Below are 498094 nucleotides of genomic sequence, written 5' to 3'. Positions count from 1 at the left end.
ATTCAAGTTCCCTGACAACTACTCCTGGCTCTAGCCAGCAGTGTCAGGAACTATGACTGATTTGAAAAACACCACCACACAAAGGCAATTTCATATGGCTTATACATAGGTACATATATATATATATGGGGGGGTGGGTGTGCATGTATGTATGTGTGTATGTATGTAAACACACACACACATATATGTATACGTGTGTATACACACACACACACACACACAGGCACGCACAAACAGAAGTGTAAATCGATCAAATTCCGCAGAAGATGTTTACTTAGAAAATAAATGTTGCTTGGGTCTTCTCCTGCATTATGTTCTCAGGTAAACGTCTCATGAAGTTCAGTGATTTTTACTGCACATAGCTCTAAGGACACAATCATAGATAAATGACTTAGAAGAACAGTCCAAATAAAAAGTATTATAGGAGGTAGATTACTACTACCCAACTGGTAAGTTTTTTGGGGGGGTGGGGTGAGGGGAACTGAAAGAACAAGTAGTAGAACATGGTTTGTGATATCTAGATATATTCCTCAGGAATAAAAAGATCTAAGGCTGAGAGCTGATACAGTGGGATTGCTGTGGCTCAGTAGCAATGACTGCTCTGTACTGCAGAAGTTTCTTTTGAAAATGCTACAAATCTGTGTCGCATGCGCCACAAAAGAACCTCTCAGAAAAATTCTGATAATCACCTCTGACTAATGAAAGTTAAATACTTTATTTGCTCTAAGGAGATCCAATTTCTAGTTCAATTAAAATCATGCCTAAGGATAAAACAAAAACATAATGGGTAAAGAAACAGTTAAACAGTGAAAGAGCATTTGCAAGACCAGCAAAAGGGAGTACAAACGAGTACGAAGGTAGACAAACCTTACAAGTATCAGTACTTCCACGTCTCCTGGCAGGATCAGTTAATTCTGATCAAGCTGAATTTCCAGCTGCCTACTACAAAGCGGTCCTCACAGATCACAGGATTGTTACAGGGAGAAGAAAAAAAAAAAAAAAACCTCTGAAAAAATCTAGGAAATATGAAATGACAAGAGTCCGTAAGATGATGAGAAACTTCTTTGGATTGAAGTAGAAAAATGTAAAACTCAGGATGGTTTACAAAATGATTGTACAATGGCTTTGCTTAACGCTAGATACCTGTTAAAACCATTAGATTTTAAAATATTTTCTACACTGAAAATGACAGGAAAGCATGAAATGTTAAATGATGCCATATGGCCACAGTGAAGATGGAATTCCAACATCCCAGTGGAAACAAAGATAGTGACTTTTATCATGGGTGACTGTAGAACAGGCTCTATGGCAAAATGCAGTAGAACGAAGAACTGCACACACGTGGAAACAGACCATGAGCTATCTCCTTTCCTTCTGTAACAGTGGTTTGCCCTTGCAGGGGTGCCAACAAGAGAGAGCACACAACTGCCACAGGATGTACTCTTGCACTGCCAGCAGAAAAGTGAGAAATTTCCTTGTCTTGTCTTGCAAGGCAGAGCCAGAGAGGCTACCCAACAGACGATCAAAGTACAGAAGGAGCACTCAGGTAAAATCAGCAGAAAACTATACGAATTTTTGGCATCCTTGTTCATTGTTCAAGGAGCAGTTGTCTTCAGAAATCCTCTGTTACAGGCAGAGGAACTGTCTGAAATTCAAGTGATGCCAGAAGAGATTATGGAAAAAGTAGCACAATGAACAGTACCACCTCTCCAGGACCAGATGGTATTTGCGTCAAAGTCTAAAATAACTTTAAAAATTTGAGTAACTGTAAATACTTACCATGGTGTGTAACATCTCACATAAAATCAGTTCAGTAGCAGAGGACAGGAAGGTGGCAGATGTGATGATAATTTTTAAAGGAGTTCCATAAAAGACTTCGGAAACTACGACAAGTAACCCTAACCTGCACCAGGCAAACTGGTAGAAACTATAATGAAGAACAGAATTAGTGTACATAAATAAGATATACTGGCTAAGAACCAATGCAGCTTTTGTTAAGATAAATCTTACAAATCTATTTAGAGTTCCTCAAAGTTCTCTGAAGCACGTGAACAAGGAGATCCAGGTGATTAGTCCACCTGCATTTCCAAAATTAGTTTTGTCAGGTTGCTCTTCAAAGAATTCCAAAGAAGCTATGCTACCACAGGCTAAAAGACAAGATCCTCACCTAAAGAACTCATTTGAAGATATGAAACAAAGGCTATGAACACATCACCAGTTTTCCCATTAGTGTAAGGTTACAAGCAGAATCCTATAGGAAAATGTCACTACATGCTTTCCCTGTTCTTCTGTACTCTTTCCTTGGTATCTGCTATAGTCACTGCTAGAGACAGGATACAGGAAAGAGACTTTGTCCAAAAAAAAAAAAAAAAAAAAGAAAAAGCAGCTATTAAGTTCTTGTATCCAATGGACATCAGGTCGTACAGTACCTCTCAGTTACACTCTTGCCATGCACACAATGTGCCCACACAGACCAAGGGCATGTGCCAGGCAGCCGCAAGATCTAAAAACGACTGCATTCTCATGTTACTGAAACCAAGACCAAAGCATCTAGCTCAGATGGAGAGCAAGACGTTTTTTAACTGTCAAGGAAAGCTGTCTTCATCATCTGGTTTTTCAGTTTTACTTAGTCTCAGTTTTGAAGAATCAGGAGATGTCCATTGATATTTAAATATGCCAGCTGTTTTACGCAGCTGAGACAAAAAACTGTACAATCACATCAGTAGTTTTTAAGATACTAGAAAATTCCTAAAGTACAGTGAAGATAAAGAGAGCAATCTGTGTTTTGCAAGGTTTAAGGTTTTAGGACTTGGCTGATTCACTCTGGCCATCAAATTAGTTGGAGCCTATTAGTTACAATTTAAATATGTAACATAACGTGAGTCTTAATGGCAGAATGAAGGAAATTCTGAAAGGAAATCTTTGGTGAGACTGAGTTTAAGGCAAGAGCTTAGGTTAGGTTTATGTTTTAACAAAAAAGCAAAAGACTGGGATGGATTTATGAACTACAAGGGTATGCTTCCCCTCACCTTTTACATCCTCTCTGTATCTAAGCTGTACACAAAGCTGGAACATTTTTCAGCCTCACTACTGCATTTTTTATAAATGGTTACACATTTGTAGGCCAGCGCTTTATGAAACACTCGGGTCATTTCTGCTCACTCCATCACAGAAAATAGTGCAGAGAAAGAGCAGCTTATTTAGAAATAAGCAACAAAAATAAGTACAGAAAAAATTATATGCAAAGAAAATGCAAAGATAAGGACTGCTATGAAGGAGAGTATGTAAAAGAGCTTTACAAAATACTAAAGTGCATTGCAAAGATAAACTGATGATCCTGTTTGCCATTCTTCTTGCATTAGAAAGACCAGTGGAGGTTAGGGGAACCTAAAATCATCACAGTTTCAGACATAATACTGTGAGCTGAAAAATTTAACCTGGACAGGAAAAACAGCACAAAAATTATAAGTAACTAATAAAAAAAACAAACAGTCATGTTTAAGTCTTAGTGATGCTCTTCATTAGTATATCTAAAAGCACTTGACAAAGGAAATACGTATCATTATATTGGAACAGGATGTAAAGAAAGCACAAAGAGCCTAACCTTAAGTGCCCCCTGCCCTCAAAACCGGCGGAGTCAAGCGTTTAATCTATGACAGTATTATTTCAGTAAGTCCTTTTGGAGCTAGGAAAGGAAATACATCTGCTATTTCAAATTAGACAGCTGTTGATATATGGAATAGTATGACATGCCAGAGTGAACACAAACGTCCCAAACAAAACACACACCCCAGTTGCCCGTGCCTGGTCTCCACAGGAACCGTGTCATCGAAACTATGAATCGGTCAGCAGTGTGAAAAAAGTCACTTCCTAAGAAATAGCATCCATGCTAGAGCTTTAGCCAGCACAGCTATTACACTATCAAAACAGTCAATTACTGGTATAGCTTATTTTGTTCAAGGAATTCGCGTAAACAATGCTGCAATGCTGCCAAAATAACTTCTGCTGATACAATCTGCATCTCCAGTAAGACCGTTGGCCAGAGTAGCAAAACTGACAAGCCTATATGAACAAGGCTTTAGTGTTCTAGTTGCACATACACTAAAAAAAAAAAAAAAATTAAATCTAAAATGGTGCATGGGGGAGAAGACCAGAGCAGAATCAAACATTCTCATACACACATCTTCATAAACTTTGAATTGAAATCTTCAAATGCTATCAATTTAATCAATAAATCATGCAAAAATCCTCATTATGGGAGAAAAATTAAGTAATTTTAAAGAATTTGCAAGTGAAACTAGTGCTATGAAATGATGATTTCAGAGTGTATTATGCAGCATATACAAGTTTGCATCATAAAACACCAATACTTTCAAGGTGCATTCCCTACACCTTGTTATTTTTAAAAGTTTACAGACAGATGTAAAGCAGAGATAATAGCACGGTGCACACAGCAGAGGATATTATCTACCACAAGAAATGCCTCTACTTGTGGTTTTTCAACTTTGCCTTTCACCACTTAAAAAAGAAAAAGCAAAAACCCTACGATACTCATTATTGTACAGCAGTGTTGAAGTTATGGTTGAGAAGACACTTTCATTATATACACTGCTTTTCTCTGTAGTTAATGTCTTTCTGGATAAATTAGCCTCTTAGGTAAAAGCATCCTTTATGCTTGTCCTCAGCCCAAAGGTAAATGGCTCTGGAAAGCATGATAAAATTCTACCAGGTCACAGAAGAGCTCTGCGACATGGGTGGATCTGGAAGATGTGTACATGGGGATATTAAGTTTTCAAATGCTCCCAGTCTTTGTCCCAAAATTGTACCATATATGAAGGTTGTGCTTCCAAATGCCTGGTCTGCACACCTTGCTCGTTTGCCTCAGTGGGAGAGTTAGTCCCTCAGTTACATCTTACACACTGAAGAATACGTTACACCACCTTTCTGTCCTTCCTGCCAGTTTGCAAATCCTCTCCCTCACCATGATAAATTCATATCTGAATCTGCTCTTTGCTCTCACCTCTTTCACAAATCACTGGTTTAGTGTATGCAGCTCAGCCCCACGTTGCCCTCCCATGATCCCCATCTGAAGGCGTATTAGGTCACAAGATGCATTCACTCCCGCTGCGTATGCTTCCTCCATGTGGTACCATACAATGGTATCCCTAACTGCTGACACAGAGATGGGAACGGACACAATTTGCAAACACTAAGAGACAGAATTAGAACCAGATTACATTTTCTTTCCTGTAATTAGTTATGGAGATTAACCCCTCCTCGTAAACTCTAACTCTGCTAAGCCCATTCTCTAGAAGAGATGTAATGTTAGTGCTATTTGTAAAGATACTTTTGGTCTGTGTGTCATCCTAGCTTCTTCCTAGCTCATGCTAGGAAGACAGAATTTCATGGTGATATTTGGAAAAACATAAAAAGTTTGGCTGGCATAGACTGATAATTTCATAGCTGCTCAGATTTCTTTCTCCACTGATTTTTGTGCAATACCTGCTGGTATCTTCAGCTGAATGATGGTAATGCATATCAATAAGAGATCCTAAAGAGCTGGAAATTTGAAATAAAAAAGTTCATTTTAATAAGCTATCATTCAGTTTTTAACGAGTTATTAATATTTTTATCACCATTAATATTCTAAACAATGTTAAAGTAACCTGTTGCAAAATAGGTTAATGCAACTACACAGTACAGAATTCAGAAATGAACGTTCAAAATCTTGCAAGCATGGGTATGTTTGGTTCACAGACCTATCTACACAGACTCACAAACTGCTGAAAGTAATTCTGCTCTAGAAGTTTCTATGCAAGAAAACAAAAGGGCACTGCCATTTGGCTTGTTTTCTGGATTCCATTAAAAAGGCTCATCTGTGCACAGGGGAGAAAGCATCTGCACTGCACTGCACAAGCGTGTTGTTTGGCCTGCAAAACACAAACGGTGTGCGAGAGGGAAAATGTTCTGGCCAGTTCCCAGATCCTAAACTGTGTTTGAAGGAATGTCAGGGAAAACCAAAAATTACTAACCTTTCAAAAAAAAGAAAAAAAAAAAAGCACACGAAACATACTTAATGCAAACAACCCTGAAACATTTCTAGAGCTGCTTTCAGACTGTAACTACTTGAGGAACGAAATGAAAAGCGTAGAGAAGGCAACTATATGGCGACTCTGAGAACCATCTATTTCAATTCGCATGTAAAAATGTTAGAAATGCCCGGAGCATAGTTTGTTGCGTTCCAGTCTAATTGTTGTTCTCACTTCAATTTAATCACCTTCACAGGCACACTTACTGAGTGTTTCTATCATAAATTGCATTTTAATAACCCACCTAATTGCCTCCTTCTCCCCAAGCAGAGAAGCTTTTAAAAAGACAGCATCTTTGGCATCTTCTGCTACTTACAAAATTCAGCTCAGTTCTGTTGATTTTTCTACCCACTTTCTGCAAATGGTGGCTGAAAAAGGGAAAGGGAGAAGTTGAATAAGGCCTGAGGATTCTGAGTAAGTTTAAATAGCAACAGAAGCAAGGCAGAAAGCTCTATCCATTTCACTTTTTTAAAAAGTGTGTCAAAACTTGACTATAAAATTAATTTTTGATAAAAATAATTGCTACAATAGAAAGGAAAAAAGCATCAAAGGCTGACTTTAAAAAATGAAAGTTAAGCAGCTCCTCTAAGAACAAATTCTGTAGGATTCTTTTTTTTTTTTTTACAGTGTCTAAAACAGATTTTAGTTCATTGTTGCATTAGAAATAGCTGAGAAAAGCAGTAGGTCTTCTCATTTTAAGAAAAGTTACCCTTGCCCATTTTATAAGTATCAGGGTTTGTGTATGAATTTACTGTTTTGTATCTGAAAAAAACACCACCTTATGAAGAGATCCAGAGCAACTTTTCTAATACTGCTTGGACCTGTTCAAACTCTTCCTCTCTCAGCAGGCCACTTTCAGGAAGCAGACCTTCCATCTTGCGTGTTAAGTTGCACTGTTCTTGGCCGAGATACCTATGCATCAGTGATACAAAAACTTCTCACCTGCAAACTGGGAAGAAGTCTGTAATATTATTTCTCACAGAGTATAAGTTTACAAAACTAAGGATACACATGTGGGGAATGCCTTGGTTTTAAATACAGCTAATTCCTATTCCTGGCGCTCAACAAATGCAGCTGAGAACAACTCTTGTTCAGCCAAAAATGCAATAGAAAGTTCCAGGTACGATAACTTTATAGCGATGTTGTAACAGGCAAGAATTTACCACTAGATAATGGATCATTTTGTACCTTTCTCCTCTTGCTGCCTTAATGATATATGGAGAAAAAAAGAAAGTTTTTATACCTAGAAGACGTGCTATAGTGCTGACGTTGCTGTCCAGCATCAGCCCTTAGAAACAGCTGCCAGCCTCAACAGCTGCCTTCTGTAGCCCTTCCAGTCACTCTATACATGCAGCCCTCTGAGGAGTCCACTACCCCTAACCTGAGGCTATGGTGCCACAATCAGTCTGAAAGAGAAGAAAAAAGGACAATAAAAATGTTTAAGCATTCAGATTTGTATGTTCTGTGCAATATGAAAGTTTTCAATACCACATGCTTCCAAGACAAGGATCTTGGCTCTGATATTATGTGTGATTACAAATAATTCCTAATAATTTTTTGAAATGTGTATCTAAAATTACACCATGTGTATTCCAGCTTTATTATTAGGACAGAGAACAGGTTCCAAAAGCATACTGCAAAAACACCTCTTACCTAGTAGGCTTGTTTCTATACATGAACAAATTTGCGTTTCTTGTCCCTAATATGACAGTATAACATACAGACAAAAACCATTTAACATACAATTGTCAGTAAATGTCTAAGAAGAACAAATCAGTATGTCAAAACTGAATTTACAAAACCTAAGTGATAAAGCTCATTTCCCAAGTGCTCAGAAAACACAGAATATAATAGCACAATTTATAACATTTTTCATCGTGATGCCAAAGTCAAATTTCCTCTGGGCAAAAACCCAGTGTACTGAAAACCCAAGAAACCTCCAGCTCCGAACTGTATGAAGTTGAAAGACAAAGTCTATGAAGGGTTTCTAATGGACGGGGTGAAGTCATATTTTTACTCTTTCTGGCATTTTCTTCTTCAAGTAGATTCAGTGAAGTCAGTGTTTGGCTGTATTTTTACTTTTACCAACTCATACAATCCTAAACCCAAAATTGCCTAAGGTAAAAGAACTGATCTAAGAGTTGCACTTAACGGAAAAACAAGATCAATATTTTTCTACATTATTTTTATTTCTGTGGAGAAAGCTTTCAATACACCATTCCAAAGTCTCCAAAGTGGCTTAAGTTTTTATTGATAAAATGACATCTTAAATAACATTCTGCATACTGTCTAGTTCTTCAGTCATAGGTGACTATTTCTAAAATTTACTTAGAAGCACATGGGAAACAATTTGCCCATTTACAATTAATAATCACCCTCAGAGATTCTGCTAAGATGTTTAGGGTCCTTCCCCCCTTTTTGTAATTTAACCATGAGAAAAAAATTGCTCAGGAAGTGCATATGTAAACAAGATAAATTAAAAAAAAAAGAAAATGTGATAATAATGTTACACTTTTTTCAAAAAAGGGAGGAGATTATTTTGAAAGAACATTTGTAAGTGAAATTTCAGCAGTTTTTTCCTACATCCGTAATACACACACAAAGAACTCTGATGGCACTAGTGAATCCCAAGTAGCAGTCAGTGCAAACATCTTGCTTGCTCAGATTCAGAAGATGTGTTTCATGTGCTTGATTCCATACGTTCTAAAGAAAACCATGATAATCAACGCCCAGAGTCCTAGAATAAATCCTCCAGGAGGATGCCAGTCCTTTTGCTTTGGTTTCTGGACAAAAGAAAAACAAACAAAAAAAAACACACCCAAGTATGTATGTATACTTATATACACTTATATAGTTTATCTAATATATACTGCTATTATATACATATAGTTATATATACACTCCACACTTAAGTTTGCACATTGAACAGGCACTATGCTTATCAGCAGGAAAAAAAATTCCTTGTAGTAGAGAAAAATACCAAAACAAGCTGTATTTCTTCATAAGGTAGAAGCATCCTTCTTCTTAATGTGGCTGAAAGGGCTTAAAAGCTGATGAGAAGTGAGCTTACAATCAAGCAGGGAAGTAACTACCACAAAAGGCCACTAGAACTGTGCCCGAGACACCACCTTCACGGCACGTTATCAGCACTGGGGGACTTGTTCAAACACTTTTTTTTGGACAGAACTTCTCATATCTGGTCTCATGTTAACATAAGATAAAGATGTTGCTGGTATGAAAAACAGTTCCTGCAAGTGAAAATATGAACAAAAGCGGATCATGTTGTTTTTCCATCCCCTAGAATATTTTCCACAGCTCCTTCTATACTCACATTTAAATAAACTGATACCTAACCATAAAAAAAGCTAGGATTCATTATTAAAGGAATATCATAACACAAATTAGGATTGTTTTTAATGTCAATCAGTTTTCCCAGGGGCCTGATTGAGTCTAACTGCTTTTCCTCAACTGCAGAAATATATTCTGCAATTCAAATACCTGCCTGTTCAACAGTATTTTCATCTTCAGTACAATGAAATGCACTGCAACTCATTAAGGCTTTTTCTATCACACACTTAACGATACAACAAGATAAAACTCATCCATCCCCTTCCAGCTTTTCTCATATTTATAAAAATTTCAGATACTCCATAATCTGTGAGAAATGGATTGTACAAGATGGAGCTGCTGAGCGCCCCAAAATCTGTCTTTAAGGCGAAGTAGTAAGGTGAATACCAAATTTTGCTTTTATCATGACAAAAATATCAGAACTATGGTACTTAGAACTCAGTCCCTCATGCCGATGTCTACTCTCTTGCCCTCAGCAGAAATGTTATATAGATCTGCTAGGCGTAGAGAAGATTTTTACACTGTTATAATAATAAATACCGAAGTGCTTGCTGAGTGTTTTATTCCCGCCTTACTGAAAGATTTCCATGACTTTGTCCTTGTACAGAATGATGGTCAATACTCAACACTCAATAAAGAGTATTTTGGTTTTGTTGCATTTAGGTCAAATATAAAATTATAACTCTGCCACGTGAATAACTATTACAGAAGATGGTTCTGTTTCGACTTCTGCACGGATCTGCCTAGGGAAGCTTGCTGCGTTCCACAAAACGCTCCAGGTGGCTAGTGAACTTCAAGGCAATAAGCAATAGCTTGCAGCATCTGTTCTTTCAAAACAGCTTTCCTATCAACAAGACAACAACACTTGTAGATTGCTCAGCTTCCATTTTCTAAAGCTAGATAGTTTTAACTGCAAGATTTTTGTTCAAATACCATACTTGTAATTTAAAAGTGGAAGAAATAGCCATGTCACCTGAGATACCTGAAGAACTTGATTCCCTGAAACATGAGTGAATTCATTCTCTCTGATGAGCAATCAGAGAACTAGCATTATAATTTACGTTAAGAGGAAAAAAAGTGAAGATTTAAGCAAAGATGGGGGGGGTGTATACCTATACACATACGTACGCTCAATTTCCTAAGAAACCCACATCAGCTGCAACGTATGCAACACTGGTAATTCGCCACCTCACTGATATTCACAACCACACATCTCCATTTAAACATCTCAGGAAATCAGTGCTAAACATGTAAAAAAGCTGCCAACAGATCTCAAATCTGAAAGTAACAGCGCATCATGCTTTTGCACACCAAAGAACTTTCTTGTTTAAATCTTCCTAATTAACCCATACCTTCGTATGCCTATTGCAGCGCTCATTTTATCAGTCTCTTTGTACTATCAATCTTTCTCTTCTTGGATCTTAGACAAATTCCTTACTACAAAGTGGCACCTGACCCTTCCAGACAAATGACTTCAATTTGCAGTCAGCGACACTAAATGCCTGCCTCTCCTATTTTGTATAGAACACAATTTAATTCCTTTAAAGAATTTATATGAATAAATATTTAAAAGGTGATCTATGAGTATGGTTTTACATTTTGTCATGTCACGTGCTGAAGCTTCCTCCACGAAATTCCACTGGAAAACAGAGACGAGTACAGCAATGTCTCTGCACCGGAAGATCAGGGACAGTCTTAATCAGTTTAAAGCCACGTGCCACAGCTTTAAAATGTGTAGGATATATTATTGTTACAAACGTGAAGGTATCACAAAAAATAGCTGAGGATATATATGTTACATTCTTAGTAATCTTAAAAATAAGTATTTCTTGATTAATGGGATTTACACACCTGGAAACTGAAACCTACATGAAAATAGTAAACCACAATGAAAGGGCAGAGATGCAGCTCTGTTACAGTCAATAGTGAGGTTAATTGAGCACAAAATTGTATTGAAATATGCCAGTATTTTCCACTAGTGGCACAGAGACATCTGAAACCTTATGAATACCTAAAATGGGATTACACAGATTCATGCTTAAACCTGCAAAGTATACCTTTAAGAGCTGAGATACATAGATTTCTTTAAATTACCTTGACCCTAGAATTCCAAGAAAGCTCATCACTGACTTAAAAACGTAATTAGCTTTTGACTTTGACAAGTTTATCCCTCTAAAATCATGACAAATGGAAGCTAGAAAACTCCAATAAAAAAAAATCTTCATCCAACCAGGGAGGTCAGCTAAGCAGCAAACAGCCCTCAGGTTCCTTTACAAATAGCTACATTTTACATCTGTGAATCACATCCGTCTACATTCAACGTAGAGCCTCTGCTTGCTGACGTTATGTCAGCGTACCTGTAGCATATGCTGGAGGGCTTTTCGCCAGCGAAATTATATCAGCACACCCACTAATTCTTTTCTCTTGGTATGGTTGTGTCAATACCAAAAGTAATGCCAGTGTACGTGTGTCAGCCAGATAGTGTGATTGTAGTCCAAGCTGTCACAGCAATGCCAGCAGCCTTCCATAACATCAAAGGCCAAGACGGGATGTCCTTCCAAAAAACATCTGTGAGCCTCAACTAGGCATCCCAGGCTTGTTGCAGGGATCGCTGCAGAAGATTCTTTAACTATTATGTGTAGGGGGTCAGGAAAGAGTCACAAAGATCTCTCCTGATGTGAAAAGCCTATTAAATCAAAAAGAATTAACTTAACAGCAAATGGAAAAGTTTCCTTTTTACATCCACATACTGGAAGCAGATTTAAGGACAGAATTTCTCTATATACTTACACCAATTCTGTGCATATACCATAAGCGATTCTGAGATAAAACCGTCCATATCAATTTTAGGACTGATCAGAAAGCATTAGTGAATACAAAGTTTCTCCTAGATTCTTAAAAAATTCAATGTTTAGCCTGTGCATATGGCACAGCTTAGGGCCTTACTCCAATAAACTTCTATGAAAGTCAGACAGTTGTTGAAAGTTAGGCATTTCTCACTTTTGTGGGCAAAAAAAGTGTTAAGTATTGCAGCATTTTAATTTGCAAAAAATTATATATCTTTATTATATCTAGATTGATGTGAAGCGTATCATTAAAAGACTGAAGACTGGTTGCAGTACTTACGCTTGCTTTTATTTGGGACTGATCAGGAAGAGCAGAGGCAATAGTTCTTACAATTCAAATTACTCTTCTGTCTAGAATTTCATTGTAGTAGTGCCCCCTTAACCCTTTTCTAGGTACTGCTTATATAATTGACATATTTAGGATTTGTGATTTACACTACATACAACCCCATTATAAACACCCTCTTTATCCTTATAACAACAGCTGTAACACATGGGTGAAATGCACATATAAAAATGGTACAGTGTGTCATGAACAAGTACATTTAGCAGCTTAAGGGCTAGTCATTATCGAATTGCTGGAGATTGCGAATTAAAAAGATAGGTAGCTAAGCAACAGCAAGCTTCCTACTGCGAACGGCTTTCTGTTGTACTCTTTATAGTTCTGGCAGAATCATTACTCTTTAGAACTCAGAAACAGTTAACAGAAAGCTGCTCCAAGTACAGTAATTAAGGAGAGGATAAAGCAGTGTATTTTCAAATTGGATGGGTCTGTAGGGACCCCAATGGAAAGTATCCAAGACTTGCAATGAAGGTGTTTCATAAAACATACAGTACTTGTTATTGCAATTAAAACAAGTTTTATGGAAAAAATAATAAAATACATTAAAAGCTCAAGAGGTAATTAGATTAAGAACGGTTTCATTTTAAAGTGTTAAATCAGAGCAGAAATAAGATTTAAAACATCACGTATTACCATTTCACGTGCAAAACACTATGCTGAAGTATCATTATAATCCAACCCTATAATCGTCTTTGAGCAGAACTCCCCTTTCCTTCAGTGCCCTCAATAAGGATTAAAATATTCATAAAGCAAGCTTTGGGCTGAACTCAAAATCCACATTTGGATGGTAACTGTAGGCAAAACAATGCAGAGAATACAAATATAGTAGTATCACAGGCAGGGAAGTATTAATATCTAAACTGGGACAGGCCAATTCTAAGTCTGTTTCAACATCTGATCCAAACAGGGCTTCAGAGGAGGGGGCAAAACCTTAAAAATGATGAGCACGATAACTTGCTTATGGGAGATGTTGTCCCCAACCTGAGGTTTTGTATCACAAAACAGGAGCGCAAAATATCTATATTTAACTGCCGAGAAAAATATATATATATATATTGTTAGGAGGGCTGTGTTCCAACGAGTCCATTAAAGTGGTGGTTACCGTATTTCAAATTAATTTCTGCTTAATTCTCTCTGGAGTTTCAGTTCAGAGAGCCTAGGCCCAGTTCCAGTCTAGTTACTGCAACACACGTGGAATAAAATATCCCCTGGGAATCTGAGGCTTTCTGCCAGACCGCGACAGCATGGAGGGGAAACCCTGCGCGTACCCTCTGCAAAGTTCTCCGCCTCTAGTCGTTTTGGGGGGTCAGCGAGCAAGAGCGGGGAAGGAAAGCAAGCCTGCTGTTTGTCAGTGTGCTGCCCTGCGTCACTATTAGATCACTGGGGTGAATGTTATGCATTTTGGGGTGTCGTTTTCTTAATTTTCTTTTCGGTCACTCTCCATTTGAATGAACATTTGTATTTCCCTCCACTGCAACATTAAAGATTTTCTTTCTTGTTTCTCGAGATACCTGTTTTTATGTTTATATGGTCTGTACTAAAGACCAGTGCTGAAATCTGAAACAAGAAAGATCCATGTTTCAAAGCAGCGCTTTAAAACATAAACCTAACCTCAGATCCAAGCCTGACTTCACCTCTCGCCTGCTTCTCCTCCCAGAAAAAAAAAAAGTGATCTCTACCTGACAGACAAGGAAACTCAGTGCTCCTTCTGAAAAGCTACATCCTCCTATGTAGCACACCATGTCATAGGCACTCCATAACAATGGAGATGTACTTGGAATTAAAAATTTCACACTGGGTAATCATCGCAATTCTTAACATAGTTAAGCACATAAAAAAGTTCAATTTCAGAATGTATTTATATACATCACAAGTAAATCACAGTATAAAATACACCCTCAAAGCTTTCAGTGAAAGTATACACTTCCAATTTTTCAGTTATAGTTTTGATCTGGGGTCAGCAGGGGGAGGGGATCTAATAATTCCAGCCGTCTAACAATCGTTTAACGTGCTTTTGTGCCCACAGCAAGATTAAAGTCGTAAGAGAACTCCAACATAAAGGATGCCTGTTAATTTACAAAACATCTAAAGTGTTTTTGTCTAATCTCCCAGTCTGTATTTACTAACCACAGCGCCATGATTACTGATACCTCCAGTATTAATAAAACGACGAAGAAAGCTTACTCATCAAAAACAAAAATTCACGGAAGATATGGTAAAGAACATCAATTAAACTAAATTAAGACGTCAATGCCAACAATTGCATTTTAAACAAATATAATTTCTTTGAAAACTGTAGAATCACCGTTAACTATATTACGATACTGTTAGGATAGCTTTAGTTCACTTCCTTCTGAAACATGTAACCTACAAGAGCTTTTCAGAAACGAACTACTTCTCCAAACAATGGCTGCTCACGTATTATTCTCAACTTTCAGTGAGAATAATTACATATCAGCATTACAAAGCACTTTAAAGTACTTTTAGTGGTTTAACAATTATTTATTAATCTTCCAACCAGTGGCACGATACATAATATATTACTTCTAATCATGGGAAGCTTTCCCAGCACCTGAGACCCCATGCAGCTCAATTCCCACACAAGCCACCACTCAGATGAATGATGCTCTCCGAGCAGATGCCCTACGGATTGGGCCTCCAAACCAAGACGTGCAAGTTGCTATACCCAACGCTTACAAATGCAGCTCTGTACTGACAGCTGTAGCAATTCATATCTATCTTTGAGAGACTGGCACAGCAGAGGTCTTGACTGCTTGCTCACTTAGCAGTGAGTTATTCTGGCAGTCAGGAACATGTGTACGCTTACAAAAGGAGAAGAATAAAGTCATAGGATAAAGCTATATTTAAAAAATAATTTCTCCATCTATTTAAGGTCTACTGAGCAAGTTTTCTATATTTTATTCAAAATCATACTCTAAAAGAAGCCATGACCATAATTTTCACAAAAGGGTGTCTAAGTCGTCTATGAATTACATTTGCAAACACAGAGCTTCATGCCAACTGAAGTATACAAATACAGAGGATGAGCAGCTTAATTAAGCGGACTTAATATTCAAAACTTGGCCACTGTTACTTTGAGAAGAGTCCTTGCAAAAAAATTTAGTTTTTATTTAATTTAAAGAAAAAGAGAATTGCTATCAAAAACAAAACCAAAGGCATTCAGCACACAGGATCATGCCACAAACTGGAAGATAAACTTCTTGAGGTCCTTACACTGCAGGAAGTCAGAACATTACAAAAATATGAACTTACTTAGCTGGAAGATTGATCTCAGTGGAGATGACCTCCAAAAATGACCAGCTATAAGTGACACACCTGCTGTTACCCAAACTTTGAGGTAAGCAGGCAGTAACAGCAGATGCAAAGAACAAAGGAGGTGGAAAGGGCATGTAGAGGCTGATAGGGTAACAAAGATTTTGTGTATTCACTAGAAAGGTGTGAAGTCGGCCAAGCTACATTCAAGAGCATTATTTTTTGGAGCAGCTCTGCCCACTTCCCACTGGGAGAAGGTTATCTCAAAGTCTTCTACAGTGGAGATTTTGTTCCTACAAATAAAATGACTCATTGCCAGTGGGAGCAGAACCAGAACCAAATTCTCAACTCTGCAGAAAAAAGGCAGCATGTACATGGATGGGCTCCTACCTGTTTCAGTTTGTGATGAATACGCCAAATATCAGCCTCCCCTAGCTCACCCTTTCTGAGCAGCCCAGCATCCTCTCTTCCTGCTTGAAAGTCTGGCTTGGATTTACCATAGTGTCACTAAGGACCACAAGGTGAGCCCATTTAAATACTTTTCAATTAATAATCTCCAAGGCACGTTTCTTCCTTATTTCTTACACTTAATTGTATGCATAAAAACTTCCATTATCAAGTATAATCTTGATCATTCAAACACAAATGAAGGGGTATTTGGTTATATGGGGAAACCACGATGTTCATCAATTATTATGTTATTCCTTTCAAACTACCAGTGAGCGTTCTAACCACACTTTCTTTTAGATATCTCAGGAGTATCTATTCATTTATTTCCAGGTGGCAGACTGTATTAGCAACAGATGTGAGTCAGCATTAGATCTTATACTCGATATGCTATATCGAGTATAAAATATAATCAAACATCTCTATAGCTATATTTTAAGAAACTGGAATCCAAAGAAATATTTCCTGTTCACATACCTTTTACTGCTCTTTTTTGTAATAAGGAGTCTCTAGAATCTTTACAACTAGAATTTACAAAGTTCTCCTTTGCCTTGAGCTCTGTGCTACGTTATACATTTGAGCAACAGAGCTCCAGGTTCTTCTGGCTTTTGCTTGCACAAGTCAGAACAGCAATGCATTTAAGAGACAGGTAAGAAAAAAAATGGATGGAAGGAGAGAAGATAGGACTGAGGTGAAAGGTGCCTACACATTTAAATATGCACCATCAACCACAGCTGTGTTTTTACTGGAAAACATTTCCACTGAGAAACCAGGATGTTACAGCTGGTGTCAGATCTGTTTGTTCCCCCCCACTTTTGAAGGTAATTGTTGTATTCAGTAGTTTTTGTACTCATGTGCCAGCTAAGTATTCTCACCCAAGTCTATGTGGTATATACTTTCTATGCAAACAGAAAAAAAAGGAAACAGAACTATTACGAAGTATCAATCTAATATACTTTTCTATTATGAAGTATCAATCTAATACTTTTGGATATTCTAGCTCTTATACGATATTGAATACAAATCATAAAATAAGGATGCAGCGGCAAAACCAGCCACTTATTTTGTGGTTGCACATTATTACACCTACACCAGAAAGTCATTTTTGCTACATCTGATGTGTTAAAGAACAAGGCATCTCAGAGCACATTCATTCCTGTGAAGAGTTTTTGTAGGCAGCTGTCATTAAGAAAGAATGGCAGATTTATGGTATCATAAATATTCAGTGCCCCGACACGACATTTGCAAGGCATTAGTTCATAGTGGAATGCTATACGGAGCTAAGCATAGACCATCTTTCTGGAAGAGAAAAACGTTAAGCTGAGCACATACGCTCCAGACTACCACATATAATACGTACAACATCAACATATTTCCACAAGGGTAAATCCTTTAAAAAGATAAAATGCCAGACCTTATTTAATGGCAAACCACTTGCACTTTATCTGCCTACCATCTACCCTAACCGTTGATTGCTGCAGTACTGGTGTCATGTGGTCACCCAACCCCATGCAACTACTACCTCATCTGATTTTGAGCCATACATGAGTCCTTGTCTCTAACTGGTCTTTTGGTGTTGAGAACCGCCTCCGCACAATCCTCCTTAAAACACGCGACCGCTCACTAATTCACACTGCCCAACCACTGGAGCTGGACTGCTCCAAGAACACCGAGTCCCAAGGGACGAGTGTCCCCCGCGGGCCCTCCCAGAAGGGTGCAGAGAGCTGGCTAGGGCAGGCTGCCACACAGTAACCACGACAGCTAGTCAGTACTCAAGTAACTGCTTGCACAAAGCGGGATCACAAATGCACACCAAGAATTTCCAGAGGAACAATAACATCGGATGCTGTTTGCTCTGTTCAACAACACAAACACAACCGTTCCATTACTGGAGTCTTTATTCATTTCCCCCTTCTGTTCACTCTTAAAATGGAAATGATTTGATCAAATTTCAACCCTCTGAATTATTTAGTAAAACAATTCCAGACAGAGCACTAGAGAGCAGCCTGCCAATATCTCTATCTCTAGCCATTCATCAGTCCTGTCAGCAGCTTGTGAGTTATCCTGCCACGCTCCTCGCAGCATGCTACCGAAGGGTAAACAAAATATAATTAACTTAACACAAAAAATCACCCATAACACCTCACTAAGTTTACATGGTTAAGTGGGATAAATGTGTGAACACATTTGGAGCTAGCAGTGCCGTCATCTGAGGAAAAGTGTTGAGAAAGGTATCTGCCATCACAGCACTGCCAAAATATGTCAATTGATAACATTTATATTCTGTCCTTATCGATGTGAGCTTATTGGTTACAACTGCTTTTTACTCTGCATAGGTTTAGAAGAAGAACAAATGCAGCAGAAAGAAGGAAAAAACCTAACAAAATGTTACTGTTAATTTTACTATTCACTGAAATACTATTTAAACAAACACTGTCTAACAGAGAAGCTCTCAGGTGCGAACAACAGAAAAAAGTAATGACTAATAAAAACTATACAGGCTTATGTGAGAAATGAAAATGTTACAGAACACTGAATTGACACCAGAAAACTGAAATTAAATCTTGCATCTTAGATAGCCTACTCTGGCATACTTCAAAAACCAGGTTTTTATAAAAAGGTCCTGAACCTGCCTAAAGGTAACACAACTTAAACCAAATAATTTAGTCATGCACTCAAATTAAGCCCAGGTGCTTCCACATACGCACACACTCGCATTGTGCCAACGGCCGGTGCAATCAATATTAAGCAATGATATAAGGAATAAAAACTAATAAATACTTTGCCCTTTGCCTCAATATCTCACAATATCCCCTTCCCCTCCACTCCACACACGCATATACATGTGTGCGGACACCTGTTTTATTCCAGGCATTACTATTCCCGGGACATAAATACAGAACAGCCAAAATCCATGAACTGGACAACTAAGCTAAAAGCCAGAAGGCAATACCAATGCTGACCCTGCGATCCAGGCTTCATCGCACAAACTGCAGGACCACGTCGTGCTTTTAGTCTGCAAACTCCCATTCACAGCTTTTTGGGGAGAGGAGGAAGTGCTAAGAAGGAATCAGACCACTCTAAGTTACACATCAGGAGAAATTCAAAGTGGGTCTTGACAGAAGCCATCCAGCAGGATCAGGAAAAACTCTACCGGAGAATATTCCCTCATCCCTGTAATATACAGATCTCTGCCTTTACACCACTTCTCTGATGCAGACAGGCCAGAAAAATTCTGACCAAGTTGTGCATCATTTCTGGAGATGTCAAAGGCTCCTCTTCTTCCTGTTATGGTACTCACAGCCCAACCAGCTTTTTGCAGAAAAAATCAGCTCAGAGGCAGAAAAGATGCCTTTTCTCTGCATATGCAACCACAAATCTTGCTTTATCAATAAACATTTAGAGTACTGCATACTTTCACACTTGCCACCAAGTCTCATTCCAAGTCCAAAGCGTGTTCCATCAAACATATCTCCTCTAGAACAGTTAAACTGATCACCAAAATCTGGAATACTATCTGGAATAGTATTTCTTCTGTTAAATATTTACTTAAAGAAAAATGAACTCATTTATCATTTAAAAGGTATTCATAAATCACAGTTTTCCTTTAATTAGAGGAGTTCTAAAACTGTTGTTTAGATTAAATGTAATTTTAAACTGCTATCCTAGCATTTTACAGGCTGTTATGATATTAGAAGAGATTTACATTTTTTTAATTCAATAAAGAGTCACAAGCAAATAACTGTATCAGTAACTCTTCATTCCCTGATATTTTCGGCTTCTTTAAAAAGATCAGTATTTATATTAAAAGACAATGAATAAAGTTACTAAAGTAACTTTTTTCAGGTAGACTTTTACTGCTGCTGCTTACTTAACAACTATTAGCGACGATATTTCTCTCTACAACACAAAAATTCTAAGGCTAGGAATTACACTTTCTCACTAATATCTTTGTGGTTTAACTGTCTCCACCTAATATTGATAACCGGTACTTGAACGCAATTAAGAATAGGGGAACCAGTCTTAGAATACTATTTCAATCCATTAGGCAAATTTTCTCACTATGATATGAAAACTGTAATCTACTTAATTAGCATGCCTGCTTCTCCCAAGCCCTTAAGTGCACCTAAGCTATGTTTTATGATGGCCCAAGGAAAGAAAAAAAAAAAAAAGAAAAACTATAACACATCAATTATGCCTCCACTCAATTGTACAACTATTTTAAAAAGTGTGAATAGTTAAGACAAAATTGAAAAATTACCATAATAGGCTTCTGACACTTCCCTGCTTAAGCAAAAATTAATTCTAACTCCCTGTTTTTATGCAAAGCCTTTATAATTTCCTTAATCTTGAGTTCCCATGAGAGGAACACAATACTTTAAAGTACAAGAGCATGAGGCTTGGCATCTTCTCTTTTTACTTATGCAGTTTATTTGATGGAAGTCTAAACCACTAAGCCTTCCTTTGTGCTTAATATAAGCCATCCTCAGTGGAAATACAAGTTAATTTAAGTGAAATGAACTTTTAGAAAGAATGCATTCTCTTGCACAGAAAGCTTCACTAAAGAAAAGCTTTTTTAAATATAGCATCTGTTTCCTGAATTGCTCTAGAATTTGTAATAAAAATAAACTAAAAAGCCTAGCATAGTTTTTAAAAGGTAGTTTTCCTTGTGAACATTATAAACATAAAACACAGAACCTAATTGAATAAGTTATTTATCATTTTACTGTGTTTTCCAGTTTCATCTCCCCCCTCCATGCATGAAGAAGTTCAACCAGTGGAATGGATGAGCGTGTTCTAAGCATAAGATATTAACCATCTTCTGTTTTATTAAGGGTGACTAATATTATACTTACTGCTTACATTACAAAAGTAAATCAGATGAACCACTGGTATACATTTCTATACACAGTATGCTACATGGATCACACACTAAATTCACAGAGTTACAGTAATTTATTTCATAAATTTCTTTGCCCTCAACCACATTTGATATATTTGTACATCAGATACTACGCTACAGCAGCACGTGTTGTATTATAATGCCTACAAACCTATTAAGGTCACAGTCAGCTTGTGCATATATTTAGTCTATTCCCATATGAGTCAGAAGTATCTTATTTGCATACCATTATGCACTGAAAACCTATTCAGTCATCCCCACTGGAGACAACTCACCACAGTGACCTAAATAGTATTCACTTTTCCACTTTCTGAAGGAACAGCAAATAAACGGGACCCAGCACAGACAAATCTAAAAAGACTCAGAACATCTAAGAATCCAGGCTTAAAAACGACAAATGCAGATGAATGCAGACCAACATATCACAAAGAGTCTCACAGAACCAAAGAAAGATGAAAAAAGTAAATTACATGCTTAACAGAGAAGGACTACAACGTTGAGAGCGAAAACGACTGGAGTGAGAATTTTAGCAAAAAGGCTCTGGCATTGGCCAAGCTTATTATATCCATAAAGGAGAGTAAAGAGTCTCAAATGATAAAGCTCACTTAAAAATAACCTCCCTACATTTGCACCTACAGGAATAGTTTTAAAAGCAGCTGCCTAACACAAAATGAGATAGCTGTTGATATTTGAGCTGTAGCACTGTGCAACAATTCACATGATGTCAGCAAGCGAGACGCCTCGGACACACACGTATTGCTTCTTCCATACCAGCCACAGTACAATGCACGCTTTCCATAGTCGCAACAGATACTAACTTGCAGTATCAGCTCCCCCAATTTTTATCCCCCCCTATAATTACAGTATTTTGATTACACTTCTACCAACCTCTACTAAACCAGCTTTTCTTGCCATCCTTCCTAATTTTAGTATGCCACAAAGAAGGGAGAACATAAGCAAAGCATGTATGTACTTTGTGCAGAAAGTCAGAATAGCATAACACAACGGTCCTTTATGGCCTGAGTATACAAACAGGAATCTCTCATTGTTAGCCTTGCATTGGTTTTTGCCCAGTGAAGTCTACTTCATGCGGTAACCATTTTTGAACCTACCTCTTTCTATAAAACTCTGGTCATATCTATAGCGCAGTAGAAACAATAACCACAGTTTTAAAATCATGTCCTTGATCAGGTTATAAAACACAACAAAAGGGATCATGGTTATGATCAAGCCCAAAGCCAAAAGGAAGACATATGAAAACCAACAGCATACACTGAAAGTTTTGTGCATACGGGATCTTGACACACACAGCTGACTCATCAATTATTGTTCTGACTACAAGAAATACAATAACTCTTAAGAGTTCATGGTCATCTAGTGACCCTTCAAATGCAGTTATTTGAAGCGTGCAGAAGAGTAAATTGCACAGATCTATAGCCCTCCATAAAACCTGACATATTCCAATCACTTCCTGAATTTCCTCCTTCATTTTAAATCTTAGATACTGCTTATTAAAAAGAAATGATTACAGGAATTGCCTCTTAAAGAACCTGCAACAATTACAGCTACTTTAGAACCTGGGGATCTTTTAATATATTTTTAAATAGTACATTTGACAATTCTGCGTGCCTGTGGATATGAAACTGATGTCTCTTAAGCCCAATACATTAAACAGCTGACACTACATTCACATAGAATGCCTCATACTATCAGTACTCTCTTGGGCAAACTGAACACTCCCACAATATGAGCAAAAGCCTCAAATTTATGTCTACTTTCCATAGTAACAATTATTTTCATTCTCTCTCGCCTGCTCATGAGAAATATAAACAGAAATTCAGGGAATATACATGCACCTTAACAATTTTGACTTATGCTAGCAATTTTAGCTGGTATTAGCAATTCCGTAGTCACATTTTCAGTCAGCTTAAACTGATCAGGGTGGAAAACATTTTTTTTTTGTTTTGGGGTTTTTTTTGGTAGCAGTAGTTTTCAGCTCCCTGTTGTGCTTAGTGGCAGCATAGGGAAGAGAGCAGGGATGTGTAATGGGAAGGCAGGGAGGGTGGGGCTGTCAAACTGACCCCATCCCACCAGCCCCAAAAATGAAGATATCAACGCCAATCTTTAAAATGTAAGGATTATCATGGGTCAGGGAAAAAGGACACTAATTGGGAAGAGGAAACAATTACTTTCTAAGCTTCTTTGTCCTAATCTGCAGGATCAGTACAGCCGAAAAGAGAGAGTGGCTTATCATACTGCATACATTTCATCCATTTCAGCTACTGCATCTCCCTGAACAAGTTCCTAGCAAGACAGCAGAACCACAAAGCTGGAGCTCTGCAAAGGTTGCATGTATACTCCCACAGTATCTTTGGGGGGAAGCATGCTTTAGGGACATGATCCTGTTGCTGGCTGCTGCTTCTAGAAAGTGGTGATACATGCATGTTCCAAGATACGATACCAGAGAGACTGGAACCTCTCTGGAGACTGGAAACGCCTAGCAAAGCTAAGGTATTTATACTAAACAGACCATTCTGGTAACTGTTCAACTACATGTTCTTAACAGAGCTATGTAATCTTTTATCTGCACAGATATATGCACTCGACTGACAGAAAGGATTACGTAGAGAATTGTTTCATTGCTTTCAAAACATACTGCAGTTTCATTTGAAAAGTGCAAGAAAGGAGGAAAGGTTATATGTTTTAGTGCCTGAACTGGGAACAAAGAATAGATGTGAATGCACCATTTCTGGCAAGAAAAAAACTATGATCCTCAACCTCCAGTGTCTCTGGGTAGCTCAGATAAGTCATGGTAAAGTTAGCCATTACAGAGACTGCTCAGTGCTATATTTCTGCCAAGAAACACCTAAAACAAGAATTTCACAAATGAGTGGAGGCCTCATGCAAGCTACCTTTCAATGCATTTAGTTATTTAATCCATTGTATTCAGCTATAATTGGAAGAATTTCATACTACATTCAGTTCCCTGTAATGCTTAATCAGCAACAAAAAGCACTAATGCTTCCTTTCTGGCTCTGAAAAGCCATGCTGTGTGCAAACAAAAGAAGTAGTCCCCATGCATGAATATTTTGATAGTCTATCCCTCCAGAAACTAAGTTCCTCATAATTACTGCTATATTTTTAAGATTTGGGAAGCAGCATCTGAAAAAAAAAATAATTCTAAATAATAATTCTAAAATACTTACCTTTATTGTGTCTTGAAGATGAAGAGAAGAGTTTCTGTCTAATATTTCAGCCTAACAGAGATAAAGAAGCATAACCTTGCCTGTGGTTAGGAAACACTATAATAAAGACTCTGGATAGACAGAGAGTGATCACTCACAACATTCCTTTATGGAAAGATAGAAGAAAAGAAACCACTTTACTGGGTATCTTCTTCCAGAGGGTTTCCCTTATGCTCAGATGAAAAACGTAACAAAACAAAGACAGCTGTGCCTTGTGTGCAAAAAACAGATCACCATTAGCCTTTTATCATTGTATTCTGTGATAAGGAAGACTGATGGAAAAAACAACTGCATATTAAAAATAGTGAATTTATAGTTTAATTTCAATCTTTTACAAAAATACTTAGGCTGCGCTCAGAAGTATACTCTATTTCAGGAATATTACAACTTTGTTAATGATATCTCATTATGCTTTTGGGCTACTTAATCTCTGTAAGAGAAAAAGAGAGCCAACGTTGCGGTTTGCATGGACTACGGGGTTAAATATGAGGGAGCTGCTCATCATCACTGATACTCTACAGTAATTCATTGGATGAAAAATGACCTAAAAATGTTTTTGGTTTAATGCTTTGCCATTAAAAGATCCGTAACAGCTACAACCAAGTCAAGAATGCGTTTGATGACTTCCTGAAATGAGTCAGAGAAACAGAGGACTATTCCGTTCTCATCTACAGAACATGATACTATGAAAATAATTAAACATTCCTTCTCTGGATTCAAAGGTGCACATCACATGTGTGGCATGTACTCAGATATGCATAGCAAGACTTGTTAGGGAGTGAACTTCAAAGAGCTATACACACCAAGCTGCATACAGTGTCAGCACGAACATCCCTTGCAGCTCTATAACATGTTTGTTTTGGTAGTTGGCATTAATAGCTTCTGACAGAAAGTTTGTTTTGCTCCTTCTGAGCAGAGAGTTTTCTACACAATAGCATTATATTTAAAGGAAACCAAACAAAAATAATTAATTTTTTACCATATGCAACTGTGAGAGAAATTAAATTCACATCCTGAATCTAATTTGGGGAAAGAATCATGTTCTTTTGTATTAGATAACTCCAGTCGGGATTTCACTTGAGAATGCTTCCACTAGAGTTATAAAGCACAGGCAAACCACCTCTGTTTTACACAGTGCACAAACAAATGCTTAATGTAGAAGAGAAAAGGAATCACCTCCTCCCCAAAAAATCTTAGTGAAGCAATTAATTTCCAACTGCAATGCACCCCAAATGCCCTAGATGAAGAAAGGCTATTTCAGTAGACGGTGTACAACGTACCTGGTTTAGCTTTGCACACGAGTATAACCAGACCGCCTAGCCCCAAAGGGGCTTTACGTCAGTCACTGAGAAAGAAGTCCACAGATTTTCATGACATGCCTCAGAAACAACTTTCCTCACCTTTAGTCTAAAAACAGACAAGAACACTGGCAGAACACTGCTCTTCTTTATATACTTCCTTTTGGCCACAAGAAGTGGCAGCAGTAAGGGGACAATGCTATCTGTGTGACTTGCGCTGCTCAAAATTGCAAAAGTAAAACCTGAGCCTAGAATTTTTGCTATTCCTAGGCAGGAATCCTAGTGCAAGATGACATGAGACAAGGCTTTCACCTGCCTACTGAAACGGAGTCAAGGTTCCTCTGTGCTGGGCAATCACGTATTACATTTTATGTTGAAATAAAATTGGATTTTAAAGTGGGAGTATTTTCTAATCTTTGATATGAAACATTATGTTTTTAGCCATCCTGAAAAACTTCAATTTTCACAGAGACAGTCCTGAAAAGACCTTTGTCCTAACAGATACAGCAGTTTTTGAATCCACAAGCTGAAGTGTCATTTTGCGTCTATGACATCATCCAGCTGAATACCCTGACAACAGTTTTAAAATGCAAGCTACAATTTAAAGCTATCTTTAAACACATCTCCAGGAATGAATATAAATAGCTATGTCTAAAACTTTACACATCCAACTTGACACATCTGTATATCACACGTGCTTTTGAACCTCTTAGCCTATAAGGATACACTTATTAAAGTACTTTAAAACTGTTAATAAACTATTATCCATGAAATAACATTACTGTCTGCACCAAAAATAAAAACCTGTAATACCTTTGTGCTATTAAGCACCTTCCATGCTTGATTAAAGCACTCCAATGGCTTTTGTAAAACATAAATAACCTCTATAAAATGCTAATCACATTGCATTTTCAACAGATTAAAGTGAAATGAGCCTAATAATGTGTAAACAAATGTATTCTGACTCAACCACCTGTCACTGCCTAACAAAGCAGATAAAAACAGTATTTCTTCAAAAATTTTTAAAGACCTTTTATCAGTGAAAATCAGTATCTTAATGTCATACTTGGACCATGCAAGAAAAACTAGCTTTTTAAATTCAAGTTAATGTCTGTTAAATAAATGTGAATTGCAAATACATGATAAGTTATCTGCTACTTCAATTTCACTTTATTAAACAACTATCCAGCATTAGATTGCATTGCTTGCACTGGTTTCCCAGGAAACGCATACAGTGAACACTAACATGGTCAAAGTGGCAAATATTAGCCCATCTATGTGAGGTTCGTGTCCTGTTCTACTTCTGTAGGAAACAAAAAATCTAAAGAACAATAATTCAAATGTTTCTTAGCAAGGGCAGTTTTATCCAAGTTGATTAAAAAATAAAAAAAGAACTAGTGGAAGTTTATATTAGAAAAATGTTGGTAAGAGGGCTCTGCATATATAGTTCTGGTCTGCAGTGGAACCCAGATTCTGCCAGGACAAAAGACGTCCTTCCCATGCAAGAGCAGACAGTTAAGTATATATGCAGACCTGTCTGGTGAGTCCGTGTCAGTTAGAAGATCTCTTTATTGAAGAAACATGAATGCCACCTCCATCCATTTAAAGTAGAATCTGTCAAGGTAAGATCTTTTCATAGGAAAGTTGTAGCTTTTACTGTTGCTGGATTGTACGTTCAGGCAGTAGATCTTCTTCCATCAGTCTTTTTATATACATGGCTATCAACAGGAGATTGGGTGAAAGCGATGTCGCTAGAATAATATACGCTACTCAGTAGTGAGATTATCTAATATTTATTTACTTGTCAGGATGGGTATAGCAAGTAGATAGCAATTCCTGTAGATAGCAATTCCTCTTTAACAAAACACAAACAAATCAGAGCTTCAGGCCCTTCTGGTCCAGTTCAGACTAGCACAACATGGACCTACGGGAACACAATATTCACACCGAAGGCTTGACACGGGTCAATGGCTGACAGTTTGGCCCCTATGTGTAGCGGTTCTTCTTCAGCTCTTAGCTTCTGCACAGACTTCAGTAGCTGCATACGGTGTTTCCACAAGGGACTATTGTTTTAGTGATTTACTGGTTTCTGTATTTGTTTCTCAGTATAAGCCACCAATGGCTTCACTTATCACACAGTCCTAAGCCAATCAGCAGTTACCACCATATTTTTCATCCGCCTCCAGGCTCTCACCAAAAATGTTACAAAAAAATTATCCAGCTCAAACGGAATGAATTCAGTCAATTCAAGCTGGGTGGATGAAGCCAGTGACAGCAGTTAAAAACAAACAAACAAACAAACCCAGCAAATGTGAAGGAAAAACAAAAAAACGAAGGCTCATTTCTCTCAAAGACTCAAGTAGTAAATATGCACAGGAACCACAAAGCATCCAGCCTCTTTTCTGGGAGGAAGAAACAAAGGGTAAAACTCCCAGGTGCCTAGGTGCTTAAAGTTCTTCCCTAGAGGAGCTGCTGTTTTAGAAGACTAAACACAAAGGAGGACCATCCTGTTGAAGGTGTGAGGTGTCTGTCCTGATCCACCATCAGGACAGACATAGACCAAGTGTGAGAGACATCCCCACCACCCTTGAAACGTAACAACTGGGACAGAGGGCAGGGAGGCACCAGCATCATCATCCCTGGACTATCAAGTTATGCTTTAAAGACTCTGCATGAGCATGTGATGGGTTAATTTTCATGCTGAGTATTTCACAAACATCACAAGCCACACAAAATCACTTTAATTTAATGTTTGTGAATACATTTGAGTCTGAAAGCTAAAATTTTTCTGCTACAGATAATCAAAAAATGTTTTAAAAAAATCTATACACCATGGCGTATTTTACTTTGTTAATACTGTTTCCACGGTTTCTGCCAAATGCTACTGAAGAAAATCTCTCCCAATTAAATAAGCATGAAACAGGAATAGCATCGACGAATGCAATCAACTAACACCCCTCTGCCATATCAAAATGAGGTCCTCAGAATGAATAAAAACTAATCTTCAAACCAAAGGGCTCTTTCTTGCAGACTGAAGTTACAGTATTACAGAAATTATGGTAACTAAGATTTTCTTGCAAGACAAAACAGAACTGCAGTTGCATTGCACTTCCACAGTCATCTTAGATGACCATCAGCCTCTCCACCTATGACTCACAAGATCTCTCTCCCATCTTCCTTCTTAAATTTCTTATTTCATTTCCATTATTGTAGATTGTAGTCAATTCCCTCAAGGTGGCCCAGATGGGGCAACTCAATACTGTCTTTCTGACTCTCTTTTAACAGCACACTAATTTATCTGCTCAATATTTTACAGTGGACTATAATAAATAAGTACAGAAGTTGATTCTGATCCGAATTTGCCATTTCATTTTGTTTTCAATTACCACAACATCAGGAGATCTGGCATTTGTCCACTGAAATGTGTCTTTCATCAATAAAACTTTATTCCATCAGTAAGACACCTGTAACGTCATCACCTTGTTACAATTTAAGTCTCTTCGACGTCCTAAATCACAGTTAGGCAAGTATATATTACCGCACAGTAACACTCAGAGCATGAGTAGTGTCACTAAAGTTTGGTACTTTTATTAAAACACCATGCTGAATTGAAGGCCCAGTAATAAATATTCTTTATGATAAATGAAAATAGAATCTTCTCAAATGTAGTTTCCCCTGTTCCTTCACTAGAGCTGTTTGAACCACGTCAAAAGTGCAGAATTTAACTATTCTCTCCTTTTTTTTGGCCTTACTATTCATAAACTCATTCTACATAGCGGCATTTTATATACAATGAATCTCATTGTAAAAGATGTCTTGGGGGGGTATTCTTCTTAAAACTTTACTTTTGCTATTTAGAATTTTATTTACATTTTTCATCTGAAGACTACATGATTACAGTTCGAACGCTTGTGATATACTAGGATTATTTAATTTAAGAAGGAAAGCTGAGATTTGGTTCTGTTTATTCACCAGATTCCCTTGTCCTTTTCTACATGTTTTGGCTAATTTAAAAGAAAATAAGCTCTTTAAATTTGTTTTGATAGAACGGGCCACAACCATTCCTGTTTGCACCTACAAGCCATCCTTGTAGCTTCTCACATAGATGCCTAACTGGTGTAAAGTTAAGAAGCAGGAACTCATCATTTTACAACTTCTTAGTAACTTGTTACAACTTATTATATATCCAGACTCAAGCTAAGTAAGCTGCAACAGATGCTCCTGCAACTTTTTTCCCACATATTTCTGAATATTTTAAAACATGATTTGTTCAAGTCATGTATAGAACTTATTTTATATTAAAGATCGCATTCCTTTGCCAGGTACTATTGTATTTCTTATTTCAGTTAAAAGCACACTTTTTTCTTTCTGTTTTTCAAAATGGCGAAAGCTATTTATTTATTTATACATGTCTGATTTTGGTCCATGTCTAAAACTAGGGGTTTAAATATTGCTATTTATTTTCATTTCTTTGCATTTGTATATTTAATTAACCATGGTCTAATGCATTAAATTTAACATATTTCTGAAAATTGGAACTGTGAACTTCATAGGGTTGTTATTTCCTTGTTTTTATACTGCCACTGTAACTAATAATTACTAATTAAGTTCAAGACCAAACCCAAAACGAGATTCAGGGTCTCCTTTGGTTAAGTAGTTTAGGATGTGCCAAATCTGATTTCTGTCTTGTGGAATTATCAGATTAGAAATCAAAAGGCAGTTTCTGTTGATTAGCACAGTATTTTTTCAAATACCAGCCATTAAGAGAACGTTAGTAATTATGTGTCAATGTCCAAGGAAAATATATTGGATATTCAGTAGTGTTCAGAAAAATAAACTTGCAGTGACATTTGGAAAAACTGAGAGCCACGTTGGCTGCTCCATATAACTACAATGCACTTTAGCATTATACTGATTTAGGATACCTGTCTGTTTAATATTAGGAAATTTTAATGTATCTTTACGGACAAATATAAACTCTTAAGCATCGGAATTATTTGTGATCGTTACTGATGTCTTTTATTCCTACCTAGAGGTAAAAATGCAGAAGGGTTAACAAGAGAAAATCTTACATTTGGTACAGAACCAACAAAGGGCCATATTAAACACAGAGATCTCTATTTTGATATCTGATATGATATCAAATCTGATATTGATATGATATCTCTGAGCACCAGAAATTAGTACCACAAACAGTACTCACTGCCTTTTTATATTTTCAAGGTAAAAATTGTTTGTTTATATAAACTTGACATGGTCTTTGCACTATGCGTTCCAATTGTCAAAGCTCCCTCAGAAAGGATATATTACGCACTTAGAAATGCTAATCAACTGCTGTAGCGTATGCTTAGCTGACTACAAGCATCTTGGGGCTCAAAAATGGCATCAACATCATAGAAAGCTAGGACATGATGCCTGGCTTCCTCATACGACAGCTAAACAATGATCCTTTATTCTGTTTCTCTACAGCAAAGAGTTTTGCAGTCACGTTAGGCCTGCCTAGCTTCTCTGTGTGGATCACAGCTCTGTAAGACCGGTAAATTTGTTACAGTAAGCAGATAAGAGTACATAAAAAGTACATTTTTGCCTTCCCAGAGTACAATACGCTATTGCGATGTAACACACACTAGCCAAATGAAGTCTCCTTGGTTATTACTTACTTAATGTTGTAAAAATATTACTATGACATTTTGTCTGGTTGTCCATTTTAAAGGTTAATTCTGTTTCCTATTTGAGATTTTCCTCTAGGTGAGCCATTCTGTGCAGTTTCTATTTACCGATTCCAAACAACTCACAAACTGTTTCATTGCTCGCTCTCACTGTTAAGAACATATTGACTGGCTGCCTGCTCTGCTGTTTAATTCACTTATGCTGAGAGTCAGGCATGAAGACAGAATTTTAAATGTGACATTTGCAGACTGTTGGGTCATTTGAAGCTCTGACAACACCAGGGACTTCCTGACATACACACTGGTCCTGATTTCCAATCTTCCATGTTCTGAACACATCAGATATTCTTCCCAGAGGTGCAGATTTCCGCCAAAAGTTTTAAAAATCCCTTGTGTTTACGTCTTGCAGAAAAGACCTGTACGCTTGAAAGTTTTAAAATAAAGCTCATGTTTCCTTTAAGGTAAAACTAGCTTGCCTGCAGTAAACAACTCACCTGCTTAAAAAACACTGATTGACAAAGAAAAATAAAGTTCTGCGATAATAATTAATACTCATAGGATTTTGTAAGCCACTTTGACATTTGGTGGACTTTCATTTGCTCCTGTTGATCTTTAAGTGTCCAACTCCAGCTAAGTCTGAAGCCACAGCTGTATTGAACATTGTCTACTCTGGCTTATTACTACCCTGACCAATATCAAGTCCCATTTTTCAGGTTGGAAGTTTCCATTGTCTCAAGGCAGTGAACAGCCTGTATCCTTCTGTCTCCCAAAGTGAACTGTCATGATCTTCCCCACTTTTTCAGAGTAAACCTGATTACCTGAAATACTCTGTATTGCAAGATGCAATCAGGAAAACAGTGATCTGACCTGTTCAGTCCTGACTTCAGAAAATTTAGCTTCTCAATCCCTGAAGCAAGACAGGCATCCAAAAATAAGCCCCAAAACAGATTTTCCTGAGAAAATTCCAATTAACTGAAACAGAGCAGTAACTTTTTGCTTTTTCGAGAGCGTCACCAAGAAGGGAGATACTAAGTCTCAAGACTTAGATTTTACAGTATATCACAACTTTTATGCACGTTATTGGCCACGGGTCATTCCACAAAGGAGGCAGAGCCCGCTGCCTTTAACAGTTGAGAATCAAGCTGCAGAAGGAAGACGTATGAATATGGGCTGGGCTACCCACATCTAGTCTACCAGCAGGACGGACTGAGAATTAGGCTTGTTAGACCTTGAAGTCTGAGGGAAGAGTAAGGGAGGACGGAATCTTCTGCACAGAAAAGATCTTTTGACTCTTCCGGCCACAGACTGATAAAAAACTAGACATGCTATAATAAAAACTGTATCCTGCTATTCAGTCCCAGCTCAGATGTCCATGTCGGCCCTCATTTGCGTATTTATTTAAGTGCTATTCCACTGATTTAAAGATACAGTTAGAAGGTATAACCTAGGCAAAAATCTTAATCTCTGTTTTTCATTGTGCAAAAAACAAAAAGCTGGCAAAAAATCCTGTACAAAGCAGAAAGTATGAGGACAAGGCTGTAGCTGGAGACAGAAATACTGTTGACATCTCATTTGGAATAACATTGGGAAGGGATAATATTGGGAAGGGAGATGGCTTTCCCTGCTCAACTCTTCATGACAATTATACCACAGAAATGATCCAAATCATATTCCCACTCCTGAAAATGCAGCTGAACTGTAGCATCAAGATGCGAATTACAAGAAACTCATGGATTTTCTTTCTTTTAAATCAGCAGACACATACAATTTTAACAGCAACCTCTGAAGTGAGAATTGTGTCATACGGCAAGCATCTTTTCATTGCCGTGTTCTGAATAACACTTTTAAAATTTAATAGCTGTCATCTGAACACAAACATGTTGTTTTTACATACTTCCCGCATAAGCGCATTGATTCTCTATGACCCAGAAAAGTGCATTACAGATGTTGTTTATCCTCAAAGAAATTCCTTAAAAGAAAAAGGCATACCTGGTGTATAATCTGAGCCACAGGAAGTTGTTCAGCATATTTTAGTGGTTCTGCTGCCAACTCATCCTTTGGAGGCCTAGGGAGAAATGGAGTTAACAATTATGAAAGTTCTTGCAATGTTTACCAAGTTAAATTACTGACATTTAAGAGTTTCAAGTACATTGCTGTTACAAGTGTGTATCTAAGGGATTATTTTGCTTAAAATGAAACAAAAATGTATTTTAAGTCCTTAATAAAATATTTTTCTTACACAGTTAAGAGCAGTAAGTTATCTAAACAGAAATGCGTGTACTACTGTGGACGTTCTCCCTCCACCATGGCACATAAAGCACAAATCAGGTAGCAGAAACCCAAGAAAACCTTTTAATTTTGTGTCATATGAATTGAGCACTGATGAAAGATGCTGGATTGAAATTCCCGCAGAAAGAATTCTTCTGAGTTTACAGAGTAGATTTTGCACTGTTAGCAATACAGGCTTCTTATCTTGTTAATGTAATTCAACTATCAACACTTCAAAAAGTGAGAGGGGTTATTCACTCTATTTCCCATTTTTGCTGCAAGTACCCATTGGTGCTCTAATTATAATTTAAAACAGCACAAACACTTGCACATTTGCCAGCGGAGTAATGTGTCGTACTGGTTTCAAACAAGCCAAAGAACCGGCTTGAATAGCAGCAGCAGAATGCTTTGCAAACAAAACGCATCATTTCCCTTCAAACTTAAAATACACTGCAGTTACCACCAAAAATTCAGAATCCAGAAACACTCTCTTCAAAGACTAAGTGACAGCAAATTAATATGCAAACATGTTTTAAAGCTTTCAAGTATACTGCTTTCTTCTATTGAAAATGCACAGCATGTGCTACATTTTCAAAGTATGATTCAAGGTTTTCATCAATGATTCCTCAGTCCTTGTACTACAGAGGTCTGAATCTAGGAGTTTCAGAAATATGAGAAGAAAAGAAAAGAAAAAAAGATCCCTACCAAACAAAACAAGGCCTTTCCCCAGAGTTCAAGCAGAATTACTTCCACGTAGAGGGCAAGACACCTTTTCCAGACTCAAAAGCACTAATATACACCCGTTCTAGGCAAAACGGATTCATCTTTGCATGGTTAATTGACCTGCAGATTGTCGGTCCGGCAAGAGCCAGAGACTACGAGGTTAGTCTCTGTACTGGGAGGCAACAGGTTGTTGTAAAAGAGAGGACAGTAACTGCACGTGTCTTCCTTCCTCCATCTCCGGCTTTCTGTTTTGTTTGCAGTGTTCTTCAGCTCCAAGTAAGAGCTTGAGTAAAAAGGAATACCCACAAATTTGTAATGAACAGAGTATAAGAACTTGCTTTACAAGAAATAAATGATTAGAATAGAATGAAAGAAACCTGGCAATATTTCAGAAATCCCAGGCACAACCCCTCTAGAACTGCTTAATGTGCTTAAGAAAAATTAAGTAAGCAAGCTTTGAATTACTGAAGCTGATCTACTGAAACAGCTGATCTACTTAAAGGGATTTTAAGAGAGAGGACTACTGCACCAGTGATGAATTAGCACTCTCAGCATGCCAGTTACTTCCCAAACTTCAGCAACAATGATCTGTGCTCCAAGGGGGTGACAACTGACTGAAGTAATTATTTTATTGTGATCTGTGGAAATATCAGGAAAAATTATCGTCCATTTCAAAAAGACTTTCCAACTGTTTATCCCTTTCTGCAAGACAATTCACAACCGAGTGGCTTTTCATGAAGTATTCAGGTCTTTTTGAGCCGTTCGAAAAGGTTTCAAAGTTCTCCACTGCTGCGTAAAATGCTAGTTCAGGTAACGAGTAGAAGCATTAATTCTTTTTAAATCCCTTCCATTTTTTTTTAAACAAATACATAACCAACTACAGATGTAATGTGGAAGGTACAGAGCATGAATATACTGCTGTTAATGTTCAGTCACAAGCATCAGAGCTTAAAGTGACTTCATAGTCAAGGATTCTCCCAACCACGAACAAGAGACAATCTCATACAACAGAAATACAGACCTACTTGTTCCGCTGCCTTACTAATTCATTCTCTCACATGCACTAGGCAAGGAAAGCCAGAATGCAGGTAGAAAATAAATGTGCCTTCAAAAGCACATTCAAGTGCTAAGATCAGTATATTAAATAAGGCTCTTAGCTATGAAAGTCACTCCTTGACTTTGTTCATCATAGGCAGGTACTTAGCAATATAGCATCACTTTAGGAATAAGGCTTACTTTACACCAAGTCACAAATATTCATATTAATTCAGCTGTGGTGTGCAGAATGAATCTTTCTACTTACTCCCTTACTATCTCGCATCATTCTGGGAGGTATGATTCCTGACTGGCAAGCATATCATTGTTTATTTAGCTATCCACATTCAGTGCGAATTTGAGGTGACTTCTATTCTATTGGGATACTGCTAGCTGACACAGCACCTTGATTTATGGATAGCAGATACATAAACCCATTTTTAGCCACAGTTCTATACATAAAACCACTGTGCACAGAACAAAATATTCATCCAGATCTCAAACACTATCTCCAGAGTCTTTACAGGGACACTGCAAACCTGGAGGAAAAAAAAAAAAAAAAAAATCATACCTCAAATCCCAAAGTGCAATAGCCACAACACCTGAAGTTACTATAAACTGAAAGCAGGAAAAAAATGCTTATCTGTTCTATCAAGGCCTTTGTACATTTGGCAATGCTTTCTGTCTAGACAGTCAGCATTCCTTTGCATAGTCCAATACCTTCCTGGTCAATCGTAGAAAAAGACCTTTCTTAAAACATCAGAGGAGTAAGAAGATAGAAAAAAATTATCAGGACAATTTTGAGCCCTAGGAAGCATTACTAAAGGAAAAGGGAGGGAAGAAGAGTAAAAATATTTCTTTGAAAGTAATTAGATTTAAAACAAAATTAGGTTGATAAGAGTCTTTCAAGATCAAGAAAGAGTCTTTATTTTGTAGATTTGTTTAAGCTGTTTTCTGAAAAAAAATCAAGTCAAGCTAACTACAGTGTTTATACAGAGAGAGAGAGAGATGTTTATATTTATACAGAAACATGTGCGCACACACAGGTATTTCAGAGGTAAAGTTCAAAATGGTTCTCAAAGTTTTTGTTTAATTGCCTTGAACTTCTGGTAGACGTTCTCAGTGACGTGCTACCTGTCAAGACTAAAAAAGACAGTATTGATTTTTCTCTCTTGTAGATGAGCCTCTTCAATTGGATGAGGATGTATCTCGATTTTTTATATTAAACTGCACACATTAAAGCATGGAAGGTCAAAATGCTTGACAAAAAACTGTATGAATCAGGAAGTATATCCTCTATCTGGAGCAAATCATTAGCTTGAACTAGCAGATATGATAAAGTGTATCAATTAACTTTGGGTAGTTGAGGGTTACTGAATAAAGTGCAAGAATAAGTCCTAGTAGATGATCTCTGCATATTTGACAATGTGTAGAATTCACTATTATGATATAGCAGTGCGGTCAACTAAAGCTATCGCATGGTATTTTGTTAAGTGAAAGAACACATCACCTCCTGCTAGTACTACATGCTCAAAGCAGAGCCTAACAAAAATCAGCTGTGAAAAGGATATGCAGATCAGTAAGCCAAAAACATCAGGAAGTTCTTACTGACCATTACTGAATTCATTTTTTCCCCTAAATATATAAGCATATATATGACTTTACAACAGTTTCCTCGGTGCTTTGGTCCCAGCTCTTTTCCCTTCTCTGATTAACCTGAAGAATATTTCAGTGCATGTTTTTCTAGGGGTATTCTGATCCACTTCTGTCTATGGTTCTGATGATGAGCCAGGGTTGAGCTCATCATTCATTGTTTTTAGCTACTGATACATTGCAAACTTAGAAATATCTCAAATGGTGACATTCCTTTCAGCTCAAAAAAGTGAACTACTCCTAGAAGTTTCTATGTTGCATTTTAACCAAACAAAAAGGAAAAATGTTGTGATAAAAATAAGCTTTTGGTATATTTATCTTTCCAATTTTCCTGTCAAGTGATAGTGCCTGTGCCAGATAGAAACGGAACTTCATGACCCAGAGGTTCCCTCCAGGCCTGAATTTTCAGGAACTTATATATATTCAGTATGAAAAATGCTTCAAAATCCTTTAAAATGCCCAGCACCGAATGAATTGCTCTACATTACATAAATTGTACTAGAGTAACTATGCCAGTTAGTATTACCACTTTCAGTGTTAGTTTTTAACAGATATAACAATATAAACTCCTTGGAAGAAAATTTTATTAGCATAAAGGCTCTCTATATCTCATTTCCATTTCCCAGACCAAGCGCCAGTTTATTAAATGTTTGTATAACTTGTGTAAGGAGACCTCCTCTAAATTGATTTTCTTTCCGCTTCTTTTATTATATCAACATAACCCGTAGTGCAACCATTCCTTCTAACAAAGGCAAAAACTGGATGATGCAACAAAAAATTGCTGTCCTATAAACAGTAGTGAGGATAAAACATTGCGTTTGAAAGACCTGCATGAAAGGCCATCCCTCCCGAAACCTCCAAGAACAGAAGTCTAGGCTTGTTTATCCAGAAAAGGCCAGAAACACCTACTGGAGCCTAACAGCCCACACAAGCAGGCATGCAGGCTACATTTTAAATAGTTTTCTAAATAAAATAAAACAGAGATTGCTCTCTGCCAATAAGATTAAGCAACATGAGATAGCTCATCACCTAAATGTCTGAATTTTTCCCACAAAAGAGGGGGGCTGCATCCAAAACTGACTATTGAGAACACTCCAGACATTTGATATATGCTGAATCATGCGCAAACACTGTCTGGGAGCCCACCAGCTGCCATGAGCAAAAATCATATTGGCGATCATGCTAACAGTTAAACACCAGAGATGACTGCAAGATAGTGCATAAGTCTGTTTAATTCAAAAGTACAGAAACAGCTCATACTCCATAATAACACATTTCTACACTGGTTAGTTTGGTCAGCTCAGTAGGTAGATCAAAGAAAAAGCCATCATTAGGGCAGTCAATAAAGACTGAGAAGAACTACATGAGAACTTACTGCATAACTACTACTACGTTTTACTCTAGCCTTAAGATTACTAGTCCACTAACACTGAGCCTTCAAAACTAGAAGCGTTACCTGGATAAGGAAACTCTCTTCCAAAGAAAGTAAAAAGGATAAAAAGATCACGACTAGAAAGGAGAAAACGGTCAACACAGAAGAGGACGTTCTGTTTCCTCCTCTCCTTTGCAGGGTGGAAGGAGAGAACAGGTCAGGAGAAAGATCATCTCCATTACCAACACCCTGACCTTGCTTCTCTCTTTCACAGAAGGATGCAACTAAGTTGGCTACTAATCTCTTTCCAAAGATAATTCCCAGATGCCTGGGGTTACATCCACTTTTGCTCAAGAACAGTTACATCAGGGGAAAAAAACAAAATCAAAAAATCATCTCAGTCGATGGAATTTGTGCTCAAGTCAAATCTGATGTAATCTGAAGCTGTAATTTCACAAAATACCTGGCCTTATCATTTAGTTAATTTGTATCTGACACTCAAACCTTTATAAAATTAAGGACTAATTTATTGTAATGCAAACTTCTTTGTGTTTAATTTCTTCCAAAACAATTACATTACAAAAACAAAAGTCACTTTTCATGAATTAGTTTTCCAGTAGGAAATGGTTCTTTCTGTCTCAATTGAGCATGACAGCCAAGCGCTGCCAACAGTGCCAAAGCAAGCTAACACAGTCGCATATCAGCACAGACTGCAGCACGCCTGACAGCTGTAATGCAAAGCATAAGGAGATCTTGATTTTCAGGGAGAAGACTAGAAAGAAACATGAAATCATAAGGGAAGTGGGAAGCAGTAAGAAATAGCAGAAGAGGAGAATCTTGAAAAATTCAACTTGAAAGTTATTTTTATATTGCCACCGTGACTGCCCTTAGATGGAGAAAAGGAAGCATGAAACAGAAACTGTGGAAAGTGAACGTAAATCCAGCAAAATGTGTCAAGATATTTAGTGAAAAATCTTATTTGTTATTTATATTTACATGCTATTCTACAGGAAAAATCCCAAGAGAGTCAACACATACATACTAAGAAATACAAATCCCTATTATCCAGAGGTGTCATGTTTTGCCACAAGTGCTAATCCAACCTATGGTCTGCTACACAGAATAGCTGCAGTGGCTTTAGGGGATGGACGCATTTTATCTCATACAAGTATGGCAAAAATACAGGAGAGAAAAAAGAGCAGCATGTGATCACCAACCAGTTTGCACATTGCAGAAATAGGCAGTACTTGGAGAGAGAAAAAAAGTCTTGATAAACAGGACAAACTATAGCACTCAGCTGTAAAACCTGGTTCCCTGGGCAAATGTAGACATTCACTAATTCTACTTGTTGCTGTGGCTAAGGATGGCATTTCTTCCTTCCTACACGGTCTCCAGATTTGCTGTCTCAACCAGGCCACATATCTCAGAGACAGATATTAAGGAAGAAGGGACTTTGGGATTACCTTCACCTTTATTAGCTGCCGACATACGTAACTGGCACTGCTCCCGAACTGAAGCCTTATTTGTTTAACAGATAACTTGTGAATAGTATAAACGAAAACACAATAACAGATTGTCCCGCTTCTAAGAGTGACTTGAGGGCAGAAATACTGACTGTCAGATCAGTTGCAGTAAGTGATCAAAGAATATGAAAACATGCAGCAGCAGCCTAAACCAGACATTCCAGAGTGAAAGGTTGAAATTATTAATCTAAATCCATGTATAGCACTGATAGCTTTATTCACTGTAAATACAGGAATGTGTTTGCATCTGGCAATAAAAAGAAAACAAAATATCAGAGCTTTATGCACCATATCAGAAAAAGTTATTAGGTACTCTATTAAAGAGAGAGAGTGAAATGGGCTACGTCGGGTTTGAGTGAATAGTTTTTAAAACTGGCCATTGAGAAATTTATCTACCATATCCATACTACAGAAGACTAAAAATTAGTCTTTGGATTAATGCCAGGTATTTGAACTATCTGCTAAGTCCTAGCTTACACGTTCTTAAGAATAGGGTATGTTTAACCAGTAGGAGTACCAATTTACATTGAAAATGCCAACACTTGAAAAGGAGAGAACAAAGTCAACTCTGCTCTCCCCCTACAACTGTACTAGTCAATTTTTTTCTTATTTTTTAAAAAGGAAATTTAAGATTAACCTATACATGCTGTTCACTCATGCTGTTAGTCACAAACAAGAGTAGTAAATATTCAAAATATTCAAAAGTAGAGGCGTTCCAGAGAACTTCCTCACAGTGTCTCCTTTGTGGTATCAACTTCTTCAGTAAAGTAGTCAAAATGAGTCTTCAGACTATTTAGGAAAACATTTCAGTATAAAACACTCTTGCTGCAACCTTTGCTCAGGTGAGTGTAGCTGTCCCCCACTAAGAATCTGGTATACACAAACAATTTCACTCACTTCGGTTGTACTGAGCTTTGGTAAACTGGACAGCTGGCAGCTTACCTTGGGTGACCTTGCATGACTGTCTAACAGAATGCTAATGTGCATCTTTTGCAGATCATTGCTTTGGAGCCTGAAAGTCACATCTTTCAATTGGTAAGCAATTAGTGCATATTCAAAGACAAGGAGAGGAGGGAGCTATGTCTGCAATGGAAATATGCAGGCACTTCATGATTCATAAGTACAACCAAGCACACCAAGATCCTTCAGTGCAAGGATTTGCAATGACCTCCACTTCACGATGCTTATCCTGCTATGCAGGTGGCATTCTATGAAAGACGGCTTTAAAAGAGGATTGTACAAGAATGAACAATACAATATGAAGATAAGTAAATAGAAAACAAAAATTATCTTTGATATAATGAAAAACTAAATCAGTGTTAGACACACAGATTTATGACTTAATGATTATTTGAAGGAGGAGGCTACTGAGGCACACTGAAAAGAAAAAATGCTTTACTTTATTGTGTTGACCTTTACAGAAATACACTCCTGCTGAATAAAGAAGCAAAACATCTTGTTTGGGAATGCAAAATACTTTCTGCAATACTTTCTGTTCATTTCTTTTCTAATAAACATGAAAAATTTTGACCCAAACTAACCAGACTTATTCTTGGAATTTAATAACATGCATTAAGTCTCTGAATGCATGGCGATTTCTGTTGGGCCTGATGAGGTCTGTTAGCATTTCCAGAGTCTGCCAGACCCATCTGAGCTGTAATGTGTTGCGCTCTAAGCTGGATAAAACTAGAGTGTAACAAATGTTTCCAGTTATCTGACTGTAGTGCTTTACACCTGGCATTCTGTAATCCACTAGTAATTTCTCACCTAAAGACTGTCAGGTGATTAACCTTTATCAAGCAACATATCCTTAATCATCTCAAGCTCCTAACAAGAGACAATAGATAAACGTAATGTGTTTTAGCCAACCTCTGCTTTTCAAGTGTTTTTCAACACAGGTTGACTGTAAATGTCTCTATGCTCTTTCTTAACCAATGACTTTGGTGAAAATACGTGCAAGTCACTGAAGAGACTCTCTGTTCTTCTTGCTCCTGTTCTCATACTTAGTGCAAGACACAGGAAGAGCATTAAAAAGAATATTAGCTTAAGGAAGCCTAACTGTCCTTGCTGCTACTGGAAAACATATGACCTGTAGGGCTTCATTCTGTTATCTCAGATATTGCACATTTTGGATAAATTAGAAAATCTCGTCCGAATTAATTTAAACTTCAAGATGATGATGCTGCTGAAGCATAAAATGCTAATCAAAAACTGGAAATAAAAGGCCCAGCTAAGTCCCTCCTCTAGCATCGAAAATCAGTATTTGAGTCCACAGCTGAAATCAGGCTCTCCTTTCCTAAAGCTAATTCATTCTCACAGCAGCAGGGCTTGGGGAAAAAATAAGAGAACAAAAGTCTCTACCAAATTTCCCAACCTCAGGACATGTTCATACAGATGAATCCAGCAATATCAGAAGAGCTTATACTGATGGTCCAAACCAGTGAGGAAAGAACATCTTCCACCCAGTTGAGCTAACGTTCAATCTTGCTTGAAGAGCACGTTTGCTACCTAATAACTGAGGCTATAGCCTTATTCTCTTTGCCCTAGTCCTTCCTAATTCCACACGAAATACTTTTTAAAAAGTGGTTAAAAAACATAAGTTACTATTGCTCTATGACTACTTTGGAAATGTGGGACTGAATTTCATAGAAATCTCAAAGTTTAAGAAAAGACCAAATCCTCCCTCTTACCAAATTACCAAGTCACTTGCACGGTTTAAATACTGCTAACAGTACATGTTAGAATTATACTTTTCAGCTGGACAGGGCAAGCTTGTTAATTTTTCATAACTGAAAGCTGATCAGTAATGCATAATCTTTATGTAGACCAATCCACCACCGTCAGTACACAGAAAGCCATAAAAATCAGCAGGGAGAATTCTTTTAAATTAAGAATTAACATGGGAATGGGCCAGAACAGCAATTCTGTTATTTAGTGGTCACAATTAGCCTTTATAGTTATCACTCCATTAAGTACATATTTTGTTTGATACTACTGTTTCTTTCTGGCTTTGTTCAAATTAAACAGTATGTATCTGCATTTGTTTTTATTGTTAAGGCACACTTGAAAACAAGCACCTTTTAAAAACCTGTAATACATTTTAAAGAAATACGATGAGATTTAACTTAGATTTGGAGAATAAATTTTGCACAAAGTCCTCATTTTTCTACCCCTACAGTATATATTTCTGCTTTCTCAGTTCATGAGTCATGTAATGTACCATTCAGCTATAATTTCTCATGAGAATGCTGAGTTCACTACAAGAATCTGTAGCAGCAGTCATAACGTCTGTTCTCTGCCTGACACCATCATCAAACCCTCTTCTACCTCATCCCCCTTCATTTCAAACTCCCTACTCTGCCCTTTGACTCAAATACTTATATCCTGCCGTTATAACCTGTCTTTAAACCCTGCTACATACTTTGTCTTTACCAGGCTAAAGAAGCCCAGACCTCTCAATCTCTCCTCACAGGCTGGGTGCTCTAGGCCCTGAACATCTTGGCAGCCTTCCACTGGACCCTCTCCATAGTCTCTGTGCCTCTCTTGAACGGGAAGGCCAAAAGCCAGTCATAGTAGTTCAGATTGGGCTTCATTAGCATTGACTAAAGAGAAATAATAGTAATATCCCTCAATCTGCTAGTCATACTCCTCCTCATGTAGCTCAGTAAGCGCTTTGCCTTACTGATGATGACAGCACACTGTTGGCTCACCTGGTGCCCACTAACGCCTCCAGATCCTTTGCAGCAAGGCCTATACTCAGTCTGTCAGCTTCCAGCTTCTACCAGTTTGAGGTAACAAGAAGAAAATGGCAGACACCATGAACTTCTTTCTACGAGTGTATAGAAAAACATATATTGGTACCAATAATGGATAAAGTGTTTGTTGAAAGAAACATGTTGTACCTTGGGCACTTTGAAAATTAATCTTAAAAACGGCAGTTATGTGCTTTTAAGAAGAGGTTACCTGTTAAATCAAGTCTCCCTTGAATACTAAATATTGCATTTGATCTTTTTGGATACAACATCATTGATAACATGTTTGCATCAAGCAGACAATGCAGATACACCAAGGACTGCAAAATAATACACTACAAAACTTAACTAAACCTTTTCCCTTCTTTCACAAGTACTGTGTTTATTCCTTTTCTCCTCTCTATAGCCAATTGTAAGAGTCATAAGAGAGGCCATGGCAGACAGAATTGAGTAGCGTTCTATATCAACCTACAGCCAGCAGTAAACGCTTTAGAAGATCTAAAGATTTCTCCTGCCAATACACGTACCTATATAACACTGTATCGTTAACCACTTTAGGAGGGCTTTTCTTCACATTTTAGCTGCATGGAATGTATGTAACTCTTAAGCTTTTCTCAGTCTTACGTCCTAAACTGTGATTTTCAGTTATTCATAGAAGACTTTTATAGAGTAACGCGTCACCCTGAAGAGCAGTCACCCCTTTTCTTCATATTGGTATTTTATGGTTGGCCTTTCTATTCTCACTTACTTTACAGCATTAGGGCCAGAAAGGACTCATCTACTGTCCACCACAGACAACTGCATACAACCCAGATAGCCCTTTTTTCAGTTCACTGCCTTTAGGCCAGAACCATTTCTGTGGCCCGCTCCCAGGAACATAAGCAGCAGCAAGTCATGCTCTTCCCGGGTCAAGCACTTGGTGCATCACTTGCCTACAGGCATACAGACTTGGGCATGCCCCCACCCGCCAGGCAACACAGTAAGTCTGAGCACTAGGGACAGTATCTCCTTCCACTCAATGCAACGCTGTAGTAGTTCCAGCATCTGCCAGCTATAGCTGTAGAGGAGATATGCCTGGATTTGCAAGCTATGGCTGGTTCCAAGGTCAGACAGTAAACTGGACAACCCAGAGCTTTTCTAAGAAATTTCAGCTTATTTCCACACCTATGTTGATATAAATTCTGATATATAAAAATCCTGCAACATCTTAACCATTAATATTGTAAATAGTAAGCAATGTTTAAGTAATCAGCAAGTTTTTCATTATGAAAAAAATAAAGCAAAAGCTTCTTGTATAAAATGTTAAGTTCCTGTAAAATTAAAATACATATTTTTTCAAGAACACCTACATGAGCGGGGCCTTGCCTATGGTGAAAAGAATGTGCCAGTTAACAGAATTATTATGCTAATGAAAATGTTTCACAAAGACTAATGTTAAATAATTATTTAACATGAGACTTTAACACTTAAAATTAAGCCTTCAGTATTCGGTGAGAAAATACTTAAGTTGACCATGCCATTCTAACGCTGTCCAAAGGCAACAGGGCATATACATCACATGGGTGATCTGATTTTTCTTTCCAAAACAAACATAAAACAAAAAAAAAAACAGACTCTTGACACTTTTGTCAGAAGATTATTTGTAGGGTTTTTTTTTTTTTTTTGGACACAAATGTAATAATGGCTTATATGAAAATTATTTGGAATCTTAACTAAGACTGCTGCTTCCGTACTATTAAATTAGTCTCAGTTTTCATCTTTTCTAGTGATAAGTTCTTCCATTATCTACAAATCATTTCTTCTTGCTAACGTTTACAATCTACAGAGCATTATATTAGTAAATCTGAACGTTAAGTATACATTATCAGTAGGTACTTCTGGCAAAAGACTGTGTAAAGCAGAAACAACCACAATGCCAATTTTATATCTTCAGGTTCTCAATATACCTTATGCACAAGAACAAACGCTTCAGTGCAGCTAAGCCGATTCATAACTCTATATATATGTGTACACATATACATAAAGAGGTAAGTATGAAACCGAGGTAAGAATTAAAAGTTTTCTGGTTCTTTTAGTACAGATAATGAGCCGAGGTTTCTCTTTTACAACCTGCATAAGGAATAACTTATAGTTACAGAAACAATGGAACAACGTCAATTGCACAATATGTAAAGAAAAAAATGCAAAATGAGGAAGCACAAAGACAAGTAATATCTAAATATTTTATGTCTACAAAGTTTTGCCTGCAACATATTATCAAGTGTATGGAGTCAAGTGAAGAGTTTACATTCTCTTCTGCATCTTTTAACTTTGTATTTTAAAGGCTTTGCACAAAACATTTCCTTTCTAAATTAAGTTTCCTCTCTCATTTTTCTCTGAATGTTCAGCATATCTGTCAACAAAATTGTTAGACTACTTTGAATGTAAGCACTGTGGTGGCAGGTGGGTATCTTTCTCGTATATGTTCAGCTTCAGTGGATCCTCATCCATGACTGGGACACCCAAATACTATTGCAATATAAACAAACAAAACAGTAGGCACCAAGTTTTTCAGCAGCAATACCAAAGTGCTTTAGCATGCATACTAAAAAGCCCTTATACTTTCACTATAACACAAATATCAAATTGTACCCTGATTTTGGAGTAAATGGCACCCAAAAGCGTATGGTAGCAATTGAATATTTTGGTCTGCTACACAGGAAGATTAAGAAAAAAGACCGTCCTTCTGCATTTTAAGAGCAATACCTCTGCAGCAATTTTTCTGTGTCTACCCTATGGAGACTGTATGTTTTACCAAGACCTTACTGTAAAACTCAGAATATGCATTGACTATTTGTGGTTAGTGTATGCATTCTTTACAGCTGATGGTCAACAGAGATTTCATGGGTACAGACTGAATATGCAGTGTTTTATGCTAATTATTTCTGGGTTTACTTTTCACACTTTAATGTCACCTTGCGTTATATCCTCAAGAAAACAAAACTGCTTCCACTGCATTTATGAAGGCTAGGATGAATGCAGCAAACACACCCATCCCCACCAATGAATATATGACAAGTCACTTTGAAATGAAAAACTTCCATTTCAGTAAATATACTGCACTGTAAAGTACTGAACTTTCACTAGAGAGCTGCTTAGCGACTGCAGTCATTGTCTTATTGCAGAGCCCTGGACTGAAATGTGATAATACAGTATTTACTGATACTCTGTATTCATTGAGAGAGAAAGGCTTGAAGGAGAGAGATAGTGGGGGAACACAGCAGTACAGAAGAATACCTGCCATTTCAAGCTGACGGCTAAGCAGCCTACAACATTTCCACTGCAGCACTGGCCCTTGAGCACAGGCAGGGGTGCCTCAGTGCCATGGCAGAGCCATGATGCCATCGCGCTCTCAGTTTCTGAGAGTTGGCAACCTGGGATCCATCAGGAAACCATATACGCTCTGGTAAAATATGACTTATGACAAGAAAATAACAGAGCTGATGGCTCCCCATACGTGGAAGGCCCCAGGAATTTCTACTTATCTGAAGAATGTTCTTTTTTCTTCATTTAAAAATTTTGCTAGTGAGGGTCTGTAGCTATAAAAAGGATGTTGACTGCATATTAGCCACTGTATCTTTAGTGAAGCCATAACAGCTCTTTTAAAGCTAAAGGATGAGGAAAACAAAAACTAGTAGAAGAACGAATTATAGGGAGAGATTATGTAGTCTGAATTCAATACAGTGGTGTAGCTAGTGCAGCACAAAATGGATGGTTACATTATAATCACTTCCAGGAGTACAATGAAGGAGAGTTTCCAGGATTGGGGTTTGGGGGTTTTTTAATAAAACAAAATAGAATCATTGACCTATTAGACAGAGTACATTAACTTCTACAGACCAAAAGTATACGTTATATTTCAAAAATGATTTTCTGCTGGAATCCTATTCACTCCACTTCTACCAGAACAATAAATGAACTGCTCACTACAGTAATTTACCGTCTGAAATCTTTTTCTCTTGCAATTGTATGAAATTGGCAGATGATAAGCTGTAACAAGAAGGGTCCTGAGAGAGAATTCTCCAGCTAGAAGGTAAGTCAAAAAATGCCTTGGTAAGCCCCTGGGAAGGATATTATTTCATAGCCACCACCTCTGATAGCACTGTGAAACACAGTGCGAGTTCTCTGCTACTTCCTCTCTGAGACTCCACCTCAGCCATAAGTACAACATCATTACACCAGCTTAAGCTGCCAGAAAGGCAGATATCCAAGTCTATGCATAAAATAGAATGCTTTTTTTTTTCCCCTTATCTGCAAAAAAAAAAAAAAAAAAAGCAGCTTAAGACATAGGGTTAAATATTACATTTGAATAACTAATATACATAATCACAACAGAAAACTGAAGACTTTTTTAATTTAGTGAAAGATACACTTTGCCCATATTCATTAAGTCTGGAGAGAAATATTTCACAAGGTGATTTATTTGCTTGCACCACCTAGTGGAGCTTAGTTGCCTCTACTGAAATTGTCCGAGTTCAGTCATGTTTGTACTCTGTGACATTAATGAGACCATATTTTCTCACGCCATGTTCAATGTCTGTATGATCCGCTAACAGCGCTACGCATGTTTCCACAAATCTATTAAAATATAATACAAAAAAAGACAGAAAACAGCTCCTATTCTACTTGCATTAATCAAGTTCAAGGAGAACTTAACAGAGATGACATAGAAAAAACACTCTTTCGCGATATAGTGCTTATGAGTTTCTGACTTGAAGTACGCATCAATAGTTCCTTGTCAGGGTGTACCACATAAAACGCCAACAGTCTTAACAGACTGCGTTACATGATAACAAGGCCTCACACTGAGATCGGAAGATTTCTAAGGGCCTTTCGGATCAAAACCTCAGGCAGAGCAGGCACACTAGGCAAAGTGCTCTGTCTTCACAAAACAGGGCTCATCAGGGAGCAGCAACTACCTGCCAAAGGTATGACTACAGCAGGAACAAGCATGGAAACTTCTGCTCTTACACTGGTTCCTCCACCAGAGTTTGTGCTTCATGTGTGGGCCTCTTCACAAGGCACTGCCCCAACACAAATCCTGATTACTTGAAGTCCAGCCACACTGCAGAAGTCCTTTTCTCAGGTCAAATCCCCGCAAAATATGATGTCCTCTTTGCAGTAAGGAACTCATTACAAATATTTTATTTGGGTCCACAGGAGGATTTGGGGGAATAATGCAAGACCTTTCACTCCTCTCTGTGCTTCCACATAAGAAAAGAAAAATTTTAATTTCCTATTGTTTAAAAAAAATGGTACTGAAAAATGGCTGATTTTTCAGAAGCAATGCTTTTTTTTTTCCAGATCTGTTCCAGAAGAACAGATATTAGCAACAACTGCACTGATACGTATGCAAAGTCCCAGGCTACGGTACAGTCTCAGATACAGAATCATATTTTAACAACATCAGAGGTAAGTATGCTGCAACCACACAGACACTAACACAGTCCTTTGAAGTGGAGACAGAAACAGGTAATGCCTGCTCAGGCTTTATTTTAAGAAGAGGATAAAGTGGGTTTTGTTTCCTTTTTGTACTCAAAACTAAATTTTAGATTGTTTTAATATTCATATAAAGCACACTTTTAGAGCGGAATATTAATGTGTATTTTTCATCGCTTTCTTATTCGCTTAGACCATTTTGCTCTATGAGGATTAGGATCAAATTTAGACTTGAGCGCTGCACAGGAAGTAGAAAAGAAATGATGCTTGCAATCTTATTAAACGTACATTTGATGTTCATCCACGTAAAATCTAATTCTGCCCAACTGTGAAGCAATATATAGGCTAAACACTACAGTTAATACCCAAATCACTGCAGAATGCCAAGTGCATTCAAAAGACAAAAATCAAAAAACAGCCTTTAAATTCAAGAAATTACTGGTGTCAGAAGAGCAGTTCAGGCACAAAGGCACAGGCAACTGACTGTATGCATGCTAGTATTTTATATAAATCTGTTTTAAATCATTGGGGGGGGGGCGGGGGAGGAAGAACATCATACAAACTTAATCACTTGGAATTTACATGTCCAAGCACTTTAAAGCTGCCTTTGCTACTGCCATACTTGAGCGTTACGTAGTCAGTTGACCTAACACACAATCCCATGGAGAACTCACACTATTCCCACTGTGGGACAACTTTTATTATGAAACCTTTAATTAATTGGTCTACATACAGTTTATGCTGTGAAAGACGTTTTCAGAGCCTATTTTACCATACAGGCTGAGACTGTTCTACAGACTGAATACTCAGAAAAATATCCAGGGAGAAGAAAATAAGAAAAAAAATCTCATGTAACTTTCATCACCATTTTCACCAAATTCACAAAAATATCTCCTTAATAAGGGACTAAGGGACTCCACCACTAAAACTTTCCTTATTAATAACCGTCCTCATATTTTTATTTTAAAGACAATCAGCAGCTGATCAGGGGTTTCTAAGCGATAAAAGCTGAGTATTAATCATGTTTGTCTTAAAATCTAATTTTGCAATACTTTATCAAACAGCTCTCATTTTCTGTTACATTTCTCCTCTTTTTACTTAGCTTCTATGGAAAGCACTAGTGGTTGCTATGGTAACCTTGGCTCTTTTTCCACTGTTCATACAGGCTTTCATCAAACCCAATGACTTTTTTTTTTTTAATTTTATCTACTCTGTAACAATAGTTCCTTGACTAAGGTGCTGTATACTGTACTAGATGACAATCCTGCTATTTCACAGTAGTAACTGGAAAAAACACTATGTATTGCTAAATTGTGAAAACGAGCAATTGAAGTGGGTTTTTTTTTTTTTTATTGTTCGAAAACACATATTCCTTCTTTTAATCTGATCATTATTCAGGTAAAACACACCAATTAATGTACCAGTAAATGTAAGTTAATTTGTAAAAATAGTAATGTTTAATGAACAAGAGACTCTGTGCAGCAATGCTATTGCAACTTTTTGAAGAAAGAATGCAAATTAATCATCGTTTTTTCATGTGGATTAGGCAAGACCCAGAACTAAACAAAATGAGAACTGAGTGACTTTCTGCAACTGCTGAATGTGCTTAACTTCTCTACCACCACTGCAGATCAAAATCTGTTCAAATCTCTGTCATTAAAAAACAGAAAAAAGCCCTTCTGGTCACGACAAAGTGTTTCTTTAGATTAGAACACAGTTTGCTCTCAAGGTAACTGACCAAAAATGAGTGGTACATGCTAAGGTTTGAGCCAGTTCTAATCACCTTTCAGTGAGATTCTACTTTTAAATCTACTTTTCCATAAATCTCTAAGTTTGGACCTAAATTCTTCACAGTTTCTTCTGGAAGTTTTGCTTTTCCTAGAATTAATGCAAAGGAGATAGATGCTCTTTTGATGTTTTCTAGAGGGCAGTTATCAACCTTTTCTGCTCCAGACAGGAAACACTTCTCCTGAGTAGTTACCATCTTATTCATGACAAGTAACTCAAATACAGCAATGCATTCAGACTCTGAGCAGTTTAAACAATTATGCAAGATTCATCCAGCATACAGGACTGAGCATCAAAAATATAAATCCACATCAAACCATTAGCAACAAACTTAGACTAACTCCCTCACTCATTAAATAAGGCATAAAAGTAACATTCCTGAACCAAGGTTTTACTCAACTTGGGCATAGTTATCTGAATCTGAGCCTTATCAAGAATCTAGAATACATACAGACAAGGCTGTGCTGGAGACGGTTTGGTCCAGTTCAGTTGGGTGGGATTTTATTAAACGACTTCCAGTACAACATAGTTTAATCCTGTTGCCCTCCCTCCGTTGAGTTGTGCTTGGTTTGACCAAAATCACTCCCCCTGCACCCTCTCCCGTCCCTCCCCGCCCCCCTCTAGCTTGGCTCCCCTAGTCTAGCCCATCCAGTCTCTGCCAGTTTGCCACTGCCATGTCTGCTGTCTTGTCCTCTTGGCCTGCTTCCAGAAACCAACTGCTAAGCCCTGCAAAACACAGCCAGTTGCATAGCTACAGCACTGAACCAGTTCCCACATTTGATATTTTGAGAAGCTGAGCACTACAGACAAGCTCCATATATAATGTATGTCTTCAATAAACCTCCTTGGTTATCACAACCCTGGAACGGCCCCAAAGCCGGACTATGAACTCCAGTGTACTTGGAAGAATAAACATAAGCTAACAAGTTAGCGCGGAGGCGTATCATCTTCGTAGCACCAAAAGCCTATCAGTTTCAAATAAGAACATCAACAGTTAGATGGACGAAGCTCCAGAGTTTGTGAACTGGGGAAAAAAAACATAGCTGAAAAGCAAGGTAATTATTTCACCTGTAATACTGTTGTCCTTTTATGCATTACAAATAATATTAGCAAAAAATATAAAGGAGTTATAAACTTAACAAGTTACTATTTCAGAGAACTCAACTCAGAATAATTCTGCATTAGTTTGGGGATGGGTTGCATTCAATATCCATTTACACTAGCAATGATATTTCAATTTTTTTTTGATATTAGAAATATGAAAATTTTCCTTCAATTCAACCTTTATCCAGAAACCAGAAACATTTGTGTTTTTTTAACTTGAGTAGATGACTTAGCATGTAAATTGCAGACTAATTATTTCTGATTATATTGATTGCCCAATTCCCTCCTCTCCTATTAAGAGTTTGTGGGGTTTCTTGTAATTTACTTTGAAAAGAAGCACACCTTAAAATTATATCTTCATTTTATGAGGAGAATCATCAGTGCAAATAAATAATATTCTACAGTTTGCTTCACTTCATTTCAGTAATTTTGTTCTTTTCAAATTTCTGGTGAAGTTAGCTTTATTATATAATTATTCTTTTGTACAATTCCGACTACATTTAGCAAGATAATCTGATTACTAGATGAGCACAGTAGGCAAAAAAATGCATTAATATATTAATTAATCCCCCAATTTATATTACACTAGCTTTACTGAGATTTCAGTTTGTTGCAATGTGCAGTTTGAACAATAATTTGGAACATTAAAAGATATACTCAGTCGGTGTGATTTCCTTTCTAGCAATAACTGCGTTAGCTATAGTTTCTATAGTTTTCTCATTTACTAGGCCAGACATAGACAACACTTGAAAAGCAATCAGGCCTGTTCAGTAGCTGCATTTTATATAATACAATCATTTACATGTAAAATGAGCCTCTTTTCCTTTTTTTTTTTTCCTCCCTTCTTTGGAAGCTCAGTTTCTGTGTCTGTTACAAAGAACTGCTGTTTTAATTAAACCTCAATTTACATCCAGAAAAACAAGAAAGAAACAGTTAGAAACCAGTAAGAAACAATTACGTAGGATATATAAAAATTCAATTAAGTACTTCTTGGGTGATGTACTACCATAAAAAAAAATTCTATGTCACACTACTAATCACTATTATTCTAAAGGCATCTCTTGCATCTACTATTACCAGCAATAAAATGTATATATGGGTACACAAAATTCAATATAGTGATAATGATAATCTTTTAAGAATTGCACTGTAATTTTAAATGCTTTATATTTATTATTATATGAATTTAAGAACAGCCATAATTTGGCATGCAATTAGCAAATGAATCATATAGATTCTTTCCATGGTGTTAGAGAAATAATTATGCTTTCATGTAACCCTGATACTCAAATATGATAGGAATTTTCTGACCAGTAATGGAAGTCCTCTGTTTGCAGACCATATACGCCCCCAGTATAATTTTTTCCACACCATGTCACCAAACTGGAAACGTTCCTCTCCATAACCTTTCAACATTGAACAGTGCTGTTGGAAGCATCCCCAAGAAAGGCAACTGGGCTGGCTGTTTTCAAGGTGCTTCCCAGATATCTGCTCATTAGTAAGTGGACAAACACACATCACATAAAATACACTGAACATTACTATAAAATACTTAGAGCCGCTACTGACCTAAACCAACTTTGAATCTGTGGCATGTAAAGTCTTCCTAACAGAGCTAGAGCAGTATTTCCACTAATCCTTCCTAAATTACTTCACAAACCTGCATATTACTATACTGACTCATATTAGTCAGTAGTGCCATTAGTTTTGCAAGCCAGGTCAAAATATTCTATTTTAAGGAAAATTTTCCATCTAATCACATTTTTTTCTGCACACACACAGTTTTCAGTTCAAAAACATTACAGCACAGTGCAGATTTATCCATTTTATAGATACACCATATATTTTTATGGAGACATTTATAAAAGCTCCTAAGCATCTAATAAGATAGAAGTCAGCTCAGAATATTTTGTAATAAATTATCTGTTAGTAAAAGCTGGATCAGAGAGAAACCACATACAAAGGAAAAAGGAACTAGGGCACTCTATTTGACAGTTAAGGAAGAAACAGAGGTTACGTTCTCTATGACTGAGATTCAGAGCAGTTTCACTTAGTGACTGTTCTGCTCCAATTCCCCAGATAAAATTTAGACCTCCAGCAAGCAGTCTTCATTCCTATTCTACTCCAGCGGGTAGTCATGGTTCAGACTCTTAAGCAACCAATAGAAGAAGGAAAAAAAAAAAAAGTCAGTAGGGAACTATGAAGCTTAGTTATTATGTTATAGTTAAATTGAGACAAACCTTTTAGCAACTACAGGGCTCATTACTAAATTCCTACAAACTGAAATGATTCATAAATTGCTAAATATGTGGAGATATAATTTTTGTCCTACTATTTCAAATAGAAAAACATTACTGAAATTTTAGAACTGCTGAAATATGCCTATGGATACATGCTTCATTCGCAGGTAATATAGGACCAGAAATCATTCAGGGATATGAGTAACCCTTTCTGATTTTCATCCCCTACAAATTATTTACTACAATATTACATGCACTACACCACCTGTCAAATTTAAACAGCTACTGTGGAACTACAGCAAAAACATACCCTTATCTGCTTCTTTCACACAGCTCACACTTAAGTAATCTTTCGTATGGAAAAACTAACCATTCCTATCCTTCACAGTGCTAGGCTGTTCACAAGGAAATTTAGATGTACAATCTGCAAGCCAGATTTGTCGCTACTTTATGAAAGCTTCTGCCACCAGAACCATAGCCCTGGACTGCAGGTCCAGGAAGTCAGCCGTGGGGAAAACATATTGGCACAAAGCAGCCCAAACCCTCCTGTCCTTCCGAGAGCCCATATGGGGTCTGCATAAACCAAAAAGCAAGTAGCGCTGTCCTGCAGGATGCTTCAGCAACACTGGCTAATCAGGCTAGCAAGCCCTAGCCACAAACTAACTCTGCCCTCTCCGTGATACAACGCGCTCAGTAAGGAGCGGGAAGACCATCTGCTCTCTCCTTGCAGCTAATCTCCTCTCTGTGAGGGCAACAGGCTCTGCTATTTCAGGAGAATATAAATTATACAGTTCAATAAGCTACTTGGGACCAGCTGGCCCACTGAAAATACACATTTTAGTGGCTCATTCTAAAAGCCAATTTGGCTTTTGTATGCAGAATAAATGAGCCCAGCTTTGGCTTAAGCACGTGCTATGTCCCAGGACAGCAAAAACACTTTTGGTAATGGTTAACTTGATGGGACTAGTTAGATTCCTAATATTAAATGTGAAATTAAACATTAAACATTCCACCTCCTTGCTGGGGAAGTACAGCAGTTACCCACTTCAACAAAGTATCCTTGCACACACATGTCTTCTGAAGCTATAATAAACGCAAAAAATGTTCATTTATCATTAGTCACTGACAAACCAATCTGCTAATAAACAATTTTTTAAAATATTGAGATAAGAAACATCATAGAGTGAAAGCATACTATCAATTTAAAAATTATAATCTGCTGAAGATTATTCTAAGAGATTAACAAAAAGCACTTTCTCCTATCCTTCAACCAGGGTGTCTGACAATGTACCATACACAGTCAATATTATTCAGTCTTTTCCTCTGTGCTTAGAATTGATCCTTTGTATTTTTTACATTGCAATACAGGAGAAATTACACAGGAAATATTACTGTAAAATTGAAAATCTGGCAATGGGAACCAGAAGGAAGGTGCAACATCAGAAATAATATATTTCTTGTTTTGATTTCTAACCATCCATTTCCTCAATACTGGAACAAACTCAGTCAATTGGACTTCAGCAATAATTTTTTTTAACCTATAGGAAGAGAAACTTAAAATAGCTATCATAATTCAAACAGTGAACATGGATACTCAGCATTGATTCCTCCCTTTCCCACACTAAAGGGAATCAGCCTCCACTGTGGTCTTGCCTTCTCTTTGCAACTACTGGAATGAACTGCATATTCTGAATACTCTATGGGAAAGAAACTCTTCCTCTCCAAAATTGCTTCAAAATCCTCATTATTGCCAGGCACCAGAATGACATTAAGGTAACGCTGTGGTCTCACTAATTCAGTGTAATATGTACAAGGTGAAACTGGGCTCCCTAAACAACATTGGTGGCTTCAAAAAATTGGGGGCCAGAGGGCTGACTCCAATCATTTGTCCAATTCTGGCATACGTAAGAAACATATACTTTGATTATATAAAATCCTAGTAATTCTAGTTTGCCATGAAATTATGTCTGTTCTGTTTATGATACAGGCATATACTACCTTAAGTAGTAATAAATTCTCATGCTATATTACAAAATACGTACATGCTTGCACACACATACACACAAGAGGAATTTCCCATTCATTTGGTGGAAGAGAGAGCCTGCCTGTCTTTATGCTCTTCCAAACTGGATTCAACCTCTAGGCAGATTATTAAAGGGTTTTCATGCTTCTCAGTTCTTTTTCAATATTGTCATGTGGCCAATTTAGCCTTGCCTTTTTAACTGTAGCTGCCACAACAGAGATGGACTGTCACCAGTCTTCGAAAGCTGAACGTCTATAACGGTCACTATATTCCCTTGCAATCCCAGGAAACTCTGTACAGTAATTGGAGCCAACTGAATTAAGTCGGCTAGGACACTACAACATATCCAACCCCTGAGTGGCTATTCATCCAATTCCCTTTATATCACAGTTTCCTCCTCCTCTTTCGTTTTTTGCCAGAGATGCAAAACTCTGCATTGTATCTCATTACTTTCTGTTTGTTTGTTACCAATACCAAACTTTCGTGCAATCATGGTCTCGTGCCTACAAAAAAGCTGAATAAGTCCCATTTCACAAGGTCTTTATTTACAGAATTGTTTTTTTCCAGAAAGATTAATCTTGCCACACAGATAATACTCTACTGCCCTACAAATTTCATACAATCATCTAACAGTAGCGAACTTTAGTAGACATATTTGACATCTGCTATTTCTCCTCCCACAGTTTCTACAGATTTCTGATATCCTTGACCAAGCACATAAAACAGTCTCATTTAGCTAAGTAATATTAAACAGTGTTCAGTAAGCCATCCCTAAACCTTTTTCTTTACCAGATCAGAATCGCCTTTTGTAATCACCTCTAGTTTTCTTTGTATCCTTTGATATGATTGGGGCTTCCTTGCTCTTCTCTTGCCAGAAATTCCCATTGATCTATTCCAACAGCTAACTGGGCAGGAAAGGGATGTCCAGCAATAATTCAAGGATTTTTTTTTTTTTTTGAGTTCAGCTTTTCATTCACAACTCATATTAATGCTTTCCTTTCAGGTTTTTTTTTTTTTTTAAACTGCGGAACTAGGATCCTCAGTACCCTTACTATGAAGCATGACTTGGTTGAGTGCAATAGTCTTTAGAAATAAGCAGTGTAGAAAACATATTATTATTGTCCAGATCATGCTGCAGCTAACAGCCTGAGTGGTTCCTACTGAAATCAACCATAGGACTTCCAAAAAAAAAAAAACATGTCAAGTCAAATCTTTGTGCGTACATGATTAAATTTGATAGTCCTATGACAAAAAGTTTGGTCCCCCAAACACCTGACTCAGATTCTCCTATTGGGAAGGCTGGGAGATAGAGATCACCTTCTGGTCTTCTAGCCATCAGTTATTTAAATGTCTTGTGAAGGCAAAATGCCCCTTCCTCCCCCACAGCTTTGGACAAGATATGACTTTTCATTGGCAGAAATCTCTGACCATCTGGAAGGTAATCCCTCAGGCACTTGTAAAAAACAAGTGTAAGCTTTTTCATGATGTTGAAACAGCAAAGGACTAAGAGCGCTTGCATATGGATTAATACTATTTAAAAAAAAAAAAGAAAAAGTAAGGTTGCCTGAGCCCTGGAGACTTAATAGTTATGTTCCCAGATTCATTTCTGAGGGCATACAGAATGCTAACATATGCCTGGCCACTAAATTCAAAAGACCTAATAGTCCAGTAATAACTCTTTCAATCTGCCTGCTTGCTCTTTCCCCTCTATTTTTACTACCCCCTTGAAATTTACTTCTTAATCACACAGAAAGAACATAATTATCCTAATAAACATCAACAGCAAGTCTGATACCTTCAATTGGAAATAAACAAACAATTTTATTGAAATTGTCATGCTATCTCAAAGCTCTGTAAAGACGCCAAAACTACACGAAACTGTCTCCTGGTCTGACACATGCCAAACACTAAAGCTGTTTGCATGATTTTCTTGCATGGCAACATACAGAGCACAACCCCAGAACTACATCTACAAATAAACATGAAGTTGTCTTTAGTAATTTGACAGCAGAGCTGGAAGATTAAACCATGGTCTCCATATAAAGAGCACCACAAAGTCTAAAGAGCACTTCAAGAGATTACAATTTTAGAGTAGCACCACTTAACTGCAAAAATAAAGCTGGTAAAGATCACATAAAGGAGAAAAAGTGAAGGAGAAATAATAAGAAAAAAGAATGCTATACAAGAAAGGTGTATGGGAAGGTGGATAGAGGAAGACAAAATGAAATAAAAAAAATCTAGATTGAGCATTCCACAATTCCTAGATAGGTTCAGTTATCCAGATGTTGCCTCCTAGATTTACTTACAACCTCCTTCTAAATCTGACATACGACAATTTTAGGCATTACATGTCCACGCTAACTAGGTCTCTTGATGCTATTAAGTGTGTAAGTCAACTGGCACATGCAAATTGCTTATGAATAACGTGTAGCTTTTGGATTTGCTTGAGAAGGTACTGAAGTTAATAAAAAAAATTGCTATGGTCTTGCATATGCTTTGGAGAAGACCAAGCCAACCTTTGTGGAGCATTCCCATTATGAAGCACCTCTACAGAGGTTTGTTTTTATGTCAACCCTATTTAAATTATATGTAGGAATAATTACATGTAGATTCAGCAAAGTAGCATTGTACCAAAACAACATGAAAGGGTAGCAGCAGGACGTGATACTAACAATTAAAGATTTCTCATAGAAGAAATGCAGGATGCCACACAAACCGCAGCAAAAGCCAGAGAAAGAGGCAAAAACATCCAAGACCAAAGAAAATCTGACTCAAGAGTTACAGTTTTGGGGGGGGGGGGGGGGGGGACTAAGAACATTCTTGTAAAAAGCATGGTCAAAATGTCCCTTTCAAATGAGATCATATATTTTTTAAAAACTGCTTTGGATAATACCTTGCTAAATAGGAACTATAATTAAGTGTAACATTTTAGTGCATTTAAAGTCTTTCCAACACAACTTACATCTAGCAGCTCCTTTCAATATCGTCAGTCATCCTTATTTACTTTCCTCTGACGGTGTACTAATGAAATTGGACTCCATTACATAATTTGTCCTACTACAGCCACTGTATTAACGCTGGTTCATCACCTTGAAAAGTACTTTGTTTTACATTAATATAATAGTTTATATTATGTATGTAAGCAAAAAGAAAAAATATATTTACAAAACACTACGAAAAGCAGTAGTAATATTTAACAGCAAATTAATACTTGCCAATCTTTCTGAATTATTTTAGGCTAGTCAAATAAATTGATCAAAAAATCCACATTTAAGAATTTATTTCATAATAACAATAAGATATAAGAAGGAAATACAATACATGCATAACTGATTAGCATGTTTCATGAAAAATTAGGAAATCCATCAGAAGATGTTTCTAAAAAATATTACCACCTGGAATTAACAGTGTCATAATCCCACTGTCAATTCAACATGGATTACTCAGAAATTACTGCTAATTTATAGCTTTTACCTTTTACCGGATAAAACCCAAGAATAATTTTACTCCAAATAACAAAAAAAAGCCCAGCGCCGCCTTCTTCCCACCCCTAATCTAGAGACACTGCAAACAGATCACACGAAGGCAGAAAGAAACCCCAGTCCCTTCCGCAGTCACTAGCACTAAAACCCGACCCACTGCGCTCGCCGAGGGGGGCCCCGGCGCCCCCCGCAGCGCGGCCCGGCGGCCGCCGGCAGCCTCCCCTTTAGCAATGCTGCCACCTGGCGGCGGCGCGCGGGCATCGCGCCGCCCGCGCAGCGCGGCTCTCGCTCCCCAAGCTCCAGCCACGACTACAAGCACATTACTATTTTCCTTTCTGCAGCATCTGTTGAAGCTCACCTGGACCGGATTGGAGAATGACGGCCCAAACCTACTTCTGCAACATAGAGCATGCGTCACCAAAACAGAAATAAATAGAGTAACTTTTTTTTTTTTTTTTTTTAAAGTTAAGCATTAAAAAATAGTTACAAGATTAAAAGGAGAAAAAAAAAAGGTTAATATAAATTTATCATTGCCACAGCTGTGAATCAGGATACAAAACAGAACCGGGATTTTTTTTTCTGAGAACAAGAGCTTTCAGAATTAGTCCTAAAAATAATTTTGAAGAACTCTAAACCTGAGGTTTCTAGTCAGAAATTGACAGAATTTCAATTCTACAGAATTGAAATTGACAGAATTTCAATTCTCTACATAAACCAGCCTTTCTTACTTTAAGAAAAAGTCAACTGAGTTAACCAGCATCTACTAGGCAAACAAATTACCTATCAGTTCACAAACTGGATCCCTATGGATTCAGGAACACGCAACAGTAGCTTTTCCTATTAAGCACATAAAACTGAAAATAACTGGTAGAAAAAAAGAAAGGACAGGAAAGAGAAGGAAGAGAGTCACTGAGAAAAATGTGATTGAGTGCGTATTAGCCACTAACATACTGCAAATGAACCAATTACCCACAATTATTCTCTATTACACAAGCATTCCTCCTAACTCAAGAGGCCAAATTATTTATTTTACGAAAATAGTTATTGCTAGTAGTGCTACAATTCTTCTTTACAGAAGTAATAAATATGAAACCCAATTCTCAAAAGCAATGAAACTAGGATGGTTTTATATGGCACTACCTTTAATTCACTTCTTACTACCCTCAAGAGAAATATTCATCCCTAATTTTTACCAATGCTTTCCACTGATACACATTTTTTTCCTCATGATAAGAGCTGAAAAAGAGAAAAGGCCTGGCTACAATTACAATCTCAGCTCAAGACACAGACTCCTGTTTTATTAGACAGACTAAACTGTACAGCTCCTTCTCCAGAATTTAGGATTTCTTTATACCTTAATACTTGTTTTGCTCTTTTGGTTCACCTTAAAAAGGGATTTATACACACACACACACACACACAGCAGCTGAAGCCCCAGGCCCTCCACACCCTCAGGTTTTCCGCTGAAATTGGCAGCTACAAGCTCAGTCAGGACTGAGGCAACTACAGAAGAAGGCCTTTGAAGTGAACATAGCTTAGATTGAAACTGCTAAGAAGAAAGGAAAGAGCAAAGGATTCTTCTTTCATTTTTGTAAAGCCTCTGCTCATAAATACTCACCTAATTCAATGTGGACAGAAAGTCTCTTCTTTTTCATTAATTACTTGTGGTCTCTTTGTACAAGCCTCAGCCCAAGCTCAAGGAAAGCCCAAGGAAACGCTGTAGTTAATGCTGAGCTTGGGAGTGGTTCTGTGTTACCAAGCAATCGTTAAACAATTGCCTAATGAAGGTACAAAATTCTAATGAAAAGATTTGGCTAAGTCAGAGCAGTGGGTCAGATGGCAGCTTGAACAGTATGATCCCACTACACGTTCATTACTCACACGATTTCATCTTTACCCTTCATTACCTGCCAGAAGGGATCACTGTTTCCCTCCTCTCAACCCTTTTTGGTCTCTTTATTCTCTTAAGAGAATAAAACAATTCTTCATCCTAAAACTCCAGGAACAATGTAGAAAAAGAGTAAATCAATTACTTAGTCCAAGAAAGCGTCCTGTGCAATTCATAACTAGTGTTCTGGTATATAACAAAATGAGCCTGGGAAGAGTTCACTTACTATGAAATTATCCCAAAATAACACTTAACCAGACGATCTCAGTACAACACACACATCTCACTACCAGACTTAAGTAAAAAGGAGGGTGTGCATAACCTTCACCAGGCCTAAGGTATTTAGAATGCTGAAATCTTTCTATCCCATAATTTAAAAACTTTTCTAGGTGTATCAATCTTTCAGAAGTGTTCTCTTGTGTATATTCGAGATAGAGAGCAATGTATAATGCAGGGTAGTACATATACCACATTTATAAACATATACTGCAGTGTAGTAAACATACACAAGATATAAAAAAAGCCTTTCACATTAACTTAACCAGGCTTGTAATAAAATTTTTGAAAAGCTTAATACCTCAGAAACTTAAGATTATTATCTTGCCAACTTGGTGCAGCAGAGATATTCAAGCTGCTTTCCAAGAAGCTGGTTTGGATACAGAACTCGGAACTCTCCTGATGACACCAAAAAGAATAAACCAGCCTATGTCAGCCTCGCCTTTTCCTGGCTATCTCTACTTAAGAGCGCAATCTGGGGTACACCAACAGACATCACATTCATGAAAGGCACAATGTTTGAACTAACACTGATCATGAAAGAACATTCACCCCCATTCTTTCCTTCATATATTAATTCGGGGCAAGCTGTAATTAATCTAGGCAGCATTAATTCAAAGATCAATCTGTGAAGTGTTGTGACTTCTTAATACCCTTAGAAACAGCTGTGTATAAAATCTAAAATAGTCTTTAAATAAAAAAAAGAGTAATTAGTTCTTGAAGAACACTTCCTCCAAAACTGTCTTTTTATTAAAGCATAACATTTTTAATTAAGGGGAAAAAACTCTAAACCTTTAAACATTTCTCAGTACGTACAGTCCACGCAGGAATACATAATGGCGTGGAGCCCCATCTTTGCTACTTCAGTGACCTCTGGCACAGAGTACACCCCTCACCTTTCTCTTTCCATTGTATAAGCCTGTGCAAAATAACTACCATATATGTGCCACAAAGAAGTGCAAAATGTGCTTATTAAAATGACATGCTTTCATCATGATCTAGAAGCTGAAAAAGAGGAATAAACCCGATGAGTAGTCAAACCAGCCTCAAACTCCTGTACACAGTAACTCTACACACCACCTTTTGGAAAGGCAGAAGGGAATCATTCACCAAGCTTTCAAAAGTACAATAATACTATATGAAATATTTCTAACTTTTTTCCTTTTAAACCTGTAATTCTGAACTTGCTGTGGCAGAGATCTGTTTCATGACAACTAAGAGGTACAGACCTAGGGACTTCTGTTTGAGGAATTTATTAAACACTCCACATGACTACTTACGAAGATGTACTACAATCTTCCAGCACTTTCCTACAAAGTCTATACTTTCTTCTCCACTAAATATATTCGCTCTCTCAAAATCTCCCAAAGCGGTTAAAAGAAACTGAAAGCAGAAGCCATTTTTGGAAAAGTGTACCTGAATATAGTGTAATGTATAACTTACTATTTTACAGGAGATGAGTTAAAACAAACTGTATGTTACAGATGCTACAAATTCCTCTCTAAGCTTCGTACGTGCGCTTCAGCTCCAAGGCCTACAGATTCTAAAAGATTCTCTCAGGCTAAAGGGGAACTTCTCAGCTACTAAAACAGCATGTTCCCATCCCTTCCAATTTCAGATTTCAGTTAACTGGAATTATTATGCTCATGTAATACAGCTTTCGTTACACATTAGAAAACGTCACAAAGATAACGTTCCCATTTGCGCATGAGTACCCATTTCTCAACACTGCTTCCATGTGCCCAAGTCAGAAGTGTGGTAGGTAACTAAAAAGCCAACAAACTGGCACCAAAATAGCTCAAAATTAAAAGTTTGAAGATCGCAATCAATCACTGCCTGCTCCAGAACACTCAGTAAAGTTGTTCAAACCTGTTTCTCCTCTTAATTGTCCATAAATTAGAAAGCCACACAGGCAGGTTTTCATCACAGTTTGACTGGCAAAATGTCTACTATTTGCCCAAAATGTTTTTTATTCCTCAGAAGAAACAAAGGAGTCGCAGAATAAGCTTAAGATGCATATGACTGGTCCTAATGTGAATGATATAGATGAAAATACAGCAAGAAAGAAAAATAAGTTACATCAAAGAGAATCAAAAGTGTGAATAATTTAAATTATGAGCACTGGAGGTAATGTTATCTTTCTTGAAAATTTACAGAGCTACCATTCACTAACTTGTTCTTTGACTGATGTTCTACAAGGCAGACAATAATTTACATAGATTTATAGATTAAAAATATTTACATCTCTGGTCACTGGAGGCTATTTCAATTCTTCTTTTTCCTCCTAGAGGAGAGTTTCATAAAATGTAAAATATGCAAAAGAAACACAAGAAAAATGCTAAATAAACTCCACAGTGCAAGCATATCTTCCTTTACATGTTCCCAATAGGTGGCAACAGAATACCAAAAATAAAAGGAGCGAACCGCTCTTTCTTTATGAAGTAATGGAAGCTGTTAAAATTTCTATCAATTAACTTGTATTAGCAATTTCATTCAGACAAGAAGTTGCATCTCAGCAACAGAAATCCTCATGACAGTTAAAACCAAAAGGCACAGAATTTGCAGAACAGAAATAAAGCACCTATTAAGAAACTCTAATTGTTGCACTCTATGAAAATCAACTAACTGGTGGTTTAAACTCGGAGCTTATCTGAAAGAGTAGAGATTTACAGTAACAAAATGTTTCTGCACATTATACAAGAACTGATGAGGAAGAAAAGAACATTTTTGACTCATTTGTTTTTGTTGTTGATATCCATACCTTGGTCTTTAGTAGTATTTATTTGCTAGATAGAATAAAGGGGTGAGATTTTTTTAAATAGAAAGTTTTCAGCTGACAAACCACAGCCTTATGAGTAGTGGCATCAGTTAGAATGTATTATACAAAACTGGCTCATAGCTACACGATCTTCATATTTTTCATAAAGTATCTACTTAAATTACAAATTTCATTTTGCCAGGCGCAAAATACAACATTATCAGATTTTACCTACTACTATATTAATATCACTATTTACAGAGTACATATAAATAGAGCTCAAAAGAGCTCTAGAGCTTCAAAATTTCAATTGTAGTTCCAACAAACTCTTCTGATGAAAATTTCTGCAACTAGTTTTAAAGAATTAAAAAAAAAATTCAAATTATAAAGTACTAGAAAATGCAAAAAGCAATCCTCTAGGTTTTCTATGTAAAATTGTGCTTAAAAATAAAATTTCCTCTCAGAAGAGGAAAAGATTATAATTGTTGCTGCCAATATAGATAAAAATTGGCTACTTTTAAACTCCAATTTCAACAGAGTTTTATGAAAATACATATTAGCAAAGTCACTTAAGCCAGACACCATTTTTTAGGCTTCCACATTCGAACAGGACAATCCAGTAACTCTTTAAATAGATAGTTACAATGGATTTAAGTAGAGACAGATAACAAATGCAATAGAATTCATTGGTTGTAAAATATCTCATGGCTGAGTCTCATGTTTGCACTACACAGGGTAACTGCAGTCTTGGATTGGTTGTCCATGAGGGGTAGGAAAGAATTCTCATTCTCCGAGTAGTTTTTGCCTCAGGAGGTCTGCAGGAAGTAGCTCTCCGAGACTGCAGAGCTATACTGGCTCCCTGATTCTTTGAACACAGCTGTAGCAAATAGACCGGAAAACTGTTCTGCTTTCCTCGACAGTGGAGTCTTTTCTGTTTCGGTTGCACAAAGCTACGCAAATCAAGTCTAAATAGTGATTACTTACTTGCTTTCAAAAGCAGCTAAGTTAGGGTCCAAAGAAATTGTCTCTGCTGTAATTTCCACCTTTCTTACACTGCCAAAGAAGTCTGTTATCAGAACATTTTCAGGGTCTCGCTGAAAGAGATCAGTTCGATGGCCAGGTGTAGAAACACACAAACTTTTTGGACAGACCTGAAACTAGAAAACAAAATTGACAATCATATTCTGCCCCTCATCAATCAATAGTCTCTGTAGGTAGCTTCCAAAACAAAATTACTACAAAAAGAAAGATAAACGCCACACATAATGTACATTAATTACTGTACAAGTTCCACAGCTGGAAAAAGTGATTCAACAAAAATATTAAAAGGTACATGCATTGCTCTATTTTAGAAAATCCTTTCCATACAAAGACATTTGTCACTGCACACAAAAAAGCCTCTTGGTTTCACGTTTTCACCGAAAGGCAACACATTTTCCTTCACTCAGCTCCAATTAAGGAAATAAACAAAAAAATCTAAGTCTCTAAAGTAAATTATATAACTATTAATTTGAATCTCTCTAATTTGATGCACAGATCAATGCTGCAGCTATGCAATTAAGTCTGGCTGGAAAGGTTACAAAACACTCTTGAAGAACTGAAACAATGTTTTTATATTCCTGAATCATTACCCTCAGCACAACGGTACATGACTACTATGAACGAGTTAACAAATCATGATTTTCAACTCCAGCCTTCACCATCAGCCCCCAACACAATCTCAAATCTCAACTCAAAGATTCCTTGATCGAAGGTGACCCTGTTGAAAATAGCTTCAAAGATAGCCGAGTACACGCTGCTTACCAATTCTACTTTACATCAGCTACCAAAGGCCAGTGCTCTTTTCATCTGCTGGTCCACTGAACTTTTGCCTTACTGGTCATGACAAATACTTCCATTTTATTCCTTTTAAAAAAACTTCTCTCTTGCCCTCAATAAGTGCATTTTAAGAGAGAATGAGACCTGTGCAAATGATTTAGGTAAGCATACCCAAAGAAGGGATTTAATCACTGTTCTTCACAAGCTAGAGCTCACCTCCGTTGGACTCAATTAAGATTTTATTGCATATACTGACCAAAAAGCAATACATAACAGTGCTGTCCCCAAGACCAAAATGAAATTAAGCACATGCCTGCCTCAGTCTACCTCCTTCCAGCACACCATCAAATAGGTATGAATAAAATACCAAAAACAACATCATCTCTTACAAGCTGTAAGCAACTCGTGCTAGTGCAAGAGAAAAAATTAAAATAAACACGAAATACAAATGTTACCTTACGTCACCAGCTTCTTCAACTAAAAAAAAAAATATATTTCCTTCCAAAAATGCACTTCATTTCAATCCACAGTCCCAATACTCATCCCCACGCACTACGAAATTCAGTTTTCATTCCTTAAAAATAATTTTCTCCTTGTAGGCTGCATAGACTAGTGAAACCTAGCTGGAGTAGCAGGTTGGAAATGCTAGGGGTACAACCATGTTATTTCTTTTACAAATACATTACAGATAAAGATAACTGACCTGCCATTCTCCCCGAGACAAAAAAGGGAGAATAATCATCACTGAAAGATTCTGAAATATTTTTTTCTTTAACTGAAGTCTCCCAATCATATCACTTCAAGTTAATTCCACTTCCTTTCACTATCCTTAAACAATACCATCATATAGAGTATATTTTGAAATTCATAAATTGATTCAATGAGGCTTGGCAAAATGGGTTAATGTACTCCCCGGGGTATAAAGGAAGGAAAGTCGATACTTTACCTCTAGATACAGATTTAACAAGGCCATACCATGTCCAATTCTAGTGCCTGCATTTTAAAATAGACACTGCAAAGCAGCCCAGTATTACATGGATACAAAAATAATTATGGAGCTAGGAGGAAAGATAAAAACTAGTGAGAGATATTAGGTGCAGAATTTGTTCTACAAAAAATAAGAAGAAAACCGATTCCAATGTAGAATTGCTTTCACGAGAAGAAAAAATGAGTAACAAAAATGAATTTAACACAGCCATGTCAATTCTAACAAAAACTGGAATATAAATGTCAAATGAAAAATGACATGAAGACATTGAACTGTAAAGCTGATCAACCATTAAGACAAACTTGCAGTGGAAAAATTCTATGTTTCCACTACGACTGAACATTTTTCTGGAAGTATGCCTTAGTAAAAAACAGACATCACTAAGTGCAACTATAACAGCCTATGACTAAAGCATCAAATCAGAAGACGTAACATTTCGGATTAGACAAAAAAAGATTCTAAGCAGCTTAGATTTTTTAGCCATTTAACCATTTCCTTTTGAACACGGCACCCTCCTGCATTGCCTTCCTATCCTGATTCTTGAGACAGGGCACCACTAGTCTCACCAATGGCTCCAGCACCTGACACTGTTTACAATTCTTCCATCCGTCTTCTGCATCTCTGAATAAATTGTGTCCTGTAGTATAAAAAGGAATCTGAGGAACCCATGAAATTACCTAGCACTACAGGACCATAGAAAGCTCAAGAGAGAGGAAGGAAAAAAAAATAAAATAAAAAAGAACAGTGAAATCAATGCTCTGTAATTCTATAATCGCCAAGTAAAACATTCAAACTATTTAAATTCTAACAAATTCCAGACCAAACCTAGCACGTTTATCATTTGCTCTCTCCCAGTGAGGGTACTTTCAAGCATCTTTATACATTGGCTACTGAGTTGAAATTATTCTGTTCTCATTTTAAAATTTACCAAAAAGAAAAAGTCAGTTCAGAACAGCAAAAACTCTTCCAATATTAAAGAGATGAAGTGAACAAATATATAAAATAAATACAGCAAAATTATGAAGAAAAAAGGAAAAAGAAAAAGCTAAGAAGTCATACAGACTGGCTGCTTCCACGGGGTAGGTACCTAAGTTTACATTAGGTACATATTAAAAAGTATAAAATATGGAACAGAAAGCCCCTTTGGATTTTTATGAATCTGTAGAATTTCTCCATTGCCTATCAAGTCTGAACACCCAGCTAAGAGCTTTTATTGACATCATCCTCCTTTATTCAGCATGTGTTTTCCCAGGCATTAGAAATTAACATGAATTTGACAGGTATAAGAAAAATAATAATGTCTTACAAAATAAGAAGAAAAAAAGCATCAATGTCAGGTCACCTGTATCATGCAAAAGGATCACTGACTAACCACAGAGCAGTACGGATACATCAGCACAGCACAGTCAGCAAAGCTTTGACTCAGAATAACTCTGACAAGACTGTTCTGAGTTTTGAATTTTTTTTTTTTTTTTTTTTAAAACTCAGGGCTGCTTTGGGCTGGGAGGATACAGAGGTTTGAGCCAGGAGTAATTTGAAGGTCTCCTGAGATATGTACATGTCCCAGAACAACTGTGTTAGCACTGAAATTAGGAAACAGAGACTATACCCAACTACTTCCAACTTGCCCCACAACGATTTACTACCACAAGGAGATTTTGAACCAAACTATGATCAAGAACGTGCAGTGGCACTAAGAGGAGGACTTCAGCATTACAGATCCAAATATACAGTACCAGTGTGCGAGAAGACTGCAGAGTAATGCTATAGCAGAATAACACTTTTATAGCTGAGGTCTTTTGACAAAAAAAGGAAAAGGCAAATGCTGGCTAAATGAAAGACATCTGTTCATTCCAAATTACCTGAATATTATTCAGATAAAGCTAAACAATTCCTCAAAACAGAAACTTTCTCTTGACTTTTCATAATAAAATTTTTAGCTATCTAATGCCAAATGATATCTCACATAGAAATTTATTTCATTCTTATTTTAAAAGTTCAAAAGTGTGACATTTCAATTTAGTCTTTTCTTTTTTTGGAATTGCAGTCAAATCCAAAGTCAGTCATATGCACAGCTTTATGCTATCCCCTAGCAACACAGATGGAGCAGGTGGGGAGTAGGTGGAGTGGAAGATGAGGAAAGATGTCTCATTCTTTACAAGAATGCAACATCCAAAATTCAGGTGGGTCTGAAGGGAAGATGTTTCAAGAGCGGTTAGAGAAAATTAAACACATAATGCAATAGAAACGCTCCGCATTTATTACGCTGCTCTTAAAAGAGCGGACAGTAGACATACCAGAACGCTGCACAACTTGCTATTAGCTAACAGTTTTAAATCGCTATGAGTGAGGTGGTTAATAAATTTAATATGTTAATCTGAGTTTGAAAAGTGTTAAAATTAGAAACAAGGATACCAAGGATTAGAAACTTGGATAAGCAGTATATCTTTGCTCCTAAACTAGCATAACTCTAACCATGCATTCCACTGTCAAATTATCCCCTATAGCTTCTTCCAAATAAATGAGCTGATATCCTTACCATGGACCAATCATATGTTATTTTGGAACTCCAAGATGAAGGCATGGAAAAAACTGACTTAAAATACAAGAAGTCACATTTGCTGAAATACATGCATGTTATGACTCAGTACACGAACATCACAAATCGTGATATATCTGGGTCCACTCTCTTCCTCTCCCATAGCAACAATAAGTGGAGCAGTTAGGTACCATAGGATGACTTACACAACACGAGTAATCTGCTAGCAGGAGGTAAGTTACCTCAGCGCGCTTCCTGAGTATTCAGCACATAAGGAAATACAGTAACACAAGGAAGAGCATTGAGATATCTTCTCCGAAGAGCCCAAAATGAAGACTACTTGGCCAGCTTACAAGTCTGCTATACTATCCAAAATATCTGGATTAATACTAATTGTCTAGACCAGTTATCCCAATTCCCAGATGGTTTCTTATCTGCTAGAAAACATTCATTTTTGATGCTGTTATCAGTCGATTCATTTTCTGGCTTACAGAATATATTTCTGACCAATTCATTCAAACAACATTTTAGAAGGAGATATATAGTCAATAAAGAACTTGAATACTCTTCTTTAGAAGGTTTTATAATAAAATGATCTGTTTTCCATGATCAGATGGTATTAAATTACAGGACAGAATTTCATTTCCTTGGTAGTAAAAGAATCTTGAATCTTAGTCACTGAATCAATTCTGTATCAACATAAAATCTGTTAAGTGTGGGCTGTTTAGAGTGAATTCTTCCATACATCTAGCAGCCAGGCTAACACCAGCCTTTGTAGACAGAGAGTTAAAAAACTTTTGAGCAGCTGCTCCTTTTACTGAAGTGAATTAAAAACAATGTGCTCAGTCTATGGTTGCTCTTAAATCATGTATACAGCATGCGAGAATTTACAGAGCTACTAGGCCCTAAAGTAGGTATTACTACAATGTATTACCAATGTACTACTACAAGGAAATTAAAACCTAAACAGGCACAAAAGGTTAATAGAATACGTAAGATATGGTTACTTTTTATTAACGTCATCTTACCAGTGTATATATCTAACTGCTATAAAGACATCGTCATAAATTTTGCAATTGGGGGGGGGGGTCTGCATCATATCTTGAAAGTTACAACTAATATTTACCCAAGACATAATAAAATCCAAACATACAGCTGGATTTGGACACGTCCCACTCTGGAGTCTATGCAGATACAGACAGAAATCAATTAGTCTCTGCAGGGATTTGCAAGTGCATGCTTAGAATTCTATCTGTACAAACCACCTTTGCAAAACAGTATCAGTGGCCGCCTTTCCACATCTGAAAAACGTCTGTTATCCATTAGGCTGATTTCATATACATGTTTTTTGCTATTATTTTTCACGTGCAAATAATAATTTTCAATGAATATAAAAAAAAAAACTGGTTAGTGTTAGTTATTTTTTTCTGTAGTCAACAGATCAGTTTCACCCTGTGGAGAATCTCCAAAACGTTACACTACAATTGCATTTAATAACGGCAACCCTCCCTGCCCTGAAGCTGCTTCTGAGATAAAAAGCAGGAGAACAAAAAGCATTTGGAGAATCCTACGGACAAAATAAATTTATTTTGAGAACACTGAAGCCATTAGTGTATTCGTGAATGTTGAGTATACTACTTACTAGGTCGTTCATATTTGTCTGACTGGCTGGATGAATTTCTTCCAAGAACTCTAGAACATAGAATGTGTATCTGTCCATAAGATGAACTCCAATCCCAAGATCAGGCTGATGCTTAAAAACAACACATAGCACTTATTGAGCATTTGCTGGGGAGAACCCAATATTTAAAGGGAGGGAACAGAACAAGACAACATTACACAGAACTTAGGCATAATGATTTCTTTTAGTCTTTGGCAAATTATATGCAAAGAAAATGGTTAGCCCTTGAAGAAACATTGTCACTGAGCTGTATAATACAAAATATCTTCAGTTTTCTAGATTATATCCTGCCATTTTCCATGTTTGACAAGAAGCCGGGAACTCTTTCTTCTTAATGGTTCAGTACAGAATTGCACGCTGCCCCTCCCTCGCTTCCCAGAGCATGGAAAAGCAGAGTTGGGAGAAAGAATTTATCTTCTAACACTGTGTGGTTTCAGGTAATCCTGACCAGCTGTCTTTTGTCTGGCTAGGACCTTTCTCTCATCGCTCCTTCTATAATCCAGCCGGAATGCAATTATAGCAGGTAAAAGGCAGGGGCATTTCTTCTTTTATCAAGTGTAAGAAGCCCTAGGCTGAATATTCCTCGCACATATCTCATCAGCATTCCCATAAAAGTTCTGCCTATCCTAGGCAATGCAGGAATTGGCCAGTAAGCACAGAATTCCACCTTCAACTTTAACTGTCAACAGTGAACAGAGGATGATTTGCCCCTTCCTTTGTACTTTCCACCTAACAGTTCACGGGAGTTGTAGGTCCTCAAAACTTTTGTAACTACTTGTGAGTCCTTTAAAAATTTTTGTAACTGAACTGAAACAGAGCAGGACAGTCTCACAAAGACCATGTGGAGGGGACCAGTATCAGAGAGAGACACTAAAGTGATATGCAGATGAAGAAAAAGATGAGTCATCATCTTCCTTATAAGTATAATACACCTTATACATTGAATTATGCTTTCTGTTTTCTGTTGTTTTACACTTTCAAAGTTATTGAGAAATATCTTTGGTATTATAAGTTGTTGAAAAATAAGACTTCCGGACTAGCCTGGTTTTCTGGGACAGCCCAGCAAAGCAGCAGGAAAAGTACGCTTATGAGTTTTGTAGAAACTATACTTTGAAAACTAAACATGTTACATTAAGCAATTAGAAGGGACTTTTTAAATAAGAAGTCAATAGGATCTGTATTTTTAGCTCACTCAGGGATTCTGAAAGTCAACTTCAGGATCACAAAAATCTACTTACTGACAAAGAATCTTCTCCTACTTGGCTGCTAGCCAAGGCCATTATATTGGGTGAATAAAAACGTTCATACATGGATGCTCCTTGACAAGTATCAATAATAAACAACAATTCATTGTACCTGAAAGAAACAGAACAGCCTTCTTACTTGCCTTTCTTTAGATTGAAGCAACATATACATACTTTGCTTCTTAGTTACCAGGATAACTGCTAGGAATCTAAAGAACAGCAGAGTTCACACTGATTGATTGTTAGATGCAAGTTTAGCCAAAGAAATTCACCTGAGCACCTAAAACCACAGGAAATCAAAAACAAAAACTAAAGGTCTTTTGGTACGCAAAGTGTTAGGCAGTTTTACGGACAACAGACAGTACCACCGTTGAGAAGTGAACAACAGTGACCTACGAGCTAGACTTCACGTGTGCTCATGAAATATACTATTCAACCTCTAAATATATTTTTCCTACCTTCTTTTCTGCCACATTTGTTCAAAGGCATCAGCAAGTTCTACATTTGTGATTTCTTCAGAATCTTGAAACTTTAGGAAACCATTTCCACCATGACCTGACAGGGAAAAAAGAAAAAAGAAAAAAAAAAAAGTTAGGCAAGCTTCTAGTATATAGGAAAATACACAATCTGGTCAACCGTCTTTCTAAAAAAAAAAAAAAAAGCCAAACAATTCTCTTTCTCCAAAGAGACCCCAGCAAAAGAAAACATTACAACAGTAAGAAGAGTATGTGTGCATCATTTAGACTGGATCTGTCTTTGCTAAGTACTGTCTTACAGGTTTGTTCTTGATTACTATATAACATGCTAAACAAAAAAACAAACAAACAAACAACAACAAGCATTCACTCTACCGTTTCTTTTTGTTTATTTGGACTCTTGATGGGATTGTATGCTTTCAAACAGCCCCATCCTACTGAACAACAAAAGTCAATAAATCGTATACACAGACCTGTAATTACCTGTCATATATATTAGAATATTGCTTCTGTCATCAGAAAGAAGACGTTTAGATCGAGGCGTGCTTGGTGGGATCCTTCCTGTTAATACACGCAAGAAATTTTCCACAGTCACCTATAAACAGAAGTGTAAAAATAAAAGTATTGATCACCTACTCTGGTCTGGATTCCATAAAATAAATAACTGAAAAATAAAACACAGCTTATCCAACAAGATGCAATGCTGTACAGTAGAACTGCATTGATGGAAGTTGTCTGTTGCAGGTTTTACTCCAGTAAGGCTCATGATCATAGAATACCTTCTGGTCTATCCTACTAACATCAGACCGTTGCTTTATTATACCAAATAAGTCTACTACCATTATAATTTTTAAATACATCTTCATTGGTCTGAAAATTTGCCAAAGTACACAGCTTTGTTCTACCAAAGCTCCTCATGTACTCGCAAAATGCTCCAACATTAGTGTGCGTTACCAGGGAAAAATAAACGTTAGGTTCCCTCTGCAACTCAGGAAAGAAAAAACAAAATCAATTTCAGTGGTCTGACTGACCAGACCATCTGGACAGCGACTGTAAAACATTCTATAAAACACCACTTGCTCTTCATGCAGATGTATACAGCTCAAAAAAAAAATGCTAGTAACGAATTCATGCTCAGGGAAAAGAGCATGATAAAAAGAACATAGCTCTATTTCTGTGTCATATCTTCACTTCTTTAGATAAAGCTTCAAAAATAAAATATCTACTATATAATTAAATATGCTCCTATAAACCTTTATTTGCTTTATCAATAACTATACAGCACTGACTAAACCATGTAAGTGCTGTCCAATTTAAGATCACCTGGTAAAGAAATGGCCTGTTTGAAGTAGTATTACACAAAAATAAGAGGTGATAAAATACAACAATTACTTAACTATATTAACTATTTTACAGTAATGGTTAAGAGGGGGCTTATGTTTCATCTTGATAAAAGCATATGCTTAAGATACAAACAGACCTCCTTATTAAACGTTTTGTCTGCATGCTGAAAATTTAACTGCAGTGTGTTTGCAAGATGAGACACTAACCCCCTTATCCCCACTTTCCACAGAGCAGGAAGTTCAGTAACAGCCGTGCCGTTCGTAGTATACAAAAGGAGTTCCATATATTTTCAAAATAATTGTGGATATTCCATTCTTTAAAACAGCCAATATGCAACAACATGTTTCTAGTGTTCAGAACAGTATACTACATTTTAAATATAAATCCAATAACATGTTTTGGGGGAGGGGGTACGGCTACTTTTAAACCTATCAAGTGATAACAAAAGCCCAGCCCAAATCTAGTAACAGGAACGGAAAGACTTCCTCTAACTGCACAGATTTTATAAAGCCTTAAACCAAAACTACAAACCAAGGCCTGGTTATTTAATTAAAGCACAGTCACCTCATAGCTTCGGTAATCCACTTCCACATCATCTCCATAGACATTTAGCTCCATGTTTTTATGACTAAACACAGTAGCAGGTTTGGGATTTCTGGGATTACATGCCATGTCATCCGCCAGCATCAGCACAATGTGACTATGAAAAATAAGACAGAACTATTTCAGACATTCTGCTTTCACATAACAGTCAAATAGAAATTACAACAAAACGTCCCATAATTTACAGATAGCTTGTAACTTTAAGAAAATTCCTGTCACCGCAAGTGAAACTTTGCTCAGTTACACCTTATTTCCTTGTGTACATCCTCACTGTTAACAAAGGTACCACACACAGAAACACAGTCAGTTGGCATTTATCTGTACGATTTAGTTAGGCAAAGCTGAGTACAAGATTAGTTAGCATTAGCAGCTTCATGGTACAGATTTGACTGGACCTAGGCCAGCCTTTACACACACTTTATAAAAATCTGAATTTACACAGCACTAAATCATTTCATACTTTTTCACAGAAGAAATCCCAGCATACTTGCCTTCTCTCACCCTCATCGCTGCAAAGTGGTAGACCAATTCTTTTCCTAAAATTTGAGGAGCTCCTAAATATTTTTCAAACTATTATACTGCGTTTGATATGCTATTATCTGATTACCTATGCTAACAGGGAGTTCTCCTGAAGAACACAACTGGGCTGACACCAGACAGGATTTGTCTTCACAGTACCAAGGAAACATACGCAGCATCTGGAGGACTAACGTTACAAAACTGTCCTAGCTTGTATGTAGCCAAGATCCATGCTTCACTTGCCAAGGTCAGTGCAGAATCAAAATATGTAATAACAAGTAGTAGACTGAAGACCTTTAGTGCTAGAAAAAACACGTCTGGATCCAAGTGAAGTAAGTTCTTTTCTCAGATACCCCATTCTTTCATGTTGTTTCTCCTGAACCAAGTGATCTTAGCACTCTCCCAAACAATGCTTAAAAAAGCAAAGCTCTATTCTGCAATGACTGCTGCTATTCCTAACTCACAAGATAAAACTCGCACAGTTAAAAACTAAACCGTGACCTGCCATTTAAATGCCATTCCAGCGCCTGTCATCATTCACCTGTGTGTCTGCCCGAGCATCATAAGAGTCATGCCATAGTTTATTAAGTGCTGACATGCTCATTGCTGCACAGAAATAGACACAAATGCTGTCTCAAGTAACATAAGCGTGGATCCTCACAAATAATCAAAGTAATTGATTTCATTGGGAATAAAACACTGAAATAAGTATGAAGATCGAATGCGAGAAACCAGAGGACAGTGACAGAAGAGAAATATAGGGCTTTTTCCCCACATATGCATACCAGTCCAAAATTATTTTTATAAAAAGGAGCGTTATTAAAAGGGAGTTAGTTGGAAGCAAGCGTCAAAAATATACCCCTCTAGACTTACTGAGGGTATATGCATTACACTCAAAAGAGAATATTCCAGACTAAGCCATCACTAGTCCCACAATTTACCGCTGTTTTCAAAGACTCTATTCTTTCTTTCCTTTTTTTAAATAGACTGCAACAATCACACATCACTCAGAACTAAGTTCTGCATGGTAGTAGTACAGACAGCTAAACACGAACATGCAAAGCTTTAAGAACATCATATAGCGTTCTTAAAAGTATGTGAAATACCCCATGGATAAATAGAAGCACTGTGTGCAAATGAATAGGTTGTCTATACACTCAGTAAAAAAATCTTAGTGTTAACTTGCAGCTTAACTGTTAAACAAAAGTAATCTACTCATGCATTATATGACTGCTCTTCCCCGCTGTGAAATTTATATTGGATAATGACTCCAGCAATCAAAAGCAATTTCTCGGATCATTTTGGTTCTCTAAGAAAACTTTCCTCTTACAAATGGGAGAATTGTGCCCACATGTCAACAAACTGGAGCAACTTACAACCATAAAACCAGGAACCATTTCCTAATGCATTCTATTGTCAGATGACAAATTTGCTTAAACCACTAGACTGACAGTCCCATTCAAGACAAAGCTATGCACAAATTCTACCCCCCCTCAAAAGAAAGAACAATCATAAATTTTTAAGATGTGATTTTTTGTTAATCTTATCAACACTTTGAATGATGTTTTGCAGCAAAAGAAGAAAAGTAAAAGAAGTTTCTCCGATGTTTCTGGGGACAAACCAACTCAAAAGACACGGGAAAACTGCTGGAAATAGGAAAAGTTAGGTTATCTATCTCCCTAGGTCTCCTCCAGTGTCTCACTCTTGACCTTAGTCTAAAGGATTGTTGCCTTTTTTGAGATTCATTTACAGATGCTTTGGTACGGACAAGAAACAGATCATATAACTGAAGAAGAGAAACCTCCAGCTACACTAATTCTTGCAGTATTTCTGAAGCTGCCACATTTTCACCTTAATGGTGATGCAAGACTGATGCAGAGAAGATAGAAATTCTTTTACTAGTTCTATGCTTAATTAAGAATTTTTAAGCTAGTGTCCATGGTGCCTACGCTTCAAATGCGACACATGAGGGAAGTTAGATGCTTCTGCATGATACATGCAAAAAAAATGCCACACATCTGTGGCTTTCAGCCTACAGAGCCTAGGCGCTACGATTCATAGCCCTAAAACTCTTGTAAAAATTAGGTTTCAACATCCCCTCTTTCAAAACATATAGAAGTCACTCTTCTACTGACTTCTACCTCTTTACCTAGACATGCTGGAGATACTATCAGTGAACTGCTATCATTTGTTCTCATAGTTGCTATGCAAGTAAATTACATTCTAAAATAGTCATACCCCTAAAAAACTCCCAGTAGCAACACAGTTATAAAGGCACCTCAGAACGCTTTATTCATCTTCCTAATCCTGCTGTCGGAGAAAGAACAACACTTTAACCATTGTGCCATAGCTAGGGAACTACAATTTGCATGGACAGACAAAGCCTCTGGCTTCTCCTAAAAACGTCAAGCAAAATAGATTGTTTCAAGGCTACTTTCAACATGCAGGAGCTGCTTTTTTCCAACCGTTTTAATTTAAAGATTCTCAGTGTAGTTAGGGTTGCTAACATCTCCACCCTGAAAGGAAATTACAGTACAGTAAAAACTATATACTGGAGTAATATTGTCACTTCTAAATGCATTTTCCAATTTTCACATTATACTTTTACCAATTTATTAAATGGCACAATTTAGCGGCCAGATAGCTCCTCTTTTTTTAATCAAATTACTTGACTCCAACTAGAAGTTTCATGATATTTCATCATCAAATATTTCATATTTGTTCCTTTTCATTTTGAATGATATTGCTGTACTTTTCAATGCACTGATTTGATCACATCTTTACTCTTTTATCCAGTTATACTGTGAAGAAAGCTTTAACTTCATACTGTTTCAGATAACAAGAGAACTTTAATAGCACATTTGCAAGCAATTGTATTCACCGAGATTCTCTCACCTATCAGGAATGCCCAGTCTCTTGACACTTCTGTACACCGAAAGAGTATTTGCCACATGACGGTAATTAAACCAGAATCGAGATGTACATACCTTAAATTTTTAAGAAAAAATAAATGCATGTTAAATACTGTAAAAGATACAGATTGGACTGATATATGCATTAGAAGATACCAACTACTGGGACATCAACAAACTAGTAACCAATCAGAAAGAACCTAGCAACACCAAGAAATTCATGATATAAGTTATATAACCTTTGTTGTACCATAACAATAAATGCCGAAAATAAATGTTAAAAAAAAAAGTTTTTAACACACTGAATCACAAAGTAAAACTGTCATAAAAGCCAACCAAGTGCAGAAAGTGGCACTTGGGGAATAATCCAGCAATAGTAAGTGGATAAGCTAAAGTTTTTCAATTGCTTTCTCCATTTCGAATGGAAAAAGAAAAATCAAAGGAAGAGTCTTCATCTCAACAGCAAACCCATTCTGGGAGCATTCTTGCATAAAGACATAAGTGAGTTCAGGCAGAAGCTACACAATGGGGAAAATATACCGAGGATGCTTTATATTTGAGTCTTTGAATGCAATAAAGAGCTAAGTGAGCTCTAACCAAAATCTGAATACAAATTCTCAAAAAACATCAAGAGTTCAGATGCCACTATTCCAACAGGGTGAAGGGCTGGGGATCAGCCATTCCTGTACGTAAACTATTCCCTTGGTCTGGTATTATTTAATCGGTCCTCAAAAGCTCAAACCAATGAGATTCCAAAACCTCCAGAGGCAACCCGCTGTAGTTTATGCTAGTCTTTCCGTGGCCCTTGTGTTTATGTCAAGTTCACTGCTTTTTGTTGGTTCTGCACCAAGGACAGCAATTCTCTGCAGACACTTACTTTCCTGTTGTTTTACCAATCTTTCAAGCAGATGAAAGAAGCCGCCTTTTTGCGGCTTTAAAATTGCCTCTTCTAAAACAGAAGCAGGAACAAACTTGGCATTTAAGATGTCTTTTTTCTGTTTAGGTTTTTCAGCTTTAGACATACAACTTTAAATAGTAGCATCTTTAAGCAAGCTTACTCTATGTAACATCTTTTACTCTACTCCTTTTCATAAAATGCAATGAATAATAGCTTAAACGACAACCATAATTCCACCTGAAAGGATCCCCCTTCACCCTTGATCATTGTTTCAGGTAGGAATTTCAAAAAAGCCCATAGGAATCAGTCCATGAGAACACTTGCCTTTCAGCAATCAGAGCTCTGAAAACTAAATCTGGCAAGTCAAGCTTTGACATTTTAAGACATTACCATCTGCACCTTCCCTCTATCACCCTCTATCATCCTTCCACTCTATAACAGAGTGGAAAAATATATCAATGTTTCACATATAGGTATTCACAGGCCAGCATATCAATTCAAATTATTGATGAGGTGGTTTTGCACAGTGATTCCAGGCGAGAACGGGCCAATAATAGTAACATCCTCCCTATTTTCTTGATTAAAAAAAAAAATTAGTACCTATTGTCATGAAGTTGAATGTTGAATTTCTTAGTAACTGAAAAAAACATAAGCAGCAGAGAATTTGCTGAGGACAGAAAGTAAAATTCCTTGGACTTGCTTTTCCACTTTCCTTGTGAGTGGATAAGTTTGCTAATGAATACATCAATTCGTAAATAATATTAAATTGGACAGGTACTTAACATTTTTACAGTTTTAAGTTTGTACATTGCAGAATATAGAAATTAGGAGTAATTCAATTTATTACTATTCACTTTCCTTTTATATTGCTAAATTTGAATATCTGGAAAGCAAGTATCTGCTACTGACTAATTACAATGTGTTCTGAAACATTAGTCACTAAGACTTGAACTGTGATTAAGAAATAATTGTGCAGCACGATTCAAAGCAAATAAAAGATTCAAGGCAAATAAAAAAATTATCACAAGAACAGTTGATCTAAACATTGTTACCTGAACTTCTTTTATTCTAAGGCTGTTGTCACAAGGTAGAAAATTTAGGAGGAACAAAAATGAGAAGTAAAGTATACTGTCTGGTTAAAGAGCTAAACTTGTCTTTAATATTACAGGCACGTTGCTGTTCAATGTACAGTATGATAATTTACCTGTTTTAATGTTGCTGCAACTTTTGTTTTATGAATCTTGCTACGTATCTGACCATTCTCAGTGCCTGATACGTAGCTATACTGAAAGGATAATTTTAACGTAGTATACTAAATTTGCAGGGAAAATTTCAAATAATGGTATTTACTCCCGAATCTTTATTATTATCTTATTTGATGAAAGCAAACGGGACCACACTTACCAAAACTGCCCAGTTATTTGTATGACCACTTCTAAAGAACTGTTCTGCTTGATCCTGAAAAAGAGAGAAAATATTAGGCATTTTTCAGTAGTGAACAAAGAAATTACCGCTCATATTTTTGTTGTTCTTACAAAAAAACTGCTCAATACATGTCTGTGCCTTCACCACAATTCATAGACCCTACAGAAGCTTCAAAACAGGTAGCTTTCCTTATTCCACTGTGTACATTTCATCCGTATGTCAAAATTATTTCAAGTAGTCTCAGCTTTACCACAACCAGGGGAAACACAAGGCCAAAGCAGGAAGAATAAAGCTAGTGAAACACAAGGAATACATCAAGTGACTGGGAAAAATGGAAAACACAGGTGACAATATTTGTATACTATTAACTTCAAATAGAACCTTTATATTTATACTTTATCTCCAGTAGGTTGTCAGAGAATGACCTCACGCATATTCTGATGTTACTCTAAAAAAGAGACTAAATATAAGTTAACCATTCCAAATCTTTCCCTGAAACTTGCTGGAGAACACAGGAGAAAAACTGACTAGTCACTTTTAGTTTAATTAAAACATAAAGCCACCACCTTGCTCTACTCCAGAGGACACACCAAAAACATAATAAAGTGATTTCCTGACGCACAATTTTTTCCTTAACAATAAAAGGGGCTTGCATGAACTTCTACTTCCATTGTTCTTCTTGCCTTTCTAATGGCAGATAAATTAAGTGAACCTGCTATTTCAGTCCCCTTTAAATCGAAGTAGGTTACACAGAGCATTTATGCTTCAAGAACAGGAGCTACGCCAACAGCAACCCTCCGTACAACGTCCTTTAAGCACAGCCTCCAAGGGGCTCTGCAGAGGAGAGGGCCCCTTCGGAACAGGGACGTAAACCCGGACGGAGGTCACAGACAAGCCTGGAGCAGGACAAGAAATCCAGGCTGCACCAACTCCCTGAGGAGACCCAGGCTGATGTCGGCAGCCTCACACAAAACACACAGCAGCAGAAAATAAATTTTCTTGAAACATACCTAAACTACACCGCATAACGTCAAGCAGCAAGCCAGTTTCAGTTTGTTCAATAACCTAAAGTCTCTAAAGTCATTTCTATTCGGAAACCTGCAAACGCATTTGAAGAGAACTTTTAACTTCACACAGTTGGGACCAAAACACAGGTGCCTGAGGACCCGCTGTAACTTCTGGGATTTTCTACAGCGTACAAAACACTTTAGCAACGACCGCCAGGCTTGGCGGCGGCGGCCGGGGCCGGGGGGTGGCGGCGGGCAGGGCAGGGCAGGGCAGGTCACCGCCCGCGCCGCCCCCCGCCCCGTCCCAGTGCGGAGATGAACAGAAACGCAACGACGGGAGCGCCCTGGGGCAGCTCTGCCGGCGCGGGCTCCGCGTGCGCAGGAGCAGGTGGAGGGGAGGGAGCAGCTCCACAGCAACAGCCTGGAGCCAGCTCAGCTCAGCTCAGGGCCGCCCCGTCTCCCCCCGTACCTGGAGGCCGCCGCTGGCGAGCGCGGCGCCGCAGCACCCCAACAGCAGGGCTGCCGCGGCGCGGGCCCAAGTGGCGGCGGGCGCGCCGGCCGCCATGTTACCCCGCCTCCGCAAGGCCCCGGCCGCCGCCGCTGCCGGAAGGGCGGGGAGGAGGGGGGGAGAGCGGGCTGTGCGCATGCGCCGCCCCGCCTTCCCGCCACCGACCTGGGGTGGGGTCAGGTACCCGCCGCGGCGCTGAGGGGTGCGTCGCCGTCGCCCGCCCCAGCGCTCGGAGCAAGGCCGCGCGGCGGGAGCGGCCTCCCTGCTCCACGCTGAATGCTTAGTCCTGTCCTTGAGCCCTCGCAGCCCCGCAGAGTTTGTGAGGTTGCCGGAGCTGAGGCAGCCGCGTCTCGCCTCGCCTTGGGCGTACGGCCGTGTTGCAGACCCCCGCCCCCGCTCCGAGCTTGGGAGGCTGCAGGGGCCCCAAGAGCTGTTTCCTCAGCCACGTACCAGCAGGGTGCTCGGATCGGGGGCTCTGCTGGGGCTGCCATCGGCCCTTGCCACTGCGGTGGGCAAGGGCGGCCTTAGGCCTCCGCAGCTGCACTCCGGGTTTGGCACAGCCTTGGAAAGGCCTTGGAGAGCAAAAGGGAAAACTGGGGAAAAGGAGAGGAGGGGTGTGGGGGAGGGATAGAAAGTAGATCATTTCTCAAAATGTCTTGCTATAGCCTTGCTTTGGTCACCTGTGGTTCATCCATCAGTGCTGATGAATCTGCCAGCATTTTTTTATTCCAATCTACTGACCCACTTGGTATTGTTCTTTTACTTGCACGAATCCATGCTGTCAACGCCTTTGTTCAGTTGCCTGATGGTTTCCATCAGCGATGCGAAGATGCAGACCTCTGCTCTGAGCCGCAGAAGCTATTTCCTGCTCAGCGCGTTTGTCATCAGTAATGACTTTCCCAGACAGGTGCATATTCTCACATGGATGTTGGAGTCTGAATAACAGCATGTTTGCTGCTTGAAACCATCATGGTTTCCTCATGATTAAAGCAATTGCTGGTGATTGGATTACGTTTTATTTTTGTGCCTAAAGGTAAACTAATGAACTTACTCCCTTTCAAAGAGTATAGCCACCAGCCCCCGTTGTGCCTGAACACATCTCCTGTGTGAGCCTGTAATGAATCTACTGAGAGGTGCTACTGGCTTCTCTCTCCATTTTCTCCCGCTTGAGAGGCTCACTGTAACTCTTACTGCTCCACAAAGCTAAATGGATTTAGGACTGGGGCCAAGCTTAAGATTTTTCTTTGCCTTTTCAAATGCTTCTGTTTAGATCTCTGATCATCCTCAGATGTGTTCAAGATGTGTCAGTAATCCCAAAGGAGAGGCAGCTATCTTTCAGAGCTTACACACCCTGTTCTGTAAAGTGGGGAACTGATTTCATGTTCTTTGACTTGGATCAAAGAACGTTATCTCATTACCTTTCAGCTTCCACGTGGAGTTGCCCAGACATCAAGCATCAAGTGACAAATATAGAAGGTCTCAACTCTTTGACTAAAGTTCTTCCTATTCACCCTAATTCTTTGCTCTTCGCAATTATTGTAAGTACTCATCTTTCTGTATCGTGCATTTTGGTCAACAGCTTTTCCCATTAAAAGAATGTGATCAGCTGTATCCTGACGATGCATCCTGAACCAGGCACAAGTCTTTGTAAGGCTCATACTGAGTGAAAAGTTATGTCAAATGTTACCAAAAGATAATTTCAGCTTACCAAGAGCTCTTTATGACATGATAAGTAATCGACACCTTTTTTGTGAAACTTCAAAATGCCCTTCAAAGTTCCCGAATCTTCTAAAATTTGTATCATAGGCAACCTTAAATGTTGGCCTTCTCTGGAATACTTGGCTTTATAGCTTTGATAACGTTCTTTTAAGGTCATTGTGTATGATTTACTGCATAAGAAAAATGGAAATGGAGAAAAACATAATTTCCATCACGTAGCATTCGTACGATATAAACAGATTATCAGTAAAGTTGGACTCCACAAATAGACATCTGCTACTTGTGCTGAGCAATTAAGAACTGTAGCAAATTATCTTTACATGGAAGATCACTTGTAGAGAATGAGACGTTTTAAACACTATGTTTCAGAGACACTCAGAACAGTTTCAACACACGTGCCCAGTCGATATTGCTGCTATTTCACATGGGTGGTATGTAATTGGTTCTGCAGTCTATAAAGGGTTTAACTGGCTGGTATAAAAGCAAAGCTGCACGTTCATCAGTCTTATGTCACATGCTGTCTGCTGCAGCACGTGAGCAGTGTTTGGATCTACTGCAATCACACTGGAGGTGTTATTCTTTTATTATAAGCATTCAAGTCTTATTGCTACCTTCCCTTTCCTTTCCAGGGTACAGGCAGCACTGGTTTGAACAAAGCTCTGTTTCGCAAGCCCCTTGGAACACTCCCATAAGAACGGCTATTATTCCTTCTGATTTATATGCTAGCCTTTATGGGATACACTTTACTTTTTTACATGTCTGTGTTTTGCCTGCTGGATTCCTTTAGCCTGCTTCAGTGTACTTTATAATGGATCTATTCCTTCTTCTACTTCTAGCTTTTCCTTTAAGACCAAAACCAATTTATTTCTTTAGTCTCAGTCATTTGTAGGCTTTAGTATTTATCAGACGCTCACAAGTGTCCCCATGTTTCAGGCATTATTCCTGGGAGTGGCATCACTTCTTAATTTTTTCCCGGTAAGACAGTACAAAAAGCTTTGCCTTCATTTCTTCATCTTTATTGCCCATAGGCAGCTCTCTATACTGTTTGCTTCCACTCCTGTACAGGATTTTTGTCTAGAAATTAAGCTCTGTGCTGTCTGCTTCTGTTTCTTAGTTCTACATTGTTTTCATGCTAATCACACTATTGTTGATGCTCTGAGTCTCTTTAGCTTGACCTCTTCCACCACGTTTCTTGTACCTCATGCTGAGTAATTGGAACACCAAATGTATATCCCAAAATCATTTGTAACTAAAACAACTATTTACAAAGCTGCTGTGACTGCAGCTGGTATTCACACTAGTGTACTACTTGGTGCCCTTCCAGATTCTTTCCTCCTCAGCAGGTTGCTCAGGGCCTAATCCCACTCTAATCTAAGCCCTCTAGAAATTGCCCTCTTGGAGCCATCTGGCAGTTTCAGTTCTTATCCCAGCATGGAGCAAACAAACCTAGCCCTACTCTGGGAAAAGATAGCAATCCCAAATGTAACCCCATACTTTGCTCCTGAGACAAGAGTTTGTGCCCGATAAGATTTACTTGACACTTTTTGACCCTAAACTTTTTTTTCTATTAAAAATACCAGTTAAATAGCTTTATTTTTGTTGGTATTAACATTGATTAAATTACCTTTATATATCATAGTGCATGCTCTTCCTTCCAGTGTATTCTTGGTCCTGTGTTTCTTTTCCTGTTTTTATCACAGACACTGCCTGCTACCTTCACTGTAGAAATAAGATAAAGAAAAATATCTTTTGTCATGTTTATTTTACTTCTAGAATAAAAATGAAAAGGAACACTTGCAGTGAAGCAAGTCAAAAAGGCTGATTCTTAAGCAATCCACAACAATATCTCAAGTGTATAATTACACTAAAAAATGCAGATTTTTTTTTTCATTTTAACTGACTGTACAATACACTAAAAAGAACTATAAAATTTCCTGAATGACTCCCATTCTTATATGGCTTGAGGGTTTTGTACCCCCCAAATGAGCCTACTACAGACCAGTTTCTGAGATGATAAAACTACCACCTTCAAATATGGAAGCTGAATGAAAATACAATAATCATATTAATGGTTGATTTTATTGATTTGGGTGGGTTTTTTTCCATTTTTATTAGTAGAAGAGTGGCTTGGCTACAGAATGTTTGTACTTCAAAAAGATTTGCAATAGCTAAGTAATATTGAGCAAAACTATGCAACAATAATATCGACAGAGTAACAACTACGTCGGTAAACTTCAGAACTTCCAAAGGAAAATAACTTGAAAAAAGTATTGTTTCTAATATTATCAGGCCGAAACGATGTTACCGGCCTGTATTTTTTAATAGATTCTTTTTGAGCACTGATTAAACTCAATAAAACCTGTGCTTTTGTTCATTCATTAAATTAAGTTGCTTACCTCTAGTTTGGAATCAAACTAGCCAATATTTTTTTACTGGTATTTACAAAGTGAAGTTACAGAGATAACTTTTTAGAGTGCCATTAGAGGTCAGAATAGAACACAGGCAAAAAAAGTTGATGCCTAAAATGATATACAGTTGGCATTTGTTCTTAATTAATTCACCCATCTACCTTGTCATCAGTTCTGTTCTGTAATTAATGACGCAAATCTCTAGCATATCACCAGGCATGTAATTTCCATAATGTTGAATTGTGTAACAGTCCAATAGTTCATCTTCAGAACACATAAGGTTACGAACCATTACAACAGTTTATTTTACAATGATAAAATGAAATTTTTAAAAAAATGACAACTTGCTTATATATTTTGCTAGGTATAGTGGCAGTGATCAAATATGAATGCACATCACATTTGCTCTCTGTGGATCAATATTTTTCTCAATAGAAAACAATGCTGAAAACTTTTGTCAAAACAGTCTCATTTTTGAAAATAAAATACGTAAAAAATACAGCAGTAAAAGAACACCTTTATCTTTTTCAAATTACCCTCTTCATTGTATTTTTCCATTAATATTTTAAAAGGGTTTATTCTCAAATAGGAAATTCATTGGTTTCATAATTAGAAATGAGATAAGAATCTTAATTAAACTGCCCTAAATAAAGCTAAGTTCTGAACCATAGTTTTACTCTCTATTTCATGCAGTGGTTATAATGCATCACTTTTTAGAGTAACTAAGAAGTCAGAACTTTTATTCCACTACTAGTCTTGACATCTCTGTGATAAATAGGTCACGTGCCCCAAACATACCAAGTGTGTGGCTGTCTCAGGAAAAGACCTCCCAACAGTGAATGAACTGAAGTGGTCTCAGTTCTGCCAGTTAAATTACCTCAAGTAACAGGCCACATTATTGATGGACTGATGCTCCCAAACCATTATTTAGAGCTATCTCTCCTGTGGATTCTTACACTACCTTACAGCCTGCAATCTAAATATATCCTTTTGTCTTCCAAGCCATTTTCTTCATCTGCAAGCAGGGGATTTTTTTAGTCCACGAAAAACTATTCCTTGGCTAAATGAGAAAGCAAACAGAAAAATTTGAAAATTACTGATAAAGAACATAAAACCTAAAGGCTGAGGGCAAATCAACAGTATCTGGAAAAATATTAGATTTAGTATAATGAAAATTTCAGTAGAAATAAGATATACAGTGAGCACTGAGTCACCATTAAAAAAGGTTACTCGTACATCAAGTACAATAATGTTGATTAACATTAAATATTTGAACAGCAGCTAAACTGCATGAATCCACTCAGTTGCCAGGAAAGGTTACATAGATCAGTGTGTGATGAGTACTGAAATGTTATTAGAAATTATTAGTGAAAGATTGCACTTGAGAAACAAAATTTAAGACAAATCCCCACATACACCCTTAACACATTTAAAGAAATACTCTCAACAGAAGAAATGTTTTAATATAAAAATAATGTAAATGTTTCTGATTATTTTTGTTTTGTCATGAGTCATGGAGTGGAATAGATCAAAATATTCAAAAATGTTTTTAGACAAAAGCTCATTTATGCTTTATAGAGTATCCTCTAGGCTGTGAACCAAAGTAGGAGTGGACCAGCAAACCTTAATAACTTCCCTGACTACTCAAACTGTGTATAGCAGAGAGTTTGGTTCCTTCTTTAGCTACATTTACCAGGAAACTGTAAAAGCTGATACAGATTAGGTGGAAAGTACTCGTGCTGAACTAAGCATGCAGGATCTTTCATCGTACTGTAAGTTCTAACTTCATGGTACCTTTTGTTCTTTGGAATTAAAAGTACCTGTTTCTTTGAGCATGTTTATTGGAAGCTGTTCCCAAGTAAAAATGCTGAAATGGCTTCATAAATTGAAATCATAATGCTTAGGAGCCAGATTTTGCTATGATTGATAAAAATGTAATCTTGTTGGAATTTCCTTCTGTAAAGAAGGTCAGTAGGAGGCCTTTTCACCATTAAAATGCTGGCACTAGGTGCAAGGCAGAATTTAATTTAAAAAATTAAATGGGCTATTACTTAGCAGAAAATCTAGACGAAACCAGATAACACATTCAGCAAGAAATTAAACTGCGGGCTAGGCAATTCCCCAGATATTTTCTTTCTTGAAAAAAGAAACTATATCACCTAAATTGATCAGGATATTGTCCAATCTCAAGAAAACTACCAACATGAGAATGCATTCAGTTACGAAATTTATGGAAGCTTTTCTATACTGTTCTGCCACGCTATTATGAATAAAAAAAATCCAAATACTTTCTTTTCACCTTTGTTTATCTTTGTGAGAAGGAGTGTATCAGATGAGGTTTCTCTACCTTAGAAACTGAAAGAGACCATGAAGAAAAAATCATACTGATAACAGGGATTATTGACACACCAATATGTGCCTGTTGATTCTATGCACCTCACCTGTCTTGACCTGAACAAATTGTTTTCACTGATGAATATGTCAGATGAAAATGTAAAAGCTACATTTACTGCAGTTAATGACCTTTTACATTTGTAAGACAGGCATTAGAATTTACATGCTCATTCAAGATGACTGACTTTTATATGGAAAAAAGCCATCACTCAGTCAATGAGTTTCAACTAGTCAATGCCTTAATGGATACATTTGCAGCAGTATGTTCTCAGTGAAAATCACCTTCTGGCAGTTTAACTCTCTGATACTTACAAAGTATTTCCTCAAACAAAAATTCACTCATTGTAAGATAAGCTCTGAAAAAAAAAAAAACAATTTTTTCTTGCACTTGGAAAAAAAAAGATTAATAACAGCTCCTTTAAAGAATAAATATTATATGTGTTAAATTAAAGACTAATTAATTAATTAAGATTTAAAGTATCAGAATCTGCTCTATGTCCCAATTTCGTACAACCTTCTGTGTAGTAATTTTAGCAGCTTTTTACCTCACCACCCTAACCAAAAGGAATAAATCCAGAGTCAATGAAATAGCCAGAGGGTCCCTACAGCTTGGTGGCCTGGAAACTCACATAGCACAACCTAAGTCAAAACAAACCAGGGGTTAATTGAATATATGCCTGTCCTTGATTCGGAGACTATAGAAGTAACTTAAATCTGCTTTTGTGATGCACTCTCTTCATTTTTTAACAGATTAACGCTTTCTGGGCTGGAGAAAGTGACCTTCAGATGGTGGATTACTCAATGGAGATAAAACCAAAAATCTTCCCTTTGGAACTGTCAAATCATTCAACACCAGCTTTTAATAAAAGAACCAGGACTTACGCACGCCAGATGCATATTATTTCTAAGGCTTCTAAGCTGCATGCTCATGTTAAATACATCACAAGAAAATAATAATAATAATATATAGTGTTTATCAGATACAGAAATGTATACTCTTATTTGTAGATTGCAAAAAATTCAGATTTAAGTTTTGCAATCAGTACCTTAAAGGGAACAAATTCAGATGATCCTTTTCAGAATATTTGTGACATCAAGATCATTTTATGTGGTCAAAGGTACAGAACTTCACTTGCTACTTAGATTTGGAATAAAGGTGATAATCATTTCACTGTTGTAAATATAAATAAAAATAAATTATTTTCCTTATCTTGTGGAAATAAGCAGTATTCCAGTAATGTACTATATGTATCCAGTAATTTGGATAAAAGGAAATAAAAGATCTTGATGGGATTTACTTCAGGAACCCACTAAGATCCAGAAAACACAAGGAAAAACTTTTGAAGCAAGTGCTTTTTCAAACACACATGACAGCCAGAATAATGCTTTTTTCCTGAACATACATGAATAAAGGTGAAAGCTGCAGCCGGAGCCAGAGACGGAGTTTGTCTCTTATACAGTTGTGTAATTCTGTAGCAACTTGCCTCTTGAGACAACTAATGTATTCACATAGGAGCGAAGTTTGTAAGAAGCTCTCCTGAAAACAGCTATTGTTAACAAGTTTCTTCTGAACACTGCCTTGTATCTTGACTCGGAAACCCGGCCAGGGTGCATTTGCTTTCCAGAAAAAAATGGTTTCATCTCTTAAGAGATACTGGTAAGACTCAGCCAAAGGCCCTGCTCTGCACCGAAGTTGAACAACTGTTTACTTTTATTGGATAGCAGGACAGAAAAAAAATTGTCTCGCTGATTAAAGAAGTGCTGATGATTATGAGTAATTTCAAGTATTAAAAACATTAGTCAGTATCAGGCTCTATCCAGTATCAGGCTAAACTCTTTTCTTCCATTTAGCCAAAAGTTTTCAACCCATGCTTTGTTGAATATGAGTTCAAGTTCAACCATCATATGACAGTTTCATCAACTGTTCTGTTATCTTTGCTAATAAGCCATCTGGCAGAGTGTCATTTTCTACTGAAAACAGGTGTTTGATCCAATTCTCATTTGTTTTACCGTCAAGAAAGCATTCATTGACATTGGTGACTAAATTCAGGCAATGCTCTTGTACGTCAGCAGAAAGACAGGATGAATTTTGAATTAATTTTCAATGAGAACATTTCCATGGTTAAAGCATTTGCCATTTTCTCCCATGCTATCTCTCAGTGCATCTCATTGCATTTTAAGATGCAATTGCTTCATCTTGTCCTTATTCTGTATTCTAATTTTTATCTAATTATTATGCTCATTCAAAAACACTTAGCTCAATCAAAATTAAAATCTCCCCCCAAAAAATATATCCCTTACAATAGAATTCAGATTTTTGCTTCCTATGTTACAACCTTCTCAGGTTTACAGAAAAGGGTTTTGATGGTCATCTCCCACTTTATTACAAATACAAAAAGCAAACAGAGCTTTAGCTCTAACGAAACTAGGTATTCTAACAGCAAAACAACACCAGTGGCTGACAGGCATTTTGACAACTACTGCTTTGTGGTGAATATTGAATGCTCACTGAATTTGGCAATAGGTGACTCTATTTTTTATCAGAACTGCATAGTTATTGCAGTGATCACTTTCCAACAAGAGCACCTGCCAATGTTATTCTACTGTGAATCACAAACTCAATTATATGAAAAAAAAAATTGCTGTTGGAGGTCTTTATGCAGTATCACAAAACAAGCATTTTTTTTCTTATCTTGTATTTTATTCTTTAGCTTACATGTACAACCTGACCAAAATTAGCAATAGGACTTTTGTCTTACTACCGCGAAATGAAATTCTGTAACTGCAAATATCCTTTGGGCTTTGAAAAAGCCCAATCTGGGATCCTTCTCGACTCTAGTGCCAGGTAAAAAAATTCCGTCAAACTAAATTACATCTCTGTCTCCATGTCTGGACATCACAGAGTTGTTGTGTCCCTGAAAAGATACAAATATCAGAAATTCTTGAAGGTTTTCAATGTGAGCAATCCCTGAAATTATGTGATACGACTCTTTTAAGCAGTTCACATTGAAAGTTGGCATTACATTCATTTCATTTAGCTTTCTTTTTAAGAAGAAAATCAAGAGGCTTATCTTTTCAAGAGCTGTACTTTGTATCAAGGCGATGTTCAAGTAGGGAAGGTTTTCACTATATGATTGAATAACAGCTTATAGAAGTAATGTCCTAAGGCACTGATTCATTCTACCACTCAAATAAAACCCAAATGATAAGTAGCAGGGATCACGCTTTCTAACAGTATTAAACTCCTTAATGTTTCCAGGAGGAAGTCTAATAGCTGTGCTTGAATTCTTTTCTATTCCCCATCTCGCAAGCCATTACTCAGTTCAAGCTTATTTTATTAACCAGTTTTTGCTGTGTTTCTTTGTGGGTTTTTTTTTCCTGCAGCTACCTGAGTTAGATGGATCCCCTTAGTTTACAGAGAGTAAACAAAAGGAACTGAAACTGCTCTATTATCAGTATATATCTGGGGATAGTTCACATGATTAGAACATTAAAATCTATGGTTAGGTCCTATTTAGGAAGAAAAGGCAAGGAGATGAAGACTTTATTGGGAAAAAAAATGGTATAGTGTATTTTTAAATCATTGACAACTCAGCAGCAAATGATTTTTAGTGTTTTTTAATTAGTTACCCAAACACAGTGGAAAACAAAATAAGTCTCCCCAAAAAGCGCTTCCTAGAACATGTTAGAGGGAAAATTTCCTTTTAAGAGACATAAACTAAAAGTGAAAAGCATCAAAAAGCCATACCAGATCAGACTGAAGGTCCATCTAGCCTACTGTCCTCTCACCAATAGGGACCAGCAGTCTCAGGGAAGTGAGCTGAGAACAGTGAAAACTTCTACAGGATCTCCCTGCCTTCCATCTCTCTGAGGTTCAAGGACTTCTAGAGGGGGTAACTTTGATTTTATGTTACATAATGCCTGTATTAGGACAACCTCAGAATATCTAATTATTACGAGCCAGATCAGGATTAAGGACCTAAATAGAAAAATATGCACAATTGGGAATTATTTAAGAAAATTTGACAAAAGAGCCAAAACAATAACATCTCATGACTGAAAAAAGATAATACTAATTTAAAAACAATTTGGCTTAAAAAGGAGGATATATAAAAATGGGGACAAAATCTATAATCTATAATAAATACTAGAAGCTATAAATAATATATCTCAGAAAAGTAAGAATTATAGAAAAATGAGAAAGGAAACAAAAAGACATAAAAGCCAGCAGTCAGACAGAATTAGGATTAAAAGAGCTATTTTTCTATATAGAAGGAAGCAAATGATCCTAACAATAGTCCTGGAATATGTTTGCTTAGATATATCAAAAGCAATTGCAAGCCTTCAGTAAATATCTCTGTTCCATATATGAATAAATAATCAGGTAATGTAATTACATCATAGTCCGATAACAAAATACTCTCCATTACAACTGCAGCCAAATAAGCATTATCAATAGTAGCCACTAAAAACAACTGAATAAATCTGCATATCTAAGTAATATGTATCAGAGTTTTAAAACAGCTGGAAGAGGGCATTTGAGGGCCACTAACAACCTGAAACATCTGCATTCTGGAAATACATCAGACAAGTATTTTAAAAGAGTCACTGTGGTGACCTAGGGACTTATAGCCTGTCCATTTAACATAGATTTTAGTAAAAAACTGATAAAAGCCTACAGGAATGTGATTTATATGCAATTGAATTAATGCTCATCAACACTAGTTTTTAGTCAATCTAGTCTAATACTTGTTTGGCTGATAAAGAAAAAAAAAGTGATCTAAAGGCCTTTATTTTGTGCTGCAGTGTGTTTTGTTCAATGAATCAAAATTAATGCACGTATATTTAGTGGCTAATTGACTGGTCTCAAAATTGAAATGTGAATGGAAAATATTGATTAAGTGAATTTCTAGCTTGGAATGGGAACTCATGGGAACTGGGTTTTGGCCACGTGCTATTACAGTTTTATCAATTACCCCTCCTCAAAAAAGCAAAGTGGTAATACTGATAGATAACAAAGACTAGGGAAGTGGTAACTAACAAAGGGAACAGCTCATTGGTACCAAGCAATCTCAATTCTTGGTAAATTGGCTACAAGCAAATACATGAAGTTACACATCTAGGCATAAGGAACAGAGGTGGATTCATGGAGCGGAGGAATCTATGTGGGAAAATAGCAAACTGGAAGACAGACCTGCCAGGAGCCTGCTAGATAACCAGCTAAAGATGAATCCCTCTGCAACACTGAGGCCAAGGCAGAAATTCAATCCATCAGCGTATAAACAACAGAATCAGGACTGTTAGGATGTTATAGGCAGGCTGAATCACATCAAGGCCCGGTACTGGCGTGACCATTTCTGGAACAGCGCGTCCTGTTTGATACCGTAGCTGAAGAAGCCTGTGGATAAACTGGAAAGGATTCAAGGAAGGGTCACAAGAATGGTTACACTGTAATAGGAAAATAAAAACTACATCTATTTAACTTACCAAAAAGAAGGTTAAGGAGTGACCTGATCATAGCAGTGTTTTTTTAATATTTTTTCCCTGCAGATTGAAATATGCGTTCTCAAATTTTTAACTGACAGCCTTCTTTCTTCCCTCCCAGGATTTATACTTCGCGGTGTGCCACAAAAGTTATATAAAATGGCAGTTCTGGAGCTAAGTGAAAATTAAATCTAGAAATTAGGTTCTGCCAGGAAGAATTTTCGCTACTTTTTGATCAGTGATTTAGGTCACTTAAGTAACCTGTTTAGATATCGGTAAAAAAGAAAAAAGGTTTAGCAAAATGCAAAAGAAAAGGGAAGGAAAATAGCAGGTTAAAAATACTCTAACAAGAGAGTTCAGAAAATTTCTCTCTAAAATGGAAAGATCTTAGCAATCTTGTATTAATTTACAACACACTAATGGACAAGGCAAAATACAAGGCTGCAAAGAAGTTGTGCATTTACATTAAAATGCATACTATTTCTGGATCAGAAACATATTGTTCAGCATATTGTATTAAAAAGATTGCACATATTTTTTTTACTTGCAGAATCTACAAATTCAAACTGTCCACATATATTGCACCAGCCTGTTAAGTGGATCAATCCAAGAACATTAGTTCTGATTTAATAAAGACATCTAGCAGAGCAGCAGCTTACATGAAAAATTACAGCCACTGGTGCTTGAATGGGCACTGGCCTCAAAAATGAAGAAAACTCCTATGCAGTACTATGGGATTCAGACACGATTTTTGAAAACACAGAACCTAATGAAGTCTTGACCGAAGGCTAAGGGTGCTACCGAACTGGTTTAACCGAGGAGAAGCCCCAGAATGACATATTACTGCCAATCCCATACTAATTTCTTATTAGTTCAGCTTCACAGATTTACTGGAGGAACCAATGAGAATGAGACTGGAATCAGCCCTATGGTACGGAGTCCCTAAGCAGATTCAAGATGAATTTCCAGAACTATTAAATTATCATTTAGATAGCAAAATTTTGTACTTTCCGCTGTAGCTCCTTCCCTGCAGAAGAGGTAGGAAGTGGTAGAAGTATCACCGAAGGGACCCTGCTGCCTGCCCCCTCCCAGCAGCAGGAAGAGCTCCCTGTACTACCAAGACTGGGCAGCGCTCTCAGATTCAAACCCGTGTTCCCATTTCCGTCAGCGTTTTGGGGCCAGTGTTATTTTCACTGTAGGCAGTAAGACCATTTCATTTCCATCCACACGCTTGATCAGATAATGTTAAATGACAAACAGCTAACCTGCAAATCCTCCGGTTACCCATGCACCTGAAATGACAAACAGTCCAGCTTTGTTAGCCCCTTTAATTAAAGCATTCTTAGTCTTTTGCTGCTGATGGTCTGCAGAGCCGGCCAGAAGCGTCCGCCCATGACCCTGCTTGCTCCGCACATTCCAACAACGCATGGATTTTGCAAATCAAACTGCTTTTAGAAGAGAAGCCACGGTATTAGATCCAAAAATGTTATTTCCAGATACATTTCATACATTCGGTCTGACAGATTTTCAAAATGGTAATATGTTTTTCTGAGGTGGTAATTTTTGTAACACAGAACTGGAGTCTGTGCAATAACAGTAAAATTAGCTCAAAATCATTCTTTTTTGCAGACCATAATTCAGATGTGCATAATGATAATATTTTTATGGCAGAACAGTCAGAATTTTTAATCTCTGTTAGCATAATCTGACTCAGCGAAATGGCTGGGAGGTTATGGTAAAAATAAATAAACATCAGATAAGACTTTGCACAAAAAATTCACAGTCCTGGGGAAGAAGCCAGAATGCATGCAAAAACTTGGAAAACATGTGCAAAAGAGTATTTTTCTCTGTCAATCCAGGACACTGGATGGGATACTAATTTACCCATAAATGCTGAATACATGAAAGTATATATGCTGAAAGCCTATAAATGGAATTCTTCTGAGACAATGCAGGTTTAGCTGGATCTTTGTTAGTACAAATTAAAAACATAAAAATTAAAAACATGTAAAATTGTTAAGTCTCCTTAGCTCTCTCCTCCCAGTACGATATCTTCCATTAACCCTGTCTTAGGACAGATGTTATTTTCAGAAACTATCTATTTAATTCACTCTTCTTCCCGTCAAGCTTCATTTAAGGTCAAAAGCAACTATTTCTCTTTTATCTTCTGACTGGGACACTGGAGACTAATCTAATTTTTACTCACTTAAGCAATATTAAGATACTAGACTTCTACTTTACAATTAATTTACATTTGGATATATTTAAATCTTACCAAAAGAGAGTAGGGTTAAAGCTGGATTCAACGTTTCATCACAGGATGAGAAAGACTGCGTGCAGGTGAACGATAATTAAAACCTCGAGCAAAAACTAAACTCTTCCTTAAACATAACAGCTATTCCAATTCAGTGACATGACTGCAGCTTGCTTTACCACCACTGGATTAATGGAAAATAGAGCTGGAAAAGACCTTAAACTGTCTAATCTGAATCTCTTTCCAGAGATATTTCAGGTGAAATGGAAAATAGGCCATCAGTGAAGGAACATTAGTGGCTCCCACTCTGGAACAACTGGCTGACTGAAAACTTGGACAACCTTCCTGTCCCATTTGTCTGAAGAAGCTCCTGGATCTTCCCCAGGGGCAGAGCTTACCAAGTCAGGGAACTCAGCAAGGACTGGGAGCCTCTGCAGGAGAAAGGACAGTATCTTCCTGGAAGGCTGGAGGTCGGGCAGGGGAAAAGGGAGGCAGCCTAACTGCAGAACAACAGAAAGAAGAAGGAACATGGCTGCATACGAGAGGGAGAGAAACTGATGCTGCTTCACAGACAGATCTACACACAAAAGGGAGAAGCTTCTTAAAAGACTCCAGAGAAAACCCATCCAACGTCTGAAGGATACTGGGATATGGAAAGCAGTTGTTCAGCTTGCATTTACATAACTCATTTCTTTTAGGGCTTGTATCGCTAAAACTATACCAATGCCGTTTGTGTTAGAAAAGATAGTTTAAAAAATTGAAAGTCTGATTAGAACATCCGGCGTGATATAGGGTAGGTAAGCAAAATACGAAGATGTGTGAAATAATTCACTCTAATTTCAAGTATGCCAGATATCGTCACAAAATGTACTCTCTAACTGGCACTTATTTGCAGCACATCTAGAATACTGCATCTAGCGAGGGGGTCCCCTCAAAAAGAAAGATGTTGATAAACTGGACTAAGTTCAGTGGACCGCCCCAGGATGGCTGGGGACTGGGGCACTTGCCCTTGAGGAGAGGCTGAGGAAATTGGACTTGTTTAGCCTGGAGAAGGCTTCAAGGGGACATAACAGCAACGCCTACAAGGAAGTTATCGAGATGATGGAGCCAGGCTCTTCACAGAGGTTATCAAGAAGTTGGAGCCAGGCTCTTTGCAGTGGTGCAAGGGTGGACAAGAGACAAAATGAAGCAACAGAGCTTCCGGCTGAATTGAAGGAGACGCTTTTTCTGCACGAAGACACCACAGCACGGGAGCAGGTTGCCCAGAAAGGTGCTGAAGTCTCCATCCTCGGAGGTTTGCAGGACCAGACTGGATAAAGCCCTGAGCAACCCGGTGCAGACCTCAGAGCTGACTCTGCCTTGAGCAGGAGGTGGGGACTGCCGACCTCTCCAGGTCCCTTCCTATCATCGCAGCTCATAGGTGATCGCAGATGGGGCTTCTACCAGCCCAAAGCGCATGAAACGTCTCACTTTCCACAATCCTAAAAATCCTTGCCCAGGGCAAGGGGCGGCCGAGGCCGCGGTACATGCGGAGGCCTTCACCCCCCCGCCCGCCCCCTCCGCAGGGCGCTCGGGGGGCTGCAAACGCCGCGGGCGCCTGCGGGCGAGCAGCGGCGGCGGCGCTGAGCCGGGCGCGGGCTGCCTCGCCGCGGCCCCCAAACTTTGGCAGGCAGCCTGCGCAGCGCCTGCCGCCAGCCGGGGGGGGGGGACGCGCTCCCGCTCCCTCCGCGCAGCGGGCACGGGGAGGCGGGCAGCCTCCCTCCCGCCCTCCTCCCCGCCCCGGCTCGCACGCCCGCCGAGCCGCGCCGAGCCGCGCCGAGCCGCACCGCGCCGCACCGCGCCGCCCGCATTGCATCGCCTGGCCGCGCCGCGCCTGCCGGGCGGTGCGCGGGGCTCGGCGCTGCCCGCCCGCCCGGCGCTCCGCGCCCACCGCGGCCCCCGTGGCCGGCCGGCGGCATGAGCGCCGGCGAGGCCAAGGAGTATCTAGCCCGCAGGGAGATCCCGCAGCTCTTCGAGGTAGGCGACGGCAGGGACGCGTTTTCCGCCCCGCGGCGGCGGCGGCAGCCGCGGTGAAGGTAGCCGCAAGGACGGAGCGGCCCTCGCGGAGCGCGGCGGCGCCCTCACGCAGCGCGGGCCGCGCCGCGCCGCACCGCACCGCACCGCGGCGGGCTGCCCTCATGCCGTCCTCCTCCTCCGCCCCCCCCCCCCGCACCCGCGCACCGCGGCTCGCGGGGCGCCCGCGGGGCTGGGGGGAGGGGAGGGCTGCCGCCAACGGCCGCCCGGCCCCGACCTGTGGGCAGCGGGCGGGAGGCGCTCAGCGCTGCGGGGCGCCCCGCCAGGCGCCGCCGCGCCCGCCCTCGGTTGGCGGTTTGGAGCCGCCGCCGCCGCCGCCGCGTGAGGGCGGCCGTGAAGTTGCGTGTCCGCGGGGCGAGGAGCCCCCCCGCCGTGTCGGCCGCTGCCGCGGAATTCAGGCAGGCGCTGTCTGCCGTGTGTCTCCTGGTTTGGACCAGCATGAGGGGGTGTTGGGGGGAAAAAACCCGAAACAACTGTTTTGTGAGGTTTGTTCAGCTTCGTACAAGTTGCCTGCTGCTAACGGCCGGTGATTACTTCTCCCCTGTACAAGGTGGATTTTTCTCTCGGAGTCAGCCATCCCGCCGTCTGTATACAATAGGCAGAGCTATACATATTTCTTTTCTGGGCTATTCTGAAGCAAGATATTTTTTATGTGCGTTTGAAAGTGACAGGGCTTAGACCATGCTATTTTTTTTGGCCAATACGTTTAAAATATACATGGTGTATCAGTAGATGCAGACAGTTGTTTTTCAGCAGAGGCGTAAGGCTTGTGCTAGCAATTTAAAAAATGGTGCACATCATCTGGAAAAATATATATCTAGTTGCTATGATCAGCTAAGTAATATAAGGGCATTTTTATTTGTATATAAATTATACTCTATTTTGTCAATACATATAAGTAACATTAAATTATTGAATAAACAGTAGATAATAACAAAACAACTGAAGGGAAATATTAAATTATGAATTGCAGCTATTTCTATTTATTACTAATATCAGCTATGGCCCTCAGTTTATTTGCACAAAAATTAGGAAAGGCTAAAAGCACAAAGGAAAAGACATCGTCCTGAAACACTTGCTCGTTGTTAAGGGTAGGTTGGATGCAGTTGTCTTTGGAGAGGTGAGATGATGACCTAGGTATCACTTTGTCAAGGAAAATCAATTCCCGATGCATCAGAGGAGGGCCTGGCGTTCCTTCTTCCATACTCCCCCTTAGGCTCCTTGGTGCAATGAGTGTATAGTTAACACTTTAAAAAAAAATGGGGGGGAACTTCTAATTGTTAGGAATTTCTGGTCAATTAACTCTAGAAGCACCTATGAACTTCGGGTGTGTACTTCCTTTTTCAATACTGGTCAAGATGATGTTTGACTGTTTCTTAGGATTAAAAAAAATCTTTTTCCGTATTTATGAAGGTGTTGGCTCAGAAATATAAATAAGAATCTTGTGGCCATACTGGTCTTTCAGGAAGAGATACCTATTAGTGATCTAATAGGCCATGTAGAATACATAACTTTCAGTGCTTACCTAGCTTGTGCAAAAGTCACAATGTATGTATTTTTGCAGGCATCACATATTGGCTTGAATTGGCGATTCTGACTATACAAGGAATATGTGATTTCTCTGTGTAAAATTAAATTCAAAATAAAAGTGTGTGTGTTTCCCTATCATCGACCTTTATAGTTTATATTTCTGATCTTATGTTGCAGAGTCTGTTGAATGGATTAATATGTTACAAACCTGATGACCCAATAGAATATTTGGAAAGCTGTTTGCAGAAAGTGAAAGAGCTAGGAGGGTCAGAAAAAGTGAAATGGGACACTTTTGTCAGTCCAGAAAAGAGGACTCTCCCTCCACTCAACGGAGGACAATCCAGGAGATCTTTTTTCAGGAATGGTAATGTATTAAGTATAAAAATGATTCTATTTTCTGTAATGTGGGCAGTTTTACATCCACTGTTGATGTATTTTATACTTCTGTAACAGATCATACCTCCTTTTGGTCTTCCATAAGCAAGAAGTTACAAGCCTGCAAACATACACACTGCAGAATGTTGTATATAAATGCACAAGCAGTTCACAGACTGCCAAGCATGGACGGTTCATTCTTTTCAGCATTTTAATACAACTTTCAAGGATTCTGTTCACTTGGGTTTTGTCATTTTGTTTTCTCCTCCCATAGTGGATGCTATGCAGGGAAGGAAATTGTGATCATTTTGCAGCCTAACGATGGGTGTTTGCTCTGTAAATGTTTAACAGGATAGTAGAGCGATTTCTTGTATCCCACCTAAAACATTTGCAAGGATGAGGGCAAAGCTGACTTAATGTATTTGGCTCGTATTCTTAGTTCGTCCTCATGGGTGACGTACATATTAACTTCAATTCATTTACACTAGTCGTCTTTTTTTCTAGTTTACATTGGAGTTGTGTACCAATTTACTAAATAGAATATACAGGAAACATTCTTAGAAATGGGTTCTTCTCATAAAATCTAAGCAAATGTTATATCAGTACCTGCAATTATTTTTTGTAATGTTAACAATGAGTAATTAGCTCATCTTTCAGTTGCCATAGTTATTCTTCCTTGCCATCCAGCATTACATTAAACTAATTAGCAAGAGTACTATTCTATCTCAGTGTACGACATGTAGCACCAGAGGAGTTCTACTTAGTAGTACAGGCTGTCTGCACAATACAAGATTTTTCTTCTCGCAGGCCACTGCCAACCCCCAAGTACTGTGGGCAGATTTTCATATAAAAACTGAAATGCTTGTAAATTTAAAGAACCATGAAAGAGTACTGGGTCCTAGTTGTTCTAATTTAATAAACCAGCTAAATAGAGGGAGGGAATATTTAACATGGTAGCAGCAAACACATTGTAAAAGTAGATATGTTATTATTTTTTAATTGTAGAAATGCTGAACTTTGTTAATGGTTTATGTTTATTTAAATCTAGCTCTCTGTATATACAATAGATTTTTGACTTTTCTAGATATTTTCACCATTCCCAGTTTATCTTACTGTTTTACAGTGATTCCTGATAATCCTAACTTCCCATACCGACGGTATGACCGACTGCCTCCAATCCATCAGTTTTCTATAGAAAGTGACACTGACCTCTCTGAAACTGCTGAGCTAATTGAGGAGTACGATGTCTTTGATCCTGCAAGACCTCGACCAAAAATCATCCTTGTTATAGGTATGATATGCAGTCCTTGAATGGCAGGATACAGTGAGCCAAGCATAGAAGTTACAAAGCTTTTCTTTTCGCCCACTTGTATAGGGGAGATTGTAAATGTCTCGCAAGGTCTATTTCACGTTTATTTTGCAACTGAATTTCTCTGCACCTGTCTGTCATAGTGTAATATGACAGAAATACTATACTATGTGAAACTTAGGGGCTATTGTCCAATTTGTACAGTACCAACAAAATTTCTGCCAAATTCAACTTCCTCTTGAGAAAGCACATAAGAACACACACGAGGAAGAGTAAAAGAATAATTAATATACTGAATAAAAGAAAGAAAATAAAAAAAGTGTCTTGCTAATTTCAAGAGTCAGAAATTTTATATGAAAAATATATGTTGCATACTCTTCAATTTTCATACAATGCCGGCTGAAGCCTCCATTAAACAAGCTACTTAGATCAGGTCCAACTAGCCATAACTAACCATACTGCCTAACTAGGATGGTACTAGTCTCTTTCATTTGGGAGACTAAAATGGATAAAAGTTAAAGAACTGTCTTCTGTTTCACACATTAGATGAACTTCTAATTAATAATGCATTACCCTAAGATCCTTTAAATGCTTCCATAAAGCTTTTTACATCTTCTTCACTTTATACAATCTATCATCCTTATAATGAACAGGATAGCTTCAGTATGAAGGATAACTCACTCATAAAGGTGGGTGTTTTGTTCTTTTTCTGTGTTTGCAGAAAAATCGACTGGTGAAATATAAAGCTACAAAGCTGCAAAGTGAGTATGTGACTGGATTTTAAAAAAAAATCAGGTGGAGCTAGCCAGGATGGCACATATCTGAATGAATGGAAAATTAAGTTTCTCAGGCATTTATAAAACTAGAAGATTGGATTATGTTCAAAAATGTGCTTCCTAAAGTATTTTGACAACCACATGTTTACTATCGATACAGCCTGAATAAAAAGATCTTTAAAAATGAGTTGGGGCTGATGTCACCAGCCCCACAGTGCAGTTTTTTTAAACTGCACTTAATTAAAAATATCAGTTAATACTTTTTTAAAAGAACATGTTTTTCTTTCCTAGCCAAAGTTGAAAGAATAGAACAAAGCTTGTGCTGTCAGCAGTCAGCTGACCATTTTATTTGTTAAATTCAGTCCATAGTTAATTTTAAAATCACAAATCTTATATTTTCAGAAATCTTATTTGCATTAATTTATTTTGAATTTATGACAATTTCTTTCAAATTTGCAACAAAATTAAAATTTTGCATTGACAAAACTAGATTAAAATAACTTTTTTAGTATAACTTTTCAGGTATACAAAGCTTCCCTTAGAACCAGTTAGCAAACATAATTTAAGTGCAAAAAATGTTCCCTCATCTGGACATCTTCTAAAAATTATGTAAAATAATCACACTTTTCTTGAATAATGTATAAACTTGACATTTGTGAAAAGAATGAAAAACAAAAGCAATTTGATTTTCCTTTCTTGTGGACAGTCTTGTCTATGCGATTTATTAAAGAGTCAGAAATGGATACAGAGTTCAGTAAATTATAATGATTTGCTATGGGAAGTAATTTTGTCCTATCACTTTTCACTTATTTTGTTATCTGAATGTTTCCCATTAGATCATTAATGGATAATCTTAGTTTTCTGTAATGGGGTATTTTGGGTTTGAGAAAAAGGTAACGTATGAGAAATTTATGGCCGTTAAAGCAAATACTTTCCTGAGTGTTTCTGCTTGCAAATCTAAATTGAAAGGACAGGAATGCCAAACTATGCATTTTCTTTCTGCTTCTCTTTAATGTCAAAGGAAAGTTCTTCCTCACAGAATTGTAAAGTCTACCTACTTGGTTTCAGAAAGTTCTACTATTTTTTTTTCTTCAGCTACTTTAACATTTTACAGAGATTGATTTTTTTTCAATAAATAGTTCTCGTTTTTTTTTCCAGTATCTTTTACGTCGCTGCTGGAATACAGATACTATTTTTCCTTATCTTCAAATTTTCTACTGTTTCTAGTTCTCTACCTATTACCTGTATTTGTTTTACGTGTTTATTCTGTCTGGGATGCAACAAAGTTTGTTTCAAACAGGCCTTAACTCATCAGCAATATAAACTGAGTTTCCTTTCTTGGAAATTTTCTCTTTGCAAGAATTACAAAGCATTAGCTCTAGTGTGTTTTATAAACCCTTTGTTTCAAAACACAATCACAACCCCTTTTGTCCATTAGCTAGGATTATTGCCAGTAAATAAAGCCATTTAAATTCATACTAATAACTCTTATCCATATTTATAAACACGTGCATATAATATATCACACACATTATTTGTTATGCTCATTAGATTGCAATATGTCGCTACAAATATTTAGAGAGCTATTTACAGAAATCTTTCCACAGAATCAGCAGACTTTCCGGTAACTAGTAGTAATCCTAATCTGTTTCGTACAAACTGGCAGCAAACATCTTAACAATTAGCTACACTTCTTTTTGCTTTGGTTATTGTCTGCCTAAGAAAAAAAACACTAGGAATCAGTTACTCCAAACCTACTATCATTCGAGATTATCAAGACCTGGTAAGAAACTGTAAGCTATGTAGAATTAGCTTGTTTAAACGTTTTTATCAGGTATGTTTTTGACATAGGCGTGAAACGGAACGTAGGGTTTGGTGGAATACATTTGTCCTGGGGAAGGCTGGAAGTGCCATCAGAGGGAGTGGGGAGAGTTTTATGCTTATCTGCAGCAGAACTGCCTTGAAGCCACTTTAGTGGAGGAGAGAATTCATAGTGTATCAGACACTTATGTGTCTGCAAAGGGGAAACATCCTTTATTCTAACTAAGAGGATAGCTAAACTATCTCCTATAAGACAAAGAGTTTGATCTGAAAAAGTTAAACTCATCTAGATTATCCAGAAGACATGACATGAGAGAATCATGTTTTACTGCTAACATAATCTACCAGAAGAGAGAGAGCATGCATCTTGTTAGGAGAGAAACTGCGAGTCAACAGAATGAGGGAAAGAGATTTTTCTGTTGTAACCATACTATATGGATGTAAGGCATAGCTTTTCTTTCTTTCCTTTGCTTGTCTGTTTCATGAGCATTAACAACTGTATGGTCTATTTGGATGTTATGAATATATGATCATATTTACATTCTCTTAATCTACACATTGGAACGTTTAAGCATTATTTAAACTAATTGAAAAATGATAAAGCATTCTTTACCTAAGGGTGTAACTAATCTGTGAGCAGCGTACCGGGACACATTAACAATACTCAACTTTTCCTGCACATTCTCCTCAAATGTGTCCCGATTTGAGTTGCAAAAGCCAGGTGGAGAGTTACCACCACTAGCGTCGAGGGTACAGAAGAGTTCCTAGTGATTGCTAGTGAAACTGAAAACTCTCTAACATGTAACTGGGGTACAGGTATGAAACCAGTTACACAAAAAGTGTCATAACCATATGTGAAGAAATACTGTAGAGCCTATCTTGCAGTCAAATCTCTGTTAATTACATAAATGCTTAAAAGCTATTTATGGAAATAATATGGATAATATAAGAAAGAGTTTTATGATTGCTAGCAAGTAGCTTATTGTATTCATATTTACTTTCACTGCATTGCTGTATTTTTTAAAGTTCAGAGAAAATGCGTATCATTATATTTTTAATAGTTCTTAATTCCTTGTCTGCTGAAATAAAATTCAGTGCTCTCAGGCAGAACACCCCAAAATATAGCTAGCAGGTGTTGGAAATTCATATCAAAACATTTGTTTTAGTTTTGCTTGGTTAATGCTATTGAATAAGGTACACTTTTCTATTTATAAATACTTTCATCAAAACAACCCCCTATTTTTACATAATAGATGCCAATTTCTCTATTAACTGTCCTTCCCGTGATAACATGTCCTTTTAGTTCAGACCTGTTTTGACGTTTTGTTTACATGTATTCTTGCTTCTGCTGTTCAGCTGACCTTCACTTCAGCATTTCCTGCTATCTAATGTTGCTGTTTGCTGTGATTTTGATGCATACTCTGCCTGTGCTATATTGAAGGGTCTTTTTACTCTTCATGCTCTCCAGCAAGCTGAACCTAACAAATTGCATCCCCATCAGATGCTTCAAGCATCACTACTAGAAGTATGCATGGTCCAGTAGAAAGTCCTTAAAACAAATCACTATGGAAACGTCTCAGCTGATGATTCGATAATTCTATGTATTTTAAAATTAAAAAACCTCAGAAACTCATGCCACATACTTAGGAGCAGATTTTATTAGATCTAGTTCATGAATAGTCCATTGACTTTAGCGGCATATTTAACCAAGTGTGATTCTTTCTATCGTGAATAAGGTCTTCAGACTATATCGCTCTACATTTGGATTTACAGGGTTCAAGAAAGTTGTGGTTTATTTCTTTACTAGAAATAAAGAAAAAGTCACTTGAAGGAACAGCTTTAGAATGGTGTCATGCCCAAAAGAACATACATGTATGTTTTTTTCTTCTCGGATAGATTTGTATTTTTGCAAACTATTACCTTTATGTTATGGCCTGGGGCCTCGATGAGAACAATTTCTAATGACAGAATATTGCAAGATTTGCTCTCATAATGGCTGGGACATTGGTGCTGATACCAGTGATTTCACGTAGGATTGGGTACTTTAGATAGAGGCTTAATGTAATGTTTTGCTTATAATTAACAACAGGTGGTCCAGGAAGTGGTAAAGGAACACAAAGTTTGAAAATAGCAGAACGTTATGGATTTAACTACATATCGGTTGGTGAATTGTTAAGGAAGAAGATCCACAGCACGAGCAGCAATAGAAAATGGAGTCTAATTGCTAAAATAATTACTACTGGAGAACTGGCCCCTCAGGTACAGCAGAATTAAGTCTATCCTGTGTTAATGTTTACTTTCTAAGGATTTGTAAATGCTGTATTAAAGTGCATCATCAAGAAAACTTCCTTTACAAAACTAAATAAATAATTTTTTCCTCTCTGTGAAAGGAAACAACCATAACTGAAATAAAGCAGAAGTTAATGCAGATCCCTGATGAAGAGGGTATAGTGATTGATGGATTTCCTAGAGACGTTGCCCAGGCAATCTCCTTTGAGGACCAAGTAAGCGATTGTTTTTATTCTTCAAATAACTTATATATCTCTACAACAGTTAAGCTTCGTCAAATTAACAAACAGGTTCCAAGAGGGACTAGATGTTATTTCTAACTGAAAATTCCTCTTGAAATCTTTGCAAGTGCATAATTACAGGTTGACAAAAGGTTATTCTTTTGGCTTACATTATGGAGTACGAATACAGAATATTCTGTAAAAGGACAGTGTGATAATATAACCAATAATCCAAGCCTCTTGTTTCAGTAATGAAAATTCTCTCAGATGAAGGAGAAAATAACATGAAATCTAACAACTGATATTTTTCAGATATTAATAATTTAGAAAGGGGAAGAAACATTATCTTTCTGTATCTATTATTTGTTCAATTTAATTTACATTAAGAGAAACATACTTTAGGTGTATATCTTCACAATGCTTTTAATCTCAAGGTTATTACAGTGCACTGAAAAGACTGGCATAAAATAAGGATTAATATTGCTTATGTTTTGCAAGTTCTCCCAAACAAGCAATAATGCTCTTTTAAGAAATGTGGTTGTTTTTAGTTATTATAAACTACCGTTCTAAAATTTAGTCACTAAAACTGTATGTCCAAGTTCTATTTGGATTTGTTTTCCACGTGTATATCCTAAAGTAATGTAAAAATACTTAAATTCAATGGAAAAACAAACTGCTTATGTCATTTTCTAATCAAACACTGTTAAAAGTAACAGTTACGGTCACAAGCAAAGGTTACAGTTTCAGTGCTGAATTTCTAGAGTGCCCTTCAGGCAAAACATTTCAAAGTACTTCACAATCGCTAGTATACTAGCGTTTCTGTACTTTGAATTCTAAGTGGCAGTGCCAAGACAGAAGTAACAAAGGAAAGCGGCTAATGAGACATTTCATTAGTGTGCTTTTATAAGGTATTATTCTGGGCAGAATTTAGAAGACTGAATTGAAGAAATTAAAGGAAACAGACAAAGTAGTTATTAAAAAAAATGGCCTGTGACTGCCAGCTATATCACCTTATTATTAGCAGAAGAGAAGATTGTCTATTTTATAAGTGAAACGGAGAAGAGAAATTTAGGCTTAATGGTCCTTGCCTTGCCTCTGTTTCTTCTCCTGTATGCTGTGCAATTGTGTAGCTTAAGCGTATTTCTTGGGGCTGTGATTTTGTGTTGGTGTTGTGTTTGATGAAAGAAGAATGGGGGATGTGAGAATGGAAGGACTGACAGAAGCTAAATTATTAAGTGTTTTGAGTTATTATTGGGTCAGAGTCTCCCTCTACAACAAAAAAACAGTTAAGCAACACTTGAGCGCTCATCCCAGGGTCCTTGTTACTAATACCACTAAGACCTTACAAAGTCCAGGAAGTAACAGAAGCAACTCAGGCAACACAGTATCGTGGAAGGGCAGAAAGATGAACATTGTGTTCCATATGTGTTTGAACGCTCCTGTTGTACCATTCAAATACCTTTTGATACAATTTCCTAATTTCCTAATTTAATATGATATATTCCATTGCTTCAAGGATGCTGTAGTTTGGTCTTATTTTTTTAGGGAAAAGAGAGGATGGATATAGTCATTTTAGACTTGACTATATTCTCAAAAATATCATTTTCAGTCTAATTGGGTTTGCTAAATCATCTTCCTCAAGGCCTGATTTTGCCTGAAAGATATATGATTATCTGAGTCTCCCTATAAACTTCCCAAGATCACTTCATATAGGGCCACGTTTTAATCTTACTCACAATAAAATAAATATGGGGAAGGACAGGAGGAACAATCAACAGATCCACCACGGGAATTATAGAGCTTTTATGGGAGCATAGGAAAGAACTCATTTAGTCTGTTTAGGCCAACCCCCAACTTCACCTTTCCTTTCATCCGGCCTCTTGTATGAGTATATCCAAGGCTGCAGAGGAAAACACAGACAAAGGACGTACATATTTCAACATACAACACCTATTTAATCCAGTGGGATATGCTCAATGTTTTATCTTGGCTTTATATTTTAAAGAAATAGAATATGCTTGTTATTTCTTTAACATTCTCTGTTTAGTAAGCCATAATGCTACTCACGTAGGAAGCATGGTCTTATGATAACACAAGTCGACTGTCAGCAGACTTAAATCTTGGATCCTATCCACAGCTCTGCCACAGACTTACTGTACTGAGCTACTTAATTCCCCAGTGGCACCTGTCTTCCCTCACTGTGAGGCTGATAGTAATCCATGGCATGTCAGGTTATTTACATTAAACTTGCTAACATTTTTAAGGAGCTCAAAGATCCCTAAATGGAAAGCACAATTGAGTTGTGGAGAATTCACTAATTAACTGTTGCCATAATTTGTGTAGGTCTGCAATTAAAGATGTGACTGGTGTTTTCCACAGCTTATAAATGTTACAGCTTTCTTGCTGGCAGTGTGTAGAAGCCATTCATAATTTATAATGAGGAAGATACAAAATTGTTCTCATTAGCCAAAGTGACAAGATGAAATTCCGGCAAAGGAAGGTTCAACTAAATAGTAAGACACTTTATAATTAAAGGAAGACCTATTAAGCAATGGAACGTCTTTCTGAAGAAAGGGGTGGAATTCCACAAAAAAGAAATAGTCGAATCACATTTCTGCAATACATGCACCTCATTCTTACAATGACATCTCTTTTAGAACATGGAGATCTGTTAATAAAAAGTCCTGAATAAGAGCCAATTCTTCTTACGGTTATTATTAATTTCGTCATGGGCAGATACTTATTCTTTCAGATGGTCCCTTTAAAATCATTGCATGCTTATGTTCCTGAAAACAGCAGAAAAGGTTGTATAACACAAGCCATTTTAAAGGTTACATTTAGGAGAACTGTCAAAAGATTCATGAAACAGGAGTTAGTATTTAGTTAACCATTTTCCCTCACTGCATGATCTCTTCACAACTGTTAATTGTTTTGATTACATGGATTCTAAAATAAAATTGTATACTTTAGAACATTGACTGTACATTATTTGTTCCATAAAGCAGCTAAAAATTCTGGAGTTTATGAAGTAAATTAAAATGCAGATCGTAAGTTTCTGTAAGGGTAAACACAACATTCCACCTATGTACTCGCCTTCTCAGCTTCTTCATCCATATAGAATATAGAGTAGATGCCAGTGGAAAGAACGAGCAGCAGGAACAAGGGTGGCCATTCATTTTTTCTTTGTTGTTTAAGTGTATTGGGATGCGTGTTCATCTGTGATCCCATGGAAACTTGAAATAAGCAAAAAAAGCATTCATTTTAGAAGCAGCATTTTCCACTCTAGCCTTCCTCCTTTGGCCTTATTTACACAGACAAAAAACAAACTCCAAGAATATAGATACTAGTAAAAGAACCAAATTACAGGGGTGAATGTGAAGGATGAGTTACTAAACTGCGTGGAAGTAGAGATAAATAATACAAGACACTGAGGAGAATAGGTGAGGCTGGAACAGGGACTGAACAAATGAGAGTAAAAGGGAAGGCCTATAAACAAAACAGGCTGCAAAAACCTGAGCGCTTGCGATCTTTGTTAATCATAAGCCTATATTGTTTTGTAACCCTTATGTTTTCCCTGTTTGTGAGGTTTGATGCAGTGGGGTCAAGAAAGTATCTGGACACAGCATCACATAAAGAGCCAGGAAATCAAAACTCGAACTAGATGTGAGCCGGCCACAGTGGTCAGTGGCAGGTGGACCAGGAGAAAGCCTGCACTTTTTCTGATCTAAGCTAAACCGCCTCCCCTTTCCCTGCCGTTATGTGGTGTGGACAGCAGATGCTAAGCCACTGAAGGAAAAGGAGGAAATCTGTCTTGCTCCCAAACACTAATGCTATAGAGTTCCCTGAACTCTGTTTATTGAACTGTTTTGTATATTCTAGCATGGATTATCCATGTATCTGCTTGTATGAATAACATGGGTTTTACCAGAATGAACTGTGCTGAGTTATTACAAAAAATAAAACTAATTTTATATTAGGAATGGCTCACCATACATGTAAAAAATGTGTGCTGTGTTTGCAGACACCTTTAACATAAGAAGAGCAAAATTATTTTTCCAAAAAAATTTCCTCAGTTTTATAGCTTACATAGGTGTTCCTGAAACTTGACATTATCTGAGCTTTCATCATCTATTTTCTGAAAAAGTTATATATGCATAAGTATGTATATAAAAATATATAGAAGTATATAGAAGTATATATAGGTGTATATCTATATCTCTGAACTCTAGTTACAGTACCTGCCCTGCACAATGTTATAGTATTGAAATATGCAATGATAAAGAATTCTTGTCAAACTTCATGTGTAATTGCTCTTGGTGCTACCGACACATTTTTATCCCTTCAACTAATCCAGAAGCTCAACATTTTTCTAGGAAGACATTTTTTTCTTAGTAAATGAGTCAAGCAAACCAATTTGTGTTAACATTCCCAAACATAGGTATAGCTAAAAGATTGCATTTTCCTCCTTATTATGTTGCCACGCTGTCTCTTGTGGACAGTTAAGTACTGGAAGCGTTGCTAGGCAGAACTGTATTAAAACACATTGCATGTCAGTGACTGAAGTGCTTAAGATAAACCAAGATATAATTTGCACTGATAGTATCACAGTATTTCTATTCCTGCTCAGGTCTAGAAGCCACAGGGTACAAACTCTGCTTCCAAATAATAATGCCAGTCTGAAATAACTGGGGAAAAAACAACTTACGCATCTGAGGAATTTTACATTTGAATTAAAGATCACTTTTTTGTTATTTTATCCGGTTCTCTTAATATCACTGTTCCTATCACCCATGCCTTTTGAGCAGAAAAGCATGCTTTAAGGTGTCATCAGTGATGTTTTCAGAGTTTCAGCAATGCTTACCAGTCAGCAGTAACTCTGCCATTCTGGTCACTTGCTTGCACCATCTTTACTTTATTACTAGTTTACTTTCATTGTAAACTAGTTTACTTTCATTTAATGTTCTGTTATTAATTTCAGGCAGTGAGAATTCAGAGCCTTGAGCGCTGGAGGAGTCACTCAATTTTCTGTGAACTTCTTGCCTGAGTAGATATAAGGCCCTTATTTTCCTCTTTTAATTTTAACTTTTAAAATTGAATACATAACATAACACTTTTCTCATTGAAAGTCTTGGATTTTTGCCAGTTTTTGATTCTTCCGTTTCTTAATTCCAGAGAGTGGTGTTGGCAATATTGCCAACACTTATGATAGTGGTACTTTTAATAAACCTTGAAGATTCTTCCATTTATTAATTCCAGGTAGCAGAGTCAATACTGCCAACGCTTATGATAGTAGTACTTCTAATAAAGCTTGAAGTCATGTGATCATGAGAATCTCACTTTAAAACAAAGTAAGTTTCAAGCAGTCGTGGTTGGGGAGAAAAAGTGAAAACATGAATTTTAATGGCTTAAAGGCAAAATAGAAAGAATTTCCAGTTCATATATTTGTTTCAAATATCCGAGAATGTCTGGATTCTGTCATTTAAGTGGAAATACTAGAAAGTTGTTTAGATTTCAAGCACACTTTGGAAAAAGCCAAGGAGAAAATGGTTTGCCTTACCATTAACCTGTCAGCTTGAAATTCAGCAAGTCACCTACAGTACTAGCATGCCCAAGCGTGCTAAATATCTTCCGCTCCAGTAACACTGTAATGAAATGTTTCTGATTGGTCTGTTGAACTCAAATGACTTGTGGAGAAGAAATTGCAGTTTGACTTTCTGTCTAATTTCTCAGATGTTGGTAAGTTATTACCCTTCCCTGGAGAAACAACTTATCACTTCAGTATTTTCCAGTTAATTCCAATTACTGCCCTTTTTTTTTCCGTTTTCAGTCACTCGTAGATAACTTTCCCTTCTGATTTCAGTAAATCCTTTTCCAACATTAGCACTGATCATTTCAGTAGAGTAAGTACAGCTTAATTTTGTTTGTAAATGTAGAAAAGATATTAGAATTAATGAATGCACATAAATGAATATCATTTAATTCCGTGATAAAAGAGAAGGAATATTTTTGTGGAAATTATTTTATAACTTTTTAAATTGGTGACGTATGGCCTGGGTGAAAAAGTACTTGAAAAGGTAAAGTCTTAATTAAAAGTAAGTGGGAGGAGGAAATTTTATCTGATTCTTTGTTTAAAGTGCCTTTAAGAATATTCGTGTCTGTACTACACCCACTAAGAATAACTAGTTCAACTCAGGTATGAATCAAGTTATCTGTTTCAACCCCCAGATATATTCCTTATGGAAATTATTTCAGGATTTAATTGTGCTTAAGTAAAGCAGGCTTTGTAAAAGGCACGGAACTGGATGTTGAGAAGAACTAACTTCTGTCGGTGCCTCACAGGCTAAGGAAACAATACCATTCCTCCAGGTGTGCTACTTAAACCTTCAAGCAGAGATAATGTCCGCAGTCCCCTCAAAGCCTGACATAACGTTTGTGGCCAACTGACCTGTGGCCCTGCACAGCCAACTTCATGGTGTGCAAAGGGCCTCTCATAGAAAACTTGCTCTGTCAGGGACCAAGAATTTGTGCTCCAGAAAACTAGCAAAATGTTCTGTTGAATGCAGCCATTCTGTTAATGTTTTTAAGGAGAAAAATCTATTGGCAATAGTGTTCTTTAATTCCAGTAAAGCTTTTCTTCATCATAGTCTATATGTCTTCTTCATCTCTCCCACTCCACAGCTTCTACCTCTCTTCCCCAAAACCTCCAGTCTGTTGTTCCAGGCTGATAAGCCTCACAGATACAATTCCCCATTGGATATATGTACCCAATCATCCATATGAAGAGTGGGAGGGCTGCCACATCAGCAGGCTACATTGTTGCGTTTCCTCTTTTTTATTCTCACTGGACCTATGTATTTTACATTGCTTTCTTCAAAGCCAAGCCTAAACAGGAGAACTACAGAATGGTCTTATAATTCATCTTACTTCTCCCCTGGTAGCTAGTGTACTGTTCTGGGAAAGGCAAGCAGTGGTTCAAATTTCTTCTGCATAAGAGAACATAGACCTTAGGTTTCCTGTTTTCTGGGCAAGTACTCTTCCTGCTAGTCGAGCTAACTAAAGGAGAGCTCCTCCACCACTGGTCTTTACACTGGTCCTTGACCCCTGGGAGAGGACCTTATGTTCTGAATTCTGAGCAGATGAAGGCGCCTGCTCAGCAGTTCTGAACCAGAGGTCTGCGTAGACATTTCTTTGTAAAATTACTGTTGATATTTACAGATAGCATTTCCTATTGGCTAGCTGCCCTTCACAGGTGAAAATCTAAATCAGTCCCCTCGAAGGCACCTTCCTCTCTCCATCAGTTACTAGGGGATCTAATCACCTATTTCTCACCATATTTCTCAAACATTAAAATGCAGAGTTAGGTACTTAAAACAGGCAGTGTGAGTATAGTTCAAAGTCGTTTACCAGAAACAATTCTATCAGCAAGATTTCATTCCTTGATGATATGATTAATGATTTTGCTTTTCTAAAACAAGAAGAAAATGTATGCAAACAGTCTAATAACCTAGCAGAGATTGAACTATATATAACAAATCATTAATTACAAGGAAGAGCACCCATACAATGGACATCATAAACTAGCTTGCTAGTAGCCTTTACCAATTGGAATTAAAAGTACTGTTAAATTAATGACGATTGTTCATGAGCTGTCAGTTAAGTTTTCTCATGAGTATCTAGTGGAACATAAGAGGAATTAAAAAACAGAGCATTTTCGTCTTTTGCCTAATGAGGAATAACGACAGAGAGTGTAATCATCTAATTTTCTAGCAAGCAACCACTCTACTCTCACTAATAAGAGGAGATGTAGAAAATATCCCCAGGGAGAAGAGAGCAACTTTTCACTTACAGTGCTTTACATCAGTAACACTACTGACTCGAACAGAATTACTCTGAATTTACTTCCTTGTACCAGTTTAGGAAGGTGATTCAGATCCAAAGACAGTAGGATTTACTCACTAGTAAATACTATCCTAAAAGAATGAGAGAACTGAGCACTTCCTACCCACCATTTTTATTTTCAGTTGATGCCATATGTTCTTCATCTCATGTAAAAGTCAGAAAGTTATTCATAACCATAAACCTACATGTACCCATAGGCCAAGATTCTCCCTTCTGCTGAGTTCCAATTAGTAAGTGAGTAGTCAAATTTGGTTCCCTGAGCCCCAGGGTTTCCCTAGGCCAGCTCTATGTTCAGCAAGAAAGTTGACTTGCTATAACTTACATAATTATCTCTTTTTCCAGCAGTCAGTGTAGGAAATATTTCCACCAGTTTTCTTGGGCTTGAGCTGTGTTTGGCTGTCAATAGGTAATTACGACAGAAATATGCGATATCTCTTTCCTGTCCTACTATTTGTACTATTTGCTACATATTGCCTATAATATGCGAATTATCTTATTTTGTCCTTTTACAATAAGGACATTTTCAGCTCTAATGTAGAGCTCAGAAATTTAGAGCTGATCCAGCTCCCCTTTATGTATATACATCAGTAGACTTGAAAGCAGCATCAACGAAATCAGGATGGTCAGGTAAGAAATTATTCAGTATGCACTCCTCTGTATTATTATAAAGCTGACTAAAGGGATGTGGAACATCATTCGATGACCTGTATACAAAAGCCATGCTTCAGAAAATACGTTACTGCGTAAGTTGCAAATTGTATGAGGTAGAGGAAGAATTAATATGGTCCTTTCATCTGTATATTTTCCATTCATATAGTTCATATATACATTTGCGCACAAGTCACGTACCATATGACTATTCCAAAGGATTATGACTGTATGAAAGGATTATGCTAATCCTAAATACGCAGTTTTCTTTCTGTAAATGTAAAATATTTAGTAATTTCTATGATGACAGCTTTTAACTTCAAGAACAAACTTGTAAGTGAAAATTTATGAACATTGCATTAATCTTACTGTTCCTAACTTGTTATATGCTCTAGGCACATATTAGTGTGAATCACGTGTCCATTAGAAACACAAAATAATTGTTTAGCTGATTATAAAATGTAAGCATTTTATCTGTTGTTTTTGGCTGTGGTAAGTTGAAGTTCTCCTTGAACACTAATACTTAATCACATTACAAATTTATAGCCCGATTTTTAAGAAGGCATATCTTATGATAGTGTGCTGTTTTCTCCATGCTTTGTATCCTCTTAGCAGATGTCAATTAAGTTGAACAGAATACTGACTTCTTGTGTATGGAACTTCTGTTGCTCTCTTCGTTCAGTGAGTTACTGTGGGGACCTCACCTCCTTAAAGAAAGGTCTGGTCACAAGGCTTGCAGATAGAGATGCGGAAACATTCAAATACAGGTTTCTTGACTTTTGTCAGCTTTGGGTTTATGATTGCTGCTCTTTGGCAAGACAAGGGGTCTGTTCATCAGCCATCTGTCCTTTGGGACACTCTGTGTATTTGCAATGTCAGTTTGTTAGGCGGATGACAAGAACAATGGTTTCTCGACTATCTTTCCTCAGACACATTTCTAGATAAGAATAAGACCCTCTGCCTTCAACCTGAGCAGCACATTAGGGGAAAACAGCATGAAGGAACCCAGTTGTTCTGCCTGTGCTGGTTCTCTACACAGAGGAAAGATCTTTTCTGCAGGTTAAGTCCAAAGATGCAACTTATTCCCTAGTTATAAAGCTCAACAACAGTTAGTCCTGAGTTTCAGAAACAGGTTTGTTTTCTAGTGAGTCATAAAAACATTTTCCTTTGTTAGGAAAAAACGATTCATACTTATTTTTGCGTAGGAGAATTAGATATATTGCCAGAGAAGTAATCCCAGATGTCCATATATTCACACTCCAACTTACATTCCAACTTAAAGTATTTATAAGCACATCTTGCAGGCAGTTGCAGTTGAGGTAAATGGGAACAGAGTGTTTCATGAAAACAGGAGTGAAATATCGATAGTGTTTCACAGGTTTACCGTGGAGGTTATAAAGTGTGTAGGAGAAGTATAGTAAGTGCTATTATGTCTGTGTACCCGTGGATGTAGAAGAGAGGATACTCTTTTGTCTATCTAAAAACAAGCAGAGGTGTAAGTTTATTACATGATTTTCAGCTACTTTCTAATGGTAAAGATGCATGCTCTGCAGGTAACAGATGAATTCATAGAGACATCACATAATCAGAATCTGTGTTATATTCCTACCTCAAAAAGTGAAATACCTTTGATTTTTTTTTCTACTTCAGAAAACCTTTTAGATAATCCTTAATTTGAAACTGAGCTTCATAAATTGAGAATATTAAGCCATTGTTTTCACTAACACTCTGTTTGAGTGAACAAAAAGTATTTCAAATTGCAAAGGTCAGAGTCTCAGAGTAAATATAAAGGCTTTTTTAATTATTACTGTTGGTAGTCAGAAAATTAAGAAGACCAAGAGTACTTAGTTCTTGTAGAGAACTTTCCATTTTAAAAAGCAATATGAAATCATTAAAAGCCTAATTAACTAATTTTCCACAGCAGTTACTGTATTGCACCTCTTTATTATCCTTATTTTACAATTAGAAGGAAAAAAAATAGACCAACAGCATGCTTTCACATTTTGCTAAAGAGGAGCTGACCCTTGAAGCAAATCCAGTTTGTCGGAATTAAATGGATGAGAATCAGCACACCTGATAGGGGTCATGGTGTCTTTCACATCCTTCCCTTGCTGTGAGGCTGCCCTTACCTAGCCGCAGTTTCTTTAAAGAACTGAGTTTGAATGAATAAGGTTGTACTCATATGTGTGAGTCAAACAGAAGGTGACCTTCTCTTTGATTGCTTTCCCTTTTTCCTTTAAGACTACCTATTTCATGGGGCATCTGTTTATTGTAAGTACTCTGTGTAAGGTCTGATGCTATACATGAAGTTATATTATATGCAAAGCTTAGGTTCTACACTTGAGGAGGTCTGTTATGACTTCATGGGGCTAAATACCTGGTAGATGCTGGATATGAAAATGTTTGGGAGTGAGCACTGAAGCTGGGGATAAAGCCAGCTACAGCTGGAAGCATCTGAAGATTTCTTGCCATGCTTCTTAGCTAGTGTTAGACTGTTGGGATCAGTGGAAATGGAAAAACTAAATAAAACTGCTCATTTTTATAAACTGCTTTTGTTCCTCACTTTACTAGATCGCTGGTTCTGCAATTATAATTTCTGAGTCCCATTTATGTTAGGAAATGCCAGTCAGCTGGATATCCATACTGGAACATGAGATGACCGTGTGCTCAGTTCCCTGCAATGTGCATCAGGCATGGCACACTGTTTTATGACCCAAAATGTTTTGAAATCTGTCGTATTTTCTTTCTGTGTTGGTTAAGGTCCACATCATAAATTTGATTTGTTTACTACTGTATGCTCTTTACGTTCACAACTTCTGATTCCTCATTAGATTTCTACTACTATTTAAACAACCTTAATTCAATAGAGCTACTTTTAATGAAGTCCATATTGCATGAAAGTCTAACACAGAAACTTACTTTCGTATTCTTTCATATGAAAATTATGTGCTTTAAAGCTATTATGGGGTAGTAAAATTTAAGTGTCATAATTCACCCTGTGAAAGGAACAGAATAAACCCATCAACTATATAAATAAATAGTCTGAGAAAGGGGGAAAAGTTACTCTGTTTTTCTAAAGTTGAGGTACCTGTGTTGGAGGTGGGCAAAAGAGAAAGACAGCTTCTCTTCCTCTGGCAGCTATGTAAAAAAAAAAAAAAATTAAATTACAAGGTTAAATTTTCAAAATCTCATGGATAGTCTGCTGAAAAATTACCAGAATTAGTACTGCTGGTTTTAGTTTGTAGTTTGTGTCCTCATCTGTCCAATCATCTACTATGTGCATTTTAAAACATTTTGAATTTCTTTAAAATCTTGCTTGATTTCCTGTAATGAAGAAGGAGCCACAATCCTACTTGCTAGTGCTGCTTACCAAACTTTTCTTTATATTTTGAGCTCTGCTTTTTAGCCACTTTCTTTTTCTGCTTCCTCATCTCTGCATCCTGCTATGTCAGAGACCTCCTGTGCAACTGAAGGCTAACAGCCATCACCCCACTTTTGAAAAGCTGTATTGTTTCTTTTGATTTCAGAAGAAACTTTCTATGCTTAGACTGTGAGGCGATATAGCCTCAAATGATGTAAGTTCAGCTAGACAGGGTTTTTTTGTTTGCTTGTTTGTTTTAATTTGGTTATAAATTTCCCAAGTTTATTCATCTGTGAAGTCCTGAAAATTCAATCTAATATATGCTTATTTTTAGGCTATTTTAGACCATTGGGTAGAGTGACCTAGATGTGGAGAGTATTCCTAAGTATAAGTCATTTTGTTCTGGCCCTCAGTAGTAATATATTAATGAAAACTGTATCATGAACGTAAATATATAAATTAGTTACTTCTTTACACTGTAGTAGTAAGAATATGTGTAAATGCTTGGTGATGCTGTTGTATCATTCAAACTTGACTGTCTGATTTACATAATACTAAACTGAATACAGGCAAAGTAAGTCTGTATATAGGTAAGTTCATGAGAAATAATGTCTATTTAGCATTCCTGAGCATTCATCATCATTTGTAATGTAGCTAAATTATGAAATACTAGCTAAATTTTTTTACTAGTATTAGTTAAAATTAAAGTATGAACTTATTTGTTCAGATAAGTAAGGACATCAGAAGAAACTTCATGCTTGTGTGTGAGAACAAACAAATGCCTTCTAATCTGCAATCATATGAAAATGTGCACAGCACAGTAGGGTTTTTCTAATCTCAAGTGCTTCATACAGAGAATTCTAATACATTTGAAAAGGCAACGGTAAGCTAATGAGAAAAAGATTTTTAGGTGAGTCTTTAAAGAGAGGTAGGTTTTTTTGTTACAACAGCAAGGTAGATGAAAGAACAGAATCAGGGCAGAAGTCTTAATGTACACTCTATCCCCAGTTTATAATCCTGTCAATTCAGATGTCTGAGTGGCTTCTCTTATTTCATCCACTGTATGTACTAAAGAGCAGCGGCCTCTGAAGACTGCCAGAGAACGTTCAGAAACATTCGTAAGAAAGTGGGGCTGTCAGCTTTCTCCTCCATCAAACCCCAAGGATCTCTCTGCTATATCTGCTTGTTAGCAGGAGAAACTAAAACTCATGAAGAATTCTGGAAGCCATAAGGTAGCTTGAATTTAACTAGGAAAGAGCTAAACTTCTGAAAGTTTTTTTCTCATTACCTTAAGGCTGTAATTCCTGAATATTAGTGCAGAGATGGGTGGTATGACACACTGACCAAACTGGATGGGAGAAATTAAAATTGTCTTAGCTGCCACATACAACCTCTTGAAAAGTGCACTGATGCTCAAGTGAGATTTCAAAAAAACGGAGAGAAAGGAGGCTATAAGGAAAATGTCTGGAATAATAATATCAGGGCTAGGAAGCATTTAAGTAGTGTTATAGAACTAAAAATATGTACCAAGAAGAGACCGGTGCGATTATTGTAAGTTCATTTATAAGGGAAACTGAGCCTTAGGAAGAGTGTACTTAAGTCAATGGAGAAGTTTACTGTGGACCTTGGAGCAGATCTCTTTTCACCTGGTCCTAGGCATCAGTCAACTCTATAGTGGCTTTTGGGTTTCGAATGCCACCTTAGAGAATGGCATTTTAAAGAAAAAACAGTTACCTCTAGAATATGGGACGGAGATTTTGCTATTTTTGAAGATTTTAATTTTAGCTAGTGGAAACTTCTGGTAATGCAAAGGAGAAACATGTAGCCTAGAAAAGCTTTCTGGGATAAGGTAAAATGCTTTCATTAAGCTTTTTCCTTAAAATTTCAGGTGAAACAAAGAGATAAACCTTCACACAAGACAAACAAGCCCTTTCCCAAGCCTATGAATTTCCCATTAAAAAAAAAGAAAAAAAAAAAAAGAGTTGATGAAGTTCCAGCTTATGCAAATATACCATGTCTGAGCCTCACATAGTAATGGAATTGTTGCATACTGTTGTGTTGGATAGTCAGCTAAATGGACAACTTTTTGAATTGCTCTTTCCACAGATCTGTACCCCAGATTTGGTGGTATTTCTGGCGTGTTCCAATCAAAGGCTGAAAGAAAGGTTACTGAAACGTGCTGAACAGCAAGGGAGACCTGATGATAACCTGAAAGCCACTCAAAGGAGACTAATGAATTTCAAGCAAAATGCTGTCCCATTGGTTAAATATTTCCAGGAAAAAGGGCTGATCATCACAGTAAGTCTTTTAGTATATATCTCTGAAAATTCAGCTGTCATTGTAGTTATATTTGGCTTCTGAGATCTTCTGCTTGAAGACAGGCTAGATGAGGCAAATTATGTTTTAGGTATATACCATGTTACTGAAAGCAAACTTTCCCCTTTTTTCTGTAAATATGAAGTGAAGATGCGCTGTCATATAATATGACATTTTTTAATGTAGTTGTTCAGTACAAATCCATAAAATATTTTTCAATTCCTATGCTAAGAAGATTGTATGAGAGTCAAAGGGTGTGTGTGTGTGTGTGTGTGTGTGTGTGTGTGTGTGTGTGTGTGTGTGTGTGTGTACGTGTGTATATACATATATATATGGGTATATATGTAGGTATATTTAAGAGATAACATTGACAAGGACTTGAACCATCTTAAATGCATAGCTCCAAGCTGGTGGTACCAGATTTAGCCAATCATTTTCCAAATTTTGATGACAGGGATATATAAGTCTGTAAGGACTTAAGACTGGCTTCGACTGCTGTGAGTTCTATACCCTTTTAATTTGAGAAAGACTACAAAGTGGTATAAACTGAGGCACAAGCTGAATAACTGTCATAGAGAATAGTTTCAGGAAAGTGCAGCAAGGCAGAACAAAAGTCATCTCTGTGTAGATGACAGAGAGACTGTGTAAGCACCATGTCAATTCTTTGCAGCAGGCGTACATTGCTCCTCCAACTGGCTGCAAACCCTCTGCTTAGAGATTATTTGCATGAAAGAAAAAACGTCTTTGAAGCACTGGTTGCTATTTCAGTGCAGCAGTTTTATACCTTGCATGTAGTCATGTACTTTTTGGATACTTGCCTTTGGGGTGTGTTGTAGGGGAGCAGAAAGCAGAAAAAAGTTATGTTCTAAGGGAGAGCAGCTCTTGAGTTGGAATAAGACACTACAGCTTTTTAAAGAAGTAAGTTTATAAGAACGTAGATTGACACAAGTAGCTGAAAAACCCTTAGCTTATCTCATCGTGGTTTTAACATGCCTTATTTGGTCCCCTAGAAGGTTTAACATTTCAGATAAAAACTTGATAACAAGAAAATTGCACTGCAAATATTTGAAATTTGTAGGGACACTGATTTCTGCAATATTCAGGGAAAGAAAGATTATCTTTAAACAAAAAAAACACTTACAGCTGCAAGCATAAACAAAACCAGAAGTAATTAGTGGAAGTAGGGCTAGCAAGTACTGCAAAAGTATTAAAGTGCTTAATCATGTTGAAATCAATGAGCAATTGATGATGGCTGAATTACTGACAAGTTCTAAATTACAAACTGTCTGGCTGTAATAGTGTACAGAATGGGGTACCACATATGATACCGTAGATGCATAAATGGCCTCTTTTGTTTGTTGGGATAGCCTGAATAACTTCGGTGGTTCGCACTGGTATGTTCTCCTCACAGCAAGTGTGACTAAGTCTTATCAGTTCTGTGTGCTGATTGGGTTCACCAAGGGCCATAACTGCAAAACCATCTAATGATGTTGGTACCTCTAATAATGCATTTAATCTTTCTCGATTTGCAAATAAAAATCCTAGGAAATTATTATATTGTTTTCTGCAAAGAGTATCTGTTCTGTTTGAGTATTTTCATTACCTCTATTAGGAAGGATGAGAGAAGTGGAATTCTTGGAAATTATTTTACATTATTGAGGAGGTATATATTTTGTGACATTTCTATAACCCTTTCAAGTGCTCTGCGTATAGAGAGCATCTTTAGGGAAGATGCATCTTTTGCAAATAAAATCTCAGCAGGGCACCTGGCTAAAATTCCTTCTCTGTGATGAGATCTGTAGAAGAGAGGATTTTTTTTCCTACAGAGGTTTCATCATCTACTTAAAACATTTTCGCTCCATTTCTTGAGTTTTACAGATAAATTAAATTACAATGTACACCTTAAATATGTCTTTGCTCTCTGAAAGATATATGGGTTTGAAAATGATAACATGGCATGTGGGCATTTTATTACTGTCCATTATAGAACACAGAAGCGCTGTATGCAGAAAACACTGACTTGACAAAATGTCAAAAAAGTCTTTAATATGAAAAAAAAAGTAAGATTTGGTTTTGTCTCTTAACTATATGGTCTCTACTCACAGTGTATTAATATGATTTCATAGACATATAGAAATTCCTCTTGATTTCAACCCGTGTATAAATGAGGAGAATTAGACTTTGGAAGGCAGACTTTAGTGTTCATGTGCCTTATGATTTGCTTTTGCAGTGCAGTTGGTTTTCATTTGTTGCAAAAAGGGATGCAATAGTAGAATAAAACCGTGGGAGTTGAATGCATCAGCAATTTGATGGTGAGGAGATACAGGGATCCCTTTCTGTAGATGATAAAAGAGTATATATGGCGTACCTCATTTTCATAGGATTTCATTGCAAATGGAAAATGCATTTTGCAGATGCCCAAGACAGCTAAGTTGGTGAAGATTAAATGAAAGAAAGCAGTAGCTAGGAAAGGAGCAATAGAAATAGCTTATATATGCATATACTACAGAGGAAGTGAGCAGTTGAAATTCCTACAAAAGGACATTTTGAAAACCATATGACCTTGAAATGGAGGTAACGTGTGCTAAGTACACCTAAAACACTACAAACTACCAGAGCACTTTGTAAATTTTAAAGTAGTATTCTTTTTTAATGGTCATTTGCCACCATTTGTTCCTTTTCTTAGTGCTTTATATATAGGCCAGCAGTATCCATAGAGTTCTAATGTCTGTCTGGCAACATAATTTCTTTTGATGTATTCATTTTATTGAATATCCTTTTTTCCAATGGGAAATCTAAGTATGTTTCTACTAACTTCTTATCCTATTCGTTTAATCAAATGTCAGTGGAGATATAACAGGTATTTTCTTATTCTGCCTCATGTTTTCTCTCACTTGAAGATCCTGTTGTTTTCCTCACTGATGAACTTGAGCTTTCTTTTGTTTTTGGAAATAAAGATAAGCATATCCTTTTTCATAGCCTCTGAGTTCTCCAGGTCAGTTTCATCAGTGGAAAAGAAAGAAATTCGTAGGATTCAAGAACCACTGCTGTCCTCATCATCATCTCCTGGGGGAAGGCATATATCTTTAGCTTACATTTACTAGCATGTACGTGTATAAAATGCATGTAATATTAAAACTTCTACAGCCATTGGAAGCGCTTGTGCACAGTATTTGCCTACAGCAGGAGAAAGTGAGAAAGAAAATCACCTTTGTCCTGCTGATTATAGCATTGAATCGGCAAGGTGTTGGAATACCATGTGGATGAGAACAGCGTAAGAACTTGAACAGCATAAAGTAAAATTAAACTAGTCTAATTCCTGGAGGAATTAAACCTTGAGGCAAGGTTCAGCAAGGTCAGTGTAGACCAGGAGAAAAAAAGAAAGATTTACATTTTTCTTAAATCCCTATCTGCTCCTTGTCACTGCTGTTCAAAGCTCTAAATCTCAGAGGTGCCTTCTACCCAGCATCATAATTCTACCTAGGGAAAAGAAACAAAACCATTTATGTATCTGTATTATAGACAGATACAATTTTAGAACCGCAACTCAAATTTTAAACTTGAAGATACTCTTCTTCATCAATAAATAGACCAAAAGAGAAAAGAAAATTACACTGAAGCGTGACTAAATATGATTAGTGAGCAGACATTTGAGATAATCATAGTCTGCTGTTAGACACTGTATGAACAAGACAAGAAAAATCTAAATTCTTCTTCCCTGCTCTCTATGCCTTATCTTTCCATTCTGTGCATGGTATCCCTGCTCTCAGAGTTTGATGTTTACTAGTTTCTGTTTTCAAGGAAAGAAATCAGGGCCCCATATACAGTAATTCTAAGGAGTAGGAAGATATGACACTGTCCTTTCTGAAAAACTCCTCTCTTAGAATAATGAAGTTGGGAGATCCAACATATTGAATTATTGTTCAAATTTAACAGATCTGTAAGCATCATTATAATTAAGAAAGAGAACTAAATATCTAATATTTTCACAAACATGTTGTCTTTGTTTAAAACTATTTTTAGCAACATGTCAGTAGGTCTAACAGAATAAAACCTGACTTTACTGAGTCAAATGCTATTTCTGAGCTATCATGACATTAGTAATAAATATCAGAACATTGGATGTGGAGTATATAAATAGATGCATATGCTGACATTTATTACATCATCAGCTTTTAAGAAATCTTAGAACATTATATATTGTTTATCAAGATACTAAGCCACAAAATACCAGGAAAAAAAGGTTTCGGTTAGACTAAATTTTGAACGGGAGAAAATGTGGTTACTTCTAGATAATCTGCAAGTACTCAAGTGTTTAGCAGAGGACATTAGCTCTGAGTGTAGTTTCTTCATCCAAGTATCGTTCCGGCCATCTAGTAGTCATTTAGACAAGTATTTTAGAATAGTTTATTTGGTCTCAGATGCTGACACGTCAATTTGTACGTGTACACAGCCATGCCAAATAGACCAAAGAGAGGTATAGTCTTGAGCAGGAAACTTCAAAATAAAAGGATCTGTGTATGTAAACTTTTAGACAGTGCCTGCTGCTCAATTAAAAATACTTAACTGACTTATACCATTCACCTGCCAGAATAATTGTTAGGCACTTTGCTATTTTGGCTACAGTACTGCTAGAGATGAAAGTCCCATCAATGGAAACAGCATGATATTATTTCTAACACTGATTCATAAGGATTTGCCTTTATTTTTTTTTTTTACATTAGGTCACAATGAAAGAAATAAAACAAAGAGAGAAACCCCTGCTAAACCCTATCTACCTAATCTCCTTTAATGTTTTTTAATGTGGATGCCATCCTGAGAAAGACTACCTTGTTCCAAAAAGCAAAAAAAAAAAAAAAAAAAAAAAAGAGAGAGCAGCATGCTACCAATGATAGCATGAAAAAGCTAACCCTTCTCCCGCAACCCTTACACCCTACTCGAGCCTAGATAAACTATATCGCAGGAGAAAACTGGTTTTGGTTTAACTGAAGGCCTAATCCAGCGCAAGGACCGTCATCTGCTGAGAATTTGCTATTAAAGGAGATTATTATTAAGAGTTTCTTAAGAATCGGCGGAAAAAGTAAACTGAGAACTGTTTCATTGTTTTAAGATATTTTTCTCTTCTGAAAATTATATTGATATTTCACCTTTGTTAGAGCAGCAACTGTGAACTACCTAGCCCTTAAGAACGACTTAGGATGATGATCAAGAAAATTATATTCATTGTCAATGTAAAATTACTTTAATTTGAAAATTTCTTAATATCCATCCCATCAGACATAATTCATCCCCTGCAAGGAAGTTTTTCATCCCCTGCAAGGAAGTTTTGAGACCACAGAAATATGGCATAGTAAGCTGTAGTGAACAAATTGATGCAGTGCTTACATTTTAATGTCCCTCAGTCTAAGTCATAAACAAAATCTCTCACAGAAAGCAACCTCTTTGCCTACAAGAAATGGCTATTTCCACTCAAATGGCTCAATTAAGTTGTTCTCAGTCATAGGGATTGCTTATATTCTAGAGGGAAAGGAATGAGAATTCAGAGAAGGTTGGTAAACAGTGGCCCAGAAAAAAAAATCCCTTTTAACACTTTCTTTAAAAAAAATACCAGAGGTATCCATGAGTTATGTATCCTGCAAACACTGTAATTTCCTACAAGCGTTGTATCTGCTAAAACGCTAATACTTTCTAAAACTCAGTCTCCTATTCTGAGAGATAAAGTTGACAACTATTAACATTTAGCAATTTTATGGTAGCTGTGGGTTATAGCTTGAAGCCAGCAGATGATATATTGAAGGCAGGGCAATATTATAGTCGGGGTATAACTATCAAGATTAGGATTCTTCAAATCTAAAATTTAAATTAAAACTGTCAATATTTTGTTCAGTAAATTTCATCAAGAACCTTATTTTCTCTGCCTTGCATTAAAATAAAAGGGCTTATTTGTTTACACTTTTAAGAATCAAAGACTTTCCAAATGAGGAATTTGAAGAAAAATGACTGATTTCCCATTCTTATTTCTAAAATATTCAGACCTTTTTTACTGCTAATGTACTGAGGAGAATTAAATAAAAAGTTATGGCTACTTCCTTTTATAAACTTAAGCCAGTGGTAATAACCTGGGGATCAGACGTATTCAGTAAAGTAATAGTTTCTATCATTTTGTGGTCATTGCCATTACATTTTTATCAGAGGGAAGAAATGATCAGAGGGCAAGATAATACGAATGTCATTTCATGTAAAAATTGACAGTATTATTTTAGCTTATGAAATGCTATATTAGGATTTGGTTTTGTGGACTTACACTGCTAAAACCACATTACTTTTTTTAATTAAAAATTACATCTTTTCATGCTCTCCTCTTTCTACTTCTCTCTCTGTATGTCCCTTTTCACAAATACAGCTTGTTAACTATTTTTGAATAAGGTTATTTTAACCTCCCTGCTGAATTATATCACTTAATTTGTTGTTGAAAAGCTAAATGGCATGTAAAGTAAGGAGGAGCAAAATAATGAGGTTTGAGAGGTTTTGGCTTCATGGTATACATGCAATACCTCTTTGAGTTGAAATTATAAGGAGAGGAAGAATTACAGTGAGCTAATTTTTAAGTATTGAATAATTTAAACTGAAAAAATACCTATCTTGGAAGATAATCTTAATTTGTAAAATTATGCCAGAAAATATGAGTACTGACAATTGGAAATGAAAAAGGAATTTAGCTTAAATTAAAAATTTTCTTTACAAATATGGTGGAAGCACATCACTGGCTTCATATGTCTGAGTTTTAACATAACTGCCTAGCAGGTCATGTCAGATAACATGAAACCATGCTGTGTGTACAAAAAAATCTGACTGCAGATATCTGACTGTTCAATCTTCCTGTAATTTCCTGCTAAAATTATGGATAAAGGTACATAGCTAACTGCTTACCTTTGCTTTTTTTTTTTTTTTTTTTAAAGCACTATACTTTGTTTTTTCTAATAGGGCAGTGGTTTAGATTGGTTCTGTCTGGTTTGATTCTGAGTAGAACAACTATATTCACAAAGCAACGCATAAGTGTGCAAAGTTAATTACAAAATATAGACCCAATTTCTTCAGTGCTTAGTCTACTAAGAGCGAATTCTCCATATAATCTGTATTCTAGAAAATGGTCATTTGTATGAAACCAAAACTAATTGTGGAAAGATGGTAGGGTGGAAGAGAAGTTGGGCAGAAAGGAAAAGATAGTCAAACTTCAAGTCTCTAATTTGCCTTGTTTAGATACAGTTTTTAAATCCCTACTGTTACAATCTTATCACCCCAATATTAGTTATTTTGAGAAAGCTCTCTCTAAATCTCCACTTTATTTAGGCTCTGTATTGTGTAGATACCTGTATAGTCATTGGAGAGGAGACTCAGAGGACTGGGTTACAAAATCTCTCAGTCATCCTTATTAAAGTGGAGCTGTTATTTGTAGAACTAATTAAATATCTGTAGGTCTAGAGAGAGAAAGAATGTTACAGAGCCTACAGAGCCTACAGTGCTAATAGCAGCAGAAGTTTCAACACTGATCTTACTGGAGACAGGATTAGGCCCGGTCTGCCTTATTTGTAATAATTCCATATAAGCATATTGCTTCAAGTGTCAACCTTGTTAAGTTAGTAAGTCTATGTGTATGTAGTCTTAAAAAAAAAAAAAGAAAAAAAAAAAGACTGTGTTTAGTGAGACAGAAATGTTAAACATTAGAAGGCGGCTCTGAACCTTAGTTAAGCAGCCAGGACAGGACAGCATCCTGTGGCAGAAAGTGTTAATATCACTGATATCTTCACTTGTCTTTTAAAATAATATACCACTCCTATGCAAAAGAGAAATGACATTCAGATAAGTCAGAGAAGAGAGCTCACAGAAAGTAGCTGAAGCTGAAAATGTTTTTTTTTTTTTTGAGCACAAATTTAGAAGTTAAATAGTTGTGAGTGAAAGAAATAACTTATATAGTTGTCTGCCCTCATTAGCATCAAACAAGCCTAATGGCTGTCAACTGTCACAGAAAAATTCCCCTTGGAACTGAGTTATATAAAATTTTCTCCCGATTTGGTTGTAAAAAGGGTTTTGCTATAGCATTGCACACTGACATGAACTTTAGCTACGGGCTGTGACTTACCAATATGCTCACATTAGTTATAATCCATTGCTAAAATTTCTGTGCAATCATATAGCTGCCCAGCTTGGTTTTTTGGTTCGAGCTTTTGGTGTTTGTTTCTTTACTGGGCTCTTGGGACAGAGTCCAGGAAAGTACTTTCAGGTACTAGCTCTCCCTTTAATTCTACCTCTCCCTACCCCCCATCCCCTCCTGGAGAAATGTGGGTCCTGCAGTCCTTTCAGCAACTTTCAAGGCCAATCCAGAGCTTATCAATAGAAAATAGGACATGCCAATAGAAAAAGGACTTGATCTGAGCCTCTACCCTGCTTCAAAGCCCTAATGGGAGCTGCTGCCAAGCAACTCTCCCAAACCAGAATAAAGCTCCAAGGATCTTCTCCTCAGTGGAGGAACTTGCATCTGTTTTGGCAAAAAGCAAGAATGACTAGCTGCTGTTGTTTGTATGGCTGAAGAGTTGGCAGTGATATTTGTTCTCATCCGTGCAGTTTTGCATTAAGATTGGTTAATGCAATCTTTAAAAAAAAAAAAAAAAGACAAAAAAGCCCCTCAAATCTACACCCCTCTCCCTGAAATAATCCCAGGAATAGAGACTGTTAGCCACCACCTCCCACACATGCTCTCGCTTCTCAGCTCCAGGATCAGGATCTCATTTACATTCCATCTGATGCCTTCTATCTCACATTTTTGGCTGCAAAGTGGTACAAAATTGTCAGGAACAGTTTCCCTCGAACCTAGCCTCGTCCATATCCTAGCAGAACCCCACAAATCACAAGCTTGGAAACTTGCCAGCTGTGGAAAAAAAAAAAACTTGAAGGTAGAAATTCTGTGTTGAGGTGAATGCCACTGGTGCACCACTAAGTATGTTCTTTTCTAACTGTGGTAGTGTAATGATTTAAATAAATACCAGCTCTTTGAAAGCTTACCCCCACCAATCTCTCTCTCAGTGCAGAGAGAGACTTTGAAAAGACTGACTACAGAAATAGCCTGTAATGAGTACATGGGCCAAGTCAATTTAGGAACTCTAGAAAGAGAGAGAGAATGCCATCTCTGACAGCCTTACTATTCCAGATTTTATTCATCTGTGGCGCTATGAAAGCTTATGCATATTTAAAATCAGTGTTGTTTTACAGATCTGAATCTGAGATAAGTAATTAATCCAAGTTATCATACAGAGAAATGAACTCTAAGAGGTATTTAAAATAACATGCTCTACATATTCTCCCAGCCGTTTTAAGGATTTCATTTTAGGCTAATTAAGCTGTCCTTTTTGTGAGCGTTAGTTTCTAATTTCCTGTTTTTGGTTAAAGTGAGGTTTAGAGAAGATTAATTTTTCCTATTTAGATGGGCCTCATATTAAGAAACCAGCTTGAAAGAAATACTTCATCCTTTCTGTTTGGATCAGGAATACTTGGAATTCGTAACCAAAACTTTCCTATCCTAAACCTCCCTTGATTTTGTGAAGATCCAGCAGAACTGAAACAGCGTTTCTGCCATGCTTTGCTGTAAATGCTAAATATCGCTTTCTTGTCAAGTTCCGTTAGTGATTTCCAGCTCTGATTACCACTGTAGAAGTCCTGTGAAAATCAAAGGCTACAAGTTTATATTCAGTAACTTCCTCATTTTATGGAAAAACCTTTCTGTTGCTGCTCTTTGACTGAAAAATTTTGGGTATCAACTGGTAGAAGTTGCTACATCAGTAGAATCACAATTGTCTGTCAGCTCTCTAACGAGCTCTTGCTTTCAGAGCTCTGTTGAAATGTGACTACATCTAGTGGCTTGTGCCCTACAATTCTATATTCCAGTGTTTAACATCTTTATTTCCTGAATCTTAAGTCTGTATCATTAGCCAGTGTTAAACATACCTGTCTTCTGACCCACACGGTGACTGAATATTTATTCTGTTATCAACTATACTTATTTTGATTCAAATAGGTAAAATAAAACTGAGTAGACTGTCTTCTAGTCATGCTGTCTATCTAGTATTATCCTGTAACTGTTAGAGTATTTGCACCTGTTCCTCCTTTCCTGTATATTTACTAGATGAAAAAGAGGGGAGACATAGAAGATTACCCTTTCTTATTTTATAATGCATCATAAAGATAAATTCATTAATATTTGTGAATGCTTAGGTACTGTAATGATGGAAGCCATTTAGGTGTCTAAATGGAGAAGAGATTCTCAGACTGTCAGCAGAAAGTCAAATATAATCGATCTTCTAGAGGTATTCTGGCATTATTCTCTAGCATTCCGGAGTCTTATTTCGGCATTTAGATAGGATTAGATGTAGCTACAATGTGACTGGAAGCTGAGAAAGTTGAAAAGCTAGTCATCCATTGTGTGACTCAAGGAACACACCAGTGCTAATGTGAGAATTATAGCTTTACCCTAGTAAATCTTCTCCTGCGTAGAATATCCTTTGAATGTTTCCAATAGCTTTTCCCAAGATTTTTCTCTAATGCAAATAAGGTATATCTACCAAATATAATGCAATGCTGTGAAGAGCTGTATGAAATAGCTCAGAATGAGGAAACACCACTGTTGTGTTAATTCAGCCCTTCACTGAATTAATATATCCTGCTTCACCGATACATACATGATATAACTATCAGTATGGCTATTTTGTTCCTGGTAACTGCAGTACATCATTATTAGAGTTAATACAGATATCTCAGCATAGCACTGCCTTTTATCACATAGACATAATGTAAAATTCTTGGCAAAGAATCTCTTGTCAATCTTTCGCAGTTTATCGTTGTTATAAGTAAGCATGTTTCCTTTGTCCTCTTTCACAATTATCATCCTTCCCACTCCCAGAGTTAACATTTGTACCTTCCTGTCTGATTCATGACTGAGATTTGTTTCATTAATGGCCGGTGAATATAGCTGTTAACTTTGTTGTGACCATGTCACATTCCGCAATTCAATAGTCTACTTAAATAGTAAAATAGGAAAAGTAAGCCTCATAAAACATCACTAAGATATTTTAATTTTCCATGAAAGAAGAACTGTTGTCTCCATTGTCATTGCTTAATCTATTTTTATGCCAACAACAGTCATTCATGCCAGTCATGGTACTGCAAATTGAGGACTTGCATGTAAAATGTGGCATCTTTTCACCATAATTTGCAGTGGTCAGTTATATATTTAGAATTTTTCATACATCTGTTAGCCCTTGATCTATCTTGTTCACAGTATGATTGCTAAAATTACTTTAGGTGGATCTTACAAACTTTCTTTGTCTTCCACTGAATTTCTCCTCCTGCCTTTGACCACAGTGTCAAATTAAAACTTTGCATCCACATTTTCAAAGCCATTACTTCAAAATTCTCTGCCCAACTTAGCATCTCAGGCTTTTTATTTTATTCTACCCCTCACTGTGTTTTGGTAATAATATAGTTTTTATAAGGCCTAGGTTATCTACCTCTATTGCCAATTAGGCAATTAAAAAATATTATTTTCTCTGTTTTCCTACTGTGTCCTGCCTTCTGTGCTGTTTCAATCTCCTCTAGTGAAAAGGAACAAAAAAAAAAAAAAAAAAAAGAGCTCTGTATAAATGCACAGTCCTTACCGAAAGGGAACCTAGAATCCTAGAATGTGGGCAATATAGTCTTTTTCCTCTGCCCTCAGGCTGCTTATTAAATTTATCAGTCCAAAATGCACTAAAAAGTTTTAGTAATCTTCTGAGTCTTATCCCAAGTATTTCGCTATATAGATTCTACCTATTTCACATGTACCCAAGGCTGCTCATTCCTGTTTCTTTTATAAGAACATTATTGTAGTTCTCTGCCCTCCTTCAGGCTATGTATTTGTCCTCAATCTGCTGTAATGATCACTAAAGATTTTGTGAGTATTTCAGCTTTTAACTCAGATCCTGTTCACAGGGTGCAAGACATAAATGATCTCAATTCCAATACTTGTGCACAGGAGCCTTTCTCTATTTATGCCATTCATGCTCCCTCATAACTCTTGAACTTTAGAAAGAGGGTCAGGAGCCCTGTGGATTCTGAAATCCATTTGGTTTTGGTTTTGAGAACTATTCATTATATCCTTGAACTAGAGCCAGGAGACTGCTCCTCAGAGAAATTTAGTAGGCTATCTATAACACAGAATAAGTATGTCTCGATATTCTCTCATAGGTTAGGTTAGGACTCAGTAACAAAAACCATATCAGTGTTTCTTGAAAAGGTGTCTGCACTTAAACCCTTAGTCTAACAACCAGTTGCATTAGAAATAACTTTAAATTGAATTTATTTGATAGCTTCTTGTTAAGGTTCTGAAACAGTTTATTGTAACCCCATTCTGGTAACATACCTTGCAAATACTAATTATTGCTTAAGTTAAATGTCACACTTGCTCTTTCTGCAGTGAGCAAAATTTAAATAAAATTACAAAATCCTTTTTTTCTATGAGTTGCACATGGTGAACTTTTCTGATTTAAAAATAAATGTGCCCCCCAAAAAAATACTGAAAAATGACCAACACCTAAATCTAATCTTTATCTGTGCAGAGTTTGGTTTGGGTGTGAAAAAGGACAAATACAAAAGCCTTAAGCAGGGATAGAAGCTTGCAGTAAGAAGTTGCTCACTGGATTGAGGATGGAACATATACAGAGAGTCATTCTCTTCTCTCAGTGCCTAAGACCCACTGGGCTTTTCATGGAAATGGGATCTAGTCTGGACAGTCTAGACTGGGCCGCATGGACTTCCTTGGACAGAGTACTCATATTTAGTCAGTTCCCTTACTTCTTTGACATGACTTTAATGCAGAATAAGCTTTGCAAATAATAAGGATCTGCCTCTAATTCTGTTTCTTTCTTTCTTTCTTTCTTTTTTAAGTATAGACTAGTAAAAACACTAGAATCAAGAGATTACAGTTCTCTGGAGCTGGACAGTGATTTTCAGACGTTACTGAAAGCTAGATCCCTACAGTCCAGGCTAAAGGAAATTACACTTTTTCCTCCTTCACAATAATGATTGTATGGGATGCAGTGGCATACTCCAGTCACAGCAACAATCCCTTTGTAAAGCAATTAGACAGCAACACTTAAACATCTGCAGACTTCCTGCACCATTCGCCTCCCTATGAAAAGACAATGCACTTTTATAATAAATTTCACTGCTAAATTCACTGGGAGCGTAATTGCATAAAGATACTTTTCTTGAATTTGACCCTGTCATTGATAACATCTTATTTACTGAATTTCAGTTTATAAAACTGAAGCACAGAAAAAAAGAGAATGATACAAACTAATGGCAAAGTTCAGATCTTCCAGTGTTGTTCTCAAGAAAAACAGTTGATGAAAACTTGGAGGACTGATATTCACATCTCTCAGAAGAATGTGCTGATTCAGGCACTGTTAAACAGTTCTTCAGTATTGCTAACTTAAAGAGTTTTAATGCATAGCTATGTAGATTGTGAAATTCACACTGAAAGAAAAGAAGTTGAATTCGATAACTGCCTGTGAGTGCAGCAGCTGGGCTCACAAGCCTCTGGTGATGATGCCCCATTTCGAGAAAGGAGTGGCTAGTTTTGCTGTTTTCTGTGTTATTGTTGCTGCTGGCCTGTGAGAGCATTAGCTTTTCACATTATATATTTTGAGACCAGATACTTGTTTAAAATTCTGCTCTTGAGAGCTGGGAGCTTCAAGGCCGTTAATTAAAAGCTGAAGCAAAAATATATGTGGGCCAGAAATCAGGTAGCCAACATCTACATAGGTATGCCTACTGTTATTCCCAGTCTTTAAATCAGCACTGAATATTATTCTAGAAATCAAAATTAGAGCTCAAAACAGAAGTTGTGAGCTTTATACACATATTATTAGAAAGATATTTTTGCCTGTATTACCCAAGCGGACCGGTTAAATGATTGTAGTCTTCCCTTCCAATCTTGAAATTGATTAATCGAAATTATTTTTCCAAGAGCACACTTCTGCATCCTTAAGGGAGTTTATCTCACATAGTTGAGCTGTCAGTGATTTTCTTGAAGCAAACAGAATAATCCTAGATCTTACTTGCCCCCTCCTCCTCTTTGTGGATTTACTTTCCTAGTCAAGTAAATTCAAGATGCTCCAAAATGCTATTAAATTACAAGGGCAAGCATTATTACTACAACCTCACCCATATATTTATTGCTAGGTTTTGAAGCTCTCTGACTCATATTTTGTTTCAGCTGTTCCCTTTCATATTGTTTCTAAATTGTCTGTTTACAGTTTACTCTGGCAGTGGGGAATCATTGAAACAAATTAGCTAAATTTCTGCAGCTGTTATCTTTACTTAACAACTCTTCGTCACAGATAAAACTACCCTTCTACATGAAATGTTTAGGTCATAAATTAGTGTAAATTGAGACTTTCCCACTGACTAACAAGGTTTTTACAGTTAACACAAAATGAATATCTGTCCCTTTAATCATGCTCCTATAATAACATACCTGTGGAGGAGTGAATGAGAAAAATTCATCGTTTTACATTATTATGATTTATAAGTCAAATGATTTGTATCAAAGGGACAGAGAAAGGTTGAGAGAAAGCATTAAGAAAAAGTGGCACACTCTTGCAAACAGAACTTTTTTTTTTTCCCTTCTACATTAATGTTTTGCTTAAATTGCTTAAAATTCTGCTGTTAGCAGCAACATATGTTAAAACAACACCCAGCAAAATTTCAGTGCATCTTTTTGAGAGGGATTTAGTATTCAGGACAAAACAACGATAATATTTTAAGAAGCATTCTGTTTCTGTTCTATGTTTATAATGTAAAATACAATACAGAACAATTTGGATGTCTTCAAAAATATGTAGAATGTATCTTTTGCTTTCCCATTGATGTCAGTGGGAGTTTTGTCACTAATTTTGCTTTGAGTAGGCCTAGGAACCAGGTGTCCAAGCACACCGTCTACAAACAGACACTGATCTTCACAATGTGTCTGTGGTAGTACAGAGCTGCAGACAGGGAAGAAATAGTTGATTCATGTTACTGGAATGTTTCCAGTCATCTGGATAAGGTTGTCATTCTCTCTCAGGACCAATGAGGATAATACACCTCCTCCTCCTGGAATTTTTCATTTTTTGCTCCCTTTGGATTTTCTAAGGGAAGAACAATATCTAGACAAGTTGTGTGGAAGCATGCAATAAAGGCAGGCAGTTGGAAGCAAAATAACTAATAGAAAAGTAGAAAACGCCAGCAAAGCCCCAGAACTTGTCATCATAGTATGTGAATATCTTCTCTAAAGGGATAAAGTCTGATACCTTACGCATAAAGAGGACTAGTTTCAACTTAAGATTTTGGAACTATTTTTATGAACTAGTGTCTAAATTATCTTGAACACCCTGAAAATGTTGTTCTTGCTCTGCAAATGACACAAGTCTACTTTTAGAGTGAGTCTGAGTATTGGTACAGATTGCTTAACATTTGTTCATACCCATTGCAGAAGACTGTAGCCATTACAACATTTGATAGGATACGCTGTAAGATATAAAAGACTGAACAAGATCTATGGTATTAAAAATGAGGGAACTGTGCTAATGATCATTAATTAGTATGTGGTTAGAGAGACCCAGCAATTAAATTTGACTGTCTATACAATGCAATATATGGCAATATATTATATTACTTAAAAAGAGAACAGGTAGCCAAGGAACGCCAGAAAGCTGAGTTAACAAAACAGGTTCAGGCTTAAGGTTGGCTGAAATGATTTTTTGTTTAAAAGATTTTTTACCATCAGACTTTGCAAGTCTTGCCTTATTCAGCGTTTTTTTAAACAAAGATATAGAAAGAGAAAAAAGTATTTGTCTCAGTTCAACCTAAGCCACTTGAAAGGAGAGTGAGAACCTGAAATCCCTAAAATAATAATAGTATTGGTAAAAAAAATTGTAATATATTCAAACTATTTTTATTTTAAGTAATTTCACTGAAGCATTACAACTGAATGACACAACATCTGATCAACTTATTGTACCCTTATAAATTAAATATTAAACTTTCTTCATTCTCTGAATGTATTCAAAATAAGGACTAATTTTCCTGAAGTCAGTTGCATTGCAACTTTTCACAATATCTTCACAATACCTGAGATAGTTTTAAAGTTTATATCATTTATGTATCTCATATATGCCTTCTCTATCTTATAAGCATGCAAGAATGCCAATTTACATTTTGAGTTGCTTTTACAGTGCTGCCATAAGCTTATACTGAAGTCATTTTCGTTTGCTAATGTAAATGTACATTAATTCTAGTTCATAACTGCATGGCTGTTCCCCACTGTTTAGAAACAAAATCTTACGAAATCAAGGTTTTCTCCTAACACCTATCCTGAATTCAGACCTCACCTGTTTTCTGAAGTCCAAAAGCATGTTAGAGCCCATGCTATTCCCTCTCTCTGGGGAACATGAGTGGTGGTCTGACATAATATTAAGAATAAAAGAAAGACAAAAATAAACATTCATTATACTAAAGTAAATGAAAAATAATTGTTAAACATTCTAGATAGGTATCATTTCTAGTCACCGTTCAAGTTCTCATCAGTACTACAACAAAGGTGAAGGATGAAAAGGTACACCTGACATAAATTTTAAATTGACATATTACAAAGGCAAATACTTTGAAAACACTTTTGTTTCTGTAATTTATCACTCCTATTTTGCCAGATTCACAGTAGAAATTAAAAAAACCTACTGTACTGCTGCAAGGTTGAGATTATTTTGTTTAAATAATCACAAATTGAAACAGCGAAAACACAAACTATCACTTAGGCAAAAAAATCAAAAGGTAAAAGCTTCACAGATATTTTCGCATGTGTTGTTTCATAGGATGACACTGGAAACAATTATAGTTGGGGAAACTACATGATGCAGTCTCACACAACAGAAAAAAATACAGCAGTGGTGAAGTAGCTGCAGTGATGAAGAATTCCACCCAGAAGCTACTCTCGTGCAGATAAGACCCCTAAATTTATAAAAGGATTAATGTTTAGTAATAATAAAGCAGGTGAATCTCCTTTAATATATCAAAAGTTTTCATTTTCAGAAAGGAGTAGCCTGTATATCTCTAAGATTAGTTAAGGAAAGTGAACTCTGAAACACTATGTTGTCGGTCCTAAATATCATACTCAATACTCGTTACTGTCTCGTGGCTGGTCAGCAGGTTATCTGGAACACAGAGAGCATTCCAGGCAGTGCTTTCTTCATGCATTTATATTGGTGAGGAAGGGACTCTAAATTACATTTAAACCAGAATGATGGACCTGGTAATACCTGCTTTGTAATAACACCTATTTTCCCTAGTAATAAATGAATATAACAAAATAAAGAATTTGGCTTGCAATATCTAGAGTGGAAGAGCCCGTTTTCTCCAGCCTCCCATTTGTACTTTCTTATCTTGGCAATTAGATTTATATTCCTATGCCCCTGAAAAATCCATCTCTTCTTTCATCTCCCTCTCTTGTCCCTCCCTTTCGCTGAGTTGGAAACACCAGCGCTGTTTCAGTTTCTTCCCTCCTGCCAGCTGCTTTCCTTTCTGCTCTGGTTTTCCACCCATTTCATCAATTCTGTGCTGGATTACATATCCTGCAGACCTTTATCTGTACAACTGCCTACCAGAAAAGTGTTTGTTTCTTCGTAAATTGAAGCAATGATTAGTTATGGCAGTTTTTTCTAGGTAATGTATAAATGCTTTGTGTAGCTTGCTTGGCTTTTTTTTGCAATTAATGATTGATATCCCAACAACCTCCTACCACTATGGTATTAGATTACAAGTGCTAGAGTTTCAGGTATTCTATAATTCACTTACCTCAAACTAAAAGAGAGTGAACAGCCAAAGGTGCAATTAAGAAATGATAGTAAAAAGGAAGGTTGTGGAGGCTTCTTTTTGATCTTGCTTGTTTTTTCGTCTTTCTCCTGCAACACACACTATTGTCAGATTACATGAATTTCTTGACAACATACATATCCCTTCTCAGACTTTGTTTCCCTAATCCAGGTAAGCAAGCTGCTCCAGTTTTCTAAGGTGTACATTTTATTTCCTTAATCAATATAGTGGCCATTCCTTGTACCGCTTTGTTGACAATACATCCCTTAAACATTTGTCCTGTCGTCTTTTTCATTTTTAAGCTTTTTTATTATTCAGTGCTTCCCTAAAATTACGTTTGATTTAATAGCCTCTAGGTAGAAATATTGTGAAAAGCTTTTGAAAAGTTAAATAAATTATGTCATTCAGTTCCACTTCATCCACTTTTTTGTTACAATATTAAAAAAATGCTTTCAGCCTACATAATCATGTGGGATTTTGTCTTACATTTGTTTCCAAAAAATACATGCCAGATTCAAGAATGTCATATTGCATGATGACTAAACCAATAGTTTCTGTCAGTATCTCCTTAGCTTGCCAGCTTTCATTTATAAATCAAATAGTCTCCTTTGTGCTCTGAAACAACATGCTTCAATAATTTAGACAACTAAATAGAACTTTCTGGTACAGAAATTAAAAAAAAACAGTGCACTAACATCTCACTGTGGGAAACAAATTCATATGCTTCCTTGGGCAAAACAATTGGAAGTTGGTCTTATGAGCCCGGCCTGAACTCAAAATGACATTTGCTGAACATTATCCTAAATTTGGCACAAGTCATGCTTCTAGAGACAAATAATATAGTTCATCGAAATTTGGCACTCTTAACTCAAACAGACGAAGGGAAGACTAATTATGAAGGATTTCAATGCCTTTCCTGAAGTTTATCCGTATAGAGATCACCACTGGAGACACTGCTTATCCCAGGTCAGAACTGAAATAAACAGGAGCTGTTTAGTTGAGAAGTAAAATTTATTATTGTCTTCCAAGGCAAACAGGAAAAGCTAATCGTTTTAAAGTGTTCTAATGCTTACAGTCTGAAGTTCCACTTTGAATAACTACAACTATTGCAGATCAAACTATTTATATTTCTAACATCTTAGGTACCTAGAAATGTCAAATTATTTCCTGAATTAAATACAGATCTCTTGCATATAAAAGAACACAGCAGCTAACTTTTAAGCCTGTGGTATATTCCTATGCTATATGTGGTATATCCTATGCTATAATGCTTGTTCTTCGCTCCGAGTCATTAGTTCCTGTGTTCTATTAACACGTTAAGTCTCCAGTTGAAATTAATGTAGGACTTAACTTTCAGTTGATGCATGCTTCGTTAGAAAATTCTGCTGATATACTGACAAAAATTATATTTTTGTTAATAGTTGTTATAACTTCATCTAATACTAAAAGACCAGCTTACTTAGTATTTTCATTCATAATCTCTGCTACAAAAGCCATGGGGAGCAACGGTACTGATCTTGAAATATTTGGTGCATTTGACAGGAGTATAGGTGCTTTTCACTGAAGCAAGGTGCAAAGTATCATTGGAAGAAAAAAATATTTTAATGAAGAAAACAATATTAGTAGGCAGTCTTTTATTTTCCTGAATTTTTCTAAAATTTATTTTAGTTGCAGTATTTGGGTTACAGGTGTTGCTTGTATGAACCATTTCTGGGAAACAAGAATTGCCATATATTCATTTGGGGTGCCTGTCTGCCATTTACAGTACATGCTGTGGGTGTTTAGTTTTGTTTTAAACAAAACGAACTGTGACCCTGGAGCTCTAGTAGTACTGCAGAAATGGAAAAATAGATACATTTAACTTCATTCAGGAAAAAATAGCTCTACACACAAACATTGGTTAATGTCATCTGGCTTTAGGGCTCATCCACTCTGGGAAATACCATGGAATCGGGCATTAAAAATTAAAGGTATCAAGGAAACCGTTTACTTCAGCGTATCAGTATCAGGACTGCTTCCCTGAGTGAGGGGCTGTGGAAACAGGAACATTCCCATATTCATTTCATGTGATAGTGAGGGAAGCATAGGAATTATACTTTAGCAACTGGTCATCGTTCTAAAATGGTTTATTCCCAAAGAGTCTCTTGGTTTATTCAAAAGAGAGAGAGCTCCCAATGACTTCTGAAGAAAGAGGACACGTCCAAGCCCATCAGAAAACTACAGAGTTAAAGATAGGAAAAAAAAAAAAACGGAGCATAAGCATTACTGCTGTGAAATGAAAAAGCAAAGGCATTTGAGGAAGAGTCAGGTGATTCTAGACATTCCCGTAACATCACTGTGAGGTATATAGCAAACTGCCAATTACAGCTGTTGTTGAGTCGGCTTCACATGAGTTATTTTTACAGCTCTGCCCTTTGTCTAGGTTTCAAAATACTGCATTCAACATGAACGCTTCATAGTTTGCAGTATCACTGTGAGCGCCAGAAATGCAAGAGCAAAAAAGGATATTGCAAGTTGGGAGTGAACTGTTAGAGCCATATGAGGATTCTGACAGCATCGAACCGTACCTGACTGTCCCTAATCAATAATGTCGTTCCCCTTCCTGCAGGTTTAGATTCATTAAACTAAAAATAAAACATTTTCTTCTAGATCCAGTGGAAGTGAGACTGTAAGATCATCTCTCCCTCAGGCTGAACATTTTCCTGAGTTCTGCAGGAACAGACTAACAAATAAATCACAGAGCATCTCCTGAGCCAGACTATAATTCAGTTTTCCATTCAAGTGCTTCAGTTGTGATTTGTCTTGATGCTGGACATCACTGTTCTGTTTCTGTGAAATGTCATTTACCTCTTTAAAGGCAATTTCTTTAACAGGTAAATGAGTAGTGAAAATGACTTCAACAGTGGAATACATATTTTTAAAAGAAGCAAAATGAATTGTTTATGGTCTCAAGGTACAGAAGACGTATGGGCATGTGGTAAAGCATCTCCTTGTTTTTAATTAATTTGCAAAATAATTAATTTAGTTGACTTTGCTAAAGTATCTGTGGGACAGATGTAACGCACGTCAAGGTGCAAGCTTTCAATCATCTGAAAAATGTATATGCATAGTGTATATATATAGAACAGCTAACTATATTCATAACATTGAAAAGTTACTTCTAGATGTCGGTAAGTCAGATATACAGAGCCAAAAAACAGAACTCGTATTTCTTAAGTGCTATCTAAACAAATGCATAAGTTACTTAATTCGATTCTAATTCCTGATGATGACTTAAAGGAAAAGTAGAATAAATTATTTATTAGAAGGGTTGCAGTATTGGAGAGAGATAACTAAAACTTTTAATTAACAGTTACAGTGTTAAAGTGGACTTAAGCTTATAACAGTTAAAGAGATATAAACATAGTACAGGAAAGTGCCTATCTGAAGCTAAGAGCCCTCTAATAGTAATGAAAAACATAATACAAAAATAATTCCAGAAGTAAAACAACAATATGTTTGCTCTTTGCATAACATTCACCAGCCATGCAGATTAATATTCTTACCAGGAAAAAATTAAACAGCCAGTGCTCTTAAACATCAGCTCAGGCTTTGCATGTTAGTATTATAAAAGTATGTATGTTCTGAAATACCTCTCTACAGCCACTCCCTACTTCCATCAGCCTCTCTACCAAACCAGTAAGTACTTTACCCTCAGTTCATTAATTTTCTACCTACCATGCCACCAACCTATTGATTTCATCCCCCCACATCAAATCTAGCTCTTTAATTTGCCATTTTCCGCTCTACGAGGACCCATGATTACATGTTTTTTTTCCCCCCATCAACTCTCCTGCTCCTACATTGCCTAAGGCACTCATTTTTAACAGCTAAAAACTGGTGAAAATCAAGGTGTTGCTCAACACGATCACAGCATGAAGATAGGAATTTCGCTTCTTTTTCAAAAGCTATTATTCCGTATAACCCTAGGAAGAGAGCCTGTTACTACTGCTTACTGTTGTTTCTTCAGAGAACAAATAGTATTTCCTTGGTGTCATAGTGTTCCATAATACAAGTATGGATGCTGGCTTAACAAAGTTTTACTGTGAAAGGAGTTAAGCTGTTGGAACATCACACTTGTGTGTGCCATGGTGCTAAGATATTGAGTTTAGTATGAACTAATGGAAAATCCTATTTAGAACAAACAAAGCCTCTGTTTTGCTTATGCAGTGATTGCATTATTTGCTGCCAAAAATCAATAGAAAAGGAAGACTATTAGCTATTGAACTACAAACGTCCTGAGATATCCACTCTTCTGGATGTGAAAGATGGGCAGAGCAAAGCTCCTCTCTCTTCCAAGCTCTTTTGCACTGGGGTGGGGCTATGCCAGAATCTGACCTGATTTTTGCATTTCAGATCAACTATAACAAAATCCCTCAGCCAAACATTTGTTCATATTAGAGAGATTCATATCTGAGTGACAATAAGGTCCATCTCTTTCTGTATCTGAAAGAGCTGAGCAAATTTGATTTGTGTGTGTGTGTGTGTGTGTGTGTGCACGTGCATGCACATTTGTGTTTGCACAGGCTGTAGTATGAGGCAGTTAATTGTCCGTGCTAGTTTCAGTTAGAACCACGTATTTAATCTTTGACGGCCATTTCAGTTCTCGCTTACGTTACTGGAAAACACAAGTTTGGTAGTTTAAAATTTTCCTTACTATACTAGATTCTGTCCGTATACCTACAGGCTTCAAAAATTAAATATTTTTACTTTGTGATACACATTTGTTGCATTTTAAATACACAATTTTTGGCTTCATATTGCACCTATTTTGAGTTAATGAGATTGGGATGCACAAAAACTAAAAGCAGCACCTACAGTACTATCAGCTCCATTCAAGGGCTGATGAACATTCACACTTACGCTTATTTACAAGAACACTCGTAGAAATAGAGTCTTGGATGACAAGTGAAACCTAAAAAACCCTACAGATAAATATATAGCAACTCTGCAACGATTTGTGCGTCCTCTGTGGAATTCTTAAGGTAAAAAATAAGGGAGCTGAGTGGCTTATTTTAAATGACTCACAGTATTCCTCAGGATGTTAATAATGGTGATAACATTTCCGCTTTAGTTTCTCTTCTAAATTTCTCTCTAGTATCAATTTATGATCTCTGATGATTGCATACATTTTGATAGATTGGTGGTGAGCTCTAAGCTCTACTACAGTTTCAGTTGTAGTTTTTTTCTGTAGATGACAGAAGAGAATATCAAATATTTAATCTGAGATTTTAGATTATTTGTCATAAAAAAGAGAAAATGTTAAAACTAGAGAATGGATAAGAGGTTAGTAGTTTTGCCCTTATGTCCCTTTTTTGGAAAGGAGTATCTTTAAAAGTATTTTATAATAGGGAAGCGTCCCCTGAGCTCGTAGTGTGCACATTCCAATTTAATTCCCTTGATTCCTGTGATTGTTACTTCTACGTATACAAGACTCTTTCTTTTCTTTTCCCCCTTCCTAATATAAGACTCGTGTCTTACATATTTTTACTCTCACATTTCTTCATGGTTTTCCCAAGTTGCTGATTTTTTTTTTTGGCTTTCTGCCACAGTCCTCTGCAAGTAACTTGCCGCACAAACCAATTATTCGTGATTATTAAAAGAAGCAAACCAGGGATAGAAAAACACTAATAAAGGAATTTTAGTGAGGGCTCCCTAAAATCGTAAAGCAACCTTTACAGACTTGAGTGTGCATCCTACTTCACCCTGTAGCATAACCAAGGGTATAGTAAAACTAATACCCACTCGTTTTCACTCCTGCAGGAGCAAACCTTAACATAAACCAGTGTGAATAAAATATTGTGTGCTCTTTTTGGCCCAGCTGTAGCAACTGCCACTTGAAAATCACTTGCTCGACTTGCTCAACCTTATGAACCTCTTTGTGTAATTAGCTAGAAGATTGTCAGTGTCCAACCAAAAAATACCAACACTTCAAGAAGAGTGATACAATCTGACTTCCAATCCAGGCTTCTCTTTAAGAGCATAGTATAACCATGATACCACGAGCCATGTTCTCTTTTGTTGCTTAGCCACTGTTTTTTATTATTATTAAAAAATGTTATTCCTTCATTGGAGAGGATCATATGTGGATGATTTGTCCACTTCCTAGGGGATGACTGTGTGTTTCACTTCCGAATTATTGCTGGTTAGTGAATTATAAAGCCAGAAGTGAAAGCTATGGCTACCTAGAGAGATTTTTAGACTGCAAGATTTTCCTGAATTAATTCCTGTTTGAACTTGAATATATTTTTAGGAAGAATCTACAGAATTTTGAAGTTGTGGTGAATCCATTATAAGTTATGATTAATCAAGCAGTTAGGAGACCTTAGCATCAGAATAAAGTTTGCCCCTTACTTCTATTCTGGGTTTGTCTCACTTCAACTCTTCATCCTTGCATCTTATAATTTTATCTGCTGAACAAAATAACATGTTCTCAACTTTCTCTTCTCTGTGGTGGTGGGAGAGGTACAGGAAACAGGCTCATTTTTCAGCTTTCTCTTGGTCAACTAATGTCTATGCCAATTCTTTCACTGTTAGACAAGACAATCATATAGTCATTGTTGTAGCCCCCCTGTAAGCCGCTCTGTTTTTTCAGCTGTGGGTGCCACCACTGTACGCAGCACCCAGGAGCTACTCCACCTGCGCTTAACAACAAGGTCTTAGGTCATCACTTCACTTATATTCAATAGCCCTGTTTATAGATCTAATTAGACCTTTTGACTAAGCAGCACAACCAGTCCCCATTGTTCGCTCTAAGTCTCCCTTCAAAAGTTGCTTTGCCTGAGGAGAAGTTCCCCTATCCTGTTTATAGGACTGTGACCTAATAGCCTGCTTCCACAATCAAAGATCAGTCAGACATCACAGAAGGGTCCCTATCTGAGGATGTGCCTTACTAATTTAAACAAACAACAAAAAAAAATCAAAGAACCTCAATTTATTTTCCTCTCCTGACCAGTACTAATTGCAATAGTCAGAGGCTTAGCACCATGTATCCACCCCTGCTCTGGGAGACTGGTGACAAATAACTTCCTACTGAAGAAAGACCAAAAGGTCAGAAGAACATATGTGAAAAACACCTTGCTTGCAGCAGCTGGGTCTGATAGTCAAGTAGGTTCTAGCAGACCTTGGATCACTTGCACATTTGAATGGATCGCCTTGCTACAGTGGCCTTCGTTCCTTTCTTTTTTCTATGTTAAAAACCCATACCTGTCTGTATGTGGCCCTCTCTTCTATTAGCCACACTTTCAAACACTACTAGTGGCAATTTGAAACCTATCCAGTTTTTAATCTATTTGATGTGTCATTGATTTTTAGCATCCTGATTTCTTCATCAAAATGTTTTATAATACTGAATCGAAGTCCAAAGTTACTACTTTATCACTGCTTCACTACTTCACCAAGCAAAGTTGCAACATATTAAAAGGAAAGTAATTTGGCTCACAAACCACATTGATTAGCATTAATTATATTAATTTTTCATTCTGATTAATCACAATTCCATGTCAGCTTTCCATTATATTTTGCCTGGGGTTGATGTCAGCCTGACAGATGTTTATGTTGTTTTTTTTTCCAGTGCTCTATGACTTTTCCAGTATTCTAAGAAATACTTGAAAAAACAATCAGCGTTAATTATACAGGTTCTCCTTCAACACGTAGAATTTGTAATAATGAGTTTTCTTCCTTTTCTGAATTTAGGCATTCTAGAATATTGTCAAAAACTTTAGTAACCACTGTTTAGAGCACATACCAGTATACATATCCTCATGCAAACAACAACCAAATTGACTCCGGAACTAGAATGAATACAGCAAGGTAAACATAGTGCTTATTTCAAGCTATTTGACTATTTGTCTTGCTTCAGTCATTCCACAGCATGGCAGCAGGAGGAAAAGTACAAGGTTGGTTACTTGCATTATTCAAACCGTTCTTAAATCACTACAGACTTTTTTGTAAGTTCTTTTATTCTCTCTTTCCAGAAACAGAACAACAACACATTTACCAACTTAGCCTCTCCAAAATAAGCATTAGATAAGAAGACTAAATTCCTGTTTTATCTTAGAATTGACAACATTAGCATTTTTCTTTTTTCAAGCTATAAACAGCTAGAGATTCCTAAAATAGTAGAGAATACATTGAATGAAGAAATTGTTGAGAGTGCCCTTTTACTGGACTGTGGAAAGTACTCTGCTATGGACTTGAACAGCATATTTAAAGAAAAAAAAAAGGAGAGAGAGAGAGAGAGAGAGAGAGAGAGAGAGAGAGAGATTATTCCGCCAAAAAAGCTTCCAACCAGTTCATTTTGCTTGTTTTTCTATGTAGTATTTACACAGTATTTTGGGATGTTTCTTCAAGTGCCATAATTTGTGTTTCAAGAAATGAGAAAACACTCAGGCGCGTATGAACTGTGGTTGTGGTTAAAGTCTTTTCCTGCTTATCACATGAGCAGCTAGAGCGTTCATCATCCAATTCCTGAATCCTATTTGATTTTGAGGCAGATGGGAATATTGCCATATAGCAATTAGCCCAATGTTATTATTTTAATTGGGACAAGGCTTATTTTCTTTTCATTGACAATCATCGTGTTCTAAAACAGAATATACTTTCATTTCCACTGTTGCCTGTTCAGCTTCATCCACCTCATTGATTTTTTTTATTCTCTTTTTCTGACTTTATTTCAAAGTGCACAATCAAGAATTCGCTGGCATTCAGGCTCCTTGCAGTGTCCTGAGGTCTGCTGCCATCAAATTTCTTTCTAGTTTTTCTCTGCTACAGTTTGAGAGACTACTATGATAGCCCTCTATTTTGGGGCTGTCATTTTGGATAAACCACCCACAAACACCACAAGTGTCACTTTGGGTGAATCAGTGTGCAGGGGGCAATGCCAGACCAAATGACTCCACCGTCAGACAAAGTTCTAGTTGACTACAGTTTCCTTGGTGACTGTCCCCTGATAGCCGTGGAAAAAGGATTCTGAATCTCTCAGCTGTGCACCTTTTTCTTTCTTTGACTCAAAACACGATGTTTACCAAACCTCCATTTATTATCATTGACCAATTAGACTTACAATGTTCAACAGCTCAGACAATTTTTTTGTAAAGTACCTTCTGTTGGCTAGGATTCACTGGACATGTATTTAGAAACACTAATCTTTTTCTTTCCAAGAATACAGTAAGTACAACTTGCTCCACCTAGAAAAATTATTTACCATACAGAGGATCTAGAAAATATTTTTCACTATAATTGTTTATATATAACTCTATGCCAGCATCAAATTATCCAGCAGAACACTCTTCACATGAAACTGGGATGAACTTGCTAGAAAACTCATCATGATGACAGTCATTATTTTCTACCACCCCCCACCTCCAACACACACACATATATACATATATATGTCCTGAGGTACATGGCTTCTGCTAGTCTGTTTCTATACTAAACAATGGTGGCCGACCAAAACAAAGACATCTGAAACCCAATTAAAAGGAAACCTTGGAGGCGTTAGAGACCTGTTCTTGTTCCTACTTTAGTCACTGGGACGATTCCACCAAGCGAGGTGAGAGCAGAAGAGCACAGTACTACTGCAGTGGGTGGGTGAGGTAAACTTGCATCCTACTAAATAATAGCATTTCTATATTAGGATTGCTTAGCTTTGTTTTAAAATGAGCAGGAGGAAGAGATAATATAGCATCATTAAACCTACGGAGGAGAAAAAAGGTAAAAACAGCCCCTCATACTTCCCTTAGTCACTGGGAGACCACTCTGCACTGCTCAAAGAAGTTATGTGGGGATTGTTGCCCCACAGATCCCACATACATGTCAGGGGAAAAAAATTAACCAAAAAAAAAAAAACCCCAACCCCTACTTTTCTAGGTTCTTCCAAAGTATAGCACCCAGATTTACTTATTTGTGAAAATCATATTGACTCAGAGTTTTAGCCCAGTGTTCTAAAGAAATGTGATTCTGCTGTCCGTCTCTAAGTGAACAGGTCCTCCCTCATCTTTTCCTGTCCCGACAAACTAAAATATAGCTAGGTTAAAAAAAAGCCCTATTAGTGCCCGATTGAGGGAAATATTGCAGCATGAGCTTAGATGTCAAACACTACTGACCTCCCAAAGAAGAGACGCTTTGTTTCTTCTTGCATCATTGATAAAGATAATATCGGTTTAGATAACGATACTGTTAATGTGTCTTGTGTATTGCAAATGCTTTCAGTGGCACATTTAATACAATTCTGCTAATAAGAGATGAGAGAGTTCCATCTACCTCTGGCAGGTCTGCTGTTTTTCTAGGAATATTCCCAGAAGTGGCAAGCTATAAGTATCTAGCTCTGAATTATGTTTTAGTGAGATGACTACACTCACTCAGGGCAGAAAGTATATGAATAAACCCATACTTTCTGATATTGCTGTATATTCTATTATGTTCCCTGTATTTGGGCAAGGCTGTAGTGAAATAAGTGTTTTTTCTGTGGATGTAAAGAGAGTAGTTGTATTGTGCTTTTGTGGCCTCAGGTCCAAATGAAGCAGAACTGACTCCAAATACATGTCTGCTGATCAAGAAGGTGCCTTATTTACACAGTCACTTTTCAGGACAGGACCACGTTTTAGTACTCCTAGTTTGTCCCAGTTAAATATTTGCAGACAAAGAATACAGATTATTATATTCCTATAAAACACAGGCCTTTACCATGACTGAAATGAGCCATCCATAAAAATACCAGTAGATAATTAGGTTGCAAAGAGCCATGTTCTGAAGCTAGTAGGGATTCTGAAGACGGGATTTGTTTTCAATAGGGAAAGCAACCTATTGATGTAGGTACGTTATGTTAAAAATATTTTAGACTGCAAGATTTTTGCAGCTGTTTGTTCCATGTGAATTGGGTTGTTTGAGTACTTTTTATGTTTTATTCAAGCCTCCAATAGTTGTCAAAGGATTTCATTTTAAAGTGTTTAGTAATTCAATGAAGTATAGAACTCACATGATTTCTTAGTTGCATTCAAAAATATTTTCTCTGTGAAGGTTACCTTGCCTTCCTATGGCTCAGGGTATTACAGTTCTTGTTTTGTGAAGGGAAAACCGAGTCTATGTGCCAGCTTCAAATAATTGGTTTTCTTTGGGTCACAGTATTGGATTTCATTATAAAACTCAGGTTTCTCAGAGTGCTGAAGCACAGCTGGTGTTCTTTGAATGGGGGAAAGTTGTTTCAAATTCTTGGTACCTTCAGAATGTTTTGAGATTGATTGTATGTTTTTCTGTGGTAAACTGGATTACTCAAAGGAATGCTACTAATGAGACAGAAAGTCTATCATCTCTCCAGATGTGGTCTGACCTGCTCAGTACTGATCAGACACAACCTGATTGCAATTTACTGTTTTTTATGTGTATACACACATACAAACGTCATATGACATGCCTTCCCTAGGATATCTAATAAGACATAGGCGCTTTTTTTTGCTGAGAAGCAACAGAAGAAAATTCCCATACTTCCTCAGATAAAGACCAGTGCAAAAGAATTCACATTAAAGATCAGTACTCCTTCCTCGTGACCAAGGACATTCCAAATTCGCTCTTTCTTTGTTGATAATAAATTGCCAAACTGTAGCCCAACAACTTAGTTACAGGCCTGTTCTCCCACAAGCCACCTTTGCCTCAGTTGCCACAGGTTAAGATGTAATCCTTGTAATAGATAAACCTAAACAAATTTCTACCTTATAAATAGAAAATAATGCTCTGAGTTTCAATTAACACTGTTAAGATAGCAGTACAACTCCTCAAGAACAGATACATCTCTGCCCGGATAGACGGACAACCATGCTGCATCACAGGATGAACTTCAGAGTAGTCTTTGGGGTCAGAGCCACAAACTACTTTCCAAGAGCCAACCTGAAAATTTCACGTGTGGGCAATTGTAATAGGGCACATCTGTGACAAGAATGATCTTTTGGGCTGAGCTAAGCATAAAGCTAAATATTGGTACCTTTAAGTTTTAAATCAGACTAACATCAGTTCAGTTCTGAGCACTCAGATTTTGAGAGTTTAGCTCTTCTGGCAGCAATCTTTCTACATTCGATTGCCTCTTTCTAGTATACTCTGCTGTCCTTCCATTGAACTTCATTTTCTTTCATTCACACACCCCCAGTTTGTAACGTGTCTCTGTAATGGTCTTTCCTTATTTTTGAATTGTTTCTGACAACTGCCACGCTAAATCTTTGCCTCTATGTTTACTATGAGGTGTTGATGGAAAATTCCATTAAGAAAGCACATTTCATTAGCCAATGAGAAAGCAGCTTAAATAATATAGGTGCTTTATAAGTCATAATAAGGAATAATGAAAAGAGTGATATTGATTTTGCAGTAGTGGGTGTTAGATAAGCAATTCAGCATCTTTGTAAAATTAAATCGCTGGATGGGCCATGCTGTATTCTTAAGCAATGTCTGTGATAGATACTGGGAAAACAAGAACATTGCCGTCAGTGCTAGCTTCTGTGACAAAGCTGCTCATAGGATTTAAAATTCTCTCTCCCAGGCCTTTCCTTTCCTATTATTTTTACCATGCAGATACTGACTAGACATCTGAAAAGATGCTCAAGAGTTTCAGTGGACCCATGAGTCCACTGAAGTTCGTGCAAACCAGGCTAGTTCTCATCTCATATGAGTGAGCTTGCATTTGGTAGTGTGATGCTTTTGGTTCTGAGCTTCATTCTCCATCCTAAGACATATTAGACTGAAGATACAGAATGATTCAAAATTATTCAGGGGTGATGCACTGAATGACAGCCATCTGATGTGACCATTATTTGGGTGCCTCTGTGACTTGAGGTTGTAGTATTCCCTTTTTCCTTAGTAGCATGAACTGAGGCTAGTTAAATAAGAAGAAAAACTTCAGAGCAACAGTAATAAAATGTAAATTTTTTTCCCCTCAAGAAAGCATCAATAAGTAATGATCAAAATGAATGAGCCATGACAAATATTACAAAGAAGAAACAGAAAAACTTGTTAGACCTGGCCATAAAAAGGACCTGCCTAACAGAGTTGAGAGAAAACTAAGGAGAATCGGTATCAGACTTTGGGCAAAAGCCATAATAGATGAGAAAAGGATAAAACTATAAGAATTTCAATCAATTATTGGTCATTTTACTGGAGCTTTGCTTTCCTGATTTTTACTAATTTGTAACTGAGCCAGTGCACTTTCTGCTAGTGTCAGAAAAAGGAAAGCTTTCCTTTCTGTGTTATAGATGTACTTTCAAATATCCTTTACTTTTTCCTAAGAATTTTGCTTACCTACTTGAAGGAATCATACATACATATACGTATCACAAAAATGAGTTTCAGACAATTCAGGAGTTGCCAAAAAATTTCACTTGCAAATTAAATGTGTTTAATTTTTCTAATCTCTGAAAAGAAGCAACAAGAAAGTAAACAGTTTTCCATTCACTACACTGTCATTTTTTTCAACCATCCAAAGCATTTCATATATATTACTAATACTGCTTTCTGCTTTGAAGCCTCATTCTTGTGAACAACTCAATTATACTGCAGGTAATGACAAGCCAATAAGAAACAGCAAAGTAGTTTAGAAAATTATGTTTAGTTTTCAATCCAAATAAAAATGAATCTTTCTTCATACAGCACATTGAAGAATGGGAGAGAGAGGTTCCTGTCAAATTAAGGAGGCTTGGGATGAGAATTCATATTGCACATTGATGTTCACCTAAGTAATAAGTAGTATCTGATTGCCACCTTTTTTTTTTCCTTAATAGTTTGATGCAGACAGAGATGAAGAAGAAGTATTCTTTGACATAAGTTTGGCAGTTGACAGTAAGCTATTTGCTAACAAAGAGGCTGCAGCAGGTGAGTTAATGTAAGGTTTAAAGAACCACATTTTTTCTACTATTTTTAACATTGATGGGATGCCTTTTTCGTATTCCTCAAATATGGATGTACACACTGTAGCAAAGTCTTGACCAATTGCAAACATTTGCACAACCAAGGGCGAAGATTCCCTTTGCATTTGAAAGTTTGATACAGTCCAGAAAAATAAAATAATAATCTTATATTTTTGTATATCTACAACCTCAATTTAAAACACTGTAGACAATCTGTTAAAAAAATATGTTTTTATACATTAAAGTTATAAGTTGATCAACTCCAGTTGTCAGCTATCTCTTTTTCAGAGCCAGGTGATACGTCAGGGTTAACCAGGAAAACAATCCTATGAGACTAATGATCATGCTCCCTCCCTAATAGTTGGTACTAATTCTGAAGCTATATGTGACAGTATAAGTTAGGATTTTTTCTGTTTGTGCTCACCCAGGCTTGAAAGTCTTCAAAGAAAAAGTGTGTGTGGGACAAAGGACTGCAAAAAATTGAAGCTAAAAGTCAGAGCACTGAAAATGCATTACATCTGTCAGAAAGATTTTACTTTAAAGGAAAAGGAAAATGTTCCTTGGTATCTTGACAAGTTTCTTTTTACAGAAAAGCAACCCTGGCTGTCTTCCAAGTAGATCATTAGGGTTAGGTAGGTAGGTGGGGTCATAACTGTTTTCTTCCAAAAGAGCAAGCAAATAAGAAAGAGATCTCTAGATGAAGTATTTCCCTGTTAAATTTACCAGTTTTATTGAAGGACAGATTGGATATGTATAATAGAGAACACTGTGAACCTGATCGCTCCTCTTTTTAAGGGAAAACTCATCTGCCATAGATTAAGTAAACAAGATGGCTTCAGTTATTTGTAATCATGAACAGTCATCTAGGGGCTGCCAAGGAAGGAAGAAATGATGAAGCAGGCTGAAGTCTAGTAGGAGTAATAAGTCCATTAGCTCTTTTTAAACAAAGGGGGAGATCAGGTTTCATCTTACCTAGTTATTTTTTCGGTTTCTCCAGATGAGTAAGCTAGTTTACGTTAAAACTACTAGCCAGTCATTTGCAAACAGAGCAGTGCTTGAGAAAGAAAAATAGGTCTTATTTTGAGCACTTGACAGACAGTGCCATGCTAACTACCCAGTCTACAAAACCCATCGGTAAGACTATTATTTGATAATGTTCAAAATGAGATAAAAATGAATTGTCAATGGGGGGAAAAAAGAATGATAAAAAGTGTATATCTAAAAACCAGGTTTCTAGTGGTCAGCTTACAGGAGAGATGGGCACAAGAGTAAAGACTACTATCTTTCTCCATTAAGTGGCACACATACCACTCTTCTGTGCTTAGCCTTTTTCCTAAGGGGAAAAGACCAATTCCAAACCTAAAGTGACATTCTCACTGTATAGTATTGTATTGGTAATTACCTGTAGATTCCCCCGTTAAATGAACTAAGTACTGAATAGCAAGAAGAAGAAAGAAGTGTTATAAAGGTGCTAACTCTGACAAGCAGAGCGGCAAAAGCTAAACAATTTGCACAAACTGGTTGTGATTCTGGACGTGTCCTAGTTAGTTCCTGGAAAGTCTGATCTACTTTTCCTCACCTGAGGAAAGACTTCCTCACCAGAATAAACTGAAGAGCTGTCAGAAGCCATGGCACAGTCAAAATAAATATTTGGCACAGAGTATGCACTTGCTCAGACTGCTCTTTCAGGAAGCTTGTTTTATTAACAGAATGATAATTGAGTTGATACAGGAAGGACCAAATGCTAAGACAGCTAAGGCAATTGGTATGCTTGATGCAGTGAGAATTATATGTTTTACTGTCTGATGAAGCTAGATTTAACACATGTAGTAGGAAGAGAAACTACTGTTAGGGAAACAAAAAATGGATGTTTCCCTAACAAAGAAGACTGTATTTAAACTCCTTTATTGGCAGAAGGAATCCTTATGGCCAGACTCTCAAATAGAAGTGTCTAGTGCCTTGTAGTCATTGTCAGCAGGGCTACAATACATACACTGGAGCAAACTTTCGTGCAAAGGAGAACATTGTGTTAAAGCTTTGTCAGGCTCCTATCCTAACAGAAAACAGGAGGTGATCTGGTCTGCAGGGTAGGCTTCTCTAAGGAACTTTTTTCTCCATGATGATTAGCAAATTCATGATCAAATTATACAGTCCTTGTTTCCATCAAAGATGTTCATAGAGGAAAGATAGTTATTCCACAATTCTTTTTTGCAAGGACTAGTTCATCATAAAGCAACAACCACAGACGCTTTCATTCAAAAACATGTTGATTTTGGCATCTTCATTTCATGTGACAATTCAGTGGTATTTACAAAGGAATTGAGAGATCCTCAGTTCAATTGTGATGTCAAGCTTTAGGGGTTTCAAGCCCATCTCTCCCATTTCTCAGTATGCTGCCTCATACTCAGAATACAAGAGTTGTGATTCCAGAGGGAGCTAGATTCTGTGCCCATTTAATAGCTGGGAACAGGAATACCTCTTCTGGGCCCAGCTCCTTAAGTTATTTTTGTTTTACTACTCAGAAGCCAGCATAAAATTCAGAAATACTCCAGAGAGCAAGGCTCTTTTCACTTTGGAAAGATAAGCCTGCAGCCAGCTATGACAGATATTTATAAAATTTTATTCTATTTTTCGCAACACAGTCAAAGATTCAGGTAGCGACTTAAAAAAAATAAACAAGGTGTATTTCTATTTAGAGTACAATTAAGCTGTACAGCCTAGACGGGTGAATCAGATGATACTGCATGTTAAACACATGAAAGAGGAATTAGACAAGACCACACAGGTGTTTGTGCACTCTTTAGGATTATTTAACATGATGGTCTGACACAACATTCATCTTAGTAAGTGGCTGATCTGCTGATCCCTGAAAGCTGGGCTTTCAAGGGAAAGGAAAGGATCACTGTGTGCTTATCTTATACTCTTTATGAGAATCATACCTTGGCCAGTCCTGGAGATGCATTTTGAGCCTAAAGGACCTTGTAGTGGTTCTGGATGATTATACTGACATTCCCCAGCTGAGAATCCCAGTCTCCTTTGTTGCTAGCTAACTCAGACTGTGAACCTGCCTGTTTCTTTACACTTACTACAGGGATTCAACAACTCTCATTATCTCTCGTCTCCTGTTGGTTAGCTCTGAATAGCTTCCTAGATCATCTAATTAGTGCCTAAATTTGAGCACCTGTAGCAGTGAGAAGACTCAAAGTAGGATTCCTAAAGACCCTACTGAGGCTAGGTGTTTAATTTCTAGGGGTTGCAGTTTCAGTGTTCCCTTAAACGTCACTTTTTTGTCTTTTAATCCTTTAAGTGATAAGGCAATATATTTTACTTCCTGGTGGCTAGCATAGATATAGTATTTCTAAATATTTTAATGTCTCTGCACCATTTTCATTCATATGATATACCTGTAAGGTCCAGTTGTAATCAACTGTATCACAATATATGCTGAAAGAAAACAATTAAATATTTTTATAGGTTATAGTACAATTTTTCTCATTGTTGGTTCCAATGAAATATTAAGGCTGTTGCTAAGAGCAGCAACCTGTCGTGAAATTCAACAGTGTAAGGTTGCAATAAAATTTGTATTAGAAGCATCTTACTGAAAGCAAAATGAAACTGTAATCATTCTAATGCTAATCAGTGCTTTAATAAAATGTTTATCTTATATTGCACTTGAAAATTATCTTCCGAGCATTTGTGTAGTGCAAGTGTCTTTATGTATTAAGAGATGTATTAACTCAGGTATTAGACAGTGCTTCAGAGGACGTTCCATAACATAAAAGGACAATTTTGTTATATTGTGTTTAATTGGTATAAACTTGCAATTAATAGAAGCAATATGTTTTACAGGATAGTTTTAAATTACTTTTATGACAGTCAAAGTAGGAAAGTACAAACACCAGAGCTGTTAAAAGTAATCCTGAGTATGAGAATATTTGAACCATAGGGACCAATGAACCCTGTTGAATTGTACTGCTACCAGGACTTCAAATAAATAATGGATTTAAGTGAGGACTGGAAATAAATTAACTCTTTTGCCAAAACACAAATAGTCCAAGGAGCAGACTTAATTAACTCGTGTAATGGGATACTGCTACCTAGTGATGGGAAGTTAGATTAACTGCAGCTAAATTTAGACAGATCAGTACAATTTAGCGTCTTTGTATAAATGAATGTAATGAACTGTGGAAAAGCAATGCTTGGCATTTGCATTCCTGAAAAGCTAAGGGTGCACACCTTTTCAGACAAAGTGACATGCACCCAGCCTCAAAGCACAGGAAATATTTTATAGGACCAAACAGATTGTGGCCATTGTGCCCCTGAGTTTGGGTTACATTTCTGTGGTAGGAGTCACACACCTGTTATACAGACTTGCCCATAGTAGCTATACTCTGCTAGCTTTGCATTACCAATCCTGCGCAATTCAGCTTGATGGCAACAAACAACACATAAAATGCAGCTGCAGAACACAGCCTGACAGTGAAGGAAGCGACTGAGCAGAGCCCGAAAACAGCATGGGAGCAAGCTGGTTGGACCTCTGACTATCAGGCTTGGCAGAGGTCGCTCCCGTCACACACACTGGTATCGCTGCAGCCACCCATTAATTCAACTCCAGTCCCTCCCTTCTGCGTTGGATGCTCTTGGGTTCCTATCAAGACAGATCCTTATGAACAGCGCTTTCGGTGTTAAGCTACAAAGCCTAGCAAAACAGGGAGTGTACTCCATCTGATGTGCTGTTTCTTTTGTCAGCAACCTCCTCCTCCCTGGAGAGCTGCTTATCCGGTAAAGAAGTTAACAGATTTATTTTTTTAATTGTGCAGTACTGTTCATAAAATCCTCTACTTTTTTCCTTAAGGGAAATACAGGGCACATAACACCAAAGAGGTTTCCCTTACCTCAGCTTTATGCATGCGTTAACATTGAAGAAGTATATTTCAAGTCAGAAATGTATCTTTTCAGATCAAGTATTTGCAAGCTATTTCTCCTTGCCAGCAGAGCTTTCAAACGTTTTCTTAAATTAAAACAGTTGAATTTCCCCATTTAAAACTACTGAAGTTACTCAGATCATTTGAGATATGTTCATACAAACACATAAAGGCTCTAAACGAAGCAAGAGCCTAGATTCTCTGATAGATTGAGGCATCTATCTGAAAGGAATTAGGACAGTTGAAACCAGAAGACTTTCCTCTTAGTGGTAAACAAATATTAAAATTTTTTATAGCCTAATTCTCAATGTGCAAGCTTATCAAAGGAAAAACAATGCAACTTGGATGGAGAAAACATAGACACTTATGATCAGCTGTTTCGTTACCGTAATGCAGCATATAGACTCATTTAAAGCTGCAGGGCATGCTTGCTTCCAAACATTTAAAAAAGAATCTGTGTTTCTCCTTTAATAGCTGAACAGCGCCGCAATTTTTACATAAAACATTGCTGATTGAAGCTTGGGCTTAGAAAAGCTGAGCTGAGTTTTGAATTATCCACTCTTTTCCTAGCATCCTCCCCTCAAGCTTTATCCCTGTCAGTAGCCTTATCTGCTGCCATAATTACTGACTTCATTACCTTGTGGTGCAACTATCTGGCATGCTTCTGCTTCCACTTTTACTAGTGATTCGTTAGCAAGCCTGTAATTTTTAGTAATTTTTTTTTAGTAATTTTAGTAATTTTTTCCAAACTCAGCAAAATATACTGCCTCCAAGAGCACACTGAGCTGGAGAGTAGTACTTTACTCATGCTGTGCCAGGGGTGTCACAGGTACTCTTGTATGTTACCTCACTACTTTATCTTACCCTGGGAATAGCCATTCACAACAGTTGATTTCTGGTAGGTTTGTTCTCAGGCTAGTCAAGAAGAGCAGGGTAGTCTTTATTACCATTCAGTATGTTACAGCTGGTTATGTTTTGTGTCAGTCTTCACTGAACCAGGAAATAAAAAAAGAAATCTATTTTCAATTTTCCTTATGTTCCTTGAATAGCCCTTGGAAAAGAGTTAAGCTTCCCCAGGGAAACTAGTGTGCTAGTTCAAGAAAAAAAGGCCTTACAGTCCTTGACCACATTAAGAATGTATAACCCTCATGGCTTTTGTCACTTAAGATATATTATGCGTGAGTATTCATTTTCGGCTTGATCCTTACGTGTAAGTTTGTGCCACCATATTTCTTACTCACATTCCTAGCTAGGGGGACATACTGCTCTTGGTAATTAAGAGATAGTTAATCGAATACTTATACAAAAGTGCTTTTTAAAATGGTTGATGGTTCAAGGTAGGCCAGTGGTGGTGAAAACTGAGGTTTATTTAAATTATGTTATGAACAATGACACAATGTTAGGAGGGCGATGTCAGCTGTGCAAAATAAAAAAAACTTAAGCTTCTCTCAGCAGTTGAAATTCTATTTGCTTGCAGATATTTTCAATAAAAGACCATAAAGTATGTATACCAGAGAACATGCTGCATATGTACATGTGACATTCTAGGATAGCAAAAGTATAATCCCTTTCTATTATTTTTTATAGCTCTCTGTTAAAGTATACAGAAACATTAGAGGAAGGAAAATAAAAAACACCAGCAGATGGTGGACCCAAGTAAGCCTTTCCCCGGTGTCTTTTTATGTAGTCTGCAGAATTGCATCAAAAGTGTATTTGGTGGTAATTGTAATATGGATTGCAAATTAAGACACCCTGGAATCATCATCTCTACTAAGATCATTATGGTTTTAGTCATCATGACATCCAATTCCTTTCCTCTGTTCTCTCTCTTAGTGATATTTAGTTCACCTACATAGATTATTACTATGTAAACTTTAAGAACAAACAAAAACAGATGATACATAAATGCATCTGGCACAAATTGAACCTCAGAATATGTTATTAATTGTGCTTAGTCCGGAGAACTGTCCACACAAGCATCTGTAACAGTGAGAAAACCATCTCCAGGTCAGCAATAGTCTTAAAACTATGCAGCTGTAGCACCTGTGCTTTCTTAAAAAACAAAAAAGAAAAAACAAACCCCCCCCCCCCAAAAAAAAACAAAAAACCACACACTGGGTTCAGAAAACACCAGTAATCCACAAGGGAAGGAGTTGTTTTCTCTTCATCATCAGTAATCTTATCTGACTGGGGAGAGTAGGACACAGTGCAAAGCACATCTTGTAGCTGCCCTGGTGCTTCCTATTGCTCCCGACATGAAGAGAGTGATGAGGCTCACCTGTGGCTGCTGACTGGTTACAATTTATAAACATGCCCAAGACAGACCAGCCAATATCCCAATACTGGGAGATAGCCCTGTGTATCCTTATTGTTAATGTAATTTTAATGAGGCTGTGAAAAATACCCCTATAATCACATGCCTATTGATATTTTAATGTGTGTTGAATACGTTTGTATTATTTGAACACAGTTTGTTTTAGGGCTGCACCACCTTGGGCATGGGAGACTATTTCCTTCCTCGTTGCCCAGAAGTAAGATAGTATGAATGGGGTGATGTTGCTAAAAACGTCCATGCTACATCCTTGTTACATTTGGATGGAAAGATAACCTTCCCATGCTGATTTTAGCAATTTTGCATTTTTTAGCGATGAATACTGCAAGACTTGCCGATGCTGCCACAGGAAGATAATGGGAAGCAGGGGCAGAACAGAGGCCAGAGCCACGCTATCGCCGAGGAAAGGGGTGGGGTGGGAATGGGGACTGTTGCTGTGGAAGCATGCTACTTTGGTCCCCATCAGCATCACTCCAGGTTCCATATCTTCTAATCACTAATTAATCAGTATTTCCTTTCTCCTTCCTAAGCATGGCCTGCATTCTCCCCTAAGCTCACATCCTGGTGGGAGTTTTAGAATTGCGAGTCATGGTATGCAGAGCACCCTGCCCGATAAATCTGCAATCTAGCTGAAACAATATACTATTGAGTTTAACTGTTTTTTCTTAAGATGTGTGGTAGCTTTTATGGATGCTTTGAAGGCTTTGTTAGCGGAATAGTAGTCACACAGGTATTCTACCACGTCGCAATGATTTCTTGGATCACAGTTTTTGCATACCTACAGACAATTGGAAATATTAGAGTTCTGTCACATAAAGTGAAAATTTTCAATCTGTTTCTGAAATCTAGTCTCTTTTCTTATTATAGGGCCAAATGAACTTGACTGCAGTCTGATTATGGATTCTGGAGATACTGTTTATACAGAATTTGACTTTGAAGACCAGGTAACTTTCCTTCTCTCTCTTTATCCACACATAAATATGGTCTCTTTATAGACGTTTTTCTAGATGTGTACCCTACTATACAATTTATCTGAGCAAGATGGCTGAATTAAGCGTAGCTAAGCATAATGTTTTTTAAGTGCTGTATTAAGTAAATGTGTTACACACATGTAGCTCTCTGGTTATGAGAAAAGAGTGATTAGTGTGTTACCTTCCATTACTTTGCATCACTGAGTTTTGTCTATGAAGATTACAGTGTTGACAAATGTTGGCAAATACTCATTGGAATGTGCTCTAAGTCTATGGTATATTTAAGAACAGGGAGTAAAACAATCTTCAAAAGAAAGGCATGAAAATATAAAACCAAAAATATGGAGTCCAACTAAAATCAAATCAAACATTCCACCCTTGAAAAAGAAAAGTGTTTACAGAAAGAAAACAACAACAAATGCTTACGGTGTGTTGAAACTAACTTTTCTACTCATCCTATCCCATCCCCATCTAAGAATTAAATTTAAATAGCACTTTGCTTATATGCAAGAAGGAAAGCTAGAGAGAGTACTTTATCCCAAGCCATATATGAAAAGGAGAGGGCCAGCATGTTGTAGCAGGGGTTTTGCCTCCTCCAACTCTTCTGGACCTGGCAACAATAATAAAAATGTTTGTATCTGGCCTATAGCCTGTCAAAAACACAGGTCTGTACTAGCGTTAAGATAAAACTGCATGTGAGATGAAGAATAGCCTGAATACTGTGCTAATAAGCATTAACAGACTAATTTATAATTAAAAAGACAGTTTCTTTTTAAAGCCTGTTATACTGTTGTACTTAAGGGTGATGTCTTTGCATATTTAGTACATTGTTCCCTGTAACATTTTAAAAGTAGTGAAGAAATCAGGACCAAGAGAAATGGATTTTCATTTGGTATCATACATTCATGTACTGGTTTCCTTTTACAGTGTTCAATGCAATACTTTGTCCATTATTTCACTTTGGCTATTTGTCAAGCAGACAGCTCGCCTCTGTCTCATAATCCCATTTTAAATCCCATTCTTTCATAAATCCTTCTTTAAATGCTCTCTACCCTAGGAAATTATCCTAAGTTTCTTTTCATCTTTGTCTTGACTGTACAGAATTGTGCTCTCAGAGCAGGGAGCAGCTCTTTCACATCCCATAAAGCAGATTGTAATGTAAATTATGCTTGGATTACGCTTATGTTAAGTTTTGCATTTCTAATGACAGAAATATGTACTTTTGGCAGAGTATGAACACTGAAGAAATTACACTCTTTGTTCATAATGTTTGAAATGCTGTTAAAATAATACACACACAAAGTTTTAACTACAAAATAATATTAACAGAAAGAAATATGTGGAAATGATACTAATTTGTCCTTTCAAACTATATGGTTCATTGATGGTACATTTCACAGTCCATAAAAGCACTGACTCTAGTTTTGAAGTGGGATGTGTTTGGTTCTTGCATGAAGTTAAATGGAGAAGACTAAGATGGGTCCTTATTGTCTTTATCAATAACAAGTATTCCTTCTGCCTGATGTAGTGTTTAGCTTTACTTTTTATTTTGCCTGAGCAACACATGGCCATTCTGGCAAGAGTGCAATATTGTTATCAAACAGAGAAGGAGAAATTAAGTAAAAACAGTACTAAAAAAGGTTCAATTGTAAAGAGCCTAAATACGAAGTGGTTGACAGTGGCTGTCTTCAGCTGCAAGTAGACATCATCAACACTTATCGGTGAAATTTAAAAAAAAAAAGTAAACATTTCTATTATTAATATTTTCAAACCCTGTTTGGGTGAGATATTTTATACATATATAAAGAAAATATAAAGGAGAAAGCAATTGCAACCGAAAGGATTTACCATTTAAAATTTGGAATAATACAAATGAGTATTAGATACAAAAGCAGAGAGAAGATTAGCATACGCTTATTATACCATCTAGGTACTTGGTCTGAAAAACAATGTTAGAAATTACTCTCAGGCAGAAAAGATCAATAACTAAATGCAGAAGTGAAGAATTGCTTGCATTCAAAACTTAGGCTTATTCTGCTGTGGCAGTGATTTAATACTCCCGTGATTTACCGCGTGCTGTTTACGAATTGTGTGAAGCACCAACAACCTTTACGCTGAGAATCTCAAGTGGAAAGGGAATTCATGTCTGGATACAAATGTGTCATGCAGTGATGTTATTGCATAGGAAATCTGTCATGAGAATGTGGGGGATAAGAAGGCTGGTTTCTAAGCAACCTTACACAGCTGAGCTGCTAAAATGGTTGAATTTTAGCAGAACATCTTGTTACTGAACAAGTCACTGAACAAGAGGAGTTGGAGGTTCCAGAAGTACAGAGCCTATTGTTTTCGCTACAGACAAAGCCACAGCTGGGGATGAGTAGTGCTTGGCACAGCTGAAATGGACGTACGCAGATACCTTTGCATTTACTCGTACTTGGAATGAGCCAGGAAAATCTCCAGTGCAAACTAAGCCGGTAAAGAATTATCAGAGCTCTTCAGACATACACCACTTCTCCCAGAATAACTTCTCTTACTGGCAGGCAATAACAAAGAGAACGAGTGGTGGTGTTCCAACTGTTGAGGTGGTCATCACATCACTGAGAAGTTCTCCAAAATATAGCGAAGTTGCTTTAAGAAACACTTTGTACATATCATTGAAACAGCACAAAGCTAATGTAAGCTTAGATCTGGCTTTTCTGGAAGGGTAGATTGAGTTAAAACATAGTTCAGAAAAAGCTTGAGCTTTGCGTTACACATATTATAAATGAATGTTCAATTAAATTAATTATTTTCAACCAGCTGTGCATGAATGCTTCAGGAGCTAGAACACTTGTAATCACTCAGTCTGCACTGGAAGTCTAAGTCTGCACACTCACTCTAAGTCTGCACAGCACTGAAAAACAAGAGGGAAACATGTACTTTGGGGTGGGGTTTTTTTTTTGGAAATTTCTTCAATTGCTAAGAATTATTTTTCCATTCCTGTTCAGATCGTTAGCTGTCAGATGTCAGTGCCTCTAACAGTGCCTCTCACTCAGACTGTTTTGTGGAAGAATTGGCCAAAATTTCACTTGGTAGCATTCTCTACAGACTTTTGAGGAGTAAATGATTATACAACTCATGACTTGATTGAAAAACACAAAGCACAGTAAGCTAATAAGTTTCAGGTATTTCCACCTATGCTAAGACACCAGGAACGTGTTTGTGGCTGCTCATTTTTGGGTGCAACAGGATAGCTTCTGGCAGAGAAAATAAATGTATTTTATAGAATATTCTCAACTTACAGAATTCACTTACATGACTAGTGCCCAGCATCTAATTATTTTCTTGTGGAAACAAGACTTTCAAGACAACTCTAGCCAGTCTGAGGAATATTTAGACTAATTAAAGAAAAACACTCCTCAAACATGTAGCAATAAAAATAGATACCTTTAAAATTTGGGAAACGTGATAATGAAGCTAATAAACAGCAGGTAAACTTCAAGTAAAAACCTTAAAAAATACTTAGCCTCATCTAATCTTTTTCTTCAGGGTATATTTCATATCTACAAAAGATGCAAACACGTTCTTGTGCCTCAGAGGAAATTACCAATTCGTAACTGAGGTATTTCCCTGCCCCAATGTCAGACCAGATTTACTTATGCAATTAGGTAAAAGCAATTATAGATGTAAATGGCACATGCAAAGGAGAAATTGCCTTTTTATTTTAATTTGTCCCAAGTGTGTCGAAGACCTAAGAAAAGTAGATGTAAAAAAGACTGAAAGGAAATGCAAGGTTTTCTATTCAGCAGTGACAAGCAACCCATTGAATTAAGCAAATTGCATGACCCAATCTTTGCTGCAAGTGCAGAATGTTTTATAATTTGAAAATGTGACAGCTCACTTGAAAAGCAGCGAGCAAAACCAAAATGAAGTGGAGGAAAGAAAGCCCTCAAACAGATTTACGCTCATTCTAATGAGAGGAAACAAGCTCTTGATTAAAAGTTGTTGCCATGTGGTGACAATTCCTCTTACAGCTCACTGTCACTTCCCACCCAGAACACGTAACAAGCTCGGCTTTAGAGGAGCAGGAAAGGGGAGCTTTAAGTGAACTAATGAAAAGCAGACTCCACTGCTACCAAGACTGTAACAACATTTGCAGCCTGAGTGATTATTATAGCTTGAAACTCAAATGGTAAATATTCAGTGTAGACAATCAAAAGTCCCTGAAAGACTTTTCAGTACAGAAGCAGAACCAGAATATTCCTAAAATAGAGGACAACAGCAAACTGAAAGCCTCATTTAACTAAAGCTATCTGGATTAGATCAAAGACTATGTTCCTCTATTTACTATATTTTGTACTAGTCACATTGTTTTGCCTCTGGTTTCTGTACATCTAGAAGGTTCAGGCCAAAGAACTTATTTAGCACTTCAGACAAAGTGCTTCCAGTCTATCTTTCAGTACGACAAAGAGCAAACTGCGCATCTCTGCAAGAGGAGTTTTCATTGGGACTTCTAAAGCTACCTTTCAAATTCAGACAAACGCTGATTGAATTATTTAAGAAAAGGCTGGGTCAAACATAAACTATACCATGATATATTAAACATGTACTTTCTCTTTGCTGGAGAACGTAAGGAACTTTTAGTTAAAAAAAAAAAAAAAAGCATAATGCAGCATTAATTATTACAGGTCTTGCTTAGTAAAATGACCATGAGTATCCAGAAGCCCTTTGGGCTTGTAACACTTAACATATTTGCAGTGTGCATTTCTCTTTCACTGTTAGGCAGTGGTATCACTTTGAATTGCAGATTCTGGTTCTACAAGGAAACCGATTAAAAGCTGGAGTGTGTGGTAGAAAAGAGAAGAGACTCTTGAAGTAACTCAGAGAAGGATTGTGAAACTCTCTTCCCCTCACATTCATTTTGGCTGAAGTGCACAGAAAGGTGGAGTCCAATCTAGTGTAAGGCAAAAAAGAGATAATGCAAATGAATCCAAGTAGATGAAAGAGCTCAAGAGGCAGGCCTAACTACAGAGAAAAGATGTTTAATAGAAATGTAGTGAAGTCAATGAACAATCTGTTCCGTTCACGTTGCCGTGGAAACTGTCCTATTAAACTAAAAAAAATCAGTTCTAGAGACAAAGTACTCCAGTTTGCCTATTACAAAGTGCTCCCTTAATAAGCTCAAAAGCAAGTGTATGTTGGTGCTTCTGTATCACTTTTGTAAATTTTGAAGAATTATCCGTTTCAAAGTTACCATTGTACACTGTAGTAAAGGCTGCTGAAAGAAAGCCTGCTGCTCTGGTTTACCCCTGCAAGCCGTGGTGGAACGGCAAACAAAACTGCCATAGGCTCGTTCTGCGTATTTTCTTTGGAATTCCAGAAACAGGTGTTTGCTCCTCATTTCATAGACGTTTTCTGGCTTTGCTTTCTAACGTTAGACGTTGGGGGGGACTGAGTTGCCAAAGGTTAGCTGAAATCTTTACACCCCATTTCTTTTTTGCTACCTGTGACCCAGAAGTTGTTGTCTGTGGCTGCTGTGGGCAGTACAGGGCACTTTGATTCTCCCTCAGAGGGGGCTCTCTTACAAGGAGGGTGGGCTCGTGTGGGTTCCTGGGGATTTAAACAGCAGCAGCATTCTTCGAGATGTGCTGCCTTTATGCTCCACAGAATACTTTTGCAGTAATTTAGGAAGCTCTCTGTGACTTGTGGAAGGTGCTTGTAGAGCAAAGCATTATAGCTTACAGTATATCACCCTCATCTTCTTAGGCACTACTACCAGGACAGCATATTCCCTTCCTTTCCTTAGCCTAGCTTGTCTCTCTGCTGGCACAGAGACTTTATGCCATTGTGCACAAAACAGAACTTTGCCGCTACAGTTATGAGTGCTACCATGTCTAACTTTTATACGTCTAGTTTTATAGCCCATAGAAGCTCTAAAATTCTTCAGGAATATCAGGCATCACACACGTTTGAGGTGGATAGGGTCCACATCAAAACATTTCACGTTGCACCTAAAGCTGATGAAGAAACGAAAAGGCGTATCTTAAATCCCACCTCTCTTGTGGATTGAGGCTCCTTACTCAGGGCTTTGGAAAGGTTCTATTCACACAGCCCAGCACCCCAGAAGATTAGTACCAAACCCTTCATTTCAAAACATATGTAGCAACAACTCCTATATTTTAAAGCATTGAAGAAACATCTTTTTGTAAAAAATATTAATATTTATTAACAAATGTCAGAATACATAACATAAACCTGTACATTACTTTTTAAACTGCAGTGATTGCAAAGATGCTGTTTTGCTAGACTGAGTACAAAATTGCTCTTCAAGCATTTTATTCATATTATATTGAAGCAGCAGCATGGTTTCTTTGCAAGCCTTTTAAAATAATCCTCTATATATTTTCCCAAGACTAGTATTTTTTGCCGTGTTCCTCTTAACCACTGTCCCTCCATGCATTTGCCGTTTTCCATCTTTATCCTCATTATTTATCCCCCAATTGTGCAATCAACTCTAGTTAATATGGGCTTAAATTCTGGTCATATGAGATGAGAACTAGCCTGGTTTGCACAATGGTTTATCTGAGAGATCAGTGGAGTGTTTCTTCTCATCATTAAAATCCTTCTTAATAGATAAATTCTTTATAAGTACTGTAGGAATTATTTGTTGACAGTTACAAAGTCACATAGTAAAACAAACAGGTGTGGTGGTAAAAAATTGGTCAAAAATTACACTGAGAAAGTCTTTGAATGTTAAACTATGAACAGCGATATCAACTTGTATCTTAACAGCAGCAGATTAGAGGATCTGAGGCCATGCGCTGGCCTCATTTTACAGCACCCTTTTCTGCTCCTCAGTGCCAGGATTTTTCAGGCGATGCTCTACTTACATATTTGGTGCTCTACACTTCCTCCCTCTTTCTCCCTGCTGCAATTGTGTGCATTAAGCATCCATATATGTGTCTGCCTTTCGTAAGTGGTGAACGTGATCAGGGTGCAGCAATTCCAGAAGCCCTTACTCACTGGCTCAAGACCTGATTGTCTGCTGCACAAGGAAGCAGCACCTACTAATTTTCATGATGCCATCCTAAAACTAAACCTTTCTCTTTTGACTTGCAATGCTAAATTATACTTGATAGGCATATGCTTATATCAAACACATTACTATATAAAATCTTGGATAAATGCTGCAATGCATTACAGTGGGTTAGGATTAAAAAAGCTTGGAAGGGGAGTAAGTGATAGAAGATACACTTTTGGGCATAGTGCCAGTTGTAGATGTACTTAATAGAGGACAAATACTTAAAGAATGAAATAAAACAAAAGAATACTTGCATCTTGAAGAAAATTATGTGCCTTTAGAAAGCCCAGGAGATTACAAATGAAAGTTACATTCTGCCCTTGACTCCTTTGATGTTTATAGTCTTACAGCCACTTTGAATTCCTGGCCTTTGTGGGTTTGCTTCACAGCCTTAAAGTTCTGCTTTTCAAAGTGGATCATTATTTTTAGGTTTCTTAGAACTGTTCTATTCTACTTCAGTGCGAAAATGTACAAAGACAGCATGTGACCTTGTGAAATGGACTGTCTGAATCAGAGAGATTTTTTTAAACGTGACCTCACAGTAATTTAGAGTTTGAGCACCAGGCCTGAAAGCCCTAGACTGCAATGCTATGTGGGAAAGGCTCTTTCCTTAGTACTTTTTTAATCAAATGCAGAAGCTTGAAAATTTCATCCATTAGACATATCTTCAGAATTCCTAGTTCGTCTCATACCTGCAAGTTGAATCCCCTTCTTTCCCTTTATATTGTTTTTAGTGGGCCTTAGCCTCCTTTAGGCTAGAGAGAATTGTATACGAGTCTGCAAGCCAGGAACCAGTTGCGTTTCTTGCTCACTTCCAAGTGCTTTTCACTTTCCGTTTCTACTGAACATTTGTGTTTGAATTTTGCCCACCTTGCCTTAGCTTTTCCATTCAATCTCATTGTTTTTCTGCTGATAATTATTTTTTCCTCCATTCTCATGATTATCAACCCAGCCTTAGGATTTAGTGTCTTCACGTTCCCCCTGTGCTGTAGTCCTCCTTCCACACTGTTAGAGTAAAATAAGACCATTCCTTGCATAAAGTGTTTTCATGCTTTCCTGCATTTAAAAATAATAATAAATCCTGTCACATCTTATTTTCAGACTAATCCCAGTCCATATTAGTGTTTTATATGAGGAAAACACTTATTGAACTTTCAGTTCTTCCAAAAGATGGAATACCGAATACCATGATAGTTAAATCTTATCAAAGCATTTGTATCTTTGCACCTCAGTCTTACTAGCAATTTAATTCAGACTGGCCTGCAAAAAAGCCTTTTCCATCTAAAGTAAAAAAAGGAACTGAATTCCAGCCTTTAGAAGGCAATGTTAAGCAATAACGTAATAGTTTAGGGCAGGCACCGTGCCAGTGGTGTATGATTTGAGGGATGCTTTCATTAGTATTGTCATTAACGATCTGAAAACAGGAGCTACGCAAGCACTTTAAATTTGCAGTTGAAATGCACTGTAAGGTTCCCTGCTGCACTTTTCTCTGCTGCAATGGTTTAATGTAACATGAAGCCCCCGGGAGAATTTATACCACGCAGCATAAATAGTGCACACAGAGAAGAATCATTTAAAGAGTGGTGGTGATTTACAGAAAAGAGAAATACTAAATAAAAAAACAGTAATAACAACTTTGAAGAATCCTGTAGGCATTGGGTACTTTTTAGAAAAATAGATTACTGATAAGTAGCCCAGAGCTGTATGTAACACAGGATTTGAGAATGAACAATAGATGATAACTGTGCATGGAAAATATGGATTAGATTATTTACATAAGATTCCCTCATAGGCATTCAGGCAATCTTGCAGTGAGTCCAAAATATTATTTGGGGCTAGAATGTCTTCAAACCACAGCGATATTAAAACAAAACCCCACACAGCAGTTCTTCAAATCCAATATAATGGTGGTCTCTCTAGTCCGGCCTTTTAGTCCAATATACAAATTGCAAATTAAGTGTCTGATTTACCAGAACAATCCTGTGCTGCTCTGGTCATGCAACAAGCTGCTACCCTGCGGACAAGGGTGTTCTTGCTGCATGTCTTGATTAGTAAGGTTGTCCTTCAAAGTTAATTCCTTTAAGTTTTTTCTAGCTTAAGTGTCTTCCAAACAAACCTTATTTATATCCATATTGATTTGATTTCTTGCTTAGTAATCACATGCCTATTTTTTAGTCATTAAAAAAATTACAGAAGTTAACAGAAAACCTAACCCCACACACTACAACAAACAGAGATTGTAGTTTTCCCCCTCTGAATTAGTGATAGGTAATTTCATTTATACTATCAAGAGACAAAAATAGAAAAATCTCAAAAAACAAAACAAAAACAACCTTACATGTCCTTAGAAGCCATGATCACACATGATCTTGGTTTACAGGTGTTAAAAACAACCTAACTGGCATCTCTATATGACTATTGATTTGCCTTCTTTTGAGAGCTGATAATAAGTTTTAATTTGAAAGAAGAATAGAGTCTTACCTTTGCTAGAAACCATCATAAAAGGGAATCATAGGGATCTATGAATCTATTAGTGTTTTGTAGATGTAATTACAAAACTAATTTGTTTAATTATCTTCACTTTCTGATTCTGTGCATTCCAAACAATCACCATAAACATTGTTACCCCATTCTCATCTTAATTACTGTTAGTCCCTTTTGACACTAATATCTCCGTTCTGCTGAATGGTGTGAGCTGTATAAGACGATCTGCCTTTCGGGGAAAGAAAAGCCTTGATGCCTAAATGTATTCATTCATTCACTGCAACTTATCTTATTTACACATATGCATTAGTTCTGGGCCAGGGCAGAGCAGCCCCTGCTTTCCAGAGGTATACTTCAACATTCAGCTTACAGAAAGCAGCTCGGCCTCAAAAAGCAGTTTGAATCGTAGATCCAATTTAATGGCAAGCAACTGTATGGTTCATAAAATCCCTTCCCAGGGACCATTGCTCCTACATAAAACCTGCAACTAACATGGTGTATCTCGTCAAAACCAAGCATTTGCTCTTACAGAGAGAAAATGGGAATTTAGAAGACTGACAGATTCCACAGCTGAGCTCTGACTCGCCACAATATTTTCATTACGGTATTTAACTTTGCCTGCATATCGCTTGTTTGGGGTGTTTACCTTTCACAGGCTGAACGCAGACATACTGCACGTGCAAGAACACCACTCAGTGATAGTACGTTTCTGTAAGCGGGGTCTGCATATATCTCATCAGAAAGACTATCCTCTATGATTAGATAGGTGCCTTTAAAATCCAGTTCAAACACATGTCAAACTCTAAAACCACACAGGTTGCAGCAAACTGGACTATGCTGAAGCAGACAGGTTGTGTATCTGGATGATACTTAACAGACATCACATACTGCTTTCCGATTCCCTCAACTATTCTGAATCAATGAGCAGTTTATTTAATTGACAGCTAAAGCTGATCTTAAGGGTACTAGGTGTAGAAGCATCATCTGCAAACACTCGGGATTTAATTTGAATTTACTTTATTAAGGAATACGAATTCAAAGTAAATATACTACAAGCTAAAAAAAAAAAAAAACCAGTGGAAATCTAAATCCTAAATCTGGCTCTGCTTCTATAGAGAAATGTACCCTTTTGGAGAAATCACCTTATCTCTCTAATAAAATGGAAATAATGCCCTTGTCTCTATTCCTCTATTCAAAGTAGTACAGGGAAGATTTATGCAAAAGTGTGATGTTCTTTGTAGAAATAAAATGTTACAGTACAAGTGTTTTGTGTATCTAACAACGAAGAAAGAAATATACTGCTACAGCATCCTGAGAAAGTGATGATTATATACCTGCATGTGGATCAAAGGAGTGCTGATGAGATCGCTGTGATAACACTACATAGGCAGTTCTTTCCTATGCATTCGATTGTATACATTATGTCATTCTGTGTTAAAGTTACATTTTTATATGTTGCCTTTTTTTTTTTTTTTTAAGCATAAGCATTAAGTTAAATTCTCAGCAGATATTTTCTTGGCAGAGAAACATTGAGTCTTTGTTTAAATAATTTGTGCCTGACATGTTCCTTTGAATATTTACATTCTTAAATTCAATCTTGAAAATTGAACGTAATTTTAGGCAACAGCCATGCTGCATTTTGAGTTTGGGTATCACTCAGTCATCTAGTGAGGAATTCAATCTCCAGAGAATGCATAGGAAAGGAATTGGGGGGGGGGGGGGGGGGGAAGGATAGGGCTTCCTAAAACAAGGGAAATGAGCAGTAGATTACAGAACCAGAATGTATTCACTTTTATTCTCTTAGTCTGCTACAGATTTTGAATTAGATTGAAGTGCGTTGATGTATTGCAGAAGTGCTGAATGATTTTTTTTCTTTTCCCTTCTCCAAGGACTTCACAAACAAAACTAAGTATATTTTGTCCCCATTTTACAAACTGGAAGATGTCAAAGTCAAAGGCATAGACGAGCGCTCCTGAAAAAATGATGCACCTTTTTTTCCCCCCCTTTAAATATCAAATACTACCTTTGATGTGGTATTTAAATAAATTATTTTTAAATGACATTTTTGCACATTTTAATTGAATTCCAGTTTCCATCAAAACGTTGCTTGACACCAACCATGAAAGAAAAATTAATCATCTGGTGAACAAGAAATGATTCATCTACCTTTTACAAACCTAACATATAAAGTTCAGAATTTGAAAAAAGGAGATTATACCAAATAAATGGAGATTTGTATAAGGAGAGTATTTCCAGTAAAAGCATATTAAGCTCACCATAAGCATGACAAAATAACAAAATAACATGTACAACGTTAGCCTACCTTTCCTTTAGAAAAATAGCTTAAAAAAAAAAAAAGTGATAAGTGTGAAACATGCCTTTCTTATCTGAGGATTTACATCCTGCTTGAACTCAACAATTTAAAGATCAGTTCACTCAGTTCTGAGCCTTATTTGTGGCTCATTAAAATAAAATCTTGTCTGTATTATGCCATAAATAACTTTTGCATAATAAAACTTTTTCCATTAAGCCCTAGGAGTACTGAAGCTCGTAACTGCCAGGGCAACACAGAGATATTTTTGGCCTCGTTACCTTTTATTTTTGAAATATTTGTGATTTGCTCACAGAACCACCGACGTTGCTGAGTATGATATTTTCTGCAAACATAACTATTAAGCTAATAACGTGCAAATTGCCACGAGAGCCAGATCTGCCTTTTTCAGTGTCTGCCACTCTTTTTAGTTCTCAGAGGAAGCGGTGAAAAGAAGCCAAATGTGAAATCACTTTTAAATTCAATATTATCCAGTTCCATAAATAATTATAGATTGATTTACTTACTGGACCACGAGATAGAATATGCCTTCTAGTATTTGCCATCAGCAATGATTAGCACTTGATTATCTGCTTATATGTAGAAATGCCCAGTCCCTCTCAGTCATAATATTATTTTGGCCTTGATGATTTCCTTTAGTCATTAATTCACAGCTGAGTTCCTCCTGGAATTAAGTATAGAAATAGAAATATATATATATTCCTATTTGATATTTTAAGAAGTTTTATGTTACTTCTTAAAAAAATACTTTGGACATAATGATAATTAGAAAGAGGACTCACCAAGCTGTACATGAGACCATACCTCCAGTTCTTAAAAGCATTCGCTATAGCAAACAGCCATGCAATTTCTTATACATCTTGTGTATTTAGTACACATACACACTGAACTGGTCCAGTTGGAGATGTTCAATTCACTTTTTAAAGTTGATGCAGTTGTTACAGGGTTCTAAATCAGCTGCATTAAGTGCTTTCTTCCCCTTGAAACTTCATTACTTTTGTTGGCATAAAGCTTTCTGCGCCGTTATATTGTCCCTTTAGTTAGCTTGGCTAGGTGTCTCTAAAGTTCCCCATAATCCTCTTTAGCCTTAGCTAATCAAAGCAACTTTTGTCCATTTTTTTTTTTGCTGCACTGCTTACAACCCTTTGTATAAAATTCACTGTCTCACTTTGTTCTGATGATAACTGAATATTTAATCATAATTTTGTTTCTTGGCCCACTTTCAGTACACAACACTTTTTTAATTCATTATCATGTATCCTCTTCAGTAAATATGTAGGAGAAACTCTATTATATCTGTTGAAAATCCGAATAAAAATGTATCAGGCACTTCTAACCACTATTTTAGTGAAATAGTCAAGCAACAACAACAAGCTAGTAAGAGAGAAATTTTTGGATGCATTGCAAAAAAAAAAAAAAAAAACCAAGGACAGAGGACGTGAGTGGATAATGGAAGAGTTCTCACTTCCTCAGGCAGCGTACATTCACACAACACTGGTAGTTAAATCCTAACAAAGATGTCCCCTCCGTTAGATGAAAATTTATGGTATTTTTTTGCTTTCTTTAAACTGATGACTTCTCCCGATTCATTGTTAGCATAAATCACAAAGATCTGAAGAACTTTGTATCATTTCCTTATTACATGCTGTGACTTACTGTCAATTTATCTCATGAAAATTACTTCACATCCTAGCAATTACAGTAGTAACTTATAGTATAAAGTACCTACTACTAGTCATGTATTTACTAATAATGAGTGACAGAAGAGGTAGTTAGTCTGTATTTTCCAACTGTGATGGCAACTGTAAAGAATCTTACTGTATCATTTTCATGTACTGTTTAGATTGATTGGTTGGTTACATGGTCAGCTAATTGACATGTTTCCAGACAATATTTGTAGGTCTGTTACCTGGCTCCAAAGGCAGCTAAAATACAAATTACCCACCTTTCTTCAGAGCTCATTAGCTGTAAGATGAATACTGTGCTCACCTTATGTCAACTAAATGGAAACATTTGTCCCAAGAATAACAGCAACTTTCTGCTACTAAACCTCTGTCCAGCTCTTCACCTAGATCAGCAGAGAAACTGGTTATACTTTTGGGAAAATAGGAGGAAATGGATGAAGGCAAATGGTTTTTAGTACAGTTTAGATACAGAATAGTGAAAATCCTGTAGGAGTTCCTTAGCATCAAAACCAGATTCATTGCAATCTCAGTTTTCTAGGTTACTCCTCCTGACTCTTCTCACCGCTTTCCTGGAGTCCTTGGTTTCAGAACCTCTTTCCTTATAGCTGGGAAAGCTATTCTATTCTGTGCAAATAAAAGTTTTATATAAAAGACTTAAGTTCTCTGAAATATGAGGAAGCTTATTTTGGCATAGACATTCAGCGGGACAGTGGTGCCATTCACATCAAGCTACGTTCTGAAGTGCTTTCTAAAAAAACAAAAAAACAAAAAAAACCAAAAAACAGATTTGAAAAATCTGAAAAAAATTAATTATTTTGAAAGAAAATTTCTGCAGTTGAAAAATGAGCAGGTATAAATATGAATTAATGTATTTTGATGTTCTAGGTTTTGGCCCATGTCACTGTAATATTTGCTGTTTACCTGCTTTTGGGTTGTAATTAGTAGAATTTGCTCTAATGGCCTTTCAGAGTACTTGATCCTTATATGAACCTGGCTATGGCTTTGCAAATTCAGTTACTCTTTCTTTTTTTTTTTTTTTTTTAAAGATTGTAGTCCTAGTACTACAGTGTCATAGGCTGAGATTTACTATGAATCAAAAAAATTAAAGTGTGCTATCTAGTCAACGTAATGGTGCTTCAATCTGTAATCAAGACTGCTTGTATTTTGGTGATAGTGGGGACATAAAGAGAAACTTTCAGGTGTAGTGCAAGAGCCTTACAAATTAGAGTGGCCAGTAGTTTATCCATTCTATTCCCCCCTGCTATTCATTTCACTTAATCTATTCATGTAGCAATACAAAACCATGACTATTGCAGACAGCATACTGAAACAGAAGTCAAAAGAACTGGAGTTTGATAGCTGTATGCTAGTATTGAACATCCCTATGAACTATGACCACGTATTTATTTTAAGAGGACTAGTTTAATGTGCTGATATTACGCACTCATATAATGTACGCATGTTACTCTCAATGCTATTATTGACATTTTAGAAAATACATTAAAGCACCGATGATCTGAATGTTTTGACACTATGTAATTGGGGCTGTGTCCAGCATATGTATAATTCTGATTTATAAAACACTCTGACACTCTTGCTAACCAACTTTCATAATTCTTAGTTTGTAATACTATACAGTATGTGACAAAATAATTCTAAATGATCAAGCATTGGGGGCGGGGGGGGGGGGGGGACAAAACCAAAAAAATACCACATGCACACACACACCCAGATCAAGCGCTCCATTTCTCTGGTGTAATCACTGTTAGAAGTTCTGCAGCCCTCATAACAAGTTGTAGCTTGCATCGCATTCTGAAGGTCAACAAATTCAGACTGATTTAGACCTAAGACTAATTTCATCTTTATATTGTAGTTCACTACCAGAATTTACTGTAATGTTACCTTTCCACTGTTAACAGTTTGCCATTCCACATTTCCTTTGGAAGCAATTTAATATGCACATTCATTGCCTGTAGAATACGCTAGTATTGTACAGCTGGCAACTAAAACAGACAAAGCTGTTCCTCACAATCATAGTATGGCCCAGTTAATCATCTCATGTTATCTTGGGTTCCCCATTCTTGTGTTCTGCAGAGTGAAACAATATTAACAGTATTTCTGTGACACTGTTAACAATATCTCAAGATATATTAAAATTGAGAGGTCAGAAGATGGAGAAGATACTAAGACAAACAGATAAACAGATATAAGAAGAAATGCAAACTATGCAAAAAAAAAAATTCAATTTCTCAATTGCTTAATTAACAGGAGGAAGACCAATCAAGTTTTTCTTGTTATGAGAGCACAGGAGGTAAGTTTCATTTTTACTATAAACTTGCGTTTTAATTTTGAAACCTTTGATTTCCACTTACATGTAAATAGTTACATAGAAGGTAAACTGAATCCGGATTAGTCACAATGTGAAAGTTGTGTCAAATTATATTTTATCATGCGAATTCTCTGAACATACATTAAGGCATATAAAAAGATATTTCTGTACTCTTTGGGCCAATGGATTCAAAATTATTAGAAAAATGTTACTATTAAGCAGCATTAAATCTGATAATTTTTTCAGAAATTGATACTTATGAAAAGCTTACTGGAAAGTATGAGCTGGTAGGATTCTAAGAGAAATTTAAGGATTAGTGAACAACTTTTACCCCTAATGATATTATATAGTGACATTTGTAGATGCTTCTATGTACCGCATAATAAAAACCAAAATTATGTGTAGTTAGTGAGTGTATGTTGTAAGGGGTTAAGTCAAAGCCATAATAAAATGCACGCAGGCTCAGACAGTGCAAGATATCCTTCTATACTGGTATAACATAATCAGGACAAGGATTGGAATTCAGACTAGAAGGAACTTTTAAAATATAATTTCAGCAAAAAGCAGAGCTTCAGTAAGCACAGTAGTTTTGGTGCTAAAATGATGATAATACCTGGATTTCAGCTGAGAAATAATATGGCTAAAATTAAGACTCAGGTGAATTTAAGACAACATCTCATATGTAGTGAGTGCACTGACTATAAAGTCTGAATGGATTGTGAAAACACTTCTATGTCTATTTTAATCCACTTGTCTATTTAGAGAAAGATGTAATTGCTCAGGAGATGTGTTATTACATCAAGATGCATCAGCTTCTCATTTTTTATTGATGGTATTTATTTTTTAAACTGATGTGCATATACAAGGTCTAATTTTCAAGTGAAATATTTTCATCACATCTGCAGTGACAACTACAAAGCTGCGACATAAATAAGCTTATGGATATAATGCAGAGCATTATAGCAGAAATTAAGTCTGATTTAAACAACAAAAGAAGAAAATCACACACAGATGACTTTGCAGGAACATTGTTCAACGTAGAGTGTAGAAGGTAGATAAGATTAGAACGAGCAGCTGTTGCTAACTAAAAGATTTTTTTTCATTTTAGATTTTGTAGAAGATCTGAGGAAATCAAACATCATTTTTGTACTTGGTAAGTAGGAATCTTGATATAACCACTCCAGTTGAAAAATCCACATGTCATTTATTATGCTTTTGTATCAAGCAGAGTGTTTCTGAATGACTTTACAATATAAAGGAAGAGCAGTACATTTCCAAGGGCCTAGGGATAGATACACAAACATGGATATTGCTACATGAGTGTAAATTATTTTGTGCATTCTCTTCCTAAGAGAAAACGTGATTTCTGAAATTAATCATAAATGAATGGAAGTTTCATTCAGAGTTCAAGTGACATCAAAAAATTAACCAAAAAATAACATATTTATGTGCTATACTACTTTCTAGCTCATTCTGTCTGATACCAAATACAAGTACATTCAATTTATGGCAGACCTATGTTGTGTGTGATAGATTTGAAGTAAATTGAATTTTTGAACACTTCATTGGAGACTTTTATTAAAGGGGAAATACATAATAATTAATTCTCAATCTTTAAACAAACTGTAATTCCATATTTACTGGAGTAGATCTTCCTGTTGTTCATTGCAATGACAAGTTTTCATTCTCTCTGCCTGACATATCTTATTGGGAAACTATGTTTAGTTTGTACAAACAGCTAGATTTAAAAAAAAAAAAAAAGTGTAAAGAAGTTCAAGGAACTTTGCTTCTTAAATTGTCCATGGTAAGGCATATTTTTCACCATTTACTATTTCTTCATTTTAAGGGATGGATTTTAATTTCCATATATAAAATTTTATAGATCATCCATTAGTCGTCTTCTATCTAAATACTCAAAACTCACCTCTTGCAAATGTAATTCTGCTATTAAATCCATCTCAGACTTTCTATTAAATGCTTTATAGAAGCATAGAAAAATTCTGCTTAATCAAAAAAAAGTAAATTTTCTTCCCAGAAAATGTTACAATGGAAAGTTTGACCAAATCTCAATTCTGCAAACATGGGTGTCTTGTCAACAAATTATACAGAATGATTTATACTTTTACCTTAAAAAAAAAAACAAAAAAACCCCACTCAGACCCACCTCTTAAAGTCGATGTGCAGAGCAAGGGTACGTTTTTCTGGATTTTGCTTTTTTGATTTGATCAAGAGATGGGAGATCTGCACAGTTGCTCATCTGGCTGAGAGATCTTGATTTTACTAGATCTAGATAGTGAAGGAAAATGGTATTCCCCAGGGACAGATTTGTTGCTGGTGTTATGTTTCAGTGGCTTCAAGCTCTTTTCTCTTACTGCCTTTTCAGGCAGGTGAATCTGCCTGAATCATTTTTGGATCCTTGTGCGCTCCAGGTTTAACAGCAAACACACTAGCCAAACACGTACCATTTGCCTAGGCAGTAAAATTGTCTTTCATAATGAGTCAGGAGATGAAGCCTGATCATTTCAAACTGTACAAGGGCGAAAGGTAAACTTTTCTTCTGCTCCTTTTTAAAATTATCCAAAACAATGCAGGCTTTAAAAAAGCACCTCAAATTCATGATAGCTGAGTACTCCATCCCAATGGACAGGCGAGAAAAAAGGGACAGAGCTAGAACCGTTCTGCCCTTCATACCCGTGACTCAACCCAAGGCAGAGAGGATGGGTTGGAGCATACCCTCTACAGGTACTTGAGCAGAAAAAGCTTTCTCCTTCTCAAGTGTGATAAGGAATATGTTTACTCATTACACAGATGTAATCATGAAAAAAAAATTAGATGCTTGTAAAGAGGTTTTTAAAAACTAGGCATCTGAAGATGTGCATTTGAATAAATAGTTTACAAAATAATTGAAATAAATACACCATCTGCAAATTGAGATAGCGTTTTTAAGACAAAGGGGAGGGGGGAAGCAGACAGCTCCTTCCTCCATTAATTTCTCTTGGAAGTTTTCCAAAAAGGGAAAGAAAAAAACAACCTAATTAGCAAAGATTTACATTAGAGCTAATATAGGAATTAATTGGAATAACAGTCAACTTGGATTAATTAAGCAATGACATAAACATTTTATCCAGACAGGAAAGTGGATAAAAGCAAGTCAAATATGAGAGAGAGAGCAGCACGGTAGAGTAAGAAGCAAAAACAAGTTAAGTTTATTTGATTTGGAAAGTCAAATTCAAGAGAAGATTATAAAATTAGACACAAGCAGAGATAAGTTTTGGGGGGATCCTGTAATATTTTAAACTTCTGTAATTACTGCTAGTCGCTAAAATTGACTCCTTTTTCATCAGAGCAACACGATAAGTAAGATCTTAACCATAATGAACAATGAAAACAATAAACTTAACTAATGTGCTGTTCTTCATCCCATGCAGGAAAGTGGCCTACCTAAGGGGTACTATACACCCTGTCCTCTGCTGGCGTTTCATAAGTTACAGCTACATTTGGCTCTGGTTTAGACTGCAATCAAACCAGAATATTTCCAGCAGTCTTACTGCACTTTGGCCCCCTGGTAGACTTCCCCATTTATTATTTAGTGTTTAAAAATTAGTCAGTGTAACCAGTTTCCTCTGCAGAATCCTTTTAACGTTCTTGCTGATGGGCCAAAGCTGATGACTGTTTAAGCCCAAGTGTAAATAGGACTAGCTTTCCAACTGATGCTATGAAGATGTTATCCCCACCTGCATTTGCAGGTGAAACATTATCAGCTGCATACAGTTCTTCTGCACACAAAAGTAGGGCTTTATTTAGCCAAGATATGTCAGACCTTGAGCAACCTGATCTAACGATGAAATTAATGCTGCTTTAAACGGAAGGTTGAACAACATGAGGTACCTTCCAAGCTAAATTATTTTATAATTCTGTGTTACAGCTCCTTCTACAGTCAAATAGGCACAGGATGAGCAGCACTGGATAATCAATATCCAAATCAATACAAGTGCTAACAGTGGACACTGATGATAGTTGGTTTCTCTGACTTTCCATGAAAGGAACTCCAACTTGTTTTCTCCAAGAAGGAAAAAAACCTCAGTGATGCCCCAGGTGTCCCCAGGACATCTGGTTTCTTTTCCACTCATGCTCAAGGTTGTTTTCTGGTTAAAATAATGTATCAGAAAAACAAGATTTTAAGTAGCAGCATCATTCCCAGATAGTTTCATTCATATGCTAAAATCATACCTGAACAACAGATGATGTGCTATTGATATTTGAGCCCTAAAATGGCAAGTTCTGAAAGTAAGGCTTATTTTTACTTCTATAAATAATCCCAGTAGTATTGGTAAAATTGCCAAGCTGATCCCTTAGAAGTCCTCCAAAATCATGAGACTAGCTTGACCGTAAGGAAACTTTAAAGGGGGTTATTTTAATTTGTGTTCTAGCCTCTGAGACTTCATTGTATAGTTAAGTTTCACCTGCAAGCACTTCTCTATAATACAGGATGATATGAATTACAAAAATAGTTATCTAGAAAATTGAAACATTTAAAAATGAATGGTAGGACTGCCTTGTAAATCCCACTGTTGACAGCTTATATAAATCTTCACAATATTTAGTTTATGATAAACTCATAAGAGTTTATGACAGATCTGATTTATGAATGCTTTGGGCAGCAAAGCCAGTGCATGTACTGCTCACCCTCTGCCACTCGCCATTGCTTGTTGCTGTCCCTCCTTGCCCCCTGTGGCTGTCCCACATCATTAATTCACGTCTGTGATGTTGTGCTCTAAACCAGACCAGTACATTTGAATCACATGCACAAACTTGTAGTCTTTTTGTAGTTTGGTGGGGTTTCAGAGGTGGAAGGAGAGCAAGGGTGTAAGAAAATTGATTTCTTAAATTCACATACTTCGCTGATTTAGTGCGGGCTGCAGTGAAACGTTCAGAAGTGCTGCTTGGGCAGTTGTCATTTCTCCCCGCCCTCCGAGACCATTCATTTCCTCCCCTTGAACTGCCCTCTGTGAGGCATTTGTGCAGTGAATAATTAAATGGGGGAAGATGACTACTTAAGTCAGCATTGCTGCCAGAAAGTTGTTTACTAAAAGATCTCCTTACACAGTTTCACAGGCAGCTGAATCAACCTAAAGGAAGGGATGCCTGTGCGAAGGGAGCGCACAGACCTCTTAAGCCAGCCTTGTCTACAGAGTTATCACTATGCAGAACTGCTTGTAATTTTTATATTCTGTCTAGTACTCTGGTTCCAGATACACGCGGTTTGTGTCACAAAGCGCAAGGGAACAGAGAAAGCATCTGTTTCCCAAGAGTAATCTAAGTTATGCAACATGCTGACTTTCTGAATCTGTAACTTTTTAATAAATTAATGGATGAGCTTTAAAGAAAAAAAAGCTAGCATTGTTAAGTGCAATACAGTAAGCAAGCATGCTGACACCCCAGAACTGCTGATAGGCAGACTGTGTGCCCAAGGCCCGATGAACAGGGATTGACAGTTTTGTTATTAACAAAACGCATCCCCAGTACAAAAACCAGGAAGAGTATCTTTTTTTTTCCCCCCCTCCGATCATCGCAACTCTGCCTTTTGGCTCAAGGAGGGCCTCATATCCCTCTCTACCACAGCTTGCTGATGTTCTTCTTGTCCGTTACCTTCCCATGGAGCAAGGGGCTGTGCAGTTTGCTCCCATGGAGTCGGGAAAGCCTGGCCACGTAGCCTGCAGTTCAAACCTCCCACTTCTCAAAAACCAGCACGGATGGACAGAGTCACCTCCATATGCTAATTCTACATTTTTCTATGGGTCACAACAGATTCATAATTTCTCTAGGAATTTTTTGGGCCTTAATTCTTTATCTTTATGTCCTATATGAAAGTCAGAAGAACGTAATTAAATCTGAATAGCAAGTTACCACAATTCAGTCTGTCACTGGTTAACATGCAAGCTTTTTCCAAAAATGTATGTAGGCAGAATAAAAGACGACAGCACACAGAAAAAAAATGATAGCGTTCACAAAGAATGTCATGCCTTCACAACAGAAGTGGGGGCATATTTTCCTCCTCCCAACAATTGGCCCATTGTGGAATCTTAAACTACCTTTTTCAAGGCTTCCAGTTTATTCTCTTTGAAAAAAACAGCATAATAAAATGGCAGTGAAGGTTTCTTCACTGAAGATATCGTTGTGCAAGCTTTTGTTATTATAATGAACAGCTATTAAAAATAATATTAAAAGTTTTTTCAACTTAATTATTTAGATTTTTTGTTTAATTTCTCATTTTTTAGAAAAGTACATAGATTTGATAGCAAGACCCTGTAAAAGGTTGAAAGATAAGTTTTGCAACAGTACAAATTAATTATAAGCCTCACTACTGCAGGGTTAATTTGCAGTTAAACTGCATTATGCACTAGTCCTGTGAGTATACTCACTGAACAGGAAGGAAGGATCTAATTAGGAAGGAATTTCACATTCTTTCCCACCTAGACACCTCTATATCAGTTACACTAAATGCTCATCTTCAGAGCAAGACAAGACATTAACTAATACTTGAACTTTTAGGTACGTAAATTAATACTGGCATAAATGCTGAGTACATGTTAAGCCCTTGGCAATGCTGTGTCCCCTGGGAGCATTCAGCCTCTTCACAATTCTTGCTTGGCTTGATCCGAAATCTCATTTGTTGATGAGAAAGCAAAAGACTTTGTAAAGTGGGTCACATATATTTGCAAAGCTATAGGATGCTTTGCTACTCATTGAATAATACTAAGCTAAAAGTAATATCTGTAAAGCCAATTGTTTTAAGGCAGAAGTTATTGCTTCTCAGCACATATCTGTTATTTAATTGTGTCTTTTCTTCTTCAAAGGACTCAGCATTCTCTTTTAAAATACTAACAGATAAAGGTGTCATAGAGACACATCACTTTTTTCTGAAAATTTATCTGGTCCCTAAACAAAACCTAAAATTGTCAATTCTCCTTGTATTGTCATTTCTAGTAAGAGATCAAGATTTATTTAATATGTCAAAGGATACTATGGAATTTCTATTTTGGCTCCACATTCAAAAAAGAAGTAGTTATATAAGAAGTGGGATATAGTCCTTTTTTTTTCCCTAAAATTCTGTGTAAACACAAATAGGTAGGATGAAATTACTGCACTACTAGTATATTCAAGACCAGAAGGCAGAGTGCATAAACAGGAACATGCACACACAAATCTATTAATCCAGAAACTTAAGAAGAGAATCTATAAGTTAAATTGCTTGCCACTGCACATATTTGACAGTCATTACAGGTAGTTTGCCTGTTAATTTCTCTATATCTATTTCTGTATATCCACTCTTATTTATTCCTTATTTTCTTCCAATAGCTACTTCTCTAAAAGATTTCTGTTTATTAAAGTAATAGAAAAACAACATGCAACCCACATAGAAAAGCATATATTTTCAGAAAGAAAATGAGACTGTGACAGAAATATTTCTAGCTAAAATAGTAGCCCAAGTGTGATTCTCACACTCTAGGCTGATAATTGTCTTTGTGACTATGAAATAAAAGGCTCAATGTTACACTAGACAAAAACATTCCTTTTTTGCTAGTACCTTATGACCCATTTTTTATTCTCAGCAACAGCACTGTAACTTCTCTGAAAGTTATCTGCTTGGTGCAATCTGTTTCTTAAACTGAATGCAAAAGTTGGAGGAAACTTTAAAATAAGAAGGTGATGATGCCAAGTTCACTGTTATTTCTATATTCATTCACAGAAACATAAACAATAGAAGGACAATCCTGTTATTTTGCATCACATTTTCTAGCATCTTAAAATCACGTAGTTGAGCTATGCATTCAAACTTGCAGGTCCCAACAGTTAACAATTTGATTTAACTTGTGATTTTCGAGCACTGTCTACCTGCAAAGATATAATTATCTCCTACTGCACGACTTCTTCTGAATAGAGCCATGAAAGATATAAAAATGCTACAGATTGCTGCAAAGCTTGTAATTTCCCCCCAAATCCCAGCGCTCAGATGACGTAGACACACTGTCCAGGCCTCCCCCCAACCCCAGCTCAACGCCACCCTGTGCCCCCCACACAGCGTCCTGGCCACCCCTCGCCTCTCCTCCTCTCGCCGCTCTGGAGGGCTCCACCACACAAGCAGGATCTGCAAGAAGCAGCTTTCCGCAGCTCACAGGAACAGCCTGCGCCCAGTTTAGCAGGCGCCCGGTAGTCAGTGCAGCAGCACGCTTGATTTCCGCAACAGCCAGTGGGAACTGCTCAGGCCTGACACACAGGTGGGCAAGCAGCAGAGGAGGACAGCGCTAGCACTTGGCATTTTGGAGGTTTGGGGGTAAGGATGGGTTTGGGGGTAAGGATGACTCTGGCTCATCCCCATGTACCAGAATCCAAGCTGTAGCCCCAGGAAAAGCGTCTGTCTCCACTCAGGAGGTGGGACAAGACATTACCAGCACCTGCAGGCTAGGGAGGCACAGGTGCCCTGTTAGAGGGCCCAGAAAGGCCAGTGCCAGAGTGGCATCAAAAAGACTCCGAGTTTTAAGAGAGTTTTGGGATGTCTCAGGAGCTGGAGAAGGGCAGGGAAACATGACAGGGTTAGACAGTAGCAGTTCTGCTCTCAAAGGAAGCAAGGAGGTTTGAGGTGCTTCCCCCAAGCCATTTCTCACAGGGGCACATGTGCAGCACTGGCCCACATAGCTGCTCTTCACCTCACTCCAGACCTCCTCAGAGACAGGAGGACCAAGCAGCTCATGTTACCACCGAGAACTGCCTACCCCAGCAGAGCCAGTCACAGGTGCTGTCCCTTTGGCCAGTGGAAAAATCACTTGGGTGGCTTCAGCTGAGCAGCCTGCCACTGCAGCCTGCCCTCCCGCCTCCCATTGCTTTGCTCTAAGCCCTGGTTCAGAGGTGGATTTCCAGCTCCCAGCTCAATGTAAGTTAGGATGTGCAACAACTGGTAGTGGCAGCTTCTTGGTGTGCTGGTCAGATGTTACTAAGCGCTATCCCAGGGGCTACAGGGTCACACTCTTATGCTTTCCCCTGGTGTGCCTAAAGAATAAGTCAATACTGCAGTTGGAGTGAGCTGTGTAACCAAGCCTTTGTCAGTATTTAGCAGCTTCAGTACAGGGCTGTTGATTAGCCTTGGAGGTAGCAGCATGTGTGAGGGCTTTCCAGCTCAAAGGGAAAGGGAACAAGGGCAGTGACTCTTGTATTTACCACAGTACAAAAGGGTTTGGTTAGTGTGCTGTCACTTGCATCCTGCACTGCATAACACATGCAGCTTTCACTGTCTCTTTGCCTGTACCTTTCCCTTCTATAAAATGGAAGCAAAATATTTCCCTCGCAAAGATGCTGTAAGGATTAGTTTTCTAATATTCATTGCAACCATAAGGCCTGAACATGCACTGAATCAAATGTATACTTGGTCTCCCTTCCCAGCTAGCTGTCTGTTTAATGTCTTCCCTTTACCTGGTAATTCTGTTTGAGGAAGAGATTCTGTTCTGCAAGAGCTTTCACAGCGTTGTCACTCCTTTGACTTCAAAATACATTTTTTGATTCAGCAGTGTGGTGTATCAGAATGGAAGTACATTACCTATTCTACTGTATAAAGTATCTTTGCTAAAAATTATGAAATAGGGAGTCATATCATTTTCCTTGCATTTTTCTTAGTTGCCATAATTTGAGAAAAGGTATTTATATTTTTCTAATTCTAGATATTTTTCCCTCACAAAGGTGGCCCTGGCTCTGGCAAAGGTAGCCAATGCGAACAGTTAGCCAAGAAATATGGATTTACTCACCTATCCACTGGTGACCTTCTCCAAAATGAGTTATCATCATTATCAGAGAGAAGTAAATTGATCAAAGACATCATGGAGTGTGGAGAACCGGTGCCTGGAGTAAGCTACAGCTTTATTTGGGGTCCTAATGGTTAAGTAAACCAGTAGTAGGTAGATTTTCTAAAAGGCTGAAATAAAAGAATAGACCTGATGTCTTCTATTCAAGGAAAATGGGTCTGCAACTTGAAGGAGAAGTTTTCTCACGGCCAGATCTGTGGCACTTCTTTCCCCTTTCTATGCTGTTAGGTTTTTACATTTCAGATTCCCTTAAACAATATGGATTAATCATTAAATACAGTGAGACAGATGCTACACTGTGCATTGTAAAATGTAAAAATAAGTACGGAAAACAGAAACTTTAGGTCCATTTTATAGCTTCACATTTCAGATTCTGAGCTGGTCCTCTTGGCAGCTGTTCTAATTTACGATACCTGCAGTGGTTCCCTGCAGAGCTGGCTGACATCCCAGAGTGGAGGGACTGCAGTTTAGTAGAGACTATGCAGAGAGAGTGTTGTTCTCAGCTGGACTTGACTTTTATGACAGATTCACAGCCTGAACTCTTAGTAGGTCTTCAGCAAGTGTGGATGGATCAGAAGATGTTTATGTTAATGAAAGATACCAAGAAATGCTATACAGAGTTTTGATTTTGATTACTTTGATCACATGGCTTTTCTTAGCACTTTCCGTTTAATTTAATCAGTGACATATCAAAATACAATCAGATTGGAAAATGCTGCAGCATTGTCCCAAAGTTTCACAGGTATTAGCATTAACTTTGGAACTGCAAAGTATACCTAGCTCTCTAGAGGCCCCTTTTAGTGAACTCTTGGGTGGATTGCAACATTACATCTGTATAGCATAGCTTGTCCCGAAAGGAAAAGGAGAAAGTTGTCCTGCCACCAAAGAAAAACACCTGCATTCACAGGACCTGCTTTCAGCAAAACAGATCTGCGTGGTTCTCAAGAACATAGGACTAAAGTCAGTGTAACAAACAACAAACCAGTCCTTCTTATTAATTAATCAAGTAACTCCCTTTCTTTTCAATGCAGGGTATTGTCCTAGATCTACTGAAGGAAGCCATGGTTGCCAATTTAGGGGACACAAAAGGATTTCTGATTGATGGGTATCCCCGGGACCTGAAAGAAGCAGAAGAATTTGAAAACAAGGTGACCATATAGTCGTAATACTGTTATTACTCCTACTTTTCTTCTGATGCTGCTTGGGTTCCCAGCTTTCACAGGTGGCAGTGGTGGCTTATAGAGAGTCAATCTGACAGTCAAAAGAACAGAGTTTTGCTGCTAATCATTGAGGCTTTGGCACCTGATCAGTGTAGCGACTGCAGCTTGTAGTCATCGCCTACACAGGCTCTGTAATACCAGGAGAAGTAAAGGCTTATTCTAGCCAAATTTAAGACAAACTGGGACCATTCTCCTTTAGTGGAAAGCACCATTTTTAGAATCGGTTTTCTAATTCTAGTGAATTACCAGTCCTCTTGAATGGCTGCTACACTTCTCATCAAGACCTCATCAAGCACTATTTGATGTAGGTATATGAAGGTCTGTATCATCACAGTTAATCTCTTACCGTTGAGCGAAATCTGCCAAAGCTTGCTGCCACTTTGAATGAGCAAAACAGAGATAACGTTTTTGAGGTGAGTAACATGTGACATACCCATAAAAAGAGCATTTTGCAAGTGAGTGTGTTACAGTTCACAGAGTTATTGATTTCCTCAGTATGTGCTAAGACCTACTGAGAAGTCTCAGCTATCAGTTTCTGAACCTGCAGAAAATACTCTAAATAAGTCCCAGGAATGAGTTTGGCAGGGTTTATGAGAAAATAAGTGGTGAATTAGGAGGAAATAGTTGAATATGTATTCTACAATGTTACATTCTACAAATGTCCTATACAAGCTTAAGAGGTATTAAAGCTTCAATGAATCATCTGTTTTCTCCCTTGAGTTGCTTTATTTAATTGATTAGTACGAAAGAATTGCACAGGACTGTTGGCATCAGAAGCTGGACAAAGTGGTGGGCAATAGGAGTTAGTACAGAAGCCCTTCACAGAAACACTTGATCTGTTAGTTCCTTTATTAAAGTGCCACAGACTATTAAAAAGACATTGGAAATTTCATTCATTTTGTATAGAGAGAGGAACTATATCAGCACTGCACCTTTTCTGCCAGGGATGCATGTCATGCGATGTCCCATGGGCACTGATGTGTGCTGTAAAGTAGGACTTAAAGATCTCTGTATCCTGGGCTGAGGCACTGCTGGGCAAACACATCCTGACGCCTCCAGTGCAAAGGCAGAGCCTCCTTTCAGTTCCCGTAGACCCTGTAGCAGCAAAAAGTCCTGTAGTACTGAGCTGTCTTTGGCTTTTGGAGTAAAGTACAAGGAACCAGAGTGATAGTTTTTAATGTCATTCCTGTTGTAAATCCATGCATCCACAGTTTTCCCAGGGTGAACTTGGCTCTAGGCTGCTCAGTAAGCCTGTGAAGTTTTGTTTTTGTTTTTGTTTTTGTTTTTTTAATGAGTCACTGTTAGGATAATGCTCTGCAGTTCTTTTTAAAGGGCATTCAGAAGTTCTTCCTACATTATAAGTGAATGAAAAGAGGTGGACATTAGGCTATATTAATTAGTGGTGGCAAAGTGCAAATGAATAATGCTATGTATCTACATGATGTGCAAAAAAAGAATTATAATTGTTAACAAGGAACTGTGCTGTTTAGATGACTTGAGGAATAGTGCTCATCACTAAAAGCTTAGCAGCCCTAAATAGAATTAGCTATCTAGAAATGGCTTATTCTCTAGCCAGTTTTGCCCAATTCATTTGTATGATATAATCATACTTTCAACGAGCCATAATTCTAGAGAAGTTAAAGTCTGTATATCCCTCTTTGTTTCCTCTTTGGTCTTTCTACTGTAGGTAAGAAATAAGAAACAATACTAAAGTATAATAAGTTCCATATCATCAGGTTAAGTACCTTTTTAGTTTGTAAGGTTTGAATAGAACAGACTAAAGACCCAATACATTAGCCTTATTTGACTTCCCACAGATGTCCCAAAGCATGCATTACTCAAGCTAACTTGGGACAGGACATCAGTAATAAATAATTGATACAATGTCTGGTACTCTAATTCAGGAAACAGGGTAGTCCAAAGAAAGGAGGAAAGGCGTTCATGGAAGTGGCTGTCGCTAACAACTGCCCCTTTCAGCAGAAGCTATTTCATGTGTTCCTCCTGTTACTCCTGCAAGAGCAGGAACTGCAAACCTCTCCTCCCAGGCCTACCATTCCTCATGTGGAGTTGGAGGGAGACAATTTTGGACCGTCTTTGTCCTAATTAGGCAAAAAGGACATTTGTTTAAATCATTGATTAAACCTACATCTTTTTTAATTTTTTGATTAAAGCCCCTTGTGCTATTAACATTGCCTTGTTGGCTTTTTAAATCCAAAAACCTAATACTGCTGGCTGCTAATAACATTAATGTTTTCTGAATTGTGCGGAAAAAAACAGTGGATAAAAGTCCGTCACTGAACTGTCTGACATAATGGCTTAGCTTTAGATGTCTCTTAGAAAGTAATTAAGGTAGTAGAAAGATCAACAAAATCCAATCAACCCAGTTAAATAATGCACCAGGCCTAACGTGAAATTATAATATTTCTTCCTTTAAGGAATGTACACTGAGGTAGAAATCTCAGGTTCTTTTGGCAATGCCCATATATCAGTCATTTAGACTTACTTTGCTGTAGCCATGGTAAAGGCACAAATTTCTCATCGTCACTAGTGCAAGGAACAGTCATCTTTCCTCACGACTTCGTTCTCATTCTTTTATGAAAAATGTTCTCCAAATTCCTGCTGGACAGCAGAAAGAGTGAGAAAAAGCCTGAGAGCATCATTAAAGGTCACCATTACACTGACCTTTAATGAGAGCGAGAGCATCATTAAATATGTAACTGCACAGAAAATGAATCATATCACATAATTCTGATGCTGTAACAACTTTTTTTTTACTTGCTGGAGAGGCGTTTACCACTTTAGTCTCAGACCGGGAGTTGTTGCTCAGACAAAACCTGATGTTAACAGAGCTGTGCCCGAGCAAGTTGCACCAAAGTGCCTTGCAAGATTTATTCTAAATGACATACATGTTTTTCAGCATCTTGGGGAAAGAATTATGGGGATTTGTGTTTAGAGCTTTAGCTCTATCCTATAAATATTATTAGAAATATTTTGCTCATTCTTGCAAGTTCCTTTTCACTTTTAAAGGACTAAAATATCCACTATCCAATGTAGGTAAAGACAATAACTGCACTGAAATGCTACTGTTTTTGCTAAGGCCTGAGAAAAAAAGTAAATAAATTCTTATTTATTTTCTTTAGGAACAGGGCAGACTCACCCTCAGGAAGGCAGCTTTACAAGTCAAAAAGCATAAAGTGCCAGGCTTCTCACGCAGAATTTGGAAACAATTCACCAATTTGGAAATACAGAGCAATGTATTCCATTTATTCCCTGAGTAGTCATGATGTAGAGTTACACAAGTGTTGATATAACATAAAACTTGCGAATGACATGCATTCGATGGCATTCTTGAGCTCTACCAGTTGTTACTCTTTTCCATTTCAGGTAGGCCCACTTTAACTTGAACTTTAACAGTTCCTTGTATTTGCTCCTGAAGCTCTCTACGTTATAGTTTGACAGCCCCTGAATGGGAAATATACTTCTCACAGATTGAACAAATCGAGGCAAAGGCTAGAAAAATAACTGTGTGAAGCATTCCAAGAGTTCAATGTTGTTTGCATCAACATTTTTATCAAACAATTGCAAATAGTGAACAAACAGATGATCTTCAGTCAAAGTAGCCAGAATTTTTCATATCATGTCTTCTTCTCTGTATGTGTACAGCACAGTTAAGTCTTGATTCTGAACACTGGGATCACTAAGTGCTGCTACAATAACAGGTGTTTGTTAGTAAGCGTAATTTCTGCCTAGACAAATAAGAAAACAATTTGCAACTAGTTTACTGGATGATTCTTTTGGTAGTGATTCTTTTTAGAGTTATACAAACAAAATAGGATTCATAAACAAGACCAGGTTATGCCAGGCCAGTGGTTTGAAAGCTTAACTCTTTTTCTTTGTCTGTAGATTGGGGAACCAAAACTTGTGTTCTGCTTGGACTGCTCTGCAGAAACCATGGGAAGTCGCCTTCTGATGGGAAATCAGAGCAGTCACTGCTTTGATAGTGCTGAAACTATCGAGAGAGGAATTGAGACCTACTACCAAGCAACAAATCCTATGATTGCATACTATGAAATGAAGACACAATTATGCAAGGTAAATTGCCTAAATGAGTTACATTATTGTTTTCTACTTCTGTTTATGAACAGTATTCAGAAATTACTGATATGTCACCATTTATGAACTGTGTTAGTTTCTGCACTTTCCAGTTTGTTCTCATCTTCCACTTTCTTGGTCTGTTTTATCCTGAACACAGATTGCAGAGATTGTTTGATACTGATGATATCAAATTATGCTATTCCTCTCAGCACTTGATTGAGCAGCCTGAATTAGGCAATTTCTGCAAACTTCTGAGTTCCACAATACAGTTTGAAAGAATAAAAAACACAGATACACCTTGTATCTGATAAAATTTCCTAAATCGTTCCCTAGGCTATAGAGAATCTGTTATTAAACATTAATGCTGGAAACATTTCTTTACGTATTAGGATTTATTTCTCCAACAAGGGCTTTCAGAATTAGGATGAAAAATAATTTTAATTGAAAGCCCTTTAGTTAAATTTACAAAACTGACAGTGTACATCCTGAAATAAAACAAGCCTGTACACAAGAGAGAGTTTTCTGCTGGAATAAATGGCATAGTTGTATTAATTTCAGTGGAATTACATCAGCTTACACATACTGAGAATCTGATCTCTAAAACATTCTTTATATTTTCTAGTCAATACTCATCGGTACAATTTATTGATTGATATGCTGGCAGATCTGTAATCTCATTTATGTGGGAGGTTTATGTATTTTTTGTCTCTTTCTCTGCTCTGTCATGACTCACTGTCCCTTATGTTGACCTAAAGAAAGATTTAGTCATACTAGTCCTAAAAGGGAAAGAATCCATTAATGGCTTCTGGAAATATTACAGAAGCTTTTTTCTAGAGTGTGTGGCAAACAAAATCATTTATGCCAAACCTCTTTCTCCTCTGCAAAGGACCTTCCTTAATCCTTCTGCTGCCAGTTTCTGCTCCATTTCCTATGCAATGGCAAAATATGCTGGCTTTTCTGGAAAGTTATTAGCTCACTAGCTCCTCAAGGGACTTGCCTAGTCTCTGGGTCAGAACAGGATGTGTGCTTTGCAGTCTTTGACCACTACTTCTTGGGGGAACTGACATCATATATTTGCAGGTCGTCAGAAAATATCCATTCTTGGCCTAAACAGTGCTTACACTGGTGTTGTTAGGGTGCATTCACTGTCTGTACTCCCTGCTGATGAATCTCAGTGTTAACATACATCCATCCTCTGGATGGAACTATAGGATATGAAAGCTCCATAAAATCAGCTTTATAAACGTTATCATGTAAAATGTCCTTTAAGCTTGAAAAATATCTTCTATTTTTCATGAACATAGGTACTCTGTATTGAAACATTTCCCTCAGCTCCTTTTTCCTAAATTGATAAAATGTACATCTGCTATCAAAGGTGTGAATCCGTTACAGAGCAAAGTAAAGCAGACAGACCCCCTTCCTCCCCGACCCTTATGATGCAGACAAGTACACATTAAGGTATTTATCAGCACTTCAAGAAAAGTGCCAAAATATTCAGCAAAGGTAAGCTTTTAAAATTAATCATCCCAGGCTATCTTTGTCACCGTAAGTTGGCAGTGGCGGCCTCAGGTACAAGCCTGCAGCTCTGGTGCCCGTACCGCAAGGAGCAGAAGCAAACACTATTTCCATACCAGAAGTGTGTTAACATTTTGCTGTCTGCCGGAGAGATGAGTGATCTTTTTACTTTGCACCTACAGTCAAACTAGTAACTGTGTCTGAGTAATTTTTTGCACAGGGCAGTTGACTTCAGTAGCTTTTTCTGATCTAAATATTCTTTATCAGTTCTTCACTGGCCACTGTGTTTCAGAATAAAAAACATTTGGATTTGGAAATACTTTGGAACAAAGTATGTTTTTTTTTCTGGAAGAAATGTATATTGAGGAAACTTTTATAGGCAATTTTCCTGGCTAAGTGAACCCAGAGAGTTTAATCATACAGTCTGCCTTGGTCACCCACTCTGCTCAAACACAGTACCTAGCGTAATCTCATCCTTCCAATGCCCAGCCCCGCTTTGAGCAGGAGGTTGGACTAGACAAGCCCCTGAGGTACCTTCCAACCTGTGTTACTATCCTATAAATGCACACCTTATACACCTGTATATTATTTGGCTTACTAATCTGAAGACTGAAGACAAAAATAAAAGACATGGTCAACAGCTGCTTTAAAACAAGGAATACTAGTTAACACAAAATGTATTCATTGCTTGTGATACATGATAGGTGCTTTAAGTTCAGCTGTGCGGGAAATTAAGAGAAAAACAGGGGAAAAAAGGAGCTCTGGTTCCCTTCTTTTGGAAAGTCATTTGTGCCCAGGCTTGTGCTTTCAGCAGAAGAAACTCTTCAGTGGAGGGCCCCTGTGAGCTTTATGGGCCTTTAGATTCCAGCCATGCCCATTCTTAAGAACCTAAAGGAGTGGGTGGTGAGATTTTCAAGAGAAATTTAAAAGTATAAATCCCACCTAGTTGCCCTGAATATCCAGCATTAACCTTTCCTAGCCAGCTTACTGCCATACGTGAATAAGTACCAGTAATAGTTCTAGCTGAAGTAGTGTAAATTGTTTATGTGGTTCTGTCCCATCCCAGGGCTTAACTATAGCACGCAGTCCCCTGTTTTGCCACAGAAAAGAAAAAATGTTACACAGATTTGTTTACCAAGAAAATAAGGCTGGTATACTGGTATTATTTGATTTCTCCATTTTAAGTGCAGTTAGTGCTGGGCAAGGTTTTGGATGTGTTAAATATAAAAGGATAGAAGCACATGGCAGTGGTGGTACATGTTTAAGTTGTCCTATCCAGCCTACCGGTTTTCCGTCCTGAAAGAGGCAGGAAGGCAGATTAAATATGTAAATATAAAATTCAGTCCTGGGCATAAGGCCAGCAGAGGGTCTGATATGGGAATTAAATGTTAGCTGAGCACTCTGGGGGAGGAACTGGTTCTGGCACACGGTGTGAAGGTGTGCTTGAGACCACGTTGCCAAATTAGCTTCCTCTTTCTCTGCATTGGAGAAAGCATTAAGGAAGAGCTGATGGAAGGAGCCTAATAAACCCGACAGAGACAGAAAGACTCAGGTGTGATCTAGCTTCCTCTGCAGTCATTAGGAATTCTTCCCTGTGCTTTACTTGCATATGAAATACAAAAGTGTATGGTTGTAACAGAAATCCCAGTTTAATCGATGAGAATTTTATGACTTACTCTCAGCTTAGAGTTACTGTGTCTAGAAGTGTTAATAAATAAGTAATATGAGAGTTGGAAATGGACCATTTTTCATTCTGCTGATCTGTGAATAGTGACCTGACAAAGCTGCTAAAAAAGTCAGGACTCTGTTTAGTTTCCCTTTGAACAAGATTACCTGTGAGTGTTTCTGTTCAGCAGTGGAAGTGCGACAACCCACACAAAGGGTGAAGCCTTCAGATACTGACAAAAGTTCGTGACTCTGACAGGAATAAATAATGGTGACCCTTCCATCAGCTCAGCTGAGATTAAGATTCACCAGGATAAATATATATATATACACACACGCACACACACACACATATACATATACATATATATATATATATATATATATATTTGTCTCCTAGTGATTCACTAGGATATATTTGCAAAGGAAACTAAATGGACAAACTGAAGGGCAAAGAATGACAGTGTTATTTCCTTTTGCTCGCTTTTCTGCTTAGGCATTAAGCTTCCAAATGGTTTTCTGGAAGGCAAAGTAGTTGTAACAACGTGTTAAAAATTTTCCAGCTAAGAAATAAAAAAATCATGCTTTGGAGATACAGTTTAATTTTCCATAATTTCTTTCATAGTCAGTTACAGAACATCCACCTGTCACTAACGACAGCATGCAGATGCTTTCAACAAAGAACTCTTACTGGATATCCAAGGGCTAAAAGCACTTTTTACAAAAATAGGAGATGCAAGTTTCCTAATTCTGTGCAATTCAGATGTTTCAGATGAATAAAATGAAAGGAAATATACTATGCTAATTGTAGTAAGCAGGTAGGTATTGTTGCTTTTACATTTATTTCTCGGTGATTCCAAAGGCAGCTGGACATAAATATGCTTTTAAATATTAATTAGGCACCTACGTGTGTTTTAACATGTCTAAATGTAAATACCTTTGAATTTATGGTCTTCTGGCTATTGACAAAAAAGTAAGAAAAACACTGATTGTTTTTCATATCTGACTCATCCTTTAAGGCTTTTTTTAATTGACAGCATGTAGGAGTGTAATAAGTAATAGAGAAGAGTAATGCATTGGCAGTCAAGGAAGACAAGAATGATCCCACCTAGCTAACATCAAAGTAATAGGTGTCTTAAATACAAGTTGCCTATTCAAACAATCATCTGAGGAAAGGGAGCATGAGCATAACAAAATAAATCAGGCCGCACAGGCCAGAGGATTTTTCAAAGACTTGCAAGACCTTTGCTCTTTCAGATCACGCACTATAGAAGGTTAGCCTACCACATTTATCAAGATGCATTTCTATTTTTTACTTTTAATAACAATAATGGTTCTGCTGCTTTTTTCTAAAATCAGTTGAAGTCATGTGCTGAGTAAGCAGCAGTTGTTTAGAGTCTTATCATCACAATCATTTTCCATAGCTGTTACAAACCAAACACAGTGTAAGCATAATCGCCACACTGGATGAGGGACCAGCCAGTCTCTCACATCTTCCACCTCTCAGCCTTTTCCAGCATACTGGTCCCTATTAGAATTTTTTTTCCTAGGGAAAAAAAGTGTACTTTTCCCTTTAAAGAACGGCTTATCAATGGTGTTAGTGATAACATCTATATAATTTATTTCTGTCTTTTGAAAAGTTGTCAGAGAATAATTAACCCCGGTAGGTAAGTATTTAGGGAACAAAGGAACAAGTGTGTCTTTGTCTCTGCCCTTGGCAGCTTGTGATCCATTAGCTGAGACACCAATGTAGAAAGATACATCAGAAACATTAGCAGGGGTTATAGAAAATTCATAGCTGTAAGTTCGTGCTAAACATGAAACGCATAGAAATCTGGCAGCATGTTTCCCTGCATTTCCAGATAGCTCAGTCCACTGCTCTGAGAACCGAGTACTGCACTGTCATTCTCAAAAAGGCTTTTAACACTATTATTTAAGGACAAAGATATAAATGTTAGCAGCAACACAGCTGACCTTGACTGACCTTTTAAAAGAATCTTCTAACCAGTACCCACTGGTTATTCCACAGTCTCTGGTTATTCCACAGTCTCGGTCTATCTTTCAGAAAACTGCAGGCTTCACCTGTCCCCTCTAAAAGCAGTCAGGTTTTGCTCTGTGGCAGTATAAATTCGGGGTTCTAAACCCCAAAACCTACAGCAAATGGAGATTTGGTGAAAGAAAATTTATTTGGCTGAATCTAGTGCCAAAATAGGCATTGTGCTGTGAAGATGATTAACACAGTCATTTTTCTTGTTAAGTCATTAAAATTTTTTTGTATTTGAAGTTACCTGAAGCCATAGTGGAATTTCAAAACTGGTAGCACAGACTGTATCTAGATCTTGCTTACTTCAGAAGACAAAAGCCTTGAATAACCTTGAAAACCTTGATAAGAGCCCTAACTCATGAGGTGTATTGTAATCTGAAAAGAGAAACACCCCTTTTCCCTCCTGGAACTGCACAGAGTTTTACTAAATTACCATGTACCAGCTGTGAATTATTGACACATTAAGTTAGTTTGTGAATTGGACCTTCATTATTTTGGAGGCTAGCGTGGGAAGTACTGCGACTGTCACTAGTCAAGCTTGTCCATGTTTTGCTCTGACTGGTAGGAAGGCAGCGTTCCAGGGAACCATAAAGGATAGCAGTTGCCACGCTTACAAAACCAATTCTTCATCAGAATCGCCTAGATCTGGACTTGAGTATCAGTTTTCGTTCTAGAAAAGGTCACTGAGACGTCTATGGCAAGATAGCTATGCTAATCAGGTTAGATTGGTTATCCAGTGCCGACATACTAATAGAATAAAGCTATAATAAAAATATATATTAAGACTAAAGGATACAGGATACATAAATTTATCAACTACATGCACATTTTTTATATAAAGATATATGCAAATCAGCAAATACAAGCATTTAGTACTAAACATGCGAAAGTGTTTTTCCTCAATATCAGGGCTGTTTGGGTCTTTCAGTCACCAAATGTTCACAAAGGACTGACATTCATTTTGCCACTCAAACACAGATAACTTCTGCTTGCAGCATCTGTAGAAGACATTTACATTCTGCACTGCCTTCAGCTCAGAGGTTGTCTGTACGAGGCAGAATGTGTACAGTGCTATTTTAGTTCCCTGTAAACCCACAATCCCACTGTATCAGATATCTGGGAAGAATCTGAGGAAGAGAAAAGGACTGTATAGGCATTTTGATGTACATGTAGATGACATCTTAAAGATTGCTTGTCAAACTTACCTGTTCTCAAGCAATAATCCCACATGCTGATTACAACTATATGGAAGTGGGTTTTGCTGTGCTACACAGGACTGAGTGAGCCACCCAGCTCACTTAGCAGCTTACAGCTTACAGCTACACTGTAAGGTAGCACAAGGTTGAATTCTTCAAGGTTGAATCAGGCCTTTCCATCTTTAGGCAGGCTTTTGCTGCCACAGTTGCTCCAACGAACTCGGTTCTGGATAGGTGTCATCTGTGCCAAGTCATGACTCTCACGGTGAGATCTCACTTCTCAGATAGCTGAAGGGTGGCCTATGAAGCGCCATACATTCAATCTCAACTGCTCATTTATTAGATTAAATGTCTGCATATGGAAATCGCAGCACACTGTTCTGTCTCAAGTGAGCCACTCACAAGAGAAGGTCCTCAGGGCTAAAGAAAATGCTGAGAACTTTGAACTGGCTGTGGCCTTTGTCCTGTATGAAATATATTTCCAGTAGGATAGCTACATGAAAATAGGCATTGTGATGACTGAGACACACAAATCAAGCTATTTTATAGTAGCTGAGAAGGAAGTTCCTAGTTTTAAACTTGAGAAGGGATGCACTTAGTCCAAATGATTCACCATTTCCTTTTTGTTACTAGTACACAGCTCCCTCTAAGCCCTTTGTGTCTGCCATAGAGGCACCAGTTCCCTTGCTTCCATCGCTCTATGCAACGTTGACATAGGCTGATGTTGCTGCTCTATGTGATGTTGAAGTAGGCACATGTTAGGAAAAAAAAGTTCTGAAGCACAAAAAGGGAAATTGCATCAACCCCTGGCTAGCTCAGTAGTCAAGGACCAAGATATTGTCTTAGCTATGGTCAGCTGTATGGAGTTACACTCCTGAAAGAAGAGGAGTAGATTGGGATACTAGTGAGGGATTCTAGTGGGATCCTGAAATGGGAAAATTTTTTTTGGTAGAACAGCTGTCCACAGATCTAAGTCACCCTAGAGGCCTTCAGTAAAGGTATTTCTTGTAAGTGAGGTGATGCTTTAGAAAGGCGTGTTCTCAGACAGCGGCTGCACGTCTTTCAGAAGTCCTGGATACTGAAACTAGGAAGGCTATATCTCTTATCGAAAGTCCCAATCCTTGGTGCTGTGTGCAGTGCTGGCTACAAAGATGTCTGAAGATTTGGCCAATTCTTTGACAGAGTCAATTTGAAATCTTCCCTTGTATTCTTTGGAAAGAATGAAATCAAAGACCCAAGTTTATTCAGGATGTTGTCCTTGTAACAAACAATCGGCCTTAGAATTACAGGTGGAAATGGGAGACTCAAAGTATCCTGCTCTCATTTCCTTTGAAAAACCTGGTGATAGTCCAAAAAAGCTCTGCAAATGGCTGATAGTAAAGGGCCTCCAATGTCCTTGTGCAGACAGCATTGCTGTGATCCTCTGGTCCATCTGAATGAAGTTAGCTCTCCTCTCTTGAGCTATACCTTCATCAGACAAAGATGAAAGATGCAGCAGAGGAAGACTGCCCCCATCTTGACACTGGTATTTTGATGAGCCAAAAGTAGGAGTGAGGTGCCATTGCTCCTTGTGCTGGCCTACACAGTGCCGTAAAGACTTGAAGCTGGAGTCATGAATTTACAGTGGAAGTGAAGAAATCTAAAAGAATGCCAGAAGGAGAGAAGGCAGTTCAGCTAAGACTGTAAGATACCTGGGCAGCGAGGCCAAGGAGACCGGACCCAGTGCAGGCCCAGCTCATCAAAGGCTGACCAGACTGGTGCTGGGTGCTTTCCACTGCTGAAACTGCTGTATTTGAACCTAGGCTGGATGGAGGCACCAGAGCTTGACAGAATGTGGCAAGGGACCAAACTTTGCAGCATCTGTGGATACCACTAAGAGTCAAGGCTCGTGAATGCAGTCGCTTGCTGGTTCTCTGCGAGGAGCAGCTGCTGACTCCCACGCAAACTGAACACTGAGGGACTGAAATGTATTTTGAGTGCAGTCAGACTGCACAGGAGCTGCGTGCAAGCCAACACCAGCTCTAAGGAGGATTTCATGGCCTATTTCAAATATGTGTTTTTGGAGTTCGAAGTTCCTTTCCCTTCTCCTGGCAGAAAGAAAACCAATCAGGAATGTCCTCTCCAAACATTGTAATTGTCTGATATCCTAGTCAGCACCTTGGATATGATTATACAGCGCACAATTCAGAAAAATAGTCTTTAGCAAAATTGCCATGGGTGTAGCGCAAATTGCATGATGTGCAATGTACAAAAGACTAGGCATAGAGGAGCAAACAGGAAGCTTGCTTTTGAGTAGAGAATCTCAAAACTCTCACCAGGCGTTTGAGAGAAACCAAAATATCAAATTCATTCTGCTTGGTGTACAGAGGCAGCACAAGTGCTTCTTCTACCGCTACTGTGAAGGCAAAAGTTCTCAAACAATAACGTGTATAACGCTGCATGGAGCAGACATGAAACTCATTGCTTGATACTACATTACATTTTCTTAGTAACACACAGAAGTATTACTTGCTGTGAACGGTGTTCCTCATCGCTAAAATATAGCTACCTACCTTCCTCAGAAGGAGAGGCAAATTTGGTTGTGTGTTTGTTGAAACCCAGTCATGAAAAATAGCTTGACCAGTCTGGAGAACCTCTGCTCAAAACAGAATCTTTGGGATGTTAAAAGAAAAAAAGAATTATTCAAAAAAGTGAGTGGTCATACAACAGAACAAGCGCCACTGCAAAACGTGCATTGCCTAAACAAAACTAGGACCAATTCACCAATCTTGAACATACAGACACCCACTAATACACAACCTTGCTAAGTCGTCGTCACTTGGAAGCCTTTAGGTCAGTCACAGCATTATATACTCCGAGACTTTAGATACAATAAACAAATTAACAAGTCAATGCTATTCATCTTTGTAACAGTATGATACTGAAGTTACTGTTTTTATTTAAAAAGATTTTAAAAATCTTTGGAAACTGTTCTGTGCATCAAAGATGTCATGTTATTTTAACACAAGTACTTAAGAGAAAGAGCTTAACCTCCCTCATTTGATGAATGCACTTTGCTGCGGACAACAGAGCCTACAGAATCTTCTCACATAAATCTGTGGAAATGTAGTGAATAATTGTTTTATGGAAGCTGCTCCTCTATGTTAGGATGCTTACAACATCAAAGAGAACTTGTATTCATATTGTGCCAGGTGGTTTTTTTTTCAAATTTAGATTGTAAGATAAATTAATTATAACTTAATCCAAACTAATGTGTTCATCATAGGCTTTTTCTTCCTCCATAGATTGATGCAGAAGGAACACCAGGGGATGTTTTTCTGGAAATCTGCATGTCAATTGACTCTTTTCTGAAAAAGGAAGAGGCAGCATTTTCTCTTTCAACAGAATTTCAGTAATGGTGTGTACAAAGCTTCATTTCACGTGCACTTGATGGTCATGATTAAAATGCTGTTTGAAGCAATGCTGTCTGCAGTCTTGGGAGGTATCTAGAATTTGTGCATGTGGTATAAATGTCATTTTAGATGAAACCTTTTTTCTCTATTCGTACAATACACTCAATAGGAAGTGGTCTCTATGCTAATTCTACACTAAGTACTGTATATTGTTTTATTAGTTGTTTGCTATTCATAGGTCAAAAGCAGCATGGTGAACAGCAGCTCCGGTTTTTATTTCATGATCTCATACATTTGATTGAGAGTCAGACACATTGCCCAGTCAGCAAGGAGCTCTTCAACCAAACCATTCATCATACAGCACATTAAGATTGCTGCATATAATTTCCCATTGGTTAATATTTCTTTTAATTAACAGTATTAATTTTTGTTCTATCACTTAACTTGTTCTTGATTTTTAGTGACTGAAACCTGCTCTGTTCTATTCAGCTGTAAGACAGCTGGAACTATAAACTAACTTACAAAGCTACAGAAATTAAAATAAACTTTTGAAATGCCCCCAAAACACTTACTACAACAAGAAGCAGAAAAAATCGTTGAATGTGAACATACGATTGACTGTCGTGGAAGTCTGTCAATCCATTATAACGGAACAGACCCAGTTACGGAGACAACCTTACCTTTTGCTGGAATCTTTGGATACTATAGTGACTTGCCAGTTTGTGGGCTGAGGTGAAAATGATTATATAGTGCAGTTAAATGTGCAATCCAGTTATCCACGTTAATAGTTTTATTAGTTGAAATTTATATACGAAATTGACCATGAACCAGAACGTATTAAGAAGTCCTTCTATCATACTTCATAAGTATTTCAAATGCAAATTTAAGATCAGCATCCGTTGCCTTGTAGTGACATTGCCAAAACCTTGAAACTGAGAGTGCAAAAAAAAAAAAAAAAAAAAAAAAAAAAAGGTCAGGGATTATTTGATTCATATTGCTTGCATTTTTAATAGGTCACTTATCTACAATATCTGCAAAAAAGTCTGTAAAAATCGTATCATATTTCTGTTAAGTTAACCAAAATAGTGTGTAGGTTTTTTGGTACACTGATAGCTATCTAAAAGCTTGTTTGACATTCCTGTAAAGTAACTGCATCCTCTTACTGAACTACTGGATAACTTCACAGTTGAAGTGGTTGCATGATCGCTCTTTCTGTCAAAGTGGTACTTTATGGGGCAGATTTGTATTTTTAAAGTTATCTTTCTTGTAATGAAGATATAATACAAATAAAACGTACAAAAGTGAGGAGTAATGATTTCTGTTACAGTGTACGTGGGGTTTAATCCTTCTTAAAGCACAGTACATCATTTGAAAATATAGATCAAACCAGCATGCTTGCAAAATATGTCCTTTTTCCATTCAGAGCGGATTCTTCCTTTTTTTTCCTCTTCCTTGGCATTTTGCCCAGTAAGCACTAATTCAATTATTCATCAAGGGACTGTTTTAGGTATGTTCTTATCCTTTATATCCTGGACGCTCCTCCTTGCTTGTGTCCTAAGTTTACCTCTGATGCTCTAGGAATGCATTTCCAACTCCAGAACAGTGCCATTCAGTGACGAGTAGCGTCTGCAGTACATCAACTTTGAGCAAGAGACTTTCAGAACGTATCAGCTTGAAAAGGCAGGTTTTTCTAATCTTAGCTTTGAAGCACTAGGAGATGTCTTGTATTTTTCCAGAAATTAAAGGATTCTGGAGTTACCACGAAGCTGCAAATTCATCTGGGTAGTTCAGTATTTTTATTACTTCTAATTACAACATAAGTTTAAAAAACGTATGGAATATCATACTTGCACAGAATGGGAACAAAGGTAATAATCAGCTGCTAATTAAAAAAAAAATCACTTACAAAGTTATTTTACATACATTTCCAGTTTAATTTTTCTTTCTGCTTCTCCTGGCCCTTTCTGTGGAAAGAAACAAAAAAAACCCTGTGCTTGATTGGTTGCATGTGCACTAGATACTATTTGCACTTGTTCATAATGTATGCAAGAGAAATAGCTGTATATGCATGCATTTATACATATTCAGTAAAAATGGACATATCCAAGACACTTCTTTCCTAGATAATTCAGTTTGAAGTTCTCCTTCTCCTTCCAATCTCATTCAAATTATATCATCTTCTTTTGCTTTTCCTAAGCTGTCCTAAAGTTATGATTACATATCTGCATTTAAGCATATCTTCACTGAAGTACTTAGTATGTTTTCCTCCAATAATTTTTTCAGGAAATCAACAGAAAACAAGCATTATTACAGATTCTCCCGAATAATAAATCTTCATCAGGTCTGCTTTCTTACAAACAGCATGAATGAGTTGGAAAACACGTTTTTAATAGTACTAGAGAGTCTCTTGGAGCGGTATCTTTTTCCATTAAAGAGAAAACTGAAATAAATCTGAATGTTTGTGTTGTATTTTTTAAGGTTTATTAAATTTCTCTAAGCCTATGAGATATGCGAGATATGTTTACAGATGATACATCACTCAGTGTTTTAGTAACTGTAAAGTATTACCTTCTAAATAGATTAACTGCTTAAACTTTCCTCTAAAGCCAAAAATGTCTACACCTGAATATTACTGTGAAAATTAATACCAATCAGGTTATAAGTAAAGTTATTAGGTGCAGCCAGGCAATTACCCTTCTTATTACCATATTTTTAAGCCCAATTAGTTCCTTTTATAGCTATTTGCTCTGAATATTCAAGTTTTAAAGCAATTGGAAATCTATTACAGTTAAAAAATAATCAATGTTTCTGAATCACAAGCTATACATTTCAGTAAAAAATATATTAACTAAAAATATGTCACAATAATTACAAAACTTCTCAGACATTGATGTATTTTTTGGCTAATACAGCGTACCAGTACTACTAAAGTCCGACTTTTCTGTAATCTGAAGAAAGAATAGTTTATGAGTAAGGTATGAGAAAACTGAAATGTTAATCCTGCAAGAGGCTAAGCATATTTTAGTTCTCACTGAAATTAACAGTGGGGGAAGGTGCTAGGCATCTTACAGGTCTGCACGGTGAGGACTTGTATGACATTAAAATGTACTTTTTATGTTTTTCATCTTGATTAAAAAGTCAAAACTACACAGAAAGGAAGTCACGGCAAGCATTCTCTATATAAACAGACTGTATCCACATAGTTTATTTCTCACAGTTCTCCTGACAATTGAACATTATTTAAGAACATACTGTATACACAGATAAGAAGAAACATACAAAATGTTTTAAATGATGCACAACAAAATCCAGCAGTATAAAAGAATGCATGTGAACCCTTGCTCACTGCTCAGGCTAAATTTAATCACTGTTTAAATAGTAATAAAAATACAATCTTTCATGGATCTTGTGCAGACTACAAAAGAGGAAAAATTATTACCATATATATGATTTATATTAGGCAGTTTTCTTTGATGAGTTGCACTAACAACTCCAAATACAGAGGCAGAAGGCTGTGTATTTTATTTTAAAGGAGTTAATGTTGAGTATTAGAGACTTTACACAGTTACTACCACTGGCACTTTTCACCATATTTTGTACACATCACATGATCATCTTATATAACATTACATTTAAAAAATATATCTGAGTGACAATTTTATAACATTCACACACCATGAGCTGGTTAAGGAAGCAATGCCACAGTTGCCCCCTGTAGTGCTTCACTGTTGGTAAATAGAGTTCATCGTGGTTAAAAAAAAAAAAAAAAAAAAAAATTTGAAAGTCAATGTGATTAAGCAGCTCCGATTTAATAAAGGCCTGTAACCAACCATCACTGAGACAGTGAGTATTTTTTAGAGTACATCCTAGAAGCAAACACTGTCATTGGTTAAACCTTGCCTAAACAAGTCAGTTACTGTGCTGAAAACTATTTCACAACAAAACTGCAAGCTACTAAACTGTTTTTATATAAATACTTCATCTCCTCTGGATCTCATTGTAACCAAGTTCTTCAAAGCCTTTGGAATTTACTCTATCTTTAATGTGTGCTCTCATTTCTGGCTCACCCTTTTGTATGGTTTTCTTTTTCTTTAGATTCACCACCTAAAAATGACTAACGTGGTGAAAGAAAAGTCTCCCAGTGAAACCTTCTGCACACTAGGAATGTTCAGCTGCTGTTCAGTGATCTAGAACCATGACAGTTCAAAGCTGTAGTTTGACAAGTACACCCAGGAAGCTGTCATGCTGTGAGCGACATTTCAGGGAAAGCAGAAAGTCTTTCCAAAATGTGCACAGAATTAACAATGGTGCCATTGTTATTTTTCAAAGAGGATAGTTAAGCCCAAGATTGTAGCTCTGCTTCCCATGTCATCTATTTGCTGGAAAGTAGTTTGGGTCAAGATAATTGTAACTGGTGCCCTGGGACATGCAGTAGTCTCTGTCTAAAAATGTCTCTGCTCTGTAAATAGGCTCTAACTGATGATCTTCCTTATGAATCTCTGTTTCATGCAAACTGTAAGGGAAAGAGAAAAGATAATGTTTTATAAGTCAAGTATTTTTCTTATTTTTAACTTTCAAAAAACAGTGATCATATAAACAGATTCATGCCAAATTTAATACCAGTTACTTCACAAAATCTTATTTCTCCACTACTTAACAATACAAAAGCTAATCTGCCTGCTGTACTGAACAAAAAACCCCAATTTTTACACAACCTGAACATGCTTATCACAAACATCCCCCTCAAATATATACTACAGCATCTTCCACTTCACCTAACACAGGGAATGACGTATGCTGTGCTGGAAGAGAGACGCCTAACATCCACGGCAATTAAGCCACATAAGAGATATTCAAGTTAATTACAAACGACAAGTAGAAGCATATGCTGCTCACCAGTCAGAACAAGAATCACAGAAATCCAAGGACATTTCTTGAGGGCAGTCTTGGCAATGCCACCGAACACCCTGAATAGGTTCAATTCCGCAGTTATCACACTGTGAAGCAGATTGAAGAACTTTGAGAAAAAGAAACCTTAAGCACTTAGTGCACCAGTAACAGTTACTCCAATATACCATATACAAAAATATGTATGTTAGTTGGTTACTGCTAGCCCTTATAGCTAAATTCGTATCATCACAGACCATAATGTATTCATGGATAAAGAAGTCCTCGTGTTCTAGGACAGGCCCTCCGGAGGCTTGAGGATTAATCTTGCTTGATTTCTCTTGCTTCGCTCCCCGCTCCTCAATCACTCCATGTTGAGGTTCTCCTCCTCCTCAAGAAAACCAGACCTAGCCCTACCTGCAGTCCATGCTTATCCTCAAATGGCTGAAAAAATTGGTAGAATATGATACAGGGCCTCTCTGCCTCTAGGGTGAACGTGATGTCTCTATAGCCTAAGTCCAACAATGGGAAACATCTGAATATGGACCCAATTTCCATAGAAGAAAGCAGCAGTAAGACTAGACCACTTGAGCTTGCAGTAAGGCTGTTGATGGGCTGTAGGTAAGGACAAGAAAGGTTAGACTGATGCTTTTTTAAATTCAGGAAGTGTAACACATAAGTGGGCTGAAACTAAAAGCCAGTTGGCTAGAAAGGAAGTGGGAAAATTCCAATAAGGAAACAGAAGTCTGAAACTAAAGCTGGGCAACAAAGATATGAACTCATTCCCTGAGAAGAATTCAGGGGCAACGCATCTTAAGATCAGCTAAGTATGAGAGGAGAGTGGCAAGAAAAGGAGAAAAGAAAGTGCAAGTAAAATCATAATTGGATGCTTGGGATGGTAGACTGGAGGGGGAGAAATACTAAGGTTTGTTTTCTTTTTTTGTTTAAAAAAAAAAAAAAAGACTTGAACTGCTAAGCAGGGAGAACCATTCACAATCAAATCATGATGAGTGCTGCAGAGACAGGATTGAAAAGGAAAGAGAAATAGGGGAAACAAGTCTGTGCTCACAGACGCTCATCCTGCTTTCAGAACCTGAAGTGACACTGAAAGTCCTCTTAACACCATCTGAGAAACCCGAAGCCTCCTTCAGCACACACCAAACATCTTCAGTAGAGATCAGCGAGTGGGCTGCCAACTTGCAAGCTAAAAGTAACGGAAGTGATAAACTTCTAAGACCCCCCCAATATACTTGCTGTATAAACTGGACGCTGTGAGTAAATGAGGCCGGGATGAAGGAAGAAAAAGGGCAGGTAAACACCTCAGAGAAGTGGAAGAAGTGAGAATTCCACAGCGAAGCCGTGCCTCTGCCACAGGTTTGAACAGCGCTAAGCAGGCATTCGGCTAAGCAAGCCAGATTTGTATCCCTCCCTTCCGCAATGAAGACCTTCAAAGTTTGGGGGCTGATAACACAGAAGGGCTTACCATATTTAGAGCTGTTCTCTGAAAATATCCAGTTCAATGCAATGCTAAATACATTAAAAAAACAAAACAAAACACACACCCACAGTTCCAGTTATCTCAAGTTAAGAGCCAAAAGTGAGTGGAAACTCTTGACCTTAGTATCGGCGCCCTACCTTCCTGCCTCTGCTGTAAAACAGAAATACCGCGGCCTTTCATTTTATTAAAAATAAAATAAAATAAAAATTCATTAATATTTGCAAAGTACTCCAGCATTACAGCGCTGAAAGGCATTAAAAGCCCACAAGGGAGTCAAGATTCTAATATTCAGAGTAAAGTTTGAATAACATGTAGTAGATGAGGCTGAAGGCCACACAGAACCAAAAAAGATTTAAAAAAACACCCAAACAAAAAAAAAAGGTTCCAAATGGCTGCTTATTAAATGAGCACTGTCCAGCCTGTGCTTTGAGGGAGGCAGCACTCCAGTGGAAAAAAATATATACATACTCATGCAATTTCATAGCTTACTATAATGCATAACAAAATCAAATTCAGGTTGCAAAGAGGCTTTTTAAACTTCTGAATGCTTAACATGGCATAATGCTAATTTGCTGTTCTAAGTGTAATTTAATGTAGAAAAAAGCAACTAGTTTCTTCTCTAAAACTCTGCTCTTTCGATCACAGTTTTGATTTTTTGGTGGAAAACACAAACTTTCTGAAAAAAAGAAAAATAGAGCCTCCTTCAGTGGTCTAACAACATGATTAAGACTGTCAATATAAACTAATCAAGTTGTCTTACTTTTCCAGTCATTTTGAACTGAACTTTAAACTGAATACCCTTTCATTGTGATAGAAATGGGTATAAGAAAATAAGTCTAGCTGCATAATGCATTTCACAAGCTGAAGAAACTGCTCCAGCATAGTGGCCAGGTACACAGAAAATCCTTCGCAAACCAGGAAACATAACTAGAAAACTCCCTTTCTTTTCATGTCTCCTATTACTGGCTGATGCTGGGACACCACACTGTTTTAACTTAATGTTTATTTTCTTAATTTCACCTAACCAGTCCCTCATGCCCTTGCTTCAACTTCTGCAAGTATTACTTGATAGGATTAGGAAGCTGCTACATTTTTTTTCTGTAGTGAAAAACAAACAAAAAAACCTGTTAATCTACTAGCATTCTCATTCCACATCTTCATCCCTTCTTTGGTCTAAAGTGGGGGCAAAATGAGTCCAAAAGCATAATCAGAGATTTATTTTCAGTGAATCAAGGTCAAAACAGAATGAAGTGTCAAATGGAATTCTGTAAGGAAGTAACATGGCTCTAGCCCTATAAATATGTTCTTAGTATGGATGCAGAAAAGATAGCATCTTACTAATTTTCATGCAGTATCAAAATGAACGTTGGTGAACAAGATCAGATTTCAAATGGATTTTGACAGGCATCTATCTGAGGAAGATAAAACCAACAGACAAAGTATAATGCCTCTCCAGAAATGATCATTCTCCATCTTGTATTAGTGCAGACAACTGTTTAGGTATCTGTTCTGCAGAAAAAACCTGACGGATTAGTGCAGGTAAGCTGGACACAGTTAACAGTGTCCTATAAAGAAAAAACATGAGGATGAGCATATAAACATGTATCAGGAGCACCTACTGCCAGATAAAGGAAGTGGTCTTTATTTTATTCGATCTTGACTTGAGGTGTTCAGTTTGGGGCAGTCCCATCTTGCTTAGAGTACAGAGAGTCCAAACAACAGCAGTATTCTGTGAAACGTGCTAGCAAAAATAGTGATGATTAAAGAAAATGGGGCTTGTTCTGATTAAAGAAAATGAGGGAAAGCAAACATGCTGAGCAAGAATTAAGGAAACATATATGCTATACTAAGTAAAGTCATCTTACGAAATCCAAACTATGTTATCTTTGAAAATGTCTACACTACAGAAAGCAACATCAGTTCATTTTACCTTATATCCCACATGCTGCACAAATCCACTTTCTGCATGCATCTGCTGGAGTTTCTGCTTCTTCAATTTTTTAAACTCTAAGAGTTCTTTGTATTCAGGTAACTCTCGATATGTTATTGGAATACTCTCTTCATCCTGTTCATGGAAGAAGAGACGTCTTTAGGAACACTCTTACCAGTAAGACAGATTCCACGAATCACTAAGTATGATTAATTATCCTTTGAGAAGATACTGGCAAAATATTCTAAGAGACATACTAAGAAATTTCTTCTAGTAAAGTACTTAGCTATAGTATAAAACGAGATAGTGTCTAACTTTAATTCCTAATTTTTCTTTCATTTTAGATGATTACCTTCAATTTGCACATAGTCTACTTGTCCATACATTGTGGGCAAAACGGCAGCTGCAGTACAAGAGTTAGCTTTTATTTAAGACAAAGCTAGTTTATTTTGCTTGTAAATACTTGGCAACAGATACGATGATATTTCAGAATTAAAATTTCATGCAAGTTTTATCAACTTAATTGACCCTTCCCTTTATCATTCTATGGAACATGCATATTTAAAATCATTGTTTGAAAGTACCTTCAAAGCTGTAAAAATATTAAAACAAATGACACTCAAAAACTTGTTTACAGATTTAACAATTTTTGCACAAGCTCAGATTTTTAAAAGACCATAAATCAAGACACATTCAAGCTTTCACTATATGTATTTTTTGAAATGAACACAGACAATCTTAACAGTCTTAACACCTCACCTTAACCAATAAGTAGTGACAAGAACTACTCATCATCACTCATGGTCCTATGACCACAGGATTAGAAGTTTTAGAGAGTTATCCTGTCTTGTGCCCACCCCTTTACTTCATATTTGCTCTTAATAGCTTACAAAATATATTTTTTCCAGAAAATTTTCAGAAGTTATGAAACATTTTGTCTCCCTACATGCTGGCGCCTACAGCTTTGCCAGAGATTTAAAACAAATAGTTCTCTCCTTTAAAACAGCGACCATCCATCCATCTTCTTCATCCAATTTTCGTCAAGGAAAGTTGTGGGCCTCTATGTTGTGAGATAGGAGAAGCACTCATTCCCCTTGAGATGTCAACTGCAAAACAGCTATTTAACTGTGGCAGCTGTACTTGGCACTTGACAACTGCTTTCAAAGAGGTCAGATCTTCAGTGTTTTAAAGCACTTTTCAGATCATATATTGATAGCAATTTTTAATGATGAAAAGCAGCTACAAGGGAACAATGAAAACTCTTATAATGCAACCTATGCATATAATTTAATTCTTTATTTTTATAGATTCTTAGAAAAAAATTTGCATTATTTAGAAAACATTAAATGGAAGAAAGGTAAAAGGTTTGCTGTTTAATGTGAAATTTCTAAAGGCCTTATCAATTATTTAATTTTAATTTTGAAACTATTTAAAGGACTGGACTGTAAATATTTCAAAAAATCATGATTAAATGACATGATTAATTGTGTGGTGATAACCTACATTCTTTTCATATAAAACAGGGGTTCATCTCCTAAACAAAACTCAAAGTTTTTCTGAAAAATACTGCCCAGCACAGAATGACTATATGTTGAATAAACTACGCTATAAAGACTCCCTGTGTGGACACTTTATTCTGGAATAATAAGCAGCTGCATTCCCGAATGATTAGATTACTTGCAAAATGAAGTAATCACAACAGAGTGAAATTACTTTTCAGTTGAGAATAGAGCGTCCTCATTTAGAAATAACTCATTTATACTAAAAAGAATTTTCAGGAATAGTTATGCCAGTCAACAGTTACAGTTATGCATAACAGTTATGCACTACACAGACAACATCTTTTGTTTTTACAAAGGAGCAGCAACTGGTACTTCCATTGTAAAGCAGTCAAAGAAAATCCTTCCTATAATTTTCTTGCTACACCAAATCTCCTCTCCACCATGCTAGTGCATAGTATCTTTCTCTGAGGCAGTGACTGTAAATAAGAGACCTGACTATTATTATTAAAAGAGAACCCAGTACATTCATTTTGAGAATAGCTAGTGATCTCTTTTTAATCTCTTTTTTCCTTTCAATATGCTTCTCTCTTGCATTGATAATGGGGATCTTCCTGATAACTGAGCTCACCTGTGTCTTTCTACATCACTGCAAGCAGATTTCAAAAAAAAAAAAAAAAAAGGGACACAGTAACAGTAAGCAGCAACTTCCAGCAACTTCTATCAAAAGGAAAATAAATCCCAGTAGATCTATGGTGCCCATATTTTATTATAATTAGGACATCATGAGAAAAAACAAATAGCTCTAGGAAAATATTTGAAAATATTTGGAACATAGGTGGAAAATATGTATTTTAAAAATAATACGGAAAAAAGAATGTGTGTTGTAAAAACAATACTAATTTGCATCTCTTCTAATATGCAGTTTTCATGCCACTTAACATTCTTATCGGAATATGCTAAGTTATCAGAAATCCCTTAAATGAAGAACACCACCACCACAGAGAGAAGACAGAACCTGACTGAAGATGTGATTGAAGACTGAGTAATAGATGAGCAAATTTAATAATTTTAGGCAGATTATGCACTACATGTAAAAAAAGTCAAAAAGAATGAACGGACTTACACCGGGTGACCTTAATACGTTCTGTTATGCAACAAGCTTTTGAGACACAAGATGTCACTAGGCTCTCAAATTGAGCAAGTCAGCCCCTTCCACTCTAAGTACAGTAAAGCCACAGTGATTCACACAAGCTGAGAATCTTGCCCAGCATTTTAGCAGTAGGATATAGTCTCTGTATAAAATGGAATATATGGAAATCTGAAAGACCAAATTTCTTGCTCAAATTCCTGTAGTATTATTGCATGTTATAAGTTAGAAAACTGGAATAGTAGAAGCTGTAAGAATATATCGGGTCAGGATGTGTACTGGAATTTCCATCTAAAAAACATACCATTTAATACTCGAGGACTAAGTCTATCAGCTCATACTTTGAAGTAGATTAAAAAACTTCCAGCAGTTGATCCAGTCAGTGAAGAAAGTCAAAAAGCAACAACGCTAATGGAATTTGATTTTACCAGGGCACTAACTTTTCTAATACTACACAACTTTAGCCAGAATCAACTTATATACTTTATATGATTTTCAAATTGATTTGATGTCAGATCCCTTTTTGAAAATATGCAACTAAAACTTTTCAAAAACGGTTTCAGGACAGAAGTGTTACTACTTTAAATATTTCATTTCTGATTTTGTCTATATTTTCTGTGTTTGGGGTCTTAATATTAACAGTGCCTTTGCAACTCAACCTGGCTCATGAATCCGACCATAATTCAATACTTACTTGACAGTTTTTGTTTTATGACAAGAACGCTTAATCCACATATTAGTCATTAAACAAGGTTAGGACGACAGCAAGCAAGATATTCTGCGAGTGATTTAAATGACATACCGATACTTCCTCTTCTGCTGCAGTATCCATATGGCTGTGAAAGCTGGATCTGTCATCATCTTCATCCATATAAACTGGAGGTTCATGGGATGTCATGAAAGTTGAAGGTTTGAAAAGATGTTTATTTAAAGGGTGCTGCCGTCTACTTGATGACTATGGTGGAAAAATGATATATTTTAAAAGATATTCATTACTCAGTTACCATTTAAGTAATCTTTGTCAATAAAACCTCATCAAAAATTTGCTCTTTTACACTAAATCTATCATCTTTTCCATTATTTTTACTAAACCTATGTATCAGAGCCTCATATAGCTGTTTGGGGTTTTTTTCTCCCCATAAAAAGTGAAATCAGATGAACAGTGGAACACTTTTTTTTGTAAGAACCCAGTAAGAAAGAATCCTTACCATAAATATCCTACCATTTTAACAGTTAAAAACTGAAGCACACAAAGATTCAAAGTCTTTCCAGAGTCAGAGACACCGTTAGTGTGAGACTAGGCAAAGCTGTAGTTTGACACAGGTCCAAAACCCAAGAGGCCAGTCCAAACTTGACACTTATCATCATCAACGTCTTGTATTAATTTGTGCCTAAAAAAAATCTAAGTCTAGGCTAATTGTCCAGATTTTTTCCCTCGTCTATGGAGAGAAAAGGCAATTGTTAACAGTAATTCATTCCTCCGTAAGAGGTTTTCTAAGAGTTGGAAAGAATTGCTCTTTGAAAGTACTTTTTCATCTCCAGCGACTGGAAAAGAATCCTAAAAAAAAGTTAGATGAGATAAATTATTCCCTTAGTGTGTATCTAAAACTTTTCAACTTTAATGCTGTTTGAAGGTGCAGAATGCATGGCAATTTTAAAATAGATTACTAAAAGGCACTCAGCCCCTCTTACTTATTCCCCATGGAAGAATATTAAATATCAAATAGAAGAAGAGTTGGTGAATGAAACTGACTCAACTTTTTACTTAGATATTTTCTAGACCAGGATTTTGACATCTTAAACACATTCCACAATCTAAAGAAAATAACGTCAACCAAAAACTAGAGGTATAACAAGATTTTGTTAAAGTCATATGGCAGAGAACTGTCTTGCACTGTGTCTAAGCTTCTGTCATGAAGATAAAGCATAACATATTTACCGTAGTTAATATTTATCTTTTTACACAAGGATTTTTATCCCAAAGATTACTAGACATTTACAAACATGTTACACTATAATACAACCACTTATCTCTAAAGAAGGATTCAATAATTTAACATTATTTTACAGTTGTGCATGTAGCTATGCAGACAAAAGTTTAACAAGGAATTGAGATTAGCATTATTTACTTTTAAGGAAAACATTAAACTTGTAATAATAATTAGGAGCTGCTACCTCAGATCTGCAGAAGCATTAATATGCAAACAGTAAAAATGAACATTTTGTTTTAATACTAATGCAGTATCCATTGTGTTGAAGTTTTTTCCACCTTCTGCCTTATGATCATTGATTTCCTGTACCTGGTTTCCTTTGAAGGTTTCACACACAAATAAAACTTAGATTTATAAGGTTAAGACAGTGTTTCAGCCTTAGCTGAGAGTGTGATTTCAATTTTCTGTTAATATAAGCAAAACAGACCTGGATTCAACACTAGATCTGGAAATCCAGAAAGGAAAACCATGTCTGCACTTAAATAGCATCCCCATTACACACATAGTTCTGGCCAGGGAGGGAATTTAACTGAGGATTTGAAATCTCTTTTTAACATGATTCTGCTGTTGGTGAAGAATGAACTAGAACATATGAGGATAAAAATAATTCTTCCTGTGGGAAATACCTCTTTTGGAATGCTTAATACTGGAGGAGGGGGGCGCTAATGATAGAATATGAACATTACATCGGAAACGATGAGCCATAATTGATGAACAGAATAGCAGAGTCCGAGATCTCCGATTCTATTGTATTTTGACCGGTAGTAGATGATGGTTGAACAGTAAAATAAACTGGTTGATCCTGTTGTAAGTGATACAGAAGCTTAAACAGGAGACATTATGCCATATGAGAAGACACATACAGCATCTCCAACAAGAAGACCAGGGGATGACCAGGCTTCTCATCTCTCCACTAATCATTTCAAAAAAGCATACTGGGCAATCTTCATGGAGAAACATAAATAGCTTTTCCTTGTGAAGCACCTCTTTTTACGCAATTATTTGTATTAAATAAAACTATGTTTTTCATTCTTCCATAGATGCGTGCTTTAAGTATCAGCATCCAAATTTCATATTCCTATTACCAGCAATAAAGCAGATACAGCAGGTTATAATATACAGGCATACTCAGTATGAAAACAAGCATAAACACAGCAATCGTGATGCAAACTTTCAATTCCCCTTGCATTTTCTTTCTGCCACATTGTTATCTCCATTGGAGACTTGGGAATAACTGCAGCCTTGTACAGTGCTGTCAATCTGTGCTTTAAGTAAACAGCTATATTAGTAGACTGAGAGCTCACTTCTCTCACATATACTACCTGTTTGACTTTTTTCCATCCACTATATTTTTAGGTGGTTTACAAATATGCAATGGAGAGGCTAGTGCAAATAGGAGTTCTGCTTAATACAGACTGGGGACAATAACCTTACTCTTATGACTTGGTAATAAGGGTATGAATCAAACTGAAAACAGACACAAGTATTACATACACGCTACATATACTAGCTTAAGAAAAATCTGTAGGATGGTAGCATTATTATTGTAGTATGAGAATGTTAAGAATTTCATAAAATCTGTTTCAATCTTGATTATACTGTGTATGTATGCAGATCACAAGTGTTAAAGAACTTTGAGGATCACTGTTGAATATAGAGAAAAATACGTTTAAAGTATCACAGACGCACTGATGAAGTTAAGAGTACTCCCTGTATTCAGCTAACACAGTGATCCACTGCCTGTCAGCGCTGCTCACATTCTGTAATAAGTCTTTCCAAATAAAACTGAGAGGAAAGAAGGAAAGAAAAGTCACATGACCTAAGGTTAAGAGGACGTAAATAATCCCAAAATTTTTCAGAACGGAATTTTCAAACCCCACTGAAATTAGCCCCACAGTATGGTAAGCAATACAAGTAATTCAGAGTTCTAACAGATGGATTTAACCACAGTATTTAAGGTGTTAATGTTCCCATAAAGAATCGGATGGGGCACTCATCCTTTGTCATTCCTGATAACAGAACAGTAACTTCAGAGAAAACAAGGAGACAACTAGGGATCTGTAGCATTTTAAACTACTAGAGACTAGATTTGGTAGATCTTGCTATCAGGCCCCTCTGACAGTTACGGAACTTTACATCCCCAACTTTCAAGGGACTAAATCTGCAAACATGAATTTTTGCAGAATCAATATAAGGCTTACTCTAGTCCCAATCAGAAATCACCACAGACACCAGGATGCAAAAAGTAACGTTACTCCACAGAGTGCCAGTGCAGCAGTTCAAGAATTTCTGTAAATACAGTTAACAGAAACAAAAAAAGCGATATTGCCTGCTTCAAATACACCAATGTCTAGCGTCCTCATCAGGACTACGTGGTTTACATCAAAATACATGACTGATCTGCACAATAATCTAGGGTATTTTGTTTACTTTCCTAAACTAAGGAGATTTCTCAGGGACACACTCTTTTCTCACCTATTCCAAGATCAGGAAGAACACTATATTTTAGTGGGAAGGAAGAAGAGAGAGAAAAATCTATGGATAAAAAACCCTTCCGGAGTAAAATCAAATCTCTCATATATGGCAACTGTAGATGGTTGTAAGTGTTGCAAATCAAAACAAAACAACATTGCAGAATCAAGATTATGCTTGTGCTAGTTTAGTATGCTCAGTTATTCATAATTTTCTATGTTTTTGTTAATTAAAGATGACTGTACACCATAAGTTATAGGGCCCTTTATCCTCTTGCAATAGAGCTCTTCTAGATCAAATACAGTCAACTCACAAATGCAGAAAAAGTACCCCAAGACCAAATCATTCAGCCCTGCTAGATCAGCCTGCAGTCTGACTGCTATGCTCTTTTCTGACACGTAATTAATACGTGTTGATGTGAAACTAGAGTAACACCCAACTTGCTCTACAGTGCTAAAGCAAAAGAAAAAGAGTACTTTTATCAATGAAGTAACAAACAAACACAAGGTATAACAACCTGCCTAGTTAATAATAAAGCACTAATGAAGACTTAAATCTTTTGAAAATATGAATGATTTTGATTCAATTTGCATGTAAATGCAAACAGAAATACGATATTTCTGCTGTAATGTTGTCTCACCTTTTTGGAGTATAAATATAAGTTCGGAGTTCTTCCTGGAACTGGAATACCAGCTTTAGTCAGTTTTATAAAATATTTTTGCACCCTACTGGCAACCTATGAAAAACAACATACAACAATTAAATGTCAGATGAAATATAATTGGCTTTCACTTCAAAGATTGCCAGCATAGTTACACTAGTTCAGAATATAAGGGCAAGAAATCCTACTCTGCCTACTCTGACTACTCTGACCTTCACTCATTTGCAGAAAGATACCAGTGCATTTGCAGTATTTCCAGACACACTGAAGACTTTCAGGGAAAAAAACTGTCTAAAAAGACACAGAAAAAACAAGCAAAAACAATGAGAAGGCACACAACTTCAGCAGTTTGTTACTTACTGCAACTAAACTTATTCTTCCTTAACAATGACAGATAAATTATGCACAGTGAGTATATATAAAGTGCTTCTACGTTTCATTTATGAAATAAGTAAACACACATTTTAGTTTTTCAGTACAGGTAAATATACTTGTAAGCATAGATATGATCAGAGATGAGATAATGCTGTACACTGAAATACTTACAGATGTTTTATCTGATAACATATTACTAAAATACAGAAAACAAAGCACATCAACATTTTTGACTTAGGCTCAACATGAAGATATTACAATTTTAGGGGGAAAATGCCTACAAGCCAGCTGCAGAAACACTCATTGCCTCCAGATCTAGCCTCATTTGTAGATCTGGGCCCCAGCACAGAACTAACTCTACGACCTGCAAATACTAAAACATTTGTTTTTTCTGCAGTAGTGAGGTGGAACTCACAATTCAGAATGGCTCTTTCTACAGGAAATTCAGCAGTCCAATCTGACAGCAATTGATGTCACTATACTTACTAAACTGAATTAATGGATGCTGTCAAAATCTAAGGAACAACAATTAGATTAGATTAGAGAGTTTTTGTCAGGGGTTTTGAGAACTCCTAGATTTCTAGATTTCATTGAGAAAGAAAGGGTCAGGTTTGTTATTAGTCATATGCAGGCCCTGATGTTAAAGTTCTAAGAAAAAAAAGGTAACTGAAAAGATGCTGGGTTTTATTTAATGCTATTAAACAAAAAAAACCCCTACAAATAAATCTACTGTGAGTTTATGTTAACTCCCAGGACACAGTAGCGGATACCAGTACTACCACAGCCAAGACACTACAGTGTTCAACGAATGCCCAAGAATTCCTATCTTTTTCTATGAAAATAAGCTTTATTGCTTTCATTATGAACATTACTGGCTTGTTAAAAAAAAAAAACAAAAAACCCTCTTTTCCAGTTCCTCCTCACTTTATGAATTGTTATTTTTGCCAGGCAAATCCCAAATTAGAAAAACAATTACTTAGTGTTGAAAAGCCACTCAGGATACAATCCTTTAACAGTGCCTTCTAACAAAGCCAAAAGATGTAACCAAGGAAAGGGATTACTTTTCCAAGTGTTCTTTTTACCTGCTTTGCTGTTCTATTTCCCAGCTCATCAGCTATCTTCTGCCACCGTCGGGACTCTACTTCCTCTGGTGGATACTTCAAAAGCAATTGCTCAAGTTTTTTCTAAATTAAGCACAAATTAACAGAAAATATAAACACATCTTTCCTAGTAGAGGTATGAGTTGTCATGAAATAAACATGTCTATACATTTCAATTTCTAAGTTCTTTAAACATTACTATACAGTTTGCTTTTATTCTCATGTACGTTACTACAATTACAGAAATGGAATGGTTTCCTATTACCTGTTCTTCTACAGTCCACAGCTGGTTAAAAGTTTCGGGTTTGGTCTCGTCGCAAAGTCGCCCTCTTATCATCTGCTTGAATACAGCATATAAATTGGAATAGGTCTTTAGAAAGAAGGAAGTTAGGATCTCGATTTTAACCCTCTTCCTACGTAAGTAAAACCAAGCCCAAAACAAACAAATGCAAGAAAAGTTGAACTAAAATTTGCTGGAACTAAACATTAGTTCTCTGATTTGAGTACACAAATAAAACGTCATTACCAACTTGAACATTTTAAGTAAAAGTTTACGTTATCCACACTCCTATATTATAAACACTTAAAAGTTGCAATCTTGTAAAATTTTGTCTTTTCTTTCGTAAAAACTACCTGTGGACGACTGCTTGTAGAACCTTCTGGACCATCACTTAAAGGCAATACAGAGTACGAAACAGACTCTCCATCCTTCTTGGGATCCAAAGGACTTTTTGGTCTTGCAGGTATACCCACTGTAAGCAACACAAGAAAGGAAGTATTAGACCTCCAGGTTGGTAAATTTTTTCTTACAATTTACACTTATTTTTCTTTTACCTTTGTCAAAAATCAGCTTCACTCTCCTACTGTTACGCTTTCGGTTTTTGAATTCTCTCTCAAAGTTTCCAAGGCTAGTGGTGTATTGGTCCCAGGAAATCTCAGGGAGCTGAACAACTCTCTGAGGATATGGAAGACCCATATCAACCTGGAGGGGGGGGGAAAAAAATCAAGTGAAAAGCAATATTTAATGTAATTGTTGTTCAAAAAAAGGAAAGAAAAAAAAAGTTGTGAAACCCTGAAACTGCTTTTTAGGTAACAGTGAAACTCAAAATCAGTATTTTGAAGTGCCATGCAGCACACAGCCTTTATATGGGGAAGATATTTTTGAAGAGTAATACACAACAGTGCACATAAAATATGCAGCGGCACGGTCAATGATGGCTTATTGGGCACAGGAGTTTAAAATACATATTTCCCAGATGAAATCAGGTGTTCTGACTTTAATATCCTGTTACTTTCTATCTTTATTTTTTTTTAAGATACTGTTTGTCCAGGATTTGTACCTTTCTTAAGAAACACAGGAAACTATGGGGTGCAAAGTCTTCTCGTCTGATAAAACCTAAACCTCTCCCATCAAAGAAACTAATGTATATTCCACACTGATTTTCCTGTCTTCTGCCTAGAAACCAACTGCTGCAAGGCCCATCACTTTATTGTAAGGTCAGCCTTACAATAAGCATCATTCCTTTGGTTCAGAGGCAAAATACACAGGATGCTTTCAACTAGCATTAATGTTTGATATGATTGTATCAGGGAAACACAACACTATTATATCTTGCATGCTATTAACTCATGTCAAAATTTAAAGGACAGACAACCACTGAAACCAATGGCCCTAGGTCAGACCTCTCTATAAGCCTAGGTCTCTACAAACCTAGGAAAAGGCCTCTATAAAATACCTACCTTATTCCCCCCTGAAAAGCAATATATTGCTATCAGACTATAAGGTCAAGCATATCTGTCATTGGAAGATATGATAGAGAGTATTCAAGTCTCAAACATTTTTTCGGTGTCCTTGTAACTACATTTTTTTCCCTTAAGCGTAAAAAGAACATGCTTCCTTATCAAAATTCACCCTCCCCCATCACACAAAGTTCTAGTTACGTTATCCAGCACTCACCCAGGTACGTTTTCCAGTGTCATTTTGGTTTTAAGTTACGAACTACATTTCCTGCTCTTTAAGTACCCTGCCTGAAACCAAATTAACTCAGAGCACATTGAATTCCTCTAGTGACAAAAGTAAGGAAGTCTTGATCTAATACCTTACTACAAAGTCCTTTCAGTCATCTACAGATTTCAGTGTCTTAAAATGTCTACACTGCATTAGAAGTTTAAAATCACATGTCTATGTGCCAAAAAAAAGCAAGCAAGCATATCTAACACATTTTTTGAAAACCTGTTATCTTACAGATTTAATAACCAAACCCAAAAAGCACAGGGCCATTTTTGCTTATTAGAAAAAGAACTTTAAACTAATAATGTTTATGCAAGCATATATAAAATTACCTGATTTCTACAGATGATGAATTACTACTTATTAAAAAATAAAAAATAAAAAATCTGAGTAAAACTTAAGAAATGCCCAATGAAATACCTTCTTCTGGAGTCTTTCCACAAATCCAATAGGATCTTTCAGGGCTTCTCTCTGGTGTTTGCCTAAACTTTCAAGGTCTTGAACTGCTTGAGTACGTTGAGCCTCGAGTACAGCAATCGTCTGTAACAGTCTCTGATAACTACAGAGACAAAGGAAAACATCTCACTAAATTTTTCTTTAAAAGCAACCCCCTCCCACCAAACTAAATACTAGCCATGATTAGCTACTAGCATCTACCAGATTTCGCAGTTTATCTGAAACAGTTTATAGACATTTTTACTGAATTATATCAAATCTATTCTTAAGCAGTAGATGAAGTTATATAAACCAATAAAAAATAATTAAAAAAACCCAAGTTGTTCCTTTAAACTTAAATCTTACTCTAGCTAAAGTGTCCCTCTGTCAGGGACAAGTTTTTTATGTTCTCAACAGCTATCATCAACCGTCAACTTTGCTTATAAGGGTGAAAAAAAAACCCCAAATCACAAAATTTCTTCCCCCTTTCAAAATAAGCTTCCTTCCACCCCAACATAAATGGCTCTATTATGAAATTTTAGTATTTCACTGAACCACCCACAGGGTGGATAAGAATGACTTAGAAACTTTGTGTCTAAACATTTCAGAGAAGCTTCAGCTTAGAAGAATCATTTACAAAATGTAACAATAAACCAAGAAACAAGGAATATACAAGAGATCCCTTTAAGAATACAGAAGTTGAATGAAAATGGCAGTATTCCCCCAAACCTGTCATCTGCATTCAAATAAGATTCTGATTTTCTATTTAAGAGATGCATCTGATAGTCACTTATGTGACTATCATACCTGTATCTGATAATGTAACCTGCCCAAACTGCCTTCTGTGAAGCTCACTTGGTGACAGGAAATGATACAATCCTGTACCACAGCCTATAAAAAATGAGTAACTACATTTAATACCTTTTATTAGCTTTGCAGTTGTTGGCTTACTTTCTGAATTAAGCAGTTGCCTGTGGGCCCTATTGTTGCAAATTATTATGTAGCAATTTAACTTTCTCATGAAAACACTTTCTGACGTTTAATATTAAAACTCTATTTTAATTCAGTGCAAAATATGACCTAACATATTAAAATCAGATAAAATTTATTCATCACCACCCCATTTCAATAAATATTCTACGTCTTCATTGCTAGAACAAAGACAAACCTAATGCTCCGAGCTCCCCACATAGTCACACGAGATCCAAAGGTTATTAAGTTAATGCAAGCTTTTCAATTAACTATACTGGCAACTGGATAAAGCTTTAAATGGAAGGAACTAAAGAGCTTCAAGACAAAATATAGACTTCCTGTCATCAAATATTTAAGTTTCTGCCATAACATTAAACTGCTTCCTCCCCCCCAAAAGGATAATTTTCTTCCTACTTAAACACAGTATCTGAAAACATAAAGTACAAGCCCTGAAATTTGAAACTAAAACACTGAAATTGCTTAAAACAGTAAGATATAATTCTGTTATGAATTAATAGCTATTTAAATTTGCTTGCAGATACTGAGGTTATATGCAACTGAGAAGTAAACTACTTGTTAAATTCGCCATTAATATTGTACCACTACCGGCAGAGCGCTCCAGTTTCTTCTAACGAAACAACTCCACATAAAAACAACAACCACCACTAAGCTGATAGCAAGGTAATTAACAGCGTTATTCTTGAACAGGCAAATTAAAGGACTTGAGAAACAAATTTTGTGAAAATAGCGACAACACCTCAGAACCATCGGCTTTTTCTCCAAGACAGGCAATTCAAAAGGCTATAGGCTCACAGGAATCAATGTCTCCACTTAGCTTCCACAAGTAACATCCGATCGCCGCCCACCCTTGCGCCGGGCGGCCGCTGGCCACGCGCAGGCGAGGGGCCCCCAGAGACCGCAGACTCAGCAGGGAAGTCCGGCCACAGTAACGCCGGCCGAGTAGCGCTCGCAAAAAAGTCCGACATTTGCATCTAAGATTTCACATAAATATCTACTATCCTTTTTTGAGCCGTTTTACCTTGTTTACTCAAACTGCGTTTAAGTGATTGCTTTTCAAAAAGAAACAAAAGTCACTTTCTTAAAAGCATTTACATATTTTGAAGAAAAAAAAAAGAGTAACGTTGGTGATTTTAGAAGAAATACTCGTTTTAATAAGGATTCACATGTGTAGAATATGGGAAGACCCTTAATATGGTCTTATATAATCAAGCTTGAATGAAAAGAGTAGAAATTACAGTTGGGAAGAAATAACAAACAAAACAAGAATCTAATGACTTCCTCTCCTCATTCAAGTGCTCACGTGCTGTCCTCATTGAAGCGACCAGGGAACAGAAGTTAAATGGTTCAAAAACGATCTCTCTGTTTTTGGTGGAAATATGAAAAATATTTCATTTCACAATAATTCAGAAACAGTTCACGTAACGTTAATCTGCAGATATGTAGCGCTATTATCACAAAATATTTCAGGAGAGAAAAAGGTTTTTGAGTAAACCATTCAAACAGATATGCCAGCATTTTTTCTGCTTCTGCTAAAGAAATGCATTTACTTGGAGCCAAGCACTTTAACTTCCGTACTCAGTTTTTATGAATGGATGTATTCTGAAGCCCAGTTTGTATGTCAAAAGTTTGTATGCCTTTTAGCTCTATGGCTCTACATGACTTTAATAGAGCCAGGCACTCCTCTGAGAAAGCAATTAGTCAAGTAACATAAACGTTGAGCACTTTTGAGAAAGCCCTGTCTTTTCTGGCTTCAAGCAGTAACACAATACCTTTTACTGCATTAACTACGGGTGTGTATGATTTACATGATCATTTCAATAACAGTTTTGCTATCCATTTTCCCAGAGTCTCTCTGAAAAAGCCTAACAGCTGCAATTCAAACTACTTCCTGCAGTTGCTCGAAAATTCCCCCCAAAATTTAAAAAGCCTAACGAAGATAAGGCAATGGCTACTGGGAACAGAAACCTACCTGGAGCCCAAGTCTTTACAGCCTGCTTCAAAAGTGGCTTCATACTTCAATTAGCTAACCAAACAGCAACCAATTCTAAATTATCTAGCTACAATTACGTAATTGTCTCTGAAAGATTCCTGAGAAATTACCAAGGAAAATCATCACACCTCACCTTCCAAAATAAACCAACCTCACTTAACCAAAGATAAGTCATTTGAGCAAGCTTGCAGTCAGTCATATTACCTACACTGATTGAAGTTCCACATCTTCCCAGTTCCGTAATTACTAAATTATTAGCACACACCAAGTCGCAAGCATATACTTCTCTGTAGGAACACTCCATTCTGCCGAACTTCGGCCCGGGGTGTCCACGATTCCAGTACTAAAACGCCACTCTTTTTCTAAATCACACTAGATTGCCGAGAAGCTTACACATTAATACTTCAGTAATACAGCACGCTACAGGAACACTAAGTATCTCTACGCTTAAAGAACGTCAACAAAAGGGGTTTACTATTTAAAAAAGGAAAGTCATTTCTTCAAAAGATTGGTACTAATCAGCAAGCACACCCACGGCGATCGATCGTTCTGCTGTAGCGTTAGCAGACACCTTTTTGGATTGCTCTGTAAAATAACTACTACGTAGCAGCACCGATTTTCTGGACTTGCTGCCGTAAGCAGGCAGTTGTTACGCTCCCCGTTTCTGTGAGCCTGCTTCCAACAGCGATTAAGGACACAGCAGCCACCCCTCCTGTCCACGCTAAAGCTTGAAAATAGTTTAACTACAGCCTGAGTGACATTCCTTTTGATTCAGTTTTCTGAGATTCACTTTTGAGATGCCAGGATTATCTATTATTTCCATCCTGTCGTAACACTATTTACATGTCCAGATCTAAGCACCCAGCATTAGATCACAGACTGTTTTTTCCTTGCACTAGGGACAACCAACCAGATTTATAAAGCACAGATATCTGCGTCAATCGGCCTTAAGGACAGCACAAGTTTCTTAAGTTTCATCTTATCTTTATACTAAATGACTGAACACTAGCCTGTGTAAGAGGCCATGTCATTCAGCATTTCTAAATAAATTAATTTTAGCATTACAGAAACAGTCATTCAATCACAGATAATGCTAGTTGCTCTATGGCTTCTGAAGGCTTCTCTTTCAAGATATACTACTGTACTTTAAAACTTATGTGAATGAGCGATCTGAGGAATTATTATTGTAAAAATCAAGAACTGAACTTTCTGGTAGCTAATTCAAATCAGCGGATAGCATAAAATGAGCAAGTGAGGCTTTTCAGTTAAATTCTGTTAAACAAATATGAGGCACCAGTTTTGTCTGGTTGGACAATTTAAGGGGCAGACACAGAAGTGGCTGCTGGTAACATTTACCAAGTACCATAAAAACACCAAGCCTCCTGTGAAAACAAGCCCCTACAAAGACAGAACCTACAGAAGAAATTAAGAACATATGAGGAAAGTGAGATGGCAGCCATTGGCCCTATCTCAGCCACAAAAAAAGAAGAAATTTCATCACAAGTGCCTTTATCCAAAGTTAATTTACATATGGAGTTGAAAATGGCAAATACTCCTTCAAAACTCTACTACCCACAAGTTGATGAGTTTTCCTGATTTAATACTCCAACATACGTGCAATGCACTCTCTTGCCTTTAAGCGAGAGACTCGGGAACAGCAGTATTACTTCTACTTTCCCCTCAAATGAAAATAAGTGAAACTTATGGAAGGAGGCCCTTTTTCAAAATCCAGTCCTTATTCCCTAAGGCAACTAAGCTTTTTTAACCTTATGTGATTACATAATTGCCTCCAAAATAATGATACAATGAACAGTTTCACATTAACTTATTTGATTAAAATTGCCAGGCTTGGATTGCCTCAAAGTTTTACACGGTATTCGCACAGTCTATCTTATAGGCACATAACAATGTTTATTATTTGCCTTTGGCATGAACCGCTCATGGATTTAAACACTTGCATTATTATCACAATAATAATTTATTCTCTTATTATTTGCGCTTAGATTTACCACCAAGTCTTAGATCACTAATGCAAGTCTATACAGTATTTTCTTAAATGATGACAATACATAGAATTGCTCTTTACAGCTAACAGGTCTCACCTTTGTCATCTGCTAACAAGAGAACATTTTAGCAAGACCTTTAATTGTTATCTAAATTTAAAAAATACAAATAAGACAAACATTAGGAGTTCCCTGCAATTTGCTGTCTGGATGCTTTAAGAAATCCCTCCGCAGAAGAAAAAAAAATTTGTCAACTATCTCTGCTTTACAAACATCACTTAGCATTGCAAAGAGCGGTAGTATTTTGATGTCTCATTAGAAGGAAGTGACTTGCCCTCTCCTGTCTAATAAAACGTTGCTGCAGCTGTGGGTCGCCGCTTCCCACTCCCCAAAACAGGCTGCCTTTCAACAGGTGTCCGAATATCGTTCACAGTATGATAGGAATTACGGTAACATCAATATGGGAGATAAGTAGGTAAACAAGTGTATACTATAATGTTATGATATTTGAAATACTGTTTATATCTTGTGCAGGTGGGATTTATTTTAAACAAAGGAGTATTCCTTTCTCGCAACAAACCATGACTAAAATATATGTAAGAGTAAACTACTTTAAAACAAATTTGTTTTGAAATTTGTATTTCAAATAAATTGCACAAAATAGCTATGTATCCCTAATATAGAGGATTTGATCAAGCCTTTGTTTTACTGCCATCTACTGGCACTCTAGCAACAGACATACAAAAATAATAATTTATCCGTCTGGGTTTTAGTCTACTAAAACTGATTCAGAAAAAAAAAATCTCACTAGATGCTAAGAAAGGATTAGTATATTACACATTATATTAGAAGACTGCAAATTAATGCAGAGAAAGAGAAACGTTAATTGTACTTAGAATTTACAGTTTAATCCAAGGCAGCTATAGTGTGAGATCAGATTTCTGCAGAGATCTGCAAGTCAGATGTAAAAGAATCTTCTCTTTGCAAATAAGTTGTTTTTTTCCAGTTCCGAGACATCAGATAACATCCCCAGCTTGTAGTCTCGGCCTGAAATCTTTGCCAGTGTCATGATACAGTGATTTTGACACTGTAGAGTTTCATACAGGTCATTCTGACGTCCCCTGAGGGTTTTCAAAAAAAAAAAAAATCTATTACCACACGGGGTAAGAGTGCTGGGATTTGCAGTTGAACGTGAGACTTGTAGAACATACAGGATAGTAACAGGGAACCAAGAGAGGAAAAAAAAAATTAAGGGCATAATCAGTAAGGGCACGTATCTACCCATGTCAGGACTTACAAAAGCACCTTTGCCTGAAGAAAGCAGCATACGGCAGGTAAAGATGCTTAGATACTACAGCCAAGGCAACCTGCTCAAGGCCAATTCTGCAACTGAGATAAGCAAATAAATCACCTGCATCCCTGTTTTACACATGAAACAACTAAGCTATACACTAAGTGGTTTCTCCAAGTCTACCCTGCCACTAACAGCACAAAAACTCTTACTTTCTGAATGCCGACCTCAGGCTACAATCAGCACCTATTTAAAATAAAACAGAACTAAGCCAAAAAGCACAACAAAAAAAAATTTTTTTTTAAAGAGGCATCAAAATACCCTAAAACAAAACAACCCCCCCCCCTACTAAATAGAGTCTTTCACCCGGATGCAAAAGAGACATTATTCCACTTTTATTTTCAGAGGCCAGGGAAACAAACAGTTACAACCTCCTCCCAACTTTCTCAGCTCCACATTTTGTATTTCAAGCACCTGAACAGTTTTTTTATTGGCTATGAACTTATGACATCCCTTTTTCTTAAATCTTTGACTCTGGTCCAGAAGCAAACTCCCCACTCACATTCTTCCATAGGCTGCATTCCTACCAAGAGCTATCCACCACGCTCTACACTTAACACTAGCTGTATAAAACCACCCTTGGCAAATCCCCACCTTGGCAGCTAGTTTTCATTTTATTAGCAATTATGTCTCTCTGCCTCTGTACAGATGTATGACCTGTTTCAGTCTTGTTGACACCAAAAGTTAAAGTACCATGCATCAGCCCTCCCCAAGGTAACATCTTTTAATATAGATTTTGAACAGCACTTCCTGAAGTATTTATCTGAAGGACAGCCACATTTAGTGGGAAAGATGATACAGACCCCTGCCATTCCTCTATTTTCCAGTGTTGGAGCGACATGAAGAAACGGCAGTGCAATGCTTTTCCTCACAGGGGCATGGAAAGGAGGACTCGTAGCACATCCCCACATCTTTCTGCTCCCTTCCATCGCAACGACAATTGCCTCAATTCCTTCATTACGTGAAAGTATCACCCCGCTTCCTTCTGTAGCTCTTGGATATTTTTCTCCAAAAAGATGGCGGGGGGAAAGCCACCATTCAGAAAAGGCTTTCTTGCAGAGATAAAAGAGCAGGAGCTTCCCATGTTACCAGAAGAAGAACAAGATCCAAGAAAGCTGACAGTACTTATTTTCTTCCCCACACTGAACTCATTCTCAGTAACTTACGTATTTTTTTTGTTAAAATACAAGGAAGAAAACTCCCTGTTATTTAGGGATATGTTCTTGCTTTCAGAACAAACATAACGTAATCCCTCAGATATTCTGTTATGGTAATATCTGAAAACTACAATTTTTTTTTTTTGAACAAGGATACGCAATCATGCAAAGTTTAATAGTATAACAGCAAAGGATTATTCACTCACCATTTCTATATATTATAACATTGTTTTGGGGTAACGAAGCAAAGGAAATAAATGAGTAAAACGCATCTTTTTATTTACATCCACTATGATAATAGAGCACAAACAAGCACAGTTAGTCCTTGGTTTAGAAATGTAACTTTTAAAGGCTGAATTGTTATATAAACCAATAGTACATCTTCACCGTGAACTGTGCAGAACAAAATAACAGGCAAAGATGTGCAGACGAGATGTGCTTTAACAGAAAGTTAAAGATCAGCTTGCCATTCCTATCAAGAATCTAAACGAAACCAATAAAACATAAAGGAAATCAAAAAGTAGGATATTTCATCTTCTCAAAACAGCATGCCAGCAACCTGTAGTACCATAGGAACCCTTATCTCGATAAGGGCTCTTGCTGAGACTGTAGCCAGCATTAATATCTACTACTCGTACAATTAATTTCTAGAAGATACTACCAATCGTCTGCATAGTTCATGACGGAGATGCTGCCAATATTTAATACAACACAAGACCAAACAAGTATTTACACCTGTAATGACGATATCATTCCCAGCTAGATTAGTTAAAATTGCAGAGTAAGGACACCAACACTCTCAAAGCACGTACCACTAATTACGGTCTAGTTATCTTCTTGGTGGGATTATTATGTTTATTAGTATTTTAGTGAAATACTGGTACATCCCTGCTAGGTGGACAATTATGTTAGTATGATTTGTTTCTTGTCCCATCAGATTCGAGCTTTACAGTGACGTAACTGCATCCATACATTACTGCTCCTGCTATTGTTAAATCAGTATCACTTGTGTGTATAGCCAAAAATAAGGCCAGTTGTTTATTCTCCACACAGCTGTGCTGGCTAAAGAAGTTACCATCTCATTGTTTTTGATTCCTTCTTTATTAGGACCGTGAATTTCTGTAGCTTTTGATTCGGTTTTCAATCTAATTTTCCATTTTTGATAATTTTAATAATGAGCATCCTTCAGAGATGGTAATCATTTCTAAATGAAGAGGCAGCAAAATAAGCTTCTATTGTTGATTTGTATTAAAATATTATGTAACAAGTTGTAGGCTTTTTTTTTTTTTTTTAATTGGTGCAATCTTTCCTCATGCCTTTTGAGCCGCATAGGTCAAAGAACTCACAAAGCGAGCTCCTGCATATTCCATAAAAACTGGCAGTTTGGTAAAGGGCGGAGATCATAATTACGGTCTCCACTAAGAGAAAGGCATGGAGACTTGAACTCTGTTTCCCTTCTGTGGTCAATCCATCAGCACGCGCACATGTGCTTACACACACGTGCTCGCTCTTCCAGGACAGGATGCTACAGAGGAGGTGAGAGTATAGGCAGGGGGAAAAAAAAAAAAAAAAAAAAAGCAGGTTTCTGTCAAATCAGAGGATGAAAGAATTTAAGGAGCAAAGGACACAAATCCAAAAGAAATCAAGCTTCGTTTTCCACAGATGATATTATCTAAATAAAGAGTGCCCTGTGGTTGATAGCACTGTTCACCAGGACTGCGCTGTGGTTGACAGCAAGAAAAATACGTTGAGAGAAGGAAAAAGGAATTTGACAAATTTACTTGACATTTAATAGCTCCTAGGCCAAACCTATCACAAGAGACAGAAAAGCAGATGCAGCACATGCCCAAGGCATTGTCTCTTGCAGATTAAATTAGGAACTCTATTATTTAGCATTTATTGAACAGTTTATATAATTATTAAACATGGTTCTATGAATAAGAAAATACTCTTACTAAACCTGTCTTCTGTTGTGCTTATATTACTTATAACTGTTATTATAATCGTTTTCACCAACATGTATGCATACATAGAGCGGATCTTATAAAACAAAATAAAAAATGCCAGCACTAAATTTTTTCTAGTATCTTGAATATTTTATGTTAGTGTAAAATATAATCAGAAAGACTCAATTAATAAATGTAGTCATACACTATTACGTTATGACAACGTGATTTAGTAACACAATGTCATGCAATAACAAAGTGCAGTTTATCAGAAATTCATATTAGGATTTTCTAATAGATTTCCCTCATATTTCATCTTTCTACTTCGGAGAAGACCCAGTCGTAGTATTCAACTCCTGGGTGAATCAATTTTTTTATTTTTTTATTTTTAAAGTCGATTTAGACATTTTTATTTACTGAGAATACAGACCAATCTACCACACAATAGAACCTATTCTTCAAGATAAGAATCAATTTTGTGCATGTTCAAGTTTCCTATTAATAGGTATGCCAAACAATTTTTGTGTGGAACAGACTGTGGCTGACCTTCAAAACTTAAATAGAGAGTCATCTCATGTATGACATATATGCATTTTTTAAATTAACTGCTTCTCAACACTAAAAATTTATCACAGAATGGCCAAGGTTGGAAGGGACCTCTGCAGATCACGCAGTCCAACCGCCCTGCTCAAGCAGGGTCACCTTAGCAGCGCTGGCACATACTCTTCTACAAAGAACTCACGGGTTTCCTGTTTACAAAGCGGTTGCCATCTCACAACAGTCTCAGCCTGAGTAAAGACTGCCATTAGAAAAAGCAACTTGATTACAAATTAGCGCAATTGCCTTTAGTCCCAAGGACAATGAAACAATGTAATAATGAAAGTCTCCCCAGAGTAAGACTGTCTCACAGAAAAACCAGAAAAAGGTATCTTTAAAAATAACATGGAAAGACAGTTTATCCTGTACTGCAGCTACTTATAGCTACATATCACAATAAAGGAATGTTATATTCTCTTATCTGTACATTAAAATAGATACGTAATATGTAACAAATTTGAACTCAACTCTGGACATACTTCGGTATATCTGAATATATCTGCAAATCCGAAGACAAATTACAATACTGATGTAATATTCTTGTTCTTAACCGATATACGTGAAGACAGACATGGAGATTTTGTCTTAAAACATACTAATGAACCTTAGCTTTTTAATTCATCATCATGTTGAGGGAAAAAAGATGCTGCAGGGAACATTAGAAATTCATCTTAGTTAAAAAGACTGCCATGGAATCACTTCAGAGTTATACTTCGAGAAGATTCTATTTAAGACGGTTCCCAAATAATTGGTATGGCAACATGCATCGGACCGTGCTATTACAAGTCACTAGACTTGTGCAGTAAGATCAACTTTTATATAGAAGTGTTTTAATCCGATCTTTTAGGTGAAACATTTGTGACTGCATAAAATACAAAACCTGTACCACAGGATATGCCACAGATGCTCCCCTTCTCTTTCTCTCATTCACATAATCTTTGAAAGTTAAACATATCCAAGTAAATTAACAGTATTTCTGTCAATTGTCAATTAAATATTAAATCTGATCCTATGGTCCTACGTGGTCTTCTCTGCTCTTTCCGAGGATCCCAGAACAACAAAACAACCCGTAATATGTAAGAATTCACAAGATCGGCTTTTAAAGGATGTGTTAAAATGTTCCATTTTACTTTGTCTGTCTTCAGTTTAAATGCCAGTACAACTATTATCATTTTTTAAATATTACAAGGTAATAAATTATTTATTTAATGAATAAACACAAGGTCTTAGCTCTTGCAACTTAATCCTTGTAGTCAATGCTCATGCATAACTCTTACATTTCCAATGGAGTCACCTTCCGGTCTAAATGGTCCCTCCCCATAAAGCTAACTACAATCTACAGGATCTTGGACATACAGTGTATAATGCACTGAAGGCAGAGGAAAATGCAATTCCTTGGCCACACTGTCATCTAGAGCCTTCGGTAGCTCAGAAGAAAGCAAACAAAAATTTCCCCCCCCACAACCTCATCTCTGGCAAACGCGGCAAATCTCAGAAGAGAGTAAGTAGAGAGAGATAGAAGAAATAAAGCCATCACTTAGAGCACAAAATGAAACACACAACAAAAGGAGAAACTTACTGAGACTCGCATAAACTAGTACACCATAAGAAAGCATTAAATGACAAAAAGATACAGTAGTGAGATACATTAGAAACTACTGAAAAGTCATACTGAAAACACTAAATGTAGGCAGCAAAATTTAGTAATGGAATAAGATTTAAACCAGCATTTTTTAAAAACTATAAAATTTCTGCTTAGTAGATCTCAGATTGTTCTTTGCAGGAGGGATATGTTTTATTAAAAAGTGTTGTGGAGCATTTATAATTTCAACCTTCTCTCAGAACAATAAGATTCCACAATCATTTCACTTTTTATCGTAATTATTTTTCTTATTGTATCATCCAGTTTTCCCAGAAATATTAACATATATTGCTTGAACATGGCAACATTCAAAAAAATCCATGAACCTGAACAAAAATATCACAATAGAGATTTACTTGCTTTTCTTATAGGAAGCCTTATTAACAGCTGTCAAAGGTTTTGGTGCATTCATGTTTTATCACACTTACAATAATTTCTTAAAGAGTGAAAATAAGCTGTATGAATACGTACGTAGTAGTTAGGTAATAAGACAAGAAATATTCACAGTCTTTACAGATGTGACAAATTGCTACTACAGCACAGAGAAATATTATGTTTTCCCTCTCTGGAAGATCCAAAGAACGATATCAGAAAAACCTGCCTCCTCAACCTAGCCAAGATGCTAATAGCTCTCTGAATAAATTTGCTTTTTAAAACAGTAGAAATATAAGTTTAAAAAAAAAAAGAAAGAAAGAAAGAAATCATCCACAGGTTTAATCACTAATTGATGGAGGATAGAAATAACCGTGTACCATTTGCAGACCTGATAAACAGAATATTAGCATACTTTCCTTAGCAAAAATATCACATGCAAAACTAATAGCCTTTACCTGCTAGCATGGGCACCCCGGAATTCTTTGCATCTGACTAATTAGGAAAAAAAATTCTGCTGAAGCCTTTATTTTACTTCAATGTCTTAGAAATAAACACCAGATGAGAGAAAACAGGAGTATAATCAGCACTTTGTTTAAAAATGATAACACATGAATTGGGAGCATCCTCTATTGAACTCTGATATTATTTAAGTTTGAAAGAGAACGTACTGCATAGGATTTGACTAATTCTTGAACTACAAAAGTTACAGACAAAAAATAACTGCACACTTAAATACCAAAATACAGATTTGAAGTTCTTCAGAAGGATTCTATTATCAAGGGAACCGTTAGAATACTAAATTTACTTTATTGCAAATATAAACCAAAATTAAAAGACTTCCCGTAATTGTCCAGTTATATTGATATTATTTGTAAGAAGGAAAAAAAAAAAAAATCCAATTAAGTAACACTACCTTCAAAACAGCATGCTTCCCTTCTGAAAAGTAGGAATAGTTCTTCCTTGATCTAGAAGAAACTTCTAATTTTGCCTTCTTTTACCACAAAAATCAATGCAATATAAGACACGATAAAAATAGTAGCATTTCTTTCGGAATTCTGCATTCAGGTTTCTGCATTCAGGTAGCAAGTTAGTACCAAGCTACAAAGTGCTATCTGCAGGCAATCTGTACAAATATCCAATTTAAAAAGCTTTCCAACTAGCTGGAACATATAGGCTGCTGAACTGAACAACCAGTCAAATTTTCAGAGCAATTGCTTATATTAAAAGGCTAACACTAGGGTGTTTTCCTAAAGTTGTTTGAGAATATTTTACAGTTTAGCTTGTTTAAATATAGGACTAGAATAATTACCTTTATTTTTTCCCCAGCATTTACATTAACTTGTAGATTTCGATTAAAACAAAAACAATACTGTTTTGCATATATTAAATTTGAAAGGAATTAAAACAGATGCTGCATCTAAAAATCTGATCTGTTCTTCATAATACTTTCCCTAATAAATACCAAATAAACAGTTACAGTACTATTATCTTTGCACTAATATTACCAGTAAAATCATCCTGTATGTAGATATAAAAACCTCAGAAGACAGACAATTTTTCCATAACTTAGAAAATAGCAGTCACGCAGTTAAATTTAGTCTTCTCTCTACCTACCAAGAAAAATCTCCATACACCTTAGACTTACTGCTGTAACTGCAGGTATTTGATTATTATAAAATGATTGTGTCAACCATGCTCTAATTCACAGTTTTCTCCAATTAAAATAATTTATTCACATAGGATATTGAACAAAATTTCATTATAGAAATAATACAACTCTAATATCCCCCAAAACACTCAAACTTTTGCTGGAAGGACAATCATCTTTGTCTTGCACCTCATGTTCATAATCACTGTGCTATGATTATTTACAAAAACTGCCAGCAATGACTTTAGCTCTTCATATGAAGAAAACTGAAGATCACGTGCACTTAGCCCTTCAGTATTCAGAACAAAACGTCAACCATCTACTAAACAGCAAAACATAGGAATTCAAAACAGCATTACAAAGACTGTGTGATAAAAGCTATGATCTGAGCTGTCATTTGAAGACAAATTTTCTCCATGTCCACTTTCTTCATTAAGAGTGCCCTTCCATTTCAAAAAACACTGTCGAGTATCACGGATGTAGGAATACGACAGTTCTACTTCTGCCATTCAGATGATAAATATAAAAACAAATCATAGCTCTTTTCCAATAATAATTATAATGTGTAAATATTTACATTAAATGAATATAAACACCAACGCAGACATGACACTTATGCTGGAGGAAGTTTTCAAGTTGCTGCATTTGACTAATTTACCTTCCTTAACATGATACCAGTAAGTCTTTCCCATGACAACGAAACTAGGTGCCTAATCTATTTTACTGGCTAACCATGTAAATTCTATGCACAACGGAGGGACAATTTCATAAACAATATATGCCGTATCTATTAGATACACTGCTAAATAGTTGAACTCTTTCTAATTAAGTGTTATAAATCCTTTGGTTTTGTTTCCAGCTAGTTTTCTAGAGAAAAAAAGGTAACAGATGTGTTTCAAAACCAATTTCTGGCTAAAGAACTCATGTTGTTAGAAAAGTATAAACCACATTGCTGTACCATACTGCATATTAAATAGAGTTTAATTTTGTTTGGGGGAGAAACAAGGAAGAAAAATTAAGACTGAAGAGTATGAAAATTATAAAGCACTTCAGTTTTTGTGAAATTACTTTAGATAAGTAATAATTTATATATTTTTGGTAAGAAACAAAAGCAGAATTCATGGTTACCATAGTTACACATACTCTTTGTTGTGTTTCAATGCCACATGATCTGATTCAAAGTAATACACATCAGGCTCTTCCTCCTCATCCTCTGCAGTGTGGACGTTGGCACTCTCTTTGGCAGATGGTATATATCCAGCAACAAGCCTAGCCTCAGAAAGTGGCTTTCTTAGTCCGTCACTCCCATGATCTCCAGTGTTACAATTCCTCTCTTTTTCATTCTGTTTAACTTCTTCTGAGTTTTTGGGAGATCCATTGATATTATTAATACCTACAGGTACATTCTTTTCAGTGGGACTAAGATTATTTTCCTCAACCTGTCCGTTTTCTCTACAAGGAGAGTTATTTTTAGTAGGACTACTTCTAGCAGGGACAGGCCTTCGTGGTGAAGTTCTCAATGTGTATCTGTGTTCTTGAAGTTCTGACATAGACGTCATTTGAGCTGAAACACAGTCCAGCACAGAAGAATGTGGTTCAGGCTCACCTGAGATTGATGTACTATCATGATGAGTATTCGGGTTGCGATTGTTGTTTTCAGCACACTGTTCCTTAGAGGCACTACTATCTCCTACGACATCTACCTCCTCCTCAGAATCCCTTAACAAAGATGACTGGATTTCAGAAAAGGACCCTGTAGCTGGCTCATTTGCCTGATTAGCATGCTCCTCAGGCAAGCAGTCATTTATTATTTTGTGGTCCTCTAACTTTACCTGTTCTTGAGAGTTTGTGCAAGGCACATAATGGTCTACGACACTGTCCTCCTTGCTGCTATTAAGCAACAACGAAGAACGGGCAAATGCATTTCCATTTTCTGCTACTGTTTTGTCCTTGGGCATACAGGAACCAGCACTGTTTTGCTTAGCGTTCCCATCAAGCTGACAGTCATCACAGTTTAGAGAATTTGAGTCTCTCTCACCAACTCCATTGACAGTCTGATAGCCGGCAATCTCCTCAACTATTGCAGAGTTATTAAATCCTTCCGCACAGACATTCACCTTTTTAACTTCCCTTTTGTCACAATCATCCAATACAAGACATCGACAAGCTCGCTTAGTCCCTGGAGAGACTGCATCATTGTCCGACACTAAGCTTTTACGCTCCAATGATTCCTTCTCTGTTTTAGTAGGCAAGTCCTCTTCTGAACTATTGGGTGCCTCTGAACGCAGACAACGCTTAAGTCTTTTCAAAACTGGTGATACAGGTTCTGCTTGTCTTTTTTCACAATTTTCCACAGTTTGTTTATCAGTATTATCTTTTTCTGAAGTAGACAGCCCTCTCTTCCTAGGGCTCACCCATGATTCCCGAGCACTCTGCTGTTTCAAGTCAGTAGTTCTTCCCCCGTTACTTCCCTTCTGAGCTTGCACAGACTCTGGTCTCTTCTTTGGTGACCTTGATCTTACTTGAGGATGGGGTGAAACTTCCTCTGGATGAGCAATACTACGGTTTCTTAATGTTCGACCACAAAAGTTTTCATCCAAACCATTTAAACCCACCGTTGATCTTGTAACACGAGTAGATCGAGAAGCAGCCATACTATGGCAAGTCCCTAAAGTATGTTCATCATGATCCACTCATTGGGAAACCTTCAAAAAAAAAAAACCAAAACAAAACAATGAGGAAAAACTCTGTGAGAAAAACACCTGCAGACACAGAAATTCTGAAGAATATATTGCCACAAATGTACCTAGCAGAAAACTGAGTATGTTTATGCAATATATTAATACCACTTCTTTCTTTGCCAATAAATTAGGACATTAAAAAAAATTTCCATCTAAGCGCCAAAGTAGCTGATTTGGCATTTGTCATTTTTCAGACTTGAAAACTTGTATGTGAATATCATTGATATTTATATATTACGTACGGCTGGAATGCTGCAGTTACTAAAAGACATTATCTTTATGTACTATATATAGAATATATTGTAGTGGTATTATTATTTGTCTAATCAGATGAGGGGTATCAAATCACATTCTTAATAGGCCACGGTTTCCATTTACAGGATTCCACATACTAAGGTGCAAACCATTAAAATTATATTTTAATTTTATCACTTGTTGCTTAACCCTTAAAAACAAATCATTCATGAATACTAAAATACAATTTAAAATTTAACAGATATTAAAAAAAATCATGCCAGTAAAAACAGTTACACTCATTAACAGTAAAAACAAACTGAAACAAAATGCCTGAAACAGAATCATAAAATCATTCAATTTGGAAGGGACTTTGGGAGGCCAGTTAATCTGATCTCCTCCTTAAATCAACACTGACACTTAATTCAGATGACGTTACCTAGGGCTTTGTCCTGTTGGGTCCTGAAAATCTCTAAGTACAGATATTCTAAAACTTCCCTTGGCAATTATCCTCACAGTGACAACATTTCTTCTTATATCCAGGTGGAGCCTTTCCCGTTTCCATTTACGACCACTGTCTCGTTTTTCCACCATTTACCTCAACAACAAGCCTGGCTCTGTCTTCTTATTAATCTCCTCTGAGGTACTAGAAGGCTGTTCCCCGAGCCTCCTTCCCATTTTTTAATTTTTCATATGGTGGCCGGATGAATCATCAACTACCTCAGATTTAAGTAAATTCAGATTCAAATCTAAGTTTAAAATATCCATTTTGAGAGTGTCTGTATTTTGAGATTTCACTGTGAAATGCAGGAGTACTCAATTTGCCCGATTTCAAAATAACATTTTTATAGAAATCAGTTCAATTCTTATCAGTTCTTCTATTCATTCCACCTTTAAAAATTCAATGTGTCAAAATGCACATCACCATGAAGCTGTCATAATATCCATGATAATGAACAGATTCACTTTTGTACATGATGCCATACCTTCCCTTTTCCATCTACCCAAATTCCAGATTTCAGCAGCCAGTTTCACCAGCATATGATGTAAAGATTAAAAATTTTAAGTATGGAATCAGACCTATTATATGCTATTTAGAAGGACAGACAATGATAAACAAAGGAAAATTGTCTCAATAGATTATTTTTCATCTTCATCAACAAGAGGAGAAAACCGAGAGCATAAGTTCTCAGACAGCTACTATTTAGGCATAAGTTGGTTCTAGAGCAGAACAATAAGTTGGTTCTAGAGCAGAACAGATAGGAGATTTTGCTGTTTTGAACAAAAAGGACAAGACCAATACAGATCTTAAGGAATATAATTCTATCTGACAATTAACAGTAATTATTACATTGCCTGTTTAATGTTTAGGTGTAATGCAGCCTAAAAGTATTGCTTGATATATAGTGGTCATAGCTATAGATACAGCTAAAGGTCAAGACTAAAATACTTTTGCATAACTGTAACAATACTAAAAATACATCTAATAACATTTAGTTTTGTTAATGAAAAGCCAGTAAACTGAAAATCACCGAATATAAATATTAGTCTCAGCCTAATTATTATTGCTAGTAATCCACGACTGGAAAAAAGCTGAGGTAAATTGAATTTATAATTTAAAGCTGTAAATTAGACATAAGTCAGTTATGGAATACCGAAATGAAAATCTATGGTATACAGTTAAATAATTGTTAATGCTTGCTAACAATATATTCAAAGTTTCAACAATCTAATGTCCAAGACATGACAATATATTTCAGCATTTACTACGTCACCATGAAGTCACCCTCCTGCATTCATCCCACACTGCCTACAAGGGTAAGTTTCCTGGCACACTTTCTACAGCAGCAAAAAATTACAAAGCTACATGAACTGAGTTCAAAAACACAAGATAAACTTTGCAATTCTTACCATGGGAGAAAAATCTGCAGGATATTAAATCAAAGTCCAGTAGGAAGCAGAATAGACTTAAAGGAGGCAACAACTACATTCCTAGCTCCTCAGAATAATGTCTTCTGCTACCGGTGAAGCAATGGAGCTGAAAAAACAGCTTAGAACCAGAAAATGACAGCAACAGACTTTTATTGACTACCTCCTTCCTTTCTCAAGCAGCTGCTGGTTCTAGCAGCACTTGAAAGACCAATAGCTATACAATTCACCTCTCTAGCTTTTAAACTGGGAAACAGACAAGCTGAAAGTAGGAGAAGAGGATTCAGATAAGATGGACAACACTTTCTTTTGCCTCTACTAAAAAGAAAAAAGGTTTTGTTATAAAGCCTCAAGCATAAACTTGAAAATAAAGAATTCCATAGTACTCAGCATCAGACTCCTCATGTAAAAATCCAAACCAGTCAAAACCATAAATGTGAACAAAGACAGGAGGTCTTCAAGTGGCTAATACATACTTAAAAACATGACTGTAGTAATTAATTGAAAATAAAGTTGATTTCTAATTTACAAAGATCTTTGCTCTTCTGCAGACACATACAGTCTACATCTCCATACACTCTGAAAAACCAAAAATAAAAACCACATCACAAATGCCAGTTAAAAACGGGTCTAATTTGGCTAGGACAGAACAGAACTCTGTAAACACGGCTCAACCATCCATAACAAGGTAAGTCTAAATTTCAGCAGTGCATCTCCCCCACAAACTCATTGTTGTCATCCTTTGGTTGCATGGCTTTTTCAGGAAAAAACAATTAAATCATAGCACTGTCTTGTGGTCATTTTTCAACTACAAGACAGGTTCTTTATACAGTGTATAATTAACATGGCAATTCTGAGCTTCACAAAGAGGGCCAGTTCTGCTACCAGGAAGTTCTGAATAGACCCTTAACAGGCCACACGTTTCTACGTGAGAAGGGATTCTTTCCTGTTTTTTTTTTTTTTCTTCCAGGCTATGCCAGGGGAGGCCCAGGCTTTGGAAGGCCTTCATCCAAGATGTGCTGCAGTAGTTAGAACAAAAGGCCTACACGTCAAAAGCATGACATTTGTAAGACTGAATTTATGCACTGTTCCTTGTAGATGGTTGAGATTCTTCCCTACGCTTAAACCAAGCAACTTACAGCTCTAAAACGCAGGATAAAGGAACAGAAAACACTCCCGCTTTCCTGATACAGAAGTATGGCTAGCCCTAGCCACTCTCCCAGTTGGGCTCCTAGTTTTTTTGAAGCATGTCTCCTTTATAAAAACTGTGAGAGCGATGAAGCACTATGTAACTGTGAAACAACAAAGCAGCTACAATGTGGAAGTTTCAAATGCTGCAAAGCTGAGCAGTGTGTGCAGGGCTGTAATCCTCCTGCTCGCCAGCCATTCCTGCTGCCTTACATCAGGGTCTAGGAAGGTGCGCTGCTTGTATTCCTGAAGATAAGGTAAAGAACTTCCGGTGTACTAACTTCCACTTTGTGCAGTTAACAGTAACAACCTAGGACAAAGCGCGCGATATCCAGCGAGCTCCATCTTAGGAGAAAAGAGTAAGACAAAGACAGCAAATTGGCAAAAACCATCAGTGGGGGAGTTGAAGAGAAAGAAAGAAAACATAACTATGTATTGTATATGATGGCTCCTCAAACCCATTTTCTGTATGGATAAACCTGCTGGTATATTCTCCCCATTCACACACAAGCACAATACCGTCCGGATAAAATTCTCATTTGGGGATGAAAACAAACATGACAAACAGGGTCATTTTTGCATTCCATTTTACCTAGGTTGTTCTATTTAAACCTATCACAAATAAGGAACAATAACTGACATCTCAAATGGACACCAATAAGTAAAATAAATCAAATTCCACTGTACGCTTCAGTGCGTAATTATTGCTGAATTCAACACACATGAAAAACTATGCAAGAAATCAAAATCTCTGTTCATTTGCTATGTTACTTTTTAAAGAGATAAATCTTACATAGCAATTCTGGAAGTTATTGTTTATTTAATAAATAAAACTCTTACCATTGCAAACGTAGAAGAAATATAAACTTCTGATGCACGATACAGCTGATTCCCACGGCGTCACTGTAATACTATCAATCACCATTGCTGATACCCATGACTCAATCCAAACTAGTTTATGCCATCACATTAGCAAGATTTTAGCAACTGTTGAGAAAAGACAAAGGCATCACTAAAACATTTAAATTATTTCATTAAAAAATAAGAAAAATGCAGCAGGCCATTTAAAGAACAACACCTTCTCTAAGAAGCAATTACCAGTTTTACAAGTGTCCTATATACAAAAGCAGTCTTAGGAACTAATTAAGAATGTAAAATTTTAATTCAGCTTTCAAACATAAAATATCTTTCTTGGATAGTTTTAAGTGATTCAGTTTAGCATACTAAAGATGTATGAGAAAATGAATTTACAATAAGAAGTCATATGTTAGGGTGTTCTAACCTCAGATAATATTTGAAGAGACACATGGAAAAAATAAGTAAAAGATACTGATTACTACAGCTAATGAGTTATGAAATATATTGTCAAATAGACTTTATAATTAGCCTTACAATGAAAACTAATTTTTTCTGCCCTTCAATTTTAATCAACTAAGCAGAATTCTAAACTCAAATTCACTCCAAATCCCTGAATTACCTCAACACAGTAAGAGTGAAAAGTTTTCCAGAGTTCACACCAAACCCATTCTTCACACCCAGGGTACAATATATACTATCTTGTCAGTGGAACTGAACCAATTTCATACCGAAAGACAGAAATAAATCTACTGACCTGAAACCCACACAATGCTTCCAGTTGTTTCCGGAGTTTGGGCATCAGTGCCAATGCCCAACAGCTATTATTTAAAAAAACATGCCAGGAATCTCATTTCATTTTAGTACACCTAGTACTACAGAGACATTGTAAGTCACTACAGAAAAGGAATTACTGAATCTTTCTCCATATTCCATTGGCTTCATAAAACTGAACTTATTTTCAGACACGACAATGCAAAAAATTCACGATGCAAAACTGAAGCTGGCAGGTTTCTCCACTTTTATTTACACAATTATATTTCTATTATAAATGTAAAAAGTTTTTGGAAATTGTCTCATTTACTTTGATCCTATTGATGATTTCATACAGGTTAGAGTACAAAAAAGGAATTTCTTAAATTGACAATTCAAAACATAAAAAATAAGAGCAGAATAGAGTAATTGTATCTGGTTACAGTGAAATTCAAAAATGAAAGTGTTTCTACAATAATGGTACACGAAATATCACAAATTCTTTTCTATGGATAAATAAGTCAAATTAGATTTCAATTATTTAGTGGAATTTCTTAATTTAACAAACAGCAGAGAAATGTTGTAATAAGCAGCAACAAAGGCTGGAAAAGCAAGAAGACAAGGAAAAACACTCATACAATGCAAGAGGTGAGTGACTGAAAGGGCCGAGCAAAAATGAACGGTTGCTACCTGGCCGCATCAGGGACAGAACCAGAACACCGAGAGGTCAGCTCCATAAAGAGCTCCTGTATCGAGTGACTTCGCAATGTCTTTTTCCCCCCCCCTCTTTCAAGTTTCTTCTGTTTTTAGTATTCTGGTACACCCGCAGTTACTTCAACCTATATTGCTGCCTACCCTATAAATCTATTTAAGTGATAGGAAGATGATGTGTGCAGATAGCAAAAAATATTTTGACAGAATTTGGCAAAAAAACCACAATATACTCCAACAAAAAACCCATAGCTCAGCAACTCTGGTAAAACTCAAAATATAAGAAAAATCTGAAACAAAAATATAACAGTGAGTCGACCAGAAAAAGGCCTAATCTCAAAAACAGAAAACAATGAAACATGGAAGTAAAAATTTCTGTTACTGTTAAAAATTTCCAGGATTACCTAAACACAGAGAGCTCAGAAAACACAGAGAACTTGTTCATACGAACAAGAAGGAAACAGTTAATTGCAATATAATGTAACTCTCATATAATATGTATTGCAATATATTGCAGTGTAATATAACTCTCATCAGTGGTTAGAACTGTCTGCAGAATGGAATTTCCATCTCACAGGAACAGCTGTAATTTAATTTTTATCTTGAATGCAAGAGAGAACACTACATTTTGAGTACTTTTATGAAAAAGAAATTCCACTATTTTTGGTGGCAAAAACATTGCAATGCTATTTGTTTCGAACTGCCTAAAATTTTGCAAAAATATAGAGTGAATAAAACTACACTTTCATGGAAGAAAGCGTCACTAAAATGATTGTAATAGTAAAATTAAATAAGTACATGTAATTTCTCAGGCAATTGGGTAGACTGCAACCACAAAACTGTCAAACATTGAGGCAGCAAAAATGATACGTTAGTAGTTTGCTTTTTTCCTTACATGCATTATACTTATGCATAGAAATAATTCTGACTGGAAGTCCATCCACTATCCAATCATTTTCTTAAATCATTTTACTATTTTTTAAAGTATACAAATCATCTACTCAGCAAAAGCCTTAAATTTTACTTCTAATGACAGTAGATAAAGGACGATTCAAAAGTCTTCAGTACTAGGAAGCAATTATTTCATTCAACTGTTATAATCCCTGCTACTTCAGTTCAGCAATAAAACTAATGACTGCAAACAAACACAAAAACCACTCCTTTCATAAAATTAGGTCAAAAATCAAAATCAAAGGTTTCAGAGATTTCTTACGAAGAGTGATTTTATGGGTAAAGTACATTTTCAGTTCAGTAACTGAATCTGTATGTTGTCCAAAGCTAATTCACAATGGTTTTGTTTTACGCTTAACTGTTCCGAGTTGAAGATAAACGTTCCAGGAAAGACCAAAGATCAGTACTGTTTTTTTAATTAAGCATGCAACAAAGAAAGACAGCTGAAGCTAATGAGAGAAGAATCAGGGTAAAAGAAACTGCCTTCTCCTGTAGATTCATTAGACAGGCTCAGGGCAAAATATCTATTTTTGTACTAAGACCTATTTACTCTTCTGTTGACACCTTTCAATTCACAGCAAACTGGGAGAAGTGAAATTTCTGGCTCACAAGTACGAACTGTTCTGGACTAAATAGTAAATTCAACAAAAAATTAAACTGTTTTTGTAGTAACTTTCTGAAACACCTGTATTCGTATATACTTGCTTTATGAACAGGATTATGCCCCCTTTGCAGGATATCTACATTTCCATTTGACTTCTGCCAGAAAATTGACGTGGACCAGACTGCAAGGAAATGAAGATGGAAAAAAACTAAATACCTTCTTTGTAATTCAAAACAAAAATGAAAATGAGATAGCTTCATAAAAACGACATGCATTCCTAAAAAGAAGAACTCATGTTTCACAATGAGGCGGGTCAAAAAGTTTTGCATTTGGGTCACAATGACTCTATTAAATAGTAAAGTTCCCTTAGCAACTCACAGATTTCATATTAGCCTTAATGTGCGTGTCTGCTGCTAACACTGTTTGAGTCCTATACTTAAGATTCACTCTGATTTTTTTATTGCTTTATCGGCTCATAAGTAATGAACATTTGCATAAGTTGTTTCAGGAACAGCAGAACTAATAAAGTCAGGATTTCTACAGACCTGTAACTTTATCTCCCCTAATTTCCTTCTCTTCCTTTCCCCCCAAATAACCCTATTTTACTCACTGCAGGAAAGAAACAACCCCTGCAGTGACTAGTCCATTTTGGGAAAAGTAAGAGGATTTTAAGAACAGCAGGAAGAACATAAGCAGCACCAGAAAGCAAGGTAAAAAAAAAAAAAAAAAAAAAGTTTTATCTAATCAGGATATTTTGTTGAGAAAATATATTCATAAAATAAGTATCAGTTTTGCAAAAAAAAAAAAAAAAAAAAAAGGAGGAGTTTAAATCAGGAGACAGTGGAATGACTGTACCTTAATTACTCCTTAAAAATCAGCAAGTGAAATTAGCATGGTTTTTATTAACCAAGTAGGCAATTAAAAATATTCTTCTTCTTCCAAAAGGTGGTTTGGAAAAACTGTATTGAAAGGAAAATAACATTTCTTTACATTCCATAAATAATTAGACGGACTTTTTCCCCCCCCCCTAAAGCAACCACATCTTTCCTGGCAGAGTAATTTAATGTTGTAGCCACCACTCTTTTTAGAAGGTATTTATAAGTGAGAATAAAGATGTGCAAAGGAATCTAAACATGCTTTTAGGTTTAAGCCTTCCTTCAGGGAATCAAATCAACATCTAAGAAAGGGAACACTGCAGTAAAAGCCCAGAGTCTAAACAGAAGGAATCAACTAAGATGCATCGTGGCTTGGAGTTTGCAAAGCCCGCTAAAGATGAAGTGAAAAATTACAGATGAATATAAAATACAACGTAGATAAAACCAAAGCTTTAAAATATGAAAGATTCTCTGAATTTGTCTTTCATAGGGAAGGACATGTAAAGAGTCAGAGAGCAAGTGGCGAGACTGAAACCCTACCTGGTGAATCCTATTCATAAATCAAATGGTCATGCATTGATCAGTAAGGCACTTCAGACTGGGACTGAAGTTTGATTGCTTACAGAACTTGTTGATACATTTTACATACAATTAAGAATTTGGTAAGATCATGGGATGCAGTTTCAGGATATGCATTTTAATATTTGATAACCCTTAAAGTGTTACATAACTTTATGTGGACTGTTCTGATACACACCACAGTTGTAAAATTGCACTAGAATTTTTATTTAACCTAACCAGAAGCCTGTTTAGCACAGCTAGAGAACGCTGTAGATGCGTTAAAATCCCTAGCAATAGAGATGACAAATTTACACGGAAATGGGTACCAACAGCATAATACAGTAGAATGAGGCAATTCTTTGTCAAATATACAAAATAACCTATTCTTAACTGGGTTAAGCCAGTACTGCTTATCTGGGAACCAGTACAAGCCAATTGTTTTAAGGAACCCCAAGATTTAGGAATTGTACACACAGTCAGAGAAAGTATGTTCAGCATGGCCCTATGTTAGAAAAGGGATAGTAAAAAAAGAAGGTCAATGTAAGAATGTACTGTGTGTATCAGCATACTGGACCTGAAACTAAAAAAGCAACAAACGCCTCTACTTTTGGAATGCTTCATAATACTGTACTTTCATGGTGGTGCTTCATATATCTAGTACTTAGGATGGATATGTGTTCTTACAATACTTAAGAAAAAGATCTCCTACCTGTTTGGTAGAGAAAAAGATGAGTTGCAACAGGAAAAAGCCTTCAACAGTTATTTGATGTCACATATTTTATGAACATGGAAAATAGTTAAAGCCTTCCCAAAAGTTCAACCAAGGAAAACGGAGTTGTTTATTCATCTGATCTAAAGTATAATTTTAATTGCCATCTTATATGAACAGCAATAATCTGTCCTCTTCCTATCCTTCCAAGTCTTACCATCTCTTTCCATGCCAAATGATACTGGTGTTCAGCTATTGCAATTGTGGATACCTAACAATAGCACTCTCTAGTCCCATACAGCAGTAACGTCCAAAGTTGCTCCAGAAACAAAATTTGTCATTGGTTTAGCTACCATTTACAGAAGCAAATGTGACACATACATAACTGCCCTCTCCCTTTTAATTTTCATTCTGCTCTAAAGCTGCAGGACCTTGCCTGCCTCTGCCTGAGAGTACGACCGGAGATTTTTCTATTTCAGTCATAAGATTCTTTGATCGTACTTAGTTCTGTCATTGTAACTTGGGAGTCCTCCACGTATGTTCCTTTTTAAAACATTGTATTATATCATTTAAAAGAATCTGTGTCAGGTTTTACACTATCTTTTTCAAAACTATAATATTTTGGAAGAAACATCACTTTTGCACACATCTCAGTGAAGAGATGCAGAGCATTTTCTGGGAAGGAAAACAAATCTAAACCAATTTGCATCAACGACAATAACATGGTATCATTTGAGATTACAAAACTACATAATTTAGGTAGTTTGACACAACCTCCACTCCACTGTTGTGTATCTCAAACTACTTCCTTAACTCTCAAACGCTGCTTCCATTGTTCTAGACTGCTGTTACGATGTACTTTGTGTAACTCTATTAAAATAACTATGACTTTTATATAAGAATATAGCAAAGTCTGTCCCATTTCCTTACCTATAATCGTTGTTTGTTTCTTTCAGAGTCTCCCACAAACGAGACTGACACACTGATCACTATTTACATTTTAGGAAAGAGAGTCCATGAGGAACTTGTTACTGGTATATCATGGTGCAGATATGAAACTGATGGTCAAAACTGGCTTTTCTCAAGCCTCTAATTCCCACTTCTCCTAAGTTGACCAAAACTCAGACTTTGATCTGTTGAACCATTAAAGTGGTTCAACAAGCAAAAAGCATTGCTTACCATGAATCTCCTGCTGGCTGTTTTAATCAATTACTATATCCACACATGAAGCAGGTATGCATGCAATCTTTAATCATTATCAGGACCCTGTATTTGCTTCACACTCACTGTAGGCTGGGTTTTTTTTCCACACACCTAGTTTTGTATTTTCCACATACAATACCAAAAGTATCTTGCATAAGCTTCTGTCTTCCAATTGGCTACAGATAACTTGATCATTAGGCCTTATCTTTCCTCTCTTCAACTATACAAGCCAGACCCCATTATTTCAGCGACAGAAAAGAAGCAATTAGATTAACATTTCAAGCCTGCACAGTCCTACTAAAAGCACAAAGAAAGGTATATCTCTAAAGTAAAGAATATTCATGGATCACAAATTGATGTATGAAATGTAGGTGGCATAAAATAGCAACTCTTACATTACCTGTAGAGCAGCAGTATGTTATTTAAAACAGTATGTTTCTAGAAATGGAAAGTATGTGGTATAAAACGAAAACTGCATAAGCTATTTAGGTAAACGGAATGTAATCCCTTATATTTGCCCAAGACAAAGAGTTAACATCTTTGACTAGGAGATAATCTGTATGGATCTCAGATTATCAGTATTTTAGTTTATCTCCGCACATAAAGAAAATTACCTCCTAGCAGAACGATATTACTTAATTAGGGATGAATTCCATTTAACAAACTATACTCACCAGACTATCGAATCTAAATACACCAGCAACCCTTCCTACGTACACTGAGTTTAGTATAACTAAATTAGCAAGAAATCAGTTTTCTGGAGAAGGCATTGTATTTTTCTGATTTTACATTACATTAAATGCAAGCAAAACAACCCCCACCAAAAGACATCATGAACTTCTTATCTGAAGTAATATACAACAATAAGTAGTTCAAAGTCGTAAGAAAAGTTTAAAGGAAACAAGATTAAAAATAAATGTTATGAGGTGCCATGGTTGGGAATTATTCTGAGATTTCAGCCATTTGTGACACAGTAAGATTACATTACGTATCACCAAATGCTATTTGTCAGATCAGGCCTACTTATATTTACTCTAACCCATATATAAGGACAGTAAGATAAATTAAAGAAAAATTCAGCCTGGTAGGAACAGGTATCAACAGTTCCTGAAAGTCTTATCATTTGTGCTACTTTAAACTAGCAGGCGCATACTTTACCTAAAGAAACCTAAACTAGCCAAGAACTGGAACGTGTCATTTATTATGCTTATTTTCTTACTTAAAAATAGAAGGGTTCACCAGGCCAGACACCTATTCTTAGGAGAGAAAAAGAAAAAAAATTAAGAAAAAATTCATTTGTAGTTCTTTCTGAATAAAATTGTATTGATGAAGAGTAAGACTGAACGGTATTTAAATAATAGGATGTGTGAAAACAAATACAAGCTTAACCTCCTCTTCTACATCATATAAAAATTTTTTCCCCCACTGCTTTTCATTGACCTTTCTTTCTCTAAAACAACAAAATAAAGAAAAAGGTCAAAAGAGCAAGTTATTTGACAGTGACTAGCAATGCACATTGGTCCCTTTGTATTTTCTCTGAATGCCCTTCCAGTCAGCAATCGGTTATCAGGAGGGCTGGCTGCACTGACATTTCTCATTATTATGAGCTGTCTACATTGGAAACTTTACTGGAAGGATAAGCATGACAGAGGTAATTCCTTATCTAGAGACACTTATTCTCAGATAAGTGCCAAGTTAATTTATATAATTTTGAAAGCAACATAAACCAGCAAACAGCCTTGTCCCTGAAAGCCACTCTCTGAAGCTAGAATAAAAACAAACATGGATTATACCAGCATAACTATACAGCACAATTCTAGAAAAGCAACTACATCATCAAATCTTTTCTCTTTGTAGACAAGCCCTAACCTGCTTTCAGTTTGCTATAAATCAACCAAATTAAGAGTCTGAGCTGAAATCATGCATTTGAAGCATCTGCCTCAGAGCGCTGTTCCCACCCTGCTGCCTCTCCCCTCAATTCTCAATCAAAATAATTAGTCATTTCTGTGCACAAAGATGGAATTAAAAAAAAAAAAAAGGAAAAGGAAAAAAAACCACTCTTGCTGCTTAAGACAGCTGACCTTTTCTTCAAGAAGTTTTTCTACCTCCATGTTTTGGAATAGGAAATTGAAATTTAGCATAACAAAGCATTTGATCCAGGAACAAAAGTCTTGGTGGAACTGTGATGGAAGAAGGGTGAGAAGAATGCTAAAAATGAATGGATAGGTGCGGAGAACTGTAAGGAGAATTGCAAAGCAAGTAGATGCTGACTTGGAAAAGAGGAAGACAGGAAATCATGAAGAACTGGCAGAAGACAGATCAGAACTGTGTAAGAGGGAGACTACAACTGGGAACAACTGGAAGTAGTAGACGGACAGATCTCAAAGGATCTGGGATCTTACCTAGTCATAGCAAATCTATACATATCACCTCAGCACACCATCCCAAATATTTGTCGTAAATATTTGTGACAACTCTGTCGACACAAATATTTGTGGAACTATATTATGAAGTAAATCTGAAATAGGTCTGAAGAGAAAAATAGCATCTTTTCTTTTTTCCTTCCACATGGGTCAAATTAAAAGTCAGAATGCTGCAGCTCAGGAGTGAGATCACATGGCCAGAACTGAAGGTAAAGATGTGAACTTCATTAAGGTGATGCTACTACCAACACCCCAGGGTTATTAAACTGCATTCTACACTTTTAACACGGCACCTAGCCGTTCATCTTCAGTTCTTAGAAAAATGCAAAAAAAAATGCAAAAAAAAAAGTTACTACAAAGTCATCTAAAATAAATTGCATTCAGCAAGAATGAAGACAGTAGCTTTAACTATCTTATCAAGAAAATTAAAAGCAGACAACAAAAAACTGTCCTGTCCTGCTTTAAAAATAAATAAATAAATAGAAATCAGGCTTAATTTCATATATCTGGTCATCATCCTATACCCTTCCCACCCCATCTACCCATTCTACTGCATCATCCCAGTTGAAAGTCTCTATCTAAATTGTAATAGGCTTTTCAGGCGAACAGAAAGCTGTTTAGCAGCTGGATTGTTTATCCAAAGAACATCTCCTGTGTAGGACTACCGAAATATGTGACTAATATCTTTGAAATACAGTAAATTACACATTCAAAAAAATTATAAAATTAATTACAGCAACTTGATTACAGCAACAATTCATCAAAATGTTACTCTAGTAGAATAGATTCCAATAGCATTTGATCTCTGAACCACAGCTAGAACACAGTTTTACCCCAACAACTTAAGAAAAATGCGATTTATTTCCTAATAAAGTTATTATTACAATGTATGCAGAAAATATCAAACATGAAAAGATATTCCTTTTTTCAAACAGGTAGACTGCAATCGTCAGAGATCATCAAGTACTTAATAACCATGCTAATGGCTTACATACGAAAAGGAAGCTGATGAAGAAAAACAGTGCTGCTTTACCTTCTTAAAAGCTCCAAGATATTCACGTTTGCAGAATCCAACAGCAGACATACCTACTGTGACTGATTTACTTTCACAACAGTGATTGCAAGCATCTACCTTATGAAATATAGTATTATGTGCGTATTGTATTAAATACTGTATACAAGACATTTTATCCCAGATTTTTTTCATATGGAAAATCACTACCTAAGCATCAGAAGGGCTACCACAGTGACAAACACCGAGGTAAGACTGAGCAGTACCATGTGCACACAATCAGTTATTCTGCATGGATTGTGCTTAGAAGTGCTATTGCAAGGTGTACAAAGGCAAACACCAAACCAGAGAATTTGGAAAAATGGGGGCATGAGGCACGTAACACTTCCTGTAAGATATTTGTTGTGTTATATCAGAATTAAAGTGTTTCTGTTCTCAGTTTTTCATCAAAATTTCAGAGGTCCATCCCTGCCACCCCAAGGAGAGAGAAAAGAAAAGGAAGGGAAACTGATTTTTTCCAGTTTTTTAACCACTTATTTTCCATCTGATTATACCTTTGACTCAGTCTAGAAGATAAGCAAGTTATTCTGTAAGCAATAGACTAGCAAAAGCAACATCCTACGGGCTGGTTCTTTGTAGTCCTAAAGACAACTCAATGCAGCTGTGCCCACCTTATCTCCAAGCATTTTGAAATACTTCATGTTCTTCCCACCAGCCATCTCCACAACTCAAACTACGACGACTTCAGCTTCCCCCCACTTCCTACTGGATGCTGTGACTGATTCCCAAGCTACGCATGATCGCTAACAAACCATGTAGAGCAGGCGATTGTTGGGCTCAGACTGCAATCTCTCTTAAAAAGGGCATTCCAGTTTCCTGAAAGCTGCAAATTCTTCACACCTCTGAGATATCCACCCCCTGATAAATTTAGCCTAAGATGGCTAAGAGGTTCAAATGTTAGTCAGTGATCATGGTAGACAAATAAACAGACGGACACCTTATTGCCTAAGCTAAAAGGGTTGACCAAACTTACGTCTTTAAAAGTTTCCAATGCATTCTGGACAGAATTAGGGGGAAAAAATCCAGAACTATTCTGGCATCTAGGCATAACAAAAACCAAGTCAGGCACAACTATGCCTGTGGCCCTGCTGTGTCTCCTGACCAGATGCATGTTCTCACGTTTCCAGAAGTACAGGCATTCCTTGTCAAGTGAGCTGATACTGCAGGTATAATTGTACCACCACTTACCATGCAACCTAATACAGGAGATCTCGCATGCTAGGACACTGGAAAGTAACAGACTAGCTTAGGAGCAAACTGTGTTTTAACCCTGAATTTAAATACTGTAGTAGGTTGCTACTAAGAATGACTTGCCTTATGTTGCATTTTGATTAGCAGTCATTTTTAATTAAGCCTTTGCTCTTTTAAATGCATGTTTGGCTACGTTATGACTGACTTTTCTATATTAATTAAATTGTACACTGCAACTGAATTTGTTACAAGAAGTCAACTGCCTGGCTTACGGAGAGTAGAGAAGTGTCTCTTTTCTGCCACAACCAAGTCTGAGATACTGCATCTGTTGAAACGCTTCACTGATACATTTATGGTCTCTGTGCTCAACATTGTTTCAGTTCTCAAACCAGCAGCCTACAACAATGAGTGGTTTGTGGCAAAAAAGTCCATTCCTACTTTTTGTTCTAGCCTTCCATATAGCAGATTATGCATTTTCATTGTCTCTTTTTGCTGTTTGTTCTAATATATATCACAACTGCTAGCGAAATAGAGCCACGTATCATTGCTTTGCCTCTGCAGATAACCATTCCAAGTATTTCTGAGCAAAATCCTGTTCTCATCATCTCATCTCAGTAGCCCCAGTAGTACTGGAAGGCAGACAGAAATGGTCTCCCAGTGCCTGGGCAGCCTGACAGAAAAACAGATATTCATACTTATAAACCTTCGTTGTATTAAAAATTTACTCTTAGATTCTTTCCAAATTCTGCCTGGCAACGGCCACTTTGCTTGTTAAGCAGACAGGCCTCACATCCTTCTGTGCTTTCTTGTATTTGTGTCAGTTTGACATTCTCATTCTTTGTTCAGGTCTGTATTTAGTGATACAAAGCTAGGCTGAATAAGAAGGCCATTATGCATATTCCAGAATATTTGGATTCCAGAAGTTTCAACTGGCAAGTATTGAAGGTGCTTTAAGTGCACCAGTAATTGCATTTTTTTAAAAGCTCTTAAAGTGATAGCAATCAGTCTCTTTCTATTTGAGTGTTGCCTTGTCTCTGGGCACAGAAAACAAAACTTTCAATATGAACATTATTGCTCATTTTTTCTTCTTAATTACAGCACACCTAATATTAATAGTGACCTTGATTCAAAAAAAAAAAATTTGTTCTAAGACTGGTCCAAGTTCAGCTAGCACATTACCTCAGGGCAGCTGCTTCTGTCTACATCTAACTACTTCCATGTAGGATAGCTAGCCAGAATGTCCTTGATTAGGCAGTATAACGGTGGCATATTTTTCTTTTTTTATTCTAGTGGTAATTTATATAGTTCCAGAAGGACTATTTTTGCATTGTGTGTGATTTTGTTTTGCTTGGTTGCAATTCTGCTTTCTTCTCTTGTTCTGTTCAGAGATTCTTTGCAGGCCAGTACATTCACTGATAAACAATACGTTGCATTTAATTTCCCAGGTTCTCTTTACTCTATTTAGTCTATGCGTTTCGTACTATTTGGAAATGTGCAAAACGTTTTTTTTGGCCTGTACTTACATTTAAAATCTCAGCCTTTTAGTCACTGTTTGCTTTCTCAATACAGACTTCTTTTTGTTTGAAAACTGATAATAAAATGCCATTATCATCCTATAAAAAATTCACAAGAATATTTTCGTTTTTCTCTACCACAATTGCAGATTTTTGCTTTTCTTGCAATCATTGATGAATTATCTTTAGGCTTGCTCCACTTACATTCTTCATCTAGATGCAGGCTTGTTCATCAGTTTTGAAGTTTCTACAGCCCTTGGCATAGTAAAGACTCAGACCATTCTGATTCACGCTTTTCATCTTTCACTCCTATTAAAAGTCACAAATTACTCATCTTGAAAGATTCAGTCAGAAGAGTAAGACTCTTCACACACTACAGCTATATCCATTGAACAAGATAATAAGATACCTAGAAAAAACAGTTGATATATCTTTCGTAAATTAAAAATGTTTTTCTAAGCATTTCTAAGATTTTTACATGGTTCCTCTAAACCTACTATTAACTTTTAACATGCAATATTAACTTTTAACATGCTGAAATACAATTATAGTTTACAGTCTGAACTATTCTTTTTGTTTTCTTCTTTACTCGAATTTGTGATACTAGGAATATTCAAGTATTCTGCTCTAATTATTATTGTTCTTCTGCGTTGTTTTGTGTTGCAGTACTCTGTTTATGTTTTCCAGGACCTGCATGAGACAATTTACTTTCAAAACAACGCTTACTGTTCAAGCATAACATGAAAGACTCTTACAACGTGCAAAGCTGATTCCGATTCTATTATTCTTTCCCACTAGTAGCATGCTTCATCATACACTTTCTAAATATGTTCCATGCACCAGACATTGAGAAGTTATACTTCATTTACAGAGCAAAAGTGAATTATCACTGTCTAAGCACAATAACATGCTTGTTACCTGTGCACATCCACACTGAATTCCCTTTGCGTGTTAACTGACCGGCTGTTTTCAAAAGCTCTTCCTCACTGACTTTAAAAGCAAGTCCATTAGTTTAAACTGTATTAATTTCATACTACTTTCCTCACTAACAAGTAGCCCTTATTTTATTTCTTGATGTTTGGTTTCTGAACGTACTGGGTCAGACCAAAGGTCTATCCAGTCAATACTCTCTCCAACAGCAGCTGTAAGCAGATGCCTAGGGAAGAGCAAGAATAGGGCAGAAATACACAAGACTTTCCTCCCACACCTCTCCAGCTTCTAATTATTTTCAGCTCCGCGTCCCCCTTAGTTGCATGTTTTTTGTTTTTGGGTTTTTTTTTAATCTGTTTGGACTCCAGTAGTTTATCTTCCATGAATTTTCCCCTTCTTCCCTGGAGCGCCTATGGATTTTTAGCATTCAAGCTAGCCCACTGATGTGTTTGTATATGAGTGTTCTCATTTTTAATTTTTACAAAATGAGTAGAAAGACCCATAAGCAGGCAAAATTGTCAGGATGGCAAGGTAAGATTTCCAGTGCAGGCACTCTCACAGCAACTTCAGTTTTAACTCTTTCTTCTTACTGCTTTCTATTTTACATATTGGCAGAATGAAACTTTTTTGTGTTTTACTCAGAGCTACTCCTTCCACTTCACTTTTTATGACTTTGCCTATATAAATTTTTCCAGAAGAAAAGAAAAAAAAAATCAGAGTATTATCAACGATGGAAAGCTACTGCATAAACAAAGTATGCCTTTTTAACTGCCATGTCACAGGGGTTTCAAATGGCAGTAACACAATCAGTACTGGTAACCTAGAGCTTTGTAAATGCTTGCATTTATACTCAACTCTAATAGAACATATCAGACCTCATGTTAAATATCGTCTTGCCTTTCTCATTTTTTCTGAAACTCAACTACTTTCTGACAGTTTTGCCTTTCAGCCTTCTCAAGATGACAGAATTAATGACTATAGGAATACGTTACTGATTTTATACTTCATCAATATTAATTCAAAAATCCAGAGTCAACTATGATCAAATTTTAATAAATTAACAATTACAGCATTTAGCCTTTTATACAGAAATCCATGTGAGACTATGTTATCTAGCATTCTTAACAGTACCTATTTCCAAAAATATAAAGAAGGAGATGCTCATCCTACCATTCCTCATAATTATCCTGTAACAGCAGGTAAAAGGGCTGAAGAAACATAAAAACGCTATTCAGGTTCCAGATTCAGCCACTAGAGAATTTCTCTAAGCACAAGAACAAAGAAAGAGAGCGCGATGGTCTACCTTCAGCATATTTTATCACAGACTCTGGTAACAGGAACTGTCAGCGGCTGGGTCAGGCAGTGTAAATTATATACTTTCCATACCTATCCCAAGCAAATGAGAGTAGATTGCCAGAGTTTAGACACTTTCCTAAATAGCTAATCCACCACAGTAATACAAAATCTTCTCTTCTCAAATCTTCTCAAAATCTACTCTTCGTGGGCGAGCGTGGGCTTTGCCTCTGAACTACACACTGGATCACATCACCCGTTGTATTAAGTGACAATACACTTGCAAAGAAGTTAGATAAACTAAACTGTAAAATTGTGTTTATTATGGACTTAATATATTAACTTATACAACTATTCTGTTAAGTAGAATTTCTCTGATTTTTTCTCCCACAGAAACCTTCAGTTGTAGAGCTTTAACTTGTGAAAAACTTATTTCTCACTAGACTGCATATAAATTGATGAGGAGCAGTCCGAGCTTGCCACGGATATGATTTAAGATCTTCATATTATAAATATGAAAATAAGCAGTTACGAAGCTAGAAGTCACTTTCATTCACTTTGACAGGCATATTCACAGTGCACTTGTAATGATATCAAGCAAAGAGATCCATTCAAAGGACTTTGCATTGCTCTTTTTTAATAACAAATTGTTTACTCTTTACCCATAATCTCCTAAAAAAAGCTTTACTGACCATTTTTGAAGGACATATCTTTTCAAAATATTTTAAGCAAAAGAAATTTAAGAGCGCTACTCCAAACTAAATGCTTTGCTTATTGCTTTCTCAGTACACCTGCAGAGCTGGCACAAAGTCTTAAGTGAGGAATAACTTGACAAATGTAATTTACATGCCATCCATGAAACAGTTTATTTTTATGTTGTAAAATATTACCAAAAAAGTAACTGGTTGTCAGTTCTCATAGCCCCTAAGCAGCCTTCGCTATACGTTGAAGACACAAAAAGCCTTCCTAACTCATTGACGCACAAATTACCTCTCCTAGGGTAATAAGCAATTAAACACATTCCTATTTTGATGATAGGAGAAGAATCATGTAAAAAATTTAACATCTTTAAAAATTAGTTTCACTGTATCTCGAAACACAAAAATACTGAAATATTGTGATCATCTACAACATGGCATAACCGAGGCTATACCTTTGCTGTACATTCTCAGAATTAACAGATATTTATTTGGCCTTTCTCCTTGACGTTCCTCAGAGAAGCTACCCCAAACCTTTGGTTATTCTTGCTGCCCATTTCTTTACTTGTTCCAGGGGAGCGATCCATGCTGAATACAATATTCAAAGCATGGGCTATGAATGCTATGGATTTTTACAGTAGAATAATCATGTCTAATGTTGTGACCCCTCTCTAATCATACTCAACACTATTTACTTTTTTGACAGCTAGTGAACACTGAGTTGGTATTTTTATAGAAACATCTATTAGACCACTTTTCTGAGCAGTAATAGATGTCATCTCTTCTTTTGTTACTTTATTCTCATGTGTTAACTCACATTTTTTGAAAATAAGTTTCTATTTTTGTGTTATCATCCACTCAGTACTGTGAGATCCTTCTGCAACTCTGACACAAGACAGTGCTGAAACCGAGAGTCATCAGGCATCATTTTCATCTTCTCTAGATCATTATCAGTGAGGTTTTTTTTTCCTGCAGGCACTGAAGTATTTTTATTAAAAAACACTACTCTGGAATTATTCGATGCAAATTAACAATTCAAATAATCTTCCAAACAGTTAAAATATCTGCTTAATTTGCACAGCTCAGAAAAAAACTTTAAAGCCATCAAGGAAAATACATATCCAAGGGAGGCATGCAATCCCTCTACAAAATTTGCATAGAAGCCTCCCCTTTATTTTATAGGTATTTAACGGGAAACAGCAGAAAAAAGCACAGTAAGTTCAGAAGATGTTTAAACATCTTATCCAACACCCTCACAAATTTAAATCAGTTCTACCAGGCTCAAAATAAACCCTTCCAATTAACTTTTCAAAACACTAAGACTATCTCCAGTTAAGTTAAAATCCTCTTAATACATTAACAAATATACTTGCAAACTTTGCCCACTGTTTGTAAAATATAGTGGTTGTCAAGAGTTTCAAGTCCCCTGACTCAAAAATATAACTCTTAAATCCTGTGCCTACCAAGGCGGGCACTAGTTCTTTTCAGAGTTCTGTATGCACATGAATTGGATTATCCTTTTTAGTTGAAAACATTAAAACATTTTTAATCACTTTTAGTGGTGAGAAAGAGTAACTTTACAATGAATGTGTATTTAAACAGCCACTAAATAAATAAAACTGCAAATCCATGCACAAGTTACCAGAATCACAAGTAACAGTGTGTTGCATTAGCCCAGGAGCCTATGATGAAGGTTACAGTTTTTTCCTCAGTGAAGGATATGATGATTCAATGACAAACACATTTTGTAGTGACTGAAATCACTTTCAGCACCTGCCTTACTTTAAGAAGGTTTCCACTGTTACCCCAAGTGGAAGTGGCAAATAAAAATCTGTACCTTGGGGAACAGTGTAGTCACCCAATCATTGCCAAAAATTCACAGCAGAAGCTGGATATAAATACTATGCAAACCCTCCAACATGCTGGTCTTTTAGCCGTATTTGCAGACTAAAAGCTCTATGAGGATCTCATCATTTCGCATCTCAATTACTGCAAGGTTCCTTTCTCAACCCCTGCTCCACTTGCAGTCATTCAGATACTTCACCAAGGAGCATTTCCTTAGTTCATAGCTTTGTTCAAGGCACCTCTTTCCCCATATCTTTCTAATATAGCAAACAAATCCACACCCATCTATCTTCTCATTCCTCATCAAAAGGGTTGGCTCGCGCTCTGGCTAGCCTTCAGTCATTCTCTCTTTAATTTTTCAAAAAGACTTCATGGGTGAGGTTTCATTTAACTGTTAAGTGATTTGATCTACAAGAAGGGGCAATCCCATTCCCCTGTCACTCTCAAATACATCATCCTGATTTCCCCTAAGCATTAGCTTTTGTATTCAATGTGATCCCACAATGAGCTGATGCCATTATTTTTTCTGCTGGTTTAGCTCCCTAAACAGGCTTGCTGTAATGGTCAAATGAGCACAGGTGCGAGCAGAAAGCAGGGGTCAGAACTACGTATTTTGGTGACAGATAGCCACTGGATCAGGTAATGTGAAGCCTTAGGCCAGTCCCTCATATTTAGTTCTTCGTAAGCATAAGCATCGTTACCATTTAACTCAGAACTCAACTTTTCCATGATGGGGATAAAAATGTTTGATACACAGAAAACAGCTGCACTGCCTTGCTGTTTCTGCCTATCTGTATTCTCCAGCTACAACCTATATTATACTGGAATCGTTAACTCTTTGGGGGAATGTTCTTCCTATCTCCTTCTGCAAAGCAGCTGTTATGGTATCTTTTACTTTCCATTACTCTTACTCTGCTTTACTGTTCACTAGAATATAAAACTGTTAGAATTTTATTGAAAATTTAACTGAAATCTACTTGATGCAAGTCTTCATTGACAGAACCCAAGGCACAAGAAAAGCATCAGAAGGGAAAAAAATAGACTTTCTCTATTCCAATTTGTTACTGATTCAAACCTTTGGGCTCTTTTGGACATTTTCTCATTACGGAAAATATAGTCAGTGAGGGTCAAAACAACACAGTTGTCCAGACTTCCTGCAGAACTTAATTGTCAAAGTGCAAGAAAAGTAAACCTTGTTTCAAAGCAGTAACAAGTGCTCCAAGTAGAGAAGCTTAACTACAGCCTACATGTAGTAAGGGACACACTTAGGGGAAGATATGCAGAGAGAACTCAATTCTGGATAAAATCTTGAGGTTCATGCCACTTCTGCAAGTCAGGTCTACTGACAGAACAGACAGGATGAGAAGAAACGTCTAAATGATTATTTGGTACTAGTCATATTACAAAGCTATAGCAACACATGAACTAAGCCTGAAAATGGTATCAAGAATATCACCTAGAAAGACTTTCCAGAGCTCTACTCTTTCTCATGGAGAGTTTCCTGAATATTTGGGGTAGTCTCTTTGGGGGAATTTCCTGAGAGCAAGTTAAATACAGATTTACAACAATCTGACAAGAGTTTAAAAAAAAAAAAAAGAAAAGAAAAGAAAAGGTTGATTTAACTGCAACTAAACTTTGCTGTAGGCTATACCCTAAAAGCAAGAGACAAAAGTCTGATCACAAGAGTTCTCTCTCAACTGGAAAAATCAACGAGAGTTGAGACACATCAGATAAAACAAAGTTAAATGACCTGCCTTTACCTCTAAATCCCTGCAAAAGATTCCCTTTCATGCAACAGTGGAGGTCTTAATAAAATCTCTTCTGAGCTGTAATTAACCAGGGACATTTTCCTATCAGGAGTGACATAACTGAAAGCACAAATATTAACAGGAAATGAATTACTTACGGGGGGGGGGGATCATAAAGAAAAAAGACTTAATGGCATCTTAACAGAGACATCTCTTAACATTTTAAGAGATCTCAACAGCAAGAAATCTCTTCCTTTTATGGAGAATCTGAAAGGTCCTACAGCAAGCAGCACTTGTCCATAAAGGAATCAATTTATGATAATAAAATATAGAAGGCTCTTGCACATTTGCAGGGTTCTCTTTGGTTCAACAATGACTAAGATCTTCAAACCACACGTAAAGAGGTTTGCTGATGTAAGACCTAGCTTCTAAAAAGCCTTCAAAGGAACTGTGGAGTAGGAAAGGAGATCTGAGAGTCAGGCTTCACTTTGGGAAAAAACTTTATTTGAACTAGGGCATCAAACTAGGAACAAGTGTTTCTAATTATCCTTTTCAGCGCTGGCTGTGAGATGGCAGCTATGTGAAGAACCTTCTCCCTCTAAAGTATCTTAGGAATCCTCTTAACAAAGGATCAGTGGATTCCTTATTACGTGAGCCACAGATATTCTCAGCTGATCTCACTGAAGAGAAATGAGATAACTAAACTTTGTTCTATTAGGAAACCACTTCCTCTTAAACAAACATAAAACCGTGCAAACATATATGAAGAAAAATTGCATTATTGCAGCATGTATAATGATACTGTGAATAAAGATTTTTCAGCCTTTCTACATTTTTGTACCTCATAGTATACAGTAATGTTTCCAGAGAACAGATGCAGTAAACAACATGATTCTCTTAAAAATAGGTAACAAAAAAACCCAAAAACCCCAAACCACTTCAGCTTTCTATTTTGCCCTTTAATACATGAAGAAAAAAAAAGAAAGTGAAGAAAGAAAGAAAAAAGTCTTTTGAGGAAATATCCAAAGAACAGCACTAGCGTCAAAGTAAAGCACAGAAATATTGCCAATCTTTTGAAGTGACAACTCAGACAGGGTATTTACAATAAAAAGCAATATAATCTGGACACCAGTTACACTCTGATTTTCAGAGATGTACAATGAGAAACTGCAAATAAATGAAAAGACCGTAGTGGGCAGAAGAGAAAACAAGTATCTACATATTATGACTTTTTAAATCATATTTTGCTAATCATTCTAATTTGCCAAAGAAATTGCATATACTTGGAAACAGAATAACAACAAACAAACCCAACAACTGTCATAATGTTAACGGATTCCCACCCCAAATCTTTTAGTCAGTCACTGCCTAAGTAACTCCTCCAGACCACTTTGCAAGAAATGTGTTTCCAAATTCCTGGCTTAAAAAAACTGTTCAGACAGTTGTTTTGCTTGATAATTTCTCCTTAGTTATAGCTCTTCAGGTGGAGCTTAGGGAATAGGTGCATCTGTCTCTGCCTAAGACTTAAGCCTCTCTGCCCTCACTGTGTGAGAGATACTGTGACCCTTTCACAAACACTCTACAAGAAAGGCTCTGTACTGCAGTGACACATATAAGAAAAATCCCTGGAAGATGTAAAACATTTCAAGAAAGCAAAAAATTATTTCTTCTACATCATTCTAACATAGTGAACAGTGCTTGTTTCCTTCCTTTATTGAGTTTTAGAAATAGGAGTCTCATTAACAGCTTATAAATCACATTTATTAACTGAAAGTATAAGAAACCTTTACAACTAAATTTCATCATGTCCTAATGCATTGCCAACCATACTTAAGCAAACATCACATCAGCATCTAAAACCAGTGCCAAATCAAACAGTAACCAACACCTTGTTTCTCAATTTTCCACCAGTTACAACAAACAGAATGATGATGCCCTGTTGAGCTAAAGTACATATAACAGGTAATATATATTTATACGATGTAACCCATATCATTGGTCAGATGGAAAAAATGCCCTAAAAGATGAATTAAAAGCATCATTTTATCTAAATTCTGTACACATTCTCCACATACTAATTTACAGAATTTTTTTTCACTTCAAGCCTTTTCCTAGTTATGGCGCACATACATATATGACACAGAAACTATCCTTCATCCATCAATAAGCCCAAGAAGACTTTGTGAAACTTCAGAAATCACAAAAGCTTGGAAGAGGGCTGCACAGAATCAAGGCAGTTGGCTTTGAATACAAAGGGTACAGAATCAATAATTAAAGTGAATTCGATTCAAAACATAGCTCTATCAGTCCAGTATTCTTAATCCTAGCAAGCTTTAACAATCCATCTGTCTCAAGGTTAATATTTCCAAATTAATCCAGGATCTTCAAACTGCCTAAAAAATCCTCAAGGAGAAATCGGAACAGCTCTCTGATCATGTTTTGTTTAGAAGCAGTTTAGGTAGTAGAAAGCAAAAGTTCTATTCAGGCTCTTCCATATTGTACTATTACATGGCAACGTGCCATAAAGACTGAAATCTACTTTTAGTTCAAGGAATATAAACCAATTTTAAAGAACACTGCATTCATATAGCAAACTTCAGGAAGCTGAAGATACTTTGTAAGCGCTAATCATCCCTCAAAACACATCTCACGGGTAATGACTATTATTTCTATTTTACACCTAGAAGTTGAAGTTGCATGATTTGCTAAGGGGCGCACAATCGCTTTCAGAGCCTGGAACACACCCGATTCCCTGTCTCTTTACACTAAATCTTTTGAACCTTGCTTCTCTTCAGTGAATTCTTCTGAAAGACTTTGGCTCCAGCTCAGTTCATTTTTACTGAATTATAAGGACTGCATAAAGGTAAGTCAAAGGTAATAGAATTTTCTCTGTAGATTTGATAAAGTGATTTGCAATGTTATACTCCGGAAGACTTCAGTAAACGCTTTAAAAACAATTTTAAAAAGCGTATTTGAAGTATTTTTTAAAGTTAGTCTTACAAACTGTCGCATCACTTAACTTCTTTGCTGTACTATGAAGATCTTTTTTAAATCAGGGCCAACAAAATTAGAGAAAATCATGAATATGGGGAAAGATGTTATGTTGACAAGTCATGCCACCTCTTCCGCCAAGGACTGCCCAGCTATACCTAAAACACCTCTAAAAGGCAGTTAGTTAACCTTTTATAGAGCACTTTCAGCAGTAAATATCCTATTACCTCCCCCAGATATTTAACCCGGTGATTATCTGTCTGTAGAGCTGGAAAGCTTTTTCTAATATCTAAATCTCCCTTGATGCTATTTAAGACCATTATTTCTTGTCCTGTCTATAAAGAATGTTTGTTATATTCTTCTCTTTACCTTATTTTAAGTCTATTTCGTCTCTCCAATTCTACTATAGACTGAACAATGCCAAATCTTTCAATCCTCTGTCAAAGATCATTTTTGCAATTCTCCTCTAGACACTCTTCAATTGTTCCAAACCTGAAGCACAGTCTCCATCAATGATGTACTGTCTCCATCAATAAATGGAGACAGTACAACATCTGAGGCCTTACCCTGAATACATCAGAGTTTCACACCTTACACACAGCAATCCTGTTCATACCTCCCACTATGGCACTTGCTTTTTCATAAAACTAGACAAGACTGATTTATGCTCATTTTGTGATACTGCTACTTATCTGCAGAACTGTTGCCCAGCCAGTTGCTTCTCATTTCATGTTAAGTTTACTGTTCCTTCCCAAACATATTATTTCATATACCTTTACTGGACTGCATCCTGTATTTCAGATCATTCATTCCATTTGTCAAGACCATTCCATGCTCTAACGCTTGTATCCCTTCCCAGATTTGTACTGTCCGTGCCGTTAGTAAGCTTTGTTCCATCATCCAGCTCACAAACGGAAAGACTAAACAGGATTAAATTCAGAAAATACACCTGCAGAATTCCACTTGATGCATTCCTTCAATTTGAAATGTCCTTAGAGCATTTCATTAATAAGTAACTAACCACCATGGCAAATCTTCTCTGACAGAATCTATTTTTGGCATTTCTGAGTTCTTTAACCGTGGACTACTTTAGCCGTACTGTACAGGCACAGTACCTTTCAAATACAGATATTCAGGGGAGTCTAACATTTTCCTTCCCCTTTAATGTATTGGTATGTGACACGGTAACCCAGTTGCACAGCTCCTCCAATTCTGAATTTGGGCTATATTCTTGTTTTCCCTTCCTATACTAGAGATATTACAGAGATACCCCAATTCACAAAAGAATTCACTAGCTCTGAAAAATTCAAGTCTTTACATATCTGAAGCAATAAACCAAAGAGCAAAACACATCATTATGTACCAACAGGCACCATCAAGCACTCTCAGTTTCCTTTTCGATTTTTACATTTGCTAACTAAAATGTTTTAAACAAAGTTCAAATTACTACAAAACCCATAATATGACTACGTTTTAGGGATAGGGATCAGATATGTCTTACAACAGAGCTGTAAAAGACTAACAAAACCTCACTGCTGTACTACTGACAGATATTCTCCACAAAGCAATCTTTTACTCAGATCCTTCTTATCAGTAGCTTGTCTAACACACGTGCACACATTAATCAAAACAAACATTTCTGTTTAAACACTGCATTTATGCTTAGATTAGTAAAAACATCTTTAAGATCTTGGAGAGCTGAATTGTCTAGCTTGCCAACATCCACGTTGCTATGTCCCATGATAAAGTTGGATATATCAGAAAAAACGGGGAGAGGCTAATGGCAATCTATTAGATAAACGTACAAGGAGGATCAAATGTTTTCTCACGCAACAAGAGAAAAGACAGAAAGCAATCAGCTTAACGCAAAGCAAAATAATTTAAACTAAGCATTAGGTAAAACTTTAAACATGGGGTGACGAACTGCTGAATAAGCAACACAAAAGAAGAACTCCTTCATGACAGGGAACGATCTTGGTACGTGTCCAAAGGGCAGAGGTTTGGACTAGCTTATCTCCCTACATTTCTGCATTGAATTACATTCATTATAAGCATCAAAACATTAAAGGAACTTTAAAGAACTTTAAGTAATACTTATTGCAAGTTAAATTATAAAGCCTTTTGTCTGGAGATATAAAAAATTTTCTACATGAAAAATTATTTAAGGAAGAGTAATGCAAACTTTCCACTAACTAAATACTATTACATAAATTTTCAGAATGAACTATACAAATCATCAACCTGTTATTCAACAAAACCAATTACTGAAGATAAAATGAGTACTGATTACTTTGATTACAAAACTGCAAGTAATCAAAGAATCTTTCAGGAAGTCTCTTGTTTAAAAAAAATAGTGTCCCTAGAAGAAAGAGAAGATGTTATTTACTGTTTAACTCCTCATTTCTTTAAGGTATCTTAGGAGTTAAACAAACAGAAAGGTTTCCACAAAATTAAAATAAACTCTTTTGAAGCTTTTCCTACAATGAAGGCAGTTTCTGAACCAGAAACCATATTTACAGTGTTCTTAAAACTAGAACAATGTAATTTTAAGTATTAGAGTGTAAAGTTTACCAGAAGCAACTTTTCATAGTAAGCAGCTTGACTTCCAGCAAAGAACACTTAATTTGGAAACTAAGAAGAAACTTTCTCACTACAGAAGTGAGAAAGTTTCTCACTTCTGCCACTTCACTCCCACCTACAGAGGTGGCAGAATTCTTCTTGCTTTTTAAGGACAAGTTCTACAAATATCTGTCTGGAATCATCTAAGTATATTCAATCAAATGCTAAAGGGAGGGGATGAGAGGTCTTCCAGTCCTGCATTTCTAGAATTTATGTAAGTACAATGTATACCCATGGTTATAAAAACAGGTTTTCTCTTGCCAATGTGGTCTTCATGACTGGAGACCTATATATATCATTAATTCCTATACAACGTAAAGACTTCCATTTGAGGGGAAGACCAAAACAAAGCAAACAGTAAAATTCTAGAAAAACACTCTCTTTCTAAAGAGGCTTTCAAATGTGAAAGATTTAACTTTTAACAACAAAATTTCATTAACAATGAGAAATAGAACAGACTGAGTACTTTCAGAAAGATGAAAGAAACCCTTTCTCATTTTGCTTATGTTAGCATGATAGTAAAAGAGCAGGAAAAAAAAGTCTCTCCACCTTGTGTCAACCAGATAACTCCACTGCGCAGAGGCCAATATACTTGCAGTACCCAGAATGGTCTGGAAGAACAAGAAACAAAATATTTCATCTGTCTCTTGGAAAGAGTGGGAGAGCTTTCATTCTGTATGAGACTACGGATGTCTGACTATGGAATCTGTCTACACAAATGTGGTAGAAACACTGACAAATATCTGAGCAGTCATGTGCTGCTCAGCTGTAGAATAGAGGCCCATGCAAGGATACATTCCCAAATCTTCAGAAATAAAGATCTAGTTATTTGTGCATATTAAATGTGTGATAGCACTGAGCTCAAAAATCTATATGCTATTTCTCATTTTCCAGAAATGAGAAGTGAGACAAAATGTACAACTGAACTTCATCACTACATATATTGGACTAAACAACTTCCAGTCACACAAACGTGCAATAGTATTTCAATTTAAGGTCATAACTACTTCTCCTTATTGACATACACAGTTGCACTGCATAACAGTAAAGCTTTGTGAAGGACTGCAATATCAGGCCAGAAAATGTTTTTATGAAATAAGCACGACAGTGTTGCATAAAGCCTGCAAACAAAGTTGTTCAGGTCCTGAATGACTTACTAGAAGTCACATACAAGGCAAAATATTAACCCCTTCTAACACCCTTCTAAGGAAATGGAAGCTTCATGACTGACTTTAACTGAGTCAAAATTTCACTTTTTTTTTTTTAATTAGATCTTATTAACACTAACATTTTACTTGCGTACTCTTTATAACAACTGCATCTTTTTCCCCCTACACATCACTTTTTTTTCCTGAAATTAACTTTTTCCCTTTTGATTAACTTGAGTAGCAAATGCTAATATTATTAACCTGAAAGACAGTGCAGTAAGATTAAAAAAAAACTGAAAACAAACTGCAACAGTAGCTTGTCAGCTTATTTTCTGAAAAGTTAAACTTGCTTACGAGAAGGACCAGACTTTGCTAACCCTGAATCTCCATACCCCTTCTGGATCACCACTCCTTGCAGCTGCTAGACAGGGGGGGAAAAAAAAGTATAATTTCTAACAGCAGGTTAGAAATATACCCAGAAAGCATGCTCTCAAAGGTTGCACAAGTTAGTATTTAATGTGAACTATAGAATACACTTAGAGCTTCACCTTGAAAACCTCAATAAATGATGACTAAAGTTATTAGAGCAGTAATAATGCTAGTACCAATAGAAGACGTGTACATCCACCACAGAACTACTACATTGCATTTAATAATGATTGGGAACATATTCCAGAAAGATATGCCAGAAATTCAAAGCCTAAAGAACATGTTCTTCTATATAAGTTTTAGTATCAGTTATGCAGCAGTCTAAAACCGGATTAGTAAGTGAAGAGTTATATTCCAAGATTATGAGACCTGTCAGTGTTCCTGGATAATCAGGCAGGGAATACACAACACCATAAGGAAGAAGCAGAACCATATGCTCTCCCTTTGAGAGATCAGGACTAGAAGACAAAGGGGATATTGCAGAGTTGGGATGCTTGGATACTACTGCGGTGATTTGTCCCATATAGAACAGAAAACAGAAATGTATTTTATAAGTTGAGGATATAGCAGGACATACATCATAGTCGCAGAGAGCAGGTGTGTGGCGTTAAAGATCTCCCACTCTGGATTCCTGTACCCTTAAATATCAGAGTTGCCTACAGGGCAGGAGCAGTTAGGGTTCAAGAGCAGAAGCCTTGGGAACAAGCAGAGAACAGAAGCAATAGCAGGGGACAGGTCTGAAAAGCGAGCAGAGACAGCAATAGCACCGTGAAGTGTTCGCGGGGGGCCCGGGCCCGGGCACGGCCCGCGGCTGCGCGAGGCGCCCCGGGCGTCGGCGCAGGCTGGAGGCGCCAGAGCCGCGCTGGAGCGGGGCCAGACGGCCCCGTGACGGGGTGACCCCGACACGGCGGACGGGGCGGCGCAGCAAGGGCTCCGCGACGGCGGAGCGGCGGCGCGGCCGGGCCGAGGCGCTGCAGCCTGCGAGGCGCGAGGTGAGGTGAGGTGAGGCGGGGCAGGGCCGGGGCGGCGGGAGGGAGGGGCGGGAGCGGAGCCAGTTGCGCTTCCCCGGGGCGGCCAACCCCGCCCCGCTCCCCGTGTGGCCCGGGGCACGATGGCGGGGAGGAGGCTGGTCCCAGGGTCCCCGCCCCCCGGGCCCCCGTTACCATTACCCAGCACGCCCAGCGCCGCACCGCCATCCCGCAGCCGGCCAGCTCCCACAGGAACCGCGCGCCCTCGCGAGACTTCCGCCCGCCTTCCCGCCCCTCCGCGCGCGCCCGCCCCGCCCCTCCCCTCCCGCCCGCCCGCACTGGCTCAGGCTCAACATGGCGGCCGCGGCGCCGCGCACGTGTCCCGGCCCCACCGTGTCACGCCGCGCGCGCGCCCCCGCGGGCGGGCGGACACACACACACACACACACACACACACACACACACACACGTAACGCTCAGGGCGGAGCCGCTGCGCAGGCGCACGCGCACAGGGCGCCGCTCCGGGCCAGCTGATTCGAACGGGCCGCGCGAGCCACCACCTCCTCCCAGCACGCGCGGGTCACGTGGGGGCTTCCCCCCCTCTCATTCCCTCCTCCTCCTCCTTCCCCCTCCCCTCGCGGGTTCCGAACTCGGCACCATCCGGGTCCCCCTTCCCCCCGGGGCCCGGGCCCGGGCCGGGGCCGAGCCCTCACCTGGCGCCCGCTCCTCGGCGCGGCCGGCCCGCGCAGCCCCGTCCGCGGCGCGCTCCCTCCGTGCTGCCCGCACCAGGCGGCGGCGGCGGCGGCGGCGGCTCCGCACAGCGCCTGCTCCCCTCAGCGCGGCGGCGGCTCCTTCCGCTTCCTTCCCCTCCCCCTCCAGCCCGCTGCGGCGGGGACCCGCTCCCTGCAGCTCCGCCTGCTGGCAGAGGGCGGAGGCGGCCGCCCCGGCCTGCCCGCCGCCCCCGGCGCTGGACGGCGCCGCGGCGGGTCGAGCCGCCGCCTCGCGGGCAGGTGCCTGGCGCAGCGCCCGGCGGCGGCGGCGGCGGGGACGGAGCTGCTCGTGCCCGGCCTGCGGGCGGCGGCGCTGGCGCTGTCCGCGGCGGCAGCAGCCGCCCAGCGCGGGAGACGTGCGGGGAGGCGGACGGGGGAGCCCGGCTGGCGGCGGCGAGCCGGCCCCAACGCCGCTGGCCGGCACCCGGAGGCGGGGGAAGCCCCGTGGCCGGCGCACCGCCGCCGCCCCGCTCCCCCGCCGGCGGGTTTCGCTCGGGGCTGCCGCCCGCTTCCCCGTGCTCCGGCATGGGCGGTGTGAGCGCTGCCTCAGGAGCGGGCAGCGTGGGACGCGCCAGCCCTCCACGGCACGACTAACGAAAATAAAGCAGCGTGACTTCAAATCTCTATTTTAGGTAGCCTCCTAGTTCTCTGCAAACATGCACGTCATCTCCGCAAGTTGCCATTTAATGCACAGTTTGCTCAAAGAGATTTCATTTACCTCTGCCCTCCTACAGAGGGAGAGGAACTACTATGCATCTCTTACTATGCTAGTAAGCTAGCATTGTTTTTTCCTGCTATATCACAGTTACAAGGCAGCTGGAAAAGGAGGAGGTAGCCAAGAAACACACACAACTCGGGTTTTCTATAGAATTTCTAGGGAATTCAAAACTTTCCCATTTAAGAAACATTAACTTTGCAAATTGTCGAAAAATCCTAACATGGACACTCTCTTTAACAAAAGACTAGTTAAAGCATTTTACATCAATTTCTTTAAAGTGGTTATTCCCTATTTGTAAGTATACAAGTCAGTTTAGTTACAATAGAGTAACAAGAGCAGTTTTAATAAAATCGTAACTGTGGAAATTGCTGGTTATACACACTTTCATTCTGCTCTCCTAGACTGTGTCCTTTGCCTAAATCCTCAGCAGCATTTCAATTTTCCCAAGCATTTCTCACTTTTCCCTCCTTCTTGCTGACTTGGAACTCTTCTCCTGTGATCAGATTCAAAACAACAGAAATCCCACAAGAGAGGGAAGGAAAATTTTTCCTTGAATCTGTGCCACTGTTCTCATGCAGCGTTCTGTCCGTGTGCCCAAGTCTGAAAGAGTAATGGAGCTTCTTGTATTATTGCAGCAGCACCTGTAAGCACTAAAAAAATTTGTGAATTTCAATTAATTTAGAAATCTGTTCACTTAGCAAACAGCTGCAGTTGTTTCAGATGTTACTGCATTTCAGCCAAGCGTTAGTGCTTTCGCAGTAGAACTGAGGGTTTTTCTCAGCTGCTTCGGTACAACATCCATTGGTTTTGTTCAGACAAATTCCCATGGCGGTCTAAGGGTGCAGTCGAGCAACGCAGCTGAGCTGTACTGGCCACCACTCACTCCCCCTACTCCCAGCCATGGAGTCCCACAACTTCCCCTCTGCCTGTTCCTGCGCTCATCTGAACATGTGGTAAGCCAGTTGGACTTCCTAAACCACTAAGAAACTGTTCCCATTCATGGCGGATTGGTTCTCAGCTAGAAAATAAGCTGTGTTGGCTCACGACCCAGTCAGGCAAGGGAGCCAGCATGTGAAAAGCGGAGGAGAAGGTGGCGCCAGTAGAGGGGAGGAGTAGGACTACCTTCTTTTGGCAGCAGCACCGTTTTGGCAGCTGGAATGAAACCAGTCCAACCATATTGTCTAACCACACCCTAGACCAGGATTTGCCTTTAATTCACTCAGTTCTTAAATATTATGTTCTGCCATCTTGCTTAAGAAGTACAATGTCTAGTGAGGGGATGACAGAGCAACAAAGAGCAACTGTTGACCGTGTGCTGTTTCAGGTAGTGCTTCCTGCTAATGAAAGGGACACTCTCAACACTCTTGCCCCACCTCTACATGCCCCCCTGCTTCCCCTGGACTGAATCCAGCAGTCATGCATCCACAGTCATTTATCCACAGGGTAGCAGAAGCAGCTGTCCATGCATAGAAATGACTGAGATTAAGCAGGATTACTATGAGACCTCCACCCAAGGGATTTTACATTTAAACCTTGTGAAACTTGCTCTGTTTGAAGCTGGTCGGACATGGCTCTTCCACTCTGCTGTCTCCATAGTTCAAATCTTCCTCAACCCCTCAGTATCCTGCAGTCCCTTCCGCACAGTATCCTGCAGTAGCTTCTGAATAATTCCTAATTACACCTTCTGCCTAGCAGCACCATGTTTTCCCTAACACTTTCAGTCTCCATTGCTCCTCACGTACCCTACCCAAACTATACCATATTCCTGACTCCGATGGCAGCCCGTTTCTATGCTACACCTCCCACCTTGTTGTAAACAATTGGTAGACACGTTTATTAAGGGCAACCTCAAGTAATTTACTGGGCAATAACCATTTTTCTAGCTTCATCGCTGTTGGCAGCAAAGAACTATTCCTATCCAGGGAAAATGGACTCAATGACAGCCTTTCATCATGTTATAATGGGACAGGATAAAAACAAATAACAAATCAACACCTCCCTCCATCACTACTTGCCACAAAATCATGAGCTGACAGATGTTTTATACCCCTCCACTTTGCTAAAACAAACTCCTAGCCCGTGTTTGCACATAGAGAACTGCCTAAGACCACAAGGCCCAGCTTCAATGAAGCTCTGTTACAAGGCTTTTGCTCTCAGTCGTAGCGTCCTTGTTTATAGCTATTTCAATCCATGGAATAGCTTAATTGCTCCTCCTGCTTAGTCTGAAGTAGCACTTTACCAGAGCAAGTCAAACGTGTGATTTTTTTTTTTCCCCTGGTAAGACTGAAAAAAAAAAAAAACTCTTCATGGATTGAACACAATTGAAAAGTCGATCCTAAGGACATCCAGGTTAGCTCCTAGCTCTTAATAAAGCTATCCCAGATAGCTTTGCCCAGCAGGACAAGGAAAAGTATAGCCGAATTCTCCTCCAGAATTCAGCTCAGGCTTATTTGTTCTGACTCAAGGCCAGCTGTACTGGACTGGCTGTTTTGTGCAGTGGCTGCACAGAAGTGCTGGAAGAGAGCAGAGAGACGACTCCTGAAGCCAGCTGCGGTTCAGTAGGTTCAACTTCCACAGGAATACCCAAAGCTAATAAACCATCCTGGACTGAACTTGGCTCAGCACAACACCCAGAAATCTCTGCACTAATTAATTTACCATCTTAAGAAATTGTTTGTGGATAGTTTTTAGGTTTTTTTTGATTTTGTATTTATAGTATGTCGGGGGGTTGGGGGGGGGGGGAGTTAAATTCTTAAGAAAATTCCCCACAAGACAGTTACAGAAAATAGCTTCAAGTTATAAAAGGGAAATTTTAGTTAAGATAACTTTTTAAACAGTATTACAGAAAAAGACTATTTTTCCTTAACTATGCATCCTTATGTGGAATCACCCCTTGTTTTCTTTGTTACAAGTCCTCTGTTTTGCTACCCATTTCTGCCTGCTGCATTCCCTGGAAAGTCCTAAACATTTTCTTTCATTGGTGCTACCAGATGTAAAGAACAAACCCAAGAAAGGCTAGATTTCTGTTAATTTCAACACCACCACATTTTCCAATGTTTTCACCTAAAGCAAAATGCCTTAAAGTTGTGGCTACGGTTGCTAATTCACAGCAATTGCACAGGCTTTTTGCCAGAACTTTGAGTTTACAGTATTATCAATTCAGTAATCTATTATTAAGAACATGTATTTTGTTACTGTTTCCATTATTTCAAATAATACTTGGACAGAGCCTTTATAGTAGTTATGCAAATCACCATGTCACAAATCAGTAAAAAGCAAATTACTAAAATAGCGATTGAAAAAAAATGTAATCATGGTAAATTACACATTCAGGATTATGAACTGACATCTGGTCTACTGTCTGCTAAAAATCCATACCAGCCATAAATTCAGAACACCTGGTTTTATGGCTGTTTTGTGGGAACAATTTAAACTAGAGTTTAAAAAAACGTGAGAAAGAGGAAAATAGCTTTAACTGTTAAATAGAACAGTCTCCAATCACTGATATATTACAGTATGCATACATTAGACAATTTAGGAGTCTTAAAACCCACACGGCCTATTCACCTTAAGTAATTAAAATGTTCTATAATATGTCATCCAAAAGCAAGCTGCCAATTACAAAAGTGAACCAGATTTAGGAAGCTATTAATTTATTTCCATTTTGTGCCTGTATACTTAAAGTTGGGGTCATCTAATTCAAATAGATGTAAAAATAAAAAGCTGCAGTTAAGTTTACAATTAAGTAAAACTGATATATGTTTTTCATAGGAATTAAATTCATTAGACTACATTCAGTAAAAAAAGTACAAACACCCCCTTGCTCATGAAATATTCTGCTTTAAATTGCTGTTGCTAATTTCAGTAGAGGCTTCCGAATCAGGCAGATAGGAAATGCTAGCTAGAATGGAATGCATTATTAAAAATATTCCAGTTTAGAACTCATTAGACTATGTTATTTCTCTAGTGTTTAATATTTGACTCAGACTTCCATAAAATAACAGCCTCTGATATCTGGCTCTCAACATTTTTGACTTTTATAGTTAGTTAAGTTACTCTAGCAGTTTTACTCCTTACAAGCATTATAAATTCCTATCCGAAGTCATTTTTTATCCTTTCCCCTCTCCTTTAGAAACTTGTTATATGTATGGAGCACTGTCAGGTATTAGTGGTTCTGCAATAACACATTAGATTGTGTTCACAACCTACCTAAAGATGTGTCAGGTCATGGAATCTCCCTGTTATGGTTTTGACTACCTTGTATATTCCTTCAGGTCCTAGACCACAAGAGAGGGCTCTGTTTTTACTCAGAAACTGAACAGCATACGATGTGTTCAAAACAAAACAAAAAACAAAAAAAAAGGAAAAAAGAGGTTAGAAGTCTCCAAGATGTCTCCAAGTCTGGCTAGCTCTGAGGCACATTATTTCTAAACAGAAAAAGTTCCCTAAAGCCAAGCCTCTATTCTGGGATGAGGGCCCTCTACGAGAGGGGTGAAAGATAGGTTTAAGTAAAAATCTGAACTACCACCATGTAGGAGTGGACACTAGCACCACTGGACAGTTCAATTTCAAAAAGCAGGGATCCTTGCTCAGGACTAGAAATCTAGACTGGAGGGTAGGCACTTTCCAGATTTAAATGAATTGTGTAAGCAGAAAAGCTTATCAACAGATAGATACATCTTCTGTATCTAGGAGGCTTGAAGCGCTTTCTAGGTTCCTGCTCTGAATTACCTTAATCTTTTCAGTATCTACAGAAAGAGCCCCGGAAGACTAGTCTCTGCACCGGGGACTTTAAAGTCAACGTCAGACATGAAGTTCAGATCATTACTGATCTGGTTTTAGAGAAAAATTACCTCTTCTACACTGCTTGGTTGGAAAGCAAATGAATTACACTGCAAACAAAACAAAAAGTTAAGAGAGAACGTGTTCCCCTTACTAAAAATTATTAGGAGGATGAGACACCATAGAAGAGTTCATAGCTGAAAAATAGCTTGCTTATTGCTTGCACAGTTACATTGTAAAATTAGTCTAATTATACGCATTTATTGCTAGACTAGAAATATAATGGGAAATATTTTTTAACTGAATTAATGTTGCCAATAAATTAGCATTTTGGCCCGTGTTAATGCATTCCTTTCATTATACCTGAAAATCTCATTAAAAGAATCTTACTTTTGGTCCTATAGAGAAGGTGTGCTCCTTCTTGGAAACAAACATGCATTCAGAGCATGAGCAAAGGCTGCATCCCTGTTCTTCTGGATTTAGCATTTTAACGGACACAGAAGGGGGGACAAAGGGGGGAAAAAAAAAAAAGCAATGCATCACTATGGTAACCAGGACGTCTCATTTTAGCATGTACATTACACAAACATACACAGGATAGAACAAAATTAATCACCTAGAAAAACGTTCACTTCTGGGCAAAACTGTTCACAAAAAAGTATTAGCATTTTCCTTTGAGATGAAACACAAGAAAGTTTTTTTTTTTTGACAGCTGTCTATTATTTTCAGCTAAGATTTTTCTTATTTATAAAAATCAATGTCTCTTCTCCTCTGCCCTCTTTACTCTTCTCAGCCTGGTACTTCAATATTTACTTTCTCATGTGGTAAGTTATTCCAAAAATGGAATTAAAATTCTTAATAAATAATACATTCTTCGGGAGTTTCAAGGGAGAAAGGAGGAACATCTCTGGAAGTGATAAATATTTGTTGCACTTACATGTTTCTTAAGTATATTAAGTATATTGAGTATATTAAGTCTTCTAAACTTCTTTTATATTACAAAGACATGTTGAGGATAGCAACTACTTAATTTTGCACCTCTAATCGTGCTGAAAAAATAACCAAATCAATAAGAAAAGTGATTGAAATTCAATAGCGACAGAGAGGCAAAACAAAGCTGTGGGAACATCCAGTCTATTCCTAACACCTCTAACTTCCTATTTGAGGGATCAAATTCACGTTGCATTTTCCAAGGTCTGCACATCTACCCATCTATGACCTTTACGAGGAAACCTGTGGTCTAAGTGACTTGGCATTACTAAGAATCCATAAAACTTATCAGACATCAGTGTTTCTTGCAAACGAACTTTTTACTATCTACATGTCACAGCTGTCACACATTTAGGAAGGGAGAAAAGTTTTGTGATACAATAAGAGATATCAACCTCCAGTGAAAAATGTGTAGGACAGATATTGTAAGCAAGTATCTAATATTAAATGTGTTATAAACAGATGATGTTTTACCTTATTGTTTGGCAGTGCTTAGTCCTAACATTTTTTCAATGCCAGCAAAGCCACATCACCTTTTTGAATGACATGTTTTAAACAGCAATATGCATTACATATTCAAGAAAACAAGTTATACTTTCCACTGCTGGTAAGAATAGCCCTTTGAAAATTTGTCACTGATGAGGCTATTTTCTAATCTGCTAAGATTTTTAAGGCTAATATGAACCAAGTTTGTTTGCAGCCAGACAATTTCTGTGAAATAATGCTGAAAGTGATTTGTTTTGTTTTGTGACACTTCAGAAATCTAGAATCTATTTTGCTTCCTGCTACTAATTGTTAGCTCTGGATGGCTCAAGTATAGAGGGAAGCCAGAAAAGCCATCTGTTTGGAAGAATAAAAAAGCCTAGTTGTTTTACTCATTTCCTGGGTAAAATGAAGAGCTGAAAGGTTTTCAGTGAGAAAACTGCTTAGACTGCATTAAGCCAGATGTATATAGGGAATTGAAAAGGAATAAATGGAACGGAATTTTCTTAGTTCAGTATAAGAGACGTGTACGGCAAATGTGAAGAATCTGCTTGCCCCTTTAAACAGATAATCGTTAAGTTCTCCTGCAAATTTTCCCAATCTCTGGTTTACTTTTCCAAATGAGCTTACATGATTAATAACAGTACATCTAAGGAAAAAAAGAAGAAAAAAAAAAATCAAACGTTAGCACTATCATTATGAAAAAACATCTATAATACTAACGCAAAAGAAACTTCTTCGCTTTAGACCAAGTTTTAGTTTTAAGGAAACCTAGGATATCTTGTATTACAACCCCACCGCCCCCCACAAAATAATTTTGAATTTAAGAAGGATTAGCACATTAGCATAATGCATTAGTAGAGCAAATTACACCAGATTTCACAATAAAAAGTCAGGCCTAGATGAGCATACTTAACTAACTTCTGCTTCACAAATGAAAGCTATTTCATCAGCCTAATAGATTTTACAGCCAAACGTATTTCTAACTTTTCATGCAGCGTCCCACAGTCAGGGGGACACACTGCTAAATCAATAGCTACTTATATAAAATAATCCTACTCGTAAGGGTTGTCTTTACCAAAATATGAGATCTTACAAATATATAAAAGCCTTTAAATAAGAGTTCTTTTAGATATCACCGAGTCTAACTCTACTGAAAGGGGACAGATTTCTAAAAGTACATTATCATCTAGCCTTCAAACTCAGGGACTAATGGACTACAACTTGCTGGCTCCAGTCTTCTTACATCTCTACTTCGATAGCTTGGTCAGAAGTTCATTCCTATCAGCATAGCTCTGTCAGTAGAGCAGATAAGCATTATAATATGACTGCGCAACTCCCAGGCAAACCTAAATAGAGGAGAAATTCCAGATAAAGTATAGTATCATCAGGATAAAGAACTGACTTAAATTTTTAAAAATACATATCTCTTTCTACCTATTTATCTATATATGTGTACATATATATATATATGTATCTATACACACACGCGCATATATGTACACGCATACTAAATAGATTAGCTTCCATTGACCCCAGTGTATTTGGTAGGTTTGCAAATCACAGCCTAGACAGCAGTACAATTCAAACGCAAGAACTCCTTACCAGTGTTACGGACATGCGTGGCAATGGCTATGGCACTTCTCCTTCAAAATCAGATTTGGCAGATTTGTAGTGTCACATTAGAGACCTTACCCTACAGCAGATTTTATCAACTAGATATAAAGATGATACCTTAAAAAGTTTTTGCTGCATTTGAGCAGCTCAACAGCTGGCAATAACAATACTATTCAAATAAAATATGCAGAGTTATAAAAACAGATTCTGAGTTTTTCTGATATAAATTAGTAAAAGTGGCTCTTGCCCTGCCTCCTCTTTTTTTAATCCTGTTTTGGTACAATTATTGAACAGCATATGAGGTCTCTAACTTACCTAGCAAACTTCCAGGTTATTACTGACAGAAGACTGACACCCGTTACTGCATTCAACTGAAGTGTCCTTTATCTATTTGAAACAAAACAAAAAACCCTATCTGATCCATCTACTCAAGATCATTATTCCTACATAGAACTTAAAATAATTATTTTAGTGTCTCCAGCCATAGCTCAATTAAGAAAGAGGAGAAATAGGTTATGTGCATTTATATTTATCCCTAGACACAAGAATAGTTTAGATTCTACTTGCAGAGACAAGAAAAGCTTGCAGAAAGCTTTCTGGCCCACCTAATCTGAATCACATACAACTGTCCTCAAAATTTCCTTCGTTTCCTAGTATTCCTGCGACAGGAAAGGAAAAGACTAGTCTTTTGAGTCAATAACAACATGGAATAATTTGATAGCTAGCAAGCAGGTTGTTTTTATTTGCTTCATTAAGCAGGGGAGCTACTTACCTCTCACCTCCGAAGCATATTGCGAGAGTGCCTTATTTTGCCAGTAACTAATTTAATAGCTCTTCAGCTAGTTTTCCCCAGTTTTCAGCTACATCACACAGTACTCGAAGCAGTCTTCTGGATGCTGGGACTGGGGGGAGGGTGAGGGTGTGGGAAAGGGGGTTCAGATGAAGAATTAGTTATACTATTTGCAAAAAAAGCTCGAACAATTTAGAAATCAAACTAAGAGCTCATAAGCTAGTTTCTTCAGAAGAGAGGACCAACATTACCAGACTGAACAATACTTTTTTTTTAGTAGCCCACATCTAGATTCCCAGACCTGGAACCAGGACCCTTCTGAATTTTCCTCTTCTTGAAACGACGGCTTCCCTGGCATCTAAACACACTGCCTTGTTTCCTCAAATGGAAACAAATGGACAAAGAACCCAAGAAAATTGGTTAAAAACTTCCAGGAAAAAAAGGTAATTCCTTCCTGCAACACGTTCCTGCTCTGCTATGAATCAGAGCTCTCTTCACAGCAAGGGTTTCTTCTGTACCTATACTCTGAAGCGCTGCCTTCCCTCTAATATATGCAAGAGATCTATCTGGCATTCTCCCAAACTGTCTTATTTTGAACAGGCTTCTTTCACTTCCATGGCATAAAGTCTCTTACAGAATTCTCAAAGGGTTAAAAGTAAAATAGAGAAGTCATCCATCTGGAACTCTCTTACTTGGGCACAAATGCATCTATTTCATCTCTGCAGACTCAGGGATTTTTTTTTTTTTTTCTTTTTTAGCATGACAAACAGCTGCAGTGGGAAGATGCCTGCTACTGAAGGTAACAGAGGTATTTCATGACTGCTAGTTCAAAGTGGCTTGTGTACATGCATCACAATTTATGTTTCACTATGAATTCCCAGACATCCAGTGAAAAAATTTCTACAGAACTGAGAGCAGAAAACTTCTAAGAGGCTACCTAATATCCAGTACAAGTCATCACTGCTAATATTTAGGCAAATAGTCCTGTTTTTCTACAAAAAAAATTGTTCACTATCATCCAGCAATTGTTTCCACAGTAGAAGTCTTGCATCTTCCTTCAACATTCTTTTAAGCTAGGTAACTTCCGAGTTTTCTTTGTTTTTACCTCTGAAATACTCTCCTCCCAACTTGTATTTATCACCATATAGTATCCAAAATTGCGAACAATACAGATGAGATCTCACCACCAAGTACAGCACCAAGTAGAGCATAATAATTACCTCCTGTGCCTTACATCTGATGCTTTTGTTACTATTACCCAGAACAATTTTTTAATCAGATTTTAACTCTTAGTCTGATCTGCTATAATACCCAGAACTGCTTCATTCCGCTAAAAAACTGATATCCAACACTCAATCCTTTTTTCTCTTACAAATTGTTGTTTTTTTTTTTTTTTTTAAAAACATAAGTGCACTCTGTTCTACCATCCTGATTAATGGAAATATTAAATAAGATAGTAAACTTAATCACCATACAGTGATTTAACCAAGAATGTATTTCTCAAATTTCCAATTAAGAACATCACATAGGGAAAATTATTCCTAAAGTAAACGGAGCTATTAGTAGATTTTTAGCCAAACATATTAACAACCTTAAAAATAGCTTAAATCAGATAAAAGCTTAGCAAAGAACAAGTTAAGCCTAGATAGTATAGACCCAGGTTTGAATTTAGTCATCCTAATAAAAGGAAAAAAAAAAAAAAGACAAAAAAAACAGAGATGGGAAGCTAGAAGCATCTCCCACAGGCCAAGGTCAGCAAGTTACTATCGAACATTCATAAGCAAGTTAAACAGTGAGATAACTTTGTAGTTTAACAGATATGTTTGTTTACCGTATACATAACGGGGGAAACTTGGTATTAACCTCAACGTACCTTATCTACTAATATAAAATTGTAGAAATGCATGGTCAGATAGTTAAGGGCTCTGCTTGGTGTTCCTTTAGAGTTACTCCTGTGTATGAGCAAGGCTTCTCAGTTGCAGCTATCCCAAGACCTTTAGAACTCTTTAGCATTTAAGGAGAAACACACAAGTTCAGAAAATTAACAAACTGGGCAAGAGTTACCTGTGAATTTAAAACTGAGTAATTTTTTCCTTATTCATTTAATTATTGGCTTCGTATTGCTGTTGGTTTCCTCCCATCTGTGCTGCTTTATTCATCTTCTACCTAACATTTACGATTACAAAAAAGATTAATTTTTCTTTAGTTCAATGCAAGCCTCATTTACTTAGGACAGATTCCTCACATTTCTCTCGATTCCTAGGCCTTACTTGGGGATGAAAAGGGCATTCCATCAATCTCCTTTCTGGTTTTTGAGCCCCACACGATCTATATACAAGACTGCTAGTATTCTTTTTCCAAATCTCTCCAGAGCTCTCTCCTCTGTACCTACCTCCATTTTAAGCCAATGTGCCCCCAACTGAGATTAAGTTACCTTTATATATGACTTAACTTACATAGTTGCAGCCTGGAAAGTGCAAGTCGCCTACTCTTTCAGTTTTTTCTTACTGGACTTAGAGGCCAAAAAAGGGTACAAGATGCAATCCTATTAGACTCCAGCTTACCTCATGAAAGCAACTTATAGCAAAGCAAAATGCTGAAGTACAATGTATTTTATATGTGGTTTTTATAGGCTGTGTCATCTGAAATAGGAACATAAGTTTGGTTTAGCTCAACGAATGCTACAAGAACTACAGAGAAATACTAAATGGTATCAGATTATCGACAAAGTAAAGGTGATGAGTTAAGAGGATCAAAGGTAAGACACATTACAAACCTAGCTTAGTTCCTTTTGTTCCTTGCTCTAGCTCTTCTCAGCTAAAATATTGGGATTTTTAGCTACTCAGACAGAACCGGCTCCTGCTATGTGGCACGTTAGTAACAGGGTCAAGTACTTCAGATTACAGGACACCATCTAGGAATGTTATATATGGATCTTTAACCAGAATGACTTTAAGTGCTTTACAAAGCACAAAAATGGTTTGTTTTATACTATATATAAAATTATCCAGAAGAATGTTGTCTCAACATTTGCTTGCTTTGGAGCTAGAATTGTCAACATCATTGCCTAAATGTAAAGCAGTCAAGGAATACACTTATATAGGTGTGAAAGCAGTATCACAGTATTGCTTTGAAAGGTTTTGTATTGATGTAATAAGTGAAAAACATTTAAGAAAGCTTTCTCCCTCCTTCCACAATTGAAGGGTTTATTTTTATTTTTATTTTATTGATCCAGCCTTGAATAATGCTGCTTATTTGGTAACAATATCAGGCAAAAACAAGAGCAAATGCCATTCTGCATTCCAACATGAACCATTCAGTAAAGTTTTGCGATATATATATATATATATATATATATATATATATGTATTTCATCCAGCTTCTGACATCGTAGGTCATCATGCCACTGCCTATTTTTAGCAATACAATATAATCCTTCAAAAGGAACTGCTCTGTGAATATAATTCAGGAGACCAGACAATTTAATTTCTCAAATTTATACCACTCACATCCACAATCATTTTACATTTCACACTTCATGCTCTCAAACACCACCCTAGAGAAGACTAAAATCTTTTGTCACAGATATTATTAAAGATACTAGCCAGGCTTATAGAGTTACAGAAGCCTATAAGATGCAAAATTTAGTAGGTAATAAATTATGACATTTGCTGACTAAAACAATATTCCATCTAGACTAATGTTTGATCTATTCAAAAACAAAAAGTATTTGGAGGTTATATACCACTATTTTTATGTACTTACAGTGCAAAAAAAGCAAGACAATTTTTTCCTGAGCATTTAGGAAGTTATTTTTTCCTCCTCCTTTTTATTAAATCAATGATTGTGATCCATTTAAAATATACTCCCCGTATACCTAGGCTTGTCAAAACTGTACAATTAAAACAGGCAGCAGTTTGTAGATGTCAGAAGTCCGATCAGGAATCAAGAAAGTTATTTTATGACATCTCTAAAATTTTGCTCCAATTTAAGTCTAAGGTTACTACAGGATTTTGAGTTACACCAAGGTCCAGAAATGACATTGTTTTCCGTTGACCAAACAATCCAAAATGTACAAACCACATGCCTTCCAAAACAGAGAAACAAGCCTCTATTTAAACAAATTGTAATACATATTTCAACTTATTATTCTTTAGTTTACATAATGCCCAGTGAGCTTCGCCTCCTACAAACATCAGAGAATAAAACTTTCAGGAATGTATCGGGCATTCTGTAAGGAAGCTGAATTCCTTACACATTCATCTTGATCTCAATAGCTACAGACCATGAGTTTCTAATTCAATCTTCTCCTCTGTCTGCAAGATATCAGGGTCTACTGGAGGAACAGGTGGTCTGAGTATAATCTCTGGACCTCCACCATAGATTGACTGAAGAAAATTCCATGTTTCTTCAGATATCTGTCCAGAATCTGCACCTGAAAACATTTTTAAAGTTTTAATTACTACTTACAATTATTTCATGATTTCTTTGAAGTCCATAACAGGTAGAAAGAACAAAATACTCAGACAAATTTAATACCTTACTCCAAATTGGTGCTTTATCTTGCACTAACTACCAAACCTGATGACACACGTTAGCTTCATACTTCTTGATTCTACAGCTCCCTCCTCTCTAAACTATCCAATACTTAGCAGAGCTCAATCATAAACACGTATAAAGTCTTAACATAAACATCTTGTCTGACACCTATTCACTAAGCTGACAGCTGGCAAGTGTTGCATTTGTGGGGCTGCTTCTTGGTATGCAAAGGGAGCAAGGATTCATATTATGTAAGGACATCCAGTCCCACCAATTACACTGTAAAGGTTAAGAGCTCAAGATTCTTGCTTAATGAGAAAAATTAAAGATTTACAGTAAAGAATGAAAAAGCAGGAACCATACTGGAATTCTCAGAACCCCAGATGGAAGAGACTATCAGGACTGCCCCAATAATGCTCCTCATACGTGGCACTGATGAATCAGCCTGAGTTTTCTGTGCATTCATTAAAGTCTTTGTTTATAATCCATTCCTCTTGCTAGAGGTCTTTTGTCTTAGATCAGCATCCAATAATCACTTCTGATTTTCAGGAACCCTTCAATCTTTGTGTGTCTATACACAGGGGAACCTCAGCATATCACCACTCTTAGGTTTTAATACAAGGATTCTGTCTGATACAGTTGAAGCCAGGCTTTCTTAGCCTAGGTATGGAGGACAGCTTTCTACTCTATCTGAATAGGACTCCTCCGTCTTAAGTAACTGATTGAAAACCTGCCTACAGGAAATTTCTCCCGATATCCTTTCATTAGAAATTACTCTTAATCTGTTTCATTAAGTTTAATTGCAGTAACCTCCATTTCAAAAAAAAAAAAAAAAAAAAAGCTAAATCAAGGGGACTTTTCCATATACGCTCACCATTTTCTAGCTTCACCACCTGCAGTAGTGGACCTACTACCCTACTTTATGTATAAAATGTTTCCAAAGAAGGGTACAAAAGGTTACACATTTGTTTACCCACGCTAAGTCAACCATGCAAAGCTTCATCTGGAAGTAAGGATGCACTGAGTCAGAATTAATAAAGTTATGCCTCAGTAAACAAATGTTTAGGTTCAGTGCTGTACTTAAAAATGCAACTGACTCCATTCCAGCAGGCACAGGAGCAGATCTTCATCCCCTCATCCAGCTTCTAGCTCTTCTAATGGTCACGTGTAACTGAACAAGCACAGTGAACTATCACCCTGGGATCAGGACCACTGGATCAAAGATACGCAACACACTACTTAGTGGTGCTCTAACCTCTTCAGTCAGGAAGAGAGAAAAGTATTTCCACAACCTCTTCCTCTTAATTTCTACTTATCTCCTAATTTGAATCAATACAGCTGAAGGTAAAACTAGCTGGTACAGATTTTAAGCTGAATTTTTTTGTTGCTATACTTCAGTCAGATGCCTCATAACCTGTATTTGATTCCTGTGTTACAGCTTAAATCTTTAAAATGCACTGGCACATTCACTGATGGGAGCAAGGGTGTGGGTTTTTTTGTTTTTGTTTTTTAACTGCCCTTAACATTTTACAGCTGGTAAGATTCACCCAGGAGCTAGCAGCCTTCAGTGAACTGCCATTGGTAGGTCCACTGTATGCTGAGGCATTAAGTTTCACTGTGGAAAAAATCCAGTTAACAAATAAAGATTAACCCTAACAGTGCATTCCCCCCCCCCCCCCCCAAAGATGAGCTACAATGAAATGAAACAGTCACATGATGTTCTCATAGGTAATCCAAAAATCTTTGTAGAGCAAGCTATGTTAGAAAACTTAGCTTTTCTCTCTACACATAAAATTCAAATGAATATTATTAAGCATCTGACTATGAAGAATAATAAATAAATCTTTGTATGCTAGAAAAGTTTTTGCAATATACAGTAGTAAATAACTTGCAGAAAAATGAGAAACAGCATTTACTCTGTAGTTTATTTCCCTCTGTCAGAAGGGAAATAAGTAGCTCTCAGTTCAAATTAGGTTTCAAGATTCAAATAACTTAATACAGAGATACAGAACAGAGCCTAAAAACCAAAAGATACTCTGCACAGCTTTCTACTCTTATCTGCACTTGATTATCTATTTACTATAGAACTAATTCATGATTTTATGAATAAGCTGGCATCCCAATATAGGCCTTTGAACAACTAGTTCTTCAGTTTCTCCTCCAAATTTAGTATTAAGATTTTTCTTAATTAGAATAGAACACAGCATAGATTCCCCAAGAATTGCCATTTTACAATAGCTGTTAAGATAAAAATTTAAAAAAACATTTTCCCAACTTCACCAAATACATCATTAGGAATCCAAAGCTGCAGCAGTATCAGACGCCTACCTTGCTTTAGTACAACATTTCCACATTTTGTGACCGCAATCTTGGCATTATCAATAGGACCAGGAGGATCTAGAGCGACAGAAAGACTGATTAAAATGGGAGAGTGACAATAAACAGCAGTCTGGAGGTTCAATTTTTAAATTAAAGGAGAAATAGCTGGTTTTCTTCTTGCTTGTTATTGTACGGCTCAGCAATATGTTCTAAGTTGTTAAAAGCTAATCAGAATTTTAATTAAACGCAGGTTTTCCAAGCATTGCTTGAAGGCTTACTGTAATCATGAATGTAAAATGCAAACTAATCCTAATTCTCACCTCCAGCCACACTGTCCCGGAGCAGACTCAAATAGGACTATATAACATTGTCCGTATTTCCGTTTCAAAACTTTATGTGCACCAAAAGGAGGCTAATAGTGATGCGATTACAGTGGTCTGTGAGTCTAAGTTGTATCAGTGAGTTCCCCTTTCCCCCAGAGACTACAGTGTTATCAGTCAGTTTGTACTGCGTAATGCGTACTTCCTCATATCCGGACTCCATTTTTCTGCTGCTGCTCAAAGCTGACCCTGCTCTCTACAGAAGTTGGTGTTTAAGTTTACTAACACTTTTGGAAAGATTCAGAATAGTAAGCTTTGTATAAACCTGAAACCACCCCTCCCCAAGCAAGTAACATACTTTCACAACTATCCTACCATCCATTCCCGTGAATTATCCACTTTTGGCTATAGTCTGTAATTTGATTTCTGTATATATTTGTAACCTATGAAACTTATGTCTTAGTTTTTTAGTAGGTTTTCTGTTTGTTTTTAAGGCGCTTCTGTTGTCTTGCTATTCCTCCTGCACCCTTCTACTAACATACAAGCAATTTACTTAAACAGTCCTACTACGAGACAACAAGAAGATTACCCATATCTTGATGTGGGCCACAACTTACCACTGTCTTTGCCCTTTACAAATCCTTCCCATTCTCTGAACCATTGCATGCTGATGCAGTAAAAAGTTGATGGAGATTCTTCTTCCTGGAATGCTCTATTCAGCTGCAAGGAAAAAGAACACTTGTTTTTCTGCCTTTTTTTTTTTTTAAAGCTACTAAATAGTTTTAACCACTCTAAGTATAGAGCGGTTAAATAATACATTGCTTCGAAACATTTTAAAGAACTTCAGATTATCAGAACAGTAAACCTTTGGTAGACTCCTGAGGTAAGGTTTTTGATGTAGTGGCAGCTTCGAGTTAAAAAATATATTTTGTTCTTTACTTCAGAATTGAATTTCCTCCTTACCAAAACAGCTTGATTTAAAGCAAAAAAAATCAGGTCACTCTCCTTAAGCATAAATGCTTATCCATCAAACGCTACTGGGTAATTATTGTGAATGCTGAACTTTTGAGTGTAAACTCAATATAAAAATAAGCTTACTATTTATAATATTTTTATAAAATAAACCAGTGTTTTGAAGATTTGCTCCACTGTTAGATGGCAAGTTCTTTATATGAGGAACTACATCTTCATCTATGCTTTTCCCTAATAATTTGGGCAGAAAAAAAGTAAGATTCCAAGTGAGGAAGACTGATTTTATGACTTCCAGCTTTCGTTTAAAAACGTGGAAGACTTCTGTTTCCATTGCTTTAAATTAAGAGATTCACATCCTAGTTACTTGATTTTTTCCTACAAGACAATGCAAGTGACTGTATAGATCACAAAAAGCAGCTAAATAAAGAGTCTCGGTTCTATTTAACTAAACTTGTTTCTATCATTGGAAAAAATAGCTATTTCTATAAAAATCCTCCAGTAAGGCCTTTAATTAAGGTTTAGGAAGTTTAACATTTTATTTTTGGTCAGAGACTATGGAAGGAAGACAAAGAAAAAAAAGAATAGCTTGCTACATGAGTAATAAAACGTTGGGGAATATGCAAAACTTTTTCACAGTATTATGAAGAAACATGCAACAGGTCACTTAAACCTTTAAAACTATTTCCTCATGAACTCTTTAATAATAATATCAAAAGCATCTATAAGAAAATACAGTCATTTCCCCTTTGAGGTCAGGAATCTAAAGCATCAACACAACATCTTAAGGTTTCAGATAGGATAAGTTTTGCAGTCATTCCCTAAAGCTATGTGTATAGGGAATAACAATTTGCTGTCTTCTAACTGGGAATACTCCACAATAGCGCACCTGTAATCATTGTTGATACTGGGAAAATATTGATCTTTAACACAAATGAGGCTGATTCAGTGTTGCTAATGGTAATTACCATCCAATTGTAACCCAGACTAAAGAAAAAGCAATCACTAATAAAAGTTCAAATAGCCGTTTAAGCATGGAAAAGCTTAAACAATCGCTGATATGCAAAATTTAACCACACAAAACCGAAATGACACTCGCAACTCTGAATTTTTCTCCTACTCATGAATTAAGATAGCAGAAATGGGACACCAGTAGCCCTGCTTTTGCTTTGATTGAGAACTTCTTAACATATTCTTTGGTTTAAGAATTAAAAAACAATAATACTAGCAATTTTACCAGATCCAAGTGCATCATCTCTTAATATCAAGCTGCTACTGTATTTTCCATGAGCTTAATTTTACAGCTCTATTACAAGATTAATATATTCAATTCACACTGAACTATTTGTTTGTTTATACCTGTAACGTTATTTTATATCGACAGGTACAAAATTAGAACCAGAGCAAAAGATTATGATAAACGTGCAAAATATTCCCTTGAGCTACGTTTCCACATAAACAATTATCCAGGACATCACAAGGACACTGTTGCTACTAACAGGAAAAAGGTGACTCTACGTTGGTATACCAATATTTTAAAGTCTATTGGTTACGTGAATCACCTATGCACACGGTAACCCATAATCTCAAATCATGAATATCAGGTGTTGTCAACACAGAATGGGACTTGTTTACTTTTTTACCCGAATAAACATTTCCAATTCGTTTTTCCTTCTTTTTTCAATTCTTTCAGACTCTACTTGGCAGGTATGACAAACATACAGATGATTAACAGCTGGTCCTCCTCCATACCTGCAGTGAGAGTTAAAGAAAAACAACATAGCCCCACACACATTAACCTTATGGAAAATAGCATGCAAGAACCACCATGCACCTGTTACATATAACAACTGTCAGGTTCTTACAGTACGTAATTGAAGTCTGATGCATTCCAGTGCTGATCGCACTGACCCACATATGCCATCATCTATTTTCTTAGTAATATTTTGTACTTGATCCTAAGACATAAGGATCTTCCAAGTTCTGACTGCCCAAAGCCAGTACAAACCCATCTCTAAAATCCTGCTATAATCACATACTGGAAAAATATGTTGGTCAGTGATTATTCTAAATAAACGCTCCTATATATCATGTGATTTATTAAACACCTCCAAGGAACAGCTTATGGAAATGTTTCAGCCAGTTCTATCTTAAAGCTAGCTCTAAATTTCAATGTTTATTTTTCGTTCATAAAACAAACAAACAAAAAAATCCACCCTACTTCTGCATGCCCCTACCCACCACATTTTCCTTGTGCCAGCAGTCTGCACACCTGGAATTCTTTAGGGCCCTTGTTCAGAATGACACCTACAGTCCTGTGCTTCCCAGTAACATGGACTTTATTCTGAACATTGGCAGGCCTAGAAACTACAAGCCTAACAAAGAAAATGCCCAATGACTAACAGCACGCACTAAGAGACTTGTTTACTACAGCAGAAAGTTCAAGTTGAAATACACATTATGAAATAAGGATATTCCTAGTGCTCTTTCCTAGCTGATTACTTATTCTCAGAGTTGTACTCTCTTTTAATTTGTTTTTCTACAACTCTAGATTTTATTCCAAAATTTAAATAAGACATTAAAAAAGACACTCAAATGTAACGAGATGAATTAGTGTTCAAAAGCTGAATAGTTTTTCAACAAGAGTGAAAAAGTGACCATGTTTACTTAGAGACTAAATCTAAATTAAGATCTGCCACAGAGGGCATTGAATCTGAACACATCAGAACTTAGAACTATATATTGATTAGTCCATAAAAATAATTTGGGACGCTATTGTTTTCCCATATACAGAAATGTTGTATTTCATCTGAAAATTAGAGAGTTATTTCAGTACAACTACATTTGTACACATAAGCTTTTTAGTATACACTCAATCATCATAACTTGAGACTGATGTTTTATATGATGTTTCATAAAATGGTCACCTACCATCTCCTACACACCAACTGTACCTTTGAAGATCACGTTACAATTTTAAATTACACTGATCAGCCTACAAGTTTTTGACCAAAATGGGTCAAATGTGGATTATACCATTTGATCTTTGAAGCAATTTTGACTCCAAAGCTATTAAAATTGATTAAAATAAGAATATTGCCAGATGAGCAGGCAAAATAACAAAGTTCGGACTCATAGAGCTTAGCATCCTACACGAGTATCTGCTTTTCCTTATTACTACCTCAGTAAAAGTCAACTTCTGCCACAGCTGTCTTGTTTCTCTCAATACTTTGCTCCTCCAGCCTAAATGCTCACCCACTGCAACCATGGCACCCTCCCATGATTCCCAGCTATTACCAAGACAAAAAGCAACACAGGGTTGCTCCGTGCTGATGTGCACCTGTGCCAGTTAGGAGGCCAGACAGAATGGACAAACATTTTGTGATTGTATCGCTTCTCCACCATCTCTGGGACTTCCACCTATCAAATATGACGGAAGTGTGGCAGCTTATTCAAAAGTTTTATGGAGAAGGGAAATGAATGAGAGTCTTAAAGACACTATATTCCTTCAGATGTAATAAATGATAAATGCTTCTGGTATACACATAAGGGATAACGCAGTTCACTCAATACATGTAGATATTTGTGTTATGATTAATTACCTATACAAAAACATTAAGTTATATATTCATATATTGATATAAATATATATAATACACATTATGTATGATATAGTTACATAATAATTATTTGGAAGGAAAATTCAGTATATGCAGGAAAGTGGAAACAAGAAAGACAGTGCTACTGCCTTTTTTTTTTTTTTTTTTTTTTTTTTTTTTAAATCTTAGCTATAGTGCTTGGGCACCTGGAATTAAAGAGATAAAAATAGTTGCTACAAGTGCAATACAAAGTCCTTAAAGTCAACAGCTAAGCTCTTCTGCTGCTTTTTTGTTACTTTAAAAGGAGATACATTTTACCGGAATCCCTCCATATAAGCAAGCACTTAAACCTGACTCACAGAAGTGCGGAGTAGTTATATGGAACACTTATATCTAAGCTATTTTGAAGCACTACTGGCAGCTGAGGCTATGGATTCAAAGCCAGCATACAAGAAAAGCTGTCTCCAGCCAACAAGGGAACAGGAAGCTGATACAGAGAGCTCTTTCAAAGTACCTCTTGCAAAGCATACTTTCACTGACCTACTTTGTGTTGTTTCATACAGACCCTAAACGACATTTATGGATTTAATACTTGAGTATTACCCCAGGAATACACTACTGTTTGTGCAGGCTTTTATTTAGTGCTACTTTGCACAAGCAAACTATATAAACCTGTACTTTGAAAATATTTTCAAAGCCACTAAACCCAAAAGTCTGATCTCATTGCTTGGCACACATTTGCTCTCAAACTCTATCACAGGACTTTTTTTCCAGTTACAGTAGAAACTTACCTGCTATACAGATTATCCCATATATTTTGAGGTAGCATTACAACCAGGTCTTCTATGAAATTTGCCTTGGGTGGAGGAACACCTGCAAAAGCAGAAGACCAGGGGAAAAAAAAATAAATAAATAAAAGGGATTCCCCCCCCCCCCCACCAAATTCCACTTTAAGAAATGTTGGGAGAGAGAGTGTTAGGGGTCTCTAAATTATAAATCCCTGACCAGTTCAAAGTCATCTAAAAAGTTTTACTGTATTACATCACTGTATTTAAGAGACTTTTTTAATTTTAATCTCTTATGAGGCCAAAAAATATAAGAGCAGCTGAAGGAGCTACATGGAAGACTGGAATCTTTTCTAAATACCATTTACAAAATGCTTCTGAAGGTATACAATTGAACTTGTTAAACAGTGGTGAAAGATTTTGTTTATACATGTAAAAACACTGATTTACTGAACTGTTGTACTCAAAATTCATTCATTTCTATCAGCATTTTTGAATTACTTCAAGCCAGATGAATGCTTGAAAGTTTACAGTGAGGAAGAAATAGAAAGGCTTGCAGAATTAGCAGCACTGAGTTACAGCATATGGTAAGCAGCTACATGCTACACACAAAAAAAACTTTTGCAAAGGAATATCTAGTAGCTAGGGCACTCATATAACATGACTCATCTGTAGTAACCCTACAGAAGGAAGACAGCAACAAGGGATCACATGTACACACGCTGCAAATAGCTACAGGGGTATAGTATGCCTTTGTTAAAGCTCATTTTAGCAGAAGGTGCTGTACCTGTAACTGTGAATGTAATACAAGTGCATTTCACATTAGAAAACAAGTACGAGAATACCACATAATAGTAGCTGCGAATGTTAGTACTCATATGGATGCTTCCACTAAACAGGTCTTGCTGTCATGCAATTCTCTCCTATTTTTATTAGCATTTAGCATATCAAAGTACAACTTCTATGCTCCTATACAAAACATACAGAATTACTCCTATATTTACTACACTGCTACGCACTGAATATTCTCCATCAGACCAATTTCTTGTTTTGTGCCTTTCAAACCTCCCCGTTGCTTTCAGCACGTGACTAACAAAGATTGAGATTAGTTAAAAGACAAAAAAATTAAGGATGAAAAAGTTACAGCTTTTTTTTTTTTTAAATAGGAATATAAATTTTTAGTATGCAAACAGATAAGACAAATAGTCTGTCTCTAAGAATCAAGAAAGCTTATATACAAAAGCAAATGTGCAGAGAAAAGACAGGATTTAGGAGGACTTTACATATTTCTAAACGGTCAGCTACTAAAGTAAGAAAAATATAAGTTACCTAGAAGCCAAGGATAAATGGCTGTACCAAACTTACTATACTTTAATTCCTTGTACCCCCTGTACAGGTATACATCCCTGTACAGGTGCGAGCTGACAGGCAAATTCTTTGTAAATGGTACTCTGTTATAGTCTCACCTCCATGCATACAGAGAAAATCGTTATTTGAAATTGGTCCTGGCTCTGCAAAAGTCTTGAATTTATTTAACCACTGTCTGGAAACATAAAATTGCAGAAGGCTTGGTTCCATCATATTCAGTAGACCTGATATCCTCCGTCTTTCTCTCTGTGCTTCTTCACTGCTCTTCCTATTACGGAAATAGAAATCACCAAACAAAGATATATCCTTGGGTGGTACGCAGGCAATTTACTTACTGAAAGTACAGATTTCTTTTCATAAAGTTACCTGGGCCACATCTATGCTTCAAAGTTCTACTAGCAGTACGACAGTTGGTTTAGCATGTCAGAACCTTGCACGTGCATGACAGAAACCTAGACTATTGCATGTTACAGAATTACACACCACAAGAGTTAGTACTAACAGCTTCCTACAAAGTGGGAAGGGCAACGAAGACTATGCTCCACTGAACTCACGCTTGCCCTTAGTTCTGACAAAGCTATAGCGTGGGTGTAATCACGTTTACGAGAAAGAACTTTTGCCTGCTTCGTTCAACAATTCAAAGACTCCCAGTTCTCATCCTTCCTGTCAGCTTGAGAAAACAAGCAGGTGGACTGCAACAGAGACTGCAAACTACACTGCAGTGGCGATTCTCCACAGAGGAATCTGCCCATCTACCAGTTTCCTCTGCACATCTGCAGCATACACCCTTAAGGCTGAAGTTTTGCAAGCTGTAGTCCTCTGACACGCTCCTTAGCGTCAAAAGGAAGGTTGAACAGTAAAGGAGATGCTGCAGCTGCCCTACTCCCTAGTTTGGTTAGGATCTCTTCTTCAAAAGCAGGCCATTCATACCATCCTTCAAAACCCCTAACCTGAAATTTGACTCTAACTGGCACAAATCGTATATTTATGGAGTTGAAGTCGATTCAAATAGCTAGGTAGAAAAGCTTCAAGTAGGCCTAATGGCTATAGCAACAAAGGCTATACAGTAAATACACAGTATAGCAAAACAATACTAAAAGAGTAGGAAAAAAATGCTATGAATTCAAGGAAAATACAATATTCTCTGTTTAACTTCAGATCAAATTTATTTAACAAAAACCCTAAGTTTGAAAACAAAATTCAAGTTCCTTTTCAAGCTGTAATTAAAAATGCCTACATATCCCCACTAAATTTTCATAAAGTCTTAAAAGAGCATCAGCTTTGTGTGTGGTAGCTATGGTTTTGTGTGTTATGTTTGAGGTTTTTCTTCTTTGTTTGTTTAAACCAAACTAAATGTTCCATTCTTTTATTCTTTACTTTTAAAATGCTTCCCTACAATCAGGTACAGTGCTTGTTCTTAGCAATACAGCACGACTTCCACATTCCCTTTAAAAGGCCTTCTGGATCAGACTAACCGGCTTAGCTCAGACAAGTCTGAGTGCTCCTGATGAAAGTTAAGACATTCTCCCATCTTATTCTTTAATTCTAGCACAATCTATTTTGTAGTCAGCTTTCAGTAGCAAATTTTGTTAGTAGAAAAAATTCAGCATTCGAAAGATTTGTAGAAAATGAAACAAGAAATGCAACTAAAATACTTTGCAAGTACCAAAAATTCTTAGGCCTAAGACGGTAACATGATTTCTCATCTTTCATTTTGACTTTCAAGAAAAGATCAGCCCATAAATTCCCTGTAGTTAAATTACAGCACAGTAAAACCCCTGTTGTTCCACATCCCATCTGCTGAAGAGTTTCCACAATTCCCTTCAGAGCTCTAACAGTTCGAGTCTGTGTGGAAAAAAATCTACCCTTGCACAGAATTCCTTCCCTCTAATTGAAAAAGAGGCAATCTGCTGCCAGTTCTAACAGTTGCTTAAAGTTCTCTTCCTCGTCATCTTACTGTGCTTTATTTATGCAGACAGAAGATAATTAAAGCCCTGATCCACTTCTGAATTTTCACTTAAAGTTCTAAACATGTTCAAGAACACTGAAGCCACTTTGCTCGGTAACCGGTTACATCAAAACACCCCAGTAAAACAAACCGAACACACTGAAACCAAACTTCACAATTTGACAGTTTTCCACTCTTTTGTTGCTCTATAGCGTTTCTGCTATACAGCACTAATGACCTATTTAGTCTATTACAAAATAAAAGTGCTTCTCACACCTAACAATCAACTCAAGCAATCTGTCCAGAAGTTCAATAGTGACAGGATAAGGGTTAAGGACATAAGTGAAGGATGAAGTCTCTCCCCACTATTTCTGGTTGGTCAAATTCTTCCCTTAGCTGAATGAAAATGGCCCAATTGCGTAAAAAGTTATTTATGTATTTGACTAACGTGAACATCATCGTGCTTTTAATTTCTTCTTACCTGTAGAAGAGAACATATGCTTCTGCATTTTGCACAGTGGATTCAGATACTTCTGTGACACTCTGGTCATCAAATTCATACCACAAATTATTTAAGTTGTTTCGACAATAAGCTATATAATGTCCACCTAGAGTGGCAAGAAGGCAAGAGTTATTCAGAAAATGTTCATAGCTGCCGATTTTACTTCCTCTCCTTGTGTTGCCTACTAAGTACCAAAAGACTTTTAAAAGGGAAAAACTTCAAACCGCTCACATACAGTACTTGCATATACATATTAACTTCTCTCAAATTCAGGATCAAGTACTTCTACACTCTTATCAGCTAGTGAAGAGTTGGACACAGCTTTCAGCATACTCTGAGCTCTTCAAACTACCTGTAGCGTACCACGCTCCTCACGGAACTCAAATCAGACTAAGGCTGCTTGAACAATTTACCCTAATTAGTTTCTATAACAAACTCTTCAGGTCTTTGTATGCTTTGTAATAGAAATAAGCACAGCTGTGTAACTGCTATATGATAACAAGACCATACTTAGCAGTTCTCTGCTAGTCATAATATATTTTAAATTATTATTTCTTAAATACAGATTCAACTGACAATAACTAATCAAATACCTACTAAACTGATTAAGAGAAGCATCATTCATCAAGCACTAAACAGACAATGAGACAACATTCAGAAAAAGCAGTGGCAAAACAACTTCATCTAAACAATGAACCTCAGTTCAGGGACGGGTACTTTTTATAAAAATCCATGAAGTTTCAGGCTTCTGTCTCCAAACTTACTTTTCTCCTTTTTAACAGATCTTATAAATACTGAAAGCATGTGGGCAGAAATGAGCCTGATAGACAGCAATAAGAAGTTTCTTCAGCCAGTCATCATTATACATAAATAGCAATTATTGCCTATGTTGGAGTTAACTAGCACATATTATCTGAGCTTCCCTCCCTGCCCCTTCCTTAATTACTGGTATCTTTGTGGTGCTTCATGAACTCTACCAACAAGAGTAAGGAACATAAAGCATCCAAAATTAGACATACACCGGCTATGGAAAGTAGCAGACCAGCTGATCATCTGCTGGGACGTAACTAATGTTTATACATTCACGCTGTTTACTTTCAATAGTGTAAGAGGCAGGGGGAATAGCTGGAGGAATTTTTGTTGTTTTCAGGGAGTAGGGGGGCATGTAGGAGTTTTGTACTTGCTTAATATTCCAGGATCTGTGAATTTTTTTGGATTGCAGTTTTATTTACCAACACTGTATAATTTCATAGACACGTCAACCTTTTAAGAGCAAGCCTTCTGGGATTTTTACCTTTAAAATCATAAGAACCTAATGCATTTAAAATTATTCACATTTAAAATTAGCACTGCTTATCTACTTACCCTTCACCACATACACACTATCTTTAAACAAAAGTGATTACGTGAATATCAAATGCAAAACCATCAGCCTTATACTTACTGCTGGCAGTTCCATGATGACAGATGACAGATATCAGATCATAAGTCACTATTTGAGCTGGACTGTCCTTAGCAAGGAAAGGCTGAAGATCAAGTCCTTCCAGGGGAAAGGATACATGAGTCCCAATTTTTGTGGAAAACATAAGCTCATGTCTAAATCTTTTGAGATGAATGCACAATATCTGTAAGAAGAACCAGTAGACTCAAGACTTGTACATGCTACTACTTGATAACCATACTGTACATGACACCTTTTCATCATCCCAAAAGTCTCACTTTTCTCTATGGCATGAGGTAACTGATCGAGCTGTGTTCCACCAATCAGTTGTGCCTCAAGGAGTTACAGATGAATTAGAAATTTGCTCAAGGACTCATCATATTGACAGTGTCAAAGACAGCCCTGACAGTTATTAACACTAATGCAGCAATGAAGGACATACCTTTTCTCTTCCTCAATGCATCTATTGCACAATCTTGTCATGAGGGACAGTAATTCCTCCTGATTATTGCAGCTATCAGTTCATGTTTTGAAGGGTAAGATTTGATTATTCTTAAAATGCAAAGCATTACACGTCAAAAAGATTTATGCCATAGCATACATAGAATTAAATACTATAGTCAGACTTGGAAATGAGTTCTGCAGGCTGACAATAACAACACAGAAAAAAAAATTGTCTAACTTTACTTTTCATTATGAGTGTTCACTTTCTTCTAGGGTACATAATCAAATATTGCTCACATTCTTAAAATACAAATATAAATGTGAAGATAAGCTTTCATCATGTAGTGTTATGAACACAGTTTACTCTGCGCAACTTATTAGCCTCACCACATTCCTAATCATGCAGAAAAAGTGCTTTAAAGTGCATGTGGTAACAGTACCTCAGGAAATTTTTGAACTTTGCAGAATTTAACTCCATTTCTTAACCTAAGTAAAAGAAAAACAAATAAATGCTTAGTTCAAAAAACGTTTTGTTTCGTTGTGCTAGATCAGCAAGAGAGATGGCAAAGTCTAAGCTGAACATTAAATTTGTAAATGCAGAATATTTCTGGAATGCAGACTAGACACGGAGTAGCCAAAATTATACAAACAATGACGCTTTGGAAGAAAAGAATCTGTTCTGCTGAAAAACTCAAAGCAATAGCTACAGATAATTAAGTGCCATCTAGCTAAGAGTTTCTCCCTAGCATAAAGAAAAAAAACTTGAAGCTTCATGAAAGCCAATTATTCTGGCCAGGGGGAAACGACACCCAACTAAGTTCTTCTTAAGAAATTACCTACAACATATTATCAGTTATATAGCAACAAATCATACTCCTTTTCCACATAGGGCTTTAAGCAGTCTTCAGAACCCTTCTGCCTCTTGCTTCTTTAGTTTATTAAAGCCATAGCATAATTTTTAGGCCAGTGAAGTGGCTTACTGCAACTTCATGAAAATCTGCTAGTACTATAGAAGGGTAAACAGCTTTTATTTTGATCAAAAGCATTTAGAATGGTCTATAATTGTTTGGACCAAAATAATTAATCACATTTAGTTTATAATACAGTATCACGAGTCAGTACTTCCTGACTCCTGCAGCTTTGTTAACAGTGGCAGCCAAAGCATAAGGTAGCATCGAAAGATTACAGGTACTACGACATAATTCAAGAGAAATAAGTGCCTCTTGACTAATAGCAAAAAATTAAAACAAGTTAAAACAGAGGTAAAAGCCAGCTTACTTTTTACACTTTCCACAACTGTACATGTTATCACCTGCAAACATGAGGGAAAAGAAAAATAGCCATTATTCTCTACATCCAAATAGTTATCCTTCAAGTACATACATCAGCTACGTGAAAATTTCAAGGGAATTTGTCTTTAGGTTGCTTTCAGTATTTAATTGCTATAAATGTTGACATTGTAACTAGATAGAAAAGGTTCTTAGGTTTTATGCTTTTGACTATGAGGCAGTAAACTGTTACAAACCTTCAGTCGATATTTCATTGGGCCAAATTGTTTCAGTTGACGTTTCTAAAGCAGCTTTTATGGGCATTTCTTGCCTCAATATTCAGTTGAGTGAGAAACTTACCTTTTTAAAATGAATGATCCCATAAGCAAGGAATAACTGTATTAGTGTCTAACAGGTGGCCTTCCCTTAATTGTGTAAAGCAACAAAGATATTAATCTTTTTACCACAGTTGAGAAAGCAAGCATATTAACGTAATTAACCTCTTACCCTTGAGCTCATCTCTGGCGAAAAAGGCAGCAAGACAATCTTGTAAGTTTACAACTGGACCCCAAAACCAGCTAGGAACACATGAGACAACAAACCTGAAACATCATTGACAGAAAAGAAAAAAAAAAACACAACAACAAATGTTCTGCCAGAAGAGCAGAAACTGGAATTTTAAGAAAATAAATAAATAAAGCAAGGTAAAAATCATTTACCTTTTGAAATACTCCATAAAAAAAGCTATCCATCCCTGGGGTGCATATGCTTCTCCACATGATCCTGCCTTGACTAGAGAAGTCTGATGACTGGTAGAATGGAGTTTAGCAAGATCTTCCTTACCTGGAATAGGCAAAGACAGATCCTGAAAGGTCTCCAGGGTTACAGACACCTAAAGCAAAGAACAAATGAAATGGAAAAGAATTAAGAAAAACAATAGTTGAATTCAATTCTGTAAAGTTCATCAGCAGGTACCAAGCTGTTGTTTAGTCTCAAATTCCACTAGGTGGCAAGCTAGTTATCAGTTAGGCTATGTAACAGTTCATGGTGGGGGAGATTAGAGAGAGAGCGTGCACACGTGTGCAAGATCAAGCTTGTACATTATCATCACTGAAGCTCTGGCTATTTTCTTATGCTATTATTAATCATTTTTCTTCCTACTAGTGATACAAAGCCCTAAGATTTTTGCCCCAGGCTCTTGTTACACAAGCTAGCTTCAGAAAGCTTTAGCCTATTGTTTTGACAGTATTTTACTTTGACATTATCTTGACCTGATGTAACCGGATCAGCTGCCAAAGAGATTGCCTATTCCCCCAGCTGCACGTTTTATTTCTCACATGCTGGATTTAGTGATCACAGTCAGAGTAAAACAGTCAAGCAAACAAACAAAAAAAAATTACTTTGCATTTGCCCACCAGATAACCTATGGTCTCAACATTATTAGCTCCAAAATAAGGGAAGCAGCAAAAACAGGGACTACACCAGGATAAGGTGAACATTAAACCATATCCTTTGTCCCACAAAGGTTTACATATCCAATATTTGATACTATTACTTTGAAACTGATGTGGTCTTCTCTACACGCTTAGATCATTATTTTTTTTCTAAATGCTCGCCTGTGCTGTTCTAAGCAACTCTATTAGCAAACTGTACAGAAAATAAAATTACTGTTCCTGTGCCACAGCACATTATCCAGTAGAAGACCAAACTTCAGAAACTAGTTTGTGATTCATATCACTTGTAAAAGTAAATGCCTTTAGCTGGATCTTTCCAAAAGGCCGAATTTTCTCAGCCTCAATTTACCTGATAAGAGTGACAAAGTAGAACAATTTAACTATCTTTTACTTCCATTTGTAACGTTATATATACACCTGACAACTTACTACAGTAACAGGTATGCATTAGGAAAAAATCAGAATATTACCAAAAACTAATCATGCCTAAGAGAAGTTGAAGAGCAACTTTCTTATTTCAACCTTGCTGTAAACCAACACTCAAAATGTTATTTTTCAGCTCTGTATTAACTTCTAGCTGAACGAAAAGCTAGTCTAAATACAAAGTGCTGGTAGCACCTCCTAATAGGATTTATGTAAACAAGCATGAAACACCCTTACTTTCTGAGGAAATCTGCCACAAGAAATAAGATTACGAGGGAATGACTATATCCTTAAAGCCAAAAGCATTTGTATTGGCAGGGTAGGGAGGGGAACAAGTACACTCTACATAAGAAGGGACTTCTCCCACTCCTTACTCACCCGATCACAAGTCAAGCACTGTACTGAGCTTATTATAGTTCCATCAAATATGTCAGAGATAACACTCCTGTACTTCTTGCGTTTCTTCCTTTTTGGTGAAGATACAGTTGAAACTAGTATAAGGTGACAAAAAAAAAAAAAGGTTGAAAGTATTTAAGACACAGTAGGATTCTGCTTTCCTTGAACTTTGCATAATATAATTAGACATGCCACATATTTAAGATTAAATTATAGGACAGACTTCCTTTTCTCTTTAGTAAGAGATTTCTCAGAGATTTCACAACCAGATTACCGCTACTACCAGGCAACCCATTTCAGTTCCTCAAGCAGCTTATAGGGACAAATACTAGAAAATTTTGCCTCTGCTTAAGATGACTAAAATTCAAACTGCTAGTCTTAAAATCCACAGCCTACTACCATCAGATTAATCTCAGCAGTAATCCCCCAAAGCATAAATTTAAATAAGTAGATTCTATCTGACATGTAATTTGATCATATTTTTCCAGGAAGCCTTAACCACATTGGGTAGAAGAGCTCATACGCGACCTTATTGTATTGCAACAAGGATGACAGTGCATTCAAGCAGACTAAATGTATAATTAGTATCTGACCTAAACAGTTGCGGATTAAAACAAAACCAACAAAGTCACACACACTCCCAACCCTTCCCATTAAGTAAACTAATTAAGTAAACAATTAAGTAATTAAGTAAACACTTTAAGTAAACACTCCAGAGCAGCCTCTTGGGCTCTCTGCGTTTTCAAAAACAGTAGACTGAAACAAAGACTGCAAACCTTCTTCCAAAGTCAGTATGTTACCCAAGAGACTGCTCAAAAGTCTTGTAGGAGTCAGAAGCAAACCTTGCCAAACTGCTGGCTGCCAGTAAGACAACAGGCAGTAAAACATGGAAGTAATTACAGTGAAAAGGAAAGTAAACGACTCCAATAGACCGTTCACAAAAAACACAACCTCCCAAGGCTCTTTTGTAGATAAACAGTGTGCCCATAAGCAAACACCTATGGCTCTCTGCTGGCCAGCAGTATTAGATACTGCCTCCGTCTCAGCCCTACCTAGAAAAACATCTAAAAATAATGGAAAAGTCTGAATTTAAAAAGTATCACTGACAGAAAGAAAAGCTGTTAGGAGTAATCTGAGAAGTTCCCTTCTCCCATAACACATCATACGTATATTATTTAGCAAGGACACAAACTACCTTATATTGCCTTTTGCCCCAAATTCTGTAAGGTTCCTTTCAACCATTTATTTTGCCACTACACAGCTCTAAGATGCTTTTAAAGCTTCCACTTACCAGGGATTTTGGGGATGTGCTATATCTATCACAATCCAGTACTCCATAGGTATGAGCAGGAGTGAAGTTGTTAGGAAGTGACAAAAATCAGAGTAGTTGAGGTTAGTAGGGAACTTTGGATATCATCTGGTATGTTCTTGTTCAAAGCAGTGCTAGTTTTGAACTGGAAAATCCACCTCCAAAGATGGATATTCCATAACACCTGCGGGCTCCTGTTCCAGTGTTTGACCACTCGTTTCAAATACTTTCTTCTTTCCATCTAATATATATATATATTTTTTAAACTGTGTCTTCCTTCCATTTGCTGTATGGCTTCAAGAACAGTCTGGCTCTGTGTTCTTTATAACTATCCATTAAATAGTTGAAGACAGCAGGATTCCCCCTTTAGCCTTCCCTTCTCCAGGCTGAAGAAATCTAGCTCTCAGAGCCTTTCCTTGTACATCCCAGGTTCCAGCCACCTAACATTTTGGTGGTCCTCTGACGGACTCACTTCAGTTCAAGTCTTTCTTGCACTAGGGAAGCCAAAACTGGAGACAATATTACTGGATGCAGTCTCATAACTGCTGAATAAAGGGAAACAAATGGACTAAGGAGATCGAAAGAAGTAACTTAAGGCCATTTGAACTCTTCTCATTCAACGTCAGTGTTAAAGCAACACAAGGATAACCAAACACTTTCAGAACTGAACCATTTGTTGATGAAAGAGGATCACACTGGGGGGGGGGGAGGGAGGAAGGGGAGGGTCGTTTTTAATGCTAACCTTAAAATTGTGTTCCAAATAATGAGCTTTTATTAAAATACTCTACTGTTAGACAAATAAAGCCAAAAAAAAAATCATATCGTCTTGTTCCTTGTGCCCTAAAACTGCGTAGTCCTAGAGCCAAAGGCAGTAGAAGTATAAACTTTTTGGATGCTGTCTGATAAACACATCATGTCATGGAAAGTGCCAAGAGAAATACGCTACACTGCACAGACAATTGCAACCAGAGAGCAGCTACAATGAACTGATCTACCCACAGTAAAGGTACACATAGATCCTTAAACTTTCAATAAATCGGCATTTTAGTTTATTAACTTCTACTGAAGAACCTGTGTGCATCTCCTCTGAAAAGCATTCACTTTTATTTCTTTTTGTGGGTACTGTCCTCTCTCACATTTCCTCTCCCTCCAAACAGGTGCAAAAGAGAAAGTTCTCTAAAAATATTATTCCACCCTCCAAAAGCAAAAGGGCAAACACTATCCATACTTCCACAGAAAGAAACAATCAAAAGCTTACAAAAGTAGAGAGAGTCTTATTATATGCCCAGCTTGTATAATGACCGCTGACCTGTTCCCCATCAGTGAAAGGGGACAAAAACCGTAAGAACAAAGTTGCATTGTTCTTATGCACAAGCAGTGCAGAACGAGAAGAGAGAAGAAAGCGTTCCATGTCTGAAAGCCTGCTGTATAGAAGTTAAGACACAAGAAACAAAACAGAAGTTGGAATACAGAGCAATTCAGTGTCAGCAGATGATAAAAGGGCCTATACCTTTTTTGTGGGCTGGTGCCAGCGTAGGGCATGATGAGCATGACTTTGGAGGACTGTTTGATAAGCGTGCATTCATCCCTTCATTTGATGAGGGGCTTTGGACTGCAGACAGATCATTCATGTGGACATCACTGATGTATTCTGCAATTAACACTTGCATTATCTCAAATTCTAGCAAAAAAATTTACTGTAGAATAAACTGACACAACGGTTACGTAGTTCATTTATCTACACTGGCAGGTCACTGGACATTTACAAATGCAGCATGATTACAATTCACATATTAAGTAAAAACCAAAGCAAAAACAACCCCTCCCCTTGCCTTCTGGGTTATTTGAAGGCTTACCCAATACAAATCTTTAGCTTTCCAGGGGAATTCAAACTGGATTACAAAACATCTAAACTGAAAGATAAATTAAGAAGGTGCATTGTTTACAAGTAAATCTACTTACCCTATTAGTCCTACAGCTCTTTACTGTATTTTACAACTCCTTTCCACTCACACAGTTATGTCAGCTAAGAATGTGACTATTTCAACTGCACATTAGTAATGTATTACCTGAGAATCTGCCGTGTATTTGTACTTTGACAGTTCCTTGATTATTTAAAAATTCAGTGGTTTCTGAAGCAGCATTTGTGTCTTTTTCCAAGTCTTCCATAGAACTTTCTTGGTTAAGCTTGTTGCACAATGCTTTTTCTTTCTGCCAGTCTTTGGCCATGACTGAGCTGTTTTCATCATCCTGAATCAACATAGTTGTCTCTATAGGATCCTCTAAGATAGGTTTGAAGATAGACTCATTTTCTGATTTATCATTGGGACCATAGGATTCACAAGACTGAAAGCCTACATCTGATGGGCTCTTGTCTCCTTCCATACTCTCTTCAACACTCATCGGCTGGGAATCTTCTACTTCTACAACTGGTTCTTTTAGTTCTTCATGAAGCAAGTCCATTAGACAACGCAAAAATTCTTGCGCATCCTAGGATTTTAAATAAGTTTTACAATATTATTCCATTGCATTTGGAAAATGTTAAAGTCATATCAGAAAAGGATATGAATAACTAGAATGAAAGCTACAGCTGATTTAAATATTAAAGAATAAGGTAAGTTCCCCTGCCCCTAGTCTAAAAGTTAAAAAGAAATTTGGTTTTCAGACAACATGTATTTCCTGCACCCATTTCTGATGTGTCACAAGAAATTCTGACTCTTAACACATTTCCTCTTAAAAACGTGTCCTGCTGACAATCTTTTTTGTCAACTTTAACAAAAATACTGCCATGGCTTATGCATACAATAAATGTAACTCGAGCAACTACCAAAAGCGTGGTCAGACTCCATCTTTGATGGTAACGGATTGTTTTAGGAGCAGATACTTGAAACCTTATGCAGCATCTTCAGTAAAGCAATCACAGCCTTGCCTTCACTGGGCACAGAAGTTCTTTATTAAGTTTTCTTTTTAAAGTTCTTTATTAAAAAGAACTTTATTAAAAAGGACCATGGTATATTTATCCCAGCTTTCCATTCTATCATATTGGCAACAAGATCTTAGTTTTTCTTCTCAAGTCTGGACAGGACTCCCTAAGAACTATCAGTCTTTCCACAGAGAGCTGTGGAACATCACTGCCAGTTTGATCTGCGTTTGGAAGTAATACTTTAAAAGAAAAAAGAAAAAAAAGAAAAAAAAAGAAAATCCACCCACAAGCTGGGCTCCTGGGAATAGAGAGTATCAAATAAAAGCAGGCATGGGAGAGAACAAAAGCCTCTTCTTGGTAACTACTATTGCTTCCATTTTCTTCTTCACAGTTTGGTTGTTCATAATAATCACTTTTGCTGCTCAGCACTCCCACCCACCCCACCAACATAGCAGTTACTTATTAAGCTCTAACTGCTAACTGGCAAACATTCTTGTTGTTTAGTTAATTTAAAAAAAAAAAAAAAACACCACACACGCACATTGTTACTTTCTTATAAATTATAGCTAGCAAATGCAGATTTTTTCATTATCCAAGCCCCCCCAAAAAATCAAGAAGCCTATTTTTCAACAGTGCTTTTACAAAAAGACAGCTCAAAACTTGAGTTGTAGATTGACTAGGAAACATTCTTAATTCAGCAAAATAATTCCTTTTTCCACTGATGATTGGACAAAGCTTACCAACTGGCTGCCTAACTTGTGAGGACAGGCCACAGGAAAGTGTCGAGTTACATAAGACCTGTTATGTTTTAGTTGTTATCATGAAACCTACTAGTAAACACATCTAAAGGGTGATCCAAGCAGAACCTAAAGGTCTCATTAAGCATTACTACACATGGAAAAAAACAATACTCTCAACTCAGAGTTTAAAGCTTCAGGAATCAAATTCCATATAGTTTCCATTAGGTTATCAAGATTGATGATTTTCTATTTTTCCAGAAAGTTAAATAAGTCTTAAAAAGCTAATAACTAAATTAAAAAACTGTCCCAAACCACCAAAATAACTCAGCACATGAATTAATATTGAGATGACTATTTAAACACTTACTTTACAGCTATATGCAGCATTTGAACATCAAAAAACATAGTGTGTTTAATATTGGTGGACTGGAGGATTAAAACTAACTGAAACAGCAAACTTTTTGAATTACAGTAGTTTGCTGAAATCTGGTAAGGATAATAGTAAGCTTTATTATTATAAAAGTAAAGTTCCTCCTCCTGCCCAAAAGCTTTAAATAAGTCGCTGCTAACTATATCAATGCACCAAGATATTGCCTGAAATATCATAAAAAGAATGCCTTTGCTAAGTAATAATTCATGCCTACTTAACAGCTTAGCAATTTACAGTTCCCATAATGCTGTATATGAAATAGACATGGATTTTCTTTTTTAAAAAAAAGCTAATAAATGAAAAATGGGTACTGTGTTAGTTAACTGTGAAGTTAATTAAAAAATGTAGCTGGTAGATGATTATCAAAAATTCCATTATAATCTTCTTTGCTTTTATGAACACCTTTATTTCATTTTCTGGGACTGCTCAGAAAATAGCAGCATTACTTAACGCAAATAAGAAAGGTTTAGGTACTCATTATTTCAGTTTTCCTGAAAGAGGGGAAAGGAATTATTCTCAAAAGTCAGAGCCTGATATAAATATGACTCAAATGTTGAAAGCCGTTCCAGATGATCTATATTTGAAGCACATAAACCAAAGTTCATGTTGAAATTGCTTTAAATAAATGCAGGAAGTATGATGTTTTAAGCCTTAAATTTAAAAATAAAAAATAGTCTTATGGCTCAGGCAGATATAAAAGACAACAAGAAATTTTACCTGTTGAGAATAGCCTCGAAATGTTGGATTAACAGTTTTAATTCCTTGAAATAAACCAGTAGGAACAACAGAACCAGGCCTAAATGAAAAAAGTTTTAAACGTATATTTACAAAGAAAGCATTTAAGTGGAATTTTCCATCTGTGCTGGGATCATAATTTTACCTGAAACTGAACTATGACATGTCTAATATTGATCTTAACTCAATATCAATGTTATGTTGGCCTATTTGTTAACAATACAAAAATATTGTTCTTTGTATCTCTCATCTGATAGAAATAGCAAGGACTGTTATTAGCCCTTTAAGATTCAAGTCATTCAGTTGTCTCCAACATGAAGAATCAAATATATTCTTCACATTATGCACAATTACTATTTAACTGTTTTGTAAGCCTATTTTTAAAATATTTTCTTAGAGATAACACATTTCCATGCAAGGAAAAGCAATTGACAAAACACCGATACAGGATCAAGGACAGGGAAGACAAAATAGTTATATATTTGCGATCTTTTTCTTACAAATATAAGCTTGTTTTTAATAACTTGAGGCTACTTTGTACAATGCTTATTTATATATTTCTTGATGCAATTTGTAGCAAGGAAGCTCTATCAATTATTTGTCCTATCTTTGGTAGACATGGAAAAGAACAGGCTATGATTTGCAGGATTTATACCCTCTTCAGTCTTTCCTTTCTAAAGCAAAAACTTGACCCTTTCAGCTCTTCCCTGAAGATCACCATTTCTTCCATGCAAGTTTCCCACTGAAATGGACCTTTATTTCCCAAATGGCATGAACCAGTCCTTTGAGAACAAACTTTTAATTTAAATGAGCTGTTCCGCGATACGGACAAGGAAAATCTGACACCTAGAACAGATTAATCCATCCTATACTGAGTCTGGCTTTTATTTATAGTCATTTAATCACCAAAATGATGCAATACCTGCTTTTGTGCCAGAGTTCTGTCATCAGCTTGAGGTAACTTTTACAAATTGCTGGTTTCTTATCTGTTCTGGCTAAAGCTCCACAATCAAGAAAAAAGTGCGTCAAAGGTGGGCTGATTAAAAAGAAGAACATATGACAGTTTAAGTAGTGAAAATACAAGAGGATATCCACACTTTGTCCAAGATATTAATCAAGAGTAATTACTATTAGGTAAATGAACAATTCAGGTTCCTGGGTCCTTAAATGCTGTAGCTAAACGTTTCCTATTAGGACCACCTCATTGGTAAAGCAGCTCCGCTTCTCCAACATATTCTGACGTTTGTTAAAGCATCAGAATTGTCCAATGGGGTTCAAATTCAAGGCAAATTCGGCTGTCTATCACATATGCACCTCTATGGCAACAATCCCCACAAGCCTGGTCTGTAAACAGATACCAAAATCTTTTCACTAGCATCCAGTAGTGACACATGATGTTTCTAGGTAAATGATTTCCATTTACATTATTTACCTGTTTACTTCATGCTGTGTTGCCAACTTGCACACTTTTCCCCCCACCTTTGTGCAAGTCACCTTATATAAAAATAAGTTCAAGCTGTATAAGACAAAAAGGAAATATTCCAGCATATCTGCAAACTTTGGTATTTCTTAAATTAGATGCTTTATGCCACTTCTCTACCTTCTAGAGAAGAGTAGAAATTTAGACCATCAATATTTCTTTCAGCTCCCCTCTCCCTGAACAGATATTCCTAGTAAGGTCTATTGAACCTTGCCCTACCTTGGGCTGCAGCCAAAAGCAGGTGCATACAGTAATCATATATAATGCGTTTAAGTATTGTCCTAGTCTTTAACCATTTGTGGTGCACGAAATTCCAGGGATGGATAGTGTTTCCATCTCTTTAGCCTTAGATTTCTCCTTCATGAGCCTGTCTACCATCTCCAAATGAGGAGATGATTTTGTACACCAGACAATCCCAGAATGACTTAGCACAGTAACAATACTCCAGATGCCTAGACTGCAAGTTCTGCATCTGGACCTCCTAATCTTAACATGTCTCATTTCTAATTAAGGTTTATACTTAGGTATTTCCTTTGGTTTCTCCTGTTAAGAGAAGAAATTCGAGCTTTTATCAATTTTTTTAAAATCAATTTTTCTTCTAATTTCTAGAACTAGGTTTATTTTTATTGAGGACAGCAAGGAATGAGAATGAAACAGGAAAAAACTGACTAATCCTTATTCCATAGTACTTTATTGTATTGGTAACACAAAAGCTTGTAGTATGCAAGACTGAGCTTTAACCAGAAATATGTTTTCTTCCATGGTAGTCCAGCCCTTCACAATCTATACCTCAGCCTTCAGAAAACGTACATCTGTGACAACGTAAAATTACATTTACAACAGTTTTCCTTACCAGTTGGAAAGAGCCTGTAAAGCTGCATTCATGTAACATGTGTTTCCAATATTTTTTAATCCTGTAAGACCTGAAAAATAATTAATATTCAGCAAGTCTCTTAATCTAATACTTAAGACATATTAAGGAATATACTTCCTAGTAGATACGTACTAATTAAACTCTGCTCTATTATACCTGTGCCAATTAGAACACAGAGGTGTAATTAAAAGAAATGCAGGACTCCTAAGGGAATACTAATCTGTCTAGAAAAAGTAACTAGTATTTTGATATTGGCAGACTAAAACGCTTCAGACAAGTAGACTGTACTTCATCTTATTAACTTGGGATGTTTTATGACAGTTGCAGACTTATTTTAAAAAGCATTTATCGATAATATATTTAAGTTTTACTTGAACTTAATGCTATACCAGTCCAAGTAATTCCTTCTATGTTGCGTTCATAACAGTTATTCATACTACCAAAGGCTTTTTAAAGGAAGTTTTCATTCTTCTGTTTAAAGTTCAGGCTAATAGTTAGATTACATTATATGTTCCAAATCTACTGAGTAATTAGCCCAGAATTACATGTAATTAACTTGCAATGAGTTGGTTTTTTTTTTTCCCCTATGCAGACAACATACCCTAATCTTTATAAAGGCTGTTCAGTTGATGCTACCCCACAGCATTATTTTTCACATCCAAACTGTTTGTTTTCTTTACTGATAACTGCAAATAGTTTTTCCACACATACACAAGTTGAAAGAATTTGTTAATTTTAGTAACTAATTCAGTAAATAGAGAGTTATTGAAAGTACTCTCTAAACATCTGAAGAGAGGCTATTCAGACAAATTGCAACTAGCACGCTATCTCAGCTCAAAGAAAAACACTCGTCATTCTTAGCTCGTGCAGTGTTAAATTAATGAAGTAATTAATTTCAAAATAAAATTGCTGTTGTGGAAAAAAACACAGTAACATTTATGACCACAGAATCATTATCTTAATTACTAAAACTGGAAAGTTTAGAATATTTAGTAATTAATACCATTGGCTTGATGAAATCCTTAAAACACGGGAGCTATACCTGATCATTTTGGTCTACAACAGAAAAGCAAAATATACTAAAAAAAAAAATCCCTTTACATGTTAAAAAAATAAAAATACTGAAGAGATTTGGGTTATTTCAGTTGAATTTTTTTAACATACAGAACTTCATTTATAAGACTTAGAAGGCTCCATTATCTGTTTGAATTGAAATATAGTCCTGTGCTTCCCACAAGTGAACCTGCAATATTAGCCCTTCTAATTTCTGCTATAAAAAGGACAGTTGTTCTTACTTAAATGGGAAAGAAACAACAGTCATAGTTCAGGTATTTTTAACAGCAACAGATATTTCAATAAGTCACTCTCATTGCAGCATTACAGCCTGCACATACGCATGATTTCAATAAGCAGGTTCACAAATCAAATAGTTTGCATGAAAAAAATTTACTGATTCAAGTTTTAAGTAATTTTTGATGGCTAAATCTATATGCTGCAGGTGTTACTTTTTATGTTACTTTATTGTGCTTTCCAATAGACGCTTTATCAAAAACATTAAAATAAAATTTTCATTTCAAAACAAAGTTAAAACAGAGTTGGAGATGATTTTCATTTAAAATTTGAGACATGGACATACTTACATCAGTGCTATTGGGAAGTAAACCACAATTCTACTGATACATTACTTCCACAGAAATTCTCAATTTTCAAAACATTCATAAGGCAAACAAGAAGAGACACACACAGAGCTAGGAGAAATTAACTGGGAATAAAATACGTGGTTTAGTGATTTAAAGATAGATGGTGAATAAGTGGGGTGGAGACATATCAAGAAACACTGCCAGATGACAGAAGAGGCAAAGACGATTTTTGGCCAATACTGGCAGACTTAGAAGCGAAAACTCTTGTAGATGAAAAAAGGAGAAATTAGATTCATAAATTAGAAAACTCTTATTACTGATGGGAAAACAAACTGCCTTGACGTATTCATTGGCATCTCAAGAACAACAGCTTATACTTATCTACTCGTTACATATTTCTAAGAAAACAGTATTCAGAAATGTATTTACTTTTTAATGTGAATAGTTTCAAACATGCCTATCTTTTCTTAAAGTAATCAATACCAGTTTGAGATTTCTAAGAAATAACAATCATGATGTTTTCTTATGAAATGAGAAATTAAGACTTCACTGTTTGGGGTTCCACCCACTCTTATGTTACATTTTCATCTTTATACTAGTTAAATATTAGGCTTAGGTTAACTTTTATACCAAAAAAAGCTTGGCAGTGCATGAAATCCATTACTGAGAAGGAAAGAAAAAAAAACTAAGCAACAACAAAAACCATCATACTGGAAAACTACAGTAAAAGGATTACCCAAAATGCAGAAAAGCATTCAAACCAGGAACCTTATAAAACAGGAGAAAAACATTAGAACAGATTTTATAAAAAACTACTCTTACCAGAGTGGCTAGAACACCAGCTACACTAAACATTACTCCAACATGCTTTCTTATTTTTGTCGCTGCTTTCACGGGTGCACTACATATATCACCGCAGCCTCTGCTCTGAAGGTAAGTAAAGATTGCTGTAATAAAGGTGAAACTAAAAATAAAGATCTTAGTTTGAGCAGAATGGGAAACAGTTCCAGTTAGAAGAGAACTCATTTTTAGCTGGAGAATAGTCTTTGAGATATACACATACAATGAAAGGCAGCAATGAAGTACTGGATTTTGCTTGTATTACCTCTAGTCTTTAACTCATCTTCTTCCACTTCTGTATCTAGATCATCAAAAACAGCTGCTAGCGGAATCTTCAGTACAGGATTACTAGGTATTTTAAAGTCCTTATCAAAAGAAAAAGTATTTTTATTCATACATATTTTTTCCACCTCTTCAGCTTTAGCATAATCCTGCCAAAAAATTAGGAACTAAAAATGATGTGACTGCATTTGGAAAGCTCCTTTCACATAGAGCAAGGATAAAAGGATTCCACAGCTACACTAACAAAATTTACTACAAAAAACGAATTTTTGTTTTCAGACTAGCAGTGACAACATTGCACTATTTTATGAAGACAGTTGAACAAGAGAGTCAAAACAGAACAAGTTATTATATCTTTCCCTCTGATAACAAACAGTAAGCCAGCATCGTAACATTAACACAGCCGTCATCACATAAGAGTTAACATACGTGCTTTTGATTTGCTACCAGACATCTCACTACATTCAGCATAGACAAATAGATCTGCTGGAAGCAAAATTTATAAACAGAGAAACAGAGTATTAGGCAGGCAAACATTTATTGCCCAACAAATTCTTCTTGTGAGCACATAAACAGAAATTCTAATCAAAATAGGAGACAGACCGAGTTCCACTGATTTTTCTGTGCGTTATACTTATTTCCTTGGAAGACTAAAACAGATAAGTATAATGGAACAGAACAGATTTAAGTCTGAACTCCGCTTTATATTAACTCAGAATTTCTGGTAAACAGGAATTAAAAATGTATATTCCAACAGTACTACTACAATTGGGAAGCTGACGTTTTATGAGAAAATTATCAAATTATGTTCATATCTAATATTAAAGTTAGTAGCTTCCCCTCCACATACGTTTTAAACATCATATTGAAAAATTGCCCCTCTCTGACAAGTTCTATTTTTCCAAAAAGACGCCTACATACAACTTACACAATACAGTATCTTTCCCACAGCTCTATGCCCAAAGCAAGAGCAAGACATTAAAAAATGCTTCACTGCTGTTTGTGTCAATTTTAACCAAGCTAACAGTTATTTTTATAAGTACATTCATTAAAGCTATAATGATCTTTTTCGGATATACATATCATGCTAATTCTGCCACATGAGCAAAAAACCAGTAACTGGAAGATTAAGACAAACTAACAGTACGCTTGTTCAAGTTGTAGAACACAAGACAAGCAAATATACATTTATAATATTTCAGTTGTGTATAAAATCAGCTTTGCTTAGTTTTTTTTCCTTACTTGTCTCCAGTGTTAGCTAATTCTTTTCATCCATTGCCTTACTCTTCAGTTACTAGTTTAATTGTTAATAAACGTGGAGCTAGGAAGAGTTAAGCACTTAAAGTTTCCTCTCTGATATAATAATTGCATAAAATACTACAGTTTTAGGCCTGTACTTTACTTGACTTTAATACTATATTTCCAGATATTGGCCATATTCTTCTCCTTGGCATATTTTTACTCCTTGGCAAGCCTAAATGTTACAAAGTGATATCAACTTTCTCATGACTTCCAGTTTGATATATATTCTTCCATGTTAGGCTAACAAAATGTGTATGTCATGCTACACCAAAATTACACACACATATAGAATATAGAGTTTATTACTGCCTTCGTAGGAAAGTTTTGCATAGTAGTTAAACTCTTAACCAGTCATAGGAGCATATGTGGATATACTGTTCCACTGAAAATTTCTGTCTCTCACACACACACGTATATATACACCCATACATACACACACACACACACACAAATCAAGACCTTCTCAGACAGTTACAGAAATTGAAAGCTAGACAAGTTATGAACTTAGAAACAGGAATTCCTTTAAGTATCTTTATTACCAGCTGAATACGGTTAACAATTAGCCTATACTTCTCTAAAAACACAGTGCTTGTATTTTGTACCCTCAGGCAAATATCCATAAACACATACTAAAGCATTTTGCTACTCCCTGCAAGTCAGGCAGTAATTGATGTAATGAGCTTTGTCACTAAGAAACTTCAGAGCTGACAGAACGAGAAGCACAGCTGAACTATTCCAACCTGGCAGCCTTAAATTTAACATTGACAATAAATCGAAAAGGTACAGGAAAAGCGCAATTTAAAAATAGAGCAAAATCAAAAAAAGCATTCTTCGAAGCATGCAGTACGCAGACACTGAACACGGGGTGGGCACTGTCTCTTCAGAGAAGCATTATGAAGATATAGGGAAATGAGTAGAAACCACAGACAAAAGAAGGTTGGAAAAGTCAGTCTCTTACCCAGAGAAAACATGTAAAAACAATAATACTTTACTGCAAAGCTACAGCTGTCTATATATGTCGCCGTTTTTAAAATACCTGCACAGTATTTTCTTGTGTTTGGTGAGAGAGTCTCGCATTTGGTAGCGGAGAATGAGATCCAAATTTTCTGTCCAGGAATACTTCCTTACTACAGGCATAACACCAAACACGGAGTGTAGTAAGGTTGACAGTTAGACAATGTTTTGTTTCCTGAAACAGAACAAAAGGCAACATTGCGATTCAGAAATTTGGAATACCACCGCTACACGCAAGCTAGAACAGAATTATTAAAACGCTGTATCTTTCAACAACGAGAGAAATGCATACATCTTAGAATATTACAAAAATATTAGCAGTTAAATTACTGAAATTTTAGCACTAATGACAACACTTAGTACGAGTCACTCGGACTAGCAACCAAGTACAATCAGAATGTAAGCCACTGTCATATCTGCCATGCCTCTGAGTAATTACAAAAATAAGAGAGCCTGTTGTCAAAAGTGTTAAAATACACAACAAATCAATTTTCCAGGAATGTCTGTGAATGGCAATAAGGACAGCCTCCTCAACAATACGGTTAGTGTTTAATTCTACTTCTTTGCTGTAGGAAATTTAAATTATTGGCCATTTAACAATCAAAAGAATAAGATGAATAAGAGTTTTAGTTCACCTACAAGAGCTGTTTACATCAAAACAAATACTCACTCTAGACTCGATTAGTTCTCTTACTGCGAGTGTCATACTGTTGAGCTACGTAAAAACTTCAAATTGAGAATGTTTTTACCTTTCTAACCTTTATCTTCCTTTTATTAAACTGCTTACTGTAAGATTGTATTTACAGTTGCTACTATCCTCCAAAGACTTTCCCCAATCCTAACAGCATCTCTTTTATATAGCAGCAGCAGCTAGGTTTGCAGGCAACAAGGCATCTGCTAGATATTAGGAAAATTCTACAACTGCTGCAGGATGTCCAACTTCTCCCTCCCATCATTTAATAAGGCCCTATATAAGAACAATGTTTTTAAATATAAGATGTGGGGTAGAATTTCATTACACAGCTCTTCCTCTACAAAAAATTGTCAGACGCTTCAGATACTTTAAGCAGTTTTTTTGATTATAAGAAATACGCCCGATTCTGCAGCTTCAGTCGCATAAGCAATTACATGCCTCCAGAGTAACAGCTTATAATTTTCTCAAACTGAAGAAAAAGAACATGATCGCTTGCAGCATAGAGAACCCTGCTGGTAGGAATTGGAGTGACCAAAACTAAACCAATTCATGTCAACCTTGTTTCTCCCATTTTAGTGAGAGCTTAGAGATTTTTACTGAAAAATAAAGATCAATAACAGGTAACCAGTAAACACGTGAGGAATTAAACAAGTCAAAAACAGTATTCTGAAGAGGGCTTACTTAATTTTAATTACTGGATAGCAACAAGAAAAATCAAGACAAACGTCACAGACTGCAAGTAGAACTATCCAATCCCTTGCCTCTTACATGGCAAGTACATAACATTGCTGAAAGAGCACGTGAAGAAGCAGAAATAAGCTACAGTAGAAAGTCAAGAGGTATAAAGTTATAGTCAATAAATTCAGGGATCATCTGTTCCCCAATTGCACTTCAAGCAGCTCGTTCATATATTTATTGTAAAGGCTTCAGACCTGTGATTCAGCTCCAATAGCTAGTAAAAAAGTCTGGATTTTTATTAATCTAATATTGGATATGTATCCCTTTAAGGCTCTGTTTCAAAAAAAAAAAAAATCAAGTAAACGTGGTCATAAAGCATATTTTTTCCTTGTAGAAACCCAATGTATATCATTTGTCCATTTTAATCATTTACTAGTCTTTTTAGTATTTTTACTAAAAAGGAGGGAAACGTGCTCTGTGTGGAGCTTTCAACACCCATTCTATGATACTGTTCTTACCACCACTGTAAATTGGTGGTTAGAAGTCCATTCAGTCAGCAAGTCAGTGATTCCGAAAAGACATGTCAAGACTGGCATCCCCCTATTTCCAGCATACTCGCAAAGAGAGAATGGCAGCTTATTTGCTTCATTATGGCACATGTTCCACTTGCACATGTTTTGTGCACAGAACAAATTGCAAGTTTATGACCCAAACAGATGCACTCAAGCTGTCCAGCCTTGCCAGAACTTGCCATGCTGGGAACACAGTGCACACACTCCACTGCTCCTATCAAGCTGAATCCAAGATAAGCACTGAGCAGGAGAGGATATGCTCAACAAGCAGATATACTGTCTTCAGGGGTAGCTAGTGAAACAGGGAGCACTGTGCAGAAACAAGGCATTTAATTCTGGTAGTCTATACTTCCTGTCTTCCTAACCTAACTTTCCTTCTCTTTGCAAGAAAGGAAGCCCCTTCAAAAACTTCACTGCAACTCTGTTTTACTGAAGTTGATCTTATCCATCAGGCAGCCAAGATTCCAAAAAGTTGGACTAAAGCTGAAGCACTACCTATTTGGAGGTCTTTTGTCCACACGTAAACCCTACATCTTAAAAGCTCACGGCTATCTGTTGATTTTTTTTTTTTTTTATTTCACCTTGTTCTGTTATGGAATATAATAGTGTCAGAATTACATAAATTACACATCTGCACAAAGATTATAAACTCACAAGCCTCAAAAAACTTGCTCCTATAAATTTAAAACATTAACAGCTAAACAAAATCTTACTCAGTTAGTGCTAATACAGGTTATTCACTTCACTAGCTAGAGCGAAGAAACTTCTCTAATTTTACTCCACTGCTGCAAGCAACCATGTTACTAGCAAATACACATACCTGTGAATGGGTGGTACTGTGATCTACATGGGATTCACCACAGCCAACATACGAACATCTGTCCTGTTTAGCAAGATATAAAAAAAATTATATAGAATCAAAGAGTGGTATCAAACAAATCTACACAGTAGGAACATAATGCCAGGCCCTTTTAAATTCACTCTGTTTCAAACTTGCAGAGTCCTACACAAACCAAGAGACACACACACAGTAAATGTTAAAATAAATACCATCTAAAGCAAATTAAGAATGCTGCAAGATTTAATTCAACTCCTTGTACTGGTGGACAGCATTAGACATTTAATGCTCCTGGAATACAATTTTTTGACCATTTCAATATTTTCATTCAGATTAAGGTCAATATATTTGATTTTTTTTAAACAAACTATGATTTAGTAGAGATCTTGACAGAAAATACAAAGTTAATCCAATATCTAAAACGCTGAATTGCAACAGGCTTTAATCATAACACATTTATACAAAAATGCCTGTATGCTGACACCCACACTGCCCACTGACCAAAGTATGACTTTACAATTCATTTATTTCTATCTTTAAATAATGGTATCCAACACTTCAGGGTTAAGTACTTACTATATTTTAATTACAACATGCAAAGTAACTGTCGATTTAAATTGTTCTAATTGCAAAACGTATTTGGCTGAGTTGACCATGAAATCTTGCAGCTGCCAATCTTACACATCACACTATTTTCATTAATCCTTAAAGGCACTCACAGAAGAGGGTACAGCATGTTATTTGTGTAACTTTTAGCACATTAATTTATATAGTCAAATTGCAGCTGGACACATACAGTAAATTTTCTGTATTAAAATATCACATACGATTGTTAAGTTACAAGTATTTGTCATGCTGGGATCTCACCATGTGCTGGTTGCTTTTCTACACAAAGGTGAAGGCAAGATGCCAATTCATCCAAGAGGAGATATAACACAGTGTGACACTTAAGTGACTTACTGCAATTATAAAACTGTCCTATGGGAATGCTGGTATGAAATTAAGTTTTTCAATAATAGTTCAAGAGCCCTAAGTGGAAAAAAAAAAAAAAGAAAAAAAGAAAAAAAAGGTGCAAAAAAAGCTCTAAGTTTCATAGCTTTTTCCCCACCTGCTAGGTTCATGCACTCCTCAATACTTCTTCCCACTTATCTTCCTATTCCAGAAAAGGCTTTTAAACCTAATCAAACTTTAAGCTGTCTACTAACAAGATATTTAATATGGTTTATTCCCCCTTCCCTTTTTTTTTTTAATCTTTTATTGATAGAAGAGGAAAAGTAATCCAATCTCTTTACTGTTACAACAATTCACTTGAGGGAAGAGCTTGAAGTAAATTTTTAAAAATACTCATACATCTACAGGTTGGCAGCCTAGACACCCTCTGGCAGGACTTAGACAAGCGCTGTCAAGAAACATAGCCACACCTACAGAGCAAAATCTCAAACTCTGGAAACTGTTGTATGCCTGAGGAACTCATAAGACTTTTTAAAAACTGATCGAGGTACACACGTTCCTGTTGGCATCACAGATCTATCAGAAGTAATATTTTCAAAGCTCCCCTTTCCTCCTCCTCCCCCCTCTTTTTTTTTTTTTTAAACACAAAATTGTGGGTTTTTGTAGACGGCACGAAGAGTAAAGCAGTAGTATAGTTAGGAAGGAACTACACACAGGGTAAAGACTGTACCCAAATAAGAAAAGTTTGAAGAATGTTTATTCATGTTTCAAAGTAAGGTGTTTCTTTGTTTTGATTAAGGACAAAAAAGTAGCAGTATGTATTTTTACACTCAAAGTCAACATTTACTGCCAGCAGATGTTATTACTACTAATTGTAAGAGAACCTCAAAAGTAGCCGGTTCATTCAGGAGTGATGCATTTAGTTATCTTCAGATCTACTGGCCAAGGACAAAAAAAACAAACTTAAGAACTTAAAAATATCTTAACTCAAGGAAGAACTTTAATATGCTAGCTTCTTATCCAAAATCTCATTTTAAACACGCTTTTCTTGTAATATAAAAATACTGTATCTGATATTAGGAGGCAAATCATTTTAGAAATAGAAAATTGCACAAGAAATTTTGCCTTAATTTTTTAAGTTATTATTGAAAGAATTTCATTACAGTTGTTTATTCAAAAGCACTACCAATTTTCAGATAAAGCTTACTAGAGAAGTACAATCTACTATGGAACAACAGACCAACTTACCTCTAAGCATGCCCACAGGTTGGGTCCTCTAACTTTACAGTCCTGACAAGTGCCCTGTTAAGTTTAACACATAAGCAAAGTATTATTTCATTTACTTTCACCAATGAAGCATAACTCAAAGACAAAACGAGGAAAAAAACAACCTAGGAATCAACTGAGTAATTTTCAGAACAGTTCAAAGAATGGGTTGCTACCAACTCAAGTTGTTTCACTTAATCTTAAGACGAGCATATTTTTCTAGCAAAAGAGTAGAGTTTAGTTTTTGACATCTTACTACAGAGTTTTCATCTTAAACCAAAAGTGCTCTTCTAAAAAAAGCATAAATATATTTCATATCATATTAACATCAAGATCCCCAAAACTGGTCTTGGGCATCAATTTAACATGAAGAGAAATCAAAGTGATAGAACTTGTAATAACTGCACTTTCCTATTTTAGTCAATGCTATCTGCAAAGATCTACAAAAAAAGATGCAACACTAGACAAACGCTAGATGAACGCTATACAGAGCGGCAAGCCAAGATAACCTACACTTTCAGTTAAGACACTTAGCACCATGGACAGAAAAAGTTTGACTTTCTCCATCACCTCCCAGCTACTAAAATAGGCTGCAGGATCTTTTGTTTGTTCTCTTCATTAATATTAGAAAACAAAAGTTCAGATAAGGACAAGTTCTCAAACTGCGGTTCTTCAATCAAGAAGTGAACCGAGTGCCAACAAAAATTTATGCCTAAATGCTTTTCTTACATTTTCTACTTGAAGTCACATCAGCTAGAGTATATTACATTCACATTCCAAATAAATAACTGCCACAATGGCATTGTTTGATGGAAAATGAAATAGATCTACTTGGGTTTTTACTATCTCCTATAAGCAATATTTCCATTAAAGCATCACCCACTTGGGAAAACAAGATTAAAAATTGCTGGGAAAGCCCTCTTAAATGTTACATATTGAAAAATAGTTTTTCAGTTTTTATCAGGTCCGTAATTTTCCCCCCACTTTAAACCTTCCTATTCCAGTACTGAAGATGGAATAAAATGTTTTACCCACATTTAGCAGTTAACTGCATTTTAGGCATAGTAACACACAACAAGGTATATAGCTAAAATTAGTCACAGCATTAACTGATAGGAAGGAAGCAATGCTATAACTCACATGAGATTTCTGTATCAGTTCCTCTTTTGTTATCTCACCAACTGACTCCAAGTGTGGGCAATCACTGCTGAGCGATGACATTTCAGAAGCTGTGTTTTCCTAGATCCTGTAGCCGGGATTTTCAAGACCAGGAAACCACTTTTTAACAGAATTAAAAGTGAGAAAATCTAGGCAGCAATATTAGATATCTAATACGCAACATATACCTAATCTTTAAAAGAACATGCCTTTTAAAAGTAAGCAAATATAAATAACTATATTAAAAGAACCCAGTAACCCAAATTAAACACAGCTGTTTCCTAAAACGCAACCCTGCATTTTCTGACTTTTAGGGCATAAACCAACAAGATCTTGTGTGGTACAGAGCCAGTTTGGATGAACTATTTAACTTTCTGGCTGCCATCATGGCAAAAGACAAAAAAAAAAAAAAAAAAAAAAAAGAGTTTTCAAGTTTACCCAGAACAGATCCTGGCTTTGACTACAGGTTGTGGAAAAGAGATCTTACGTAACACTGTTAAACTGTGTTGAAGCTGTCAAAGTTAAAATGCAAGAGCACAACTTACTTGTCAAGGGAAAAGGAAACTTTATCTTGGTTTATTTCATTTACAAAGACACATTCTAGATTCAGGTCTATTATGTATCAAACGAAATTGAAACTTGTAACTCACAGGTAGCACAGAACGCTCAGCAAGCTTCTCCCTTGATCGAGTTCTCTCTGTCCTTTCAAGGTCTCTGAGGCAAACATAGAAAATTATAAATAAGGTATACCAAATACAATTGGTATTATAAATAAGGTATACCAAATATGATTTGTCACTGTTATTATGATGGTTACACAGATAGCTGTGATGTTTTACAATACCTAAAGAAAAAAAAAATCAAACTCAAACATTCTTTTTATAGAAATACTCTATTTGAACTGTGCAGATAAGAACCATCCAAGAACTTCCCTCCAGTTTTCCCACCTAAACAATTACTATTGATGCTTCAATATTTCTAAAGCTCGTGTTAATAACTGGACAAAGAAAACTTATGTATCCAATCGAACTTTCCTTCGTTAACACATGCAACTGAACTTCCAAACTGATTCAATGATGCACATACCCTTTTCTCCCCTACTTCATCTGTTTGCAGCTTTCAGCACGGTATCAAAATCTCTTTTCGCTCCTCCTATTTCCTTTGGCAGCTTTAGGTCCCTGTTTCTTCAGCTACACCTACCAATCACTCCCTGCAAATAAGCAGATCAGAGAAAATATTCATGTTGGTCTCTCTTCTCTCTCCATAACCTCTCTAAAAAAATATAATCACACTATTTCTCTCACCTTACATCCATCCAACTTCTCTATCAAAATTAAGTAGCCTAGGCTTAAAAAACACTCAATAAACTCTCCTGGTAGTCACCAAACACACTTCCCAGTCATCTTCCGGTTTATCATCTTGGACTTGGTCTTTATTTCCATTGCCTTGAAAAAAGACCCTTTGGAATCAAAGGTCATTTCAGTTTCTCCTCACTGACGGCATAAACACTGTTAGCCATGTTTTTCTGCTACTATGTAATACTTTTAAGCATTAATGCAATCAAAATTATATTTAGAGCAAAGCTCTTCAGTATATTTATATGAAAGATATATAACAAATCCTTTTAGCAAATGAAATACCTCGAGTGATGAATCATCCTCAACTTTCTGTTGTTAGAATTTAAAGTTCCCATTTAGAACAGAAACTGAAACAAGAATGTAGGTATCATCCTGGACATTTTGCAAGGTCTATCAAAGCATTAAAAATAGATTAGCAATTTCCAAGTAAAGCCCTAAGTACCTTAAAAACCTCAGTGTAAATTAATGCCAATTTAAGAACAGTGCTTTAGAAGGAAGGGTATAACAGATTAGTCAGACCTAAAAACTGAACTTATTTTATGCAATAAGATTTCTCAACGCATTACTCCAAGCAATATAAAGCAAGGAAGGAAGCAGAAACTTTACCTCGCACTACAAGATTTCTTGTTAATCAGCTACTTTTCACATCTGAAACAGCGCAAATACAATCTGCAGTCCTGAACAACCCAAAACCAGGAGCTCTGCTCATTCCAGATTGCTTCTTGGTGCACACTGAAACTCTGTTCTCAAAATAATTACCAGAAAGATTGGAGTATGTTAACACCCTTTTCCCCTATGGACGTAGTCCCTATTCCTGCCCACATGGAGGGTATCCCTTGTAGGACTTCAGTTAACACACAAAGAAGCTATTATTATACGGGTACAGTTGAAGTGAGTTTTTTTTTTTTTTTTTTTTTTTTAAACAGAAGGTAAAAGAAAGACCCATCTCCCCTTCCATCCTGTAGCACTACAGTGAGTTATCTTGGTAGCTACAACCTTAACAGCTTAAATACCTAGCTAGTAGGTAGCTTTACAAAACTTTACGTTAAAGTCTACTACATTGTAAAATGAAATTCAAAACCACAGATCACTCTCCATCTCTTCAAGTACTGGCAATCCCAGGGCAGCTTCTCCCTCACTTACTGCCCTTCCTCCGTTTCAGCACCTCCAGTTCGTTCTATCTTATGATTGCTCATCTTCCCTTACCAATGTTTTAACTATGTATGTCCTTAGCACATCTACTTTTTCACAAGCTTCTGCATTGCACTGACCTCATCGGAAAGCTGCTTCTTCACCCTTACAGTGTAATTCATAGAATTCTACTTTGTAGTTTCTCTTATATCCCATTTTATGCTCCACCCTCAGAACGTAAGTGTATCTCAACTTCTTGCCTCCACTGATGCGATGATTTGTACTGGGGAAGTACCTAGATGATGCTTCATCTGAACGACCTTACTAGGTCAGATCAAAGGTCCCAGTTTAGCGCAGTATCTTGCCTCCACCATTGATCAAAAGAAAACATTCACAAAAGAATGACAAGAACACCGTAGTTTCCCTGAATCCTTTCCCAGAGCTCCTATTTTCAGCACAGGGGTTTCCTGAGCCAAAAGTTAATATATATTAGAAAGACAGGGAAGGGCTCTGGAAAGGATCTATATCAGTAACATCAGCCTTCCTCCGGTTGTGGAACCCTACAGAAATTGCTATCGAGAAAGAAATCCTTAGACAGTGATCACATGTTTAGTGATAACGGGCCTCTTTCTGCTACTTTTCAGACCCTTCACGAGTATTCGACAATCTCACAGAAACCTTAAAATCACAAGCTAAAAACCACAGCCCTTACACACATGGCATATAAAAAACAGTGTTTGTTTCACCCAGAGGTGAAGGAGGGATATAAAACTGGATTGGGGAGTGAACTCAAGTTTTCACACGCCCTGTTCATCGCTCTATCCATGCACTAAGCTTCTCTTCAAATGCTTCCCATACATTTGGGAAAGAACTTGGAAGTAGAGCGAGCTAGGAATGGACTGTTTCCACCAAAAGGATATCTCACTGCATCACACTGTATTGCACTACAACAATTTTTTTGCTGTACCATGTACAAGTGAGCTGCACTATAAAACTGAGCCTGTAATACTTACCTTAAACACTGTTTTTTTAAAATATACTTTTCATTCATTTTGGGAAATCAAATCTGCTCATGGGAGCCAGAGGAATGCAAACCATATTCTAAAGCACCTGGACTAGCAACCTATTTATTATTCATTAGAATTGCACAGCGTCATAGGCTTGTGTGGTGCCTACCGTGGAAAAGCTATTATAAAAACAAGCAAACAAACCTAAGAGAATCTAATCAACCTCAAAAGCTTTTCATAGGCTCATGTAGCAAAACTAATATTTCCTAATGAAACATTATAGATTTTAACTTCTCACAAAAATTCTTGCAACTACAGCGGAAGTTAATTCTACCTGCCTAACAGTTAACGTTTCAACAGATGTTGGAATAAAAACGAAATATATATTTTTATTCCACTAATGTCTATAAAACATAGATCTTTATCAGACGATTTCATAAGGGATGTAAACACTTGCCCTATGAAAAGGTTTAAATAAACTACTTTGAAATTAAAAATATATATTTCTAAGATATTAATACTTATTACTTTCAAAGATATTAATATCTTATTACTAAGATATAATATTATATAATCTTAGACAAATATTAAGATAAATTTAATCCTGATAAACAGAAACATAGAATTTAGTTAAGGAATATGTAGGGGAGAGTTTAAGAATAAAAGGATTATTCTGAAGACAGCAGTTGCCAGAAGCAGTAATGACATTCAGGTATTCATGACAGCCTTTAACTTTTTGACCGTGCAGCTTTGAACAATCATAGCAGCATATCTAACGGGGTCTTGAATCTGCAAAAGTACAAAGACCTGCCCTACTCAAAGCAAGCTGTAAGTTCAGGGTTTTCATTCATCCTAACAGTTATTTTATTGATGCACTGGAAGAACCACGTTTAACATTTACTTTCTTTTTCAACAACAAAAGAAAAGGGATACACAGAAATGCAATTTTATAACTGAACATTTAATTACTTAGAACAGTAAAGAGCTCTAGAAGTTTCAGTAATTACTTACTATATAGATACTCTTCACATTTCAAAAAAATCAACAGCATTCAATCCAAACTACACATGCCACAGAAGATAAAGCCTTACACTTAAATATTCAGATTTAAGAGGCGTACATTTTTCCAATTATTTACTAAAGAACTGTGTTGCTCTTTAAGAATTTTACTGGCTTCTTTAATAATTTGATAATCACAAACATTGTGATATTTATCACAGAATTTATTTCATGATAACAATGTATGTGAATAACGTTCATATGTATTATTCCCAAACTTGAAAACATGCTTTTTAAACCAAGAAATACAATTACATTTCACATACACAGCTCCTTTATTTTCTCCTAACCAACATATGTTTTTGATTTCCCATCTCTCCCTATTTCCACCTTTTTTAGGCATCAGCTCTAAACATGAGCATTGTCTTTTCCTGAAAGAGTGACAACACCAGGACTAACCCTGGAGGAAAATCTACTTGCTACACTTAGGATAAAAATTGTTTTTTTTCCCCCCAGGAAGTGACAAGAGCCTGCTGAATAAGGTGATGAAAGTACATGGCCCTTGTTTTCAGGCATCAAGAAGTACTCACCCAAGCAAGAGACAACTGTATGAACTCATTTTGGTTTTTTTTTTTTTCCCCTTTCATTGAGTATTTTTTCCAAAGCAGAAAGAACACTAAAAAACCACTTAATTTAAGGGTATGTTATCATATAGGATCAAACTTTTTTTTTTTATTTTGTATTGCCTTCTAAGGCACATACAAGCTTCCTCTTTGTTCGTTTCTTTCTTCCCCAGTTTTCAACCTGAAAGCTGAAGGCCTTCGCTGCCCATTTCGGTTCTGAGAGGATTTTCCCAGCTCAGGCCCTGCCAGAGCACAGGAGAGCTGTACAGTGACTTTCCACCAGCTATTACACCATTGTTTTTTTAAAAACATCTGGCCCATTCCTTCCCTCGTACACAGCGATCTTCGCCTACAGACAATGAATTACGGGATGAAACGGGAATGAATTTACGGAAAGAAGGAATTTACCTAAACCGCATCGTGTCTACCACACCGCCGCCGCCCGGCTTGGGCCCGGCGGCCAAAACGCGCCCGGAGCTGCTTCCGTGCCCGCCAGCCGCTCCCCACCCGCCGGGCCCCGCGGGAGGCACCGGCGGCGGCCGAGCCGCCAACGGCGGTTTCCGAGCGCCGCCGCGGCCCGCGGGGAAGGCGCAGCGCGGCTCGGTGCCCCCCGGGCGGCGGCCCCCAGCCGGGCCGGCGGCGGCCATCGCCGCGCCCACACGCCCGGCGGCCGCGCCGAGCCGCGCTGGACTTTGAAACCGGGAAAAGACACCGCCCGCTCCTCCCCCCCCCCCCACCCGGGAGGCCGCGCCCGCCACCGCCGGGGCTCCCGCCTTACCGGAGCGGCCGAAGGACGCGCCGCGCCCGCAGCTGAGCCGGGCCGCGCCCGGCCCCGCGGCCCTGGTCTCCGCGGACAGCGGCAGCGGGCAGGCGGGCGGCCGGACGGACAGGGCTCCCCCGCCCAGGATGACACCGCCACAACGGGGAAGGTGTGCGCGCGCGCGGCTAGGCCAGGCCACAGCGGTGGCGGCTCCGGCTCCTCGCACAGGCGCCCGCCAGCCGCAGCTGCGGCAACATCGCACGCAAGGCGCGCCCCGCACAAAAATGGCCGCGCGGAGCGTCTCCGCCGCTCACGTGAGCCCTGCCCCGCACAAAGATGGCGGCGCCAGGCTCTCGCCTTGTTTTGCCTGGTCGACTCAGGAGAAGGGGTGCCCTGCGCAAAGATGGCCGACGCGGGCTCCTAGCGGGGCAGGTAACCCCCCCCACGCCGTTAGGGGGCGCTGCCTCCCGTCGCCTCCGGCTGATCCGCCTGGCCCGGAAGCAGATCCCCGCCGTCTCCTAGCAGCAGCCGGTGCGGGCGGGGAGCCGCCGCCGCGGGGTGGTGGCCGCTGCTGGTGGCGTCTGCTCCAGCGGCCGGCAGGTAACGGCGCGGGGGGCTGCGGCAGGGCCGCTGCGCTGTGCTGCTGCGCTGTGCTGCGCTGCCCGGCCCCGGCCCCGCCGCGGAGGCTCCGCCGGGGAGAGGCGAGCGAGCGCCTGTCTTCGCCGGGGCTCCGGGGAGGGGCGCCGAGGGGGCGCGCGGGGCCGGCCCGGCCCGCCGCGGGGGGTCGGCTGCGCGCAGCCCGCGGGCGGCGGCCGCCGCCCCTCGCCAGGCCGGCGGGGCCCCGGCCGCCGCCGCCCCCGGCGCGGTTGAGCGGCGCTGCCTTGCGCTGCGCTGCCCGCGGCGGAGCGTGTCCGGGGCAGGTGCCGCCGGGGCCGGGGGAAGGGGCCGGCGCTAGCGGCGAGCGCTGCCTCGCTGTGCGGCTCCCCCCGTGCCTTCCCGTCGGCTGGGAGCCCGCGGCGAGGTGGTGCTGGCGGCTGCCGTGCTGCAGGGGCTTTACCTTGTTGGGGGCTGAGGGTGACTTCCCTTTTAAAAGGGGGAGGCTACGTCAGGCTTGCCAGGCTGTAGCGTTCATTTCTCATCGCATACCTGCAAACAGTTGAAATCTCGGGTGAGAGGAAAACTTTCTGGCTACTCTCAAATGCTTTAAGTTTCCTAAGTCTTTTAGCTGACGTATATGTTTCTTCCAAAAAATGCTGATCTTCACTGTAGAAATAGAGTTGTTTCTATGTGAAATTCAGAACGTAAGTAGGATGTCAGCTATTAAAGGAGACAGAGTCCTCTACGCCTCCCCGTTTACAAGTGGATGGGCTTTTGCACAGAACAGTTAGAGTGGTGTTGGCCTAAGCTGAGCCAGCAGATTTACGGTCTTAAGAGCTGCTAAGAGCACTGATCTTACCTCTGCGCAGATAAACGTAAATCAAACAAGTTAGGTATTTATTATGTAAGAGCTTCAAGCTTTCAGAAGAAAGCTCTCCTAGGCCTGTATTACTTAGTTTAATGCGTATACTTCATCTGACAGAGTATGCCAGAGACCATCTGTGACTAACGTTTTCAAGATAGTTCCACTTACTGAGGTTATGGGAGAGAAGGAGCCATGTCAGAAGAAGCCGTTACTGAGACACGCTTTTCTTTGAAGACAGCTGCTTTACGAGTATTTCATCTTCCCCTTTCTTGGTATTATTCTCTTATCCAGGTAATATATACATTATCTGAATGTTTTAATTTGCCGTGTAGTTTTAGAAGTTTAATTGCAATATTATATTCACTGTCCTGTGCTTAATATGAATTAAACTTGTAAGGAATATCATGATTTTTAAATTATTTGAAACACTAAACTAAAATAAAAGTGCTTTTTGTCTCTTTCTACTGATAAACCCTTAGGGCATTACCATACATCACACTGCAGAGTCTACTTTCTCTGCAATGCTATATGTCTTAGTTGCTGGATAATAATTGCAAAAGAATGATTCTGATCAAATATCACAATCCTCCAGTAGCGTTTTTTGTAGCACATGCCAGATACTTAAATACTAAACATGTCTGTCATTAAATCTTGAATAATGTTATGGGTGTGGTCTGAAATATTTTTCTAGATTGCCGGTACCACGTATAAAATTAACCTGAATGATAATTCGTTAGTGCAAGTCCAAAAAAGAAAGTGTTCTAGTTATTGAGTCACTTATGTTTCGTTAATTAAGTGCTGTGTGACTAAAACAAGGTAGTGATTCTTAAAAAAAAAAAAAAAAAAAAAAAAAAAAGGAATTTAAACCAAGAATCTGAAGATCTTCTTCAAACAAAATGTTAAAGCTTTAATAATCATAATATTTGCTTTTATAGATAGCCCTGGAGTGATTTATTTTGACTTATTTTGCTGCTATTATAGGCTAGTTTTCGTTATATATCTGAGAGAAGAATACGTTATGATCTTAGTTTTCAGGCTGGTAAAAGCTGGAAGGATGGTAAAGCTGACACTCCCTGCCTGCAGGGAATTGTAAGACATAAGAGTGGTCCCTAGAGCAGCTTCATGTCAAAGATAGGGAGGAGGAACTGTAATTGTGTTGTAAATGTGTCTGAAGAGTGAGCTGTATTCTAATGCCACAATATGCAGCAGGATAAAGAGGGTTCCTGGATGGTCCAGAGTTTTTTTTTTTCTAATCTGTACATGCAGAATCACTGACAAGGATGACTAAAAGAAAAATTTTATTTATGGTTAGGAAAGTCAATGATAATTTTAAACACTAGATATTAGCAGGATTTAGTGAAACTTTGCATTTAAAACCCACACCTTTAACAAAACTGTATTTTATTTTTATTGAATTAGATGTATAAGCAGAAGCTATGTCATTTTCCATATTTTCTTGTAAATGCTTTTCTCTATTTTACTACATAAAAAAATTCAAATGAGATATTCTCCTTGTCTTAGCTGCATATGACTGTTTTAATGTTTTTCCTTTTTTGGAATAATTTAAAATTCTCATGGCAAAATCACTTATTTCTTTTTTATATTGCCACATTGTCATGTACCTGTTAAATATTACATGCAACCCTAATATTACTTTTTCTTTCTTAAGAGGTTTTCATTTCTCTGTTAATTTATAACCACACTCAAAGACACAGATAAATTAATGTAAGTATAAAAATATCTAGTTAACAGGGTTTTTTAACCTTGAAACTCCCAGAATTAATGATAGATCTGAAGTTTCAACTTAAGTTATTTTGTGTTATTCTTTTTTGTCTTTTTTTTTCTTTTTTAGCACATTTTTGCTATATTTCAGGGATTTTCTTTTCCTTTCAGAGTACAGTGCTAGATCTTCAGACTCAGTCAAGAGGCTTTGTACAGCTAAGGGTAGGGCTCTAAATTCAAGAGTTTTAACTTGTTAGCCAATTCAATGCAGAGCAAAGCTTTCAGTGCCTCTTTAAATTGCGTGAGTCTATAGATAGTATTAACCAATTGCACAGCAACCAGAAACTGCCAGAGTGCAGTGGCACACTCTAGCCGTGTTCCTTCTTGCACTGGGAAATGTGGTAGATAGCCCCAAGGATGGCAGATCTGTTTTTCCTCCCAGCAGCGCGTTTCTCCAGCCACATGTATTTCACAAAGATTTTGTAGATGTGGACTATATTCTCCAGCTAAGCAGTTCTTTTATTTTTTAATTCCATGTATGTCTTGTTACTTTGAACTATCTAAGCTTTGTTAACGTTTTGAGTTCCGTTTTCTTGTATCTGTGGTTCTTTCTCTTATTTGCCAAATTTAAACATTTGTAAGTCTATGATTAATCTGTGTTCAGACCTGAAATACAAAAATAAAACACTTATTTTATTTAGAAAAATACGTTTAAACGTGTTCTTCCCAAGTTGAAACAGAATGCAAATGATTGTCTTTGGATCCTCCCTTCACTTTTTACAGTACAAGAAAATAGTCTAGTTGTGAAGTGTGAGCTTAGTATTTTTTTTCTTAGTATTTTTTTTTCCCGTTAGAGAACTAATTGAGGCCCTGCATTGTCATGGCATTAAAAAGAAAGGAAAAAAGTATGTCTGAAAATTGTTTACTTAGTTCCCCATAGAACTATACTTATTTTTGTATTTGGAATATATGTTATAGTTGTTGGTGCTGCAGTGTGATTCTCAGAGCAGCCGCTCGTTCTGTCCCTCACCAACCCCACTGTAAACTGTGAGAGAGCTTTGTCTCACCTACTGGCTGTCACAACATTTAAGAAGCAATTAGAGTTTGTCCTTGTTCAGGGTTGGTGATTTCTCAGGTTGTGTGAGAGCAGCATCTCTTACCTTCTTCAAACAATGTGTAGCCTAGGTTGGGTTGAACACACCACAGCAAGGGTAAGAGGCAAGGTGAGACTTAAGAGCCTAAATTTACAATGAACTCAACGTTTCTATGTTTTCAGATAAAGCTTTCCCCTGGGTTAAAGAAGCTGTTTGCAGTAACAGCAGTAAGTGCAGTATCTGTTATTTTTCTCGCCCATCATTTTAAAAGAAGACGTGGAAAGAAAAACAGGAAAGCATCACCGTGGGAACCAGGTCATATAGTATTAGAATGTACCAAAGCAGCTACATCAGAAAAAGGTACATGAAGGAACCCCAAAGTCTGTTGTTGTTTGCTTCTTGGAGGGGAAGAAAAGAGATGGGGCGGGTGAATGGGTGTTGCATAACAGTACGTAGTAGTGGTACAAACTATTTTCCTTCTAATGCTGCATACATTTAAATTGTTATAATGGAAACAAAATTAAGAACAAAATTACAGTATTTTTATAAGTTAGCTGGTGTTCTTCTCAAAGTTAAGGTTTTAATCGTTATTTGGACTAATTCTTTTTTTAATCAAACCCCAAAACTATTGGGTTTACAGCTCTTCTGGAGGTATCTATATACTGAGGAAAGAGGATTGATGTTTTTATAGGATGGGTAAATAATTATGCTTAAATGCATATTTCTTGTTGTAGATATTCTGTCTATTCGAACTCATAGTTCTAATGTCGAAGTGTAAATAAAGTAATTGTTGTTTACTTCTAAACTGGATTTTATTGAAAAGTTTAGACATAATTCTTGATAATTCTTGGTAACACAAAATACAATGCTTTCAGTTTGCAGAACCTTTAAAATGAGTGTATCTGTTAGGTTCTAGTTGTTCCAGTAGCCGGCAAAACTTGACTCTTTCTCTGAGCTCTGCTAAAGAAAAAGGATCTCAGTCTTGTATCTATGCAAATGGAGGACTTTTCAGTAAATACTCCGGTTCAGTTCAGAGTCTGGCCTCGGTAAGTAAGGGTGTTTTAAGGCTCTTTGATGTCTGTTAACCTGCACTGGATATGTGCCTAATGGTTTTACCGAGCTGAAACAACTTTCCTGAACGAGCTGCAGAACCTCAGAAGGCTAGGGATGCTGACTGCACAGAAAATGGCTCGTAAATGAAGAAGGCGTAGTATAAATAGTTTCTTCGTTGGTGATTTTAAGCAACTATAAAGTAAATGAGACTTCACTTGAACTTCTGTGTTTACTCCCTCTGAGCCTTCCTGTCTTGTCTCTTACGACTTCACAGGAGTGCAGTTCCATGAGATAGAATGAGCCAAACCTGTACAATTCGGCTCTGCTGAAAGCAAGAGATTCCCCCTGTATTCTGTTCTTGACTATGCACCCCTGACCCGTATACTGCTCCGGTACATTTTAGACCTCTCAGTGAGTCAACTCACTGACTTGGCAGAAAAATTACCTAGGATAAATCTCTGCCAGGTTAGTGAGTTGAACTGAATTTCTGAACACCAGAATTAGCGCAAGGGTGTGGCAGCAAAACCAAAGTGAAGAGTGGGGAGGGGCAGTGAAATCTCCTTCAGCCAGATCAGCTGCTCCTAGGCTTGGAGCTGGGAACAATATAACTTGGAGTTGCTCAGAAACTTCTGGAGTTGTATGACTTCTTTGCACGAGTGCAGTCAAAAGAATAGCTCAACAGACTTCCAGAGATGAGAGAGAAGAAAAGAGGTAAGGGCCATTGATCCTCTAGTGAGAGTACTGAAATGGGTGCAAATTCCTTCTGCTCCACTGCTACTATTTACAGGACAAGAAGTCACAGGCAGCATAGCTTTTCTAATGTTGTGCCTTAGGAAGTAGGTTGATCTAGGCATTCATGATTATGTTTACACGGTAGCTTCTCACCTATAAGCTGAAGTCTTTTCTGTCAGGTTGAGAGAATGAAGCTGGTCATATGTCTTTAGCCGTTTTATAGCAGCCTGTGTATCTTTATACGTTATCTGTCTGTATCTGCTTCCCTCCTTTTAGGAAAGGCTCGTGCAGATCTTGTAACAGATCCTGTTTATGTCAGCCTAGAGGACAAGTTTTATTTTTGAGATACCTTTTTTCCTATATTTTTGTAATAATCTGTAGTCCAATTTAACTTGAAAAACAATATTACAAATCAATGATTATTTCCTTATTCTAGAAGGAGGGCAATACTGACTTGCATAACGTTGTTATTAATGCTAGACTGTGGTTTGCTAAAGAAAACAATTCATATTATGCTTGATCTGAAAATAACGGTACTTTTTCCTAAAGTACTTCAAAAAGTCAGACTATGTATATAACCTGGACTGTAATGTACTCTGGCAGGAAAATATTTTTAAGAATACTCAGTATGACAATACTTTTTTTTTTTTTTTTTTTTCCTCTCCCCCCCCCCACCCTCCAGGTCCAAAGTGCCACCTCTTGTCACAGTTGTGCTTGTGCCAATTCCAATTCCTGGGATAAAGCAGATGAAGATGATATTAAGCTTGTCAATATTCCGGTGACTACACCTGAGAATTTATATTTGATGGGTAGGTTATAATAAGAAAATTCAGAATCTAGCAGCAATTAGGGAAAATAATTGATTGTTTTCATAGCGAAGTGACACTTGCACAATATTTTTGTGGTGTTACAATGTCATGCAAGCCTATTCTGTCTCCTGTACTGTGAGGACAGTCGTTTTTGGCAAAATATCTTCTGTAGGCACGTGTTATGAGAACGTTTCCGTACAATAACTAAAATCCTACTTCATCTGGAGTTTCTGAAAAACAGTTTTTGATTCCTGTATTTTAGTATTAGGCTATAGAATTGATTAAAAGAATTAATTTTAAAAAAGGGGGAAAACCCCACTAAATTCTGTTACTTTAATCATATTATGAACTTTCTTACCTTATTAAAAACCAATTTATTTTTGACTGGGAATTATTGTTTAAAAAATGTACATCTCTGCTATAATCATTCTTGTTATCCACATAGTTTCCTGTGACTCTAAAATGTGAAGACATGTGGAGGCTGTGTATTTGATGGAATGGATCTCCCCTAGGTATGGAGCTTTTCGAGGAAGCACTGCGTCGATGGGAGCAGGCACTAACTTTCCGTAACAGGCAAGCAGAAGATGAAGCAAGTTGTAGTTCCATCAAGCTAGGAGCAGGAGATGCAATTGCAGAAGAAAGTGTAGAAGTAAGTATATTCAAGCTGTAATATACTGCTGCTGCTTGACAGTTCATTGGACTTTGTTACCTAGGTATTTTCAGCTTCTAATGCGGTTAATGAAACCGAGTGCAAATTCAGGCTTTCCATGCCTGCTGTATTTAAAGGATCAAAAAGATTTAAAGGACATTCTATTTAATTTTTTTTGATAAGCCTTACCTTTTTTTTTTTTTTTTGGCATTTGCTGCTACATCAGTTTTACTTCTGGATGGTATTATCAAGCCACCAAGCATTTCTTTAACAATTTCTCTGAGCCAGATCCCTTGGGTTGTCCCTTTCTTGTAGTGCTATGTAAAAATCCTCCTAGAGAGTCTCCTTAGTGCGGATACTGGTCCTGAGAAAGATAATCAATTTATAAATACACATGAAGTAAAGTGATTGAACTTCATTTTGTATTCCTTTATTCTCATGAACTAAATGCTAAAATAATTTAAAATAAACTTACACCACCATGGTCTTCATTATTTCTAGTGCAGTAAACATCATGGATAATTTTAAAATATTTTTAAACTTAAATTTTAATGTTATTACACACACTCACACACACTTTATTTAGTGTATGTAGAAAGATTGTAAAATTTGGATGTTGAATTATCCATTAGACAATGTCCTCATACTGTTGGTGGGGAAATTAGTGGAGTGCAGTGAACTCTTTGAAGGCTTAATATTCTTTGATTTTTAAAAAGAAGCCTTATAGACTGTAAACAAATAGAAAATCTTCTCTTCTAATTTATTTCTTCCTGTAGGATATCATTAGTGCTGAATTCATTCATAAGCTTGAATCCTTGCTTCAAAGAGCTTATCGTCTTCAGGAGGAGTTTGAGGCCACCCTTGGGGCCTCTGATCCTGCTTCCCTAGCTAATGATATTGGTGAGTACTCCTACTTTACATTCCTATGGCTTGTAATAATGTCCCTTGTGGTGGGAAGTCACTGAATATTCAGTGAGCAGTGAGATCCAATGCAAAGGATACTCTTTACATTGTTAGATAACAATTAGCCAATGATAAGAATGAGCTGAGAGGAAACTTTTTTCCTTGTGAATTTTCAATATACTTCAACAATTTTCAGAATACTCCTCAAATTTCTAGAGTTCATGTTGGCTCAGATATTTAAATACCTGTGCAGTAAGAATATATGACCTCTTTTTATAGCATGGGGGTGCTAGAGCATTTCAAAAGAAGTTTCATTTGTCTTTTGAACTTAAGGTTGTGTATGTGTGTATTTTTTTCCCCCTACCATAGTTTCAAAAAATTTAACAAGAAAACAAAGCCAAACCAGAAAGACTTAGCCTGAAGCAGATATCAGTTATGGAAAATCTCACTCTGATGGCTGAAATTTGTTCAAGTTATGAGTAACTAAAACCAGGCTGTTTTAATAGTAAATACAGAAACAGTAGTTGCTGCTTAGAATGCTGATTAAAAGCTTTAGGTGCTGATTAAATAAAGATGATTTGATTACTTAAAGAATTGGTTTTAAGGTGTCCTTAAAGACTGATACTGTTAAGTTCTTTCATAATTCAAGATCAAACATCTGATTTCAAATAACCATCATAGACTTAAAAGGCAGTACCTGTTCTGGGATTAGTTTTTGGTCTGTACCCTTGATCGTTAGGCTTCAGCTTGAATGGCACCAGGTGGCGGTACTTCTCATCTGTTAACCCTCCTGGTATCCTTCAACCACTAAATAAAGCTCTGAGTAAGGTGGGAGTTAAATTTCGGTCAGAACTGGCTTTCTGACATATTTGTATACACCTGTTAATGTAACTCATAAAACAGAAGAGAGTTTGGATGTTGTGTTTTGATGTCAAAGACCATAGACCCCTACTAAAGTTGCAGCGTACATCCATTATTAAATTAGAAGTTTATCTATAGTTTTTGTCTTCAGGCAAAATTAAGGGAATTGTATTGTAAGGACTCGGTGCGATGTTCAATGTATTTAGTCATTATTTTGCTTCCAGTTACCCTGGAAGTGTTTTACATTGATGTTTTTTAGATGTGATAATATGATGCTTGTTTCCCAAGAATGTTCTGAGGAACTGAATTTCTTTCAAACGTTCTTTGCAGAAATCATTCTGTGGTCTCTTGACTAGAGATTGTCAGTTACTTTATTATCTGTGCTAGTCCAGATGAGTAGGGAAAGCAAATAATGAAGCATTTCAGTTAGTGCTTGACTGTTTGAGATTCAGGGCTTTTTTGGTCATCTTGTATTCATAGTTTGAACAGCAAGTAGTGTATTAGAGAATACTTCACTCTTTTAGAATGTTGTTTGAGAACAGAAGCGGAAAGAATACTGTCTCAGAAATGCTGTGGCACTTGTGAGATTTTAATGCAGAGGATATTTTTGTTCAGTGTTTTCCCTTTATGTAAAACAATCTATTTACTCACAATTTATTTGAAAAATCCTTTCCTGTAGGATATGACTACTCAATGCAGTGTATGAATATTTGAAATAGGATGTTTGAGATCCAGACCTTTGTGGGGAGAGACAGAAAGGTATGTTTGGGAGAATCCCGGAGGTTCTTGTGTAGGTTGTTGTTCTCCTCTCCCCCGCTACTTTTCTTGTTCAGTAGTATAGTTGAAACTGAAAGGTGCTCTCAACAGACTTCTTTCTCCAAAAGTGTACCTGCTAAGATGTAATGCTCTTTTTGTTTCGCCTCTGTTCAAAGCTGTGTAGTACTCTTATAGGAAGCACAACAGTAAAAATAATGTTGGCCACTTTTCTGACTTTGTTTGTGTCTTTGGAGAAAAATAGCCACAAGAACAAGCAAGTCAAAGTTATGATATCTCAGTGGCCAAACGAAATAATAATACAGCGTTCTTGACACTGCTGAGAATAATATTCTACTACAAAATACCAGTGATAGCTAGACAGAAATGAAGGTGCCTCTGCTCTGTATTTGAAATGAGACCGGAGTATGTATATATCTTTGACACTGATAGCACTGTGTATAATTTGTGGCAAAAGAGGCAGCATCTACTAAATCAAAATCAACAGCCTTGAATAACTTTTACCCAGAACTTCTTAAAGAAGCTCAATAAAGACAGCACTGTGACCCATCGGTTACTATTCGTTAATCTTGGAAAATGGAAGATGTTTCAAATGATTGGAGAACTGCCAATAAAAGGCTGAACAAGGAACTGCAGATCAAGTGTGATGCCAGTGAAATAACAGAGTTGCTAATTTGTAGTTCTGTTAGCATAGAGTAAGTGGTAAAAGGTGTAATTAGTGCCAGTCAGTATGGTTTTATGGTAGCTAGTTCTTCTCAGACGGTAGGTTTCAGACTTCTGCGTTATTTGGAATTGATACAGCATACTTTATGTGGGTAAAAATAAGCTCACTGACATGTGAACGTTTATTGATGCTGCTTTCCACAGGCAAGGGAAAAGTCTGTAGAAGAGTATCCTAGGGATGATTTTTGGTTAAACGCTATAATTTTGTCAACTATGTAGTTGATGATAAAATAATTGGTAGAGCTTGAAGTTGATAAAATAATCGTTAAGGGCATTAAAAGCATTGAATAATGAAAAGGCAGAGTTAGTAAGAGTAGTTTAAATGGTCACTATCTAACAAAGTACATCTAGCAAAACACAGGCAACTATGGATTGTACATCTAGATGAGAGATCTAAAGAAAAGAAACACTGACTTGGAATGCTTTAGAAGAATCATGGATCAAAGTCTCAACATAAGTGCTCAGTACAGTGCTGTAGAAAAAAGACCGTTACTAATCTGTACCTATGTAAAAAGGACAGTATCAGCATAGAAGTAGAGATATGATCTTGCTTTTGTGTGGGCTTGGTAAGGCTGCTGTTAGAATACGGTGTCCAGTTCTCTTCATATTTCAGAAGATGTGGAAATACTAGACAGTTCAAAACAAGCCACAAAAATGATCAGTGTTTTGGAAAAACAAGTTAATGAAATGTGGTTTAAGTTGAATATGCCCAGCTCCTTACTGAAGAGAACATGGAGAGGTGACTTGCTCATTCCGAGTAGCTACTTAGACATGGAAAAGGTATGTGGTGGTGGGGACTCTTGGACATTGCTGACAAGGTCATAACTAGATCCAGTGACTGGTTGTTTAAGTGAAGTAAGTTATGTTCTGAAGTAAGTTGCCTCTGAAACACTGTTGGGGTTGTTTTGGTGTTTTAAACAAAGAGGATTTTTTTAAACCCTCTTTTGAGGAATTTTTTATTCCTCTTTGAGAAAAGGATGGATGTGGGACAGGTAGGTCACTGCAGTCTTTCTGGCCTTTAAATTTATCTCTCCATACTTTTCTTCTTCTTCTTTCATGGACTTAGGGTGAAAAAGAAAAAGCTTTTATTGTCCTTAATAGGTTCGTGACACTTGCAGCTTGTCATTAAAATGTTTTTAACAAAATCTTATGCTTCAGGATTTCAGCTAACTGCCCGTAAGGGTAATCAGATTTTTTTTTTTTTCCTCCATCTGATACATATCATGTATGTTAGATACAGTCTGTGGATTTTTTTCCTTCCATTTTCTCGATCTGAAGTACTTGTGATAAACCACAGTTGGAGACAGGGCTCTGACTGTTGGACAAACGCTATTAAGTGTTATCAAGAGATGTACTTGATAAATGGCTGCCTAGCATTTCTTGTTCTGAAGCTCTGGGTTATAGTGAGCTCCAAAGTTGATCAGAAAGGAAACTTTCAAAGGTAAAAATTTCATAGATTTCTGGATTTGTCAGTTTTTTCTATAAGAAATTCTAAATTTTGAGGAAAATATCTAGACTAGACGTAATGGTTAGCCTGCCACCACACCCCGCAAACATTAGACAGTGGTGTCAACTTTACCTCCTACAGCATATGCATGTGTTATACCAAAACTGCAAACACTTGTCATACCGAAAAACTCATTTCTCTTTATGATCCCGTTTGCTAGTTAAAGTGATTGGCCTGATGAAACAAGTTGCCAACAAGCTTTGAGAAACAGCTTTCTGGAGGAGGCTATGGTACTGTGCTACATGGGAGAGTAAGGAATAAGTTACTTGGGGTCCTCTTGGAGGATCAGAGCTTGTCACTACAACCACCCCATCTTTCATGATGTGGCCCGAAATGCTTCTTTTCTGACTGCTATTATGGATATAAGGTGCATTATCAGAGCAGGCAATCATTACTTCCAGTGCTTGCATGCTGTAGTCTAATTGTTTGATCCTTTCTGTGTAAATTGGCACCTCCAAATGGTTTTCTTCTAATTACCTGTAAATTATAAATTTTCACTTCCCTATACTTCTAAAGATTCAACTTCAGCAGTACAAAAGCTACAGGTATAAATAAATACCTCACTTCCCTCTTCTCCCCGTGGGTAAGATTCTGTTAGTTTTTTTATTAATTGCAAATCACTTTTTTTCAACTCTGTAAGCTATTGCTGAGTTATAAACAATGAAAATAGTACTGGCCTACATTTTAAATATAGATTAAATAATGGAATACACTTATGTTCACTCTGGAGGCATTCTCTGCTGGGCTTACAGATTTACCATATAAAGAAGCAAATATTGAACTAAACTAGGATTTCTATAGCAGAAACACTTTTTGACATAACATTTTTTGGAATAAAAACACATATGTAGGACTAAAGTGCTGTTCTGGTTTTTGTGCTGATCCTCTTAGGACTGTATAACAACATGGGGAGCCTAGAAACAAGCTTTCCTCAGGCAGGCATAAGGTACACTGAATCAGGAAGAAGGCAATTGGCAGAAAACAGTGAAACAAAATACTCACCTTGTTATTTCTGAGTGATGGATGTGAGGGGGTAGAGGGTTAAAAGCTGTAGTCTGTCCTGGAAGAAAGTTCTCCCTGTTTAGATTTCTTTTAGCAGACTGAAATGTTAGTCGATCCAGCTTGGGGGGAATGCAAAGATTTAGGAGAGAAACAATAACTTTACTTATGAGCAGAACTGAGGGTCAGAGGGGAAAATTCTCAAATTGTAGGGCTCCCTATCAGTTCTGAATTTCTAATGCATTATTATTTTGGTTTCTATGTAAAAAGGAATGCTGGCACTCAAACCAATGGTGATGTGTACAAGGGCACTCAAACTTTTCTATAGTAACTTTATAATCTATGCATTGATTTTTACTGAAGAATGTTTAGTAGCATTCTTATTTTATATTACTTATATCATTTAAAACAAATACATTGTGTGACTTACTGCAGTTAAAAGATCTCTCTTGGAGATCTATGTTGTTGGGTGGATTTCTTGGTAGGCTTGTCTGTTTCTTTTTTTAATTTTCTTCTCACACTCAAAGATATGTCTGGCATTTTGGAGAGAATGAGTACAGCCTTTTACCCAGTGATGAAACTCTTCAGAGAACATATTTACGTGGTAAAACCTTTTCTCCAGCTGCTGTTAAAGTAAACAAAAAACTTGGTATAATCGATGAAGTGTTTGAAAATTCGTTTTTACATATTTTTATTAGCTCAGACTTCGATAATGCTTTGCTGTCCACAGGTGAATATTTAGTGTCTGTATTTGGCTTCTCGCCTCTAAAATATTAATGGGAAAGTTATAGTCTGTGAATACTGTGTTTTATTTGGTTACGCACAAGAAAAGTTTCTACGTTTATAATGCTTAGGTAGGCCCCAATCAGGAGGTGAGAAATTTGTAATAATTCACTTAGTTGTGCTTTCTAGTACTATGTATTAGTTATAAAGTGATTTCAAAGTAGCTGAACTTTTCTGGACAGTTTGAAATACTTTGCTTGCTTTGTACACCCTAAGGAAAAATTTACGTTAAACGATTTCTTCATTTCTCAGAAAAGTACACAATCTTTTTCTAGAGGCTGAAACATAATTGGGATATGGGTATTTCAAGTTGAACCAAAAGTGAAAAATAGTTTTGGGGGTTTGTTTTGTTTTTTTAAGTGTGGAAACATTTTCATTGCAAGAAATGTTCTTATAAAGGAACACAAACAATATTACCAAGCCTGAGTGAAAGCCCAGAAAAATCATTCCATTCCTATTAAAACAAAAGAACAAAAACAAAAAAATTCCCACAACTTTTGAACATAATTAAGCTATTGCAGTTGACAAAAGTTCAAGAACTGCTGAGGCTTGCTGTCTTTTACTGAATGTCTCTTACATTGCACTTACTGCTGCAGCTCCTCGTTTCTGACTCACGAGAGATATTGAAATGGCAGATGTTTGAACTGAGTAGTATGTCTTCTGCTATGAACAATATTTGAAATTTTTCTTTAAAGGGCTATTTATCCAATATTAATAACAATTCCTTTCTAAACCACATTAGCAAATGTCTTAGCTAAAGAGTCCTTAAATGTAGAATGCTGAACAGTAGAGTAAGATTGGTTAAAAAAAATCAATTGAAAACTGAACAGAAGTATTTCTGCAAAATTTGCATGTACAAAGGGATTGTAATGCTCTTTGTTTTCTCAGTAATACTCTGATGTTAATTTTAGCAGCGCCATGATGAAAACGCACAATGAATCTGCATGGACTTGCAGTGAAGAGACCTGTACTGAATCAAATTAGTATTTGATAACCTGTATCTTTTATAATGGTATTTGATAACCTGAGTGTTATGTTTGTGTACATCTTGGAAGCTGAAGCTTAGATGCCATTTCATTGCATAGCAAAACAGATCAGCTGAAATCTTTTCAGCATTGGCTTAAGATAATCCATTTTACCTTTTGCTGAATCACCGTGGAACAGCTCAGTCATTTATTGTATGCCAGCTGAGGGGTGATGTGGACAGAAATTTCTGAAAACACTTTGAGTGTGATCTGCAAGAGTATAAGTTCCTGATTTTTGAAGACCCTTGCTGCCATTTGCCCAACAGCTTTGCTCTCTAGATCAGTGCACGCAGGCTATTTATACACCTTGTTGCTTTTCCTTAAATGGCATCTCTGAAACCTGTCTCCTCTCTGTCCTCACAGCCCAAAGAGAGTTTAAGCCCTTGTCCGTCTCTCTTCGTGGCTACTGTAGTGTTCTCCTGTCTTACCTTGTCCATTTAAAACTTGCTTCTCTCGGATAGACTTGAATGTTGTTTCTAATAATCATCTTGGCTCATTGTGTGACCAGAAAGCTAGCCTCTCCCTTAAGGAGGCTCTCTCCTTCAGCTGCTTGTCTTCAAATGACATGCAAGTCACTCTCCCTTTTATCTTTAAGGCGGCTCATAATTGAGCCAGAGTCCACCTGCCTGATTTAAATTCCCTAAACTTGGTTCCATTAGCTGGGCAAGGATTACTCTTCTCAGTTCTTCCAAGGCAAAATCTGTCTGCTATTTCTCAACTATTTCTGCGTGTTCCCTTACAATGTGTGAACAGCTGCAATTGTCTTTCCTGAGGTCCCTTCTTAACAGCAGCTTCCTCATTCCTTAGAGTTACCCAGGCAAATTATAACAACTCTTTTCTCCGTTTTTTTTCCTTTATACTCTTGTCCATCTACCTTAAATCCCTAATAGAAGGGGGAAATCATAGTGAAGCTGTGCCAGTTCCTTACATTTCTTTGTATTCTGTATTTGCAGTCTCTGTCTTTCAACTGTGCCTTCAGATTATAAGATCTTGCCAGCAAGATTGTCTCTTCTCTGCATCTGTAGAGCAGTGTATGCAGTTATGGCCCTACCGTACTATTCAGGTAGGATTAGTTGAGCTATACTGCATCATCAGGATGTTTATCATTTACCCCACAGCTGCAAACACAGATGACTAATACTACTTTCAAGGTATATTTAGGTTTAAAGATATTTTGAAGCAAGCTAGCTTTCAAAGATAGTCTGAAATAAACTTTTAGTGTGGAATAAATTATTACTCATTGAGCAGTTTTTTTGCACATCTCAAAGCAACATATTTGCTTTTCCAGTGGTTGAAACTGGAATATTAATATTTAGAACTTAATCAACAAAGGAGGGTAAAGATCAAATTATTTTTTCAAAAGAATATAAATGTTAGTTGTAAAGGACAGTTATTTCAATGTCTTATTATTTCTAACTTTAAATCTTTGTTCAGAATTTATTTATGGAAATAATGCATGCTCGCTTATGGTTACTGTAGAGTATAATATAATTTAAGTAATCTTCAGAACAAAGATTAGATTAGCTGTCCAAAATATTTTTGCATACATTGGAACAGAATACTCTTTTTTTAATGGATGTTTTGTGGCTTGGTGGGTGGAGTTTTTTCATTTTGAAAGGACAGCAAACCATTCAGATCTGTTCTGACTGATCGTTATTCATCTTCTCAAGGATTAGACTAGATCATTCTTCATTATACAGAAATGGACTGATGTTATAAACAGAAGGGTATCAGAAATTAAAAGCTACTCCAAAATAGGGCAAAGACCTTAATTCACCAGTTGAGGAAGTTTGGATTAAGACCTAAAATAATGATGAAATGATATGGGAAGAATTCCATAAATATTCCTTGATGAGAACATCTAGTATGGGACCTTACATGGAATTGGTTAAAGTTTTTGTTTTGTTTTTACGGGCTATTTAGCGTATGGTAAATAGTATTTAATAGTAATGAAAGTGACATTACAGTTCCCTTGAGAGTGTAAAAACAGCTGAACGGGTCAGACTGTGTGTCCATCTAGTTCAATATGCAGTCTCCAGCAGTGGCTGGCGGTAGATTTGAGAGGAGCGTAGGAACCGAACCTGAAAGAGCCTTCCTTTGGCAAGCCTCGTGGCTCGCGGGCTACTGTTAGACTACCGTAGCCGAGTTTACATCGGACCATCTGGCTCTTTTGCTTATTTGTTTTTCTGGGGTCTTATCTCTCCTCGTGTGAAAAGTATTTTGTACTTGTGATTATACTAGATACCCTTCTGTATACCTTTTCTGGCTTTACTGTATACTTTTCTGAATACTCCTGGCCAGAATTTATACAGAGTTCTTAAGATATGAACAGAATATGGGTTTATTGTGGGATAATGCTGTTTCTGTTTCCTGCTAATTTTCAGCACTCTCGTTGTTATGTTTTCTACCAGAGCAGCAAAGGACAATCACATGCATTAGTTTACCGTTACCAAATGACTAATAAAATGGTAGAACAAATTAGACACTGAGCTTCTTCTATATCTCTTTGCATTCAAGCTTAAATTCGACTAATCTAAGTATTTGCATTAGTAGTCAACTGGCTTCCTTCATTTTCCTTTTACCTTTTTTGGGGTTTTTTGAATTTATACCTATGAACTTATATGTTGTATGTCCTGTATTTCAGGCCATGCTTTTGTGGGACTTTTCTGATAACTTCTCACCAGTTATCCCTATCCTTAGTATCCTGTTTTTTTTTTTTAATCCGTTGTTAATCCTTGTGAGGACTTTCCCTCTTATCTGAGCTTAATTTCTTTAGATGCTTCGGTAAGACACTTTGATAGCTCTTCTAGAATTTCAAATGCATGATATCAATTAGATGACCTTTTTCCACATGGTTCCTACAAAGAACGCTTTAAAAAATGTGAGGCATGATTTTTCCCCTTCAAGATATTTACTCTCCCAATATACCATATTCTTCTAATTCTTTGTTGTCTCCATTACTTTTGTTACAGAAGTCATATTTGATTATCTACAGTTTGATCAATAACAGTCCTTTTTGAAGATTTATGATGCCTTTTATTTTTGTCACTAGCTTAAGTGATAAGTGACACGCTACAGTTAGTAGTTCACCAATTTCATACCTAAGTTTTTTTGGAGCATTCATTATCTGCAATGGCCTTATTTTCTGAGTGTTCCTTTAACATCCTATTTGCTGGCCCTACCGTTTCTCTTCTGTTAGCCACACTGCTCGAGTTTCCTGATTCTGAAGAGGTTTTTTTTGAAGTATTTTTACCATAGGTTCTAGTACTTTGAGTCAATTGCCTCTGCTTCCCTCTCCCTCCCTCCCTCCCTTTCTCTCTCTCTCTCTCTCTCTCTCTCTCTTTCTCTCCCTCTCCCTCTCCCTCTTTTTTTCCCCTTTTCCAAAAGTACACGTAAGTGCTTATTATCCTCACACCTCAGGGCTTGATTAAATGACAACTTGTCTCTGTTTTGAACACTTTTGAATAGTGGTATATGGAATAAGTGGAAACAGCCTTCCTAAAGGGAAAGCTGCTCTTGCATTTGTCTTATGTATTCCTGTGGTACATTTTCAACAAGTTATAAATTCCTTTTTCTTACTAAAAAGGATGTATATACACTTCACTTCTGTCTTTATGGACATTCTGAGTATTCATGTTTCGGAGGCAGGAAGAATCATTCCAGACAGATGGCAAGTTGTAAGGGTGGGATAAGTGTTTATTTTTCTGGCTGGAGTATTGCAGTGTGAGGTTATATAAACTGATGATCAGGAACATGTTTTGGCCTCTAGGGCTAATTCCTGCTTTAGAACTTCTACTAAAACAATTTATTCTTACATTAAGCTCTATTTTAAGAGAAGCTTGTCTGAAACATTCTTGGACAAAGTGGGGGAGGAGAGACAGAATTGGGGGGGAATATAAAGAGTGCTAGTTTAGAATATAAAAAGATTTCAGGCTAATCAGCTCAGTTTGGTAGCTTAATCTGGAGAATGCAAACTACATTTTATCCTCTTCTTTTTGCTTTTGAACATAATATAAAAATGAAATATCGGCAGAATCATAAAATCAGCAATGTGAAAATTCAGCTGTGCGCTATAGTTCCCTTATTAATTCAATAGTCCAGTTGGCACTGAAAGTAGATACACTTTTGTCTGCAGCTTATTTTCAAGGGGTTATAATGTAAACATTATGCCTCTGTATTTTTCTGAACTGATATGGCTAGTGTGTGTAAATCTGGCTGCCTTTTCAGTCAGAGGTTCTGACCAAACAGTCTGTCATAAATGATTGCGGTGTGTCCCCATTGGGCATTACTCAGCAATTGCTGATTACTGGGCTTCTTACTTAGCGTTGTCCAGACCCCACTGCTAAAGCAGTGTATGTTTGTTTAGCATGTGTATGGGGCCTGGAGTTTGAGAGATATATATATTTATATATATATTATATGTATGTTCCCCCCCACCCACCCTTCCCCAAACTGTTTACCCCTTAGCTGGGATGAACAAGTAGCTTGTATAAGAATTTCCTTTCCTAAAGGCCTTTTAATTTCTTACAGTTTTCTTAGACTTTTATCTCACCTTGAAATTTTTCAAAGTTGAACCTGTATGTGGGAGTAAATCTATCTTTCTGGAAAGTTATAGCAAAACATGCTGTGAACAATAACAATGAAGGGACTAAAACTTGTTTCTTGTTTTTAATACATTGTTTTTCTCTCATGCACATATTTATGCACTCACTTTTTAAAACTGTTACCAAAAAGTAACTGTGGTTTAGAAATTGTGTTTTATTTCTGATATGTCTCTTTTGAGGCTCAAGCTGAACTTAACTTACCGAATTGCCATCAGTTTCCCAGTTCTTTGAGATAACTGGGCTGTGCACTATGTCCCACCTTACCTAATAAGCCTGGTTGTATCATAGCACTGCAGAGCATCTGATTCAGAGCACATGTTGATCACACCAGGCTTTATTCTTTCTGCTGCTATTTAAAGCTGCCCCTGCTCTATGTGTAGATATGCCTGCAAGTATTTAAAGGTAAACATATAAATATTTCCTGATAGCTTGCACTACTTAGATTCTCTATTATCAGAGCTTTACTTTATCTTTAACTCTAATTTACCTTATTTTACTCTAATTTACCTTGAATAATAAATATATTGACTATATACTACAATTACATCTGCTGACTATATACTTTAACTGCATCTGTTTGGGTAGCTGCTGACTTTAGACCAGTGTCAAGTTATCTTTCAGGGTCAAGTTGCACTAATTAATTATAGTAAAATTAAGGTATTAGTATGTTATTAGTAATGTATTTAGCAACCTCAACAGTTATTAATTTGTTTTTCAATTGAAGTTTGGTAAATAATGTTATTAAATAAACTAAAGATCTGGAGGACGAACTCTTCAGAGCAACTTTTCAAGGATTCTTGTCTCATTCTTTCCTACTCCTGAGTGCAAGTGGAATGCATGTAGGCCCCTATCAGTAGGGCACTTAAGATTATATATATATATATTTAAGTCTTACTGTTTAAAGCATGTGTTTTACTAACTTAAATTCATAAAGTGTGTGCTCTGTGAAGCTGAATTTGAGAAGCCAGTCACATTACAGAATGATTTCACTAGGGATGTGCAGAATTCTGTAAGAAAATTCTACACTGAAATTCAAGTGAAAGCCAGCGTTATTACACTGTCCTTGCAAAGTTGCCTTGCATCTGGTAAATTTTGTGCCAAATATAATACTAGATTCTCCATTCTGAATATAGAATCTGAGTATTAGTCCAAATCGAATATGTGTTTGCATCTTTTGATGCTTAGCCCAGTTGAATAGTTGGGCACTGTCTGTCTTTCTATCTGTCTGTTAATTTCTGGGATAGAAGAATACAAAGACTGTGATAAGAAAGACTGATGAATGTAAGCTGAATCTTGTGCATGTTAATGTAATCATTTTTCAGGACTAATTTTCATGTGGCTAGCAGTACTATTAAAATTTTTTTATCAACTGATAGGGAGTACATTTTTCTCTTAATGGAAGAAAAAATGAACTTGTGGAATCCTTTGTCTGTCTCTGCTTTGAAATGTGAACATCCTTGAGGGATATGTTTAAAATCTCACCTCAAAGAGAGCATGCTAAGTGATCCCATACCCTTTCGCTGTCCAGCAAAGTAATCTTTACGCTAGCACACTAAACTGTTTTGTTTCCTTTGTTTTTATATAATAAATTTTAGAACTTTCTAAAGCAATGAGTTTCAGTGCTGAGCAACAGTTGCTGGTTATTATTGTCCTTCATTACTGAATGTTCCTATTAACTGCTCTTCTATCAAGAGCAGCACAGTGGGAAGCAAAGGTGGCAGTGACTTGCTTTGGAAAGAAGCAAGGGGTACCACTAGTAACGCACAGTCTTGCTTTAAGTGGTCACAGATTTCAGTAGGCTTACACAGGTGTGCTAGAACAGAGGCCAAAGCGATAAGAAGCTCACTTACCTTTTGAGATTCCTCTCAAGTCTGATGAGAAGACTTCTCTACCTAACCTGCTTCTGGAGGCCTCGGGGATAGATGTAATTGATGTAAGCCTCAGTTAGCCTTGTGTTTCCTTCTCCTGTAAATATGACATTGAATTTTAAATCTGCTCTGTATCACAATGAGTTAATGTGCTATCACACTGTGACTGAACAGACCATTTTATTGGCACTAGAAAGTGTCTGTGCAAAAATAGTGGTATGTTCTGGTTGTTTGCAGAATGTGAAAAACTAAGAAAAGGCAATGACGTTCAAATCTGATGACTAAGGCATCTGGCAGTCCTCACAGCGCTGTGCTATAAATCCCCAGTGGACAGCCTAGGTTTTAAAATAAGCGTCACTGGAATTCAAACTAGACTTTGCTGTGGCCAAAATAGATGTGATGCTTGCTAAACTACAGGAGAATGGCATACTCCTATGAAGAGAACGTACTCCCATGAAGAGAAAGTGAGAACTTGGTCTGCACTTCCATCTAAACAGCGTCTGTCCAGATTAGAAAGCTGTGCAAACTTGTTTGCCACATCTTCTGTCTTAAATCAAATCTGAGTACGGAGGCTAACTTTTATCTAAATTATTAGACTTGAAAACAGGATGGTGGTGAGAAATCGAATTCACCTGTAAGGGATAGAAATTTTAACCTTCAAATCAGACAAGATCCACTGATTTTTTTTATCTTCAGGATAAAGAAAAGAAGTTGCGCAAAAACTGTAACTGCATAAATGTCAAAGCTTATAATGTGCAGATATTAAATTTACATTTTTCAAAGAAAAGCTGTATGGTGGAGAGATAGTACTGACACATAATTTATACAGGATAAATATCTCAATCTGTTTCAGGATCACATGTCCACATCAAGCAGAGAGTCAGAGCAGTGAACCAGGGAAGTGAACGTGTACATACATTCATTTTGTATGTTTGTTATACACATAGATTATGCGTACATATAGGCTATAACCTACCCATAGGTTATGTGTTCAGATTTAATCATTAAATATGGTTCTGTGATTCATTAAGATGATGAGCCAAATCATGGTTTTCTCCTTATCACTTTCCTAGGAGCCTTATTCATGAACCAAGACCTTATTATTAAGGGATGGGTGCCTCCATGCCAAAGAGGTTAAGTAAGTTCTAGCAGTTAGTTCTATTCTTAGATCAGCATTGTCACTACTATTGTGGCATTTCGGGTGTCGAAGACGAGTCTGGTGGTGAAATATTAAGAGCTCTTGAAAATATAAAATAAGGCCGCAGTGGGAAAAATTGCGTGTCTTTTGTATTAACTTTACCTGGAGCCATTCAAGGTAATTTTGGGACAGTGTTAGTATGTTAGAAGAAAGATCCTCTTTACTAAGCTGATTCCCCAGCTGTCAGCACTTATGATGTGTTAATTCAATTTATCAAATACACATTAGATGTGGCTTTTTTTTTTTTTAAATTTGGATTTTGGCAATCTAGCACAAGTCTATATGTATTGCATCTTCCCTGAGATTTGAATTGCAGAGTTCTTCCTGCTGAGGTCTTTCTATTTTGAGATTTCTATTTTACAATAAAGCATGCCGCGATGATTCAGGGACAGTTTTCCACATGTCATGTTCTTTATAGTAAAATACCTCTTTATAATTTTTTTTCTCTGTAAAAATGTTTACATCTATCCGAAAATATTCCAGTACTCCTTGCTATTGGATATGTGGAGGATTTGTTTATTGGATTTGAATCTTGAAAAAAACATCTAATTTATCACCGTTCCAAAATTTAAGAACTATATAATATTTCATAATACTCTCAATTATTGTGATAGCTTTTAATGTAGCTTTGTCTGATGGATTGTAAGAAAGATACTATACTTAAATACACCTAAGAAAGAAATTTGATGTTTACTTAGACTAAAATGATTACTTCTGCACAAGCATTTTGTGAAGTGTTTCTCTTTGCTGGGAAAGAGCAGTAAGGTGAGTGTTTTTCGTTGTTTTAGAATGTAAGAGCAGCAGCCATATTGTTCGGTTTTACACAGCGCTAAGAACGTGGTGCTCAGCGGCCAATTTACCTTTATGGACAAAGTCAGTATGTAGAAGATCTGAAAAGGATGAACATATTTTAAACGTCCCAGATTACTTTTTCTAAAGTATGTGGAAAATCTTTTAAAGATTATAAGGTTATTTTAAGCAAGTCACATCTCTTTCCAGATGGCAAGTATTGCAAATCAGTATATCTCAATTTTCAGGTGGATTTTTGGCTGAAGTGTATAAATTTAATTGTTCATATAATTCAATTTGTATGTGTATTTTCCGCATATTTATATTTAGGCATGAAGCATTAATTACTGTATTTCATATACATAATCAGCTGGACTTCCTTTTGGATTAAGGATAACATCAAAGTAATAAATTCAGGTGACTGTGAAGTAGGACGATAGTTAACAACTGTCGTCCAGCCGTGTGTGAAGACTGGCCGTAATGTTGTCCCTTAGTAACCCAAAGGAGAGGTTTGTCCAGTTACTGTAGTATGGAACACAAAGTGAATGAACACCACCTTTTATTTTATATAAGGTAATTAGGTGAGTATCCAATGTCTTGGGATACAGGTCTTTTTAAACCTGTGTGAGAGTATTGTAGTGGAAGATTTTATGTGGACCTTGAATATTATAGCTATGTTTGGAAAGTGGAGCATGAAAGGTCAGTTGAGTCAACTTTTACTGAGTAAGCAAGATTTGGTCTTCTGCTTGCACAAAAGCAGACAGTCATTCTGTGCATAAAAACTACTGAGGCATTCCTTAGGAAGGATGTAATTTGAAGGCTCAGCAGTTAACCCAGATGAAGCTTACCTGAAAAAGGGTCTGTGATGGGTGAGAGCGTAGGAAGGTCTGCAAAAGCTAGGAGGAAGGTGGCATTGCGAATACGCACTGCTGTCCCATATTTCAGTTTCCCCAATTGTTTCTTTCCATTAAACCACTGCTTTGCTCACTTGTGTGGGTGAGCAGAAGCTGTGTGTTCACAACAGAGGCCTACTGGAAGTGTGAATGCTTATGGCAGTGAGTTGGTTCATCGAACAGCACAGGAGTATCGTCGTTTTAATGAATCTCCCAATTGTTCTTGCTCTTTGCACTTTGGTTTGCATCAGAGTGGTGTTGACAAAGACCGGTGAGAAATGTTTTACTTACGATACATGCTGATAATAATGGTAGAATACAGGATTTGGTTAGGTAATTTTAAAAGACCCTGATCGAAAATATATTTTTATACTTAAGCCAAAAACACTCTGGTTAAAAGCAGTAAGGTGAGATGCCTCTAGATTTAAACGCTTTCTTGGACCTAGGTATTTACTTTACTGGAGAACATAAAGGTATAACTTAACAACAGCTATTAAATCAAGAATGATCTGTTTGGTCATCCTGCTCTCTTCTTGCCTTTCTTATTTTAACCAGTTGCTATGTGACCCAGTCATCAGATGAGCCATCTGAAGATTGAGATTGTTTTCCTCTTGTAAATATGACATGAAGTAATGTTCACTGGGTTCTAGGTGCATCTTGGAAGACTTCATGCAATGTGTTACTAGCTGCTTGGTAGGACCGATGACTTTTTAAGAGAGTGCTGAGTGAATATTCATGAGTTATGACTATTTTTAAATGTAAATAAAGCTGGAATCTGCTTTTGGATGCTTCAACAGCAGTGATGACAAACCACTGCGCTGCTTGTGACTAGCTTAGAAGGCAGGGACACATTCCATTGAAATTGGATTATATAGTAATTCATGAGTTTGTGCTCTCTGAACTTGCTTATTTTAATTCCTTTGTCTAGGCATGAAACTGCACATATAGGAGGTTTGATTAGCACAAAGCGCAGTAGCTGGCTTTTCATAAATGCCTTCCTCTGCAAGGTTTTCTTCTCTTCAGTGTCTGTAAAGGGGTTAGCTAAAGTTACTTGATAGCAGTGTTTTTCCTGTCCCATCCCACCTTCCTGCTCATGGTTTAACTGCGCTAATGTTGCATTGATGCAGGAGTGCTGGTGAGAATAGGACACCACAGCTTTTACAGTGACATTCAGAACTAGATTCCTCAACTCTAAATTCTTTGCTAGCAGATAAGCACTTTGCTGTTTTACTGCTGCACCCAAGTGTAAAATCCACTTGTAAACTCCAGTCGTGTTTCATTCAGGGTTGAAGAGAAGATGGCGTGCATATGCTTTAAGAATTTAAAAACATTAGTTTGTACGCAATTCCATTTCTAAGTTCATATTCTTCTTCAGGAGTTTAGAGGGTTAGCTTTTTGGTCTGTCTTACCAAAGGAACATACTGGAGCAAAGACAAAGATTCTAGATTAGCTCTGTGCAAAATAGAAGTGAAAGGGATTTTTTTGGCCTGTCTCGTTTCCGATAGTTGTTTGCAAAAATCTTAATAAGCTGGAATTAATTTCACATGCTTAAGCCATACTCCATATTCTTAGCATTTTTGAATACCCTTAATCTAACTTTAGAACCACTTATGCATTTTAAGGTACTACAATTAAGAGTCTCTACAGCAGTTACTTTGCCAATATTGCATCTGAAACTCTACTTCGTCCTCTTTACAAAGACAAACGAACCCTAAATAAAGCCCTGGCTTCTCAGATAAGTAAAGTATATTTGAAGCTTACACGCTCATTAGTATTTCTTTCTGTAAAGTATTGGACTACATAAGAACTTGGGATGACTTTCCCAGCAGATGCAGCCCCTGGTGGGTGGGTTCTCCTCGCAGCTGTTCATTCCCGGATTCTCCTTGTGCTCCTGTCTCTTTTCTCATGTTCTCGTGTCTAAGAATGTTCTCCTGGTACTTGCATGGTATGTACTCCAGCTGTAACTTAATTTTTACCCTAATGCTTTCATAATGGCATATTCCCTGCACAGTGTGGGTATTGATAAGCACCTGCTTGGCTAAGGATATTTTAGGGTATTGGAGTGGTGATAACTGGAAAGCCAGAAATAGCTCTCAAGGCTGTTTTGTTTTCTTTGGGTAGCCTCTGATTTGCATGGACATGTCACTTGCCAAAGATGCTAGTATTTCACTCAGCACTACCAGCCTTTTCTGAATCAAATCTATCATAACATGCAAATGTTGTGCCTTTTTTGTAATAATGAGAATTGTCTTTGAGGGAAAACATAGATATTCTATATTCAGCTTATGTTAAAAATATTTTGGCTGGTTTTAGGTGGAGGTTTTAGGCCCATATTAGAAAAAACAGTTATGACTTCTTCAGTGAATATAAATGATTTCTATTCTGTAAAAACATTAATGCTGCCACAGTCAACAAAGCAGCCTTAGCTAAACAAGAAGCGGGGGGGGGGGGAGACCATTCACTTGTGTTTAAACCACACACACACACACACACACACACACACACACACGCTTGCACGCACGCCCCAAACAAACGAAAAAGCTTTCCCTGCATTCTGATGTGGAACAACAAAGTAAGGATGTGTGGCTTTTGTTTTTATTGTTTTTTTCTTCTCTCATTTCTGCATCCCTTGGCTAGGAATATGTAATGAATCATTTTGGAGTTAGCTCCATATTTAGTAATCTTAGCATGACAAAAACAGTCTTATCGGGAATTGAATTGCTCGCTTGCATAGTAGCATATTGTTAGTTGATGTTCCTAATGACTTGCAATGATTGCTAGAAAAATAAGTTCTTTTCTTTTGCTTTTTCAACGTGAAGTGCCTGAAACTTCTGGCAGTTGTACAAAGTAAAGTTCCTATAAAATGATTGGCTTAAATCTTTTTTTATTAATCTGTAATGTAGACTGACACTCGTATGTGTTCTTGATAATTGGTAGGAAAACTGCTACTGCCCGTTTCGGTGCCAGATGATTAATATAAGTCTAAAGGTGCAATGAGGGTTTAAAAAAAAAAAAAAGGGGGGGGGGATGCAAAGTTATACCATAAATACTTTCAAAGTAGCTAGCACTTAAAGTTGCTGTTTGTTGGTTTTGTGAAAAGTTCAGTGTCTGCACTGGAAAAATATAAGTTGAATATAGAACTTGATGTCTGTATCTTTTTTCCATTGGCCCAAGAACATTGCCAAGTTCGGCTGCAGTTTCTTTAGGTATTCTGAATCATAGAAGTCACTTTTGAATTGCTCAGATGATTTGTCAGATCACGACAAAAATGTATCCAAAAAGTAAACATTTCATTTAAGTAGCTAACCCAAAATTTAGGTATTTAAGAGAAAAGCTACTTCCCTATGAGGGTGGAGGAGATATATTTGGGTTGTAAATAAGTCACTATATTGAGACTACTTGGCAGCTGCACTCTGTGTAGGTGAGAGTTGATCCGTTATCTTAACATCTTGACTAAAACTATCAGTCAGATCATTAACAGCGTGGCCCTTGTGTTATTGTTGTAACAGTTTGTAATTTGTGTTCTTTCTTATAAAGCAAGTGTTCTAGGTTGCCTACAGACCTAGAAGGATCACGAAAACAATATTGCTTTGAATTGCATTTGAGCCATGTGCTAGAGGGTTTCTCTAACTGTGCGAGGTAGAAACTTTTGTTTTAATTGCAAATTTATTATGGATTTACCCAAATGAGAATTTCAGTGGAAAAAATCTGAGACCAGGCTATGCATCCCTTTGCTTCCCTACCTTTACCAATATTACTACAGTTTCAGCAACTGCTTGTGTTGAAAAAGTCATATTAGAAAAGCATTTAATGTAGTATTGTAGAGGTATTAAGGCAAATTATGAGCTAGAAATAAGAAGGAAACATCATGTTACTAGTCTGCTCTGACCAGAGCTCAAGCACGTGCTTTACAGACAGTTTGGTTTTCTGTTTCAGCTCTTCAGGTTCTAGTATAGGATATGACTGTTTCTCAAACAACTTGTATGCTGCGATACTTTTCCTCTTCGTTTTGAGGTGTGAAGAGAGAATAAACTACTGAAAAGTATCTGAAGAGCTCAGGGACTTTGAGAGGAACATTGGTGAAGTTGTGATTAAAAGCTGGATTCAGCCTAACTCAACAATGCGATGTAACAGTATCTAGCAAAATCTCTGTCCAAACTTTTACTAATTTTTCCCTCAGTGAATATATTCAGAGACAGATATTTATTGTTATTCCTAATTTTTAAACTGTCATTCCAAGTCCATAACTAGTAAAACCATAACAGCCACTGAAATAATAGTTAAGTTATGTGGATTGTAGCAGTTCAATTGATGAGTAAACCATTCCAGTATATTGGCATGCAGCTGCTTTGCTATGTAATAGTGTTTTTTATAAAGTATTGCCATAGCAACAGGTCTAGATGACATTGGGTAGCTGGTTGCTGCTGACTGTTGGAAATAAAACAGAGACTTGTAGCAACACATGTGTAATGTCTGAAGGTAAAGTAACCCAAAGTAAAAGCCTTTGCTCCACTGAGAATGTAGTATGGGGCACATCAAGCCAAAGTCTGACTTACTGACTTATGAATGTAATCCTTCTGTGAAAGTGTTTCTGCATGGTGAAAACAAAACTATATATGTTAGCAATATGTGCAGCAGTTGAAATCTGAAAATAACATAAAGAAAAACTGAGGGAAATTGTATTGCAGATGATTTTGAGCATAGACTATCAGTTGTTTTAAAGGCTTTCAGAATTCCAGTACCATAGGAAATGCTTCTGGGTGTGTTACTTCAATGGAAAAGAGGATATAACGAGGAATAAGAACTCTTGCACTGCTGGAAAGCCAGCAAGTGAAGAAGGCATGAGAAACAGAAAATAAAATAAAATTCAAGTTAATGTCAAAGCTGATTGAAGTACAAACAGTAAATAAATTACATGTCAGAATTACAAAAGATATCTTGATTATTTCTGTATAACAAGTATTTCAAAGATTCTTTTCCTTATAAATAGTACAGTAAGGGTAGTGTTGAATTCTGTTGGTTTTAGAGTTTCTTTTCAAGAAAAAGAAATAATTTATTGAAATTAAAATTATACTTTAAGAAATAGCAATGAAAATTTAAAAGTACAATGTTGAGTTTCAGCAAAGAGCCTGAGGAACTAATAGTAGGTACCTGTGTTTTCAAGAGAAGCTCAAAAATTTTTTCATTTTTTTTAAATTTAAAATAATTCTTGGCTACTAAAACATTGAGCCTTTGTTACATGACACTGCAGAGCTGAATACTCTGCTTTGTATTTGGATGAATATAGCAAGAGAATATCTTCAAATATCTCTATCTTCAGGGGTCTATCAAAGAAAAGTCAGTCCCTGGGAATTTTTTTCCCTTCTTTCTGTTCATTTAAAATCTCTAATAGTACAGAAGATATTTGCAAGTCCACAATAAAGAGAAAGAAAAATGTAGTCACCGTTATATATGTAGGCAGACCTGAAGAAAATTTACTGTCATAGCAGTACAGTGTTGTGCCTTCCAACAAAAGTACTGCATTAAATTAAATTGAAAAATACAATTATTTGATAGTTTCATGCACGTTTTCATCAGTTTTATGTGGAAAATACCATCTTGTTACATCAAGATTAGAACAAACCTGTTTTAAAAAAAAAAAAAGACATTCTTAAGGTATTAGGCTATCAAAAAATCCAATGTATCAGTTTATTTTTCTTATTATTTTAAAGATAAAAATACAGACATTACTGTAAAGGATAATACAGATGATTTCTGCCTTCGAGATGCATTGAGCATTGCATCAACGGACTCCTTTGTTTCCACAGCTGAGGTAAGACTCTTAAAGATTGCTTCTTTAAAGATTCTAGGTTCTGTGTGAACAGATGAATACTAGTTCCTTGCTTATTTTTGTAAGTAAAGCTTATTTATCATACGAAAAAGGCTTTCCTTGCATAGCTGTAATCAGCTTCCTAGTAGTTCAAGTAATGAAATTGGAATCAGACGGTTTGCTTATTGCCTTTTTCCTGTCCACCAGCAGCATGTTCCTCAACTCATCTTGAAAATAAGCTGCTTATGAAAAATATCTCCAGAATTTCATGAATGAAGAAGCAAAACTACTTGAGGCTGTGCAGGTTTCTTTCACCACAAATTACATTTTTCTGTTCTCCTTTTTTCCCCCCCCGCCTCTCTGTTCTCTTACCGTAATATAAGGATGTATGAAGAAGGTTCTAGTTTTTTGGAGTTGGGTTTGGGTGGTTGGTTGTTGGGGTTTTTTTTGGGGGGGGGGGGGGGGGGGGGGCGGGGGGGGGTGTTGGAGAGGAAATTGTTTGAAAGTCACAACTACCTATTTCAGTAAGTTCCATTCAGGCTGTAATAAACTTCATCTACCTATTCCTCATCTTCTTGAACATGACCGTGAAGGGGATAGATAAAGAAAGAATCTTTGGGTAACAGGGCATTGCTATAAGCTCTAACCTGCTATGGCTCCCATGGAATATTCAGAATAATTTTATATACAGCCAAACACTTACTGGAATGAGGAGTATCATTTTATAGTCTCTCAGGAGCTGAACTGATCTCGAATAGTATTCTTCTCCAAATTACAGGAAAGGCAATTGGTTTCAAAGGGTACAGTCTGTGTTAGCTATTACTGTCATGTGTTGCACTACAACTGAGCTACTAAACTCAGCTCTAAAAATGGAGAGAATCACATATACACACTTTGCAATTATCTTTTGATTGTCTCTTGTAGGGTTTGTTTTCCTATGACACAATTACCTTGATCTAGTATTTTACATCAAGTTGTGATGGTATGCTTAGCGTCCGTTTCTAACAAAGATGCAGTATGTAGAGACTGTTTGCTCTTTCATGTGATTCGAACATAACCACAGTTCAAGCTTGCTTCAACTCCTTCTGCTCTTGAGAGGATCTATAAACTGTTATACTTTGCGCCCTTTGTACCTTTTTTGCTTGAGCTTTACCAGTATTTATGCAACTTATGTTGCCTGGCTTAAAACAGAATGTCACACCTTTGGGGAATAATCATCCTATTCTGAAGCCATAAATTGTCTCAGTGTTTGCTAAAGAAAAGTTTGAGTCAAAACTGGCAACACCTTTAGACCTTGTCTTTCCATATCCTGAAAACATTCTCTGCGTTTCAATACCTGAAGGCCGCTTCTGTCAACTCTTCTCCCAGAAAAAAAGATAGGGAGACACTCTCTTCCTTTTGAGCTGTTCTAACTCTTACCAATAGAACAAGCTGTGACTACCTCTCAGGTTTAATAGTAGAATCCTAATAGATTGCCTGTCAGCTGCTAGGAGGAGTCCTGAGAAGACTGAGAGCAACAAACATCTTGAAGTTTGAACACCATCCAACTTCTGGATCCAACTTGAGCTTAACTACAGGGCCAGTTAGCTCTAAGATAGCAACGTATTGGGGCAACACTGCACGCTGTAGCTCAAACTAGGCTGTGAATCAGTGCTGCTTATTATCTTTTTTGAATATAGCGTCACCTTCATGTAAAATTTTGCCCATGGTCTGGGGGGAAAAAGCTTTAAATCAGCACTGCAAATAACTATGGCAGTGACAGGGAATAATTACTGCTTCTCGGTGTATTTCAGTTCTTGATTGATAACAGTGATCATTTAGAAGTAACTAGATTAGAATCGATGCATCAGACTTTGTATTCTAGACATGATAATAACACATAGCTTTTCATTTATCTACTTCTTCCTTGTTGTTATTCTTGCACTTGCAAAGAAGTGGAATGTTTCAGGTTAAGGGGAGCAAGGGTTTTCCAGCTTTGGATTTGTCTCAGCCAGGGAGCAGTCTTTTATCTTATGCTCCCTGACTGCAGTTACAATTTTAGTAGCTGTCCTAAACTGTATGTGCTGATAGAAATGTTTGTCAAAGCTTTTATTTTTTTAATATGACATTTCACACACACACACACACACACACACACACACACACACACACACACGCATATACTGCTGTGTATGTTTGCCCTACTGGAATCGTCGGTAATTTCACCTTCTGAGAAATTACAAAATAGTAGCATTTTTGTGGTCACACCATGCTTCAAGCTATATTGGCAGTTATTCATCTTCCTTCTACATTGCATCCTGTGCCAAGCAGCAAGATTGTGTTTTGACTGTGTTTTTTGTGGCTCTAGTTTTAGAGACTAGAAGTTGTTTCCATGTTTCAGTGCTGATACACAGTCAAGTTTAGTTCACTGCCCTCAGGAGAGATAGAAGCAAAGATGCAAGGAATCCAGAAACAAGACATAGATGTTTTGTGGAAATCTGTAAGGTGATGCCTTAGGAGACGACCTGAATGTTATGTTGTATCCTATTAAAACACAGCATAGGGGAACGGCTTTCAAGAAAGGAAATGTACAAAAGTGGGACAGCTGGCAGAGTCTGTATCACACACCTTTTTGAGCTCAACAGGATAGCAGTAGGATATGTCAGCACTTCATCATGGCTGTTGCTGATATTCAAGAGGATGCTGAGGGTCATGCACCTGATTCCTCATACAGAATTGTGCCAGTCTGGACACCTACAATACACAGGTGACTAAATTCCCATAAAGATGATTTAGACAGACAGTTCCCATCCCCACACCCAGCCAGGCTTCCATTCCTAAATGCATGTCGTCTCTCAGAAGCACTGCAGAAGGGATGGTAAGCCTATTTGTCTTAATTAAAAGTTGTTGATACTGCCTACAGTGATAGATAATTGTATTTTCTTCCCCATTTGAGACAGTCTGCCATCAGCTTGGGTTAGTATCCTTTTCATGTTTTTGCTATCTCACCTACGGTGTGATCAAAATAGCCACCACCTTTGGCAAGAGTACAACAGTGAGTGTGCCAAATAAAGGTCTCTGCCGCCTCTTTTTTGGCTTCTATTCTATTTTCTCCAATTGAATCTCTTTCCTGCTCTCTCTAACAGTCAGTTTCATTGCTATCTTTCCATTGTCAGTATACGTGCACCTCTCCTGCTCTGTTTTCACATGCTGATAGAACAAGAACTGTAATTCTATTATCAAACAAAATTTGCTTTCTTTATCAAAACATGAATTCAGTTCAAAGCTTAAGAAATGTAGTCTTATGAATAATTTTGTATATATTACATATATACATTCCTTTATATATAAATATAGACACCCACACCCACACACCAGTATATCAGTAAGGCCTTTACTAAGGTTTTCTCTTTCTCAGTGCAAATCTGTTAAAACAGTGTCGGAATAAGTAGGCTTTGTTAACAGGAAAAGAATGCCAGTTTCCAGTATGCCTAAAACTTTTTGTAAATGGAATAAAAACTTTGAAAGTGTCTGAAATAGAATTTTAGATCCAGAAGGTGCTCAGGAAGAGCTCTGTCACTGGAAGGTAGGGTTGCCTTTTTCCTGATTTCCAAATAGATGTTTTATTCCTTTCCTGAAATAGGGAATGTAAGGGGGAATGTAAGGGGGAATAACAGTAATGTATGCTCCTTTGCATAGCATTTATAAATAAGTGTTTCTCTCCTGTTTCAGCACAAAAAACAGGGACGTGCCTTCCTCTGCTCTGACTGTCTTCAGAAGTGTGAACATAATCAGTAATCTGATCTTCCCAGGCCTCATCGTTCCCATCCTGGTTATTCCCCCATGTTTATTTAATCTGTCCAATTTGATAGGAATTATTATTTTACCTCCAAAATATAGTACTGCAGTCTAGCATGCCACAGATAACAAATGGTCAAGAGCTCCCTTGTTATTAACAATTTTAATGAGGTATGGAGGTCTCTTATTTTGCAGTTCTAAAATGCATGAGGAAAGGGAGGAAAGAATTTATCTCCAAAGTCTTTGCTATCATGAACAACAACATTTCTTTAAAGAACCTGTACCTGAAGTGCCACTAACCACTGCCTATTAGTTTGGGCTAATTCAGAAGCTTTCACGGTATCTGATGAAGCATGATAGCCAGTAATAGAATTTGTCTATTCATACCTCCATCAGAAGATTTCCACCTCCCAGTCAATATCTGTAGTGTCCTACGCAACAGCAAAGCTCTGTCTTGCTTTGAGAAACACCTGCCATTCCTGTGTCCTAACAAATCCTTCAGACTCCATCTTTCATTTGTTTGGGTTTTTCTCTTCATTTGTTTTCTCCATCTTAGTAGTTAGCCTCGCAGTATTTGCATTAGTCTCGTTCTTAGCAGCCCTAGTTAAAAAGATTTTTGGGGGGGAATATTTTGCCATAAAACTTACTGCTTTGGCACTTTTCCATGTGGCAGTGAAGAGCTGTCAACAGGAAATGGGCTCCTTTGATTCCTTCCGAGGGCACCCATAGCTCTTTAGCTATGAATAGCAAAACATGGGTCAATGAGTGATGAAATGGTTGGTGTTTTAAAAGCTTTAAAAAAAAATAAATCTGGAGTTGATACTTATCTTCTAGCTGAAACCTCAGCTGTATATACTGTTTGCATACTATGTTAAATATCCTCATTTCTAGGACAATGAGGAGTGGATTGCAAGGAGCTTTATCTAATAAATGGTATGTTCCTGTATGCTGGCAGCCCATACTGTACTGTTTTTAATTCCTAAGAAATTTACATAACCTTTTGTAAGAAATCCCATATATTAGCACTGAACTCATTTTTGCACCATATGACCTCCGTATCTGTGAAAGCAAAAGTACCAGATGCGGCATGCAGAGCACAGCCTAGGACTGTTCTGCCTGGCAAGTATTATTACTACCACTAATGCATCCAATATAGTGAATTCACTTTCTTCCTTATGCCTAAAATTAATAAAATGACAGAGCATATTAAACCAGTATCACAAAATAAAAAAATCCCATGTAACATAGTGCTCTAGCCTACTAGATTATCACTAGTATACGCTATAAGCCAAGACTAAAGTTTCAGATAAAAAATACATTCAGAACTTTTTTTCCTCAAAGAAAATGCATCAGGCCTCTTGTAAAGTATGCAAGCTGTTCCTAAAACAGAAGTTCATATATTTTCTTTTCAGATACTAGGACAAACACATCACTTCATAATTTCAGGTCATTAAAGTGGTATCTCAGGTGTTCTAGCTAGTAGGCGCTTCCTCCAACTCCCAAAACATGCTTCACACTCATCTTGCAGCTACTTCTGTGTTTAAAAAAAATATTTTTTTTAAAGATGCATATCCAGAGAAAGCATTCACCAGCCATTATAGTAGAACATAACTGGAGTTTCTCAGAACGTAAGGAATGCTGACTGCACCATTAAATTGACCTTATTATTAGAGGGTATTAGCAAGAATTCCTAAAAGCTCTAGCACTGCATGCTTTTTAGGGTTGTGTTCATAAAGGTGGCTACCTTGATAGTCAACAAGGTCTTGATACACAACAACATTGATGATAATTTCTTGACCCAGGTGGTAGAGATGCCAACGAGGAGAGGTGCAATGCTAGACCTTGTACTAACGAACAAAGAAGGTCTAGTTGAAGAGGTGAAGGTTGGGGGCAGCCTTGGCTGCAGTGACCATGAGATGGTGGAGTTCAGGATCCTGCGAGGAGGGAGCAGGGCAATGAGTAGGATTGCAACGCTGGACTTCAGGAGAGCTAACTTTGGCCTCTTCAGGGACCTACTTAGGGGAAGCTCATGGGGTAGGGCCCTAGAAGGAAGAGGGGTCCAAGAAAGCTGGTTAATATTCAAGCGTCACTTCCTCCAGGCTCAGGATCAGTGCATCCCTCTGAGGAAGAAGTCCAGCAAAGCGGGCAGGAGACCTGCATGGATGAGCAAGGAACTGCTGGCCAAACTCCAACAGAAGAAGGAAGTGTACAGAATGTGGAAAAGGGGACAGGCCACTTGGGAGGAATACAGGGACGTTGTCAGAGCGTGCAGGGATGCGACAAGAAAGGCTAAGGCCCATTTGGAATTAAATCTGGCAAGGGATGTCAAGGACAACAAGAAGGCCTTCTTCAAATACATCAATAGCAAAAGGAAGACTAGGGAAAACGTGGGCCCGCTGCTGAATGGGGCGGGTGCCCTGGTGACAAAAGATACAGAGAAGGCAGAGTTATTGAATGCTGCCTTTGCTTCCGTCTTCACTGCTAAGGCCAGTCCTCAGGAATTCCAGGCCCTGGGGACAAGAGAGGAAGGCTGGAGAAAGGAAGACTCTCCCTTGGTGGAGGAGGATCAGGTTAGAGATCTTTTGTCCAGACTAGACATCCATAAATCCATGGGCCCCGATGGGATGCACCCACGAGTGCTGAGGGAGCTGGCAGATGTTATCGCTAGGCCACTCTCCATCATCTTGGAAAGGTCATGGCAATCAGGAGAGGAGCCTGAGGACTGGAAGAAAGCCAATGTCACCCCAGTCTTCCAAAAGGGCAAGAAGGAGGAGCCAGGACACTACAGGCCTGTCAGCCTCACCTCCATCCCTGGAAAGGTGATGGAACAGCTCCTCCTGGAGGTCCTCACTAAGCATGTGGAGGACAAGAAGGTGATCAGGAGTAGTCAGCATGGATTCACCAAAGGGAAATCATGCTTGACCAATCTGATAGCCTTCTATGACTAGGTAAATGAGGGGAGAGCAGTGGATGTTGTCTACCTGGACTTCAGCAAGGCTTTTGACACTGTCTCCCATCACATCCTCCTAGGTAAGCTCAGGAAGTGTGGGCTAGATGAGTGGACAGTGAGGTGGCTTGAGAACTGGCTGGATGGCCAAGCTCAGAGGGTTATGATCAGTGGCACAGAATCTAGTTGGAGGCCTGTGGCTAGTGGTGTCCCCCAGGGGTCAGTCCTGGGTCCAGTCTTGTTCAATATATTCATCAATGACCTGGAGGAAGGGACAGAGTGCACCCTCAGCAAGTTTGCTGATGAGACTAAACTGGGGGGAGAGGCTAACACACCAGAAGACTGTGCTGCCATTCCGAGGGACCTGGACAGGCTGGAGAGGTGGGCGGAGAGGAACCTCATGAAGTTCAACAAAGGCAAGTGCAAGGTCCTGCACCTGGGGAGAAATAATCCCATGCACCAGTACAGGCTGGGGGTTGACTTGCTGGAAAGTAGCTCTGCAGAGAAGGACCTGGGAGTGCTGGTGGACAACAAGTGAAGCATGAGCCAGCAGTGTGCCCTTGTGGCCAAGAAGGCCAATGGGATCCTGGGGTGCATTAGGCAGAGTGTTGCCAGCAGGTCGAGGGAGGTGATCCTGCCCCTCTCCTCAGCCCTGGTGAGGCCTCCCCTGGAGTCCTGTGTCCAGTTCTGGGCTCCCCAGTACAAGAGAGACAGGGCACTCCTGGAGAGAGTCCAGCGGAGGGCTACCAAGATGATTAGAGGGCTGGAGCATCTCTCCTATGAAGAAAGATTGCAAGAGCTGGGCCTGTTCAGCCTGGAGAAGAGAAGACTGAGAGGGTATCTCATAAATGTGTACAAGTATCTGAAGGGGGAGTGTCAAGAGGATGAGGCCAGCCTCTTCTCCGTGGTGCCCAGCGACAGGACAAGAGGCAATGGGCAGAAACTGAACCACAGGAAGTTCCATCTGAACCTGAGCAAAAACTTCTTCACTGTGAGGGTGACAGAGCATTGGAACAGGTTGCCCAGAGAGGTGGTGGAGTCTCCTTCCCTGGAGATATTCCAAACCCGTCTGGATGTGATCCTGGGCAATATGCTCTAGGTGACCCTGCTTGAACAGGGAGGTTGGACTGGATGATCTCCAGAGGTCCCTTCCAACCTAAACGATTCTGTGATTCTGTAACTGAGAATTCCTTCTATTTATTAAGAAATAACTTGGGGGTGACAAATAGAAGTACTGAGTCTGTTCATTAGACCAGAGCAGCTAGGGAAGCCGAGGCTTAAAAACTACTAAAAGTTTCAGAAGTTTGACACATTTAACAATTATGGTTTTGGCACCTCTTTAATAGCAGGCATGACCTTAAAGCTGAACTGCCTGTAGAAAATTGATTAGCATCTGACCAAGAATAATCCACTGTTGCAGTCTTCAAAAGCTGATGGTCACACAGTGCATAGAGATGGCAAGCTATGGCAAGTTTTGAAGATCTATGTATTGTTTCAACATAATGAAGTAATGTATCCGCTAAGGTCATCATAAATATCCTGCACAGTGGTTGCCAACACCTGCTGTTTCTTGAGTCTAGAACTGGTGGAAGTTAAGCATCACAAGATTAAATACTTTCTAAAGCAGCAGTTTAAAATTGTTCATCTCTTCTTTGTCCTCGTTCCCATTTTCCTCTTCATGTAGCCACTGGTAGCAGTGAGGAAACAGCCATTTAGAGGTTGGTATGTCAGCTCCATCTTCACAAGGCTCTGTGTTACTCAGCTACCAGCACTTTCAGTAGCTGTGCATGGAGCACTTTTTCATCCTTAATGAAAGAGTTAAGAGTTTCAAAATGGCACTGGCTGTGCAAAGGAGTGTTGACTACAGAAACACAAGAAAGATCCCAGGAACTTTCAAGAGCCAAATATATTTGTGACAACAGGATGGGGGATGCCGTGGCTTTCTGACTACTTCTGATAACTCCATCACTGCTGTTGGGGAAACGGTTAGGCAGTGCATAGGGGTACTCAGTAGGGTAAAACCTAGCTATTTGAATGCAATGTATGCATATAAAGTAGTTATAGTGAACCATCTCGTTTAAAATTAACACTTCTCTCCACCTTTTACCTCAGAAGTGACAAGTTCTTGGAGACTGTTCTGGAAGGAAAGAGATTTCTTTTGATGCCAGCTTGAGACATTCTTATCTAGAAAATATTGTATGCTCTGTATGTTTTTAAACTTTCTGTACGATTTGCCCGTTCTAATATCTGATCTCTGCTATGTTAGAAATGTAGATATGTGCTGAGAGCATCTTTAGTTTGCTTCTGAACTAAGAAATTTATATTGGCAATCTTTTGCCTTATTTCTTCTCGGAAATAATGAACATTACTGAGTGTTTGCACAGCCATTTAAAATATAATAAGAAAGCATTACAAGAAAATCTGTTATGACTCCACAAGCATTAAGATGCAGCTTCAGAGCTTTTCTGGAAATCATGTTTTCTAGTTAAAGTTAGAGGGTTGTTCTCCCCCCACCCCCAACCCACACATCTATCTTCTTCCCCCTTCTTTATATGTTAAGAGAAGTAGTTTTAGAGGATTTTTTTTTTTTTAGGGCAGTTGTCTAATCCTAGTGGCACCCCTTTTTCAAATGTTATTGTTTGGAACTAACTTCAGTCTATGATCAAGACCATCCCGGGGCAGGATGGTTATACCGTTCTCTCCTACTTAGCTGGTTGATTTAACTACTTTCTTTATTTGAGTTCAATAATACACATACAGCAATAACACAGCTATTTTATTTCATCTGTTAGCATGAGAGGAAGTGAAAAATAAAGATCATCAAGGACCTCATCCTCATCAATTCCCAGGTATCGGGTTCTATGTTAATCTGTAACCCCAAAGGCTATGATCAGACATCTTCCTCTGCTGAAGACAGTATTTCAGGCTGGCTGGCAGCAGGAGGAGGTTATCTGCATCTAACTGTAGGATTCAAAATCATTTTGCCCAAATATCTGAAGAAGGTGGTTTGCCTCAAGTTCACTGGAGAAAACTAATGTAATCCCTTTTACCACAGAAATGATAACCCCCAAGAAAGGGAGAGCTGTTTACAAAGGGCATATATGTTTACAACCTGTTCCTTTCTCATGCTTTGCAAATGAAATAAAGTAACTGGGTTTTTAAATGCCTTCAGTAATAGCTGGATCACATAGGAAAAAAATTAGTATAGTATTTTGTGTTATGTTCTTTATTTTGGAAAATGTGTTTTTATCTTTCCCCACAGGTAACATTTTCATAATTATAACGTGGAAAAACAAATTCTGGAGTAAAGATTTTTATACTTGTTTTACCTGTTCTATCTGTTACCATATTTTTTACGCACGCACACATGCACAAACCTACAAACATACACACATATATAAATATGTGTCAGAAAAAGTAAGAAATCAATGTATTCCTGTTTCTTCCCACTGGTTAAATTATTTCTTCCTACATATTTTCATGTATATTTTCAAATGAATGTATGCAGTTTCCTATACTTAGTAAGAATATACATTTTCAGACTAGCACTTTGAATTAAAAAATCCAAAATATATTTTGATGCTATGGATCATATTGTTAAATTTTTAAGGAAATCTTTAGTGTTAATAGCTGTAAATCTTATTTTGGGAAGTCAGCTCTACTCTGTCCTTCCAAACAAAACAACTGATAAATAAACATGTACTTTTAGAATAGAATTGTTTTCAAGCTAGCTGAATTCTAACAGCATACATGACTCATTTAGATACAACATTTTATTGACCTTAAAGTTTTTATTTCTTCACTTGTTCCATAGTTATCGCATCATCACTTGAATCTCAGTTCAAGAAAGCATTTCTATACAGGGTAGAACAAAATTCCAAACAAATCAATTTAAAATGGAACCTGAGAATTTTATGAAAAGAATTATATGATGTGTTTCCTTACAGTAACAGGATCCTGGTATCAGTCATTCAGAATATCAGTTTACATTCCAACAAATACATACCTTTTAACAGTATGTTACACACGTTAGAAGACCAGCTTCATGAATCTGAAAAATTTGTAACTCATTCGTGTTTTTAAATGCTTACATGAAATAAAACAGGTATTGTCACATGCTTACATTTTTTCCTTTAGCAGGAAACCTACTTGGCCAAACTATTGTTGCTGTAATTAGCAACAATTGCTAAAAACAAGATTTTCATGTAATGATTTTAATAAAAAAAATGTAATATGTAAGTTATACTTAAATCTGATTTTAAATCTTTCTAAAATATAGCATAACTGTTATGTAGAGAGATTCCAATTATGGTGAGATCTCTCTCTCTTTCTTTTTAAGACATTTCTAGGCTCTGTTTTTATAACCTGGAAGCACCGGTTTGTTTCCACCACCAAGGACATCTACAAAAAAATGAATTAAAAAAAATTGTTGGAATTCATATTCTAGTCACTTACTAAACAGAAGTATGCGTTCCTCTGATTTTTTTTTTTTGGAACATTAATAAAATGATGTAATGTTTTTAGTGGCAATAGTAAGTAGCCATTGTTGTGTGGATAAAATATAATATTCTATATACAGGAGTTCTCTGTATTATTTATGTGCTTTGACTTACCTGTTTTTGTTTTTTTCTTTGCTCTAAAACTGTCTACGAGTTTATTTTAATTTATATGATAACCACGTAGACAGAATTAAAACTGCAGAAAATTAACACATTTTGGAAAGCCCCTAGTAAAATGCTGGATGCTCATGCTTCGTACAACATGCTTTGGTAATTAGTAGGCACGTTTATCAGGAAAACAGCAAGAAGGGTGAGAGGATGCCATTATTTCCTAAAGATTTGCGTGATACAGTCTTTCTGTACTTTGTATCTTTTTTTTTTTTTAACAGCATTCAGATTTTTTTTATAAGTTTATAACATTAGATGTAACCAGTCAAAACCAAAACTGATTCTGTTTTATTAACTGACCTTTTGAAAATTGAAATCTGAACCTGTAGCTTTCAGATTGTAAAAGTTACAAAGCAATAGCCGCCTCGATTGTATGGTGTTTAACTTTTGTTTGCTGATTGAGTGCTAAACCTTTGTTTTTTGGGTGGGTGCAGAAAAGGAAACATCTTTTACTGGAATATCAGGCCAACTTTTGCTTAATTTGTTTTATCTCTTTGAAAATTATTTTAGCAAGCTCTTTAATGAAGATTAAAAAAAATTGTATTTCAGCTTACAGAGCACCGAGAGATTCGTAATACCTATGGTCTAGATTCCCTTTGCCATTGTCCACTGTACGAAGAAGCTATGCACTTGGCAGAAGAAGGCAAAATTTATTCCCGAGTGTTAAGGTATTGATTTATGTTTACCTGATAATTTCCAAGAAAAGAAAGTAAGTTAAATATTTTACATAGAACTCGTTTGAAAAAATTACTTGTGCTAGGTATTATTTCTAAGTAAGAATTAGACTCGGTAGAATTTTCTTGTGCTTCTCTTTTTAATGTTTGTAAAACTTCTATTTTATATAGGACTGAAATGTTCGAATGTCTAGGAGACAGTGACTTTCTTGCTAAACTTCATTGTATTCGACAAGCTTTTCAGGTAAATGCGGAGTTTTATGTCTTGTTAAGCTACATGGCAGTGAAGCTATCAATGCAGTATTTCTGCAAGCATTTTTGAAATACCATGTAAGTAAATGTTTTCTTGTTGCTTTTATGTTTCTATAATTCTCTAATGGGACATACGTGTAAAGGAGTCCCAGTTTTCTGATTAGCTTTGGAATTTTTGCTCCAAAGACTGATTGAGAACTTCCCACTATATTAAGAGTTTATAATCAAAAAGTATTCATTGAATTTGACTGAAGTAATTCAGGCCGCTTAGTATATAGCCTGTTAAGTAATATGTCTGTATTTTCTGCAAACTTTTCTAGATAATTCTTTCAGAAACAGCTAACAGAATATTTCTTGCTGAAAGCGGAAGGAAAATTTTGTCCGCCTTAATTTTGAGAGCACGAAAGGTAAAAATCCTTTTTTAACTAAAGTTTTACTGTTTAATGTAACTTCTACTACAATGTACTTTCCGGTGTAAATAAACCGTCTCTCCTATTGCTTGTCACGCATTGCTTTTACTTCACAGAATCCAAAGAAATTTGAAGATGTCTTTGATGAAATGATATACTTTTTGGAACAAACAGATCACTGGGATAATACTGAAATGGAACTTGCTGCTAGAGGGGTGAGTCTGAATTTCTGAAAAGTGCTTTTACGCTTTAATTATGCAAACTGTTGCCTCTTAAAATAGATTTCTACCGTTCACAGTTGTGGGAAAGGCAACTATTTTATATTTACGTTGTTGACTTGGAGAAATGGCACGCATCATTCCAGTTTGGTACCAGAAAACATTTGGTATTTTTCAATTTCTCCCCTTCTGACAAAGTATCTTTAATATTTCATTAAAAAACTATGACAAATCTGCCTCTTAATGTAGAGTTGGAATACTGACACATGCTGAATTCCAGTTCTGAAAGAGAAACAGTTACTTAGATCATGTTCTGATTTAACATAGGTGAAAAACCTGAATTTTTATGATATTGTTTTGGACTTCATATTAATGGATTCCTTTGAAGATTTAGAAAATCCACCAATCTCTATACAGAATGTAGTAAACAACCGCTGGCTAAATTCCTCTTTTAAAGAAACAGTAAGTATTTATGTGTAATTTTCATATTCATTATTCTGTAGTACCTTGCAATAGGTAGAGGGTATGATAGATGTAACATTGGTTTAAGCATTCTGATACAAAATATCTGTATATGCTGAAACCATTCTTTGGGTGATCTGTGCTTTATATTCTTAAAGAACAGTGTAACAAGGAGAATAACTTCATCCTTTCTTTCCAATTAAGTGTCAGTGTCAACAATTGCCATATAAAGATTATATTGTCCTAGTAACAGCATTAGCTTTGAGGCAAAGAAAGTATACCATCCTTCAGTGTAAAGTCTAATTCAGTTTCCAATATAACTGAATATGTACCTGAGGTATTCCTCAGCAAAAATGAACGTACTGTATTATCAGGTTTTCATAATTGTAATTTTAAAGCTATCAGTCTGGGCCCAAAATATTCAGGATGATTGATTATACTTGGAGAAGATATTTTAACTTGTTCTGCAAAAAACATCGATTTGCTCTGAGGAAGTAGAATATTACAAAGGAAGTCTCTGTTAAACACATCTGAGCTATTATATACAATTTATGTTCATATGCCAGAGTTTTAGCGATAAGAGACAAAAAGTAGCAAGTAAATGAATGCAATAAAAGGATTCAGATGTTCATAACGTTTCAGGCTTTTTCACGTGTTTCTACCTGTTTATTTGTCAAATAGAATTCATCCCTCTGTCATAGAAATACTGGCTACTGCCATGACTACCTGCTAGAGATACTATTGTCATTTCATCCATTTATATCTGTAAACCTCCAGTTTTCCTTTTATTTTTGTCTTTCAATTGAAATATTCCCTCTACAGGAAAAAAAAAAAAGGTAACATGCATATGTTTATATTTTTTAATATGATAAAATTGTGTTTTGTGAGTAGTAAATTATCTTGCAGTACTGAAAGAACATCAGATTAGGTCGGAACTCTGTTACAAGCTATGAGGGGGGAAAAGCCTAGTTTTGATATCAGTATATTGTATTTCACAAGTCCATATTTGGACAAAACTACTTAGCTGAATCCAAAGCTATTGCAAGAATGTTTTTGCTGAAATGAAAAAAGACATTTGAATGTGTTCACATGCTATTTAATGTCTAAAATAGTTACTGATGTCTGAGCACGCATTTTGATATATAATAGGCTGATTCTCTTAAGCTTAGTAAACGTTGTTTATTGTTCAACTGTAAAAAGCAGTCAAGGGTACAAAATTACATTTGAATTAAACTAAAGAAAATGTTGGAAAGAGATTTCAAAATAACAAATGAGCTAGATAGAAAATTAATTATCAGTGTTAGCTGATATTTTACAGTTTTAAACTTTATATTATCACAAGATTGAAAATAAGAACATACAAATCTCCAAAATATAGAAATATAGTATTCTACACTTCAGTGCTTTTAAGATTTTTCTTTTTCATTTAGGCTGTGGCTTCAAGCTGTTGGTCAGTACTGAAGCAGAAAAGACAACAAATGAAGGTAAGTTGCCTTGCAGATTACTTGGACCAAACTTACCGATCAGCTCTGAAGAACCTGAAGTTCTGCCTTGTAGATTTGGAAAAATAAATTACAGATCAACCTTTAATCCTGTACACATGTTAATTTAGGCAAGAGTCTGTCAACTGAAGGAATCTAGCTTTTGGGGGCCTTAATATCTATTTCTTAGCAAAAAAAGTCTTAGCTAAAAGATTCTCAAACTAATTTAGGTCCAGTCAGGAGTGGTAAGAGTAATTTCTCTGGCTTCTTGGCCCCACACATGTACCTCTTATTTTTGCAGACCAAGGTCACTAATCTTTTATCTCACCTACTTAGACTAGGATTTTCAACCCTGTGTCCCTGTATCATCTCTACAGCGAGATGAAAGTTCAGTCCTATCCCTTTACCTGCCTGAATACCCTCTTCCTCACCAGCTACCGCAGTTCTAGCACATCCTCCCTCAACTGTGCCTCAAACAGGAGTAACTGAAAAAAACACTGTTCTGCCATATGGGAGGTCAGAGTGGATGATTCATAATCTTTTTGGTCTTAAACCTATTAATCTTAAAAAACTCAAAGTACGACTGAAGTAAAAGTCTTTTCTAAAACAATCATGACACTTGGTACCGTTGCCATATACTTTAAAGGATTTGGGGTTACCACAGCCCTAAAGTATAAAGTCTTTTAGGCTTTCCTAAAGACTTAATTTCACATAATAGAGATTTATACTAAATTTACTATGTAACTTTTTTCTCCGTTTTTTTACACCACTAGGTACCTGATGGATTTTTTGCACATTTCTATGCTATATGTGAACATATCAGCCCTGTTTTGGCATGGGGCTTTCTGGGCCCTAGAAACTCCCTTTATGACCTATGCTGCTTCTTCAAGGTTTGCAACTTTTTTTTTAACTACAACTTATCATAGTGTTAAAAAAAAACCCACCAAAAAACCCACCAACTTCCAGATTAAAAGAATTAAAAAATGTTTGTTTGGGGGAATATGTGTAAAAGAAAGAAATAGCATTGCATACTGTTTTGTTGTTGTACAAGTTACAAGTTGTTGTTGTACACTTACAAGTTTCCTTTTCTCTTTTTCTTTTTTTTTTTTATTTTTTTCCCCCACTAGGATCAAGTGCTTTTCTTCCTGAAGGACATTTTTGATTTTGAAAAGGTGCGATACTCAACTATGGAGAGTTTGGCTGAAGATCTTATGCAATTACTAATCCGACGCACTGAACTTTTAATGGCCTACCTTGGAGCAGATTCACTAAGACATGTCAATGCTTGTGTAAGCGGTCATGGCCATGTCATGACCAGTGGGCTCTTAGAAGCGAAAGTACAGTAAGTTTAAAATACACAACGAATGAAATGGAGTGCACATTGACTCACTCCTTCCCACCTTTCTTTCTATAACCGCAAAGCTATCACTGCTGTTACTGAGCAAACATCTGAAAATGTACCACCTTGCTAAATATGGAAAAGGACTCAGGGAGGTTAAATACATCTAGGAAAAGAACTGGTGAGCATAGTATTGTATATATCTAAATTAAATTTGCAGCTCAGCTGTCACTGTATTTATATTTAATGTATCCCAAAGCTTTTTTCTGTAATATTTGGGTAAAGTTTATTTATGAAATACTGTACTTTTGCCAGAGATAATTTGTGATTGAAGCTGATGGAGTTGTTTCCTTTAAAGTCTTATACTATAAAATGCTCATTACAGTGTCTCAAAGTCATCAAGTGTTTAGATATAGAAGGTGTTTCAGCTAGGGTATATGCAGTCTCTGATTTGTGACACACGTGCAATAAAGTAATTACACTCACAAAATTGAACATGTTGCCACTGCCCTGAAGTTACCTTTGTGTGGGTGTAAGTTGTCATTTTGTATTACAGCATAAGAGTAATGGAGTACATAGTGCCATTATTTGGGCAGTAATGACTTCCACTATGCATTTTTTACTTTATTTTGTTTAAAATACCTAATAACCATGAAAGTGTTCGTTTGAGACCACTGTTTTATATATTTTAAAATGGTAGTTTTATCACCAAATTTAAAACTTTTTCTTTTTCTAAAACTCTTAAGACTTTATATGGTGGTTATGAATAATACCATTCTTGCGTAATACCATTCAAATGTAGCATTTTAACTTGTATCATTAAATAAGGCTGTATGATGAGATCTGTTAATAATGAAACAGAATCAAAGGCACAGTGAGTTATAATTAAAAGCATTTTAGTTTCACTCACTTCCTTGTAGGAAGTCAGTTGTCAATTTAGGAGGAAATTTAAGCAGTTGTGTGCATCTACATGCATGTGCAAGACTGGCTAAGGATATGGAACCCTTAATTTTGGAAAGGAGCACAGTACAGTAGCGAGGCGTCAGGGAAGTGCAGCAAGGTTCTTTTTTTCTTGTGCTAGACATAATAAGGATGATCTGTCTATTGCTGAATTCCCATAAACTGAAATGATGTTTCATAGTTGGTTATTACCTTTTGAACGACCTTTGTGTATGCTTTGCCACACAAAGCCAGCCCACAAGAATCTGTGCTATGTTAAATAAAAGTAATACAGAGTGATTCTAAATGTCCAGGTACTTCAGAAGAATTTTGTTACAAATCTAGTGTTTGGAAACAAACTTGAATTAGATACGTTTCAAGCTGTGTTGCAAACAACCCAAAATGATATTTCAAAAGCAGGGCCTTGTGTAATTCTACAATTAATTCTGAAGTCACCATTTCACTCCTTTTCTCTTACTCATTTGATAAATGTAAAAACTATGAAAATGTGTCATATGACGTGTGTGAAATGCCAATTGATTATGATTTATAAAAAAGCAAGTATGCTTCTATATGTAATAAAACAGAAATTCTAAATGCTGCTGTGGACCTATTTCCACCATTCAAGTTGCTATACTTTTTTTCTCAGCAGAGTCTCTCTTCAATACCAGTATATGAAGGTTTTTTCACCTTCTCACTTAGCTTATCTCCTCTCATCCTGCAGCTCAAAAATGTATGCATTTCAGCAGCTTTTTTGAAAGTCTGTGAATGAAATTATAGGGAACAATAAATGTTTCATTAGACTTCAGAAATCAATAGCAGTAGCTGGAAATAAAAGTAACAGAGCAAACAGCATATTCCACAGCAAATTTACTGCTTGAGAGGGTGTAAAGCGTCAAAGGAAATGGTCTACCATGACTTTTCTTGTTTAATAAAAGGATACTAAGAAAATTACCCCTTAACATTCATCACAGAAAAACAGATTCTTTTTTTTAAATGGAAGCAAAGGTATTCCTAAATGTTTTCATGTTTTTTTTTAAACTATAGTAGGCAATATTTCCACATTATTCATAAAAAGTGCTTGAAGAAAGTGCAAGCCAAACATTATTCAGTGATGTTAGCATGTAAGATGATAAATGTAGAATTTCCAAATAATTTATACTTTGCTCTTCTGTCGGAAATGAAATGTATTTCTTTACATCATGACTGCTTCCATGACAGTTAAAAGTCCGTAGAATCAGGGCAAAAATCAGATTCATGTATTTCCTATCCAAAATGAAAAACATGGTATGTAATTGGTGTGAGATGTCACCAATATGTTTCATTTAGACTTTGTCTTTTAATTCTATGAATTTCCACAACAACTGAGGGGGAAAGAGAAAGAAAAGTGCAGGAATGTGTAGGTAGACTCTTGAACTACTCTGGGTCTTTTGGGACCTTTTCCTGAAAAGTGTTCATGAACTGTAATATTTTGTCCGTCCTAACGCAAAAACAGAATTGTCAGTTTAAGTGGGAGATAGTTGATTCCTTGTAAGCCAGAAGGTGTGTAAAGAATATTGATGACCTACTACCTAGCTGAAGGATTCCAAAAGCCTACCATCTTGGAATGCCAGATTTACACCAAAGCAATAATAGTATGATGTAGTTGTACTTTAGTTATAGCATATTTTATAATCAAAGTAAAAATTTGGTTTATAACTTTTGAAATAAAGAGATTTGGGTGGCACTCCCCATGCTAATAAGAGCAAGCTAAATTTAAAAGCCATCCTCTTCCGCCACAACCATACTCCTAAGATCAGAAATGTTGACTAGTGCAAGGATTAAACAAGAATTAAGTATTTATATCATTTGTAATTTAGTTATAATAATAATCTTATTTTTAATGTGTTCTTAATTACTACTATACTTTACTTTTGTAGTCTTTGGTTTCTTTCAAAGTAAACATGTCAAATCAAATGCTCGAGTAAGCAAATTTGTGAACTTTCTATTGCCTACATGAACTGCAGTTGTTTATATTAAAATAACTCAACGAAATGAACATGGAAGAAAAGTAGTTAACTTGTTCTGAGTTGTGTAGGCATTTCTTTTAATTAAAAACAAAAAAAAATCAGAAGGAACAACCTTCGCAACTTTTCCACTGACATCCATTTCATTGTATTTCAGCCTAAAATAACTGACAGTACAGACTGGGTGATTTATGAAGGAGAAATGCAACTGCAGTAAATGGAAACATTCACTTGGTCTTTTTCTGTTAAAATTTTTTTTTTTTTACTAGTAATCAATACTTGAAAGTGTTCTAGCATCTGTATTACCCTATATTGATTGTAATGGCATCTGGGTCAGCCTGATGCTTATCTAAATGTATCTAAAAATTGAATCTCCACAATTCTTGTTATCTAATATAAAATTACTTCATATGAAAACCCCTTTGATACCAGGTGGTCATCTTAGAATTGGAATTTACTTCCCAAAATCAAACAAAAAGCTATTATGAAATTAATTCTATAAAAGAAAAGGAATGGAAACAGCTTTTGAGGTGTGTAGTTTAAACTAATTTATTGGACCTATTTACTTCTATTAAACACTTCACAGCATGTGTTGATAAATTTTCAGCACATAGGCCAGTAATCCAACAAAAGCCAAACAGTGATATATAGAGTCTTGAAATCCAAAAGTGACTCAGACACCTAGTAAATGAAGAAAGTCATGACTTAGGGAGGACAATATGGCTTGCAACCATGATACAGACAAGGTAGATTTAAGTGGTGTGACAAAGGCAGTGTTTGGCCAGCTGGTGAGATCCCTGCCTATCATACTGTTTGGGATGGTTTAATTGCACTTATCTGTTTATGTCAAGCTGTTGTCTCTTTTTCTTAGGTTTTTTGGAGCAGAGAGGTCTGTTTCTTTGCAAGCCATACCACTGTGGTGAGCTCCAGTCCTGGAATAGGACTTTTCCTTTAAGGGGTAATATAAATAATGAAATGCAGAATGTAAGTTAAAAAGGCAACGTGTATGATCTTCACTGCTATAGAAGAGCAAAGCACCTGTGATTTGCTCTGTCCAAATTTATTCTTCAGTTATAGGTGATCGCTCCCCCCAAATTGTTGTTTTACTGAGAGTTGAAAGCACTACCTTAAAGCTAGTGCCTTTACTTCAGAAATACAAGTACAGCTATTTGAGTGTGGTACTGCAAGAAAGTTCCTGTTCTCCCCTCTAAAAACAATCACGTTTGTGTTTTAACTTTAATGTCTGTCGTTAAGACTTGAAAAGCCTACGGTCATGTGATTATTCTCCTAATATTTATATATCCAGATCAAAGTTAGGTTCCAGTGTGGCAGGTACAAGTGAGATAGGAAAAATAAAGGTCTCCTGCACTCGAGACCTTGCAATTGAAAATGTAGGGAAGAGTCATCTTCAAGAGGAAAAAGGAATGTACCAGAAGTAATATCCTGTTTCTGCCTCTGTTTGGTAAAGTTTTCAGAGAAAAACGCTGCTTTAAACTAAAGACAATCGCTATTGGGTAGATCTGACGCTAACTAGATTCCTCTCCACTCCATCAGCTAACTGTCACATTACTATTATTAGTTGATTGCTCTCCAAGTGCTTGATGCTTATAAAACGACCCAGTACTTGACCACCGTAGCTATAAAAGTTTCCCACTTGCAGAACGTGAACCAGCAAGTGTGGATCGCTCTCTGTTCTTGCAAACTGTGATTTAGAGACTGGAATGAAGAGGAACGGCTTGCTAAAGGCTTAATTAGTTGTAAGTATGTTGTGATTATTCGCTACTGGGACTACGGGGACTCAGCGATTACCTGAGGTGGTTAACGCCGGGGACGTGGCCGTGAAAAGGACAGGGTGCCGCCGCCTCGGCCGGAGCCTGGTCAATAGCGTGCGAGAGGGCAGCGGAGGCGCCGCGGGCTGGAGCCGGTGTAAGGTGGCGGAGCCGCGGGGCCCCGTTTCCCCCTGCCGACACCGCCTGCGGTGTCCTCTCCCCAGGCTCGACCCGGTGCCTTGCGCCTTGCAACAGCGCGGCCAGGAATGCGCTAGCTGAGACCACCTTCCCCCCGCCGCCGGTTATTTATAGCTCCGTGGCGCTTCTAGCCCAAAATAAGCCAGTTGGCCGGGGCGGCTGCCCGCGGTGGGGGGGGTCGCGGCGAGGGGCCGGGGCCGGGCATGCGGCGGCGGGGCTGAGGCGGGACAGCTGCCGCCGGCGCGGGGCTCGCCTGGAATGCGGGCGCCGGCCGCGCGCCGCGACTTTTATGGAAACTTGGAGCGCCGGAGCCGGCGGCCGCAGCCAAGGGGCGCTCAGCAGCCGCGCCGCGCTCCAGCCGCCAGCCCTCGCAGCCGCCCGCCGGGAGGACAGCGAGCCGCAGCGGCGGGGCAGGCGCTCCCAGGTAAGAGCGGCTCCGCCAGCCCCGAGGCGCCGGGAGGGGGAGAGGGGCTGGGGGCCCGGCTCTTCTGCCCCGCGTTGCTCCCCTCGGCGCAGAACCGGTGCAGCCCCGCTCCGTCTTAGCGCCCCGGGGCCCGGGCTGGCTCCCGGCCCGCTGCCCCGGGCCTCCCCTCAGGCAGCCCCCGCGCCGGCTGCGGCGCCTCCTTCCCCCGCCTCGCGTCCTAACCGCGAGGCAGCCCGCTTCGCCCTGCCCCGCCTGGGCTGCCAGCTCCTGCGGCCGCTGCGCACCCCGGGCGGGGGTCGCTGGTCGCCGGCTAGCCCCGCGGCGCAGCCCCTGCAGGGGCGCACGAGGAGCCGGCCCGGTCCGCGCCCCGCCAGCCCGGAGGGCCCCGCTGGAGAAAGTCAGGGTTGGGCGCCCGTTTGGGCGTGATTTCCCTTCTCCCTACCGAGGCGCGGCGTGTCGGGAAGGGAGCCCCCCTCCACGCCGCGGCGCTCCCACCGCGCGGAGCCGGGGCGGGGTGACGCGCGGCGGCCGTTGGCGAGGGCGCGGTCCCCCTCCTCCCCCCCAACGGTCGTCCCCCCCAACGGTCGTTTCCCCCTCCCCTCCTAACGGCTGCCTCCCCCCCCCCCCCCGCGTCCCGCGTGGCAGCCGGCGGAGGAGAGGCAGGGCCCCCACGCTCGTGGGGTGTCTGGCTGCGGTCACCTAAAGCCTTTTAAGAAGGAATAAGGGGAAGTAATTGGCGCGGCGGGCCGTTGGCAGCAAGCGAAGAAGCGGGAAGGCTTGGCTGGAAAGCGCCATGAGCTCGGTTAAAAAACGCCTACGGGCTGCAGTGTTTTGGGTTTCCCCAAAGTTCCCCCTTAAGTAGGGCACGGTACGGGCTGACGTGGTGACTCTTGGCGCGGAGCAGAGAGCGGGGCTCTGGCACTTGGAGGAACAGACAGCGTTTCGCCTGCCGGATAAAACACTCTTCTGGGCACGTGAGACGGGGTAGCTAATTCTGAAGGAAATTATTGCAGGTAGGACTTGTGTTCACCCGGAGAGCCCCCCGGCTTTAGAACTTGCGCTTGTCCTTGCAGAAAGTTGCCCGAGGAACACATAAAGTCAAAACAGCAGTTACACAACTTTGATGCTGGCATAACACGCAGTGTTTTCGGAGAGATGTGCAATGCGGTACCCGTTCTAAGTCCATCAATAATGTTTAATAAAATTATTTAGAAGTCCTTTCAGTTCTTAAACCACATGCCTCTGTTTTCATAGGAGGAGAAATTCAGTTTTGTCCATATGGTCTGCAGTAACAACGACATATTAAGAGTCCATGTTGTATGTTCTACTACTTCCTAAAATGATCACTGTAAGATAGTGTGATTTATGCTTGGAACAGAATGTTGGATTTCCAAGACAGTTTCACAAATCATTTGTTTTCAAGTTTATTTTAGGTAAATGAGAGTTTCTGCTAATAAAATAAACATCTGCAAAAAAACATGTTCAATGACATGTATTAGTATTTTGAAAAATAGCCAGCAAGTAGGTATAAGTATGTTAGAAAACCTAGTAGTCTGAAACTTAGATCTCAGTTCTTAAGAGATCTGAGCTCTCTTAGGAAAATGTCCAATGAAATGAAGTTGTTAAACAAAAATTAGGGCTGAGTGTATTGAGCGATATACAGAAGTATGAGGATGCATCTAGTATATGTAGAAAGCACACAGTCCAGTGAAATACAAGAACTCGGCAGACAGTTTTAAGGCATGTGCCTAAGAAATACTTTTTCTAACTGCATTTGATATTTCAAATTAGTATTTTCCTCAGTGAACAAAGCCAGACAATCTGTAATTTACAGTACTTGAATGTTCAGTTTTGAGACTCTATCGTAACATGGAACAGTGTCATTTCCAAGCTATCTGAAAACGAGATGGAGGGAAACAGAGGTGAAAGTTAATGACTACAGGAAAGTACTTTGCAAAGTGATAGGAGCTACCTCTCACTATGCATTGAAGGCAGCCATATCCACTCTGCTGAAGGCGTTATGCACTATCTGGCTTTTATTGGCATCAATGCTACCAGCATAGTGGTGTGGTCAAATGGAAGCAGCAGCAGTTTATCTCCAGGAAGGCAGGAGACCTCTCCTCGCAGCACAGGTGTGGCACAGGCACAGTGATCACCCTGCTCTGTTTGGAGTCGACCTAGAGGGCTTCAGAGAAGTAGCCCTAAGCAGATAGGCTTGGTCACATCTTCCTACTAAGGAGGGCAGAAGCAAATTGCAGTAGTATTTCGTGTTCAGTATTTTATCCTACATTTCAGTACCTTAATCTCTGAAGTCCTGCCAGTGAAGTCAGCAAGAGTCAAGCTCAAACCACAGTCTCTTTTCAGCTGCTTTGAGAGAGGGATTATGACGTGGGGCAGGATGCACTGATTTTGGAGAACTGGCTTCACGGTTTGCTGCCACCAGTGACTGGGATCATCTCGTGTCTTAGAACGTGAAATTACAGGCCAGAAAATCTCAGCAGGCCTTTCCCATAACAAACCAGTCTCAGCCCTCACTGTATTTGCTCTGGAGCATATGTACTCCATAATAGTATCTGAAGAGAGTAAGCAATTAGGAGGAAGACCTCTTTCACAGAGAAGGGTAATCTTATTTTCTAATATTTAGACTGCATGGCAGTATCACATTAAGAGTATTCATGGACATCTAAATAGACATAGACAAAATACTTCATAAGAAATACATCAGTATAAATAACATCATATCTGCATGAATGGAATACAAATGAATAGAAGTAGTTTCCTGTTTTGTGTTATACAAAATGTAGTGTTTAGACAACTGGTGTTAGTGATCATAACTCACTGGCTTCAGTGGAGCTAACAGTTTATGCTAATTCAGGATCTTCCCTTTCGCATGATAATTTTAGTGTCTGCTTTAATATCTGTAGATCAGTACAGCAACTACTGGTAACGTCATACCAGACAAGTTACAGTAAGGACATACATGATAAACAACACTCCCTTCCCCCTCCTCTTTCCAGTTCTATATAATATTTCTTTTAAAATTTTAACATTGTGAACTGTGTTTTCTCCTCCTAAGTGCTTTGGCTGCAATTAATAAGTTTCCAGTGCTCACAGTATGGCTTCCTTATATAATCGAGTCTTCCCTGCAAGTAGATCACAAAAAGGAGACAGATGGTAAATGTAACATAGAATGTGCTGTAAAAGGCTTATTTATAACCCACAGTAGCCAGTATGACTGTAGGGGGGAGCCTACTGAAAAGAGAAATCACGGAGGAACTAGACTTTTATCCTGGCTTCCAACTCCTAGCTGTAAACAGTAGTATTCAGTTTAAAATACCAAAACATTGGTATTTTCCTGCATCTCATATGAGAATGTTCATTGCTCCACTGAAATCAAGAACTTCTGTTTACTAACATAGTTATGTACAATAAGATAATGGATCAGCTGTGGAGTTACCGTAGATAACAAAAAAATACTTTAAATTGGGAATGTTTTTATTTGATTAAAGCCGTGCAAAGCTTATGATCAGCTGAAGATTTTGACTTCCTTTCAGAAGTGGAAAAGAATTAAATTTAGGGAGATAGTTTTTGGGACCTGTGAGCCATCAAATCTTTTCTGTCCTCTCACTGGTTTTCTTTGTTCATTTTGATTTGCTTGGCTAAAGGAAGGCTTTAAGGTGTTTGTATGAGAAGTTGAACAAATGGTATGATCACAAGACATGTCACCTTGGAAGAGATAGCTTACCCATTCACAACGAACAATTAGGTGCTTGGAAACAGCCCTTTTTTTTCTTCTCTGTGAGGTAGCTAGGCCTAGAGTATTTCTAATCTGTTGCCTAATTTCCCATGTGTTTCTGTTTTTATATTAAATTTTCACCTCAAACTTCTGAGAGATCAGTCTATGCATTACAGCCAGTCAAGCTATTCTAATAATGGCATTCTCTCTTTCATACAATTCCAGAGGTTAATCGCACCGTTAATCGCAAGTTGAAGGTTAAATTTTCCTTCCAGGAAAAGCTCGATGTGGACCTCTTTTAGTGCTTATAAAGAAAGTATTAGACTGCAGTTTCATCTTTAAAACACCGACTAACATTTCCTAAGATACCCCTTCTAATAATATGAAAGTTAAAATGTGGAAAAAATGATTTTAGACTGGTGTCAGGTGAACGCTAGGGTGGTGAGACTGCATAGGCAAAGAAAAGCCATGTAGTAACAAGCGTAGTTAATTTTTGGTCATAGTTATGCTCAGTGTTCTGATTTGAGATTTTTGGGGGATGGGAAGCTTCAATTAGGAGTTCTTACAACTTTTCCTGAGAGATATTGATCTCAGGCAAGCTAATGAAAAGAGGACTGAATTTTAAGATTTTTGGACAGCTTCATAATAGAATGACAAATCTCTTTTAAAGAAGTTACATACATAATCAGACCCTTGTTGCCTCAAAGCGTAAGCATCACTTGAATTAGATGAACTCTTTGGGAATTTCTTCCCCCCCCCCCCCAACTACACAGCAAGGATATATAGGACTTGTTCTTCTCAAAAGGGAATTAGTAAGACGATACCATCTTATTTAAAAGTAGTTATTGTTAGAAAATAGTATATGTCAAAGTTCCTTGGGCTGGGGAATTTATTGCTATATATTTTGCACAAAGCTATCAAGCAGATGATGAAGGAGCTAGTCTTCCACAATCTGTAGGTATCAAGACTACTTGACCAACTCACTTTGGTTTTCTCAGCACTAATACAGAGATTGTGGATCCTCTCCTAATGACAAGGCCAGCGTAAAAGTGCTCTTGTTGTTCCTGAAGCAAAGGTAACTGTCTCACAGACCCAAGCAAAAATTCAAGGAGCTCTTGTTTTTTTTCTTGAAGATTCTGGATTGCATTTATTGGAAACTACACAACTGCCTGGAGCGGTCCTCTGTTCTTGCCTGCTGCTCTTCCTGCTCAAGGTCTAACTGACGTGGAGAGGGAGGAGAGTGCTAACATGGGTTGTTGTATCATGTTCAGTAATGCCCTACTGCATTATATCCATATCTTTCAGCATCAAACGTGGAGGCAGGATGACTTGCAGTTGCAAAACGCGCTAGAGCCAGCTGGCTAACCTTCAAGCATATTAACAGTTACGTGATGCCAAAGAAATGGAAAGTAACCTAAAGTAATAGCAGATACGGCAATATTCCAAATGACAGAAACATATCTGTCATCTTGAAGGCCCACAGCTTGTTGGACTGGCACATTTGTGGAAGTTCAGATAGCAGGAATTTGCAAAAAAAAGTTTCTCCCAACGTTTGTGCTTTGTAAGAAAATTTTGGATTTGCTTTTGAGGATTGGCCTCGCTACTGTCAGCAATTTTAGTGACGCTTTTGAGAGGGGCTAGATAATTGGAGCTATCAGAAATGTTCAAGGTAAAGTTGATCCAAAAGATAGGAAAATTATTCAAAAGCAAAATTACCCTAAGTTGTATTCTCGGACTCCTCCTGAATGTAATCTTCCTAAGGTAAATTCCACATAATAACCAAAGCAGACTTTGGAATAGTTACGGTCTTCAAAGGACTTGAAGATTAAGCCATATGGGTCGTGTATGTTGCTGTAATGAAGGTTAGCTGTAACAAGTAGTTTAGGTGAAATGGAATTCCATTCCTACCTTTGGGACTTGCCTTCTTTTCTGCTCCAGTCCTGTGTTAAGGCTAGAAGGTCTCATGTTTCCTAGGATACTTCAGGGCAGGAATTGTACCAATACATGAAGTTTGTTTGTTTTCTAGTGAATTCATGCAGTAGAACTTTTAACTTCTGTATTCTAAGTACAAGGCTAAAGGCTGTCAGTCACAAGCAGAGAAGAAATACAAAAAAGAGAAGCAAAGGAAAGAGAACAGAGAACTTCTCTTAAGACCAGCTTAGAAAAATCAGGAAGTCAAAATATGCTTTTAACTAGTTTTAAGTTATATGGATCACAATGGGGATTTTACTTAAGGACATGCATGAAGTAAGCTCAAGGCCTACAAAAACATGCAAACTCAAATAAATGCATAAATAAATTGAAGTGTATAGGGACCTTGAAACAAGAAGAATGCTTGTGAAGTCATCTGCCTTTCTAGACACAACAGAACTTGAACATGCTATTGCTAATCTGAAACAGTCTAAATAGGAACTAAAACTTAGTATTTTTCAGTTTGTCACTTGTGAGCACATAAACATAAATGCTTTGGATTTCTATCAGTCTACAAATGGGAAATTTGTCAAATGTGACTTGGAGAGACTGACTTTATATACCTGTTTGTTGAACAGGAACACCCAAGTGTTCTCCAGAACATCTCTGTTGAAGTAGAATGTGAAGAGTTTTGGGATTTGTAAATCAGGGCAGAGCTTGGTAACTCACCACTCTTTCAAACTCTTGTTTTATATGCTGTGACTGCTGTGATTTGGAAAAGCATTTCAAGATATCTATGGATCTCGTTCAATTTCTATAGCTACAGCAGCACCAGGAAGCACTGAAGACTTTGGTGTATTTTTTTTTAAAAGTTTTATATAAGGACTGCTCTGAATATGCATTATTTCTAACACCATGTGAATGTTCCCATGTTTATAATCTGCTCAGAATTAAGAGTTAATTAGAGAACTGCAAGCCTGTTTGACAGATCACAGGATACCTGGTCACCTGCATCTTATTCTGAGAGAAAACGTATAACAAAAAAGAAACAAATGCCGCAGTTCCTAATGTCATCATGATTGGTATTTATTTTAACTATTTTACATTCAATTTTGGAAAATGAAAAAGGACTAGCCTGGCTCATTTTATACTCCGTGTTTATGGCTTTGTTATTTTGTTTCTTAAAGATATCACAAAGGTTTACATCCATAAAATCTGTTCTTTTAGTTTTCCAAGGAGGTGTGAGTTCAATATTAATACATCTAAATTTAAATCATACATACTGACCAATGACCCCTTATAATTACTTGAAAATAATCCTACTATTTTCAAAACACGTATGTATCTAGTACTTGCTGGAGGTGGGGAGAGCTAGTTCAGCAGTGTGCTGAGTACAGGAAGATTTCTGAACCTGTACCGAGTTTGTTGCAAATTTGGGGATTTTTTTTGATGTATTGGGGGGAGGGAGAAAGGGAGTTAGGAAGAAGCTAAAACATTGTAAAGCAAAAGAAATTCTGTTCCATGTTGCCTAAAAAATAGTGAACATGTAATTGAGCCATTATCGTGTTTCTTGTGATAATAATCATTATAGTCCTGAACAAATGCACTTGACTTTAAGAGGTGCTGGTCACAATGTTAAACCTGATTCAGGAAATCAAGTATATTCTAGGAATTCCTTGTCTGTGGTTTTACCAACAAACTTTAAGTTCTAACTACAAAGTTTTGAAGTCATCTTAGTACCTACTGGAAAACTTCCATTTTAAAAAGTTTTGCTGGAAGAATAACAAGTGAAAACATAGGTGAGATGATACAGAACATGGTTTACTTCAGTGAGCAGGAAGGTAGTCTGAGAAACAGTCGATATACTCCAAGAAGTCTTGTGCCAGGGACATTTTATAGAATTATATAGGACAATTATAGGATTGGGGTTATAGGATTAATAAATGACATCCATTGGTTGAGATACTTGCTGTAGGAATAAAATGAACAAGAACCTGTCTGCCCTTATTACACTCACACAGTCACGTTTAGTTCATTCATAAACCAGTGGTTTGACCTCTAGAATAGGGAATGCTACCATTTTTGGTAATTGCTTTTGTGACATTGCACGTATGCTGTCTTTAGCACTAGATAATTTGTAGTTGCTCTTGAGATTTTTATCTTTACTTAAATTAATAATTTTTTCATACTGGGGTTCATCTAGCTGAATAACCAGATCCCAAGTTTGTGTTCCAAAACTTCATATGTATGGTATTGCAAGTAAAAAAAACAATTGAAGAAAAAGTAGCTCTTGGCTGACATAGCCACAGCTTGCTATAATTATTATATTTTTTTGGCTGTGATTTTTCTGCTTTTAAGGATTTGTTCAAGCTACTGTGACCAAAGTTACCCCTTAAAATTATGCTCATGTTACATATGAATATTAAAGAATGGGAGATGAGTAATGTGATACAAAAAAGCCCTTGTGTCATTGATTTATTCAGAACAGCTTGGTAAATAATTATTTTCTTCATTACCAAATATATATGTGACGGCATAAATGGAATAAGCATAATATTCTTAGTCCAGTTTGTAATGGATGCTTGTACGTGTCACTGAAATCCATTAATATAATTAGCATCTTTTGTTGGAAATATTGAGAAAAGGTCAGGAATTGTGAGGGCATAGAGAAAAGCTGTCAGATTTTATACTTGTGTGTGTGTGTGTGTGTACATCCCATAGACATTAGGGACTTTAGCGCGTGAAATTAGTCTATTCTTTCCAGTTCAGTCTGTTTCCTGAACTGACAACTCGCTGTCTTCTAGGAAGAATCATGCTGGACTGTGTTCAGCTTTGTAATTTCGGAGGAGATGATTGTGTGGGGAAAAAATGGTCTGGTATGAAACACTGAAGGTGTCTAGATACAGGACTGTACTGACCTCCAGGGGCAGAAAATTCCAATCATGAAGGTTATGCACTTGACAAGTTCTGTCTCTGTCCTCTTCAGACTTCATTTTTGGGACTTTATTTCCAGGTGTAAAAGTAATATTCCTTAAAGTGATGAACAATTCAATTCTCAGAGGGCATATGATTAGAACATTTGATAATGTAATTGTTTTTCATCATTTATTCATTTGTGTTAACCTGAATTTATAAATTAGTGAATTAATGAGACTTTACCATAAGTAAAGGTATCATCAAATTGATAGCAACTAGTCATCAACATACATTTATTTTCCTTTGCGTTGTTTCAAAATTAAAAATCAAAAATAGGTACCTGGGTTGCACTATAACTTTTAAGGAGCAAGTGACCATTTTGGCACACTGGGTCCAAAAAGTTCTTTTCAGCATGATGAAAGATCAAACATTGTATCATAAATTCAGGTTTTATAAGACTGAACTATATGGAAACCAGCCAGTGTGGGCAGAGGATTGGGAAAACCATAACAATGACTTTAAGCCTTTACTACCTTTTCCATATTCAGACTACTAAGCACAGCAAAGAAAGCACCTTTAAAATTGTTTTTGACAGCATTTACTTTACTAAAAATATAATTTCTTCCTGTACGCTGTGAATCTGACCTGTTACTCTCTGAATGTCATGAAACACATAACTAGAACCACACATTATTTTTACTGTTCCTATTTCTACCTAAAAAAATAGAGAAATGTTTTGGGAGAAAAGAAAATGCCTCTTTCAGTTTTCTTTAAAGGCAGCTGGAAGCTCTCCTCCCTTCTCAAAGGAGAGAAGGTTCACCTATCCTGCTTTCTCTCCAAAGTCAGAGCAAAGGCTTTGTGCAGTCCCAACTCCCAAGGTGGCCTATCACTATTTATTTGGTTAGAACCCGGTCTATTTGGGCATCTCGTAATGGAAGAGTAAGGGCTCACGTGGTGTTCTCCTGGGTGACGTTCACGTGGTGTGACTTAGGCAAGAGAGAAGAATTTTAGCGCCGAAAGAAAAAACAAAAATGGGATTCAGGAACAGACTGCAAATATATTACAAAGAAAGAACTTAACTTTCCATATTATGAAATATACATGTCCTAACCTTAGTTTCTCTAAACCACAGGTGAGAAGTCCCTTCTAGTAGTAAACTATGTTTCTAGCCTTTTTACTTTGAGTCTGTTTGTTTGCACTATTTTTAGCACACTGAGTTTCTAGTCTTGCCTGGGACTCTGCGCATTGCTATAGTAGAGACAGCAATGATACTGGAGTCATGTATAAAACAATCTTGCCTTAAAATGTATTGAAAAATCAAAGACTGTTCCCTTTGCTTGGAATCCAAAGATTCCAATATAGCTACATGTCTTCATAGGTCACTTACTTACAAAAGATCAGGCATGGATGTCTTCTTGCACTTGCTTGGCCTCTGCCTGTCTGTCCTTCTACAGGTGATCTGTCTGTGCTCTTTCTTACGTAGCGAGCTTCAGCCTGCAGAGGGTATGCAGCTGTCCTGTCATCTCTTCCCATCCCTGCTCTTTCCTCTTCAGAGTTCCCACTGCATCTATCTATCTTCATTATCTTCCTTCCACAGGAAAAAAATACTGTCCCTCACACTATCTGTCATCCTTCTTTGCCTAAATTCACTTTTTTTTGTTCCTCCTTATTACTCACAGAGGACTATAGTTTACATTAGTAGGTAGAGCGCTTTAATAGCTTCTTTGTCTACCACAGCCTCACAAAACAATTCAAGAGGTGAAACCTTGGGTTTAACGTTACTCTCTTGCACACCTAGTCAGTAGTAGGAAGAAATGGCACTGCTTCTTTACCAGAGTGAAAATTAATGGGGAGATTTCCCCTTCCCAGAAACTCTGATAGACCGGATTTTAAAAAAAGGGCTTAGCTCCCAGCTTTTAAAGTGCTTTTTGATTAGTTTAATGGGAACAGTGAAATTCAAAATCGAAAATGCTGTTCTCTTGAAAAATGCAGTGCAAGTTCTAGCACACGATTAGATAACATCCACCTTAGAGAAAATGTTTATATATGGCTCACCTAACTCATATTTGAGCACTTCATAGTTTTTTAGCACTACGAGAATAACACTAGGAGAAAGGAAAGCATTATTTTGTATTCACTTACTGGGTGAAGGCCAGAGAGAGTAGCCAGCCTGGCTTAGAAGCAAGCAAGAGAATTCACAGGGGCAGGAATTCCGGTTGCATCTCTGAAATGGTGGTAGGTGCCCCCTTATCACGGGGCCATCCTTCCTCCGGTCAGTGATAAAAAGGCTCTGACTCATGCTCCAGGCACTTGGGGAGCTTTGGCCTGGGGCTGAGCACTCTGCAAACTTGGTGCACCGTGAGCTCACCGGCTCATACACCAGACTGAAGCAGAGCGGCTGACATGTACAGCACGTTCCTTTCTGCTAGCAGGGGGTATTGAGCGCTCCAGCCAGGTCAGCTGGAGCTTGGCACCAAGTTCTGATATATACTTTTTTTTTTTTTTTATGGAAATTAAAACCTAATATCTAGGACTATAATAGAGCAGCATGAATAGTGAATTGTAAGCTTGTTCTTTTAATGCTTGCTCCATATTTAGACCCTGTTTTCATGTCTTCACAAAAGCCTCAAAAGATCAAATGAAATTGTGATATGCTCACTTCAGCCTATCCAAACTTATTGCAGGGAGACAGTTAGAGCATCAGTTAAGAAGACAATGTAACTGCAACTGTTTCTTACAGGTAGATACTGAAAGCAATCTTAAATATACCACGTGAAGATCACACAGTACAGCAACCATGAATGACATTGCACAGAAGACTGAGGTATGTACTAATTTTAAAATAATGAGAGTAATGTACTAATTTACCAGTGACGCTTGCAAAAAAGACGGAGAGCAATTACAAACACTTGTAAGAGACATTTAATGGATGATGGCTAGTGGCACAAAGCTCATAATCCCAAATGCGCGTCTGTTTTATGTTCTTACATTCTTTCTAATCCAGTCTATAAAACCAATTTCTGTCCTTCTGTTTCAACTTTCTTTTTCTTATCTTCATTTCTTCTTTATCTTCACCGAGATTCTGCTTTCTTCATCTAAACCCGTCCAAAAATCCTATGTGCCCAAGCTTCACAAGGGTGATGTAAAGGATAAATTTGAAGCTATGCAGAAAGCAAGGGAAGAAAGAAATCAAAGGCGATCTAGAGATGAAAAGCAAAGAAGAAAAGAACAATATGTTAGAGAGAGAGAATGGAACAGGAGAAAGCAGGAGGTTATTTTCTTTGCAAATATTTTGTGTGATGTTAATATTCAATGTGATATGTGACAATATTTTCAAATTATTTTAAGACAATAACAGTGGAATTTTATCTAAGGTGTAATGACAGCTTACTTTCTGTATTTAATCAACTAGATGAAAGAACTGCTTGCATCTGATGAAGAAGATGATGCAAAATCCTCTAAAGTAGAAAAAGGTTATGTTCCAAAGCTGATAGGTAAGAGAGGCAAAACTTTTAAGAGCCACACAATTCATTAGTGTTAAGTATTAGATCTAATAACTATTGAATTGTGCATTTCATATTCACAGGAACTGTTAAAGGCAAATTTGCAGAAATGGAGAAGCAAAGGCAAGAAGAAGAAAGAAAAAGAATGGAAGAGGAAAGAAAGCGCAGAATTGAACAGGATATGATTGAGAAAAGGAAAATTCAAAGAGAATTAGCAAAAAAAGCACAGGAGGTATGTTTATCTGATCAAAATAGTAAGGACATAATTATAAACAATAAAACACAAGTACAAAGTTTCATATTGATCAGCAGTTCCAAAGATTTGGTCTCAGGTTTCTGACGGTAGCGGTATACAAGCAATATGCTGGATAGGTTGGAAGCAGGGAAGAAAATAAAGACAAAGATTGTCTGAATAATATTTAGGGTAGCAGTGTTTTAAAACACAGAGCTTGAATTATAGATGAAACCAGGCAAGCATAAACCTGGTAGGAATGTGAATAGGGTACGATGTCATATGCATAGAAGAGTTTATAGAATTCAATAAGCTAATTTGAAAATGTTTTTTATATTGTACCCACTCTTATTTTAGGCAATTCTTGCTTTTAAATTAGTGAACACAGTTCACTAATAGATACATTGAGGCAAGTAAATAGAAATGGGAAAAAGGCATAAGTACATAGAAAGGAGAAGATGCTAATTCAGTTAAAATCACGATGATTCAGATCATGTTTTATTCTTTTATCACTTCATGAGTTGTTACATACGTATGTGAACAGGCTCCCACTTTTGCTGATACCAATGAAGCAAGTTGTCTTTGCAGAATTCTGTATTTGGGTAACATATTTAGTTCCTTGTGTAATTTTCTTCAGTGTTGCAAATACTGCAGTGAGAGTAAACATCTAATGACAGACCAGAACCATAAGCAGATTTTACAAGAGATAGTAATCTGGGTTAATCTAGGTTTGTTTTTGTTTTAAGAGGAGTCAGTTTTCAACAAGGACTTGAACAATATTTTCTACTAAGACTTTTAAATGGTTAAAACTGTACTTTTAACAGGAAATGTATCTGGTTAAATTTAATGTACTTTGAAAGGCAGAAGTACCTAACGTAGAATTTTACAAAGTATGTTAGTTCTAGAATGTAGCTATAATACAGTGAAAAAACATAGGAATAGGCTTTTTGCAGGGAGTTGAGTCAAAGACAGACAATATCACTTGGATCAGAAATAATGAGTTTGCTTTAACTTTTTACACAATTATGGAACGTTCACAGGAGTTACAGACATCTAAGGTACTTTCCTCCGTTTATTGCCAAAGTGCTAAGTGTGCCTTCCAGTATGATATGTTGGTGTCATGTCCCCCTGCTGTCCTCCCATTAGCTAATCTATCTATCTGAAGCGTTGCAACATAATGCAAAGGTTCCATCATTAAAATCTCTTGTGAATGTAAGTGCTACATACATATCACTGATATAAAAAGAATTTCCAGTTTTATGTTTGCAGATCTAAGGCAAAGAGCCAAAGTAATGTAATCATATGAAATTCTCATTTAATAGATTGATGACTTAAACAATACGGGAACTGAATCAGGAGCAGAGGTAATCAGATTTTTTTAAAGAAACATTCACCTACTTTTTATTCACTTTGTTTTATTATGTTAGCATGGGCTGGGAAAAAAAAGGGCACACAAATTTTTAATTAAAATTCAACCAAGGAGCTAAGAAATTTTTAAAGCATACAGAAGGAGGTCAGTGTATTTAAGTAAGTATGAAATAGAGTCTAAAGTGTGAATAACATGTGGTCAGGAGAGTTAGACATCTAAAACTTAAATATTCAGAGCCACCAGAATGATTTGAGGCCTACTGGCAATGACTCTCTAAATTTTCTAGCTTTGAAAAGTATTATTTGAAAGCTCTTTGCCTTAAGCTTGAAATTAAAAGAGGATTCTGTCAATATACAGAGGTTTGAACACCTTAGTCAACTGCTGAGTCAATTCCTTTCCTTCTTTTTAAATGAATTTAACATATGGGTTTGGATTTTAAGTCTTGCAAATAAATATTTTATTTCAATAAAGCTAGGCCCAAAGGTCCTATCGTCTTCCACTAGACAAGTGTGCTTCTACTACAGTTTTGAGAAAAAAAATAACATTAATGTTAAGTTATTTGACAGTATCCTTCTTCGTCATGGCATTTTGTGAAAAACTTGGGTGAAATATATTATGGCAAATAAGTTGTGAAAATAGTTTTGAAGCGGCAAAATGCTTCAAAAACAAGTTAGTTTGACAAATTACATATTTGTATCTAGAATTACAAGCTTATCCCAACCACAGTGTATCCTTTACATAATAAACGTAAGACTGGAAGTGGAGAATAGCTACATTTGTTAGGTATTCAAATTTTCACCTCTTCTCCAAACCACCAATATTTATAAATAGCATTTAATGAAAATATGTAAAGAAATTAAGGAGTTTGCTGGCAGTCACGTTTAAAATGTAACTCATTCTTGACGTTCTTCAGATATTACAAGAAAACTAGTGACTGTCACAGGCAGATGAGTTTTATTCTTGTCATTAATACTCAATACAAATAATTCTGTTGGAAGCTTTGGTGCACACAGGTAAAAATGGCACTTTTATTAGAAATGAGTCTATCTAGAAGTCAAGCATTATCAAAATATCATAAATTATATATAATCTTTTTGGACAGGAAGGGGATGATTCACTGCTGGTTACAGTAGTGCCTGTAAAACCCACCAAAACACTTGGAAAAATGAAAGTAAACTTTGAGAACACAAGAAAAGAAAGAGCAGAACAAACACAGAGAGAAGATGAAGAAAAGAAGCTAAAATATGAGAAACAAAAACAATCCCTTAAAGAAGCCAAGTGCCTTTCACTTGTCATGGTAAACCACTCATCTAAAAATTTCTAGGAAATAAGGATCTATTATTTTAAGTAAAACTGTTTCATTTTTCTTACACAGGATGAAAACAAAGATAATGAAACACAAGAGCCTCTGTCTCCTGGTAAGCTGAAAGTAACATTTGAAGAACTTGAAAGACAAAGGCAGGAAAATCAAAGGCGGCAAGCAGAGGAAGAAGCAAGACAGCGTTTAGAAGAGGAAAAACGTGCCTTTGAGGAAGCTAGACAGCAAATGGTAAGTAGTTGTGAAATTCTGTAACAAAATGAACAAAACATAGGTTACACCTTCGCATTCTTTCCTGTATCTGATTATTCTTAATTCTTATTTCAATTTGTCAAGGAGTTTGAAAATTGTGTCATCACCCATTTTAAAATACATGTTTTTGGCCTTGGTTCCAATTCAATAACCATACTGGCGTAATTCTTTAGACCATCTTTAGTAAAACTAGGAAACTTATATTTTTAAATTTGCCAGCAAGCTTACCAGTTTTGATATATATGCTTTGTAGTACCTTGAAGTACAGGTTCTGCAGAAGAAAATTAGTTGTCCGTTTTGCTCTTAAATAGTACTTCAGATGTTTCGGTAACTTGTTTTCAGTGAAAACGTTCTGTAGTAACAGAACGCTATTTCTTGTTCCCATTATTTATCTTATAAATATGATACATAAATACATCAATTACAACTCTCCTCTTACAGAAATAGGGAAGACAAACATGTCAGCACTTTTGTATGTAGTAATATAAATAACTAATGTAGTAGCAATTACTAGATTAGTAATTATCAGAAACGGAACTCATCCTGTTTTGTATTACATGCAAAACTGCTTCCATATGTTCTTTATCAGAAGCCAGACTTATTTTAGATCAACTATAAATGTACCTCTCTATAGTGTGTTCTTTGATCGTACTAAATGAATCATATGCTTAGCATTAATATTAGCATAAGATGCACCAGATAGACTATGTTGAAATCAGGAAAAACAGAACTAAACTATTTCCAAAAACATTCTTTGGAAGTTCTATATTTAAATATGTCTTTTCCCTGTACAGTCCTAATCATTATGACTTTGTTCATTCACATACAAGAAAGATTAGAGAGTTCTGGATTTTCATGTCTCATGAAATCTTTAAAGATTTTATTTCTTGAAATTTGTTAAACTTAAAAAGAGTAGTTTAATTATGAGTGAACATTCCTGGACAAACGGCTCAAGATCACACTCAAGATAACTGTATATTACAGTAGCCTTAACAAAAATGTAGTATTCTAAAAAACAGAAACAGAAATCTACAAATAACATCCCCTCCCCCCAAAAAACAGAACCCCCAGAAAGCTGAAACACTGAGATTCTCAATTGATCCAAATTGGGAGGGTTCTAGTTTTAGGTAGGTGCCAAATTTTTTTTCCATTATTATTTATTTATAAGTAAACTACTTAACCTTTTCCAAACAATAACCTTGACATTATGTCAATAATCCATTTTTTCTTTTTCTTTTTGGGGTAGGTGGGAGAAGGGAAGGGGAAGAAGAAAGGGTACTAGTGAAGGAGAAGAGGGAAGAAAAGGAAGGAGAAAGAACTTTAGAATTCTAATTGAAGTTTTGTTCCCATCTCCCACCTTCATGTACATGTATTTATTTACCAAGTAACATAGAAGAGTGAAAGCTGAATTTATGAATTCTGTATATAAAAAACAAAAACAAGACCCCCTTCCCCAGTGTTTCTATATCATGCAGTTTTAGCTGATATCAGTGGTTGTCACGGTTTGAAGTTAAAAGTTTTCTTAAAGGAACAGTTCAGCAGTTCAATTCTTCTAATGCCTTCTTTTTCCCCCTAGGAATTCCAAATATATAATTTCTGTAATTCCCTTTACTAGTCTGCCCAACATACCAATCCCATGGCTGCTTGCAGTATGCAGAAATCTGGAATATCAGTACCTCAGCAGTTCACAGTTAATTTCCTCCATTAGCAAATAAAATATTCCAAGATGTTTTCTAAGGATGGTTCTTTCTTTTATTCTTGATTGCAGTTTGCAAATCACAGGCTTCTCTTAGCAGATAGTGTCCACTGGAGACAAGCCACAGTGAAGAGATTGGCATATCTCAGTTCTTTCTTCACTGATGATTAAATGTCTAAGAAGAAAAGAAGCAAAAATGTCAGTTTGGACTAATAACAAACTGTTAATCAATTTAGCTTTTCTGTAAAACTCTACAGCATTTTTTCAATTCATAAGTAAGTGCACCAGGGAAAACAATTTATATGCAAATAAAAACACTCCAGGATAAAGGTCTATGAAAGTGATATCACGAAAGTGAAGAGACTGATTGTTGTTCACAGTCAATGACCCAACAACCCTGAAACCATAAAATAGGTAATTGTTTAGCCTTTTCCTGATAACTTGTTTTTTCTTTGAACCATGCCTTCAACCAAGAACTACAGAAGTTATGTATTGAATTCTGAACAATATTTCTCAAGGGAGTTGCTTCTCCCTCTCCCTCTGGATAAAACCCAAGACAAAAAGGTTTCTTATAGGAAGCAAGCTATTGATATATTTCCTCCCAGAAGAAAAAGCATTTATAGAAGATCAGAATGGAGTTCACAGAGTATTATTTAGTACAGAGAATATTTTTGTATTTGGATGGGGCTTTTCCATTTTTTTTTCTCTCCCTTCTCTAAAGATAAATGAAGGTGCTGATGATGAATCTGAAAATTCTATGAAGGAATTCCGTCCTAGTAAACTCAAACTCAGTTTTGAGCAGATAGAAAGACAGAGGAGAGAAGAGGAAAAAAGGAAAGCAGAAGAAGAAGCAAGACGACGCATAGAAGAAGAGAAAAGGGCATTTGCTGAAGCAAGAAAGAATATGGTATGGCATTTTGCTTAGTATATGTTTTAGTATTTTACTTGAGTCTCCACACTGAACTAGGAAAAAAAGCTCTGGGAAAAGATGCAGTTGGACATATGTGTTTTAATTCCTCCGTTAATTAAACTTATTAACAGGTATGGGGATTGAATCAAGTTAGTTTACCAAAACCCACTACAGAACACCCCCTCCTCACAGCAACACTAGAGAGGATACCAAATAATGTAATCAAAAATAGATATTGTTTCCAATTAATAGTGTTACGCTAGATGAAACAAACTCGGAAAACAAAATGCCTTCCCAAGGAAGTTTTTTTTTGTTTGATTTTGTTTAATGGCTTATCTTTCTTTAGCTCCATTTTTACTTCTCCACATTAATTTCCCTACCTTTAAGTGTGTCCACCAATTGGGAATTACTAGCTGAAGCATAATTAACACCATATTGAAAAAGTTCTGATTGCAAGTACAAATTCTATTGTCATCTGTGGCCTATTAGGAAGCAAAAAACTGAGAAGGCTGATTTTGATTTTTTTATATTTCCTTGCTTGTTCAGGGAAACATCAAAAGGCGGCAACTTACACTGAATTTACAGTTAGGACAGTTCTTAACAGGTTCTTCAGTCTGGAAATTACTTAGACAAATACAGACCCCTGTGATTATTCAGTAACTTCTAAAATTTAAACTTGATTTTTAATTGCATTTTTATTGTATATTTTTTGTATATTCTTATTGTATTTTTCATGCTTATTCCAGCAGCTTCAAGTTTTAGCAGGCTTTTGGGTAATAGCTAGTCTCTTATTTGTGGATATTAGGAAACTTGGTATTAGATTACAGAAATACCAGTTAAACTCAAAATTGTTAGTTTCAAAATCAAGTGCAAGACATACCATACAGAGCTGCAGAATAACCTGCTCACCTGGTGGTCTCTTTCTACACTTCCCCCTGTGGTTTTATTCAGAAAGACCAACAGCATGTCTAATATCGTTATTTTCTTCAGAATTAAAAGTAATGGTTGTGAAGCAGATTATAGCTTTGTATGGAAGATTTACACAGCTAACAGTGCTCCCGCTGACTGAAAATTAGGCCAAAGACAAGACCTCTACTCTGAAAGTCTGCCCAGACAAACTACTAGGCAAACTTATACTTGATATTGTACCAATAAGCAACAATGTGAGATAAGGTCTGTGATCTGTCCACACCTCCAAAAGAGGGAAAATAAATCAAAAGCTTAAACCTCTAGAAAAAACAAATCAATACCACCAAACATCTGCCATTACAATCTTTAGGAAGTCTGTTAACAGACAATTCAAGGAGAGCAAAGAAAGTACATGCTGTCTTCTGCTTTGTGCTGCCTTCTTGAGAATCTCTTTTTCCCTCAGTTTAGCATGAGGCTAAGTGTCCAAAAAAGGAACATTTCTTACAAGAAAAATTTCTCATGGATTAAACGGAGTTTAATCCTTTAGATGCAGCACAGAGTCTGCTGCTGCACTATTAACAACAGTGAAGATTTTCAGTAGTCCAAAAAGTTAACGGAAAAGTGTATTTTCAGCATATTCATTTGAAAATTGGCCTGCTAGTGCAGAGTTCATGTTCAGGATGCTAATTATCTATTGCGTATAACAAAGACAATCCCATCCTTTCCCTCCTATTCATCACATCTACACGCTGAAACAGATGTGCACAGATGCACTTTTGAGGGTTTTAAGAGGACAGTCATCTCTTCCAGAAGCACTAAAAGCTCACACGTAAACCTCACAATCTATTCTTATTTAAGCATTTAAAATAAGTAGTTTTTAGAATCATTTGCTTATTGAATTCAATTTTGAAACTTTATACACAAAAGCGATACCACTGCTAGAAACACAAAAGCCACTTTCACTTCCTTTTGAAAGGATCTCCCTACTTCATAGTTTCTTCTGCAAGATACATACTTCCACGCTTCCCACCAACTCAATCCCTTTCAGACTAAAGCATTCAGCTTGCATCACCACCGGTCTCTCTGTTGAAGAGACTGCATGAAGAAACCTTAGTGTGAACAAAAATCCTTTCTACCTTGTATCAATCACTGTTTGCCCACTGAAAATTGATTCACTGTGCTACCAAAAAATGACTATTACAGGACTGTTTCTTATTGCCATCTCTTAACCAGACTGCAGGAAAAAGAAAAAACCAAATAACATAGTCTTCCTTCACAAAACACAGCTAGAATATTTACTGAACTAACCACAAGGGTTATGCATCACACAGTTCTGCTGATTTTTTTTTTTTTTTTCTCCCTGTGCTTTTAACGAGGAATAGGTTGGCTTACTGCCTTTTCATAGCTTACTAATACTGATTCAAAAAATATAAGGCAGATAGAAGAGTGATTACTCATGCATAGCTTTTTTTTGTTTGTTTACAAATAGGGGCATTAGTAAATTATGAATTACTGCTTCTGCTATTCACTTAGGTTCTACATTTTTCTGAAGAGATAAGCATATCAACTAATGCATTATCAGCAAAAGATTTTCATGTTTCTTCACTGCTTTTGCTACAGTTAGCCTCGGAAAAATGTGAAGCTATGCATATCCTATTCTTATTAAAGGAAATATTTTACTGCTTTATTTTTGACTCCACTTCCTGACAGTTTCGACAAATATCTTTGTATTATGTAAAACAAATGAAGAATGGAAGGAATTGTGGGCCTGAACTCCAGCTGTAAGCTTAACTACTCGTAGGAAAAATGCGTAGGAAATGTGTGGTGACTAACAGTAGGAGAGAGGTTGGGCCAAAAAAACTGTAGAAAGTGCTATGATTAAAAAAAAACAGCATGGGGCAAAGTCAGCAGCACAAGACAGCAGCAGAAACTAAGATGGCGTGAACAGCAGTGAGAAGTGGAAGTTACACAGGCAGTAAGCAACAATACATGGGAAACTGAAAAGCAAGTGCAAGAGAATGTTTTTAAAAATATGCTTGTGTATTTTCTCTTTCTTTATAAATCTAGCCAAGTAATTTTCTCAAATGAAAGTCTTGCTCGTTTAATCCTTTCCAGGATTTCGCTGATAACTACTATTGGGAAATTTAAGGCAAATTTGACACTGTAATGTTTGTCACAAGGCTTTTCAGAAGTATACTGATTTAATAGTGCCCAAAACGGTATGATCACTCAGTTCTAAATAGCTATCTGACCTCCTCTCACATTCTTTTATCTACAGACTTCCCTGCAGATTTGTTGACAGTCTCTGTTAATAGGATAAAAGGTGTTTACACAGTTACATGCACAAACACATATTTAAGACAGATTTTTTTTTTTTTTAATCAAGAAATTACTTTAAAAACCTGCGTAACTCAAAGACAGACAGTGGCTACCTGGCCATTTTTATAACATACCACCTAATGTCTCAGCGATGCTTCACTCCAACAAAATCAGTCTGGTGAGGTATTTGTTCTGACAGTTTCTGCCCTTGAAAATGATTACGAGGGCCTTTCCTCGGCCATAATATTTTCCTATGAACTGAACTACAAAAGAAGCAAACTGCTCATACACAGTACCCACCAAAGTCCAGCCCTGCTCTGTAGCCTGAGAAAAGGACAGGGAAAGAAGGAAAACTTTGCTGCTAGGTTGTACCAAACAATAAACTGACAACATAATTTGGTATATTCACTTGGTGCATAAGAAAAGTTTCTTGTATCCTACATTGTGTACGCATTCCTGTAGCCTAAATTCTGTTCTGCTATGCTTACTGGGAATACTAACATGTCAGAGTTAAAAAATAGGAACGTAATGCAGGTTGCTTAGAAAAGAAAATTACAGATGTTTGGCCTGCAGTGTTAAGAGAAATGACATGTTTAAACACAAGCACTTTATCTAATGATAGTCTGTGAAGTAAACAGGAGTGGATTGCTTCAGGTACCAAAGCTACATTTAGAGGCCATCCCTCTCATCTTGCAGAGAGGACAGCATCTGTATGAACTTTTTTTTTTTTTTTTTTTTTAAGTTTAGTATTGTAATAAAGGGCTAAAATGAAAGACAGCCCTCTCCCCGACTCCCCCTTTGCAAAGTGTTAGAGAAAGTAACACTGTCAAACCATATCTTATTTCACTGTGTCAGAAGCGGCCAAATGTTTGCTTAGCTTTACATACTAGAAGTGTCTGAGGAATGCCGTGATTTCATCACAAGCATCTTCAGGCTGCATCATTAATTATCTGAATTTCCAGCAGGTGCTGGATGATGAATCACCAGAAATGTTTAAAACCGTTTCTCAAGAATCTCTCATACCTGGTAAACTGGAAATTAATTTTGAGGAGTTACTGAGACAAAAAATGGAAGAAGAGAAGAGACGCACAGAAGAAGAACGTAGGCAAAAGTTGGAAATGGAAAAGCAAGAGTTTCAACAGCTGAGAGAGGAAATGGGAGAGGTCTGTACAACAAAAATGTTAAGCATCCTCTGAATAAAAATGTAATGGCTCAAAGTTTAAGATTGTAATGGAAAATTCCTTGTTTAAGGAATTTTAAATCAATACTTTCATTCTTACTTGAAAAAAATGGAAAACAGAAAAAAAAAAAAACTTTTAAAAACATACCATTCCTAATCACTAATCCACTAGGAAAATATACTCTTAGCCCTTACTACCCTTGAAGTGAAAACACAAAATTTCAGATTTGTATTTTTCCCTTATTTTATTGTGAATTCTGCATATTCTACTGTACTATTAAAAATGATTTACAGTATTTTAAGAACACAAACATCTAGTTCACCCCCAATCAAAAGCAATATTCTCACTTTATTAATTAAAGAATATCTTTTTTTCAGGGAAATGTAGTGTTAAATAATTAGGAAGAAATTACAGTGCCCCAAGTCACCAGTCACTGTATCAGGGGCTTGAAGACTGACTGTCACAGTGGATTTTAAGGCTCTCACACAATTTGCTCTGCATACCAAATGGCTAAAACATCACATTCATGAACTTCACAGTTGAATTTGATTTGGTTGTGGGTGGCAAGTCTAAGAATATTTTTCACTTTTGAATGTTAATCAAGAATGCATTTTATTATTATTATTATTTTTCTTTTTAGAGAGGCTAGAGTGAGTAATAAGGGCTCCAAAAATCTTCAAGTAGATTTTGGATTTCATCCTAGGGAAGAAGGGAAAGAGAGGGACATCCAACTAAATGTGTATACATCTTTACTGTCAGTCAGAGGTAATAAAGGGAAGGAGGGAGGGGAGTAAATAACAATTACAGCATCAGACACAGTTCAACTACAGGATCCAGAACTGTCACTTCAGTTTCCCTGCTATAACATCCTGCTATCTCTTTTGCCCCTTACTGCATTAAAAATATATATATATACATACACAGTAATAACTAAGTTTGTGTTTAACAGAGTGGCTGTATCTTAAAAGACTATTTCATAGCATATTGCAGTTAAGTCAGAGAGGTGAATTATGGATCTAGGAGAACTTTAAGAGTGTCGTGTTGCTAGGTGTCTGGTTTTCTGAGCCCGAAATGGTTCATTGACAGAGCAATCCTTGAATAAAGGGTTCATTCAAGCAACACCAGAGAAGAGCTTTTACTGAAGCAAAATATTCTGAAGTCTGTATCTAGTTTAGAGGTGATAAGGAAATTATAAGATTTAAGAAAAAAGGAAATTAGAGGGAAAAGATACCTGTGATTTAGAACACCTTTAGAACACCTTCAAGCCAAGAGTATTAAAGAACATTAAGCTACGCCTATTTGTGGTGAGAACAGGTAGTAGAAATAACTTGGACATTTTTGATCTTCACATTTTGTAATCTCTGAACAGCTAGAAGAAGAGTCCGAAACTTTTGAACTAAGTAAAGAATATGAAGAATTAATGAAGTTAAAAAGAAGTGGTTCTATTCAGGCAAAGAACTTAAAAAGCAAGTTTGAAAAAATAGGACAACTGTCTCAAGAAGAAATACAGAAAAAGATTGAAGAAGAGCGAGCTAAGAGAAGAGCAATGGATGAAGAAATAAGAGAAAGGGAAGCAGAAAAATTTCAAGAGGTAAGTTGTATTCTGTATACATAATGATGACATTCAACAGAGGCTTGTAATCACAAAGATCTTCATTCTCAACCTGCACTGAGCTGCAAGATTAAATTGAGCTAGGAGACTGATGACCCAGGAGTGAACAACGTTTCTTTTACCAATGTTTGTTGTGTTTCCAAAATGATTCTCTCCTTCCTTTCCAGTTCCCTCTTTGAACGTGCGAGAAAGTCTTGCCCCAGTGTCCCTCAGGGATATAACCATCAGTTTAATCAGTCAGCTGTTTTCTGCTTTAAGTCCTCAGTTCAGCATCCTAACAACTTAAACCTGCCAGTCCAACAGATTGAAGCATTCACGTTGTGAGTCTGTGTGCTATTAACAGGCACATAAATTGCTTGTCCTTCTGAACTCTTATTCATTCCCCACTGTATGAATTAAAAACAACCAGCACTACAATTTAGAGATCAAGCCCTTGCCCTTTTTAAGGTCAGAGAGAGAGAGAGAGAGAGAGAGAGAGAGAGAGAGAGAGAGAGAGAGAGTCTGCTGGTTTCTCAGGGTACAGCAGGGAAGTATGCCTAGTTATCTACACTTCTGATAGGAGCCTCTGTATTTTTTCATAGTAGGAAACAAGGGATGGAGTTATCCATTTAACCAATAAATCAACACTATCCTCTAACCAAAAATACGAACACTTGAGCTTTCGTGTAATGATCATGTGGCAAAAGTCATAACACTGATAAGACTTATCCAAACCTCATTAAGAGCTATTAGCCACATTCACAGTACTCCATCTCTTCTTATCAGCTCAAAGCCAATCTTTTCTTTTGGATCTTTTCATTTAATGACTGACACTGTAATTATGCTTCTTCTATGCAGTCAACCTGGGTAGGTGTTGAAGCTGCTACAACGTTGTGGCATAAAGAGCAAGCCACTGAAGACTGATTTTAGAGTCATACCATTGCCATAAGACAGAATTCAACTTATACGTGCACATAAGTCTTTAAAAAAATAATTTTTCTACCTAACATTTTTGAAAATATTTTTTGCAAATATTTTGCCCTTTTTTGCCCTGGTCTTTTTTCCTCTCCTCTGCACCCGTGAATAATTCTAGACATATTAAACTGGTTTTCTCCAAAAAGGGAGCATGAGTCTAATTAACCACTAAGAGACAAAGCATCCACAAAATAACCATAAAAAAAATAGTTCTTTCATTAGAAAGGCCTGCTTTTCAAGAGTACAGGTAAATAGGCAAAGAATCTCAAGTAGAAGACCTAATGTATATGACCTAATCAACAAAGGGACTTCCAGGACACGAGGTTCTCACACAGCAATATGAAAAGAAAGGAAAACCAAGTGCCATACCTCAGTAGTAACATGATTCTAAGAAAAGGCAAGCAAAAAAGTAGAATTTTTCCTGGCACAGGAAAAGGGAGGCTCACAGCCTAGGTCTGCTTTTTTCCCCCCTCTTGGACAAGGAGACTAACTCCTAACTGCTTTGTAAAATTAGCATTAGAAAAACAGGCGTGAGAGCTGTGAAAAAAGTCCAAGAAGATTTTTACTGCAAAAGAGAGAAAAGAGAGAAACCTAACAGAATAAGCATCCCTTCTCAAAACAAAAAAGTATACAGTGTGCATGCTGGACAATTCGTCTTAGTCTTTTACAACAGTCCTGCCAGAAGTAGCATGAGTTTTTAAAGAACTACTGTCCTACTGAACTAGTTTTATTCTAATGTAAATTTAAATTTAAAGGTAATAAATGAGTAAAGCTCTGAAACTTAAATTTTTCTTCTTTGCAAGGATGATGAGGTAGATGTGAGACCAGCCAAGAAATCTGAGGCTCCCTTTACTCATAAAGTAAACATGAAGGCCCGTTTTGAGCAAATGGCAAGAGCCAGAGAAGAGGAAGAACAGAGAAGAATTGAAGAACAAAAATTACTACGCATGCAGTTTGAACAAAAAGAAATTGATGCTGCATTACAGAAGGTAAAGATTACAAAATGCCTTTTATTCAGAGCTAAGTGTCTGTTAACTTGGTGAAATATGTACTTAAACATCTAACTGAACACCACTGATAGCAATGATGCCGGAGGTGTCAAAGACACATTGTACCACTTTAACAGCTGCTGCGAATTGCTGCAATAATATGAAATTGCTTTTGGTATGCGCACGTATTCTTGAAGAGTAGGAGAGAGAAATACTGCAAAGAAGTGGATCTTCTCCTTTGAATAGTATGAAAAGGAAATATAAACATATATTCATGCCTGTACTTCTCCCTAGATTCCAGCCTCATTAAAATTCATTTTCCAGAATTTACTGCCAGCTCCATTTCCAGATTTGATGCATTATGTTATCCAGTGAGCTTAGGTGCAGCACCTCTCTTCTCAGAGGCACAAGAGCTTTTCTGTAAATCAAATACATTTCACTAGTATTTATGTTGCTATTTCCACTTGAAATGTTCTAAATCAAATTATTTTAAAACAGAAAAGGGAAGAGGAAGAAGAGGAAGAGGGAAGCATTATTAATGGCTCTACTTGTGAAGATGAGGAGGATCAAGCTCGATCTGGAGCTCCCTGGTTCAAGAGGCCACTAAAAAACACATCAGTTGTTGATGGCGAGCCAGTGAGATTTACTGTTAAAATTACTGGGGAACCAAAACCCGAAGTCACTTGGTGGTTTGAGGGAGAAATGTTGCAGGACTCTGAGGACTATCAATATATTGAAAGAGGAGAAACCTATTGCCTTTATTTGCCAGAAACCTTCCCAGAAGATGAAGGGGAATATATGTGTAAAGCAGTCAACAACAGAGGCACATCTGCTAGTACCTGTATTCTCACCATTGAAAGTAAGAGTTAATATTTCAATTCACTTAATTCTCAAGTACTCTTCCTGCATCTTTCCTATTATGAAAAAACTGATTAACCTTTTCTTAACTCTCTTATTTTCTAGCTGATGACTACTAATGTTCTACTTTAGCTGGAATCTTTCTTCCTCTCAAACCTTTCTTACTGCATCATCTCTCTTTCTCTGATGGGGCCAACTAAAGAAAGCGAGGAAATGCACTGATTTGTCATTTCCTTCATCCGATAAAATACTCTTCAGACTGTGCAAGTGTCCAGGTTCCTTGGTCATATGAATTTTAGCATGAAAGGCTAAAAAGAAGAAATCAATAAAGGAAAAATAAAAAAATCAATAAAGGAAAAAGCCGAATTATCAATAGTGCTACCACATTTGAAGACCAACTATTGTGTAATCGTATAAATCTAAATACACAATCAAGAAACTTGTGTAGTAGTGTAAAACAGCTGGTATATTCTGCATGAACACTCTATATTTAAGCCATTTTACTGAAGAGGAAATACTTATTGGTGATTTCAAAAAAACCCAGTGTATTATTTCTAAACAATAAAAGATTACATAACTGCTTATGTTTATTGTTTTGTTTCAAATAGCATTTATTTTTTAATACAGACCTGCATTTAAATCATGAGGCTGTGATCAACCTATGCAGTTGCTAATCTTAAAGTAAACAATCTCAGTAAGGCTTGCAGTAATCTCTAGGGTATTAACATTTGCTTATAAAAATTGTTTTTTCCACTAAAAGATACAGGAGCAGTTGGTGACAAAACGTGGGCCAATCAGCGAATTTCATAGGAAGTAAACTTTAAAATAAAAACGTTGCGCAGAATTGCCTAGTTTTTCAACCTTCATTCTCTCTTGTTGCAATAGATTTATTGCAGCATCTCTAAACATTGTCTGCTTAAGGCTAGCATACTATTTTTCTAAGACATCTTGATAACAGTGCTAATGCCATTGTGCCTAATATCTAAATGGTTCAGCTTAGGCTTCTCTAAGAGTTCTTTTACAAAAGACGATCAAAATTTTAAATTGAAGAACACGTTTAGAGCAGTAACATAAGACAGGGCAAGCTGCAGCAAATGTGCAGTCACTTCAAAAATGATTTTGAGAGGTTTTACTATGAATCTGCTGACTGCACTGCCTACAAAGTTACTTTACAAAAATCGTTTGCCTCAATAAAATAGTTACAGATTCTGAAACATCCTGAAAAACTAACTGATAAGCTGTATGATATTTAGAGTGAAAATTTATCTTAATGGCAGTATTACAAAAATATTTTATTTCATTTCATGTGGGTGATGTTCATTTCACATAAATATTAGTTGCTGCTATATTCAGTTCTCCTGAAGCTGCAATTTCAAACTAATGAAGGCAGGGGTAAGAGCATAAAAGAGACAAAAGCATTACTATTATTATCCATCAGTTTACATTTATTGAGAAAAACCATACAAAAAACATTATACAGTTAACGCGTACCCATATTACATACAATATCAATGCAAGCTCAAAACCACATTTTTGTAAAGCATTCAATTTACCTCAAGTCCAAGCTGCATCTCCCTAAGACACTGTTCCCATCACAGTTGCCTTTTAAAGCCAATCTTCTTTTTACACACGGGTAGTTTCTGCAGAGAACACTTTTCTCAGGACGAAAATGCATTTCACATGCACGCAAGAGAAATATTTGTGCATACATAAGAATTTATGAGCTATTACTAGGGAAGAGGGAATCCTGTCAACTGTATGCTTTCTGAAAGGCCCAGTCCACCCTTCCTCCCACCATGTCCAGAAAAAAGCAAAATAAAAAGCTTTTAGCATGCAATGAAAAACTTAAAAGCTACTTTGGAAGGGAATAGGGGAGAAACAGTTTCTATCATCCAATACCACTAGTAAAAAGATGAAATATTTCAAGAGAGACTGTGCAATGAATAATGATACTGTCTGCCTGAACAACTTAAATACATGGTATATGATCATGCTAGATAAAATATTATCCACCTGGTATTTTATTTCATGTCCTGTCTGAAAGTATATGCTGCAGAAAGTGGTATGAAAATGCTTTTCCTACTTTGAACATTATGCCTCCTTTTTAACGTTTTAGTACTCTTCACATTCTATTTAATTTGTGGGACTCTAGGGAAGAAAAAGCAGGAAACATTTAAAGACACCTTTGGGCAAGTTCATTACACTTCCAAGAAAGTCCAGTTATCTTACTGGATCTGGATAACTCCAGTAACGTATTTTCTGTTCTCCCAAGAACTGTGAGCTTGGGGACAGAATTGAGAAAATAAACACTACGCTTAGTACAAAAGAGCATGCCTGTAAACCCGGCAGTGAGCAAGCTGAAAGTCAGTATACCTCAAATGCTATATACTAAGGCAAGTTCATCTCATCTAATAAAGATGCAGTATTCTAATAAGCTGGCTTTTTCTTCTCTATTTCCTCCCACTGGCTAAATTTACAATTAAAAGACTGTTAAGATATTTTAGGAACAACAGTTGTAGAAAAAGCAGCATGTAAGAAGAAGTGAACAAATGACTCACCCCAACACTAAATTCCTGGCATCAAAACTCCAAATGGTACACACCTAACGTCTTATGTCAAAAATGAATCTGAATTACATATTAAACTACAAATCATCAAATATGAAGTGGCTTGAGAAACTGAAGCACAACTATTAATTTAGTTCAAAAAGTCAATATATCTAGCTTGACTGTTTAGAAGAATACAAATTAGAATAAATGGTTTATATTATTAAATCACAGTTAAAAAACTTAACAGATTATGGAACATTCATGGTCAAACAAATAGTACTTTAAAGAATGAAAAGTGATCAAAACAAAAATTATACCCTACACCATTATGTATGGGATACATTTCAAATCTGTTATGTTTTTGCCAATTTTACCTTCTACATGGAGCCCTTCTATGGTCCATGCTCATCGGCTCACCAATGGCATACACTCAAAGGATTCCTCTTTATTGGTAGTAACTATCTCAGGACCTGATTCTATGAGCTATGATTTGGTGCTTGCAGCATCTTCAGCACTGTGTGTGAAAATGAAGGCAGTATTTTTGAATATTTTTCTTTCATGTACAGATAAGCAGGACTTTTGAAAGAGGAGCAGCACATTTTAGAAACAGAATCATCAACAAAAAAAAATGAATAGATGCTGCTTTACTTTAAGCTTAAAAAAAAAAAACACTGTACCAGACCATCTAAGACATAAAACATTTTAAACTGGCAAAACATACAGCAATTCAGTTAAAATACCAAGAAACAGGAAACACTGACTGCTATATAGATAAAATATTATTTGCTGTACTGTTAACATTTAACTGGTGCACATGCTTTTTCAAATAAAACATACTCATCTGCAAAATTCTAGAGTCTATTTTCCTACCATGGCAAGTATGAATAAGCAAACTAAATTATCTAAAGATTCCACTAACACACTATAACTGTAAGACAAGTTATCAAGTTCAGTGATAACACAAGTTATATTCTTTATACTTAGGTCTTACTAGTTGAGTGGGAGTAGTGCCCTATTATAAAAAAAACCATTTGTGAAGGCTGTTGACGTTTCTAACCAAAGTAATTCCTGCATATTTTTAACGGTTTTGATCTTTAATTGCAACAATTAGCTATTTGAGAAAAAGTAACAAAAATGACTTATTCTGATTAAGTTTAATTACTGCAATCTACTCATCTTTTCTAGAAAAGATACATATTTACCTAGAAATATAAACAGTTGTTTAGAAACTTAAAAGACTTTCCACTGAAATGGAACCGTAAGTAACAATGCATTTGGGGAAAGCAGCTGATTGCTTTTCAATACACAACCACAAAGATCTCACAGGGACAACATTAATGTACTGAAATATAGTAATTTATATACTTCCTTAGGTTGTGCTTACCTGTTGCTTTTTTGCAGCAGAACCTAAGGTGGAAGGTCTGGGAAGGCACTGTGAAGTATAAATAATTGCACTGTTTGCAATTAATAAAGATTTTATACCTTAAATGAATCAAAATCAACAGCCTCCATTTTGTGAATGATAAAGAATCCAGTGAATTTAATTTTGCTCAGTTTAGTACATAATAAATGCACCATTCTACAAGGTTATCTACAAAATATCATGCAAAATATCTGAACTATTAAACTTCATATCCTACACTAAAGATAGCAAATACCATCCTAGCCTTTTTTTAAACTACCAGAATAATGCCTAATTTTAAAAGGGATAAAAATAATTCCTTCTTTCTACAGCACAATACATACATTGCTAATTACCTGAATAAAACTACTTCAATTTCAACCTTAACTTTTAGTCTCTGTGCAGCCACACTAAAGTTTATTCTCAAAACAAAATGGTATTCCATAAGAAAAAGCAAGTAACAGTTATAAAATTATTTTAAAACATACCTCCATCACTACGTATCTGCAAACTAACTGAAGACAAACAACTCCTGTCTGACAAGTGGTTCCAAAAGACTTCAATGTTATGATATGCATACTTAAATACACTGAATAATATAGCTCTCTCTCAGGTGGACTCATGAAAAAAAGACTATTACTCAGATAAACAGAAACATGATTTTCTTTAGCTGTTGCTAAACGTTTCAAGAATACTTACCCATAAAGCTCACATAATGTGTGTATATATATATATGTATATATGGCACACCTATGTTTCTGAATTAAGAAGCAATTATGATTTCCTAAGATAATCAGCACTGTATTCCAACATAATATTCACACAAGTATGGCAGTTTCATTATGTGGAACATTGACAAAAAGATACTGTTGCAGTTCATCAATTTGTCATTCTGATGTACTTACAGTGCAATGCTCCTTGAAGGAACAATCAAGGATGATACACAGCACAGTCCTCCTCACCCCTATAGAGCTAGTTCTATACTGGCTGGATCAAACCTGCACTTCAACAGACAATGGCAAGACAGACTGTATTGCATGTAGTCTAATATATGCAAAGAGCCAATAAATATGCAAAGAGCAAACATAGGATTTCAAGATAACCAGATTTTTAGTATGAGCATTAGAGTAATAAGAAGGTTCAAGTATATTTAAAAAAAAAAATCATTTGATTCAAAGACTGGTCTTGAGTATTTACAAAAGAAGTTATCTGCTCTGCAGGAAGTTCTCAACCGCTCCCCAACACTCAAACAAAACAGCGTTTCAAGGACAGATGCAATTTTTGTAACTACTATGCATACCACATTGACCTTTCTACACTGAATTTTGAAGTGAACTACTTTAAACTAGAGGCTTAAGCACAAACACTGAAAATGAAATTTATAACTAGCCTGAAAAATCCTTAAAATAGTTAGGCAGGAACAGTTTTGAAGTCAAGTATTCAATTAAGAACAAAAGTTAACTGTTATAGCAGCTGTACAGATCTCAAACAGTGGTCATGTATAAAAGGAAATTTCACTGTTAATGCAATGGAAGTATGCCAAAAGATCACCTTCTTAAACACATGCAATTTTTAATCAAATAGAAAGAAAATTAAGATATCAAGATTACTGGTGCTAGGCAGCAAAATACAATGAATGAAAGAGATCCTCCATCTACAACTATTCTGCAAGAGGGGAAAAACATGCTAACGACAAGTTTTTAAACCCAACAAGATTTCATGGAGGGGGGAGGGAAAAACAAAAGCAAAAAAAACCTCATTTGTGTACAGGTACCTTAATTCGGCATTTCAAATCAATCCTATAATTCTTTAAATACCCAACATATCCAACTTACCGACACAGGAGGTTTCATATTATTTATTGTAAAGCACAAAACAGGCATTTTAAAAGTGATAAAGTATACATTGAAAAAGTACATTTATATCACAAAGCATTGACCACATAATAATTGCAAATACATTTGCTGGAATGTGTACATCTACACTAATACTAAAAACAAACCATTTTTCATTTCTACACAGAAATATTACCTCCTATCAGTAGTGATAGATATTTTGTACATTTTCAAAAACACTATCTTTTTTAACCAAACAAAATTAAGATCTTCATCAAGGCGTCTGCATCCATACATTTAACAAAGGTTTTTTCCCCCACACAATGAAGCAAATACTGTATTGTCCACTTCTTATTATTGGCCCTGTGCAGAAGAGATACATAAGAGATACACAAAAAGTTAAAGAAAATCCTTTAAATCGAGCTAACTCAGGAGTGAAGCCTTTAAGAAAGAAAAATTGGTTAATGTAAATGGTGGTGGCTTCTTGCATGGTTTTCAAAACCCTGGGAGGAGAAAGTTTTTCTTTTTTTTTTTTTTAAAATCAAAATCACCAAACGTATGGATAGATACAGAACTCAAGTTATCAGGTAAAGCAAAGTCATTTATTAATTATTTTGATAGTTATTTTGCTAGAAAAAAAAAAAGATGCATACTCCAAAGGCAACAAAGCAGGAGACATGCAAAAAAATATCTGTAATCACTGAAACAGAAGCCAGCCAAAAAGTAATTAATAAACTTTATACCTGTGGTGCTGGAGGATGTTGTGGCATTCCCTGGGGGCTCGTCTGGGCGTAATATGCTGCCTGTTGTCTGTAGTACTCAGCCCATGCTGCACTATAATCTGGCTGACCGCCTGGCGGAGCCCCAGCGGGCGCAGGAACTGCTTGACCTACAAATAATTAAAATTATATAGTATAGCTTTGTTGCTGCAATAAAGATGAGAAAAATTAAAAATAATCTCACTGCTAACAAACATTACCTTGCTTTTTGTAATATTTCACCCAGGCTTTTAAATAATCTTGTGGCTGCCCTTTTTGACCTAACTACTCACCCTATTTTAATGTAATGATTCCCACATAAGGAGAAACTGAAGATGCATAGGAAAGACAGGCCTTTCCACCTTCTTGAATCATGTTCCAGAGCAAAAATCTTTAAGCATGCTGGTCTAAACCAACTTGGAACCACTGGTATCAATTCAATTAAAATGCAGGTCAACAAGGGAGATCACTTTTGGTCATCTGCCCGGATTGACTTTACCTTATTGTACAGGCTGCATTAAATAGTTCATCTGATGCTAATTTATTAACTGCCCCAATGTTGACATCCTTAGTGCAACTCCTGGATTAACGCAATTACATTTATTTTTGTTAACCTTTAATCTACTACAGAAGACAGTCCTGCAGCTTTTCCTTTAAACCCTCACTCAAGTTCCAAGCCTCAAGGAATAACATTACACACACACGGAACCCTAGACTTACAGTTGACAGCTGCTGGTCTTTCCAACAAAAATCAAGTTGCAACATAAAAACTTTATATAATAAAGATACTAAAATAACACAACAGGACTCTAACGTATCCAAAAAACATTAGAGCCAACATTTAAAACCTCTGCCATGCTATTTACCCAAGGAAGGTTTGTCCCAGACATCTTTGCTTCTTCTTCCCTTCTCCTCTTAATTCAGAAAGATTCAAAACACTTCAGAATCACCAATGCTTTCTTTATGAATGCTTATGTCAAAGCTGCTTTGCCAGTTACCACTAAAAGATACCCATGACTATTAGCAGAACAGCTCTCTCCACTCACACATCTGTGCTCAGACTTGAATACAACCAGACAGAGAAGGGGCTAAAATGAAGCAGTCTATATAAACAGCTACTTAAACTTCCAAAAAAAAAAAAAAAATCACCCGCTGAGGTGCCCTATTTTGGTAGCCAACATTCTCAAGGGGTTAAAACTTTGTTTTTTAGAAAATAACATTGGGATTAGGATGCTAGAGTAGAAAACAGGAACAGAACACCATATCCGATCCCAATACTTCAAATCAACAAATCCAAGTAAAATGGAAACATGCAAGGTGCAGAATTCTGAAATGGGCACCAAATCTGGTCTTTCGTTATCAAAGGGGGGCAGCTTCCTAATGAGAGAGGGCTCAGTTTTCAGTTCTAATTGAATGCACCTCACCTTGGAAAGACCAGTAGGTGTCAACCTTTATTCAGACTGAAGACCACTGAGGAACCTCTCTAAGGAACATGAGTATTTAAAACATTCTAGTGAACTGTTTCCTAGGACATTAAACAGAAGTATTTTTAAAAACCCTTTACACAAAAAATGCAGCTAGTAACGTTCTTCTCACATTTGCATAAATGAGTCTGAACGTTTGTCAAAGCACTATCCTGAACACACTCAGAAGAGAGCCTTCCATTTTCCAGCCATATATGCAACTTAACACGGTTAGTTCTTCCATTTACTCTGTAGATACCATTTGATAAAAACAAACCACCACCCTACCACCACCACCACCACAACCCTTCTCCATCAGTTTGTGGATTACACAGAAAAGCAACTGTTGTCCAAAAAACACTAACTCAAATTTCTCCAAATCTTAAGAGCTGAAACCACACAACGTCTGATGTTTGAGCAACATGGCAGGATTTACACTTCCAGGCAACAATTTTAAGCAAAATGCTCTTTGACATCATAAATTATCCCAGGATATGTTTTTTGCAAGTTCACTATGATATGTTGAGATCACAATTCCATTTAACAAATTAGTAGCTATGCCTGACATAAGTTATGTCAAAGCTAAGGCATTTTTTGTGCACTAGGACCTGCTAAACTTTCAGCATTTAAGCAGCTATCCCAAGGCAGTGATGAAATTCAAGTAACATATCAGATGTAGAAAACCGGCTGTCTGCTGAATTCCTTTTCTGGAATGGATTAGGAAAAATTTGAAAATATTTTTGTTCCACTGTTCCCCTACCAAGTACTGCAAGCAATTCTGAGCCTGCATGTGAAATTCAGCAGCCTTCTCTCATTGTTCAGAGCTGCACTGAAACAGTGCAGTACATGCTCATCAACATCCAGATTTACACCTTATTAAAGGAGACTGATAAACTACATATATGGGAACATAAGAAACAGAATACTTCCCAAGAAAGAAAGTATCACATGATTCTACAGTTCTTCCATTACTCAGTCATGAGCGGTGATTTTAGCAAGGAGAAAGCTTTTCTTTTCTTCTTCCCTACTACAGCTGAGGAACCATTAAAGAACAGTTCCACTTTTATGGAATCCTCTAATTAAGGAGTCAATCCCACACATTTTAGGACGATTTTAAAGTGATAAACGTACAAACTTCTATGAGGACATACAGATCACTTACTAAAATCTGACTTCATGTTTAGTGGGAACTGTTATCCTTGGGAGCTTTGTAGGCCCCAGCTATGCAAATCTATTTCAGCTCTTGCAGGAAGAAAGAAAAATAGCATGCCTTCAACTGAAGATAACAGCATCTATGTATCTTCAAAAGTTAAATTGAAAGCACTGTTCTTACTATCTGGTAATACTGACAGGAAATTTAAAACAAGTTTTCTGTGGATTTATGAAGTAGGGTACCAAAGTCACCTACAAGATCCATGAACAGTAAGTTAACAGCGTGGGAAAGTAATTTAATTACTTCAGTCTTTAATTTTCAGTCTTATTTTTAATCATATAGCATACTTAAGTAATACTCTCAGAATAGAAAGAGAACCTGAAAACGAGGATGGATTTTGCCACTACATTTCTGAGTCGAGAACAGGTTATTTTCATGTTACTGTTATCCTATACACTGGGGAAAAAAAAAAAAAAAACCACAAAACACTTTTCTGCACTTGCTCTAGTCATATAATACCAGTAGGAAGGCACTCTGGAAATCAGTATTTCTGATATTCTAGACTCAAGAGAGAAATGCATGCATTTTTATTTAAAATTGTAGGTTTTTAATGCTTTTGATGGACTATTCAGTAGTGCTTTGGCGTTTTTGGATCATTCATATCTAACAGTCTCAAAATTCTACTTGAAAAAATCTCAAGTGCCAAATGCAGTATCGCATCCACCTTGCTCAGCTTGGTACTCCTGACACTGAACTTGCCACATGGATTATCAAGACTAGTTTTCTTCAGCAGCAAAAATAAAACTACTTGGGCTTTGGAAGTTAAGGGAGTTCAGTTCTCTGAAACAGCACAGATAATTTTAATGACAACTGTTTGTGCAATTCTTATCTGCGCTGTGAAAAATATCAAATACTGTCGAAGACTGTCCTGTAATTCCTACCTTTCCCCTTCTGCAACGAGTTACTGGGGACACTAACACTGCAGCACTGCAGAAGTGCAAACGAGAACTGTATCCGAGAGCCTAAAGACCAATTTGCTGAGAGAGCGCCTTCCCATTTGTCAGCTCTCCCACTTCTTAACGTTGCTGTTAAGGGACAGGGAAAAGACACCACCTAGAGTTAACTTAATGCTAAATGGGAAATCTTGGCCTTTCAGCCTCACTTCTTTACTTCATCCTCTTTAAGCGCATCTTAACAGAAATGGTATCCTTCATCTCAAAGTTGTTAACATTCTTAAGAAGCAGAAAATTCTCATGCTTTACATACTCAAGTTATAAAGATTCAAACATCAAGAGTTCGCCTTCCAGGGAAAGGACCTGATTTAAACTAGAAGAAAAACTGACGATTAGAACTGCCTTTCTGTTTTTCCTCCCTGATTTGTTCTCTTGGCTCTTATCTATTTTACATTTTTTGAGTAATTCTTTACATCTGTCATTGTCTGCCTCTTTTGGGCTCATACTCCTTTTGGGACTTAATTCCCAAAACTCCATCTGAATACCTTTCACTAGCTGGTACATAATCAGAGGAAAACATGAGCTGAAGTAACCCAGACTTTCCTTTCCAAAAGTGACAATTAGAGCCCTTGTCAACAAATTTAATTATTCTTAAAAAAGCAAAAAGCCTTGTGCTTTGTGTTCAAGAATGCAAGCTGAACTAGCAGAGGCATTAAATAAATAGATAAAAAAGTAGTTAACAAGGAAGAGAAAGAATGGAAAGGCCTAACAAATCTTAAGAGTGTTTGGGAGTCCTGTTGCAATTTTCACAGTCTGACACACAATTCTTGAAACTGTATCATTTTTCCTGTTTCATTTTATTACTACTTCTGCTAAGCCAAAATAAAGAAGAATAAAGTCAGTATGTCCTGGCAAATGGTTTGGGATCAACCTGGTTGAATGCTGAAAAGAGGAATAAAACGTGCCATTTACTTTAACCCCTAATTCTGCTTTTTAATATACCAAGATGGAAAGGGGGAATAGGTGGAAGAAGGCAAAAAAACCCAAACCAGATGATGCTGTATATCTGGTCAGACAGACACCAGAAAAAGCTCAGGTATTCAAAAGCCCGCCGGTCTTCAGCATACAAATCTAAACCATCTACAATATCTAGGGGAGGACAATATGGTCAAATATTGAACTGCAAGGCATTCTGATTTAAAAGATAACACCACCTTTGGCCAATGCATCAAAACCACGTATTCTGTCCTTATTCAGTAAGTTGTAAAATAATTAACTTGCATGCAAACACATTTCACTTTTAAAAACCTAGTTCAAGCAATATACACTCAAAAAGTTAGCAGCAATATATAAACTTATGGTTTAAATGCAGCTCTTAAACATTGCAAAGAGCATATGATATAAGTGAAAGCTAGTCATGATACTTTAATAACATGATCATGTAAAGCAAAAGTTACAAGGAAAACTAAAGATGTGTAATCTTAAGGGCATTAAGTAACACAACTACCGAACATGAAAACAGCTTCACAAAGTAGACCAAAATTGAACTCAAACTTAAAAACATACTCTAAAAATATTTAAATGGAAATATCTAAAAGGTATTGCTTCCCAGTGATCAAGTGTAGGTGTTTCACATATGATATCAACTCATTTTTAGCTACAAAGTATTTTTCCAAAGCTGATCACTAATATGAATACAAGAGAGTGCCTTAAACCCCAATTCCTAAGAAGTCTGTTTTTCAGCAAAACTTTACAGCTTTTAGTACTGTAATTCAGAAGACAGACGGATGGGGTACTTTTTGTTTTGTAAAAAATCTCAAATGAGATATGCAAGTCTCTTCTAACAAAATACTTTGCAACAACAGAAAAACATACACACATACCCATTTTTTTGTAGTACTCTTCCCATGCCTTGGTATAGTCAACCTGCCCTGCTGGTGCTGGATTTGGCTGATCTCCTGAATTACATATTTCAAAAAAAATGTTAAAATAATACTTTTTTTTGTACTCAGAAAAATATACAAATAACCTGCTGAATGCTTTGATAACAGGCCCAAATAACAATGCTCAAATCTGATAGTGAAAAACCTATCTGCTACAAGCTACTACTACAAAAGGAAAAACAAAAGATAAAACACACACACACACAAACCCAACCCAAAAAATGAAAAAAAAACACCACACTAAAAGAAACCACAAAAATTTAGCGTGTTTTCAAGATTTAGGAAGTGCATACAATTCACATACAGTACTAAACAGCTATCTAAAATTTAAGTTTAGGCCTCATCCAGACACAAAAGTTATCGTAGTACAAATAAAGCAGTAATTTTCCTAAACCATTTGAAGTGATGCAACTGTTTAAACAAGTAGCAATTATTAAGAGTTTGGCTCATTCTAGTTTTACTTATAACTGCAGTACGTAGATACAATTAATTCAGACCAAATTGCAGGGAAACATCTCTTTGGAATTGTGCTAAAAGTAACGTTGAAAGCTGTAAGCAAGGGTTTTCCAAGAAAACTGGCTACCTTACAATAAGTTCATCCAGTATGTAAGACAACAAAAACAAAGAGGGACTTCTCCCCTCCAACAATAATAAGAAATTTATCCATTTTACCTTGTCCATTAGTTTGGGTTGTAGCCGGTCCCCCAGGAGGGGCTGCAGGCGGTGGCTGTGCTTGTTGCTGATAGTAGTGAGCATAGTAAGCTGCCCATGCGGCTGAATTGGGATCTGTTCCTGGCTTACCTGTGAAGTAAGACATGAACGTTTATAAGAAGTGTATGAACAGAAAGTTGATTTCAATTAACATGTTCTAAGCACATTTATTTTCCTTCAAGGAAAAAGTCCATCTAAACCAAGTTACCAGTTCAACCTCGTTAGTATCTTTTCTTTCTAAGACAAACTTTCTATCAAGTTTAAAACAGAGCACAGTACAAACTATGTTTTTATAGACGTGCCGAGATAAAAATCTTTATAGAACACTTGCTACTGCAACAAAATGTATTAATGTGTAAAGGTGATGAACAGTAACAGTTGTTTTTCAAGTTTATTTAAATGGCTATTTTACTGAACAGCAGTAACAACGAATCATTCTAGCACCAACCACTGTCAAGCTTTCCTTTCTGTAATCTCACACTAATACCACTGACACAAGCACAGGCATCTCAAATACATCTTTCTGAAACAGAGGAATACAAATCTTACTAGGTATTTGCAATATTTGTCCATTAAACCGTAAGATAACAGTAAAATACAGCAGCACACAGTATTTTAAGAATCTGAATTCCCATCCATGACTATAAGGCCTTACTGTTTGCTTGCAGCTTTTTAGTCTAACATATGATAGCAACTCTTTTTTCTTCTGTAGCTATCTCCAATCTTCCCCTTATTTTTTAACTGAATCCAGGAAGTCTAATGATGCTGCTTCCTACAGTCTTATTTCTCTAATTTTTTTCCCCACATATATCTTTTAGGAAGATTACTCTCCCTGTAGAATCATGCAGAGATGGATTACATTAACAGGTTGGCAATCTACAAAAAACGTGCTTCTACTTTGCAATAGAACATTGTGTTCTATCACAAGACCTGCACACTTAAAAAATAAAATTATCTGCAAATAAATGGAGTAAACTGATGAAAAACTTTGAATAAGGGTACAACTGATAATTTGGAAGAGCTATACACGTGGACGAAAGTACATTCCCTCCCCCCAAACAAAAAAATAGGTAAAGGAGTGGCACACTGAAAAGAAAGTAGTAATCCACTGGAAAAGCCTTTGGGGGCAGGTACCCACACACACCCTGGAAGAAAAAACCCAGAACAAATTACTACTAAAGTACGTACTACAAGAAAAGTTAGATGTAACCACTTACAATGCATACAGTAATATCAACATATTGAAAACAATGTTAACGAGTGGCTTCTTTTTCTAGTTACACTGCTTGCAGTGACAATGTTGTATTTAAGCAATAGTTTAATGCTCTGGGCAGGCAGAAGACCATCAAGGGATAACTCATGTCTGTTATAGGGATGCTTCCACACAGGACAAGCAGCTACCTATCTAACGGAACACGTTTTGTTATTGAACACACAATTCAAAGCAAGAGGAACCGCATCTACTGAACACCTTGGGATGAACGGAAAACACTAGATCTTTGCTCATTTATTAAAAAAACTGCAACAATCCTACACAGCCTCACCTAACATAAAACTAACAGGTACTGTTCTAAGGTTACCTGCAATTATCTTATAAGCCTTTGCTGGCCTTCCCCCCTACCCCCACCTCAGTAGCTACTGCTCTAGAAGCACACGCAACAGGGAGGGATTCATTAAAAATCCCCAAAGAAAATCTGACTGTCGTTACTAGCTTCACTGTCAACTGATAGAAGCATGGTTCAAAAGAAAAAGTCTAGGGGAAAAAAACCCCCACAAACTATAACCATCCTTTTGTTTCACTAAAATGTGCAAATAAATATATCTGTACCAAATGCATTCATGTAAGCGCTATTTGAAAGACAAACAGATTTCAACTGCATATGGAAAAAATGTGTTAGATTTACAAGAGGAACGTTTATCAGAGAATCTGAAGCAAGAACAGACACGAAGATGAATATTCGCTATTTTTAATAGATCTCTTTCTACATAAATTGCTTTATTAAAAAATTAAAAACTGATCATGAAAAAGGCTATAATTTTCTGTCAGTGGTTTTGGATTAAATCAAATCTCAGCCTACCAGAAGTATCAAGTCATACCATTTTGAATCATTCTACCTTTACGTACCGGTAACAGACATTTTAAAATACTAAATTGAATGCATGGAAAGCGACCGTAAAAGTTTGGGAACTGCAACTAAAGGCAGCTCTTCACCAAGCAAAGAGAAAGGAAGACACAAAGAACATGAATAGAAGAACTCTAGATTGTAACAACTACTGAAAACCTACCCTTCTTCACTTATGGAAGGTGTGCCACGACCAGTGACTATCAGAAAATACTTGCTTCGTTTACAACTTAAATCAAAATATTTTGGCTTAAGTTCTGAAGAAGTTCTACCTCAAAGAGGCAGCTAAGGTGCAAATGCCTCAACCATCTAACCTTACCATGCCTTCTGTAACTGCAGCACAGTTTCCCCACTTGCTCTAGTCCAAGCACAGGATCTAACTTAAATAAAAGAAAAAGAACTAAAACTTCAGGAAGTTGCAATTAAGAAAAAGAACTCCCAGTCTTGAGAAAGATAAACAGACACGGGGGGGGTGGGGGGGAAGGATTCTAGTAAGATATGTTTCAGAAGAAAATGCAAAGCCTCAAAACATACAATGCGTACACATGTAAGGACATGTAAGGATAAACTATATTTACTGAACGCATATCCATGCCACAGTGCAACTGTGCACTATTTCCTACCTGGATCTGGTGGATTTGGTGGCTGCCAGTGTGGATAAGCATTTCCCCATCCTTGTGGAGCATATGGGGCTGGAGGACCACTATAAAAAATATATATATAAAAAATATATATATATATGTACACACACATACACACACACAGTGAAAACCAGTCCCAGGGTTACCCTACAAAAACCAGCTAGCTGAAGTTATACTTACTGAGGTGCAGGACCAGGAGGCCCTGGATTGTAAGGAGCAGGGTTATATGGTCCCATAGGAGCACCAGGACCTGGGGGACCAGGAGGTCCGTGTGGCCCAGGAACAACACCATGGGGTCCATGGGGAACTGGTGGACCCAGTGGATTAACCGGACCCTGCAACGATAATAGGATGTATATGAAAAATAAACCCTGAAGTCATCCGTTTTCCTGCAATTTAAAATTCTACATCCAAACTACTTAAAAATATCATCTGAAAGGTTTTATTCAGGTTCTTAAACAACGACATTTCCCTGGAGAAGCCATTCTTTCGGAAGGTCAATTTATTTGGCTCATGGCTAGCTAGAGAACAGGCAGCGTTGAAAGCAGCTTTGGCAGTAGTAATAACCAAATAGCTGCGCTTATCTTGCAGTTCCTTCTTAATGAAGCAAAGTAATGCTGCAGCCCAACCCTCCCCACCTCATTCCTCAGGGAAATGCTTTATAATCACGTAACAATAGATTTAAAAAAATTCCAGGAAGTTCGCACATGATAAAAAAAAAAATCTAAGGTTTATGGACTGTTAGTCATGTGGTCTTACATTTATTGACTGTCACACTCTGAAGATGTTACAAGGTAAACCAAAAAACGTGACTACTAGTAACCTAAACAGGTAAAACAGAAGTTTTCAGTAGCAACAGTAAGCAACTATTTTCACAGTATTAAGTCCAAAACAAGTTTAATTCTTTATTTCAAAGAAATTTACAAATAAACATGGATTTTTCCCCACAAGTTGTATTAAAAAAAAGAGCATATTTTAAAGTAAATTGATACATTTAAATCTGACTAATCTTACTGACTAAATCAATGAGTAAGTTCAGTTGCAAAAAAATAGGAAGTAAATTTGATTATATGCATACACAGAAACAAAATTGCAGTGAATGTGGAGCATTTACTTGGGTTCAAGATGATATCTACCTGAACATATTAAGATTGAAACATTAACCATGCAATTTAATAGTTTTAAGATATCCATAGCTTTCAAATATTTTCATTATCCACAACAAAATGGCTGTCTTCTAGAATGCAACATTGGGGTATATACTGTATTACATTAAACAATAACATGGAACAAAATTTTTTTCTTTAAGTTTTTGCTTCTTTTAGAGTATCAACAAAAACTCGTATTAGTGGTTTTTATCACTTTAAACACAGATTTACTATTACTATTTACCATTATCAATTTATTATCTGATGAGGTAATTACGAAGTAAAATGGAAAAAAATTATCCACAAAAAAGCCTCACTTCCTGTTCTGCTTAGTTATAATTAAATAAAGAATATACAGCTATATACTCACTCCAATCTTTTCTTCTATAAGTTGTCGCGCATAATCTATTTGCTGGGGTGTTCCACGGATAGTAAACATTTTCATGTTTGGATCTGCATTAGGTGGAGGATTTCTCTGAAGTTCTATTCTAGCACCAGATTGCTGGCTTATACTTTTGATAGTTTCACCTCCTACAATACAACATACAGCTTTTATGATACACAATAAAACAAATATAACAAGATTCAAATCAGATAAAATGAACTACATGGAAGTTAGAAGATACAGAACTGAAGTGACCTACTTTTATGAGCCATATCAGAACATTCTAATAAAAATAACTTTTCCTTTCCTGTAGTTAGAGCCTTGTTTGCAATAAACCAGTAAAAATAAATTATTTTTTAAATTAAAGACCACAGTTTTGTTATTCAGAAAGACGAGCAAAGGATTCCTGCAATGCTATCTGCTTTTTTCCATTCACGCAAAAACGTTAAATTAGACATAAACAGCAACCAAAACCTGCAGTTCTCAGTAAATACAACCTTAAAGCCTAAGCTCCCTAGAAAATAGTAATTAAGCATAGATGACAAAAAAACCCTGAAACTGATCAGACTGTGAGGTTCACATTTTTTGCAGTGCATTCAATTCAGAAGATAAACTCCCTAAACTAGCTCCCCTCCTCACAGGTTTCTGAGATGTCATTTGTATCATTAGCAGGCATAAAGTTTACAAACAGAAGTCATCGGCTTTCTTTTTTTTTTTTTTTTTTTAAAAAAAAAATATCAACCTTCCAGGGCAAGAATTGAACTATGACAGCCTATTTGCTTTGTCTGGAAAACACATTAGAAACAAACGAAAGATTAAGGTAACTCAAGCACTTCATTTAGGAACATGCAATAAAATTAAGATATTTTCAAGATAAAATTCTTTGATAAGTGATTATTTTGATAAATACACGGAAAAATTGGTACAGGATTCCACTGTAAAAAAATCTTCACTGGAATATGTGAAAATTAGTTTTAAGAGATAATACAGATACGATAACACTAATCTAATAAAATAACATCAAATGCAAGTTATTTATAATATACAACAACATCTAAGAATTACCAAACACTACAATATAACTTACTATTTATTATTTTTAAATACATGAAGTTATATAAATTGAGTGGTTTTTGACTTTTAACTACCAGGGTATGAGCTTTGGGGAGGAAAGTCTTTCCTACCAAAAAGATTATTAGAAGTGCCATGATTTAGCTGGATTATGTTCCTCTGTTGCACATGAAACTCTTTGCAAAGGCTTCTCTTGAAGCATCTCTCTAGTATGGCTATTTGCACAAAGGGAAAAGCTTAAAGCTTTTTAAATATAAATACACACACACACATATATATAAGATATATTGCCTTTGCCAATGATTAATCCAGTTTTGCCAGTGGGAACAATAAAATTGAATTCCTGTAATCCACCAGGAGGACCCATGTTCCAGTTGCCTTGACCTCTACCCCTTCCTCGACCACCAGGTCCTGGTCCACCAGGGTTACCAGCCTAAAAGGAAAAAAAAATAAAAAAGAAAAAAATCACAAATTAGCATATTTCACAGAAACCTACTGCTAACAAATCATTAATGGTAACTGCTTACTTTACTTTTTCCTTAGAATAATCCCATCTAATGTTACTACTCAGTTACGTTAAAGTAGTATTATTTCTAAAACACAAATCACACTGTTAAAGATGTGATCTATACAACTCTGATGAAAGATAAAGAAAGAAAGGAAAGAGAAGAAAGCAGAAAGTTTCACACTTACAAAAGTATCATTACTGTCTACTTTCTGCAAATGCAGTGGTGGGGCCTGTAATCTCACTGTGAGCGTTCAAAACCATCTTCTAAATAACAACTACAAGTAGCAGCATGTTAGCTGTTAACACACGGCAACAGAAGAAGCAGCTCTAAACAGCCGGATAACAGCCGGTCACCACAGTGACTTTGAACCAACATTACCATTACCATCCCGCAACTTCCAAAATCATAACCGGAAAAGAATTCATAATCCAGACTGAACTTTGAAGCTACTTCAAATGATGTCTTTTTTTTTTTTTTTTTTTTTTAAAGTTACACAATGATTTTTTAAGCCTCAAGTCTTTCCAAAAGTAGCTCTTAAATGGTAAACATCATAAGCATTACCCAACCTGAACACTTCGAAGGAGATCTGTAATAATTTCTGCAGCATGTTGACATCTGTCTGGAGGCCCTGTGATCTGGGCTATTCTATCTGGAGTTGTTCCATCATCTGCAATAAAAATGATCTTATTCCAGCACGTGTAAAGCAGTAAATTTATACCCATCCACAGAAACATATGACATATTACCAACCTGGCTTAAATTGGATCCTAACACCAGCGTCATTCTGTATTTTTTTTATCATCTCTCCATTTCTTCCGATTACAATACCTACAGCAAACCGTGGTATTGGAACCTTAAAGAGAACAAATTGTTTCAAGATGTTGACAATGCAAAGATTCCTACCAAATTCACCAAAACGAAGGGTCATACATCAGAACTGCAGACTAGAGCCAGTCCAGTGCCACCTGAGGCTTTCTGCACTGTGAACTTTTTAAGACTGGCAATAAAAGTCACAACCTCACAAATACTAGCAGAAAGCATCAAAAGAGAAAGGGATCCCATGCACTGCAAGTTCTCACAATGGCAACAATTCCAGCGGGTATCATGTTTCATGGTCAGCAAATAAAATTTCTAAAGGGCCTAAAAAACAGATACTAGCAGATGAAACTTCCAGCCTCACCTCTGATGAATGGTTGTGATCTCATGATTTTCGTAAGAGGTGGCATTAAAGAACTCTTGCTGTAATGGCCAAACTCCAAGTTCTATAATGTCATTCATCATTATATACTTAAACAAACTTCCTTATAAAAGATAAAAATCTCCAGCTAGCCAAAGCTGCTCAAAATTGCTGGTAATGTAAAATGAATGACGCACACCATTTAAAGTCACAATTCAGCAACGATTAAGTAATACTTACATGCCGCAACCCTTTCGGAATCTGGTTAAGAACTTTCAACGGCATTAACCAGCTTAACATTTTAATGTTAACATCTCAAAATACAGTGAACAAGTTTTTCAACCATGCTTACGTCTATCCCTTCATTTCCTCCTATTCTTGACCCATATTCGTTGCGCACCTCTCTAAAGCCACCTTGATCGCGAATTAACTCCAGCACCATTTCCTTGGCTTGCTACAAGAAGAATGGAATTTCATTTAAGTACCGCAACATCAGAATAGTTACCAAAAAAAAAAAAGAATATGAATTTTGAAAGACTCCTTACTTGAACTTTATAAGGGTCTCCAGTTATCCTAAGGGGCTTGTCTGCGCCAGTGTTCTGTGGACCATCTTGAATCATGACCATTTTGACACCTGCTCGCTCCTATTTGACAAAAGGGAGGTCAATACCCACTCAAATTCAAATTTGATATTATCATCTGTTTAAGAAAAAGTACATATATACCTGCAATTGTTTAATTGTCTCTCCTCCTTTTCCAATAACTAATCCTGCTTTACTTGCTGGAATCATAATTTCTTGGACTGCATTTCCAGGTCCATCACCATGATGAAAGCCAGGTGCAGGTCTTCCCTTTTCAACTATCTGATCAAGTAATCTTTTTGCTGACCTGTCAAGGAATATATACACTTATGAATACAGCGATTCCTACAAATACTGCTTGCCTGCACTTGTTCTGCGTGGAAAAAAAAAAATCTTTTTTTTTTTTTAAATTATCTCAATAGTTTTATTCACTTAATACTTAGTTGAGAAGTGCACTAGGGGCCCTATCACTAGTTCTTCAGTGCGCACCGATCAAGTTTCCTTCAGTATTTTTAAAGAAAGAGTAATCTTGTATCAAAGATGATGCGAATCTCTTTATAGCAGCGGTTTTGCCTCTTTTACAACAGGTCTTTTTCCAATGTGCCTCCTTCCAGTGTCAGGACAGTGAACAAACTCAGCAGCTTCTTTTACAGGTGGGTATTACCTCTCCCTTGGCCATTTGTTTTTTCCAAGTTTGTGGATTTTAACTGTCTTTAAGCTCACTATCTCCTAACTAAAGCTTCCAGTATTTCAAATGTTTTTAGGGAACAAAGAAGAAAAGGAAACAACATGCTGAAAGATAAGGTGAATCACACATTTTTATTCTCTACAATGAAGTCATATGAAACCTCCACACATCAACTGTACCTTCCTCTACACATCGTCACCAACTTCACTGCTGTATTTCCCATTTGCTTTACTTCCTGATAACCCCTACAACCTAAACAGACATGTTCAGCAAATCACTCTTTCCCTGGCCCGCTGCTGAGTCGTTAGTTCTAAATAAGCAAGGAAGAAGTTAAAGTTTCTTCCCGTGTTCTAATGTATCAAACAGCATCCCTCTCTAGACTGAAGCAGGTCGAGAAGCTTCTAAAAAACTTAAGAGTATATATGGCTCTGCTAGAAAGAAAAATCAATTTCTACTTAAAAGATTTCACAATTTGCAGCTAAATTGAAAAAAGCTACCTTGATCAGATAAAATATCACGGCCTAGAAAACAAAGAGCTTTGTCACATATATACATCCATACATTCACACAGGAACATCAAGATGGCCCTCTGCAAAATTAATACCCATTGAAAAATTTCTGCAGGAGAAATATCATTCTTCTCACTCTTAGACTCAATAAATCTATATCAGTAACTTTAAAAAGATCAATCTAAAAAAATGCTAAGAGAAAGTAACTCCAAGAGAACATAGCACGTGGTACGCCTAAAACCACGCCAGCGTCAGTAGAGAAGAAAAGGTGGTTCTTTATCAAACATACGTAAAAGTTTTCTCCTCAAATGTGACTATCAGCCCAGAACTTAGGGCTGCATAAGAACAAAATTTCATTCAGAACAAAACATGGAAACACTGCCCTTTAAATTAACCTTTAAAATATTCCATTGTTACACAGAAGAGTTGAAAGAGCTACAATGTACTATTTTGGTGCGTAAAAATAAGCTGGAAGTCAGAAAAGTTTGTCCTATACTGCCAAGCTTGAGTGGTAATTCAAGTAACCTCTCATTTGGCGTAACTTTATTTAATCTACAAACAGTCAATCTTAAGGCAAATCTGTTCAGTGTTACTTTTATAAACAAGGAAAAAAGACTGTAAAATAGACTTAACTTTAACACTAAGTATGGTCACAGCTGCTGCTTGATTCAGCATACAAAGTTGGGGTATTTGTACTTGTAAGCATTACTAGAATAACGGCCAATAGAAAGCATACATTCATCTCCCACATAGATGGGTCAGAATCTGAGTAAAATCATGGTCAGAGTCTGAGTAAAATCACGAGTACTAACATCTGTTGAAAACTCTTCCCTCCAACACGTGGTCAGAGTAAGTTATAATTAAAAAGAATATTCCCATAAAGGAATGGCTTCTTGAACAGAAGCTTGCTTGGCTGCAAGGTAAGAGGTGACCAGCATCTGTTTTCCCAAAGGGAAATCTGTAGCTGCAGGCCTTACCTGAAAAAATGAAGTGGGAGCAGCTAACAAACATGGAATCAGCAAGCTCACCACACTTAAGATCATTCCTAGCAAATCCAGGATAAACAGGTCTTCAAGTAGTCAACTCAAAGTAAAAAACCTCTACGCCAGAAAAAGAAATATTTTCTTAGTTGTCATCCTCTCCCCTGCACAGAAGGTGAAAGTTCACTTTGCCAATTGGTGTTACATAGATACTACTTTTCATAACTTTTGGTACACATCAGTTCATACCACAGGTACTTTTAAGAACTCTGACGGGCTGGGCTTTGAGTAACTCCTGTTTTCATGTATTCCTAGTTTTCACATTTTCCCTATAATTTTCTTAATACCAGTTAACAGAGTTTCTTTTTAATATACATTTAACTGTGTTTCTTTCTAGGTGGCATGCTTTAAAAAATTAAGTCAAGGGAAGCAAGTTCAAATCGTCACTGACACTAGAGACGATAAGGAAAATGGCAAAGTAACATTTGCAAGAATCTCACAAACCCTTTTAAATGCCCCACTGCACACAAAGCCTTCAGCAGCAACTAAAATTCCCATGTAAAGAAAAACAAACACCCCAAACCCTCCCACTGAAGAAAAACATAAAAGAAAACAACAAAAAACAAAGGCATAGCAGCAAAACCACCCTAACACGTTTTATCTCAGGGAAAATCAGTACACAACAAACAATCTACAACAGGATCCAGGCTTGGAAAAGTTTAAGTTCAGTAATCATATCCGTATTTTTGTCTTGTAATTACAAGTCTCATGAGGGATGTGACTGCAGGTTCAGGGCCTAGTTTGGTACGTATACATTTAGTTGTCACCAGATTGCCTCTTTAATAGAACAGGGGAAATGCTATATTTAGATCCAAAAAAATGGAAAAGCATTGCACAGTTAAGTAAGAATACACTGAATTTGTTTTACTTACTGAACAGACTCTGGTGTTCCAGTTAGCATACAAGATCTTTCAGGCAGGCCTCCACTATCTAAGAAGGTCATAAAATGAAACTGATTTAACAGCAGTATTAAGGCAGAAAGAGATTATGAAACCAAATGATACACAAGCTATTGGAACATAGCAGAAGAATCATTGCATCACAACACTTCTTTGGATTGCAACAATTGGGATTAGCACAAAACATTAAAAAATACCTTAGATGAAGATACATATAATTAGAAACAACAATCAGCCTTCTGAACTTGCTACCAACGATATACCAGAAATAGTTACCAGGCGCGATCTGTATTTTACATCCAGACTCTTGCTGTATGCGTGAGATCTGCTCTCCACCTCTGCCAATTACTTGGAGAAAGAAAACAGAAAAGATATTTGTATTAACAGCCTCTGCTAACATCCCTCACTATACTGCAGCACTACGTTCATACTACTTACTGAATCCAACCATTCCATCTGGAACTTTGTACTCCTCTGTCATCACAGATCTGTAGAGTTTAAATGCAACAGAAAACAATGACCATTCAAAGACGAAACCGGCTTTGTATTTAGATGCTTCTTCTGGTTAGAACAGAGGGAAGCCAGTTGCCTCCCCTGTCCCAGCACATTTGTCTCCCACTAACTTATATGCACTCCACTAAGTCATGTGCAACCACAGCTTTCAGTGAAACTAGGTTATTTTCAAAGTAAGCAACAAGCTATAAAAGTGAATAAATACTATTAGTAGTGGAAAACAGGATGTGACCACTTAAAAGTTTAAATCGTAATATGAACTGATACATGTTTTCCTTCACCCTCTTTAAGTGGGGGGTGTAAGAAGGCCAGTGTAGTATTAAAAAAAAAGTTTCAGTTGAGGCACGGTGAAAGCATACGAATTTCGGTATCTCATGTATCAAAATTAGGCAAAGGACTGAAAGAATAGTTAGATTCGGCTGTTTATGGAAGAGACGAGCAGAGAAAACAAGTTATACCAGATGTAGCTGACTGAACAATAAGCTGTGCTAAGTTTGCCTTTTTTAATCCACTGCATATCTTTCCTATTTTCAAAATAGTGTTGACCCTTTCCCTTCAGACCTGCTCCTAGTTTTTGGTTATGATAGATATGCTCAAATACTGCTAGAGCAACCCATTTTCCTCATACTAAGCTTAACGTATGGCTAAGGGAAAGATACAGGCAACATATTATCGGATGTATCTCAACTGTTTGGCTTGTGGCTGCTGAAGCTACATTTCAACATATCACTATATCTCTATAAACATAAACCATTTCTCTAATGCACCAACACTGCTTTTCCAGAAGAATATTTTTTTTAAACTGCCGTTTTAGTAAAAAGGTGAAATGATATATGAGGCGTAGCTTATCTGTAGGCTCTTACCTCTGTTGTTGATGCATTGGTGGTAGTTGATTTCCAAAAGCTATAAGCAAATATTGTTAAAATTAAACAAACAGTATTACTTGCAACTAAGTATTTTCTGTGTCTAATAATAAACTTAAAAAGTCAATTTGGACCGAAATAGATACAACTAAGAAGTGTTATCACGTGGTATAAAAACATAGCTAAAAGTATTCTCAACTGTTACTAACATAACATTCTGTTAGTTTTTGAAAGCAGACTCAAACCGCTTCAAGAAACTAAGCGAGAAACTCAGTCATTCTCTTGATTTCATGAGTCCAAATATTACCTACCAGATTACTGTTTCAAATTCTTGTTTTCAAAGTTTTACACTTGTTTACGTTTATTGGCAACAAAATAAGAGTTACTTACAGTCATTTGGAGGAGCAACTTTCTTAGCATCTGGTTGATCTGCAAAATTAAGATTTTTTTAAATGTTTGCCAAGAAATTCAAGAAGCCTTTACACCTTTTAGTGTGAACTGGAACTTTCCAGTGCACTTTAGCCCCCTTTTTTTTTCTTTTTTTTTTTCTTTTTTTTTTCCTTAACTTCAGGAAGTTGATCATCTGAATAAAAGAAAGAATCTCACGAACACTCAGCACTTGGTTAGTATAGCTGAAAAGATGTTAGGTTTTTCCATATATCTATTAAGTGGTTTAATAAAAGGCAGTTTTCAGAACACGTTGCAGATTGCTCATAGGTACCCAGTCACTGAAACTTCACTACAACAAGGAACAAAGTTTCTCTCTGTTGGTTGCTCAAGCTAATGATGCTTCTATAGTAAAAACCAATTAAAAAAAAAACCAAATCCATACAAAAATTAACAATGATTTAAAGAAAAAAGTTTTCTGACAACGACCACAAACCTAGATCAAACGTCTAAAAATACAACAATATCACATAGCAATGCAATCTCACTCTGAACACTGATATGAAATCCCTATCCAAATATCAAGCATTTCATAGCATAAAACTTCAAAAAAAAGCAGATTCAAAGCAACTACATCACTACCATCCAAATCCTTTTTGTATAAATAAAGGAATAAAAGGCACAATTAACCTATATCTGAAAAGAAATACTTCAGATGCTTTCTTCCCACCCCAAAATAAAATAAAGGTTATATGAATCACCATAATTTATGTGCAGCAAAAACTCAGACACATATTCCAAGAAATATTTGTGTCAATCCAGAAAGATCCACTAGTTTATTTCATGTTTACATACTAAACACAGGTAATAAATAAAAATTCCTGCCTTTAAAAGGAGAGGGCATTCCCTCCCAGTGTGTTGTACTGCTCGGACTTGTCCAAGAGCCATCTACACATAAAATAAAAAGAATACATTACATATATCATCTGAAGCATCATTAGCTCATTTTTGTATATTAAAAACCTCACCGTTAATAGAAAAAACTTTATTACAGGACACAAGAACTCCTGATATAAAGCCTTAGTTACAATCTGTAGACTGAGTTTCAATCCTCTTAAAGCAAAAAAAGGCATTGCTCTTATGCGAGACCTATGAGAACATTTCAACAAGCTCAGAGATTTCTCTCCACAATTTAGTCAGGATTTTGTGTGTATATTAAGCATATCAAACCCTGTTAAGTTCAAACTAGCTGCTTAGTAAGAGACAGAAAACGACACACACATTTCAGGAGAAAACTTCACTGCAATATAAGGCAAATCCAAAAAGCTGCAACAAGTTAGGAGATTAAAGTATGATCTTATCAGGGTTCACACACGCTACATGCTTAAATATTAGACCAAGTAAAAACATCTACAAGGTAGAAAATTTACTCTCCTGTCTTTTTTTAAAGTCCTATGCTTTTACAATGAAATGCATTAAAATGTTCATTTGAATCTGTGCAATAACAAAACAAACGAAACAATCAAGTTTAAAAAGTGAACACTTCCTGCTCTAATTGTAATTTACAAGCTGTAATCAGTCCTATACAACAAAGGACTGCAATGACATACCTGTACAAAGAGCATTTCTGAATTTTTCTGCCCTTACCATTGGCATATCTTTCCCCGTTATTGCATTAAAATCATATTTAAAATATTTTAAAAGGGGCTTATGTTCACTTCAGGTTACAGCTACACAGCACAATAGTTTAAAAGAAATTTCCCCTTTAAACTGAAAATGAAAAAGCACGTTGTGATCTAGAAAGGGAACAAAATGTTTTTATGCTGTGCTATGGGGAAAAAAAACAAAACCAAAACAAAAAAAACACCTGCAATCTTTCTGGCACTGCGGCCAAGCCATACTGAACAAGAACAAATTCAACAGTAATGAACGCATACCTCCATCCTCAAGAGGTCTTTTTTGTCCTCCATAACCGTAGTCGTTTGAATTCATTGATGTGCCAGCATCTCCTCCAATTTTTGCTGCAATCTAAACAAAAGCAGATGCTGTGAGAACAAATTCATTCAGTCTGTCCTTATTTATTCCAGGTCTTCTGAACAATATCAGCGTTTGAGACAACACATTATTAATATCACTCAAGAAAGCAAACAAACGGTTGCTGCTAGAAACAGTCCTGCAAACAGCCATGATACCTCCCCCCCCCAACGCATTCCAGAGACTTTTGTATTCATCCTTTACTAGGAATTTCTTCCTATACTCACTGTTTTTTCCACCGGCTGAAAAAATCTGCTCTTCAAATTGTAGCAACTTTTTTTTCTAGAAGAGATTTTTCCTATTTTATCCATACTTCGAGAAAGACTGCGATATGTCGCAGACAGCTTGCCTGCTAAAACTATTTTAAATCTTTATAGTCAACTAGATGCTTTTAAAAAAAAAAAATACTGCCGAAAGCATCACCGCTTATCAGACAGACAAGAAAATTTCACCCGAGAAACAATGCGAACATCGCCCCGGCTGCAAAACTACAACTAAAACTCACGGATTAAAAAGCAAAAAAAAAAAAACAAAAACAAAAAAAAAACAGAAAACCACAACGCTTCCGAAAAGGCAGCCCGGCCGCCTCCGCTCCGCAGGCCGCAGCACCTCCCAACCGGTCTGGACAGCTTAGCGGACACGCAGGGCGCCTCGGGGAACACAATACGGGCCGCGCAGCGGAGCCGCCCTCCCTCCCCTCGGCCGCCCGAGCGGCCCGGCAGGCCGCGGGGCTCCCGATAAGGAGGCGCGCTGCCAGCCGCCGGCCGAGATTGTGCCTCCCCGCGGGCACCGGGCAGCGCCGCTTCCTCCGCCTCGGCCGCCCTGCGATGGCGCGGATCCCTCCGGGCCGAGCCGGGGCACCGCGGGCGGCCGCTCGGCCAGCGGGCGATGGCGGAGGGAGACAGCCGGAGACTGACTGGAAAACGCTCCCCGCCCGCCAGCCCGCGCCCGAGAGGGAGGGCGGCGCGGAGCTCGCCTCGGCGTGCGCGGAGGGGGGCGGGGGACGGGACAAAGGCTCCCCCCCCACCCCCCGCGCTCCGCGGGGGCATCTTGGCGGGGCGACCCCCCTCCTCCGGCCTTCCCAGGGCCCGGCGCCGCTCGGCCGCGGCCCGCTCGCTCATCCCGCGGCTGAGGCGGCGCGGCCTAGGCAGGAGCCGCCTCCGGGCCCGGCAGCCCGAGGGCCAGGGCGCCCATTGATTTAGCAGAGCCACGTTACACACACACACCTGCCTAGCCCTCTGCAGCGCGTCTTTAAAGGCATCGTTCACTCCTCCACCTCCACCGCCGCCTCCCCCGGGCGCGCCCGAAGCAGGAGGGGGCACCGTGGAATAGTCCGCCATGCTCGCTCAGCCACCGCTTCCTGCCCCACTCGCTGCCTGCCAAGAAAGAAAGAAAATGGCGGCGGGCGGGAGCCTTTCACATTCCTGCGCGGCATCGTGCTCGGGGAGGGGGGAGGGAAAACGCGGTAGCCTCGCGAGACCTGCGGCGAGGAGGGGCGAGATTTCATAGGGGTGCCGGAGAGAGCCGAGGAAGTCTCGCGGCGCTTCGCCCTGCCCCGCTACGTGAGCGTTGGGGGGTGGGGGGGGGGGAGGAGGAGCGGGACCTCCTGAGGGTGCCCTTCAGGGGCGCGCGGTGGGGGGGAGGGGGAAGGCGGGGAAGAGCTGCAGGGGCGGGGGGGGGAGGGGCAGAGGGCTCGCGAGGTTTCCGCAGCGGCACGGGATTTAAAGACGCGTCCGCTGATAGGGTTGTGGGATATCACGTGCGGGGCGGGTGGGGAGGCGGTGCGGGGGTGGGGGAGGAGGGAGCCGGGCTGCTCTCGCGTGACTTGCGCGGGGGCCGCGGGCGAGGGAGAGCGGCGCGGCGCGGGGGCTGTCGGGAGCAGGGCTGGCCGGGGGAGCCCGCCGAGGCGGTGTCAGTTGGTGAGTGCGCGAGGGAGGTAACGGCGGGGCGCTGGGCTGCGGCTTCGGTTTCGGCTTGGCCGGCTGCCTGCGCCTGGTGGCTCCTGCCTTCCCCTGCGGGTTCCTCCGCTGTCCTCGGCCGCCTGCGGGGCGGGCGGCAGCGGCGCTGTGCGAGGCCCGAGCGGGGCGGGGAGGGCGGGTCTCGTGCCTGAGGCTGTCCGGCGCCGTCAGCGTTACCGCGGCGTGAGGCGGGAGCGCTGGAAAAAAAGGGGCAACATCTCGGTGGCTGTGACTGCGGGGGAGCAGCCCGGGTGTCCGCTGGCGCCGGCTCGGTAGCGGGAGGGGTGAGGAGAGGCGGGGCCGGGGGCGATGGGCCGGGCTGCCGCCGCCGCTGCGGCCCTCTCGGCATCTGCCGCTTGTTTTTAACAGCTTTTCAGCTCTTATGGTGCAGCACCGCTGGAACCAGCGAAATGGGGCAGCGTTTTTCCTTCCACCTTTCGGAGAACTTCACTTGTCTCCCCTGTGTTAAAGCGGTCACCGTTTATCGAACGGTTTTGACAAACTGGAATTTCTTGGCGGTTAAGCAAGCCCAAGCTTTAGTGATAACTGGAGGTAGTATTGCTGTAACGTGGGCCCCGTTCAGACCTTGTGACCTAGGAGCGGGGATGTGCTGTCTTGCTCGGCACTGATGGCAGTGTTGCAAAGGCTTTGCGTCTAGATAAGGCCATATCTAAACATAAGGTCAACATCTGAATACTTAACTACGTAGTGGAAGACTAGCCAATACTAGATGGGAACTAAGATGTACAGTTGCTTTCTGTACTGCTTGGAGAGAATGCTTAACTTTTTTTTTTATTTATGTGCATCAAACTGAAACTTTTTCACAGGCTCCTGGGTTGCATATGTTTCATGCTTTTTTTTAATGCAGTAAATATACATTTTTAAATTAAAGTGTTGTCAGTCATTTCAATTAAAGAACTGTTGGTGGTGGTTTCTTGTTGGTCCCATCAGTTACAGTTGTTTATGATTGGGCTCACTTTAGTAGCTGAACAGGCAATAGAAAAAGCTAGTAGAAACATCTTAAGGCATGGTTTTTCTGCTGCTATGGTTAGAGTATCCTGCATTTTCAGTCTAGATAATACCACCCAAGGACACTGAAGACATGCAGACCGCTGGCTGCATATTTGGCTATGAGACAATGAAGCTAATACTGGCTACTGGCTATGTCTTCTCTGACTTGTCACTTACGAGAAGATGTGGAGCTTTCTGTGTGCTTTGCTTTTTTTATTATGAAATGTGATGATGAATTTTTGCTGCGTTGTCTCATGGAATTTAGCAACAGTATAACACTAATATCTGTAAGTGGTTATAATGCCTTCCTCTAATGAAAATGCTTGTCTCATGCTGTAGGTTTTCTCCTGGTTGCTTTCATAAACAGCTAATGATAAGTGAATATTAACTTAATGGTTTTTACCAGCTTTTTAGTGGTGTTTGAGGTGACCCTTTATTTTCTGCTAAGTCGGTTTTCCATAGTATAAATACCTATGAAATGCTTGAGAGATTTAGTATATGTGGGTCCTCAGTCTTCCAAGTTCTAGAAGACAGTGTCTTTTTTCAGGCCTTCCAGATGGTTAGAACACGAAATTTGGCAAATTACAGAAGAGTAACATCTCTAAGTATTATACCCTTAATGAACATTATAGCCTTATTTTCACTGCTCCTATATTGATCCTCTTATATTGACCTTTATCAACAGTTAGTTGAAGAACTCCTTCTGTCTGTATTTCTCTTGATGACACTTAGAACCCATCTGCTAGGAACCCTGGGTGTCTGCACGTCCGATGTGTAGGGATATGTTGGTTATTAAATGTTACTTCTGTTGAGAAAATTACTCCTATGAGATGAATTCATTCTCTTAAATCTCTTAACTGGAGAGGAGGAGGGAAACAGTCTTAACTCCCTAAGAGTGCCACTGGCAAATATTCTTTCGAATGTTTTGCTGACTTGATACAGTAGCAGGCGTGAGGGTATTCTTTCTCACTTGCGTAAGCTGTTCGTTGCATGTTTACTCAAACCTATCCTCTAAGAAATTAGATGAAGTAGATTGGCAAAGCAAATATTTGCACTGTGCTGTCAGACCAAGAGAGCTTTGTGTTTGCTGTTTAAAATAAGCTTCAGTTCTGTAGTAACTCACTCTGTTCCTAAAGAGGTTGGAGGAAGGTGTCTTCCTCTTGTACTTAAGCTTCTTGGGTAATGACATCTCTCATGGTGTTCAGGCTCCATTTTTTTCAGTAATCATCAGACTAGAACTCTTCGATCAATGTAATTACTGAGAAACAGTTATTTAAAATGAAAAATCTGGAGATCCAAAAAGCTTGATATGTATAGTTAATGTATATGTACTAAATACATATAGTCTATGGATAGCTCCTGACTTAATGGCAAGTTCTGATTTAAAAAAAAAAAGTTTCTATTTTTTTAATCAAAAGTACTCTGTATATAAAGGAGTCTTCTACCAGAATGTATCTACCTTCCATTGAAGGTAGGCCTGGCACAGAAAGCCAGGACTCCTAAATTAGCTAGTTCAGATGTTTCTAAAGTATAGGTGTAAGTGTAGGACTTGCCAAAAATCATCTGTCCTGAAAGAAGTGGTTCATTAGTACAGATAGAAGATCTCTCACAGGGACAGGACGTTAGCTAAAGAGTTCAGTTTCTTATAGGTGAGATAAAATGAGATACCCAGAGAGTCACTAAGCACTTGTACAAGAGGAGTGATTACAGTCTGTAAATACGAGAGAAGGATAACCATTGTAATAGCTCTTCATCTGCCCGCTACGCTTTCTGCAAGTCACAGCTGGTCTGGGGAAATTTGCAGTTGTTCTCTGAAAACTTTTCTTTGGGAAATTTGGTTCATATTTCCTGTGTTAGAAAAGTAATGCACTCTATAAATGTCTGTGTCCTGAACCCCTGTGTGTGTTTTAATATGTAATCACAAAGTGGAGACTGCATTGGGCTGAACGTGAGCATCACAACTTCCACGTTCCAGATCTTTCCTGAAATTTCAGAGCAGAGGAGTAGCGAATATAATAGTGATCTGAGGAATTATGGGCATCCAGCATTATCTCTGCAGCATTTGTGAAATAACATCTTAGGCATTCTTAGGTATTCTTGCGGGTTAGTTGTAACCACTTCCTCCTCTAGTTGTCAGCTGGTGTTCCTCCACTGGCAAAAGGTGTTCAGGATCTGGAGTACTATCAGTAGAAAGCTCTCTTGAGTAACTGCTGAGAGAAGATTCGTCCTTTGCTCTGCTCTAGATGCAAACAGCTGTAGATCTGTCATGAGTGTAAATATGCACATTGAAGAAATAATTGTAAACTTCGGCTCCACAATTCTTATCTGAAAGAGAATGTATTGGTGGAAAAATAATAATATAAAAGTGTAACTTCAGTTGTCTACAAAATCTATACAGTGATCATAATTTTAAGCTCTTTTGAGATGAGGCTCAAGAAGGAGCAGTTTAGGATTGAACTAGTAAAATCACTGCAGAATTAATCTACTCATATGACCCAAGTGGTGGCCAGCTGTGTTTTCCTCTTCAGCAAATATTTCTGTTGTGCCTATTTCCAGCCAAATGCGGAGGCATGGGTTTCTGCTGAGGAATTGGAGCGGGTGGGGAAAAAGTATTTGTGGGTGGAGATGGGGATGTTGAAGAGGGAGGGCAGCTCCTCTGCTGCAGCTGCTGTCCTGTCTGCCTTTTGTCAGTGACAGTAATGCAGCTTTCCTTTCGGCTTCTGGGGAGAATAAGAGTGGATTTGTTCCCTAAACTCATATCTGGTCCCCTGTGTACCAACTTGTATATAGTAAGCTTTAAAAAATGATGATAATTTTTTTAGGCTTAAGTTTGGTCATACTGCTTTTCTTAGAAAAGTTTGACTCTGTTTAAAGAAAAGCTGCATATATATTGCATATAGCTTAGAGCTTTTATACTGTGCATTTTCCTCTAGTGAATCTAATTTCATATCTTTGATTAAAATAAAAGTGGATGAAAACTATTGAAAGAAAATTTAATAGTTGAACTTAAAAGGAGAAAAAAAGGAAACTTTGCCCCAAGGTTTCAGCTGAGGTCTACCAGCAAACTGCCTTCTGAGCTTCAGGACAGTTGACCTAGTAGAAGATTAATCAACATGACCTAGTCTCTGATTTTTGGACTAACTTACAGATGGCTAGAAAATTGCATTAGGCCACCATTGCGTTAAATGCAGAGAGATACATTGCAAAGCATGTGTTTCTTCCTAAATCAAAGTGCACAATGAGACAGTGAATCACTCTATGGAATAAATGTAGTGCAAAGAGACAATTGGATAATATTAGCCTGATTGTATGGTCATTGGTCTTCAATGCCATAGCCATTCAAGAGGGCTAGATGATTTTCTGTGGATGTCATGGGAAGGAAAGCTGTGAGAGCCCAGAGAATCTGTTTGCTGTCATCATCTGCAAAGCTCCTCCCAAATGAGAGATAATGTGGGTAGAAAGCGTGAAAGGCCTTGCTTGAAAGGTAATGGGTGGATGATAGAGCTAGGCATCATAGCAGTAGGAGTACACTTATGAGTAGCGATTGAGAGCAGAGGCAACAACTTGAGGGGGCTTTTAAAGTGAAGACAAATGTAATGAAAGCAGTAGTAGCTATAAGGGATGGAAGTATCTACTTGTTTCCCTCTATCAGCAGAGCACTGACGATCATGAAGTCCTGTTAATTTATAAAAATATATTTATAAAAATATATTTTATTGAATAAGGCAGTAATGCTCAGGCTTCTCACCTAAAGTGCTTAAACTCCTTCTGCTTTGAGAAGGAGTTGGTACAGTTCCCTATTGCATTGTCCTGGTCTTTAGTAATATTCATTCTGATATTACTTATTACAGCCCACAGCTTTGTGAATTTGAGTATTTTGCATGAGGAGATGCTGCTGCTTTTAGATCCCACAAGAAAAGCATGAACTCTCTCTCAAGAAAGACTTGTATTTTATAGTTATGGTTCATGGTATTTTATGGGACAGACTGCACCATGGACAAGATCTGTCAGTATGCCATGGCCAGACTAGAGGTCCATCTGATCGACTGTATCGACTCGGGGTTCCCAGCATTAGAAGGGACATAAGATGTTATAGCTTGTTGACACCTTTTCTGGGATGTAGTTACTTTCTTGAGAGAATTTGTGCCTTTCTTGTGGAATCCAAAAGAACCACCAACTCCTGGTGCAGAACAGTGAGTCAGAACACCCTATTTCTAACAAGTTGTGCTTATATCATAGAGTCAGTGAAATAAAGGTAAAATCTTTCTGATGGCGAGGAAGAAAAGATGGAAGAGAAGCTCTTAACCAACTGTTCAGTCCTTAAAACTGTGATTATGGCAAGTTATCTAAACCAAAAACACTTTCTTTGTTTATTTTAAGGGTTATATGGAAGTTTTGGGGAAAATACATTCACATACTTCACTGCAAATATGTAAGAATATTATTGCCTTAAAATATGCAATATCCAAAGACAATTAAGAGAAGGTCATAGATTAACTGCAACTTTAATACTGGTTGGTGGTAAAAGTATCTTGGTGTAGTTATCAAAAGCCTTGTATTAAAAATGAGTCCTCAATAACAGTGCTACACAGTGTTGGAAGAAGATAGATGTTGTTAGCTTAATCTCTCACCTCATTCAAAGGATTAATGATGTGGATATCAGGATATGACTTTCTGTGAAGACCAAGAAAACAGATGTTTCCATAAGTGTAATAAATTAAACCTTCTGACTGTGGATTGGTGTGCTTTGTGGAGAATAGAAAGAGGAGATCTTTTATTTTCATTGTGCAGGTTGTTGTCTGTTAAGATTGTGTCCTAAGAGTAAAATGATTTTGTGTGGGTACTTTCATACGTAGTCATGGAAATGATAAATTTTATTTGTGGGTGTCCTTAAATTCATCACTGTTTGTTGTGATTCCTTTTTTTTTTCAGAAGGGGCAGGGAAAAAGATGAAAAGAAAACCAATGTTACTACAGTGAAATGTCTTTCTGGGGTTGGCTACCATGCAAAGGTCAAACTTTCATTATGGGTTTGGGGAAAAATTTTCATGAAATTCTGGCATTTCTACAATCTGTTATTTGAATAGATACAGACATTAACTGTGTCTATTTAGAATGTTCTCTGTTTAAACATTTTTCTGCTTCTTTGTTCATCTTTCCATGTCATACCTTCTTTTCCTCCTACCCAGGCCTGCACCATTTCATTGAAAGGAATAAACTGACTTAAGAGGTTAAATGCAACACAGGCCTATCCACCTGTCCCCTTCTACCTTTTCATTTTCCCCGATCTCTTTTAGGTTGACGGAGGGGGAAGGAAACCTAAGAAACTTGATTTGAGCTATGGAATGCAAGTGAAACACTTTGAAGGCTAACGAGCAACTGCCTTGGCTTCTGTTATAGCAAATTCTGATAAATATAACTGGTATCTAGGGCTGCCTTTATTTCTGTCTCCTGCAGGTGAACAGATGTAAATTCTTATTGTTTCAACTTAAATCAAGTGACTTCACATATGCTGATATATGTCTCCTTTCAAGTTAAGCAGAGTTGTTCTGACATCTCTTTATCAAATTCTTGCCTTCATACAGCTGTTCAGCACACACATTTTCAGCCTTGCATGTACAGCTACCCATGAATCAGAGCAGCTGGGTGGGATTTTGACAAGCACTCCCTGGAAAAAGCATCTAGTGTGACCATCTCCTTTTGCTTATGTAAGAACAGTGTTCACATGTCCATAGCAGAAATATGTGCAGTTCCTTATTTGGTAGTGTTAATAACCTTCATCTTGTTTGACTACAATGGCAATTAAAGGCAAGAAGCTGTAGTAAAGACACTGAAGTCAGTCACTTTCAAGTGGATTTAGTTGTTTTGCAGTTCCTCTTTTCATCAAGACTGAGAAAATATGCAGTTATTTTTTGTTGGAAACCTATTTTTTGTTATTATTGCAGGGGAAAAAAATAAGTAGTGTGGCTAGGGATTGTGCAAGCATCTTCCCACTTGCCCTTCACCCATCCCCTGTACATGTGACCCATAACTATGATCAGTGTCATGTCCGTTCATTTTTTTCTCCCAGCTGTTCTGTTGGCTGATTATTTAACTACGCCAGAAGACAATCTTCTAATACTTTAGCAAGACGCAAAAATGACTTGCAAACGTGACTTCTGTCTGTTTTCTGTTTAATTATGAAATGTTATTGAAGTAGTGTTACAAATCTAAATGAGCCTATTGGCCTTCAGTATAAGGCTGTAGAGTATCTTCCCTGTTAAGAAAATATTTTTAAAATGTGTTATGTTCCACCAAACCATGTTGCAGACTGGCATTGTGATTTTAGTATTTGTTTTTTTTTTTCATTTGAGTGAATCAAAGTACAAAATGATTGGGTGAGAACCATTGGAAAGAAAGACTTCAGGTTCAGACCAGGTCCGAGTCATGCCAGTGCCAGCTTCCCAGAGATCTTCAGCAAGAGCTGACCTGTAAGGACCATCTTTATTCTGCAGGTGCTCTTAATTTTCTGCTGCCTCTTTGCTGAGACAACAGGATGTTACTGATATTGTTTGGAAAAGTACCCATAGGATTCCATTACTGTGAATGCAGAAATTGTCACCAAAGAAATTGTTATAGGTCGAAGATACCTTCCCCTTTTCTGTAGATGCAAAACTGAAAGGGGAAACTGTTTCAATTAATACCTCTCTATTTTAATGAATAATCTGCCTAGCCTAATTCCCTGGTAATAAGGTGGTTTGGAAAGCTAAATGTATGTAGAGTATTGAAATAAATGCCTTTTGAAAGCATTTTCTTTAAATCTTCATCCATTCCATTTTTCTTGAAGAAAAAACAAAAAGGATTATTGTGTAAACTAGCACTATTTTTCCATTGTCCTTTTTCCTGTTGATCAGTACATACCACTACTATTAGGTCACAGGAGTTCTCCTGCACCAGGGTTCATTTGGTGAAAGAACTGGTAGCGAGCCAGTCACGGTTCCCAGGGTCTCTGAGCTGTTTGGCCTTGTGTCCAGCCTCAGCCTAGACTAAAGCAAATGTTACTTCAGTTTGTGCCAGCTGGCCGTGATCCACGGGGCAGAGAGTGTCGGACTGCGGGAGGAGAGCAGCGTATGAGCTCTCTTCCTGCAGCCTCTGTTCCTTCTGTACTGCAAGAGCGGGGCCGAGTCCATCGAGTACTACTGTCATCTTTAGCCACGATTTTATTGATAACAGTCATATTTAAAAAGGTATTTAGTAACATTTTTAAAGATGTTTTTAAAAAGTCTATTTCTTGTAAACAACTCTCACTTCATTATTTCAGTTAAGTAGGAAACAATACAAGGATACTGAATATTCAGCGCTATTTTTTAATGTTTGCATAATAAACGTAGATCTTCAAGTAGGAGGATGCGGGTAGAAGTCTATTTACACATTTTTCAAAGCTTTTTTCCCCCTCCCCTGAATCATCTGAAAGAACATAGGTAACTAATACTTGATTTTGTAAGAACAGATGGAGAGGTGGCAGGAGAGAGAAGAGACAGCATGGTTGCTAGTGGTATCCTGAATTGTTAGTCTATTTTAAGCAATGTATCTTTACTGTATGTACCTTTTTTATTTAAAAAAAAAAAAACTTGACAGTACTAACAAATCAATTTTTTTTAACATATGCAAAACTATACTGCAGTTATGTGACAAGGAAGTGTGCTAGAATGAGGAGTACCCACACACTTTTCTGACCGCATCAGTAAGCGCAGACCTCTAGTGCCTGGCTAAACCTATGTTTGGACAGCATTTTGCATCACTGAGGCTGATTATGTAGTGTCAGTACTCAGAGCTTAAGCTTCTGCCCTGGAAAGGCTTCCTTCTTTAGAACATGGAAATGGCTGGTCTATTAAACTGCATTATTTTGAGATTTTCATGGATCTAAGGATGATGTTCATCAGGAGAACGCTAAACTGGCTGTCCTTTAAGTGGTCTGTCTAGTCCAGTAGCTTACTTTCAAAAGCAGCCGTAAGTAGACCCTTGAGAAAAAGCGAACATGGTCCTTGTTCCCATCTTCCTAACTTCCAAGTACTTTCAGCTCAGGCAATTCCTAAATTTCTGCTGTGGCTTTTCTGAGTAACCTCCATGGATCTCTTCAGAGGTATTTGTTTAGGCTCCATCTGAACAATTTTGGGGGATTGCAGTGTCTTTTGGTAGGGAATTATACTCCTTGTAGAAGTCTTCAATTTTATTTTTGAAACTGGCTCCTACTAGTTTCACTTGATGGTCCCTGCTTGTGTTGGAGTAGACCACGAGCTGCTGATACATCCTCCTCCTCTGCACGTGACTGTAGACCTCTAACTTCTTTCTATCATCTTTTTTCAGACTGAAGAAATCCAGCCTCCTTGGTTGTTTCTCACATGGAAAAACTTTCATCTCTCTGATCATCTTTTATGGCCCCTTTCTGAATATTAATTTTGGTGTACTCTTGAGTTGAGGGGAACAGAGCTGCACGGTGTTAAGGTGTAGGTGTGCCACTGACACTGCATCATTCATACAGTAATATAATAATGTGTTTTGTTTTGTTTTGTTCTCTTCGCCTTTACTTGTAATTCCTAACAATTGATTTGCTTTTCTTTATGGCTACCGAGCAGTTTTACATTGTTTGACACTTGTCAGAAGTCTTCAACACTTTTTCTACTGAGATTTTTTTTTTTTTTAACAGTATCAATTTTATGTGATATACTGTTTATGCTGAAAACAGTGTAATGGAGCCCACAGTCTGTGGATAAGGCATATTTATAACTAATATAGTACTCATAATATTGAAAACATTCAGAGTGTGCGTATGTTAGCACTTCAGAATCTGGAAGACTTGTCAATGTGCTATTTCTGAAAACATTTACTGGGAAGGTTATAAAACTCAGATGTTAATATAATCAAATAAAAAACAACTAGTGTTAGATGGAAACAGTGAACAAATACCTAGGCCTAGACTGTTCATAATAATTAAATATCTTTACCTGTTCTGTAACTGAAGGGTAGGTGGCTTGGGAAAAATCTGTTGACTGGTGCAGAGTGGTGTGATAAACCTAATTCTTCATTTGTTTGTGCTGTTTCAAAACAGAGTTCTTCCAGTCTTGGATAAATTTGGTGCTAGCAATCAACCAAAAGCAATTATAAAAATCTAAGCTTACTACATATAAAATTTAATAGAAGAATCTGACTACTAGATAGTTCTGTTTCTTTTGCCCATAACTGGTAAACTTAATACTATATTCTCCAGAACTTGCCAAAATGTAAAATTTTCTTGGGTGAAGCAGAATTCGAACCTCCTTATAAAGTTGCTTTTGGTAACAACTTGTATATAGGTGAGATGTTTACATATGTACAGTGAATTATGACATGCTATCTCCACCCGGAAGTCTGTAATAGTGCAACAAAAATAGACTCAGTCAGGTGAGGGAAACCTGTTAAATGTTTTGATGGATCAACAAGGTCAACATGCAGGTTGTGCAACTTGTTTTGAAGAAACAGAAGGGTTTGCTTGTTTGTTTATTTTTCACAGAAAATTACAGAAATTTTCCTGTGGGTAGGAACTGAAATGAGCAGTGACTTTAAATAAGGAATTGAAAAACACTTGTGGAATCTGTACTCTTTCAGAAGAGGAAAGTCTTATTCTGTAGTTGAAAATATTTTGTGTCGCTCAGTGTGACCATACTACAGATATCTCCTTTTATTTTTTTTTTTTAGGTACCATTGGTACTTTATTGAAGTATTGACTTGCTCCACTGTAAAGTGAGGGTGAATTTGATGCACATGCATCAATGTGATGCATTGCACTTGAGCTCTAAGAACTTTGTGTGCTTGTAACAGACGCGTTCTCTCTCTGCAGTGGAAAATGAAGTCTGGAAATTTCTTCAAAGCGTATTTTTGTTCTTCAGATATAGTGGAGATTGTGATTTAGTAGATAAGAATTAGATATGAGAAAGCAATTCTTTGTTTATGACATAAGCTTATGTTGTGATGAAGGATCTGTGTGTGTGTATTTAGTCCTAGTCTTATTTTTGATGGCAACTGTAACAATGTTTAGTATAGCATCTACCTGAGGTTTGAATCAATTTCCTCTCTATTCTAGTATTGTATGTAGCTTTAGAAAAGAGGGTTTTTATCTGCTGTGTTTCTGCTGTGTAGATTTTGCTTCCCCTCCCCCCCAATACAATTGAAGGCTGCATGGATCACAGTTTAAAATTCATTTTGAAAGTGGAGAAGTGACAACAGTATTTCTCTGATAGCAGTGTGCATTTTGAGATTCAGTATTTGAATTTGAGCTGTAAATTCTTGCTGATTCTGAAGTGTATATTTAAAATAAGATTTCCCACAAAATATCTTACATACGTGTCCTTTGGCCTGTTAGAAGGGGCGTAACTTCACCTATATTCCTCCTGGAATATATTTCTATATAAATATTTTGTTTGAAGCAGAGTACTGAAGATATAAAATGTCAATTTTTGCTGAAGATAGGAATGGTGTAACTTAAAGATGAAATGAATTTAAGTATCAGGGAGAATTTTGTATTCTACTCTTTCATTTACTACCTCATCTCTTCTTGAACCCCCCTAAAATCAGACAAGATCTTCCCAGACAATACAAGGAAACTTCTTATATAGAAAAACTATAGTAACTGTTTTTCCTGTCAAGTAGCACTTTACAGTGATTTAGATATGAGTTAGGTATTTTCATAATGCATGATTGAAGCTTACTTCTGTTTTTTTAAATATGTCAGGAAATCAAAAGTCAACAAATCCTGTTAATGTAAGCTTCAACTGTCAGTCAATTGTATCAAAGTATGTTACTGCATGCTTTCTGTCAAGTGTTGAAAGTTCTAGGAAACTGCACTCTGCTTATATGCCTCAGAGGAAGAAACTGACCTATTTCCTATGCAGAAGAAACTGTAGGGTAAAAACTTCAAATTTCAGTCGGAATCGTTTACAAACTGGAGTATTGCAAAGACAGAATGCATGCCATATGAAATGTAACATAACTTTGTCTAGTTATTCCAGTATGCTGTTTAACAGTGGTAAATTTTTATTAGATAACCATCTGTTGTAATTTGATAATTCTGCTGCTTATAAAGCTTTGTATGTGGTATTTCACTTTCTTATATCACTATTCAGATATAAAATTAACCCCCAGAGTTTTTATCTGCAATAAGTTCCACTTCCAGCACAGCAGCGTACTTGTGGAGAGAGCTGCAGTAAAAACTTGATAAATTTGAGTAGTTACTTGGTTAAATTTGAGTAGTTACTTGGTTACAAAGTGCATGACTAAATGAAGATTGTCTTTTAGGAGATAGACTGATTCAAAAGACGTGTTATGCTCTGCAAACTTCACTTTACGTGTTGCATTGGCTATAGGAAAAAACCTTTTCCCGCTTTCTATCACCTTTGCTGCAGACTCTACGTGTATTTCTGTAGATGAGACCCGTTACTGAATATTTCTTGAGTGAAACACTTGGATGCATTCAGAAATGTGGTTTTTGTATGTACAAGGTCTTATTCACAGTCCTAAAGTATACATGTAGCTCAGTCAACAACTACATACAGTTAAAGTTGCTGGGGCAAAAAACATCATTATCTCTTTCTCTAGGAAAGTGATTGGTGCTGCTGTAGAATATTTACTATTGTATATGGATGTGCTCTCTTCCAGCTCTGGTAGACAAATGTCAGCTTCATTCACGTGAGCTTGCAAATATTACGGTACTTAATTGTGAAAGAGCTTTTTCTGGCTGGGGATTTGGCTCCTCTGCCTTGACATTTACGTGCACATGTATATTTATAGTTGTGATCTGTGTGGAATTTGCCTTTGTGGTTTTGTTTGCTCTTTAACTTGCTCTGTGATCTACCCCTGTGTGGGGTTTTCTTGTTTTTGTTTTGTTTCTCTTTTTGAGTTTTGTTTCTGAGGTTTAATAGGTGAGGAATGCAGAAGAAATGGTTTATTCTGTATTTTCTTTTAAAGGAAATGTGAGTATTTTTACTCAACTTATATTACTCTAGGGAATTATGACATCATTCTGCTTAGAGTCTTTTCCTTAAAATAACCTTGCACAGGTGCTAATTTATTAATACAGAATTTGAGTTCAAGGTACTATTGTGAACGTTTCTTTGGCTTTATCCTAACTCCTTTCAACAGTTGTTATGAAGGATCCTTTAAAGAAAGGAACTGAAATTAAAAATTATCAAAGCAACTATTCCAAGACCTGGAAGTAGAATGAACTTTCTCATACCCTTCTCCCAAAGTCTCAGTGTATTGTGCCCATCCGTATGTATGTGAGTTGGGCTATAGTTCTTGAAAGAGTGTACTGGAAATGGGTGTTTCGGTAAAGTAATTGTTTCTTTAAAATAACTCGGGTGGAATGCTGAATCTGAGTGGTCAGACTCAGCTTCAGAAGTGTAGGTGAACTGTTTAAAGAACAATTTTCAGCTTGTTTGTGTATATTTCATGAAACATCATTTAAAAAAACCTAAAAAGGTAGAGTCTGGTATTACAATACTGAATGCCACTTTCTCTTTGATCAAAGAACAAACAAAACAATCTTATTCAGTCTTCCTGAGAGATGATCAAATATTTTAATAAACTGTCTATTAAATTTTTTTTTTAGTAATATGATACAGTTGAAGATGCAAGTTCTTTCCAGATGACTTCAAAAAGCTTGAACTTAAATTCTCATTTTAGTATTTGTTTTTTAGTTTGGACTGTAGGGAGTAGGAATACGCAAATGTTCAGAAAAATATAAGCTGATTTTTCACTGTACCTCCAAATACCAACTTGATAGCCTTTATCTCTTTGCAAAATAGATAATTCCTGTAGCTCAAAATTCCAGTTCAGGGACTGAGAAGGAAATTATTAAGCAGGTAATACTGAGAGGAGGCTGAAAGCTGATAATCTCTATGCTAGCAAAATGACCTAGTCAAAGTCTGGTGCTACTTCATTAGAAGCGATATGACATGCCAGTCAAGAAATAAGTAGAGCAGTTTGTTTTGGTTTACTCCATTTGATGTATGGGCATATAATACTGACTTGGAGGCTTAAGATTTTGACAGCCTTCTTCAAGGCATCTTCTGATCAGCACAGCTACTGATCTCTAACAAATAACTGTGGAACAGGAAAGAGCTGAACAAATGCATATATATGCTGCTAACTTTGTCAGTGTACAAGAGTGCCCTAAAGTGGCTTACAAGAATTGGAGGACATGCTGTCTATCGTGAGACCTACTGGCTCTAAATACTTGGCTGACAGCTAACACGTCTTCAGGAATATCATGCTAAAAAAGATCAATGTTCTAGCAGAAATCAGGAAAACCACAAAAATATACAGACTTCATTTGAAAGTTAACATAGTATTTTCTATAATGTGTTGTAAAGAAGATCTGGTCTTGATTACATATATTTTCTAGAAAAGCGGCTAGATATTGTCTTTGCTCTGCTTGATGTCTTAGTACTTCAGCGTCATACATTCAGCATCAGAAGCTGGCTTAAATGAAACGCAAATCTGGTTGTGTGCCTAGAATATCTCCATGCGCGATGCAGATACCTCATGGTCCTTGCTCGCAAAGTGCTGACTGGCCTCTGAGGCAGAGGGTGGCTGAAATGCAGCGATTCTGGGAAATGGGCTTATTGACAAAACGTCCCTGAACACTACTACAAAAGAGGAGGAAGATCTTGGGGCAGAAGGGCACAAACTTGAACTCATTTATGGGATAATTTTGTTCTTTACATCTGCCCCATGCTAGGTGATGACCCTATATCTGTTTTTGTAGAGGATACTCAGGTGTTACAAACCTTTTTCAAGCACTTGGGAAGCTGAACCTTTTCAGAGTCTAGAGGAGTGGTTTTTGATACTTGCTGGTCAAGATATATGATAACAGCTATAAAATATGTACTTTTAATTTTACTGTTGTAATCTTATAGCTTTTTTTTTTTCCTGTTTATTTGAAGGGAGTGCAATGCTGGAAGTCCCTGTTGTGGAAAGTGCATTAAGGATTTTCCTTTTTTAAAATTATTTTTTATTTTAGACTCTGTTGGAGAGGGATGTAGGATCAAATAACAAAATGAATAAGAATGAACTGCAAAGACTAGATATTCATTCCAAAGTTCTAAAACCTTGGCAGCTGTGGCTTATAATCTATCCTTAAAACTACTTGAATACTAGAAGACTAGAAGAAGTAAAAACTCTCATCACAATAACCAGAAGGATTCCACTATCTGAGGAAGTACCAATAGGACCTGATGTACCTGAATGATCATTAGCGTGATATGATGTTTATACTGTGCACGCTGGTAGAAAGTCTAAACAATTTTTTGCAATTCTTTCTTCCACTTATTCTGAAGAAAAGTTGTATCTCATATCTGTTAAGAATTCTTTAAAGGATTCCACAAGTGTGTGAGAGGGAATGTATGGTTGATTTACTATAGCCTACCTGTATTTCCCAAAGGTCTCTACTTGATAAAAGATAAAAGCATAGGACATCTTTTTGTCTTAATAAGATAAAAGGAAAGGGCCTACCATGGATAGAAAGAAGGAACCTACTTGTTGGAAAAAGGTGCCCAAGTCCCATTGACTCTTAGGAGGTCCCAGGCTGTAAACTCATCTAAACGTGAAGATCTTCTGCAGGCCAGGAAGTAGAAGCGGTATAGTCATTGCTGTGGACCTCGCTCAAATCTTAACTCTTTCCATTTTTAGGGAATAACTTAACTAATTAGAGTATAACTTGGCACTTCTGTCAGAATAACAGACTGTTCAGAATGCCTGAACGTTACTCACTGTGACGGTCAGCAAAAAATCCCAATGTAACTTTTTTGTGGTTACCAGAATTTGTTCTGTAAGTTTTGACACTTTAGGAAAAAAGGGATCTTTACTGTGCATTTTTTTGTTGTTTTAATGAAATAGAAATTATTTTCTGTTTTACAAATTTTTTTTTAAAACCTGGCTAATTAGAACTTCTAGTGTATTCTTTGATATTGAAAAAGGAAATTTGTATTGAATATGCTCAAAGGGAAAAGTTCTTATACTTTGCTTTTGAGTTAGCGCTTGCATTCCCTACCGCTTCCATTGACCATGAGGTTTTGGAAAACCTCATGAAAAATATTGTCCTGAGACTAGTCTGAGCTGTTGCTGTTCTGACAATACTATTCTATGCCAACATGGCAAAATAAATGATATAGGGTACCTCTCAGGTGCTCACTGGTGGAATAATTTAAGCAATGTAAATTATGACTGTGACATAGGTTCTTCAAACCATACCACGGGAGCACAGCTGAGCATAGTAACTCCTTGTACCGCTATTTTTACAAGAGGATTGAAGACAAATCTAAATCTCAGTGTGCGAATAGAGATGAAGTTTGGTTGCTGTTTTAGTTCAGAGTTAATGATCTCTGGATCATCTTTGGATCATGATTTGTCACATTTGCAACTATTTCCTGGGCATAACAAAGTTAACTGCTCACTAAAACATGTTGGGAGTAGTATTACACTTTGAATAAAATGAATTCAAGTCCAGTTAAATGTGAGCCATTATGTCTGCTGCTTTGAGAATTCTATAGTAAAAAAAAAAAATGCTGAATTTGGGAGACACGTCTCCCATAATTTGTCTGAAATACTGGTAGTAAAGTAACAAAAGCAATATTTTTTTTTAAAGAAAGGTAGAGGAAAGGGTTGATTAATAAAAGTATTATTCCATGTAGAGTTCAACACTGACTTCAGCTGTGAAGATGATAATTGATTCTATAACGTTGTAACTTCCTATATTCCAAAATGTAAGCGGTCCCAAGAGACTTGGTGGCAAGAGGATCTGAATCCTCTTTTCAGTATCCTTTGGCCTATCTTACAATTAAAATAATTTTGGGTATGTAAGAGTTCTTGCTTTGTCAAGTATCGTGTTGAAATCTCATCTTTATACTTTTTTCCTTCATCCCCTTCTTTCCCCTGCAAGAAAGGAAAAGGATATTTGAGCAAATCTTGGGTGCATTCAGGGAACCTGGTAAATTCTAGTGCAGGGAAGTGGAAAAGAGTAGATAGATATCGGAAATAGGGGGACAATACATGCAAAATATCTCCCAAATCTTTTTTTTTCATATTGTCTGGTTAGGAAGAAATCTGCCTTTTCTGATCTGCCAACCCTCTTTTAAGTGAAGAGCAGGATCTGAAAAACAATTTCAAATATAATGTTGTCTGCACTAGAAGATTAGTCTTTCCCACTTGAGTTTGAGGGTCCTTTTGCTGCTATATGCTGCCTTTCTTCAACGATTTCTTATTAGGAGAAAGAGGATTGGCACATAATGACAAAGATGCCTGAAAGCTTGATGTTTCTTTTGTGTGCGATGAGGAGAAGAGTATGACTGGTCTGCTTTAATTGAGTGGCTTGAGCCGAGTTAAAATAAAGTGACTTGTATTTTTGCTCAGTTTTAGTTTCTTACAGCTTAATAGTGCTTGGCTCCAATCAACCCTATCTGAGAGTGGCTTGATTTTATTTTTAAAGAAATGAAATTAGACTTTCTGAAGCCTTGTAATTAGCTTGAGTGCAAGTCCTTTGTAATCCTTCCTGGAAAAGATACAAATTCATGCTGGTGTTACATTGGGAGAGCAGCTGTATGTACAGCAGTCTCTATAGAAACTGCAAAGCAAAATGCTGGAATTATTTTATACAGGCTACTGCAGTCTTTCTGAGGCAGTTCTGATTTTAGACCTGTCTAGGTTCAGTCTGGTGTCCTGGTGGTGAAAGGCACTATTTCACCCTGTTAAAACTCTAAACTCTCTAGTTACTTGAGGAGAGGGGAAATGGAAGTTGAGCAGTAGTCTGTGTGTCTGTATGTCTGCGAGAGTGAAGGCTGTGCCGGCTGTTCAGCTCGGGTAGCCTGGGAAGTGACGTCCGGTGGTAGTCGCCCTTCTAGAAAGAGCGGAGACACGTAGTGTAGGTGGGAGGACTCTAAAGAGGGCTGTGTCTTGTCCGGTGTGCATAATTATTTATAAATGAGCAACGGGGGAGGGAATGAAATAGGGACAAGCTGTCTAGCATTTCTTTAAAGTATCAGAGAGCTTGCTGATTTGTAACAGTTTTGTTTGTTTCAATTCCAAATTTGACTTTTGTTTTTCCTTCTCTAGCATCTCTGCATTGCTAAGACACTGGATACTGGTTGCTTTATAGCAAGAAAAAGCTAAATTCCTCTAAAACTCAGAATGGGGAAAGATTATTATTCTATTCTGGGAATTGAAAAAGGGGCTTCTGAAGAAGATATCAAAAAAGCTTACAGAAAACAAGCCCTTAAGTGGCATCCAGATAAGAACAAATCTCCCCACGCAGAGGAAAAATTCAAAGAGATTGCAGAAGCTTATGAAGTGCTCAGTGATCCCAAGAAGAGAGACATTTATGACCAGTTTGGGGAGGAAGGTATGTATTTCTCTGTACTCTGTGAATGGTCATTTTAATTGCATTGAACGAATATAGATGAAACGTGGGAGCGTGGTTTGTATTTTTGGGCAATGTATCTGTGGTGCCTTGAAGCTTGATGTATTTGTGTGTATGGTTTTTTTAGTGAACTTGTATCATTACACAATTGTAATACTGATCTAGTTTTAATTTCTTATTTTAATATGGTCTTTGTGGATTTTCTTTTAAGATTTACGTATATTGTCTACTTGACAAAGTAATTGAACTGGAAAGAGTTTGTATGACCCATAAATAGCTTTCTGGAGTTTCTTCTTACTCTGTCTTAAGTTAATCTGGTGCTTCTTGAAGTGCAGTTGGAGAGAGAGATTCTTCTTAAAATTCTTGCTAAATGGCAGTCTGTTTGATCCAGGGCAGGGCAGTCCTGAGCAGAAGCCCAGGTGTCCAGTCTGTAGTTGTTTTTGGCTTCTTGCCTGGAGAGGAAAGAATTTGCCTGATGTCATGAAATACCAGAACAATTTTTTAGCTTTAATTGTAAACTGTGATAACATGCCAAGAGAATGAGGCCTCAGAAATGTCATATTTAACCTAAAATGGTTATCTTAGAGGATGACTTTTTTAAAAAAAATTTTCAACCAACATGACTTTCCCTCAGTTATGTGATTGAGCAACAGAGGAAAGAAGTAGTATCTCTTCCCTTAAATGTATGGTATCAGAAATTCCAAATGAAATGATTACTTCTGCTGTAACAAGTAGATCTACTCACTCATTGCCATTCACTCGGTGCTATCTTTTTTTTTTTTTTTTTTATAAACTAGCAAAAAGTAGGGCATACTTAAATAGCAATATTTGTGGAATAAATCATGGTTCTTATGACTAGATAATAAAATTTGGCCTTCTGTCATCCTTAGGACTTAATACAGTTGTTAAAATCTATCAATTCACACAGAAGACTCAGCTTCTACAGATTATTCTAATTTTTCTCGTCTTTTCCATGGCAAATTGAAAAAAAAAATTTGAAATCCAGAATTGCAGGTGTTCAAAGGCTTCAGTGATGCTCCTAAAACATTCTAGGAAAATAAGATCTGTTTAAGTGCCAGAGAATTTTGCTGCTGCTTTGATCGTCTGCCGCCTTGGCTTCTTCCCTCTCCCCTACTCCTTTCTGTTTATTACTATGAAACTCTTTACTCTGTAGATCTATTTGCCTTTCAGATTCCTGTGCAGTAGCTCATCCTAACCACTTTCCCAAAATATCATTTTAGTTTAAGGTCTTTGGAAAAAGTGACTAAGGCATACAAAGTAGTGCAGCCTTTGCCGTCCTAGTATTGCATACCTGAAGCCAGAGGTTCAAAGCATAGATTTCCATTTATTTTGGGCACAATATTAAACTAGAGATCAACTTTTTGTAACAGTGAATCTGGAAATACCTCTTAATGCCTCAGTAACTCTCTAAGCTCTTCCTTTGCTTCTGAGAACGTGACTAGTAGTTGTGAGGAGAAGAGGAAGAAACCTCTGTGTTTTTTTGTCACTAGGAACTTGATGTACCTTCAATAAAACCTTTTGGCTAGCTATTCCAGAAGGTGTCCTTCTGCTGCCATAGATTTAATCCACTGATCTGTTTGTTTGATGTTAACAGTGCAGTGGCATAAGGATGCACTAGAAGTTGCTAAGTAATTTTAATACCGGCTAGCGTTGAGACGGAGGAAACATTCTCATTCTAACGTCTCATTCAGTTACTGTTGATAGCCAGTATTAAGCTTATGCACAAAAATTTAAAAACACTGAGCAAAGAACTCCTCCAGTTCAAATTTAGAGGATGTATACTTCCTTAAAGTAAATCCTCAGGTATCTGTGGCTGTAGAAGTAGGATAATCTCTGTAGTGCTGAGCTGTTGTAAAATGAAGGGGGGGGGGAGGGGAAGACAATCCTGTTGTCAGTTTAGAAGTAAAGGTCTCCTAAAAAGACTTTCAGTTTTTAGTCTTGAAAGGTTGGAAGCTATCTTGAAATTATCAGTGCAGGAGAGTGCTAACTAGTAGGAAGAAATAGGGGGAGATCACCAAGCAGGAAGAAGGCATTAAGGAACCGATCTTAATCAGGTTTGCAATGAGGGAGCAGGAAGTACAAAGGACTGGGCATTGAGAATCATAAGGAAAATTTGTCAGGAAGAAATGGACTGTAAATCTCTCCCTGAGAAAAATAGAAGAGGTAGAACAAAGCTGTTTGAGAATACGTTTTTTTGCACAGAGAAGTTGACAATATATACAAGATTTTATTACCCAAATAGGTTTCAGGAATTTTCAAGCTGTTTCTATTCATGGCTGGACGGAAAGGGGTTCCCGGGTTTCTCTGTTTTATATCGTAGGACCACAAGCTGCAAGAAGTTAGAGCTCCTAAATTAAATATTAAGGAAGTATATGGCTACTAGACTCTTAGCCTTTTGCTTCTTAGTCTCTTAAACTGAATTTTAGAAAAACTGAAGGTAAAGCTACTTAATACTGGATTAAAGTTGAACTATGGATCATGTCAGAAACATCAAATAGGATACCACATAAGATCCCCAGAACTGATCTTAGAGGGATGCAGCTCCTAGCAGACTTTGCAGAACAAACGAACAAAGTCAAGCAGTCCTGTGATCTGTTTCAAGATGCTAATTCTTTGAATAACTAAGCTCAATTTTGTGAAGTGAAATTGGCAGTGACAGAATCCTTTCCAACTGAAGTAGGAGTAATTCTAAAGCTTCCAAAGCTTTCTCTTCCACCTATTGTACTAGTAATTGTTACCGCATAGTCTGATAGCGATTCGTCTTTGAAGAGTCCTGTTGCTGTACCGCAAAAACCTTTTTGGCTTGTAGTTTCTAGTATTTCATTCATTTTAAATGTTGCTTATTTATCTTATTTAGGGCTGAAAGGAGGAGCTGGAGGACCTGATGGACAGGGTGGTACCTTTCGGTACTCCTTCCACGGTGACCCACATGCTACATTTGCAGCTTTCTTTGGTGGCACAAATCCTTTTGAGATCTTCTTTGGAAGGAGGATGCCTGGTGGCAGAGACACTGAAGACATGGAAGTGGATGGTGATCCATTTGGATCCTTCACTAGTTTTAGTATGAATGGTTTTCCAAGGGAAAGGAATACAGTTGGTAGCCAACTGCGTCGTAAACAAGATCCCCCTGTCATCCATGAACTTAAAGTGTCATTGGAAGAGATATACCATGGCTGCACAAAAAGGATGAGAATTTCCCGTAAAAGGCTGAACCCAGATGGTAGAAGTGTCCGAACAGAGGACAAAATTCTCACGATTGAGATAAAAAGAGGATGGAAAGAAGGCACCAAAATCACTTTCCCAAAAGAAGGCGATGAAACACCAAACACAATTCCAGCTGACATTGTTTTTATCATTAAAGATAAACCTCACTCACACTTCAAGAGAGATGGGTCAAATATAATCTATCCTGTTAAGATCAGCTTAAGGGAGGTAAGTCTCTTGATAAAACTCTACATGTTCAAACCTGTTGCCATGTGATACAATGGCTGTGCTGTACAAGATGTATGGCAGAAGCAAAGTGGGTTTTTTTTGTTTTTTTTTGTTTTTTTTTTTTAAAGTGGCACTTCATGGCTGTAAAGTCAAAGAGTGGCTGCAGAATATAGTTATTTATAGTGGAAGTATAAATAATATAGTGAAGCACCTAAAATAGGGTGAGGGAGGGAGGAAAGATAGTTGATGATGATGTGGATGATATGCTTCCTTCACAGACAAAAGGACATAGACGCATTGCACTGCTATATAATAGCAAGCATTATCGATATAGGTTAAGTGTGGAGCATGGGGTGAAGTTGGAGGAATCAAAATGTCATCCCAGAGATCCTAGTAATGAGAATAAATTATTGGGTAAAGCAGGAGAAAGTCTGTTTGTCTTGGTGATGGTATTTTTTTGGTTTATTTTTTATTTTGGCACATCAAGTCAGTTTTTGTTTTTCTTTGAGCAGCACAAATGCCCACCTAAAAAGACTATCAAATTTAATATGCCCATACTTAACTTAGACACTTACATGCTATTTTGCCATTTTAAATAGTGTAGGTTGATAGTGTATTAAAGTATACCCCTGTGCAATGTAAGCAAACAGTAGAACAAGATTCTGAATTTCCGATGGAAGCTGAAGCTGGACATCTGTAGAACCGTATGGGCTGAAGAATTGTAGACGGTGTGTTCACTCTGTTCTTGCTTGTCATGTTATTTGGTAAAATTTGGAAGGATATATAAACTTAGTTGCCCTCCAGTGGCCAGTCCCTAAGACTGGAAATACTGTGATGTTCAGTGAACACTGAAACCTTCCCTTTTTAAGGGAAGCACACTCTTAGAATTTTGACCTGTCAGCAGTGCATAGTTTACTAGTGTTTTCTCATTAATGCGTATGCAGTTGTAGGTGTATGCAGTTTTGACCACTTCCTTTCTCTCATGATACAATCTTTCTTTAGGCTTTGTGTGGCAGCTCGATCAATGTGCCAACAATAGAAGGAAGAACCATACCCATGACAGTAAATGAAGTTGTAAAGCCTGGGATGAGAAGAAGAATTATAGGATATGGCTTGCCATTTCCCAAAAATCCTGACCAACGTGGAGACTTAATTATAGAGTTTGAAGTAATTTTCCCAGATAACATATCTCCAGCATCAAAAGAAGTACTTAGGCGAAATCTTCCTGTTTCATAAAGCAAAGACTGTATGTCAAAACTATTTAAAGAGGACACTGAAGATGCAGAAGACTGGCAAGTCTGTGCTTTAAAAGTGCAATCTGTAACAGCTAGTGGAATATTTGTTTTTTTTGTTTGTTTGTTTTGTGGGATGGGTGGGGGGGAATACTGTAATGCTGCATGAGAGGAAAAGTACAAATCTTACAGATGACTTCTGCAGTAAAATTTACAGGGAAAACCACTCATATTTTATTTTAGATCTTCCTAATCAGAAAAGTTTATGCAGTATTTTGCTTAATGTAAAATGTAATCAGTTTTTAAAAAGTCTGTGCATATATTTCTGATAAAGTGCTTGAGCCTCCAAGTAATTTATTTCTTACCTCCCTACGATATCTGACATTACACATTCATACAGCAATTGGAGTTCATGGTAGAAATACATGCATAATATGCACAAATATTTGAAAGGAGAAAATGTTACAGATGCTGTTTTTGTATGTTTCCTTCCACTGTTCAGAGCATAGGTCACCTGAACCCCTATGGAAGTATTTTATTTATTGTCCCAGAAAGGTGAGGATTGCACTGCAAGTCTAGCAGAGGGCATGTGACTTAAGGAGGAGTAGTGAGGTGGCCGTTTGCTGGGGGATAGTCCCTCGGGTTCCAGGCGGAGCTTTAATTAGCAGTTTTTTCACTGGGCAGTGCTAAAGACCATGTTCTGCAAACGAGGTTCAGCCCAAAGATTGGTGGAGCTGATGCAGTAGCTTGAAACCAAAAGGAATCTGTCTGTACTTGAGAGAGAGAAGCAAAGACGACTTTAAAAGCATTTGGCTAGGGCAGGTATTTTGTGAACCTGCTGATCTCAAACACGGGCTGTTTTGAATGGCTGAACTTTCCACTACTCCCATAAGGAAGAAGGAAAAGCTCAGATCCTAGCTAAAGGAAAGCTTACTTAAGACACAAACTGGGGTGGGGATGGGGGTGCCTGTAAACTTTCAGGAGCTTTGGATCGAGTCTTCTGTGAATGGAAAGTTATTAGGAGTTAACAGGAATTACTCATCCTTAGTTAAAACGTGCATAGGGAAGTGGAGAGCCCTCTATAGTCTTGTTTTGTAACATAGCAATAGGGCTGGTTCTCTTGATTGCAGCATGGTTTTGGTGAAATAAATGCCTTGCAGATGTGTTTTCATTAATTGTAGTTTAAAATGGTACTACAGTGCTTTAGCAACACTTCTAAAGAATATTTTTTTCTTTATAAGAAGAAAATATGTAAGGTTTGCTATCATTCTTTTGCCTGTGGAAATGAATTAGTTACCTGTTCTGGCTTATGAGAGAACTTATCTTCCTATAAATGACTTCCTGTAGGAAAGTAAATCATATGGAAATTGGGATTTAATTTACAATAACTTTTTAATAAGCACAAGAAGAATCCCATTTCAGTTGCTCAAAGGAATAGAACTTCTGGAAGGTACTGTGTAAGTTGATTATTTCAACTGCAGATCTTTTCATACAGTGTCAGTCACATGAAGGCCTAAATCTACAAGGATCTAAACAGTTGCTGGAGTAGTATCACAAAGGGAAAAATCTGCTGCTTAGTGCTTTTGCATATTGTTAACACTATATATTGTTTGTGTTTAAAAACTTATCATTTCAGTATGTTCTGTATTGCATTTATTTCTTTTTTTTTTAAGTAAAAAGTGTAAACTTGGTTTTTAACTTTCTTTTATTCTTTATTATGATGGCACGTGCTATAAATTACAGGAGTTTAAAAGTGTATTGCTTAAAATATGTGTATGTCAGTTTAAAAGTAAATAGAATTGGATGTTTTGTAATCCAGGATCTTATAAGCTTAATCTAACTTCGAGAAACAGTTACAGCAACTGGGAGTATTTTTATATCCATCTTGCAGTAAGAGGATTGGTGCTAAACTGAACTTGGAGTATCTTGTACTGTGCGTTTATTATAGAGATTTCTGTTTTCATGCTTTAAGTACAAGAGACTAATATGAAAGAGAGTGGTATGAAACATTAGCATTTCCCCAGGGAGAGGTAACAAAGTAAGCCTTTAGCAAAATATAGCCTTTAGAAACTATTTTGTAAAAGCTTGATTATTTGGGAAAGGTTACATGGGAGACAGAAGTAAATACTCGATCACCTGCTATATCTAAATACATGGAAAGGAAATTGGCTTTAGTGAAGCTGAGGAGAGAGGGGCTTGGTATCTCCTGAAAGTTGCTTAGGTACTGTGGAAAGTAAAAGCATTTAGTTACTTGAGAGAAGTTTGTTCAACAAATCTATGAAAATCTGTACCTTTTTAATCGCTCCAGCATCAAGCTTTAGGATATCCTCAAGCTGTTGAGGAGTAGGGTAAGGTATATATTACAACTGTTTCTCCTTTCTGTCATCCAGAGATGTTGTCTGATGACTGCTCCAGTGCAGGCTTTCTGATGTCATGAGGAGACTAGCATTCCACTCTTCCACTCAACCTTTCTTGAATTATCTGCACTGAAAGTTTTCCAATCCTACATGTGATGCAATGAATGTTTAAATTGACCTGTTTACTTTGCCTTATAGAAATAACCACTTCTGTAGCTGGGGTCTGGTCTCCGCTGCTGTTCTTACCACATTCATCTTTTAACATTCTGGGTGCTCACTTCCAATTGCCTTTTGCAAGATAGAAGCAGTCTTTTGCTTTGTATGTCCTTTTCTAATGTTCACCTCTTTATTTTCAATATGACCTCCAGTCCACGTATCACAAACAGAGCTGAAGATGAGCAATCTGAATTACAAGTAGTCAAACGAGAATATTGGTGTTCTGATTGTCAGGAGTGATTTTTTTTTTTTTTTTATATTTCTTAGTAGTAAGTGCTTGAGACTGTCTTGATTCTCAAAAATTCAAGCATAAGGAGGAACTCATCAGATTGATGCCTAGTGCAGAGAATGAATCAAGCTCTTGGAACAGTTGTACTTTCAATGCCAAGGAGGCAAAGCACAGGTAAGGAAAACGGTCTGTAGCTGGCTTGGCTATACAGACCCTGTCTGGGCTCTGCACAGATGTTGGTGTGCCATGATATTCTCCTTAACCTGCATAGTTTTGTTTAGAGGCTGGAGGAGGCAGTACCAGAAACCTAGGCCAATTGTCTTGACTGGGTAACCTCTTATTAGTTGTGGATTCATTTTTTGGAGGATCTGTTCCAAAATAAATTAGCAGCCAGGAAAGGGGGTGTTTTTTTGGCCAAGAATCAGTTCTGCTTCTTGGTAAGTGCTGCTGGTCATATACTTGCTTAAACTACTATTTTCCCTAATGTTGAGTCACATTGTGTTAAGTTTTTGAGACTTATTGGGTGCAATTTGCTGGTACTTAGTTTCAGTTGAGAGAGGAAAATAGTGGTTTCCGTAGCTTGTTTTCCTCAGCCTTTGCGGAGACTATATGATCCCAGACATGTTTCCATCTTTTTATTCTTAATCGATAATCGATGAGTCTTTCAAAGTATTTTAGTCCAACGAAACCAAAAACAAAACTTCGAGCCTTTTAAGATATTTTTGCTCCTCCCCAGTGATTTGGTCTCACTTATGCAACGATGTGGTTTTAAAATCTGATTGCAGATCTAGGAACTGTGTATCTATGCTATCTGAGATGCTGCTATGCTAAAGGAGTAAATTCCTTAGCCTTTGTATGGACTTTGCTCTGTTACGGAAAAACTGGTCTGTAGTAGGAAAAACAAAGGAAAGATGTGCACAATTGGTGTCTTGCCTCTGCCTCTTCTTTCAGTGTTTTCATTAAACAGTCTGTGCTGCTGGCAAACGTTGCAAACTTTTCATTTGGCAGATGGGTTAAATGTTCCTGTGTTCAAGAATATGATCAGTCGTGCTCCAACTTAATAAAGGTTTCCATTAAATGATATACTGCCACCAGCTGCTAAAAATATGAAGTTCAGATGGTATCCAACTATTGGCTTGAAAAGCTGTTACTTTTTCCTTATTCTAGGTCTAAAATATGTGTGTTGTCCCAGGCTTGCTTGTCCAAAATAGAAACAAAACTAGTGATCAAGATTCTTGGCCCATTTTTGAGTCCTTTTGAAATTATTCTTGTCATCTTGTCTGTGGGGTTCCAGCAGCAGGAGGCTGTTGGGGGGTGGTGGTGGTTGTTTGGGGGCAGGGGAAAAAGGGGAAGAAACCAGAATATAGAAAAATGCTTAAGGTAGCTAATCAAAGACTGTATTTCATTGCCCTAGTAGGCATTTCCATGCTTGATAACTGCCTGAGTCTCTGGTTGACAGGATCACCTAGTAGCAAGTAGTTCATAGACAGCGCTTTGGGAGAATGATGTGCATGAGTGAGTGGTACCTGTAGTGCCAAACGGCAGAAAGAGTAGAGTGGAATGCACAAGGGAAGGGAAAAATACTGGACTCGTATGATTATGAGGAAGAGCAGAATGTCGCTGAACATCTGGTCAGTCTTGCGTTTGACAAGCTGTCCCTGCCAGATCCAGAGTCACCTCCTCCCTGATCATCTGAGGTGATCTACTTAGTGCTCCAGTTGCAGTGGTTATGGCAATGCTCATACCTATGTTTTCTCCTGGCTCCCTCCTCTCCCCTTCCCCTAACCTATTTATGCAGATAATCAAGCTTTAAGAAAATCTGGAGGTGACTATTGGCACCTAATCACCAGTGGACAACTCATGAATTAGTGGAAAAACTAGATGCGCTCCATTCCTTTTTAGCATGCACGTCTTACATGGTAGTCTTACATGCTCTGGCAGCATATTTCTTTGAGGTGAAAAGAGGTTCTAACCCTACCAGTGAAACTTGCCTTCAAACTGTCATCTCTGGGTGAAAATTTGTGCACTTGAATTCATATGCTGGCTGGAAAAAAAAAAAAAAGAGGATGTGCACTGCTGATGGCTTTCCTTTCCCAGTTAATAAATGCTAGTGCTCAGCAGCTAACATTATTCTTGTTCTTACTGTTTTGCTTGATGATCAAACTATATAGATTCAGAGTGTTCACACATTCACTTACTGCGTTTGACATTCAAGCTTGGCAAATGGTAGCACTAGTCTGCTCATGAAGTACAATCTCAGCTCTTGGTTTGTCAGATTGTTCAACAGTGGACTATTTCCAGATAACAAGAACAAGTGATTTGTTTCCCCCAGGCTCTTCCAATTAATTGTTATGTTATGTAAAGAGTGAAAGTAGAGGGATACTGTTGCTCCCCTTGAGTTTAGATGAGAGCACACGACTGTGCTGTGCTTGTTCATTTCCACTGTAAGTGCTGGCCCACCCAAGGGAGAAGTTACAACAATCTTGTTAATCATGCCTGAAGATAATTTGTCCTTGATAAAGTAATCAAACTCCTGCTGCCCTACATGATTTAAAAAACAAAGCACTGAGCCATTATGCCATGCTCCAAACAAATTATCTGGACTGCTCATATATACATCCAAAGAAAGGTTCATAAACTAGGTCAAATGAGAAGTGTCCAGTGCTAGAAAAGCTGTGGCCGAGTATAATGAAGAGCTTGACCTGCTTCTGAGAGAAATCCAGGAAAACCAGGTTTATTTTCTTCATATCACCAACAAACTGATCTTGCAAAGGTGATGGATAGTAAGGATAAAATCTCTGGGGTCCCCTCTTGCTCCCTATGAAGTCATGATGCCAAGCTTGCAGTCAGTGTGTGAACGAGTTTATTGCTGCTGTGTGAACGAGTTTATTGCTGCTGTGTGAACTTTCAGAGGATGGCATGACTAATTGGGGTGCTTGTATGTGTCAAAGACAAAATACGACTACTTTAAGGCAGCAGCTCATACTCTCTGGTAAGATTTGTTAACTGAGTTTAGTCCCTCTCCTGTCACAGATAGTCCTGTTTGAACTCTGATCTTAAAATGGAGAATGAAACACAGCCTTATTGAATAAAAGGGCTTGTTTTGCACATTCTCCAAGAGTTTAAAAATAGCTTTTAACATTATTTATGACCAAGAAATTCCTGCTTAGATTTATCAACATTACTCTTTGATTTCTTGTCTCAATTTTTTGTTACCATAGATAACTATAAAGACCAACTATATTTTTTCTCAGCCTTATTTTTGTCAGAATAACAAGAGAAGATCTCACAGTATCTTATAAAAACAGATTCTTCATTCTCTAATCATACCAGAAATCCTTTTAAGTAGTTGCTGAGTTTAGAACAGGGATGACAAGAATGGTGCAAAGTATTGCAGGTAACGGCTCCCAAAGTCAGATATATATTCCATGAGTGGTGAAACAATCTTGTGTATGCTACTGATATTTTGCAGTAGAGTACTGTGGCATTTCATATCCAGTAGGTCTTTGCTGTATTTTACGTACTTGCTCCACAAACTTCATGGCTGTTGCATGCCGTATAATTCTCACATCCTAAGTACTATGGCTGAGAAACCAAGAAATGCAAGAAACAGCAGTGTGCAATACGAAAGGGTAAAGGGGCCGAAACTTTTTTTTGATAAGCATTTTTTTCTCTTCTAAAACAATAGAAGATTAACATCTGTATTCAAATAACTTTCTGACAGTATTATTTATTAAAAGTATGACTTAATTTTTGGATCCCAACTGTCCTGAAATGCTGGAGGCTTATTTGGATTCAGGATTTAGTTACGATGTACAATAATAAATGTTAGCAAATATTTCCCAGTTGGCTGCACATGCCAAGGAAGCCTGAAAGCAGGAGTGATTGTAGTCGGTGTGAATGTGATTGGTGTCCACTATAGGCTTTTTTCTTTGAGATGCTCAGCAGGCTGACTCATTTCTAGCTCTACAAATGATTCAGTCCCCACACTGTTACGCTGATTACATCTAAATGGTTGAAGTTCAAGGAAATACTGTTTATAACCGTAACTGCAGGCTGCCCCCACATCGCCAAAAAAAAAAAAAAAAAAAAAAACAGTACAGGTAGGAGCAATGGACATATAAATTGGAATTTTTTAGCACTTTAACTGTTTCCTGCCAAAGTTGGAGTCTGTTAATGACAATTTTTGGTACTGCTGTTTTAAGTTTGGAGTTGGAGAATAAATTAAAATACACAGTTTTCTCTTTCTCTGATAGAAATGTTCAAGCTCATCTATTATTATGTAAATAATGATAGGATATACATGCTCCATAATCTTTGTATTAAACAGTACAATGTGATCTTCAGTTTATTCAGTCAGCTCTTTGGTATCCCATCATTTTTCCTATTTATAGCTAAAAAGCTGATGCTGTTCCTCCAGGCTTCAAGTAGGATCAACATCATTCTCGTGCAATTTCAGTTGTTTTTTTCCTCCCATCTCCATATGAAGCATGGATTATGTTTGGAAGAGGAAATACTTAAAGCTTCCATTAAAGAAAATTTTTCAAGTTATTTAAATTAGGGCTACTGTCAGTGTTTATCAACTTGTGAAAAAACAAATCTGTACAACCTCTGTATGTCAGTATATGAAAACATGGCTGGTTTTGCTTTCATTTAACTGAATTGTTAACCCTTTCAATAACAGTCATAAACAGCATTATTTACTGTTTCGTTTTTTAACATTTTTCGATCATCTCTTCAGAAGATAAGAAATGACTTGATGGAGGTCCTATAGAGGCAAGAAAGAAACTACGATTCTTTCCATAGGCAAAGCTGTGTATCTGTAATAGCTGATATATTCCATCCTTAATATTGGCATCCCTTCTGCTGCATTGGGACAAACCGCTGATATTGGTCAGTGCTATTGTATATGGCCGTTTTGCTTTGGCCATTGTTTTTAAGGTTCCCCAATAGTGACCACGTTTTCTGGCCCTCCTCAGTAGGATTGTAGAAGCTTCACTTTAGGAAATAGGAATGCAAAGTCATTTCAAATTGGGCTGGGCAATTCACGTATCCAAGTCCGATGGTAAGTTTATTCTGTAGTCTTAATTGGTGGGAATTACTGGTAATTAATAACTCAATTTTGAATCCAGTTGTCTTAGATAAGAACTGATAACGTGGGCATTTCTGAGTATTCGGTTAAATCCAGGTTAATTTTGGGAAGACCAAAATCCAAATGGCATCACTGCACTTTTTTTCCCCACCTGAACAGAATTTAAGCTTTATGATTTCTTGAGGCAGAGAAATATATATCAGGTGATGTGCTTATGTCAGTGATAAGGACTGAAATGCCAAGAGGAGGAATTACTGAGTGCTCAGATAAAACAGCATCAAGGCTAGTATTTATTCCTCTGGAAAAGGGTTCAACACAAAGTATGTGTGCTAGGTTGTCTAATGAACCTCCCTAAGAACTTTCGCCTCCAGGCGGCCTCCTGGTCATCCTCTTCTCTATGCCCTTGTGGTCCGGCTCCTTTTTTTTCCCAGTGGTGGGTCTCCTCTGAGCGTCAGAAGGTGTGCTAAGGCAAAGCTGCTTCTCTCTGCACTTTTGTGCTAGATTCCTGTAGAAGGCCTGGATGCTGCTTCATGAAACTTCCACTCTTCATGTCCCGAGTGCGTTCAGCACACCGGTGAAAATGGAGTAATTCACTGAGGTGAGTGTAATTGTTGTGTTGTGAGTGTTGTTGAGGTGAGTTGTACTGGAGCAAAGAGGTCTTTTGTAGCAGGTAAAAGTCTAAATCAGTATTTTATAGCATACAAGATGAAAATGTTTTAAACTTAGCAAAGGCCAGAAAACATGCTTTTTCAAATACTTGTGTTAAATGTCAGTACTTCTAAACTGTTGCCCAGGATGATAGGAAAAGCCTCTTAAACTTTGCTTACATAATTATACATCGGCAAGCTTCAATAAAGTCGTGAGTACTCCAGGCACAATTGTAAATATGGGAAAGATTTGGCAGAAATCTTTATATATGGTCTTTTATATCCTGGATATAAACCTATTTTGATCAACATTTAGTACTTTATTTTGAGTACTATTTAGAAATTCCTGAACAAGCACGTGGGAAGACAGTGAACTTGCTAGCATTGTGTACACGTAGGAAAAGACATAAAGTAGGGGTGTATGTATAAACTTTGTGGAATGCGTTTTCTATTATACACCGTTAGAGAAAAGTGGAACAGACACCTTGTGTTGCAGCCCGTTTTCCGGGCAGCGCGGTCTTGGGCGAAGCTCTGGGTGCAGTCTGCGGGGAAGCGGCGGCTTCCGCTGGCGAACGCGCGATGATGGATGTGGCGGGCAGGAAGCGTTATTGATCCGGGCGAGGAGCCTCCGTCCCGAGCGGCTCCCAGCCCGGCAGGGGGCGGGAAGCGGCGCTCGGGCCCCGGCGCCCCCCGCGGGGCGGCTCGGCGCCTCCGGCCGGGCTTTACCGCCGGGGCCGGGGCCGGGGCTCACCTGGCGGCGGCGACATGGCTGCGCCGGGCCGGGGCCGGGGCCGGGGCCGGGGCGGCGGCAGGGCCGGGGCGGCGCCGGGGGCAGAGTCCGGTGCGGGGAGGCGGCGGCGGCGGCGCGGAAGATGCCGCTGGGGCTGTGGAGCAAGAAGAGGGGCAAGTCCAAGGAGACCTCCAAGCTGGTGGAGAGCGAGGCGGACCCGGCCCCGGCGCCGCCGGCCGCGGACCCGGCCCCGGCGCCGCCGGCCCCGCGGGCGCGGCTGCACTTCCACGCGCAGCTGGCGCACGGCAGCGCCACGGGCCGCGTGGAGGGCTTCGCCAGCGCCCGCCAGCTCTACGCGCAGATCGCCGAGGCCTTCTGCATCCCCCCCGCGCAGGTAGGGTCCCCCCGCCGTCACGCGTGGGTGGATGGAAGGGGCGCAGCAAGGCGGGCCGCGTGCTCCCGCAGCGTAACCGCCCCAGCGTCGTCCCCGCGATTTGGGGGGTTATTTTCTAATAAAGGGGAAAAAAGAAACCCTGTTGCTACTTCCAAAGACTCCTAGAAATGAAACACCCATCGCATACGCAGAAGGGTACAAGCATTTAATTTTTATACAGCAAAATATAGTCATTTTTACCATAATATCTCTAGTATCTTGGTTAACCTATTGTTCACTGGATGTTTAATGCAACTTAGTGCCTGTTGAACGCCGAGTCAAACCATGTCTGTTCTGGGTGGGTGGGTGGGATAATTCCAGGGCAGGAATTACTGATTGCACTGATTTTTTTTTTTTTTTCCCCAGTTTGAAAAATGAATGAATCTATGAGAGCAAATATACAGAATGGCAACAACAGGGTATAAATGCTTTAAATCTAGCCTTTTTTTTCTTTTTTAATTACAACTTAATGCGAGGTTGAGCAGCTGGAGAACTTTTTGCTTTGCCAAATGATTATTTTAAAAAGGGGTGTTGCTAAGGGAAGCCTATTAAAACTGTAGTAGGATTTTTTTTTTTATCCTGCAGCCTTTTTGATCTTTTTGAGCCGAGTTTAAACATTTGTTTGGATTACAATTCATTTGTGTTTGTAAATGCATTGTTTTCCCTTAGTTGAAAGGCAGTGGCTGTATCACGCTCTTCCTACGTGCTTCTATGAGCCTTAACCTTTGAGTGTCAAATTGTAACAAAGTGCTAACTTTTCATGTGGCTTGGTTATATAGTTTTACTTATTTTCGTATTTGTTGCTGGTTCCTTTAAACTACTGTAGACTTTGCTCTGAGAGACTACTGTGGTTAGACCTCACAGCACTTCAAAGAGTAAATGATAAAAGCAGCAGTAGCAGTGAACACAGTTTAACCAGGCACTGTTGCATTAAGTAATTAAGAGCTACCAGTACCTTTGCCAGCCAGCGCGCCTACCTCCCAGACCTTGTCAGCTGCTTTCTGACCTTTTGCTTCTCTGTTTTCTTTCCCTACGGAGCTTCTGTTCCCCTTTTGTTATCTGTTCTGTTTCCAGTTATACCTTTTACTCTCGAGCCCCGATAATTGCCAGATCGTTTTTCTATTTTAGTTTCCTTTCCTTCATTTTGCTGTCGAACGCTTTCTCCTGTCACTGATCCTGTGGCTCCACTGGCTTGAGAAAGAATAGCATCCACCGGGAAGTTCAGGGTTGGATGAATGGTGCTCTTCCCGCTTCTCCTGCTCCATGGGGAATGCAAGGCCCCCAAAGGTGAGAGAAGGAGGCCCCACGTGTCTCACCGGCATCGATCCCTGGCCTTGTACTAAACTAGAGAATGATTTTTTTTCCTTCTTTCCTTTTTCTACTGGGCCTTCCCCTTTCTATCTTGGTTTTATTTTTAAAAATTTGATTTATTGGGAAAAAGGGAGTGAAGAGTTAATGCTGGAGGCACCACGCTTGTTCTTTAAAGTGGAATGAATTTTTCTTGAATAAAGAGTTCTAATTAAGTTGCATAAAATGAAAATAGAGATCAAAATTACTTCCTGGTGTAAAAGTGGAGCAGCAGAGTGATGAATCTGGACCAGAAAGTCTTGCAACAGGATTTTGGACAGAGAAGTTAAAATAGGATAGATCAGTGAATAGCAAGTAACAATTTGGGAAAGCATCTGAATATAAGTGTAAAGTATTTCATATCCTGAAAAAGTTTTGCGCTGAAGCTTTCTAGCTTAAGGAAAGGGTATGGTCTAACTCCATATTGTGTCTGTGCAAATAAGTTGTGTGTCTTTGTTCAGAAAGAAACATGATATTGGCTATATGAGAAACTTACACTATTTTAATAATTTCAGTAGTTTGAAACTAGGGAAAATACTGCAAGACATTGTACAGATCCCTGTTTTAGCTCTGAGAATATTGGCAAGGCGTTCATTTACGTTCCGTAACGGCCTTACTTTGCACCTTGGCAAGTCGTACTTAGGATGAGGAAGTTTATGCTTTTTTTTTTTGTTATCACATGGGAGAAAAAATATTTAAGAATATAATAATTGATTCACTGACATAATTTAAGATGTGAAGGACTTTTACAACTGTTATACAAAGCTAAGGAAGCAAAAATTCTTTGTTTCGAAGCTTGGAAGTTCAATACATGCCTGTGACTGAAAAATACTATATTTATTTAGAATAATTTGTAAGTATAATAAATTCTAGTGAGTGAATAGAGATAGACTACTGGACGAGAAAATGGAAAAGGTCAGCATGCAGGATTTGTGGACACCCAAGCAAAGGGACCCTACAGTAAAGGTGGTATTTGTAACACAGTAGAAGATCTGACAGGAATCAAGACAAATATAGTGACTGAAAAATGGAAAGATTAAATGACTATTTCATGGCCCAAAGCACTAAGATTTTGTTATACTGTATTTTAATGGAGGGATGGGCCAACATCCTGACTGGGATTCCATGAAACACATGATTTGTTAACAGCAGAGCTTGCTTGAAATGAGAAGTGTAGACATTTTAAATAGTATTACTTATGAATTAAAGCTGCTTATGGGCTGGCTGGTGTAAAGAATAATGCCTGAAGGTACACCTCAGCACACTGCAAGACACTGAGGTGCTCAAATGCCATTTGGAGGTGTCATCTACCTAGGAAATTTTGTGACCGAACTCTTCTGAAGCCTGCGGGCAGTGTGAAATCCGAATGCCTTTGGAAAGGAGCATTATCGAGAGATCTGCTCTGCAGTGACCAAGACGGAAAACAGAAGGGGGGGTGAGGGGGGAGCTGAACGTGGAGAGCGCTTGGCAAGCCATGGCAGAAGTGAGTATGCTTAACATGATATGGGAGTTGACTGCAGCGTAGGCAAGGATGTGCATTCTTGGATATGTTCCTACTTAAGAGTTTCGGCAGCACTCAGGATGAGTTATACTTGTAATCTGTCACTACTTTTGACTCACTGGGTCACTACTGCTCAATAAAATAGATAACATTCCTTAACTAGCAATGTAGCCCATCCACAAATGTGTATGTTTCTACTGACAGAATAAAACAACTGTTTCCTCCACTCTTCCCGTAGAGAATAAAATAGGAAAGCTAGTTAGAAAATGTATTTGCATATGCTCTTGGGCACTTAGCATTGCGGTTCCACTATGATTATAGGGAAATGTGGCAGGGGGTGTTACGTTCCTTGGAAGGGTGGAAATGCTAAGGGCAGCCCTTATCATAAACAGAATAAATAAGCATTGACCAAAGTACAGTATAGGTTTATTCAAGCCTTTGGCAGCGTACTCCTGTGGGAGCATGCAGAAGGGGTTTAAGGTATTCAAAGTGGCTAATACAGCAAAAGAAATGTGGGTATTAAAGTCTGGCAGTGGCAGGGCAATTTCTTAAGCAGGTGATAAGCAAATAGTAAATTATAAAGGTGTAGTATATGAGCTTTTAGTTTGTGCACTCATAACTTGTTCTCTTGATTATGTTGTTTGCTTTGTAAGGTGAAGTATGGTTGGGCTGGCAAGGTGTGTTGGGTGCTCAGTGGGTGTGCCAGCCGAGCCCGTGAAGATTAGGCTTTCCTTCATGGTGGAAGGATTTCTGCTTCATAAGAAATCCTATGGCGAAAACCAGGAAAAGGGGAAACATTCCAGTAGCACCAATAGCAAAAGGTAGCTGCCTTGGGGTCCTCTTCCAGTAACGGAGTTCAGCTGCTGCGCTTGTGCCTGGGCTGCTGTGCCGAGAGCCCGGCTGTCTCCGGCTCAACAGGGAGTAGGCGGCAAAGCTGTGTCCTATCCAACTCTCATAAAAGGGTTTGATTTAAAAACTGGTTGATTTGAAGTTTTGTGAAAGAGGGTACTAAAAAATGTATGCCCAAAATCAGGTGTCTGAATAAAAAGTCAAGCATATCTTGGGTCAGAGAAAAGGGCCAGCTTCTGAAATCCTCATTCCTAGCACTAAAGTGTTTGGAGCTTTAGTGTATCTGCTTGTCCATGGAAACAAATTGTTCCTCACCTCGTTGTTCCCCTTCCTCACCATGTTATGGCAACCGTTGTTTGCTTGCTTCGAAAACGTAAAAGTACTGCTGTTGCCTAAGTGGTGCTTAAATTTCATACCTTATTATATGCGTGATGCTTGCTGCGTTAATGGTCTACTTCTCAAACACTTTTCAGCCGTATTGAAGAATCTATACTGTAATTCCACAATTGGGATTAAAAAAGAGCAATAAATCAGAAAATGTTTGTTTTACAGTACTTTGGATGTGTTTGGGTTGCATTCCTGAAAGAGCACTGCGAGCGTGTTAGAGCTCGGGGGAGTTGGTTGCTCTTCCAGTTGCTGCCATCGGGCAAGCTCCTCCATTCTTCCCATGCAGGATAAAGCGCGTAAGGCAGCTGGAAAATGCTGGAAGGTAGCTGGAAGTGTTGGTGTGATGTCTTGGTACAATGCCACCTAGATACACAGGCAGATGTGTCAGGGGATGTTATGTCTTGCAGGAGTCCTCTTTCCCCACTCATTAAATAGAGAAAGTGATTATAATTTCTTTTGTAAGGTGGTTTGAAATCTATTAATTAAAGAGTGCTTTTAATAGCATCTGAGTATGTCATCAATCAGTCAAATTATTTTTGAGTGCTTAAGATGTAGGCCTTATTTGGAAGATGAGAATGATCAAGTATGCCTAAATTCATGCAGTACCATATTGTGTATCCTATGTACTTTATATAACACACAGCGTAACCCTGTTTTTCTTAGCTAATAGTCTCTTGCTTTATATAACACATAGTGTAACCCTGTTTTTCTTAGCTAAGTAGTCTCTTATCATTGAAAATACTCATGCGAGGAATAATCCATTAGTAATCTTATCTAAGAAATCTATTTTATGCATCAGCCCCCGGTCTCTGCCAGCCAAGGGGAATTTCCTGCTGCTCTGCATGCTGCACGATACGACGCTCGCAGCGAAAGAGGTATCCTAGATATTTGGTGACTGAGGTAATGGCCATGATTTATAATACCTCACTAAAGTTGGCATGAGATGTCACAGCACTGGTATGCTGAGCTGAAGATCAAATATATCTGCAGGGTGAGGGTGGGGAGAGAGAGAAGACTTTGCAATGAAATCTGCATTTTTTTTTTCTTTTGTTTCTTGGTGAGAAAACTACTATTTAAAAATATGTAAAAACTTATGCGTGAATGAAAAGGGTGTGCTGTGGTAGCTGTTGACAGATTGTTTAAGTATTTAAGCTGCTCTTAAGTACCATTATCAAACTTACGTAAGAGTTATGACAAAAATGTCACTTTTGAGTTGGCAGTCCTCAGTCGTGTGCAAATAAAGCTGTGCTGTAACTGATACGTGGTGTAACGGTATATTGTCCTGGGTAGATGCATCTTTAGTACCTTACTCTTTGCATATAGCTGTACTGAGGAAAAAAACAGTTGCTTGCTAAAGAGGTTAAAGAATGATTTAAGTTTTATTTTTGACTGGGTGATGCTCTCAGCCTTGGGGGTAGTACAGACCTGACTCACAGAAAATCCCACAGACTTGCAGGCTGTGGCAGGAATGCCATCCAGATGAAGGTCTAAAAAGAGAAACTCTGGATCGAGTTTCTAAATATCACATTTCTGTTCTGTGGCCAATTTTATCTATTCAAAGGTGTGAACGTAGTCACTAGGTGATTGTCTGTGGGTGACAAGGTCAGATGAAGGATACTGATATCTTCTAAAAAATAAAAACATGCTGCTTGTTGTTCACTGTAAGAACAAAAAGAATTAAGCCACAGTTGTGAACTGGCCAAGTTATTATGTAGCTTGAGAGAAAGCTAAAAATTGGTATATGAATTTATAAGCAAGATATTAAAAAATAAAGCCTGTTGTGCAAACTGCTGGAGTTGAACCTTCTTGGTAAAAATAATCTCCAATCTTCAGTATTAATTAATATTTATAAAGTAAAATTCTACTTAAAAACAGCTAGAATTTCCCTAGATGATGTTACTGTTGGAGTGGTGGTTAGCTGAAACTTTTGCATTACCTGAGGGAGTAAAGTTGAAGCCTGTCCGTGAGTGTTGCTGCGCCTCCCTTTGCTAAAGGCATTAGAACAGGGCGGTGGTTGGACGGGCGGTGAGCGAAGGGCACTGCGCTATGTGGCTGCCGTGAGGGTGACGGGCTGTGCTGCCGCTTCTGCTGGCAGCGCCTGTGGTCTGAAGGTGGTGCAGCAGGGCTCTTAACTGGGTTGCGTAAGAAACGGGCTCCAAAATGAAGGCTGAAGGATGTTTAATACCAGGATGACACCCACAAAGTCTTGGCCAGAAATGCTTCCCTGAGGTCTGGGTCGGCTATTGCTGTGGGAAAGCTGGCGGCCCTGAAACCGGCTGTAGGAGATGCCTGTGGTCGGAGCTCCCGATCCACCTGACCTCCCTCTGCTGGGCTGTGAGAAGCTGTCTGCACTGATTCTTTTTTCTTTTTTCCTGTACTCCCTGCCAACTCTTATCTGTAGCATTTGAGCTATTGACGTTTCCTATCATGTGAGGGGATGGAGCGTATTGCCTCTCCGCTGGAGAAGGAAAATGATTGTTGCTTCAGCTACGGGTCTTTCAAAGAAGCCAGAATTATGCTCTACTTTTATCTCCCTGTCAGCTAAGTAAGCTCACCAAACCCAATACGTTATTTAACCTGGAGATAATTTGTTTGTTTCTCTGCTGTACAGATCATGTTTTGCACTTTGAACACTCATAAAGTTGACATGGACAAGCTCTTAGGAGCACAAATTGGCCTTGAAGACTTCATATTCGCCCATGTAAAAGGACAACGAAAAGAAGTGGAAGCTATTAAAACTGAGGATGTGCTTGGGCTTACCATTACAGACAATGGAACCAGTTGTGCATTTATAAAGGTAAATTTAATTATCAGTGAAATACTTTGTTCTACAGAAGCTTCTATTACTATTGCAGGTTAATTATTATTTTAATGAACCTTTCAAACTATAAAGAACTATTTCAAACTATAATATCTTCTACTATCCTATGTATGGCAAGTAAATAAAAATCACCTTTTTTTAGGGACATCATTCAAAATTAGTTCAACTATTTCTCTACTGCATGTCATTCAAAATGGTTCATTTATTCACTGCTTCTGTAACGTATATCAGCTGTATGATGTGACCGTTACATTTTCTGACCTACCCTGAGGGTGGTAGGTGTTAGATAGTGCCTATATCCATCCACCCTCTCCCCCCTTTTATAGTGATTTTCTGATGGCATTGATTAGCTGCTTGCAGGACACCTGCCACTTGGGTGATCCCGAGACCCCGTTGCTCGTTCAGTACTCTTAATGTCTGTCTGCTCACAGGGCAGCAGCCTTCCTGCTCAGCGCGAGTAAGTGCAAGTATGGTGTGGTGTTCGTCTTTCCAATATTGCCATTGTCTTAGATAGGGAGGATGAAATAAAAGGTGCTAAGGTGCTAGTTTACAACAGCTAGCTCAAGTAGAAAGTATGGGCAGTAACCTGTACTCTATATTAATCATAATTCCTTCCTTTATCATCTTCTCTGTGACCTCCAGATACACTGCTTTGAGACAAATAGAGGCTGAGGAAATGATGTTACCCTTCTTGCTATACTAGTTATTAGGAACCTTAAGCAGATTTTCTACCTTCTTTAGAAGATGCCTTACTCTAGTCTACTCCACTTACCAGTTTTTATTGAGGCATTGGTGATTACCTTTGACTACTACTATCCCAGTCGCTGTCCTTGTCGCCATCGTAAGCAGAGCTCCGTGTTTGCAGAGCTTGTAGTCTGCATTCATTTCGTAGCTAGCATGGGTATAAAACGGGACGTGGTCCGGAAACAGCTTTTGCCAGCTTTTGACGTGGTTTGCCAGCTTTTGCTGTGGAAAAAGTGATTGAGATCACACTTGGCAAAGTCGGGGTGCGGTGGAGGTTTCAGCAAGCAGTTTGGCAAAGCCGTAGCCTGAGCCGCGTGTTTATAGACGAGCGCTCTGAGTTTCCACCGGTGGCATCGGTGCCGTCCGTAACGCGCTCGAGCCGCCGCCTGCGTGGCGTATTATGAGAAGGTGGTGTTGGCCGTGCCGCGGTGCTTGAAGTGCCTGCGCGCGGCGCTGCGCGAAGGCCGGCTCTCCCTCCTTGCTTGGCTGGTGCCGTGGGGAGGGGAGCACCCTCACGCAAGCGGCTGCGTGGTTGGGGCAGACCCCTTCAGCAGGACAGGCTGCAACTTCCAGGAAGTCGTACAAACCTTGTCCGAGCAAATGTTGTATCGCTTTTGTTTTACTGGTCTAGTTAGGGGCACGATGACCGTGGCGCAGTCTTGGTGGGAATGCAGTTCTGCATCAGCATAAAAGAGTTTCTAGGAGCCTACTTTGTTGCTGTGTATATTTAGCTAATGGATGTTTTAACAGCATAGAAAATATGGATGCATGAAAGAAAAAGCTGCATCTTTTTTATATTTGGTTTTCTAGCTAAATCATAAAGCAGAGACAGTCTCTTAAAAAAAAAAAAAAATGGTTTGGAAGAATTATTTTTGTTCATATAATTTCCTTCCTTGAAACTTTGTTGCTATGTTCCATTATTAACTAATGATCAATTTTAAACTTCACTATCTGTGGGTTGCTGGAAGCTATTATGGGCTCCAGTAATTTTATTGTGCTTTGTATAACAGGACAGTATCTCGGCTTGATACGTAACCCGGCCAAATTTTACATCTAGCCTTCAAAACTGGGGATTCTCTTTGCTATGGGATCCGATGTTATTTTGTCTTGGTAAAAACAGAGCCTAGTGTCACACTGCTCTCACAAATCTGTTTGTACTTAGCCAGATGAAAAGCTGCATTTTAGAGTGAAAGTAGTCATTCAAAGAGCAACATTTGAACTTGAAGCATTTTTTAAGCGGTTAAGACTGTGCTGTTACAGCGTGATGTGTAAGCAGATATTATAAAATGGAGTGGCATAATTAACAGGAATTACAGCTCGTAAAGAAAATACAGATCCTAGCTTCCAAATGGAGCGTAAAGCGTTTGAAATGCAAGCGTATCAATTGCATCTTAAATACTGTAACAACGCAGCTTGGCTCTCTCTCATCAGCTAACTTGCAGTGAGGATAACAACTGCGTCATATAAAACGTTGTCTGAATGCTGTGCAAACAGCCAGTCAGCATTACTTACAGTGTCATTATTAGGATCCAGGAAAAGAAGAAAAGCTAAATGAGAATGGATTTAATGCTAGTGCTAAACGTTAATTGTAGCGTGGCAGGCACAGTTTTGAACCTTGGCACCCGGTAACAGAAACACGTTTGGGACCTGGTTTCTCGTGTGTTTCCGATACCCCTTCTTCCTTCCTCATGAAGGGTCGTCGTCTTGGCTTTAATCAAGATTAGACAAAAGAAAAGTGCTAGAAAGAGTTAAACTCAGCCCGAAGTTAAAAATTGTCTCAGTATCTGCCAGGGCAGGCAGCACTATCACACTTCCCACCGACTCTCTCGCATGCAGACTCATGTGTGGGCTCAGACACGCGCACGTTAGCGGGCAGCAGGTTTTCTTGATAGCTTCACTGCTAGGCTCGGTGTTACAGGAGTAGGTGGTAATATGTTTATCCCCCTTGTCTCACTGTAAAGTGACTCAAAGTTTGCATGAAACAACCTTAGCCTTTACATAAAAGTACATAATTCAGGAAGGTTTTAGAAACAAATTCCTATCTCTGCAAATTACGGTAAGACATTCTAGTATGTCATAGCTTTTCTGTTAGATAGGGTAGTGACTGTCATGACTTAAGCATATGATAAATATTACTACGTTTAACATCAAAAAGAAGCACTGAAATTTTAAGTGTCCTTTAACTGACTTGATAAATCACAGAGATCTTCTAAGGATTAGGATTTTTTTCTCGCTTTCTACATTTCACTTTAGTGAAGCTAAAAAATACTAACTTCTGTTACATTTTATGACTTTTAGACTATTTATATCCCATGAGATTACGTTAGACGCATTTTTTATGCTTTATTATTATTTCAGAGGAAATACTTGAACATGTATTGTTCAAGTACTGCTACTTGAGCGCAGCCAACAGAGGCAGCGAACAGACGCAGCAGTTTGCGCAGCAGTTCGCGCAGAAGGGCGCTAGAAGGCAAAGAAGGCACCTCCCCATTTTGCACATTTTGCACAGTGGTGTGTCCTTCCCCGGGGCATGGTCATGACACGCCGCAGAGCACGTTCCCCAGTGGCTGCGGGAGGTGCTGCATCGGCTGTGTCTGAGGCCTCAACCCAGACAGACCCTCAGACAGCAGATGCAGCTCTGCAGGTGTCAGGCTGCAGGAGTGCCTGGGGCCTCTCTGTGGGGCCTGGGCTGACAGACAGCTCTCCTGTGTGAGGTGTGCTGTGGTTGACCAGTTGCATCACCAGATAAAGGAGTTACGGGAGGAGGTTAGTAGGCTGCGTAGCATCCGAGAGGATGAGCGGGAGATTGACAGGGTGTTCTCGGAGACTGTTCAGCTCCGGGAGTCCCCTGCCCCCACTGCAGTGGAGTTGTCAGAGGGCTCAGCACCGTGTGTCAAGGTGCATCATAACGCTGTTGAAGAGGGCTGGAAGCTGGTGACCTCTCGTAGAAGGAGAAAGGCTCTTGCTCCTCCTCAAGACTTACCCTTGAAGAACAAGTTTAGCACCCTCCAAGCCGAGGAGGCGCTCAGCATGGCTCCAAGGGAGGCAACTGGCCTGGCAGACCCTGTGCCGTGCAGGAACACCCGGAAGAAGTGGCGAGTGATTGTTGTGGGTGACTCCCTGCTGCAGGGGATGGAGGCACCTATCTGCTGACCTGACCTCTTGTCCAGAGAGGTTTGCTGCCTGCCAGGGGCTCGAATAAGAGATGTCACGGAAAGACTGCCAAGGCTTGTCTATGCATCGGACTACTACCCTCTGCTGCTCTTCCATGTGGGCGCTAACGACACGAAAGGCAAACTGGAAACCATCAAACGGGACTTCAGAGCTCTGGGAATGGTGGTGAAGGGTCTGGGAGCCCGGGTTGTTTTCTCCTCAATCTTGCCTGTGAGGGGAAAGGACGGGAGGAGGAGTAGACGAGTTTTCCAAGTTAACAGCTGGCTGGTATTGGCAACAGGGCTTTGGTTTCTATGACCGTGGGACCCTGTTTGAAGATCAACAGCTGATGGGGAGCGATGGGATCCACCTTACCAAGTGGGGCACGCGCGTCTTTGCCAACAGATTGGCCAGCCTGGTAAGGAGGGCTTTAAACTAGGCAAGATGGGGGAAGGGGAGTGGTATAGTGGCAGGGGAGTCAGTAAAACACTGCTCAAGTCAGGATGCCTCCAGAGGGTGCATGCAGCCAGGGGAGACAGCATGGGACATGGCTATGGAGGATCCTCTTGCACCTCTCCTGGGAAGCTTGCATGCTTGACTGGCTCTCTGAAATGCCTGTATACCAATGCACGCAGCATGGGGAATAAACAGGAAGAGTTAGAGATCTGTGTGCGGTCGCAGGGCCATGATCTCATTGCAGTTACAGAGACATGGTGGGATAGTTCACGTGACTGGAATGCTGTCATGGATGGCTATGTGCTTTTTAGGAAAGACAGGCCAGGAAGGCGAGGTGGTGGAGTTGCTCTTTATGCGAGGGAGCAACTATGGAGCTCTGCCTCGGGGTGGATGAAGAGCAAGTTGAGAGCCTATGGGTAAGGATTAAAGGGCGGGGTAACATGGGTGACACTGTTGTGGGGGTTTACTACAGGCCACCTGACCAGGAGGAAGTCATCGATGAGGCCTTCTACAGACAGCTGGAAGTAGCCTCACGATCACAGGCCCTGGTTCTCCTGGGGGACTTGAACCACCCTGACATCTGTTGGCAAGACAGCACAGCTAGGCACAAACAGTCAAGGAGGTTCCTGCAGAGGACTGATGATAATTTCTTGACCCAGGTGGTAGAGATGCCAACAAGGAGAGGTGCAATGCTAGACCTTGTACTAACAAACAAAGAAGGTCTAGTTGGAGAGGTGAAGGTTGGGGGCAGCCTTGGCTGCAGTGACCATGAGATGGTGGAGTTCAGGATCCTGCGAGGAGGGAGCAGGGCAATAAGTAGGATTGCAACGCTGGACTTCAGGAGAGCTAACTTTGGCCTCTTCAGGGACCTACTTAGGGGAAGCTCATGGGGTAGGGCCCTAGAAGGAAGAGGGGTCCAAGAAAGCTGGTTAATATTCAAGCATCACCTCCTCCAGGCTCAAGATCGGTGCATCCCTCTGAGGAAGAAGTCGAGCAAAGCGGGCAGGAGACCTGCATGGATGAGCAAGGAACTCCTGGCAAATTTCCAACAGAAGAAGGAAGTGTACAGAATGTGGAAAAGGGGACAGGCCACTTGGGAGGAATACAGGGACGTTGTCAGAGCGTGCAGGGATGCGACAAGGAAGGCTAAGGCCCATTTGGAATTAAATCTGGCAAGGGATGTCAAGGACAACAAGAAGAGGTTCATCAAATACATCAATACAGCAAAGGGAACACGAGGGAAAATGTGGGCCCACTGCTGAATGGGGTGGGTGCCCTGGTGACAAAGGATATAGAGAAGGCAGAGTTATTGAATGCTGCCTTTGCTTCCGTCGTCACTGCTAAGGCCAGTCCTCAGGAATTCCAGGCCCTGGGGACAAGAGAGGAAGGCTGGAGAAAGGAAGACTCTCCCTTGGTGGAGGAGGATCAGGTTAGAGATCTTTTGTCCAGACTAGACATCCATAAATCCATGGGCCCTGACGGGATGCACCCACGAGTGCTGAGGGAGCTGGCGGATGTTATTACTAGGCCACTCTCCATCCTCTTTGAAAGGTCCTGGAGATCAGGAGAGGTGCCTGAGGACTGGAAGAAAGCCAATGTCACCCCAGTCTTCCAAAAGGGCAAGAAGGAGGAGCCAGGACACTACAGGCCTGTCAGCCTCCCCTCCATCCCGGGAAAGGTGATGGAACAGCTCCTCCTGGAGGTCCTCACTAAGCATGTGGAGGACAAGAAGGTGATCAGGAGTAGTCAGCATGGATTCACCAAAGGGAAATCATGCTTGACCAATCTGATAGCCTTCTATGACGGAATGACTGGCTGGGTAGATGAGGGCAGAGCAGTGGATGTTGTCTCCCTGGACTTCAGCAAGGCTTTTGACACTGTCTCCCATCACATCCTCCTAGGTAAGCTCAGGAAGTGTGGGCTGGATGAGTGGACAGTGAGGTGGATTGAGAACTGGCTGGATGGCAGAGCTCAGAGGGTTATGATCAGTGGCACAGAATCTAGTTGGAGGCCTGTGGCTAGTGGTGTCCCCCAGGGGTCAGTCCTGGGTCCAGTCTTGTTCAATATATTCCTCAATGACCTGGAGGAAGGGACAGAGTGCACCCTCAGCAAATATGCTGATGATACTAAACTGGGGGGGAGAGGCTAACACACCAGAAGACTGTGCTGCCATTCCGAGGGACCTGGACAGGCTGGAGAGGTGGGCGGAGAGGAACCTCATGAAGTTCAACAAAGGCAAGTGCAAGGTCCTGCATCTAGGCAGGAATAATCCCATGCACCAGGACAGGCTGGGGGTTGACTTGCTGGAAAGTAGCTCTGCTGAGAAGGACCTGGGAGTGCTGGTGGACAACAAGTGAAGCATGAGCCAGCAGTGTGCCCTTGTGGCCAAGAAGGCCAATGGGATCCTGGGGTGCATTAGGCAGAGTGTTGCCAGCAGGTCGAGGGAGGTGATCCTGCCCCTCTCCTCAGCCCTGGTGAGGCCTCACCTGGAGTCCTGTGTCCAGTTCTGGGCTCCCCAGTACAAGAGAGACAGGGCACTCCTGGAGAGAGTCCAGCGGAGGGCTACCAAGATGATTAGAGGGCTGGAGCACCTCTCCTCTGAAGAAAGACTGCAAGAGCTGGGCCTGTTCAGCCTGGAGAAGAGAAGATTGAGAGGGGATCTCATCAACGTGTACAAGTATCTGAAGGGGGAGTGTCAAGAGGATGAGGTCAGCCTCTTCTCCGTGGTGCCCAGCGACAGGACAAGAGGCAATGGGCAGAAACTGAACCACAGGAAGTTCCATCTGAACCTGAGCAAAAACTTCTTCACTGTGAGGGTGACAGAGCATTGGAACAGGTTGCCCAGAGAGGTGGTGGAGTCTCCTTCCCTGGAGATATTCAAAACCCATCTGGATGTGATCCTGGGCAATATGCTCTAGGTGACCCTGCTTGAGCAGGGAGGTTGGACTAGATGATCTCCAGAGGTCCCTTCCAACCTAAACGATTCTGTGATGTAGCTATATGGCTCAAGGAGGAAAATAATAGAAGTTTTCACACTGCATAAGCCCTAATTGAGAATAGGCCTTTATAGTACATAACTTTTGAGTACATCACACGTATTTTTGTGTCCCTGGGTCATATCTGAAAAGAAAAAAGCTCTGTTCCTAGTCTTGCAAAGCTATTAAATCTAAAAATGAAAAATCAGATAAACATGCCCATTACTGACACATTTGGTTGAGTTTGTAAACACAAAAATATTGGGTTATTCAAAAGCTTTAATTTCTGAACTTACTTTTTTTTTGCTTATTTTGTATTCAGTGCATATTAAGATTGTTTAAAAATAATGCTTTCAAAATGTGTTCTATGAAAATATTATACAAAAAGCTCATCACTGCTATAACGAGCACAATGTTACTGACATTTTCAATTGATCGCATTCTTGAAACTGTTATCGCCTGTTCCTCTTTTAAATAAATGTTTCTAATTTTATTATTATGATTTTTTTTCAAACAATAGCGAATCAAAGAAGGTAGCCTTATGGACCAAATCAAAACAGTCTGCGTAGGTGATCACATAGAGTCTATAAATGGAAAAAATGTGTCACAGTATCGGCATTATGAAGTCGCCAAGATGCTAAAAGATCTGGAGAAAGGTCAGATGTTTAAGCTGGAGTTGATAGAGCCTATGAAAGCATTTGGTGAGTGACTTGGATACTGTCCCTCTTGTTTGCTGGATGTTGAAATACTGCCATTGCATTGCATTGCATTGTAAGCTTGTTTTCAGATTGCAGTCAGGTGCTCACTGAACCTAATATAATTGCTAGAAAAAGTGTATTTGTGTTTTTCTTTGAAGCTGGAAATTTATGAATAGATTTTTCCCCTTTGCTTTCTGCCTGCTGGATGTAGTGCTCGCTACTGGGAACCAAGCCCTCTGGCTTGGGCATCTGGTCATCCTACAGTGGGCTGCCTCAGACCCTCAGTCTTGACTTCTTTGCCACCCCATCATCGTGCAAGACAAGTACAAAAACTGCTTCATAGACACAGTTTTATAGCCTAGATTGCTTGACTGATGTGCTGGCCCTCGAACCTCCTCCTCTCTTTTCCACTGCATCTGTTACACGCAGTCCCTGTTCCTCCATGTGCCACTTCTCCACTTCTGAGCCCTTTGCCAGGACTGAGCTCCCTAAGGCAAAAGGATGCTGCTGGAAGCAGAACTCGAGGTTCCCCAGAGCATCCCCTTTGCTGCATGCCTGCCTGCTCTTCCCAATTTTTTTTGATGGCTCTCTAATCACGCAGCGGGTGTACTCCAGGATCAGAGAGAAGCAGTGTGGCAAAGCTCTAGCTCTACTGCCTGTATGCTAGGAGGGAGTGATACTTTATGTAGGAGGAATGTACACTAGTTGCTAATCCTTTTGTACATTAACTTCACTGGATCTGGTAAAGTTAAAAAACAAACAACCTACCAATTGAGCTTAAAGAGTCAAAGAGGAGATTGCACTTCTAATTTTTATTTTCTTGATTTTGGATTTTTTTTTCCATGAACCATCCAATATTTTTCAGTAATAAAAATAGTTCAAAATGCTATTAAGTTAGAAGCATATATGTGCACACCTGTACTGCAAAGTTCAAGATCGCGGTCTTCACCATAGTAGCAAAAACTTGAAAGGTTTATTTTTCAAATCCTTTTTTTCTGTTACCAGTTTGACTACTGTCATACACCAGTCTTGACACTTGGTGTCAGAATAACAGCAGAAATTGAGAATGAGAGGCATTGAAGATTTCTTTTTGCTTTTGGTGCTACTACAAAGAATGATGATAATGAGTTAATCTCTAATGCCTTTGGAGATAAATTCACTTCCTTGTTAAATAAGTAAATGTCTGTTATGTGTTATGCTCAAGTAGTATTAAAAATATATAGTGTTTCAGATAGCTATATAGCTAAAACTTTTTAATATGTCTGTAATTTCTATTCAGTGCTAGACCTGCTGCATAGTCTGTCTGTAAAGACCAGAGTAAATCAACATTTGGATGATGACTTCAGCCATTATCTAATAGTACTTACTTTAGTAAGGTGATTAAGATACCTTATAGTCTGCCTGTGATGGAGAGGAGGAAACCTGCTAATGCCATGGCAATATGTTTTATCTGAAACTGATTTAAGGGGCAATCAGAACTTGGAAAGATGTTTGGAAGCTGCATTTTATTTTTTACCTTGCTGAAATTAATTTACAAATTGCAGTGCCCAGCGTTAAGCTGATTAGAATATCCTGGCTCTTACCTTGGCTGCAGCTGAACTTTAGACATAGATTTATACAGGAGATAGGGTTTAAGATGCAGCACTCTGAGAATGACCCCACGGGGGATTACAAATAAGATCCAGATCCTGATGGACGCATAGGTGCTGAATTTCTAATAGCTTCAACAGAATTTAGCTACTTAAAGTTTGTAAGGATCTAGGCATAAGAGACAAGTCCTTGGAGCCATAAAAAGGGCTAAAGAGAAGTGCTGATTCTGTGTCTACAGACTGTGTAGTACCTATTTGTTAGAATAAGAATAGTTAAAATTCACTTTATAAGCCTTGTTTAGCAGAATAATCTGGATTTTGACTGCTCATGTAGGAGTGATGGGTTGGACAAAGCTGGGCAAAATGAGATGAGAATGTTAAACCCTTACTTTCAAAGAGAGCTTATTAGAGAAATTTGCTATTAACAGAAGGAATAATCTGATGGAGGAAACAGCACAGTTAAAACAGGTCTACAAAATAATCTGGAAAGTATAGAAGAGAAGAGATAAAATTTGTAACTTGCTGTGTCAGTAATATATTAAAGCCACATCATCTAATAGCAAATTAAGGAATCAGAAATCGTATTGAATTGAATGTAAAATCCTGTCCTAGAACAGGAAAGCTGAGACAAGCCAAATCTTAAATGATTTCAGACTTTGCATCATAGCCTCAGCAAAGGTTGGAAATGTTGCGACGTTAAACCTGCTACAAAGTCTGTCTGCAAAGATCACATTAAATTAGCATCTGGCTGATAACTTCAGCCATTATCTAATATTAAGTAATAAATAATTATACTTTTTTTGTACAATAGACATACAATTATGCAAAGTACACACATGAAGTTGAGTGCAATATATTTGCATAGACACATTGGTCAATTGGAGCCCTGTGTTTAGTGTGGTCAAGTGGATTTCAAAATTTGAAGACAAATTATCAGCAGAGCTACACTTGAGGTACACTGAATAATAATTTAATTTTTATATATCTCTAGATCATAATTAGAATAAAAAGTGAAGGTAATGTAGTGATCAGTCAAATCAGATGCATCATGTTATGACTAATGCTTAGTTTTGCTTGGCATTATTTTTCCTGTTTTTGTTTTGTTTTATCTTTAGAAATGCTGGAACCAAGGTCACACGGTGCATCTCTGCCAGAGGCTAAAATCTCCAGAGGGAGAGAAACTCTTCGACTGAGAACAAAAGGCCCTGCCACTGTGGAGGAAATGGTATGGTTATTTTGGGGTCTTGGAATAGTTAAATCTTCTGTCACCTGATTTACTCTTCTCCAAGGTTTGTAAGGTAAAATAGGAAGGAAAAACCTGTATGTTTACAAAACTTACTGGGTCAATTTGAGGACTGCTTTCTGCAGGGAGAAAATGTTTGTTTTAAGGTGAAGACCTTGGTTTATACCTAGACGAATGAAGGCTTGAAGAACAAGGATGTGATTCTGGGCGAGGACCAAAGATTAGCCGTTTCTTTAGGGGAAAACATCTAGTGACTTATGTATGCATTTATATTAGGTGCTACATAATTGAACTATAGAATTATTTAGGTTGGAAGGGAGCTTTATCTAATCCAGCCTCCTGCGTAAAACAGGTCTAACTTAAAGCTAGATCAGACTGCCCAGGACTCCTCCTGTTGAACCTCTGAGATCAACTGAGGCCAAGAGGAGTTTTGGCAGGCTGCCTTTGTGTGTGTGAATGGCGTATTTGTTTGCTTTTGAATTTTTTCCTTTGGTGGATATATGTGTCACCAGATTGTGGCTCAGCGGAAGAATGACTGACCATCTTCATGCCTAGCTAGTTGGTGCAATACTAGCACAATAAGGGTGGATGTGGAGGAATATGGAAACAGAGAGCCTATGTTTAGGTATTGGAGATTATGTCAATGGGGTTAAACTGGATTAGACCAAAGAGTGTTGAAAAGGCATGGGAACAGGGGAAAGGAAAATTAAAAAGTTGGCTCTGTTTCCGATACTGCAAAGTGTACGGGGCTAGAGTAAAGGTTAAGAGAGCCTAATGACTTACGTGGGCACAAATATGTGTAAAATCAGGACTGACATTTGGAAGAAGAATTTTATTTACTCTGGGTTCCCATAAAGCTGATGAAGATTTGATGATGATACATATTTTCAGGAGTTGAAAGGCTCATGTTTAGTTTGGTGAAAGTGAGAGTTATGTAGCTATATCTGACATTAATAGGAAAGCTAGAGTTTTTGAGAAGAGCGGAAGACAGTGAAATAATGTGTTTTACTTTTGGGTTTTGTAAGTCTAGGTAGGTAGGATGGGAGCTGGTGCAATCAGTGGCCAGTTGCTCATTATTTTGACATCTGCAAAGAGGTATAATCATGCATTTACTCTATTTCTCCCTTTATTTCAACAAAGCCATCTGAAGCTGAAGAAAAAGCAATAAAAAAGGTGGATGAACTTCTTGAAACATATATGGGGATAAGAGATATTGAATTAGGTGAGTATTTAAAACATGCATTACTACATGATTAAATCACTTCTCATTTTGGGCAATGTAAAGCTATTGTAAGCGTTTTTATCTCTAGATGTTGAGGCACAATTTGTCCAACGTGGATTCTCAAAACCTTACTTGTTTTTCTCCAGATATATCTCTCTGATAAAAGAAAGAATCCTTCACTACAAACCTTGTAATTTAATTCATCCTTTATTCTTTCTATGCTATTGCATATATTATGAGTTGTTTGCAACTAATTAACTGTCATCCCTGTTTTCCTTCTGGTCATTATTTTCTAGTGGAATTTGTATGCATAAATGTTTAAGGATTGTTAAGGACAAGCACATCTATCCACTTATACTTACTCTCTTTTGCCCCTTGACATAGATGCGTTAAATTTGATCACTAAAGTTTGAATTTGAGATCTCCAGCAGTGAAAGGGCAAATATTTAGCAGTGGAGCTGACAAAATGATTGCACAAGCTTATCAACATTTCTAAAGCCTGTGGTCTGAAGAAACATATGAAATTTTCCAGAATATTTACTAGCTATTAAAATTGGCTGTTCATAATGAAAAAGCTATTCAAACTCAGTATCCAAAGTTCCTTAAAACGCGTGTTTAATTGCATCAAATATGTCCTTGCACCTGTTGTGACTCTGTTACTCTCACAACAGTTAGATAGGAACTTCTCTTTGTAATGGAGGAAGCCACTAATGTTTTGCAGTCTAGCAGAATAACAAGCCCCTCTGTAGGGAGCTGCACCTGGATGCAGTCCTCAGGCAAGGCTGAAGAACTGATAATGCCTTGGAACCCCTCCCTAGAGATAAAGGGAAAGGTATTTATTATTATAGTATTATCTAAAAGTCGGCCAAGAATTAGGAAGGGATAAGCTAAATGGAAAGAGATACTGAAAAGAAAGCCTATCTGAGAGAGAAGGGGGGGCCAAAGCAGAAGACATTGAGGGAGTAGGTCTGGCATGAAACTAAGGGCAACGCCAGGAGGGCTGGGCAGGCAGCAGTCAGAACAGAGGAACAAGAACAATAAGAGATCATCTGAATAGCCAAAGTCCTATGTTGGCTGCTCCTACTGGCAAGTATTTAGCTGGCAGGTTCTCCAATTTTTTCCTGTGAGGAAAATAGTAGGTAAAGTACTATTTGTTCCCCAGCCAAAGGTAGAAATGGGCTCCCTGACACAGAATGAAGAGTAGAGCTGGCCAAAACTTCTCTTTTGCAGGAAATGTCTAAACTTTCCAGTTCCCAAAAAGCTGAAAATTCTCAACTGTTTCAGCAACTCTAATGTGTGATGCCTCTGGCATGCAGTACGCTCCCTGGAGCCCTGTGTGGTGCTGGCTCTTCGTTCAGGTTGAGGAGATTCCAGGTCCTGTGGCTCCCCTGCAGCCTCTGCTATTCAGTCCATTGTTGGTTCAGGCTTCAAAGCTCCTGAGGCTCGAGCTGGCTACCCTACCTGGAAGCTGTTTTTGTCATGCAGCTTGGGGCTACTATCCTTGCTGATTCCCTCTCTACAGTCTCCAGGGTCCTGGCTCGGGGCAGTATTTCGGAGGTCCAATAAGCAGCTCCAGGGGTTCTAGTTTCAGTGCCCGTAGCCCAGGGCCTGGAGATCCTAGGCTACAGAGTGGTTTTTTGGGCTGCCTACATGTTATGCTCCACTCCGGGTCAGAGAAGTGAGTGTCTGTGGGAGCTGGTGTTCTCCGTGTTTCTGGCTCTTGGGACCATAACAGGACAGCTCTTGTACAGTAAACGAAGGAGTTCAGCTCCCAGCATGTGTGGCTGAGCTAGTCACAAAGCACCTAGTGGTGCTTTTCCATGAATTCTCTAATTCCTTGCATCTTTCAGTGTGTAGTTTTGAAAATTTCAAAGAATGCTTTCAAAGAACACTTAAAGAATAAATAAATCTTTGTCCTCAGAGCGAAGCTCTTTCTCCTATCTGAGTTTATTTTTCTCTTCACCTCTTCCTTTTAATCTTCCCCAAAAGGCAGTGAAACAGATAGAAATTGCCATGATCAAAGACTGTAGGTTTCATGTAGCTTCAATTTGCATTTTGAAGCCATTTCATAAAATTCAAATCTTAGAATCAAGGGCCACAGGGTGATGACAAAAAAAAAAAAAGTAAAGTTCATCATTGTTAAACAATTAAAAAGCTCTAGGACTCTTTAGGAATGGAGAGCTAATCACCTGTCACAAATCTGTTCAATTAACATACATCAATTTTGTTATATGAGATTGATGAGATCAATCACCCATGAAAATGAAATATGAGGAAAGGATTCATTCAGAGAATGCCAATCACTGTTCAGCTAGAAATTTCACTAATTACTCAAGCCAGATTAGTTGAAAATGCAAGTCATCACAATGCGACAGCTGACAAGCGATTAAGATCTCAATCATTGCTCACTCCCATGCAGTTCTGTTTGTCAGAAGCTTTGGATGTCAGTTAACATTACTCTTTTATCTCCATTAAAATGACACTTCCATAGTGTGAGTGAATTTTGAAACAGTGCTCCAATTTTAAGCTAGAATTTAGAAAAGAAAGAAAAATAATGTAAAACTACAGACGGAATTAAAAATGAGATGAAGCCCTTAATTTTTGCATAGTTAAGTATCTTGACAGTTTCAAGAATGGATGACTAAATCTATACACAAATACCTAAGTTGGAGTAAAATGCTTGGAAATCATTTAATGGAAATGCATCCACTGTGCACGTGTTTGGCACAGTTTGTTATTCTCTGTGATCCAATGATCTAAATGGTGTCGAGATTTACATAGCTGCCTCTTAAATGCACTCTTACCTTTTTACCTCTGTATTCCATTTTACTGAAAGCTGAACTTAGCCTGTGGAGTGTACCCTTCCATCTCCAAAGGACTATTTTTGCTTCATCTCCTACTTCCAATTTCTCACGTTTGTTTCGTACCTTTCAGATTGATCAGGTTGGGTCACTGAATATATATGTGTGCGTACTGTAACCCCATAATGTATTTATATGGTTGATTATTCATTTACTTCAAGAGAATAATGGAAGCTTTGTGAAAGTAGCAAGACTGATTAAATAAGGGACGCTCTCCGCTCTGGGAAGGATTGGTACTTAATAAAAAGAAACAAGAAGGAAGGATATTTCCCACGGTTCCTTGAATGCCCTGTCTTGAGAGCGTTCAACAGGAAGCCAAAACCAAGTAATGTTAAACACTGAAAACTGCAATGATGCCCTTCATTTTCCCTCATGTCATAAGGAGACTGAATGTGAATTTGAACTCTTTAAAAGTGTCGTGACAAAATGATAATACTAGTTACCTTTGATGCAGGCCGAGCTCCTGGTAATGTTACAGGTAGATAAATACTGATGCTTCTGTAGAGACTTCTGAAAAAGTTTGTTTAAAAGGATACAAGATAGGATGTGGGTAGCAAAGACACTATATAAGGTGTAATTAGTAAAAATGGCAGGCAGATCATAGATCTCAGAGCACAAACTAAATGTATCTGTCAAAAGTGAAAATAAAGGTTTTCTGAAAGAAGATCTTCAAAGTTATTTCCACGGGAAATGAAGAAAAAAAAAAGTCAATATACTACTTAGTTCACTTTCTGGGAACTTCAGTATTGAGCTTTTCAGTTAAAGCTGAAAGACTTCTAACTCCTACTGCTTTTGAGTTTGCTGAACTTTTCATATGTAAAAACTTTCCATATGTAAATAAACTTCACAAGTATGAGCATTATCTGAAGTGAGATTTAGAAAATATATATATTTGAACAGAGATGGGGCATCTGGTGTGTGTGCAAAATTTGGAATAACTATGCTCTTTGTTAGAATAAAATTCCTGTAATGACTTATTGTGCAGCTGTTACAAGAAGCGGTTGGGAAAAGGGAGGGTAGTGGAGGAAACTTGGCATGGAACTATCACTCTCTGAGAACTAAAGTTTTCTTCAAGTTGGCAAGTATCTACTAAATGCTTTGGCAATCAGTGATTTTTGATTTGCCTGAGGAATTATGCATTGCAAATTTCTCTGTAAACATGCATATCATGCACAGAATTTTCCAACTGTGCTACAAAGAGGAAGACAGCCTGTAAAGGTATATATGTCTATGTAAATCGTCAGTGAAATAAGGATATGTATATTGAGTGTCAGAGGAGACCTATTTATCTTCCCTATGCATGAAACCAGTGAAGCAGGGTTCAGCTTTTTGCATACATATACATTAGTGGTACAACTTGCATGGGAAAATCAGGAAGGATTGCATGCATCTTGCATTACCACTTACTGTATGGTGATATAACTCTACTGACACTAGAGGTCAGCACCAAGCTGCTGAAAAAGTACACACCAGCAGTGAAGTCCTGGCGCTCTTCGCAGGAGTGTATTTCACCATATGAAGTGAATCTGAGAGAGTCAGCACACATTAACAAATGTACTGCATTAAGTATACTCTTGTCGTGCTGATTACAGGTGTTCATTGCAGTTGAGAAAACACTTTTATTTCAGGCTACTTCTTTCAATGACAGTGATGTTTTGACTCCTGCTCAGTTGAGTTGAAATTCATCTTGATTGTCCAAGTTTAGTGGATTTTATTTTCCAGCTTGATACACCTCTGAAAAAATATGTTTAAGGCACTATTTCATAATTTTGCAAGCTCAATAGTTAAACAGAATTGTATCTGAAGTAACATTTTGGGTTAATAACAACCTTGGAGTTTATTACAGTGTAATCTTGAAGCTTCAGCTAGGGCAGTTGGACAGTAACATAAGCCTGTGTCATATTGCCTTATTGCTGCTTTCCTGGACAGCTGTGTCATATGGCTCTTTTCATACATCTTGATCAATTTATCTTTATACTAGCTAAGTTCCTTTCTCCTGCTCTTCCTGTTGGAGCGCATCGCTACGTCTTAACTTCTCCGATGGCTGCTTTTAATATCTTGAGCAAATTTATCTGCAGCTATTTGTTCTTGTATCATGATTGTCTTTTGCCTTGCATAGGTCTTCTCCCTCTGCCCTCTCCTAATGTCAATACAGAGTAACCTCATATCCTGGTCCGTAACTGGAAATCTGTGAAGTTTAAATTAGACCCTTCACCTCATTTTCCCCAGGGTCATTGCTCTTTTGCCATGCCGTCTGGGGGTAGAGAGAGGTGGTGATGGGACAAAAACTGGTCTTTTGGTTGTTGGGAACAAGAGTCCCTTGTTTAAAGCTTGTTTCCCGTTCAGACTCCTCTGCATCAGCGTCCCAGGATCTTCACAGGGGAGGTGGAAAGAATTGATATGACAGGACTAGGGTTTCTTCTGGCGGGAAAATAAGTGTTGAGAGTCCTTAAGAACCAACAGTGGTGCCCAGGAAACTGGGTTACATTTGAACTGTTTTGATAATAGCAGTTTGTTTGTTAAAATTTATGTGAATTTTCCTTGGACTGCACTGTGTAGTTTGGCACACTGAAATTCTGTTTTGAGTCTCATGTCTGAATGCAGTTAAAATCAAAACATAAAATTTGTTCAAAACTACTGTTGCTGACGTCTACAATATGGCTCAAGTTTGCTCATAGCTTGTTACAAGTTTGCATAATAGCAAACACTGTTTGCCAGAAGTTCATAAATGTCAGTAAACTTGAGATGAGTTTCGGGTTAATAAAATAATATTAAATGCATTTTAAAAAACTTTAGAGCAGGAGAAATTTATTTTGCTTTTATGGGAGAGATTTGGTCATGTTGATACAACACGACATACGCAGTACACAATGGTACACAGTGGACTGTGCTGGTGAAGATGGTCTTCTGTGGTTTGAGAATATCCTTCCCTTTCTCAGGCACTGTAATACATGTTTTCCACTTGGATATTGCTCTGAGAAAAGGCTAGAAGCTATCATATCCTTCAAGTGTGACGTTAGGAGGTAGTATGTTCATGAAGAAAGTGGTGGTTACCTAATGTATAACAGAGAGATGCAAAACATCTTGCAGTTTAAGGCAGGTGTATAAGATAATTCCAAAACGCAGCAGCCTTTTTGGGTTTCATCTGTGGTGCAATACCCTCTTGTTGTGAATGTCAGCAGAAACTGTGGAGAAAAGACAGCTTAGGAAATAAACTGCATTCAGCTGTGCTGTTTGTGCTGAGTTTGTTTTACAGAGTCTGCAACACCCCTCAGACCAAGATAGCCTGCTGCCCATGGTTTCTCCTTGCCCAGCTTACAGCTGCTCCTGTCCTCCCTGCTGACACCTTTCATCCTTCTGGTGGGTGCAGGGGCCACGACCCAGAGATATCTGAGCCCTCATGGTTTCTTTTGCTCTAATAACCCAGGGCCCCTGACACCTGATATTGTTTGAAATAGACTGTTGTAATTTTTTTCGGAAATTAGGGAAACTGCCCAGTGGTTGAAGGTCAGAGATGAGCATAGGAGTGAAGGGCTGAGCCCTCAGCAGTGACCCTAACTTAGCTGTGTCCCAGCTAGGGTCTAAACCTTGATAAATTCTGATACTCAGCTGTTCAGTAGGAGAAAATACTGGACAGCGTGGGTGTACCAGATATAGTTTGCCTCTATGGTATCAGCCCTTTGCTGCAACTTTCTCTGAGTGCCAGGAGGCTGCTGGTGGTTCCTGTTGCGAGTCCTTTCCCATGTCGTGGCAGCATGTGAAATACCTGGCTGAAACTTCTGGGATTTCCAGCAGCGGCTTTGATCTTTTGACTTCTGACTAGCATAAGCACAGTTTTTCCCAGCCTTTAGGGTGCTAATAAATTAAAGATTTGTTTTCCAGAGCTGGAAATAATAACTAAAGCAAACCCATGCACTCATATTGGAACGGTTCTAAAAACAGTCATTCTTTAGTCTGCACGATATTGAAAGAAATACAGATCCAAGTAGAAGAAGAAGTGCGGCTCCCAGTTACTGCCTCAGTTCTTTTACTACTCTGAAGTGTTTTTTTTGGCTTTAGGCTGGAGATTCCCAGGGCAGCATAGGGTTTGTTCATCAGATTGTTCTCTTTGCAGCACTCCACCAGCCAGGTCTCTGAAAGCTCACGTGCTGGATTATATACTGCAACATTGTTCTTAAACAGTGCCATGGTAGCTCCCTGTTCCAGTGGTTTGCAAGTATTGGAAAGCCTAATGTAGCCTCTGCTTTAATTTTTGCATCATGGCTATCTTGATTTTTGCAGACTTCCTGACCTTCCCGAGAAAGTTTCAGGAACTTGTTGATGTTTTCACGTTGGGCTTTTATTTGCACCTGAAATATTCAAGTATTTTTCTCTTCTCTTTAGGAAATGGTCAAACTTTTCCCTCTTTTTTTTTTTTTTCTTTTCTTTTTTATGACTTGAAAACTTTAACATGCACTTCTTGCAGAGTGTTCAGTTTCTGTGCATTCTTTCTTTGGAAGAGAATAGATAGCTGAATAGATAATTCGGTCATAATTTTTGTAGCAGTGGCTCTTTTCAGTTTCTGCTGAGACGCTATATGCAGTTCTGACAGGCCTTAATAATAATAGATGACTTAAAGCTTTTTTTTCTGTAGATTTCAAAGTACTTTTAAAAATAAGGTAAGTGTTCTTATTTTCACCATGCATAAAGGGAATCTGAGGCACCGAAAAATTCAGGTAACTGGTTCAAGGTCCGGTGATTAGTATTAGAATGAGGAATAGGTCAAAAATCTCTGGAGAGTACAGCTGCTTTCAGCCAGTTGCATACATACTGTGCCCAGAATCTGACAAACCTGAAGTTAATTTTCTCTGCATTTTATATAGTGCATGAGTTGAAGGTAGCATTTGAATCCTTTTTTTGCCTAAATAGATTGGATACTTAAGTGTTTTTTCTAGATCCATTTACCATTACTCTTTTCCAAACGCTGGTCATGCTCAGTGTTTAAGCTAATGGGTGGTTTTTGGAAATTACATATTACTTTGGTTGCATGTATTTATTATGCAGCCTCGATGTTGTTTTCCATGTTCAATCTCTAAACGTGTGTATCAAGCTCAAGGAAATTGGTCGGTAACCGGCATGAGAGTCTCGTTATCCTAAAAGAGGAATTGTACTGACCCTTGTCTTTTAGACCCATGCCTCATATGTCTTCAGTAATGAATGATTTAATAAGATAAAAATGAAGGTTGGTTAAATTAAAAATTAAACTTCCCCCAAACAAGCAGAAGATTATATCAGTAGTGTTGCAAGGAAGTTTTCCGATTTTGCAGAACAGAAGGGAGCTTCTGCAGGGGGAAATAAGTGCATAAATCGTAGCTCACTTACAGAATTTAGGATTCACTTTAAATCTCCCTGAGGTGGCCTTACTTGATATTGAAAATATACCTTCAAAAAGTATTTGGCCATATATGCTAGCTGTCATTTTTGTGATAATTACATTATTTTGTTGTATTTTTCTAGCTGCAACAATGGTGGAAGCTGGAAGAGATAAGAAAAACCCAGACGAATTTGCAATGGCATTGGATGAAGCTCTTGGAGATTTTGCTTTTCCAGATGAGTTTGTCTTTGATGTATGGGGAGCAATTGGTGATGCTAAGCAAGGGAGACTTGAATGAGAACTGTGCAGTTTGTCAATCCCTGTTTGAAAATAGAGAATGATTTTCAAATACATGTATCAGAATTTTTTTTTATTGAAGGGAATCCATGATGCTCTGTATTAGTATTCTTATCAGAAACTTTTGTTTTGCAAAGGAAGGTTTCCAGCAGAAATTTGGAGATAAGCCTAAAGTCCTGACAACCGCACATTCAAAACAAACATTTAATTTATATGCAGAAATCGTTGTGAGGAGTGGGAAAAGGAGATATATACATATATATATAGTATGAATTTTGTGAACATTAGGTATCTCTAATCGTACCCATAGTTTGATATCAACATTCTGAAACGTTAGACATGCACCACAGAGTTTTGATTTTTTAATCTCTTCTGAAGAAAGGTTTATAAACTTGATGACATACTGCCTAGCTATACACTGCAATTCCCTGGTCTTCTATTGTCCTTAAGTTTGCAAGCACACAGAGCTGTGGAAAACCTGAAACCTCAGGTTTTCTTATTCTTTGGCCTGGAAGTAGTCTTTTCAGTAGTGTGTGTTGGGAAGAAGCTACCTTGTTTCTGGAGAAGTTGAATTCAGAGAGCAAAAATTTCCTCTGAAATGTGAGAGGTAAGACCTCTGAATGAGAAAGACTTGCTTTCATTCAAGTCCTAATACACACTGTCTGCATACTACTAAGATGAACAGATAGTAGAAATGCTTGAAGCAGGTAGGAAGCTGTTGCTTTACTCTCAGATGCCATATTATTGCAATAATAATTGCATAGGAAGAAACATGTTAATTTTGATTATTATTCCTATATTTGAATCATACCTGTGATGGAACTGGAAGTCATAGCATATGACTAATTGAGGGCTTAACTGCTCTTTGCATATGCTAAATGCTTTGTTGAGAACATATGAAGATGCTCCTTTCTTTTTTGTGCTTTTCTTCACATGGCAATGTCGAGGAGAGATTTAAAAAGGTGTTCGAAACTGGAGGGTTTTTTTCCATGCAATCTGCGATTGTTTGCATTTTATATATTGTTGTAAAATCTCAGACAGTCACAGATAGGCTGAAAATGCATGCCTAAAACATTAAAATATATTTAACTCATTTTAGATGTTTGATTTTCAAATCATCTTGTACATAAAAGTATTTCCTTTTATGATAATGTCTTACTAATAGATCACAGATTATTAAAAATAAACCATCTATTTCAATACATCCAGCAGGCCTGTGTTTATACTCTTGTTCGCTTTGTGTTTAATCAAGAGTGATGGAATAAGTTTTGTTTTTGCTTATAACTGGATTCATTTTCAGTTTTTGCTGTGCTTGGTTTTAATCAAGGCAGATGTCTGCTGGTATGTTTAGAAATAGCTACTTCCAATTGATTATTATACTGATTCGGAAGTTAAAAAAAAAATGTTTTCTCAATTTACATTTTACCCAAATAACACGTAACAAGTGTCCCTGAAAACAAAATTGAGCAAGAATATGGGGAAGATATCATGTAGTATTTTTATATTTGCACAAATGTATACATTAATAGATATTAGGTGTATTTTCTAAATCACTATGTAGTTACTTTTCTTCTGAGGAAAATGCCTTTCACTATCTTGTGGAGATTTCTTTTTAAATTAAAATAAAGACTATGCCAAGAGTTCTATACGTTCTATGTTAATGATTTTTTTTTTTTTGCTAAAACCGTAACACTTAGATGTGTCATTGGCAATCAGCGCTTAAGAGGTTCTTAAGAAAGAAAACTTTGTTCAGAAAACTTTGGTTGTTTATTCCGTCTTTGGGTGAACTGCAGCTTCTCTTAAACAGCTTGTGGTACCATTCTGTGCTTGTGCTAATCTTACCAAACGGGCTGTCACCAAAAAAGGTGGACCAGATTTTGCTCCTGGGCTGCATGTCTTATTCCTTTTTTATGCTGGCACTGGTATTTGTGTTTGTGCAGTTGCGCATG

General features: G+C 37.6%; 9 protein-coding genes and 1 long non-coding RNA gene across 55 annotated transcripts; 5 read left to right on the top strand and 5 right to left on the bottom strand.

Annotated features, from left to right (window-relative positions):
- Positions 1 to 7333: 7333 nt before the first annotated feature.
- Positions 7334 to 82934, bottom strand: PIGK (phosphatidylinositol glycan anchor biosynthesis class K). Of its 2 annotated transcripts, none has more exons than XM_068952788.1 (11): positions 82748 to 82934; positions 81251 to 81304; positions 78932 to 79023; positions 75479 to 75614; positions 74054 to 74165; positions 73553 to 73649; positions 73089 to 73206; positions 71812 to 71922; positions 65809 to 65981; positions 33451 to 33526; positions 7334 to 7495 (listed from the first exon to the last, which is right to left on the bottom strand). In XM_068952788.1, exons 1-11 carry the CDS (start codon positions 82922 to 82924, stop codon positions 7466 to 7468), a joined length of 1176 nt encoding a protein of 391 aa, XP_068808889.1. In that variant the 5' UTR covers positions 82925 to 82934; the 3' UTR covers positions 7334 to 7465. The 2 variants fall into 2 exon arrangements, with proteins under 2 accessions (XP_068808889.1, XP_068808888.1); XM_068952787.1 differs by lacking the exon at positions 7334 to 7495 and adding an exon at positions 7671 to 8872.
- A 16023-nt stretch (positions 82935 to 98957) lies between these two features.
- On the top strand, positions 98958 to 203936 carry AK5 (adenylate kinase 5). 2 transcript variants are annotated; one of them, XM_068952785.1, is made up of 14 exons: positions 98958 to 99061; positions 100826 to 101012; positions 102147 to 102314; positions 107019 to 107188; positions 107320 to 107433; positions 121454 to 121645; positions 153400 to 153490; positions 161650 to 161726; positions 177583 to 177625; positions 178752 to 178796; positions 187376 to 187539; positions 188529 to 188645; positions 192621 to 192809; positions 202517 to 203936. In XM_068952785.1, exons 1-14 carry the CDS (start codon positions 99002 to 99004, stop codon positions 202625 to 202627), a joined length of 1728 nt encoding a protein of 575 aa, XP_068808886.1. In that variant the 5' UTR covers positions 98958 to 99001; the 3' UTR covers positions 202628 to 203936. The 2 variants fall into 2 exon arrangements, with proteins under 2 accessions (XP_068808886.1, XP_068808887.1); XM_068952786.1 differs by lacking the exon at positions 121454 to 121645.
- A 1984-nt stretch (positions 203937 to 205920) lies between these two features.
- On the bottom strand, positions 205921 to 271358 carry ZZZ3 (zinc finger ZZ-type containing 3). Of its 8 annotated transcripts, XM_068952778.1 has the most exons (14): positions 270720 to 270764; positions 268523 to 268584; positions 243268 to 243414; positions 237479 to 239040; positions 222619 to 222757; positions 221022 to 221169; positions 220821 to 220939; positions 220453 to 220527; positions 220170 to 220271; positions 218692 to 218787; positions 214391 to 214543; positions 210940 to 211074; positions 207521 to 207621; positions 205921 to 207137 (listed from the first exon to the last, which is right to left on the bottom strand). In XM_068952778.1, exons 4-14 carry the CDS (start codon positions 238987 to 238989, stop codon positions 206993 to 206995), a joined length of 2724 nt encoding a protein of 907 aa, XP_068808879.1. In that variant the 5' UTR covers positions 238990 to 239040; positions 243268 to 243414; positions 268523 to 268584; positions 270720 to 270764; the 3' UTR covers positions 205921 to 206992. The 8 variants fall into 8 exon arrangements, with proteins under 8 accessions (XP_068808879.1, XP_068808878.1, XP_068808883.1 ...); XM_068952777.1 differs by lacking the exons at positions 268523 to 268584; positions 270720 to 270764 and adding an exon at positions 271232 to 271358; XM_068952782.1 differs by lacking the exons at positions 268523 to 268584; positions 270720 to 270764 and adding an exon at positions 271232 to 271358 and having other exon boundaries at positions 220453 to 220524.
- A 12483-nt stretch (positions 271359 to 283841) lies between these two features.
- Positions 283842 to 328328, bottom strand: USP33 (ubiquitin specific peptidase 33). Of its 11 annotated transcripts, none has more exons than XM_068952767.1 (26): positions 328066 to 328328; positions 323256 to 323379; positions 322820 to 322883; positions 322152 to 322257; positions 320994 to 321047; positions 318777 to 318839; positions 316035 to 316187; positions 313680 to 313779; positions 310914 to 310983; positions 309503 to 309616; positions 308563 to 308641; positions 305822 to 306242; positions 305263 to 305403; positions 302426 to 302538; positions 300890 to 301062; positions 300678 to 300748; positions 300181 to 300214; positions 299343 to 299388; positions 298462 to 298642; positions 296997 to 297123; positions 294666 to 294835; positions 293206 to 293287; positions 290459 to 290567; positions 288464 to 288566; positions 287536 to 287604; positions 283842 to 285103 (listed from the first exon to the last, which is right to left on the bottom strand). In XM_068952767.1, exons 4-26 carry the CDS (start codon positions 322230 to 322232, stop codon positions 284946 to 284948), a joined length of 2712 nt encoding a protein of 903 aa, XP_068808868.1. In that variant the 5' UTR covers positions 322233 to 322257; positions 322820 to 322883; positions 323256 to 323379; positions 328066 to 328328; the 3' UTR covers positions 283842 to 284945. The 11 variants fall into 11 exon arrangements, with proteins under 11 accessions (XP_068808868.1, XP_068808869.1, XP_068808863.1 ...); XM_068952768.1 differs by having other exon boundaries at positions 322152 to 322289; positions 328066 to 328305; XM_068952762.1 differs by having other exon boundaries at positions 300678 to 300772; positions 322152 to 322289; positions 328066 to 328205.
- MIGA1 (mitoguardin 1) lies at positions 328068 to 375785 on the top strand. Of its 4 annotated transcripts, none has more exons than XM_068952774.1 (16): positions 328068 to 328216; positions 329627 to 329800; positions 332508 to 332685; positions 333235 to 333371; positions 334793 to 334919; positions 335432 to 335568; positions 336345 to 336468; positions 358207 to 358307; positions 370245 to 370363; positions 370541 to 370613; positions 370942 to 371028; positions 371148 to 371246; positions 371577 to 371711; positions 373142 to 373195; positions 373966 to 374082; positions 374320 to 375785. In XM_068952774.1, the coding sequence occupies exons 2-16, from the start codon at positions 329702 to 329704 to the stop codon at positions 374536 to 374538; spliced, it is 1806 nt and encodes a 601-aa protein (XP_068808875.1). In that variant the 5' UTR covers positions 328068 to 328216; positions 329627 to 329701; the 3' UTR covers positions 374539 to 375785. The 4 variants fall into 4 exon arrangements, with proteins under 4 accessions (XP_068808875.1, XP_068808874.1, XP_068808873.1 ...); XM_068952773.1 differs by lacking the exon at positions 328068 to 328216 and adding an exon at positions 328356 to 328479; XM_068952772.1 differs by lacking the exon at positions 328068 to 328216 and adding an exon at positions 328531 to 328647.
- Positions 375786 to 379079: 3294 nt separating this feature from the next.
- NEXN (nexilin F-actin binding protein) lies at positions 379080 to 406753 on the top strand. Of its 16 annotated transcripts, none has more exons than XM_068952742.1 (14): positions 379657 to 379867; positions 391171 to 391254; positions 391558 to 391701; positions 391843 to 391924; positions 392017 to 392165; positions 393488 to 393529; positions 394637 to 394831; positions 394910 to 395083; positions 397522 to 397707; positions 401901 to 402101; positions 403489 to 403710; positions 405489 to 405674; positions 406173 to 406533; positions 406638 to 406753. In XM_068952742.1, the coding sequence occupies exons 2-14, from the start codon at positions 391228 to 391230 to the stop codon at positions 406649 to 406651; spliced, it is 1983 nt and encodes a 660-aa protein (XP_068808843.1). In that variant the 5' UTR covers positions 379657 to 379867; positions 391171 to 391227; the 3' UTR covers positions 406652 to 406753. The 16 variants fall into 16 exon arrangements, with proteins under 16 accessions (XP_068808847.1, XP_068808849.1, XP_068808846.1 ...); XM_068952739.1 differs by having other exon boundaries at positions 379757 to 379867; positions 391510 to 391701; XM_068952746.1 differs by lacking the exons at positions 379657 to 379867; positions 391558 to 391701 and adding an exon at positions 379080 to 379233.
- On the bottom strand, positions 395955 to 411528 carry LOC138068041 (uncharacterized). 2 transcript variants are annotated; one of them, XR_011142583.1, is made up of 5 exons: positions 411389 to 411528; positions 410466 to 410513; positions 409456 to 409595; positions 408086 to 408172; positions 395955 to 396975 (listed from the first exon to the last, which is right to left on the bottom strand). It is a non-coding gene; the product is annotated as an uncharacterized lncRNA (long non-coding RNA). The 2 variants fall into 2 exon arrangements; XR_011142582.1 differs by lacking the exon at positions 411389 to 411528 and having other exon boundaries at positions 410466 to 410888.
- A 798-nt stretch (positions 411529 to 412326) lies between these two features.
- Positions 412327 to 435349, bottom strand: FUBP1 (far upstream element binding protein 1). Of its 4 annotated transcripts, none has more exons than XM_068952754.1 (21): positions 435094 to 435318; positions 433771 to 433861; positions 432719 to 432781; positions 431837 to 431875; positions 431447 to 431486; positions 430509 to 430558; positions 430347 to 430418; positions 430044 to 430101; positions 427079 to 427241; positions 426899 to 426997; positions 426754 to 426807; positions 425927 to 426029; positions 425743 to 425843; positions 424959 to 425100; positions 423582 to 423742; positions 422244 to 422398; positions 422046 to 422125; positions 419261 to 419389; positions 418529 to 418603; positions 413062 to 413207; positions 412327 to 412681 (listed from the first exon to the last, which is right to left on the bottom strand). In XM_068952754.1, the coding sequence occupies exons 1-21, from the start codon at positions 435205 to 435207 to the stop codon at positions 412673 to 412675; spliced, it is 1944 nt and encodes a 647-aa protein (XP_068808855.1). In that variant the 5' UTR covers positions 435208 to 435318; the 3' UTR covers positions 412327 to 412672. The 4 variants fall into 4 exon arrangements, with proteins under 4 accessions (XP_068808855.1, XP_068808854.1, XP_068808856.1 ...); XM_068952753.1 differs by having other exon boundaries at positions 426706 to 426807; positions 435094 to 435316; XM_068952755.1 differs by lacking the exon at positions 432719 to 432781 and having other exon boundaries at positions 426706 to 426807; positions 435094 to 435349.
- A 2-nt stretch (positions 435350 to 435351) lies between these two features.
- Positions 435352 to 460636, top strand: DNAJB4 (DnaJ heat shock protein family (Hsp40) member B4). 3 transcript variants are annotated; one of them, XM_068952758.1, is made up of 4 exons: positions 435352 to 435429; positions 453957 to 454242; positions 457139 to 457713; positions 458716 to 460636. In XM_068952758.1, the coding sequence occupies exons 2-4, from the start codon at positions 454032 to 454034 to the stop codon at positions 458947 to 458949; spliced, it is 1020 nt and encodes a 339-aa protein (XP_068808859.1). In that variant the 5' UTR covers positions 435352 to 435429; positions 453957 to 454031; the 3' UTR covers positions 458950 to 460636. The 3 variants fall into 3 exon arrangements, with proteins under 3 accessions (XP_068808859.1, XP_068808858.1, XP_068808860.1); XM_068952757.1 differs by lacking the exon at positions 435352 to 435429 and adding an exon at positions 435680 to 435786; XM_068952759.1 differs by lacking the exon at positions 435352 to 435429 and adding an exon at positions 436006 to 436109.
- A 7712-nt stretch (positions 460637 to 468348) lies between these two features.
- On the top strand, positions 468349 to 497798 carry GIPC2 (GIPC PDZ domain containing family member 2). Of its 3 annotated transcripts, none has more exons than XM_009670783.2 (6): positions 468349 to 468610; positions 475345 to 475530; positions 483403 to 483583; positions 486285 to 486394; positions 487553 to 487634; positions 495992 to 497798. In XM_009670783.2, the coding sequence occupies exons 1-6, from the start codon at positions 468359 to 468361 to the stop codon at positions 496144 to 496146; spliced, it is 966 nt and encodes a 321-aa protein (XP_009669078.2). In that variant the 5' UTR covers positions 468349 to 468358; the 3' UTR covers positions 496147 to 497798. The 3 variants fall into 3 exon arrangements, with proteins under 3 accessions (XP_009669078.2, XP_009669077.1, XP_009669079.1); XM_009670782.2 differs by lacking the exon at positions 468349 to 468610 and adding an exon at positions 469632 to 469936; XM_009670784.2 differs by lacking the exon at positions 468349 to 468610 and adding an exon at positions 473573 to 473633.
- The last annotated feature ends 296 nt before the right edge of the window (positions 497799 to 498094 follow it).

This window comes from Struthio camelus, chromosome 8 (assembly GCF_040807025.1).
Source record: "Struthio camelus isolate bStrCam1 chromosome 8, bStrCam1.hap1, whole genome shotgun sequence".
Classification (NCBI taxonomy): Eukaryota; Metazoa; Chordata; class Aves; order Struthioniformes; family Struthionidae; genus Struthio; species Struthio camelus.
This window is presented reverse-complemented; position numbering and strand designations above follow the sequence as displayed.

Bases quoted from the DNA above. Each gene is read 5' to 3' on its own strand.
- PIGK (XM_068952787.1), bottom strand. From the start codon at position 82,924: ATGCGCACAGCCCGCTCTCCCCCCCTCCTCCCCGCCCTTCCGGCAGCG. The intron at 73,650-74,053 runs GTAATTACAGGT...TTTCCCTGTCAG, and splicing joins TATTCTAATATATATGACAG to GTCATGGTGGAAATGGTTTC. The intron at 33,527-65,808 runs GTAAGTAATCAC...ATTTCTCCCTAG, and splicing joins TTAGCTGCTTTTGAAAGCAA to GCCTCCAAAGGATGAGTTGG.
- AK5 (XM_068952785.1), top strand. From the start codon at position 99,002: ATGAGCGCCGGCGAGGCCAAGGAGTATCTAGCCCGCAGGGAGATCCCG. The intron at 99,062-100,825 runs GTAGGCGACGGC...CTTATGTTGCAG, and splicing joins AGATCCCGCAGCTCTTCGAG to AGTCTGTTGAATGGATTAAT. The intron at 188,646-192,620 runs GTGACCATATAG...CTTTGTCTGTAG, and splicing joins CAGAAGAATTTGAAAACAAG to ATTGGGGAACCAAAACTTGT.
- ZZZ3 (XM_068952777.1), bottom strand. From the start codon at position 238,989: ATGGCTGCTTCTCGATCTACTCGTGTTACAAGATCAACGGTGGGTTTA. The intron at 222,758-237,478 runs GTATGTGTAACT...TTGTCTCTGTAG, and splicing joins GCATTGAAACACAACAAAGA to TTATCAGAGACTGTTACAGA. The intron at 218,788-220,169 runs GTAAAAAGAACA...TGTTTTTCATAG, and splicing joins GAAATAGAACAGCAAAGCAG to GTTGCCAGTAGGGTGCAAAA.
- USP33 (XM_068952762.1), bottom strand. From the start codon at position 322,232: ATGTCATCGCTCAGCAGTGATTGCCCACACTTGGAGTCAGTTGGTGAG. The intron at 306,243-308,562 runs GTAAAATTTCTT...TTAAAATCCTAG, and splicing joins TTCGAGGCTATTCTCAACAG to GATGCGCAAGAATTTTTGCG. The intron at 298,643-299,342 runs GTACTGTTACCA...TTCTTCTTACAG, and splicing joins AAGTTCAAAAATTTCCTGAG to ATATTGTGCATTCATCTCAA.
- MIGA1 (XM_068952774.1), top strand. From the start codon at position 329,702: ATGTCAGAAGAAGCCGTTACTGAGACACGCTTTTCTTTGAAGACAGCT. The intron at 371,247-371,576 runs GTGAGTCTGAAT...GATTTAACATAG, and splicing joins TGGAACTTGCTGCTAGAGGG to GTGAAAAACCTGAATTTTTA. The intron at 374,083-374,319 runs GTTTGCAACTTT...TTCCCCCACTAG, and splicing joins ACCTATGCTGCTTCTTCAAG to GATCAAGTGCTTTTCTTCCT.
- NEXN (XM_068952736.1), top strand. From the start codon at position 391,360: ATGATGGCTAGTGGCACAAAGCTCATAATCCCAAATGCGCGTCTGTTT. The intron at 393,530-394,636 runs GTAATCAGATTT...CTTTTTGGACAG, and splicing joins GAACTGAATCAGGAGCAGAG to GAAGGGGATGATTCACTGCT. The intron at 394,832-394,909 runs GTAAACCACTCA...TTTCTTACACAG, and splicing joins AGTGCCTTTCACTTGTCATG to GATGAAAACAAAGATAATGA.
- FUBP1 (XM_068952753.1), bottom strand. From the start codon at position 435,207: ATGGCGGACTATTCCACGGTGCCCCCTCCTGCTTCGGGCGCGCCCGGG. The intron at 433,862-435,093 runs GTGTGTGTGTGT...GCTTTTGTTTAG, and splicing joins CGCTGCAGAGGGCTAGGCAG to ATTGCAGCAAAAATTGGAGG. The intron at 418,604-419,260 runs GTAAAATGGATA...TATGTAATTCAG, and splicing joins AACCCAAACTAATGGACAAG to GAGATCAGCCAAATCCAGCA.
- DNAJB4 (XM_068952758.1), top strand. From the start codon at position 454,032: ATGGGGAAAGATTATTATTCTATTCTGGGAATTGAAAAAGGGGCTTCT. The intron at 454,243-457,138 runs GTATGTATTTCT...TATCTTATTTAG, and splicing joins TGACCAGTTTGGGGAGGAAG to GGCTGAAAGGAGGAGCTGGA. The intron at 457,714-458,715 runs GTAAGTCTCTTG...ATCTTTCTTTAG, and splicing joins TTAAGATCAGCTTAAGGGAG to GCTTTGTGTGGCAGCTCGAT.
- GIPC2 (XM_009670783.2), top strand. From the start codon at position 468,359: ATGCCGCTGGGGCTGTGGAGCAAGAAGAGGGGCAAGTCCAAGGAGACC. The intron at 483,584-486,284 runs GTGAGTGACTTG...TTTTATCTTTAG, and splicing joins AGAGCCTATGAAAGCATTTG to AAATGCTGGAACCAAGGTCA. The intron at 486,395-487,552 runs GTATGGTTATTT...ATTTCAACAAAG, and splicing joins CTGCCACTGTGGAGGAAATG to CCATCTGAAGCTGAAGAAAA.